Source organism: Lissotriton helveticus, chromosome 1_1, assembly GCF_964261635.1.
Source record: "Lissotriton helveticus chromosome 1_1, aLisHel1.1, whole genome shotgun sequence".
Taxonomy (NCBI): domain Eukaryota; kingdom Metazoa; phylum Chordata; class Amphibia; order Caudata; family Salamandridae; genus Lissotriton; species Lissotriton helveticus.
Genome location: NC_136057.1, coordinates 1,000,474,923 through 1,001,051,638, shown reverse-complemented (window position 1 = coordinate 1,001,051,638; position 576,716 = coordinate 1,000,474,923). Strand labels below are relative to the sequence as shown.

The following is a 576,716-nucleotide window of genomic DNA, read 5'->3' as shown; positions in this document are numbered from 1 at the left end:
CTACAAGACCACGCCTCCGGTTCGTGAGCCGGTGTTGGTGAGCAGCGATCGCAACTACGAGGTCGAGGGCATCAGAGACTCGAAGTGGAGAAGAGGAAAGCTGTGGTATCTGGTTGCGTGGAAAGGCTACGGGCCTGAGGACCAGTCATGGGAGCCTGTCGCTGGCATCTGTGCACCGCAACTGGTGTCTGCGTTCCACAAAAAGTTCCCGGAGAAGGCCGGTCCTGCGGGGGGCCCCTGAGGAAGGGGGATGTACTGTTAGGACACGAATCCCGGGCTCCGCAAACGAGTACGACCTACAAGCCCTAGGAACTACAAATCCCGAAAAGAACCCGCGCCGAACTACAATACCCAGAAAGCCCCGCACGGTGCATGCGCAGATCGCGCCACCATAAAGCCAACCCGGAAGACGCCGACCGCGTCGGATATTTTGAATGCGAGCCGAACACCCGCTTCGCCGAGGCTTCAAGTAAGGTGAGAGCTGGTAGCTAGAGTGGGGTTTCTTGACACCGCAAGCAACCAAGAGACAGGACCGTCTCTATTGACGCCTAGGCTCGAGGCTCCGTACCCCGCTGCATTTCCAGTCCCCGCTCGAGGGTAATCGAGCGCTGTGACTCTGTTCCGATCCCGAACCAGGCCAGTCCCCGCTCGAGGGTAAAACGAGCGCTGTGACTCTATCCCCGTTACAGAACTTGTCAGTTCCCGCTCGAGGGTATATCGAGCGTAGAGACTCTGTTCCGGTTACGAACCTTGCCAGTCCCCGCTCGAGGGTTATCGAGCGCTTGGGACGTCGTCCCTGTAATAAACTTTGCCAGTCCCCGCTCGAGGGATATCGAGCGCGTGGGACACCGTCCCCTTCCCTTCCTTCGCCAGTCCCCGCTCGAGGGTTATCGAGCGCTGGGACTTCCTTTATTTACCGCACCTTGCCAGTCCCCGCTCGAGGGTTATCGAGTGAGAAGGACAACGCGATATTCTTTGTTAGCCCCAACCGCGCATTGCCCTCCGTTGGAGTGAGTGTCGGCACCGACACCGCTGCGGAGGACGAATTGAGGAAACAACGAACTAGTTCCTTCTCGAGTGGTATTGTCGGCCACTGCTTAGTACGGTGTCCTCTGTTGGGGAATATCGGGACCGGTATTCATGCAGAGGACGGTTTGACCTGCCTTATACTCCCAAAACAAGGAGTATCTAAGATTCCTCAACTGGTCTTGTCTTGTGATAATAAAGAGCCAGTTATCAGAACCCGTACCGTTTTGTCCTTCCTTCCGATAAGTCAGGGGGCAGGAGGGATTACCCAATCCTGAGGGAAACAGGATTACAAGTCCATAGTCATCTGATGCCACAGAAACCCAAAAATAGTGGAACCCTGAAAGAAATGAAAGGTTTTTTCCCCATGCGGGAAATGTAGAGCGTGTGAAAACAGTCGAAGAGTACTAACTTACAAGGTACCGGGTCAATCTAGAAACAGGGAGATCAATAAATTCATCACATGCTCTACTTCCTTTGTAGTGTACTGTCTATCCTGCCCATGTGGCCTGAAATACATTGGCAGCACAATAAAGAGTGTGAAATTGCGAATCTTGGAACATCAACGGGCTACAACAAATCGGGATGTAACGTACCCGGTTGCCCGACATTTTGCAAAAACACACAACAGCAATAGGGATCTATTGCAGTATTGGGGTTTAGACCATGTACCTCCACAACCGAGAGGGGGTGATAGACTTCTCAGATTGAGAAGACTAGAGTCACGTTATATCATAGACTTAGATACCAAGACACCCCTAGGTATGAACAGCGGAGAAGAACAGACAGTACATTTGGAAAAATAACAGAAAAACATCATACATCTCACTATTGGGAATGCTGTCAATCATGTGTTCAGTGATTGTGATTATAAACATGTACTATTTGTTTTGAAATCCCGGATGAAAAAGATTTTTGGCTAAACATCTTGTTGCAACATAACCTCCTTTTTTAATATTTCCTATAAACTTATCTCCTAACCCCTTAGTATCCTAAATATTGGTATATGCATATATCTATGTGGTATTCCATGGGTGGAAAATGGGAATGCGGAGGATCCCTCCCCTCTTTTTTCGTGTAACGACTTCATTATGTGATCATGTTAATTTGGTTTTTGTTCGTTGTTCCATGCATTATGATGGCTGGTGCGATGCCGATACACGGCTCTATTGTTGCTTTTAAACACCGGCCCTTAGCGGCCAATTTGCCGATACACGGCTATAAACTGACAGTCTCTTTGAAACCTGGCGCCGTAAATTTCGAGCGCTAAGAGACAAATAATACGTATATATACACAAACTAAAACATGGCCGCGCTATTTGCATGTAAAATGAAATGTTTTTGGTGCCCTCATTGCTTTTTATGACTGCTTGCAATGACGTGTTGATATAGCTAGGAAACACTTGCTATGTGCTAAACACTGACGAAGGACTAGACGTTCGAAACGCGTCTGTTTTGTTGCCGGATTAAAACGTTTTGATCACCCACCATGGAGTGCTTGTACTTTGTTTGGAGAATTAAACAGAGAGCCTGAGCTTGGATTTAGACATGCGGTACCGGCGTGTTGAAGCACCCGCCCACGAGTGCCCTGGGATCGTTGGTACTTTGGAGCTTGAAAATATATATATATATATATATATACACATACATACACACATACATACATACATACATATACATACACACATACATATATATACATACATATATATATACATACACATATATATATATATATATACACACATATATACACATATACACACATATATACACACATATACACACATATATACACACATATATACACATATATACATATACATATATATATATATACACACATATATATATATACACACATATATATATATACACACATATATATATATATATACACACATATATATATATATACACACACACATATATATATATATACACACACACACATATATATACACACACATATATACACACACATATATATACACACACATATATATACACACACATATATATACACACACATATATATACACACACATATATATACACACACATATATATACACACACATATATATATATATATATATATATATATATATATATATATATATATACACACACACACATATATATATATATACCCACACACATATATACATACATATACATAGACCGCCTCATAGACGACCCCAGCATATGTTTATTGCCGGAAAGCGACCCGGATCTGACGGGGGAACACAGACACTGACCTGATGTTCCGTGACCCTGCAGGGGAAAGGACTGGAGGCAAGCGAAAGGGGACCCAAGGCAGACCGTTTTAACAACTAAAAAGGAAATTAAGAAGGTAACATCACTCACCTCGAAAATGGCACATACAGCACGAAAATGTTTGAAAGCCCCACAGAAGACAATTTAGAACTTGATGGCTTCTGGGGTGGTAGTCTCCTAACGAGATCATGTGACAGAGACTGTATTTTAAAAGGGGCCAGCTGTACTCCATCGACATAGGAGGAGCCAGGAAGGTTAAAATCAAGGTGTTTCCTTTTTCGAGTTGGTAATGGCGTCTGAGGAAGACTTTTTGTCGAAATGCATTATGCCACAGCTTTAACATTAAACGAGCCTTCTGCCTTGATCCCCGCTGTGTCCTTTGTGGTGTCTCGAAAGGAGTTACCGTTGTGAAGTATACATATATGATTCAGAAAAGGGGGTGGTTTTTTTTTGGATACATATATACATATATACATATATACATGCATACATACATATACATATATACACATATACATATATACATACACACACACACACACGTATGTATGTATGTATGTATGTATGTATGTATGTATGTGTGTGTGTGTGTGTGTGTGTGTGTGTGTGTATATATATATATGTATGTATGTATATGCACACATCAGGCTCGAACTACGTTTCTTTCATGAACAAAGTACAGCACTCCGGGGGTAAGGGCAGGGTTTTCTTTATTCCGCTGTTAGCAAAACAAACGCGTTTCGGACACAAGTCCTTCGTCAGTGTTTACTCTGCATATCATGAGGCGGCCACTTTTAACTACGTTTAGATACGTCATCATGGCATGCCAACAACAGTAACGATGGTTTTGAGATCGTGTAAGCGCATTGGCGAGTGTGGCGGCCATCTTTTCATGTTCAAGTTGAACATGTCTCCGATGTGAATTATCAGTTCCAACAATCTTGCCGTGTATCGGCACATCGGCCGCTTGAGCTGGTGTGACATATTATCTAGCCGTGTATCGGCATATCACCAGCTACAGTCACCCTGTGCACATAACGGCCCCAATAGCCATAAATTATCGAAATTTCCATTTCTACTTAATCATTAAAAACATGCCATAGTTACCTATCCAAAGTTATGTGACATTCCTGATACCGTTTTGTAGACACATTTTAGATAGGAGGAGAATCAGAAGACTAATAACATCAAATCATTTCAATGGTATTACCATCAACATTGCAAAAGTAAACACAACAGTGCGCTAATTTTCATTTGGCTAGATGTACCATAAGTTCTTCCCCCATGTTCATCCCCTGTGGACTTTTCGTTTGCAAATCAATAATATAACGTGACTCCAGTCTACATAGCCTCAACAGTCTATCACCTCCCCTTGGGTTAGCTGGAAGGTGATCAATGCCATAATATTGTAATAGGTCCCTATTACTTTGATGTTCCCTGGCAAAATGCCGGGCCACCGGATATGTTATATCTTTGTTAGTAATGGCCCGCTGGTGCTCCAGAATTTGCATCTTTACATTATTAATTGTGCTGCCGATGTATTTTAGACCACAAGGACAGGTCAAGCAGTACACAACATATGGGGTTTAACAAGTGATAAACCTCTTAATCTTTCTCGGAGTTTTTAGACCTGGGACGTTATATGACAAAACCCGTCTGCTATTCTCTCAGGCTTTACATTTTGCACAGGGGAAGAAACCTTCCATGTCTTTTAAAGTACCACTCCTTTTTTGTTTGGGGGGCATAAGAGGACTTTGTACTAATTTGTCTCTGAGAGATTTGAGATAACGAAACGTCACTAGGGGACGTGGGGGGGGACGTCCTTCCCTATTGTTGGATCTAATCGCAGTATATGCCAATTTTTTGTAAGCATCTTTCTCAGATAATTGGCATTGTCAGAGAATGTCGTTATCATTCTGAATTTATTGTTGACTTCGAGCAGTATTTTTTTCTCTTTGTTACTCAACAGACTGGTTCTTGGAATTTTTAAAACTCTGTTGAAAGTTTGATCTAAAAGAGTGGGATCGTATCCTCTGATTATGAATCTTTTTATGGATTCATTAGCTGCACAGACAAAGTCAGACTCTCTGGAACAATTACGTCGGAGTCTAAGTAGTTCGCCGTATGGTATACTGCGAATTAGAGTAAGGGGTGCTCTTAGCATGTAAAATGCTATTGCCCGATGTGGGCTTTCTGTATAGTGACGTTTCTAACACTCCCTCGTTAATGAAGACCCTCAGATCCAAATAATGAACTTCTTTCCTACTGATTTCACTAGTAAACTTCAAATTGAGGTTATTGTTGTTCAAATCCCTAATGAACTCTTCTGCCTGTCTGAAGGAGCCCCTCCACACAAGAAAAAGGTCTATATAACGACACCACACAACTATAAATTCTGCCCATTTGGCATTGTCCCATGCAAGGGCCACCTGCTCCTCCCACCAGCCTACGAATAAATTTGCGTAGCTGGGGGCGAAGCAGGTGCCCATCGCAGTCCCAGAGATGTGTTTATAATAATCATTTTGGAAGATAAATATGTTGTGTGTCAGGCAGAATTCTAGTAGTTCAATCAGCATCACCCCATGTTCGGTGTACTTTATAGCTCTTTTCTCCAAAAAGTATTTTGTTGCCTCCACACCTTGAGCATGTCGGATAGAGGTGTAGAGACTTGTAATGTCAAGAGTTACAAGTACATAGGTGGCATCCCATTCAATTGTTCCAATTTGTTCTATGAAGTCTTTCGTGTCTCTTACGTATGATTTTAACTTCACAACTGATTGTGAGAGAAACGAGTCAATGTAGGTCGAGAGGTTCTCAGTCAGTCCTCCCTTGGAGGAAACGATCGGTCTCCCGGGTGGTGTTCTAAGGTTTTTGTGCACCTTAGGTAATTGGTAAAAGGTCGGTGTCACAGGTTCTGGATTCCTCAGAAATAGATATTCATTCATGTCCAGCATAGATCTATTGCGCCATTTGTTCAGTAACTCGTGATAGATGGTTATACTGCGAAGGTATTCTTCCCTGTTGGTTTTGGTGTAACATTGCGAATCCTCTAATTGGCGGAGAGACTCATGGCAGTATTGTTCTCTTGAGAGCAGGACGATATTGCCTCCTTTGTCTGAAGGTTTCCCAATGATCTCATCATTTTTACTGATGTCAGATATCACAGTTGATTGAATATGTGAGAGGATTTGAGAAAGGATACTTCGATCACAATTAAGGAGGCTGACACGGGAGGGAATGTGGTTGTTATGAATACAGTAGACTATTCAGCAGAAATAAAAAGACAACTTGAGGATCGTGCTTGTTATCAGAAATTTGCATGCAGTCCGATTCCCTCCCTTGTGAGCTACATAAATGCAAAAATCTTCGATTGGGGCGAAAGCGGTCTACTCCCGGACTCTGAGTGCAAATACCTTAAGGTTAATAATCCACTTGCTCCTTGTATATATATTTTGCCAAAAATCCATAAAGAGGGTGCTTTCCCTCCAGGCCGGCCAATTATAACTGGCATTGGCTCACCTACTGAGCGGCTCTCTGAATATGTTGATGGATTCCTCCAGCCTTTTGTCACTAATATACCAGCATACATACAGGACTCTAGGGACATCCTTGAGAAATTGGATGGCTTATCATGGTCAGAAGAATTAATTTTTGTAACAATGGATGTCTCTGGGTTGTATACCTGTATTCACAAGCATTTTGGTCTAATAGCAATACAATCTTTTCTTTCTACTCGCACAGCGGATCATGCTGATCATAACGAGATGCTTATCGAAATGATTGATATCATTTTGTCCTGAAATTATTTTCTACACGAGGGCACGTGGTTCCACCAGATCCAGGGGACCGCGATGGGGAGCAAATTAGCTCCCTCGTACGCGGGCCTGTTTATGGGATGGTGGGAGAGGGAGCATGCTTGGGGAAGATATGCCTCCCCTGGATGGACAATATTGTCTTCTGGGTGGGGTGGGGGGGTATATCGATGATATAATTATGCAATGGAAAGGCACCCCAAGCCAGCTTCTTGAATTTCATGGGTTCCTAAATGATAATCTACATAATGTACATCTTACGATCAAGTATAATCAGAGCAGCATAGAATTTCTGGACATATTATTTTACATCAGAAATGGCAAAATTGAGAGTACTCTTTATCGAATGAGTACGTCAAGTAACAGTACACTACACGCAACAAGTGCTCACCCCAAATCAGTCATGAACAACATTCCTTTTGGGGAAATGACAAGAATCCGTCGTAATTGCAGTTCAGAGGATTCTTTTGGGGCTAATATTGAGTATTTGAAAAATAGGTTCAGGCAGCGTGGTTACTATGAGGTTACTTTGCAAAAAGCTAATTCGAGAATCAACAAGGTCCCTAGGGCCAGTACATTACAGAAAAAGAAGAAACGCGATACTGCTGACAAGGATAAGGGCCTTTTTTTAGCTTTTACCACACAATATACAAACTATAGTGCTGATCTTTTTTGTATACTTAAACGCCATTGGGGCCTCCTGTATGAAGTTCCTAGCTTGAAGGAATTGGTTGCAACAAAACCCAAAGTTACATTCTGTCGGGGTAAGACTCTCCGCAATTTGCTGTGTCCAAGCTATCCTCGCAACACACCATCTAAAACGTGGTTACCAACTGCACCCATGGGTTTCTACACTTGCTCAGGTTGTAATATGTGGATTTTTGGCAACAATAAAACGTTGAACTTCCAACATAACACTTGCAAAAGGTATGACATTAGACATTTCATAAATTGCAAAACAAGTCATGTTGTGTATATCATCGGATGCAACTGCAATAAGATATATGTGGGCAGTACAGTTCCCCCCCTCAAATTACGGATACAGGAACATGTCCGTGCCATAAAGAACTTTGATTTAAATTATCCCATGGCATACCACATGAGGGAACACCATAGTGAAGATAAGAAGATTTGGTTTTACGGCATTGATCATGTCCCTGTCCACCCTCGTGGTGGTAACAGGGAACTAACCTTACGTAGAAAGGAAGCCATGTGGATTTGTCGCCTTAGATGTGTTGAGAAGGGGCACAATACCGAAGACGAAATGCACTATTATCTGTAGTTATTCTGCAGATATGTCATGTTGAAGTAATTAGCTATGGGCTTAAGCTGTGTAGAGAAGTGGCCCATAACCAATGACAAAATGCTTTATTATGTATGATTTCCGCATTACCACCCCTTTGTTTTGATATATAGAGAGAAGTTATTCTGTGCTTGTGTACATTATTTGCTACTTTCCCTGTGTCTACTCTGTCTTCTACTGTTCGCACCCTCTTTTCTTCCTCTCTTGATCTGCTCAAGTATAAGGACTCTGTTTGAACACGGTAGGGAGCTGCACGTCATTTTATTTACATTCTTCTAGAACGATTGCTCCAAGTTACGAGTGCCCCTCAATAGGGTCTTTTTGAAAATTGGGGCCGATTGGAAATGGTCCAAAATACATATGATTTTTAATACATTACATAATATAGGTATTTCCATTGTGAGTAAGGAATTTCCTGGTATGATTGAGGTGTATGAATATAAGTACATCTGAATTTCTTCCTCGTTTTTGTTTTTTTTTCTTTTCCTATTCTGATTGTAACTTTATTGGCCACACTATAACATACCTTATATGTGTGATGATCATTGATGAAATAATTAAAGGTTATGAATTGCGCGTTTCCTTTTATTAAGATAAAGTATCTAAAGAGGGAGACATTGTGACATTGTTGTTTGTAATTTCCCTAAAAGTCCGTGACCGATTTTCCGCACTACCGCTTTTGTCATAAAATAGATAAGTATGAACGATTGGAATCAATTGATCCCTGTTTCCAAATACATGGATCTTGACCGTGGTATTTCTGCTATGAACACAATTTGTCCCCTTTTTATATGTGTTACAATCTATTTGTTAATATTACAAAATGGCGCTGCTCTTGTAGTTGTTTCCGTATAGGCACGTTAGGAATGAGGCAAAGACCGCGTGGGACGCCAGGTTTCACTACTTTTGGATGCCAGTTTCACAGTGCCGGGAGGCTGCGGATTTGGCGGTTTTCGCTTGGCTACTTGGGGGGAGCTCGGACCGATATCAGAGGTAAATATGTTTGAACTTGTGGTGGCATTGGAGAAGAATTCACCGGTGGATGAGGGAGCATCCAATACGTCCTTCCGGGGAAAGTGTTTCATATTGGGGATTTATATATTTTTTTTTAAGTACGGGATTCGAATATACGCTTTTCCCATTTCTAATGTGGGAGAACTCAACTTGCTGGCCAAAGTATATCAGTTCGAATTTGGGGATCCTTTTCATATATACATACAAAGTAACACACTTCTCTAATCTAAAATCGTCATCGGGCGTGTTGCGTCCGATGTAATATTAAGGCAGGATATGTGCATTGCTCCTTTTTGGAAACTAGCGCATAGAAATAAAGCATCACTTTGGGAATTTTTTTAAAAAAAGGAAAGAAATCCTCATTTTGTGGAATTTTCTCGTTACCACATGAGTCACGGTGGGGTAGGATTGGTTAACGGACTTTTTTTAAGAACACGCAATAAGTTAACTGGAGATACTATCTAGAAGCTTTTATTTCATGTATGCATACACTTTTTTTGTAGGCTATTAACGGATGCCGGGTCTGGGTCGTGTACACAATTCACCTCTTTAAATCCCCTATTTTTGGAAAACAATTGCAAACAAAAGGAATATGATTGCAAGTGATAATTGTATGGAACAATTGTATAAAGAATCGATGAGATAAAGAGAAAAAAGCAAAATATAAGGGAATTAGATCTAACTCTTTCAGGTAGGCATGTTGATATATCCTACCTATCTAAACATAGTTTGTTTAGTTGTAGATTATTCGTGCCGCAACTTTTTGGTCTCACATGGGGCAACTTATTTATCCTTCAGAATAATATGGAGGGGACCACATGAAGTATGGGGACCCTTTTCTTGTGCACCTACGGAGGAAATTACACTACTGTATAGCCGCATTTTGCGAGAAAACACTATATGTCAAGCGCCAGTTATACATGTTCTTTTGTATCTTTACTAATTTGTTTGGAATAGGAGTTCCGGTCTTTCTCTTTGAAACTTCTGATTTGGTTAGGAAATGACAGTACTGTGACTTTGGTTTTTTGATTGCTAATCTGCTTAATGGCAGATTCTTCTTTTGAGAATGTTAGGTTATTAAGAAACCCGATTTTTCATAGGTTGGTCGTGATGGAGGAATGTATTGGGATGATGTATAGCAGTTCCTTATGGTTTGATGCTTCCTTATACTCTCTTTTTTCACTTTTTGGCTCTTTTGCTCTTCCCCATATGAATTTGCCATTATCGTTTGGCCCAAATCTGATCAATATGAAACATTGCAATAATAACAATTATAATAAGCCATTCAGTGCAACAATCATATTTTGTGATGTATTTTAAAAATGGGTTTTTTATTTTCAAAATTATTTTTTTGCAATTTGGTGTATTTTATTGTCTGTATTTTTATTAATGTGGCACTTTGTATATATTTGTATATACACACTGTTGTTTTTGTGTTGTTTGATATAAATATGTGGGATGGTGATTTTATACGCTTGCATATGGTTTAATTTTACAGCCCTGAAGAAGTTCTGGTTTCAGAACGAAACGCGTTGGCTGCAATTGAACAAATAAAAAGAAGAAAAACATACAGGAGAAGGAATTCGCATTTATTGAACAAACTATATTGATTAGACTGTGTAAACTGAGTTTGGTGGTGGTGCAACTTTGATACATTTTGTAAGGTACCAGATTTCAATTTTCCATCTTGCTTCTTTGGGAAGATATGCAGGTTAAGATGTCACACAGCATTCCCCATTCTGTCCTACGGGCAAGATAGCCATTCAATTGGAAAAAACGAAATTGGAAGTATTTCACCATCAGAACATGTCACCCACACTAGTACATGTCCTAACTTTTCACATACACTGCACCCTGCCCAGGGGGGGTACCTTGGGCCAACCATAGTGGTATCCAATGTGTAAGAAAATGGAAGGGTAAGGCCTGGCAAGTGGGTGCACTGGCCAGGTCGACATGGCAGGTAAAAAAACTGCACAAAGGCACTGCGGTGGCAGGCCTGAGACCTCTTTTCAGCGCTATTCACGTGGGTGGCACAATCAGTGCTGCAAGCCCACTAGTAGCATTTTAATTACCAGCCCTGGCAAACTCGGTGCACTTTTCTAGGGACCTACTGGTAAAACAAATATGCCAATCATGGATAACCAATCACAATAACGATTTACACAGAGAGCATATGCACTTTAACACTGATCAGCAGTGGTAAAATGCCCAGAGTTCTATAGCCAACAACCATAGGTCAGGCAAACCAAAGGAGGAAGAAGCAAAACATTTGGGGATAAATAACCCTGCAAAAAGGGACATTTCCAACAGGAACTAATAAGAAGATTCCAGACACAACCACTATACAGGAGGATAATGCAAATCATGTGAACCCAGAATGGGATCCATGCTGCAAAACCTACATCTAGTTCTGCCAATTCAGGAAAAGACCCAATTAGAGGGGACTTTGCATGTTTCACCAATTTATACTATATATCCAGTAAAGGTTGCTTGAGACAAGTGTGGGAGAAGGGGTTTCACAGTTCCTAGGCATTGATTAATTGGTAACATTGGGCATGTGGGCCAGTAGGTCAATTTAAGAGTTCCAGAGAGAATGTTAGAGGACCTTATTACAGTCCGTTTCACTTCCTCATTACTTTCGACCACCGAATGGGAAAATACTTCAAGAAAGTGACTTTAGTTTCATCCTTCTTCGAGAGATTCAATAGGAACATCTTACCAGTAAAATCCAAAACAAAAGACCTATGTGTAAGGATTTATCCTCCATAGAATTATATGGTGTTGCTAGGTGCTTAGAATGTTATGTTGTGAATAGTAACCAGTACTGAAGATGCTGGGAAGGAGCTGGAGGTCTCTCTACTTATGACCAATAAAGATACATCTTATTACCAAGATTTTTGGCGTTTGGATCATCTTTTCATTGGCGACGAGGGCACAAGGACTTTTCTGGCAGGGGACAGATGAGTTGACCTTCACCCCTGGATGGTACTTCTTGAAAGTATACATTTTTACTCCATCAATTGCTTTCAATACTCCGTTGGAACTTTTCGAATATATTATCACTGGTATGTACATTTATTACTACCGCTTTGAAGCATTCAACTGTAGATTTACTTATTTTCGAGAAACTTTCAAGGAATTCATTGTATTTGCATCGTGATTCCTACTCATTTTTGGATTACAACAAACGACAACTATGCCACCAATGCCTTAATATCCGTGAGCTATTGGGACGGTTTCTTCATGTATTTGGAGGCGATTTATTTGGAAACGCTTCCCCCAAGGTTCACCACTGGCTTGGCGCATTTTTCAAAGAAGTTCTAATGGCGTTACCTGCATCTTCAGTCATCTCGAGCCGTCGTCTACGAGCTTAGATCGAACTTGCGCGTTGGAATCCATTCACGCAAGAGCTTCGAGTGCGGACGAGAGCTTCTTTGAGACTTCTTTTGTGTCGACTACGCACGCGGGGTCAAATCGTGACCCGTACGTATTGGCCATTTTGTATTCCTCGAACGCTGTTATACGCTGTATTGAAGCGATAATTGACGAAATTGTACACACACACACACACACACACACACACACACACACACACACACACACACACACACACACACACACACACACACACACGTCCCCCACCGCTCCTCACCTGCCTCACCAGTTCTCCAAATTATGTTCTACTCTCTGTAGCAGAGAGAGGTCAAAATGGCACCGCCGGCCGCTCGATGTCTAACGCGGCTCACAGCCGCGAGCGGCTCATCGGTGCCCAACAGCTCCTGCGTACAATTGTTGCGGTGGACAATGCTTCCGCGCTCAGCTGGGGCCCCGGCAGCAACCGGGAAAACCAAGGAGGCACGAACCTGGGGCACTCTCTTTGCTAAGCAGAGTCAAAAATTAGCTAGCATTCGCGCCAAGAATTTTCAATTCTATTAAGGACACGGAGGCGAGGATTATGCTTCTCTTTCTTATATTTGCCACTCACAGCAGCCAATGAAAAACGTTTTGTATGCAATAAAAACTACATTTCCCATGATGCTTGTACATACATCACATCCTGTATAGCCCCATAAGAGCTGCTGCATCCTGTGTCTCCTCCTCTTTCTTTGCTCGAACATATACAGTCCACACATTAATAAATCCAGTCCATTTTACGGAATAAGAGTCACAATAAACATCCTTCAACATGGAGAACAAACATTAATAAATCCAGTCCTTTTCACGGATATGAATCTCAAGAAACATCCTTCAACATGGCGAACCATCGTCAACTGGACGAATCACGTCTTTTAAGCCAGAAGAACACCTGCTCCTTCTTCTTTACTCGAAGCTGAAAGGAATGAGACAGGAAAAACCCGTAACTTCTGCTGATACAGAATATCAAGTACATTCGGGTGGGTAATTATTACCAATACTGTAATAAACCGGGTGGGATAATCCTCGCCTCCGTGTCCTTAATAGAATTGAAAATTCTTGGCGCGAATGCTAGCTAATTTTTGATTCTATTACAGGACCGGAGGCTTCGGATTATGCTAGTTTAACGCTTAGTAACACAACTACAGTCTGAAATCTCCCACCGGTACATAATACAGTTTAAATAGAGTCTGAGAAACTCCATCAGAAAAGTTAAAACTTGCACAACAATGAGAATTATCCAAACAAGAATGATAAGTATTGTACTTGAGCAAACTGCGTATCACCAGTGTTCCAACACCCATTCCGGCCAAAGGCCCTCAACCATCGGCTGTAATAGCCTCGTACTCACATAGAAAATGATAACAATCATCAACAATCATGAACATATAGTCGAAAAATCATATCAGATTGCAATTCCGAGAACCATCGTCGTAAGCCATGAGGCATCGGAAGAAACACCCATAAAGTGCAAAGTCGTGTGACAAGGCCCTGACCACATGCATGTCAGACCTCGCCGACAGGGCAAGTAATAGTACATACTATACCTGTAAAACGCGGGCTTGCCTCGCCATAGGAACCCCCGAAGGTGGAATACTTCGTAACACAGCCTGACAATAATAAACGTCCCGTTTGTAAACGCAGGCCACCAAAAGAATTGGAAAGAAACCCGACTCAAGGTCAGCAACCTGCCCTGAACCGAGAAGAGCCGCAGGAAAACGGCCAAATGGACGTTATAAGGAGAACGTTACTGAAGTCCCCGTACACATTTGGAAAGCAATCCACCAGAAGAAATCAGTCCTCACAAAGCCGCCAATGGCGGGCATATCCACAAGCTATCTCTATCACCGAAACGTCTGCAGGGAATGAAAGGTCCAGAAATACGAAAAGAACGCGTTCGAGAACCAAGAAGGTAACGTAGATACCGTAAACTTGATCGCAATAAAGCAAAGTCGGAATACATACACCTAGGGAAAACTGTTCGCACCACATTGCCATGTGTCAACCCGGACCCGCCTACTAAATGGCAACTATGAATCTGCGGGCCGTAGCTCTCTGGTGAACCATAAGGCATCTGCCTTGATTTACATGAGTGTCACTACATTAGAAAAAGGAGAAAATTGCAAGAAAAGGCGGGAGAACGAGCCGTCCTCCGCCGACCCAGGGGCATTGGGATTCCAAAATGGAGTCCTCCTTGCACGAAAGATGCGACCAGTCGTCAGAATACCAGGAAACCAGATGGAGCCAACCTTTACTGCCATGTCGGCTAAGGAGTTATACCACAACAATCTGAATATGAAAATCGTCGGCAAGACGACCTGAGTCCTGAAATTATTCCACTATGAAGATGACTTATATGCCCATATCCGCTGATCGTACTCGCAGTTGAGACATTGTGCATGCTGAACAGCAAGCCACCAGAGGCGTGCACGACAAAGAGCCCGAATAACTGGAAGGGTCGGAAAAACTGACAGCATGACGGTGCCCAACACACCACTACCGAGGCATCCACCCAAAGGGAAACTCTCGTACTAATACCATCGGAAATGCATCCTCGCATTGTAAAGTGGGGATAAAGCCACTGAGCCGCATAGTAGTAAGATAAACTCGGAACCCAAATTAAAGGCCCAAATGCATGAAGGTTATAACCGAGCAATCCCAACATATCCATCCGCCGACGTCTGGAACTGGGAGGCCAAGGCCTGCCAGGATAGATCAACCATACCTCTAAGTAACCAATGAACCTGAGAGCACAACACGGCACTCGGACGGTAAGAGGGAACTGAGGAGGGATAGCCTATCCCTCGCATCAACCCTTAGTACCACTATCGGAACAACTGCCCTTGCCGGGAAGGAGAGAACCAGACTCTCTCCTGAACGCTATATGCCAGGAACTGCGGAAACACTATGGAAAAGAATAAAGACAATAACTAACGTAAAAATAATAAGTAAATAGACAAAAACGAACGCATGCGCTACTTGGGCTCTTGAAGGTATTGTGGTAGCAGACCAAAATGGGCGTCAATCAAGCCCTGTCACCCTGAGGTAGGTAACGTCAAACATGAGGCCCTGTTGACCACACAAGAACGGGAAGAACCTGGGTGTCAACATAATCCGTTCAGGAGGCTCTCGCGCTCCCATCAGTAGTTGTCATCCTCCAATATAGAAATATATATATATACATACATATATTCCAACATCATCCTCAAGGGACATCTATGTTCTATATATATGAAGTGCAAGGCACAGTGCAATGGAGGAGTCGAGGGGGAGCCAACCCTGTGCACACTAAAACAGAGAAATGAATAATGCATCGGCCCCTCAGCAAAGCTGTAGTCATTATACCAGCCCAGAGGGCGTCGGGAGTCTTTGTAAAATACAAGGAGCGTGTGCGCACTCCGAGGGCCAGCCTATTGTTAAAGCCTGGAGGCTACCAGGAATCTGCCCAGGTAAGCAGGAGGCACCGGGACCTCAAACCAAACAAACAAGGGACGCCTGCGACGTGCGTAGGCCAAAGTGCCCAAAGTAAGCCCAAATTGTGCCCAAATGGGTTACGCACACCGGAGCGTTATGACTCCATAACCGCACTCGGCTACTAGGGAAAGCCTTTGGCGGAGACAGCGCGTGACCGCGCAATAATTCAAACAACCCCATGGAAGTGACCGGAAACTTACGCAACGTGGAAAAGAGCACCGTTGGAATGCAATCCAGAAGCAACAAATCAAGACACAAACACATTCACCTAATACATCATGGCGCACTCTAGCGCCGAATTCCAGCTCCAGGAGGAGTGTTTGATTCAGTTTGCGGCAGACTAGGCCCCTCATCCAGGAGCAACAAATCAAGACACAAACACATTCACCTAATACATCATGGCGCACTCTAGCGCCGAATTCCAGCTCCAGGAGGAGTGTTTGATTCAGTTTGCGGCAGTCTAGGCCCCTCATGAGGATTAATCTCGCCGGCATAAGCAGAGCGACCACACCACTCCCGCAGGAGCCATTGAAAGTTGCATCAGCGCTACCAAAAAACTGCCAAGTGCATATTGCCGTCCAGTATAAACAGCGAAACATATCCCAGGAGAATAGTAAACTGGAATCGTGAGAAAACACAAATTATAACATTATAGAAAAAACGGACATGACTCGGGGCACCCGGGATCGAACCCTGTACCATGGAAATCAAAGGCAGCAGACCTTGCCCCGAGGCCACGTGTAGACCGATCCACACGAAGCTGATCAAACCTGAAGACCTCGGCAGGGAAGCGCGGCATGCGCTGATCAGCGGGAGCACAGAGCGCCTTTCAAAAGGGGGGGGGGGGCCCCCGCGTAGAGGAAACATCACCGGACCCACAGCCCTAGGACGTGGCAAGGAGGCGACGCGCGCTTGCCTTCATCGAGGCGAGCCCTGAAGCTCTGCGGAGATGTAGCGGTAAAGTGCCAGACTCCGCTGCAGGAGGAGGCGCCACATCCGGCGCCGCACACAGCCCCTGCAAGAACGCGGTAATGCCCGCAGGCCATGTAACAAATAAAAGCGTCCTTGAGTACGCTGAGCTCTGCGGAGATGTAGCGGTAAAGTGCCAGACTCCGCTGCAGGAGGAGGCGCCACATCCGGCGCCGCACACAGCCCCTGCAAGAACGCGGTAATGCCCGCAGGCCATGTGACAAATAAAAGCGTCCTTGAGTACGCTGCTCCCAGCGGGAGCCGCTCCGCCCTCCAAGGCGGTAAAAACAACCCATGGCGCCCGCGAGCGCTAACGCAAGAAAAACATGAAATGCAGCGTAAACACCAACACAGACCCCTAGGACCCTTTGCAATTTGAGGACAACATCGATACTGTGGTATATCCAGAGCGCCGCCAGCAAGCAGTCTTGAACTTAGGGAGCGCCGTACGTTAAGCACCATGACTGCACGTAACACGTGCGCTTCCAGCTCCCACAAACCACAATCACGCCACAAGCATGAAACATAGCGCGATATAAGCGCAAAGCATTGCAACATCAAGCGAACTAAACGCAAGGCCTGTAATACAGTGCGCAATGAGCGCAAACTACTGGCATTAACCTCAAATAAATCCGTTAGTCAACCAAGACATTAATCATATCATAAAGTAGAGAGCACTTAACTGGCTGCGTGAGCAGCAAAGAAAGAGGAGGAGACACAGGATGCAGCAGCTCTTATGGGGCTATACAGGATGTGATGTATGTACAAGCATCATGGGAAATGTAGTTTTTATTGCATACAAAACGTTTTTCATTGGCTGCTGTGAGTGGCAAATATAAGAAAGAGAAGCATAATCCGAAGCCTCCGGTCCTGTAATAGAATTAGCGGTCATCGTCAGGTCAGGGGTGGGGTCCAGGTACCCGCACAACTCCGGGTCCATGCCACACTCTGGCACCAGCTGACAATGGCAGTCGCAGGTTGGGCCGCGCGCAAAACTCCGATGTTGGGTGGCTGGGGCTGCAGCTTCGGAGGTCGCAGATTGCAGCCCAGGGTATGTGGTGACCGGGACGACAGGTAGGATATCGCGGATTTAGGATTTACAGCAGGATTGTGTATGATTACTACGGGGCTACGTGAGCCGGGCTAAGACACGCCCCCCATGCTGGTTGTCATTGCACGCGCACGTCTTGTTTTTCAAGCGATCGCGAAAGTGAAAGCGATCGCTTTGTCTGCCATGCTTCCGGGGCTCGCTGCGAGAGGGAGCTGTGAATAATAACTGCCGGCAGCCCCGTGCTGAGGTGCATCATCAGAGCTGTGTGAATAATAACTGCGTCAGCCCCGTGCTGAGGTGCATCATAAGAGCTGTGTGAATAATAACAGCTGTGAGCCCCGTGCTGAGGTGCATCATCAGAGCTGTGTAAATAATAACAGCTGTGAGCCCGTGCCTGAGGTGCATCATCAGAGCTGTGTGAATAATAACAGCTGTGAGCCCGTGCCTGAGGTGCATCATCAGAGCTGTGTGAATAATAACTGCGTCAGCCCCGTGCTGAGGTGCATCATCAGAGCTGTGTGAATAATAACAGCTGTGAGCCCGTGCCCGAGGTGCATCATCAGAGCTGTGTGAATAATTGCGTCAGCGCCGTGCGTGAGGCGCATCATCAGAGCTGTGTGAATAATAACTGCGTCAGCCCCGTGCTGAGGTGCATCATCAGAGCTGTGTGAATAATAACAGCTGTGAGCCCGTGCCTGCGGTGCATCATCAGAGCTGTGTGAATAATAACAGCTGTGAGCCCGTGCCTGCGGTGCATCATCAGAGCTGTGTGAATAATAACTGCGTCAGCCCCGTGCGTGAGGTGCATCATCAGAGCTGTGTGAATAAAAACAGCTGTGAGCAACAGCATACTCTTGCACACACTCACTGCTCACCAATTCAAAGTTTGCTAAAAATTTTATGCAACGCATTGTCATACACAATGCCAATATCTCAAACTTTAATGCTGCGAGACCCATTGCATTGTAAATGCTTGTTCTATTTTGCTTTTACATGGCTGATCAAAGTCTCGCTGCACCCCCTTCTTTCCTTCCTACTCCGGGTGAACCATCAGTGCCGTGGAAAGAATGGAAAAAATTATTCCTAACTTATGTTTTTGCCACTGGTTCTGACAAGTATGGGCCTATTCGCAAACAAGCAATTTTATTACATCATTTGGGAGTGGAAGGCAGACGATTATATGAAGACTTACCTGAAATTTCTTTAGGAATGGGGGTGGGCAGCCTTGTAATGTGTATGAAATGAGTATGCAAATGTTAGAGAAGAGATTTGTAACCAAAATTAACACGGTTTTAGAGAGACATAAGTTCTTTTGTCGTGTACAGAAGGTTGATGAAGATATTGGGAGTTATGTAGCAGCTTTGAGGGGGTTGTCTTTAAATTGTCAATTTGAGAATCTTGGTGATTCCCTCATTCGTGATCAAATTGTCAGATGCACCAATAACAAAAGGGTGAGGGAAAAATTACTTATTAAAGATTGCACCCTAGAAGAAGATATACAAATTGCCAAGGGTTTAGAGAATACCGATCTCTGGATAAAGAGATGGATAAGTGTACCAATTCCATAACATCTAAAGATATTACTGCAAAAGATTCTGAGGTCCAAGCTTGTGTGGAAGAAACGAAAGTGGTTAAGGCTGGTAGTAAACTAGATTCAAAAGCTTTTGCCAAGCCTTTTGGACAAACTCGTTCTGTGCCTGTTGGTCAACAAACACAAGCGAATTCCCGTGTAATAAAGTGCTATAGATGTGGTGCTCCTAGTCATGTTGCGTCTAGTACACGATGTATGGCTAGAAATGCTATTTGTAGAGCATGCGGTAGAAGGGGTCAGATAGCTAAAGCTTGTAATGCCAAAACTCAATATGTTAATGAAATTGATGATTGTTGTGAAAATGTTCAAGAATTAATGTATGGAGGGAGGAGCCAAGATGGCGTCCGGGTAGGACGCCCAGTCCCTCGGCTCCGAGGACCATCTCCTCCTTTGCAGCAATCCTGCCGGCTATCCTGAACCGCAGTGGCGAATTGTGGACGATGATGACTTCCGGCGACCCAAGGAGAAATCCTGAAGCTGTAACATCTTCGCGAGCGGGAGAAATGACCGATTGAACTCTGCGGCCCGCAGCAGCTCTGAGACCGGGGCCTCGAGTAGGTAGCGAGGCCGGCTGCCAAGTGCACAACACGGGATGCCAACGATCGCGGAGATCCGGTCGGATTATTTCATGTGCGAGACGGCCGAACTTCAGCACGCAAACCCTGCTGGACTGTAGGTACGGATTTAATCGTGCCTGGCTCTTTGTACAGGGCAACCGCACGGCTGCAAGTGCCCTGTTTGCTGGCCGCCGAGAAACGGCTTGAGTAATGTCCCGCGATCTGCGGGAGGCTCCCGAATTTCTACTCCCGCTACTTTTTGCAGGAGAACGTCTCTATGGATCTTAGCTTGTGGCAACATACTGGCATCGTCTGCCACTATAATAGTGCACGGAACTTTGGCTTCCCACCTTGAGTACCCTGGCCTGACTCGGAGTGTCCACACTCACGCCTACAGCGGACATGATGGAATACAGCCTGGGGGAGCCTGGGCTACAGTGTGATGGCGAAATTGTGGCGCAGGGGGATGCACTCTGAGGGGAGAGTAGAGGAGACTTGGGTTATGGCGATCTTTTGGCTGCTGTTCTCTCCCTCCGTCACTTTATGGCTCACTCTTTTCAAACCCTGATCAACACGGTGGATGATATCGTGAGCGCACTGGGAAGATTGAGAATGGAAGATTTACAGGTACATAGCGACTTTCCTTGTTCCATGTCCGTCTCCAACAAGATGGCTGCCCTACATTATAATGGCGGATCTGAGACTCCGAACCTCGAAACATACCATGCTGAGGATGTTGCATGTCTGGGGCGACGTGAAGACCTCGGACTGGTATCGCGACGGGAGTGCTCGCTCCAAGCCATACTCCCCATCGCCCGGGGGCCGCCTCGGATGTTGTTGGATGTTGACAAATTCCTTCCTGGCTCGGCTCCGCAATATACCATGGGGATGGTTCATTTCTTGCCCAGGCTGGGACCATTGGACTTGCGCGCAGCTGACACGATTGGGTGGTTGAATCGATTTGACATTTTTGGGTTGCTGTTCGCGTTCTTTTGGGACACTCTGGTAAGCAGTGGTGAACGAGATAAAACGGGACAGGGATGAACGCCTCCTATCATTGACTGATGGGTTCCTCGTTGCTGACCGAGCTGGATATGCGACATGCTGATTTCTCTGATTGTACAATGTGCCGGTTTCGTGCTTATAAAATGCTTTGCTAGTAATGTTTTTGTCACCGGATTTTGCGCTTCACGCCATTATTGGAATTATGGGAGGGTGATGCCGGGGACTGATATGTGGGTTGTGGATTGCTACCCTTGATTATGCTGTGGGCTGCCTCTGTGCTTCCAACTTCTTTTGCTTGTACTGCTTACCACCGCTGGACGCCATATTTTGCGCTGTTATTGGCCTTACGGGAGGGTGGGGCCGAGGGACGGGTGGTGGACTCCTCCCCGCCTTTCTTTCTTTCACGAGAGTTTTAGATTAGGACTCTTTTCTTACTCTCTATATTTCGGGACTCCTTTTATTGGGCGACAGGCACACTGCTAGGGGGGGGGGTAGGCCGTAGCCAGCTGCAGGGGTGCGGGGTGGGGGGTGGATGGGGGGGGGTTTGTTTTTATTTTTGGTTCTATGGGCCTTCTATTCTTTTTCTATTTCTTTCTTTCTGGGTTTAGACGTTTATCTCCTAGGTGGTACGCAGCGATTCTGGTTTTTTGTTACAATGTGCATTTATCTATCCTGATCGTCATAGACCGGAACCAACCTGTTGTGCTATGATATCCTGCTCTAGTCTATCCTTCGGAACAAGAACTTTAAAAATTAGACCTTAATATTCCTGAATCGGATCCTTTGCGCTTACTGTATTGCATCGTACTGTATATGTGAGCCCTCGGGCTCTTTGTTGTGTTGTATCTGCGATTTCTATCAATAAAGGTCTTACAACAAAAAAAAAAAAAAAAAAAAAAGAATTAATGTATGTGTTGATGGAGTGTCCTTGGTAGATAGTGCTGAGAGTTCATCTTTGGATGTAGAATGTAGTAGTGTTTCTAAGCTTCTAGACGTAGCTACTGAGAGTTCAGATAAGCTTGCGAAACCACATTGTCTTATTAATTTTGATATTAGAGATCTTAAGTATCCTGGCACGAAGGATGTTAGGATGTTGATTGACTCTGGAAGTCTTTATACACTGTTATCTCAAGAAATGTATGCGAAGGTGTGGGGTGAGGAGTCTGATGTTGGTTCTTGGGATGTTCCGGATATCAAAGCAGTGGGGTACAGTGGGAGGACCGTTGACATTTTGGGACTTAAATGGATGGTGATTACTTTTTCCCATCGAAAGGTATTTGGACGGGTTTATTTGACAAAGCAAGGTTCAAACTTGCTTGGATGGCGTCACCAGAAAGACCTTGGAATTCTTTCAAACCCTAATGCAGCTGAACCTGTCTCATCTTTGCCCATACTCAATGTTGATGCTTTTGAAATTGATATTATGAAGAGATTTCCTTGTGTCTTTTCTGAAGAACTTGGGAAATTGAGGGGGGTTTTCTCACAAAATTATACTCAAGAAATATGCTGTTCCGGTAGATCATAAAGTGAGGAATGTACCGTATTTGATGAGAGGTCCTCTCCAAGAGGAATTCGATAAGCTCTTAAAAGTAAAAATTATTGAGCCCATTGAGGCTTCTGAGTGGCTTGCACCCATTGTGGTCGCACCCAAGGATGGGGGAGCCAAAATTCGGCTCTGTGTGGATTTACACGACCTCAATAAGAACATTTGGGTTGACAGACAACCATTACCCAACATATCTGAAATGTTGAGTGCCATGGGTGGTGGAGTGATTTTTAGCGTGATTGAGATGTCCTCAGCTTACCACCAAATTGACTTAGATGTGCATTCTAGACATCTTACTTCGTTTGTAACACCGCTGGGAGCATTTCGTTATTGTAGAATGCCTTTTGGGCTGGCGTCTGCTTCAGCGGTGTTCCAGAGGGTAACGCAACAGGTTCTCGAAGGCATGAAAATGTGCTATGTTTCCAGGATGATGTACTTATAGTTGGGAGAGATTGTGATCATCATGACAAAGTCTTGATTGAAGTTTTGGAGCGTATGGAAAAGAATGGTTTAACAATAAAGAAAGATAAGTGCCAGCTAAAGAGAGATAAGGTAACATATTTAGGGCATGAAATATCTGGTTTGGGAATAAAGCCTAAGAAAAGTATCATCTCTGCAATTAATGATGCACCAACTCCATCCAATAAAGATCAGCTAAGATCTTTCTTAGGATTAGCTGAATATTGTTCTAAATTCATTAAGGGATTTTCTGGTGTGGTTGAACCTTTAAGGTGGATAATGAAAAATGGTGTTGCCTTTGAATGGAATGAGGAGTGTGAGGAAGTATTCAAATTTGTTAAAAAGGGAGTTTTACATGCACCAACGTTAGGTCACTTTGATGTTAAAGCTAAAACGTTAGTTACCACCGATGCTAGCGCTGTAGGAATTGGGGCTGTGTTGTCCCAGATCTGTGATGGTGTAGAGAGAATTATTGGTTTCGCTTCAAGGAGACTTCGGGGTGCCGAGGTTTCCTATTCAGTTATTGAGCGAGAAGCTCTTGCGTGTACTTGGGGAATTAAGCATTTCAGATATTTCCTTTGGGGGTTGCCTTTTAGAGTGCGGACGGATCACAAACCTCTTGTACATTTGTTTAAGGGTGGAAGAGGTTTAGAGGGGAATGTGACTCCCAGGATTTCTAAGTGGATTTTATCGGTGGTGGAATATAATTTTGAAGTGGAGTATATGAGGGGTGTGAAGAATGTTGTTGCAGACTATTTGTCAAGGATGCCGGTGGACTTTGTGTTTGAAGAGTCAGCGGACATGGATGGATTGATTAGGTGCAATGAGATACAGGCATTTGACAGAGAAGAGTTGGAGAATGCGATGTCGGACGATGAATTAATATCTCATGTCATGAAGTGTGTTTCTGAAGGATGGTCTAAAGATTCTTGTTCTGATGTTCGTCTTAAGGGCTTTTACCATGTGGAAGGGGAGTTAAGTGTCTGTGAGAATAAACTTTGGAGAAGAAATAGATTGGTACCACCATACAAACTTAGATACAAAATTATGAGCTTAGGGCACGAAGGTCATTTGGGGAGGAATATGACCAAGAGGAGGATTCGGGAGTCATTTTGGTGGCCAGGCATGGATGGTGAAATTGATGAACTTGTAAAGAACTGTTATGCGTGTGCGGGGAGTGATAAGACAAAATTGGTTAGACAGCCTCCTCTTTCTTGTGTTGATTTTCCAGCACGCCCTTGGGAAAAGTTAGCGATCGATTTTCTTGGTCCGATTTCTAGATTAGGTGTTCGCAGCAAATTTTTAATGGTTCTTGTAGATTACCACTCAAAGTGGTTTGTGGTAGAATCTACTGACAGTATTGATACCAAGAAAGTGATTAATTTTTTGGAAAGAACATTTTTGAATGAGGGTATTCCGCAAACGTTGGTGTCGGACAATGGAGTGCAGTTAGTGTCAAGGCAAATGAAAGAATTTTTGGATAAGATGGGAATTTGCCATGAAAAGGTGGCATTGTTCAGGCCGCAGGCCAATGGTTTAGTTGAGAGAATTAACAGGTTATTGATGGATAACATTCAGCTATCATTGGCGAATGGTTTGACGTGGTCTGATGAACTCAAGAAGATGGTATGGTCGTACAGGGTTACGCCACATTCTATTACTGGTGTCTCGCCTTTTGTTTCCTTGAAGGGGCGTGAACCTGGAGTGAAGGAAGTTCCTGGTTGGCTCAAGAGTAGGGAGTGTGTTTGGGTAGATCGTGCGAAAGTTAAGAGTGGTGTAGATAAGCAACAGTTTGATTCAGCAAAGAGCTACAATTTGAGGATGAGGGTGAGAGAGAGTGTGATATCAAGGAAGGTGATTGGGTTGTGGTTAAAAAAGGTGGTATTGTTATTAAGGGAGATAGTAAATATTCTCAGCCCAAACGTGTGAAATGTGTTAAGAAAAATGTTCTCATATTATCTGATGGTTCTGCTTGGAGCTGTGGTAATGTTGCAAAGTGTCCTGCTACTTAGTGGGTACCTTCTTTTGTGTATTTATTTCATGTAATGTTATTTTTGTTTTATGTTGATTTGTTTATTTATTTTATATTGTAATGGGGGAGATATGTAAGGTTTTATCCTCCATAGAATTATATGGTGTTGCTAGGTGCTTAGAATGTTATGTTGTGAATATTAACCGGTACTGAAGATGCTGGGAAGGAGCTGGAGGTCGCTCTACTTATGACCAATAAAGGTACATCGTATTACCAAGATTTTTGGCGTTTGGATCATCTTTACACTATGCCTCAACATAGAATTCTTCAAAAGAGAGATGATCTACAGTCAGTTGATCATGGAGGGCTTTCTGTGAGCTCAGACATGCTCAGTCCTAAAGACAGGCTGGCAAGGAACGAAACCAACTTAGACCACATTCAAGAATACTGCAGGTCTTATGCGGGTATAAGGGCAAGCTAGAGCAGCCTGATAGTTCATAGCTTCTCTGTCACACTACTAATAGCCACTAGTGCTACAGTTTTAATCAAACTAGATGAGCAAGACCAATAGGTACAGCTAGATGATTGTGTGCAAGTTACTAGACTTTGGTACACATTGCACAGCAATGCTACCATGGCGGAGTAACCAGCGACTTGTTTACGATACATTTTAACCGGAAGCATTCTCAAGTGCACTTGTTTGGTTGAAATGTTTACGAGTCTTCTGATGCCATGCTAAATTTCTTCCTAAGAGTGAAATCAACCCATCTAAGGTTGGTTGCAACAGGTATATATATTCTTAAAATTCTACTTACATTTCAGTGTATATAAGACCTGCAACTGCTACATTGAGAACACCCCAGGCAAGGACCACCTTCCTAGCAGCTGCCTCTTTCCTCATCTTCATTGTTTGGTCAATAAGTGAAATGCTTGGCTCTTCATTCGCAGTTTCTAGCAAGAGTAAAGACAACATCATAAGGGAAATACATTTAAAACACTTATTTTCACGTTGCTTTCAACAACCACAATCAGGACATAGAACATAGCAATGTGTAGAGTTCTGCTTTAGCACCATCAACAATACATAATGTATCATTCTTCTTATGCTCCAGATATTGGAAGCTATTATCACTGACTGTTACTCCACATTTGTATTCCTTAAACCCATTACAGCTTTATTTTGAATACCCTATTTCATTCTTATCAACTTTCATCAAGAAACCATAGCGACTCTCCCACAGCATGATATTTATTTACCATGCATCCTTTGTTGTAGTTCACTTCTAAATAATTCCCCTTCTGTCCACTTCCCCTCATGTTTTCTGGAAGATGTAGTGAGGTCGCAATTCTTCCTCAGTGCGACCTAGTCTGGAGGGCCCGAGAGTTTCTGCAGAATTACTGACCAATCTGCCAACTCCTCAGTTAATTGATCATCCCTTCTCATAAACTTCAAAGACCCGTCTCTGCCACTGCCAATTCTTAAATATCGCAGTCATATACCTGGACCCTTAGTGTACATGGAGTTATATCTCAATCTTGCATGGTTCAAAGTATTTAATATTACCACAAGTGACCCTTAAAGTGATGTTCTGCACTGAAGAATGCTTTACATACTACAGCATGACAAGCACGTATAAACACCAGGGCGTTACCCTGTATATGAAATGCTACTCTAGAAGGGCTGCTTTGTTAAGGCAGAGTTTAAAGAAACTATTTTCTGTGGAATCGTGTTTTAGATCAGGTAGACCATTTAAACTCCAACTGCCAACTCTAGCCTACCCCACCAACCTCACACATCAGTAAACCAAAGATACACACATGGAAAACAAATTACAAGAAGAGAAGTTTCTAAAAAAAAGTGCACTGAATGAGCCATGTCTCTATTCCTTTTTTAGTAAACTGAAGAAAAAAAATCTGAAACGGCATGCTCAATGTTGTTTTCAGAGTACTACATGCCTCTGACATTACCACAAACAATCTGAACACTTAATTCAATATAAACGTCCGGTTAACATCCACACATACTTTAGTCCGGGTTCTGCAGTGTATACAGCATCAAACATCTCAAGTACAAACACTAAACTGGCAGTGGCCCAGCCATTATCCGCAAAACTAATAAGCCAGGCCGCATACTGGAGGCAGCTCACCTTTCCCTTTACAATGCTTCTCACTCAATTAAAATCTTTTACCCCCCCCCCACTCACCTCCCCCCAAAAAGCAACATCTCAGAACTAATCATCATATTTCTTTCAGATCACATACAATCCTGCTCAAAATGTCACAACCAGGGAGACCAGGTGGCTCTCAAACTCTTTCAAGGACTTTCACCTATTGAACCTCCGTCTAGGCTCAAACTAGTAAGCAGGACAGGGAGTGGAAACTACAGAAATTAAACAGGGCTTTTAGACTTTTTGTTCCTTTAATAATCTTAATGGTATTCCATCTGTTCTCCCCCCACGCCCACAGACAAGGGGTAGCAAGTGCTAATTGGACGGAAGGATAAGCCAAGGGTAGCAGGTTCTTTTACCTTGATTTAACCTAACCAACATACATACATGCAAAGACTTCACTTCTAAGTTGGTTGAAATGGGTGGCAACCAGTCTGAGACACTGCTTTCCACAACCCCCGACAAACTGAAAGAGATGGCAAGGGTTATCTACAAATAGGTACTCCCACAAAATGCAATAGGATACAAATCACATCCTAGTAAAAAGCCTGTGCAACTCATGCACAAGTGTAGTAATCTACAAAGTGAATTGCTACCAAACCACAATAGCAGTCAAGTAACAGAGATAAGGTCTTCTTTAAGGGAGTCAACCAACTCATTAACCAGATCCCCAACTCATGTCTGTATCCCATTGTGAAATCAATACAATCTGTCATACCAAATTCAATGCTCACTCTTACATCATGCCTGCCATCCCTACTTGGATATACTCAAATAGCCCAGACAGTGGCACTCGATGACAGACTGGTCCCAAATACACCTTTTTGACATCTTCCCTTTATTCCTCTCGAGGTTATTTACCGGTAAAGTATCCAACATGCTCAATAAGGTATTTGATATACACTATATGACAATCAACTGTGTCAACCTTCTACAGCCACGATGATCAGGGTGTTGACCATGATGAAACTTACAAACAGCCACACATATAGTGGAGGAAAACCTACAATGGTCACCAAGGCCTCCAAGTATTACATAGTGGGACCCTACGACATTTCTGAACACATTATTTAAAACCTACCCGTCTGCTCCAGGAACACCAATGTAATCCAAAAAACTAAAATATTTTAAATCAAGCACACAACCTAATTTAACATTTACTGTATTTTAGTTTAACAACCAGCATTAGAATAATAAATAGTAATGTATAAACAGACACAAACCCTAAGCTGAAAATCCCTTTGCAATGTTCCCTTTCAAAAAGAAAGTCAAGCAGAGAACAGGCGCACAGAGACCGCATTTTCATTAAATGAAACCAGTCTAGCCTGGCTTCCCATTGAAGGAAGATGCCTATACAAGACAGCCTGTATCACCCACAACGCCCTACCTACTAAAATACCCAAATATCTAGAAACTAAACTATTGAAAGCAGGAAAAGGCCAGGCTTGGAGCTGCTCCAACTCATCCTTTACCTCGTAACTTAAAAGAAACCATTGCAGGCATGCTCCTTCCCTGGAAATGCCCCCAAGACTTGGAACTCACTCCCAAAGAACCTACGCTGCAACCCCTCCTTTTCATGCTTCAAACTGGACCTCAAATCTCTAATACTCAACAACTACTTCAACATTATTCACCAGTTGATATACATCTCCCCAAGACCCAACCCTACTTTGAAAAACAATTCCGTCTGAAAGACCTTATCCTACTGACTATGCAGACTTAAACCTGTCCCTTTTACCTTCGCCCAAATGCTGGATTGCTATATATTTCTGTATCCATACTGTGGACTTCTTTACTTTTTTGTTTCTATTATGACTGTTTTAAACCCAAGTTGACTTTATCATGTACTTCTTGTAAACTACCTCAAAATATGTAAAGCACAGACACTCTTGGGTCTAGCCAGCAATGTATCAAACGGGAAAAAAAGTGTCTCTTTAAGGCAATAAAATGCTCATATAGCCTCAGAATTCAGTGCAGAGCTGTATTATTTAATGCAGTTCATGCTTACGTTCATTAAAACAAGGCTCAGGTAACACGTGGTTGCAACTTTTGCTTTATGTTTTGTCTCACTAGAACATAAAGTCACATCTCCTTAGCAGCTATGTTAAGCTGGCAAGATGGTTCATTTAGTTACCCAGTTGCTGCTTACGAAAGCAGTCATCTGGTCATTATCAGTTAAACTTCCAGACAGGCCAGCTCAGCTTTTCATCAATAAGTCAGCAAATAGAGTACCATTAGATTTTAGAATAGTAAAGCTTGCTCTAAAACAGCACACGTGTGGTATGAAGCATTATATCAAAATAACTTTTTTAGTTAAGGTGAATATTTATTGCTTTGTTTCCAACAGATAAGAATTTCCCTTCAGCTGTGCCATCAGTCACATCCCCAGCTCTGTTAGACAAATGTCCCTGCACTGGGGAAAAATAGTCCAGTAAATGGCAGTCATCAATAGGCAAAGGACTTAGGGTATGGAACATATATGTCTTTACCCAGGACTTGTTGGCAAACATTGACAATCCCATCGCAGTCACCGTCACGGTCAGTGAGAGCCATAACAGAGGTGACTGTCAGCGAGAGTCCTTCCTCAGTGTCAACAAGGTGGGAAAAGTTGGCACATTCTTTGGTAGGCCAGGAAAGATGCAGGAGCTGGATAGAAACTGCACTTGTTCATCAAGTTTACACTGGAGATCAGGAGCCTTACCTTCTTAGACTATAAGGACAATATTATGGTGACAGCTCAGCCTCCTCTACCTGGCCTGCAAGACCACCCACCCACCCATTTCAGAGTTCTAAAATAAGCACAACCACATATCTTCTTCTCAAATACACCCATGCATGTAAAACTAATAAGCCAGACCGCATACTGGAGGCAGCTCACCTTTCCCTTTACAATGCTTCGCACCACTCAACTACAATGTTTTAAACCCTCCGCCCTCCCAAAAAAAAAATCAACATACCACAACTAATCATATCTCGTTCAGATCACATACAATCCTGCTCAAAATGTAACAACCAGAAAGACCAGGTGGCTCTCAAACTATCAAGAACTTTCACCTATTGAACCTTCGTCCAGGCTCAAACTAGTTAGCAGGACAGGGAGTGAAAACTAGAGAAAATAAACAGGGCTTTTAGACTTTTTATTCCTTTAATAATCTTAATGGTATGCCATCTGTTCTCCTCCCACCTTTTCCTGGGCTGTGGCACGTGTAGCTCTACATTTGTGAGCTCGGGTCTGGTTCCTTTTACTGCTGCAATTGGAAGCTAAGGTGGCATGGTGTGCAAAGTAACAATGTACTGCGATGCAGCCCCAAGTAATCCAGTGGCTGAGATTAAGTCAAGCATTTCCATCCATCACCTTTTTGCATACTTAAAGGAACTGGCAATAACAGCAGCCCTTATGACCTCCATCCCAGCAGGTATTGTTCACAGAGGAACAGGAGGGTGGAGTGCATTTCCTACTTGGAGTTTGTTCCAAATTATAGTTCGAAACACTAATTAGTGCTCCATAGGTCCCACGGTGACAAGGCGAGCCTGTAGTCACACTTCCATCAAGGTCTAGCCTTGATTAATAACCTAAATTAGCCTCACCGGTACCAACTAGCCTATGGAACACGGATTAGTGTTTCTTTATATGATTTGGAACAAACGCCAAGTAGGTGTATGGTTTACATTTGGCATGCAGAGTGTGTGATTGTATAGCACTTGACACTTATTATAAAGTAAGGAGTAGTCTCAGGGAGTGCAGGGCGAAATGGTCATAGAGGGCACCGGGCGTTTTCCCGGTGGGCCGGAAGGGTGGGAAATGGTTTTGTACCCGTGGGGGGCATTTTTGTTGCTGTGGGGCAGTTTTGCAGCCGTGCTGCAAAATCAGCTCTTGTAACAAAAGTGCAGCAGCAGTGCAGCAGCAGTGTTCCAGCCCTGGCAATTACGTCAGACCGTCGCCATATTTCAGTGAAGATGAGAACTGTAGGCCTCTTTATTCTATTCATTTCCCTTGCCTGGTACAACACTGACCACACTACATATTTTCAGCTTAGCATGATCCTTGACAGAGGAGATACAGCAGCCCTCATTCTCCTAGACCTCTCTGCAGCATTTAACATGGTCCCACACCCATTCAGCACTTGCATGAGAGTGGTTTCCAAAGCCCCACTCTCTGCTGAATCAGTTTCTTCTCAATTGATATAACACAAGAGGTCAGCCTGGCACCTTGCTCCCTGAAAGTCCACAAATTAATCTGTGGAGTGCTTCAAAGTTCATTGCTCAGTCCCACCCTCTTCAACACAGACATGATCCCTCTGGCCAATTTCATCCACGCATATGACATCAACATCCTATACTATGCAGACAACATGCAACTCATACTCTCCATCTAGGACAAGACACCAACATAAGAAACAAGTCCACCGCCTACATGAACCAAAGTCACTAGCTGTATGAGAGCCAACTGTTTCAAGCTCCACACCGACAAGGCAGAAATAGTGATGTTCTGCAAAAAAAACGTCACCCAGGGAGTCCAACTGGTGACTGGCCAAACTCTGAGCCACCCCGAGCACCCATGTCAGGAACCTCAAAATAATCAGCGAAAATAAACTGAACATTACCACACAAGTCAACACTGTCACTGCATCCTGTTTCCACACATTGAAGAGGGTGAGGAAGACCTTCAAATGCCTCCTGTCACTCATGCCCTAGTCATCAGCACGCTGGACTAAAGGACGCATGAAACAGCCTCTCACTCCACATCCAAACCTACTCCTCTCTTCTTGAATTCCGCAAGAAGGTGAACACCTGCTTTTCAATTAACCAACCTACGAGAGGTAAAGCTAATAGGGGTACGTACAAGTATGTGAACACACATACGTGTACACACACACGTACACACACGCTCAGTGCCAGTGCGCTTTACAAATACACATAACATTGGCACTACTATTGGTCTTGGAGTTCAGTTATTCATTTTTCCTGTCAGCATCGAAAAAAAGTTGGCTTCATGTTTGTTTTAGCCGTTGAACTAGTGTAAACTTTCAACATTGTAGAACTGCTGGCCTTGGAAAGCATTTTATAGTTCAATCTTTAAGAGCATAAACCACCAATCCCTCACATGTAGGGTGAAATCTTACTTACCATGCATAGCTCAGGTCTTCTGCTGTCTTCAGTGGGATGTACTGGGTTATAAGAGCAGTAGTACGTGACCCGAGAGGCCTCAATCTGAAAACTAAGCAAAAAAGTGAATAGGAAACAGGGCGTAAAAGTAAAAACAAGAAGGTATAGTGCTTGAGCCAGTATGAAATGAAACTCTGCTTCCTGTTTTTATCTATGTGATTGCTATCTAGGTGTGTTTTAATTGGAATCATCAATAAAACTACAAAATCACTTCAACCCACCTCTGTAAAAACACATCCTCTTTACTCTTTCAATCAACTAAAATTTAACAGGCAATATGACTCGGACAGAAATTCCATCAAAGGCAGTCAAGCTGGAGACTAAACAGATCTGGGTACCTAGAGCACACTTTGGTGACCTGCGTACAAGGCATGGTATGACAATTTGTCAATACGGATTTAAAGTGCAGATGTGGCAGGGTGGGGCTGTTATCCTAATCCGGATAGGATGGTTTTGGATATTTTGATGTTCTAAATCCTGAATACAAATTCATTGAATATTAAAACTATGACTGCAGTAGACAGGGAATAGAACTAAGACATAACTGCTTCCACAGTTGCTACTAAGATTCTACCTGGTTAGTTTGATGCACAACCCGATTTCAGAGATTAACACATGACTCCTGTGCCTTCTTTGCAGAAAAGTGTACTTTTGAAACAACAAACACAGAAACTTTGTTTTGACATCACTAAACAGGTCTCTGAAAGGGAATTTGTGGTGGGTCCTGAGTTCTCATCAAGAAAACGGTTAAGGTCAGGAAAGGGGAGTCTATTTTTTCTCTGTCCACATTCACTCCAGGGTTTTCGGCATCTCAGTGCAGGAGAAAATGGCAAGATTTTTGCAGACCTAGTCAAAGCTTGCAAGGTTAGTGGTGATGTCAGAGGTCGCCATCACGGCCCATATATAAAGCGGTTATCATCTGCGCAGCGAGAAATTGCTCGAGTTCGATCCCCTAGAAGTATCCTCCAAACATCCTGCCCATGTGTAAGCGGTTAGCAGCTGGGTCAATGGGTCTCGCTTTTTGGACCCTATAAGTATTTAGTTATGCAGCAGAATATCCTTGGTGCAACAACACCAACTGTTGCATGGCTAAACACTTATAAGGTCCCAAATGCGAGACCTACTGGCTATGCCAATGCTTGTTGGAGATGGGATGCAATAAAGAAAGCCTCTCTATGAATTACAGGTGGCCGACTTCCTCTTTCTTCTTTGACCCCAGATATAATGGAGGTTAAGCCCAAGCCGCTTCCTTGGTTTTCTGCCCGGCATCCCTGGATGCCAGACCTTAAATGAGGGAAGTGCATTACTGCCCGTAATGACAGGATGAGTTTATTGGCTACATTTAGACAGTTTGCATTAGCGACTATAATCAGTATAAACTACTATTTGGTATTTTACATGAGTCAGTCTGCTGTAGCAGCTGTACGCAGCGTAGCTGAAATACAGCACTGTACGGCTGTGTTATACTAGCGCTCAGGGCAGGCATTGCGTGGAAACCTGCTCAAGCACTTCCAACCATCTTGACCGCAAATATTGCATAACTGACACAGTACCTCTTCTTTAGCCGAGTGAACACGTTCAGCATAACATTGATACTTTTAGGATCTATGAGACCCGATAGCAGCAACGAGAACTTGTTGCTAGAGAAGCAGGGGAAGCCGGCTACTGCCTGTTCTCTCGTTCGGATGCTTGATAGCAGAGATCAAGGCTGGAGCCAGAAAGTACCCTGCTAAGCGAGGCATACTGAAGAAGCTAATGGAGGCTTTCTCCGCAACAGGATGGGCAGTTTACTGCTACAATGCTTGCGAGGTTACACAGTATAGAAATTCTTCATGTTATGATAGAGTTGTCAGTGCAGCTTTAAAAGCTATGAAGAAGCTGCAGTAAAAGCAGAACAGCAGGCAGCCAAAGGGAGATGATGGAGTTCCAGATGAAGAACAATAGACAAGATGCCGTTACATCCAAGGGCCCAACTTGGAAGAAATCATCCAACATTAAAGGAAAAGAAAGTATCCTTTCCAGAAGCAATAAGTAATTAAGTACCACTGAAAGGATACTGAAGACCTCCCTTTTCATTGTATAAAGAAATTATTAGCAAGAGAAAGAAATTAAGTAGAAAGACCAAAAGTCATAGGATTCTTAGTAAGAGTTTGCTTTACATGGATTTAGTAAAAACTTTCCAAGAGTATCGTTAAGGTGAACTCTGATGGTGGATTTTGTGACAAAGGGTTCAATGATGTAAAAAGATGCGTCACCATTAGACCCTGTGGATAAGAGAGTTGTTAGACCTGGCATCTTTTGGCGTGGTTTGCTCAGTCCTTTTTCCTGTGACCTCTTGCTTTTGAATGCGCCGGATTTAGCTTTTGCTGGCTTTTGGACTCATGTGCTCCCGGTCTAAAATGTAATGGTATTTTGTTTCTCCATGATTGGCCCATTTGATTTATTAGTAAGGCCCTAGTAGAGTGTGCACAGGGTATGTCCAGGGCCTCCAAGTCAAATGCAACTAGTGGGCCAGCAGCACTGATTGTGCCACCCACATGAGTAGCGCTGCACACGTTTTCGACCTGCCACTGCAGTGTTTATGTGTGGCAGTTTCAATCTGCTGTTTCGACCTGGCAAGTGCACCCACTTGCCAGGCCCAATCCTTCCCTTTTATTACATGTAGGACGCCTCTAAGGTAGGCCCAAGGTAGCCCCATGGGCAGGGTGCAGCGTATTCAAAAAGGTATGGCATGCACTGTTGTGTTTTACATGTCCTAGTAACGAAAAACTGATAAATTAATTTTTCACTACAGCAAGGCACATCTCTCCCACAGGTTAGCATTGGAGCTGCCTTGTAACTGATAGAAAATTGGAGTTTGGTAACTCTGGACTCACAATTTAAACATGCATATTGTATTGCAGTTTATTTTTCAATTTCAGGTCTGAAAATGCCACTTTTAGAAATGTTTCTTACTTTAACCATTCTGTGCCTCTGCTTGTTTCTGAATGCACGTCTGGGACAGGGTGCCAGTTGGACTCTTGTACATTCACTCTAGACAGTCACACAAAGGAAGCGGAGGTGTGCACTGCATATCTTGATGGCCAATCACCCGGATAATAAATGTAAATGCCAGCATTTGTAAAGCGCACAGCTACCTCCGACGGAGGTGTACCGGCGCTGGGGGCCGTCGGGAAGATTAAGCAAGCTATTGCCCAGAGTCACATGGTGCTGGGCTAACCTGCCACTGGAGCCGGGGATCGAACCGTGAACCCTGTGGTCCGGAGTCAGGCACCCTGGCCGCTGCGCCATAATAGGTCTACCTGAGCTAGAGTGAGGGGAGGAATGGACACGAACACCTGAATAGGGCTGTACCTGTCCTCACACAAAGACGCCTCCACCCCCTGTAGTGTCTGGGGTCAGGGCAAGGTCCTGTCCACTAAATAGACCGTTCTTTGACGTTTGCCTTCTTCAGAGGCTGAAATGGGTACGAGTCCTGGACCTCTGACACCATATAGTCAGAACACTTCTGAATTGAGGACATTCTGCCGGGAAGAGGAGCTGTGTTGCGGTCAGGAAAGACTGACACTTTGCTGTTTGCTTTGCTGTGTTGGCCTGCTGCTTTCTGCTTCTACCCTCAGAGTGAAATGAATAGACTTTACTTCCTACATCCTGCTTTCTAAGGTTCAACAATGGCTTGAGTTGAGTTTGCCTCCTGTTGGAAGTCTCAGGGCCTTCAAAGACTTCAACTACCCATGCAGGGACTCAAAGTGTAATTTCAAAACTGAAGCACCATCATAAAACTCGACGCATCGCCTCTGCCTGCACCAAAGCATGGTCCCACTTGACGCAACAACTGCGGCTTTCAAAGCAGGCCCAGGCTTTGCTGCAGCGCCTACAAAGAACCGCTGTTGCGCGAGTCTCGAGCTCCGTGACGCACTACTCAGACTCCGCTCCTTCTTTAACACTGTGGAATCGACGCAAAATAACTTGACTTTCAACGCATCGTAACCAAGTGCTGCTTTTATCATCAACACCACACTGCAGTAAGGAACTGAGGTATGGCGCCAGCAAACGACTCATCAGCTCCCCTGTGCCACACATCATCACCAGGTGTTAGTGGCTCAAGAATTCGGCACAACCTTAAGCTACCGGTGCATCACTGTCTACAGCGACATCACCTCCTCTGCGCAACGCACTGTCCCCGAGCACCAATGTGCCACAACCTGCATAGCAGCAAGGAACCTATGCAGCACCTGGTTTTTCGATGCTTCACCTCCCATGCGCCACGCATCGTCTTTGAATTTTGACGCATCCAAGTCAAGTGCAACCATTGACTTCTAAGAACTATAATTTTGTTTAACTTTGAAAATTCATTTCTTGAGTTGAATATGTTGGATTTTTGTAGTTTTGGTTTTGTTTTAATGAGGAAAATGTTGGGTATTTTTGTAAACTGGTTTGGAGTCCTTTTGGACGGTTTTAACTCTGCTACTGTGTGTGTGAACAAATACTTTACACATTGCCTCGAAGATAAGCCCGACTGCTCTTGCCAAGATGCCATGGGGGCGAGTATGTGTTATTCTGAGGGTGCAACTTACTAACCCTAACTAGAATGAGGGTCCCTACTTGGACAGGGTGCAAACCACTGCCACCCCATTTCTAACAAGAGTCAATTAAATTGTCAAAAGCTATTACACAATCTTGAAGTTTGCTATATGTGCTTGCAGAAGCAGCCATTATGTCAGCTAGAAGAAATCTATTGCTATGCAAATGGCATACAGGACCCGGCCAAAATTCTAGGGTGCTAAGGATGCCCTACGGGGGTACTAAACTGGGGGAGAACAGTAAGAGAAGTTGCATAAGTTATTTAAAGAAATTAAACCTTCTACCTCTTTCTGTCAGTCTACAGGTACAAGTTGTGGCAAGTTTTTTAGGGAAACCTGGATAAAATATACCTCAGACTTTTCAATGATGAAGGTAGTGAAGACTGGCTACTGTATAGCTTCTGCTTCCATATCTCCAGAATCTGGGGCCACAACTACACTTTTCCCCAAGAGCCTAATATAGAAGCAAGCTCTGAAAGCAAAGATCAAGAAGCTTATACTAAAGAAGGCCATCACACCCCTACCAGAGCATCAGAAAGGAAAAACATATATTTCAGGTGCCAAAACCTCCGGGAGACTACAGATGATTAAGGACCTACACAGAATGAACTTCTGGATACAGAAGATTCCTTTCAATATGGAGGAGCTGTAAAAGAATTCCTTTGATAATGTATTTCTATGATAATAGACAATACCTTCCCAATAACAGCGAGTGATGGATGCCTACTTTCATATACCAATTGGGAGGATGCATTTCATATTGCTGAGGTTTGCATTCACAAGAGAAACTATCAATTACAGGTTCTACCGTTTTCAATAAAGTCAGCACCCAAAGTATTCACCAAGATGATGGCTTCTCTGGTGGCGGCAAACCTGGCAAACCTTCATGAGTATTTTTCCATAACTGGACATCTGGCTCCTACATACTTCATCCACACAGAAGACTCAGCAGGTCTCGAAAAATCTACTTTCCCACTTGTTATGGCGCAGCAGGTTTAATCAAGGCGAGGTATTTTTAGCCTACTCGCCCCTTCTAGCGACATAGCTTGATCTCGCAAAGAACAAGTGTTCTGTCACATTGCTGTGCGTTGCAAGACACAGGCTAATTGCCAACTTGTCCTTTTACAAATTGCTGATGATTTTATCCTGGCGATTGGTTTTTACTTTTCTTTCTCGGAGTTCAAAGTTAGAGGATTTTGTAAGTGGACAGTCTGACATTTGTTGTTAAATTAAAGGCTATCAGTTTTTTTCTAACACAACATTTAATATATCCACAATTAGGAAACCACCTTTTTTTAGAATTCAGAAGAGTGAAGAAAACAACATTTTTATTAAGATGAAAAGAATTCCGAACACTTTACTTGGTGATGTGCAAGTGATAAATATTTGCAGAGACCCAATTTCCAAACGTTTATTGTTTGTACACTATATAGTTATCAGTAAGACTGCAAGTCAAGGGAACGTTTTGTCCCCATTTCAATGCAAAATGTGCTGACTGCATTTGATTGTGTGCTACCACATCATGCACAAGTAATATATTTATTAAAAGTGAGAGTTTTTTTAAAACATTAACGGAGAAACATTCCTCCCCCTCTCTGATGGTAATGCAGTTAGTGAACGAAGAGGCAAGTCAAGGGTCATGTATGCTCTATATGCAAGCTAGATTTTTATTTTATACAAAAGTTGAGTCTACTAAATCAAACAAGAAGGTTTTTTTGTACAGCAGACATGCTGAATCCACCTATTTGAAGGTGCTCTAATCTTGATAATAAAGAAAAACATGGCCCCTCTTCATGAGTTAATGTTCATTGGGGCACTACCCAACACCAAGGAAGGAAAGGTGTGCCTTTCAGAGGAAACAGCAGAGCGATTAAGGGAGATGTTGGGATCTCTGCTGGTGCTGAAGGAAACTCCTGTACGTCTTTAGCCAAGGGTACAGGGACATAGAACCTCATTAGTGTTCCTGGTAACCTGGGCAAGGCTTCATCTCAGACCCTGGATGACTTACCGGTTGAAATACTGGAAACTGCCTTCAATAAACTGGTATCTGAAAATTCCTGTAACTTCTCAAATTGCTCAGCTACTAAAATGGTGACTTTTAGAAATGCTTCTAGTTAGATCAAGCCTTTCGTGTAGTAGTGACAGCATATGCCGGAAAGGAGGAGAACTATATCTCTATTGAGAACAGTTAAGGGAAGATGGTCAATCTAAAAAAGAGTCAAGTCCTCAAACTGGAAAGAGATATCAGCCATTTACAGAGCTCTGTTGCATTTTCAGCAATACATTTGTAAACAACTTGTGGTGATCAAAACAGAAAGACCAGTAGAAATGTCTTATGTTACAAGACGGGAGAGATCTGGTCATGTCAATCTGGAGGCTCAACAGATAGCAAGCTGTGCAGAAGGTTATCTTCTTCTCTGAAGACAATTTACATCACGGGAAGGGAGAATACAGTGGCGAATCACCAAACAGGATATTCCCTTCTTCTTAACATCAATCTCTATCCAAACGGGTATTGTCACTGATTAGCGTACTTTTTGGGAAACCCTCTATAGACCGGTTTGCCTCAAAAGATGACACTCTTCTACCGTTGTCCTTCTCACGCTTTCCTAAACTAGATTCTCTGGGAGTGGATGCCCCATTTCTACCATGACCTCTTCAGCTTTGGTATGCATTTTATACTTTTCCTCTAAACTCTCAGGTGTTTATGGTGCTCCCTCACTGGCCGTGCACCTCCTGGTTTCCTCTAGCAAAGAAGGCAGTAGCTCCTCAGCTGGAATTTCCTCGCTCACCTTGTGGGGGGAGGGGGGCCGGGGAGGAGGATCTTCTTCTATCAATGCTTTTGCTGTAAGTTCGTATATGGAGAGGACAAGGTTACAAAAAGACAGCCACTGAACAGGAGAAGATCTCCCTATACGCCGATGATGTACTGTTATACGTGACCGACCCGGCTACGACGATACCGGCCATATTCAGGGAACTAGACGACTTTAGGGCGGTAGCCGGACACGCTATAAACTGGCATAAGTCGGTCCTCTACGACCCACAGGGTGCCCCGCGAGGGGAGGAGCTGCCTGAGCTGCTCATCCACACCACGGAAGGCTTCCGGTACTTAGGGGTCTTTATCACCCGAGATAAGCGGCGCTCCTTCACGGACAATGTCGACCGAGTTTTGGTGGCAGCCAAGGCGGAGATGGATAGATGGAGGCCGCTCCCGCTCACCATGTTGGGCAGGGCTGCTCTATATAAAATGATCCTACTCCCGAAGTTTTTATACGCCCTGAAAAATGAGTATTATCCCCTTCCGGCTCTGACACTGCGGAAAATCCATGCCGATCTCCGCTCTTTCTTGTGGCTGGGGAAGCAGTCCCGGGTGGCACTCACGACTATGCAGCGTCACCAATATAGTGGAGGTATCTCATTACCCAATTTGGAGGCCTATTACTGGGCGGAACACCTTACCCCGATCAACGATTGGATACACGCCCCGGCTGACCACCCCACCTATGCACTAGAGAGATCTAAGTGGGGCAATAAGACGGTGCTCCACTTTTTATATGGGGGTAGGGGGGGGCGCCAGCTTCTCCCTGCGACTAAGATTACCCTGTCGGCGTGGCGCAGAGCGTCGGTTAGAATGGGCTGGCATGAAAGGCTCACCCGCCAAACACCCTTATGGTCATGTAGGTGGCTGACTGAACTAAACAAGCTGCGTGGGTTTCAAAGGTGGGATGACATTGGCATCTCCACAATTGGTGATGTCATAGCAAAGGGAGAACTTAAAACCTTTCAGGCACTGCAGCAGGAATTTGGACTCCAGGGAACCCAATACTACAAATACATACAGCTGCGACATGCATGGGGAGCCCAAAACATATCTCTCACTGACATTCCCCAGTTTGCACCACTTGAGGGCCGTCTACTGCAAGAACAGATACAAAGGGGGGCGGTATCCATGACTTACAAAACACTGACAAATAACATGTTGGGTGATCTACAGGCCCTCAGGGGGAGGTGGGAGGCAGACGTGGGTACGCTGGAGGGCCTGGACTGGGAACTCATACTCATGCACCCCCGAGAAGTGGCCATAAAATCGAGGCTTCGCCTCATCCAGTTTAAGGTCCTTCATCGGGCATACTTTGACAGAGTGAGGCTTTTCCGGATGGGGAGGGTTACCAACACCGCCTGTCTACGATGCCAGCACCTAACAGGCGACTTCTTCCACATCATTTGGGGATGCACAGTGATACAGGAATATTGGGACGAGGTTTTCAATGAATTGAGTGCGGTACTGGAGGTAGAGATACCTAAGGACCCCAAACTGGCGCTCTTGGGAATGTCCACGGAGGTGGATATCACGCGATACTTACTCATCTTTCTGCTGCTGGCCCTGGTGGTTGCAAAAAGAGACATTGCAAGATTGTGGGGGGCGCCTGGGAAACCAGATCTCGAAGAATGGAGAAGAGGTCTAGATATGTATATGGCAGCTGAACGAGTTACATATAAAGCTAGAGGGTGCCCCCGCAAATTTAGAAAAATATGGGCCAAGTGGAGGCACTACCATGGGTTGGAGTAGTGGGGTGGGACCGGTGGGGAAAGTGGGCGGGTGGTGGGATGAATCACAGGGATGGTGCATATGTCGCTGACTCCAGCATTTTGTACCCTTGAAGACTTCGGGACGGGGGGTTTGCCTATGCTCAATGTCACACAACTTAGAGGACCGAGAGAGCCGCGAGGGTCGGGGGGGGAGTGGTTGAGGAGGGTGTTCTGCTGCTTAGGGGGGGGGAAGGACGGGAAGGGGGGCTTCGAGGAGAGGTCTCTCAGTTACTGCCTCTACTTATAGTTGATGGGGGGGGGGGGGGGGAGTTCGGGGTGAAAATGAAAAATAAGTTCGTCAGGATGAATGCAATGTAACTGACTATTTCAAAAGTTGCGTAACGGCGGGTAGAGCGGAATGTTGATGCTCCCCCGCGCTGTCTTGTTCCTAATACTTATGATTCGCCTGCTGCAACAATAAAAAGAATTTATAAAAAATAAAAAAAAGGTTACAAAAGACAGGGATACCAGAGCACATCGTTCAAGTGCCTATGGGTTCTACACTTCAAGCCACCCTAACTTTCATACTCTAAACAGCATAGGGTCCTTCAGAAGTGGTGCAACTCTTCTCTGTTCTGCAACAGCTCTTCTGTACACAGTTTGCTACATATGGTCAGATTAATTAATAAATCAAATTATCTGGAAAATACTGCATTGAATATATTTTCCCCGAAATGTGTTCCCTCCAGAATACTCTCGATACAATAGAGTATCACAAAAGTCACAGCTGAGGCCCAAGTGGCCGCCCTAAATACGTATGGCATGGGAATTCCCTGTATTCCATCCCAAGAGGCTGCCAAAACTCCTCTGATGAATCTGCCCTGTATACCTTAGGGTAAAGAAACATTAGACAGAGAATATGACAACCCTTTAGTGGATCTAATCCATCTGCTTACGATCACATTAGAAACGTTGTGCCCCTGATTAGCCCCACAAAAAGTGACAATGTTCAGATTTCCTATACTCCTCAGACCCCTGGAGTTATATTTCAACAGTCCTCCTAACGTTCAATAAATGAAAAAGTTCCTCCCTTGAAGATAGAGAAGGAAAAAACTATGTATGTATTGGATTCGATCTTGGGAAGGAAAGGTGGATGGTGCTTGAATACAGCATCCTCCAAAACCTTTAGGAAAGGGGGGGTGCATAATGTGCCCAGCTCACTAATCCTGCTAGCGAAAGTAATGACAGATAGAAATGCTCCCGTAAAGATACATATTCAAAGTCAACTGAAATCAATGGCTCAAAGGGAACTTCCTGTAAAGCCTTGAGGATTAAAGTCCCAAAGTGGAAAAAGGCCCAGACACCAGTCTAAAAATAGGGCAAGCATTGGCTTTGCCAATAGGTCTCGCCTTTGGGACCTTATTAGTGTTTAGCCAGAGCTATTGGCTTTGGCAATGTCTTTATGCTATGTGATAGAGCAGCGTGGCTGCTCCGTAGCATGTTGAAAGTTATAATAAAAAGTGTTAGGCATTTTTGTTACCTTATATATAACCAAGAAGACATTATGTACAACCGAACGACCCTATTAAAAAAAAGAATGAACATAAAAAAAATGTCTTCCAGTTAGTTTTTTTTGTCCTTGCAATGCTGCCAACTTCATCCTGCCTGTTCTAATGCTGGTTTGTTTTAGCTTTTTTTTGTTATGGAAGAGTGACAAACTGGCAGGTGGAGGTTGGGAAATAGTACCTGAATTACAACACAAGTAGCAGATGCCAGATTCCGAGGGCAGACTGCACTTATGGCAATGGGGCATGTACTCTGCCTAGCCCAGATCTTTTCCTACAGGACAATGATAATGAGGACAATGCCTAAAACCACTGCACTGAAGCTCCACCTAGTGGTCAAATCAAACTACAACCTACTTAATTAAACCTTCATGAGTCACTTAACTAGCGATTTCCCTACAGTTATCTGGCAATGAAAGAGGACTAACACACTACTCTGGAGCGCCCATCTTTGTAAGGCAACTTTTAGCTTGCCCTTGCCATATTACTGTGAGAAGGCTGGGTTCCTTCACACCAACTTAAGACAATGACTCACCAACTGGCCTGCTCCATCCTCACCCTCTTGCTCCATATTCAAAAGGCGTACTTTTCTTTCCCTGTGTTTGTCCAGCTTTTTAAGCATAGTGTCTCGCTCTCTCCCTGTTGATAACAGACAGTGAAATACTCTAATTGAAGGCTCCTTCCACAAGATCCCTTTAAAAACGAGAACGCTGAAAAATACATGACTACACCTTCAGGCTGCCACGAAACCCATCACCCCAATACAAAACAACCTGAACCGCCCCTTCCCCGGTCTACACTCTTTCTCCATCAATTACCTCAAAATCTCTGAGCTAACGCCACCAAAATCTTTAAACACACAGATTACTCAAACAGCTCCCGCCCCCAAAACACTCATAGCAGACCTCTACTACAAGACTTCCGGAGAACAAGAAAAAATGGGTTTCCTCTGTTACACTACCCGCCGGGACAAATAGAGAAACAATCCAGCAAATCAATTATGAATAACAAATGCCACCAATATCACTTACGGCCAACAATTGCTGATTTCCAATGCACCCACCTTCAAAGGCAATACTACAATAACAATATACAGACAGGACAAAGTCATAGTACAAACCAATGACAATAACATGCGCCAATTTAAATACATAGTCCCTATGCTATGCAACTTCATCTCTCATGCCTACAACTATCTAGAAAAGACTGAACTAGTTTTGACAGGTGGGAGTCAGAATCTCTGGGGCCCACACTACTGGCCAACTGAACTCGGACCACCTCCTACCCCCTCTGCATCGGCCAAGAGCCTTGGCGTCACAATATCTAACGATCCATCCCTGAAAATTCACATAGGCTCAGTGATCTCTTCCTGCTCTTTTCAGCTGCGTAGGATTAGAAAAATAAGCAGGTTACTTAACCAAGCGGCTCTGACACAGGTTGCGATAGCATTCGAGTAATCCAAGCGGGAAAGAACCATGGCTATCTACCGGAGCCTTCCACTTGGGCTCACAAAACGGTTGCAGATGGTCCAGAACCAAGCAGCCAGGTTGATTTGTCATCAACCTAAGTGGCATCATGCCTCTCCCCTTCTTAGGAAGCTACATTGGCTTCCCATTCCTCAACGCTGCGCCTTCAAAGTTGGTTGTCTTGTGTTTAAGTCCCTGCAAGGCATAGGCCCTGGATTCATAGACAACCTGATCACACTGTACTCCCCCTCCCGCAATCTTCGCTCGGCTCACCTTCAACTCCTAGCAGTCCCTACCTTTAAGCTGAAGCGACAAGGGGGTAGTAGGTTTGCAACGCTTGCACCCAGGTTGTGGAATTCCATCCCCTTGGAAATTAGGTCTAGTTCCGAGTTACTGAAATTTCGAAAATCCCTCAAAACTTGGCTGTACACCCAGGCCTATGAATAACCATTACCGTTCCAGTATTAGCACCTCCTAGTTCCAGCGCCATAAAGCCAATCGGTGAACGAGCGCTTTATAAAACATTTTTAACATTAACATCTAATCGCAACCAAACCCGCTCTCCAGAGCACACTGCAGGGAATTACACACACAAAACTCACCAGAAGCTCACACTCGATCCAAACCTCTGACCGCCACTTTAACCTTATGTCATGCACCCCTACGCCTACTACCCCTATCCCGCACAACGCCACCCCAACTCCTCTCTCCCTAGTCACTACCAACCACATCACATCAGCCAGAGCTGTGGACACCACCATCACCAGTTCCAGACCTCAACTCTACAATCCCATGAATAATCATCCCCTCAGATTGCCGCTCTTAATCTCCTGTCCCCCCGCACCACACAATACACTAACTTAGAATTACCTGCCCCTGGAAAGCCCAACCTAACTTTAACCACCACCCAAACTATAGCCCAGAAAACACAAGGATACACACCGAACGTACACCCCATAGTCCCCACAAAGGAAGATACATGTGGCATTTCAACATACACTCCAATTGACCCACAAACCCCCAGCTCTGATCAACATGCAGAGGCTAACCTGCTCCGTAACACCCCCACTCTTTCTACATTCAACCCGTTGCCTATGGTGGAACTAACTGAAAGTCTAACATGCATGGAAAAACAACTCTAATCACTCTCTCCATGGAACCCTATGCCCACGAATACCATAACTGAAAGTCTAACCCATCTTTAAAGACAACTCGACATAGTAACATAGGCCATAAACAAAATCTCACTACTTCCCTCCTAACTCAACAAACACATGGACTCCAATAACCTACTGGACTCACATCAGTCCGGTTTCAGGAAGGGATGCAGCACTGAAACAGCTATACTGAATATAACAGATTACATTCATAAGTACCTAGACACAAACAGATGCTGCATGCTCGTCTGCCAAGACCCATCAACGGCTTTCGATACGGTGAACCATAAGTTACTTTTGGAAGCCATGCAACAACTAATCAGAGCAGACAGCACTGTTTTGCAATGGTTCACCTCATTTCTGCATAACCTATCCCAACCAAAAAAAAAACAGTAACTCTATATCCAACATTTCACTCATCACCCGCGGTGTCCCACAAGCCTCAGTCCTCTCTCCGACACTCTTTAACATTTACATGGTGCCCCTCACCGCGATTCTGAGACGAGTAAATATTTACCATCATCTCTATGCCACCGACACCCAGCTCTACTTAGAAATCTCCTCCATGAACGACATTCGCAGACTTAATACCACAATCTTCAAAGTACAAAACTCATTATCACACAACCACCTGAAACTCAACCAAGAAAAAATCTGAAATTCTTATCTTCTCCAACCACAGCCACTCACCACGGGTCCAAGAATGGATAAATAACCTGGACGCCCTGAACTGCAAGCTTACTTCAGCTGACTCTGCCAAATCTCTGGGGATTTCTCTGGACTCCAGACTAAACATGAGCTCACACAAGGTCCACTGCAAGGGGAGCGTTTTATAGCTTAAAACTCCTCACAAAAATCAAGCCCTTCCTACCTCCAAATGACCCAAGAACCACAATGCAAGCACTAGTTCTGTCCAGACTAGACTATAGAAATGCCATACTCACAGGAGCCGCCAAAGCACATGTAGCCCCCCATGAGAGTCACTCTAAATGTGGCAGCAAAAATGGTCACAAGAGCAAAGAAGCACAATCACATCTCCCCGCCACTGCAAAACCTAAAGTGGTTACTAATCGAAGCACGTTGCTGCTTCAAAACTGCCCGTCTCACCTACAAATCCCTACACACTGGTACCTTGTAGACAAATTCACTAAAGCAGGACACATTGAGAAACCTAAGAAGCTCCAACACTCGTTCTCATCCTCAAAGCTATAAACAAAATGCCCTCTCTCGCTCTCTCAGGCAGCGCCTCCAAAATCTGGAACTCTCTCCCAATACATACCAGAACTAACCTCTCCTTCTCCTTCACGTGCTTCAAGAGACAACTATGAGAAAATGGGGTTGGGTTGCAGTACCCAACTTTTTGTCTGGCTTTTGATGCAACTTCAACTGTATAGTACTAGGGTCCCTTCTGTCCAGGTTACCAGTACCAGTATTCTTTCCCTACAACTGTTCCACAATTGGCTCTTCAGGCAACCTGTAAGTTCCTAGTAAAGGTACCTGGGTATGGTCCTGGGTATGGTATGGTGACTGAAGAGGGTCCCCTAGGTCACCCATCACCCATCACCTAGGCCATGCAGACTGCCACTGCAACATGCATGGACTGGTTCAGTCAAAATTACAAAGTCGACATGGCACACTACCTATGTGCCATGCCAGCTAGCACTGCCTAAGATATAGGTAAGTCACCCCTCTAACAGGCCCTACCAGCCCTAAGACAGGGTGCACTCTATCACAGGTAAGCAGCTATACCTCCACAATATTGTGGTCTATTCATTAATATTTTTAGTACCAGTGAGGCCATATAGAGTACATGGACTGGAAACACGTCAGCTTGAGTACCACAGCACCATGATGGCTTCACTGAACACAGAAAGGTTTGGTACCAAACTACTCCTTACAATAAACTCACACTGATGCCAGTGTGGGATTTATTGTAACAGACTCAGAGGGCTCCTCAGAGGTGCCCCCTGAATATCTACCGAACCTGGTGTGGGTAGTGACTGGCTTTAGGCAGGTTGTTACACACAGACATGTTTCTGGACATCCCCCTCCCCTGCCCTGGTAGATAGCCTCTGCTCTCTGGGACCAGAAATAATGCACATCCTTGGCAGAGAAGTCACACTGCCTGCCGTCTTTGAAATGCGATCTCATCCTCTGCTGCTAGCAGCAGATGGCAGCCCCCTGTTTACTCCCCCATTTTGGGGAGGAAAACGTAGAAAAACGAGGTGTCCACCTTTGCCAACTCCACCTCTCAGGTGGAGGAGGTAAAGTGAAGCACAATTTAAAGTCCTTTCCATCTTGAAGATGAGGGGTCTCCTCCAATAAGGACTAGGTCTATGCCCCCTCCGACAGGAGGGTGACATAATGTGGGTGCAGTCACCCCAAGTAAGGTGCCCATTGGCCCTACCTGCTTCTCCCCTAAAATGCCTCCTAAATTTAGTATTTAGGTGGCTTCCCCATACCTAGAAACTAGATCTGCAGCAATCTAAGAAAAAAGAAGACATCCATGCAGAGAAGACTGAAGGCGACTACTACCAAGGCCCCAGCCCTACGATATGTCTCGAGCTTCAACTGCTGACTTCGAAAAAGACTCCAATCTCTCCAAGACAGTGGCCCTGTCCAGAAGAATCCAACTACAAGGGCCCCAGATCCAGCTGGACCCGCGATCCCAGCCTACTTCTAGTGTCTCACCTGTCCAGTGAAGACTCCCCAACGATCCAGACCTTGAAACCAGCATCATCTGACCCCCTCATCGACTCCATGACGATGCCTGTAGCCTGAACCCAGAGGCTCCCCCTGACTGCGACCGGCTCCAGTAAGAAGACTCAGACGTCCAATGGCACCCCAGAACCCGAAGCCCCTGCACCTTGGTGAGCTGAATCGACGGTGCCCCTAAGACCCCGTACATCTCGACTTACCTCTGCTGTCGTTGGTCTCCCTCCTGCACCCCTGTGGGACGATGCCTGCAGCTTCTTTGTGGAAAGCAAAGCCTCCACTGAAAAGCACTGGGCGCCTGACGTCGAATTGCAACCTGCACCCAGCTGCCCTTGTGCCGCTGAAGGTCTATGTTTGGTGTTGGTTTGTGGCCCCCAGTGTTTGCTCTAACCCTCAAAGCTAGGTCCCAGCACCCTATCTACTTACCTGCAAGAAGTGCGGCATTGAGCACCCAGAGTCTCATTGGGCCGAACTCAAATTTTGACCTCGGCACCCCTGTGCCGCTGGTGGTGCAGTTTTGGTACTCATCTGACCCTTGCTCCTTGATGACCATTAGTCGAGAAGACTGGAATTGTGGGTGTTGTACTTACCTGTTAAACTGAATTATGGTCTTACTCCATAGGATAACTTTAAACTGTCTGTGAAAATTGCACTAAGTGTCGACTTTTGAAAGTGAAAGTATTTTTAGTTCAAACGTACTTACCTCATTCTGAAGATCTTGGTCTTAAAATAAAATACAAACAAAACAAGCTTATTTTTATAAAATTGGTGTGGATTTCCTTTTTGAGTCATTTGTGTGCAATAAATGTCTTACACTCCTCAGTGTTAGGCCTAAGGCTGTTCGCCCACACTACCACAAATAGAGCAACTTGGGTTTACATTGAGCCCTGTACACTTCTGGGGGAACCCCTGGACTCTATGCACAGCATACCAACCTAGTGGCATACCATATACAGAGCAAGCTTCCTACAACAACTCAAATAATTTCTCCTCAACCGGTACCTCTATCCCTATGGAAAATAGCTAACAGCGGGCATTAAATCATTGCATTGGCTTCCGGTGCAGCAGCGTGTGGATTTTAAGGCATTATGCCTGGCTCACAAAGCGCTTTATGGAGGTGGCGCCGACGAGGTGCTGAGTTTTGCTGAGGTGGTGCGGAGGGCTGCTGAGACGGTGCTGTGTTGGTGCTGAGTGAAGTTGAGGTGGTGCAGACGTGGAACTGCATTGGTGCTGAGTGATACTGAGTGGATGCTGCACTGGTCCTATGGTGATGCTGCACTGGTGTTGAGGTGGAGCTTAGCTGATGCTGTGGTAGGGCTGCGCTGGTGGTGGTGCACTGATGCTGTGGTCGTGCTATGAGGATGCTGATGTGATGCTGTTGATTGGTGCGGAGGAGGTGCTGTGGTGGTACTGAGTGATGTGCTGGTGTACGGATGCTGAGGTGGTGCTGAACTGATGCGGAGATTGTACTGCGCTGGTAGTGAGTTGGTACTGCACTGGTGCAGAGGTAGTGCTGTGCTGGTGCTGCGCTGGGCCAGAGTGATGCTGTCCTGAGATGGTGCTCAGGTGCTGCCGAGTGCTCATGTGGTGCTGAGTGACACTGACTGGTGCCAAGGGGTGCTACAATAAGTGGTGCTGAGTGATGCCGAGGTGGTGCTTAGTGCTGCTTAGATGGTGCTGCGCTGGTGCAGAGTGATGGTAAAGTGATGCTCAGGTGGATACCCGATGGTGCTGAGTGATGTTGAGGTAGTTGTAATAAAATATAAAAGTGATCATTTGACATCCACTGCACATGTCCACGACGAGTTGCCGTGAAAGTCACAATTACTGCAGCCCAGGGATTTGGTCAGAATGTTCATGTGCAATGTTTATATTCAGAAAAACAAATTATTTGCTTGGTACAAATCTCAAATGAGGGATGGACCGAGTAAAGAATCGGAACCCTTATTTTCATGAAGATTTTAGAGGTGCTTACTTTGACACAAACAGTAGCCCCTTGAATAACCATCCTTAGTTCATGCAAGCACTGAAAATATCTTTCCCCCGGTTATCACCACATTACCACTCAATTCATAAACTTTATTCGGGTACCTTAGTACCCATAAAAGCACAAAATCATAACAAATAGAAACAGAAGTCTATGCATTTAAGGAGATATGACAATAGATAATTATACAGCAATATCACATGATCATTAAAAAGGTTTTTTTTTATTTTGTTAAAAAAAAAAGCCTATTAAAAGTAATGTCATTGGGAAAGTAATATTACTAAGGCCGTAAATAACTTTTGACAATTATCAAGAGACTCAAGGGTCCAACATAGACCTACGTGTTCTATTGGCTATTCTAAGAAAAGTGCATGTGCGAAAGATCAAATCTACATCATCCAGATTTACTATACACAGATAGGCCTCCTCCAAACTAATGGGCCGTCTCTTTTTAAAATAGGGATTAAAAAGCCACTTCGAGTATTCAGTATAATACTTACAACAAATAGAAAATGTATAATTGATTGACCACTCCTCCCATCACAGGGGCATAATATTTGATTGAGGTTGGGGTGGTAACCGAGAGGAAAGCAAAGTGCAAATCTGACAGTTCCAGCTCTTAGGCGGCATAGTAAGCTCCTATCCAAGCGACTTTTTGGTAAAGTGAGATATATATGCAGAGGGTAACAATACTGTTCAATAAACATATAGTTGCGAACAGATGATTTCGCAGATTCGGAGTCAATCCTCTCTTTATTACATAGGGAGTAGAGAGCATCCCTCAATTCCTTTTTGGATATTGTTTCAACTGTACTGGGATCAAGGAAGATATGTTCCCTGTCAATTCTGCGCAAGCTTTGTTGCGCTCCACTCAACCAAGGGATTTCAATCCCTTTATCACACTTTAAGCAGTCGCCGATAATCTCTAGAGTAAGGGAAGTCGCCTTATTCTTCCATACTGAGACCCAAAAAAAAGCTTGTCGTGCACAAATAAAATCAGGTATAAAATTAAGATGAGTTCCCTGTGGCATATATATGGAGATGTCGAGATTGGGATACCGAACAGATTCCTACAGGACCTGTTTTCTTCCTGTTTGACACATGAACTATTTGCTGTACCCCAAATCTCAGCCCCATAAGTAGCCACAGGGACGCACTGTAGCTTATAAATTTTCTGAATTGCTAATATAGCTCCAGTGGTCTTAGGATGGGGAAGACTCAAAATTGAATTGGTGGCCTTTGAGAACTTGCTCCTGGAGTGGGCTAAATGCTCACTCCAGGAGCCGTTCGCAGCAAAGACCAACCCCAAATAAACAAAAGAACGCGTACATGTTAATTTTTGACTATCTACTGCGATAGTACCTATCTCACGCTTCCCAGGCCCAATGCACATGAAAAAAAGACTTTTTTAAATTGACACGTAAATCTAAGCCGTCCATATACTTGTTACAATTTTGGACTAAGATACGCAGAGAGTTTGGAGTGCGGCCTATAAGGACCGCATCATCTGCGTATAAAAGCACAGGGATAAATTTCCAGTTGATTTTGGGTAACAGTTTTCAAAGAATTGTTCAACCCATTAATATAAATAATTAAGAGAAGGAGCGAGGACACAACCCTGTCTTACCCCCTTCCTACTTCAATTACCCCCGAAACCTCTCCTCCCATGCCAATCCTCACCTGTGCCTTGAGATCTTTATGGAGATACGTTAAAAAGTGTACCAGGGGCTCATCCAGCCCACCTGCCATAAGGATTGACCACAGCTTTGCCCTATTGACAAGGTCAAAAGCTGTGGACAAATCCACGAATGCCATATATACCGGTGACCTCCGTGCAATGGTGTATTTGCCAATAACCAAATTAAGGTTAGGGCATTGTTCGACTGTTCCCATCTTGGTCCGGAAGCCTAACTGGCATGGTTCTAGAATGTTATTTTCCTCTGTCCAGGTTAGAATTTTACTGTACAGAACTCTCCCCAATATTTTTATGGTATTATCTATTAGAGATATGGGTCTGTATTTGCTCGGCTGGGACCTAGCTCCCTTCTTACAAATCGGTACTATGATACTCTTGTCCCATGTAGCAGGTAAGGTGGCAAGGGTCAGGCTATTAAAAACATTCAAAAGCAATGGGGCCCAAAAATTAGGATTCCACTTGATTAGGTCAATTGGCAGCCCGTCAGGCCCCGGAGCTTTATTCCCTAAGCTCTGCTGGATGGCCTCTTCTACTTCTAGGATAGTTATCTCTATGGGGGCCAAAGTGCCGCTGAAAGACAAACAGGGCACGTGATGACCACTTTCCAGCGATGAAAAGTGCCATAAACAATTTTACGATCCAAAAAGCTTACCCTGACACATTTATTTCCATGTAAGGTTTAAAAGCACTGTGTGTTCTACAATCATTTATATACAATAAATATAAATGAAAATCATTTTCCTGCCACTCCTCAGAAAGATTCCTCCACGCAAAAAAAATCAGTTTCTTCAGCCAATGCAACAGCTCTCACAATATCAAAGGAGATATCAGAAAGGAATTCTACTTGTTTCTCAAAGGCTTCAATGAGCTCAGAGCACTCTGTATCCTCCAGTATTGTGAGGATTATAACTACCACTATCAAATGATTGAAATTGCTGTTTATTAAACACAGCAACAAGTGTTTAGTCATCCCAACTCAGCCAGCATCCAACTAATCAGCTCATAACACTGCAATTCAAAACCAGTCTAGAACACAGTAAACATTCTAATGTGTAAAAAGAAGAAAACTCAAGATACACTATAAAACAATTCCTCATACACATTATATATATATATATATATATATATATATATATATATATATATATATATATATATATATATATATATAGTTATGAGTGCATCTCATGAGAGGTTAACGGAGTACCATTATCTGTTATAATTACAGAGGAACACCTTCCTCAAACAATTTTACCTAACCAACTGTCCGTCTATTTGAAACGTCATGCATGAATGTCACCACTAACAACTTGGTGTTAACATCCACGACCACAAAGCAAACGTCAAATCACTACCAAGTCTATTTATGGGTTCAATAAAATCTAAATACACAGTGTGACAAGGCTTACCAGGATCACTGATATGTCCCCCTTCTGACTGCACCCCTACTTTCAATTTCCTCTCACCATCTTCACACACACACTACAATTCTCAACCCACCTCATGACTTTATCATCGTTACCAGGCAACCATAACTCCGACTTGGCACAAGTCTATCCCAAATGCCCCTCATGGACTAATGTGATTTATTTGGAACACAAACCCATGGGTGGAACAAACCTTTCACCGCTTATCACCAACATTTCTCAACTCCCTATCAATTCACCCAAAACCTTAACAAAAGGTCTCACAGAGGACAACAGAATGAGGCGATTAACTTCCTCTAACATAGAATCTGAATTTATGTATTTTTCCCGCTCCTCACGATTGCGCCATCACCCAAAGACACTTGCAAAAAACACAATTGATGGACAGAATGTAGAACACGTCATACATTCATCCCAGTACAAGGATCTGGGCCTAAATCCATCGTTTTTTTGCACTCCACACCACCCTGGGTTAGACACTGGCTATATGCAAATCAGCTCTGACCCTGTGCCTCATGGGAACAGTCCAGTCCGAACTACCAAGCCATGTCTTTCCCAGACCGGAATCAAGCATCCAAGGACCGGTTTCTGGCTATCAGCCTTCATCAGCCTGGATAGCTTGACTCCAGTGGTGTGGAGAGCATGGGACTCACGTCTGAGCATACCCAGCCCACTCGGGGTGAAAATTGCAAAAAACACAATTGATGAACAAAATGTAGAACAATGTCATACATTTATCCCAGTACAGGGATCTGGGCCTCAATCCATCGTTTTTTTGCACTCCACACCACCCTGTGTTAGACACTGGCTATATGCAAATCAGCTCTGACCCTGTGCCTCATGGGAACAGTCCAGTCCGAACTACCAAGCCATGTCTTAGCCAGAAACCGGTCCTTGGATGCTTGATTCCGGTCTGGGAATCAGCCTTCATCAGCCTGGATAGCTTGACTCCAGTGGTGTGGAGAGCATGGGACTCACGTCTGAGCATACCCAGCCCACTCGGGGTGAAAATTGCAAAAAACACAGTTGATGGACAGAATGTAGAACAATGTCATACATTCATCCCAGTACAAGGTAATGCCTCACGGTATGGGAATTACAAAGGCTTCCATGCAGAACGATAAATTAGGAAGTGTCCCATGTGCTAGTTTAAACCTTGGGAAAAAGGAATGGTTTTAACATTTCACCTCCGCGTTATCGGTGATATGAAGATAAAAGTCAGAAAGCCTAGCGCCTACACTTAATGCCTCTTGTCTGTGACTAAATTTCGTCATTAATGCTGACAGCAGACGAGGGCTGTAATAATGACATTATTTTAAGTACAAAATCTTTGACAAATATTTTATTAAAAGTTGCTGTCATTTAGCTATTACAAGTGGGTTCTAGTTATCAACCTTTGAATTTACACGGGGAGTGAAAAGAGCTTAGCGCCCAACTGTACCTCTTATCTGCTGCTACTTTTCGTCAATAACGCCGATAGGAAATTAGGGTTTAACAATGTCATTGCTTTAAGTCCAAAATCTTTAATAAACATTCTATTACAAACTGCTGTCATCTATATTATTGCAGCACCAATGGATGCACTAAAAATTGTGAAAAAACGATGAAATCTGGTCCCCGATTTGAATAGGGATACTGCTACTAACAAACGTGCATAAGGTCAGTATATTCAAAGAGATATAGAATACTATCGTAATTCATTGAGAGGTTGATATATAGTGAGAATTCTCCTGTATTTTTTACTAGACTTTGGGGACAAGCAATACAAACTGATTAAGGGGAACAGCCAAAAAGAAATTACAAGTTAAATATGACAAGTCGGATTCGATTTAGTGTTGAGGTAAGCAGTTTGGCAATACAAATAAAATATATGTCACATCCTCAAGATATAGACAGACTAAAATGTATCTTTTAATGTCGAAATAGGACGTACTGCCTATCCCATCAGTGAAGGTGATTTTCCACAGAAGTCATCGCCTTGCACTATTGCTAGGGTAAGACAATTTACCAACAAATATGTAGTATCTTTTCAATCAATCAATCAATCAAAGCATTTATATAGCGCACTACTCACCCGGAGGGTCTCAAGGCGCTGGGGGGGAGGGGGTCCGCTACTGCTCGAACAGCCAGGTCTTGAGCTGCTTCCTGAAGGCGAGGTGGTCTTGGGTCAGTCGGAGGTGGGTCGGGAGGGAGTTCCAAGTCTTGGCGGCCAGGAAGGAGAAGGACCTTCCTCCTGTGGTGGCTCTTCGGATGCGGGGGACGGCGGCGAGGGGTGGCTGGTCGATCGAAGCTGGTGTTTGGGAGCGTAGAAGTTGAGGCGGCTGTTGAGGTATCCTGGGCCTTGGTTGTGTAGGGCTTTGTGTGCGTGGGTGAGGAGCCGGAAGGTGATTCTCTTGTTGACCGGGAGCCAGTGCAGGTCTCAGGTGTCCGGAGATGTGGCTGCGGCGGGGGATGTCCAGGATGAGTCGTGCTGAGGTGTTCTGGATCCGCTGGAGTCTCTTCTGGAGTTTGGCGGTGGTTCCGGCGTAGAGGGAGTTGCCGTAGTCCAGACGGCTGGTGACGAGGGCCTGGGTGACTGTCTTCCTGGTCTCGGTGGGGATCCATCGGAAGATCTTACGTAGCATGCGCAGGATGTTGAAGCATGACGAGGAGACGGCGTTGACTTGTCTGGTCATGGAGAGGGAGGAGTCCAGGATGAAGCCCAGGTTGCGTGCGTGGTCTGTGGGTTTGGGTGCGCTGCCCAAGGCGGGGGGCCACCAGGAGTCATCCCAGGCGCAGGGTGAAGATCCCAGGATGAGGACTTCCGTCTTGTCCGAGTTCAGTTTCGGGCGACTGTTCATCATCCACTTGGCAACGTCTGTCATCCCTTCGTGTAGGTTGGCTCTGGCGGTGGCGGGGTCGTTGGTGAGGGAGAGGATCAGCTGGGTGTCGTCGGCGTAGGAGATGATGTTGAGGTTGTGCTGGCGTGCGATGGCTGCGAGGGGGCTCATGTAGACGTTGAAGAGTGTTGGGCTGAGCGAGGAGCCTTGAGGAACGCCGCAGATGACTTCGGTGGCCTCCGATCTGAACGGGGGGAGGCGGACTCTGTGTCCTTCCGGCGAGGAAGGAGATGATCCACTTCAGTGCCGTCTCCTGGATTCCGACGTTGCTGAGGCGCTGTACTAGGGTACGGTGGCAGACAGTGTCGAAGGCCGCGGAGAGGTCCAGGAGGATGAGGGCCGCCGTTTCTCCGTTGTCGAGCAGGGCTCGGATGTCATCGGTAGCTGCGATCAGGGGGGTACCAAGAGAAAATTCCTCTTTTTTGTCATCAATGTAGGGGTGTTTTCCGAAATTCGATCTTTGGAAAAATTCTCTTTTCAAGCTATTTTCCATATTTACCTCTGCTCTTTGCACTTTATAAACAGAGAGTAACACTTTCTCTATTCACATCTGGCAAGGTACAATATGTGTTATTGTTATCATTAAGTTAGGTCGTTGTGGGTCCATGTCATGTACAAATAAATGACGAAATGAATGCAGAAACAATAATAATTGATGTAAAAAATTGGTAGTCCTTCATGAATTGATTTAGATAGAGATGTTTTTTCTTACAGGAATAGACAATTGGTTGTTTTCAATGTTGGTGGATGCGGATACATTGATTTCTGTTTGTAATTGCAGATATCCCTACAGAGTACACAATTTGCTGTGAAGAACTTTGTTCTGTCAAAGGTCCTGAGGAAGGTGGTCCTAATCCACCGAAACGCATCGACCTAGCGTGACAGTTCACATAAAAGATCTGTGACTCCTTAGACACAGAATAAAGAGTGAATTTTGAATGAATGTCAGAGGATGTGTGTTGAGTTTGTGAGAATGTTATTTGGTGTTTTTTGTAGGTTATCTCAGGTATAAAAATGTTTTTAATTGCTTAGATGTACAAATGTAAACGATATTCATGTACTGATCTAAAATCGTGTTTATAATATGAATTTAGAACAAAAAATATAAAAAATATATATAAAAGAATTTTTCTAAAAGTAAAAGATGAATACTAAATAAAAAAAATATGAAAGAAATCATTGCATCTGTTATGCTTTGAAGGACTATGGTTGAAAGCTGGAACTATATGTCATAATTAAAATTTAGTAAGGCCGTGAGGGAATCTCTTTTGTTGTGATATTGCTTTTCCTCTCTTTTCCCTGGCCGAAAGTATCTATGGAGGGGGTCCCTTTGATATGTTGATACATTCACGGTTGTTTAACTGTGGGACATAGTTGATAAGTCAGCTGTGGAAATATTTTCTGTATGTTAGTTTGTCATGACATGGTAACACTGATCGGACTTTGATTTATGCATATTGTCGAACACCAGTATGATTATATCATAGAGAAAACTCTGTTGTAATTGTTTATCTTCCGTAGTTTTCTCTTTTTGTCTCCTCTCTGTACTTACAACTGTGTTAGTGAGGTGTATTCAAAATAATACATTGAGATATTAGCCATGGAAGGTTTACAAACATTTGGCTTTACAGATAAAGATTTTAATTCTCTGATAGGACAAGTGGTGGATAACACCAATATAACCAATACCACACTTGGTGAGAATAGCGAATGGCAGAATTTATTGAATTTAAAAAAGAAAGCCAAACGGATAGAGTCACACGCATTTTATATGCGTGAATATCTACTAGCCGGAGTTATTCCGTCCGGTCTAAGAGTTAGGAATGCTCCAGCATTATTCATTGAAATACGTAAGTTCCTGGAGCGGTGGTCACTGATTTCAAACCGCTGCTCCAGGGACTGGATGATGTTGATCATCGAAACAGCAAGGGTCATACTAATAACTTTAAATCAGGAGATCCTAACACTAGAAGAGAAACTAAAATCCTCAGATGCGGTAGAAGAGGCAAAGAACAAATTAGAAAAAATACAATCAGAAATGAAAGATTTTAATACATACCTGACAAACAAAAAAAACTGAAAAATTGAAAAACGATGTACGTTGGTTTACCAAAGAGAAGATTTATCCGTACTTCAATTCAAATTACTACCAGGGAGGCACTCAGGGAAGCTTTACTCATAATTACAGCAATAGTTACAAGAAAAATTATACCAACTTCTCTGATACCGGTTGGTCAGACTCAGATAATGACATGTATCATCATCCAGGGGTAGGAAGATACAACTCCAGACCCTTCAGAGGTAGGCAAGGCCATCAAAACTTCCAAAGTAGAGGTTTTTTTTATCAAGGGGCCCCTACAGGGGGAAATCTGTTCACTGGCAACAACACAGAGGGGGGCCACAGGTGTCGAGCCCACAACCTCAGCAACAATATGTGAAAACGAGGAACCAACAGTACTGGTGGTGAATGAGGATCACAGTAAAAACAGTTGCGGAGATATTCTTCCTATCTACAATTTATCTTCCACCCACCTTGATGACGATGCGGCAGCATTGCTTAGTAAGGGATTGTCCTTCGTCCCTTATACCATGATTAACAAATTTAAACTGCATGAAGATCTGCATGCTTTTTTCAGAAAAGTAAGACTGAAAAAGTACTTTGAAGGTAGGGATTTGGAGGAGGAGTATGATAATTTATCAAAATGTAAACCTCCATCAAAATTCACTCCAACCCAGGATATGGTAGGACCAGAGGTACAAATCTTCGAAAGACAAGTAGTACAGGATATTACACGCTTATTGTTAAAACCACAGAGACCTTACTTTAATCTAACAAAATAAGAGAATGTTGCCTTGAAAAAACTAGAATCCAATCCACAAATAGTGATCAAACCTTCCGATAAAGGTGGTGTTATTACGGTTTTTAATAAGACTGATTATGACAAAAAAATGCAAACTATGTTATCTAATGTAGAACATTACAGGCCAGCTCAGGCTAGAGAAATACAGCGGTTAAATGCATCCATTAAGGAAATGACTCAATCAGCACTTATGAATGGTTTTATTTGTGATAATGAATTTACCTTTCTAAATAAAACATGCCCAGTGACACCGGCCATGTATGGTCTCCCTAAGACGCATAAAAATGAAAGTCAACCACCAATGCGTCCAATTATCTCAACCATAGGTTCAAGCACAGAACCACTTTCGAAATATGTCAGGGCTCGACAAATCCACTCGCCCGCTCGCATTTGCGAGGGAGAATGGATGAGGACGAGCTATTTTTAGGTCCTACTCGCCCTTTCTGGCGAGTAGGAAATCGAACTAACTTTTGTCTTCTGTCTTTGAAAACAGAGCAAAAGTGACAAGATAACACGATTTAAAGGCATTTTATTGCTCACAAAGGAAATTAGCAATAATCATGCCTTTAAATCTTGTTATCTTGTCACTTTTACTCCGTTTTCAGAGACGGAGGTCAAGTGGGTTGGAGTCAGGTCGAGGGGATTTTCCATGGTACTAGACCTGCAGGACTAGTACCATTTTTCGGATTTGTCGAGCCCTGTATGTGGACTCGTTTCTGTGTCCATTGACACAGAAGTATGACTCATTTGTACAAGATACAGGTGATATGATCAATAAAATTGAGGGTACTTTGTTTAATCCAACTACAGACATCTTGGTAACGCTTGACATTGAGGCGTTGCATACCAACATTCCTCAATGTCAAGCGTTACAGGCGGTATCCTTCCTTTTACAAAGGTACCCAGACAATAGACCTGATGCATTCATAGTTCAGTGCTTGGAAGTGGTTCTTTTAAATAATTTTTTTTAATTTGATAGATCGCTGTACAAGCAAGTGAAAGGCACGAGCATGGGAGCTTCCTGTGCTCCAAGTATAGCGAATACTTGCATGGGAGAGTACGAAAGGAAAAATATTTACCATGAAACCGCCCCTTTTTAGAAAATGTTTTTTTATGGCGTCGATTCATTGACGAGATTTTTTTTGTTTGGTGTGGCGATGTACTACAACTTGAAGAGTACATATTATGGCTCAATGCAAGCGACAAAAATTTGAAGTTCACTTCAAATTACAGTAGTGAAAAAGTGGAATTTCTCGATATACTCATAGAAGGAAGTGAAGGAACTTTAAAAGTCAGCTTGTTTCGTAAACCAACTGCGAAAAATACCATACTCCAATTTGGGAGTTTTCACCCCCACTGCCAAAAGGACTCTATCCCCTTTGGGGAATTCCTTCGAATCCGCCGCAATTGCACATCACTCTCTGATTATTCCATCCATGGTGCGTTATTGAGTGACCGGCTGATCAAGCGGGGCTACCCACATCGTTTGGTCCGCCAAGCTTTCAAAAGAGCGAAATATTATGATAGGGATGCTCTTCTCAAACATACGAAATGTAAATCTAACGAAAAGATGACTTGTGTCATAAATCATTCGCCTTTAAATTATAAGATCAAAAATGCAATTAATAAAAATTGGAGAATCCTAGATGTGGATAATGATAAACAATTTGTTAAGCCCCTGGTAGCCTATAGACGTAATAGGAACTTGAGGGACCGGCTGGTCCACACAAGGAATACACCCAAAATGAGAGTGTTGCAGACTACCTTGACAGGCTTACCCCTGATACAGGGAAATCACAGATGTGGCGGCTGCCATGCCTGTGAAGCTGCATTGGTAAGAGACACCATAAAATATAATGGTATTGATGTGAAATTAAAATCTTTCACAAATTGCAGGAGCAAAAACGTTGTTTACTTTATTCTATGCCCGTGTGATCTAGCCTATATAGGCGAGACGGGACGGGAATTTAGAATAAGGTTCAGCGAACACGAGTCGGCAGTGAGGACAAGCAAACTAACAGCACCACTAGTACAACACTGTTTGGACTTTCATCACAATGACAATGATTTGAAGTGGTGTATTTTGGAAAAGGTACAATATAAGAATAGGGAACTGATGGAAATAACAAGGAGAAAACGAGAAAGTTTTTGGATTTTCCATATGGATAATGTTCGTGAAGGCCTCAATGAAAGTATCCCATGGTTTGTAACCAAAGAGTGGCCATTAATATCTGATTCAGTTATATAAAATCTTTTCTGGATCTTCTCTTCGCTAAAATATTTGAGTAAGAAGTATTACAGAACCATTAAATTAGAGCAGATTTTTGTATCCTTTTATCAACTATCACTATGAATATACACAATGGTATGACTAAAATCGATGACAGGCAAGTCGTTCTTAGAAAAAATTGCCCCCTGTCCTCTTCTACCAACCTCCCCCCCCCTTTTTTCTTCCCCCCCTTCACCCCGCCCTGACCCCTTCTTCTGTTACCCCCCCACTCCAAAAATGTTTTGAAAGTAAAATTGTCATGGGCACATTAGGGTAGGTCATGCCCTAGCAAATGTAATTTAAACAGGTTGTAACTGAGACATTTGGACTAGGAACGAAAATGAGTATTTGTAAACCCCTTTCAAATATGGCGCGCGGAATTCGAATTAGTAACACGAAGAACAATACTAGAAACTCTTTTCTTCGTTTTCGAACGAAGGATTGTTTTTAGTAATGTGGTAATTTGGTTGTTTATAGAAGAATGTGAAATTCCCAAATCACATATTTACGGTCAAATCCTATTAGATACAGTGTTAGTGACTACACTTAGAAATGGCGCTGCTTTCGCGATGTGAAATCAGTCAATTTAGAAATCTTCACATGCGAACTTGCAAAGCGCGCGAACGCTGATATTTAAATCGCGGAATAATGAGTTTCCGGTTCCAAGTCACTGGGCGTAGTTGGGATCAGGGACGTAGGAAGCGTGAACTCAGGTAAGCACTACTCGAAAATAATCTGCGAAATGGAAATTAGGGCCAGGTAATGCCTCATGGTATGAGAATTACAAATGCTTCCATGCAGAACGATAAATTAGGAAGTGTCCCATGTGCTAGTTTGAACCTTGGGAAATAGGAATAGTTTTAACGTTTCACTTCCGCGTTATCGGTGATATGAAGATAAAAATCAGAAAGCCTAGCGCCTACACTTAATGCCTCTTGTCTGTGACTAAATTTCGTCATTAATGCTGACAGCAGACGAGGGCTGTAATAATGACATTATTTTAAGTACAAAATCTTTGACAAATATTTTATTAAAAGTTGCTGTCATTTAGCTATTACAAGTGGGTTCTAGTTATCAACCTTTGAATTTACACGGGGAGTGAAAAGAGCTTAGCGCCCAACTGACCTCTTATCTGCGGCTAAATTTAGTCAATAACGCTGATAGGAAATTAGGGTTTAACAATGTCATTGCTTTAAGTCCAAAATCTTTAATAAACATTCTATTAGAAACTGCTGTCATATATATTATTACAGCACCAATGGATGCACTAAAAATTGTAAAAAAACAATGAAATCTGGTCCCCGATTTGAATAGGGATACTGCTACTAACAAACGTGCATACGGTCAGTATATTCAAAGAGATCTAGAATACTATCGTAATTCATTGAGAGGTTGATCTATAGTGAGAATTCTCCTGTATTTTTTACTATATTTTCTACTAGACTTTGGTGACAAGCAATACAAACTGATTAAGGGGAACAGCCAAAAAGAAATTACAAGTTAAATAAGACAAGTCGGATTCAATTTAGTGTTGAGGTAAGCAGATTGGCAATACAAATAAAAGATATGTCACATCCTCAAGATATAGACAGACTAAAATGTATCTTTTAATGTCGAAATAGGACGGACTGCCTATCCCATCAGTGGAGGTGATTTTCCACAGAAGTCATCGCCTTGCACTATTGCTAGGGTAAGACAATTTACCAACAAATATGTAGTATCTTTTAAAACATGGGGGTACCAAGAGAAAATTCCTCTTTTTTGCAATCAATGTAGGGGTGTTTTGCGAAATTTGATCTTTGGAAAAATTCTCTTTTCAAGCTATTTTCCATATTTACCTCTGCTCTTTGCACTTTATAAACAGAGAGTAACACTTTCTCTATTCACATCTGGCAAGGTACAATATGTTATTGTTATCATTAAGTTAGGTCGTTGTGGGTCCATGTCATGTACAAATAAATGACGAAATGAATGCATAAACAATAATAATTGATGTAAACAATTGGTAGTCCTTCATAAATTGATTTAGATAGAGATGTTTTTTCTTACAGGAATAGACAATTGGTTGTTTTCAATGTTGGTGGATGCGGATACATTGATTTCGGTTTGTAATTACAGATATCCCTACAGAGTGCACAATTTGCTGTGAAGAACTTTGTTCTGTCAAAGGTCCTGAGGAAGGTGGTCCTAATCCACCGAAACGCATCGACCTAGCGTGACAGTTCACATAAAAGATCTGTGACTCCTTAGACACAGAATAAAGAGTGAATTTTGAATGAATGTTAGAGGATGTGAGTTGAGTTTGTGAGAATGTTATTTGGTGTTTTCTGTAGGTTATCTCGGGTATAAAAATGTTTTTAATTGCTTAGATGTACAAATGTAAACGATATTCATGTACTGATCTAAAATCTTGTTTATAATATGAATTTAGAACAAAAAATATAAAAAATATATATAAAAGAATTTTTCTAAAAGTAAAAGATGAATACTAAATAAAAAAAAATAAAAAAATGAAAGAAATCATTGCATCTGTTATGCTTTGAAGGACTATGGTTGAAAGCAGGAACTATATGTCATAATTAAAATTTAGTAAGGCCGTGAGGGAATCTCTTTTGTTGTGATATTGCTTTTCCTCTCTTTTCCCTGGCCGAAAGTATCTATAGAGGGGGTCCCTTTGATATGTTGATGAAGACGGCTGATAGCCAGAAACCGGCCCTAGGATGCTTGATTCCGGTCCAAGGAAGACATGGCTTGGCAGTTCGGGCTTGACTGTTCCCATGAGGCTTACATTACTAATTTAACCAACCCTTTCCCAGCACCACATGGGAGTAAAAGTTTCACCAAGGGCTTATGGTATGTTCGGAGTATACATTGTGTGCCCCAAAGGTAAGGTATAAATACTCCACACCCTAATCAGCTGCCAATGCCTCTTGTTTAATTACAGAAAAATACAAGTCAGAATAAGTTAAAGTTCTTGAAGTAAAGGAGACTGTTTTTTCATAACACCCATGTAACTGAAAGAATAACTATCAATAAAATGTTGCTTTCACATAGCCGCTGGCTCATGAAACACTGAATTTATGTATATGCATGGTCGTAAACTGAGTGTCAGAGAGGTAGTTGCGGTCAGTGCTGGAGAGTAGAGGGAACCCGATGGATCCAGGTTCCTGAATCTATTTCTGGGGAACCAATCTAAATTTGTCCGGGGGTATTTTCTGAAACCATGACATAATTCAGCAGCGCCCACTAGCTGCATGCATTCGGTTTGGAGCAGCAACCTGGAAGCTACAAGGGGCATTTTTTATATCCAATTACAGCTGCACCCAACACAAAGGATTCATTTAAAGGGTAATCAGCCCTCATTTTGTTCAAGTATCACTCTAACAGGAGGCCACCTGGAGACTAACACCCAACGTCCAATGCAATGCGCCGAGCATAGCAGGTCCCTATGTACACCACTAGGAGAAACATAAAATCCTATGCCAACACAACCCAAACCTCATTCATTAATGTGTGGAAATTATACATTGATTATGTGTTGTAATATGACAGGGAGACAAGGCCAGTGCTCTGAATTTCTTAAAATGGCTTAACAGACAGAATGCTTTCCTGAAATGTACACACTCTCTCTCTCCAAAACCGATCTAGTCTTCCTAGACTTGAACATCTTCCCTGACAAAGGTACCCTGAGAACAACAACAGCCCAAATAAAACCAACAGAGAAGAATTGTCTTCTCTTTGACCGTTCCCATCTGTGACACCCTACAGAGAACTTACCATTCGGCCAATTTCTGCGACTGAGATGGAATTGTTCCAAACTCTGTGACTACAAAAGACAATCTGAGGACCTGGCTTTTAAATTAGAAGCTAGAAATTATCCTAAAAGAATCATATCCAAAGCCATGAAATGTTCTAAGAACAATCACAGGGAGGCACTACTGGAAACACTTTCTCCCAAAGAGAAAGAAGAACGACCCATATGCATTACTACTTACAGTGTAGCATCGAATCAAATATGTAAGATCATCAATCAACTCTGGCGCACACTAAACAGTGGAACTGTGCAATTTCCAAAACCAATGTTGTCACAAAAACACAGGTGCAGTCTCCGGGACATCTTAGTCCACACACGACCGCAGAGAACCAATAACAACAACAGAGAGGACCAAATTTGGATAACCCCAATAAGAGGTCACAACCCATGTGGTAGCTGTAGTGTTTGCCACCTCACTCAGCCATCATAAAAGATCACATTTAATAACACCACCAAGTGGGAACTGAGATAATTCACCAACTGTAACTCCATATGTGTGGTAAATGTGATCACTTGCCCTTGCAATCTACACTACATAGGGATGACCACCTGAAAAATAAAAATCGGAATTGGGGAACTCTGCAGCAATCAGAGATGTGGATGTGCAACCACTAAAATGTCGGTCCATTACATGAACACACTGCGAGAGACTTCTATTGGGTCATCCTGGAACAAGTGAGCCAAGAATCGCAACTGTTTGAGAAGAAACATGGATGGGTGTTTTGTTTAAAACACACATTGATGAACTGAATGAAAATGTACCCCTTGGCCAATTCATTAAATAACATAAGACCTAAGCATGATCTTTCATTATTGCGTATTTACTATCCAATTGGTTAATAGCAATTTGATTACAGGCTCCTTCCTTTTTCCATGAAAACATAATACATGAAAATACTTTTCTTCGTGATCAAATTGCTCACTTTATTTAAAAATATATTTTATCTGAATGTTGCTTTTTTTTATTAATTAGGGGCATCTTAAACAACCCCTCGTTTTTCAGTGCCCAACAGAACGGCTACAGTGTAGGACACGGGAACGAGGAAGTGGTTACATCTGCAGCGGCCATTTTGGAAGGTCTGCGTCTGAGTCTTCCTAAGACACGAGGACGCCGATGTCTCCCCACTGTAGCACAGCCAAGTAGTGTGCCGAAACGAATGGCTAACATCTATGGGCCACGGCGGGCGTTACTACTCCAGTGAGGAAGTAGCCTTGATGGAGTGAAAACAGCACAGCTGCCCCTAACAGCAAAGCCATCCCGCTCCCTTAAGAGTATTGCGTAACCTTTTTTTTCCCCTAAATAACCTAGGTTTCCATTGACTTTATAACAGAGTATGACTACAGGCATCCCATCCCCCCCGGTATGTTCTCATGAATCCAAATGGAGTCAATTAATATGTATGTGCCATTTAATCACCACCTGTGCTGTATGTCCTGTCTGTGTCTTTTTAAAATATATATATATATATATATATATATATATATATATATATATATATATATATATATATATATATATATTTTAGCAAACCTCTCTTATGGTAGGACTAGAAGAGTTCATGTATACTGAGAGAAATAGATCACATTTTTCCACCCAGGTGATGTGTTTTCCAAATAAAACAAGCATGATAATGTGTAACATGGCCAAATGCCACAACAGGCTAACAACCTCTTTTCTTTCCATACGTTTTATCTTCACAGATTTTCCTGTAACAAACACAACTAGGTGCTCTATGTGTATATCTAATTACAGGTTTTCTGTTTTTCAGCAACAAACAATGATAGTCCGAATTTGAGATATGCAGGATTAGTACCAGGGAGCAATAACTCTTGGTCCTGAAGAAGAGCCTTGGGGAAGTGCTAGGAACATGTTGACCAGCATAACTCAGGAACATTATTTGCATTGAGTTCCAAATTTCTCATTTTTTTTTAATCATACCGAAAGAGCTAACATTTAAAAAACAAAATCATACTAGCCAGGTACTTTTAATTCTTCCGCAACCCCAACCCCTATCATTTTCTTCATCTACCAAAGACTTCTAACAAAGTGATTCCACATAACACGTAGGTTGTAGCATGCCCCGTTCCAAAGCGGAATGGGAAAAACCCACTGATTAAGCATGCCACCAAGGAGAAACCCTGGTGAATGAGTGTTATTTAAGGAAAACCTTCCGTTTTCCAAAAGGGTACAGAGTAGGAAGAAAATCGCAACTGACAGAAGGACTCCTTTAAGATTATCACACATTTTGCAAGGAGGACGGGCCCTTTTGACTATTCCCTCTACCTCCCTTTGTTTTTTCCTATGGTATGAATAATTACACACATTTTAATTTAAAGTGCGTAATTTAATGAATAGTAAATGTTACATAAGACAATGACGGTAATAAGGAATCGCATATCATCCATACTTGTAGACATTATATGCTAAAAGGGAATGGTCAGTAGAAACACAAAGTCAGGATATAAAATATAATGCAGTGATTGTGGATGTATGTACTAACAAGACTTAATTACTTTCCAAAGAAACCCTTCTATGCAATCTTAGAACAGACTGAGGAAAAAACAATAAGGATCTAAATCCATGACTTACAGTTTGGATGCAGCTCTCTATGATGCCGGTAAATAGATCACTGTGCTATATTAGGCTTGCAACTAATGAACTGGAAGCAACAACATGATCTCAGTGTCAAAAGCAGTAGCCCACTTACCCATCTAAATAAAGAATGTGTGACTGAACCATGCATGCCGTTACAACTCAAATGCCATTAAACGCATAACCCTTACGACACATTTTTAAACAGCAACTATGCCATTACAACAAATTTTGTTGGTAAAATATGAATGATAAAGACATATGCGTGGTAAAGGTTTCACCACTAAATATAAGTACTATACAGTTCAGTATAAACACTTTCTATATATTTAAATAACGGTTTACATTTGCGTGGTAAAGGAATGCATGGTAAAGGATTAAGATTTGTGAAACAATGGACAGGTGGGTACACTTTTTTGTAATAGATTATATATATATTCGCTCCAACTCTTTCCTTATAAAAAAAGAGAATTCCGCACTCTCAGGGGTATTCCAGCACGGCTTTATTATATATATATATATATATATATATATATATATATATATATATATATATATATATATATATATTCGCTCCAACTCTTTCCTTATAAAAAAAAGAGAATTCCGCACTCTCAGGGGTATTCCAGCACGGCTTTATTTCAATTTGACCAGCAAAGAACAGACGCGGAAGCTTTTCGGCGAAATGCCTTTGTCAATTACATTGCGGAACAGACATGTTTTTCAACATTTCTCATTTTGATAAAACAGAGAAAGGACTGTCGCGCTTATTCTCTTTAGCAGCGCCATTTTGAAGTGTACAAATTCTTCTGCATCGTATATGCACAAGTCAGTCCCGATATAGGGCATGAAAGTGTGCTATGGACGCAATATAATGTGTAAATTGTTGATGTCAGGAATAATCTTGATTGGCAAGCTGACTATTCCCCATGGAAAGTGCATTAACGCATAAATAGAAAGGCTTTCATGGAGCTTTAGTCTATAGATATATGTTACGTGCATATACGATGCAGAAGAATTTGTTCACTTCAAAATGGCGCTGCTAAAGAGAATAAGCGCGACAGTCCTTTCTCTGTTTTATCAATATGAGAAATGTTGAAAAACATGTCGGTTCCGCAATGTAATTGACAGATATATATAGATATATATATATATATATATATATATATATACACATATACATACACACACATTGAAAATCCTACAACCCCTCAAAATTACCCTTACCACCTAAAATCCCACACCCACCCAAAACATTAGCCAGATTACTCTTGCCCAGAAAAGACCATACCCGCTCTAAACCCTAAAAATACCCTTGCCACCCAAAAACCCATACCCACTCTAAAGTTACCTTTTTAATAAAAACCTTTTCCTACTATATACATGTATGTTTACCTTCTATTTACATTTAAAACACCCATGCCTTTACCATTCATGCCATTACATGTAAAATCATTGTAAAGGCATGCGTGGTAAAGACAAATGCAATGTAAAATCTGGGATAGTAAAGGTACCTGCGTGGTAACAACCACATTGTAAGGGCTTTTACCATTAAATAAAATATAAATCTGTGATCTACTAGTTACACAATGTGCTCTGCAGCAGGCACATTAACCCTCTATGCTACTTCATGAGTCAAATCTGTGGCTGGACAAAACAAAGAACACTCCCATGACTGTGCTAACTAGTAGTCATTTTACCACTGCTTTAATATCTTCAAAATTACTGGGTACAGAATGATATCTGCAACAGAGGTCTTAACCCTGTAAAATACTTTTCAAAAAATGCAGCCTTTTTGTGACGAATTAAGTCATCCAGAACAGATTTACTGTCACAAATGCCATGTTATCAATTTGTTTAAGTATTTTTTTAAAAACGCATGTATAAATTGAATGTCAGACTGCGGTTTTCAAACTCAGTCCCAAAGTACTCCATCCCTTTCCTCTGCCACACCTTTCCTCTGCCACACCTTGGCCCCATATGTATAAGTGCCCGGAGTAATTTTTCCCAAATCCAGCACTGTCTGCGGTACACTAAAGCTGTGAATGGCAGACATTACTTCCTGAATAATTACAAAGGACAGGTATTTGGCGCCATTTTCAAGGATAAAAACTGGAATGATAAAGCATATAAATTGGGTATATTCTTTGGTCTAACTAAAATAGACGGGATTCGTCAAACAATTACATGTGACACTCTTCTGTTTTTGAGCGTTAGTACAAGTCCCACCAAGACAACTCTACAAACACAAAACAAACGAGAAATGTAACAAGCGCTCAACGGCAACAAATCAGATTTACATAAGTATTACATGCAACAACTTGCCCGTTACTTACACGGGCCGACCGTAAAATACCGCTTATCGTCCTTAATCAAATTTTTGCCGGGATACATGTGTCCATAATTTCTGCACTTCCGGGTCGTAAACTAGCCAATTCCATGTCTAAATATATTCTAGAATTGGTTTGAAGGGTAAACGAGACTAGTAATTTGCAAAACAACACAGGATTGGAGGATTGTAAACCAATCTTAGTGCGCTACACACTATTCCGAAACATTCATTGGCTGTGGTGTTTCAACTGTTCTACGTCCATTGGAGGGTGTAACCAGCACCGAGCCGGCTGAACCTTTGCTGGTGGATGACGTCAGGAATACCGGGCACTAAAATATGGCCAGGTTTTTAAACAGACCTCGGCGGCCCGTTGCTGTTGGCTGTGTTATACGAGGGAGGAAGGAGAGGTCGACGAAAGCGTTTGTTGCTGAGGAGTTGCCTTCGGGTAGTCAGATTGAGAAATTAGGGGTACGTCAGCGGCCGGGAGGTGTTTTCAACTGACAACTGGCCCTCGAGGCGGGTGTCTACTAGGGACTGACCGAGAACCGAAAAGCAGTAATTATAGAAAATGTTTACTGACGATCCTCACGATTCTTCGAGCGAATGAAGCAAACGGTTTCCATGGGATTTTGCCATCTTCTTTTCGCAGACATCTGCGGAGCTCTCAAAATATTCCTTATCCAACATCGAGTTGCAAATGTACAAGTGAGAGACCTACGGAAATACTACCTTAATCGGTAGCGTCGAGTCGTTTCTAAATCTAGATAGGTTAATAATGTTCAGTAGGGTCAAGTAGAGGTGGGCGAGCCAACACATTAGCAGGGAGAGAATAACCTGTGCGCGAGCCGAGCCTTTACAAATAGTTGGCATGTAAATCATAAAACAAGCACTATGTAAAAATATGAAAACGTATATTTATCTAACATGCAGACGCATGGCGACTTAGTACATCATTATTGTATTGCTGCATTAAGAGGTCATTACTAAAAGTGATAATTTTTAAACACAAACACACTCCGTTATGTAATGTAACTGGTTCTATTGTAAAGCGCTCTGACACCTTTAGGTAAAGTTCACGCTATATATAAACGCATAAATACAATCCATGCCCGGGGTGCTACTAGACCCCAAGTTATGGAGGGGGTGGAGGCTTAAGACTTCCATCCAGGGCGGACTCGAGCCCTGTGGAGTCTTTTTTGCGCTCCACTCCATGAATTCAAGGGCTACCACTCTCCAACAGTGCACATCATCGCTCCATAGCTTCTCTCTGACTTCATGACATTTTTTATAGTGCTATTCATAGGTCACTCACGCTCAGTTCTGTTATCTGCATGTTACATGTTCTTTGCAGCTGGCACATTAACCCTCAGTGCTACTTTAGGATGAGCCAAAACTGCCACTAAAAAACATTCTGAACTCTCACCATCAGTAACATTAATCACCATAGTTATCTTGACATTTGTATTGCTGCCTAACAACTGCCTGATGATTCACAAGGAAGTTCATGTACTTTTAAACCTGCACTGCCCTAAAACTTTTGGATCAAATTTGCTAAAACGATGCAGACCTTTATAGGGCATTCATGATATAATCCAGTACTTTCATGGTGCACAAGGGAAGCCTAGCCTTTCCTAGGAGTAGATCTCGTTTTTTTTCAAATATCTAAAGTCCGAAATTATTTCCACTATTCCAAGGTCATAATTTTTGCATGGGTGAGCCCCTTATGCCAAGAAGTATATTCAATATGACCATGCCAGAAATTTACCATGAATACTTCAGCCACAGTCATGGGTGCCTCTAAAAATTCCATTCACTATATAAAAGTCAGAATTTTGATATTGACACCCCCTATATAATGAGTACAGGAAATCTTATAACAAGAGTTACCTCAAATATCCGTTCCAACATTTTGGTATGGATCCACCCCATATGCTAAGAATTAAGTGCATTATGTTGGAGCCTTCGGCCAGGTGTGCTGGCGCATGTTCTGTGTCTGCTGCTGGTTGAGATTAGGCTAGCAGCTTTCTCTGACAGTTCGAGTCCCCACAGCCAATGATGCTGTCCTAATAGCAGCATGTCAGGGCTAGCAGTTTGCCAGAGATGACGACTCCCATCCAAATTATATTACTGCCCTTGTCCATAAAGCAAGAATAACCTCCATTATACCAAATCAGCAGCACAGTTGCCTGCATAACACACATACAGTCTCTCAAACATAAATAGCTGTACGGGGCTTACATTTGATTTTACATGTGGATCAAGCAGTTACACTAGTGGAAATGAACTAATCCACATTCTGACGTGTAATATCACTGTATCCGTGATCTTATGAAATGCTTGGCTTCTTAGGCAACCATGGATTTTATCCAGTAACACTTTGCATTTTTGGGATTTCGAAACCCAACATACAATGTTAAAAAGAAAAGACATGTCACACGATCCTCAATCCAGCACCATACCTCAATGCCTCAGCCCTAGAATCCCTCCTTGCGCCATCCCACATTCTCAGTCCACAATCCTCTCTTGCACTAGCCCCGTTTTTGTAGATTGAATTAAGTAGGCATCTAGTACTACGGAAAGAGCAGGTATTCTGTGGGTGCCTTTGTAGAAATATGTGTTTATTCATGAGAGATGTGTAATTTTTATATGTGAAGAGTACGATGTGTGCTCATGTAAGTGTTGGGTGATGGTGAGTAGTGTGAATGAGTGCAGTGAATGGTGTAAGTGTAGGGTGAAAAATGTGGCAATGTGAGTGTCAGGTGGGAGGTTCTTTGAAATCTGAACCTGTGTTTAAAATATCATTATTCTGCTATGATTTTGATGTCAGAGAAACGAAAATGGCAAGTTTTATATGTGTGTGTATTTTCATCACAATACAATGATGAATGCAGAAGTTATTGACAAATTCATTGTGAGCCCACAGGTTCTATGTTGTGAACAGCAGCCATCTTAGGTGTTGCCCTTTACATAGGCATATACATGAGCCAATGATTCTGGTAGAGCAAGTATTAAAGGACACGTACCCCTTAGCTTGAGTTCTTCCTGACTCCCATTTGACCTGAACAGGCTGAATCTGCCTACGTGATGTTGGCCTCACCAAACCAGTCCATGCCCTCTAGTCAATCTATATTAAAGATCTGAGCAACTTGTTGTGTACATTGGCCTGAGCAAGATTAGAAGGCCGAATACAGTAGCCATGCCTGTTTATGACCCACAAGCATCCCTTATCCTACATTTCTAACTTCCACACCTGGCTCCGTTTCTCTTCTTCTGGGCTTTTACAATGGGGAGGTGACCGTTTATATGATGGGGAGGAAACCAGTTCTATTGTGATTTACTCCGGCCTGCACAGGAAAATATGTGAAGTTTGACATATGTTCATGATGGAAGATGGGTTGGACAGTTTGGGCAAGCAAACTGGTATTTGTAATTATAACATGCTTTGTTAGTAACATGGGAGTGACCTACAATGATGTGTTTCAAAGCAAGAATGTGAGCCTAGGGCCAAACTTTTTGTATAAAAAGCCTGCCTGAGAAAGCTCAGGCAGGCTCCCTCTTTCAGTTGTAAAACTACGGTTGGACGACGAAGCCTCATAATTAATTATAATAAAGATGTCTTTTGATTTTACAGATTGGCTGTCAATTCCTTTGCTGCTTTATTATGCAAACTGCTGGATAGATCCCTGATGGGGAGTGAGTCATTTAAAACTTTTCCTCAGGTGAGCTGCATGAATGTAATATGAGAGGAGCTCCCATGTAAGTGTCAAGTGAGAGGAGCGCATGCAGAGTGAGAGAAGTTAGTGCAGGGTGGTGTGAGCGGTGTAAATGCAGGGTGAGTGGTGTGCCTGTGTGTGGTGCAGGGTGAGCGTCCAGGGTGAAGAGTGATCTGTGAGATTGACTGGATTGTATGGTGAGAGGAGTTAGTGCAGAGTGAGTGGTGTGTCCCTATGAGTTACAGCAGACTACTGTCTCTGTGTGCAGACAGGATGGACATAGTGTCTGTATAAATGCAGGCTGAGAGGTTTGTCCGTGAGAGTGCAAGGAAGAAGTACAGGGTGAGTGATGTGACTCCAGGGTGAATGATGTGCTGTTTTGCGTGGTGTGAGTGCTTTGCCTATGTGAGTGAAGGATGAGCTGTATGAGTGACTGGCGTGCCCATGTGAGTGCACAGAGAGCAATGTAGCACTTAGAGTAGGGTGAGTGTTGTGACGAGTTTGGGTGTGGGTGAAAGTGTAGAGTTGGGGGAATTAATGCATGGCAAGTGATGTGTTTGAGTGAGATTGGAGAGTGAGCTGTGAGAGTGACAGGTAAGTGAGGTGTCATGAGTGCAGGGTGAATAGCATAAGTGCATGGTGAGCGGTGTGACTGCAGTGTGATCACTGTGAGTGCAGCGTGAGAGGTGTGCTCATGTGACCACAGGGTAAGTGGAGGGAAAACAGCGTGAGTTCATGGCAAAGGCGCATGAGTACAGTGTGATCGCTGTGAATGCAGGGTAAGCAGTGTGCTCATGTCAGCGCAGGGTAAGAGGAGGATGAATGGTGTGAGTGCAGGGTAATATCGTGGATGCATTGTAATAGCTGTGAGTGTAGGTTGAAAGTGACAAGTGAGCGGAGTGCCATGGATATGCAGGGTGAGTGGTGTGTGAGTGCAGAGTAGGAGAAGGGTGAATGGCGTGAGTGCATGGTGAGTAGTTAGAATGGGGAGTGAGTTGTAGGGTTTCAGATACAAGCTAAACTATTGCTATTATGGCATCAAACAGGAATGGAGGGTGGAGAGAATAAATAATGTGCTGACCCTGCAACAAACTTGCCTCCTGTTTAGGGTTGCGAGCTGATCGGATTCCTACCAGCACCACTGGTATTTTGATGTGCCACCCAGTACAAAAATTAGCAAAATCACCGTAAGCCGTTTTTTGCACTTATTTGTGCGTACTTCAAATAGCAAATATAAATAGAAAGCACTTTTAAATGTGTTCTAGGGTGGCATTTATGCCCTTACAAATAAGTAAAGGAAACAAAAACAGAAAAGTCATCTTACAGATGAATACACACCATTTTATTTACAACCGTGTTTAGTGTCAAGGCCAGGCCTTTGCAGACTCTTTAAGCAACAAATGACCTGTATTTTTCTTTTAGAAAGGTGGCATCCCTACTCGTGAGATGCCTTTTTACTAAATGCATTTTCCCACTGTGGCAGTAAAAATAAAATACAAGTGTAAGGAATAGCGAGAGCGGGGACCCAGGGTTAACCAGTTCAAAAGCACGTCAGGAGGCGTGGTGTGGCAGCAAGTATTCTACGTTTACCGCCATCAGTATTGCAGGCCCCCGACGGCGGTCTTGACGGTCCCGACTGCCTGTTGACACAGGGGGGTTCCTCTGCTGCCCGGCACTTTGCCTCCTGTCGGCCTCGCAGCTCCGCGTCTAAGCCCACGGTACTTGACGTGCTGCCAGGAAACAGAGCTTCACCTCAACCGGTTGCTACTGCGGTAAGGTGGTGGTATTACCCTGTGGGTTGGCAAGCGCAGCCGCAGTTAGTGGGCAGGTGCTGAGTGCGAGCCCAGGTGAAGCCACGGAAACAGCCCGGCTTGCAACCTCACCTAGAGTGCCCTGCTCGCATAGTCCTCCAGGCCCACCCCACCCCTCCACCTCCCCCCCCCCCCCCCCCCCCCCCCAAGGCGCTTGGGGAATGCTGAGAAAGGATCCAACTCAGTGAAAAACAACTACTTGAACTCTTTGGTGTGGCAGGCCTCAGATTCTTTAGCAAGTATATCTGCACCCCTAAACTCTTCCCCAGGTGGCAGGCAAACCCTTCCCCCCACTATGTGCTCCATTCTCTTCAGGTCCCGCTCTGCTGTTGTGTGCTGGGTGGGAGAGCACTGTTGCTAGAAGTGTTGGGGGGGAACGCAGGAGCAGCCATAGGAACCAGGATTTAACAACCCGTCTGGCAGCAGCATCATAGTGAGTGGCAGTAGCACCAATCAGTCAAATTATTGACCACCAGTACGGAGCCCAGGCCCCAACAAAAGTGACTCACTAAACCAAGGTGTGGGGCGTATAAATACATTTTATTTTTCCAACTAATTAAACTAACATAAGTGCATCAGCACTAAAAAGAAGCATAAAAAGGCCACAACCCAGCCCTGTGATTTAACTAGTTAGTCCACCTTACCAAACACCACAGTAGGAAATTAGATCAGGTAAGGAAACAACCGGTGCAGAAAAATTCAAAGTAAAACTCAAAACAGAAGCAAAACGCAAAAAACAGATGCTCCCAGCAAGCTTGTCAAAATTAACTTGATCTCCGGTTGCAACATTAATATCACCAATATACTCCATCTTTGGATCAATGAACCCCACTGGAAAATTAACATTTTTAAAGGATCCCACTGCAGTTATTTATTCAACACCGGTCAAAATTTCAGGACTTCCTAAACCCTTGACACTGCAAAAACTCATCTTGTACAGGACGAGGAGACAACACTTAGCCTAGTGCAGACCACAACAACAGCAAGGGGTCAGGATTTAGACTACACTAGTAACTTAAAGTCAATGGCAGTAGATACACCTTCAGAGGCAGCAGTACCAAACTGCACAAGCAGTGCAAGGCAAGTCACACACGCCCAAGTGCACATCAGCAGCGCAGGTTAATCTGTGCCTAGTCAAGCATGATTGCAAGACAGTATACAAGAAGCCACCTAAGGCGTGGAAAAACCTAATGGCCACTCCACCCCCAAGGCTACAATTAGCAAAAGATAACACACAGGAAGTCACCAACAAGTTGGAAAAAACGAATGACCCCTGGTGACGAATGACACTGAGCTAAAACATGCAATGGGCATTATCCTGCACTTGGGTTCACGGGAACTTAAAATTGGAAAAATCAAAATGCAAAGTTTTGGAAATACGCTGGAGGAGGAATTATGAGTCTGATACTAACGTTGCATACAAAAAGGCTAAAAAGGAGTACCATACTCTCTGCAAGTCGGCTCGTGCCGAATATGTCACTTCGACTAATTCTAGTGCGCTGAATGGTTCCAAGACACTATTTAAAATTGTTAAAGAGCTCTCGGGCTCTGAAACCCAAACCATGCCCCCTGCACTAAATAGTCGACAATGTGAACACATGGCTAAATTTTTTCTCCATAAAGTAGAAAAAATATATTCTGAAATGAAGGACAGGAACTGGATAACCTCCTCCAGCAAACATCTTTATTTCCTCCTGTAGCCAGGGCCATCTCTTATGCAGACAAAGAGGCATCAGAATCTAGGGTTGCACTTGAATCCTGGTCCCCACTAGATATGAACTCCTTTAAACAGATTTTAGATAGCATTAAATCTGGTTCACCTCGTGATCCTTTTCCAATCTCGGTGCTTCAACAGCTTGAGACGCCTTTACTCTTGATAATCATGGAACTTCTGAATGCCTCCCTGCAGGTAGCAACAGTTCCTCTAGAGTGGGAGCATGCAATGGTGCTTCCTCTTTTAAAGAAGGCCAATGCTGATCCGGACCAGCCTCCCAACTACCGGCCTATTTCATTGCTTCCGTCCGTTTAAAAAAGACTTGAAAAGCACATAAATTCTCAACTAGCCCAATTTGTCGAATCATAAACATTTCTACATCCATCACAGTCGGGTTTTAGAGCCGTTTTTTCAACCGAACTGATACTCTTTGGAGTCACGGAAAGGCTGTGACACCATCTAGATTCAGGAGCTATGGTAGCCCTAATACTACTTGACTTAAGTGCATAGTTTGACACAGGCTCTCATACAGTGTTAGTGGAGGCCTTACGATCCTTGGGTATTACTGGACCAGCACTTAATTGGATTATTTCTTTTCTCACTGATCGCAGATTCCAGGTCTTTTCTACAGCTGCCTGTTACAATAAGCATGTTTCCCCAATGGGGTACCCCAGGGCTCTATTTTAAGCCCCTTATTGTTCAATGTGTATGTCAGTCCTTTAGCCAACATTGCAGAAGAGGCTGGGTTGTCCTTGTTCTCCTATGCAGATGACACCCAGTTTATCTTCTCCCCCTCTGCTGAGAAAGCATCTGTGACATCTGCTCTGCATTTAGGTCTGCGTTATATTGCATCTTGGATGCAGACTAATTTCTTAAACTCAATGGGGAGAAAACTGAGGTCTTGATCCTGGGGAAAATAAAGAACTTTGTGCCCCCAAAATTGGCCCATTAAAATGGGTGCTGTTCCTCAACCTTCTCGCCATATTCGCAATCTAGGCTTCATCATAGATGACTCATCTATGAAAAACTTAGCATTAAAGGTGGCTGCAACTTGTTTTACCAAAGGGAAACAGCTCAAAAAGATTATCTGGATGCTGCCCAGCTCCACCCAGAGAACTGTGGTCCAAGCTCTTGTTACCTCAAGATTGGAGTATGGCTACATCCTCTATTTGGGGGCAAATAAGGAGGTAACATACGAGGTACAGGTAGTCCAGAACTCTGCGGCCAGACTGATCTGTCAGGTACCCAGAACGGCCTCAATCTCGGGCTCTCTACCTGACCATCATTTGCTCATGGTGGAGAGCCAAATTAAGTTCAAAGCCCTGAGCTACATGTTCAAAATCTAATCTGGAGCGGCCCCTCAATACCTGCAGGCTCTGGTTCACCCCTACTTGCCCTCATGTGCGCTCAGCTCTGCCAGAAGTTCTCTGTTCCTAGAATTAGACTGGTATGGGCGGTCTATCATTTGCCTACTTAGGCCCCACTTTGTGGAACTCTCTCCTTGCGCCACTTTGCAATGAAACTGTATATGCGAATTTTCGTAAAAGCCTAAAAATGTGGCTGTTTAATCAATAATCGTCCCCTTCCTTCTGATCCTTCCTAGCTGGCACTGGGAAACCCTTTTTGGGGTAGTTGTTGCGCCTTACAAATTAAAATAACATAACATTATCACCAAGAACCCAGTTGATCACAACTTAATATTCAATTGACGCACCAACTGGAAGCCCTACAACAAACAACAATAGAACAACAATCAATATTAGAAATACCAAGTTCGCTAGAATGGTAAAAAATCAATGTCAATATAAACAAGAATCCAGTTACTGCATTACCCAATACTCAACGGTCACTCCAATCGAAAGCTCAACAGCAACTAATAACAAAACAATGCTCAAAAATAGAAGTGTTAAATTCGCTTGGTCAGTCACAAGGCGAAAGTACTAGTCCAACAAATAAAAATACAATTAAAATGCATAACGATCAGTGGACCTCATCTAAGGACAAACATGATAAAGACAGCATGCCCATGGCTGTCGGGCCTATAAAGGAACAAAAGGAGACAAAGCATTTGAAAATTAGTCAACAACCAATGGGAAGGAATAACAAACACGATGTAGAAATTCAAGACCTTTCAAACCTGCCCATCTCCTTAATCAAAATTCTGCACACCTCAATTAGCGTCCTCAACATGCAGTCAAATAAACTTGATATTCAAATCAACTTGATGAACATTATTGCTGACCACATTTCAGGTATAAATTCCAAACTGGATTTAATGACGGGTCAAATAACTGCAAAAAATAATTCAGCTATCCTCGTTCCGTCAAACAATTGTGCATGTGGACCAATAGTCGATAAACTAATGAATTACCAATAACCCTAAAGAACATCTTGAATGAGTGTAAACAGCCAGTCGAGCCCCCAGTGTAAAATAGTGTGGGAGTGAGTGAGTTGCCAAATGGGGAAAAAAACAGCAAAATGCACAGCGTTATTAAAAACTCAAAGTAACAATTCCCCATTAAGCATTAGACGGGCGTGTCTACAGGAAAATAACTCAAAAAGGAACTTACTGCAGAATTCACATTACTTTCACTTAACAGTGTAGATGATGTATCACAATGCTCGATTGTTCGGCCTTCAAATCCCATGAATGATCATATAAAAACACCACCTCCCCTCCTAACAAAAAGGCAAAAGATGCGTGCTAGGAAGGCTAGAAAATACACCCAGAATAACAAGATGATAGACCAACAGGTGCACAGAATGTACCCAATCTTTAACTGAAGAGGAGAAAATCAGAGTTCAACAACTTTCGCAAGAAATGGAGATCATTAGAAAGAAGAGGAGCATCTCAACAATCAGTCGGCGCTACTGGAGATTCCAGCCTTGTAATCTGGCAAACCGAAGATTCCACTTTACCCAAATCAAACAAATGAGAAGAACTTGAGCCGAGGGACCCGGCCAAATACAACTCAAGCTGCAATAATGACCTGCCCAGACAGCTTAAAACTGCCCACAATGAGCAAAGCATACAGAACGGAGGATATAATGAATAAAGAAACCAAAGGATCAACAAACCTCCAACAACAAATCATAAAACATACAAATGAGGTGCAATCAATAATATAAAAACTCCCAGGAGATGGCCTACTTTCTGCTAGTGAAAACATTAACCCCGGTCGAGGTGGTAGAGAAATTACATTACAGAGATGCCACCACCCCAGTAGAGAACAACTTCAGATAAAAGTAAATCTGCATCACGACAAGCGGATAGGGCAAGAGCCGAATCGACAGTCCGAAAATCAGACCCTCACCCAAGCTTTGGCATCTCAGTTATGAATTGTCGAGCCAGCAAAACCTTTAAACAACCAGATTTTACTTACTCCACATTACATATCACAAGGACCACAAGATTACTTAAATAGAGGAAATGTCCTAAGTCTTATGGCAGGCATTCCAACATTGAAAAAACTCTCCTCATCAGACCTACTAGCAATCAAGTTCATTGAACAGGTGAATAGTAACGGCTTGGAAAAAACTCTCTCAGCGTGGAAGAACGAAGAAATGGCTCCAGCAATGCAAAAAGCTGCACCCTTGTTCGAGGCCTGGGGTATATCTCTGTCTGAACCTATACAACAACTTTACCCCACTCCTCTGCTACCCTCACACAATACTAAGCTTAATCATCCCAGTATTTAGCCTGTTTATTCAGTATTACATAGTGCGTGAGGCAAAGAGGTGGATAAGGCATCAACATTGAACATACAAGATACAATTCACAGAGAACATGGCAGATTAAGGTCAGACAAACAAAGAGAAAGACCCTTAATAACACCGCCTATATCCGAGCTCCCACCAATTAACATCTTGTTATGGAACATAGCAAGTGCAAAGCATGACCTGCCGGACAACGTACCACCTGAGACCTGGAAAAACTCTGAAATCGTTGCCCTTCAAAAAACATGGTTAATAGCCCCTGTACAAATTCCAGGGCACATTCTCCATCGCATAAAAGCAGTAAGAAACCAGTGGCACCGCAGACCAAACCGTGCCATATATATTTACACAATGTTAAACATGGCATCATTCAAATTGCCCACTACGACAACTAATAAAAATGGATTTGGGTCCTAACAAAGTGGTAACCACTATCATTCTTATTAACGTATCTGCGCATCCGAAACATGGGACTAAAAATGCGCTATTTAAATTACTGATTGAAATTATAGCAGAACTTCGGTTCGAACATCCTAGGTGGGAAATAATATTAACAGGCGATTTTAACTCAAATTTGATATACACTCCGAAGGAAGATGATAACATAATCGCAGCAAATGCAGTCTGCTCAGTGTAATCTCACACCCACACAACGTTTAAATGATCCGACCTAGAAGATAGTGCCAGATCTTGAAAACATAGGGATGAGAGTACTAAACGGCAGAGCTGCACAGGATAGTCCTCCGGCTTGCACGACACATGGTCTCAACGCACGTTCAACTATAGATTATACAATTATCTCCCTACCCCTGCTTGCCCAACCAAAATCATTCTTGATCATATATACCACCAATGTCTTGAATTGATAACTTCCTTTCCAAGGCACATGATAGCACCAACAGAGATAGGGTCAATAACATCGATAAATCTTAAACGCTTAAGATGGACAAGTAGTACACTTTCCCAAATCTCATCAAGGGCAAAGGAACTGATAATAATAGATACATTTCAGAAAGGTTTGGAGGTAGAACTTGGGTCACCTTCTTAACAAACTTATTACAGGAGGCCCCGTTAACAAACCCGTGCCAAAGTGCGAAGGTCGACCAAAGCAGTACCCCTAGCAGAACAGCCAGAAATTTGAGGAAAAAATCAAGAGGAGCGATCCGATCCACAAGAGGCCCAAATCCACTCAAAATGACCTAGGCATAAATACAAATTATTTTTTTGATAATCAAATTTTATTGAAGTTTTCGATACAAGAAAGTTAATTGGCAACAAGTCACACATCACAGTTAAAAACCCTTGTCCCTCCCTGATGACAACACAGATCATATTAGCCCTTTCTGAGTAAGTAGAAAGCACCCTCATAACACACTGACATAGCGAGATAGGGCCCCTCAAGATGGCATCAGGCCAAACCATTTTCCCCACACTTTTCTGAACATCTCTGGGCATCCCCGAGCCTCAAAGAGGGCCTCCTCCTGCACCCCACACCAGTCCACACCCCTCCTCCACTTCCGTAGTACCGGTGCCTCAGCCTGTGACCATCTAGCCGCTATGTCCCGTTTCGCCACTGCCAACGCAGTTCCCAGAAAGCGCTTGTCGGCCCGGGAGCCATCCAGGTCATCAAACACTCCCAATAGCAAGTGCTTCAGGTAATGGGGAACCACCCATCCCAAAACCTGTGTGAGCTCAATCTTCACCCCCCCCCAGAACGGGTCCAAGGCCGGACATAGCCACACCATGTGATAGAAGTCGGCTGGAATACCAGCACAATGTGCACAAGCCTGGGAGGCTCTCATCCCGGCTCGAAAGAGACGCGCTGGCGTGAGGTATGCCGTGTGGAGGTAGTAAAGCTGGACCAGGCGTAGCTTTGAAGATGCGGTTAGGGTTTTGGGTGCCATAAGGGCGTCTCGCCAGTCTGCTTCGTCCAAGGGACCCACCCTTCCCATCACTCCCTAAGCCGATCCGGGGGTGTGGGGCTGTTATTTATCAGGGCTCGATATATACGGGACCCCCAGGTCCCCCCCTCCCCAGGTTACCCATCATGACTTGGGCTTCTAGAGGACTAAACTCCGGGAGGGAGGTAGGTGTTGGGAGATGTATGTGGAGGGCGTGGCGGAGTTGCATATATTTGTAGAACTGGGAGTGTAGGAGAGCATGCCTATGCTGCAGGTCAGAAAAAGAGCGCATGTGGTCCTCTACCCACACGTCTCCAAGTAGTGATATCCCCACCAAGTTTCAGCGGCGGAAACCCTCCAGGGATGAGACCTCTCTCAACCAGGTGCCATGCCATAGGGGCGTTTGTCTAGTCAGCTTCCGCTCCCAGGTCACCAAGCTAAGATCAGCGCGCCAGGCCATGAGCACCGTCCTGGTGATTGGGGGCAAGGTCTGTGGCACCGGGGAGCCGTATAGGAAGCCCTGAATCTGCGCGAAGTCTAAGGCGGTAAGCTCCACCCGGTGAGCTGGGTCTGACCAGCCGCCCGCAAACCAATCATGGATCAAAATGAGTCTTGTGGCTAGGTAGTAAAAATGGAGGTTGGTGACTCCCATGCCGCCGTCAAAGGGGGGAATCCGGCAATGGGACAGGGACAATCGTGATCCTGGTGAGTGTGCCGTCCAGTTCCCTAAACCAGCTACTCGGGAGGTGGATCGAGGTGTTCTGTAGAATGTAAAGAAAGCGGGGGAGGATCATCATTTTGAAAAGGGCGCTCCTGCCCAGCGGGTTAAGGGGAAGGGACTGCCAGTTCCTAAGATCGGTTTTCATCCGGGTGATCAGGGGGGCAACATTGATGGCCCATTCCAGCTCCTCTAAATAACAACAAAAATTGCCAATACTGCAACCTGCTTTTTCAGAACCCAATTACCTGCCACTAATTGATTATAAACAAAAATGGGGTGGACTATTATTTGGTCCGATTTAATCAGATATTTATTTATTCAGCTTTATGCATATTTTGAGAACATTATTTTTCACTTTTTACATTTTCTGATAGCAACAATACTACAATTAAAATATACAAAAATGCAAATCCAGAAACCTCAATGACATTTTTCACATTCAACTATGTGTTTTTCAACCTTTCATTCATACCCACTCTACACATTCATCCAACACAACACAGAGATATTTACAATAATTCAGATTTTTATATATACACAACATTCTTTAGTAGCCACATTACAACTAAATTTCTTTTTGTGCGGTTAGTTTAAAACACTTCTCTTTTGCAAGACTTTTATGGCTGAGAAAAAGGGTCTACGCGTTTCGAACTCTAAACATTTATAGAGCTCTCAGGACCAAAAAAGAACAAGCTGTGGGAAGAGATAAAGAATAATAACCTAATTAGTCTCATATTTATTATTCAATACAGTTGCCTTCCCTCTTGAATCTGCTATAGCCTCTCTTACCTCAATTGAGACTTGTTTTGGACACCAGATTAAATCTGCCGTGTAAATATCTCGGTGTTGTGTTGGATGAATGTGTAGAGTGGGTATGAATGAAAGGTTGAAAAACACATAGTTGAATGTGAAAAATGTCATTGAGGTTTCTGGATTTGCATTTTCGTATATTTTAATTGTAGTAGTGTTGCTATCAGAAAATCTAAAAAGTGAAAAATAATTTTCTCAAAATATGCATAAAGCCTGAATAAATAAATATCTGATTAAATCGGACCAAATAATTGTCCACCCCATTTTTGTTTCTACTCAATTAGTGGCAGGTAATTGGGTTCTGAAAAAGCAGGTTGCAGTATTGGCAATTTTTGTTGTTATTTAGTGTTCAAAGGCTTGGCCTTACTGTTGGGAGCCAAAACCCAGTAGTGTTGTTAATGACCATTCCAGCTCCGGCAGGAGGGTCACCCACAAGCCCAGATACTTGAATGACTGCCTCCGGAGGGGGATCACCGCCTGCCAGTCGAAGCACGCCCGAGAGGGGTGAAGAGGAACCAAGGTAGACTTCGTCGAGTTGAGACGGAGACCCGAGACCTGCTCAAAGTCAGAAAGGGCTGCTAGAGATCTAGGGCCGGAACGTTCCGGGTCGGCCAAGTAGAGCAGAACATCGTCTGCGTATAAAGCAATTTTATCCACCTGGCTCTGATCCCACATCCAGCCCAGGATAAGGGGGTCCTGTCTGATGCCGCCAGGGGCTCCATCGCCAGGGTGACTAGGAGTGGTGAGAGGGGCAACCCTGGCGGGTGCCTCTCCGAATTGGGAATGGTTTGGAAGTCGCACCGTTGACGAGTACACGGGCTCTAGGGCTGTTGTAAAGAACCTGGACCAGGTGGCGGAAGGGAAGGCCGAAACCCATTCTTTCCAGAACGTCCCTTAAGTACCCCCAGTCCACCGCGTCGAAGTCCTTTTCAAAGTCAACGAGGAGAAGCACCAAGTACGGGGATAGCCGATGTCAGTGGGCCAACGCCAGGTGGAGACGACGGATACAATGGCGGGTACCCCTGGCCGGCATGAACCCGCATTGGTCAGGGTGGACCAGGTCTTCCAGGAGGGTCCGGAGTCGTTGGGCTGTCGCAGTAGCGAAAATTTTAATTTCGGTGTTTATCATAGAGATTGGTACAAAAGGGGGTGGTGATGGACGGAGCATCTGAACCAATCAAACACTCACACCCAGTCAAAAGATCTGGGTTTGATCCATCACCGTTCTTTAGCCCACTCTGCCACCCCAGTTCAGACATGGCTATATGCAAATCAGTCTGACCCTGTGCCTCATGGGAACAGTCCAGCCCGAACTGCCAAGCCATGCCTTACCTGGACCGGAAACAAGCTTCCGAGGACCGGTTTCTGGCATTCAGCCGTCTTCAGCCCGGCTTGCTTGAATCCAGTGGCAAAGTGAGCAAGGGACTCACGTCTGAGCATACCCTGCCACACTTATGGCGGCCAAAGCGGTACAAAAGGGGGTGGTGATGGACGGAGCATTTGAACCAATCAAACACTCACACCCAGTCAAAAGATCTGGGTTTGATCCATCACCGTTCTTTACCCCACTCTGCCACCCCAGTCCAGCCCGAACCGCCAAGCCATGCCTTCCCTGGACCGGAAACAAGCTTCCGAGGACCGGTTTCTGGCATTCCAGCCGTCTTCAGCCCGGCTTGCTTGAATCCAGTGGCAAAATGAGCAAGGGACTCACGTCTGAGCATACCCTGCCACACTTATGGCGGCCAAAGAGGTACAAAAGGGGGTGGTGATGGACGGAGCATCTGAACCAATCAAACACTGACACCCAGTCAAAAGATCTGGGTTTGATCCATCACCGTTCTTTAGCCCACTCTGCCACCCCAGTTCAGACATGGCTATATGCAAATCAGTCTGACCCTGTGCCTCATGGGAACAGTCCAGCCCGAACTGCCAAGCCATGCCTTCCCTGGACCGGAAACAAGCTTCCGAGGACTGGTTTCTGGCATTCCGGCCGTCTTCAGCCCGGCTTGCTTGAATCCAGTGGCAAAGTGAGCAAGGGACTCACGTCTGAGCATACCCTGCCACACTTATGGCGGCCAAAGCGGTACAAAAGGGGGTGGTGATGGACGGAGCATCTGAACCAATCAAACACTCACACCCAGTCAAAAGATCTGGGTTTGATCCATCACCGTTCTTTAGCCCACTCTGCCACCTCAGTTCAGACATGGCTATATGCAAATCAGTCTGACCCTGTACCTCATGGGAACAGTCCAGCCCGAACTGCCAAGCCATGCCTTCCCTGGACCGTAAACAAGCTTCCGAGGACCGGTTTCTGCCATTCCAGCCGTCTTCAGCCCGGCTTGCTTGAATCCAGTGGCAAAGTGAGCAAGGGACTCACGTCTGAGCATACCCTGCCACACTTATGGCGGCCAAAGCGATACAAAAGGGGGTGGTGATGGGCGGAGCATCTGAACCAATCCAACACTCACACCCAGTCAAAGGATCTGGGTTTGATCCATCACCATTCTTTAGCCCACTCTGCCACCTCAGTTCAGACATGGCTATATGCAAATCAGTCTGACCCTGTGCCTCATGGGAACAGTCCAGCCCGAACTGCCAAGCCATGCCTTCCCTGGACCAGAAACAAGCTTCCGAGGACCGGTTTCTGGCATTCCAGCCGTCTTCAGCTCGGCTTGCTTGAATCCAGTGGCAAAGTGAGCAAGGGACTCACGTCTGAGCATACCCTGCCACACTTATGGCGGCCAAAGCGGTACAAAAGGGGGTGGTAATCCGAGGATTCTAGGGAAGGTGGTTGTGTCTTCGGGATGACCACAATGGTCGCCACATCGGATTCAGACGGGAAGGACCCGTCTTCGACCACCTGGCGGAAGAGCTCCGTCAGATGGGGAACCAGGTCATCACGGAACAGAGAGTAATATTCCTGGGGGAATCCATTGGGGCACGGCATCTTGCCGGAGTGCAGCAGAGTGATAGCCCCATGAATTTCTTCCGGGGTGAGAGGGCCGTCTAGGGTATCTGCGGTTTTTCGGGGGAGACATGGAAGGCACGTTCCAGAGTCCACCATCAATTCAGCGAGGGAGGCCCTGGGAGGACTTGCGGCATATAGGGCCGCATAGTAGTGTGCGAAGGTTTGCGCGATAGCCGATGATGTCACCTGGCGCGTCCCATTGACTGTTCGGATCGCCAGGATGATGCGATGGGCCCTAGGGTAGAATACCAGGTTGTGGAGCAATTTACCATTCTTGTCACCCTAGCCGTAAATAGGGGCCACAGAGGAGCGCCAAAGCATCTTGACCGATTCCAGGGATAGCCGCCGAATCTCGTCCCGGACCAGCGCCAGCTGTCTAGAGGAGTCAACATTGTCATTGGCCAATTGAGAATGCTCCAAGTGAACAGCTCGGGACTCCAGCTGCGCCAGTTGGGCGACTTGGGCCGCACGCTTGGCATGCACTAACCCCTTGGCCACCCCTCGAACCACTGCTTTGCCCGCCTCCCATAGCGTTCCCTATGAAGGGACCGATCCTAGTTTGGCGGAGAAGTAATGTCAGAGCTCCTGGCCGAGGGACTCTACCAGTGCGGAGTCTTGCAGGAACCATGCATTTAGGCGCCAGGTTGTCTTGGGGCCTGTAGAGGAAGACCCGATGCGAAGTGACATGGGGGAGTGGTCGGAGATTCCCCTGGGGAGGATCTCTACCCCTGACACCAGCTGGCAGTCCATGGCAGGCATCAGAATTAGGTGTATGCGGGAGTGGGTATGATGGGCGGCTGACGTGTGTGTGTATTGTTCCCTTCGGGGGTTCCACACGCTCTATACATCGCAAAAACCCATTGCCGAGATCCTTCCCACTAGGCTCTTCACAGAGGTCAATCGTTGCACTGAAGGAGGGCCCGTCACGTCCCTTGAGGGTTGTAGGACAGCGTTGAAGTCCCCCCGACGACAGTGAGGCCCTGGGGAAGGGAGGAGACCACATGCGTGAGGCGCCGAAGGGTGGATGATAAGAGTGCCGGGGAAACATAGGTGCAGAGGAGGTTCACGGGATTACCCTCAATCATCCCCGACACTGCCACATACGTTCCCTGTGTGTCAGTGGCGGCGTCGACTACGGTGAACGGAAGCCCTCGTCTCAGAAGAATGGCCACCTCCCGGGAACCTCTGGTAAAACCGGAGTGCCAGACCCGGTCAAACCCGTAGCGGGCCAGGAAGTGGCACTGGGAACCCAGAAGGTGAATCTCCTGGAGGAGTAGAGCGTCGGGCATGTGGGGGCGGGCCGCCCGAAGTACTGCGGTACGTTTAATGCGATCTAGGAGGCCATTCACTTTCCAGGAGAGGATGTGGAGGGGCTTGTTATAAGTGTGGATCACTTGTGAAGGTGGGGGCTGGCGTGAAGCAAGTGGGCAAAGAGGATCCCTCACAGCCAGGGGGAAGGTTCCGGACAGATCTGGGGCACAAGGGCATAGTTGATGGAGACAGGGGTGTGTGTGACAGCTGAGGAAGATAGTAGAACGTGTGACTACCAACAGGAACAGAACACGGTGGCCTCCGGACAGATCTGGGGCACAAGGGCATAGTTGATGGAGACAGGGGTGTGTGTGACAGCTGAGGAAGATAGTAGAACGTGTGACTACCAACAGGAACAGAACACGGCGGCCCGTGGGCAGCCAAAAACAACAAACTCCCGAGAGACAACGGTCTCTCCCCCCTCCCTCGCCCCCTACTCCCCCCACCCTAAACTCCAAAACGAGAAGCATTTGTCGCCCTAAACAAGTCACTAGCACCTCGCGGGGAGGCAAACAGCTAAACTAAAACGGTTAGCAACCACAAGATCGGGACATGGCTGAGTCGGACCCCCCTCCATGTGTTTGGATGAAATGCTAACAGCAGGTTAGAGAAAAAAAAATAAAAGTAAATGAGTATCTGTGGACTAAGATGTTCGAACGCAGGATTGCATCAATATGAGTCCCCCAACAAACCAGTCTGGCAAGCTTCGTGTGAGCCTGTGCACGGAGTCAGAGGCATATGCATTGATGGAAAGTTCCGGGTTGGAGCCCCAGGCTCCGGTGGCAGCTTCGATCATGGCCCGGTGTCCACATCAGAGCCGCGGATCACTGGGCTTCCGGATAGGTCGGAATCCGACATGGCTCGTCTCAGAGTTGCACTGGGTCCGGGAACGCTGCCCATGTCGATCAGGGAGGAGGCCAACGGTGGGGGAGCGGATCCCCGCTCCTGCGTCTGGATCGAAGAGTGTTGGGGCCGTGCCACCGGCGATTGGGAGCCGCCACCCCGGTGACCGGCCCTCCTCCGAGATCCGGTCCTACGTCGTCTGGGCTTCAGCTCGGTCCGGTTCGTTCGCCCCAGGGCCCTCTGGGAAGTAGAAAGAGTCGCTCTCGGCAGGAGGGGTCGCTCCTCCGTGAGCCATGTCCACGCGGCTTGGGGAGAATCAAAGAAGAAGGTCTTGTTCTGAAAAATCACTTTAACCCGGGCCGGGAAGAGGAGTCCGTAGCGAAGGCCCAACGCCCCGAGTTTTTGTTTGACTTCGTCGTAGGAGCGACATTTTTGACTGAACCTCCCTAGAGTAGTCCAGAAACACCATTATCTTAGAGTCCTGGTAATGCAGCGGCCCCAGCTCTCTGGCCGCCCCCAGTATGGCGTTTCTGTCGCAGAAGTTAAGAACACGGAGGATGATGGGATGGGCAGGGGCACCAGGCGGTGGTTTAGGGGCAAGAGAGCGATGAGCTCGTTCCACCGCCAACCAGGGGGAGAGTCTGTCCCTGGGGATCCAGGAGAGGATCCAGGTCTCCATAAAGGCGGTGGTGCTGTTCTTCTCCACCGCCTCCGGGCAGCCCAGGAGGCGCAAGTTGTTGCAGCGCGCCCTGTTTTCAGCATCCTGGGCTTGACGGTGGAGCTCCGAGGTCCGCGACTGGAGATGGGCCATTTGAGACTTGAGGATGCTGACGTCGTCTTCCACTGTGGGGATACGGGATTCAGCCTCGGTGATACGTTCCGTGGCCTTGTGAAGGCCCTGACGGATTAGGGCCATGTCGACCCGCACCTCCCCTATCTTGCTTTCCACTGACGCTTGGGACGCATTGATCGCTTGCAGGATTGTCGAAAGATCCCCTCCAGCTGGGCCTGAGCCGGCCGTTGCTCTGCCGCCGGGCCCCCGATCTGGTTTCGCAAACTTCTCCATCGTTGTTTGGGTTGTGGGGCCAGAGGCCTGGGGGGCGCGGGGTTTGCCCATAGTTGCAGACAGCCAACCAACACGTGCTAGGGAGGATTGGGTGGAAGTCCAGGCAGCGCCCCAACCACCCGATAGGATGGCCGAATCTCTCCCCCAACACCCGGCCCGTCTAAAACAAAGTCGGGGGTGAGAGCACTCCGATGATCCACACGAGGTAGGGTGGCGCTCCCAGATGGGCCCCAGAGAGGCAGGTCCCAGGGTCAGGCTGCCCCTAGGCCCAACGGTGGATACTGGCCCCGCCGCGGGCACACAGCTCCAGGCAAGTCAAGGCCCTAGCGGTCCCTCCTCGGGAGCCCACCTACGTCTCCGCTCCACGCGTCCCGGCCAGGGTGGTAGGGTGTGGGTGATCTCCGCTCCTCAGGGGAAAGACAGCTCACAGGGCCGCCACTCACGGCCCCCCGGCGGTTCGCAGCTCTCCGCAGGGGTGGTCTTCCGGGACACAGTCGATCCGGGCCAGAGCCAGGGGGCCAGAGGGCCGCTTCGCGGTGGGTGCAACGGCGCAATCAGCGCGGGATTTAGGCTCCAGGGGAGAGCACGTGGGCCCGGCGAACAAAGCAATACAAAAGGGGATGATGGACGGAGCGTTTGAGCAAATCAAACACTCACCCCCAGTCAACTGATCTGGGTTTAATCCATCACCATTCTTTAGCTCACTCGGCCACCCCAGTTCAGACATGGCAAAATGCAAATCAGTCTGACCCTGTGCCTCATGGGAACAGTCCAGCCCGAACTGCCATGCCATGTTTTCCCTGGACCGGAAACAAGCATCCTGGGACCGGTTTCGGATTCATAATCCTCATCAGCCAGGCTATCTTGAATCCAGTGGCCAAGTGAGCATGGGACTCACGTCTGAGCATACCCTGCCACACTCCAGGGGAGAGCATGTGGGCCCTGTCTAACCCCCCCCTGCGGGCGTTCCCGGCTATTATGGCACCCCCAGCCAGCAGGTCCAGTCCTTGGAGGAACACCTCCACCTCCATGCAGTTCGCTGCCCCCGCGTCTCCGGGGAGCCAGCCACCCCCTGCGCCGCCGGCCCCGCACAGGCGGCAGGGGGGGTCGGTGATACCTCCGCTAAGGGGGAACGATGAGCCGTGGGGCCGCCACCCACAGATCTCCTAATGGGCCACAGTCCTCCGCAGGGGGGCTCCCGGGGTCCAGGCAGACAACGCCAGAGCCAGCAGGCCGCGGGGGGTGCACCAGCGCAGCCAACACAAGTCCAAGGCCCCAAGGTGGAAAGCGTGGGCCTGGCTGCCCCTTACCCCCGGGAGCTCCTCACCGCAATAACGTCTCTTCTGCAGGTCCGCTCCCCGACCTCGCCTGCTGCACCCACAGGTCCTCCGATGTCTCTGCCGGGCAGCTGCCGCTGCCTCAACTCCTCAGACCCGGCCCCCCGCTCCAAGATGGGCCCGCGGCCCGTCGGCCCCTTGTGTGTAGCTCAGGCCCCAGGGACCGCAGGCGATGTCCCTGCACACCGTCCCCCAGCTCCTTCGGTCAGTCAAAGGTCCAGGGATGACCAGCAGCCCCTCGGATCCGCTGCCCCAGCCCCCAGCCGTGGGGGGTGAAGGGGGGAGGTCGGCCCAGACCTCAGGGAGACAAGCGCTCGGGCCCCCCGCGCTACCTGGGGTCGCCATTTTGGTGAAGTCGGGCCTCCGGCAACGAGGAGCAGAACAGGAGGAAGGGAGATCCAGAGCGGCCCCCGAATGACACCGGGGGACAGCGGACAGCACAGGGGTCCACGCTCGGCAGGCGGATGACAAAGAGGTAGGCTGTTAGTGGCGGATGACCGAGGGGGTCCGGAGCACTCTCAGAGTGCGACCGTCATCTTGACCAAGTTTCTAGATTTTGGCATAAATACAATTAATCAAAAAAAGCAGTACAGAAAACAAATTTGGGAGGACAACAGATTGCAACTGGATACATTTTGGGCCATATTCCTACACAACGCTAAATGATCAAATGCAAGGAACTTTTGGGAACAAGTCAATTAGCTTGTAAGATCTTCAAAAGTCATAAATACAACCTGTGTCAAGGAGAATGCGTAGATACACCATATAACCACCACCATCTCAACAACAGCTGAGGAAAAAGCTGGTGCCGGAAAGTTCGAACTATTCCCAGACCAAGGGCCATACCACAATAATGCAATCAATATTAGAAACTTTAGCAGAATTTATAGCATCCACAGAATTAAAGGGATTCACAAAGCTCAACCAAGTGCATAAAACAGTTATTACATTAAATGAGTCAGGAAGCACCATGAAGAGTACCATGGCAAGTGGTCAACCATCTATACAATATACTGAAGAACGAATATCCAAGGTCATAGTTAAGGGCAGACTAGATGGGGCGCCAGGCCCAAATGGCATACTGCAATCAATTTACAAGCAAGATCCTGACTTCTGGACTTCTGCCTATTTCAGGAAGTAAATATTACAATCTTCCAGAGAGGTGGAAAGGATTTATAACAAATATGGTTTATAAGGGTAGAGAAGATCGAACCGACCCAGCTAATTACCGTTAGATTGCCTTAATAGATGCTGACGCTAAATATTATGCCTCATTGCTTCTGGCAGATTTAATAGACTGGTCTGAGAGTTATAACAAAATATCTGTCAATCAGTCTGGCTTTCAGAGGGGCACGGGTACCACTACAAACATTCTCGCCTGAGGACTAATGGCAGACAAAAGCTTACGGCAATTACAAAATCTGTTTCTATGTTTCATAGATTTCAAAGCTGCATTAAATCGAGTTAATAGAGGCATTTTATGGCATAACTTGAAGCAGTGGGGTCTTCCGGAAACAATATTGCGATCTATTATGCAATTGTATACCAACAGGTGTATGCAAGTAAAAACTGCAGATAGAAAGAGGTTAACCAGGAAAATCTACACGAGCGAGGGCCTTAAACAAGGTTGTGGGTTAGCACCCCACTTGTTTAATTTTTCATGGCTGACTTATCACTATGGCTAGATGAAATCAACTCACACCCTCCACATTTGGGCACACTGCCTATAACACAGTGTAACACAGAGGGTCGGAGGGGGGACACATGGACCCCAAAGGAAGAATGGTGGGTCGCTGAACAACCTTCCCCTCCCTTCCCTCAGGGCGACTGGTCATCCTGGCCACTCCTGGACGAAACGGAAAAGAATGAGGAAGGCGCCTTTAACTGGGCGTATATGGAGGACGAGGACACCCCACCCGTGACGTCGGCTTCACACGACTGGAGAAAAGCCTGGAAGAGAAGGAGGCGGCGTGTGACGACACCTCGGAGGAAGGAGTAGGAGTGCGGTGGAGCTTACGTAAAGACGAGAGCGGAGAACGGAGTCTGACCGGGAACAAGGAAGGCGAGCCAGGAGGCCAACGTCCCCACGAAGCCCCGTGCCACACTCCCGAGGGAGGAGTGTGGCTGAAACAGGTGCGGGAGCGCATTGCAGGCTGGGTTGGGAAGCGGGGAGTCTCTCCTCCCTAGTGCTGCAGTGGCTGACATCGTCCGCACTGTACATATTGTTAATAGTGTATATAACCCTTCCCGATTCTATCCTTGTCCCCCCCCACCTTTCCCCGACACTCTACCCTCACAACGTACCCCTTAGCACAAAGACGGAGTGTAAATATACTCGAGCAGCGGTGTCCTTCACTTCCTGGTTTCCCCAGGGACCCCCTGTAAGAGACCTAGAGTTCTGACGGTCTCCTCTCTCTTTCTCTTTTCCCTTATGCCATTCCCCTGAGAGGTATCACCGGGAATCAAGCACCGTGGAGACCGAGGACGAGGAAAGAAAGCTCGTCTGTGTGGATCCAGCGGAATTCACCTAGAAAAGACTGACTTCCCGCACAAGAAAGACTCTATCAAAAATAAAGCCTTACCCAAAACTAAAGAGTGTCCGGTCCCTCAATCCACCCACGCTACAACTGGTGTCAGAAGTGGGATCCGCCACTTCCCTTCAGCAACCTCTTATGGAACAAGTAATCGACCACCTTATCAAAGGTCAAGAAAAATTAGAGTGGGCCATAGAAAGACAAGTAACCACAGCAGAGGCAGATCGAGAACTGTTTAAGAATGCGATCAGTGCCCAAATCGAGGGTCTACAAAAGGCCGGGCAAACCCCAGGCTCTGGTTCCTCAATTGAAAGAAGAACATCCATGGCACACCCAGCAGGGGTATAGTTACAAAAGTATGTACAGGGAGAGGATCCGGATGCATTCCTAACTAACTTTGAGAGGGCCGCACGCGCCTGTGGAAGGCATGAGGATAAATGGCCCTTCTTCTTGGCGCCATTATTGACAGGCGAGGCACAAGCAGCCTATCAGGTTGCGAATCACGCAGGGAATACCCCTTATCAGACCATAAAAGAAGTTATACTAGATCACCTGGGGTTAGACGCAGAGGCATACCGGGTGCGTTTTCGTAAGGAAAAAGGGGTCCCAGGAGAAAACCCAAAGACGCTATACTTACGACTAAAGATGGCTGCAGACAAGTGGTTACGGCCAGTACAAAGAAATAAAGAATACATCATGACCAGTATATATCTTGAGCAATTCATGGAGGCTCTTCCCTATGGAACCCAACGATGGCTAAAACAGCACTCGGGACTTACTGCCGCCCAAGCTATTGAAATGGCTGCTAACTAATCGCGGGCTCAACCCCGTTCCCTTCTATGGGATAACGACAAAACCACCAAGCCCAGTATTGAAGCCAGAAAAAAAGAGAACCGGCCCAGACCCAATAAAGGCAAAGCCGTTTCGTATAGACCCCTCTCCTATTAGAGGACCGCAATGCTTTGAATGCGGCGAGTGGGGACATATCGCTCGTCTGTGTCCCCGAAGAAAACCACTGGAGGAACCTATGGAGGTGGGGTATGTCACCAGGGCAGTGATGTACACAGCAGAGATGGAGCCTTCCTTCTATGTACGTATACAGGTCAATGGAAAAGAGATCAAGGCATTGTTAGACTCAGGGTGTAGACAGTCGGTAATCCAAAGAAGGTTCGTGTCACCCTCCCAGATACTCCCTAGTACAATAGTAAATATAAGGTGTGTACACTGGGATGTAAAGCCCTACCCACTAGCCCACATCACCATTCACTCGGTAGGTAGAAACCCGTGCCGGGTAAAGGTAGGGGTAGTTGAGACGCTGCCGGAAGATCTGATATTAGGGGTAGACAACCCGAATGTTCTATCTCTATTCCGGTCAGAACTGAGCGAGGGAGCCGGTAATAATCGCACCAGAAGTTCCCTATTAACAGCAGAACCCTGGATATTGGATAGAAGTTTTAAGTTCCCACAATGCACTGATGCCACTCTCCTCAACGCATGGGAAGCAGCCCATGTAGCGCAAGCTGCCCCTACCCCCACTTATCCTAGGTTCATGATTAAAAACGACCTTCTATATAGAGAAGGAAAACCCAACGACCATTTACAACTAGTGGTTCTAAACATCTTTAGAGAACAAATTCTTTTTTACGCACACACACACTTAACGGCCGGACATTCAGGTGCAGAAAAAACGACACAACACATAACCAAACATTTCTACTGGCCAGGGATATACAAGGAAGCTGAGTTGTATTGCAAACAATGTGAGGTGTGTCAAAAAAAGAACATGTATAAACCACCCGCTGTCCCCCTACAGCCATTGCCTATCATAGGGAACCCTTTTGAAAGGGTTGGTATGGACCTGATAGGCCCCCTCCCTCGTACGTCTAAGGGAAACACCTACGCCCTAGTCGTGATAGACTATAATACCCGGTTTCCTGAGGCTTTCGCGCTAAGCTCGCCTACCACAAAGAATGTGGCCGAGAAACTCCTAGAGCTGTTTTCCAGAGTTGGTTTCCGCCGTGAGATCTTAACAGATCAGGGGACTCCTTTTGTATCACGCATGATGAAGGAAGTGTGTAAATTGTTAGACTTACATCATATCCGCACTTCAGCGTATCATCCCCAAACCGACGGTCTCGTCGAAAGGTATAACCGGTCCTTAAAAGCCACCCTGAAGAAGATGTTGACAGTCGAGAGCAAAGATTGGGACAAACTGCTACCTTTAGCTTTATATTTACTGAGGGCACAAGTGCAAAGCAGCCTTGGCTGCTCTGCCTTTGAGTTGTTATACGGCAGACAGCCGCGTTCATTATTGGAAATAACGAAAGATGCCTGGGAGCAGGAAGAAGGGTAGGAACAAAGAACCATACTAGAGTATACTCAGCAGCTAAAGTCTAAACTAGGAAAACTAAGAGACCTAGCATACTCCAATCTTGACAAGAGTCAACAGAAACAAAAACGTTTTTATGACAAGGGAAAAAAATTGAGAAAGTTAGAGAAAGGGGACTGGGCTTTAGTACTTCTCCCCTCTTCTACTCAGAAGTTTAAGAGTGAATGGATGGGACCATATCCCATAGTCGAGACTCTAGGAAACACAACCTATAGATTACAAATGTCACCTACCCGACAACAATGCTACCACATAAACATACTGAAAAAGTGGATAGGCCCAGCCCCTAAGGCAACCCACTTTGGCCTTCCGGTAACAGCAGATACATCAACACTAGACCAATTACCTATAAACCCCAAGCTGCTTGTAAAGGAAAGAGAGGAACTTAAAAAAACCTTGAGACCGTTTTCGGAGATATTCTCCAACCTCCCCGGAGGCACTCACATAACAGAGCATAGGATTGACACGGCAGAGGGGAAAATCGTAAAACAGAAGGCTTATAGAATCCCGGCCTCACGTAGGCAAGACATTAAAAGAGAAGTACACGAAATGCTCAGGCTAGGAGTGATTAGACCATCCCGAAGCAACTGGTCATCACCCATCGTGATGGTGCCAAAGCCAGGCGGGCCGACGGCTCCACGAGGTTTTGTATGGATTTCAGAGCCCTTAACGCCATTTCCTCATTTGATGGCTACCCCATACCGAGGGTGGATGAGTTAATTGAAAGGATAGGAGAAGCTAGGTTTATAACTACGTTAGACCTAACAAAAGGCTATTGGCAAGTTCCCCTGAGGGAACAAGATAAATGTAAAACCACTTTTATCACTGACGAGGGCCTATTTGAGTTTAATGTCCTTCCTTTTGGCCTCCATGGGGCTCCAGCGACCTTCCAACGATTGATGAACGAGGCCCTGGAGTCCCATAAAGAATACTGTTCGGTGTACCTCGACGACATCGTTGTGTTCAGTAAGACGTGGGAACAACACTTAGACCACATACACAAAATTCTCAAGGCCCTACAGGCAGCTGGGTTACATGTGAACGCAAAGAAATCCAGAGCAGCCTTCCCAAAAGTAAAATACCTGGGGTTTATGTTGGGCGAGGGTGTTATAGCCCCGCAGGAAGAAAAGGTGAAAGCCATTCAGAATACTCCTTTTCCCTCGACTAAACGGGAGCTAGGAGCCTTCCTAGGCCTGATAGGCTACTATAGACAGTTCATGGACAATTTCGCCGAAGTAGCCAGTCCCCTGACAGACCTCCTAAAGAAAAACATAAAAGCCTCACACATAGAGCACCCCCCTGACCTTGCAAGACAGGCCTTTCAGCTTCTAAAACACGCCATTACAACGAGCCCCATATTGATACCCCCCAACTTTGAAAAACCCTTCACGCTTGCTACTGATGCCTCCAATATAGGTATAGGAGCCGCCTTATCCCAAGAAGGCGACGACGGGATGGAACATCCCATATTGTTCATCAGCCGCAAATTACACCCTTGAGAACGCAACTATCCCACTGTAGAAAGGGAAGGTTTAGCTATCAGATGGGCAATTGAGAAATTAAAATACTACCTAGAAGGACGGTCCTTTGTGTTATACACTGACCACGCCCCCCTTCAATGGATGAAAAAGAACAAATCTCAAACCCCCCGCGTTCCCAGGTGGTTTTTATTTCTGCAACCCTTTTCCTTCGTGCTCAAGCACCGAAAAGGGGTGAGCAATGGCAACGCAGACTTTTTGTCCCGGACACCTTTTCTCCCCGATCGGGAGAAGCCAGGGGGGGAGGAGTGTAACACAGAGGTTCGGAGGGGGGACACAGGAAGAATGGTATGTCACTGAACAACCTTCCCCTCCCTTCCCTCAGGGCGACTGGTCATCCTGGCCACTCCTGGACGAAACGGACAAGAACGAGGAAGGCGCCTTTAACTGGGTGTATACGGAGGACGAGGACACGCCCACCCGTGACGTCAGCTTCACACGACTGGAGAAAAGCCCGGAAGAGAAGGAGGCGGCGTGTGACGACACCTCGGAGGAAGGAGTAGGAGTGCGGTGGAGCTTACGGAGAGACGAGAGCGGAGAACGGAGTCTGACCGGGAACAAGGAAGGCGAGCCAGGAGGCCAACGTCCCCACGAAGCCCCGTGCCACACTCCCGAGGGAGGAGTGTGGCTGAAACAGGTACAGGAGCGCATTGCAGACTGGGTTGGGAAGTGGGGAGTCTCGCCTCCCTAGTGCTGCAGCGGCTGACATCACCCGCACTGTACATATTGTTAATAGTGTATATAACCCTTCCCGATTCTATCCTTGTCCCCCCCTACCTTTCCCCGACACTCTACCCTCACCACGTACCCCTTAGCACAAAGATGGAGTGTAAATATACACGAGCAGCGGTGTCCTTCACTTCCTGGTTTCCCACGGGGACCCCCTGTAAGAGACCTAGAGTCCTGACGGTCTCCTCTCTCTCTATTTTCCCTTATGCCATTCCCCTGAGAGGTATCACCGGGAATCAAGCACCGTGGAGACCGCGGACGAGGAAAGAAAGTCCGTCTGTGTGGATCCAGCGGAATTCACCAAGAAAAGACTGACTTCCCGCACAAGAAAGACTCTATCAAAAATAAAGCCTTTCACGCTAGGAACCAAGATGGCTGCTTAGGCTCCTGGCTCCGCCGACCTCCGTCTCCTGCCAGATGATCCTGTACTAAATCCTGTGTTTGCGCCCTCCCTCCCTGTGGATGAACCGAAGAGCAGTCTGACGGTGCAGTCCTGGACATTTTACCGGCTACGACGACGAAGTTACGTCGAACTTAAGTTTGAGGCTTTCTCCAGCTTGGGAACCGGGGCCTCGAGTGCTGGCATAGCCGGGTTCGAATTGAACAACATCGGCTATGAGCATTCGATAGGGTCCGGTCCACCGTTGTGGAGGTTGGTTCATGCCCGATTTGGACGGCAGTCTCCTGAGTTTATCTCAGCAAAGGAGTGGCGACGATGCAAGACTGAAGCTGCGGGCGGAGGCCCTTTCCCGGGGACGCTGTCTGCCCCCTCCGGTGTTCGCTGGGTCGGGGTCTTAGCCAGCGGTAGCGAGTGCGAATAGCTGCAGTGATAATTGACAAGTCGCCCTCCTAAGATGTCCGTACCTCCTTGAATACCCAGAGGGACCAAGCTCTCTTGGGGAAGTAGCCATGGTCGACATCGTGTGCGGAGAGATGGGACGGGCCGAAAGTGAACCATCGCTGAGAACTGTAATGGCGGCCATCGGGGCACTCCAATCAGATGTGGAGGCCATTATGCATAAAATGATTGATATCACTTTTGAGAAAGGGCGAGTTGGACCGGACTCTACTCCATGGGAAGACCTATTGAGTGCTGTACCACCCGCACTGGCCATGCCATCGGAAGAGGACGGTCTAGTGCAGCGTGAAGTGTCGCAACTACTATGTGTTTGGCAGCCGACAACTGTGCGCTTGATGCTCCGATCGGATCGTTGTACATATCATCGCCTTTTATTGTGGACCGATCAGTTGGTGCTCTCTTCCCGGAAACCCCTGTCTGGAATAATCATGGACTTGAGACAGTGTCTATCCCCTCACCGGCAGTCCTATTACGATTGCGATGGAACCAACGTTGGGATCTGAGGTCGGTGAGGGGTATTCTTAATGGAGATGGGGTTCTCAATGCCTTCACACTATTGATTCGTCTCCAGATGTACTTTGTGGAACTCTATGCACACTTTGACTCTTCTGTGGAGGTGACTGTTCGACCGGAGGGGTTTCGCACGACTGATCGTATGGGCCAAGGCTGAAACTAATGGACTAGACCTTGAATTGTGGTGCCGGTGAAAGTGGGACTTGCTACTATTGTACCTACGGGAGGGTGGGCGCTGTTTCTTTGAGCTTCCCCGGTGTTCAACTGAAAATTTTTATTCGTAAAATGTAGATACTGGTATAGAGGTTGCTCAGCTCTGGTGGGGGGGGGAGACCGGGGGCCCTGACTGGAATGCTTCTCCTCCATTTTCTACGTTTAGAAACTTAGTTTAGATGGGGGGACAGGCACACTGCTAGTTGGGGTTAGGCGAAAGCTACATGCAGGGGTGCAGGGTGGGGGTAAGGGGTGTTGGTAATGTGTGTGTTTTTTTTTTTTGTAGGTTCTTACAATCCTATCAGAATCCTGGAGTTGGGTGCCTTATCGAAACATATGTTTGTAATGTGGATAGACGGGATCTGAGTTCTGTACTGATTGAACTGCCCCTAGCAAGGAGTTGAGTTTCATATTGTTGCGAATTTATTTCAGTCGTTGCCGAGCTCTGTTGAATTGCTGCACTTCAATCTCCCCCCCATTCAAACTATCTCCCAACGATTATCCTGCTTTCTTGGTGGCTGGAGTAAGTGGACTTTAATGCTCGCACTGGGCTTTGCGAACGTTCGCACTTTACACAGCCGCAAAGTTTTTACAATGCATGGCAGTTCTGATCTGTTTGATTTTCCGTTTATTCTGCGTTATATATTCTTATATTATCCTGTTGTTTTATGATGTATGGCACCTGATATTGATCCTTGCTTTATGTTTTTTCACTTAATAAAAAGAAATATAAATTTTTTTTTAAAATAAAGCCTTACCCAAAACTAAAGAGTGTCCGGTCCCTCAATCCACCCACGCTACACACACCTCTCTTAAGCAGATGACATTGTGCTCTTAAGCCACACAAGAATTGTCCTGCGAAGAGCAATTACCAAATTGGGGAACTTTACTGAGGCGAATCTGCTAGTAATAAATGTCACAAAAACAAAAGCCATGATAATAAGCCACCGCCTTCATAAACAATCACCTTCAAAATTAGTAATACAAAACTGGAAGTGGTCAGTAGTTATAAATACTTAGGGGTCAGATGGACAGTCGATTACCTTTTCAAAAGCGGAAAGAAGCCTTGCTGAAAAAAGGGAATGGTCTAATATTTGCATTTTGTTCGATGTCAAAGGGGTTAAAAGGTTAATCATCCACTTCCTGGATGCCCAACAAGCTGGCTTCAGACCCCTCCACTCCACCGAGGCGGTCATAGTGGCCGTCATGGATGCCTTGAGGAAAGGTGCCGACAATAACATCTCTCAGGCCCTTGTCCTCTTGGACCTGTCGGCTGCTTTTGACACGGTCGATCACTCTATCTTGATCGACCGTGTCAACAACGCCGGCATCCAGGGGGTGGCCCTCGACTGGCTCAGATCCTTTCTGAGCCATCGGACTCAAGCAGTACACTTATCTACCTTTTCTGCGCCCTACTCACCTCTCACCTGCGGGGTCCCTCAGGGCTCCGCGCTCTCACCCTTACTGTTTAATTTGTACCTACAACCACTTCTTGCTTCTCTCTGTAATTCTCCGGTCACTATTTTTAACTACGCAGACGATCTTCAGTTAATTTTCCCCATTGACTCTCTCCCTTCTTCCCGTTTTAACTTTCAAACCACTCTCCTTAACATCGCTGAATGGATGCTCCATAGTCAGCTAAAACTGAACCCCACAAAAACGGAGCTGGTACTTGTAGGGGGCTCCACTAATCCGTGGAATTCCACCTTTTGGCCCTCCTCCCTGGGGATCCCACCTAGCCCGGTCAGCACTGTGAAGAGTCTGGGGGTGGTCATCTCTGAGGACCTCTCTATGAGACCTCAAATCAATGCAGTCACCTCATCCTGTTTTTTTCATCTAAGGCGGATTCGTAAAATCAGCAGGTTCCTCACTAGAGATGCCCTAACTCTAGTCATCCTAGCGATGATCACTTCCAGACTCGACTATGCCAACACGTTGTATGCCGGAATTCCATCAATCCATCTTCACCGGTTACAACTTATCCAGAACCAGGCAGCCCGTTTGATTTTTCGCCAGCCAAAATATCAGCATGTCACCCCTCTTCTGCGCAGCCTTCACTGGCTCCCCATCATTAAACGCTGCACCTTCAAACTGGGCTGTATCACTTTTAAAGCCCTATCTGACTTAGCCCCTGCATTCATTTCCTCATGCCTGACACGGTATGTTCCTCACAGAGACCTTCGTTCTGCAACTCTCAATCTTCTTGTCATTCCCAAAACCAGACGCAAGAAGCACGGCGGTCTGAGTTTTTCTGCTATGGCCCCCACCATCTGGAACTCCTTTCCAACTGCACTCCGCCTCTGTTCCAACTACGATCACTTCCACAGACTGTTAAAAACCTACTTGTTTCAGTCAGCATTTCAGTAACTCCTCCACCTTAGCTGCCGTTATGTCAAGAGCGCCATGAAACCGTTGGTGAACGTGCGCGGTATAAATATTTTTAACGTAACGTTTTAACGTAACTCCACTTTTAATGGTAATGAAAGCAAAACTTTTGCCAACAGTAGCCTACGGGAGTGAAGTTCAGCACCGTAACGATGTAGCAGTTTGTATACCTATTCAAAATTCACCTCCCTGCTAGGAAGCACCTTTACTGTCCTTATAAAATTATAGGAACTGGTAACTGGTTTTTAGTTAAATTGTTTTTTTTTATGTACATGGTATTTCTATAGTGCAAACCTAGCCAAAAGGCAGCTGAGTACAGCGCTAGGTCAAAGGCAAGTTTAAAGCCAACAAGAAATAGGAGAGGACGCTGAGTTGTGGACGGTTAATGCATTGTAGTGTAACACTCTTTAAAGAAGTCATCTTCAGATTTTTCCAAAATTAAAGCAGTGTTGTGGCGGTCCTAATGGATACAGGGATGTTTTTCTAGGTCCTGGGTGCATCGATGGAAAAGGCCTGCTGTCTTGTTTTTTTCTTTTTTATACTTCTTAGTCTGCATCCTCATGGTATCGTGACTGCAGGTCTGCCAAGAACCACCAGAGGTGGTGAGCTTTTCTGAAAGATAAGTGGGGGCACTGGCAATTATGGTTTGATAAATAATGCAGTCTGCTATGAAGACGGTGCGGGTCGGCAAGTGGAGCCAATGGAGTTCCATCTGAATGGGGGTGATGTAATCATATTTCTTCAGGTCTTGGATGAGATGTGCAACAGTGTGAAAGGTGCCTCTAAGAGGTGCCAGTGTGGAGTCTGGGAGGCAATGAAGTGGGGCATTACCAACATCCAGGTACAAGAGTACAAGGGCTTGCACACCACTTCTGAAGTCGTTTTCTGGAAGAAACAGTTTGACTTTCTTTGTAAGACAGAGTACCAGGCCATCTTTGTTTTTTGGCAATGTGTTCATTGAGGGATAAGTTGGTGTTGAGGGTCAAACCAAGTGATTTGGCATTCATCGAGAGATGGGGTTCGAAGCCCTCAAGAGTCATGCCATTCATGTAATTGAGTCATGTTTGTACTGTGTCTTATTTGTTATTCTTGGAAATGAATAGGAGTTTTGTCTTGGTTGGGTTGAACTTCAAGTAGGCCCTTGACATCCAGGGCTCGATGATGTGCAAGCAGTGTTCTGAGGCATTGGAAGACTGAAGCAGAGGAGTCTTTCAAGTACAGTTGTGTATCATCGGCACATAGAACAGACCCCAGGATATCACAATGTTGTGCTTTGCCAAAAAAATCGCAAAATAGGCATTTTTGTCAAAATCCAGCAATTTTTACAAAAGTGCCCGCAAAATTAGAATTTTTTATTTTTATATCCTCGGGGGAGTCGGTTGCTCTTTGCGCAAGCCTAGGCAGAGGCTGCATTTCTTGTGCTCATTCTGCTGCTTGGCACTCTTCAATGTGCCTTTTCTGCCATCTTGTGGCCTCATGTGGAACAGTAATTGTAACCTCTAAGAATGCTTATGTTTTTGTGCTGGCTGCGGGAGTCTATTATTTTGTACTTGCAGTGGTTTCACTATTTGCAGCCTTGACTGGGGACTATTTATTGTGCTCAAAAGTGAAACATTACTGGTTGGGACCCTGAAATAGTGATGTAATGTAGTCATTAGAGTGTCATGCTTGTCCAGTTTTCTAGGGTCCCACTAACTGAGAATGCAAACCCATTATGTCTGGCATTTTGCCGCCCTTCTCTGCCCTGTCTGTCTAGTATTGTGTTTCAAATTAATGTGTGTAATACTCAGCAACACAGTTCATATAATTTTTCTCAAGGTGGTTCATAGAATTAAGGGATCCTGGGGTAGACGAAGAAATGTGTCCACTTTCTCTGCTAGAGCAAGTGCTAATTCGGCAATAATTCTGTATTTTCTAGTTAATAAGTTGTTGCTGATGATGAGAGCATATACTTCTACTTTTCATTGCACTTAAATATTAGTTTAGTAAGTTTAAATAAAAAATAAATGAATTTGGCCGGCTGCCCTTGCCACATGCGGTGGGCATAGTTAGGCCTTGGGGGGCACTATGAGAAGAAATTACTTTGAGGCCAACGCCAGTGCCGCTTGCGGTGGGCCCTAGAGGCATAGTAAAGTGAAGCATATTTGTTCACTCCCCCCCCAAGGCACCCCAGCCGGCCATCACCTTACCCCCAACCAAAGCACTAGTGCCTCTTTCACCCCACAAGCACCTGCCTAAAAGCATAGGAGTAGTGTGTCAGGCCTGCACCTACTGTGATGATGGACCTCACTTTGCAAAGGGGAAACAGGTGACTCTTGGACTTGGAACCACTAGAGTAAGTCAGCACGATGACAGAAAATGAAATGACTAGCAATCCGGTGCTATTGTGCTTGGCTTAACCTATGCCCAGACCGCTACCACTTAGAAGTGTATAGCAAACAAACACTCTCAGACAGTCTAAGCATGCATATTTCGAAGTGGAATACCCTTCTAAAACAGTTTCCATTGATTTAAGGCTGAAAAAGAATGTGTAAGACTAAAATAAAGTGCCACAATAATGATGCTATAGACATGCCCACGCTACACAGTGAGGAGGCGGATGCCTAGAAGCAGAGCTCACCTTAGAGGAGGTACAGACCGCCATAGCTAAACAAAAATCTGGGACAACTCCAGGCCCTAAAGGATTACCGGGCAATTTTTTTTAATGTAACAGTAACATACTGGCTCCCCGCCTACTAAATATATTTGTTGCGGCAAAAGATGAGGGGATGTTGCCCCCAGACTTGTGTCAGGCCATGGTGGTGGTTACACCAAAAGCGGGCTCCTATCGCTCAATTTCACTCCTTAATGTTGAAACCAAGGTGCTAGCCTCCATACTAGCCACGTGGCTACTGACGGTCATCACATCCTTGGTGCACAGAGACCAGTCGGGCTATATGCCCAGATGAGCCACACGCCTTAACCATCGTAGGCTGGCAAACTGGCTAGACATGGCAAAAGGGTGTAATGTCCCCCAAATTCTTTTGTCACTTGACGCCGAAAAAGCCTTTGATACGGTTCATTGGCCGTAACGAAACTGGTGCTGGCGAAGCTGGATTTTGGGTGCAACTTTCAGACCTGGATCGATATTCTATACACTAATCCCAGAGTCAGGGTTAACGAAGTTAAATCAGCCGAGATTCCCATCCGGCGGGGAACCAGACAGGGTTGCTGCTGTCTCATAGCGAGTACCCGGCCCGACTGGGCCCAAATAACTAACCACCACCTTGTTTGGCTGACGTAGCTTTGGATTGTTGATCTGCCTAGTTAAAAGCACCTTACTAGGCGTGTAGAGACTGGAATACGCTGCAAGTGGGTCTGGGAACCGCGCCTATAGTAGGACAGAGGCTGGAAAACCCTGAGGTATCTGTTGCTAACTGAAATTGCTGTTTATATTGTGTAGGAGTGGGACGCGGACAGTGACCTTGTACCCTCAGCGACGGCGATACACAGTTTGTGGGGACACAATGGGACGCCCTAGATGGAAGACAACCGAGGCAAAGGCTGTGGGAGGAACTGAACAACATGACCAGGGGGATTCCCTCAGTGCCCCTAGACCTGAGCTGCATTCCACCAACTGGAGGGAGTGGCAATGTAGATAAGCTTGACCTCATATTACAGGAGGTGAGGGTACCTAGGAAGGCCCTAGATGAGTGCGCTTACCGCAGGTTTTATTCTCCTAAAGGCTGACCACACCAAGCTCGCAGAAACAGATTGTGCTAATAAAATGCACGTAGCGGAGATCTTACCGCAACAAAAAACAAACTCAGAGCAAATTGAACAACTCCCCCGAGAGCAATAATGGCCCATATCCTCATCTTTAAAGACCGGGACACTTTGCTCCGTGCAGCTCGAGAGCGGGCACAGATCCAGTTTGAAAACAAATGTATATCCTTATATCCGGATTTCACATTGACTGTCAAAGAATGAGAACGTTCTTTCAGGAAGTTAAGAAACGTCTCAGGGACTCTAACTTAAAAATACACTCTCCTTTTTCCAGCCAAATTAAAGGCAATCCATTGTCAACTATCGCCTTTCTTGGACAGTCCTGAGGAGGCGAAAGAATGGATTGAGGTTACACTGTCTCCGGGCCCCGTCACAGGCTGCATCACACACTGCACTGCTGAAGCCACGCAAATCTCTGAGAACAGGGCTCAGTAAACCAGATCCCAAGACCCAGAACAGGCAGAAGAGCACGTTGAGTTCCTCTCTGGAGAAAATACTAGAGGGCAAGGTATTGGTGGTGCAGACGGTGGCAACATTCGATGACCAGGACATACAAACGCTGGCAGAGACGCTAACCTCTTCAGATGACTCTACGGTACACTCGGACTCTGACAACAGCTTGGCCGTCTATCACCCCGCAGACTGTGAATGACTTCTTGGGCTGAAATAATGGGGTTGTATGATGTCTAGTAGAAACTTGCGCGGATCGGGCTTTAAGGTGCAAGAAACACTGTGGATGACCGTGCGACACTGTATACACTATACCAGTAATACCAGTCTGTTATGCACGGTTCCGAGCTCGCTTGGTTACGACGATAACTGTGTTATTTATCCCAAGATCTATTTTTGCTGGTGTTACTCACCCCCCCCATGCATCTGCTAGATTGCGTTTAATGTTAGATTATATAATTGTTCTCAATGTTATTGTTTGGTCCTCTGCTGGCCTGAGGAGGAACCTTGTATTGGGTTAGTTATGGATGGGAATAGGCTCGCTTCCTGTAGACGCAATTCCAGATACACTGGTTCACGCAGGCTTTGTACCCGTATAATACCTTACGCCACCTCATAGTTCACATTGGCAAATATAAGACGCTGACCTGGAACGTAAGGGGGATGGGGTCTATCCACAAGAGGCATAGGATATACTCACAATTGACATGGAGGAAGGCTCATGTAGGTATTTTTCAGGAAACGCACCTAACTCACTCAGAAGCTGATAAATTGAGGAGGAAATTGAGGGGCAACTGTACTGTACCTCATATTCACCATTTGCAAGGGGAGCGGCCATATGAGTACAGAGCGTCACCCCGCTAGTGGTTCTGTAACAGAGAATTGATATTAATGGCAGATATGTATTGCTCCGTGGTACCCTAGATGGGGAACATTTAGTACTTGGTAGTATATATTCCCCTAATACGGAGCAGGAGAAATTTTGGGAGACACTGAATAAGGTCTTAACCGATTAGGAGGGGTATCCCTGGATAGTCGGTGGAGATTACAATTGCAGTATTGAATGTAGAGCTGGTTCGCTCCCATCCTCCTCTACTGGGGACTAGCAGCAGGAAATAAGCTGAGGCCTTGGAGAATTGGGCAGCTGGGTGGTCGTTGGGGGACGCCTGGTGCATATGCAACCCAACAAGCCGTGAGTATTCGTTTTACTCCACACCACATATGCTTCACACACGCATTGATAGGATATTCTGCACTGTGCCGTTACTTGCCAAAATCACTCATACCACCTATCTAGGGAAAACGCTGTCAGATCACAACCCTTTGGAAGCGGAGCTGGAATGGGGAAAGGTAGCTTTGCCAGTGCCGACATGGCACCAACAGGCGCTAGCCCTTGAGGACCCAGTGTTCCGTGACAATTTCTCTACGGCCATTATTAATTATTTTGCAGAAAATACTGACACTGCAAGATCTCCACAGGTAGAGTGGGAGGCTTTCAAGACGGTTATCCGGGGAGTAGCCATAAGCACCAAAACAGGATCCAGGTCCAGGGTACATAAGGAGCTGCAGGATGTAGAGGAAAAATGAGGTGGGCTGGAACGGGAAGCACAACAAGATGATACAAAGAGGGGTGACCTGCAGGAAGCGAATATAAAATATGCAGAACTCAACAACTGCGCACAATTGCTTACAGAACATACACACAGAAACAACAGGCTGAAGCAGACAGGGCGGGTCCTCTACCAGCAAGGATCCTACGAGACACCCCTGTTAGCACCCCAATGCAAGAGATTAAAACACCAGAAGGTGGTGTGGTGAACACACAACTAGGAATTAACATGTTGTTTCGTCAGTATTACAAAGAGTTGTATGCCGCCCCAGTAGATATGCATGAGGAAAGATTGATTAATTTCCTCGATGGTCTGATCATTCCCCAGCTCTCAGATCCTCAAAAGAAAGAGCAAGCAAAGCCCCTCACTAGATCTGAAATCCGCTCGGTAATAAAAGATCTCCCACGCAATAAGACCCCGGGACTTGATGGCATCCCGTGGAGTTCTATGAGACCTATCTGACACAACTGGTCCCTCACTTGGAGAAATAAAGTCGGGATCACTACCCGCCACCTCAAGACAGGCGTTAGTTGCATCCATCTTAAAACCAGGCAAAGACCCTAGTGATATGTCAAGCTACCATCCACTCTCACTACTAAATACTGATTATAAAATCCTCAGCAAACTCCTGGCCCATAGATTGCAATCGTATCTCACACAACTGATACATATAAACCAATGTGGTTTTGTACCGGGCAGGAATACGTCATTAGATATACGGCGATTGCACCAGATATTATCCTTAACCCCAGCGAACGACGTACATGCTGGCTGTATCTCACTAGATATAAGACAGTCATTTGATACCCTACACTGGGATGATATGCTGAGAGCATTACCACTATTTGGGATACCGAAGGAATATGTAAACTGGGTCAAGCTACTATACACTGACCCAAAAGCACGGGCCAGAACAGGAATCATATTTCACCACCTTATTCAATAGATAGGGGAACGAGACAGGGGTGCCCTCTCTCGCCCCTGCTATTTGTGTTGGTCCTTGAATCATTGGCTATTAAGATACGTGCGGTGGCAATAGACAGGGGCATATGGGTAGCGACTATGACCCACACTATCTCCGCATATGCGGATGAGATTATACTCTACCTCAAAATCTTCCAGGGTCCTAACGAACCTCTCCCTACAGTGTTTGGACAGTTCCAGACACTCTCTGGCCTGTCGATTAATGAATCCAAATTATATGCTTATTATTTCAAGGACTCGGCCCGCACTGACCCTGTAGATTTTGGGCAACGGTCGTTTCCGGTGGCGCCCACAACATTTAAATACTTCAATATACAAATATATAGGGAATCACAGGATATGTTGGATGGTAATCTAGTGCGTATGATCAAAGCACTTAAATCCCACCCTGCGTTTTGGACTTCGCTATCACTCTGTAGCAGGCAGAGTGGCTGTCTCCAAAATGGTCATGTTGCCCAGGCTGTTGTATTATTTTACTAATTTACCAATATTTATACCAGCACATATATTCAAATTGTTAACTACAAAGCTTTCTGAACTAATTTAGAGCAAAGGAAGACGACAGGTGGGGCTTCATAAATTACAATTGGACACAGGTTGGAGGGGACTGGGAGTTCCTGATTTTCAGGCATACTGCTATGCTAGCCAGCTCCAATGACTTTCCCACTGGACGGTGCGCCGTAATCTGCTGGAGATCAGGATGTCTAAGCAGGATTGGGAAAAGGGGTTGCTCCACAATCTACTACTCCCGGGGAGGAAACATACCCAGTGAGCCCCTTCGCTTCTGAAAGTAGCTGTCACATAATCAATCAATCAATCACAGCATTTATATAGCGCACTACTCACCCGGAGGGTCTCAAGGCGCTGGGGGGAGGGGGTCCGCTACTGCTCGAACAGCCAGGTCTTGAGCTGCTTCCTGAAGGCGAGGTGGTCTTGGGTCAGGCGGAGGTGGGTCGGGAGGGAGGGAGTTCCAAGTCTTGGCGGCCAGGTAGGAGAAGGACCTTCCTCCTGTGGTGGCTCTTCGGATGCGGGGGACGGCGGCGAGGGCGTGGCTGGTCGATCGAAGCCGGCGTTTGGGAGCATAGAAGTTAAGACAGCTGTTGAGGTATCCTGGGCCTTGGTTGTGTAGGGCTTTGTGTGCGTGGATGAGGAGCCGGAAGGTGATTCTCTTGTTGACCGGGAGCCAGTGCAGGTCTCTCAGGTGTCCGGAGATGTGGCTGCGGCGGGGGATGTCCAGGATGAGTCGTGCTGAGGTGTTCTGGATCCGCTGGAGTCTCTTCTGGAGTTTGGCGGTGGTTCCGGCGTAGAGGGAGTTGCCGTAGTCCAGACGGCTGGTGACGAGGGCCTGGGTGACCGTCTTCCTGGTCTCGGTGGGGATCCATCGGAAGATCTTACGTAGCATGCGCAGGATGTTGAAGCACGACGAGGAGACGGCGTTGACTTGTCTGGTCATGGAGAGGGAGGAGTCCAGGATGAAGCCCAGGTTGCGTGCGTGGTCTGTTGGTTTGGGTGCGCTGCCTAGGGCGGGGGGCCACCAGGAGTCGTCCCAGGCGGAGGGTGAGGATCCCAGGATGAGGACTTCCGTCTTGTCCGAGTTCAGTTTCAGGCGGCTGTTCGACATCCATTTGGCTACGTCTGTCATCCCTTCGTGCAGGTTGGCTCTGGCGGTGGCGGGGTCATTGGTGAGGGAGAGGATCAGCTGGGTGTCGTCGGCGTAGGAGATGATGTTGAGGTTGTGCTGGCGTGCGATGGCTGCGAGGGGGCTCATGTAGACGTTGAAGAGTGTTGGGCTGAGCGAGGAGCCTTGAGGAACGCCGCAGATGACTTCGGTGGCTTCAGATCTGAACGGGGGGAGGCGAACTCTCTGTGTCCTTCCGGCGAGGAAGGAGGTGATCCACTTCAGTGCCTTCTCCTGGATTCCGACGTTGCTGAGGCGCTGTACTAGGGTACGATGGCAGACAGTGTCGAAGGCCGCTGAAAGGTCCAGGAGGATGAGGGCCGCTGTTTCCCCGTTGTCGAGCAGGGCTCTGATGTCATAGGTGGCTGCGATCAGGGCGGTCTCGGTGCTGTGGTTGGCTCGGAAGCCAGACTGCGAGAGGTCGAGGGAGCCGTTCGTCTCGAGGAAGGCGGCCAGTTGCTTGTTGACGGTCTTCTCGATGACTTTTGCCGGAAACGGGAGCAGCGAGATGGGGCGGTAGTTCTTGAGGTCGGTGGGGTCGGCTGATGGTTTCTTGAGTAGAGCGCTGAGTTCGGCGTGCTTCCAGCTCTCCGGGAAGGTGGCGTTGTCAAAGGAGGTGTTAATGATGTCCCGTAGGTGGGGTGCGATGACAGCGTCGGCCTTGTTGAAGACGTGGTGAGGGCAGGGGTCTGTTGGAGATCCGGAGTGGATGGAGTTCATCGTGCGGATGGTGTCTTCGGTGCTGATCGGGGTCCAGGCGCGGAGGGTGGTGGTGGGGGGCGGTGGTTCGGTCGTGGCGTCCGTCGGATGAGTGCTGAAGCTGTTGTGTATGTCCGCGATCTTGTTGTGGAAGTAGGAGGCGAGGGAGTTGCAGAGGTCTTGCGAAGGGGTGATGTCGTTGTTTCCGGCGTTGGGGTTGGAGAGCTCTTTCACGATGTTGAAGAGTTCCTTGCTGTTGTGTGCGTTGTTGTTCAGTCGTTCCTTGAATGCGGTTTTCTTGGTGGTGTGGATCAGTTGGTGGTGTTTTCGGGTGGCGAGCTTGAGGGCAGTCATGTTGTCCGGTGTTGGGTCTCTGCGCCAGGTTTTCTTGAGTGCTCTGCAGTTCTTCTTTGAGCTCTTGAGTTCGTCGTTAAACCATGGGGCTTTCTTGCTGCCGGGTCTGCTCGGCGGGGTCTTCAGAGGGGCGAGGTCGTCTGCGCAGTCGCTGATCCATTTCGTGAGGTTGGTGGCCGCTTGGCTGGGGTTCGTTGTGTTGGTGGGCGGGTTCTTGCTCAGGGAGGTGGCGAGCTGGTCTGCCGTGATCTTATTCCAGCTTCTGCGGGGAGCCTGTTGCTGGCGATGGTGGAGCGTGGTCCTTCTGAAGCTGAAGTGTACGCAGCTGTGGTCCGTCCAGTGGAGTCCCGTGGCGTGGCTGAAGGCGATGTCCTTGCTGGAAGAGAAGACCGGGTCGAGTGTGTGTCCGGCGTGGTGGGTGGGGGTGGTTACCAGTTGCTTGAGTCCGAGGTTGGCGAGGTTGTCCAGCAGGGCGGTGGTGTTGCGGTCGTTGTTGTTCTCCAGGTGGAAGTTGAGGTCCCCGAGGAGGATGTAGTCGGCGGAGGGGAGGGCGTGTGGGCTGATGAAGTCGGCGATGTCTTCGCTGAATCGTGTGCGTGGTCCCGGGGGTCTGTAGATGAGGGTGCCTCTGAGTGTGGTCTTTGGGTTGACGTGGATCTGGAAGTGCAGGTGTTCGGCGGGTGCGAGGGTGTCGTCGGTGTTGGTCGTGATGCGGATGGTGTCTCTGTGGATGATGGCGATGCCTCCTCCAGTCTGGTTGACGCGGTCCCTCCGGATGATCTTGTAGCCGTCCGGGATGGCGATGGCGATGTCGGGCGCTGAGGAGGCGTTCATCCAGGTTTCCGTGAGGAAGGCGACGTCTGGGGCTGTGGTGTCGAGCAGGTTCCAGAACTCGACAGCGTGTCGTTGGACTGAGCGGGTGTTGAGCAGGATGCACTTCAGGTGGCTGCTGCTGGTGTTCGGCTTGGTGGGTGCTGGTGTGGCGTGGGTCCGGTTGCAGGTGAACTTGCAGGAGTGGCAGCTGAAGGGTCCATGGGTGCGTCTCGGTGTGGCTCGATAGCAGCCCGAGGTTCGGCCGGTGTTGAGTGCGTTGAGTTCGGTGGCGTCGTAGGTCCGTCGGGTCGGCTTCCGTCGGTGGGGGCCAGGGGTCCTGGCACTGGGCGCGGTCCAGGCGCGGACGGGCGCAGACGGGCTTACCTTCGGCGCACCTTCGGCGCTCAATCGGTGCTCCCGCTGCGCGCGTCCGCTGCGCGGTCGCTCTGGGGGCGTCATAAATCAGGAGCCGTGAGGGCGGGTCAGCTGGGTGGCGGGAGCGGGGCTGCCAATGGGTGGACGGTGGGCGTGGCCTCAGGGGTCAGCGGCGGGAAACGGTCACAGGCGGGCGGCTCAGCGGCGGCTGGGTCGCTCGTGGCCGCGACCGCAGGAGGCAGGAGGCGTCTGGAGCAGGAGGGGAGCAGGTGGGGTGACCCGGCCAGTAAAGGCACAGTGGTCACTCATACTGGAAAAGAGGTATAAGGTATACTGGGGAACTGGTTCCATACGCTGCTAATATTCCGCTGATGGACATCCCTACGCCGACGTGAGTAGTTACAGCTAGATGTCTGAGTAAATGGGCGGCTGAGGGAGTCAATACAGTGGGGATGCTATTTGCAGATCACACGCTCATGGACCATGACACATCTGTGAGGGAACAAGGAGTGCCCAATTCATTATATCTCCTTCACGCCAGCATTCTTAGATTCATAAAACGTACCTGGTCCTGAGCCCAAGCAACATGAACTAACGTACATTCTATATTTAATGGGAAGTGGGGGACATCTCACCAGATGGCTATATAGAAGTATCCGCACTCATGCAGCTATGCCATTATCAGACCTGCGGGATGAATGGGCTAGAGACATAGGACATGAATTATCGGATAAGGAGTGTGACAGAGTACTGGAACATCCCAAGAAAGTGTCTAGGAACCCTAGTTTCAAGATAATACAGCTCATGGTGGTGCACAGAGCGTACCTGACACCTTACAAACTGAGCAAAATGTTCCCTGATGTAGCCGATCTGTGCCCCAGATGCCACGTAAATCAGCTGACCTGCTACATATGATTTGGTCATGCCCGTGTCTAGCCCCTTTCTGGGGAATTGGGGGGGTGGGTGGGACACAGTGGAACGATGTCTACTGGGTATGGGTAGGACACGCAAAACACAAGGCACACACACTAGATTCACTAATTTGGCACTAATATTGGCAAAGCGTTCCATCGCAATGAAATGGAAGTCAGTGAAGCCACCATCGACACTGACCTGGCATGAGGAAGTGCTACGATGGGGAAGGGCCGAAAGTATGATAAGTAGGAGGGAAGAAAATAGAGGGCTGAGAAAGAATCCGATTTCATTAGCGTGGGGCACTATTCTTGAATCTTTTGTCTCTGCAAAACCTTCTCTGCATTGAATAATACTTGGTAAATGTTCTGTTTAAAAAAGCGGAGCACTTGACAAGTATAGATTCTGCACGACCCCTAAAGAGCCAGACTGAGCAGAGTTGTAGATTGAGCACCTGGTATGATAGGGAAGCCATGTGTGACAGGATATACATAGGTTGTGTTATTATTTATTTTATTTATTTATTCAATTTATAAAGCGCGCTATCACCTAGCAGGCATCCTGGCGCTGGAAACGTGACTCAAGGGGGAGCGAGTAAAAACCGGGACCGGCCACTACGTCCTGGGAAACAGCCAGGTTTTTACCCTTTTTCTAAAGGGAAGAAGCTCTCTGAGTTGTCTGATTTCCCAGGGGAGACTATTCCACAGTTTAGCTGGTGCCACCCCAAATGATCTGCCCCCCGATCTGACCTTACAAAACCTAGGAACCTTCACTAACCTTGCCGACGAGCAGCGCAGTGTTCTTGTCGGGGTGTACCAGTTTAATTTTTTGAGCATACGCACAGGTCCTATCCCGTGAAGGGCTTTAAAAACAAGGCAGAGGGACTTAAATTGCACTCTCTGTCTCAGGGGGAGCCAGTGAAGTTCAGCTAAGGCATTAGAAGCCGTAGAGCTTCTAGGAAGGCCTAATACTAGTTTGGCCGCTGCCGACTGGATTCTTTGCAATCTGTCCAACAGGAAGTTAGGGGAGTCCAGCAGGAGAGCGTTGCAATAGTCAAGCCTACTAAGAATTGTGCATCTGTCCACTTGGGAAGGTAGTAATGGGAAACATTTTTGGAGGGATCTGATGATCGCGAAGCATGAGGCATTAGTTTTTGTAACCTGACTTTCCAGAGTAAGCTTGTCTTCGAATATCATGCCCAGGTTGCAGTGCCCGAAGGCCAAACGTTGCTAGGAACACGAGGAGAAATCCTGTTTGCCGAACAGAAGATCACCTCAGTCATTCCTGCATTGAATTGTAGCAAGTTATCCTGCGGCCAGCGGGCCGTGTCCTGCAAACAGTAGTGAAAAGCTTCTACTGTAGTCGACTCCTCATCCTCAAATGACAGGATCAACTGAGTGTCGTCTGCATAGTTTATGATATCAATGTTATATGCCTTGATAACAGCAATCAGAGGTTTTAAGTACGCATTGAAAAGAATAGGGCTGATAGCTGAACTCTGAGGTACCCCATGCAGCACATTGGAGAAGGCGGATTGAAAGGGGGGAAGGGAATCCGCCTGCTGTCTGTCCTGTAAAAAGGAACGGAACCACCGCAAGGCGGGACCCCTAACCCCACACTCGCTCAGCCTTCTCAGCAGAATCACATGGTTGACCGTATCAAAGGCGGCAGACAGGTCAAGCAGAATCAATGCAGCTGCCTGTCCCCTATCTGCCCACCTCTGAAGCTCGTCCATGATGGTCAACAGGGCCGTCTCGGCCCCATGAGCCGGCCAAAAACCAAACTGAGCCTCTTCCAGCAGATTGTGATGTTCAAGATAGGAAGAGAGAGTCGTACTAACAGCCCGCTCTACGATTTTAGAAGGGAACGGCAACAGAGAGATAGGTCTGTCGTTTTTTGAACATTTTGGATCAAGGGAGGGCTTCTTCAACAGGGGAGAAACTAAAGCTTGCTTCCATTGTGGAGGAACCTCACACTGACAAGTGACTGGTTGCAAATCAGCCGTAGGGCAGGGAACAGCTCTTCCTTGTGCTCTTTCCAGATCTTATGTGGTACTGGATCAAGGGGGGATCCAGAGGAAATGCCCTGTGCCAAACTACAGAACTCCTCTGCAGTAAGGGGTGTGAACCCCCGGAGTGGTTCAGGAGCTTGGTCACAAAGGCCGGTGACAACATCCTCTGAGTCGGCCACCTCGTGCATTATAGTGCATTCTGCCGCCAGGCCAGGATTCCCTGCTGCTTGCTGACCACCCACAAGGTCTTCAATGATCAGCTGGATCTTTTCCCGAAAGAACCCAGCCAGGTTCTCACAGAGTTCCGGCGAGGGTGTAATTACATTCTTGGAACAGTCAGGGTTGATGAGAGTGTCCAGAATGTTAAAAATGCTTCTGGAGCTATTAGAGGTGTTACAGAGTACAGAGGAGAAATGATCAGCTTTTGCCCTTTTAATCTCATTCTTATACTCCCCAATTTTCTCTTTCCATAGCAGCCTATCTGACTCCTTATAGCCTCGCCTCCATCTCCTCTCTGCCTGTTAGTTTAAGCGCGCTCAGTGTGGTGTTAAACCAGGGGGCAGAGTTTCTGCTCTTAGCCCTGTGGGTTTTCATATGGGCACAGGAGTCCAAAGTAGATGTAATATTTTGGCACAGTAAGGCGTAATTATCGGTGACTGATAGATCAGAAGAGAAGCAGTCCCCAACCTCGAACACAGGGCCTGAGCTCTTCAAGTGTGTCAGAGCCCTCCAGTCTCTGCTGGTATATTCAGTCCGGGGGCAGGAGACCAGACTCTGAGGAGGCTTTAGTTCAGCGAAAAATGTTATCATTGAGTGATCCGTCCAATCCATTGGCAAAATGTAGCCAATATGTAGGAGGAGGGGGCTGGAGAAAATAAGGTTGAGGAGATGCCCAGCCTTGTGAGTGGCTTTCTCAACCAACTGGTGGAGGCCAAGACCTTCACAAGAGTTAAGCAAGTTATGGAGCCCAGGGTCAAGCGAACCATTTAACCACAGATTAAAGTCACCCAGGATAACCAATTTGTGATGAGTGGCTGCCATATCAGTAAGAGCATTTAGCAGGGATTGCTGCTGCTGAGTGCTAAATGCCCCTGGAGGCCTATAACAAACGATCCCAGTGAAGATTAACTCAGAATCGTTCTTTATAGTCAGTCCTAAGAGTTCCACCCCAGAAACCACATCCATATCAATGGTCCCTACCTTCCAGATATCTTTAAAGATGACTCCGACTCCCCCTCCCCTCCCACTAAGTCGAGGTTGGTGGTGGATTTTATAACCTGGTGGGCAGGCCCAACCGAGATCGACCTCACAATCAAGGCTAGTCCAAGTTTCAGTCAGAAACAGCATGTCGAGCTCATGAGAGAGCAGCAACAGCTGAATTTCTGCACTATGCTTAGGCAAAGATCTCACATTAAGGAGTGCACATGATAGTAAACTCTTGTTTAAAAAGTCACCAAGGGGGGGCTGCTGATTCAAGGAGCCTAAAAGTCCCTTTGTCAGCATGAAGCTCACCTAAGTGAAGAAGTAACTCTCTGGAATATTCAATGAGGCCCGCATCCCGACTACGGTACCCCCCGAAGTCCAAACGGGCAGCGTGGCTGGCGCTGAGCGCTTCCTTGGCGCGATAAGTGCAGACGGGCTTGCCTTTGGCGCGCCCGCTGTGCGCTTGCACCATCAGGATCTTTTATGGTGCCCTGCGCTGGTGGTGTCAGTGGGAACTAGAGCGCCAACCTACTCACCCCCCAAGATGGCGGGTCCGCTCGCAAGGACGGACCCCGCCGGCCCTGAAGTGGAGGAGGATGACCGGGAGCTGATTCACTGCTCCAGCACCCAGAGGGCAAAGAACGAAATGCCAGAAAGGTGAGTGTCAATAGCAAGTAATAGAATAAAACAGTTAAATACCAGCGTTAAAAACGAGGCAGCCTCCGTGAACCCGGGCGTGTAACCGTGCAAGGCAGATCCCTGCCGAGCACACACTACCGCCCTTGAGCCAGTTGAAGAGATTGACTACAGCAGTGAGCCAAAACAGGGATGGGGATGGGAGTTAGAAGGTTGCTGTGGGGAGGCGAGAGGAATGGGGCTGTTTGGTCAGACTTTTCTGATACATATCCAATACTCTACTTTGATAACATGTGTTCAGTTATATATGTGATGCTCATACAACTGATGGATGATACATATATGTACGCTGACCTCATTCATGTACAAAAAACTAATAACATTTGTTTGAAAAAAAAAAAGAAGAAATGCTGCATTTTCAGCCACCAGGCTAGCTCCAAGCTGAGAGTCAGGAGCCTTGATCCGTGCCCATCCATGCAACAGTTACGGATACCAAATAGGGAAAGTAGGCACCGACGTATGGGCTCAACTCCTTTTAGGAGTCCCGTGACAACGGATCGCAATAATATTGATTTTATCTTGAAAGAAAATTACAATCAAGCTTTCCTAAATTGTTTCCAATTATTTTTTGCTTAATAACATAAATAATTGTTCATTATTTAGTTTTGTGTAATAAAATTGGTTTATTAAAGTTGTTGGTTTGTAAAATTAAAAACGTATTTGGAGATAACTTGCAAGGGGGCTCTGAAATTTCGACTGCCTAGGGGCCTCCTCAGGGTTCAATCCGGCACTGCCATGAAATATTGGTGTGTGCAGCTAGCTCTGGTGAGATTTACACAAGCTGCAACCTAACCACAGATGAACAGATGCTGCAAGTTTTGTCTAGCTTTATCTGCAGCCTATGCTTTAAATGGGTAGTGCTGTCATGTACTGAGCACCTGCAACTCTTTACTTTGAAAGGTAAGGTACAAGCACTTCTCATAAGGGGTGACATAATCTTAATGGGAAGGTACTGGTACTTCTCAGTAGCAAATAGGTATTCTGGGATCATGGGGACCAGTGATAGAGCGCGCAGGTCACCCGACCAACAATTTTACCATACACGTATCGGGCCCATATATTTCAATTTACCATATTTATTAATCGGGTAACCTTACACTCTACTACCAGTATCCCTTGTTCCATCCTATTTATTCCTACTGTACCCGACTTACCAATCCACCGTTACGGGTATCTATGATCACAATGGATCAGGGAGCTAGCTGTAAAAGAAAGGCAGATACCAAAATACTTTCTATATTTGCACTCAGGTAATAAACACAAACTCAAGAAGTTTTAAAAATCTTTATCTAAAGTTCAGATTCGGAAAACATAAGATTTACAACAAGTAAGCAATCAATAACCAAGATTATAAAGAGCACATATCCATAAAGGAAATAAATCAAGCCAACCATTTGCGAGTCTACAGGAAGGTAAGAACAGAAAACATACTAAAATGGGTTTCAGAGTTTAGACTCAGTATGTTGTCTAAAGGACGGGAAAAATAAGGAACATACTAGAATTTCACAGTGAAATATTTCCCCATGAAGAGGAACCATAGGTAAAGTAAGAGTAAACCATACTAATAAAACAGTGCAATTACTTGAATTTACTAAAGGATGGGTAAAGAAAAGGAACATCTATATATCACGAACTAAAAAGGAATGTACTTGAAGAATGAGTAAAACAATGGAATATGATAAAATCATTTAGTGGTGCGGAAAGCATGGAAAATCAATATGTGCAAATATGTCTTTATTAAAGCAAAAGACAGAAAGATAGAAGGCGCATGATAGAGTTTCAGCACTATATTTACCTAGAATGGTGTGAAGACCAACCTTGGCCACAAGTCAGTTAAGAACGGGAGGGACCCCAAGGAAAGACCGTCATCAGTAGGACAGCAGGTGCAGAATGGACACCCCAGGACAGGACAGGAAACCCAGATTAGGATCAGGACAGGACCACCAAGGCACGACCAGCACCCGCAGTTTGGAAGAAACGCCTGCGCTCCACCCTCTCTGCAGCTATCAGCCAGAACCCCGATTGGGTTATCGATTTCCTCAGCAAAGTGCTCCACCAGCACTTAAGGTTTCTTAGCAAAAACCCCTTGAGTCTATGGAAAGTTCGGACAGAGTGCTCCGCAGTAGTCTGTATCAATCACCTATTGAGTACGTTGGGTCAGTGACAGGTCAGCTATTCGGACAAGTCGGACAATTTCTCTAGCTAAACCTAGGCTAGTTATACTGTTTTCGGGTCAGTGTACCACCCCCCAAATGTTGCAAGTGTCAGAATCCCCAATTTCGATTGGTCCCCAAGTAGGATAGGTCAACACACCAATCACATTTCAATTCTACAAGCCTGTATTAACATATTCTGGGACCGCCTATTGATTTTGGGGTTCCCATGACATACTTTACGGAATACAATGGATAAATTACAAATGTAGCATTTGCAGGACAATTCAGCTTCTTCTGCTAGGTGAGGGTGCATCTTCCCAGGCACATTTTGGCTGGGACCTCTGGTTGGCAGGGATTCAATGCCACCGGCAGAAGCCTGTCATGCGCAGAAGGGTTGCTCAAGATGGATTCACGAGTGTCTCTCAGACCCTCAAGAACGCGGTACATGAAAAGTAAGCGAAAACAAATTAAAACACAGAAATAAATGAATGCACTGTATACCATGAATAGCTACTCTATACCCCTTACTTTATATAAACTATGGCATTAGGTTTTAAATGCAGATAAACAATAACACAAAGCATCAGCGCAAGCTTCACCATGTGAGGACACAAAGCGGCCATCTTAATGCTAATGCGCAAGCGCAAAGATTCCCACCAGAACTGCAATTACGTCACGTCACGTGAGTGTGACTAACGCATGCGCAGAAGAAACCCCGCCAAGCAGCGGCCATTTTTTGTGACAAGCGTTATTATGTTTTAGTGAACACATAGGCAAGCATCTCTCGGACACCCCAAATGTCGAAATAAAGGGAAGTTAGTAAAACAAGACATGTTGGGTTACTCTGTTACATGTTATTCGAGATTCATGAATGCAAGCAAGTCGCATAACATGCGAATCCTTGCTCCATCAATCCCCTCTTTGATGATATTTACTATCATCACAAAACCAATGGAATCAGATGACAACTTTCACAATGTTCCCAATTCAATCTCCTCAACATTCGGTTCAGTTTCTCTTTCGTATCTTTGTTGGGGTGAGAATTTTTCACCTTTTTATAAATCTGATTATTCAGTTCCTCTAATTCAAGTTCATCCACATTCCGTTTCACACCTCTCTTATTCACAGTATATTTCTTTTGGTGTTTGCAACATTTGCAACAGACAAATATGAGGAGTATAATAAAACCTATTACTGCAATTGGCATCAGTACCTTTAACAAAAAACCTTTACCTAAATTAGAAAACCAATGACCTACAGCGGAGAGACCATCAGTAAGTCTCTTCCAGGCACTATCAACCTCCAGTGGTTTGAGTTCCTTTTCCAAATTTGTAATGTTCCTTACATACCTTTTGAGTTGCACACTTTTATCTGGTATGTAAGTGCAACAATGTTGCGCTTTAAACATTCGGCAGACTCCGCCCTCCTTTGCTAATAAGGTGTCAAGAGCAAGTCTGTTCTGCAAAACCATAGATCTGATCGCAACCATTTCGGTATTGACCATCAGAAATCCACTAGCAGTGTCAGTAGACATCCGATCCACTATAGTTGACAATTTGCAAATTCTGTGTGTGTTCAGAACCACTCCCACTGCAGGTATCAATGCACTAAATATACTACCCATTATTTCACCTACACTTTCTCTTTTACTCCGCACTAAACTGTTAGTGTTTTCATTGCTTCCAGCAATTTCATTCACATGGTATATTTTCGGGAAGACAATTCCAAAATAGCAGCTTCCATACCAGTTATCCGGCAATTTGAAATAAGCCTTGTTTCCACATATATAATAAATTCCGGGAAACACAGGTTCTGACCCATTTTTGAAACCCCAACCTCCAATCACTTTGTAATTGTGTTCACATTGACTGGAACCAATGAAAATTTTATTATATTAACTAGTCTTTTCTCGGTGAAGACAAAGTGTCCCTTTTCTCTCGAAATCCAGCAACAAAGCAGGACTAACCCCACCATTTGAGGTGCTTCCCATGTTTTCAGCCCACTTAGGAGTTCTCTGCTTTTTATCATTCGCTTTTCTTTGGGAACTTTCTCTTCTTTTCTCTGCCATATTTAAGAATACTTTCTCTTGTTCATGTAATGAACAGGTCAAGTTATCTCTGTGTGCTTCACCTAAATCTATGGTACCTATAGTCAGAAAATATTCTCCCATATAACGTGTTACGTCACTTTTGGTATGTACAGGGTTCAGGTTTCCACGAATAGGAAGTTCAGAAAATATCACGTCTGAGTTAGAGTAATAGTACTGTAACGGTCCTCTTTTGTAAAATAAACTAGCTAAAATACTACAGGAAATTCCATATGTTAGGGGCAAGTGATGGTATGTCACTCCCTCAGCTACAGAAGTAGGTAGCTTCATGCAAACGTAACAGTCTTCTATTTCCATGGTTTCTACATAATGCACTAAAAGGTTAGCGAATTTATTTAAATGAGTCTGGTTTTTGATTCCGTGATAATGTAGTCCTTCCTCATCTGGTGCTTCTAAGTCCGATTTAGTTTGTCTAATGCTAAGTGCTATCTCATGTTTTTCTACACTTTGTGATGTCACTTCTTCTGTATTTTTCGTCACAGTCTCTGTAGTATCAGTATTAGTACTTTTGCTCATCATATAAGGAATAGTAATAGTTAGTCCTATCCATAATATTAACACTAAGGCTACACTACATATACATACTTTACAGCATGTTTTACAGCAATTACGTCTAGGTCTTCCATTCACATTTGAATCAGACATTTCCGCTCAAAAGAAGTTTTCAACCCCTCTTTGTAACTTTGCACAGGTAGCTTACACAGGGCAATTTCAGGTTGGTTCTTCTTCTTCAGCAGACTGGTCAGCAGTCAGGTATTTGTCACTTTCGTCAGTTATATCAAAATCCTTAAACTCCTCCAACACCAGGTAAGTCCATTCAGGATCCTGATACTTTTCGTTCAGTCTTTTTATACGTTCACTCCTTCGCTTGGAGTTCTCTCCAGTTTGCTCTGTTTTACTGGAGCCCAGTCTTCTTTGCTCAAGCTTCTCTTCTACTGTTTTCAGTCTTAATCTTAGTCTTTTGATGTACCTTGGTTCTGTATTCTTTTTCTTGAATCTTTTAACTGGCACTGTTGTATGGCTTTCTTCTAATGTTCTTTTATTCTCGTTTTGCTGTGGCACTTCTGCTTCTGTTTCTTCCCTTTCTATCAGAATAGTTCCAGGACTTACTTGAGTTTCTTCTACATGGTTGCTAAGCTGGCCTTGTTCAGGTGTAGACTGAATTTGACTTATGGACTTTTTGATTTCTGTGTCCTGAACACCTTCGTCTAGTTCTATCTGATCCCGTTCAAGCACTTCGAACCTTTGATTTTCTTCTGCTCGAACTTTCGCCCTAATTTCTGTCTGTCCCTTTTCAATTTCAGGAGTTCTTGGAGGTGTATCGATCACCTGTTCTGTCCCTATCTGATTTTCTTCCTCATCAGATTTTACATGGATTTTGATAATCTGATTGTCTTCTCCTATTCCTGTCTCGTCCTCACTATTCCACTCTCTGTCTGAGTAGGTTTGACTTCTTGTTCTTATGGGATCATCTGTCAGGTCGATTATGGGTATCCACTCGTCTTGACTGGTGCTCGGTTGTTCTTCATCAGCTACTTCAGGACCAACGTCTGGAGACCCCTCAGCTGGACAACCTTCAGCGTCAGTTGTTTCTTCTCCCGTTACCTTCTTGGTATGGCTGGCATGGATCCACTTTGGGACACCGGCACACTTCACCGCTGTTGTGGTCACCAGAATCACTTGTCTTGGCTTTCCCCACTTCGGTGCAAGGCAACTTGAACAAGTGTGTTTCTTGAGTACCCCCCAATCACCTGGAATCAATTTATGGACTGGAGTTGCTGGACTGGCGACGGCGTCTTCCCCAATCTGGCAAGAGATAGAACGCACTTGGTCACCCAGTTGCTTGCAGTACTCAAGTACCAAATCATCAGAAATGCTTATCAGTTTGTGTCCTGGTACCCATGCTTGTCTCATCACTCGTCCTATCAGGATTTCATGGGGACTCAGGCCTGTATTTCGGTTTGGAATACTTCGGATTCCCAGCAGAACAAGAGGTAAAGCCTCTATCCAATTCATGTTAGTAGACTCACACATCTTTCCTAGTCTCGACTTGATAGTGCCATTCATCTGTTCCACCACTCCAGAAGCCTCTGGACGATATGCACAGTGCAGCTTTTGTGTAATCTTGAATGCTTCACAGAGCTGACCAATTATTTCATTCTGAAAATGCCCACCTCTGTCTGATTCAATTGTGACTGGAACCCCGTACCTAGGTATTAGTTCTCGTAGTAACAACTTGGCTACAGTGATGGCATCATTCTTCTTGGCTGGGTAAGCTTCTACCCACTTTGAAAATAGGCAGACTATGACAAGGACATATCTCATTCCTTTACAAAGGGGTAACTGAATAAAGTCAATTTGTAGTCTTGTATAGGGACCTCCTGCTTTCCCAATTTTACCTATTTCAACAACTGTTTTCTTCCCAGCATTGAATTGCTGACATGTCAAGCACCTCTGGCAGAGTGACTCTGCTACTTTCCTGAACTTCGAGCTGAACCATGTCTGTTGGAAAACACGTATCATGGCATCCCTACCAATGTGTGCAGTTCCATGTATTAATCTGGCCATAGAAGCAAGCAAGCTGTCAGCCAACACAGGCATACCATCAGGGCCAACAATGACACCATCCTTGTTTCTCTGTTGACAACCAAACTTTCTCCATCTTCCCTTTTCCTTTGGTGTCGCTGCATTCTGTAAATCTCTCAATTCTTCCCATGTAGGCACATTCTCAAACACCATAAATTAAAATTGGCAGCTGTTTCCGTATCCCCCCAATTTGATATTGACAGACATTCGATGTCTGGCACAATGTTGGGCTACTTAGTCAGCATATTGATTACCTACTGTCACATTGTCATTGCCAGATTTGTGAGCAGCACACTTGACCACTGCCAATTCTTTTGGTAACTGGATTGCTTCCAGTAATTCCTGTACCACCTTTCCATTTCTGATAGGAGTACCTGAAGAAGTCAGAAACTCTCTTTGCAGCCACAATTGGCCGAAGTCATGCACAACTCCGTAGCCATACTGACTGTCAGTATATACGGTTATTCTTTTATTTTTCCCAATTTTGCAAGCCTGTGTCAAGGCAACCAATTCGGCTACTTGTGCAGACTTTACTCCAAATAGATAGGATGCTTCTACAGTGCGTGATGTCATGACTACAGCATAAGCAGCACTTAGGCCTCCACTCTCATGTCTCAAACATGAGCCATCTACAAACAGCTCATAATCTTCTACTGGCAGGGCAGCTCTTTGATATCTGGACGTGGTTTGGTACTGAACTCAGTTAGATCAATGCAATCATGCTCGACCTCTCCCTTTGCTTCTGCAATCAGTGACTCAGGTAATAAGGTTGCTGGATTCAATATGTTACACCGAGTAATGACTACATTTGCAGCACCTACAAGAATTCTCTCATACTTAGACAGCCGACTAGGTGTGAGATACTGGGTTTTAGTTCTGGTCAGTAAAATTACAACTGCCTGTGGGACATACACAGTTACAGGATGTCCCATAACAATGGATTCACTCTGTTCAAGACTCATGCAAGTTGCAGCTACTGCCTTCGGACATCCGGGTAATCCAGCAGCCACTGGATCCAAGGTAGCAGAAAAATATGCTACTGGACGTCTAGTCAAACCATGCGCTTGAGTTAGAACTGATAGTGCACAATTATCTCGTGTGTCACAAAACAGTGCAAATTCTTTTGAATAATCAGGCATTCCCAATGCTGAAGCTGTACACAGACATTCTCGTAATTTTGTAAATGCTGTCAAGCTTTCCTCATCCCATTCCACTGGGTCTTTTGCTCCTTTCTTTGTCATCTTTATCAAAGGTTTTGCTAGGACTGCAAATACCACAATCCATTGTCTGCAGTAACCTACTACTCCAAGGAACATTCTGACCTCTTTCTGAGTATTTGGTAATTGCATGTTTCGAAATATTCTGATTCTCTCTGAAGTAACTTTCCTGACTCCCTTTTCTATCTGATGCCCCAGATATTTTACTGAATTGGTACAGAACTGTAATTTGTCAGGGGATACTTTATGTCCCCCATCACCTAAATGGTTCAGTAAGGCAATGGTGTCAACAACACAGACTTTCTGACTTTTAGACGCCACCAAGAGGTCGTCTATATATTGCACCAAAACTGAGTTTCCAGGTAAGACTAACGATTCAAGGCACTTTTTCAGAATCTGATTAAAGATTGAGGGGCTTTCTGTATACCCCTGAGGAACGCGATTCCAAACGAACACGTGACTGTCGAATTCAAATGAGAAAAGAAATTTGCTGTCTGGATGCAATGGGATCGAAAAAAATGCATGACATAGGTCAATCACAGTGAACCACTTAGTATTCCATGGGATTTGGTACAGGATTACTGCTGGGTTCGGAACAATAGGACAGCAAGGAACAACAATTTTGTTTACTTTTCGCAGGTCTTGCACTACTCTGTACTTACCACTAGGTTTCTTGATTCCAATTATGGGTGAGTTACATGGGCTACTCAACACTTCTTGTATGATGTTCGCTTCAAACAGTCTTTTTATCTCAATGGCAACTCCTGCTTTCACTTCTGCACTCATTTTGTATTGTTTAGTATTAGGGTAAACTGCATCTTCTTTTATGGCTATTTTAATTGGGTCTACATTCGCCATTAATCCTACTTCCTTTCCAGTAAAGTCCCAAACTTCTGACTTCACTGTCTGTTGGAGTTCTTCAGATAAGTCTTGTATTGTCAGTCTTTTAATTTCTGAGTCGGGTCTAATTAACAATAATTTGTATATTCCATCTTCATCTGGGGTTTGAATTTCGATGCCCTTTGGTGTGCAAAAGATGGTACAATTCATTTTGCACAGCAAATCACGTCCCAATAGGTTTACAGGACTGGTATCACAAACAACAAATCTATGTATTTCTCTGAAGTTCCCTATTGTAATCTCCATGGGCTCAGTAACTGGGATACTAATCAATTGATTAGATACACCCACTACTTGGATTGCTTCTCCCGAGAGGGGTAGGTTTGGAACGTCTGCTGTTCTCACAGTAGAACGGGTAGCCCCAGTGTCCAACAGAAAGGTGACATCATTGCCTTCCACCTTTCCTTCAATGTATGGCCCTGACTGGTCTACCGGCAAGGAGGCGCCAAGTACGCACTCCTCGTCCTCCCCCCTCAGGCCCCGTCAGTACTGATCGTCACAGAGGAAAGTATCATTCAACAAAAATTGCGAAGTTGCTGCATTTCTATCCTCATTTCCTCCCCAAATTTCTATGTCTTCACCCTGCGGTGTCTTTCCCTTAAAATTCGGTCTAGGTGCACGAGGCAACTGACTCGATTTGACCTGTTGCTGGGTCTTTCTTGGTTTTTCATTCTGCGTCTGTGGATTTAAATCAGTGGTTTGGGGGTTATTATTCTGTGCGTATGGACACTCGTCTCTCCAGTGCCCTATCTGTCCGCACCCGTGACAGGAAAATTTCTTTTTGGCTTCCTCTCGGCTCATTTTCACTTTGGGCTTCCCTCCACCCCCAGAACCTTGAGTTTGGGAATTCTTATTCATTTTACCCAATTGCTTCTCCTGCTGTTCCGCTAGTTTTATTTGTGCCCACATGACCTTTTCTTTCAAAGCCTTTCGCTTATCAGCCATCTCGTCTTCGCAATACTTTGCGTATCGCAAGACTTCATCTATTTTCTTAGACTGCCAACAAATTTTATTGTCTTTGATCCACTGGCAAATTTCAGGTCTTAAACCATTTACAAACCTGTAAATAAAGTGGGTCATATCCTTCATCTCGATGTTATCTATACCGCTGTATGTCTTAAACACCTGTAGCAGTCTTTCATAAAAGGAATGCACAGTCTCATCTCTTTCCTGTGTAGTTCTATCTATTCTGGTCCAATCAGTTTCCTTTGCTGGCACCTTTCCCTTCAGGTGTAACATTACCTGATCATATTTTCTCATTACCTCATCGGAAGGAGCTCCTGTAATAGGGTTCCTCTGGTATTCCTCACTAGGCCAACCAATGGCAACCTTACATTCTGTCCACAAATCTACGGGAACTACGATATCGAAAAACCCATCCAGATCTTTCCACAGGCATTTTTGTACTTTCACAAACCTTTCTACCTGTCTGTACCAATCTACAGGCTTCTCTCGTAACTTCGGAAAGTCATTAGTAAAAGACACAATATCCTGTCTGGACCATGGAACGTGCACATACTTTCCACTTGGTACTTCTCGCATAGGATATAACTGCTCTGGCTTGTCAGCTTCCTTTAAAACAAACTCAGAAGTCGCCTGTTTGGATCTAACCTCTTCCTTTTTCTTTGCCCACCTGGCTTTCCACTTTTCCAGGTCTCCCCATTTTAGCAACACGTTCAACAATTCCTTGATCTGTACCTTCTTTCCTGACACATTCATATTCTCTAGATCTTTGTCTGAGAATTCTGCTCTATAAGGTTTCTGTAATGGCTTTGATTTCCCGATATCTATTCCCATACTGGCGGCAGTGTCTGTTAATTTCTCATGGAACACTCTGGTATTACGGGTAAGACTTTTACAGATAAATAGAAGCTCTTCCTCGGAATATGTATTTAATCTGTCTAACCCCACGTTTCCGGCCATCAGTTCTTCAATTTCTATTCTCAGTTTGTAAATATCTAAGGGTTTTGACTGAGGAGTTTGTCTCTCTAATTCTCGACTCCATCTCTCAATCTCTTCAGGAGTCACTACTGTGACACTTTTAGCACCTGAAGTTGATTCCATTTGAATTTCTCCTGTATTAAAAGGATTATGTCTCCTTTGCGAATTCCTTCCTGGGTCCCTTATCGGTAAATCCATCAAAGAAACCTCAGATTCACATTCACTCGTCTGATCATCCACAATCAAGGGCTCTTTTCTTGGCTGCACTATAGTTGGGGTAATGATCGGAGCCTTTGGACTCCCCTGTCTATCCCCATACAAAGGAACAACTGGTCCAATAGTCACTGGGATTGTCAAAGCTTCAGGGCTTGTATTTAACTGGGAGATTTTCTGAATTATCTCGGCTCTTTGTTTGGCTAGAGCCTCTCGCTCCTTTTCCTCCAATAACCGTTCTAGGGATTTCTCATGCAGTACCTGTGGAGTCAATGTTGGGGCATAACTTGGGGCAGTAGGATGCGTCATACTCGGTCCTTCACCATAATTAGGTCTCGAGAACGGATTTCTTGCCTCACCCTCGTAAGGAGGTCTTGGACAGAAGTCTCTCTCACCTGAGTATCTTGATTCTCCACTAATCGGTGGTCTTAGACGGGTATCTCTGGCACCTATGGGTCCTAGGCCTTCATTATAGGAAGGTATTTGACAGCCGTCTCCTACATTTACAGATCTAGTCCCTTCCTGATAAGGGGGTCTTCGGGAAGCATCCCCTACACTAGAGGATCTGGATCCTTCGTTATAAGGAGGTGGATTCTTCATGAACAAATCCTCCAAATAATCGTCATCTGATTCCCCACTAGTTACCCAGTGCTTGGTCTTTTCGGCCTTTTTCTCTCCCACAGGATCACCCATTGCCATCATGGGGTATAGTCCTTCTACTATCATATTCTGCCTCCATTCTTTCATTCTTTTCTCTCGGGTTTCAGGTTTCACCTTAGGATACCATTTTGTTAACCCTTTATCCATGCAGGGCTTATCTCTCTCAAAAGCCTCTATTTCCCATTCCTCTAATGCTTAGTACTGTGTTAGTCTGGGTCTAGGATGCAAATCATTCATTCGGGTTCTCAAGTTAAACAAAATCCTGCCATTAAAGGTACCTTCCAATGGAAAAGCCAAAATCCCATCATCTTTCGTGTATTCCACCGAATTTTCCAACCATACACATGAATGGTACCCTTTATCAAACATCATGAAAGAGGCGGGAGTATTAGGTGGTGGAATGACAACACCTTCTCTAGTTTTGATAGGTTTATCCTTTATGAAATAATTCCTCACTTTGTTTATTAAGGTCATCTTTCTCTTGTTTCCGTACATAATGTCGTATCTACGACCTTTCCACTTCTCTTTTCCAAACCCTAAATATTTTGGATCAGGTCTAGTCTCCGGATTAGTTATATGCCACATATACTTTCCCGCAAGCGCCTTTGTTTACAAAATCTCCCAATCCAAATGCGTCTTTTATTTTTCATGCAACCAATCAAGTGCACGGTTTCAAATAATCTCAACCAATGGGTGCGCGGCCTTCTCGCGAGACAGGTTCTCACGCTTCGGCACTCACCCCTCCTTTACAATTCCAGCTCCGCTACACACCCGCTGTTTCGACCAATACCAGTGCGGCACAGAGTGACGTCAGAGCAGCTCCGCAACTGACTCCCTCCTTTACAAGGTAACGGAAACTTGATTTCTCTTTTAAAGTGCAAGTGCTTTAGTTATTTAACAACGTAAACACATTCGCCACTGTACTCGAGTGTCTAGAAAGGAAAGATTATGTTTTTACTGCAAGTAAACCTCTTCTGTCTACTTTTCATACACTACGGATAGATCTCTTCTGCCTACCCTTCATTCAAGCATTAGGGAAACTGCTACTTCTTTCGACTCATCCACTTATTTTCGGGATATATATTAAGTCTAAAGTTTCACCAGCGAACCCCTTTGCTATCACCCAAGCTCCGACGAACCTGCTACTCCTTCCGGTGTGACCCTTACTAGGTTATATCACAATAGAAGTTTTGCCAGCGAACTCGTTGCTGTCAATTATTCGAACATATATTCAGAAAACCCTAATTAGTGCTTCCAGTTCTGCCTAACCTGCACCAATTTTCCTCAAGCCAATGACCTCAGTACGGCGTGGATTCTCCTCACCACCCGTTATTCAATTCCCCGGGGATTCCAGACAACACATAACAATCACTAACGAGTGTATTAGTACATTTATCAATATAATATTAGAAAAAACAATTTAAAACATTTCTTATTTTTTTTCAAAGCAAAAAAAAAACATTTCACGTGATCGATCAATTCAGTAGCAATAAAATGTTCACAGTTTAGCAGCAAAATCTTTATAGCAGCATCCGACCTACCTTCCTATCTCAACTAGTCCTACCTAACTTTAACTAGTCCCTAACCATTACCTCTGCTACCAGAAAAATACTGATAGAGCGCGCAGGTCACCCGACCAACAATTTTACCATACACGTATCGGGCCCATATATTTCAATTTACCATATTTATTAATCGGGTAACCTTACACTCTACTACCAGTATCCCTTGTTCCTTCCTATTTATTCCTACTGTACCCGACTTACCAATCCACCGTTACGGGTATCTATGATCACAATGGATCAGGGAGCTAGCTGTAAAAGAAAGGCAGATACCAAAATACTTTCTATATTTGCACTCAGGTAATAAACACAAACTCAAGAAGTTTTAAAAATCTTTAGCTAAAGTTCAGATTCGGAAAGCATAAGATTTACAACGAGTAAGCAATCAATAACCAAGATTATAAAGAGCACATATCCATAAAGGAAATAAATCAAGCCAACCATTTGCGTGTCTAAAGGAAGGTAAGAACAGAAAACATACTAAAATGGGTTTCAGAGTTTAGACTCAGTATGTTGTCTAAAGGACGGGAAAAATAAGGAACATACTAGAATTTCACAGTGAAATATTTCCCCATGAAGAGGAACCATAGGTAAAGTAAGAGTAAACCATACTAATAAAACAGTGCAATTACTTGAATTTACTAAAGGATGGGTAAAGAAAAGGAACATCTATATATTACGAACTAAAAAGGAATGTACTTGAAGAATGAGTAAAACAATGGAATATGATAAAATCATTTAGTGGTGCGGAAAGCATGGAAAATCAATATGTGCAAACATGTCTTTATTAAAGCAAAAGACAGAAAGATAGAAGGCGCATGATAGAGTTTCAGCACTATATTTACCTAGAATGGTGTGAAGACCAACCTTGGCCACAGGTCAGTTAAGAACGGGAGGGACCCCAAGGAAAGACCGTCATCAGTAGGACAGCAGGTGCAGAATGGACACCCCAGGACAGGACAGGAAACCCAGATTAGGATCAGGACAGGACCACCAAGGCACGACCAGCACCCGCAGTTTGGAAGAAATGCCTGCGCTCCACCCTCTCTGCAGCTATCAGCCAGAACCCCGATTGGGTTATCGATTTCCTCAGCAAAGTGCTCCGCCAGCACTTAAGGTTTCTTAGCAAAAACCCCTTGAGTCTATGGAAAGTTCGGACAGAGTGCTCCGCAGCAGTCTGTATCAATCACCTATTGAGTGCGTTGGGTCAGTGACAGGTCAGCTATTCGGACAAGTCGGACAATTTCTCTAGCTAAACCTAGGCTAGTTATACTGTTTTCGGGTCAGTGTACCACCCCCCAAATGTTGCAAGTGTCAGAATCCCCAATTTCGATTGGTCCCCAAGTAGGATAGGTCAACACACCAATCACATTTCAATTCTACAAGCCTGTATTAACATATTCTGGGACCGCCTATTGATTTTGGGGTTCCCATGACATACTTTACGGAATAAAATGGATAAATTACAAATGTAGCATTTGCAGGACAATTCAGCTTCTTCTGCTAGGTGAGGGTGCATCTTCCCAGGCACATTTTGGCTGGGACCTCTGGTTGGCAGGGATTCAATGCCACCGGCAGAAGACTGTCATGTGCAGAAGGGTTGCTCAAGATGGATTCACGAGTGTCTCTCAGACCCTCAAGAACGCGGTACATGAAAAGTAAGCGAAAACAAATTAAAACACAGAAATAAATGAATACACTGTATACCATGAATAGCTACTCTATACCCCTTACTTTATATAAACTATGGCATTAGGTTTTAAATGCAGATAAACAATAACACAAAGCATCAGCGCAAGCTTCACCATGTGAGGACACAAAGCGGCCATCTTAATGCTAATGCGCAAGCGCAAAGATTCCCACCAGAACTGCAATTACGTCACGTCACGTGAGTGTGACTAACGCATGCGCAGAAGAAACCCCGCCAAGCAGCGGCCATTTTTAGTTACAAGCGTTATTATGTTTTAGTGAACACATAGGCAAGCATCTCTAGGACACCCCAAATGTCGAAATAAAGGGAAGTTAGTAAGACAAGACATGTTGGGTTACTCTGTTACATGTTAATCAAGGTTCATGAATGCAAGCAAGTCGCATAACATGCGAATCCTTGCTCCATCACCTGCACTTCAACATTTCCATTTCAGTTTCAGTCTGCACGAACAAGTGCTCAAGCAGAGGAAGCCTTTTGCACTGGCATGTAGGTTACCCTCTTGATAGTCATTTCTTCTGGCCTTTTGAGATGGTATGCGTTTGTTTCATCACTCTAGCTGGTTTCTTTATTATTATGTTGAAATTTCATACAGTACAAGAGCCAATCAAATCACCATTCACAAACAATTGCAGCAATATCAGTATATTGGAGTTAGCTTATAAATGCTCATGCACCCTCTCCTTACAAAGCATTGGGCTGGTAACGTCAGACAGATTGTCGTATTATCACGGGTAGCATTCACAATATTGGCTTGGTTTTATATTTCTTTCTTTTTGCTTGTCTCTTAAAGCATGTCCGGGTTACATTCACTATCTGCATAAGCTAAAGCCACCAATGACAAAAGGCAGTATATGCCTTTATTTCAAGTCTGTTGATGTCTGTGTTGAATGAATACTCATTAAAAGAGGCCCAAATGTCCTGTAGCCTAGGTGTGACTGGAATCGTCATGTTATAGAAATCAGATATTACACTATAGTGCTTTAAATCTTTAATTTTAGGCGCTGTACCTCTACCACAGCAAACTGCTGTTCTTCTTTTTGCTAACAACAGTGTGCCTGCAGCTGGAACTTCTGCTACATAACCCAGCAAAGCTGGTAGTGGTGAGCTGCCCACCGTCACTTCAACCCATCCCACAGTATGCCAAACACCTAAGAGCAGTATATAGCCAGCTCCGGACACTGCCAGGCCAGGAGGAGAAAATCAGCACTTACTGCCTTACACAGCACACCCTCTGCATGCTCGTGCAGCCCAGCTTCCCGTGACCTCCAGGTGCTATAAGAAATATGATACAAACATGTATAATGTGTTAGTCTATCTGTACTGTTTATTGATATCTCGCCCGTTTGTGTACAGAAGTATTCCCTTTGTTTATCTGTCTGTAGGATTCCCTCTGTTTGGTTTTCTATTTGTTTTCTGCTCTCCGTTTTCCCCTCATCTGCTCTGTTTTGCCCGTTCTGCTCGTTTCTTGCTCTGTTTTGCCATTTCTGCTCGTTTTTCTGCCCTGTGTTTATAGCCTTTACTGCTTGCTCCTTTTTCTGCCCTGTTTTGCCTTTTTCCTGCCCATTTCTTCCCTCTTGCCACTGTTTCCTCAAGACCTGGCTTTTCGACTAAGACCTCACACCCTAGTGCCCGGATACCCCCAGGGGCGACAGTGCCAAGCTCTACAAAGGCTGATTGATTGATTCCTAGATCATCTTAATCCTATTTTTGATGTGCTTCTGCCTTTCTCACTCCATTTCCGTTTGTGCTGAGGCATATTAAATCGATTTTTCCTTAGATTAGAGTGTAGAAAACATGCCAGTGTTTGGGTCGTCTTCGGTTCCTCCAAGGGCGAAGCAACGCTCCCACAAAATGGCTTTTAGACTAAAATACATGAACATGTGCAGCGGTGAGGTGGTCCCCTGAAACTTAATTGCTTGCGTGTCCAGAAAGTGGCCATTAGGAAACAGATTTCCCAGACTCTACGAAATTGCTCATGCAACTTAAGTTCTAGTGAGAGGGGAGCATTGGTGTAGGTTCCAGAATCAGTTGAGGTCCCTATAGTACCCACTGCCCTATTATTTATCGTAATCTATTCCTAGCCCACGTCATAGAAGACAGTCTGCATCTATCGTATTTCTGGTCTGCGCACATGTAGTTGTGGTCATGAGACATGGATATGCAAGTCATCTCCACCGCATGTAAGATAAGTGACCTAGGGAAGTTCCAGGTAAGCGCATGTGATGCTTGCGGTATGTAAAACAGGAGTCACCCATAAACCTAAAAGGACCAGGGTAAGATTTGTATTTGCAATAGTGTCCAAAAAGGATTCATTTGAAACGAAAATTATTTTTACCAATCATACAATACTTGACAAATGTGCATATAAGTTAATTACGAGCGATATGGTCGATGGTAGTCAGAAATGAATGATTCTATATTATATTTATTATAGTTTTTTTAAACTTATTTTGAACAGTTTACCTCAGCATTAGTCTAATTTGAGGAATAAGTGCTCAATGTGCAAAGTGAACACAGTGCTTCTTATAAAACTAGTATGGACAGCACAGGGTGTTAAACATACAAGGGATAAAAAACGGTGAATAGAAATAAGCAATGTGCACAGATACAGGTATAAATCAATAGTTCATGAGTATTCCATGGCACACGATGTATGAAATAAGCGTCTTTTTCAAATGGATTGCCTTAGATGTTTTATTAATATTTAATATCTACGGCTGATTCCATCTGAAAAAGATGCTTATTAAATACATGTTGCGCCACGAAATACTCATGAGCTTTTGGTTTATACCGTTATCTGTGCATCTCCCACCTACAGTCAGCCTCTGCATGTCTTGTGCTGCAGAAGGTTAGTGGCCTGGAAGCAGAGGCGCAACCAGAGCCAAATTTCGGGGGGGGGGGGGGCTAAGAAAAAATTTCGGGGGGGGGCTGAACCTTTAATTAGTAGGCAGAGTGGTGCTGCAGGGGCTCTTAGAAGGGGTGAAACAACTGCGAGGCCTAATTAACATTCGAATGGTCTTTTAAAGACCTGTGAAACGTTCGGGTGTGGCTCTGTGTGTGCCCGGAATCTGTCTCATCCCGGGCTGCCACACACGACGGGGGGGGGCTGAAGCCCGGTGAGTTCAATGGGTGTTGCGCGCCTGCCTGGAAGTATGCCACCTGGCTTGTGGCATCAGAAAGGTGCCAGAACCGGGTTTACAAAACTCCTGTCACCATGTATTGGCGGCATTGCGCCATCGTCCTGCCGTTCAAGCCGCCTCCCTCTGTCGCTCTCGCTCTCCTTAAGTGAGCAGCTGTGACCCGGAAGTGGAAGTCAGGAAACCAATGTGGGCTAAAACCGCCACAGTAGCTGCCTATGCACTGTCTGCTTCCACCCCTAAGGAGGGGTGCAAATGCAATTCACTAACATTAGAATTCCGGCATGAGGCACCCTGTGGTGTCCGTGGACGCCAAACCTGTCACCATGAGTAGAAGTGCTGAAAGTAGCTTACATTTAAATAGAACTGGAATAGTCTCAATGTTCATAGTGCCATTACCGGCAACTTCTCCCACCCCCAATCTGAGCATGCAAGAATGAATAAATACACAAGACAACTTTGTTATGGGAAAATATTGCTTCAGGTTTGTACCATACAAGAGTATGCAATATGTGGGTTATCTTACGGGCGATCCAAGGGCGGGCAGCTGTGCCAACCTATGCTGCCCCGCCCGTCTGGTGAGCCAGCACAGTGGAACACCCCATCAGTGCTACCTTAGCTGATCCTCTTCCGGATCACGTGACACGTTGGTCTCTTCCACTCACGCCCTTTTCAGGGCAGAGCGTAGCAGGGCAAACCCCCTGGTGGTCAGGCCCCCAACCCCCCGAAGGACTAACGGGGCGCCGTTACGGTTTTCCAGGAACCTGCCCTGAGGCTCCTGGTCTTTGGCTCTGGCACCCCTACTGTGCCGCGCAGAGGTACCCTTACTGTACCGGTCTGCTGCAGAGGTACCCTTACTGTACCCGTCTGCTTCCAGATCGCCCTGTAACTCCGCCTGCAACACAAAAGGAAAGCATTAAAACATACAAAGTACCCTGCCCACCAGCCTGCATGCCGGGTATGAGGTGGTGTGGGAGACGGCGTGGCTGGCGTAACAGAGACCACCAGGAGGGCCGGGGGAGGCATATATGCCTTACTCACCACCGGGCGCGCCGGAAGGACGTCACAGTGGCGACCTGGCTGGTGAGCTCCAACAGGAGCCCCCAACGAGTAGAGCAGCGGTGGGCGGTGCCAAAATGGTACTAAAGGGCCACCCTGCTGGATTGGTCCCTGCGGGGGGCGCGGACAGCCGCATAGTGCCATTACCGGCAACTTCTCCCACCCCCAGTCTGAGCATGCAAGAATAAATAAATACACAAGACAACTTTGTTATGGGCCAATATTGCTGCAGGTTTATTCCATACAAGAGTATGCAATATGTGGGTTATCTTGGGCGATCCAAGGGCGGGCAGCTGTGCGAACCTATGCTGCCCTGCTGGGGGGGGCGTGGCTAAGCATGCAATGGCAACGGACGTCTTGGGGTAGAGCTACAGCTCGAGCTCCCCTATCTCAGGCCATATCTCCGCAATAATTATCCCAAATCGGCTGAAAATTACGACGGAGCTGTAATACCTGCCCGATGGCTGCCCTGAGAAATTTGGTGCTGATCGGGCGTTGCTGGCCGCACCGGGGTCGGTGCAGATGTTGTTGCCGCCCTTGTGGAGCCCTACCCGGCGTGGATGACTACGCGAGGCCGGGGTCTGGTTTCGCCTGCGAGGCCCCGATGTTGCGGCCTGAGTGACGAGATGCTAGTGGAGGCCCGGAGTTGCTGTCGCCGGTTGAGGGGCCCGACCCTGTAGCGGGTGTGGGGCATTCGAACCTGGCTCATCTGCAGGGGGGCCCTCTGGGGATTGGACCCCCCCGGGCTCGAGCGGCCTTGTTGCTGGTGATGGCGCCGGAGAACAGCGAAGCGCTGTCGCCGCTGCAGGGCTGAAGACCTGGCCGAGGATCCTGGCGGAGCAGCGGTGGTCGACTGTCGGTGGCATTGAGCAGTCTGGCGGCGATTGGATATTGCTAGGTACACGGAGGTCAGTACGGGTGTTGCTACTCTAATAGGTGTACTCACCGCGTTTTGCGGGTCCTTCGCCCTGTCTCGAGGCGGCCACCTTTGGTGAGTGGGAGCAGTGGGTCAGTTGTCCTTTGTTTATTCTGCTCGCTGACTACTTAAGCAGGCAAGTTTGGCAGCGCGTTCTTTCCAGTGTGTGGCGCTATTGTGGTAGCGTGTGTGTAGTGGCAGCTCTGCTGTTTTTAAACTTCCCGTTTTGGCTATATAATTTAAAGTTTATTTTAGGCACTTTCCCCTTGTTTTTAAAAGCCTGGCCCTCATACCCACACCTCTGCCATCCTTTACTTGCACTCTAATAGGTGTACTCACCGCGTTTTGCGGGCCCTTTGCCCTGTCTCGAGGCGGCCATCTTTGGTGAGTGGGAGCAGTGGGTTAGTTGTCCTTTGTTTATTCTGCTCGCTGACTACTTAAGCAGCCATGCTGACGCGCAGCGGCTACGCGCAGCGGGGACGCCGTAGTGACGCCGGAGTTACGCCTGAGTTCAGCCCGTCTGTGCCCATCCGGGCCCAGACGGGCGTAGGGCTTGTCACCATGCCCGACTCTTCGGCGTCATCTACTATCAGGTTCCAATATGGGAGGGATGCCCTCCTTGCCTTATGTCCGCCCCACCCTATTATTTGCAGCTTTGCACAGATGGGAACCATTCCATTCTTACCGTGCAGAGCCTGTCCTTCGGGCCATAATTCAGTGGCGGTGAAATCTGCTCTTTCCATGGCTTTATTAAATTGCCGATCCTTGCCGAGCCATGCCATTGAAATTAATTCACTTATCCTGGACCATGAGCTCGACGTGCTGTTTCTTACTGAGACCTGGCTTTCCCCTAGCTCTGGCCCTGATATGGTCAGAGCACTTCCTCCGAGCTTCCATATACTTCACCTCGATAGACCGAAAGGAAGAGGAGGGGGAATTGCTGTTCTGTATAGAGACACGCTCGCTTGTAAGATCCAGAATGGAGGGGTGACTGATTGTGAGAGCTTACAGTTCTCTCTTCGGTTGTCACCTACAGTATCTTTGGTAGGCTTGCTGATTTACCGCCCTCCTGGACCCCTGGGTAGCTTCTCTAACTCTCTCTTAGAAACCACTGCTCTTCTTGCTTCTTCAACTGCCAACTTTGCCATTCTCGGGGATTTTAATATCCATCTTGATGATCCTATCAATGTGGCGGGAGTCGACTTGCTTGAAGATCTTAAATCGTTTGGAATTAACTTGGTTAACTCGGGCGTGACCCATGAGAAGGGCCACTTGCTCGATCCTATACTTTCCAACTTGGACCATCTTATTCCATCTCCGGCTCTTGCCCTGCCTTGGACAGACCATTTTTTGGTGTCCGCGACATGGCAATTCGACAGTCCTGCTGCGGTGGTCCCAAGGGTTTACACCCTGGAGAGAGCTTGGTCGAGGCTCCCAGTCGAGACTTGGGCGGCACATCTGGAGGCTACGCAGCCCCCTCAGGGAGTTGACCCGATAGTCGCAGATGCGAATTTACATACTTGGCTCGTAGACTCTCTGGACACTCTCCTACCTAAAAAGAAACAACTTACGAGAGGGAAGAGAGTGGGCTCCGCACCTTGGTACTCGTTGGAATTGAGAACCCTGAGGAAGGGATGCAAGAGGCTGGAGCGGTCCTGGAGGAGAGATTGGAGTGAGGCGAGTCGCAAAGAATATCGTGCGGCTCTGAGCAGGTACAAATCCGCTATTCGGGTGGCAAAAGCAGGATTCTTTGAAGAGCGTATAGGCTCGGCGGCCAACTCTTCTAAAGAGTCTTTCAGGGTCATTAAGGAGCTACTGCATGCCCCTGTACCTCAGGTTCTCCACGAGGACCCACGCAAAAAATGCGCAGAACTGGCCTCTTTTTTCAAAAGCAAAGTTGACAACATATTGGCTTCCCTTCCCCGGCTAGGTGAGGTCCCCTCTCTGGTTGATTATTCCAGCTCTCAACTTAAGATGCAATCGGTGGAGCTGGTCTCCCTAGGTCCGGTCACGATGGAGGAAGTCCTGGTGGTTCTGAGGTCTATGAAGAGTGGCTCCCCGAAAGACCCAGCACCCATCAAATATCTCAAACAGGTGTCTTCTATAATTGGTGGCCCTGTGACGGACTTGATAAACCTGTCCCTCGCCCAAGGGGTAGTCCCCCCCCGTTGGAAAGGGGCGGTGGTTAAGGCCCTTCTGAAAAAGCCTAATCTCGATCCCGCCGACCTTACCAACTTCCGGCCCATCTCCTTGCTGCCGGGTATCAGTAAGGTGGCTGAGAAGCTGGTGAATAGCCGCCTCTCGAATTTCTTGGAAGCCAATTCCCTCCTGGGCGACTCCCAAACGGGTTTTCGTCCCGGTCAGGGGACTGACACCGCCCTGCTGGCGGTCGTGGAGAATGCAAGGAGCATGCTGGATTCGGGGGGATCAGTGGCAGTGATCCTCCTGGATCTCAGTGCTGCTTTTGACACCGTGGACCATCAGGTGCTTCTCCAACGGCTGTCGGGGGTGGGGGTCACGGGTCTGGCCCTCAAATGGTTCGCTTCCTTTTTGGAAGGTCGTACATTTGAGGTGTGGGAAGGCCATGAAAAATCATCTTCAACCCCTCTCCAGTGTGGTGTGCCACAGGGCTCTTCATTGAGCCCTACCTTATTTAACGTTTACATGGCCCCACTGGAGAGTGTGGTACTACCGCTGGGTATTAAAATCATCAGTTATGCTGATGATACTCAGCTGGTGGTAGGCCTTTCCCAGTCGGCGCACCATCCCGACAGGCTGCACACGTGTCTTGAGAAGATCTACTCGTGGATGTGCAGCTCAGCCCTAAAGCTAAATGGCTCCAAGACTGAGTTGATGCTGCTGGGGAACTCTTCTCCATCTTTGTCCCCCAGCAGCTGGCCAGACTGTCTGGGACCCGTACCTCCCCCCAAGCAGGAGATCAAGAGCCTGGGGGTGTGGTTGGAGCAGGACCTATCGTTTAAAACTCATGCCAAAAAGACTGCTGGCGTGTGTTTTGGCCTGCTCCGCTCAGCTCAGAAGATTCTGCCTCTGCTCCCAGTGGCTACTCGAAGGCTTCTCATCCAGGGACTTATCATCTCGCGGCTGGATTTCAGCAACGCGTTATTCCTGGGCGCGCCCGAATCCACCCTGAATAAACTGCAGCAAGTGCAGAACGCGGCTGCCAGGCTTTTGACGGGTCTCCCCAGGCGTCAATCTGCTCGCCCGGCGTTGAGGGCATTGCACTGGCTCCCTGTGAGGGACAGGGTGAGATTTAAGTCTCTTTGTATTGCCCACAAAGTTCTGCACGGGGTAGGCCCTCCTATTCTTGAGGAGATGGTCCAGCCTTACAAGGCCTCTCGTTCTCTTCACTCTGATCATCAACATCTCCTCCAGGTGGGCAGGGCGAAAAAGGCTAGAACGGGTGGCAGAAGGTTCTCAATAAATGTGGCCTCCTTGTGGAACTCACTGCCCCTTCAACTGCGCTCGGAAGCTAGTCTTCTTCGGTTCCGTAAACTTTTAAAAACTTTTTTGTTCTCTGTTTAATCTCTCCTATCTTTCAGTAGTGTTATGTTCTGGTAAGCGCTGGGATGCCTATAGGTAACCAGGCGCTATACAAAACTCAGAATAATAATAATAATAATAATACAGCCCATGAGGTGCTCTGAAGTTACGGCTGGTGAGGCGAAGTGGCCTAGACACTGCCTACGGATCCCCACACCCTGGCACCTTGCCGGATAGCGGTAGATCCTCGCAGACATATTCATACCCCCATGAGAGGAAGCTGCACGGGTTTGCCGGTCTCTGCTTCCCGGAGAGACCTACTGTGGCGCGGCTGAGGGCTCCTACTAGACGCTGCACGAAGCTCTCCCAAATATCAAGAGGTGGTGCTTGCCGTCACCGCGCTGTCAGGGCGTCTGCTGGTGGAACATTTGGCTGCAGCCCTCTAGTACCCGCGGACCTTATTCTAGCGTCCGATCATACCGCCTACTTCTTGGTCAGCCCTGCTATACACAGTACATTAGCTCCTCTTGCACACGCCAACTACACGCCGACTGCCCCGCTGCTCATGTCTGGGAAGTGAAGTAACAACACTGGGTGTGGGCTTCCCACAGTAAGGCCAAGCCTCATGAAAGTAACAAAACAACCAGAAAGCCAATACTGTAACCTCTATTCAGCTAGACTGACCTACGCGCAAAGAATTAAACTAAGTGCGGGACAGTGAAACTAATCACAGATTTAATCTCTTTTATTTTGAGAAATGTTTAGAAACAATGGGTTGGTTCAAAGTTCACCAAGAATTTTTTCACAATTAAGAACACAAACAATACAGGGAACAATATTCATATGAATGACATTTTCTTAAAACAGACATTGATATCACAACAATTAGTGAAAATCTCTCCTGTCACACTAAGTTGATCAACATATGCAAGCATAACTCACTCTCTCATACACATCATACACTCCAAACTCACTATACAGGCGTAATGTCACAAACAGATAATTAAATAGGAATGAATAAAGAACAAAACGGGGGAACACCATAGAAAAATGCTCTTAGAACAGTAAATCAGCTTCTTTTGGAAAATCACAAAAAAAGGAAATTCTTTTTTGCAGTCTTATGGTGTTGTAGAATGGTCTACGCGTTTCGAACCCTTAATAATTGGATAGGGTTCTCATCAGGACCTCATAACTTGTATGAGAGCTCAACATGTGACCGATCCACTCGGACGATGGCCAGATTCACATAGAAGAAAGGAGAGTTTTGGCCGAAAATATTTGTTGGAAGTATTTCGGTGTTTCCTACGGAGGGAACAATTGTCACACGCTCCAAAGTTCGGTGATGAATCACGGGTTTTGAGGCTTCAACTCGAAGCACCGGCCGTTCCTCTGTGTTGGGGTCAGCGAGACACACAGACGGTGTCTCGCTGACCCCAACACAGAGGAACCGGTACTTCAATAAAAATCCAGTTTCTAGTCCTTGGCCGAGCTATGTAGAAAACATTGCCCACACACCGACTACACTCAGTACATGCGCCTTTAAAGTCTCCCAATATCCCGCTTACCTCGTCTTGTTCTCTACGGAGCATCCGACACGTCCTCTCCCCCGTTGGTAGAATGAGAGAGAACGCCGGGCGCTTGATTTATATACTGCGGGCGCTCGGAAGAAATTGGATAATTAGAAAGAGGTGTTCCATTACGTGCGCCACAAACTACGTCCATAGCGTCCGTATTTGGTTTTTTTACATTACGTTTAAACAGGGATGCATATTTATGTTGTACAATGCATATTTTTATTTTTATTTTTTAACGTATTTATGGTGCAAGGCTAGGACAAAGTCTCGAAAGATTGTAGTCTCACTTATTGGAGACCTGCTACGTTACGCCTGAAACTCCATTTTGGTAGTTTTTAGTGAGGTTATAAGGCTACATGCGTCGAACCTCTTATATGAAACGCGCCGATCTTTCAGATTATTGCGTGTCAGGTGACGGTTTCGTCACGCGTGGGACTCCATTTTGGTAGTTTTTTTCGAGATTTGTAGACGCGCAAACCTCTTAATTGAAGCGCGCCGGTCTCTCAGTCTCTCAGACTATTACGTGTCAGTGAAGTAGTGTGGCTCACTGGTTAGAGGCGGCAGACCCGAGAGCAGAGGACGGCCCGGGACCAGGGTTCGATTCCCGGCGCGGCAGGTTTCTGGACCAGGGTCAGCGGACTTGATAATTCTCTCGCCTCAGTGCCCACTCTGATCAGCGTTCACACTCGGCAACTCTGGGCATTAGCTTGCCTCATCTTCACTAACGGCCCCACCAGACCGCCGGGGATGCCTGGTCTCACCCTGGAGATACCCATTAAGGGACCATCTCTCAGGGAAGCCAGGAAGGGTTTCGCAGCGGTCGAAGCGCCTTGGGACCCTACGGGTAAGTAGTGCGCTATATAAATGCCTATACATTTACATTTTACATTTACAGGGGGCGGTTACCATTTTAGTAGTTTGTTTACTACTTTTAGTAACCGTCGGAAACTACAAAGCTCAATTTGGGTAGTGTGTTTATCATACGCGAAACCTCTCGGAAAGAGAAGCCGATTATCCAACTGTCACATTTATTAACATTAGTTTGTACAGAAAGATTACAAAGCTGCACTTTATAAATATAGCAGAATTTTTTTTCATTCTTCCATACTAATTTATTTCAATACCAATCATAAGATAACGACCAACCATCTCGCTAAATGCACTCTTAAAAACAGTTGTATCACGAGTTTTACTCATCTCATTTCACTTAGTACATAGCAGAAATATTGATTATTGCAACAACGTTCATGGAGGTACAATAAAGTTTCATCAATATGTATATTCAAGTTTAACTTTATATATCCATTTGTTCTCATCATATTCATTAGAAGGATAAACAAAACCTATATGATAAGATTTCATATTCATTGTCGAGTATATAGGTTCACCATCAGATACATACTATCTACACATTTCATTGTGTTCATTATTGATAGAAATGTAAAGAAAAAGATATAAAGAAAAAGTATCCCTCATTAAACTTGCTTAACTTTAGGACTATGTATCTTATTTTTTCTTATTATTCCAGTCTCTGTTCTCATTATCCGCACTAGAAAATGGTACTATCTGACTAATCTTTCCCATTCCTCTCGGCAATTTAGTCCTGAATAGTAAGTTTTGAATTTAGACATAAAAAACTGTTCTCTTAATTTGCGTTTTTTATTTATATCTCCACCTCTTGCAGATATTTTCATTTTTTCAAGGATGAACCATCTGAGATCATCAATTCCATGTTTTGCAGCAATCCAATGTTCTACTAATGGTGCATTCTTTTTTGAATTCTTTATTGCGGATCGATGTTCCGTCAATCTCTGGCGCATTTCTCGACTCGTCTCCCCTACATAACACTTATTGCGGGGGCAAATCAGTAAATATACCACATTGGAAGTACGACAGTTGACATGGTCGTTCATCCAGTGAAATATACCATTTATTTCTACTTTGTCTAATTTGACAATGCTGTTACAGTGTGAGCAGGTCCCACATGGCAGATTGCCTCGAATAGGAGTATTGTTTACTACATTTCTAAATCCTAAAGATTTTGGTTCCCTGTACGTTTGTACTAAATGGTTTCAAATAGTTCTATTTCTTCTGTAGGCATATATTGGCTTAGCCATAGGTATTGAGTCTTTTTTATTAAGTATTGACCAATTTTTATTAATCAGATTCTTGACTTTATTGCTATAACCGTTAAAGTCAGATACCATTACAATTTCATTTTTTTCTTTAAGTTTATCCTTGGCTTCAAAGAGGCTATCCCGATTGTAGTATTTAGCGCGTTTGTAGGCTTCTTTTATTAGGCGCTTGGGGTAGCCTCTTTCTGTCAATTTAGCTTTTAATGTTTCAGTATGTTTCTCAAAAGTTTGTCTGTCGCTACAATTGCGTTTAATCCGCAAGAACTGGCTGAAGGGTATTCCATCCTTTTGACAATTTGGATGGTAACTAGTGTGGTGGAGGAGGGTGTTTCTATCTGAGGGCTTGACATATAGTTCTACATTTAAGTTGCCCTCCTTTTCGAGGATCTTTATATCTAAAAAGTCCACCGCTTGTTGGCTTTTATTTGAAGTAAATTTAAGGTTTGGGTCTCCGCACATCAGCCAGTCCGAAAAACTAATTAGGTCCTCTTCACTACCGTCCCAAATGAAAAAAATATCATCTATGAACCTGGACCAGTGTTTTACATTCTCAAAAAGGGGCTCATTTCATTATAAATATGCTTTCTTTCAAATTTTCCGACATAAAGGCATGCTAAGCTGGGAGCACAGGTGGCTCCCATGCTAGTTCCCTTAGTTTGGCAGTAATAATCCTTTCTGAATAAAAAGATATTATTTTTCAAAATAATTTCTATACAGTCAATGATGAAAGAATTTGCTGGTGACAAGTCATCTTCATCGTTTCTTAAAATTTCTTCCATCATATTAACTGTATCTTGCTGCGGAATATTTGTGTAAAGCGATTCAATATCTAAACACACGAGCCATTGTGTGTTTTTGTTAAACTCAATGCCCTCTATTTTAGAAATCATGTGTGTCATATCTTTTATGTATGATGGTAAAAGGGCTACAAGAGGTTGGATAAAGTGGTCAACATATTTACTTAACGGTTCAGTTAAGGAGTCTATTCCCGATACAATTGGACGCATGGGCGGATCTTCCATGCTCTTGTGTACCTTGGGGAGCCCATATAGGGCAGGCACCCTCGGGTGCTCATTTATTAAAAAACGATATTCCTCATCACTGATAATATCGTCTTCCTTGGCATAACTGACCATATCTCTCACTTTTTTCTTCAAATTGTCCCAGTCCCTAACACTAGATGGTTTATAGTGCGTTTTATTGTCCAACAATTTTAACATACGTTGGTCATAATCTTCTGTTTTCATGATAACGATACTACCACCCTTGTCCCCTGGTTTTATGGTTATATCTTCGCAGGTAGACAGGTTTTTAAGTGCTTCCCTTTCTATCTTGGATAAGTTGTTGGATGTCCATACTTTGGTGTCCAATAGCTTTTCAAGGCCACTGATAATCACTTTTTCGAAGGTATCTACTTCTTGGCCTACCATACCCATATTTGGGGTCCAGGTAGATGGGGGTTTGAGGCCAGATTTATTATTTGTAGGTCTTTCCTCTTTACCTTCAAAGAATTTTTTTATTCTAATCTTCCTACACAGATCTCTTACATCTCTTTCTATTGCATATCGGCACCCTTGTGTGCTCGGTGCAAATCCTAAGCCCTTTTCTAAAACATTGACTTCACTAGGTGTTAAGATTTTATCTGAGAGATTGATGATGGGGGCCTTTTTTTGGGTTACATTGTTTAATCCCAGTCTTTGTGACTGCGGGTTCGCATATATGGTCTCCTCATTGTGTTCCTCGTTTGGGTATTGCCAGGACGTCCCCTCCCTCGCGTTCTGAAACCTCTGGGTTGGCGTCTCTGTTGTTGGCCTAAAAAAGCTGTAGAATATTCTCTACTTCACCGGCCGTTCCTCTGTGTTGGGGTCAGCGAGACACACAGACGGTGTCTCGCTGACCCCAACACAGAGGAACGGCCGGTGCTTCGAGTTGAAGCCTCAAAACCCGTGATTCATCACCGAACATTGGAGCGTGTGACAATTGTTCCCTCCGTAGGAAACACCGAAATACTTCCAACAAATATTTTCGGCCAAAACTCTCCTTTCTTCTATGTGAATCTGGCCATCGTCCGGGTGGATCGGTCACATGTTGAGCTCTCATACAAGTTATGAGGTCCTGATGAGAACCCTATCCAATTATTAAGGGTTCAAAACACGTAATCCATTCTACAACACCATAAGACTGCAAAAAATAATTTACTTTTTTTGTGATTTTCCAAAAGAAGCTGATTTACTGTTCTAAGAGCATTTTTCTATGGTGTTCCCCCGTTTTGTTCTTTATTCATTCCTATTTAATTATCTGTTTGTGACATTACGCCTGTATAGTGAGTTTGGAGTGTATGATGTGTATGAGAGAGTGAGTTATGCTTGCATATGTTGATCAACTTAGTGTGACAGGAGGGATTTTCACTAATTGTTGTGATATCAATGTCTGTTTTAAGAAAATGTCATTTTTATGAATATTGTTCCCTGTATTGTTTGTGTTCTTAATTGTGAAAAAATTCTTGGTGAACTTTGAACCAACCCATTGTTTCTAAAAATTTCTAAAAATAAAAGAGATTAAATCTGTGATTAGTTTCACTGTCCCGCACTTAGTTTAATTCTTTGCGCGTAGGTCAGTCTAGCTGAATAGAGGTTACAGTATTGGCTTTCTGGTTGTTTTGTTATGCTCATGTCTGGGGGCACCAGGACACGACAGGGCGCTGGTGGCACGTCCACAAAGGGGAAGATGAAGAAGACGACGAAATCGGCAGATTTGGACCAGACAGCATCCAAGCTGGACACCATGCTGGCAGCTATGGAGCGCCTGGAGGAATCGGTGTGCTAACCCGCGCCTCTCTTGAGACCAAGATAGATGGTGTAGCCATCGACCTCACGCACTTGCGAGCTGATCATAAAAAGCTAGCGGAACGCACCACCATCCTGGAGACCACTATGATTGATCTAACGCCCCGAGTCATGAAAGCAGACAAACAAATACAAGACCTCCTTACCAGAGTAGACTTTTTAGAAGACCGTGCTGAGGATGCGGAAGGAAAGGCACGGAGGAACAACGTGCGACTTGTGGGTGTGCCGGAACGCAGGGAAGGAAGGGACCCTGCGACTCATATGGAAACCTGGTTACGAAATCTCCTACCACCTGGCACACTGTCGCCGCACTTCGTGGTAGAGCGGGTGCACCGGGTGCCGAGCAGACCGTCCCCGTCAAGCTCTAACCCCCAACCAATGCTCCTCAGAATCCTGAATTATCGAGACCGAGATTCAGTCTTGAGGGAAACCAGAAAACTACAAGACGTCCGAATCGAGAACGCTAAAATCATGTTCTTCCCTGATTACACGATACAAGTTCAGCGTCAAAGACATTCCTTCCTAGCTGTCAAACAACAACTCCGTCAACAAGGCTTGCAATATTCCCTTCTTTTCCCTGCGCGCTTACGAGTGGTGGCGCAGGACAGAACCCGTTTTTTTGCCAGCCCGGAGGAAGTCGAGTCCTGGCTGGATGCTGGGATGGCTGCGGCCCCCGGACATCACAGTCGTCATCACGTCCACAGAGAATCAGAGGCGCCCGGCGCAGCCGCAGGAACAGGGCGTCACCGACACGGAGGCCACGCACTGAGGCAGAGATAAGCCCGCCAGCGGACCTGGTCCAAAGTGAGCAGCGAGACGCCCTTCGACTGGTGGCGGAGCTCAGTGGCTCCCCAGACACAGATGCAGAGTTGGAGGCCAGTCCGCGTGCGCACCTTAGTGACGATAAAAATATTTATGGACTACCAGGCTCGCAAACATCCACGGAGCCCCCCGATGTAACCTCGCAAACGGCGGATCTGCTCCATTGACTGTGTACCTGGCAGCTTCTAAGTGCTCCTTGGATGGAGAGAGAATATCTGCACCACTAATGGACTGGGTCTCTGAGGGACATTCCTGTGCAGCGGTGACCGGAGAACGGCAATGGGATTAGCGGACCTGGTCCCTCCCTCGACATTGGAGGTGAGGCGGGGGGTGCTGCGTCCTCCGGAGGGACCCGAACACAGTGCACTGTGTTTAAAGGGAACTGGGTTCCGGATCGGAAACACCAAACGCGTTTCCTTGGCCGCTTTGCACTGCCTGAGTGGTGGGGCGCTCTTGAGGCGCAAGTGACTGTCGAACCAACGACGATCGCGCCAAGTGCACAGCAATCCCCCTGAATTTTGATGTTCATTGCCTTATTCTTTTTTATTTTGTGCCGATCCAGATAGTGCTCGCTAAGTTACTTCCTGCAATATTGAAAGTGTGGCCTGTGGGGGTGCTGCGATGGCTGCCTGAAGCGGGGGGTGGGGGGGGGGAGATAGGGTGATCCTTCAACAACGTCATGTCGGGGACTAGGATTTGTACATGGGATGTGCGCGGCATGCACACGCCGGCACGCAGATATCAAATCTACTCCTACCTTAGGCGACATAACATCCAAATAGCTTTATTACAGGAGACACATCTGGCTGGAGCGGAAATACAGCGGCTGAATCGCAGGTGGCGGGGGCCACTATTTGCTACTGGGTACTCGACCTATACCCGCGGGGCGCTAATTTGGGTGCGGCCAGGGACTCCATTCGCAATCACACACTCCCGGGTGGACCCTGAAGGCAGATACGTGGTAGTACAGGGCCAGCTGGATGGCCAGCTGATCGTCCTCGCGTCAATATATGCTCCGAATACTGATCAGGGGAGTTTTTTTACACAATTGTCTGCGGTACTGGCGACCTGGCACGGCATCCCTTTGGTACTGGGAGGCGATTACAACTGTATCCTAGACATTGGCCTTGATCGCGCCTTCCCCCCCCTCGCTGGAGCACCGGTACATGGGGCCATGAGGGCGCTAAGGGATTGGGCCACACAATGGGACCTACATGAGGTCTGGCGAAGCCGTAATCCGCAAGCTAAAGTATACTCTTATTATTCAGGCGCGCACACACTGCATGTTAGGTTAGATAGATACATGCTGTCGAGTGCTCTACTTCCACATGTTATAGACACCTACTACATGGGTCGCACCCATTCCGACCATAATCCTCACATCCTAGACTTGGCATGGGAACGCCTGCACCTGCCAATACCCACCTGGAGGCTGCAACCTGACCTATTGTTAGACGCCCCGTTCCGCGACTCGCTGTCCTCTTACATTACACAACACTTGGAGGAAAACACAGGTACTGCATCTACCCCCCAGATTGAATGGGTTGCTCTTAAGGTAGTTACCAGAGGTCATTGTTTAGGCACACAGGCAGGTATGCAGAAACAGCTAGATAAGGCGCTGGCACGTGTTGAGGTCGGTCTGCTTGGGAAGGAACAGGGGGCGGAGGCGGGAGACGATGTGTCGCTGTCGGATGCCCACGCGGAACACGCACGTTTACTAGACAGGCTGAAGTGTCTGAATTATGCGGCCCACTCCGCACGCACACATCATCTTAGGGACAAACCAGGCAAATTACTGGCGTGGCTGATCACACAAGACGCTAGGACAACAACGGTGACGTCAATAAACACCACACAGGACGCCACAGTATATACACAGCGCAACATACATGGGGCCTTTGTGGAGCATTATAAGGCCCTAAACCGCACCCAGCTACAGGTTCCCGTTGCTAGTATAGCCGATTACCTCACCGAAGTTACCCTGCCCACTTTAATTGACGAGCAACGAGATGAGTTGCGGACCCCGCTTACACCCGACGAGTTACGCACGGTCATTTTCTCCCTCTCTAATGGGAAATCCCCGGGCCCAAATGGACTACCAGCAGAGTTTTATACGGCTTACTCTATAATTCTGATTCCGGAGCTCCTGCGGGTATATGCTGCAGCTATAGATGACTCTTCCCTTCCACCCACGCTAAATCAGCCACTCTGATTTCTCTCCTGAAGCCTGGTAGAGACAGCGCGCAATTGGGCTCTTATCGCCCACTGGCCTTATTAAATATGGATTACAAAATCCTAGCCTCGGCGTTGGCTCAACGCTTGGCTCCCCTGATGCCTGATCTCGTCCATAGCGATCAGAATGGCTTTGTTCCAACCCGCAGCACCTCATTTAATATCAGGCGCCTATTTAGAGGGCAGGGCTACGCCACGAAACAATGGCCTTAGTCGGGATGCCTGATTCTCGATCTAGAGAAAGCTTTTGACTCTGTAGAGTGGCCCTACCTCGTGGCAGTGCTGCAGAAATTTGGCCTAGGCGACGACTATATCCAATTGGTGGAGCTGCTGTACCAGAAGCCCACTGTACGAGTTCGTAGTGGTAGGTTGTTGTCCGATGCCATACGTGTTCGAAGGGGAACCAGGCAGGGATGTCCTCTATCCCCCCTGCTCTTTTCGTTGATGATGGAGCCATTAGCGGCCAGGCTAAGGGAATGTGGTGTGGATTGGGGGATCCCTCTAGCGGATGGTCTGCACACGGTGTCCTTATATACCGACGACCTCTTGCTCTATGTCAGAGACTTAACCCACTTACCGTCAGCCTTGTCTGACATCTTCCGCACTTTTGAGTCAATGTCGGGGCTTAAGGTCAACTGGGCCAAATCTGGTGTGTATTCCTTTAATGCGGATGTGCCCGAGTGTGCTATCTCAGTGAACGGCGTGCGTCTCAAATGGCACCCCACAACGTTCTGTTATCTTGGAATATACATCTGTAGAAATCTCTTGGACGTGTTGGAGGGCAACCTGATGCGAGCGATCTCCTCCTTGCAAGCGCAAATGACCTTTTGGAGGACCCTCCCCTTAAATGTGCCCAGCCGGATCACGTTAACAAAAATGATAGTGCTACCTAGGTTATTGTACTATTATGCCAATCTCCCAGTGTACGTCCCCGTTCGTATTTTCCGAGAGTTGGAAACATCCATTAGACATCTCATCTGGAATGCGGGAAGACCCCGGGTTGCGCTGAGGACGTTATATGCGTCCGCAGAGGCGGGAGGCATGGCGGTTCCCAACCAAGAACTCTATTATCTAGCAGCGCAGCTGCAGTGGGTGGCCAGCTGGCTAGGCGGTAAGAATTTGGGAGATACCGCTACGGACACTGCGGCCGTTACACTGACGCAGATTCATACATTGTTTCACCCATTGACCAAAACTCCTTGTCCGAAGCAGTTGTATTTAGCGGTAGCTCGCCGATGTTTTGTACGCAGCCTGAAGATCACTAATGCGGTGATACCATATGCACCGGTGCTCCCGCTGCTGGGTACGCCCAAAGGGCGGGAAGTAATCACAGAGGCGGCGCTGGAACACTGGGCGAGGGTGGGGGTGGATACTGTGGGAGATTTGTATGCGGAGGGATCATTAGTCCCCTTTGGTACGCTGGTAGTTGACACGGGTTTACCTGCAGGGCAATTCCTCCTACATGCTGTACTTGTACGCACGCTGTCGCGAGCCTGGGGAGACCTCTCCGAGGAATTGCCGGTACATCTACTGGTACAGTATTTACATGTTATGGGAAATGGTTCCCATGTGGTACACCAGCTTGCGCAGGCACTCCTCACACATACGCAGATTTCTTCCCAGTCTCTAAGGGATAAGTGGGCGGCAGATAGAGGACGGGCGTGGATGGATAAGGAGTGGGCAATGGAGTTGGCTGGTGCCACGAATGTCCCGCGCAATTCCCGCTTCAAGCTCATACAATTCTATATTATCCACCGCGCATATTTGTCACCTGACAAGATAAATCGTTATTTTAAGCTCACAACATCTACATGTCCACGATGTATGCTTGTAGCTACAGACCTCTTACACATGATATGGTCATGCCCCTTGTTGCAAACATACTGGCGCACAGTGACGGATACCCTAGCGGAAGGTGTCGGTGAGGTGTTGCAACACACTTGGGAGGTATGCATATTAGGCATATATAAAAGAACGAAACAGTCGAAGGTCCCTGCTAGATTCTGGGACCTCGGATTTATTACAGCAAAGAGACTAATCACCAAGCGCTGGAAGTGTAGTGACCCCCCCCAGGTGGCGCACTGGCATAGCTCCTTTGATAATTGGGCGAGGGCGGAAAGCACGATGCTGCACAGGGAGGAGACAGCGGGATTGCGGAAATACCCCATAGCGCAGTCCTGGGATGACACTCTGAAGACCTTTCACCGCGCATGCCGAAGACGCGATATTCCATAGACGCAACATAGCTGACCCTGCGAGAGTGCGAGAGGACACTGGCAGCGAAGGCCCTTGGGAAACCCCTTTATGCCCCGTAATTGCCCACGTGCTGCCTTTATTGTCACACACTGAAGCGTCCTTTATCCGAGTGTCGGAAGATTTGCTCCTGCTGGGCTATAGATGTGGCGCTGATGCTGCATCTGCCGCTGACCCTTCTACCTCCCAGGCTCACCTCATCCATGAGGCGAATACACACCTTTTGGCTCCCGCGCAGTACATACCCCATACATGACATATTGCATTAGGGGAGGCACATGGCTGGTTTCTCTATTATTGACGCGCCTTTTCTTTGTGTTTTATTATCTTTTTTGTATAGTTTTGTGTTTTGTGGAGTAGTGTGGCTCACTGGTTAGAGGCGGTAGACCCGAGAGCAGAAGTCGGCCCGGGACCAGGGTTCGATTCCCGACGCGGCAGGGTCGTGGACCAGGGTCAGCGGACTCGATAATTCTCGCTTCGGTGCTTACTCTAATCAGGGGGTTCCACTCGGCAACTTTGGGCATTAGCTTGCCTCATCTCCACAACGGCCCCACCAATTCCGGGGATGCCTGGCTCCACCTTGGGGACTCCCAGCAGGGACCAACCCACAGGGAAAGTCAGGACGGGTTCCCCAGAGTTATACAGCGCCGGGACGCCCCGTTGCTGGGGCAGCTGTGCGCTTTACAAGTATACTACATTTACATTTACATTCTGTTGCTGTTTAAGTTGAGACAATGGTTCTAAAGTTATGGATATCGAAATGTGCATATGCCATTTCATGATTTCCCTTGATTGCTGTTGATGCATATTGCTAACGATCCGTCTTATAATTGTTTATTGGCATAAATTGGTGGAGATGTACAAACAGGGCCTCTCTTTTGATATAATATCGCCCAATGCTGTGGCGGACGGAAAAATTATTTATGTAGTTATATCGCCACTATTGACCGACGGTTTACACATGGTTATGTGATGCAATGCTATAATTCCTTTACTGATGTTATGCTGTGTATTATATGCGACATAAAAAACAAGCATTAGAAATGCAATCGGGCTCGGATTTATTTGAGTTTGAGCTAATGGCATTGTAAATGCCAATGTCTTTTTGCCATGTGTTATGGAGTGTCTGCATGTGGTGTGTAGTGGAAGTATGTTTGTTGAATTGTAATTTTACCAATGGTGGCATGCTGTGCTTTATATGAATATGTTTAAAAGTAAAGTGTACCATACTGCGATTGCTTGGTGGAAAAGTGCACTGCCGGCTGGAGGTGTGTGTGCCTGGTGGAAGGGTGCACTGACGGCTGGTGGGTGTGTGCTTGGTAAAAGCGTGCACAGATGGATGATGGTTGTTGGTGTTTGTGCATGGTGAAAGCATTAATTGACGGCTGGGGGTGTGTTGTTGTGTGTGTTGTTTTCTGTGTGCTGGTGAGTGTGTGGTGGTGAGTCTGTGGGGGTGAGCCTGGGGAGTGAGTGTGGTGGTGAGTGTGTTGTGTTGAGTGGTGACAAGTGTGTGGTGTTGAGAGACTGAGGTGTGTGGTTTGTGTGTGCGTTATGTGTGTGTGGTGTATGTATACACGGTGCGGCTGGAAAGGCGCTCCTGACCCGTGCAAATCTCTGCACATCACACCCCCACAGCCACAGAAACCCGACAAAGGGCTGCCGGCCCGAGAGGCTGATTAAGTCTGCTTACAAGCGGCATACCTCCTGGCAAAAAGAGTTGCATGGCAGCGAAGTCAAGCGGGCAGTCAGACTGTGTAGGGCACGTGTTTGTGTGTGTCTGACCGTTTGTGTGGGGGGTTGTCGGGTTTCTCGCTCTATAAACACTGATGTTTGCATGAACTGCATTTATTCCGAACAGTAGTATTGGATTCATATTTGGGTATTTACTAGTGTGGCCCCAGCACTATAAACAGACATGTCAGTCTGTCTGCAAGGCATGCAGTTATTCTAAATTGTTTCTAATTGGTACGACGCAACCTATTCCCTTACAAACTGTGATGCCAGTATGCCCGCACCACCTACATTTATTCTGTATATGACTGGTACTTTTGGTGTATTTTAATACAGCGAGGCCTCCCTCGCTATACAAACACTGGTGCCAGTATGGTGGCAAGACCTGCATTTACTCTGCATGCTAATGGTGGTAGCTGTCTACCTGGTTCTAACACAGCATGCATGCTACAGCTCGCTCAACAATCGGTGATGTCACTGTGCCCACATTCCCCCTATGCAGTCTGAAGATTAGTATTTGATTTCTAGTTGGTTCTAGTGCAACGTGTTTTCGTGCTCTATAGACACTGCTGTTGATTTCTGCCTGGTCGTAATGCAGCTGATGTGTCTGGGTCGGCATACCTGCACGACCTGCCTTTATTCTGATTGTTACCATGTTAATGTGACGTTTCTGCGTGGTTCTGGTGTTTTGTGCTCCCCTTGCTGTATAAATATTGACAGCAGCGTCCCTGCACGACATGCATTAATTCTGGACGTTACTGGCAGAGTTGTTTGGCTCTAATGCAGCGTGTTCTCCACGCTCTATAAACACTGACGTCACTCTGGCTGGAAGGCCAGCACGTATGCTGAATGTTAATGCTGGATTTCTGTTTCCAATGTAGCACGCGGCCCTCGCCCTCCAACCAATGATGCCTGCACGACCTGCATCTAGCCTGTACGTCAATGCTAGATTTCTGCTGGGTTCTAATGTAGCACTCGCCCTCCTAAATGCTGCTGTCGCCTCCAGAACATTTTTCTAAACAACCATCGCCCGAGAGGCCTTCTTTTTGTTATTACTGAAGCACGTCTGTAAAAAGACGAACGCCACGCTCACTTTCCCCCCCTCTGGGGCCGAAGATAGTATTTCAGGTTTTTTTAAGTCAACAATTTAGATGAAAAAAGAGCTAAACATATGACAGGAACTAAACAAATAGCATTTTAATCCACCCACTGCGTTCCCACACAAGCGTTTATAAAACATCACTGAGGGTATAAAATACAGCTAGTCAAAAGTGTGATTGTTTTTCTAAATGAAAAGGCTTTTATCTACGACTCCATCTAAACCAACTAACAGGAACATACATCTTTGCATGAGTATATTTCACATACAGTATGAGCGAACAGTACGTCTTTACAGCTTGTTACTAAATCAGAAAATGTGCACGTGTGTTAACCGATAATAAAAAAACACACGCCTGTCAAAGTAATGCAGAAGGTTTATATCTCCCCACTTCCTCAAAAATAATATTTACGTGACCCGCTGTCATATTCGAAAATGAGAAAAAGCATGGCGACAAAATATAAACATTTATAACAATAACACGTGTAATCGACGTATGCACACACAATATCAATAAAATGCACATGGAACATGCGCCCTTTACCTCAAACTCTCCTCTCCAAATACTCTGCAGCCGCTATCAACCGCTGCATGTTGATCATGTGCACACCATCCATGTTTAAATCGTTTTAAAATGATTTAAAAATAATCCCTCAAAAGGTCGACCGAGTTCAAAAAAATGAGCGTACTGGTTCCTTTTCGAGTAAATTTGAAATTAAAAAATGCACCGTTGCTTATCGCCTCCACGGGGCGAAACCGCTATCATCCAACCACCCATTCATAACTACACTGCGGAGTTACATCGAGTCACCAAACACATCCACCGGAGTATTTCTACCTCATTTATAGGGGTGGCCGTATCTAACAGACACTCAATCTCTCCACCCCAGCCTCTTCAAGACAATCGTTGGATCAAACACTTTGTCTCTAATCCATACTCTCACACTCAGCGCATCCGGTACCCACATCTCCCTAATCCACCCCACTAATAGGCCGGGCCCATGTCCCAGTGTCTACCTCGACACCGACTGCCTCACAGCACCCCTACGAGGACGACACAAAGCAAGTACCGCGTCCCAGGCAGGGACACTTAGCCCACCACAACACCCCTATGAGCATGACACAAAACGAGCATGATGTACTGGCCGGACATATGAGTGCTGCTGAGGCGCTAGGGTCTTAAAAGAGGCGATGCACCAGATCCCCCCTCCCTTCCCCGCTTCGGGAAGCCAGCCCGAGCACAGCAGCACCACAAAGGAGCAGGCGCGAGACACCATCAGCTGCGCGCAAGGCTGCCTGCTCGAATGCAACTTCAAAACACGCGCTAAATCACCAGGCAGGCGCTGGTTGGTGGGTCCCTGTTAGGATACCCTGTGACACTCCGGGGAGGCCATGTACCTCACGGTGGAGCCGGGGTTCCCTCCCCCTAGCCTCAGGCATGGGCCAGGGTCACTGTCCTCAGATAAGGTGGCCTCTGTTTACATATAAACACCATGCGTGGAAGGTGTGCGTCCCACGCACCTTTCGTGCTGGCTTGTGGCTCCGGCACCCATAATCGGCATAAGTGGCTCATGCAACCCCCCTACCAAAATAATGAGACCCCCCAAGTGGTTGCTACCCCAACAAAACACTGAACGCTGAATCCTACTTCCAGGGTAATAATAACGAGCGAGGGCTCGTGGGTGGTAGAGTGTGGAAGGGCTTCACACATTGAGGAGAACAGAAGCTTTTTCCTGCTGTTTTGCCGCTGAGCAGGATGTGGTTAACAGTGGACCCCCGATAAGGCAGCCAGGCGCCCACAGCAGACCCTCCATGCATTGCATTAATTGAGGAGGTGGCGGCATGTTTTCTACGTTGGGCACGACGCGGTGCAAACCAGCCGGGGGCACATCAACGCCGTTTCTAAAACATACAAAGTGCGTGGAGGGGTATGAGGCCATGTGCGAGTCATACCGAGGAGCGAGTGCTGGGCTCTTTTGAGAACAGATTCCTGGAAAGAGTTTCTGCCTGTCTGCGCGAGCCTGCCTGCCTGGCGGTGGTCGGAGCTCTGCTTGGGTGTGTGTGGTCCCCCCTCCCGGCGGCATGTCCTCCGGGGAACAAGACAGGGAGTGCCTCGTGGACGCTCGGCGGGTTCGGGTGCGGAAGCTCCTGTGTGCATGTGACACGCGCCCCATGCTGAGCTTGCAAACAAAGCCGCGGGGTGGGGGCAGCCGAATATCGCAGCAGCCGATTAAAACAAGGAAGCTGCGCGCTGAGCGCTGCAGAATTGTGAACGCGCCCGGCCATCTGTATTCACTAACGGAGGCTCCCTGACAGCTCCTAATTATAATTTATGTACTTCTTTGCGCAAGCACGCACGAAATATGCCCAAAATGGCGGAACAAAACTACATTCACCCTATCACTTCAAGCCTATTAAAACGAAAACACAAGGAAGACGAATCACTGACCAGATGACAGAAAACCCTAAGGAATGTGTGGAATTTCTCTCTCCAAGGCCCTAGGAGATACTTTTTTTTCTCCTTTAACATTAGTTCTCGAAACTCCTCCCAGTTTCACTGGGAAGGAGTCCGAGCCCTAAAAAGCAATAAAAGATATTCAAACAAAAAAAACCTATGCTGCCCCGCCCGCCTAGTGAGCCAGCACAGTGGGACAACCCTCAGTGCTACCTTAGCTGATCCTCTTCCGGATCACGTGACATGCTGGTCTCTTCTACTCACGCCCTTTTCAGGGCGGAGCATAGCAGGGCAAACCCCCGGTTGGTCCGGCCCCCAACCGCCCTAAGAACTAACGGGGCGCCGTCGCGGTTTTCCAGGAACCTGCCCTGAGGCTCCTGGTCTTTGGCTCTGGCACCCCTACTGTGCCGCGCAGAGGTACCCTTACTGTATCGGTCTGCCAGAGAGGTACCCTTACTGTACCCGTCTGCTTCCAGATCACCCTGTAACTCCGCCACAGCTCTGGAGGAGGCTGCCGTTTATGACAGAGTCCCCCCACAGGAGAGCTATACTGTCACCTACAACCTACTATCTCCAGTGCCTCCTGCAAGTCACACAGGAACAGGTCCATCCCCACTGGAGATAAGTGGACCCAACTCCTCTCAAAGTATCCCTCAACTCTGAATTGGATCATCTCATGCCTGATGAAACCCAGGCCTCTCTGGTCTGTGAACGTACGCATGGCACCATTGACCCCCTCACGCGAATGTTCCACTGCCTAACTAGACCTGGCCCTGTGCCAATTACTGCGAGGGATGATTTCTGACCACCAGAGTTCGCAATGTGCATTTGTTTGCTGATTTCCCCTGGTCAGACTTCATGGCTTGTAAATATGCCCCCTCCCCATGGGAATAAGGTTGTTGCCCCCCAACTGGATCACCAGGATGCTGGGGAGGGCGCCCCTAGCGCCAGTGGAAAGTGTCCATGCCCATCTGTGACAAGTTCACCTCCTGTTTGTCAAACTACCCTAGGCCTACGCCTGGGTGGCAATGGACCCCATCTTTATCAAAGTAGCCTTTAACATTAGCCTGGATCGGCTAGTGTCTGATGAAACCCAGACCCCTCTGGTCTGCAGACTTACGCCATGAACAGTTCCCTCTTATAAGGATGTTCAACGGCCTCCTCTGACTTAGCTCTGTGCCACCTCTATGGGGATCATCTCAGACCACCAGAGCTCACATTGACCCATGTAGTTGCTGATCTCACCCAAACAGTGCATTTCACAATTGCGACTGCTCATTACCAGGCCTCCCGCAAATCTAATGGAAGAGATCCCTCTCTACTGGTGATAGATGAACCCCACCTTTATCACAATAGCCCTTGACGTTAGCCTGGATCAGCTAGTGCCTGAAGAAACCAAAGACCCTTCTGGCCTGTGAACCTGTGCTGAGAACAATACCCCCTCCTTCGGGCAAGTTCCTCTGCCTCACATGACCTAGCACCCTGCCCACTCTGGGCGGGTGATTACCGACACCAAAGGTTCACATTGCCCCATCTATTTGCTGGTCCCCCCTAGCTGCCGTCCTACTAGCATTGTGTGTGCCTGACCCCTGCATCCCCCATCTATGTGACAGCAGCCTATTTGTTAGTTAATCATGACACACAAGAATGTTCATAACTAGCATTATGTGACAATGAGCAAGGTGCCCTCCTGTCCTAGCCATGCATCCCTTATTCATTTCGGAATTCCGTCATCTCAGCTCCCTCTGTGGTGAAACCCCCAGGCATACCAGGTAAACTGACACAGGCTTTCACACTGCCTGTCCTAGGGGAACCCCATAGGTGGAAAATTACCTGCTCTGCTAAATTTAATCATTGTTGATCACTGGACGTGCCAAATGTTCTTTTACATAGTAGCCTTATGTGCCTGACACCTTGTTTCCCCATTTCTCTGAACGGCAGCACACTATGTTGGCTGACAGCGTCACCACCCAGCGAGGCTATCATAGCTAAACGGGCGGGCCTTTGAGCTTAACTGCAAAAACTTGTCCCCTACCCTAGGTTCTGGTTGCACTTTCTTCCCCCGTTGTCCCTTTTGATTGCTAAACCCTGGTGAATACCTTAATGGTGACCTCAACCTTTCGTGCAATTACAACTTATGCAGCGCACCCCGCTTGCCTAACTGCCGACGGATCACAGATGCGCAGTGCCACTGTCCTTCTACGACCCCGAATGCTTTAAACCTACCAAAGTGATGGGAACCCAGATTCCCAGTTTTGCTGCAGTACACCTTCAGTGGGTCTGCTAGGAGATGCCACCCGCATAGGTCATGCAAACCTTAAATACACAATTTTCACCTGGGCACATCTCTAAATGAGACAGGCTCCAAACAGCTGTAAGCCCAGAGACACACATATATGTATTGTGCCCACTATCTGGGACAACTCACCCCTCCGCGGAGTCACAACTACCCAGGTGCCTACACAAGTCCCCCAAAAGACCAGTTGGGCCTGACTACCTTGTATTCTGGTGCCAGATTAGGAAAAAGCCTTGCCTCCACTTGTTGCTCCCTGCGAAACACCCAATGCCTGTGCTCTGAGTGCAACGCAGCGATGCCCTCGTGTAGCATCGAACCCCTGGTCAACTAAGAGTGCTACTCCAACTTCTTAAACCTACACCTTGACCATGGGTGGAGTCTAGCTCTCCCCAAGCTTCTGCTGGTGTAACCCACGGACACGCCTCCTGTTCAGTTCAATTTAGTAATTTATGGCACTGACAACCACAAAGGCCTACTGCTGGGCAGTGTAAATGCGAGCCAGGGTGACCTTAACAATCGGCTTGGTGTGGATGGGTGCTAACATTCCTGGCCTAAGTGCAATCCCTCTGACACTTACTCCTGACAAGCTCTACTTGTTTGTCTTGACATAAAAGACACCTCATCCCCATAGAGACATAATGGGATGCTAATCTACCCCAAAATCCGCAGAAACAGCATGTGCTGGCTTGCGACAAACGTCTGCAGCACTGCCACCAACAAACCATCCCAAGCACACTGGGGCATGCCACCATTCCCTGGCCTGTACACTGACCACGTATAAGGGTATTAATGATGTTGGGGACCCCTCTCTGTGCGCAATGCTTGCAACCCTATCCACTGCCTCACTCTAGTTAGCAAAGCCCCTGCCGGGTGGCATACTAAACTTCGCCATGCATAAATCCTGAAATGTGATCAGACCAAGCATTCGCTGCTCCCTCAGCCATCAGAACCTGTCGATGACAGGCACTTTATCACCCTTATTCTACATAAGAGGGCCTCAAAATACATAGCTTTTAACGGACATGGTTGGCTTTGTCGGAGGACACAGGGGGTACTTTAATGTCCTAGTAACTCTTCTGACATTAAAAAAGGTCAACACCACCCCTCGACCACCTAATCTCACATTGAAGCCACACATCTTTTCCCTATTTGTCCTCCACCAACTGCACGAACACCTCTACATGGTCGCCACACGAAAAGTGTGGGAACTAAACTGTTTATCGACGCAACTCCTGCTGATTAGTCAATCTGCTGTGATTGAGATTGGGGTTTGTCTATCTATGGTTCCTGAACATCTTCAATGGCAGGTGAAGAACGGTTTGGCATCGCGTGCTGCATGGTTCAGCATATTTTGCCCTAGTGTCTAACTATTCGATCAACCCGCCACATTGGACGTATCACCAGCCCGGGCCAATCCCTTATCCATGGTTGATAGCTGCATGATTTGATTAGGCAAGAACGTTGGCTTCCTAGCAGAATGTTAAAACTATTCTGTTCTGCACTGAAGGGACTGCAAGATCTATGATGATTTTCTGGTAAGGTACAACCTAGTTTAACACTCCACAAAATTACAACTTTAATGCCGTGTTGCTTGAGTAAGGGCAACCTGTCAAATTGACCAAACGCAACTAAGAATTCCCCTTACCCTGAAAAGTAACCATCACTGGCCCCGAAACGAGCAAACAATGCTGGGCTACTCTGCAGCCTCCCTCAAACTTTCATGCTGGTTATTTGCTCAAAAAGCTGGCAGCTAATAGCTCTTACCCCTTGTGACCCCTGCTTGCCATCCATGCAAGGGGTGAACCTTAAGGACTACTTCTCATGCACCATTCTTTACCTGTGCCTTTAAAAGACTTCTGTGGTGCTGCAGTCGCCTAATCATTCTGGCCCTGCACTAGAAGCTCTCAGTTCAGAGTTGGACCAAAACAATTCACCAGGAACCTCCTCTGTCTTCCCATCCAGCTATGTAATCAACACGCATTATACCACCTACAGCAAGGAGGACTATGGACTCAATTGAGGAGTCACAGCCCCGTCGCTGGAAATGGATGGGCTCAACCCTAACCTACTGATGCTCAAACTGCTTGCTTAACGTTCACTTTTAATCAAATAAAAACGCTCCAAACTTTGGCTGCAATTCAATAGGTAGCTACTCTGGAAATCAAAGGAAAGTTGAAGGTGAAGCCTGACGTGCTCACCGACACATGCATCAGCCAATTCGTGCAATCCCAAGGTGTAAAATGCAGCAGAGAATAGCGTTCCTCCAACCATAGCTCACCCTTCTACCACCCGAGACCTCCGCTCCACGCTGGCATGTGCGAGTTTTGGGTAGAAAGGCCCGCAGCCTATGTGACCCTCTGTGCGGCGGTAAACTGGACGCGGCAGGCCTGTTGCACCGTACCTGGAGGACTTGAGAGAGCTGGGGCAGCCCAGCTAGCTGAGAGGACCTATCAGCGAGTGCCCTCATCAGCGCGCTGTGGCCTCACCACATGCGAACCCCAGACCAGCGTCCTTGCCCCTCAAAGTACAAGCCAGGAAGCAGGGGTAGTAAGGCGTGACCCCTCCGCGTTGGCGCACAAGAACGGTAGAACATTTTCCTTTTAAATCCCCTGAAACACGGCCTGCCTCATCCTCTAGCGGAACGCCCACCACGAGTTATTCAATGATGCCGGTGCAGGCGCGATGTCCCCCTGTAGCGCTGGCGCCCTTGTCTGGAGGAACAACTTCCCTACGCCTGCTGCACGGGGTGATAAATGCATGCAGGTCCCAACTGACTGCGCCACCCTTTGGCACTGTCCAGCATGAGCAGCATTCACCGCCATGAAAGATGACCCTGAATGGCCAGAGCCACGAAACCATACCACTAATAAATACCTTCGTCCGGACCTGCTAGACACAAACAAAAACCACATCGAGATTTCAGGTCAAGCTAAACCCAATCCTACGAGGCAAGGTCCAACCACAGCTGTGCCTAAACAACAACCCCCCTGCATCAAACAGACATGACAGAAAGACAGCAGGGACCTCGCACTCCCTGCCAATGCCCGCCGATTAACATCACAATTAGAGAAACAATGGCCTGTGCAGGGGCTAGAGATAGTTATTTCACAGCCTTTGCTTTTTCATACAGCACTTACGTGACTGCTTGTTGCATTTCCGATGGAAGCAATCATCTTTCTAGCAGAAGCAGAATGTCTCCTGTCCCGGTTATGTTACCGGCATTTACGAAGCGCTCGTGCACCAATCAGTTTCATGGCGCTAAGGCGTAGAGGACTCACTGGAACAGACTGCCAAGGCACACTAATTATAAGATTGTCGGAAAAGCCAAGTTTTGAGTGGCTGTTTACATGTATTTGTAACCTGGAGCTGTTCAAATCTCGAGGGTTCCAGTTCATATGGGAATCGCCCATCTGCAGATACTTAGGCATTCCTTACTCACCTTTGACGCCACAGAATTCAAAGGCCCTGGCTGCTTTGATCCAATGGTTGGAATGCTGGACTGGCTATGTCAGCCCTGTCAAGCTTCACTGAAGCAGAGGTGAGCTAAGGGCACCTGAAAGGGTTTTGTTTTGACTTAATACTGGTTGCTCCCTTGTGTCTGGACAAAGCTATACCTCTCTGAAGAGCTCTAATTAGAGTGAAACACTGTGTCAGGGGTTGCTTTTACTCATTTCAGGTTGGCTTGAGTTGGTATTTTACCAATTCAAAGCTGTAATATTGTGCCTGCAATGATAATCGGCTTTTGTTCTTTAACAGCTCGGAAAGGACAGCACTGTACTAGTCCTATGCTTAAAGACTTTGCTGTTTAAATGGCAAAAGACTTTGTCATTTTCTATCTCGGCGTGGATAGCACTGTGCTAATCCTATGCTTAAAAACTTTGATAGAAAAACAGACATTTGAGGTGAGCAGATCTACAGTGTCGCTGGTGTTGAGAGTGCTCTAACAGGAGCTGCTTTCCACCTAAACTGAGACCTACCCAGAGTTCTCTCCTTTTTTGCATATATATATATATATCTAAGAGCAAAGCGTCCCTGCGCTGTAGAAGGGCTCACCACATCATTCCCCACCATCCGGCTCTGTCAGCAGCACCCGGCAATCTCACTGCTATTCTCCTTAGTTTAGCATGAGTCCGACGCGTTTCGGGGCTGAAAACACCCCTTCTTCATGGACAAAAACATGAGGCATGACTTCTTCACCTGTTGTGTTTCAAATACGGTTTTTATTTGAAAGTACCGCCCTGAGTGGGTGTGGCTCACTGGATGACGTCTGCCAGGATTTCTGGTAGTTGGAGTCCCACCGGTGAAGATAAGTAAAATCCCTTGAGTAGGTTTCATGTCAACATGCGAGTGGGACTCCAACTACCAGAAATCCTGGCAGACGTCATCCAGTATTTGAAACACAACAGGTGAAGAAGTCATGCCTCATGTTTTTGTCCATGAAGAAGGGGTGGCACACAGGGGGGTGGTTTCAAAAGCCAGTTTATTATGAAACCTCACAGCATAGTAAGACGCGTTTCGGCATCGGCCTTCGTCAATTGTTACACAGAAATACGAGACGGCCATTGTTGTTTTATAACCATTGTCTATTTACATTTTAACAACACAAACAAGGGACACGTGCAATAGTATAGCTATCGCCATTTTGTAACGTGCAAATACATCCTAACTTAGTACAATCCTAAGTCTTATCAGGCCATGGGAACCTGCTCCGCCCAAGTTTCGCGAACTTGTTAGTGGGCTGGTGGGAGGAGCAGGTGGCATGGGCCGATGTCAATCAAGAGTGGAACAGCAGAATTGTAGGGTGGTATCGATACATAGACAATCTTTTTATTGTAATGGATTGTCCTATAGAACAAGCAACCACCTACATAGAAATACTGAATCAAAATGATGTTAACTTGAGGTTTTCGGGGGAAATCAGTAAAACCTCTGTGAATTATTTGGATTTAACAGTATATATTGATGGTAAACGTAAAATGCAGACTAAACTTTATAGAAAAGCTACAGCGGGCAACTCGACTCTATATGCCACGAGTAGTCATCCCATAAAGTTAATTGAAAGCATACCTTATGGTGAGCTATTGCGGATTAGGAGGAACAACTCCAATGATGTAGAATTCCGCAAAGCAGCAAATTCGAGTCTCCAGCGATTCAGATTACGGGGTTATAGTGAGGTTTTTCTCACACAAGCCCTTAGTAAAGTGAGCAAGATTCATCACAAAGCTCTTTTGCAGTCCCAAAAGACAGGGAAAAAGAATGGGGCTTTCAGAGTTATAACGACTTTCTCTGAGAATGCAGGGGAGATTAAGAGAATATTAAAAAAGAAATTGGAACATCTTACTCACTGATCCAATCATTAGAGAAGATTTGCCCACCAATCCTTTGGTCACTTTCAGAAAAGCTATATCTCTTAAGAAACATCTAGTGAAAAGCCATTATGTGGGACACACTACACAACCCAAATTACCATCTTTAAATGGTTTCTATCCCTACGGCCGGCGCAAAGCCGGCAAATATAGTAAACGTATATTAACATATAAGGTACCGGGGCTGACTACACCGAAGTGTATACAGAAATTTCTAACATGCTCCACCCCATATCCGATTTATTGCTTAATCTGTCCCTGTGGGCTTAGATATATTGGGAGCACCACACATCCTGTGAAGTTGCGAATTTTAGAACACATGCGTGCCATTAAGAACAATGATGAGTCCTACCCTGTAGCCAGGCATTTTGATAAGGAACACAAGCGAAACAGGGATCTGTTATCGTACATCTGTTTAGATAGCGTTCCGACAAATGTGAGAGGGGGAGATCGTTTACAGAAACTTAGGAGATTGGAATCTCGTTATATTATAGATCTCCAGAGCAAAATGCCGAAAGGACTCAACATGCATGAGGAATTATCTGTCCATTTGGGATAACACACTCAGCTTTGAATTTATCATTATTGTTCTTGATGCAGTCTTTTGATATGCTTTGATACAGATGTTTTGATATAGTTCTTCAATACAACTTTGATATGTCTGATATGTTTGACATGTCAACTGGGATCAGTTGACAATGTGTAAAATGGAATATCTAGTTTAATTGATTAAAAAGGACCAGATTTTGGGTTCTCATGATGTGTTATGGCCGGCTGGCCTAATTATGAACTTTATGAACCTGCTGGGATTTATTGAAAAGACGATTATCCAGGTTACAGGATACTGTTTCTTAAAATATGGAGAAAGTAAGATGTATAACCATTGTACAAGCCCATCCAGGGTGAGATCTCATTACGAGTCAATACAAGGGCGTATTACGGGCTAGCCCATTCAGGGCGGGTATTTATAATTATTATATACTTCATATCACTCTAGATCTCATAGAACTTGCATAGAGAATAGATTACTGAGATTCATGAGTTTCTTAGCCTGATAAGACTTAGGATTGTACTAAGTTAGGATGTATTTGCACGTTACAAAATGGCGATAGCTATACTATTGCATATGTCCCTTGTTTGTGTTGTTAAAATGTAAATAGGCAATGGTTATAAAACAACAATGGCGGCCTCGTATTTCTGTGTAACAATTGACGAAGGCCGACGCCGAAACGCGTCTTACTATGCTGTGAGGTTTCATAATAAACTGGCTTGTAAAACCACCCCCGTGTGTGCTGCCATCTTTATGCAGGACGAGTACCTGTGGATGTGTGGAGCGTAATATTGGAATACGGGTACACCCCCGTTACGTGAGCACCCGCTCGAGAGTGCGGCAGGCTGGTGTTGTGGAAGCTGATATATATATATATATATTACCTACTGGCGGTCGCCAGTAGGTATATATAGTTAGGATTTTTTCTCTATGGGTTTTTTGAAAATTCTATGTCTAATAACTTTGGCGTTTGTGGACGGAATTGGCTGAAATTTTCAGGAAAATGGCACATTTTGTTTCTGAGCAGCCCCTGAAAATTTTGGGGGGGTTCGTCAAGGGGGGGCCGAGAAAAAAGAGGGGTCCCAAAACGCGTTTTTCCCATGTTAATTTCCATAGGGCGGTTGGCCTCACTTTTAGCCCGAACGGCTGAATGGATTTGCACGAAACTTGGCAAAATTGTAGGGACTGGTAGCCCGATGTGCCTTTTGTAGGTCTCAATATATGTGCTTCAGTGGATTTTGAGAAATTAATGTTCAAAAAAAGATATATATCTGTAACAGCGGACTGGGCAGCGCTCCGCTACGCGTACTTTTCGCGCAACGGAGCTTTGTGAAGCGAAGCTGATTGGTTCTCCGGCGTCTGTCAACATTCCAAACAGTCCGTAGCGGCCGCCATCTTGTCTCTCGGTAGGATCGAGAGACAAGAGGAGGCCAAAGCGAAGGGGCAAATGACCATAAGGGGGCATAGTACATTGTCGCTCACCCCCTAGGTTTGATGTGGAGGTTTTAAAAGGGCCCCGCGGGGCAAAAAAAAATAAAAATAATAATAATCGAACAGCTGAATGGATTTGCACGAAACTTGGCAAAATTGTAGGGACTGGTAGCCCGATGTGCCTTTGCTAGATCTCAATATATGTGCTCCAGTGGATTTTGAGAAATTAACGTTCAAAAAAAGGTATATATCTGTAACAGCGCACCGCTTCGCGTACTTTTCGCGTTACGGAGCTTTGCGAAGCGAAGCTGATTGGCTCTCCGGTGTCTGTAAACATTCCAAACAGTCCGTAGCGGCCGCCATCTTGTCTCTCGGTAGGATCGAACAGCTGAATGGATTTGCACGAAACTTGGCAAAATTGTAGGGACTGGTAGCCCGATGTGCCTTTGCTAGGTCTCAATATATGTGCTTCAGTGCATTTTGAGAAATTAACGTTCAGAAACAAGATATATATCTGTAACAGCGCTCCGCTTCGCGGAGATAAAATTATATGTGTATTACCTAGCTGTTGCTAACACCAGTTAGCGACGGCTAGTAGAAGATAGCGACCATCTTGGGCCCCACTTTGCATGTGAGTGATATTTATCACTAATGACATGCAAAGTGGGCATGCCAAGATGTTAGCGACTGGAAACAGTCGCTAACATCGCTATCTCCTATTATCAACTTTTGGAAATATTCGAGATAAGGGCGAATATCTCCAAAAGCTACCACCTGCCCTGAGCAGTTCTTAGCCATGTTATCCAATGGGAGGTGGATAACATGGCTAAGAGCATTAGCTCGGTAATGCATGAATATCGCTGAGTTTTCAGCGATATTAATGCATTGCGGTCGTTTTTTATCGTATTTCCGATAAACCTTGATAATAGCAAGGTTTATCTGCGATAATTTCTGACGGTAAAAAAATCGTTGCTAAGCATCGTTAGGGATAAATATCGCTTAACTTTGGTAATATGCCCCAACGTCTGTTAACGTTCGATTCGAAGGAAATCAGGAAGTGTTGAAAAACATTGTCTGCGCCATCTTGTCTTTTTTCAAATGCCACACTTTTGTCGTGCACGGCAGCCATTTTAGATGCCTTGACCAGACCCACTCTGTGCACGCTGTCGATCCTTAGCATGGCTCCCCACCCTCGCAAGCATCTCCCCCAGGCAGTGGTCACCCCCGCTCTCTGTCTTATGCATGGGTAATAAACCTCCCCCATCTGCGCTGCTGTTCCCTGAGAATCACACCCTGTGCCCGCCCGACACCTCCCTTTCGCCCTATTCACTACCGCACCCTCTGACACTCCTTTTCCTCTGTGTCCGATTGTCCAGGCTGGTCCTAGGGTATCAGCTAGCCCTGCAGATGTAGTTTATGGCCACAGCTGTAAAGAATCACCCCTCTTCAAAGGAGTTATAGTAGATCAAGGCCCACACTCGATGAGATCCGTCACAGCAGAAGCGTTGCTATTATCTGAAAACCATCCTGTATTGTGATTGGGGAGGGGACCGAGCCTGAAGCGGAAGATTCCAGGGATGACTGTTTGTACATCAAAGTTTTTACAATTATGTGTCACATTAAAAATATATAGCACTCCGACAAAGTAGTAAGATTATAAAACTTTAATTATTTATAAATATATACAAGAAAACAAAAATAGTAATAACATATAAACATTTTTAGGGAAAAACAACGAAGTAGCGGTCGGCTGTGCGAATAGTCCCAACGCAGCACAACGTCCAGATTTCCGGCGTGGGGCGTCGCGGGGGGTGGGTCATCAGTAGCAAACTGTTGTGCGAATAGTTCCAAGGCAGCAGAACGCGCCGAAATCTAGATGACACGAAAGTGATGTCTAGTAAGTTGCCACCCAGCAAATAACGGCATGGGGCGTCGCGGGGGGTGGGTCATCAGTAGCAAACTGTTGCGCGAATAGTTCCAAGGCAGCAGAACGATGGCACCAAGGTGATGTCCAGTAAGTTGCCGCACTGGTTTTGGTATCCTACAATGCTGCTCCGAATAACGGCGTGGAGCGCCCCGGGGGAGGCGGCGTGAACGGGCCTCTCCAGGTGGAGTGTCATCTGTTGTAGTGGGGCGCCCCTTTACCGTTTCAGTTGCCATTCCGTCCGTTTTTGGTCCACTGTGTCAAAAGCCGCAATTCAGCTGAGTTGCGCCCACTCTTGCGGTGCAGCGATAGGCGGCTGTCACAGGACTCTCAAAATGGCGGCAGGCTGTTTCCTTTTTGGGCCTGGTCCACTGAAATGGCCCTGGGACACCTTGGAAATCGGACGCTTGTCTGCTAGGTCTTGGACCCCATTCTCGAAAGCGTCCCCTCCGCCTTGAGAATTCATCAAAAGTTTTGGGGGCTCCGACTCCTGCAGGCTTCTGGTGGGGAGCGGCTGCCATGATTGCTCGCGGAATGACCACGACTGAGCTACGAGATGGTGGTGCTTTCATGCTGACGCCAGCTTCAGTCTGAAACATCCAGAAACAAGGTGGGGCTTTCATCGTTTGGGAAAAAAAAAAAGTTTTCATCCTATGAAAAGTGTTGTTTTTAGGTCACATGATCAAGCCTTCCATCATTAGGAAACCAAAAGTAAAATGAACCAATGAAAAGTTTTATAAACAAGTCACATGACCTGTTATGCGGCATAGGGTGTAAAATGCGGAGAAAATACGTTGGCACGTGAGGCGGCGTCAGTAGCGGACCGATGTGCGAATAGGCCGAAGGCAACACAACGCGCCAAGATCCGGATGGCACCGAGGTGGTGTCCAGCAAGTTGCAGCACTGGTGTGGCCATCCTACAATGCTGAAAGTCGGCGTGGGGCGCCCCGTTGGCCTGTGAGTTTGCGTCAGTAGCGGACCGATGTGCGAATAGGCCGAAGGCAGCACAACGCGCCAAGATCCGGATGGCACCGAGGTGGTGTCTAGTAAGTTGCCGCACTGGTGTGGCTATCCAACAATGCTGAAAGTCGGCGTGGGGCGCCCCGTTGGCCTGTGAGTTTGCGTCAGTAGCGGACCGATGTGCGAATAGGCCGAAGGCAGCACAACGCGCCAAGATCCGGATGGCACCGAGGTGGTGTCTAGTAAGTTGCCGCACTGGTGTGGCCATCCAACAATGCTGAAAGTCGGCGTGGGGCGCCCCGTTGGCCTGTGAGTTTGCGTCAGTAGCGGACCGATGTGCGAATAGGCCGAAGGCAGCACAACGCGCCAAGATCCGGATGGCACCGAGGTGGTGTCTAGTAAGTTGCCGCACTGGTGTGGCCATCCTACAATGCTGAAAGTCGGCGTGGGGCGCCCCGTTGGCCTGTGAGTTTGCGTCAGTAGCGGACCGATGTGCGAATAGGCCGAAGGCAGCACAACGCGCCAAGATCCGGATGGCACCGAGGTGGTGTCTAGTAAGTTGCCGCACTGGTGTGGCCATCCTACAATGCTGAAAGTCGGCGTGGGGTGCCCCGTTGGCCTGTGAGATGGCGTCAGTAGCGGACCGATGTGCGAATGGGGCCAAAGGCAGCGCAACAATATTTTCTGATTTGAAGACACCACAAGGCGCTGAGATGCCAAGATCCGGATGGCACCGAGGTGGTGTCTAGCAAGTTGTGGCACTGGTGTGGCCATCGTACAATGGTAAAAGTCGGCGTGGGGCGCCCTGTTGGCCTGTGAGATGGTGTCAGTAGTGGACTGATGTGTGAATGGGGCCAAAGGCAGCGCAACAATATTTTCTACTATATTTTCGGAGTAGAAGACACCACAAGGCGCTGAGATGCCAAGATCCGGATGGCACCGAGGTGATGTGTAAGTTGCGGACCGATGTGCGAATGGGGCCAAAGGCAGCTCAACAATATTTTCTGAAGAGAATACACCACAAGGCGCTGAGATGCCAAGATCCGGATGGCACCGAGGTGATGTCTAAGTTGCGGACCGATGTGCGAATGGGGCCAAAGGTAGCGTAACAAGATTTTCTGTATGGAAGATACCACTAGGCGTTGAGATGCCAAGATTCGGATGGCACCGAGGTGATGTCTAGCAAGTTGTGCCACTGGTGTGGCCATCGTACAATGGTAAAAGTCGGCGTGGGGCGCCCTATTGGCCTGTGAGATGGTGTCAGTAGCGGACTGATGTGCGAATGGGGCCAAAGGCAGCGCAACAATATTTTCTGACTGACACCACAAGGCGCTGAGATGCCAAGATCCGGATGGCATCGAGGTGATGTCTAAGTTGCGGACTGATGTGCGAATGGGGCCAAAGGCAGCGTAACAATATTTTCTGTATGGAAGATACCACTAGGCGTTGAGATGCCAAGATTCGGATGGCACCGAGGTGATGTCTAGCAAGTTGGTGTGGTCATCCTACAATGCTGAAACTCGGCGTGGGTCACCCCATTAGCCTGTGAGATGGCGTCAGTAGCGGACCGATGTGCGAATAGGCCGAAGGCAGCACAACGCGCCAAGATCCGGATGTCACCGTGGTGGTTTCATAGTTGAGAGGCACTTCATCTGCAGTGGGGCGCCGAGATCCGGATGGCACCGAGGTGATGTCTAGCAAGTTGCTGTACTGGTGTGGTCATCCTACAATGCTGAAATGTAGTGGGGCGCCCATTTACCGTTTCAGTTGCCATTCAGCTGAGTTTCGGTTGCTCTTGATGCTACAGCGACAGGCGGCTGCAAGAGGACTCTCAAAATGGCGGCCTGTTCTTTGGATTTGGGCCTGGTCCACTAAAATGGCCCTGGGACACCTTAGAACTCGGACGCTCGATTTTTTTTTCCTTTCCTGTACATGCAAAAAAAGGTAAATGCCCGGTATGTTACACGCTTCATCTGCCACGATGAACTCTCCAGAGGAACCGAAAAAATATATAGTTGTGGTAACTATACCATGCATCGTCATATGGAGAGGTGGCACCAATTAATTATAGTGCTGCATAAAAGAGAGATTTGGAGGAGAACCCCTGACCTGCTAGTACATTCATCAAAGAAGTGGCACTGAGAGCTTCAGAGGCAAGGGAAACGGTCCCAAATATTTAGAAGAACTTTGGAAAGATTAAAATGACATGTTTAGATTGTGGTAAATTAATTTCATGTGGGCAGATGAGTGTTACTCTAATAAATACAGCATATGAACATCATCATAGTCGATGGTTGGTAGAGACATTTTGACTATATCCTGGACCTGCCCGTCCTCGCCCAAAATGGCGCCGGAATAAATGGGACTCGTAACTCCTTGTTGTGTACTGGTTGCAGAACCTTGAAATCACGAGATACGTATGCAGTTTTGAAGCACATGGCGGGCGGGGACGAGAATTGATTGAATATTTCGACATCCCTATTGATATTAAGTTCTGATGTGTTATTGATTACTGTACTGTTGAAAATTCGAATTAACGTCACCCATGGTACTTGCCCGCAAATGTATATCTAGATAATTTTATTGTAACTGGCCCTGTCGTATTTTAATTATAAAATGTACGTCCACCGATTCCGTAACTGTTAGACACCTTAGTTTTTGCAACCTAATGGCTCGCCCGTTACGTTCCTCTACAGTGTAAATGTCTATTCATCATATACGATTACAGTTTGCTCCGTGGCAGGCCCACGTGGTTATAGGCTCGTATTTGTATAATGAAATTTTCACAATAAAGGTTTTTAAAAGAAAACATGGTAGTAGTGTATACATTGGTAAAGTTTTTAATAATAGTCACTGTTTTAGAATCATTAAAAGGCAAGTGAAATAAAGCAGACCAATTACATGAAGGGTAAAAGGTATAATACGAAGGAACGCAGTAAAGATAAATGGTCAAGAGCTGTTGTGTTTTCTATTCCTGCAACATAAAGTGATCGATAAGAATCTCATATTCAGGCGTATCGGCGACTAAGACAGCAGGTCGACCCTCTTTTGCTCAACGGCTCCGTCATGGGACGAAGAAAAGCTCTTTTTCTCGAAAAAAGAATATATTTTACTTGCAGGACAGTTGTAACATTTCCGGGAAAGTACATTAGCCTGGAACATTATAACATATATTTAAGAGAAAATAATGTTCGGAAGTAATTAAAAGCGTAATTTTTAGGTGATATGACCAAGGCTTTCATCATTAGAATAAGAAAAGTAAAATGAACCAATGAAAAGTTTTATTAACAAGTCACATGACTTGTTATGCTTACGTTACGCGCTGCGCGCCCCGGATGACTTCCGGATGCGCTAACGCGGCGCGTCATATGACGCATTACGCGACAACGCAGGTCCAGAATATAGTCAAAATGTCTCCACCAACCAGCGGTCGAAACACAACCCCTTTCAGCAGGCTAAATAGTTCTGTTAAATGACAACAGAAGGGACAGGCAACAAGAACCATCAGTCAAAGAGGGGAGGGCTAGTTCTTCTCTACCGGGTTACATTGGGGCGCTACCGGAACTGATCGAATTGGTAGTCTACAGTGTTTCTGGATGTTTCAGACCGAAGCTGGGGTTAGCATGAGAGCAGCACCATTTCGTAGCTCCGTTGTGGCCATTCCGCAACCAATCATGGCAGCCGCTCTTTATCGTTATTTTGGGCGGGGTGGGTGGCGGAGCCGAGCTGTTTTGCAGCCATCATTGTGTGGAGTTCAGTTCATCTCACTAGTTTTGTATTTGTCATGAGGGGTTGTTCCTAATGTTTCTATTTTAGCGAGGTCAAAAAGAGATCCCATTAGTGGCCTACTGATTTTGCTCGATTCCTTTTCTTTTTTTTTACACGATTTTTCGTTATCTGCAAAGACTAAACAGAGTATTGCGACTCTGTGTTTGTTTGTAAATAGAGAATGAACCAAAGAGAACTAATTCTAAAACAGTAAATACTTGGATAACAATCAATCAAATGGAGAGAGAAGCAGGCACGACGGATTACAACGGGGGCAAAGGCCTGCGTTAACTACCTTTCACTATCTGCAAAGAGAGAGTACTCCTAATCGAAATGAGGGGGGGGGGCACCATTCAAAGCAGATCAGTGTGCATAAACACGAAAATGTTTTCACTTACCACGTACTTGACATTCGACAGCTTATGATATTTGCTATTAAAAAACCATTGAAATTCACTGAAAAAACCATAGGTTATAGACCATATATAGTTAGGAATTAGCATTTACAAAACCTTGAAAATTCACTGAAAAAACCATAGGTTATAGACCATATATAGTTAGGAATTAGCATTTAAAAAACCTTATTTTACTCACACAAAACCATTGAAATTCCATATATAGTTAGTTGCACTAACTATATATCGCGCACCCGCAATCCACTGCTGATCATGTCACATATTACATCATTCATGACATGGTCAGTGACATCACTGATGACATCACTGATGACATCTCAAATGACATCACTGATGACATCACTGATGACATCTCATTTGACATCAATGACCACATCACTGATGATATCATTCATGTGACAATACAATGCATCTCCTCACATTTTAATATAACCTCTGTTTCACCCAGTGTTAAATACAGAGTATAATTTTTGAAACCATTGACACACCAATACTAGTTACTACATACGTACTCACTGATTCCTACGTCTACACACACATTCACTCATTCACCCATACAATCATTCATACATACAATCACTCATCTTTACAACACTATCATGTGCACTCATACACCTATACAGACACTCACACTCTGCCACTCATCCATGGAGTTACTCACACACCTAGTCAGTCCTGTAAAGAATCAATCACACTTCCATTTTCTTGTCTATACAGTTAAACATAGAGCACCTTACATTTTCAAACATATACTAACACATACTTACTTTCTTATACAATCATTGATACAAGTACACATTGATCTGCACAGAGTCACACACCTCCCAGCCAGCCACACACACACTCAGTCTCCCATACAAATACTTGGACAATCAATCAATAACCCATATAGTTAATCATATAGCTACTGATCAACACATGCAGCAGTTTACAGAACAACAGACATAATGATGCACAAATTAAGACAGTTTAGTCACTAACCCATGCACTCAGTGAGACACATTTAATCACTCACTCATACATTCAGTCATGCACCTACTAAATCCTTCGTCCAGACACTTATACATCTACTCATTCTTCAATATGTAAAACATATTTAAACTTTACAGAAACACACAGTCACTGGATGACGTCATCAGTGATCTCATCAGTGATGTCATTTGAGATGTCATCAGTGATGTCATCAGTGATGTCACTGACCATGTCATGAATGATGTAATATGTGACATGATCAGCAGTGGATTGCGGGTGCGCGATATATAGTTAGTGCAACTAACTATATATGGAATTTCAATGGTTTTGTGTGAGTAAAATAAGGTTTTTTAAATGCTAATTCCTAACTATATATGGTCTATAACCTATGGTTTTTTCAGTGAATATATATATATATATATATTTAAAAAACAAAGGTTACAGGGATGTATAGTTAGGAAGTAGAATTAAAAAAAACTTGTGGGTGTGTGAGTGGTTGTGGGCGTGCCAGTGGGTGTGTGAGTGGCTGTATGGGTTTATAACTGGGTGTCTGATTGGACGTATGGGTGTCAGGATTCCTGCTACAGCTCACTTTTCTTGACTGTCACAATATACTGGCATGACTCATACCATTCCTACCAACACTTATGAATTAACAAACGTTTTGTACCCAAACTTTTGACCATATTACATGCTGTTGGTAATACCTAGCTGCGGCTGGTGTTCCCAGGTTTGTTTAAAAAGGCTTAATAACTTTTACATATGTTTTACCATGCATATGCAAGGTCAGGTTTCAGGCGTTACGGAAACATCCAGAAAATCCAGCAGAATAAGCATCAAGCTTTGGGCATAGATGACCTCAACTTGAACATTCCGGAAGCCAGCCCTCATCAAAATAATCCCCTGTACCTGTTCCTTGCTATAAGCAATTAGAGCGCGACCTTTGGGAATATTTTAAAACACCTTCTATAAGACAGCCTTATCAAATTGATCATATCTACCTGTTCCTTCTATAATGAATGAAAATAATTTATAACGCGCAAAACAATAACCCGAAGGTATCAAGGCGCCTAACAATAAAATCAGAAAATAAAACCATTCATCCACTACACATAAGCTTGCAGAAAGAGGCGAGTTTTAAGTGCACCACGAAATGCCTGTAAAGTGGGTAGGGACCTAAGGTCGAGAGGGAGTTCATTCCACCATTTGGGGGCAAGGGTGGAAAAAGCCCTGCCACCCCATTTGGCTTTTCTTATGCGAGGGGCTGACAGAAGCAGTTTCCCGGAGGAACGCAAGTTCCTTCCAGGGATGTAGTTGGAAACGATGGAGCTTACTCCCAGGTCACTGTTATTTGTGATGGCTCTATATGTCATACACAGGACCTTAAACCGTACACGGTGTTCTACCGGAAGCCAGTGCAATGTTTTCCTGGCTAACGTAGCCGATGTACGTCTGGGGGCATCCAGGACAAATCTTGCCGTGGCGTTTTGGACCACCTGTAAGCGCTGCAGCAGGCTCTTATTCAGCCCCGCATACAGCGCATTACAGTAGTCTAGCCGCGAGCCTATTAGAGCCACAGCTACCTGCTTTCTGGATTGGAGCGAAAGATATTTCCTGATCCTCCGCAGGGTGTGTATTAGGCCCCAACAGGTGGAGATGGTTCTGCTCACCTGTCCATTCATGTCCAGAGCTGGATCAATCATCACCCCCAAGTTCTTGGCCGAAATGGTGGGGGAAGGACAAGCTCCAAGTGAGTTAGGCCACCAACTATCTGACCAGATGTTGTTGTTCCCTCCAAACACCATTACCTCAGTCTTCTCTCCATTCAGTTTAAGGGAGTTCTGAATCATCCAGTGACCAACCGCCTCCATACAAGATCTAAACTTGGAGGCGGTCTGCACATCTGAATGGGAGAGAGAGACGAGGATTTGGGTGTCATCAGCGTAGGAAACTACCTCCATCCCGAAAGATCTTATAAGTCTGGCCAGTGGGGTCACATAGATGTTAAATAGGGTCGGACTAAGAGCCGACCCTTGAGGGACCCCACATAGCACAGGTCGGGATGGAGATAGAAACTCACCCAGTTTGACTCTTTGCTCCCTCCCAGCAAGGAAGGAGGTCAGTAGATCCAAAGCAGCCCCCCCCACCCCCGCATCCCTCAGACGAGATGTAAGTACTGAGGGAGAGAGGGTGTCGAAGGCCGCAGTCAGATCCAAAAGGACCAGGAGGGTGGTCTGACCCCCGTCCACCGTCCTACGGATGTTATCGAGGACAATGGTGAGGGCCGACTCGGTACTATGTTCCCTCCTGAATCCATGCTGAGAGGAGTCCAAACAGCCCGAACATTCCACGAAGGCCGCAAGGTGCTTGTTCAGATGAACTTCAAGCATCTTAGCCGGAGCGGGGAGCAGCGAAATTGGGCGGAAGTTTTTTAAGACCTCCGGGTCAAGGGAGGCCTTTTTTAGCAGTGGTTTTACCACTGCCTTCTTCCACTCCAACGGGAAGACACCATTTCTTATAGCTAGATTCATTATCTCCAGCAGCGGTGGTAAAAGGGTCTCCCGACACTGCTTAATGATTTTTAGTGGGCAAGTATCCATAGGAGAACCGGATTTGATTTTATTAGTCAAGAATTCAAGATCCTCAAGAATAAGAGGTGGAAAAGAATCCAAGGAACCCAATGAGGAGGAGTCAGGGGTTGGCGTGTTTATCTCAGCCGTAACAGTAGACACACTGATGCAGGCTCTTTGTTTTTCAAGAGCTAGGTGGATGTCCTCTATCTTCGTATGGAAAAAAGAGGCAATCCTATCGCATAAGTCCTGCGAAGGTACGACAGGGTCAGGGGCCTGTAAATTGACGAGGGAATCAACAATTTTAAAAAGCTCCTTCGGTGAGGAAAGTGAGGCTGTCAGGGTCACAAAGTAATCCTGTTTAGCCTGCACAATCTCAGCCTTATATTTCTTAATAAGGAGTTTGTGGGCCTCCTTATTTTTAAGGTCCCAGCTGGAGTGCCACAGCCTCTCCTTCCTCCTTACCTCTTGTCTGAGAAGCCTGAGGGAGTCGGAGAACCACGGGGCGGATGGCTTCTTCCTAGCTCGACGGCGGGTCAGTGTAGGGGCCAGTTCATTCAGAGCCTCAGTGATAACATACTCAAAATGACCAACTGCGGTCTGTACATTATCCATGCCGGTGGTAGAAAGGTTAACAGCCCAGGGCTCAAACGAGTGACTGTGAATATTCCTGAAGTTTCTCGCCGTTTCCACAACGTGATTTCCCTTTTTGCCTCCTTCCTCCCCATCATACTGCAGGTGAAATGGTACTGCAAGATGGTCAGACCAGGACAAGTGCAGTGGATCCTTCGTGGTAAGGCGGACGTCATTTGAAAAAATTCCGTCCAACAAATGGCCCGCCCGATGAGTAGCCCCTTGGACTAACTGCACAAGTCCACAGGATGCCAGCCCTTCAGTAAGATTTAAAGTATCGGAAACATCATGTCGTTCTAGGTGATAATTAAAATCGCCAAGGATGGTAAAATTCTCCCGACCAAAGTATGGTTCCAGAACCTGCAGGAGACTGGAAATAAAGCCAGTTCGCGGGCCTGGTGGTCGATATAATAGGATACCATTGAGGAAAGGGCGCTGTACTTCCTTGATAGTGAAATGAAGTGCTTGAAAACACTCTGGGAAGTCAGGGATGGGTACAATATGACATTGTAGATGATCTTTATAAAGGATCGCTATGCCCCCTCCCACTCGGCCCTGCCTATCAAGTCTAGCCAAGCAGTACCCCTCCGGGACTGCTTCAATTAAATCAGGACCAGACGACTCCTTAGCCCATGTTTCGGTGACAAATACAAGGTCAGGCGTTCTATCCGAAACCATCTCCCTGAACAGTATCTTATTTTTAACAAGGGAGCGGGCATTAATCAGAATGCCTTCTACTCCCTTGCTCCTAGGTCTAATAGGATCCGAGTGACCAGAGGAAGAGTGTTGGAGGGGATTGATGGACCTAGGGTTAAGATAACAGCCACAATGTAGAGGGGTGAGAAAGTCAGCAGGTTCAAAAGTATGCATACATCCCAAAATGCGAGGTTTTAGGCGCAGCATTTCCTGAAGGGAATAACTATGGGGGGAAGGTCTGTAAGAGTCATGGTTCAGAGTCCAGCCGCCCAGCGCGTCCTCAGCGCGGACGGGCGCAGACGGGCTGGACTCTGGCGTGACTCCGGCGTCACTGCGGCGCCCACGATGCGCGTACACGCTGCGCGTCATATCCTTACAATTTATAAAGGGCTCTAACAAGTCCACGTGCTATGCTTCAGCCAATAGCTGAAGAGCGACTAGCTCGCCCCACCCAAGATGGCCCCCAGGTCAACAGAGCGCTGGGACCGGGCTGCCCAAGTGGCAGTGAGAGTGGCAAGGTGCCACAGTGCAGGAATGCGGTCCGTGGCAGAAGGACACAGGTAGGGGGGACTATACAAATATTTAACAGTTCTAGCTAAATTTAAAACCAGGGGAGAAGCGGACAAAGTAAAACAAAGCAAACGACAAAACGGGCGGTTTAAAATTGCAAATAGGCGGTAGCAGCCCGCTTCTAACGCGCAGCGCTATGTGCGTATGAGAGGTTCAGAGAGGAGTAATACTACACCTACCCGCATTAAGTACTGCTCTGGCTACAGCCTCTAACAGGTCCACGTGCTATGCTTCAGCCAATAGCTGAAGAGCGACTAGCTCGCCCCACCCAAGATGGCCCCCAGGTCAACAGAGCGCTGGGACCGGGCTGCCCAAGTGGCAGTGAGAGTGGCAAGGTGCCACAGTGCAGGAATGCGGTCCGTGGCAGAAGGACACAGGTAGGGGGGACTATACAAATATTTAACAGTTCTAGCTAAATTTAAAACCAGGGGAGAAGCGGACAAAGTAAAACAAAGCAAACGACAAAACGGGCGGTTTAAAATTGCAAATAGGCGGTAGCAGCCCGCTTCTAACGCGCAGCGCTATGTGCGTATGAGAGGTTCAGAGAGGAGTAATACTACACCTACCCGCATTAAGCAATTAGAATGTGACCTTTGTGAACATTCTAAAACACCTTCTAGAAGACAGACTAATTAAATTAATCATCTGCACCTGTCCTTGCTATAAGCAATTAGAACGCAACCTTAGTGAACATTCTAAAGCACCTTCTATAAGGCAGCTTCATCAAGGTAATTATCTGCACCTATTCCTTGTTACAAACAATTAGAATGTGACGTTGATGAACATTCTAAACCAGTCTTATTTAAAGACCATCCACACTACTCCCCTTCACTTGGCCTCTTTGCCTGCCACTTACCTGTTTCCTGGCTTCTAGGACTCTGTCTTGCCAGCTCCCTTGATCTTCCTGATTCGAACTCAACGCAAAGAACATCCCACGTTAGCTCACACTTAGATGGAAAAAAGAACAAGAAGAAAAGGAGACATGCACTTACAGACTTGATTTTATTACGCGCTGACCTCAATCGCAACATCGTGCTGCAAACAAAGGTACCCAGTGTTTTTGTTCAACTTCTACATACTGTTGGCACTGCTCTGCCAGAGAGGACTTGGGTGAAGCTAACCCTGTCCAAATTGGCTTGTGGGTTTGATACTGAAATCATACTCACTACAGCTTTGAGAACTTTAATGAAGGGGCCTCTACGGACAATCTAAAGGAAAACAAAACTAAAGGTTAGTTGAGATCTAAAAAGTTTTCTTGAGGTGATACTTTAAGCGATAGGATTAATACTAGACTAAAGCCTTATTATTTGTTTGTTTATAAGTACCATATCTGCCGGGACGATTCATCAGACTGGTGTGAATGCCTACTGCAGTGCTTCTGTAGACGAGTAGATGAGCCACAGCATCTTTGATTCTACATACTCTCCCCATCCCAACCCCCTTCCCCCAGGGATTTGTTACTGGAGCAGTGTCTCCTCCTGTAAACCGAGGGCAAGTCTCAGGAGGATTCAGGAACAAGCATCGCCGCTCCATTGAAATCTTCTGGAATCCAGGTAGGTGGCTTATGACAATGGGTGTGTGACTGGGTGTGTGAGTGGTTGTATGGATGTGTGATTGGGTGTGTGAGTGGTTATGGGGTGTGAGTGGGTGTGAGTGGTTGTGTGGGTGTATGAGTGGGTATGTGAGTGGTTGAGTGGGTGTCATGGTTATACAGCGGAAGCTAAGGAGGAAAGGGTTAATCACACCCACTGTTAGGGCCTTTTCTTCTTTTCCCTATAATACAATGACTGGAGCGAGATTAGTGTCCGATGGCACGTTTATCCGGAATCCACTAAAATACTAAATTTCCCAGAAGTCCTTGGTAAACCGGGCAAAAGTGAAAACCTGTAACAATACTGGTATTTATGTTTGCTATACAAGCCCCTTTCCTTTCCAGAGGTCGGGGCTTGACAATCCACTTCCAAAATCCTGTTTCCTGCATTTGCTACGGTTCGTCTTCCTGGTGATTACCAACTCTACAGTGTGGCGTCCGAAGACCCCTGACAGAGAGTGTAACAACCATGCTGGCTGTTTTCTGGATAAAGGGTGTGCTTCCCCCTTCAGCGTGACGATTAGATATTGTTGCGGGTTGTCAGGAGGGGAGAAAAGGATCTCTCCACCCGCTTTGGCATTTGACGGAGATCATGTTGTTGCGCTGTGTTTTTTCTTTACAGGGAACAAGGATTCTTTGTTTCTGTGCACTGTGATTACAACAGTGCACAGGGAGTTTAACGGTGCTTTACGTAATAACTGCGCTCAGGAGTACCTTGTTTCTTTGATGCTTCTCAGCGCAGGAAGTGCGCTACTGAGTACTCCATGTGGTGCCCCTTGCCTCTATGCTGTGGGGGTGCTTGCGGGGACAGCCTGATGCGGTATTTTGTACAATACCCGGATGTGAATATCTCTCAAGTTATGATCGGTATTTAGGTTTTGTTTTGGTACCTAGGGACCGAGACTTGGTTTCTCACAAATGTTTGGATTATTTTGATATTTGACATTGGATTGTAAAGGCTCGCACCTTGGACTTCATGCTCGCAATGGATTGCTGAGACGCTACTTCTGTTCTGATTTATTCCTGTGCTGCTAGTGTCTGTGTAAGTCCTTAGGGTGTCCATGCTCACTGCAATCATTGTTGCAGCGGAAATCCCAGGTAATCTCGCTTTGGAAAATCTAGGAAATGTGGCACCATTACCTCTGATTACCGTTACCCTGATTTACGCTAAAGGTCAATGGATCTTTGCAACGGTTTATGACCAGAGAGCTCCTACATAAACCTGAGCAATTCATAAAATGCAAATAAACATCTTAGCCAATAAAGAGAGTTGTGAGCAGTTTTAAAGGGATTTATTTTCCAATCAAAATTTAAGAATCTCTGACTCTTCATTCAGTAGTCAGGTATCAATCATGTTACAGAATTGATAACAGAAAAATTAAGTTAGCACAAAGCATCATAATTTGCAAACAGCGCGTTCCATAAAGGAAAAAAAAAATTATATTCTTAGACAATGGGGCTCAAAAGATGTCAGTCAGAACTCCTGAAAAGTTCTAGAAGCAAGAGTGAGTTAGCATAAGCCGATAAATAATTAATGATTACAGAATCTCCCATGAAGGGAAACAAAGAATAGAGCAAATATGCTGTGGCAAAGCCAATTAGTCAAAGCAAAAATGAGAATGGAACTAAACCTACATCTAATCTGCCTATGTTCTGCTCTCCATCAAGGTCTGCCCTCTCCTTCTCTGCATCTGCAAATCTCTTCTGCCCTCCTCCCTTCATTTCTGAATCGGAGTCTGAAACTCCTCTGCAGCCTTGCATCTCTAAATCTCTCTCTCTGTCTGTAACAAGGGGACTAGGCAAGCAGAGGGGATTGCACCGGAAATCGAATGGTGGGTCGCTGACTCGAGTACCCTTCCCTCTTTACACCCCAACCAGAATGAGTGGAGGACGGATGCTGAAGAACTGTGGAACACACACCACGATGAAATTGAGGACGGGCCCTTTAACTACACTGATCTAAAGGAGGAGAACACACCCCCTGATGACGTAGGACTCCATGGATTGGAGAAAAGAGAGGAAGTGAGGACCCCGGCCTGTGACATCACCGAGGAGTGTTGGGTCTACCGAGGAGAGCATGTGGATCGGGAAGGAGAAGAAGCGTACCGAGGAAAAGAGGCGAGGTCCGGAACAATTGAAGTGCCAGACGAGGAAGTCGCAGTACCTGGAGGCCACCGTCACCGCGAACCGCCCAGCCACACTCAAGGAGGAGGAGTGTGGCTCAGCCAGGTACGTCGGCATGTGTCGGGCTGGATGGGGAGGCGGGGAGTGAACGAGGAAAAGTAGCCACTGCTCGTGGGCCGCCTTTTGTACATATTCTGACCCTGTTGGTCCCTGTAGGAAACCGGCTATTTCGGGTAGGCTAAGGCTGACGCCAAAGCCAGGCCGAAACCACCATTCCAGTCAGGGCAAGGAATTCACACGCCAAGATAACCCCTGCTCACCCTCTAGGTAGCTTGGCACGAGCAGTCTAGGCTAAACTCGGAGGCGATGTGTAAAGCATTTGCGTCAGCGCACAACAGCAACAACATACTAGGTACACCACAAAAGAGACTCCACACAAGGTTATATTAAAATAACTTTTGTATTGTCAAAACATATCAGATAGAAATTACACATGTACATTGTGCCAACTGGCACGGCAATATTCACAAGGGATTATTTACAAGACAGGGCCACATGGGCCACTGTCTGAATCAACACTTTGCAGATATAGAAATACTTGTCAGTAATTAGAATAAAAGTATAGAAACTTCACCATAACACAAAGTAACAGTTATAGAGCACATCCAGCAACTACTGGGAACAGGTAAGTACCACCTACGCAACCCTAACCCCTTAGGAGACTGTCACGCAGGGGACCAGGACCTCACTAGGACCACCTGTACTAAAAAGAACAACCCCCTAAGTATCACACAGCATTTAGGGGTCTAAGAAAGAACACATTACCCATGATGTATGAAACACATTCAGAGGAGTAGTAAAGGAAAACCACCTAAGTAGCACACAGCGTTTTAGGGGTCTAAGAAAGGACACATTACCCATGATGCATAAATATACATTCAGAGGAGTAGTCAAGAAAAACACATAATGCATAAACCTACACATTCAGCGGTGTTAAGAATAAAGCACATGATGCAATAAAATTACATTCAGAGGTACCAGAATAATACAGTAGCGCAATAGTCACATGATGTCTAAAAACATTCAGAGGTGCAGGAATAAGACATGATGCAAGAAATCATATTCAGAGGTGCAAGAACCATACAATTGCGCAAAACCTACATAAGCCACCACCCGTGGCAGTCCCTAGGCCAACTGGCCTTGTTGGGGCTAGAACGCCCTGAGTCTCAATGTCAGGGGCCTAAACGATGCAGGGGCCCACTACTTGCTGGGCACCTGTGAAGCGCACAAAACCTAAACGGTGCAGCTGCCCACTAATTGCTGGGCAGCTGGGAGCTTCATACTGTGACAGGGTCCTTACTGACCCTCAGGCGCAAACTGCGCCCACGCTGGAGCCACACATGCTCTACAAACACCTACGCCCACGTTGGAGCCACAAAGGCTCTGGCATGACACTGCACAACGTTGGAGCCACCCAGGCTCTGCCACCACACTGCGCCGAACGCGGGAGCCTTCTGGGGCTCTTAAACAACCATGGTGCTTTCACTGGCACCAGCACTACACAAGCCCAGGAGGGGACGGGCATCGACAGTATGCCCCGAGGTGTCCCACTCGGGGGGCTCAGAATTCCGACATGCCCCCTGCGCCTCCTGGGGCTCTCAAAATAAAATATGGGCGTTGGAGCCTCAGGCTCCGTTGAAACCTGGGGGCGGCCCACTGTCAGCTGGGGCCACCCTACCTCCACTCCCGCCCAGGTGCCGCTCTCCGGCACCAACAGCAGCTGCACGGGGCCCTCCCCAGCCCTTCCGACTCACCGGGCTTTCTTGGGCAGGCTCCTCCGGGCGGCGGCTTCTCTGCTGGGCGGCGGCTCACTCTCGCCGCCTGCGGTGGGGGCCGGCACCGACCATGTGCCTCGCGCCCCCTCCGTTCTGCTCACTCGGGGCTCCCTCAGCACACGGGAGCCCCAGCAGCCATTCCTCGGCCCGCCTTCCAAGCGCAGCAGCTCCGGTCTCCCTCTCCTCACGGGAGACCGGACGGGCCCACCATGGCTTCCCCCCAGCCGGGGGAGGCGAGAACGACGTCCTCCTCACTTCTCCCGGGTCTCCCTGCCGAGGTGCACCTCCATCACGGCTCTCGGCGGCTCCTCCACTCACCGGGGCACGGTCAGATGCCTCCCAGCTCCCGCCACGGCTTCTCAGGAGCGGCCACTTGCTTCGGGGGCTGGGCCAATCCCAGCGCGGCCCTGCGGCGCCTCCGCTGACGTCAGCGCTTCCTGGGCCAATCAGGACGCGACTTCCTCGTCAAGCCCTCCGCTAAGGCCCAATCCGTGCGCGGCTTTCCCGGATCAGCCGCCAATCAGCAGGCAGTCCCTTCGGTGCAATCTTCGTGGCTTTGGAGCTGCGGCGGTGATTTCCCAGGCAGATGCAAGCCCCGGGTCGCGGCAATCATGGCGTGAGCAGCCGAAGTTAAGTAAAACTAAGAAATAAGCGAGGTGGGCACTCGCTAGGGCAAATAAAGCGCTCCCAGCGCTAATGGCCAGAATAAGCGCTCCCCAGCGCTAAAGCCCCTCTCAAAGTCCAGGATCATCCAGAGATGGAGCAAGCAGCTCCTAAGACCCAGGGAAAGGTCCAACAGGTGCCCAGGGGCTGGGCAGAGCCCAGGGATCCCCTGAGCCCAAGCAGCAGCAGCCCCTGGCAGATTCAAGTTGAAAACAAGAACAAATTGGAAGGGAACACAGCCCCTTCTTATACACAGAAAAGGCTTTGAAGTCTTTTGAAGTCTTTGTGTAAGCGAGCCCTAAGCCCTGGGTGTATCTGGTTTCCCTCTCCTGTCAGCCTCAGGTCAGAGGTGACAGGGGGCCATCCGGAGGGAGAGGCAGCAGGGTGGGCTGACAGGCACAGCCTGGCACCCCCAGAGCTCTTCCCTCCCATCCGTGACAGCAGATGGGGGCCTTTCATCTACGGCTGACTCAGACCCCCCTCCTCCAGGGCCCTGCAGACCCCGTCCTACTCACCAGACAGTCCATCTACCAGCAGGCCCAGGCACATCAGCCAATCACGTGCCAGCAGACTCACTACACAATTATGCCAACTTCTAAAAGTGGCGCTTCTAGACTAGACACAGCCATGCCGCATATACCATTCTGCAGCATTCCCTCTCACGAGTTCACACATATCAAACTCGACCCTGCACTCCCCATGCATCAGGAATCTACCATGGGCATACATATTCCCCATTCATTCCTATGGGAGGGCAGGTCACTCACCATCCATACACAGAGAGCACACGCACTTTACACTGTACCACAGTGAAAAAGTGCGCAGAGGCCTAAAATCACCAATCCAGGTTCCAAAAACAGGCTAGGAAAAAGCAAAAAGTCACGGGTGAACCTGCCCAAAGGACCGGGTCCAACACATCCCCCTTCCAGCCAAAACGCAGGGTAGACCAATCACTACACTGATGGTCTTCAATGCTTTGGGCGACAAAACCACGGAAACGGGCCTGCAGGGCAGGGCCACCTTCCAGTTTTTCGCCACTCTGAACCCACAGGGATTTCCCTCAACAAAAGCTCTCTGACACAACTAGGATACCCCACTGGTACACACTAGTCATCCACAGCCAGGACCAGGCCCTAGGCCATCCAAATATCACAGGTCCTAACCAATCCACAGAGTGGGGGCAGAAGCCCCTGGCACACAATAGCCAATCTCCACTCTCTCTCTCAGGGTAGCTACACTACCACTGATCCTACAACCTAGGGACCACACCCCCAGGCTGACCAGAGGTCACGGCAAGAATGCCCCACCGTACCTCTACTCCTGTGTTCCCGCACCCTCACAGGGAAGCACTCACCAGAACACAACTCTCCTACCAGATCAGGACCTCCCTCCGTCACTGGTCTACCACCTGGAAATTATTTCACTTCTGAGGTACAAAGCATACAGCACAGTCCCTCTTCAAGCAGGTGGGGGGGACACCGCACACAGCAAAGCCCCCTTTCCTCTACCTTAGTGGAAACAACAAACTGCAGGTGGGCCCCAGAACACACAGCAAGGGCAGCCCCCTCAGTCTCTTCAGCTGATCTACTTGGGTAGAGATTCCTCTTGACCTGGAAGCTACCTAATCTCCCAACCTAGGATTTAAACCCTCAAGTTGCCCCGGGGTCAGAAGTACACCGTCCTTCTGCACCCCCTTCCAGTTCCACTATTACAGGCCCAGTATGTCTCATGCTAGACAGAGCACACGCCAGCGGCGTATCAGCGACACACTCTCCTCCAGTACTCCCTATCACAGGGTGATTCTCAGTATTTTCCAGGCTAGACAGAGCACACGCTAGCAGCGTATCAGCAACACCCTTTCCTCCCACCGGGGTCAGAAGTAAGGACACGTCCCTCTGCACCCCCCTCCAGAGTTCTGCACCCTCCCACCTTGGAGCGGTACCCCTGGAAGCCAACAACCGGTCAGGACACTGATTACAGATGCCCTTCCCTCCAGGTCAGGCTGAACCTGAACCTGACCTCCCCCCTCCTCGGGGAATGACCTCCAGAGGCCCAAAAAAATGGTCAAGCACTCTAGACGGTCAAATGCCCAGCGAACCAGGACTTCTGCACCCTCCACTTAGGAGCGGTACTGCCCAACACCAGGACCGCCGGAGTTCTGATTACAGACACTCCCCGTCCTCTAGACACAGGAAGCTCCTCCTCAAATGACTTGTAAGTACAGCCTAGGCCCCTGACCTGGCGCTCCCTTAGGGAACCCTCCAGGCCCTGAGACAGGGTTTCGGGTCAACGTGGGACACACCGTCCCACACTCACTCCGCCTCCACTGAGACAGTACGTGAGCCCCTACACCCCTACCATCCTAATGGGACTTAGCCGGCTACACATGAACCTCTTCACCTACACAGGATCATCAGATACACAAGCCACTACTGTTAGAATCACTCCCTAATGTCTCTGTAAGACATCCAGCGCACCGCCAGACATCCACCTTCTTGTCCAATGCCTCTGCAGGACGTCCTGCACACCACCAGAGGTACACCTCACGTGCAAGCTCCTTACAAAAAAACCTCACACGAACTCCTCCAGTTCAAGACACCACTCATCCACACACTCCCCCTCCAGACTGGTGAGACAGTTCCTCACTGCCTCTGACTCTCAACCTGTCACCCTCTTACTGAGCACCAGGCACCATACTCTGGGAACTGGGAATGGGACTACACGCACTGGACACATTTAAGCTGCCACCACTGGATCCTACCATACGGGGGAATCCAGACACACACACTACACTCAGGGAATAACCACCCTCCTGAGCAAGCAATTTCTCCTCCACCCTCCCTCTCTTCCATCTACCCACACAGGGACAGGAATAGGAGTTGGACACTGGACCCAGCAAGGGATTCCTAATCTATGGGAACCTCCCCTCTCTACTGGCGTCCCGCCCTGTCATTTTCTCTCACCTGCCACTAAACATAAAGCGCAGGAACACCATCTGAAAATGACACTCTTGAGGAAAAACAAAATCAAAAACAATAATCCCAAATATGTGACTATCTGAAAAACGCAGAGTTTTTGTAATGTAGCCAGTTGTTGCTATGGCACTGTGCAAATACAAGTCCAAATCCGCACCGCTGACCCACCAATGTAGGAAACCGGCTATTTCGGGTAGGCTAAGGCTGACGCCAAAGCCAGGCCGAAACCACCATTCCAGTCAGGGCAAGGAAGTCACACGCCAAGATAACCCCTGCTCACCCTCTAGGTAGCTTGGCACGAGCAGTCTAGGCTAAACTCGGAGGCGATGTGTAAAGCATTTGCGTCAGCGCACAACAGCAACAACATACTAGGTACACCACAAAAGAGACTCCACACAAGGTTATATTAAAATAACTTTTGTATTGTCAAAACATATCAGATAAAAATTACACATGTACATTGTGCCAACTGGCACGGCAATATTCACAAGGGATTATTTACAAGACAGGGCCACATGGGCCACTGTCTGAATCAACACTTTGCAGATATAGAAATACTTGTCAGTAATTAGAATAAAAGTATAGAAACTTCACCGTAACACAAAGTAACAGTTATAGAGCACATCCAGTAACTACTGGGAACAGGTAAGTACCACCTACGAAACCCTAACCGCTTAGGAGACTGTCACGCAGGGGACCAGGACCTCACTAGGACCACCTGTACTAAAAAGAACAACCCCCTAAGTATCACACAGCATTTAGGGGTCTAAGAAAGAACACATTACCCATGATGTATGAAACACATTCAGAGGAGTAGTAAAGGAAAACCACCTAAGTAGCACACAGCGTTTTAGGGGTCTAAGAAAGGACACATTACCCATGATGCATAAATATACATTCAGAGGAGTAGTCAAGAAAAACACATAATGCATAAACCTACACATTCAGTGGTGTTAAGAATAAAGCACATGATGCAATAAAATTACATTCAGAGGTACCAGAATAATACAGTAGCGCAATAGTCACATGATGTCTAAAAACATTCAGAGGTGCAGGAATAAGACATGATGCAAGAAATCACATTCAGAGGTGCAAGAACCATACAATTGCGCAAAACCTACATAAGCCACCACCTGTGGCAGTCCCTAGGCCAACTGGCCTTGTTGGGGCTAGAACGCCCTGAGTCTCAATGTCAGGGGCCTAAACGATGCAGGGGCCCACTACTTGCTGGGCACCTGTGAAGCGCACAAAACCTAAACGGTGCAGCTGCCCACTAATTGCTGGGCAGCTGGGAGCTTCATACTGTGACAGGGTCCTTACTGACCCTCAGGCGCAAACTGCGCCCACGCTGGAGCCACACAGGCTCTACAAACACCTACGCCCACGTTGGAGCCACACAGGCTCTGGCATGACACTGCACAACGTTGGAGCCACCCAGGCTCTGCCACCACACTGCGCCGAACGCGGGAGCCTTCTGGGGCTCTTAAACAACCATGGTGCTTTCACTGGCACCAGCACTACACAAGCCCAGGAGGGGACGGGCATCGACAGTATGCCCCGAGGTGTCCCACTCGGGGGCTCAGAATTCCGACATGCCCCCTGCGCCTCCTGGGGCTCTCAAAATAAAATATGGGCGTTGGAGCCTCAGGCTCCGTTGAAACCTGGGGGCGGCCCACTGTCAGCTGGGGCCGCCCTACCTCCACTCCCGCCCAGGTGCCGCTCTCCAGCACCAACAGCAGCTGCACGGGGCCCTCCCCAGCCCTTCCGACTCACCGGGCTTTCTTGGGCAGGCTCCTCCGGGCGGCGGCTTCTCTGCTGGGCGGCGGCTCACTCTCGCCGCCTGCGGTGGGGGCCGGCACCGACCATGTGCCTCGCGCCCCCCTCCGCTCTGCTCACTCGGGGCTCCCTCAGCACACGGGAGCCCCAGCAGCCATTCCTCGGCCCGCCTTCCAAGCGCAGCAGCTCCGGTCTCCCTCTCCTCACGGGAGACCGGACGGGCCCACCATGGCTTCCCCCCAGCCGGGGGAGGCGAGAACGACGTCCTCCTCACTTCTCCCGGGTCTCCCTGCCGAGGTGCACCTCCATCACGGCTCTCGGCGGCTCCTCCACTCACCGGGGCACGGTCAGATGCCTCCCAGCTCCCGCCACCGCTTCTCAGGAGCGGCCACTTGCTTCGGGGGCTGGGCCAATCCCAGCGCGGCCCTGCGGTGCCTCCGCTGACGTCAGCGCTTCCTGGGCCAATCAGGACGCGACTTCCTCGTCGAGCCCTCCGCTAAGGCCCAATCCGTGCGCGGCTTTCCCGGATCAGCCGCCAATCAGCAGGCAGTCCCTTCGGTGCAATCTTCGTGGCTTTGGAGCTGCGGCGGTGATTTCCCAGGCAGATGCAAGCCCCGGGTCGCGGCAATCACGGTGTGAGCAGCCGAAGTTAAGTAAAACTAAGAAATAAGCGAGGTGGGCACTCGCTAGGGCAAATAAAGCGCTCCCAGCGCTAATGGCCAGAATAAGCGCTCCCCAGCGCTAAAGCCCCTCTCAAAGTCCAGGATCATCCAGAGATGGAGCAAGCAGCTCCTAAGACCCAGGGAAAGGTCCAACAGGTGCCCAGGGGCTGGGCAGAGCCCAGGGATCCCCTGAGCCCAAGCAGCAGCAGCCCCTGGCAGATTCAAGTTGAAAACAAGAACAAATTGGAAGGGAACACAGCCCCTTCTTATACACAGAAAAGGCTTTGAAGTCTTTTGAAGTCTTTGTGTAAGCGAGCCCTAAGCCCTGGGTGTATCTGGTTTCCCTCTCCTGTCAGCCTCAGGTCAGAGGTGACAGGGGGCCATCCGGAGGGAGAGGCAGCAGGGTGGGCTGACAGGCACAGCCTGGCACCCCCAGAGCTCTTCCCTCCCATCCGTGACAGCAGATGGGGGCCTTTCATCTACGGCTGACTCAGACCCCCCTCCTCCAGGGCCCTGCAGACCCCGTCCTACTCACCAGACAGTCCATCTACCAGCAGGCCCAGGCACATCAGCCAATCACGTGCCAGCAGACTCACTACACAATTATGCCAACTTCTAAAAGTGGCACTTCTAGACTAGACACAGCCATGCCGCATATACCATTCTGCAGCATTCCCTCTCACGAGTTCACACATATCAAACTCGACCCTGCACTCCCCATGCATCAGGAATCTACCATGGGCATACATATTCCCCATTCATTCCTATGGGAGGGCAGGTCACTCACCATCCATACACAGAGAGCACACGCACTTTACACTGTACCACAGTGAAAAAGTGCGCAGAGGCCTAAAATCACCAATCCAGGTTCCAAAAACAGGCTAGGAAAAAGCAAAAAGTCACGGGGTGAACCTGCCCAAAGGACCGGGTCCAACAGTCCCGCTCCCCACAATACACGTACCCTCACACCCCTTTTTCCCCACGTGTGCAATCTTCACTGAATGTATATAGTAGTTGTATATACATACGTGCACCGGTGATCCCTCCACTCCCCGGGTTCCCTTTGTGGGTACAACAATAAGAAAGCAGCATAGCCTGACAGTCGTATTTTATTTTTCGCATGTCCTGCACTGGAGATTCTACGAAAGAGACAGCAAAAGGAAGGACCCCCTCAACTCACCCAGGCTCTGGAAGACAACAATCTACAAAATCTACAACGGATCCTGCCATATTGGCCCGGGAAAGACTCACATTGAGAAAAAAGAAAACCTTAATAAAGATAAAACCTTACATCCCAAGGTCTGGCCTCTGTGCCCTTCCTTCAACCCCGCCACACTGTCTCTCTCAAAGGGCTCCGAAAGTCTTCCTGTCTGTGTTCTGGAAAGTATCCTCTCTTCTCTCTCTTCTCTCTCCTCTCTCTCGGAAACTCCTAACTAGGAACGTGTTTATCAAATAATAATGTTACAAAGCATGTGGCGAGACTTTCTCTTCCTCCAACTGGAATCAAGCATTCTCCAAAAGGATGCCTCCACCCATCTGCAGATTCATATAACATCTCTCAGCAGGCGAAGATCCTTCCCACGGCACATTCTGCATCTTATTTAATACAATTTCATCTCCTAACCTTCCTTTTAAAAAAATACATTTTATTTCTAACTACACACATAACATGAGCTGCAAAAGAACCTTTTTTAATCAAGCAAGGAACATTAAACTTGGTAATGCACTTTTAAAATACGTGTTTTTCTGTTCTCACTAAAGCAAAGAATTAAATGAGGCTTTGTTCAACATTTCCAGCAATTACAAAGATAAAGATCAGACCGAGGTCACAGCTGTAAATTATGCCACAGTTCTCTTCACACTGAGAGAAAAAGATTCCTTTGCTTATCTTGAAGGTCAAAAGAAACTCTGAGAGTGAGCTGGTTATGTTATGTTATGCTAATTCAAATACAAGTTATTTCTACTAATGCACATTTTAACACTTTCACAAGATAGAATTACATTTTCATAGTGAGACCATCACCTAATTAAATACATTTAAATCAAACTATGAATTTTTTGCACATGGGTTACATAAATGGCTAAATGAAAGTGTCTGGCTAAAGTCTGTGAATTTCAGAGCTCATGTTTTCACTTTGTGGCACAGAAATGTACGTGTCACTTTTCAAATGCACTGTTTTTATTTCTGAAGCAAAGGCAGGTTTTCCATTAGTAAAGAAATCACAGGTTTATGCTCATTCATCATTGTGCTTGGTGTCCTTTGCTTCTCTGCATTACTTTCTTTCTTGTGTCTCACTGTAGTATTCCAAGGTGAAAGAAGTGGTTCCAGTCCCGAACTCTCCACACTCGTCCCTTGAACCGTGGAAGATGACAACAGGCCTAGCAGCACTGTTTATTGTTTTCTCCATTCCCCCTTTCCCCGGGGTGTTTTTTCTCTGAGCGGTGTCTTTTGGTACGCTGTGAGGGTTTACGCCAAAGGGAATAAGGGAACCTCCCTTCTACCCATCGTCCCCAGTAGTTGGCATCTCAAAGGTCTGTGACATTCTTCCTGTCTGGCAGTCCCTGACAGTGGGTGTGTGAGTGGATATGTGAGTAGTTGTATGGGGTTGTAAGTGGCTGTGTGACTGGTTTTATGGGTGTGAAACTGGGTGTGTGATTGTCAGTGTAGGTGAGTGGGTGTCTGTGTTCCTCTATGGATGAGTGAGGGGCTGTATGGGTGAGTGAGTGCATGTCTGAGGCCTGTATGGATGGGTGTCTGCATGTGTGAGTGGCCGCATGGGGGTATGAGCTGGTGTGTGAGTGGCTGTATGGGTGAGTAAGTGACTGTGTGAGTGGTTTTATGGGTGTGAAACTGGGTGTGTGATTGTCAGTGTAGGTGAGTGGGTGTCTGTGTTCCTCTATGGATGAGTGAGTGGTTGTATGGGTGAGTGAGTGCATGTCTGAGGCCTGTATGGATGAGTGTCTGCATGTGTGAGTGGCCGCATGGGGGTATGAGCTGGTGTGTGAGTAGTTGTATGGGGTTGTAAGTGGCTGTGTGACTGGTTTTATGGGTGTGAAACTGGGTGTGTGATTGTCAGTGTAGGTGAGTGGGTGTCTGTGTTCCTCTATGGATGAGTGAGTGGTTGTATGGGTGAGTGAGTGCATGTCTGAGGCCTGTATGGATGAGTGTCTGCATGTGTGAGTGGCCGCATGGGGGTATGAGCTGGTGTGTGAGTGGCTGTATGGGTGACTGTGTGAGTGGCTTGTGGGTGAGTGGGGGTGTGTGAACTGTTATATGGGTTTGTGAGCGGTGTGTGTGAGTGGTTGCATGAGTGGTCCTGTAGATGATGTCATCAGTGATATCATCAGTGACGTCACTGAACATGTCATGAGTGATGTAATACGTGAGGTTATAAGTAGTGCATTGCAGATGTGTAAGTTATAGTTAGCTCAGATACCTTTAACAGCTGAATTTCACTGGTTTTGTACAAGTGAAATCTGAGCCTAACTATAATGTTCCTGTAACCTTTGCTTTTGTCCAGTGAATTTTCGAGGTCTTTTAAATTCTACTTCTTAACTATTATGCCCCTGTAATATATGCATGCTTATATAGGGTTTATACTTACCTGTAAATATTTTCATATTAAAGACATGCGTGGTGAAGACACATGGGTTGTAATGGATGTGTTGTAATGACATGCGGGGTTCCATCATAAAACCCTTTGAAATCAAGAGCGTCTGCAAAAAAAATTTCATCTGGTTAAGATGGGTACGTTGGAAATCGTTCCTTAACTGAATGGACAGTAAATAGAATAGCTATATGTCTAGTGCATTGTAAGATCCCTGGTCTATATTTCTGCAATGTCATAAATGTACCAACTCTAAACATGTCTCCCATTTTGCAAAGTTTTCTATTATACAGTCATTTCTAGCTGCAGGTTCGCAAGTCACCTCTAGTTGTGGATTGTTCTGCAACGGCATCAGTGGGGAATACATCACATTAATCCTCACAATTTCCACCAATCACAGCCATGTCCAAACAGTGCAGTCCACAGTGTTTAAGTCTCTTTTGAATCTAGTGTTTTTTGTTGTTGTCAATGTTGATGAGTGACATGGGGACAGTGAAATCCACATCCATATAGGGGTTTAGCTGGTTTTAAGAGTGTAACAAAAACCGCCTCATGCATCATCTGCGGTAGGCACCCCTCAGCCAGCCCCTCCTCAAAGACCTTCAATAGTACAGGAGCAAGCTCGTCCATATATTCTTTGGGTAATTCACATGTTAGACCATCACTAACAGTTGCCTTGTTGTTTTTTAAGTTCCTGATGGCCCCGCATACCTCTGATAGGGTAAGCAATGAGCACAAGGATTCCCATTCAGCGCTCTCCACACGTGCCCGATTCGCCTTTTCTAAATACCGATTAATGTCTGCCACCCTATGGATCTCTCCTGATTCATACAGGTTGATATAGTATTTTGTGAAATAATCCTGCATAATTGCCCCTCGCAGGTACCTAATTGTGCTATCGTCAGCCTCTATTGAGACCACAGTCTACACCGCCCATCGCAGTCTCAGAAGTTTTGCAAGCGAGTGTCCTGGCCTATCACCCTCGCCATATGATCTTGCTACGGCGCATTTGCTAAGGAAATGTATGTCTCTGTCTGTTTTTTCTCTGTAATTTCATATGAATACTAAGCAACGTTTCTGTGGTGCCCTGCTCACAGTATAGGGACATTCGATTTTTGAGTTCAGCCTCAAATTTAGCTTGGGAATTACAGACTGCTTTGGGTATGCCATGTCCTAAGTATTCACTTTCCTCATATCACTGATTTAAATATCCCCCAAAGTACGCCATAAGTATCTACTGAGCCAGTATTTGTCTTAAAGTATTGAGTAATGTCTTGTCTACTCTCCTTAAAGGCATTATCCAGCAGCAAAGTAGAATGGGGACACCACAGTTTGTGTTTGTGCATCTCTACAGGTATTATCAGTGTTAGTGTTGTGGGGAATGATCCGAATGCATGCACACAAGGTGTTGGCGTCCGTTGTACAGCTAGGCATGTCTCTCCACGAGGTCATGTTGTTGTAGAATAGTGTGCAGTGTCTCCTGCTCCCTCCAGTGGATTCTGTCCCTCTCTCCTATGGTATCCAGAGTGAGGTGCAATGTCACATTGTGATCTCCGGCCCATATCAAGACTGTAGGTTTCATTTGTTGGGCTTTGGTAATGATTGATATGAAAAATATGGGATCATTGAGGTTTAAACCACATGAGTTGATGGAACCACATTGGACATATAATGTTGCGCTTGTAAGATTATATACTGGCCTTTGGGATCTATAATACCCTGAATATTAGTGTACAATAGCTCTCTGTGGATGAAAATCACTATTCCCCAGTGTATGCAGAGAATGAGGCAAAGAATCTGTAGGAGCTTCAATTTTTGGCAATATTGAGCTTATGGTAGCACACAAGATCCGCCTCCTGCAAGCATAATATATGTACTGCATTACGAGATACATAGGTTAGTATCTGGTGTCTTTTTTTAGGATTGTTCAGCCCACTAACATTCCTGGTGATAGGCTTAATTTTCCCTCCACCTGTATCCTGCATTTGCTGCTTGGCAGACCAGTATGTAAAGTGGGAGCCCGCTCCCCGTCTCTAAGTGTGCATACATGGACCACTTAAGTAAATTACTTTCAGTGTTGACCATAAAATCTCTAACTCCGCCCCCTCCATTTTCAGTGGATTGTCCTATTCCCCAAAACACAATTTGCGAGGAACAGCAACATATCAATCGAAGGTGCCCCATATCAACCACAAAACAATGGTGCTAAGCAAATTGGAGGCAGCCAGAAAAATCAGGTATCATTAATGCCCATTTTCGAAGAAATTAACAAGAGTGGGGATCCACCTGCTGGCCCTGCCTCTCAACTGGCTGAATGATGCCTGTTAAAACACAGACATGGAGTATGCACCACCTCGTGGGCAAACAGAGTGTGTACCTCAGGTGCATCGGCAGCCCAGTACGTAGGGTCATCTGATATCAGCATGTTGGGGGAGCAGGGTTTTCTATACCTTCCGGTGTCAACAGTAAACAATCCCCGTCACTAGTCATATGGACCGTTGTTTATCGACAAGGAGAAATGGATTAATCATCTTTATTAATCTAACAATACAACAGATTTGGATGATTTTAGAACAGTCAATAAAGAGAGTTTGGTATGAGTTAAAACATTTTATCTTTCGGTGTCTCAGGTTTTCCAATTTATAAAACAAATAATTAGGGCCCGATGTAGGAAGCCTAATACCGGTCGGTAACGGCCGAAATTACAGAATTTCGGCCGTTACCGACCGGTATTAGGCTTTTCTGATGTAGGGGCCTAATCTAAGGATTCTGTAATTTACAGAATCAGTAATTTAAGGAATCGGTAAATTACCGAATTCTTAAATACCGATTCGGTACATTACCGAATTCCTAATGTAGGGAGCACTTAAATGAGTGCTTTTCCCATGTTTGGATTCGTTATTTACCACCAACTACAAGTTGGTGGTAAATAACGAAAACCCCCAAAAAAGCTATTTCATGCAAATTATTTCAGTGCCATGTGGCAGACATACATGCCCTTAGGGCATGTATGTGTGCCACATGTGTACCCATACACAATTGAGGAGTGCAACAGGGAGTCAAAGTGACACCCTGCCATCCTTCAATGTTTTCCCCCTTTTACCAAATCGGTATTTACCGATTCGGTAATTCCCATTCATTCCTATGGGCCTCCAGGCCTATAGGAATGAATGGGGAATACTGAATCGGTAAATACCGATTCGGTAAATACCGAATCTTAACGATTCGGTAATACTTACCGAATTTTTCCCTACATAGCATTTACCGATTCTAAAATACCGAATCGGTAAAATTCGGTATTTTAGAATCGGTAAATGTCCCTCACCAACATCTGGCCCTTAGTCTTTTAAGCACCAGCATTGGAAACGAACATAGTCCAAGACCTAGACTACAACTCAGCTAAACTGGCTTCACTGTATGAGGTGGCAGTGTTGGCTTCTTCGTGACCTGACCTGTGTATTAATCTATATCTCTTCAATGCCTGACCCTAAAATGGCCACCATTCGGGACACTCCATATTCACTAAACTGGTAAACCCCATGATACGGCATATGCCCTGCACATCCTGAAAACCACAAAGAGGGGCTAGAGGAGAGCGCAAAGACCACACTATTAAGCGGCTGGCTTGTTGCGAAGGGAGAAGCTGGGTATGACGACGCACCTAAACCAGTCATTAAACAACTAGCGCACCAGGTCGCAAGAACCTCCGGAGCCTTGCAAAATGTCCGGCAAGTACGGTACCCCCCTTCAGCAGCAGCGCCTTCGACGAGTTGGAAACGCAAGGCGGCCAGTGGCTGACCCGGCGGCGCCTGACTTATGTCGCCCAAAAAGACCATAAATAATAAGGTCTCGCAATACTTCGAGGTGGCAGCCACCAAGACCCCCGATAAGGGAGTGACGTCACGATCCTCGACAATGGTGTTAACATGCGAAGATCTTATAGCCTCCCTTCGAGAATTTCGGCAAGACCTCCGAGCAGATATTAAAGCAGACATGGACGCTTCATTTGAATCACTTCGCACAGAGGCTAGGGAGAAGCTGGGAGCTCTACAGGCAGATGTAGATTCGGTGGGGACACGGACGCTTGACCTCAAAGCCAAATACCAAGATGTGGAGACTCACCTCAAACCCCTGGAAGAAGGAGTAGTGGAACTATGTAGTCAGCTCCGAGCAGCCACAATCAAATGCGAAGATCTGGAGAATCGCGCCCGGTGCAACAATACAATATCCACGTTCGTGGCCTGGCAGAAGAAAGCAAAGGCCCAGATCTGGAGGCGTTCATGGTAGGGCTCTTCTCGACTGTCCTGGGGGAAAATGGACCGGAGGTCACACTGGAGAGAGTCCACCGAGTGGGGCCGAGGCGTCCGGGGGAGTCTAAAAAACCAAGAGACATTTTAGCAAAATTCTGCTCTTTTAAAGTGAAGGAGAGGGTTTTGCAAAAGGCGAGATTACTGGACACCATCTCCTTTCAAAACACCACCTGCACACTCTACCAAGATGTGGCCCAAGCTACGCTCCTGAAGCGCCAGCAATTTCGTCCGATCACTAATTTTCTAAGGGACAAGAGCATTAAATATCGCTGGACCTACCCCTTTGGGATCACATTTCAATGGAACAACAAAACTTGCCACTGCGAGGAGATTACGGAGGCGGCAGACATACTGGGCTTGGAGATACCTGATAACCCAATGGAGGACCCTGGGGCCCAAAAAAGAACCCGACCGTCTGGAGGGGGCTCAGTGGAGACAGATAAGCAGGAAAACTACGACACAGTCCAGATGAACTGCAGGCCGGCCGGACATTTGGGGAGATCTTTCTCCAACGGGAGGTGACTACAGATGATTGACTGGAGAGATGAATGGAGCGGAGGACTTGCAATGAACATCTGAGCAGAATACTGTTCTCTAATTGATTCCCCCTCTACGCTTTCCCACCCACGAGTGTGTAACCTGGTAACACTTGTGGCTTCGCCTCAGTGGCCCGTGTGTGGTAGAAGGGTGCAACACACGCGGGGGATCCAGGGGCTGCCGGAGATGTGGTAAGGAGGGGAAGCGGGGGGAGGTTACACAGCCTGGGGTGGGCCGCCCAGACTGAGATACTTTCTGGCTTTTACCTCCTGCTACTCAGGAAACAAGGAGGAGAAGTAAAACAAACTGTTGCATACGAGATATATCATGTTCTTTACATGTTTGCCTTAATACATTTACAGTTCAAGGGGTCTGGGATACGGGAATGGTCACGCTCTTCGAGTGTGTTCATACCAGGAGTCTTCTCTCTATGATGGGAACTCTCCACACTCGTTTTTATAGTTTAAGTAGTTTTGTTAAATTGGTTTGGTGTGGTGGTACCTGGGGGTTTTTCCTTTTTTTCCCTTTCTTTCCACTTGCACGGGGGTTGGCAATCCAGAAAGGGGCGAGGTGGGGCTTGCGCGGGGTCAAGGAAGGACTCACAATCATAGGGGAGGTTACACATAGCAATTAAGTCAATAACATGGAATGTTGGGGGACTTAACTTCCCGTATAAACGTCAGCGCATGTGGAAATACCTGATTGACCATAATGTTCAAGTGGGCGCTTTGCAGGAGACGCACCTCAAAAAATCTGAAATACACCGATTAAAACATAGGGCCTACCCACAAATATTTAGTTCATCTCATATAAATAAACATAATGGGGTGGCATTTATGTTTCATACGGGGGTTCCATTTCAGATGCTAGATGCCAAAGCTGAGAAATTGGGGCGCTATATCCTGGTCAGAGGGGAGCTGGGGGGCAGGGCCTGCACATTTTCTGCGCTCTACGCACCCAATCAAGGACCACAAGACTTTCTACTCTCCTTTCTCTCAATCCTAGAGAATTTTGCAGAAGGGGATCCTTATCTTCAGGGACCTTAACCTTATGTGGGATCCAACTCTAGACACCTCTAATTCCAATAGAACGACAACGGGGATAGCTGGTAGGGCGCTTAAGGCACAGCTGCAACGCTTGGGACTGATAGATACTTGGAGGGACAGTAATCCGGCTGTGCGCGACTACACCTTTTTCTCTCACTCCCATAGAACATACTCCCATATTGACTATATATTCCTTAGCCAATCCCTGCTGCCCTCACTACTACAAACACACATACACCCGATCTGATTATCTGACCACGCCCCACTTGAACTGACCCTTTTCTGGCCGAACCCCCGCCCTAAACACGTACGCTGGTATTTCCCCAACTTCCTATGTGGAGACAGACTTCTCCGGGATGAGATTAGACAATCTATAAAACAATTTATTGAGCAAAACGACCCCGCCCTCACTTCCCACGCCACAACCTGGGACGCTTTTAAAGCCGTCATCCGGGGGAACTGCATTGAATTGGCCGCCACTCTGAAGTCCCAACAAAAGGAGGAACGTCTCCTATTGGAATCAGAATTACAAGCCGCAGAAACTGCACATAAAACCTCCCCTTCAGCTCCTGCATTGAAAAAAGTCACTGCCTTAACGGGGAAACTGCAGGCAATATATTCCAATAGGGTGAAAAGACTCTCCTACGGCTTCAAACTGGGAACTACACGGGGGGAAATAAAGTGGGATCCCTTCTTGCACGCCAATTGAGGATCAAACAAGAACGTGAGTATATTAAGCTTATTGTGGATGACGCGGCGTCTCCCACAAGACGGAAGAAGAGAAGGCACTAGCCTTTTAAACCTTCTATCGCAAGCTATATACCTCAGATGACCCGAGGCCCCAAGATCAACAGTCTTATCTAGATTCCACGGATCTCCCCCAGGTCCCCAAGTCTGTCAATGAAGATCTGACCCTACCTATCACCCAGGAGGAGGTGCAGAAAGCAATTGATGCACTTAAACTCCGGAAATCGCAGGGGCCCGATGGATACACGGCTCATTTTTATCGTATCTTTGCCCCCAACATAGCTCCATTTTTAACTACCTTATTTAATGACATCGCCTCCACACAACAGACCACTCCGTCTATGAGAGAGGCGATAGTAGCAGTGATCCCCACACCAAGTAAAAAGCCCACGGCCTGCTCTTCATATCGCCCAATTGCCCTCCTAAAGATTTATACAAAAATATTAGCCACCCGCCTTGATTCTTTGCTCCCTTTCCTTATTGACCAGGACCAATCCAGCTTTATTAAGGGCCTACAGACCCACGATAACTTGAGACGCATTATCCATATTATAGAAAAGGCTCAGAGGAAACATATTCCAACGGCTCTTCTCGCGCTGGACCCAGAGAAGGCGTTTGACCGGGTCAAATGGTCCTTTTTGTTTCAATTTTTACAGAGATTTGGTTTCTCTGAGGCCTTCATTGGTATGATCCGAGCCAATTACCATGCTCCAACCTCGCGGGTATTAGTAAATGGGGTGGCATCTTCCCCATTCCCCCTGGCTCGTGGGACAAGGCAGGGGTACACGCTATCCCCCCTTCTATTTGCTTTGTGCATTGAACCACTGGCACACAAGATCAGGCACAACCCTGCTATCACAGGGATGCGCTTCGGTTTAGACGATCACAAGGTTTCATTATTCGCTGACGATGTGCTCCTCCAGATTACTAACCCGCAAATTTCTCTCCCAGCCATCCAAGAAGAACTGGCACAATTTGAGTGTGCGTCCAGATTCAAAACTAATTTGACCAAGTCCTTTCTGCCTAATTTAACCCTTCCTGCTGAAGTCTGGCATCAGATAGGGAGCACCACTCCATTCTCTTGTGTAACCAAGGAAATCACATACTTAGGAGTTCGACTCACTCCACGAATCTCCGACCTTTATAAAGCTAATTTCCCTCCGCTGCTTCGCCAATTAAAGAACGATATGGTCCGTTGGAGTACAGCATATATCACATGGCTGGGTAGAATCAACGGCATTAAAATGAACGCACTCCCTTGTGTGCTCTACCTCTTTCAGGGTCTCCCCATCCCTGTGGATGGGGGCCTCTTCACAGAAATCAAATGTATGGTGACTAAGTTCATCTGGCAGGGGAAAAGGGCTCGTCTGCCCTACCGCCTGTTGATGTGCCCCCGTCGGGAGGGTGAGTTAGCTCTCCCGACTTCCAAGGGTACTATAGAGCAGCTCAGCTTCGGGTGATCACGGAGTGGTCGCTGCGAGAGTCAGATAAGCATTGGCTTCACATAGATCGCCAACACACAGGCCGTACTATCTGGGACCTGCTCTGGAAGCCCAAAGTTGACAGGCCAACCAAAGCATATATCAGCACACCCACCTCCACCACACTCCAAGACAGGCTTACTACACGACTACAGCTGACCACTTTCCCCTCCCCACACACGCCCATCCATTACAATGCGGCCTTCCCCCCAGCACTGCACAAGGGACCTTTTGAGGCTTGGAAGGAGGGTGGGTGCCACACGAATTCCCACCTGTTCCACAAAGGAGAGCTCCTCACGTTTAGTGAATGCCAGCAGCAGTTCGCATTAACCAGTAGGGAACATTTCCGCTACTTACAGCTCAAACACTGGGTGTTGCAGCCCTCGGTGCGGCGGGCCGCCACCAGGGATCTACTCCCCATTGAAAAATTTGCCCAATCAGGAATTTGCTCTAAGCGGTGCATCTCCTTCCTTTACGCACTTATTCAGTCCTTAAGCCCCCGCACCACTCCAAGATACAGAGGCTTCTGGGATACCCTAATAGACACTCCACCCAAGGGAAAACAATGGGAACGTCTACACAATGACATTACGAATTTTAACCGATCAATGTACTTGAGAGAAGCGCACTACACGGTTGTGTATGACTGGTATCTATACCCTCAGAAATTACACAGGATTTTTCCTAATACCTCAGACAGATGTTGGAGGGGGTGTGGCCTTATGGGCGACTTTAAACATATCTGGTGGGACTACCCACATATTCAGCCTTTCTGGAAGGACATCCTCTCTCAAATGAAGCTTATTTTGGGATACCCAATCCCTCAGACCCTAGAACACACTTTGTTAGGGATACGAGACCCCCTTTTAAAGCGTCAAACACAAAGTGATTGCTCTGTTATGTGGCTGTGCCTGGGGGCCGCTAAAATGGCCCTAGTAGCTGCATGGAAGCAACCAGAGGCCCCCTCACTGACTCAGTGGCACACAAGATTGTCGAGGGCAGTGGCCCTCGAGAGTATGGCAGACATTATAGATGACACCAGGAAGGAATTTGAATATACATGGTCCCCGCTGGTGGGCTACCTTTCTGAAGGCCTTCCACTTACGGCCTTCTCGCCAAGGCTTAGAGCCCTCAATTTGTTCCTTATCTAGGGGTCTAGCTTCTCAGCGGCAAGTGCACGTCGCTCAAAATCAACGAGGAGACAACAGACACCTAACCCCCCCCCCCCCCAATACACATATTTTGTTGCTGACACCACGGCACCCTTGTTTTTGTTGTTCTACTGTTTTGTTATATCTGTCAAAATTCCCTGTAACGCCCCCCCCATGGGGGGGCGACTGGTATGCTGTTACAGACTTGCACCAAACGATACTTGTTGTATATTCTTAGAATGGGGACCTTTTCGAGCCATAGAACTTGGGACAAAGATGACACTCCTACTAGCCCTCTGTAACTCCTGGCTCTCCCCCTATGTTTGCATGTATTGTGCATGTTGCTGAGGTTCCGTGACAATTTGAACCCGTGTTTTCAACATTGTCGTAAATACATAATTTTGGTATCAGTGAACCGCAAATGATCCATTTAGCATATCCTGGTGTTTTCGCTATGCTACGAGCAAGAGCACTCCTGCTATGAACACATTTCTGATCTACCCATGGCATCCATCTTAGATCACGGAAGCCATTTTGTGTTTCTTGCCCTCACGTAGACAATGGACACGCAGTGACCTCTAGCACCTAAGGACACGTAGACTTTAGCCGGAGATTCACCTTGCTAGCGACACGTGCACCTTAGAACAGAACACGCCATGGCCGCATGACTCGACAGAAGTTGCCTCCACTGCCTGAGGCCAGTCCTGCTATACTGGTTCTCGTGTTCGTTGGCCTGATCATGATTAGGCAGCCGAATCTGGTAGCCTTGCCCATTTACGACCCACAAACATCTCTTATCCTACTTTTCTATCTTCTGCACCTGGCTCTGCTCCTTTCCTTCTGGGCCTTTATTAGGGGGAGGTAACGAAATTTACAATGAGGCGGTCCGGGTCTTGAATGAAAAGTTGACATGGGATTATGATGGAATAGTGGGAACCCCTCGTTCGTAATGTTTTGACATCAGATATTGCTGACGATTCCTGTGCAACGCCAAAATATTTATTGTTTAAGATACAAAGGTTTTGGAACGTGCTAACATGTAAAGAATTTTGCCTGAAGCCCAATATTCGATATATAAGGAGCAACCCTCGTTGTACAATTCGAACAGGCTCCTAGACACTGCCCATGTGTAGTTTCTGTGACTTCTGTGTCCCTGCAGTAATAAACCTTTGGTCTTTGACGCCACCACCGAGAAGCCCGTGTTTCTGTTTATTTGTGCACCGAGACAGGTAGAACTCCGGGGTCTTCGGGTGTTATCCCTGACACCTCTGGACGGAACCAAAAAGTCCAGAACTCCATTGCTCGTCTATGGTCATATTAAAACCAAATAAACATATTTTGACAAAAAAATATCAATGCTCAATATGAAACCAGAAAACCTACAATCAATCCCGGCTTCTCAACTTGACCAAATTGTGTGATCCTAGGCAATTGTTTTATTTCACTTTGCCTCCCTTTTCTTTGTTATCACCTGTAAGCCCAGCTTAAATATATGTGTTCAGGATAGGCAGTGTACAAAACCTTCTCGTGTGTTTGATTTAATAAACTTTAATTTTGCCCATGTAAATTTTCATCCCAGGCCAACCAGAAGGTTTGACGTGACAACTGACTTGCCTCTTAGTTCCCTATTGGCATTATTGTCAGGGTGCAAAGGGGCATGAATGTCTCTATGTTCATTTTTAAAAGCTATCACTTTTAAAAAATACTGCTCAATGCACTGATATAATTTGATGCCCTAAGGTGAAAAGCTTCCATATGTTAATGAAATAAAAAGTTTGGACTGTCATTTTTATACTCGTATGTTGCAAGATGTTTAAAAAAATTAATGTGTGCCTAAAGTTAAGTGATGCAGGATACCTTATTTGTTTCTTTTTTCTACCTCAGTTATCTTGTAAATAAAGTCTAGCTCTTTTATTTAACATCTTTCTGAAAGTTAGTGCTTTCTTAAGTAAACAGCAGCCCAGTGCAGTCATTCAGCATGGGGATACATGTGAAGATCAGTAAGGCTGAAAGCGCCCCTCCTTTCACTATCACTGAGATAGATCAATTAAAACCAACTACATATCACATGCCTAAAGGCACTCTAACGTGGTGGAATAAGTGTACACAGATTCAGGTCTTAACCCCCGAACAAGCCAAATATCCCAATTGAGGCAAGTACCTTTAAAGAGGAAAAAGACTGGTCGAATGGATGTCAGCAGAGGAGATTCATATGAAACTTAGCAGGAGGGGCTATAAGGTGGAGAGGGTGTCCATGTGTGGTGGGATCTGGGTGACAGACTCTTGGCCCCGGATTCTGCCCCAAACAGTGGTGACAGTGATGGCACCAAATAGTAGCCATTTGCTGGGTGGGATCCCCGAGTCAGGGAAGGAGGGAGTGTATCTGACTCTTTCAGTTGTGCGCCTGTTGTTTCCTCCTTGGGCAAGGAATGAGATTGACTACAGCGCTGTTGGGTACTGTTCCCTTGCTTACCTTCTGTACACGGTGTTTACTGTTATTACCGCAGTAAAGCTGGTTTATATTAAAGTGGAAAATAAAGGTTTAAAAAAAGAAAGAAAAGGCTTAACCCACAGGAACAGTACAACAATAACCTAAGCCACAGCAGCAAATATTATGTAAACTTACAGGCTGAAGTTGAGTCTAGGGGAACCTCTTCCCTGGCTACTGTGGTTGTCAGACCAGGAAGGATGATGCCATCTTTTCTACACTTGAGCATCACAATCTGCTACCATGGCAACGAATGAAGCCTAGGCATTATTTCTGCAGCACATGAGCTCTTTTGGCCTTTATGATGGAGTTCCTATTGAAGTGACTGTGTTTGCCTGTGGGCAACCCATCCTTACATGTTGTAAACATGAATGACCATGAAGCGCACGACATGCCGCTGCTAGACTATGAGGACAATGAGTGCACCTGGGAGCGTACAGATTCCTGTGCCGTCGTGGGACACCTCCTATTTGTGTACATTATGCTGATTATTACTGTGACCTTCATCTACAGGACATATCGTATGGTAGGCCTCTCCGGCTCCTCTGCACCTAGATGGCAGAGGTGGAAGGGTTTGGATAATTTGATATTCAATCAAAACAATTGTTATAGCGGTAAAATATTAAAGGGTAACGGTGCAGTGCTTTGAGCTTGTATGAGATAGACTCGTGAGTAACAAAAAAAATCTATTTAATGCATTTTGTATTCAAAACAGCATACTTAATCTGTTCCTTTTCCCTGTCTGTTTATTGAAAGAACAATAATATACTAGTTATTTGAAGTTCTAGAAATTGTTCTGTGATAGAGGTATTAAATATGCAGAAGCAATCGAAGAGGCATGCAAGTTGGCAAAGACTGGACAGTTCCTATATTTTCATAGACTCCATGCCTACAATTGAACGTGCAAATCATATATAACACATTTGGAAAGCTTAACAGTATCACCCTCCAGCTTGTACCCTTCAGGTATACAAGCCTTTTGAAAAAATCAAGGATTAAACCAAAAAAGCGTTAAAAGCACGAATATTATAGATTGCAGGCCCCAAGGATTAGACGGATTTTGAATACACTGGATGGCAAAAGCTTTTGTAAGAACTGCTGAAACAGATCCAAGACAGTATGTGGCCAGGGTTTGGCATGGCAGTTCTTGTGGCATAGTTTCCAGGGCATCCGAGTTGCATTGGGAAATAGTTCCAAACGTTTTGGAAGCTGTGTTTTTGGCAAACGTACACAAGGAAACTTATGATTTAACCTAGATCATGAGTTTTCAAAGCTTGCCTTGATTTGCGAGGAATGAAGCAAGTGGCCTCCAATGAAGATTTTTTTTTTTTACTCATTGCAATACAGATATTTTCTTCCATAGTTACTGAATGAAAGCTAGGGAGGGGTCTCCTGACCAGAACCTTTGAAAATGCAGTCTTTTGTGTACCCTCTTTAATATGCAGCTCAAGCACTGTGTGCAGATCATGGTTTCTTATAAGACTACTGTATGTTTTATCCTGCACACACTACTTTGATTTTAGGTATTTCTTGAGTCTCTTCTTTTTGGTTGATTGTCTTTAATAATATTTTGTCTACTGGGGGATTGGGTTGCGCATCATCTATTCGCTGTATTTCAGTTTTGTATCTCCCTAAACCTTTCCACATGTGTGACACAGCAATGTTTGTGACCCTTGACATTTGTTTTGTTAGAGTTGGTATAAGTGTTGGGACACTCCATTTTGGGGGATTGTTTGCTCCAATATTGTTAGAAAAATATTGCATGACAGAAATATCCTGTCTTAAATATCGTTGACAACATGATTGTCCTGTTTGGTGATGTTTTATGATCTATTAGCAACTCTAAAGGGGCAATGTGTTTGTTAAGTATATTTAGGACATGATATTTCTGTCAGAAGATTTGTTGGTTACAGTATTCTGGTATGGTACCATCTGGTATGGTACCAAATTTCATCTAAATTATTGTTTTACTGGATTTTTGTTGTGGTTCTCAAGGTATTCTGTATGAGTAGCCTTTTTGCCATTCATGCATGAATAGGCATTTTCTTTAAATGATTACTAGATACAGAGGTTTTGGTCACCCTATGAGGAAGCATTCTGCCCTACACCAAATCTGTCTTCCTCATCTGATAGTTCGGGCGGTGTATTTGGTAAGCATCCTTTAATTAGAATTACTAGCTTGTGTTAACCAGCCCCTCCACCCTTCCAAATTAATTAAAAACTAAAAACAGAAGGCCCTTACCTGCGTGGCTGCCTCCTCCTCTACCTGGCCGCTCTCCTTCCTGATCCTCGCCGCCCTTCTTCTATGAAAAAACCCTATGTTGTACATCTTGCGCATGTAGAGAAAGAGTTAGATAGCGTTGGGGTAAAAATTACTATTCCTACTCCAGTGAGTGAAACAGTAAGGAAAGTGTTGGATAGGCGAGGGGTAAAAATTACTATTCCCACTCCAGTAAGTGTAACAGTAGGGAAAGTGTTGGATAGCGGAGCGGTCGAAATTACTATTCCCACTCCAGTGAGTGTAACAGTAACGAAAGTGTTGGATAGCGGAGGGGTAAACATTACTATTCCCACTCCAGTAAGTGTAATAGTAGGGAAAGTGTTGGATAGCGGAGGGGTCAAAATTACTATTCCCACTCCAGTGAGTGTAACAGTAGGGAAAGTGTTGGATAGCGGAGGGGGTCAAAATTACTATTACCACTCCAGTGAGTGCAACAGTAGGGAAAGTGTTGGATAGCGGAGGGGTCAAAATCACTATTCCCACTCCAGTGAGTGCAACAGTAGGGAAAGTGTTGGATAGTGGAAATGTAAAAATTACTATTCCCACTCCAACGAGTGCAACAGTAAGGATTAATTAATAAACTATTAATTTAAATATATTTTATAATTTTAGAATTATATAAAAATGTACAAATATATAGATTATATATATATATATATATATATATATATATATATATATATATCTATATATATATATATATATATATATATATATATATATATATATATATATATATATATATATATATAGATATAGATATATACCAATAACACAAAATGTATTTACAAAAACATTCTATTATAAATTAAAACATTAAGCTGTTTACAAATATTTAAACTTAAATTTCCCAATACAGTCAGTGCAACAGTAGGGAAATTGTTGGATAGCGGTGGGGTAAAAATTATTATTCCCACTCCAAATGGAGCAACAGTAGGGAAAATGTTGGATAGCGAAGGGGTAAAATTTACTTATCCAATTCCAATGAGAACAGCAGTAGGGAAAGTGTTGGATAGCGGAGGGGTCAAAATTACTATTCACAGCGCACACACCTAAGGAGGCGTTAATCACTTTTCTGAGGTATTCAATTGTTGACAGAACAAACAGGGATGTATGCAGCCTGAATAACAAACTGATTTGTTTTAAGGTAAAACACCTATATTGGCATGTAAAAAAGAAAATAACGTTGAGAGCATGTTGTGTAGTGAAGTTATGCAGCAGCAGGGAATGGGGGTAGAAAGCCCTTGCATTGAAATTTACTCAAGGAGTTTTTGGCCACTCCTGGGGAACATGCTGTCCAATGGAATTAATTGAAAGAATAGTTTCTGAACTACATTGCTGTTCTGGAAGACATTAGTGGTTAATTTTCCGCAGAGAGGAAAAATGAATCCTTATGTATTGTCTGGGACCTATAGGGCTATGCATATTACAGAAACCTGATACAACTGGGGAGTTGGAAGTTTTTAAGAGTGTGATCTTGTATCTTGATAATCATTTCACTTCCGCAGTATGCATAGCAGTCACAAGACAAGCACTCATTCAAATACAGCAGGAGAAATTTCAAAGCATTGTAGACTATTTGCTCTTAAAGAACTGGCGATCACATGCAAATGTGGCAATTTACGCAATCAACTAGTGCGTGACCAGATCGTAATGTATACAAAAAATAAGTCCATTCAAGATAAGGTATAAGTTGAAGGAGAAGAGGAAGCTTGTTTCAAAGACATTATAGCCATGTTGAGAAAAAGCAGAGTTGTCTGATTGTTGCACCAAAGCTACATTATCGCTCCGCTGCCTGGGTTTTCCTTCGGGCCGCTACCACTGCCGCCATTGGCGATTTCGCCGAGGCTCCAGGAGTTGGCTTAGGCGCCATTCTGTCCAAACTTCATTCTCTCCGCTCGCTCCGTTCGCTCCGCTCACTCCGCCTGTCCCTTCCGACATGCCCACTACACCTGAGCTGAAGCCGGAGTCAGAGAAACAGAGCGCCGCTTGACCCACGGAGCCACAGGAGTCCAGGCTTCCCCGCTCGCGTGGCTCTTATTGCAGCGAAAAACAAACAGTAAGTCACCGACAGCATTTAGATTTTCTTTCTTCTTTATTCAAGTGCCGGTTATTGCCTTCTAGCGCCAGTGTGGGGCTTCAATGAACCTTGCCCTTTCCAGCAAGCACTGCAAAACGACCACTACGCGGTCACCATCTTGCCCCCGATAACTCGTCCACTATTCTTTTGAAAACCAAGGAATCCGGTAAGGATGGGTCCCCGACTAAAATTCGCACACCCTCTGCAGAGCCACCAAGAAAAGAGAAGCAGGCTTCCGCAAAAACGCGTCCAGCGACTGCATTAATCCCATGAATGTTCTCAGGGAGTAAGGGAGGTCCGACCTCCAAGACTGAAGAGGTATCTACCTCCCTACCCCTACCCCTACGCCTACAGGAGGAGGTCAAACTATCAGCAGCACACGTCTCAGGTATGGCTACCCCTGGGAAAAAGGGCACTATTATCCAACTGGATCGATACCGGCTCAAGTAGGGGTAGGTAGTACCCCAGGCGAAGATGGGTTGGAAGGGCTCTGCCCCCTTGTGTTCTGGACGGATGGCAAAGAGAAGGAGAAGGAGAGTAGCGAATGTTTCTATTCTGTCTCAGAAGAGGCGGAGTGGTCAGAAGATGATAGGAGTTCATCTCAGGGGGAAAGCAACTTTGAATCAGAAGTGACCTTGAACAGGACCCCCCTAACACAGCTAAAAGGGCTAACACTCAATCAAATCAGCAGGAGCCAGCGCGAGACGTAAGTTGGGATCACTCATCCTCTATGCCACTCCAGGGAAGCCCCAATTCAGAAAACCTTGTAACCCATACACCGATCCTGGAGGTCATCCACCAGGCAATTCTGGCTCATCGTGAGGAAACACGCCAGGATAGCCGCAAATCGCAGACCGCAATGTGGAAGATGCAAGGCATGGTCAGAAAGCTGTCCAAGGCATGTGCCACTGTGGGTGACAGGGTGTCAAACCTTGAAGAAAGGATTGTTGCAACCGAATCGGAGGTCGCCGCTGCCACCACTAGAGTCGAGTCCCAATGTGCCCAGGTTACTGATATTCAGTGGAAGCTGGAGGACATGGAAAACAGACTCAGGCGGAATAATCTGCGGTACTTGGGATACCTGAAGGGGTGGAGGGTTCGGATGTAAGGGGGTACATGATAAATTTGCTCAAAGTGGCATTCCCAGAGCTCACTGACTACAACTGGTCTGCAGAAATTCAGAGAGTGCATCGCACTCCGTTTAAAATTCGATCTGGTGCGGGGAGAGGGGACAAGCCAAGGGCAATTTTAATATTCTTGGGCAACTTTTTCTTACGGCAAGCCATTGCTGAAAAAGCTAGACCGGAAGCACGAAGATCCAGCGAGGGAGTCACCTTCTTCGTCAGGCCAGATTACTGCCACACAACGGTGGAGAGGCGCTGGAGGTTGAGACAGTTGATCAAACCATTTCAGGATAAACACATCCAAGTATATCTCATTAACCCTGCACAACTAAAAATAATAAATGAAGGCCGGACTCAGTACTTTGCCTCAGAAGTGAAGGCACAAGAATATTTAGACTCCCTAGGAAGTTAGGGAAACAAGTGGGTAAATGAAGGCTGGCTAGCCCTGGTCAAAGAGGGATGGGCTGCTTGGATCCTCATTCTTGTTTTCCAATCTGTTTCTTTTCTTGCTTCTTCTGTTCTTCTTCTTTTGAATTCTGTATCACGTTTGATCATAAAGTCATGCTGGGGGTGGTAAGGGGGCATTAGGCACTGAAAAGTAATTGTATGAAATGCCCAAATCGCTATCACTGCAATCATTGCAAGCACAGACTAAGGTCTGAGCTCTTCACAAGGATGGGAGGGGCTGGGGGGAAGGGAAGGGGGTGGGGGGGGTGGGCGGGTCAGGGAAGGTTGGGGGGTGACAGGGAGGTGATTAAGGGGGGAAAAAGTCATAAAAGAGAATTCATGGTACAAGTATGTTCCTATCTGTGGGAGTCGGGCATGGTTCCTATTTCGGATTAGATGGTGTCTCTATCCAGTGTTTGGTACAAATAGTGGAGGAAATGTATAACTGCATTAATGGTGAATCTTAGTTTCTGCTCTATTAATATAGGGGGGCTTAACGACTGGAAAAAGAGGCGCAGATTGGCCGAGTTTGTTAAGTCGGAATACATAGACATTTTATGTCTTCAAGAAACACATCTACCATGGGCGAAAAAACAGCTGCTCAATCTGGGGGGTTACGATATTTTATCTTGCTCTTCTCAGACTTCGACAGTAAGAGGGGTAGCCATTCTAGGGAAAACAGGACTTGGCGGGGTCAAGCGCTATAAGTCTGACCCATTAGGGAGGTGGGCACTGGCCGAAATGTGTATGGGTATAACAATCTGTGGGTTATATGGCTCCAACCAGGATGATTCTGAGACCTTTGAGTTACTAGAGAGAGAGTTGGCTAACTGGCCTCCCCCCTTGGTGGTGTGTGGTGATTTTAATATATCCGCCGATCTTACTGGTAAGAATCGGTATGCAGGCCGGAAGCCAAGGGTTTTTCGGGCCCTGTGCTCTATGATGCAGTACCACGGCCTTTCTGATGTCTGGGGAAATAAGGAGCCCGGTAATCCAGGGTACACCTACTTCTCATGCCCTTATCAAAAATACACAAAACTAGATTATTTCCTGATTTCATCTACGGAAATTAGTAAAGTCAGCATCAGGAAGTTGCCGAAGGTCCTATCAGACCATAGCCCCCTACATCTGAGCTATAATCTTCTAAAGTCACCAAGAAAACAAAGGGTTTGGACTTTGGATAGGAAACTGTTGGCAGACAGCATGTATGTTAAGCATCTGAGGAAATTGTCTAGTGAATTTTTCTACGCTAATCGGTACAGCGCATCCTGTAATAGTGTGTGGAATACATTCAAAGCAGCACTTAGGGGGGAAACGATTAGTTACGCCGCTCGGATTAGGAATAAAGTGCGGGGTGATAAGGATAGGCTATATGCTAAATTGGCAGAAGCAGAAGAACAACATGGCCTAGATATCCTACAAGGGAAAGATGGGAAAATAAGTCAGCTGAGAATTAGCTCTGTTAAAGCAGATATACATAAACAGATGGCTGTAAAAGCTGCCCTTGAATACCAAGCCTTTAAAGGCAAAATGTATGAAACGGGAACAGGCGGGTAGAGCACTGGCACTTCGAAGTAGGCAGGGTACCACTAAAAATATAATAACGAGTATCCAGGAGAATGGTCAGGAGTATGTGGAACCACAAGAGATTTTAGAGGTGTTCAAAAACTTTTATCAAACACTGTACCAGGAAGAGATGGATGGGGAGAATCCACAGGGAGAGGATCCGGACGAAGGATCTAAATTAGAGGAGCTGGAAAGCGAAATACTGTAGAGGGATATAATGATCAATGAGGTGCTAGAGACATTACAGGAACTAGCTGCTGGTAAGGCAGCAGGGCCGGATAGCATCTCATTGGAGGTCTATAAGTGCATCTCTAGCGTGCTGGTGCCACTGTTATGGGATTTATTTAATGGCATAGTAGGCACTGGTATAATACCGGAGACATGGAAGGATACAAATATAGTGATTTTCCATAAGAAAGGGAAGCCTAGGGAAAATCCTGGGTCCTACAGACCGATATCACTGATAAATGCGGACAATAAAATATACGCTAAGATTCTGGCGAAGTGTCTGGGGAGGGTTTATTGGCGGCCTAGTCTCCCCTGGCAGCAGGGGTTTATCCCAGGGCGTGGAACAACAGATCTTATAAGACGTGCAATATCTCTGTTTGAGGCCCATGCTGTCAGGGGGGGGGGGGGGTGGCCATGATCCTCCTCGATGCCGAAAAAGCTTTTGACCGCGTTAGGTGGGGCTACTTGTGGGGGTTACTGGCAGATAGAGGGTTTGGGCCAAGAATCCTGACTGCCATCAAAGCTATGTAGTCCAACCCGGTTGATAAGGTGCAGGTGATGGGTGAAAGTTCAGGGAAGATCAGTATAACAACAGGGACACGTCAGGGGTGTCCCTGTTCAATCATTTCGTTTGCTTTGTTTATAGATCCACTGATTGGGCAGATCTTACGGAATGTGGAGATTAAGCCAGTTATAATTAATAGACATGAGACCAAGATTTTAGCGTACGCTGATGACCTGGCAGTAATATCCGTGGAACCTGTCTCGGCCATGCGTGCATTAGTGAAAATTACCAAGGAGTTTGGCAGATACTCTGGGTATCGGTTGAATGAGGGGAAAACTCAGGTAATCTGTACAAAAAGCAGAGTTAAATCTGATCATAGTTATGTGGATGCCGCAACATTTCTGGGAGTGACAATTAATGCAACAGAATTAATCATAAAGGATAACTTTGTCCCGTTGTTAAAAACGATCGAACGGGACCTTAAAAGAACAGATACTCTGCACTTGTCACTCATAGGTAGATCCAACGTCCTCAAAATGACTATGGGCCAGATGTAGGTGGCCATTTACCGGCCGGTAAATGGGTTATTGGGATGTAGGGGGGCCAATTTTACCGAATCGGTAAATTTACCGATTCGGTAAATTTACCGAATCGGTATGTTACCGATTCGGTAACTTCTAGATGTAGGTGGGACTCTTCTGAGTCCCAAAGGCCTTTCAGATTCGGTATTTTACCACTCAATCCAATTGGGTGGTAAAATACCGAATCCAGGTGTGCATGCACATGTGTGCATGCACACCTATGCCATGTGACAGACAGACATGCCCTTAGGGCCTGTCTGTGTGCCACATGGCACACATGCCTGTATTTGGGGTGCTAGAGGGTGTCGAAGTGACACCCCCTGCACCCTTGCTGGAATCGGTATTTACTGAATCGGTAAATACCGATTCGGTAATGCCCATTGATTCCTATGGGCTTCAATGCCCATAGGAATCAATGGGCATTACCGAATCGGAATTTACATAATCGGTAAATACCGAATCTTAACGATTCGGTATTTACCGATTCTGTAATACCTACATCCCCCCCCCCTCTATTTTACCACTTCTTAAATACCGAATCGGTAAAATTCGGTATTTAAGAAGTGGTAAAATGAAATTACCTACATCTAGGCCCTTGTTACCTAACGTCTTGTATCTGTTTCGCTCTATTCGCTTTTTAATAGATGAGGTGTTGTTAAAATCTATGGAAAATATTTTTAGGAGGTTCTTATGGCAATACGGGAAGATTAGACGTTCGTTGAAGTTTACGTCTCTTTCACAGGATCTAGGTGGATTGGGCATCCCGAATCTAAGGTATTATCATTGGGCATGCCTATTAACGCAAATGGCAATCTTATTCGATCCTTCTACAAGTAAATCCGCTGCCCAAGATCCCGCCCATAGCAATCAAGAGGTCCCCTCTATATATGAGTTATTAATGGGGAGGGAGGCCGTGGGGGCATTATTAAGGAAAAAAGGTTGTAGGTATTTTAAGAAAATGAGATATAAGTTAGCGGATAGTGCTTGGGAGGTGTGGAAAAAAGCACAAAAGGTGTTATTGATTCCTAAGATTAATCTATATACCCCTCTCTAGAAGTCAGGGTTTTTCCCAAACTTAAGTATAGATGGGACATGGAAATACTGGGAACAACTGGGTATTCGGACAGTAGGGGATATAATGGAGGGGGAGGATGTGATGAGCTTCGGGGCGATTCAGCTGAAATATGGGATATCTAGTAGTCAAAGTCTTAAATATCTCCAGGTTATTCAAATGCTGAAATTTACAAGACCCCGCATTTCCCCTGGCAATCGCTGTAGTGCTCTGGAGTATCTGTTAAAAGGAGGGCGTAGAATCAAAACTATTTACAAAGCTTTAATATCTGGGATCCAGGATGATATGGATAAAAAGGAAGTCTCCTGGGCCAGAAAATTGGCGGATCCAGATGTGGTTCTTGATAGAGCGCTACAATTAGATAAGGAGATTTTACGTTCCTCTAATCTGAAGGCACAACATTTTAAAACATTATTTGACCTTTATTATACACCCTCCAAACTCTTCGACTGGGGTAAAAGGGAAGATAATAAATGCCCTAGATGTTTGAAAGGCCCAGCGGATCTGATGCATATGTTCCATAACTGTGAGAAATTAAGCATCATAAAAGGGGAGATAGAGACATTTTGGGAGGGGCTGCTAGGCATTAAGATCAGTCTATCCCCGACCTTGATGATCTTTGGAAGTTTTATTAAACTGGGTGTAAATAAAGAGACCGAAGCGTTCATTTTTATCTCAACGGCAGTACTGCGTAGCCTCATATCAGCAGCATGGAAGGACGAGAATGCTCCATCATTTCAAATGTGGCTGACCAGACAACTGGGTATCCATAATATCGAGGCCACACTCTATGCACTAAAGGGCAGAAAGACACGGGAATTTGGGTTAAAAATCTGGGCACCCTTGAAAGCTTGGAGAGAGTCACGATTGTAAATATGGGCTAGTAAATTCTTTTATTTTTATGTGCATAAGGTATTTAAGAACTATAATGGTTTTATTGAAGATGGAAGCATGCCCTTATATATAATGTCTATTTATCGTATTTATTGTATCTCCTTTTAGTCTTAATAGAAGGAATATTGTATGGAATAATCTATGAAATGGTCTTTCGTTTTGTACCAGTATGAATTCTCAATAAAAAAATAAAAATAAAATTAAAAAAAAGGTGCATTATCACAGGAGAAGAAGGTGGTCAACTCTGTTGGGAAAATCTCGGACAGTAAACCGAATATTAGGTCGAGCAGTGGGAACTACAATGTTTAGAAGGATAAAAGAAAATTAGAGCGCTGGGAACATGGAGAGAACTCTAACATGTGTTTTAGATGTGGCAGCATGACACATTCATCTAAATTCAACAGGTGTCCTGCAAACTCTGCTATGTGTGTAGAATGTGGCACAATAGGGCACTATGCCAGGGTGTGTAAAAGGAAGCAGAAGACATTTGAGTGGGTTTCTCCATTGGTGGTTGCCTGAAAGTCTAATGGAAAGGTTTGTCCATGTGTGGACTTGAGGTAGTTGAATGGAAACATATTAGTAGATTAGTTCCCATTACCCAGGATTGACGAAATGTTGTTGTTAACCAGGCAAGCTAAGTGGGTTTCGACATTAGGTTTGTCTGTAGTGTTGGAACAGGTGGTGTGTGTTAAAACCCAAAAGCAGGCACCTTACTACATTTTGTACAGCCTTCGGCTGTTTCCAATTCAAGTGCATGTTGTTTGGATTGGCTTTTAGTGTTTCAAATGTTAATGTCACAATTGTTTGGGTTTATACGAGAGTTTGTATTCTTCCAAGATGGCATCTAGGTAATGGGGAGGAACAAAAAACATCATGAAGTCTTGAGAAAGGTGCTTGGAATTGCTAAGGAGAAAGGTTTGTCTGCTGAAAGCTCTAAATGCAAGTTTGCAGAAAAAATGGTAAAAAATGTGGACAATGAGAACTGTGATGTTGGTATTAAACCCAAGACGAACCTTGTGGAAGCTATAATGAATGCTCCAGCTCCTAATACCAAGGAGGAGCTGATCATCATTCCTTGGGTTAGCCGAATTCTACTCAAAATTTGTGTAAATGTTTTCACATAAAACTCATTAAATGAGGCTTGTAATGAAGGACAAAGTTAATTTTTAGTGAAATGAAGTCTTTTGAGGAAATAAAACAAGCTATTGCTAATGCCCCAACCTTACAAAGTTTTGATTCTTTGACAGACACTAATGTTACTACAGACTCTAATGGTTCAGGATTAGTAGGTGTGTTATCTCAGAAATCGGAACAGGTTAATGAAGTTGTAATTGTGTTCGCCTTTCGCTCTGTCACCCACTGAGGAAAAATACTCCATCATAGAGAGGGAGACACTAGCGTGTGTATGGGCAATAGATCATTTTCAGAAATTAATTTTGGGTAGGAACTTTACAGTACAGTCTGATCGCAAGCCTTTGACCAAGCTGCCAACTACAGAAGGCTTGATAGATCATCAGCGAGAATTATCAATGAGGTTGCAGGATTTCCTGAGCAGAATGTCATTACCGCTCAGGGAAATTGATCAAGATCCATGGAATCAATTTTCAGAATCCAGCATTTTTGATAACAAAGTGACGAGCAGTTTACAAAAAGAAGAGTGGATGGATGCATACAGTGAGGATGATGCATTAAAGATGGTGAAGGATAAAATTGTGAATGGTTGGGAAAAAGTGCATATGAGTGAATGGGTTGAAAAACTGGAAGCTTTCTGGGAAGTGTGTGATAAGTGTGAATGACGAATTTATATGTAGAGGTGAGAAAATTATTCCACCTACTGGAAAAAGAGGCAAAATTATTTCAATTGATCACAAAGGACATTCAGGCATCACAAAGACCAAACACAATATAAAAATGTTATAATGGTGGCCGAAGGTGGATTTAGAAATCGAGAGATTTGTGAGAACATGTGTTGATTATGAGAATGTAGTAAGTCCCCCATTATCATCTAAGCTACCTCGGGAAGATATAGCATTAGATATTACAGAGCCTATTACATGGTCGGATGGCACATCCAGGTACATTATTGTTTTGGGGGTTTTGTTTTCCATGTGGATTGAGCTGGTGGTGGTAAGTAAAGTAAATACAGTCCTTACATTTCTGGAGGAGGTTTTACTACGGAAAGGTTTTCCTTCGTCAATATTGACTGACAATGGAGTGCAGTTCAGGTCAGAGGAGATGAAATCTTTTGTAAAATTTGCAGGTATAGCACAGAAATTCATGGTGCTATATCATCCTTGGGGAAATGCTGTTGTGGAAAGGGCAAATAGAATGGTGAAAGGTATAATACTATTGGCAAGTAAAGCCAGAAAGAACTGGGAATGTAAACTTATGAGAATGGTGTGGACATACAGAATGACACAGCATGAGGCTGTGGGTCAGAGTCCGTTTGGATTGATGAGATGTCGGGTACCACATTCCAAGGTGAATCCTGGATCGATGAAGAGAAGTAAAAAGTTAGATTGGGATGTTAAGAATGTAAGAAATTGTATTTTGGCTTCACAGGAAAAGAATAAGACTTATTTTGGTACATTGGACAGTGGGTAGGAGTAAATCTTGTTAGGAAGGTAGTCAAAGGAGAGAGTACTTTTAGCAATCCCAAAGAAGTGGTAAGAGTCATGAAGAATACGGTGGAGCTGGATTATGGGAGCATTCGTCACATGAGTTGCCTGGCCCTCGCTAAGCATGGTATGGATAAAAGATGTTATTGTGGTAGAGCACACGCACACGTTCTCCCTTTGCCATCTGCAAGTGTTTTCATTTGTAATGCTACTGTGGTGTCATGAGGTAGACACGAGTGAAACACTGCTTGGTATCACTGGTGTCTATTTCATATGTCGCTCTCAGCTCTGTGAATGGGCGATGCTCATGGGGGGTGGTGGGGCGACTCAAACATTTTCAAATGGGGGTGGGAATATAGATATATGATGGGTGTTTGTCAGTTGACATTCTAAGGCTGTACTTACTTGTGGACGGATGTCTGCTTAAAAAACTCAGGATTATTAATAAAGTTTCTTCAAGTCTTCGTTTCTGGTGTTCCCGACTTCCTACAGTTATGGTGGGGAGGAAGAAGTTAAACAGGGGTTGTATAAGTACTGGTGGTTGGCAATAGCACATGAGAATGAGCAGGTGGTGGACTGCAGAGTGGGGCATGAAGAGAATGCATTGGAGTGAGAATCAGGTAAAGAAGGCATGCAAAGAATGTGTGAAGGTAGTAGTTGGAATCAATCAGGGGATGCAGCTGGTTGCAGTAATAAAAAAATATTAGAAAACCTAACAACTTGGAAGAATATGTATGTGAATAAGGGACAATTTTTTTCTAAAAAAGGGAAATGGAGGGGCTTGTCTTTATTTCTTTGATGTTACTTATTGTGTTTTAATTTTGTTTCAAGGAAAGGGGATGTGTAGTATTGGGTAAGTTTCCTTTAATTAGAATTACTAGCTCATGTATAGAATCTAGTTCACGTGGAATGATGGTAAATTCGAAGTATAAATATGGTGTAATGGAACCCTAGCGGCAGATGGAGCAGAAGCTGTTCAAATTCTGCTGGGCTGTTACATCCTTGTAACATAACTTCTTAATGAAGCCTTTTTCTTGTGCAGATATTATGTGTGGTATATGCTACATGGGGCTAAGGCTAAAACTGAAGGTGATAAGACTATGGATAACGCTGCTTTAAATCTTCCATAATTGCTAAAAGTAGTTGAGTAGCAAAGCACCTATCATTAGAAGAGTCACGTGACAAATTAATTTCTGGTGTAATCTATTTAAATGTTCCTGGTTATGTAACAACACATGGGTAAACATTAAAAAAACATCAATAAATATGGTGTTCAAATACAGTTAACATTATAAGATTAGATACAGGGAGGATTGCTATTATTTAAGGATTTGAGTCACCATCAAGAGCCTATGGACAAGATCTGTTTGAGCTTTCATATGTCTTAAGCAATTGTGTCTGTTTCCTTCTCCACAGATCAGGCACAAGTGCTGGAAAGCTCCCACGTCTCTACCGACAAAGCCTGACTGTACCTCAGGTAATCTGTAGAAGGAGTTAAGCTCTGCATCTGGTACAAATTGACACCTTTAACCACACAGTGTATGTCTTTTAATGCGCTTGTCTCTAAATATCATTTATCATCTGCCTATTATTTAACAGTGATTCTCTTTATTTCCAGAGCCACCTGTCTCTTGACTGTCTATCTATCTGTATTTCTATCTGTATGTCTTAAGAATTCTCCATATTCATTCCGGCAACTCTGATTCATAAACAAATACACAAGACTCTGTTGCATCCTCTCAACACCACTGTGGTTCATGTAACTTCCATACACAACTTGTTAGGTATTCTTCACACACTCATCTGGCATAATTGTAGTCTGTACACAAACCAACAAACCAGAGACTGCACAGACAGTTGCCATCTATGTGCCACCATTTGTGTTCATACACATAATTATTGACCTTGACCTGCATCACCCAACTGCTACAAACTGTTCATAGTACTTAAGTTCTCTACAGACTCCTGGGAAGTCATGCACCCCTCAACATACTTAAAACATAGCATGCAAGTCACCACAAAAAGCGTTGCAGCCCGACATTATCCAAACAAACAATTTCTTCCACACCTTAATGTGAGTTTGTCCTAACTCCAACAATCTGTAAAATAATAAACTCATTCATTCCAGCAACAACTCTAACAGAAAATAATATCCATTCAAAGCTATAATAAATGAATACTAACCTAGAACTTGTTTTATTAGATCAATGTAAATCAATTATATCAATATAACTTAAATTAAAAACAATTTATAACCTTCTTGGAATCCTAACGCTAACCCAAACCCTACAACTAATCACATTTAAAAATGTACATTAACTTCAGATAAATTAAATCTTACTCTAATCATAAATTGAGTTTAATTAATTTCATTTTTTAACGTAATCCTAAATTGATATTTAATTAGCTACATATATGTTATTTAATTGAGTGGATACTAGCAGTTATCATGATTGAAAATGTTACTGAATTCATGAAATTCATTAATTTAAAACAGTTCAAATAGTAAGTGCTGTTATTTGAACCCTAACCCTAAGTCTTCTTTAATTTTATTTACATTGATTTTCTATTAACTACAATACCATTAACCTTAACCCAAACAAGATATTAAAAAAACGTGGAGTATTTCTAAGTATATAGTTATAATGTTTCAATCTTTCTCTGCATTATGCTTGCCTTAAAAATTGTTGTCACTGTGCTTTGGTAGAAGTGATAGGTGAACTAAGCATAACTCTGTAAATGCAGTCTAAACAAATGTATCCTGTAAGTCAGGGTTCTCCTCAGTCGGTCCTGGAGGGCCGGATCCATGGCCGATTTTTAGCATATCCCCATTTAGATAAATGTAGTTATCTTAAAAATCTGGCAGGGATCCGGCCCTCCAGGCCTGACATTGGAGAACCCTGCTCTAAGTAATGTCTGACAGAATAATAGGCGAAAGAGGTGTCAGACATGCTTGATCTTGCACTGGTACAGGATGGTTTCATCTTTGTGGATAATCGTGTTGGGTGTCAGAATAACTGCATTCTGCACTTGTGGAAACCACAGTATGGCAGGTGTGTTGCTGATGGCTGGTTGTGAGCAGTGGAGCTGCATGGTGGCTCATGTGTAGTTGTTGGAGTCGAGGATTTCACGGTACACTCAGGGGCAGTTAACGCCACACAGCGGTGTTTTATTAACAGACTTTTATTTACATGCTACCAAGATCACCGTGGCTGTAGGCCCATAGATCCATTGATAGCAAACTTATGCATCATGGAGACCCACCCTTTACTGGAATGTGTTTCTTTATACAGAGGTATATAATCCAGTGCAGAGCTGGAGCTCATTGTATAGGATCTCCCTCGGTTTGCATATTTGAACCTACAAGTTCCACAGTCTTATTCAGCTCATTGTTTTTCCGTGTCTCCTGCAACTTAGCTGCAGCGATGGCTACCAGTAGTAGCGGCTCCTCGAGGGAGCGCTGTGGGGTGGTGGGGCGGGGCAGGGGAGGGGCAGGGTGGTGGGTAGTAAACTTTGGAATATGGCCAAACGGAGGTAAGTAAATAAATAAAGAAAATGAATTACATTGTGCGCTCTGCAACCCAAATGGCTACCGCACCCCCCAATCCAGTATCATTTTAAGTTTCTCAGTGACTAGGAGGAGGGCAGATTCTGTGCTGTGTTCAGGACGGAACCCCATCTGGGACTGGTGCAAAATATTATTCTCCTCCAGGAATTGTGAGGTAATGCTATTAAAATGTTTCTCAGCGACTTTGCCTAGAATGGGGAGCAATGCTGATTCGAGTCCCGCGGATGCGACTATCTGAATGGTTGAACTTCTGTGCAAACCACAGATGACGGGAAGTAAGTCCCGCCGGGCCGCCTGTCATCCTTCCAGGGTCGATAAAACGAGCATAATTGAGTTTGCTAGTATGACAAGTATTAGTTCAGGAGCCAAGAAGAAATGTGGTGTGACTTGAACATGATCAAAGTATCAATTATTTTTCTATTTCACGTACTGACTCAAACATTATTCAGAAAAGGGGGGGCTTTTATTCATTCTGCTATTCCACGGCGGGAACTGGAGGAAAACAAGCTGGTAAATGCTTGGCAAGCAGACTCGCTTCGAGCCACCTGCTCCTTGATGTTGTAATGTTGGGGGCCCTGGGCCCTCATTGCTAAGAATGACTGACACGGACACAGTCAGGTACTGGTACAACTGGCCTCGAGCACGTGCGCTCGGCCCCTTTTATTAGAGCTGTGTCACCTGACCAGTGACATCAGTGGTGGGTGGGTGTCTAGTGTAGGGCATACAAGAAACACTAGACTGCTGGCTGTAACTCTGGATCAGTACATCCCTCCCAAACTTCGGGAAAAATGAAAACAAATGAAAGTCCAACCTGTGGAAGAAAAATGCAGTTTGCAAACCCCACGATAAAGTTCAACCTGTGGGAATGAAAAATGTACGTGCAATATAACACTGGACTCTGTAAATTGAAATGAGTCTCTTTGGTGGATTGCAGATCGCAGATGGTGTAGTTACTGCATTAAGGACTCATGAGTCATTGTGGCATGGTTTGCCGTTCTTCAGCGGGTCCTATCTTCTATCTGCGCCGCTTGGACATTGTTCTCGGTCTTGCCTTTGCTTGGCTCCACTGGTGATAGTTGGTAGTTTAGATAGAAGGATGACGTGATCCGAGCATTGTTTGTCTTCTCGGTTCTCCTCTTCAGTCCTGGTCCTTGGTGATGTCTCTGAGCAGGCTTCAAAGTATTTCTGGGCAGATGAAAGGAGTAGGTGCATACATCCCTCTCACTAGGATGCCCCTCTTCGCCGGTATTCCTCTCTCACAAGATGTCCGGGAGGACCTCTTTGCCAGGCTTCCACTGGACTGGTGTTGTCGGTCATGTTGCTCCACCATAGCCTTCGGGCCGTGAGCGGGGCGCTCCACGATCTTCACCGTTGTGTCAGAGTTCCACCTGAAGGTTACGCTGTTGACTCTTTTCTTGCACGCAAAGCTTTCCTCTCCGTGGGTCTTGCAGACGCACCGTCATGGATCCGTCTCTCTTGCGGGACTTGCTGCCACCAGAGTCCCTTGAGGCCTTTGCTTCTTGGGCTGCCACGGGTTGATGTGGAGTGGTCAGTTCCTCAGCCGGATGTGTGAGCACTCTCGCCATTCAATCTTCCGCTCAACCCCAAAGGTAGAATGTTGTCAACAGTCCAAACTTGCTATCTTCTACGATCGCCACATGGATGGATGGCTTGTAGATGGATATCTTTGACTTGTGCCGCCGGTGTTCATGCCAGGCCTTGTTCTCCGCTGCACTCCGGTGTTCCGGTGCATGTCGCCATCTTCTTCTGATGGGTGTGTGAGTTGACTGGTCACACCTCTTCACTTCTTATGGTCTTCGAGTGGCACTCACTACCCTTCTTCTCCTTCATTCCTTTCACGACGTGGTCGGTCCCTTTCTTTTCTTCAATCACCCAGGCCATCTCCGTGTGGCGTGCACTCCACACGAAACTCCCTGGTTGCGTCCTACCCTTAGGACACGCCTCCTCTTCTTCCGATGGCCAAACCAGGCATCGCACCTTTCTTCCTGTCGCTCCTTCTTTACTGTGGGTCGGTGTCATCAGACCTCTTCTGGGTCCCGTCCATGGACCTCTTCTTGATCTATTCAGTTGCTATGCCTTTGATCTTCTGGCATGTCTTTGCAGTCGTGATCTTCTGACTGTCCGCTTCTCCTTTCTTTTCCTTCCGGGTGACCAACGGCCTGGTCATCTTCTCCTTTCCTTTCCGGGTGACCAACAGCCTGGTCATCTTCTCCTTTTCTTTCCGGGTGACCAATGGCCTGGTCATCTTCTCCTTTTCTTTCCGGGTGACCAACAGCCTGGTCATCTTCTCCTTTTCTTTCCGGGTGACCAACGGCCTGGTCATCTTCTCCTTTCCTTTCCGGGTGACCAACTGCCTGGTCATCTTCTCCTTTTCTTTTCCGGGCGACCAATTGACTGGTCCGCATCTGGCGGTGACTTTTTGGCAAGTCATCTTCGCTGTGACCTACTGACAGGTCTCCGAGGACGCGATCCCTGCGTTACTCGGTCGTGGTGGCGTGGAGTTCCTTCACTCCTTGCGCGGTCCTGCGCAATGCTGTGCTGTCCTGATGTGTGGAGTTGCTTCACTCCTTGCGCGGTCCTGCGCAAAGCTGTGCTGTTCGGTCCTGAGGTGTGGAGTTCCTTCACTCCTTGCGCGTTCTGCGCAGTGTTGTTCTGTGGCATTGGCGTGTCGCTGGGCAGCGTCACTCTGGCGCTCTTGATTCTTGGCGCTCTTGGCACGTTCCGGCGCAGTGCTGCGCGGTCCATTCATGCGGGTGTGGAGTTCTTGCACTCCTGTCGCGTTCTTGCGCTTTGTGGTACGGTTCCTGCGTGGCTGGTGCGTTCCTGCACTGTCCCCTGGTGTGTTCCTAGCGCTTCTGGTGCGTTCCTGCGCTTCTGGTGCGCTCCTGGGCACTCACTTGTCGGCGGCTTTTCACTGCTCTGGCTGTGTGGCGTCTGTGCATCAGTCTTGGTGCATGCTAGTGATTTCACTCTTCTCCTGGCACATGTGCACTTGGCTCGACGCACCTGTGCTCTCCTGTCACTGTGTTTCTTCCTTCCGCCATGCAGACCCCTTGATCTGCTGCTCACTTGTCCTGGGGCACGTTTGGTGCTTTGGCAGCTTCGTGCTTGCTCCAGTCTCTTTACAGGGTTTTGTTGGGATCTGTGGGTGTAATTTCGCAATTGGCCACTAGGTGACAGTGTTCCATTACCTGATGCAATCCACTTCGTTTTGTTTCCTCTTTCTGGACCCTCACACCGGGTGGTTCCGTGGTGCTCCCGGTTGCTCTGTCCGGGCAGGAGACTACTTGGGGGCAGAGGGAGAGAAAAAGAAGGACAGGCCACCTCTGGTGAGTGCAGCTTGCTGGGGCCGTGCTGCTTTGCTTTTTGGAAAATATTTTCCTTTGTGCCTTCCACGTCCGGGACTCTTCTCTGCTGCCGACTTTCAACAGTGGGCAGGGCAACTTCACTCATGCAGCGGGGGTGCTTCTCTGCCGCGATTTTCTTAGCTTTGGCAGCGGTCGCGCTGGGACCACACAGCGGGTTGGGACTGCCAGCTACGTGCGCACTGTATCTGAGTGCGGGGTACTACCACCGGCAGCTGTCACGCAAGTCTCCCGGCGGTTTCTTCAACCCTTTCGCGTCCCTCGCAGTTGACCTCATTCCTCGCAGGCTGCGCAGGGGGGGGGGTTCAGAGTTCTCTGTCACCTCGCGGGTGGGCTCCGCTTTCTTTAAACGGCGCCCGCAGCTTCCCTCACGCTGCGGGCGCTCTCTCGTAGTTAGTTCACCCCGCCGCCGCACTTCACACACGCGGCGGGGGAGGGGGCGCTGCAGGCAGGCCGCGGGTGGGCTCCGCTGGCCTCGCTATACTAGGGGCGCAGTATATTTATAGCGGGTAGGCTCCGCTTTGATACACAATCAGAAGGGGGGTCGCTTCAGGCACGCGCGACCCCCGGGGGCATTATTAGCGCCCTAGCTCACCTCCGGTCTGGTCGACCTCGCACGCCATGCGGGTGGGCTCAGCTTTTGGCGCTTTGCTTTCCGGCATCACCTTGGTGTTCGGCCGACGGGCCTTTTCACTTCGCGGGTGGGCACCGCTTGTCATGCAGTCACGGGGGGGTCGCTCCAGCCTTGCGCGCCCCCCTCCCAGGCATTTAGCAACGCCCGGGCTCACCTTCGGCCGACGGCCTTCCTCCTCCACGCGGGTGGGCTCCGCGGAGGTTTCACCGAGTGGTGGCGGCCGATGCAGGTGGGCTCTGCACGGCTCTCTCTCTTCACCCCAGGCAGGGGCGCAGTGGCGTCCGACGCGGGTGGGCTCCGGTCGGTCCGCTCTTCATCACCCCACGCCGGGGGCCTTGCAGGCTGGGCTCAAAGGTGTGGGGTAGGCTCCCGGTCACCTTCGTGTCTGCAGGCAGGCCCAGGGCTCGGCTTACGCCCTGCAGGCCTCTCGGCGGCCGGCGCCGCTTCCCCAGGGGAATGCCCTGCACATGGGCACTTCCCTTCTTCTTTCCGGGGCTTCTCAGCTGCGGCACGCGTAGCTAGCGTCCGCCCTCGTCGCCAATGTAATGTTGGGGGCCCTGGGCCCTCATTGCTAAGAATGACTGACACGGACACAGTCAGGTACTGGTACAACTGGCCTCGAGCACGTGCGCTCGGCCCCTTTTATTAGAGCTGTGTCACCTGACCAGTGACATCAGTGGTGGGTGGGTGTCTAGTGTAGGGCATACAAGAAACACTAGACTGCTGGCTGTAACTCTGGATCAGTACAGATGTGAGGCACTTCCAATCGGAGAAGGAATCAGGGCGAGGAGGGGCAGACAGCGGGAGCAGGGAGGGGGGTGAGGCAAAGGAGGCTCCTGGGTGGGGCTGACCTCATTCTTACGTCCCTCCCCATAGCATGCTGTCCTTGAAGAATCTCCTTTCGGAAGGTGGCCTCTCAACTGGGAGGGAGTGAATGGGAGGGGGGGGTGACAGAGAAACAAATACTCCTGAGTGAGGCGCCCCCCGCACCCTAATGTCCTCTCACCTGGGAGATTGGCAGATACATAGGGGTGTGTGGGGAGGGGGCTAAGGCCGGGGTATGGCTGTGTGATGCACGGGAGGCAGGAGACATGGGCACAGAGAACTTGGCGGTGCTTGCTGAGGCTGACTCCCTCCTTTTGAAGCTACCCCTTTCATAAAGGTGGCCTCTCACCTGGGATGGACGGCGGCCTATGAACATGTTTAAGGCATGGGATGGCAGAGGGGGCACGGAGACGCCACAGCTCATGTGGAGCTTACCCTCCATCTAAATATACCACTTCATGAAGATGACCTCTTACCTGAAGGGTGGGATACAAATATATTTAGAGTCATGAGGGGAACTGCGGCGTAATACCCCTTTATTAAGGTGACTTCTCACATGACAGTTTTAACTTTAACACTGAGCGTGGTGTCCTTGAAGCGGGTGCTGCGCTCAGTGTTAAAGTTAAGAAATATATAAATAAACTGATTGCGGTGTCCGTGAAGCGGCGCCGTGCTAAGTTTAAAAGTAAAAAAAAAAAAAACACAAACAGAGCGTGGTGTCCCTGAAGTGGCCGCTGCGAATATGTAAGTAAACAAGAATACAAAAAAAGTGTGGCGCTGCTTGAAGGACACTGCGCTCATTTTTAAAAAAAGCGTTTAACACTGAGTGTGGTGTCCTTGAAGCAGGCGCTGCACTCAGTGTTAAAGTTAAGAATCAAGCTTCAAGCCACGTGAGTGTCCTTCACTTCTGTACGCACATCTCGGCACAAGCCCGTGTACAGTATAATAATTAAAATGACTTAACAAGAATCGCTAAATAAAGTATAGTCAAATCAAAAACATTATTAAATGACCATCACCCACGAGTAAATGCACAGCCCACACTGGAAAAAAAAGTGCCGACAATCATTATAAAGCCCACCATGTCAAAAGATCCAGTCTGGGTGGGCGGACCAAAAGAGGACAGGGTGGCAACGAGGAGGGACTAAAAAGCCTCTGGTACAATCATCACACTCCCTCCATTCAGCATAATCCATGACGCCAAAAGACGCACACCAATGAAAATTATGGGCAGAGCAGTAACATGACTTCTGAAACCATATTGATTCCAAGAAGCCCTCGCAGAGGGAGCAGCGCATGCGCGCTGCAACGCCAGGCAAGAGCTAAAAAATATGTGTGATAGAAAAAAAACATCCTACATCCTCTCCTCTTGCATGGATACTCAGCAGGATTATCACATATAGTCTCTAACTTTGAAACCAGAGAGAGAAAAGTAAACACCAAGCTCCCTTAAATGACAGCTTGACCCTTGACCTCTTTCTTGAAATGCACAGAAAACGTGACAAGATAAGAACAAGGGGCCTCATTTATGAAGGCCTTGCGCCACTAGTACGTCACTTTTTCCCATTTTAAAAGTGACGCACCGGCGGCGCAGGTCCTTCATAAATAAGGCCCAAGATTTAAAGGCCTGTTTTCAGAAAGTGAGTTTATGGAAGAGTACATTAAACAAGATGTGGGCAACGGGACGGACGCACCCAAGCTGGAAGCTGGACAGTCTAAAACAAATAAAGCCAGCAAATAGAAAGCCAGAACATGTGAGTTACAAACCACAAAATCCAATGGACGGAATGCATTCCTAGGTCAGCTTTTTCAATGTCCCTACGATGTCTTTAGCAAACCAGATGCGCTGGCTGGTGGGCTTCAACCTAAAAATTAGGGCGGGAAAGAAAAGTGAGAGAAAACTAACATAAAAAGAGTCTCAAAAAGAAAAACATCAGCATAATCCTAAAACAGCAATACCCAGGGGAGTCACAATGAATCCCATCCCCTATGGCATTATGGCATTCAAAGGGACAGTTAGTTCAAACCAGTCTCAGTACTCCTCAATAAGGCGCAGAGAAAATTCCACCAAGTATAGTAACTTTATTCACTCTGTTTGAGTTTGCATCCTAAAGTCCGGTTCTGACTCAGGACTGAAAAACACATAGATCGTTTGATTGTCTTGGACCCGTAACCATAATGGGAACCATAAGGTTACCCACATGCCTAGGGAATTTAACCCTTTTATGACCTGCATGTCTTGGTTATTTTTTAAGTTTGTGAGTCAGTGCTCCAGGAAATCATGGGCATTGGCGTTGTTCAGCATGACCTTTCCCTTCCTGGCAGCCACTCTCAAGCCCACTACTGCTGTACAAAATCAGTGCCACTGGAATTAGGGGTTTGGGAGGTGCTGCAGCACCCTCATAAAACGTAAAAGCGTTTAGTTGGAGAATGAATAATGAAGAGAACACACAAGTGTTTTTCTTTGGGCAGCATTTTCACAGACAACCTGCCACATATCCTCTATTCCTTTAGTGAGGTGACGTTACTGGACAGAGTCCTTACTGTAAAGATTGCTCAAGCACCAATGTATAGAATTGGCCAACACTATCATTACAGTACCCGTGCTTACTCTCTTTTCTGTTGAGTCAGCAATTGGGAAGCTTTCGACACAGACAGGCCCTTCCTGCTTCCTGAGTCTCTGCAGGGAAATCCTTCAGGTTCTGTTGTATTTCTGTTTTCAAGACCACTGCCTTCATTGTGACAGGAAATCCCAAAATAAGAATCTTGCTGACAGAGCTTCACTCTCCAAAAACTCCAGATTGGACCTCAGATTCGTGAGGGAAGCAAACACAATTTTCAAATTTATGGTATCACTTGGCTGCCTCCTTATGCTCATCTACTGTCTTTTCATCTGTATCCATGTGCTGGCTCAGAGATGCCAAGGCTCACACCGCATCTGTAGGGCAGCTCTTCAGAGTCACCATGGTTCCATCTAAGGAGCCATTCTTGCATCTTTGTGTTGTACTCTGTAGGTCTTTCAAGGCGGCCTGTGCCAATTTTTCACTATGTAAACAGGCATTTACAATGCAACGGTTTCGCCTTTGCCAGAGTTAGAGCTACTGGCATTGTAAATGACAACATTTTTATTTATGTATTGGTTTTGAAAACAGATAAATAAATGGCATTGTCATTTACAATGTCAATACCTTAATCTCTCGCAAATGCGAGACCTATTGCATTTGCACCCACAGAGAGCCACACAGACACACACAAAGAGCTCCCCACACACACACACAGACCCCCCCCACACACACACACACAGAGCCCCCCCACACACACACAGAGCCCCACACACACAGAGAGCCCCCCACACACACAGCCCCACACACACAGCCCCCCCACACACACAGACACACAGTCCCCTACACACACACACAGTCCCACACACACAGAGACACAAAGCCCCCCCCACACACAGACACACAGGCCCACACACAGACACACAGACACACAGCCCCACACACAGACACACAGCCCCCCACACACACAGCCCCACACACACAGACAGCCACACACACACAGCCCCCCCACACACACAGGCCCCCACACACACAGCCCCACACACACACACACACAGCCCCCCACACACACACAGCCCCCCACACACACAGCCCCCCACATACACACAGCCCCACACACACAGCCCCCCCACACACACACAGCCCCCCCACACACACAGCCCCCCCACACACACAGCCCCACACACACACACAGCCCCACACACACACACAGAGCACCCCACACACACACAGAGCGCCCCCCACACACACAGAGCCCACCCCACAAACACACACAGCCCCCCACACACACAGCCCCACACACACACACAGCCCCACACACACACAGCCCCCTCACACACACAGCCCCCCACACACACACAGCCCCCCACAAACACACACAGCCCCCCCATACACACACAGCCCCACCCACACACACAGCCCCACACACACACCGCCCCCCACACACACACACAGCCCCACACACACACACAGCCCCACAAACGCATACACACAGAGCTCCCCCCCACACACACAGCCACACACACACAGAGCCCCCACACACACAGAGCCCCACACACACATACAGAGCCCCCCACACACACAGAGCCCCACACACACAGAGCCCCCCCCACACACACACAGAGCCCCCCACACACACACAGAGCCCCACACACACACCCCGAGCCCCACACACACACACACAGCCCCACACACACACAGCCCCACACACACACAGCCCCACACACACAGCCCCACACACACACAGCCCCACACAGCCCCACACACACACAGCCCCCCACACACACAGCGCCACACACACAGCCCCACACACACACACACACACAGCCCCACACACATACAGAGCCCCCACACACACACAGCCCCACACACATACACAGCCCCCCCCACACACAGCCCCATATACACACACAGCCCCACACACACACACAGCCCCCCACACACACACAGCCCCCCACACACAGCCCCCCCCACACACACAGCCCCCCCATACACACACAGCCCCACACACACACACACAGCCCCACACACACACACAGCCCCACACACACACACAGCCCCACACACACACACAGCCCCACACACATACACACAGCCCCACACACACACACAGACCCACACACACAGCCCCCCACACACACACAGCCCCCCCACACACACAGCCCCACACACACACACACAGCCCCACACACACACACAGCCCCACACACACAGCCCCCCGACACACACACAGAGCCCCACACACATACAGAGCCCCACACACACACAGAGCCCCCCCACACACACAGAGCCCCCCCACACACACACAGCCCCCTCCACACACACAGAGCCCCCACACACACACAGAGCCCCCCACACACTCACAGAGCCCCAAACACACACAGAGTTCCACACACACACACAGAGCCCCCCACACACACACACAGAGCCCCCCCCATACACAGAGCCCACCACCCACACAGACACAGAGCCCACCACACACACACAGAGCCCTCCACACACACACACACACACAGAGCCCACCACACACACACAGAGCCCACCACACACACACAGAGCCCACCACACACACACACACAGAGCCCACCACACACACAACGCCCCCCACTTACACGCACACACAGAGCCACCCACACACACACACACACACGAGGAACAAGGGGGGGAAGAAAAGCGAGCACAACGAGGCAACAGGGGGTGGGGGGGCAGAAAAGCGAGCACAATGAGGAACAGTGGGTGGGGGGGCAGAAAAGCGAGCACAACGAGGAACAGGGGGTGGGGGAGCAGAAAAGCGAGCACAACGAGGACTAGGGGGGTGGGGGAACAAAAGCGAGCACAACGAGGCAACAGGTGGGTGGGGGGGCAGAAAAGGGAGCACAACAAGGCAACAGGGGGGCAGAAAAGCGAGCACAACAAGGCAACAGGGGGGGCAAAAAAGCAAGCACAACGAGGCAATAGGGGGGTGGGGGGCAGAAAAGCGAGCACAACGAGGCAACAGGGGGGTGGGGGCAGAAAAGCAAGCACAACGAGGCAACAGGGGGGGTGGGTGCAGAAAAGCGAGCACAACGAGGAACGGGGGTGGGGGGCAAAAAAGCGAGCACAATGAGGCAACAGGGGGGTGGGGGGCAGAAAAGCGAGCACAACGAGGGAACAGGTGGGTGGGGGGCAGAAAAGCGAGCACAACGAGGAAAAGGGGGGTGGGGGCAGAAAAGTGAGCAAAACGAGGAAACAAGGGGGTGGGGGGCAGAATAGCGAGCACAACGAGGCAACGGGGGGGGCAGAAAAGCTAGCACAACGTGGCAACAGGGGGGCAGAAAAGTGAGCACAACGAGGCAACAGGGGGTGGGTGGCAGAAAAGCGAGCACAACGAGGAACAGGGGGTGGGGGCAGAAAAGCAAGCACAACGAGGCAACAGGGGGGTGGGGGCAGAAAAGCGAGCATAACGAGGAACAGGGGGTGGGGGGGAGAAAAGCGAGCAGAACGAGGAAACAAGGGGTGGGGGGCAGAAAAGCGAGCACAACGAGGCAACGGGGGCAGAAAAGCGAGCACAACGCAGCAACGGGGGGCAGAAAAGTGAGCACAACGAGGCAACAGGGGGTGGGGGGCAGAAAAGCGAGCACAACGAGGCAACAGGGGGGGCAGAAAAGCGAGCACAACGCGGCATGAGGGGGGGCAGAAAAGTGAGCACAATGAGGCAACAGGGGGTGGGGGGCAGAAAAGCGAGCACAACGAGGCAACAGGGGGCAGAAAAGCGAGCACAACGAGGAACAGGGGGCTGGGGGGGCAGAAAAGCGAGCACAACAAGGCAACAGGGGGTGGGGGGCAGAAAAGCGAGCACAACAAGGAACAGGGGGGTGGGAGGGGCAGAAAAGCGAGCACAACGAGCAACAGGGGGTGGGGGGCAGAAAAGCGAGCAGAGCGAGGAAACAGGGGGGTGGGGGGCAGAGAAGTGAGCAAAACGAGGCAACAGGGGGGTGGGGGGCAGAAAAGCGAGCGCAACGAGGAACAGGGTGGGGCAGAAAATCAAGCACTCACCGGCTGGGGCGGAGGACTCAGCAGCTTCTCTACTTCTTCCGGCGGCGGTCCAGCAGAAATGGCTCTCCGAAAAGCCCTGACATTTTCGGACGGGAGGCGTGTTTTTCATTCTCTCCTCTTCCCATTGGCTGGAATGTAAAATTCCAGCCAATGGGAAGACGACAGAAAGAAAAGAGAAAGAACCTAAGAAACGCACCCCCGAATCCCAAAAAGACGGGGCTTAAACGGAGTGATGCCCCTCTCCTCCAAAGGCTGGCCTCCGTTTAGGAAGCCAGCCAATGAAGAAGAGGGGCGGGTTGAAGCCCCACTCTGGAAAACATCAGTTCTCCCCAGCGAGACTGCGCAAGCGCAGCCTTCGCTAGGCGGAGACCTAAAAAGGGGCTCCCAAGCCCTCTGGATGTTCGGCATCCTCTTCTTGAGAGCCCTAGGACATCTAGTCCTTATTATTAAAAGCCCTCTGTTTGTTATCTTTGGGTGGTATGTCTGCCTCAGTGGGAAAAGCACACTCTCACTCTGTGATCAGATGAGAAGGTCCAGTGGTTAAAACAGTGGCGTGGAACATAATTCAGTTTATTAATTGTAAGAGCGTTACATATCTGAATTTATGGGATTTTCAACAGTTACAGCCACATGAGATTAGAGTGAGTTTCCTGCAACTGTGATGTTTTTTCGTAGGTGACAGTCACAATGTGTGGAATTAAAGGCGTTTTAAGGTTATGTACTATAGTAACTTGATGGGCAGGGCGATGGTATCCTAAATATTATTTTTGTTACAGTGACCCCTGAGGAAGGGAGATTCCCGAAATGCATTGGGTTTTACGAACATTAACAATATGAATTCTGTGAACTGTGTGATGGAATCATCAAATAAAGCCTCGAAGTTTTGAACACCACTGGCTCAATTGGATTACTTTTTGAAAGAAAATAAGGATAAATATGGATGAAAATAAATAATAAGACTGTCGATAATGATGACGGCCCAAGGGCCAACTCTAGGCTGTGCACCCTCTACTGGTGTACTGTTTTTGTTACTAGTGTTAATTTGTGGAACATAATTCACCAGAGCGATACAAAAGGGGATGATGGACGGAGCGTTTGAACAAATCAAACACTCACCCCCAGTCAACTGATCTGGGTTTAATCCTTCACCATTCTTTAGTTCACTCAGCCACCCCAGTTCAGACATGGCTATATGCAAATCAGTCTGACCCTGTGCCTTATGGGAACAGTCCATCCCGAACTGCCAAGCCATGTCTTCCCTGGACCGGAAACAAGCATCCTGGGACCGGTTTCGGATTCATAATCCTCATCAGCCAGGCTATCTTGAATCCAGTGGCCAAGTGAACAAGGGACTCACGTCTGAGTATACCCTGCCACACTTAGGGCGAACAAAGCGATACAAAAGGGGATGATGGACGGAGCGTTTGAACAAATCAAACACTCACCCCCAGTCAACTGATCTGGGTTTAATCCATCACCATTCTTTAGTTCACTCAGCCACCCCAGTTCAGACATGGCTATATGCAAATTAGTCTGACCCTGTGCCTTATGGGAACAGTCCAGCCCGAACTGCCAAGCCATGTCTTCCCTGGACCGGAAACAAGCATCCTGGGACCGGTTTCGGATTCATAATCCTCATCAGCCAGGCTATCTTGAATCCAGTGGCCAAGTGAACAAGGGACTCACGTCTGAGTATACCCTGCCACACTTAGGGCGAACAAAGCGATACAAAAGGGGATGATGGACGGAGCGTTTGAACAAATCAAACACTCACCCCCAGTCAACTGATCTGGGTTTAATCCATCACCATTCTTTAGTTCACTCAGCCACCCCAGTTCAGACATGGCTATATGCAAATCAGTCTGAACCTGTGCCTTATGGGAACAGTCCAGCCCGAACTGCCAAGCCATGTCTTCCCTGGACCGGAAACAAGCATCCTGGGACCGGTTTCGGATTCATAATCCTCATCAGCCAGGCTATCTTGAATCCAGTGGCCAAGTGAACAAGGGACTCCCGTCTGAGTATACCCTGCCACACTTAGGGCGAACAAAGCGATACAAAAGGGGATGATGGACGGAGCGTTTGAACAAATCAAACACTCACCCCCAGTCAACTGATCTGGGTTTAATCCATCACCATTCTTTAGTTCACTCAGCCACCCCAGTTCAGACATGGCTATATGCAAATCAGTCTGACCCTGTGCCTTATGGGAACAGTCCAGCCCGAACTGCCAAGCCATGTCTTCCCTGGACCGGAAACAAGCATCCTGGGACCGGTTTCGGATTCATAATCCTCATCAGCCAGGCTATCTTGAATCCAGTGGCCAAGTGAACAAGGGACTCACGTCTGAGTATACTCTGCCACACTTAGGGCGAACAAAGCGATACAAAAGGGGATGATGGACGGAGCGTTTGAACAAATCAAACACTCACCCCCAGTCAACTGATCTGGGTTTAATCCATCACCATTCTTTAGTTCACTCAGCCACCCCAGTTCAGACATGGCTATATGCAAATCAGTCTGACCCTGTGCCTTATGGGAACAGTCCAGCCCGAACATAATTCACCATCCATTGTGCTCGGTCTGCACTCCTATCTATGTGCTCCCTCATGCTCCTCTTTCCTTCACAGTAGCCTTCCAGAGCCCCACCCCCTTTGTAGCAGATCATAAAATCCCCCCCGCAACCAGACCAGGGCCACCATTTAGGCTGCTCTCCCTAGACACAGTGGTTGAGTGCATCTTCAAAGCCTGAGTCTCTATGGAAGCCGTCCATGGCACCGTGCACCTTCATCCACCCTTTGGCAGTCTGGGGCTTGCTTCAAAGCTCCACAGCTGAGGTGGATCTCCAGGATCCACAGCCATCTCAGAGCACCACCAGCTTTACCGCTCATTGTTGTTGGGGATTAACATACATGCTTGCCTCATATACAAGATTATGTCCAGACTTCTTTAGTACATGCTTAGGTTAAGGCTTCTCATTGCAAGTCAATGGAGCGTCTTCAGTCGTTACATGTGTCTACATAGCCGTGGCACATGATATCAAAGACTTTATTATTAGTTTAATTTTCTTAAAGGATGTACTGATATTTTTCGCTTTCTTGGGTTTTCCCAAAGAGATCATTTCAGACTGTGGTTTAAAATATATTTCTACAGATTGGGAGGCTATTCGTTCTGGAGTTAGAATTGAATGTGCCTTGATGTTTAAATATAATCTATGTTCCAAAGCCCTGCTTGAATAAATACATTAGTTACTGGTGCAAAATTTACAAAGCTTTGTGAATGCCCCTCGGATTAAGTGGAGTAATGAATGGGAGAGTTTGCATGAGGTGTTACTGTACACTCAGCTCCAGGAGTTTCTCCTTTGTATGGCATACACATTTTACATCCAAGGGTGTTGTTGCCTGATGCTATGCCTCCTTGGTGATGGCCTTCTGGTGCAGCCTACTTTCTGCGGCTAGAGGGTAACTTCAGTGCGACTAGAATACCATGAATGTTTCTGATCGCCATTGCATCCCTGTTAGTTTAGTGGTGATAAAGTATGAATGTCTTTGTTTTTGCTGTCCCATTCTCAGCCTAACACGTTCCCCCATTTTAAAGTTCTTTTATTGTTTAGTAAGTCAGTAATTCTGTGGCTTTTCATGGCATCCCACCCTACATTTGGTTGCTTCACCCTGTGGTTGACATCTGCGGCACTTTTCTCCTTTGGGAAGTGAATCCTCGTCTGCTAGTGGTTGTGGATCATCAATCCAAATTTATGATGAAAGAGATTTGTAATTCATTAATCAATGCTGTGCTTGTTATTGGGAACCCGCTCCTTTTGAATGAGCGGGTTTATTGCTGAATTGCTGTTTTCATAAATTACTTTGTATACTTGAGGCTAGGAGGTATATTGTTACTGTGCATTGCTCAAGAACTCTGCCCCTAACATATACGGAAAAGGGCTGGCCTGCACAGATTTCTTGTTTGAAACATGAGCCATCTACCAGTTGCCTGCACAGGTATTGCTTAGTAAAAACCCAGGCATGCTGAAGGCTACCTAAGGGCAGAAACATGTTGGCACTACAAAGGTAAGCAATGGTCATGGTACCTAACAGCGTCCTTTGAGGATACCTTTCTAGTATTTTTATATATGCCCTGGGTACCACCTAATAAAAGTATTCTTTGTGATTTACCCTGAGGTATTTTTAGCAGATTGAAACTGTATCCCAGGTAAATTATCCATGATAACACATATTTAAGAACTCTCTCAAGATAGTCCCACTTGAGGGTGAATCCAGTCTGGTAGTACTATTTTACCACGGTGGGGGGGGGGGGCGGAGTGGCGGAGTGGCCTATGATGAAGCATGCTTTAATTAAAGCTAAGCAGGATAGCATTATGCATTATTTTATTTTATTTACTAGTCTACAGAATTTTAAAGAAACAATGGAATGTAGAACGCTCAATGATGACACAATGTAACAGAACACTGGTGTCAAACAACCCACTGTTTCCAGCATTTCCTTTTTTGGGCGCTGCTTGCAATAAGAGACCTTAAAAATTCTAATTGATTCATTGTTGTGTATCTGAAATTAAAACACATTACAACATAAACAGATAAACTAGATCCAAATACTGTACATTTGACTAAACAGCCACCTTTATAATGTCTTTCAACCTACCCCCAGCACCAAACACCTTACTATCCATAGGACCTCTTACTGAATGAGCATTAAACACAGACAAGTTTATGCAAGCTTCACACATCATTGACTTCACCCATCTTATAAAAGTTGAAGTTGGCACAGTTCCAAATTGTCCTACATAAGAAATTAAAAGTGGATCTACTACTCTGCTATTTTTCTTAACTCAACTTTCATATTCTTTATTACATCTCACTTCACACAGTTTTGGTTGATTGTCATAACTGAGATAGAAGACTGATTCTGCCATTGCCTTCGTCCTCCTCCAAGCCTAAACAAATTTGATTAGTAAAGCCTACTACTCAACTCCAGTGTCTTAAAGTCGGAAAGCGTTTTAAAGGAAATCAAGCAAAGTAAATTGGACACTTTCCACTATAGCTCCCTTAGAGCCAAATTGTTATTTGTAGGCCATCCCGCAAGCAATCTGAAAATTAAATTAATATCCCATAGACTATCATCCTTTGCACAAGGAGGCCTCCTTAATCGAATTGCTCTCTTAACCCTACAAATGAATTGGCTTCTACTTATTCACCCACTTTCGATCCATGAATGCCTGCTGCAACAGCTGACCATAACAATTAATTTTTCTATGGCCTAAACTTTTCTTAAATAATAAATAAATTGCAACTATTACTTCATCAGCCTCCACGGGATCCAGGTTAATTTCCAAGCATGAAAGTACCCACATATTTCGGCCTCTAGATCTCGTTTTGGTCCCTGGGGCCCAAGACTTATTGAGGAGTTCCGTGGCTTCTCCTGAAGGATCCCCAAATCTTCCAAAATGAGCTACAGTGACTACATGAGGCATGGCAGGAAAATATCACTTCAAAACTAAATAACGCAAGACTGGCTGAATGAATGTCTATTTAACCAAGAAAAGGCACTTTCATTTAATGGTGGCAGAGTGTCTGGGAAGATTGGTTGAGCTGTGTAAAGTTATTAAGGACAACGAAAAAGCCCCCAAACGCCGCATTTAAAGATACTTTCGTGGTACTCTAGTTTTACCATGTCTTACTAGTAATTTTGAACCTAAAATAGTCACATCATGAGATTACATTTAATTAATCAAAAGAAACACATCATAGGGTCCTAATGATTACATTGTACTATTAAATGCACATTGGACCCTTAACTATGAAGCCATGACTCAAATGGTGTATGCTTCTATTTCCTTCTTCCTGACTGTTATTCTACATGTCTATGTCTCAACTTTCATGTCGCTCTTTCTTTTCTTCCACATGCACTTCTCTGCCTGTCTATTTTTCTGGATGTGGATGTCTACCTGTCTATCTGGTGAAATGCCTGCCCGCCTATTAATTCATCTGTCTTTCTATCTTGCTGTTTATGTGCCTGCCTCACTGTCTGTACTTCTAATATATCTATATAACTACCTGATGAGCTACCCCGTCCTCTATTTTCTGAAATTTGGTATTCATTATTTGTTAACTAATATTACGTTTCTCCTACTAAAGTTACACAAATTAGGAAATGAGGCTGTTCAGGTGGCTCTGGAGACCAAGTCCCAAATGTGAATATAAACTTTAACATGTTCTTCATGGCATGTGGTACCATGAGGATCTGTGGAAAAAGATAAAAAGGTGTGTTGGGTTCAGATTCACTGTTCTTCAGTTAAAACAACAGAGTTAGATTTACAATTTTCCAGACGTTATGGGCCTCTTCCCCTTTACGTCATTACTGGCCTTTACGTTGCTGTGGTGATGCACAAGTATTGTTGGTGAGGGTGGAGGATACTCAAAAGCTTGGCAGATGTGGCTGCTTAGAGGACAAGATTGCTACATGACCATGATTGTCAGGCGGGTTAAAAAGCATTGTCTTCTTCTGAGGGAGGCACATTGCGAAACTTAATATTTACTGTTTATTAAAATTATACTCTTTACTCCTGCCTTCTTTCAAAACTCTTTCCTTATCACTGATAGTCCTCAATTGGAATGTGTGAGCATAACACATCAGTCTACATTAATGGGATCATATTCTGAATCTGGCCCTAATTTCCTCTCAAACCCAGTAATCTAGAATAATTGGTCCTCACCCTTCACAGGCAATCTCAGAGCTGTTCATTGTATTACCACAAACTGTATTGCCAAGTTGCCTATTGTATATACTAGTGTCCTGGTGTCCGTCATGATCATTTCTCTATTCCCATTTATGGCTTTCAGAGAAGATATAATTTCTATGTGTTTTTCATTTATCTCTTTTACTACCTCCTCTACCTTGATTAGTGCTCAAGGCTGGTCACTGTGCATGTTAGTTTATCTAATTTATGTTCCTTCCAGGTTGCACATTTGCTATTACTTAACATGTTCTTTTCCATCTGTGCCAGTGTTTTCATGACATGGTCTCTGCCCATTGACAGAAAAGAGGGCTCAGGTGGTGGCCCCTGTTTCTATTTGTGCATTAAGAGTTCAAAGAAGATAAGGTCACCTTGCATCCCCTTTTTCTGCTGTGGGCCAGTCATTGTAGCAACATTGCACTCCTCACCATTTACCTCTTCGTCTCTATCATTTCTTTGCTGTTGTATGGCTTGCACGTGAGAGGTATCCTCCTTTCAACTATCACTCTGAAACTAATATGAAGAATCTTTAACCAAAACTAAAGTTTGTTCCATTCCACTATTTCCAACATCCACTGAGTTTGTTGGGGGGTTGTAGAGGTCTGTAGATGCTACACCTACTGTGATCCTCAGCTGACCTCCTCACCCAGTATGGCCACTGGTCAGTCTAATGGGATCTTACCAAAGCTCACCATGCAGTGTAGTATTCAGGTGTCACTTAGGTATGGAATGTTGCCTCTTCTAGGCTCCATTGTCCCATAGGCCTGCCTTAGCTTTGAAGGTTGCGTCTTCTTCCTAGGTCAGTGATGGAGTGACGGAATCTGTCAGCCATCACTCCAGTGGCAAGTGGATCCTCCCTCGTGGCTAGGGTTCCTACGTCCTTTCCACTCCCTTTTTTTCTCCTTCATGCCTCCAGTGATTTTACCACTTCCATCCCAGGTGAAACTCCGGGCTGCACTTCCACCTGCGTACCATCCCACAAGTTTCATGCTGCCACCAACACTTTCCAGGGACAAGACAATTTGTCCTTTGCTTTCCCCACTGTCTCATAGGTCATGGACTAATAGTATCTACCCCAGTTGCTCTCTCTCCTGGCATCTCACTACTTCTTCTGTAGTACATGTGTCCTTCATGTGTGTTTTCAGCTTGGGTGGAACATCTTCTTTACTTTCCCGCCCCTTTCGCAGACATCTGAGCCTTACAGAAATGCAGTTTGAGTTGCCACCAGCCTTACCCTCTCCCCTTTCTATGGAAGTACAATCCTTCTTTCCATGTGACACTTATACATCACCTGAAGATCAATCCCCATTTCCAGATAATCAGGAGGTTACATCCTCCAGCCATATAGCTGACCTGATTGTGGCTAAGAAAAAGGTCTTAAAGATTGAGGTGATAAATGGAAGTCTCCATGGTGGGATTGACATGGCAGATGTCTTCCTATGCTATTAGGCAGCTCACTTAATAGTGGTCAATGACTTGTTGAATGGAGGATGGGGGGATCCGGTGTTTCGGCTGAAGGTGGTCATCCTGGGTCTATACAACATTTGAGGTATGCTCTATGGGAACCTGTAGGAAGCTGGCTCTCTATATAGTGCACTAAAAAGAAGTACACTGTGTAGAGAGTCCTTTGGGTCCCAATTGGGTTTACAGAGGCTAAAGTCGATAATACTAATGCTCCCTTTTGTGGTAGTGTGGGCAAGCAGTTAGGCTTGTCAGTGGGTAGTGCTAAGCATTTGTTGTACTCACAGAGGCAATAAATGAGACACACTCGAAGAATAAATCCAAGCCCAAATTAGAAAAAGAACCCTTCTTTTTACAAATTTTGTAAAACCAAGAACTTCATTCAAAAGTAAGTACTGTTTCTGTAAATCTTTCAAAGTTGTGTGCCGTACATTGCAATTGTATAGAAGGAAAAGTCATATATGCATAACGGTAAGTACAGTCGGTTTCAGGGGTTTACTTACTGGGTTTTGGGTTGTAGTGGGCCAAGGTCTAAAGAACTACCAGGAATTGCCTGAGTGTAGCCAGGAGCAGGGTACTGGTGAGGTTGGTAGCTCTACGTGCTACGGAGAAAGAGGGCAACCCCTTCTAGATACTACGGGGTTGCAACAGAAAACATGAAAAAATATGGGGCAAATGGTTGGCTCCACCAAGGGCTCAAAGAGAGCTCCCACTATTGAAGCCAACAGCAAAGAGGTGTCCCAGACTTGGACTTGGATAAGTGGCCTTGAAATGGGATGATCCAATGAAAAGGCTCAGAAGAGTGTGGAGGCAAAGCCCCCATAGGCTTCCAATCCCTGGTTCCCTGAAACTTTTAACTACGGCACTCTAAACTCAATTGGCATAATTTCCCAGGCTCAGGCTGAAAACAAGGTGCATAAAATGTAACTTCATAAAACTGACAACAAACATGCAAGGAAGCAGGAGGCCCTCAATGATTATACACATCCCTGGTGCAATTGCAATGTGACTTGCACAGCTGAAGCCATTTCCCGGCCTAGCCAGACTCTAATGTTCCCACTCTAATCTCTCACCTTGCACTCTGAGAACTATTGTTTCCTGGGCACCTACTGGGAGTGGCATAGGAGTTTAGAGGGTGTGGAAAGCAAGAAGATCTACTCTGAGACTTTTAACCTCATCGCTGCGGCACGAATTCCACCGCAGTGCTGAGATTCCAATCGCGGGCGTGGTCATGACGGCTCCCGGCTGTCATCAGCACACGCCCACCGTGACTCATGATGGCCGGGAGCCGTCATGAGCATGGAAGAGGCTAACAATTCCTGCAGTAAGAAGAACTACAGCATTCTCTTCCAGAAAAGATCCACTGCTAGTACTAGAAAAATAAGTGCTTCTCCATTGATAGGTCTTTCTGAATGGCAACCTCTGTACCATACTACTAAAGTGGAATACTTTCTCCCTGACGGCTGAGATATGCGTTTGTCATTACATTGTCCGTACCTCCACCCTCTACCCTGGAAAGAGGAAATAAACACAGCCAGAAGTAGCAGATCGTACTTGGCGCCGTACAAACCCTACATACAAAGACTGAAAATTGTTTACTAGCAACCGAGCTGCATAATTAATAATATTTATTTATTTATTTATTAATTAAATATATATTGTGCACAGCTACCCTGGACAGGGTTTCCCGGCGCAGGTAGTTAGACTACTGCAACTGAATAACTAGATAACTCATCACTGAGAAAAAAGCCAGGTCTTAAGATCTCGCCGGACCCTAAGATAACACAGTTCCTGCTTCATAGACCAGGGAAGAGAATTCCATAATCTGGGGCCGAGGAACGCAGAGGAACGACCACCCACTCTGGATAGTCTACAACTGGGTGATACCAGGTTGCCCTGAGTGGCTGAGCTTTGGGGCCGCAAAGGGACATAGGGGTGGATAGAGATAGAGATAGTGTAAGGAGCCAGGAGCCGTTTCCGCAGGAGTGCCAGGTACCGAAGTCAGACCCACCCCGTCCCCCCTACACCCATTGTGTCTATCAAACACTAGAACACAATGGTGATATGGAGGGAAAGGAGGGAACAAAACAAGGAAAGAAGGGGAAGAGACACTGAACTTCTTGGACGGATCTCCCTCTCTGGTGGAAGCTGGCACTAAAAAGAATGGTTTGGTTAGCACAACAACAATCAACAAACATGTAAATATTCCTCCCGAAGATATTCTATTTACCTGTTTTTTTACAAGAGATGACCAATATCCTGTAAGAACAGGGATGTTGAATCTTCAAGTTGTCTAGGTACCCTGAAATGCCTGTTGTAATTTAAAGCATATAACCATCTGGTGTTCTATTCACCAATAAATAAGAATAGGTATCTGCACTGGGCTTACCCCAAAAGCAACAGGCTGTACTGTGTGGAGGGATAGCAGCACAATATGAACACAGCGAAAATGGAGTATCTTTAGGTTAACAGTAGGCATAAGAATCAACACTCTCAGGAATTGGAAGAATGTTAAATGAATAAAGTGCGCTACAAGCGCATTACCCGATCTTCTCTCCCTTGTACTGTGCCGGATGCCAGTGCCATTGAAATCCAGCAACACAAAGGAATTAATAAGAATCAAAAAAGGGGAGTGGTCCTGACAGGCGGACCACAACTCTCACACTCCCCCAGGAAGCCCCAATCTACACTCCCCACAAGTCCGGCCACTCAACGGAATCGAAGTCCGGCCGAGAGGCGGAACCGTGGGTAAGAGGAACAAGACCCCCCAAGGAAAGCTGTGAGCTGATAGCCGGCGGTCAAACGGACTTGAAAACAAAAAGGGAATCTCGGAACTTCCCGCTAATGATGAGAATGCAGAAAGCCGAGGGAATAGCCTCGAATAAAATGCTCGTCACCAAGGACTGGAACAAGCCGGCAACAAGGAAATCGGCCGGCTTCTAGGAGTCGAGGGAAACAGCATAAAGCAGGCTCCGATAGGAAGCCTTAACCAGGAAGCACAATCAGGAGCGTAAACGAAGAGTGGCGAGGCGGAAGTGACGCGTCGTGAGGGCGACGGAAACACTAGAGCGCGAAGCGTATTGTGACGGGGAGGTCAGGCTTTAATGTCCTGCCCGATCCCCTCGCGCATGCGCCGTTGTATATCAGGATTGTGGAATGGGCTTGCAAAGTAAGTGTGCTCTTTGGCGGACTGGCAGGCGTGACAGTACATCCCCCCTACAGAACCCCCCACAGGCTTGGGCTTCTTGGGATGTTGTCTATGGAACAGTCTCACTAATCTAGGTGCGTGTACCTGACTAGCTGGTTCCCACGTACGTTCCTCCACCCCATATCCCTTCCAATGGATGAGATACTGCAGTTTCCTCCTAACTCTCCTGGAGTCAACAATGGCCTCAACCTCATATTCCAACTCATCGTCTACTTCTACCGGAAGGGGTACTGCAGGCAGAAGGGTCCCTGGTTCAACAGGCTTAAGTAGAGAAACGTGGAATACGGGGTGGATTTTCATGGAAAGCGGGAGTTTGAGTTTCATGGCCACAGGATTGACAACCTTTAGGATCTTGTAAGGACCAATATACCGGGGTTTGAATTTACAAGCCCCTTTCATGTTGATGTATTTAGATGACAACCACACCTCATCTCCTTCCTTAAATGGAGGCTCCTGACGTCGGTGGAGGTCAGCTCCCCTCTAGTACCTCTTCTTAGCCTGTTTTAGGTTATCTAGTGTGAGTGTGTGATTCCGTTGAATCTCCTGCACCAAGTCACTAGCTGCCGGGGTGGAGCCAAGGGAGGAGAGATTGGATGAGGACGAGGAACCAGGGAGGAGTCGAGGATGATAACCATAAGTGCAGAAATAGGGCGAGAAATCGGTGGATGCATGTTGACTGTTGTTATATGCCATCTCTGCCAACCAAACCATCTCATCCCATTCTTTCACTGAATGTAACGCCTGGCCTCTTATACACTGCTCAAAACATTGATTGACTCTCTCCGTTTGACCATTAGTTTGAGGATGATGGCTAGAGGAGAGCCTCACATCTATGGACAAAAGAGCACATAGGCCCTGCCAAAATCGGGACACGAACTGGGTGCCTCTATCGGATATTAGAACTGAAGGGAGTCCATGCAATCTAACCACCTGTGACAAAAACACTGTAGCTAAGGTTTTAGCTGTAGGGAGTCCTGTGAGAGGTATGAAATGAGCCAATTTAGGAAAGGTATCCACTACCACCAACAACGTGTTATTTCCCTTGACAGTGAGCGGTAATTCCACAATGAAATCTAATGACACTGTATGCCAAGGACCTGGGGGGGTAGGCAATGGATGTAGCAACCCTATGGGGTTCTGATGGGAAACCTTACTCTGTGCACAGACGTAACAAGTCTGTATATGCTTTTTAGTGTCCAGACTCATCCCTGGCCACCAAAAATGTTTCTGCAAATTAGCTATGGTCTTCTTGTAGCCCGGATGACCTGCTAAAGGATGGGAATGACCCCAATTTAGAGCCTGCACCTGTAACTCTTCAGAAGGAAGAGCCAAACCACACTCCACGTAGTAGAAATCCCCCACCTTGACAACTTCATGTGTTTGTGTAATCAGTTTCATAGTGTCAGATTCCTGTTCCTTCTTTACCTTCTCTAGAAACACCTGTTCGGAACAAACTCCCCCGACGAATCTATCTGGGGCGAGGATGGGAGGAGGCGTAGTGCTTTCTTCAAGTGCATCGTATCCTAAGCGGGATAAAGCATCTGCCTTGCCATTCTTTTGACCAGCTCGATAAATGATTCTGAAATCAAATTCACTGAAGAACTGGGTCCATCTTAACTGTCGCATTGATAGTGCCCTAGCGGACTTCAAGAACTGAAGATTCCGGTGGTCTGTTAAGACCGTCACAGTGTGGTCAGCGCCCAACAGGTATTGCCTCCATTCCTCAAAGGACTTTTTGATGGCCAATAGTTCCTTATCCCCAGTACAGTAATTCATTTCAGCTGGGTTCAGTTTTCTTGAAAAGAAAGCTACTGGATGATGTAATCCTGTTTCAGGATCTGTCTGAGAGAGGACGCCTCCTACAGCCATTTCAGAGGCATCTGCCTCCACAAGAAATGGGTAAGCCGGATCGGGATGGCGTAAAATGGGGGCTTGTGTGAAGGCCACTTTCAATGTTGCAAAGGTTATGTCTGCTGCTGAGGACCATTGAAAAGGGACCCCCTTTTTTAGCAGAGACGTAATAGGTACCACCAATTTGGAAAAACCATTGATAAAGCGGCGATAGAAGTTAGCAAAGCCTAAAAGGCTTTGAACCTCCTTTACGCACCGCGGTGTGGGCCATTGATGAATAGCCTCCACCTTCTGAGGGTCCATACGCAATCCTGTGGATGATACTATAAAACCTAGAAAGGCTACCTCAGGAACATGAAATAAGCATTTTTCAAGTTTACAATACAGGTTATTGTCTCTTAATCTTTCTAAGACCTTGCGGACTTGTTCCTTATGCTCAGCTACAGATGAAGAAAAAATTAGCAAATCATCGATATAGGCAATCACAAAGTCATCTAGCATATCTCTTAACACCTCGTTTATAAAAAATTGAAACGCAGCAGGGACGTTACAAAGCCCAAAAGGCATGACTAAATACTCGTAGAGTCCGAACTTGGTACAGAAAGCCGTCTTCTATTCATCCTCCTCCCTAACCCTCACCAGATGGTATGCACCTCTGAGATCTGATTTGGTGAAAACGGTGGTGTTCTTTATTCTGTCAAGGAGGGAGGAAATCAATGGAAGAGGGTACCTGTTCTTGATAGTGATGTTATGCAATGATCTATAATCAATACAGCATCTCAAGCCGCCTTCCCTCTTAGGGATAAAAAAAAAGAGACGAAGAGGCCGGGGAACGAAAAGGTCTAATAAATCCTATCTTGAGCATTGTATCAAGGTATTCTCTCAACTATATATTTTCCTTTTCAGTAAGAGAATAGACTCTGCTGCATTGGATTTTAGCCCCTGTCTGGAGATCTATACGACAATCATATTGCCTATGTGGGGGAAGACTGGTAGCTTGTGCCTCATCAAAAATGTCTTGCAAATCGGAATGTTCAGGAGGCAAAACAGAAGTACTGGAAGATGACAGAATGTTATCCGTGTCTATCCTTCCCATGTGTTCTTTAAGGGCTTCAGAAACGAACTCTAGGGTGGTCTTAACCCAATCTACTTGGGGATTGTGGGAGCGAAGCCAGGGTAAGCCCAGCAACACCGGGAATTGTGGGGACTTGATCGAGTCGAATGTCAAAAATTCTTGGTGTTCTTGTACTAAAGTCAAATGTATGGGTACAGTTTGATGAGTAATAGGACCTGACTTCAACATGCTCCCATCGATCGTAGTTACACGTTACCTGATTTCTTTGGGGGTAGGTCTTATGGAATGTAGAGTGGCCCAGTCAGAATCCATGAAATTACCGGTAGCCCCGGAATCTAACATGATAAGGACTTCAATCAACCGTCCTTCAAAAAACAAATGAGCAGGCAAAAAGAAATCCGTCCAAGAAGTCCAGTGTCTCTTCCCCTTCTTTCCTTGTTTTGTTCCCTCCTTTCCCTCCATATCACCATTGTGTTCTAGTGTTTGATAGACACAATGGGTGTAGGGGGGACGGGGTGGGTCTGACTTCGGTACCTGGCACTCCTGCGGAAACGGCTTCGCGCTCTGTAAGGAGCCAGGAGCCGTTTCCGCAGGAATGCCAGGTACCGACATCAGACCCACCCTGTCCCCCCTACACCCATTGTGTCTATCAAACACTAGAACACAATGGTGATATGGAGGGAAAGGAGGGAACAAAACAAGGAAAGAAGGGGAAGAGACACTGGACTTCTTGGACGGGTCAGTCGGAAAACAGCTTGCCTTACACATAAAATGCGACTGGCATTGGCTGATGAATGCAGCAAACTTAGCGGTGTCACCGAAAAAACGTTCAGGTGGGGCTAACAGAACAGTTTGAGGGATAGCAGCACAATATGAACACAGCGAAAATGGAGTATCTGTAGGTTAACAGTAAGCATAAGAATCAACACTCTCAGGAATTGGAAGAATGTTAAATGAATAAAGTGCGCTACAAGCGCATTACCCGATCTTCTCTCCCTTGTACTGTGACAGATGCCAGTGCCATTGAAATCCAGCAACACAAAGGAATTAATAAGAATGAAAAAAGGGGAGTAGTCCTGTCAGGCGGACCACAACTCCCACACTCCCCCAGGAAGCCCCAATCTACACTCCCCACAAGTCCGGCCACTCAACGGAACCGAAGTCCGGCCGAGAGGCGGAACCGTGGGTAAGAGGAACAGGACCCCCCAAGGAAAGCGGTGAGCTGATAGCCGGCGGTCAAACAGACTTGAAAACAAAAAGGAGTTGAGGATGATAACCATAAGTGCAGAAATAGGGCGAGAAATCGGTGGATGCATGTTGACTGTTGTTATATGCCATCTCTGCCAACCAAACCATTTCATCCCATTCTTTCACTGAATGTAACGCCTGGCCTCTTATACACTGCTCAAAACATTGATTGACTCTCTCCGTTTGGCCATTAGTTTGAGGATGATGGCTAGAGGAGAGCCTCACATCTATGGACAAAAGAGCATATAGGCCCTGCCAAAATCGGGACACGAACTGGGTGCCTCTATCGGATATTAGAACTGAAGGGAGTCCATGCAATCTAACCACCTGTGACAAAAACACTGTAGCTAAGGTTTTAGCTGTAGGGAGTCCTGTGAGAGGTATGAAATGAGCCAATTTAGAAAAGGTATCCACTACCACCAACAAGGTGTTATTTCCCTTGACAGTGAGCGGTAATTCCACAATGAAATCTAATGACACTGTATGCCAAGGACCTGGGGGGTAGGCAATGGATGTAGCAACCCTATGGGGTTCTGATGGGAAACCTTACTCTGTGCACAGACGTAACAAGTCTGTATATGCTTTTTAGTGTCCAGAATCATCCCTGGCCACCAAAAATGTTTCTGCAAATTAGCTATGGTCTTCTTGTAGCCCGGATGACCTGCTAAAGGATGGGAATGACCCCAATTTAGAGCCTGCACCTGTAACTCTTCAGAAGGAAGAGCCAAACCACACTCCACGTAGTAGAAATCCCCCACCTTGACAACTTCATGTGTTTGTGTAATCAGTTTCATAGTGTCAGATTCCTGTTCCTTCTTTACCTTCTCTAGAAACACCTGTTCGGAACAAACTCCCCCGAACAATCTATCTGGGGAGATGATGGGAGGAGGCGTAGTGCTTTCTTCAAGTGCATCGTATCCTAAGCGGGATAAAGCATCTGCCTTGCCATTCTTTTGACCAGCTCGATAAATGATTATGAAATCAAATTCACTGAAGAACTGGGTCCATCTTAACTGTCGCATTGATAGTGCCCTAGCGGACTTCAAGAACTGAAGATTCCGGTGGTCTGTTAAGACCGTCACAGTGTGGTCAGCGCCCAACAGGTATTGCCTCCATTCCTCAAAGGACTTTTTGATGGCCAATAGTTCCTTATCCCCAGTACAGTAATTCATTTCAGCTGGGTTCAGTTTTCTTGAAAAGAAAGCTACTGGATGATGTAATCCTGTTTCAGGATCTGTCTGAGAGAGGACGCCCCCTACAGCCATTTCAGAGGCATCTGCCTCCACAAGAAATGGGTAAGCCGGATTGGGATGGCGTAAAATGGGGGCTTGTGTGAAGGCCACTTTCAATGTTGCAAAGGCTATGTCTGCTGCTGAGGACCATTGAAAAGGGACCCCCTTTTTTAGCAGAGACGTAATAGGTACCACCAATTTGGAAAAACCATTGATAAAGCGGCGATAGAAGTTAGCAAAGCCTAAAAGGCTTTGAACCTCCTTTACGCACCGCGGTGTGGGCCATTGATGAATAGCCTCCACCTTCTGAGGGTCCATACGCAATCCTGTGGATGATACTATAAAACCTAGAAAGGCTACCTCAGGAACATGAAATAAGCATTTTTCAAGTTTACAATACAGGTTATTGTCTCTTAATCTTTCTAAGACCTTGCGGACTTGTTCCTTATGCTCAGCTACAGATGAAGAAAAAATTAGCAAATCATCGATATAGGCAATCACAAAGTCATCTAGCATATCTCTTAACACCTCGTTTATAAAAAATTGAAACGCAGCAGGGACGTTACAAAGCCCAAAAGGCATGACTAGATACTCGTAGAGTCCGAACTTGGTACAGAAAGCCGTCTTCCATTCATCCTCCTCCTTAACCCTCACCAGATGGTGTGCACCTCTGAGATCTGATTTGGTGAAAACGGTGGCGTTCTTTATTCTGTCAAGGAGGGAGGAAATCAATGGAAGAGGGTACCTGTTCTTGATAGTGATGTTATTCAATGATCTATAATCAATACAGCACCTCAAGCCGCCTTCCCTCTTAGGGATAAAAAAAAAAAGAGACGAAGAGGCCGGGGAACGAGAAGGTCTAATAAATCCTATCTTGAGCATTGTATCAAGGTATTCTCTCAACTATATATTTTCCTTTTCAGTAAGAGAATAGACTCTGCTGCAAGGGATTTTAGCCCCTGTCTGGAGATCTATACGACAATCATATTGCCTATGTGGGGGAAGACTGGTAGCTTGTGCCTCATCAAAAATGTCTTGCAAATCGGAATGTTCAGGAGGCAAAACAGAAGTACTGGAAGATGACAGAATGTTATCCGTGTCTATCCTTCCCATGTGTTCTTTAAGGGCTTCAGAAACGAACTCTAGGGTGGTCTTAACCCAATCTACTTGGGGATTGTGGGAGCGAAGCCAGGGTAAGCCCAGCAACACCGGGAATTGTGGGGACTTGATCGAGTCGAATGTCAAAAATTCTTGGTGTTCTTGTACTAAAGTCAAATGTATGGGTACAGTTTGATGAGTAATAGGACCTGACTTCAACATGCTCCCATCGATCGTAGTTACACGTTACCTGATTTCTTTGGGGGTAGGTCTTATGGAATGTAGAGTGGCCCAGTCAGAATCCATGAAATTACCGGTAGCCCCGGAATCTAACATGATAAGGACTTCAATCAACCGTCCTTCAAAAAACAAATGAGCAGGCAAAAAGAAATCCGTCCAAGAAGTCCAGTGTCTCTTCCCCTTCTTTCCTTGTTTTGTTCCCTCCTTTCCCTCCATATCACCATTGTGTTCTAGTGTTTGATAGACACAATGGGTGTAGGGGGGACGGGGTGGGTCTGACTTCGGTACCTGGCACTCCTGCGGAAACGGCTTCGCGCTCTGTAAGGAGCCAGGAGCCGTTTCCGCAGGAATGCCAGGTACCGACATCAGACCCACCCTGTCCCCCCTACACCCATTGTGTCTATCAAACACTAGAACACAATGGTGATATGGAGGGAAAGGAGGGAACAAAACAAGGAAAGAAGGGGAAGAGACACTGGACTTCTTGGACGGGTCAGTCGGAAAACAGCTTGCCTTACACATAAAATGCGACTGGCATTGGCTGATGAATGCAGCAAACTTAGCGGTGTCACCGAAAAAACGTTCAGGTGGGGCTAACAGAACAGTTTGAGGGATAGCAGCACAATATGAACACAGCGAAAATGGAGTATCTGTAGGTTAACAGTAAGCATAAGAATCAACACTCTCAGGAATTGGAAGAATGTTAAATGAATAAAGTGCGCTACAAGCGCATTACCCGATCTTCTCTCCCTTGTACTGTGACAGATGCCAGTGCCATTGAAATCCAGCAACACAAAGGAATTAATAAGAATGAAAAAAGGGGAGTAGTCCTGTCAGGCGGACCACAACTCCCACACTCCCCCAGGAAGCCCCAATCTACACTCCCCACAAGTCCGGCCACTCAACGGAACCGAAGTCCGGCCGAGAGGCGGAACCGTGGGTAAGAGGAACAGGACCCCCCAAGGAAAGCGGTGAGCTGATAGCCGGCGGTCAAACAGACTTGAAAACAAAAAGGAGTTGAGGATGATAACCATAAGTGCAGAAATAGGGCGAGAAATCGGTGGATGCATGTTGACTGTTGTTATATGCCATCTCTGCCAACCAAACCATTTCATCCCATTCTTTCACTGAATGTAACGCCTGGCCTCTTATACACTGCTCAAAACATTGATTGACTCTCTCCGTTTGGCCATTAGTTTGAGGATGATGGCTAGAGGAGAGCCTCACATCTATGGACAAAAGAGCATATAGGCCCTGCCAAAATCGGGACACGAACTGGGTGCCTCTATCGGATATTAGAACTGAAGGGAGTCCATGCAATCTAACCACCTGTGACAAAAACACTGTAGCTAAGGTTTTAGCTGTAGGGAGTCCTGTGAGAGGTATGAAATGAGCCAATTTAGAAAAGGTATCCACTACCACCAACAAGGTGTTATTTCCCTTGACAGTGAGCGGTAATTCCACAATGAAATCTAATGACACTGTATGCCAAGGACCTGGGGGGTAGGCAATGGATGTAGCAACCCTATGGGGTTCTGATGGGAAACCTTACTCTGTGCACAGACGTAACAAGTCTGTATATGCTTTTTAGTGTCCAGAATCATCCCTGGCCACCAAAAATGTTTCTGCAAATTAGCTATGGTCTTCTTGTAGCCCGGATGACCTGCTAAAGGATGGGAATGACCCCAATTTAGAGCCTGCACCTGTAACTCTTCAGAAGGAAGAGCCAAACCACACTCCACGTAGTAGAAATCCCCCACCTTGACAACTTCATGTGTTTGTGTAATCAGTTTCATAGTGTCAGATTCCTGTTCCTTCTTTACCTTCTCTAGAAACACCTGTTCGGAACAAACTCCCCCGAACAATCTATCTGGGGAGATGATGGGAGGAGGCGTAGTGCTTTCTTCAAGTGCATCGTATCCTAAGCGGGATAAAGCATCTGCCTTGCCATTCTTTTGACCAGCTCGATAAATGATTATGAAATCAAATTCACTGAAGAACTGGGTCCATCTTAACTGTCGCATTGATAGTGCCCTAGCGGACTTCAAGAACTGAAGATTCCGGTGGTCTGTTAAGACCGTCACAGTGTGGTCAGCGCCCAACAGGTATTGCCTCCATTCCTCAAAGGACTTTTTGATGGCCAATAGTTCCTTATCCCCAGTACAGTAATTCATTTCAGCTGGGTTCAGTTTTCTTGAAAAGAAAGCTACTGGATGATGTAATCCTGTTTCAGGATCTGTCTGAGAGAGGACGCCCCCTACAGCCATTTCAGAGGCATCTGCCTCCACAAGAAATGGGTAAGCCGGATTGGGATGGCGTAAAATGGGGGCTTGTGTGAAGGCCACTTTCAATGTTGCAAAGGCTATGTCTGCTGCTGAGGACCATTGAAAAGGGACCCCCTTTTTTAGCAGAGACGTAATAGGTACCACCAATTTGGAAAAACCATTGATAAAGCGGCGATAGAAGTTAGCAAAGCCTAAAAGGCTTTGAACCTCCTTTACGCACCGCGGTGTGGGCCATTGATGAATAGCCTCCACCTTCTGAGGGTCCATACGCAATCCTGTGGATGATACTATAAAACCTAGAAAGGCTACCTCAGGAACATGAAATAAGCATTTTTCAAGTTTACAATACAGGTTATTGTCTCTTAATCTTTCTAAGACCTTGCGGACTTGTTCCTTATGCTCAGCTACAGATGAAGAAAAAATTAGCAAATCATCGATATAGGCAATCACAAAGTCATCTAGCATATCTCTTAACACCTCGTTTATAAAAAATTGAAACGCAGCAGGGACGTTACAAAGCCCAAAAGGCATGACTAGATACTCGTAGAGTCCGAACTTGGTACAGAAAGCCGTCTTCCATTCATCCTCCTCCTTAACCCTCACCAGATGGTGTGCACCTCTGAGATCTGATTTGGTGAAAACGGTGGCGTTCTTTATTCTGTCAAGGAGGGAGGAAATCAATGGAAGAGGGTACCTGTTCTTGATAGTGATGTTATTCAATGATCTATAATCAATACAGCACCTCAAGCCGCCTTCCCTCTTAGGGATAAAAAAAAAAAGAGACGAAGAGGCCGGGGAACGAGAAGGTCTAATAAATCCTATCTTGAGCATTGTATCAAGGTATTCTCTCAACTATATATTTTCCTTTTCAGTAAGAGAATAGACTCTGCTGCAAGGGATTTTAGCCCCTGTCTGGAGATCTATACGACAATCATATTGCCTATGTGGGGGAAGACTGGTAGCTTGTGCCTCATCAAAAATGTCTTGCAAATCGGAATGTTCAGGAGGCAAAACAGAAGTACTGGAAGATGACAGAATGTTATCCGTGTCTATCCTTCCCATGTGTTCTTTAAGGGCTTCAGAAACGAACTCTAGGGTGGTCTTAACCCAATCTACTTGGGGATTGTGGGAGCGAAGCCAGGGTAAGCCCAGCAACACCGGGAATTGTGGGGACTTGACCGAGTCGAATGTCAAACATTCTTGGTGTTCTTGTACTAAAGTCAAATGTATGGGTACAGTTTGATGAGTAATAGGACCTGACTTCAACATGCTCCCATCGATCGTAGTTACACGTTACCTGATTTCTTTGGGGGTAGGTCTTATGGAATGTAGAGTGGCCCAGTCAGAATCCATGAAATTACCGGTAGTCCCGGAATCTAACATGATAAGGACTTCAATCAACCGTCCTTCAAAAAACAAATGAGCAGGCAAAAAGAAATCCGTCCAAGAAGTCCAGTGTCTCTTCCCCTTCTTTCCTTGTTTTGTTCCCTCCTTTCCCTCCATATCACCATTGTGTTCTAGTGTTTGATAGACACAATGGGTGTAGGGGGGACGGGGTGGGTCTGACTTCGGTACCTGGCACTCCTGCGGAAACGGCTTCGCGCTCTGTAAGGAGCCAGGAGCCGTTTCCGCAGGAATGCCAGGTACCGACATCAGACCCACCCTGTCCCCCCTACACCCATTGTGTCTATCAAACACTAGAACACAATGGTGATATGGAGGGAAAGGAGGGAACAAAACAAGGAAAGAAGGGGAAGAGACACTGGACTTCTTGGACGGGTCAGTCGGAAAACAGCTTGCCTTACACATAAAATGCGACTGGCATTGGCTGATGAATGCAGCAAACTTAGCGGTGTCACCGAAAAAACGTTCAGGTGGGGCTAACAGAACAGTTTGAGGGATAGCAGCACAATATGAACACAGCGAAAATGGAGTATCTGTAGGTTAAAAGTAAGCATAAGAATCAACACTCTCAGGAATTGGAAGAATGTTAAATGAATAAAGTGCGCTACAAGCGCATTACCCGATCTTCTCTCCCTTGTACTGTGACAGATGCCAGTGCCATTGAAATCCAGCAACACAAAGGAATTAATAAGAATGAAAAAAGGGGAGTAGTCCTGTCAGGCGGACCACAACTCCCACACTCCCCCAGGAAGCCCCAATCTACACTCCCCACAAGTCCGGCCACTCAACGGAACCGAAGTCCGGCCGAGAGGCGGAACCGTAGGTAAGAGGAACAGGGCCCCCCAAGGAAAGCGGTGAGCTGATAGCCGGCGGTCAAACAGACTTGAAAACAAAAAGGGAATCTCGGAACTTCCCGCTAATGATGAGAATGCAGAAAGCCGAGGGAATAGCCTCGAATAAAAGGCTTGTCACCAAGGACTGGAACAAGCCGACAACAAGAAAATCGGCCGGCTTCTAGGAGTCGAGGGAAACAGCATAAAGCAGGCTCCGATAGGAAGCCTTAACCAGGAAGCACAATCAGGAGCGTAAACGAAGAGTGGCGAGGCGTAAGTGACGCGTCGTGAGGGCGACGGAAACACTAGAGCGCGAAGCGTATTGTGACGGGGAGGTCAGGCTTTAATGTCCTGCCCAATCCCCTCGCGCATGCGCCGTTGTACATCAGGATCGTGGAACGGGCTTGCAAAGTAAGTGTGCTCTTTGGCAGACTAGCAGGCGAGACAGATAGAGAGGGGCAGACCCTTGGTTGATTTAAAAAATAAGACACAAGGTCTTAAATTTAATACGGCTATCAATGCGGAGCCAGTGCAAATCCTGCAAAACAGGAGAGATGGATGATCTCCTTGGGATCTGACATACAAGACGGCAGCGGAATTCTGGACTACCTGGAGTTTCTTCAGCACCTCCTGATTTCCTCCAAGGTACAGAACATTCCCGTAGTCCAGGCGCGAGGTGATCAGCGCCTGGACCACAGTTCTTTTAGTGGAGTTCGGGAGCATCCAGATAGTCTTCCGCAGCCATCGTAGAATAGTAAAGCATGTGGAAGCGACGCTAACCACCTGTTGTGGCATTGAGAGGGTGTTATCGAGGATAAACCCCAGGTTACGCACTTGGGTAACAGGTTGAGGGAGAGGGCCCATTTCCAATGGCCAATGTTGGGGCCCCCAAAGATGCTTGTGTTTGCCTAGGATAACCACCTCAGGTTTCTCTCCATTTAATTTCAACAAGTTAGCACTCATCCACTCCGACACCCCCCATAGACCAACTTGAAGGGAAGAAGAAGACTCTTCCTTGGTAGAGGACAGGGAGAAGATGATAAATCTATCATAAAGAGTGGCTGCAAAAGTCCTAATTATAATATTCGTTGCTTTTACCAAATACTCCATCTACTCTCTTGTCCACAGGGTCACTAGATGTAGCGTCCTTCAAGGTCACAGAAGCGTGGTTCTCAATGTTAAACAATATAAGATCAACCAGAAAAGTCTGGAGATGATCCGTACTCTCAATGGTACATCTTTGTGAGGAACCTTTGAAAGATGATCTTTCCATCTCTTTCCATTCGCAAAGCAGCCCGTCACTTCTGCCATCATTCATAGGAATCTTCTTCATGTTAAAAGAACAGTCTGCAACTTCTGCAAGGGGACAGCCGTATCTCCTGCCGGTAACACCAGGTTGTCATCCACTGCTACACTCTTTTCAGAGGCCAGTCAAACACTGGTGTCAGTCTTAGCACCATCACCCTGCTTCACATCCTTCAGATAAGAGGAGTTCTACAATGACAGTGGAGATGGGACATTAACTGAAAAAGGTGGAGACGCACACTTTGCTCAAGTGCCTATTTGACACTCTGATCACCCTTCTCTCAGAATACTTCAGTCAGTGTTTTCTGATCTTTCTCCTTGGGCTATTTTCAGACAGATCCTGATAGGAGAAAACTATTTCCTAGGCTCTTGTTTCTCTAGCTCCTTGTGACGATTACCCCCACTCCAGCGCCTTCATCTTCCCCGGACTTGTTGGAAACTAAATGCTCTTTCCTTGCCTCATGTTATAAGGGCTCCATTAAACAAAGTGAACAGCAGCAATTCTAAAGCCAAAAGAGTAACAATTAAGCCCCATACAACCTACCCTTATGGCCGGGGTCTTCAAACTGCCCTCCCCTCACCCTAGGGGGCCTTAACTGTTCCCTAGGGGTGGCACTAGGCTCTGTTCAAAAGAAGCATCATACTAATAGGCTAATAGCAGTGCTTTGTTTTAACCTAAAAACAAATGATTATCAGTAAGCCACCCCGTAATGGGACATTACTAACATCTTTTATCATTTAGATCTCGCTGGGAGTATGTGTCAATAGGGAAGAGACTCGAAATATTCTTTAAACGCCCCTGCCCCCATTTCAGTTAATCACACTGTGGATACATTTACACGTTAGTAAGGCCAAGCTAACCAGAATAGTATATTTGGCAATCATGTATTTGATTTCATTTTTAAAAGGTTTAACATTACTGTATTGTTTAAATACGTATTTACATATTTAAACATTGCAAATGTAATAGAATAATTGTGAAAAATTCTGGGGTGGGGCCTAATGATTTTTTTTATACTGGGTGGGGGGGGGGGGGCGGAGACATTAAAAAGTTTGAAGACCACTGCCTTATGGAGTCATAGCATGTTAGTCCATTATTTCAATGATTCCAGAGTCTGTGCCTAAAGGACGCTGCCTGTGCTTTGCTCCATAGCTGTCATCCCAATCAAAGTGGGTCAACTGTCATATATTCCTACAGGCTTTTAGCCCACACCAACATACCAGATGGACATCAATGCAACAGTGAAAGTTGGATAGTTGGGGTTGGGCCAGACCAATGTGGCCAGTCGCCATTTTATCTTCTTTGCATAACCAACGGTGGGAAATAGATGGCTGGGAATGCCTAAAAACCTGCCTTGATGTACCAAAGTTCCCGTCTATGATAATTCGACAGTACCAGAGCAAGGGTTTCCTGTACCACTTGCTAGCCTCATGCCCCTGTATCTCAAACTCAGCCGAACCTATCTAGGTGAACAATAATCCCTCTCAATAAGGGAGCGCGCTCAAATCTTCCCAGACAGGCAATAGGCTACCAAATGTCTGTCAGATCCAGCACAGGGCTTGTGAGAAGAATACCAAATGTAGGTCAGATCCAGCAGATGGCCTGTCAGGAGGCTAGGACAGAACAGCCTTACAATGTGCCCACATGATGGAAAACAGTATTGTATTTGGGTTGCAGGTACCTGTCGTTGGAAGTGGTGACTCCTCATACTGGGAACTGGGACAAGGTAAAAGATGAGGTGGCAATGCTTGTGCATGCTCCAACTTCTGACTGTGAATGGTGCTAAAACTGTGTTTAAAGGTTTGTGCGGTGGTGGGAGGATGGTGATGTTAATGACAAAGGCAAATTATTCCTTCCGACTACACTGTGATGAAGTTGAGAATGCAATACAGTACCACTGTCCACCAGAAAACAGCTTCTAGCCATGCAGAAAAATGTCAATTTGATTCTATGCATAAAATATGTTGATGTTTGGCTCATTCCTTTTCCTTGTATTGTTCTTTCCATGTCTTGGTAGACTCGTCAGCCTGCAACCTCCATAAGAAGCCCCGTTCCTGGAATTCCTTTTTAAATCTGTTCAGGACTCAGAACAAAAATGTCCACGTGCGGATCTCGCGCTCGACGGAAGCCATGTACACCAGAACGCCCGGGCAGCTTCAGAAGAAACAAAGACGCAGGTTCTGCTCGCGCAATGTCCACCAGCGCGTGCGCTGCATCGACACCGCCGACGAGGGCTCGGCCTCTGACAGCACTTCCTGGGGGAACAGCGAAACGGAGCCCGACTACTGCAAGCGCGCGGCGGGCCCGAAGAGGCCTTGCGCGCAGAAGGTCAACAAGAGGTCTAAACCCAAGCTCAGTCGGGACGACAAAGCACGGAGCACGAGGGACTGGCTCGCCCAGAACTGCGGCCATGATGGCAGGAGCAGCACTGAAGAATGTGTCAGGAAGAGCAGTTGTCATGACAAAGCACCTCCTAGGGGCCAGGCACGTGGCCATTGACGCCATCATAAAATAAAATGACGACATGTGATGAGAGAAACACTGTGAAGTTAAAATGGCGGGTCTGTTACTTTAGAAAAGAGGGGGTTTAATTTTTGAAAACATTTGTTCTACTTATTTTTTCTTGTTTGATTGCATTGTTTCTGCAAGTTTTGGCTGGACGACAGGTAAAATTGAAGATTTTCTTATAGGTCAGGTGTGGTATTGTATTGTAACATTTAATTCGCTCTTACTAGCCCAATGAGGGGTGCTGAAGCACTTCCCTACAGGAGTAGCATGCTACACCAAGTAGGGTGTGTGGATTGAAATGTGTGGTTGGAAAGGTATTCCCTTTGTTTTGAATCAATGTGTGAAGCGTTTCTATGTTGTGCATGATGGCCAATGAGGTGTGGTTATCATGTTATGGGAGGCAGTGCTTAGTGATGCATGAGGAGGTGTGAGAGACAGGCCCACTGTTTATTGTTTTGATAAACTGGGGGTTTGATCGGGTCTGTGCAGGTCCTTTTATGGTACACATCAGAGCCCACTAAGTTGGTTAAGGGACAGGGTTGTCTTTTCTGAAGTTTGTTTAATGGTGTACTACTGCTTCATTTCTACTGGCCTCTCTCAACAGCGGCACACAGCCCCACATGATGACAGCCTGTAATCTGGTCCTTTAATCTACCAACTGGTGACAGTGACTGTCTCATGCCTGCAGTACATGGAGACAGTGCATACTGGCATGGGGGTGGGGGGTCTAGTTTATGACCATCGAACAAAGGCTTACAGTGTGGTGCACCCAAACCTCCATCTGCACCCACCCTATGCACTCATGCCAGACAAAGATACATGTGGCTGGTGAGGATATGCTGGCACAGTTCCAGTCGCTGTTCTACGGGGTGGGCTACATGAAGAATAACACCGCGAAACTCCACATTATCTTATTCTTTGAACTGGAGTTCCTAGTTCACCAACGTATACTGTTGAACGCCAGGAGCCAGGACTGTAGAAAATATAGGACATGAGGCAGACTCCTTAAGTGTTCCCAATTATTGTTACTGAGTAGGCAAAGGTGCGGAGCCAAGTGTGCAGCATGTGTGAGAATATACTGTTTATTAATTAAGCCATCAGTTGGTAAAAGCCCTGATCCCAACCGTGGATGACCGGGAATACCTCACTGCAGTCTGGTGGGTCTCAAATTTGGACCTGAATGCTGACTGCCCCCAGTTTTAGCTGCGGAAATATTCCAGGTCTATTACATCGTTCTCCACTTATGTTTGGACTCTGAAGACATACATGGTTAAGCTTTGGAGTATCCTTAAGTGGCAAAGGTTTTTGAGAGGGCCGTCTGGGAGATCCTGGTTACCTCCCTGGTGTCAGTGACAGCGTACTTGTCTATGCCCATGCACAAGAGAAAATCTCGAGTTTCCAATGGCAAAGGGTGACAAAAGTGCAAGTTTCTGAAACCTGGGTTGCAGTTCTTTAGCTTACACATACTCGCCGTCTACAGTGATGTCTGAGCCCCCCCGAGCCCCCCCCCCCGAAGGTGCAGGCTGCCAAGATGACATGGACACATCAGCAAGTGTCAGAACTTTACAGATTTATTGCGATGGTCACCTAATATGGGCATTTCTTGCCACACCTGCCACCCCCAAACACACCACCACCATGAGGACTGCTATTTGGATATTGCAAGAACGGACTATTAAGACATCTAAGAGCACTTGGAACAGTGGGTTATATAACACAAGTAATGGTGATGTGGACATTTTTAGAAGACAAGTGTTCGAGGTCGATCAATTGTGGTTGAAGAAATTCCTGTTATACTCCAAAATTAAAAAGTTAATGTACATTACTCAGAAATAAGAAAAGGTTTTATTACTTGTCGCTTCATCAGGGCCTACTCTTAACTAAAAACACAGTTACTACAAGAGATATACATAAGCATACATTGAAACACCAATTAGTGCACAATGAGATTAGTTGATGAGAGTAGAGAAAGAGGGAAAGGGAAAGGAAAGACATGCATCAAAATAAAGAAGAGAAGAGGACAAAAAATGATCATATAGGAATTAATCACAAAATATAAACCTTGACATTGTTGCATAGCTCAAATAACACACTTCACATCCTTTGAAATGAACAAGTAATCTCAATTTCTTGGTTTAAGTAATTTGACGTCATCACAAGTCAAAGATACGTGAGCATAATGTTAAAGAATTATAAAACAGTTTGGATGTATCAGATCTCCCATTTAACTGGTCACAGCCAAAATGCGGTTACATGCATGTTTTTATGATTCCATAATCACACAATATTAGCTTAAAAAGGTGAAAAACACAAAAGAATTTATGGGTTTTGATTATTTGACCATTTATTTTTGTAGCCAAGGTCAATTAAATAACTTGTCATACCTATATTTTGCTGACAGTATTAGAGGAAGTAAAGCCCCTTAGAGATCTATTTAATGGTCTTGAAATTTGGAGGTAGCACAACTAAATCTCTGTTCTTAATTTATGTAACACCGATTGCGCTGGAAAAATAGTAAACTGACTAAATTTCACATTACAGTTGGACAGGCATGATAATTGCAATGCATCAAGTACAAGTGTGAAAGATAAACAGTCATTGTGACCCCAGTTGCATCAAGTCACTGCACTTATGTGATACAAGAATCAAGCTGTAATGTTACTCAGGATTTCCCCAAATGAACATGGACAATTCTTTAACATTTTGCTCATGTTCCCATTCCTTGTGATACATTGAACATTCTTCTTAAACTTGCAGTTTCCCAAGAAACTTGTGATTAGGGGGATCATCCATGATCATAACCCACCCCCTCATTCCCAGGGTAAAGTTGGCACATGTAAGATATCAGGAAGTTGTAAAGACATGCATTCAGAAGCAAGTGTGCTTCCCTGGTATAGACTAGCAGGCAATGGCCTGCTGCCTTATGCCAGGCTTCAGGGGAAGATTAGTGATGCCGGATAAGCGGTATGAAGATTTGAGCATGGAGTCAAAGGAGAAACTACGCTGTTACTTCGATGCCAACTGTGGTTGGGTTGGGAAAGTAAACTTGGGACCTTGAGATTGAGCTGTTGTCCACCACCTTCACAGAGGCTGCGGCTCCCAAGTTCATCAGTGGAGTAACAATAGCCCCCGCAACCCCCGGTTGATGGGAGCCCCCGAGCTCCAGGGGGCCCTCTCCGGCACTGTGCATAGGTGGGCCTGAGAGCTCCTGACTGGGTCAGGAGCATGGGGTGCCCCTTCCATGCACTTTGCAGGGGGTTCCGCAAGTTTTTGTTACACCACTGAAGTTGATGAGATTCTGTTGACCATCCCCAAGGAAAGCAAAATACAAGTCAAGTCAAAAAAGTATGTTTATTTAGATCGTAATCTTTAAGCCATACATAGCAATGAAAACATTTTTTTTTAAATATTCCACAGCAGTCTCACAGGCTAATTACAAGCAAAAATATTCTTCCACAATTTATAATATGTCCTCACCCTAACTTTATATCATTTAAAAATGGATGCTCATAAAACCGTTTCCTTAATAAAATCCTTACCCCGTACGGGTTAATAAAATCAACCGATTCTTCTAGACAAGATTTAAATTCATTCATTATAAAATTCTAAAATATGAATTCTGACTTATTATGAATCTCTGTACTACCTTTATGAACTTCCCTAAAGCAATTGCAATGTCAATACTAGGCAATTCTGTGATGAGATCGATCGCTTGCACCTGAGTTCTTTTTTTTAAAACAGATTTTATTGAGTTTTCATATATTAAGAACATACATTTTTTGTAAAGTATCATGGCATGTCAACTGCGCTCCTCATGCCTTAGGTGTCAATACAGGTCTAATAATATATTGCTTCACCCTTCTGCAAGTCAGTTACATTCCCTGCAAACTCAGCGTGCAGTGCCCATTCGTACCGGTGACAGGTGTCACACCGTCACCACCTAGCAACAAAAGCCCTCGGGACTTCCGCTGTTTAGCACTCGAGATTGATAATCATAGACTTCTTACTCTGCAATAGGTCAGGTAGCCGAACATCCAACTCTCCACCTCCCCCCTCCCCCCTCCAAACATACGCAAACTCAACCCCTCTCTACCCTTCCCCCCCCACCCTCCCCCCTCCCCGCAGACATGCCGCTTCTCCAGCACTATGTGTATCGCTCACATCGTGTTCCGCCCACTCCCAGTGAACCCTGTGCCAGTGGCATAATCATCGCCCGGGAGGCTACGCTCGATCAGGGGGCCCCTCTGCCCATCTACTTGGTCATCCCACTGCCCCCGCCGTAGGCCCTGTACAATCGGAATGGTAGGTGATATCAGGGGGATCTGTCCTCGTCGTCAGTTGGGTCTTTGAGTAGTCCTGTCAGTGCTACCCAGGCTCTGGCTGTGTCCCACAGCTTGTCATTGTCAGCTCTGCGAGCTAGTTGGAGTTGGAGCGTCCCCTCGTAGTCTGCCTATTTAAGAAACTCTCTGAGCCAACGCCCCGCGTTAGGACCTGCGGCTGCTTTCCAATGGCTGGTGATTTCGCGCTTGGCTAGGACCAGCCCCAGATCCAAAAACCTGCTGGTAGTTTTGTTGTGAGCAGTGTGGGGGAACCAGTGCAGTAGACACACAGCCGGGGTACTTTGCAGGTCCCTCTCTGTTACCTCAATCAATTTGGCCAGTATCCCTCCCCAGTAACCTCGAAGGATAGGGCAATCCCAGAACATGTGCATGTACCCTGCATCCTCCAGTCTGCATCGTGGACAGGTGGCATGGGAGTCGAAGAACTCATTGAGTTTAGAAGGAGTGAGATACGCCAGATGAAACACGTAAAATTGGATGAGTTGGAATCTGGCGTTTCGGGAGCATTGCCCCGCTCTTGCCATCAGCATTTCCCAAGGCTAAGGCTCGATGGGAATTCCCAAGTCTATCTGACATTTAGCGCGCAATCTCTCCAGTGGGGTTCTCAAGCCCTGTGTCAATCTGCGGTACAGATACGTGACCGCCTTAACCCTCCCCGCAGAGGTGACTACATATTGGCAAGGAAGGAAAATCTGCGGCTCCTCTAGTCCTCCCCTCCAGTGTTTGCGCACCGCAGTCGTCAAGGCCGCGTGAAGGATTGATTTGATTTGATTTGATTAAAATTTATAACGCGCAGAACAATAACCCGCAGGTATCAAGGCGCCTAAAAATACAGTCAGAAAGTTGAAACATACATCCTTACACATAGGCTTGCAGGAAGAGGCAGGTTTTAAGGGCCCTACGGAATTTCTGTAAGGAAGGTAGGGACCTAAGATCCAGAGGAAGATCATTCCACCATTTGGGAGCTAGGGTGGAGAAGGCCCTTCCACCCCACTTGGCTCTTCGTATGCGGGGAACTGTCAAGAACGATTTCCCGGAGGAACGCAAGTTCCTTCCAGGAGTGTAGTGGGAGATGATGGAGCCGACTCCCGAGTCGCTATTTTTTGCAATGGCTCTATAAGTCATGCACAAGACTTTAAACCGTACTCGGTGTTCTACCGGTAGCCAGTGCAGCGTTTTCCTGGCCAGCGTGGCCGAGGAGCGTATGGGAACATCCAGAACAAATCTGGCTGTGGCATTCTGAACTACCTGTAAGCGCTGCAGGAGGCTCCTGTTTAGCCCCGCATACAGCGCATTACAGTAGTCAAGGCGAGAGCCAATGAGTGCGACAGCTATTTGCTTTCTGGACTGCAGAGAGAGGTATTTCCTAATCCTTCGCAGGGTGTGAATTAGGCCCCAGCAGGTGGAGATGGTTCTGCTCACCTGTCTACCCATATCCAGGGCAGGGTCTATCATCACCCCAAGATTCTTAGCAGATGTTGTGGGGGAAGGGCATATTCCTAGCGAGTCAGGCCACCAACTGGCTGACCAGATGTTTTCTTTCCCTCCAAACACCATCACCTCAGTCTTCTCCCCATTCAGTTTGAGTGAGTTCTGAATCATCCAGTGACCAACCGCCTCCATACAAGATCTAAACTTGGAGGCGGTCTGCACATCTGAATGGGAAAGAGAGACGAGTATTTGGGTGTCATCTGCATAAGAAACTACCTCCATCCCGAAAGTTCTTATTAGTCTGGCCAGTGGGGTCACGTAGATGTTGAATAGGGTCGGACTAAGAGCCGACCCTTGAGGGACCCCACATAGCACTGGTCGGGATGGAGATAGGAATTCCCCCAGCTTGACTCTTTGTTCCCTCCCATCGAGGAAAGAGGTCAATAGATCTAGAGCTGCGTCCTTAACCCCCACAGCCCTCAGGCGAGATGTAAGTATTGAGGGGGAGAGGGTATCGAAGGCCGCAGTTAGATCTAGCAGGACCAGTAGGGTGGTCTGGCCCCCATCCACTGTCGTGCGGATCTTATCGAGCACAACAGTGAGGGCCGACTCGGTGCTGTGTTCCCTCCTGAATCCGTGCTGGGAGGAGTCCAAGCAGCCCGAACTTTCTATAAAGGCAGCGAGATGCTTGTTAAGATGTGCCTCTAGCATCTTCGCTGGAGCGGGAAGCAGCGAGATTGGACGGAAGTTTTTCAAGACCTCCGGATCAAGGGAGGCCTTCTTTAGCAGGGGTTTCACTACTGCATTCTTCCACTCCGAGGGGAAGATACCGTCTCTCATGGCTAGATTCATTATTTCTAGCAGCGGTGGTAGGAAGGTCTCCCTACACTGCTTGAAGATTTTCAGTGGGCAAATATCTAGGGGGGAGCCAGATTTGATCTTATTGAGCAAGATCTCCAGATCTTGCAGAGTCAGCGGGGGAAAGGAGTCCAGAGTGCACAAAGGGGAGGTGTCAGTAGTGGTCAAATTCATCTCAACCCGAGCCGTGGGGACACTAATGCAGGCTCTTTGTTCCTCAAGAGCCAGGTGGATATCCTGTATTTTAGTGTGGAAAAAGGAAGCTATCCTATCACATAGATCTTGCGATGGTACAACAGGATCAGGGGCTTGTAAGATGACTAAAGAATCAACAATTTTAAAAAGCTCCTTCGGCGAGGAAAGCGAGGTTGTCAAGGCTACAAAGTAATCTTGTTTGGCCTGCACAATCTCAGCTTTATATTTCCTGACAAGGATTTTGTGAGCTTCCTTGTTCTTAAGGTCCCAACTGGAATGCCAGAGCCTCTCCTTCCTCCTCACTTCTTGCCTGAGGAGTCTAAGGGAGTCTGAAAACCATGGGGCAGATGGTCTTTTTCTGGCTCGACGGCGGGTCTGTACTGGGGCCAGTTCATTCAGGGCCTCAGTGGTGGCCTGTTCGAAGTGGCCAACTGCGGTCTGTACGCTGTCCATACCTGTGATGGAAAAGCTGGCAGCCCAAGGTACAAAGGAATCACTAATGATATTCCTAACATTTCTGGTAGTTTCCGTTAGGTGATTCCCTTTTTTGCTTCCATCGACCCTATGATATTCCAAAAAGAATGGAACCGCAAGGTGATCGGACCAAGATAGATACACCGGATCCATGGTGGTCAGACGATGGTCATTAGAGAAAATACCATTTAGAGTGTGGCCTGCACGATGTGTGGCCCCGCTAACTCTCTGCGTGAGTCCACAGGAAGTCCTGCGCCGGTAATTCATGCCTGTCCACCAGTTCTTGGAACGGCAGGAGTGCACCATCTTCATACAGATCCCCGAGGGTGGAGATTCCGAACTCTTCCCACTCATGCAGCCGCTGCCAATTCCCCCTATGGGGGTGTTCCATGCAGAGCCATATCGGAATCTCAGGCGAGTACGCCAAGCCACCTTTCTGGCGATGTAGGGCCCTATTCCAGCAGAGTCTCAGGACCCAGAGGTCCCCAGGGACCTCTCCCATCCGCAGTGGGAGGCGCAGAAGGATCCGCGCCAGATGGTGCATCTCTGCGTCCCAGTCTCTCTGAGCTATTTCCAAGCCCAATCTCCTCGCTAATCTTTGGGTAAACCATTGGAATTGGGCAGCATGGTAGTAGGCCTCAAAATCAGGCGCTGCAAGACCCCCCCCCCCCTCCCGTCTTGGGCGCATCAGCGCATCAGGGTAGGCAGAGTCACCCTGCGCCTCCCCAAACCCCATAGGAAGCCCGAGATTATGGAGTTGAGCTTGGCGAAGTATCTCCCCGGTATCCAGAGAGGCAGTGTCCCAAAGTAGTAGAGCAACCGGGGGAGGGTGATCATTTTCAGAAGTGCCCACCTTCCGCGACCGACAGGGGTAACGACCCCCAGAATTCCAGGTCATTCTTGGTGTTTCGCAGGGCCCAGCCTATATTACCTTCAAATAACTCGGCTGCACCATGGTAAATCCGCACCCCCAAGTACGATAAGCAGTCCCTTTCCCATCTTACGTCCAGGCCCTCAGGGGGAGCACCCCTGCCTCCTCGCATTGGAAACAGGCAGGTCTTGGTCCAATTAACCCGGAGTCCCGCCACCTCCCCCAGCCGCTCCAGCAGTTCCCGAGTCCCACGGAGTGCATCAGTGTTATCAGCAAGGAACATCAGTAAGTCATCAGCATATAGGGCAATGTGGTGTGTTCGGCCTTACTCTTCCAGTCCCCTGTAGTGTTCCCCCCTCCGTGCATGCACCGCAAGGGGTCCCATAGCTAGGGCGAACAGGAGGGGAGACAGGGGGCATCCCTGTCTCGTCCCTCTACCCACCGCACATGCCTCCGAGATCACCCCCCCGTCCGGACCCTGGCCGTCGAATTAGAGTATAGGATCCGCGCCCATTCCACAAATCCCTCTGCTAGACCAAAGGCCCTCACAACCCGAAATAAGTACGGCCATTCCAGGCTATCAAAAGCCTTTTCGATGTCAATGGAGAGCACACATGCCTCCTCGCCTCCGGCCTCCGCCGCTTGCAGCAACTGGCACAGTCATATATAGTCATATTCGCCGCCGTGTTCCGAGTAGGGATAAAACCAGATTGGTCCTCCTGGACCAGGGTCGTCATGTGTACCATCAGGCGATGCGCCAGTATGCCACTCAGCACCTTATAATCAATATTCAACATCGCGAGAGGGCGATACGCTGTGCGATCCCACTCCGCTTCCCCGGTTTAAGGATCGGGACAATCACCGCCTCTCTCGTCGAGGCAGGCAAATAACCAACCTGCTTGGAATGATTATATAGGGACACCAGTTGCGGGGCCAGTGCATCCATGAAAGTGACATAAAACTCCGACGGGAATCCATCAGTGCCCGGGGTCTTGTTCTTAGCCATGCGTTTAAGGGCTCTCCGGACCTTGCCCACTTCCACCGGGCGACCCAACTCCTCATCCTCCTCCGCCTCAATCTGCGGTAAGTCTATAGTTAGGAAATCTTCGTTTCCCGGCTCCCTGGGGTCCAGCGCACTATGATACAGGGTGGAATAGTAATCCAAAAAGTGCGTGTTGATTGCCTGCTGTCCAAAGTGGGACGTCCCCTCCTCGTCCCTTATCTCAAGGATCGGCGTGCCCCTGCGAGCTGGGTTCGCTAACCAGGCCAGGAGCGCCCCCGATTTATCACGTTCCGCATGCGCTCTCACCATGTAAGCCTTATAATCAAAGCACCTGAGCCTCTCCACTTGCGTGGCCAGCTCCTCTTTAGCCCTTAAGAGCCCTTCCTGGACCTCTACCCGCCCAGGTCTTTCTCGTTCCTTGTCCCGAAGTTGTTGTTCCGCCCCTTGTATCTCACTCAAGAGAGTTCTACGGACACCCACGCCTCTCTGATGCACCGTCCACGGATCACCGTCTTAAATGCGTCCCATTCAGTATGCAGACTGGAGAAGGTGCCCGCATTGTGTTGGAAATACTCCTCTATCGCTGTGCCTATAGTGGTCCGGAAGACCTGATCCTCCAGGGCCTCCGGTCGGAGCCGCCAGGTTGGAATCGCTGGCCTAACACGAACCCAAGTCAAGGTCACCAGTAGGGGGTTGTGATCAGAGGTCGTTCTGGCCAGGTATTCACTCGCCGTAGCCTGCATATGAACGTCCGGGGAGCACAAGACCACATCTAGTCTGACATGTAAATTCATGTACAGTAGAAAAGTAGGAGTAGTCGTGCTCTCCGGGATGATGGGCCCTCCAGGTGTCAGTAAGCCCCCAACTCCTCTGCCATTCCCGCCAGCCGTCTGCTATCCTACGTGTAGGGGCCTCATGTAGTGGAGGGTGGGAACGGTCCAAGTCCACATCCGTTACACAGTTAAAATCCCCCTCTAATAGCACAGGACCCGTGAGCACCCCCGCCAGTTTCTGTGAGATGTGTGCAAGGAAGGTGGGTTGGTCTATATTGGGCCCATATATGCTTCCCAGTGTTATGTCCCGTCCATCCAGTCGCCTCGTGACCACTGTGAATCTACCCTCGGGTCAACCACCTGCCTCAGACACTGAAACGGCCCTTATCCAGATCAGTGTCCCCCTGGCATATGCCGAGTAAGTGTTATTATAGACCTGACCTTTCCAGCGACGGTGAAGTGCTTTACGCTCTGACTCCGTCAAGTGCGTTTCCTGGAGTAGAGCGACCTGCACTCCCCTCCGTACCAAATAAGCGTGTATTTTGTGTCTCCTGCACATGGTATGCATCCCCCGGACCTTCCAGGTCATGATTTTAAGGCCTATGGGGGTACCCATGGATCTGGCGTGTGTGGGCATGTGTTGCCCCCTCTCCTAGTGGCATGTATGATCCTCCCCCATCCCCCCAACACTTAAAGCGCCCCCAACTCCCACTCCCCAGGACAGGTAGACACAAACAGGTTCCCATCTAAACCAAACTGCTCAAAAGCATAGCTGCAACTAGGGGAAAACTCTCAGCTCGCGCTTGATGCCCCCAGAGCCCCCCCCCCCGGAAAGAAATCTGTGTGGCCAGCTAAGCTTCCGGCATTCATGAGATCATCAGCAGTTTCGTTGCCCCAACTCCAAGCGCTCCCCGAAAGTAGGTAGCGTGACAAATCCCGCATCATGTAGGTCCCATAGCTTCTGCAGGCCCATCACCCGAACATGCCGTCTGCGGTGTGACATTCGGTAGTTCCGTATCAGAGAGGCCCTGGGAGCTGCCGGAGCCCGGGCTCCCCGCTCCACTCTTCGTTGCTTCAGTGACAACACTGGACGGGCTAGTCGCCCCTAGACTGATGGCCGCCACAGCTTGGATTGCTTTGTCTCGTTCCTGTCTCTGTGCCGTCGAGGAAGCGGGGCTCCCCCGCAATGAGGCAGAGTCCTGTCGTTGTCGGGGTGAGGCTGGCCGCGATGAACCCCCTGTCGCACCACCCCAACTCTCCAGCCAGTCCAATGCCGCCTGCGGGGTAAGGAAAAAGTGGGACTTCTCATCTTCCGTCACCCGCAGGCGTGCCGGGAACAGCATGGCGTAGGGGATTTTGAGCTGTTGCAGCCTCTTCTTGATGGCCAGAAAAGAGGACCGTTGTCGTTGCACTTCCCTGGTGTAGTCCGGGAATATCATCACTCGGCTATTCCCTATTTGCAGGTTCCGGTGTTCTCGGGCCCTCTGTAGGATGAAGTCCCGGTCGCGTGCAATAAACCAGCCACCATCTGCCGGGACGGAGCGCCAGGCTTGGGCGGGCGAGCGGGGACCCTGTGGGCTCGCTCCAGAGTATAAAATGGGGAAAGGCCCTCAGGGGCTACCTCTGTCCTCAGCCAGTTCTCCAGAAATTGGACCGCATCCGGGCCCTCCTCTCGTTCTGGCACACTCACTTTGCGAAGGTTATTGCGCCATGAGCGGCTTTCACTGTCCTCCGCCCGGACCTCAAGGGTTTTGACTCTGTGTGTCACTTTGCTCAGGGAACGTCGCAGGGCGGCCACCTCATCAGGGATGGGTTGCATGTTGATCTCCTGCGCCGCGACTCTCTCCTTGAGCTTCCTGTCGTCGTCCTTCAATAACGTGAGGTCCGTTCCAATGGCGTCCATCCTTTTCTCCAGTGCATCCCGCGATGCCATGATGGCCTGCATTATGTCGCCCAGGGTAGGGTCTCCCGGCATGTTCGGCCCACGTCTCCTCGCATCTCCAGCGTCATCCTCCGTGTCGTGTCCCGGGTCTTCCAGGCGCAGCACCTCAAAGCCCTTTTTTGTTCTGGACACGCGGCCCATCGTTGTGGGGATAGGTTTTAAACAGTAGCAGCTCTGGGGGGAAGCCTCAGCCGCGCCCCACTACAGGGAAGCACCACCACCAATCAGTCTCGGATTGGCCCTCAGAGTCTGTATAGGGTACGCGTTGCGCGAATGCCCTCTGCTATCGCCCCTCGTAATGCCAAACCGTCGGATCCGCAGCAAGTAATGTCCGGGTGGTGTCACCCTTCATTCGTCCAACCATTCACCCCTCGCCCACATCCACCACTTGGTCATCACCAGTGGCGGGCCCCTGGGGGCTCCAGGGGGAACTGCAGTCTCTCAGGGCACAGGGGCAAAAAGGCGCGGTGTCCGGGGCTGGGCATCTACCAGGGGCCTACGAACCTTGACGTGATCCGCTGCAGTGAAAGAACCAGAGCACCATCCAGGAGAGCACTTCTTCTAGCCCCAGATCAGCAGGCGCCGCGTGGAGCCAGCCGTCAGGTGCGCCGTGCGTCCCGGGTCTCTCCCAACTGAGCAAGCCGCTGCGCAGCACACTTCTTGCGCCCAGGGCAATGTAGGGGCTCCGCCGTCCACAATGGGGATCTCGTAGGGCCCACAGCCTTCAAAGTTCACTAGACGCCAAATGGCGCCTGTCGTGTCCCGGGCGCCGCCATCTTAGGTTCAGGCAGCTGGGGGTAAACCGATGGTGTTGGACGGCCCCCGCCCGCCTGCATGCGACATCTCCTCACCGGGATCGTGAACGGGAGCAGCAGGCTATCTTCCGGTCGCATCAGCAGGGTTCCAGCGTCCCCGGTGCAGTCGCCAGCTTCGGTGGGTTTTCCTAGCGCCTGGCGCCAGTCTCGCCAGTCGCGGACGCCATCTTGCCGCCTGTAGGCACAAGGAGCAGGGAGAGAGTTATGAACTCCGTTATTTGGCTCCACGCCTCCACCACCCCAGGGAGCAGTGTTCAAACAGGGCACCGATCTTTCATGGGCAGTTAGTGGCGCCGGGTTCCAGGATTGCTGGCCAGGATCGATGGTTATGGAGGGTGGCCGCGGAGGAGCTCCGGAGCTCGCCTCTGCCTACATCAGCGCCTAAGCCACGCCCCCCCTTGCACCCGAGTTCTTATACCATATTTTTCAAAGATTGGGCGCAGCCAAAGTTTACGCAGATCTAAAATGTCTATACAGTCCAACAGAATGTGCACTAAATCCCCTTTTGTGCCCAGCCTACCTTTGCAACACCCATTTCGATCCAGCATTTTAGTTTTAATTTATTTATTTATTAGCCATGGATTAATTCCAATGCGCAACCTTAGGATCTCTTGTCTAAACCACGGGTTTGGTAGGGTGTCCAGATAAGGGAACCAGTTTTCCTTTGCCCATGCGTTCATCATGAACTCTACTGAAATTTTCTTGCCGAGGTATTCCCTAACAGATCTTCTAGTAGCTTTTTGTCCATTACATTTTAGCTCTTTTTTTGTACACTCTACCTTTAGCGTCACTCGGCATATGTCCACTTTTATGTTCTCGCAGGCCTAAACCATTTTCTTCCTACACGTTTTTGCCCAGTTTAAATTACTTAATTGTATCTCTTTCCGACACCATTGTGAGACTTTTTGTCCTTTTTCATTATCAAGGCGTTTCCAAAATCTAATCACTGCTACCTGTGATTGTACCCCCCAAGCAGTTGTTCCTAATTCTGATCTTATTGCTTGTACCATTGCTGATGGGGGCAAAGATAAAAGGTTTTTCAGGCATTTTCCTTCCTCTAAGTCCCAGACTCCCTTACCACTCAAATAAAGGATTTCTGCTCCATAGAGTACTTGTGGTGGAATCATTGCACTGAAGGCCTTTAGTAATGGTCGATGAGACATATCCCCATAATCACGATTAAACATTTTTAAACCAGCGATTGAAGTTTGTGCCTTCGCTTTTTGGGCTTTTAGGTGAGTATGCCAATTTAGTGTTTTATCGAACCACACCCCTAGGTAGCGGTATTCATTAACGGATTCTAATTTAAGATCACCTAAAAACCAATTAAACTTAGACGCTTTTTTCCCAAAGCATAGAATTTTTGTCTTGTCTAGGTTTACCGTTAAAAATTTCTTTACACAATATTCATTAAAAGAATTCAGCTTCCTTTGAAGGCCTATTTCCGTTTGGTCAACTATTACAAGGTCGTCCGCGTATAAAAGACACGGCACCTTTTTACCATTCATTCTTGGGCTCGCACTACCCTCTACTTCCAGGCAATCTGGTAATTCCGATAAAAATATGGAAAATAGCTGGGGGGCCAATACACAGGCTTGTCTCAGACCGTTTTCAATGGGTATTTTAGGCGTTAATGACCCCTCGGTGTCCCTAATTACTTGAGCCCAATTGCCTAGGAGTAATTCTTTTATTATAATCAACAGGTCTTTTGGGATATTTTTGCTAATTAGTGTTTCCCAGAGGCAGTCCCGGTCCACTGAATCAAAGGCGGCTCGGAAGTCAACGAAGCAGCAGCAGAGCTTTCCGTTCTCTTCCGTTGACTTCCTTGCCATTGCCCATAATGAGAAACAGTGGTCTATTGTGGAGTGGCCCTCTCTAAATCCTCCCTGTTCAATGGGTACAATTGAGTACTCGTCAACCCAGGCATTTAGTCTATTTAAAACAAGTTTTGAAAAAACCTTTTCCCCTATGTCCAAAAGGTTTATCAATCTGTAATTTTGAGGTTCACCCATACTGCCTTTTTTGTGAATTGTTCTGATTATTGCTCCCCTCCAATTTAATGGCATTTTACCTTCTGTTAAAATTACTTGAAACAGTTGCGAAAGGAATCTTGCCCACAACTTTGTTTGTACCTTTAATATTATCGCTGGGAGGTTATCCGGCCCTGCGGCCCGGGTTAGGTTCAACTTTTTAATCATTGCTTCTACTCGCTCTTCGGTAAAATCTACTTTAAATTCTTCTGAGACTTCCTGCCAACCTTGAGGTACTGTGTCTCCTGGGGGTATTTGGGCCCCGTACAGTTCCCTTAGGTATTTATCCCAGGCTGTCTCGCTTACGACACATTTAATTTCTCCCGCTCGGGGGCCAATGCTGATTTTATCAGTTTCCAGAATTGTCTCAAGTTCTTAGCCTCGATTGACTCTAACAGCTCGCCCCAGCATTTCTCTTTATAAGCCCTTTTTGCGTCGGAGACCATCTTTTTTAACTCCGCTTTCAGTTTAGTGATATAATTTTGTCTCTCTTGTTTGAACTCTTTCCTTTGCCTTCTGGCTTCTGTCCTTATCTATCTTTTTTTAATTTGACAATCCATTGAAAACCATTTCAATCGACTGGCCCGGTTTATTGTACCTTTTCTTTTATCCTTTTTTAATTCTATCATAAGGCAGTGTACTACTAGGGCTATCTTCTCCTCGTACCTTTCCAAGTTTTTCCTCTCTAGAGTTACCAGTTCAACCTTTAGTTGTAGTGACTTTAATTTTTCCTGGTACTCCTCTGTTAGTCTTGTTGTCGCCCATTTTGGGTAATCAAAATCTTGTGGGATCACCTTTTCTCAGGGTTCCGGTCTTCCCCCTTTTATTGACAATTGAAGCGGATTATGGTCACTACACTCACTTTGAAGTACCTTAAATTCCCGCACTAAGTGGAAGTTCCAGGCTAACATAAAGACATAGTCGATTGGAGAATGTTGTGAGCCTTTTTTAAAGGTCTTCTTTGCCGGGCAGTCTGTTTAAACCTGCCATTTAAGCAAAAAAGGCCCTTTTCCCCTAAATAGTTTACCAAATCCGAATCCTGTTTCGAGGGGACACTTACTGGGAAGTTGGCAAAATTAATTCCATAGGCATCCAACAATTCCGTATACCAGTGGTCCGCCTTCATTGGTTGCAGTTTGTGGTTAAAATCCCCCATAATTAACAGTACATCTGAGGCATACATTTCTAATATAGCGTCTATATCCTGTCTGAAATTCCCCATCTCGGTTGCATATTCTCCCACATTGTCCCACTGCATGTAAACATTTATAAACAGTTATCATTTCACATGTCTTATCCAAGGTCAGAAGATTTACCCTGCAAGCCAGTAACCATTTACATTTCACTTTTAACAGTACAACATCGCTTACTATTTTTGTCAAAATGAGTGTCATCGTTCCCCCCAATGGGCGGCCAAATCTTTGCCTCTTGGCTAATCGATTTAATTGATGGTAGCCCTCGAAGCTAGGGGTTTCGCCGCATGCCCAGGTCTCTTGTAGGCAGGCAATTTCTACTTTATTTACTTGGTTCTTTATATGTTCTTGTTTTATCGCATTGCCTAACCCATTTATATTCCACGATAAGAGACCTAGGTAATGCGTCACCCCCCCCTCCTATTCTATCTCACTTAGAACACCAGTTTCACCCATTCCATCCAAATATCTCTCCGAGGGGTCACCTAGATAGCTACATTGGCTCCAGCTACCCCATGAATCCTCTTTTACAGTATTATTTATCACTATATTCAGGCGGCTACCCTCCTCTTTGTTATCCTTTTATAGCCTCACCTGTCTCCTCCCCAGACCTGCATGGCACTTTAGGAAATTCCTTCCAGGTTGTAGTTCGTCCCTTAAATCTTTTTCTGTGATCACCCTTATTCCCCCTTGGTGTATCTCACTGGCTGCTTTCATAATTGCCATTTTTATCAGGTCCGAGTATAGCAGTACTTTTGTTATTTCCCTACCATTTGTACTTTCTAAAAAGCCCACCTGTTTCAAATCTTTTGAGCAAATCCCACTCAGGCTTGTACATTTGGAGAAGACTGCCAGAACTTGAGCCCTATTAAAAGGATTCATTTTCCTCAGTTTCTTACCCCTTTGGCTTGCTTGCGCCGGTTCCAAGTAGACCCATTTATTAGTCCCCCCCTCACCGCCTTTCTCAGGGGGAACTGGGTTTAGCTGTTTGATCTCTTCCTTCCCTTGGGACCCTGCTACTAGCACGTGAGGCTGTGGTGTTGCCTCCGGGTTACTATGCCTCTGAGGGTTCTGAGTTTGGCTTTTTAACGGTGGGATTATTCTCTGGTTTATGGGTTTGCATTTTGGTACTATCTCTTTTGGGTCCTTGCTACTCTTACTCTTCCTTTGTAAATTTGGCGCTATTCTTTTGTCCACTATTGCTGGGGGTCCAGAGGGTACATAGGACCGGGCCGAGGCGTTTAGCATACCCTCAACTTTTTGTTTCTTCCTATATTCCTTTGTAACTATTTGCGGGACCTGCTTTTTGCTTGCCCTGCCTTTAGTACGGACCATTACATGTTCGCATCTCCTTTTTACCAGCATTGGGCGCCTAGATATATACACATTATCTGGTGTCTCTGCCTGTTCACACCTTATACTTAGATCAGTTGTTTATGGGCACCCTATTGGTCTTGGCAAGAGAGGCATTTGCCCCTTTATTCCTGCCTGCTCCCCTTCGATCTTTTTTAGAAACATCTTTTGGGCATTTAATACACCATTGTTTAACATTGATACTTCCAAAATTCCCTGAAGGGTTTTCTGTATCATCAAAAATAAGTTCAGAATAGACGATGTGGGTGCTGCTGACAGGTCCGAGTCCTGTGGGCTATTCCTCTCTGGGATTACTTGGCTCCCTGTCCTTCCTGAGTCCTGTTGGTTTGAGTTGTTTTTCCCCTTGCTACATTGTAATACATGATTTGGTGGAGCCTCCCATACAAAACTAGAATCAAGGCTTTCCCTTCTTGATTGCCCTTCATTCCCCGAGGTTTGCAGGGAGAAAAGTTTTGGGGAAGATGAGAGCCATTATTAAATTTTGGCTCTGGAGGGAGAGATTTATTAACAAGGGGTCCACTGTCTCTTCTTCCAAATCTTCTTCTGGGACTCCCCTCTTGCTTTTCTCCACCTGGTCCACCTCTTCCGTTTCTATATTTATTATGTTCTCAGGCTGGTGCTCCTCTCCAATTTCCAAGTTTATTACAGGTACATTTGTTACTTTATAATGTTTGCCTACAAAGTCCTTAATGGGGTTAGAGGTTGTAGTGATCTTTTTTATGGTAGATATTGAAGAGCACCCCTTTTTGGCTTGCGGGGCCTGTTTGATTACTCTTTTAACTTTCCTCTTCTTGCGTCGCCCCTTAGTATTATCCTCGTGGGAGACCTGGCTTTCCTGGCTCTCTTCCCATGACTTTGATCTCGCCAGTATCTCACTCGTCTCGGGTCTGGCTCCGGACTGGCGTGATACGGCAAGGCAAGGCTAGGCGTGGCTCCGCTACTGGCGTGGCTACAACAGAGGTCCAGGGCAGTTGATAAAAATACACAACTGACACTTGAGTCACTAGCCATTCAGCACTTGAGGAAGATCACACCCTGGTGGTCTCAAACCAATGACAACATTAAGAGATTCATGCACACCATCAAGAAAGTGGTATTGATAACTGGTCAACAGGAGATAGACCGTGAGCTGATCCTCTATCACTTCCAGCAGGAATACAGATGCATGCAACTTTTCCACCCACCTTCTACTGTGCTGATGATGGTAGAAAAAGAGGGAAATAAAAAGGAAAGACAGGCATCAAAATAAAATAGAGAAGAGGACAAGAAATGAGCATAAAGGAAATAATCACAATAATAAACCTTGACATTGTTGCATAGCTCAAATAAACATTTCAAATCGTTTGAAACAAAGAAGTAATCTTAGTTTCTTGATTTAAGTAATTTTACATTGATTGAATTCATCACAAGTCAAAGATACGTGAGCATAGTGTTAAAGAAGTATAAAACAGGATGTATCAGAATTCCCATTTAAATGGTCACCCTCAATTTGTGGTTACAGGAACACTTTTATGATTAAATAATCACACACTACAAACTTCAAAAGTTGAAACATACAAAGGAATTCATAGCTTTTATTTATATTGACCATCTATTTATGTAGCCAAAGTCAATTAAATAACTTGATAGTTGCAGTCCGAGCCAACCTTCAAGGGACTCAGAAAAACTGAACTCCACTCAGTAGCCACCCGTAACAAAAAATATGAACCCCTCAGCATTTGAATGCAAACCCTGGTCAAAACCACCACTCACGTTTTCACTGTTTCAGCCTTACTCGTGGGCATCTGTAAAGGGTGCAATGGTATCAGCTACCTGAGGTGATGCCAGGACCACTTACAGTTTCTTGAGTCGGAGGAGAACGCCTAATTGGAAGCGAGGGAGAGATGAGGTTGGCCACAAGCCAGAATTATGAACTGCCGACCTAGTCTCCACCCCCTTCCAAGATGCCCCATCACTCTTGTGCCAGGGAATACACATATATGTCTTGAGCCCTGCCCCTGCTGTTTCCTGACAACCAAGAGACTATTTCATTAGAACTTGAATATTGTGCACAGAGTGATGGTGGGTCAGTCACTCTAGACCAGGTGGCTTATCCTCCACCCTTTTTGGTCGATATGCCTCCAACACCTTGGCAGAACTATTGGTGGACTAGGAGTAGTCTTACAGGGAAGATTCTCATCACAAAAGGCGACATCACATTAGAGGTTCAGGTAGGGAAATTGCTATAGGGATTTGTAGTGCATTCTCCATTAAATCAGAACTATGGGCCTAACTCAGAGTTTGCCAGATGGGTTACTCAGTCACAAAGGTAGCGGATGCCCTGTCTGCCTTATTGCAAGTGCATTATATTTTGTGTAACCTTTAATAAGGTGGCCGGGATATCCTTCACGTTTGTGACAGAGTAATGTGCCTGGCAAACCCTAAATTAGGTCATATGTGTCTTATTCATACTGTGTACCTCATTAAGAGATGATGGAACCAAGACTCTAATTGGCTTAACACTGCTGGAAAGTAGAGCCACTCAAAGGTGCAATTTGCATGGGGTAGTCCTGGTGTTTGAGTATCTGTAACAATACCCCCCCAGGAAGAACCACCATACTGCTTACCAAAATACACCCCTTAGACTAATCCCGATTACTGCCGCTCTTGAAATCTTGGCGGAGGGTAGTGGGTGGAGGGAAGATCTTCTGGTGCACCATCAATTGTAAAGATGTTATTTTTTAGAGATGTTTTACAGAAACGGAGTAGTGAACAATTGCCCGTTAACGCAATGCCCGCATGTAGCAGAATATAAAATTATCTGTAAATGGAATATAAAACAACACCATGTTTACCTTTAGCTACAGCTTTCTGCCTCACCACCTCAGGCAACACAGGCTATTCAATGCTATGAGTGGAGTCCAGGGGTGCTCGGTTCTGCTGCCTTAAAATGGGGCTCTTATGCAAAAAGGCTCTTCAGTGGCTCCGCTGGCTCAACACACCTTACATTCCCTTCTCTTCCAGGATCAAAGGCTTGAGTCATGACCTTAGCAGTAAGTTATTTTGGGTCTAAGATTTATGGCATCAGCTCATAACCTAGCCACGATATTGTGAATGGAATATTTGTGCAGAGCAAACATTTTGACCTTGATATTGTGACATAAAACCACCTAAGTAGGTAAGAAGTGCTGTAGGGGAGGTTTGTAGAATCAACTTATAGTACTTTCCTTAAGCAGACCCTGTCCTTTATAAGCATCTTCATAGGTAGGTAGGGCAGACATTAGCAGAATTTAGCAATTACTACCTTGATTGCCAAAATATTGTGCTGGACCCACTGGTGGAGGTTATTGGTCCTCAATCCACTCTAGTCTGTGTCGAGGTCTAATCTTCAGCAACTTTCTTGCTTCTCTAAAATCAGGATTGGTGGTCAAGCTTTTTCAGTGAGAACTGCAGCCTTGTGCAACTCCATGCCGGTCCACCTTCGGAAGACAGAGACTTAACAAGCATTTCGGAAAGCGCTGAAGACCTGGCTATTTGCCTGTCTCTAATATGCAGCCCTTCTCTCTCCCTTCTCTGCTGGATCCACATTAGCGCCAGGACACCTCGATTGGAGGTAGCCGTGCGCTTTACAAATGCCCCTGAATTGAATTGTCTGTGGTTGCTCAAATTTTCACCAAGTTACTTTACGGCTGCTTGTCGCAGTGTGTCTGATCTTGCATCCCAAGGGGAGAGGCTTGGGGGGATGTTTCATCAGCTAAAGTGGAAAGAGTCTGGAGGTCGGTCACAGTCTGTAATCTGCAGATAGCCTTGAAGTGCTCTTTGCACAAAAGCGTGTGGGAACGGACCAACTGGAGAGCCAGGCGCAGCTGCCTTCCGAAGGCAAAGTTCCTGCGCACCTCCCTATAAGTACAGGTTGGCAGAGCGACAGGGTCTGTTTCACCTGAATCCTGCCACCATGAAGGCCTTGCTGTTTTGGGCAGCCGTCCTTGGGGCTGTCTTCTGCGAGGAGACTTTTGTTGGGTGAGAAGTAACAAAATGCCTCTCCGATAAAAAAAAAAATATATTTTGCTAATTTTTTGTTTTTGTTTCTGACATCAAAGTCCACAGGGGCTTAGAGATGTAAAACATTGTAGCTAGTGAGATGTTGAAGGAACAGACATGTCGAGTTATTTTCTGGAGACAAGCCTGTTGGTTTGTTTGGGGACTTCTTCAGAGTGAGCTGCCGCTGACTTGGAGTAGGCACCAGAAACTGTGACCTTCCTTTGATGAAATGAAGAAACAATGCATTTTAAGAAGGGTCTGAGTGTTTAAGTAAATGTCGGTTTTTGTGCTGCTGCACCAGGTTCTGTCCTGAATACTTTTGGACGCCTCTACAAATACCTTTATGTGTGATGGTGAGCGGTCTGAAGGAAGCTCGTGGTTGGTCTGGTATATTCATAAGAAGGCGACTAGCCGAAAAAGTGAGCAATTAATCAGATTAATGTCAGCTCTTGAGAAGTAACCTCTTACACATACAGTGAAATACATTTTCTATGCTTAATAATCCTATGAAACCACCAGTTGTAATTCTTTAGTTTTAGAACAGTCAGATCAAGTTTACACGTGTTTGATTCTACATTGGTAGTAACATCGGCACAGCCTCATGCTGATGCTAAGCGTGTCTGCAAGTTTAATGCAGACAGGAAGTAACGTCAGAAGGTGGAAATGGGCTGTCAGAAAGATAAAGATTTTCCCTGGTAGGCCAGTAGCTTGGAAAGGCTGGTGAATATCACTGAAACAAAAATCCAAGCTCCTATTGTAATCTGTAAATTTCCAAATGCACAATCTTTAAACTCATCAAAGAAACTCTGCCACTCTAAAAAAGCATAACATAATGCATGCAAAGCGTACACAATATCTCCGTGTCCAGCTGGAGTGGAAATCCCTCATGGACAGGAGCCAATCAGTGTTCAGCCCTAATCATGGACTGAATTACTCCTGTGCAGGGCAGGGAAGAGCTCATGCCATCAATTGGAAGCTGTATCTTGATAATTTCAGATCTTTCTGCGTCTTTCAATATGCAAGAATGTGATTTACATCTCAAATTGCATGCAGGATAAACTGGAAACTCAGGGGCATATTATCAAGAACAGGCGATAAAATTATCGCCGCTTTATCGGCAGGAAACTGCCGCTAAAGCGGCGATAATGGGCTTGATAATATGTCCTTGTGAATTCCCATTGCAGCCCAGGTTCTGGTGTTAACCTGGGCTGCTATGGGAATTCACAGGGGCGTATTATCAAGCCCATTATCGCCGCTTTAGCGGCAGTTTCCTGCCGATAAAGCGGCGATAATGTTATCGCCTGTTCTTGATAATATGCCCCTCAGTTCATCCTTAATTCTTAGGTTAAAACACTCCTAAAGCCCAATGCACGAGACTGGGTGACCGATATCTAACATTAACAATATAAACTAAATGCATTTTCAATACAATACAATCTCCAGTGTCAATAATGGATCCAAGCCCTGTTTTTATACCTGAGTCAGCTAGCTGATATCTTCTGGCATCATCCAGATCCCAGAGGCTAAGGAATATACTCTGCTAGAATAGCAGTAGGCATAAGAAACTATAATGTTACAGATAAAAAAAATCCATATCCTAAGTACAGAACAGAAGTGGGAAGGTCTGCTAAGGTGCAGGGTGTTATATGCAATGCTTGTCAGATTGACACATTTAGAGTAAAAAAAAGGCTAATAATCAATGGAACCAAAAATGTAGACACAATCATCGATCACCTGTGCCCTCTATGACATAACTTTAATGTCTGCACCATTAGATGAGGCCCTCACTCTGATGACACCTGACTTGAGCCACTTCCAATCAGCTTTCTTCTTAACCTCCAAGTTAACTCAGTAAATAAGCAAGTTAGCCAACATTACGATTGGGAAGAAACTTGCCAACATTTTCTCCATATTCTACGAAACTACCTTAATTAGGATTATTGCAGTTCCCAGAGTTATAGATTAAGAAAATGCATCACACTGAAGTCTTCCCAAAATGGTATACCTGCATTTGCAACAGTTAAAGTGGCTCCTCTGATTTTCCACATCCCTAGTCAGATCATACCAAGATACTTCAAACTTCATGAGGTTCTTGTGTTCCAAAAAGAGATACGTCTGATTCCACATACATTTTGCCACATAACAAGAATGAATGACGTTACAACGCAAACAATTACAACGCATGACTTTACAACTCGATTTTTACATTGCGACTACAATTACAACTCATGATTTTACAACGCATGCGGTTACAATGCATTTTTAGAAACTACCATTACAACGCATACCATTACAACGCATAATACTTTTGGGGCAACTCTGGGGTAAGTGTTGGATAGTGCATGCGTTGTAATGGAATGGGTTGTACTGGCATGCGTTGTAGTGACATGCGTTGTAATGGCGTGCGTTGTAGTGGCATGTGATGTAAAGGCAGTTCCGTTGTAACAGCTACGTTGTGAAGGATAGTGTGTTGTAATGACGGCGTTGTAATGGTTGTTGCCCTATAACAAAGGAGACCTTGAAAAAACTGAAATAGAAGTTACTCCGTCTTACACTAAAGCACCCTACATGGAACCCCCTGGGTTTCTGAACTTACCCGCACCACAACCACAAAAGGTTCAGTAAAGTGTAAACATCTGTTAGCATGGCTTTGTTAGCACAAAGCTGTGAACCTGGGTATTTCTTGGCCTGCAATTATTAAATCTTGCTCAGCCAATTCTATGGTGTTATTTGGGGTCGTTGAATGTTAAGAGCTTTCTGGCTTGATGTTTTATGGTGCACAATACTCCTGGCTAAAATGCCTTCAATAATATCTTCTTGTTTATTCCAAGATATATGGGCAAAACTTCTGTTAGGTTTTTGAACTCTTCATCTCCTTAGTGCTCATACTAAAGGTTTGGTGATTTTAGTGTGCAACCCCTGTGGAGAGCAGATGGGATGATCTAGGGGGAACTGGATCATGAACTCTGAGTGTCTACTCCTAAGGTCCAGAAAGGGATTGTTGTGCACCAACAAACATTAATCAAGTAAACAAAATTTAACATAGTGCCAGGACAGGAAAAAACAATGAAAAGTTTACATGCGCCTTCTAATCACTGTAAAGACATATACAGTAACTATGAAGTCTGGCCTGTTGTTTTTCATCATATAGTGTCAGTCAGTCAGCAACTGGGCCAGAAACTATGCCTGCCCCTTTAAGAGTCCACTGTTTTGCTAAAAATATCTGGTCCAGTGTAGTACTTTCTTTTGGTTAATTACTAACTGCTACCTCATTGGGTAAATATCCAGTTCATAGTCTACACTACATCTGTGTAATGTCTCACACACCTAGTCACAGACCCATGCCGCCACTCACACATTTACTGACCTGTACAGCCACTCAAACGCACACTCTCAAAGGTTACCGGTTACAATTAGTAAATAAAAAATGTTTTAAACCTTTGAAATTCACTGAAAAAAACAAAGGTTACAGGGATGTTATAGTTAGGAAACAGAATAAAAAAACCTTAGAAATTCACTAGAAAAACCAAAAGATACAGGGACGTTATAGTTAGGCTCAGATTTCACTCGTACAAAACCATAGAAATTCAGCAGTGATAGTTACTTGAGCTAACTATAATTTACGCCCCCACAATATAATTTACGCCCCCCTCAATGCACTGCTTATGACCTCACATATTACATCACTCATGACATGGTCAGTAACATCACTCATGACATCTCAAATTACATTACTGATGACATCACTGATGACATCACCAGTGAGTAGAAGTGTTTTGTAAATGTTTGTGAGACTTAACGATATATATCTCACATAACTATAACTTGCAAATTTCTATGGTTCTGTATGAGTGAAATCTGAGCCTAACTATAACGTCCCTGTAACCTTTGGATTCTTCAGTGAATATAGGTATATATAGTTAGGACCTAGTTTCCATAGGAAATCCGCAACATTCTATTGGGACTAACTTTGGCGCCCGTTGAGGAATTTGCGTGTAATTTTCCAAAATTTAGGCCAGCTCCGCTCCGCTCCTTCCTTGGAAGTTTCGGGGGGATTCGTCATGCGGGGGCCGAGAAAATAGGGGGGTCCCAAAACGTGTTGTCCCCATGTTAATTTCCATAGGACGTTCAGACACGGCTACAGCCCGAACCGCCGAATGGAATTACACTAAACTTTACAAAATTGTAGGGACTGGTACGCAGAAGTGCCTTTTCTATATTTGGTGAAAATTGCTCCAGTGGTTGTCACGAAAATTAACTTCAAAAACACATATATATCTATATGCGCGCTTCGAGCGCTTACCGGTACGCGTACCGGGTAGCGCACCCGGCGCGCCACGGAAGTGCGCGAGCGGAAAGGTGATTGCCTCTCGGTTGTCTGTCAACATTCGAAACAGTCCGGAGAGTCCGCCATTTTGTGTCTCTGTAGAACCGAGACACAAGGGGTGAAAAATAAAAGGGGAAAACGTTGAAAGGGGGAAGGGTAGAGACCCCCTGACCCCCTAGGTTTTCATAGGGGGGCCTTTTTTTTGGGGAAAATTCACGGAGTAAGCTCAGGGTGCGCGTACATGGGCGTTTACAGGTACGCGTACCCTGAGCGTACCACAGGGGAAAACAGTGAAAAAGGGGGTCCCAAAACGTGTTTTTCAACATGCAATTTTCCATAGGACATCTAGCCCTTCTCAGGGGGTCCCAGAAGAACCCCAAGGGCGATTTTTAAAAAAAAGAAATTTTTTTTTTGCCCTGGGGGTGATTCTGGGACCCCCTGAGAAGAGCTAGGGGGTCAGGGGATCTCTACCCTGCCCCATTTTCACGTTTTCCACTCTTGTTTTGGGCTCTCTTGTGCCTCAGTTCTCCTGAGAAACAAGATGGTGGCCAACACTTCTTGGTTTGGACAGTTTGGAATGTTGACAGACGACTGCCAGCCAATCAGGAGTGCGCGCAGACCTTTCCGAGCATTGGCTGCATTGATTGGCTGTGAACAGTCCAAACCGGGAAGTTTGGGCAGCCATCTTGTGCTCGGTAGACGGAGGCACAAAAGAAGCAGAAAAACAAACGTGTAGAATGCAAAAAGGGGGCAGGGTAGAAACACCCTCACCCCTACGGCTGCTCAGGTGGTCCCACAAGGATATTAACATATTTAAACGTTATCCACTAATAGAATTAGCATTTAGAAAACCTTTGAAATGTATTGAAAAAAACCATAGGTTTCACGCCTGATATAGTTTGGAATTAGCATTTAAAAAACCTTGCAAATTCACTGAAAAAACCATAGGTTTCAGGCCTTATATAGTTAGGAATTAGCATTTAAAAACCTTGCAAATTCACTGAAAAAAACATAGGTTTCAGGCCTTATATAGTTAGGAATTAGCATTTAAAAAACCTTGCAAATTCACTGAAAAAAACATAGGTTTCAGGCCTTATATAGTTAGGAATTAGCATATAAAAAAACCTTGCAAATTCACTGAAAAAACCATAGGTTTCAGGCCTTATATAGTTAGGAATTAGCATTTAAAAAAAACCATTGAAATTGTTCCTATATAGTTAGTTGTACTAACTATATTTCACGCACCCGCAATCCACTGCTGATGATGTCACATATTACATCATTCATGACATGGTCAGTGACATCACTGATGACATCTCAAATGACATCAATGATGACATCACTGATGACATCATCCACGTGACAATCACATACACCATTTCATACACTAGTAAAATCTTTCATCACTCTTTGTAAAATACAGAGTATCATATTTGAATCCATTGACACAGCAATACAAGTATTTAAAAACCCACTCATTGATTCCTAGATGTATACACACATCTAATCACTGACCTGTAGATTCACTCATACATGCTGTCAATGAACAATAGAACACTATCAAAATACTTATACACCTATACCGACATTACAAACCAGCACACAACCTATTCACATATGAAGTTATCCTACTCACTTATGCAAACAATGGATCATACTTACATACTTACTTAGCTACACATTTATACAAACACCACTTCATCTATTCATTTAGATAGTAAGTCATATTTAGTATATTATAAAATCATTATTACAAGTATACAGTTATCCATACAGTCACTCACACAATCATTGAGTCCTATGTATACTTATTTATATACAACAACTGACACATACACTGCTTTTTATTTTTCAAGTTTGTTGGAACATGTACCATTGAGAAATATATTTGCTCATCACCACACCCATAAAGATATTCATTCACCCAAACAACTGTTAGAACATGTAGTTGTAACTTCATATATCTACTGAATCAACTATTCACACATCTTTGGGCAGTTACACACCCTCTACCGAACCACACACACATTCACTCTCCCATACAAATACTCAGTTAACTAATCAATAACTAACATAGACGTTCACATAGCTAGTAACCAACTGGAGAACCACTTTACACAACAACTGACAAAGTGATACAGATATTCACACAGTTTAGTCACTATCCACTATATTTAGTTAGACACTATAAGTTGTTAAAGTCCTCCATCCAAATATATATTTTTATATATCCACTCACACTTCAATGCAAATTACTATATATATAATGCATATTTAAATATCGAAGCAAACCACATTCACTGGATGATGTCATCAGTGATGTCATCATTGATGTCATTTGAGATGTCATCAGTGATGTCACTGACCATGTCATGAATGATGTAATATGTGACATCATCAGCAGTGGATTGCGGGTGCGCGAAATATAGTTAGTACAACTAACTATATAGGAGCAATTTCAATGGTTTTTAAAAATGCTAATTCCTAACTATATAAGGCCTGAAACCTATGGTTTTTTCAGTGAATTTGCAAGGTTTTTTATATGCTAATTCCTAACTATATAAGGCCTGAAACCTATGTTTTATTCAGTGAATATATATATACATACATACAGACGCATGGACAGACAGACATCAGCTCTGCCTCATAAGTGTTTTGCTGGTGGATTAAGGAACCACCGCCACTAGTATGTTTTGTGATGAGGATGCTTTCCAGGTCTCTGGATCAGGAAAGGCCATGCTGGAATGCACGGCAGCCCCCTCATGGGGACTGATAAGGAAAACTATTGGCTGCCAGTGTTGATGGTGCACTCACTCAGATTGCACAACGAAAATGATATTTCTTTCTAGGTACTCATCTAGGTATCGCATAATATTTCCAAGCTTGTAGTGAGCAGATGATTTAATGTCACGTAGACCTCACTCTTCCAGGTGCGGACTCCATTTAACAGCTCACTGAGTTAGACACGTTTTAGTCTTGGTATTCCTAAGCTGAAGCAAATGGAACTAAAGATATGATAACATTAGTTTGTAAAAGGAAATTCCAGGATTGTGATTGTGTTTTCAAATAATCAAGGCCCCCTAGGACAACTTCAGCGAACAGACGCCGGACACCATCCCCCTCCTATCAACTGACAACGAGCCAAACATCACAACTTGGCATCCGGCCACCGTTAAACAGACCACCGTGACCATGGAGAACACCCATTCAGGAGCCCCATGGACCCCTGCCCACTGCACACCTACCACAGGGTCTCCACCGCCATTGCCCCGGAACTAGGATGGACCATCAACGCCTCCTTCAAATCCGGCAACTTCCCAGATGACTTAAAGCGGGCAGTGGTTAAACCCCTCCTCAAGAAACCCACAGCCGACCCGATGGACCTGAAAAACTACTGGCCCATCTCGCTCCTCCCCTTCACGGCCAAGGTCACCGAAAGACTCATAAAAGCTCCGCTGACCGTATACATCGACGAAAACTCCATTCTAAACTCCTCACTGTTCGGATACCGCAGCAACCACATCACCGAGACTGTCCTCCTCGGGGCCACTGATGAAATCCATATGCTACTCGACCTGGGCCACACTTCGGCCCTCATCCTACTTCAACACCACCTCACACCGCACTCTCGCAACCAGACTTCACGACGCTGGGTTACGAGGAACCACCCTCAACTGGGTCTAATCCTTTCTTCTGGCAGAACCCAGAGGATCAGACTCCCTCCCTTTCTCTCAGAGCCCACAGAGATCATCTGGGGAGTACCCCAGGGATCATCGTTCAGCCCCACGCTATTCAACATCTACATGGCCCCCCTCGCCACCATCGTCAGACAGCATGGGCTCAGCATAGTATCATATGCCGATATCCAGCTCATCCTTTCCCTCATGAAGAACCCCGAAAACACCAGACTCTGCTTCTAGGAAGGAATGAAGGACGTCGCAGCCTGGATGAAAAGTAGCTGCCTGAAGCTCAACTCGGACAAGACTGAAGTCCTCATCCTCAGATCCTCCACCTCCACCTGGGACAGCACCTGGTGGCCCTCCGCCCTCGGGAGCCCACCTACCACAACAGACCACGCGCGGAACCTCGGCATCATCCTCAACTCCTCCCTCACAGACCCGCCAGATCAACTCCATCGCCTCCATCAGTTTCAACTGCCTCCGCATCCTCCGCAAGACCTTCAAATGGATACCTCTCGAATGCCGAAAGACCGTCACCCATGCATTCATAACCAGCAGACTGGACTACGGCAAAGCCCTCTACGCCGGTATCAACATAACTCTCCTACACAAGCTCCAAACCATCCAGAACTCCGCAGCTAGACTCATCCTCGGGATACCACGGCACGAACACATGGCCCAACACCTATGAGTTCTTCACCGGCTGCCTATCGAGAAGAGAGTAACCTTCAAACTACTCAGCCACGCCTACAAATCCCTCCACAACATCAGACCCAAATACCTCAACTAGAGAGTCTCCTTCCAAGTACCCAAAAGGAACCTCCGCTTCGCCGACCTTGCCCTGGCAGAGACCCCCGGCATTCGCTGAAACAGAGCAGACAGAAGAGCCTTCTCCTACATCGCAGCCAAGGCCTTGAATGAGCTCCCAGTCAACATCAGACGCTACCCTACCCTGGACACCTTCGGGAAGAACCTCAAGACCTGGCTTTTCGACTGAACCAGAGCTGCACTCCCCTCCCTCCCTCCCCCTCCACCCATCGCTTTGAGACCCTCACGGGTGAGTTTATAAACCCCTGATTTAAATATATCCAATCTCTGCTCCATACACACAGCCATTTTTAAACCACTCTTCCCCTATCTGCACGTCAGTTTCCATTTTGGGGTTTGGAGAAAGAAAGTGATATAGAGCCATGCCTATAGTTTTTATAGCTGTCAATCCATCTTTTGGGGGAAATATAAACAGTTATTGCAACTCTGTGATTAAATAACTTTTCAGGCAAAAAAGGGGGGACCAATAAGTGTGATGATTTCTTAAAGTCATTAATATTACAAGTGGCACTTTTTGTCAATCAACAAGGCAGATAAAACGGTTAGTGTTTATTGAGAACATGAAAGCCTCTACATACTAACATAACACATCACATGTAGCCATGCCAATATTTATGAATGTCCAATATTTGAGAAAAAAATGAGCGAAATGTGCACTTACCCACTGTGTAGCTTTAACTGAAGCAATAATAACCCGTGGATTGACCTCTGCTTATATTGACGCTACCACCATGTAATTGTTTCTTTGTCTTCTCAGCACAGTGTCCTGTTTGCAACGTGCCTGTTTGTCCTTCGTTGACTCTTCTGGAGTCTGCTCTGTAGTGGTCCTTATGTAGCAGGATATAGCCTGCGTTTCTCCTTCATATGTCAGATTTAAAAAGGCCTTACTTAGGACACTCCACACCACATACATTCCTGGAAGGGTTTGAGATGAAGACTTTTCATGCTTGACCATGCTAAGGAGGTAGTATGATATATTTGAAGAGCTTTACAGATGTGCACAGATAAATCAAACAAATATAGGCACGGAGTTTAGAGCAGTGGGTAAGTCTAAAACACTGAGCATTATGAGAAATCATTATTTAAGGCACCCTGGAAATGTGAGTATTGGTTCTGTATTTTATCTTGTGACTTCATCTACAAGAACGATGCTATGGTTATGTTATGGCACACATATACCATTGTTTTGTTGGTGTCCACCAAAGTTGCTTGAATGCATGGGTCTATGGTCCTGGGTGACAACTGGTATACATGCAAACATAACTGTACACAGGTGAGGCAATTTGGAGGTTTAGAGATTTTAGTGTTCTAAACTACCAAAGGCATGCCTTAAAAATAACAGGAAGGTGATCCCTCATGCTCCTCATAGATGTCACAATATTATTCTAGAGTTGTATGAGAGACCTAACAAATATGCCTAACAAATAGAAGCACAAATACCTTGTTCCAACTTCAGTACTTTTATGGATTCTATGGGAGGCCTATTTACGTGTTCTTAAGGTAGTCCACCAATGCGCCGGCAATGTTTATTTCACCTTTACTAGTTGTGTCATTTACTTGCTATCGGAAAGTAAGGATTCCTGTAGGAAATAGAATTATTATTTGGGGTGAGTGACTGCTGAATTCAAGGAATAATCACAACATTTGTCAGGGTCAACCCATCAAATCACTAAATTCACCTGAGTGCAACCCCTTGGTAGCTATGACACAGAGCTTAACTTACAACGTTTAAAGTGGTTATGCAGTACTGAAACAGTAATAAAGTAAAAATGCCTAACAATTAAAATCCCAAACTGAATTAGAAAACTAGAGTAAGATTTAATAAACAAAATATGGAAAACAAAAGGAATGCTTGGTGGTGCCACATTTATGACTCACACCAGGTATTAAGTGGGGATGACTCCTTGGCACTCCTTAACCAATGGAGTCAAAGTTCACCGGAGCCAACCATACCCATTTTTTCAAAAGTTCCTGTTTGCCTTACTGCAAAGAGTACTATAATGCCATGTGCTGGTCATTTTCAAGATGGTGAAAGTCTTCAGCCACAATGATTTTGGACTCTGAGGGCTGGGTGTATAGTGTCATAGCAATATCACCAGTGTTGTCACAAATCCAACTCTAAAATCCAGTTTGAGGCAAACACTGTACCCATCACAAACTCAGTGACAGGTGTCTGGTAAGGCAAAAGCAAGATCCTTAAGCAACAAGACAGTGAATCTACAAGATCTTTCTCGTCATCCAGTTCACTTTCTTGCAAGTGGCACACCATACCTGTCAAGCAGGATTTGACAGTGTGGTGTCAGAGGATATCCAGAGCCCCTAGACTGAATATTCTGTGGAGTTCAGAGGCGTCCTCTCTGCCCACGAACTTCAGCCTATTGTTTGCTCCAATGAGGCATTTTACACATCTTTCACATCTATTCAAGGCTGAGCACAGGCTGAGAGAAGCTGGCGAGCTGATGCAAATTAGGCTCCAGGAACGTAAGGCAGCGAAAAGGTAAACATTGTCAAAGTTACTTCCTCTTAATACTTATTACAAATCCCACTTCACCATTGAATTGGATTTTAAAAACTATCAAAATAGTAATTTAATTACTTTTCCAGCTGGTCATCATACAACAACTAGGCCTGCCACAGTGACAGTAGCTTTTGGACCTTGTCACTGTAGGGAGGTCTTTGGATGTTAAAAAGGATTATTTAATAGGCTACACTGCCGGTTTTAAATTGAAGCAGAAAGGCCACACAGGCTATGCCTGTAGCCAGATTTGCTCTGCCTGCAGTGGATGGCACAATAGGTGCTGTAGTCCACATATGACATGTAACTTCCAGGCCGTGGGTGCACTTTCTACAACATACACTAGGGACTTTCAGGCACTTGAACTCCAAAGTAATGAGGCGGAACAGTTTAAGGTTTACAAGGAGACACAGTGGGCTAGAGACTCAGGATTTAGGAATGCAACAAATAACACGTATTAGAAGATCGGAACATTGAGATCTCCATTGAAGACAATGAATTAGCGTGTGGCTTATAATGGCTGGTATAAGCCAGGAGCTCCAACATTCCAATGCTTGTCTTCATGTTTTTCCTTATTTATTTTACGACATTCTAGCCTTGGAATGTTCTATTAGACTTTTAGCCCTTCTGTCCCAGGCTATACCACTTGTTAAATGCCTTCTCCCTCGTTATAGGCCCTCGCCTGCGGCTCAGGCCTTTAACTTGGGTTCAGGTCCTTCAACAACCAGTATAGTCCTCCACAGTGGGCTGTACGACTATGATAAATAAATATCCAGCCAGTGCTTTTTCTTTTTTAAATGACAAGTACTTTACTACATACAGAAAATGTAGATTTTTATCAGCCCAGATGTCAGAAAATCTGGATTATATTAAAGATACAGCGGCTAATATTATTGCAGTCTCTTTTAATGCCACCACACAGCAACTCCTTTAAGAACAAGAACATAGAATCAAGACAATTCCAACACTATAAAACAGTAGAACTTCCAATCCTCATCCTTTTTTTTGCAATCTGCATTTACCAACTAATAAATCAGTCTATTTAATAAAAACAATAAGTCCATAGTAAAATCTTCAAACTCGTTTAAGTCCATAAAATCCTTCTGATAATCATAGTGATTCTTCAACAAAAACAACACCTTTGAAGCTACTCATCTTCTTTACTGCTGTGCTCGAGCTGTGACATAAAGAACACTATTAAATCTGGGCTGGGACCCAGAGAGGGATAATATTAGCCTCCGTGTCTTTAATAAAATCCAGATTGTTTTACCACCAGGGTTGATGAAAATCTACTAAAGACTGGAGGATAACATTATTGCAAGTTCAAAGCTTCCTGAATAAACAAGAAGCTTAAGTTTCCACAGGCTTAAAATAACATTTCATGTAAAACTGCATCATTCCAATCAGCACACCGTAAAATGTCTTGTAATGCACCCCAAGCATAGAAGCTTTTAAAGCAGATGCACCTCTCACAGAATGAGCCCCAAACACGCTTACATCCTCACCAGAATTCTTCTCCACTTCTTTCACACAGCGCGCACAGGTGGGAGAAGTTACTGCTTTATTAGGATTTTTAAAAGAAATAAGCAACTGTTTCTCAGAACCCTCTCTCAAAAGAGACCTCCTCTTCTTTAAGTACAAATTACACAGGATGTCCTGCGAGTTTCTGTAGGATGTTACTAGGGGATTGAATAACCCCTTCAGATGCGGGGGATGGTGTATCCATACTGGGATTCTTGGACTGGTTTACCACAAAGAACACTGTATACAGTTATAGTTGATAAGAGGAACTTGATTGGGGGTTGGATTTTTCATGAAATCCTGTAATTGGGATTATGTTGCCGCTCTCCCTGTGAATTATCCTTTGTGATTAATGGTGAGGGCTGGTTTGACTAATGAAAGTCAACAGAGATCCCCATAACTCTAGCTGTAAAATGTGGAACATTATCCCGATATAAATATATTAGTGTCTTTGCTTTTCCAACAAAATACATTTCTCACTGAACTGCAGTGTCATTGCCTTTTTATCTGGTGGAGGTGTCTACTGTGTTAACAGTGTTACATCCTGTACTTCATAATCCATCTCAACCAATGCTAGGGTATTTTATTAAGTGCTACAGCCATTCTTCTGTGGGCCAAATTTTGGGGAGAAAGCTAAAGGAATATTCCTGCATTTCCCTTGATCGTTGAATGTACGTTCTACATTGCTCTGGGTAGCTGCTATGGGCCAAGGGAAGAGAAAGTATATAGGCTAGCACAGCATGCCATACACAGTTCACATGTATACAAGTTCTCCTGGAAGCTTTATCAAATCATGTGTCCGACAAGTGTTGTGTCAACATCTCTTTTGTGTGTTGTCAGTGACCAAGTCCTGAGGATCCAAGCCAGCAACGATGAGCAGATTCAGCAACTGCTGTCCTTAGAATCGCTGACGTCCCTCCAGGTATGTTCTGTGCCTTTCCTTGGCAATAGCAACACATCCCTGTATCCAAATGACCAGTCTGGTACAAAACTACAAATGCATGGAATTTGCAGAGCAGAGTAGGGCACTGGTCTAGAGCTGCTGCCAGTCGCTAAGAAGAGACTATACTGAGTAAAAAGGGCACACGAAAGATGTGACAGTGTTTGTGGACACATACAACATACACAGCCTGATTGTGGTTTGTGGAGGCCGAGGTGATTATATATATATATATGTATATATATATATATATATATATATATATATATATATATATATATATATATATGTATATATATGTATATATATATATATATATATATATATATATATATATATGTGTGTGAAAGGGCTCCCACAGCAAGTACGTCTCACAGGAACCACAAAAAGACTCGCACACCAGGGTCCGTGTAGAAATTTGCGTTTATTGGCGACGCGTTTCGACCAACCGGTCTTCTTCGATAGCCAGCCACAAACAAACACAATCACCATTTTATAAAAAAGTGCTCAAGAATAGTGGTGGAAACTGAGGAAGGACCACAAAAATACCAATGACTACAATTCATGAAACTACAAATGGGGTAGAGGACAGACTCAGCGGTACACGGTTTCACATTTTAAACATTACTGGAATCAAATATTTTTAAATGAATCAATAATTAAATTAAATACATGAACATAATTCACGTGCATTTCATATTATCATATTTCTGTTTATACTGGTCATATTAATTTTTCATTTGATCCAAGGTAACAAAATTAAATGATAACAGTGATGATAATGATAAAGCTAATAATAATAATAGTGAAGGCCAAGTGGCCTATGATTCCAGAATCCTCATAGGGTCCATATGTTAGTACCACATCATGTCCATCCTGCCCTAGTTTACACCTTAAATTTAATGGTCAAAGGTAAAGTGAAAGGTGGGTTTCGAATCTCGGCCATGTGGCCAATCAATCCATCTATTGGTTACCAATAGCTCAATTGTAGTCTAATGAGAAAATACGTGCCTGACGGGGGGTCCTACACAGTTTAAATAACGGACTGCTCCTGCATTGAGAAGAGCCCTTCCGGAAAAATAGTCAATATTAAAAGAAATTAAGGGTGACAAGGTGCCAAAATCCCTCTTTCAGCACCGTGAGTTATACAAAACGTGAACCCTGTACTGACTGTAGTTCGCCTAGCCAGGCATAAAACAACAGTCAATTTTAGTGTGATTGTGCAAATAAAATTGTGGAGTAAGGACGTGCCTGTGAGGGAGTCAGGAAGAATTTATTATCTTATTGATGATAGTGATGGGATGCTCTCAAGTGTGAGCTCGCCCATGTGCTGGCCCAAAGTGGTCCTGAGGTTGACGTTAAGTCTAAGCTTGGATGTTAAGCTTCGAACTATAAACCCATCAACAGAGAGAGCCCTCTCTGGGCGGGATTGTGAGAAGGATTTTGCAAACACAAAAGCTGAGGGAGGCGAGTCAGGGAAGCAGTGGAAAAGGGTGGTGGGGATATATATATATATATATATATATATATATATATATATATATATATATATATATATATAGATAGATAGATAGATAGATAGATAGATAGATAGATAGATAGATAGATAGATAGATAGATAGATAGATAGATAGATAGATAGATAGATAGATAGATAGATAGATAGATAGATAGATAGATAGATAGATAGATAGATAGATAGATAGATAGATATTTGGGGACTCATGTGGGAGGAATGTCCCACCACCATAGAAAGTAGAGGTACGCAGCACACATGGATTCGAGTTTAGGGCTAGAGTTTGATAGTAAACAAAAGAGAATACTTTATATAGTGTAACTATAGAACCCCAATAACTTATTTAAATTAAAGGTTGGGGTTAGATATTGACTTAAGGTAATAGGAGTTTAGATTATGGTTGAGGGCGGTTACTAAGGGTTAACCATTGAGGTCGAGGCTATATTTATTGCTAGGAAGAATATGGTTAATGTTAGAATTAGAGCTCATTACAATGACACTTATTGACTAATCTTCAGAAAATGTGTAAACGTTTGAGAGGGGACTACTACTGGCAGAAGGAAGGCTCATATAGACACAGCTGCTGAAGGACTACCTGGCAGGCTTAAAACCAGTTGCTAAGATGATGGACGGGAAATGCCCAGGACCAGAGAAATAGGCTTGGATTAATGCAGGACTCAGGGTTGTGGTGTCCTGAAGCTATACGATCCTCGCACAACACTTGGGCCCGGATACTAAAAATGAGACCAAGGAGGGACCACAAAGTAGTCAGGTAGACAGAGATCGCGACCAACTGGAATCTACAGGTAAAGGGTGAAGGGAAGGCCAGGATCCTCTACAATGTACTTAACTGAACACACCGGACACTAGTGAGGCATGATATGCTAAAAAGTATTGTTTGCGATAGATGCTGGAGCAGGCATAACGAAGAAGGCACCTATCAGTAGTTGAGATGGCATTAAAGTGTGGGACCAGACTGTAACTTCTTACTCCAGCTTGCAAGTGAAGTACTGAGGGTGAGTCTGTGTAGGCCGTCGGGACCAGCAGGGCTAGGGCTTTCCTTTTTTTATTTTTTTATTTCAAAAGGGAGTACATCAAGATATTCTAATCCACAATTTCTGAAATAACTGATTAGGACTTTCCACGAGGTTGATAGGAATGATTGCTTTTCAAGTGGTGGGCTGTGCGTGGGATAAGGAAAGCACAAGGGCCTCCTAGAGATCCTAACACCTATTGCACTGGTTGAGAAGGCGATAGCAGCAGCGAAGCGGGTGACACCACCGTCCCTGGAGAAAGTGCAAGTAGCCGAGCTACCTATGCTTTTGGATTCCAGTAGAGCTGTAATGGCAGATGCAATGGAACATGTGAGGATCAGGTCCTAAATCAAAACATGTCCATGTGGGAAGCACACAACGCTGTTGAACTGTGCGATTGCATACAGCACAACTGTAACACCCTAGGGTTGAGAAGATACTATTCGTGTGAAGGGGCGCAGGGGGTGTAGCATAACGTTTACAGTAAATGCCAACTTTTGGGTTTCAATTACTACGGGTTAATGTTTGGTAGTTCCAAGGTCTACGCGTTTCAAACCCCTCCAATTGTTGGGGTTCTTGTCAGGACCAAGCTCACTACATTAAATGTGCCCAAAGGTCGAACAGGTCCACTAGTCAGTGGTGAATTTTAAGGTTTTCAGAGTTGCTCACTGGTAGTTGTCTTCTGCTCGTAATTGCAATTAATCCCACAGCGTCCTTGGACGCCGTCTGGCATCTGTGGCCCCGCGGCTTCTATTAACTTAGATTGCCGCGTCTGTCCTCCGTGATTACTTCCCTCTACCAGAGAGGATACGTCATCATCAGTAGACGCGTCTGCCCTTAGTAATTGAAACCCAAAAGTTGGCATTTACTGTATTCGACTAATGTTAACTTTATATCAAGAATATTTGTAAATTGTGTATAGGACACCAGTTTCAAAAGATTGTGACTAATAACAATTATGTTTGGCTTCCATTTTTATAAGAGACAGTGTTTAAGATATGTTTTGAAAGTTAGGTTGTTGCATGTGTAGAGTGAATGGGTTTTGAGAGTTGCTAAATAAAAGTGAATTTTTTTGCTTTTTCATTTGTTTAATGTTCATGTATGTCTTCACAGGAAGTGTTTATCTTGTGTATTAAAGTGTTTTTCTTTCTGAATTTTTAAAAAAAAATTTGCTACATGAAAATAAAAGCTACTAATGGGTTTAAGGATGTTTTGATGGTTGTGCCGCGCATCTTTTGGATTGAAATGGTTTAAAGTAAACAGCAGTATTGGCGTTTCCTTTGGTTGTTGGTTTAAGAGTGCTCAGCCTTACTGCTTTTTGAGCCGTACCCTTTGATGTTATATTGCATAACGTTTAGGGCATGGTGGAGAGGGTTATTGCAAAGCTTACAGTCAGAAAGATTTCTTTCTACAGTTGCCCAAGAAGACGAATTGGTGGAAGAAAACTTAAGCCTCGCTCTGATGGTTGTTTCATTTTATTGTTCATTGATCTTTTAATATCACAGAATAATTCTCAAGCTCTGAATATGTATACATCACATGTGTTAGACATAAGACCTAAACACAGCTTCCTATAAAGGATTTAATATATACGTTTTAAGGACACACTTTACAGAAAATAATCATAAAGAACTTTAAGAAATACAGCGACACTGAATTACATTTAGTAATGAGAGTTCCTGTGCAGTTGCGATTCCCTGCTGCTATCCCTGAGTTAGTGAGAAATATTCTTTGTTCTCAGTAATGTTGGGATCTGCCTTCTGATCCCCTGTGATGCTTGTACAAATTTTTGTTTGAAATGATTCTAGATAATCAGTTGTTTTTGTTGTTGTTGTTTTTTTTTTAAGTACCTCCTCCCTTTTGTCAAAAATCGACTATTTGTAGCATTTTGCCATTAGTCTTAGGCAAGAATATTATTCTTACCTTATAAAAGCACCATGCCGATAGATGTCAATAGAGTTTCAAGTCCAAGATTGAAAGTAAAATGAAAGAGAAGATAAATGTATCTCATTTGCTTATATAAACTTCCGGAGATGCCTCAAAGCTCCTATCAAATGTTAATGTCAATAAAGAAATTCACAAGAGCCACCAGAAATGGAAACACCCCAAACCGTTAAAAATATATAGGTCTGAGAAAATAACATGCTAATCACACTAACGACCCCACCTGGAAACCTGAATGAAAAAGAAAGTTGGTTTACTAGTTGCAAAATGTTTTTACTGCTTCAAATTTAACTATGTGGGGTTTTTGGACATCGGGCAATGTATGCTTAGTGAAAAAGGGAAGATTCTACTAATTAAATAAACATACTGACCTGCATTGAATCAATACCCATTTGCTGCAGGCAGCCGAAATGAACTAGAATTTTCTCCATTGCAACTCACAGAATATACAAACCATATCCCGCCAGCTGGATCAGGAGAAGCCATTTATAACTGGTATTTCCTGCAGGCTGCCGGTCATTTTTAAAGTAAAAGTAGAAATTCGTGCCTCATGTCACTGGAATGATGTGTGTCTTCACATGTGACGCCGGCTGATGAGAGTTTGGTTTGAAAGTCTTGGTATTTGTTTGGACTGATCTTCATGAGACCTTTCTCTGTTCCTCCTTCCATAAAGCTTGACTTCTGGAAAGCCCCGAGAAGCGTGGAGTCGCCGGTGGACATCCGGGTGCCCTTCCCGCATGTGCAGAACGTCAAAGCCTTCTTGGAACACCATGGCATCGACTATGAAATCATGATTGACGACCTGCAGGTATGTGAGCGGAGGACTGTCCTCGAGGTATCCTCCCTGGTCTGGCCAAGCATGAGGACACTTGTCCATCTGCGATAACCAGCGGTGACCATCAATGGCAGACAGTCCTGTAGAGGAACCGGGTATTCTCTAGAGCCACCTTCTTACCTCCTGCCACCCAACCCAACACTCGCACTCTCCCATCCTTACATCTATTTACTCTCCTACCCACCTGCACACTGGACCATTCATGTCTATCCTTGCAGTCCTTCATAAAGCGGCTCACGGGCTCACTCATCCATTCATCTTTATCGAGGCCATCCCTCTCGCTTTATGAAAAAAACTCTTGAAATACCTTTTTTGATGATACCAGCACCTTCCCCCATTCTGGAAAAGGAGAGTCGATGAGATTCACTTTGCAGTCGCATTCTATAGGTGTCTCACTTAGTTATTCATTGACTCTACCATCCGTACTTAAGGCCGATTTAATTCTTGGTGGTAAGGATAATCCATTGCAACAATGACGGAGTATCCTCACTGCCCAGAATCGGATCACCCACCCCATTTATAAGCAGGCAGACCTTCGGGCTAATGATTGCATAGGCTGCTCTGTCTCTGCCGTAATTTAAACCCTTCGAGGGCCCTAGGGAGCCAGGGCTGCCAGAAAAATTACTACATGTTCGCCCACCTAATTTTTATGGGTGGACATGTTGTCATTTTTTATTGTTTCTCCCATGTCGAGGGCAGTATTACTTTTTTTTCTTTACAAAAACAAAATCCCGTTTCGGGATTTTCTTTTTTATTAGAAAAAAAGATTACTGTTTGTTACAGGGCTGCATCCTTCCCACGTAGGCCTGTAACATACAGTAAAATGCATTGAAATGAACTACTGTGATGGCGGTTCCTGCCAATTCCTTTATAAATCACCACCTGCTATGCAACAACCACCAGTGCGCCTGCCTCAAGCGACAACTTATCTTATCAGCCCTCTTTGCACACCTGTAGCAATAAAACTTGCCCGAAAACAAAAAAAAGAAACTTTTACGCCAAGACATAAAACCCAGGAAAAGGGACTGGAAGGTGGAGGAAAAAACTGCCCTGCCATTCACCGTGTCACCCAACAAAATGGTGGCGGGCATACAAAATGCCCTCTTTTATACACTTGGGCTACAAAAGTAGTTTTGGGCTACTTTTGTTTGATGTGGAGGTGTACGATTAGCCCTCTTTTCCTCTCAAGGCTGAGGTGTGTGGTGCTGTGCTGATGCTGAGGATTCAGAGGTGCGGTGAGTAAAGAGGGCTCATCATAGCCAGACTGTCTCTGCTCCCACTCACTGTAACCGCCTGGGAGGTGAGAAGGATATCACATATCGCCTCTGTAAAGTCGACTAGTGCTCACTGCTTGACATCATTTGTATCTGCAATGAGTTGGTGGCCTGAAGTGGAAACTCTTTAAGGCAATCCTTTCTGCGATTGCTGAAGCAGTGAGAGCAAGCAGTCTCAGCATGCAGTCACAGCATGCAGTGACAGCATGCAGTGAAAGCAAGCAGTGAAAGCTTTCAGTGACAGCATGCAGTGAAAGCTTTCAGTGACAGCATGCCTCAGAGGGGCTGATCCCCGATTACCTGGTAGCTTTTTAAAAATTGTGGATGTAGTTTTAAACATGGTTAGTTTATCTAAGTTTCCTAAACCGCATAATGTTTGTTTTTAATATGGAACTGTTGATTTTTATCCTAAATATGTAATGATTTTATTGACAGGGTTTCTTCGAGAGTGGTGTATGAGCCTATGGGTTTTTAGACATTCGGCAATGTACGCATGCAGAGAATAAAGTCAAACTCTTCACTAAAATACTGAGACTGTGCAGAATGGTGGAGGTGGCAAAAGTTCAGTTTCAGAGAGATGCAATGTTTGTAGGCTGTACACAACTTAACGGAGACTGGGGGGGGGGGGGGGGGAGGGAGGAGAGGGAAGTTTCCCACAAAAAGGATTTGCCCTCTGAAACCTTTATTTTGAAGATTTTTTATGTTAACACTTTTTCTAGGAGAGATCATTCTACCTCTGAATCCAGGTTTTGCTGTGCTTTTATTGAAGTTCGAAGAGTTTTGAAAAATACTTCTCAGAGTGGGTGTAAATGAAGTTCACCAGTTTCCTAAATAGTGTAAAAAATACCAATTCGTTTCCTGACCCAAAAGTAATGAGCTAGAATGTTCTCCAAGCAGGTGATGAAAGGTGCAGAAGGCCATTTTCCACCAGGGCTGCAACAGGACGAGAGATTCTCACAGGTCTGTCACTCTTTCTATTTTTAGAATTTGTTGGATGAAGAGAAGGAAGAGTTGACTTTCACCCAAACACTGGAAAGCCGTTCAGGGACCTTCAACTTTGCGACATACCACACCTTGGACAATGTAAGTGCGTTAACCTTCAGATACATTCACAGGAAGACTGGCAGGCAGTGAGGATGAGATATTTCTTGAATACTGGTTCTTTGAAAAAAACCTGTAGGGCTGCAGTGGCAACATCCGTGTGTTAGATGGACATAGATTATTCTGAGCCTATAAAAAATTGATATAAATTCGAAGATTATGTTAGACTTCCATTGAAACCAAATTCTGGCCTCTGGTGTGATCAAGCAAAGGAACATTATAACCTTTCTCTATCTATAGCTCGCTGTGTTTGCACACGCATTTTGCTTTCGAGCTCACTACATGGCTATGGTGATTCGAATGTTGGGATCATCTTTGATAAGTAGCACATACAAAACAGAATTTTTTGTGGGTGATATTCTAAAGAATGGACACACCAGTGTTAATCAATTCAGGAATTAATCTGATCCTCAGTTAAATGTGATAGTTATTTTAACTTTTTTAAAAATCCTAGCAAAATTAATTAGTAGTCACCTCTCACCCATACTTATGGAACCTCCACGCAAAAACTGTAAAGAAGACCAATATGTATCAGTATTTTCTGCGTGCTAATTTTGGCAATGATAAAGATAGATTTAGATATTGCTAAGAAATCAAAAAAATTATTTAAAATCATGAATAACTATGACGATGTGACTCCCTTTAAGTAACTAAATAATGTATTATCAATGGCTATAAGTCCAATATTGGTGCCCCCTCCCATAGATTCAGTTTTGTCCCCTTGATTTCAATGCTGCATATAAATACAACTAAAATGTACAACGTGTGAAGCAAGCAACATTCTGTGTCTTTTTCTAACACCTAGATTTACAAAGCCATCGAAGGGCTGACAGCAGCTTACTCCGGCTTGATCACCACACAGCAGATTGGAACTTCATACGAAGGCCGTCCCCTCATCGTGGTGAAGGTTGGTTTAATGTTTCTTCAAGACGGTGTGGTTTTAGGAACTAATCAATGTGAGGGTTCTATGTGCTCCTCTGGCGGAAGCAGGGGTAGAGAATTTTGCTGAAATGCTACATGCTTTATGCATAATAACACCTCCTTAGATCATTAGTTGGCACCTTTGTTCCAAATATAGTCTAATTTCGCCCCATCTTTTTCATTAACTACCGTCTTCTGCTTTGAATTTTATGTCTTTGTGATTTACCTCGCTACCTCATCTTATTCATTGCTTATGCTATACGCTGGTGCACTGCGTACACTATGATTCTATCCTTTGCTTATGAGTGGGAACACAGATATCCTGTCACTCATTGAATGGGCAAACCCCTATGCGTCTTCCTGTGCCCTGCTTATATCAACACCCTTTACTTTGCTGGTGTCCTCTTTAGGCCTCGTTTATGCCAGTCACCCCATCTATGGGCAATATTTACTTTTCAAGTAAAGAACTAGACTTCGCAATTCTTTGGTCACACTGTTGCCAGTTATGGTGTTTCAGCTGCTATTTGTTGTCCCCACCCCCTCTTCAGAGGCTGTTTTTTAACTCCTGTCTTGTAAGTGCAGGGAAGCTAAGCCCGAGATAAAAGAAGGTCAGTCACAAAGAGCCGGCTCTGAAGCTTCCACGGCATCCCTTGAAGGCGATGGAGTCCACTCCATCTTAAGACTTCGCCCTTCTGCTATGTGAGCAGATACCAATGCTTTTGTTTGGGGTACAAATGCTCCTTTTGGAGCAAGCAAGAAACAGTATACCCTTTCTCGAGTAGTTTGTGTTACTGTTTTCTCATCACCCAACCCAGTCTTTCCACTACTTCTGTTTCCTCTTCATTTGATGTGGGGCTGTGGTCCTGGATTAGTCATGTTAGTTTAGGTTTGGGAAGCAAGCCCCCTTCCTGTAAACAAACCATAGAGTTCAGATACAGAATAGGATCTGGCCAGAGCGGAACCTTCTCTATGTTCTGATTGGATGGGTGTGTCAATAACAGAATCAGCCCCTCACTGAGCTTTTAAAAAAGAAAATATATATGTTAGTGTTGGTGATGGCGATAAAAACCTTCTTCTGAAAGTCATTTGGTCTCAGGAAGCAGTTAGTAAATTAATAGAATTCCTTCCCACGGGAAAAGGGATGGGGTGAACGGAAGGGAGAGGTAGAGGTACATTACAGGGTAGCGGGTTGCTCTGCTTCTTATGCAGTTCGAATCCATAAAGTTTAAGATGGAAGACAAATGTACTCCCTAATTGGCACATTTCCCCAAGCCCTGCTTCCTGATTTAAAACCAACCCACACAGACAAACAATCCTCAGTTCTCCTGTAGGAATCATCCATTTACCCTCCAGGGACTCTGGGGCTCGCCAAGTCTAGATCCAGAATCAAAAGCATAAGTAAAGCGTTATCTGACCCAAAAGGACAGCTGTACACTACCAGTCAAAAGGAGTAAGATATAGATTTAGGGACCTGTTTTCTAAAGCCAAACTAAACTTTTGAATGGATTATTGACTCTGGAAAATGTCCACACACCTTTCCTATCTTGTGGAAACGTCCTGCTCTTGACATTCCCGGCCTTTGGCTGACTATGGCTATACATTTTAAGCTTCTATCGGATATATCCAATCGCACTGGCCTACTGAGGAACCTAGGTGGTACTGTCTACTTTCACTTCAGGCAATGCAATTAATGCAAGACAGGAATCATGTGCAACCTTCTTGAGGTGGCAGTGATATGTTTTGCGGCCCATGTGTAGGCGATGTACCAATCCCTAACCGTGCATAAACACAAGATATAACAGTAATTATACTTAGCCCCAACAAAAGCTGGCGTAACCATATACAGCTGGGTAGAATATAGAAATAGATCCACTCTACCAAACAGTTTGCAATATTTTAGGGAGCTTATGACAGCACATGCCTGGGATGTTGGGGCTAACGTGGAATAATCAAAAAAAGTATTTACTTTGGACATAGTAGGGATTCCATATCCCTCATAGGACTCAAAGGAAATCGATTACACGCAGGTTCCAAGTTGGAGGATGTCACACAGAGTAGGAACTTTATCTGTGTATCTTTGAGGTTGAGGCAGTTTGGTTCCATGCAAGCCTGAAAATCATTCTAGATGACCTGAAGCCTGCCGATGTCAAATTGGACATCACTCCTAAGTTTCATTGCCACCTGTATACCTCTAATTTAGTTATGAAGCTATAGAACTAGGTGTAACAACAGCTGTTTAAAGGGGTACAGATGACCATTGGACATCATAAATGACAAGCATCATCCTTAAGGGTCACCAAAGGTGAGTGGGCATATCTCAGATTTTGTGCATAAATCTGATCCAACCCCATACACCTGCCATGCTTGCAGTGCTTAATTTGAGCTGTGGCTTTCTGGTGCTAAGCACCGGCACTTAATTGGTTTCCGGTGCTCAGCACCAGCACCCAATTGTCAACACCATACATAGACCAGTCTATCACATGGTGGCGCTACTCATCTAATTTAGAGATGAGCAGAACAAGTGTTATTTAGGAATACAATATACATTAAAATTGCTAATACCTACCTCCCCAGCCATTCCTTTAGCTTTGGGGACCTGGAATAATCTGAACTGTCGCATTTACATGCGAGAGAGATGGCTAGCAGTTGTTTTGGCAGCAATTACATGAGCAATGGGGGGTACAAGCTGCAGTGGCTTCCTGGTCAGAGCCCTGGCACTTAATATTTTACAAATTAGGCACTAGACTGCAAACTAGTCAGACTTGAGAGCAATTAAATATCGTCCTGAAATGTAACAGTGGTCAGATTTTCCTAAACTTGAGGGGTGAAGTGTATTGTTTAAATTCCCTCATTACAAAAGAAATACTGCCCAAGCAAGGTAGACTGTATTTACAGGAGTGTTGCTTAGTCATTGATATTTGGGAGGTGTATCTCAATTTTTCCAACTTAAAAAGCAATGGGCTACAGGATGGATGGTGTAAGATGACCAAGATTTAGGGTCTATTGCTTTGACGAGGAACTGGGTCAGTACTGATTTGCAAAAGGGAGTCCTCCATCTAGAGCGCACAGTGGGCCAAAAAGGACGGGTTGGAATGATACCAGAGTGGTTGCTACTGGTTAGACAATTGGCCAGCATGCATCCCGTCAACTATTGGGTGTTTAATTGCCAGTAATATGCCTGGTAACCAGGGATTGACACATCGTTCCAAGCCTACTATTTCCAATCTTTGTAGATTCCAAAAAGAAGTAACTTTGCACCCATTCAAGGAGTACTTCTATGGGTGCAGTTTTACTACTTTTTTGGTAAACCAGTCACTATATAAATGTTAGTTTCCTCTCCAAAAAGTGAATAAGTTAAAATCTCTTAGTGAAATAAAAATGGTGAGAATACCTGACACAGACATAGCAGACCCAACTCAAGGCCCCCAGACCTAACTACCAATTCAAGAATGTATTTGGAGTGGTGTTACAACCCAAACACGCCCCCTGAAGCTATGTCACAGCCCGTCCTACCGGGCCTGGTAGTTTTCCATGGAAACTCAGGTGTGGACAACACAACCGTCTGGATACCTGCCCTGGGATCACCTATTTTATATGTATTTTTAGTGAATGCACTTTTCCTTGTCTCTGCTATGAGAAGCATTGGTGGTAGAGTTATCAAAATGGTGCATCTAGACAGGACTCCATGTTTTTAGTCATTGCCTTTTACAAATTATTTTTCCAGTGACTGAAGGTCCCATATACAATGACCGAGTCACAAATAGAGGTGGAACACCAGCAATTAATAAGGCAAACTGAGCTAGAGCCGAGCCAAGAGTCTGGCTTAGGTCTATGAACCCATATATGAGCCCAGCCATGGAAACGTTTTCCATGTATATCGTCCAACAATCATTGTAAAAAGATTATACTGCTCTTCAAAATTCAAAAAAGTGTATTTTTTTTAACAGAAGTCTTTCACCTTAGTTAACCCTTATATCACTGCATAGACAGACATTTATTAAAAGTGATGATTTTTAAACATGAACTTCAAAACATTAATGGCTCGACCTCCAACGACAGTGCTTTTAGTGAACTGAGAGGCAAGTCAGTAGTCATGTAGACCCTAAATGTGGTACAGATTCCTATTGTAGTTGGAACAACATTATAGTCTATTAAATGAAACATAAGAGGGGCTTGGACAGCACAGATCCTGAACTCAAGTATTTAAAAGTGTGCTCATATGTGATGATAAAGAAAAGGAGGTGCTGCGAAGTAAGATGTTTGCCTAGGATAACACAATTTGGACAATCAGGGAAGCCCATATTGATTCCAGGCTATCTGGCTCACACATTTTGAAATTCAGCCAAAAGATGTATTTCTCTCTCTCTCGCTCCTGTTTTCAAAGTCTTTTTTCATTATTTTCTTCCGACTCAGGACCCCCAGACCCAACTACCAAGCCAAGAATGCATTTTTGGGGGAGTCATTCCCTTCTCCCCCTTCCCAAAGCTACGCCCGTGTGCATTTATTTCATTTAGTCTGTAAGAGCTTGCAGAGTGAGACTTGGTGCTGTGATCCCTCTGTGCCCGCCCCAGTAGTAAAACCAGATGTTGAACCTATTTACCACTGATCCTTGACTGTGTCAGGGAGACCCCTAACATTTCACATACGTACGCCTTTCGCAGGCTTACACAAAGGGCGTGGACTCAGAATAAGTTTATTAGGTAATGCCACCTCGCCAGTCCTGTGCTTTGTTCTGGTGTGTTAATGCAATTGGATCAACTGAAGGGACCCAGGACAACAATCCCCAGAATGCACTGGGCTGTGAAACGAAAGTCCAGGGTTAAGGGCATTCAATGCTTGACGAACCGGAGTCCTCTAAAAACCGTAACTAAGAGAGGCCCAGTAAGGAGTGTGGCCTCCTTCTACCACCCACCACTGTAATGGAGTACAGGAGTTAATGATTCCACTTAGCAGAGCAGTGCTGTGCGGTATTTTCCTTAATCCTGCATAGTCCTGAAGGCCCTTTCCCACCACGGGGGATTATTTGTGAATACAAAACATATCCCAAGTGAGTCACCCTAGCATGCGCTTTCACCAGCATGCTCTTACTTTTTGCTGTGTCAGTGAACACCTTTGGTAAAAATGGTCTGTCGGTGCTGTTGGCAACTATGAATGAATGAATATTGAAATTATAAAGCGCTAATTTAGCCCAAGGGCATCAAGGCGCTACAGAGGACTGTTGTACTGAATAGAACTAAATAGAATGTAGGCTGGTGGAGTGGGCCTATGCTACCTCAGCCGGCCCACCTCACATACTACGTCTGTGTGTTTCCTGTTGCCACCCTCGCCCGCCCCGAATGCTAAATCCTGTGATGCTATGCAGGACATGGTGTTGTGTGGTGTTAGTTCACGTGAGGTTGCAATGCTCTGCAAACTATGTGCCTTTGGTTCCATTTTGTGCATAGAAGAATGTCTAATATGTGCTATTGGCAGTGGCGTAGCAAGGTCAGGTGGTACCTGGTGCAGAAAATTTCTTGTCACCCCACCCTCACATTGAAGTTATTAAAGAAACTAGGAAAAATAAGCTACTTAGCGTTGCAAGTGTAATTTTTTTATTTTAAAAACATATTTTTGCCATTTTGTCACCCCCCACAGTGATGACACCCGGGGCGGCCCGCACCCACCGCACCTCCCTCCCTACACCGCTGGCTGTTGAGGTCAAATGAATTATAGATATGATCGGCCGGTAGTGAATAGGTGGAATTGTTGCTAAGTGACAGGTTGTGTTTCGAGTCCCTAATCATGGCGTTCCCCCATCATTCGCAGTATAACACTGTCTACGTCTGTTTTCCAGTTCAGCACAGGGGGCAGCAACCGCCCTGCCATCTGGCTAGATGCTGGCATCCACTCCCGGGAGTGGGTCACCCAGGCCACAGCCCTCTGGACCGTCAACCAGGTAATGTCACGTGATGCAGGGGTGCCACATGATACTGATGATATGGGGGAGAACCTTGTGATGTGTAAAAATCAATGCTTGTGATGTGAAGCTTGGAAATGGGAGAAGTGAATCGAATGATAGAGGGGAGGGACGCTGGGAGTGGAGTGCCGTGAGGCAGAATGTAGAGGAGAGGAGTGGAGCTTTCTATGGGGAGAAGTGTAACTGGTGATGCAGTGAAGCGACACTTGCAGAGGAGTGAAGGGGAGTCATCTGACTATCGAACAGAAGGAAGCTGTCGATAGAGTAGGGTGAAGACGAGATGGCTGGTACTGGACCGCGGAAGTGGAGGCAAGCAGGTTTAGGTGGAGTGGTGTTGGTACTGAAGTTGGGTGTGGATGGGAGAGAGAATGGTACTGGAGTTTTGTGAGGCTGGTAGTAGAGAGGTGTGAGGCTGTTGATGGAGTGTGGAGGTGCTGGTGGTAGATTGGTGTGAGGCTGGTGATGGAGTGTGGTGGTGCTGGTGGTAGAGCGGTGTGAGGCTGGTGATGGAGTGTGGAGGTGCTGGTGCTGGTGGTAGATTGGTGTGAGGCTGGTGATGGAGTGTGGAGGTGCTGGTGGTAGATTGGTGTGAGGCTGGTGATGGAGTGTGGTGGTGCTGGTGCTAGAGAGCTGTGAGGCTAGAAGTAGAGGAGTGAGGCTGGTAATGGACTGCGGTGGTACTGCTGGTAGAGCAGTGTGAGGTTGGTGAATGAGTGCGGTGGTGCTGGTGGTAGAGCGGTGTGAGGCTGGTGATGGAGTGTGGAGGTGCTGGTGCTGGTGGTAGATTGGTGTGAGGCTGGTGATGGAGTGTGGAGGTGCTGGTGCTAGAGAGCTGTGAGGCTAGAAGTAGAGGAGTGAGGCTGGTAATGGACTGCGGTGGTACTGCTGGTAGAGCAGTGTGAGGTTGGTGAATGAGTGCGGTGGTGCTGGTGGTAGAGCGGTGTGAGGCTGGTGATGGAGTGTGGAGGTGCTGGTGCTGGTGGTAGATTGGTGTGAGGCTGGTGATGGAGTGTGGAGGTGCTGGTGCTAGAGAGCTGTGAGGCTAGAAGTAGAGGAGTGAGGCTGGTAATGGACTGCGGTGGTACTGCTGGTAGAGCAGTGTGAGGTTGGTGAATGAGTGCGGTGGTGCTGGTGGTAGAGCGGTGTGAGGCTGGTGATGGAGTGTGGAGGTGCTGGTGCTGGTGGTAGATTGGTGTGAGGCTGGTGGTAGATTGGTGTGAGGCTGGTGATGGAGTGTGGAGGTGCTGGTGCTAGAGAGCTGTGAGGCTAGTAGTAGAGGAGTGAGGCTGGTAATGGACTGCGGTGGTACTGGTGGTAGAGCAGTGTGAGGTTGGTGAATGAGTGCGGTGGTGCTGGTGGTAGAGTAGGGAGACGCTGGTGATGGATTGCATCGAGGCTGGTAGTAGAATAGAGTGAGGCTGATGATGGAGTGTGGTGGTGCTGGTGGTAGAGCGGTGTGAGGGTGCTGATGGAGTTAGCTGGTAACATCACCAAAGAAGCTGGTGATGTGGGGAAGAAGTGATGCTTGTGGGGTGGGAAGGAAGTAACACGAGAGTTGTAGAGGGTTATTTATACTATATCACAGACTTCTGTGTAAACTAGGATGTCTGTGTGCATGAAGTTAATGAGCTGCTCAAACCTCACTGCTCTTGTTGCCTGTGCAGCTCGCCGCTCAGTACAAAAGGGATGTGTCGGTCACTGCGCTACTGGACCAAATGGATGTCTACATTCTGATCGTCACCAATCCTGATGGCTACGTCTACACTCATAAGTCTGTGAGTACTGCCAGAGTTCTAACTTTAGATGTTCCCCTGTATGTTTGTGAATCCCTGGAGCTGCTGTATTCCCATGCCCTCCCACCCCCACACACAAGCAGATGAGAGGCTCAGAAGTACTCCAATATCTGGGAACAGAATACTTTAATAGTCACAAACCATCATTTCAGTTCGACAAATCTTTAGCTGCACAAAATCTTAAGAATAATTTCTCTTACAAGTTAAATATATATATATATATATATATATATATATATATATATATATATATATATATATATATATATATATATATATATATATATATATATATATATATATATAAATTAAACTAATGTTCCAAAACTCATCTCCCCAACCTTCCAATTAAATGAAATGCACAGTGCCACATAATTTGCTCCACACCAATAGAGCCCGTTTCTCTTTGTCAGGGCTTCACTGGAGTAAAATGGCCCGACAGACACCAGCAAAGCTTTCCACTCTAGAATCAGAGGCCTTTATTTAATTGGCCCCGGTGATCTCTTTGAGCAAATCAATTAGTTTACAACCAATCAACAAATGATTTATAACCTTTCTCTTTCATCGACCAATCTGTTTTCCTAATCTGGCATTTCAGATCAAATGATCAATTAAAACCTTTAGAACATAAATCCAAAAGTTTCACAAAGAGCGCAGCAAAGAGCATTTTAGCCTCCTTTTCACCATCTTATAGATCCTGTATGCAACCTTGTAATGTAATACCGATAGGCTCTGATCTCTATTGAAACTTGTGGTTGCATCCTTTTCAGAGCAATATAGGATTTGTCTTCGAGCATGTTCCCTGCCACCAAAGCGAATGTCCCAAGGTTTATATTTAAGTGCCAGGAATGTTATTGCCAATACATCACCATTGTGATGAGAATGTATATGGGCACGAACTTCGTATTTGAAGTCTCCAGTTTCAATGGCTCTGAAATATTCCGTTATTTGGGTTTTCAATTGATAAATCACTACCGACAAGTCTGGAGGAAGTACAGACTGATATTACATAAACCAAGTTAAGTTAACATTAAACAGTTAAGAAATGATTGAATTAAAAAATATCTTAATGTGACCGTCATAATCAATCCAGTTAAGAGTTTTAAATACATATTTACACAATATTTGCAATGTCCACATGTAAAAAAGCCTCTCAGCAGTGATACTTTCTTCATTTTCCTCCAGTGAAACCTTGAAGAATGGAGAAAGTTTCTCCCAAAACACACTTTGTTTGGGTAGACCAAATTCTGTATGACTGTGCATTTCAAAGAACTGGAATGACGAGGAGGTCGATTTGTAAACTTTCATTAATTGGCAAGCAATGTTTTTACAGTGTTAGTTTTGGCCAATGGAAATACTGGCGCGTGAAAGCTATGTTTAGCGAGTAGGGTGACCAATTGGCATGGGTGTAAATTCAGAACGGTGAGGTTAAAAATTCAGGACAAAGGCTCAAAATTCAGAACACAAATTCAGGACAGGAAGTCAAAATTCAGGACAAAACTTTGGTACAAAAGGTACGTTTTACAGACACATTAAAGGAGGTCGCGTAATAGTATATAAGTAATCCCATCTGTATCCAAACATATTCATTCATTTGCAAACCTATCCATCATGTATCCTTCCTACCGTCATTTCTCTCATCCATCCCTCCATCCTCACTTTCACTCATCCATCCATCCACCCTTTCACCTTATCCATCCGTACACTCATCCATCCACTCTTCTACCCAACCATCCACTCACCCATCCAGCCATTTACCCTTTCACCAATCCAGCCATCCTTTCACTTACTCATCCATCCACCCTGTCACTCATCCTTCCACCCATTCACCTTTTCAGTCATCCAATCATCCTCCCTTTCTCTCTCCGTTGACCCTTTCGCTTAGCCAAAACACCTAAGCTAAAAATCTCTGCTTAGCATAGTGTACCGCTCGACTGGTATTTTGCCTCTTCTGTCATTGTATCCAGATATATAACACAAGTAATATTACACCTACAACAAGCCAGAACTATTGGCTTTGTCAATGGTTGTTAGTTGCATAAAATAAAAATGTAGCAACCATGGCTTCATTGAATATAATATTGAAACTGCACTTTTCTAAAATGATGAGACTTAAAGAACTCTAGCCCCTTCTTTTCAACTTGTCTTCACCAGCTTCTTTGAATGAACTGGATTCTGTAGCAGCATTGACTTGTTTGCACATTCCTTCCATCTGCCCTAGCCCGTTGCATGAGGAGGCCACCGCATGCAGTAAGTAACCCTCCAAACTGGCCCATTGTCATTCTGTATGTGGCAATCAGCCGCATACAGAATGACAATGGGCGGGTGGGGCTACTTGTGCTCCGAGGAGGAGTGCAAGGCGGCCCCATCAAGGGGCTGAGGCTTCATGCAAGGAACAGTGCTGTTCCCTGCAATACCCCAAATTACGGACAAAAGGCATTCGTATAAAGGATCCTCACGAACAACGGACATGAGGTCCAAATTACGGATGGTCCGTGAAATTTACGAACGGTTGGTCACCCTATTAGCGAGGCCTCCATTACAATGCCTTTCACCCGCACTGCAGCTTGACTATGAAGACGCTGATGGCTGCCGCGGGGCTTCTTAGTAGCACAGATTGATGGACCAGACTATTTTTTTTTTGTTTTGCTTTTTAATATAGCGCGAACTTGTCCCGAAGGTATTGGAGCGCTTTACATGAGCACCGGTTGCGTTACACATTCAGGCATGGGGAGATTAAGTGATTTGCCCAGAATCACAAGATGTGGACGCGACCCCTAGGCTTGAACCATGGTTACCCGCACCAAAGTCGTCAGTCTAGCCGACGGACCACATCTTCTCCCCCTTTAATCCATACTAATATTATAAAGAGAGAGCCCAAACTTTTGAGGCGGGTAATCTCAGTAACCACAGCACCAATCACAACACCCAATTCAGCGTTGGAAAGGGCAGTTGCAGCAGAAGGACATAGGCTATGCAGACGGATAAAACATTTTTTTTTAAAAATTGCAAAAAAACTACATCATCCAGAAGGCCGAGGGCCAAAATAACATCAAACAGGAAATGATGTAATAATGTGACTCACTATTGAGACTGAGAGCCTGGAGCCAAATTGATAGTGAACAAGGGATATGCTATCCCGAAACGCATAGATTTGTGCCTGCCTGCTTGAGAAACTCCATGCTGTGAGGATTAAATAAAAAAGCACATAAGTGAAGACTAACGCGAGTTCGTCCCGTTTTTCTCCCAGCTGGGGGAATTGGTTGTGGATTTAAATGCGGCGTGGTTCTGCCACGGGGATTTACGAACCGGTGAGAGAGCGCTGCAAATTCTGGCGAAAAGGAACCGAGGGGTATCAATATATATATATATATATATATGTATATATATATATATATATATATATATATATATATATATATATACATATATATATATATATATATATACAAAATCCTCTCCAAAGGGCAAGAAGAAGAGGCCACACCGGGGAGACTGTGGAGGAATCTTTATTGCTGATTAAAACCAAAGTTCGGGTGGATGCATTTCGGCATAGTTTTAGCCTTCCTCAGCGCCTAATGGTTTCAGCAGGGTGTAGGGGAAAAATGCCGGTAAAGTACCTTGTTCCCTCCTGCCAGGTGCAAGCAGGCTCCGCCCCCCGAACAGCTCGAGATGTGATTCGCTGATATCAAGTGTAGTGGGATGCCCAATGCGTCCATACTACAAGTCCCAGAAAGCTGTGGGCTGGTCTGGCACTGCACCAGGGGTAGGTAGAATATACGGGGAATGTCACCTGTATGTCGGCAATGCAGAAACCTCCTCTGCTCCCCATACTGCACCGACCTCATGATCCCGGTAATCCATTCAGCAGAGGCAGGACCGTAGATCCGAATTTGCCTGGCGTGGGGTACAGTTACTCCACAGCAGCCTTACTTCATGCCGGATCCCAAGGTGTGCTATATATTACAGCTCCGTGGGGTTGTCCAAATAGCGGGTTGCACTCGAGCCTGCGTGCGCCTTCCCCAAAGCGTTTGTTGGTATGGGCATTTGCGTGTTTGAAATAGGCCCGATATCTCCATACTATATACTATATACTATAATATTATAAAGAGAGAACCCAAACCTTTGAGGCGGGTAATCTCAGTAACCACAGCACCAATCACAACACCCAATACAGCGTTGGAAAGGGCAGTTGCAGCAGAAGGTCATAGGCTATGCAGATGGCCACCATATACATTTAAAAGGTAAAAGAACCGTGCCAGCAAAGTAGTCCCTTGTGGGCGTGTCTGCGTTCTGCTGAGGGCGTGTGCTGGGGGCATGACAAATGCTGGGGGCGTGTGGTATGTTCCGCCCTTCATGCCATGTGAGTCGTAATTGCGCCGCATCAAGGGGCACGCTGGGGGCGTGACACGCTGGGGCTGTGACAAACGCTGTGGGCGTGTGTCCTCGCTGTGGACGTGTGTCCGCCCTTCATGCCATGTGTAGTGCCAATTACGCAATTGCGCCGCATCAAGGGGCATGCTGGGGGCGTGACAAACGCTGGGGGCGTGTGCTACGTTCCGCACTTCATGCCATCTGTAAATGTAAATTGATACTTGCATAGCGCACTACTCACCCGCACGGGTCTCAAGGCGCTTGTACGAATACCGCTGTGGAACCCATCCTGGCTTTCCCTGTGAGGTGTCCACTCCTGGGCACCCCCAAGGTGGAGGCCAGGCATCCTTAGCGTTGTGGGGGCCGTTGTGGAGATTAAGCAAGCTATTGCCCAGAGTTGCAGAGTGGGACTCCATGATTGGAATAGGCACCGAGGCGAGAATTATCAGGTCCGTGGAATTTTGAGCCCAAGACCCGCCGAGGCGGGGAATTGAACCCTGGTCCCGGGCTAGACCTCTGCATCAGGGTCTGCCACTCTAACCATTGAGCCACACTTCTCCACATTCTGGGTCGTACATTAATCAGATCGTCTGCTGTTGCCGTGTTCTGGGGGCGTCACAAAGGCGTTCACCTCGAAGCGTGGTAAGTAACCATTCACAAGACTCGCTTGGGGGACTGCCCATTGTCTCACACATACTGGGGGTGCCGAATGCAGTGTGTGCCTTGGCCTGGGTGCGTCTGAAAGGGCCGAATGCAGTGTGTGGCTTGGCCTGGGTGCGTCTAAAAAGCACTCGGGGTCGGAGAGCGTCGGTGTGGGTCATAAAAAAATAGGAACAGCGGGAAAAAATCATTCAAGACTCACACAATTCTAATTGTTAGACGGTCGCCGCTGGCCCTCAAGCGGGGGCACACGCGACGGAGCGTGTCTGCGGGGACAATTACTGCAGCCTCTCATGCGAGCTGTTACTGAACTATCACATTAAACCAAATTACACACACTTGCTAACATCAGCCAGGGCTGTAGCCGGGCTCGGGCTCAGGCGTCGGATCACTACATCAATTACATGCGCCTGCTAACATGAACCAGGGCTGCAGCTGGGCCTCAAGCGGGGGGACACGCGAATGACCGTATCTGAATAAACACATTACACACATTCTATTTCATACCTGGACAACGTCGGGACAGGCTGCTAGTGTTCTAATAACAGGCTTCGAATATCTGGGGAAAGTGTATTTTCGAGATTCCCTGCCAGAGCCCAGGGCTCCCGAAATATACTTTCCCCAAATACTCTCATTCACATGCCTGTGTTAGTACGCGCGCGACCCCTGTGTCCGCGCACTTGGCGCAGGTTGTGTGGGACTGAAAGACGAGGTTGAAATATGGACCACCGACGGTCGGCCGAGTATTTGTGTCACGATCAGTGAGGAATTGCAGAGCTCTCTGCAGGAAAGGAATGTGTCAGTGACTCGTCACCTGAAAGTCGTCCCCGGGTCATCACCTCTATCTTCTGTCTTTCAGAACCGCATGTGGCGCAAGACCCGCTCTAAGAAGTCCGGCAGTCTCTGTGTCGGCGCAGACCCCAATCGGAACTGGGATGCCGGATTTGGAGGTAGTAGCTGATCATGACATCTTTTTTGATGTAGTAGTTTTACATATAGTGTTACTTTGGGGGCAGAACCCCATAAACAAGCAATTACTTGGACCTCATTAACCTCATTAACTGCGCCCCTCCATTGATTATCCGACCTCTCTTCCTTCATTCTTTTAGCCCCGCCCCATCCTTTATGTCATTCTTTCTTTCTTCCCTCCTTCTTTATCTCTCGTCCACATCATTGCTTCCTTTCTTACTTCCACTTTACCTTTTTTAGTCCCAATGCCTCCCCACCGCCTTTCCTCCATTTTCCCTTCTTCCTTCCTCTCCTACATCTCTTCTATCCTCCCTCTGCCTCCATCCTGCGATACTCATCACCTTTCCTTTCTTCCCCTCTCTCTCTGAACTACCTTCCTTTCTTCCTCCCACAATCCTACTCATACCTCCTGCCTTACTTTCCTTAATGGCTTACTGTCATTATGTAATGTAATGTAATGTAATAGCACATTTATCGAGCGCAACTGTCACTCCGAGGAGCATCCTGGCGCTAGACGGAACCCAGAGATGGAAGCAAAAGGCCTGGTTAACTACTGAACGGTAAGAAACAGGGAATCAGATCTGAGTTTTGCAGAGAGTGTCCGATGCACTGAAGATCCAGGTTTTTAAGGCCTTCCTTCCTTCTACTTTCTCTTGCTACTTGCATTGCTCTCTCCCTTCCTCCCTTAATTTCTTCCTTCCTGTCACCCCTCCCTTCCTTTTTCTCTCTCTCGCTCTGCCGTTCTTCCCTTTAACACATCCTTAATTCCTTCATACCTTCATTTCTTTCTCGCTTTCATCTTTCCTCACTTCTTCCCTCCTTTCCTTTCTTCCGTAATCCTTGGACCCCTCCCTCTGCCCCTCCTTTTCTTCTTCCCTTTCTCTGCCGTTCCTTCTTCCTTCCATCTTCTCTTCTTTCTCTCTTACTCCTCCATCTTCTCTTCCACTCTGTTTCTCTCACTTCCATTGTTCCTTCTTCATTCATTGTTCCTTCCTCTCTCATGCTCCTCCTACTTCAGTTTTTTTACACTTCTTTCTTTCCTTCTTTCTTTACGTAGACCCTCCTCCTTTTCCTACCTCTCTTCCTCAAGGTCCCCTGTATGGTAATATCACTTCTTTCCCTGTCACTAGGGCCCGGCACCAGCGCGGACCCTTGCTCGGACACATACCACGGGCCCAGTGCTGAGTCTGAAGTCGAGGTGAAGTCTGTCGCAAACTTCATAAGGAGTCACGGAAACTTCAAGGCCTTCCTCACCATCCACAGCTACTCCCAGCTCCTCATGTACCCCTTCGGATACAAATGCACCAACCCAGCTGACAAGTCCGAGCTGGTGAGTGACCCCAATCCTGCTATGTTGTTTCATGTACTGTTAGACCTGTTTGTTATTCTCTGTTTGGTTGGCTTTACAGAGGGTTATGTATTGAGAACACACCAGAGGGTCTTTATTCTGAAACCCCTCGACCTCTCCAGTCAATCAGACCCCAGTTTTGAATTTCCTTTCAGGCAGCTGGTAGCGTTGTTTATGATATATTTTCTATAGGCCGCTGGATCAGTTGCAGCTGTGGAAGAAGACAATATTGTAGGTTTTCATGCTGGTCTCCCAAGGCCAGCCTCGAGGATGCATGTCCTATTATGGACCAAGGCTACATTGTGCCCCAAGTCTCCCAGTAATAGGCCCTTGACTTTGTGTCTGGAGGCCAATGTGTGCTGCAGCCTTTCCACTATGTGAATCTCAACTATTTTGTTCAGAATATTGGACTTGCATCTATTTTGTTCCCTGTTAATTTTGAAGGTGTTATTTATTCGCCTTCTAGAAATATATTGTCGTTTTTTAACTCAGGTTTTGGTGTCTGGATGTTTAGAACTCTTTCTTAAAAAATACATTGAATTAAAGCACCCTGGGTAGTCGCCATCTTACTGTTCTGCTGCTGGACAATATTAACAGCTGGCAGATGCGGGCTAGATGCCAGTCTCACTGCTGTGCTCATTCTACACCACTATTTTTTAATACCTTTATTACGCGAGGTATTAAAATGGACATTTAAGGATCTCCTATTTTCAGCTTGGGCTCAAAATGGACTAAAAAAGAACTTCAGATGGACAGTTTTCTCCAACAAACTCCTCTTCTACCTCTCAGTTCACTCTTCCCCCGAAGGGTGGATACGCCCGCACCTGAATCCCTATCCCCCCAAAAAGCACCTCTCAATTGCTACAACCTGTTCTATCACGGCAGAAAGTGTTACCATCATGAAGGTTATGTCAAAGAAAAATATAGAAAATGATCTTGGCTGGGTTGGTGGGCCTAACAATGCATTGCCCTACAGCCCCCTTACTTATTAGCTACCTCAACAAGGCTGCCCCTAATACACAGCAAAATCTAATATATACTTTTAACTGCGCCCTGCCTCCACCTCCCTCCTAACCTATCCATGACCCCTATTGCATGAACTGATTACTTGAAGTCACCTGGGGGGGACAGGCTGTAGCTTTTGCTCCCCCCCAAAGACCCATATTTTGAAGCTGGTGGTCCAGCTGGTTGTTCTTTATGAAACACCACCATTCCTCTTAACCGCCATTAAGACTGACTTGAGGGGGTTCACCATATTTATTTTATTTTTTATTTATTTAACAGGTTTTATATAGCGCTGGCCAGACCCGAAGGTATTGGAGCGCTTTATTGCAGAGAGGATAGGATCATATCAAGGAGATAAAAATAAGCAAAGGTTCATAAGAGTTCAAAAGTTCCATTGTGCTGTGCGTCTGAGGAGCGCCAATGAGGTAGTGAGGTCCAAAGTCTTAGGCTAAGTCTTCCTCCGAGCGGCGATGAACACGGAGGGGGTTAGGGAGAGGGGATGAGGTAGGGAGTGGAGGAACGTTGTTGGTTGACTGCAGAGTGGAGGCTAGTGAGTTGCGGATTTCAGTGCGGGAAGGGACGGTTGAGGTAGAGTTCTTTTACGAGTGATTTGAAATTTAGGAAGGAGGGGGTAGTTTTGATAACAACAGGGATGGATTTCTGATGTCATTTCCATCAGTGTTTTTATGCTGATGGGAATGTTCAAATTCCGTCCATGCACTGAGAGATAGGTCCCAGCGCGTCAGGGTCATTGCTTTTGTCCATGAAAATGAAAAGTCTGACGGGTCCACCAGACATCCATCACATAATGGGCCGATCTGCAATCTATTTTGATGAAAGTGCTCCCGCAGTGGTCGAAAGAAGCATTTTTGGCACCTCTGGATTTTACAGTGAGAAAGACTTTACTCTGAACAAAGCAGATTAGATTTCAATTACAAGTCCTTTTTGTAAGATTTGAACATTGGCAACAATTAAATTTCCATCCAAAATGGTGACGGTGAACATTCACTCCAATCTCTTCCATTAATGTAATTACAGAGGTCTTTGCAATACTGTAGAGGAAGAGGCAACAATGGAGAAAGCACGTGCACTGTATAAAACAGAATCTCAGTCAATAACAGAAGTGATCTCAGCTGATGCTAAGCAAATTACTGTCTAGTTAAGTACAGATTTTCCTTTGGTATGAAGACTTCCCCAGTTCTATCTAGCTAGTGTCAAGGATAGAACCCAAATGTTACTCCTACTCATTGTCAATTTATTAGGCAACATTTATCTCAAAGAATGGGGGACCTGCACATATGTTTTAATAAATCTGCAGTATAACACACACTATGTACGTAGGTGTGGTAGGAAGGAATGGACACAGTAAAATGGAGCACTGCGCTGTTAGGAAGAGAATCATCACTCACCCGAAGGTGACATGCTTCATCATTGGGTTCCCTCCTCATACTGCGACCGCAGAGAACCTGGTGTTGGCTGCAACTTCCCAAGGGGAGGAGCGGAGGTGTTTTGTTATAAGGATGAGCAATGTCAATGTATAGGAGTGAGGGGCAGAGTGCAAGAGTAGTGAAAGAAGTGTAATCTAAAACTTTCTCATGGTGGGCGAAAATTGTCCTTTATTCTGGTTCCCCCCGTTGAATAGAGTTAAAAATGAGTGGATAGGGGTTATTATAATCGCCCTATCTTATGTGGTCAACATGTTTCTACCAAGGAAGACTTGAAAAAATTCAAAAGGCATTCGACATGTCCGAGGTATATATTTCACTCTACTATTGTGTTAAAAATATTATAAATACTAGACATACAGTCAACTTGGTGGCTATTCTTGTGGACTCGTCACAGCAGTAGGGTCCTCTTTAAAATTCTGAAAAACAAGCAGATAGCAGTTACTTGTGCAACAACTTAAACTCTAGTGTCACCAGTGACCAGCACAAACAATCCAGTACTCGTGTCAAAGAACCATATAACATGAGTGAGCATAAGTAAATCCTTACCATGATCATGCATAAAAACTTCGCTCAACCGTCATCGTCATCATCCGAAGTACATCAATAAATCTGCACATATTTAAAAAGATTAATACTTGTTGCTTCTTTTCCAAAATCTACAAATTTCTTAATAGAGCATTCTGCAGCATATTGAAAGAACCCAACATTTTTGTGCCCGTTTCTATCACAACTATAAATATGGTACACATGTGTGTTTATTTACAAATCCAGTAGTTAGCACTCCTTCTAATTTTGTGAATCACGCAAAGTTATTGAAACATATTGTGCCCTGTAGACAATGAAGGCACGACTATCAAGATAATTAGACGTATTGGGCTGCATAGTGAGTTTGCTATGCACACCGTAAGCCCATGAGCAGCTGGTTTATCTGGAGTGGGTGCCTGGCCCATGTCTCGAATAAGGTACTGCTCTTTGATGAGCTTCGACAAGAGCGAAACATGTGCCAGGATTTGATCTATTCCACCATTTTGTACTGGACAAAATACTTATTTTTCTGAAGTTGTCTTTGCTAAAGTTATTTTCTGGCTAGTTAAGGCTCACATTATAAATATTGATGGGTGACTCATCCAGAAAAAGGCATTTTAAGAGGCAATTAAGAGTGTCGAGAAGGATTATTGATTTTTTTTTACTCAATCTAGCATAATTTATTTTAGACCCTAAGCTTGTGAGGAGTAGGTTTGACATAGGATGCTCTATTGGTACCGAACCCAATCTGGTCAACCCTTCCCAATGAGAAAGGCGTCTATGTTTGCCACATCACATATGCTCCATTCTGTCCATGCCAAATAGTCAGGTCCTAGAGAAGACCACTGACGTCACTCTTGCATGCTTGCCCACAGCCTCACTTTCAAATTGCGATTGCTGTTCTATCAAGAACAGGAGTCAGAACCACGTGCCATGGTCTCTAAGCCCTATGGCTAAGCTTCAAGGCTCCATCCCTAGAGACACCATCCCGAACACAAAACTTGCCTCTTTGTTTATCACTTAGACTGGAACAATAGATCAGGTGCTGGGCCAAATTCAATGGTGCAGCACACCATTGTGTTTATTTGGTGATGTTGTCCCCACAACACACCCATGCCTGCTTTTTGAAATTTCCTGGATTGTATACTTTGGTGCTTTAAAGAGAATTAACTATACCACCGTCTTCTTGGGCTGTTGTAGATCTTGGTAAGTAAAGGGTTTGACTTCTGGTATTTTCTTTATAATTCGAGGGCATGCTCATCCAGATGAAATTATGTATATAGTTCAGTGGGTTAATGTGCTCTTTGCTGATGTTTCTGTGTGAGCTGAAGGCCACAAGTAAAAAGCCCTATCATGAGTTTGCCATTTGCTTTGAACACACTCAAAAACTTCAAGGCCCAGTGCCAACAAGTTACAATTATTATTTCCGTAGGATGTTGTGGCAAGATCTGCTGCCAATGCCATTACTTCCCTGTATGGCACCAGGTACAAAGTGGGAACCATCTGCTCGACCATCTGTGAGTGATTTACTTTTACATCAGTAGTCTGTTTATTTGCTTTGATTTTCTATGAAGCAACCTCGCTCCATTTGGGATGTGATAATTGTATGGTAAATGTTGATGTCCTGTTGAGGGTGCATCAGTAGAAAGCAAAGTGGTATAGCACGCTAGTGTTGAGTAACCATTTTCCTAGCAAAATATTGCATTCTTTATAGAATAAAGGGGGGGCGAGTAATATGTCAGCAGAAAGGATACTCCATCGCAATGGCAAAAGAGTTTTTTTTCTGCCAACATAATAGTCTGCCTGGTGTAACGACATTGGAGACTACTCAGTCTCCACCATGGTTGCACCCCTCCTACGGCCTGACGGAGTAAGGGCCATCAGAGGTTGATCTTTATGTCTGCCTACCCAATTTAGATGGGCGGACATACAGGTCAGTTTTTACTGCCTGTCACTACCAGGAAAACCCTGGTGGCAAGGGACAGTGAAACCTGCAAAACGCCTCCCTCCCCATGGGAAATAACAAAATAAATTGTTACTTGCTGTATGGTTCCGTCATGTTTGACTGTCTTGTACAGCAAAGTTACAATAGATTGGAAAGAACTGCCTTGATGGCGGTTCCTGTCAATGCTTGAAATGTCTGCCGGCCTGACAGACATTTCAAAAATTGGTTGTCGGGACCTCCACAGGGGCAACAGAGTAATTTACTCCGTTGCCCTGGTGGGGCTAGGCCCTACTGCCAACTTTAAATCATGCTCGTAATACTCAACATGACAGTTTGATGAATGAGTGTATTTTCCAGTTGTAAAAAAGGGTCTCATGCATTCCATTAGAGGCACTTCCTAGAGGGAGGAATGATATGCCAAACAGCATGAGGAGACAGAGTAGTACACCTCTAGCTGGAGCCAAAGATTACTCTACATACACTTTAAAAAACTGGTAACAATACTTCTTGCTGAGAGTTGCGCTGTCAGGCCAGACCTAAAAAAAATCTGTTGATCTGTTAAAAATAATAATAATAAATAAAACTGCTTCACTTTAAAGTCCGCTGAAAAAACAACAGCCAATAAGTGGGATAAGTAAAAAGGCGTTGTTTTTGCAAAAATAGAGAAATTTATGGACATTTTGATTTATAAATACCTTTTAACAAACTTTACTCCGTGAAGTGGAATAGAGTAATATCGGTAAGAGTGCTCCTCTAATCGGGAGTTAACACCTGTCTGTGCTACAAAATATCATATTTATTCAGCTCTTCATAGATGTAATAGATGTCGAAAATGGTCTTCTCTATACCATAGTTGCGTTTTCATAGTTGGGCTCATGACCGGTAAAACATCCTGCAGAACTATTTCTCGAACCAACACTAACCGAATAATTAGCTTGTTATCCATATATTGACAATATTGGTTATGAGTTCTTTCAAAGTTAGCCTGGTACCAAGACTAATCAAATCAACTTTAAGGCCTCATTTAAAAAAAACATCTTCTGTGCAGTTTGCAATCGTAGTTCAAGTACAAGCCTATTGGTTCTATCCTCACCATTTGTTCCCAAAGCAGGTAATTTCACTCTCAGGCAACTAAAAAGATCATGTAATTTTTCAGTGTCCCGAATTTCTTGTATTTGGGAAGTTAAAATACTTTGATGCATAACAATTGTAATATTTTGTTACAAAATAATTGCAATATTTTGTAAATGCAGGATATAAAATAGTTTTTTAATGGGCCATGTTAATCAGGACTGGACAAAACACTCACCCTGAGGGTTTAATGTCTGTCTTTTGCTGCTTATTACTCACACCAATGCCACCTCCAAAGCTCTCTTCCTTGCTTTGCTGCTTGATGCCCATAACATAAGAGACACATCTGGCGGCAACTCTACTCCTTCTCCTTAGTGTCCACAATCTGAGAGCCACATCTGGCGACAATTCTGCCTTGGAGTCCACATCTTGAGAGACACTTCTGGCTACAGTTCTTCTCCACACCTAGTACATGAGATCCACATCTGATGACAACTGTAGTCCTCTGCCTTGGCGGCAACTGTACTATCCTGCATTCACCACCATTCTTTATTTTGGTAGTACAACCCTGCCACCTTCTACTCACTTAAGGACCAGTTAGCAAATATCACTGCCATATATGCACAGATAGAAAAGAGGTTTAGGGACAATGAAAAGAGTAGACTAAAGCGACACATCTAATGTTTCAATGGGCATTGAAAAGTGTTAATCAGATTGCATATGAGCTGGCGACGAGAGAGCGCCTATCCTTTGGTACCACCACAGTCAAGGATATGTGGACTCCTAGGTGGAAGCTGATACTTCGTAAGGCAGCACACATTGGAATCCAGGTATGTTCCACTCCTGACTTTGAAAGTTGGGGTAACTGAAAACTAAGCCAGTGACCCCATCAGAAATGCATGGACTGCTTTAGCCTCCTTGACTTTATGCATTTGGGCTTCTGTTCAGGTAACAGGATGGAAGATGCACTTTTCAGTATTTTAGATGATAGGTTGATTGGAAATAAAATGTCACTTTATCTGTATATGACTAAATATGCAAGAGTAAGGAGGATGCACCTTTATAGAGTTTAAAAAGCTGAGTATATTGGTTGCACGTTCGATGTATGCTTCAGCATTTGTGTAGTCTTGTCTGGTGCCTCCTGTAGTCACCACCCTCGATTGCGTCCACCCTAAACATGCAAAGCACTCTACATGAAAACTTTGAAACATAGGTTTGCATTGGATTGGATCGAACCCTATAACCATGGATGCAATGTACATACTTGTACGTTCGTCTTTCGGTGTATAAAGAATTTTTAAGTTTATGCAGCCTTGCAGCCTTACAACCAAAAAATTAGCATTTTCACTATTTGCGAGCAAGCAGGAATGAGCAGGGGGAGTAGTTATTTGGAATGAATTACTAGATGTTTGGCCTTTGACTCAGTTGACAAGAAAGTGTTCTTAGTCCTGTTGGGCAAGGACTCTTACGACAGAGGCCTGTCTGCGTTGGACTTGATTGAGCGGAGTGGCAGGGCTCACTCCCTGATGAGTAGCTTAATCTTTCTTTATGTCCTAACCCCTTGACATTGCATGCAGCGAATAAGTGCCATGCAAGGGATCGTCTATGTGTCTTGATATCACCCTGAGTCTGTCAGTGAGCATCATTGGTCATCGTCAACTCCCTGTGCGCTCTTAAAATGGCAGCTAGGTCAGTTTACAACTTATTCCAAATATCCACAAAGAAAGCCATTCGTTTGGCATTTTTGATCTTGAGAAACATATATGACTGATTTGACTTTCACCAAAGAGAGATAACGTTTCACAAGCACGTTAGTCATGGAAGAGAACCCGCGTAAATCTATAGGTTACAAAATCCGGCGTAACCAATGACACAGAGGTTTCTCTTAATCCACAAAGCTAAATTTCTAGATGTTTGTCTTATTCCAGTTGAAACAGTTCTTAAAACAGCCTCTTTCATTTAGAAGTTGTAATTGCTCCTTGTTGAACCAGCAGCAAAAATTTCTCCTTCAAGTAAAGGGCTTCTGTGTTGCTTTGTTTTCATTCTGAGAATGGCTGTCCGCATGTTTTTGCCAGAGCTTCTTCCCATGACACGTTGATGGTTGATGGAGCTTTTGTCTATTAGGCACCCAGGTTGGGCAAAGTCCATACTACAGTTCTGAGCCCTGATGCTCTCTTCTTCTTCCTCAGATCAAGCCAGCGGAGGCAGCATCGACTGGTCCTACGATTACGGCATCAAGTACTCCTTCGCCTTCGAGCTGAGGGACACCGGGCGCTATGGATTCGTGCTGCCCGCCTCACAAATCATCCCAACGGCTGAGGAAACCTGGCTGGGCTTGAAGAAGATTTTTGAACATGTGCGTGACAACCCTTATTAGAAGAAGATGGCCACTACATCGAAAACATGGATAATTCATTTGCAATGCATGATGTCTTGCCCAAATATGTGCCTGTGTAGGTAACTGGCTTTGCACAGTCATTTTGTTGGGGTCACACATACATTAACATTATCCAGTGTTGTGCTAGCCCCTAGTGGGAATTAAAGCAAAGAGATACTTGTAAATCACCATCATGTCTGCTTCTGTTTCTACGTTTGGGATTCCATTCGGTGTCAACTCTGGAAAGAGCAAAGCTGGAGTAAGTGTCTTTCAATGCTAAAATTTAAAAATTGGCTGCTTTCTTTTTTACAGTAAACCTGGTTCACTTCATGGGATAATATGCCTGAGTATGTGGGAATTGCAATCTGGTGAACAGCAATACATCCATGATCAAGGATGAAGGCGCGAGTTCCTTTACAAATCTTGCTCTTACTGTCAGCTATTCAGACAGCAGCATTCCCCGTTCACAACCTGCATCATGTTAGGTCGACTATTGGCAGCTGAAGTGCCACTGTGGTGCCTGCAATGTGTAGGAAAAGCTGCATTGATTTGAATGATCCATCTTAACTGCAGATGGGTCCTTCAATGGGTCACAAAACGTAGTTAATAATTGTTGTTTTAATTTCTGATATTAAATACAAACAAGCAGAACACCATTAATATAAAGACCACCATTAATACGCCATCCAAGTTGGCAAAGGTGTACACTACCTGCACTTCGTGTTGTAGGATCTAACTAAGTGGTGAGCCAGCAAGGCCTGAGGCCTGAAACCTGAAAGTGATTTGGGCATAATGATGAGTTGTTCTAATCTTATAAGCCCGGTGTGGTCTCTTTCTCAGCTTAGCTCAGTAATCTAAAGATGTACTCCAGAACAGCTCTGCATGGTATCTTAAACTGGTAAGAAGCCTGTTCTTAAAGCAGCCATGTGCATGGCCACATTGCCACATGAACTGAGAGAAGCAGTTTTCCTTCCTCAGCAGCATATCTACAGATTTCACCTGCAGAGATGCCCCTATTAGAGGTAGTCTAGTCGGTGCCCCTTTGTGCTGCATGTAGACGTTTGAACAACATGATCCTGTATCTTTGTTAAAGTGAATTAGTCAAAACACTTCCTAACCCGGATTTCATTAACAAGTCCTGACTTTGTGAACTGAGCTTTTCTCCCATTTCATATCAGGGGACTGGTGCTGTCCCGGTTTACATGCCTGTATATAACCGCTATTAGGACTCAGCTCGTAACATGACAACCAGGGGCAGTATTACACATGACTGCGTCAGCGCTAGTAGTCGATGTGCGCCAAAGTATGCGCCCCATCGCATTACAGAGGATCGGTTTGTAATGTGTCATGATGTTGGCGCATACTTTGAGCTCTGTCTTTATGTGTTTGTGTCTGTGCACATATTGTATTAGCGCACAGATGCAAACGAAAATAAACACAAACATACTCTGGTGAACATCGACAACTAGCACCGGCACAGTCATGTGTAATGCTGTGAGAAGTTGGACTGGCATATGATGTCCACTGTAGGAGAGTAGGGTCTGCTTCCTATGGTCATCCCCAATTTTGTGCAGTGATTCTCTGGTTTTTCAACTTTAGTGTGGCTGTGGACCTGCTAATCAGGCCCACAGCCCAGCTGTTCTCTCTCTAAATTGATACCATGTACTTTAGGTACATACCAGATTGGTTACTGGGTCACCCTTGTGAGCCCCTGTATAGTGTACCCTAGGTACCCAGGGCATAGGTACACCCTAGGCCTACCTGGGGCTGCAGCATGTATAGTCCCACCCCTGGTTTTCCTTCCAAACTGACACCACAGGTCTGTTCCCACAGCCCGGGTAAGGGGTGTAATCACCCCTTACTTCGATATAGTATGCCTATATCTATATATACATATAGACACATATACACCTATAAGTCACTCCTATGGCAGGCCTTAACAATCCTGGAGGCAGAGTGCTTAGTTTTATGTGAGAGGGTGCCCTAGCATGAGCTGAGCCCCTCTGCAGCTTTCGGAACCATCTTCTTATAGCTGTTCTATGATATAGCCATACCAATTACTCTTAAGTGCATTTTAATCCTCGCGGTTAATGCTAACTTTGATTTGGCTTTATCAAAACATGTCGTGTAAGGTGTCAAACACTTTGGAATACTACTCCCCGCCAGTCCTGGTGGTGGGGGTAGCATTCCACCCTTCTAGAGGGAGAAGACATGTAGTTACTGGTTTACCTGGTTAAAGTTAAACAGAGCCTCAGCATCACAAAATGGATGCTGCTGCAACAGACACGAGTCTGCCCTCCTGTTGCTGGATGAAACTCCGGCAGGGGAGGCCTGGACAATAGGTTTCCTGTCCAAGGAGGTGCTGGCACCTCCCCAGACAGGCTTTGTGTGTTGGGGCAGGGAGGGCTGCATTCAGTGAATGCTTTCCAGACACTGCCGGGGGCACACAAGGTGCTCCATGCATTTCCCAGGTCTAACCGGTTGCTGGGGCACTCTGCCCCAGCTCTGGTGCGAAACTGGACAAAGGGAAATGGGTGTAACCACCCCCTTCCCAGGTCCACCCAAAGGAGGAACCTTAAAAGTAGTCCAGCCCCTAAACTTAGTATAAGTATAGGAACCCAGTCCCTAGGACTTTAGATTACCCTGGACGAAACTCTGAAACATGTATCCAGGACCTTCAACATTCCATTTCGACTGGAAGACAGAAGATATCTCCCTTGTGGTCAAGGAGTGACCACCCTGTTCAAACAGGCACCAACAGCAACTTTGCTGGTCTGCATTTTCGAGGCTCCAGCCGGATCCCAAAGAATCTGCGACACAAGACGTAGACTTCCAGACATCTCTGACCCCGACCTTTGCTCACAGCAAAGCTGAGACCCGTAGCGGACACGAGAGACATGGGACCGGAACTCCTGGACATCCTGCATTTTGCAAGCTGCACCCACTTCACGAGGTAACTCAAAGTTGTGCATTGGGGTGCTTGAAGCCCCAGACCCGAGCACCATTTGCACTGCAGCTCAGTGCCCCCCACTACAAGAGTGACCCGTGGGCCCCGCTTTTTCATTTCAGTTTGATGCATCTTTGTGGTTCCTTGCCCATTGGCTAGTCAACCCCCTGAAGACTTTTCTTTTGAATCTAACTTGCTTTCCTGGTTGCTCCAGGCTTGTTCCAACTTCCCTACAAAGGAGAAATTCCTCAGATCTTGCTGTTCTTCACCGAAGCCAATCTCGACATCCTGCCTGGGTTGCGTATACCAAGGCTTGTTGGGTCCAGTCCGGATTCCGACACCGCAGTCAACTAGATCCTTTGTGGGACAGCTTGAATCCAGCTCCTGGTTGTCGTTGACGCCTCCTGGTCCTCGTGGCTGAAGAGACAAGCTTCACATCTTCACCTGAAATCACCCAACATCTGGTGGCATCTTTCTATCGCTTCTAGAGCTTGGATTGTTTTACCAAATAATCTTGAGAATATCATTTGAAAAATCACATCAAGGTACCTGTAGGTACATATGAATCCAGTCTTATAATACATAAGTTCCACGTAGGCCTAATGATGTGCCCAGAAGAAACAGATCTCTTTCTGATGAATCTGAACGTTCTGACTCATCAGTAGGGTCCACTGCCTCTGCCAAAAGGAGAATGACTTCCCCTCGGAGAAGAGAGCACAAAGCTAGAATGAAAGAAGTCAAGCTTAGGCCCAGGAGGCAAGAAATTGCCCTAGCCAAAGAGACCCTAGCTCTTGAAAGAGAGAAGAAATTGTGTGAGCTAGAGCCCACTGGTGGCATCAATATCCCTGGTGGTAGGGAAAGGTCTCATGACCATAGAAACCTGAACAAGATTGTCCCTCCCTATCAGATTGGGGATGACATCCACAAGTGGATAACTGCTTGGAGAGGGCCTGCAAAGTACAGCAGGTACCCCAAAGTCAGTGGGCAGCAATCTTGTGGCTCTACTTTGCAGACAAAGGAAGAGACAAGCTCCTCACTGTTAGAGAAGAGGATGCTGACAACTACACTGTCCTGAAGAGTGCTCTGATAGATGGGTTTGGCCTAACCACTGAACAGTACAGGTTGCTGTTCAGAGATACCCAGAAGACGCAGACTCAGGACTGGACAGATTTTGTAGATTGTGCTGCTAAGGCTCTGGAAGGTTGGTTACTGGGCAGTAAAGTAAGTGACTATACATGATTGTATAACCTTATAATGAGAGAACAGATTCTTAATAACTGTCAGAACGAGCTATTGCATCAACACCTGGTTGACTCTGATTTGACCTCTCCCCAAGAATTGGGTAAGAAGGCAGACAAATGGGCCAGAACCAGGGTGAAGCAGAAGGTACAGAACCAAGGTGGTGACCAGAAGAAGCAAGATAAAAAGGGTGGGTAGAAAGTAAAAGACCACAATTCTTCTCAAGGTCCCCAAAAAGCTTCTAATGGTGAGTGTTCCCAACAATCCAAAAAGAAAGAAGGCCAAAAGAAACCCTGGTGCAAAGTATGTAAAAGTAATACTCACTGGACAGAAGGAGACAGCTCCAGCCACCATACCCCCTAAGGCAACTGTTCCCCCTAGTTCAGCTCCAAGTGGTGGTTCTCAACACAAGGGTGTAGTAGGGTAATCCTGGGAACTGAGATGGACTCTGGCCTAGTCAGAGTACCAACTCAAGCTGTTTTGATCTGTGATGGGGACATAACTCTACTGTGAGTCCCAATAACTTGGGCAAGTACAAACAAACTCCTTTGATTAATGAGAAAGTGGCTCAGGCCTACTGGGACACATGTGCTAGTGTCACAATGGTGACACCCAGCTTTGTGAACTCCTGAGCAGATTGTACTAGGTGAAAATTACCTAGTGACCAATGCTAGCAATGTCACTACCACACACAGTATGGCAGTTGTTCATTTCACCTGGGGAGGGGTGACTGTCCTCAAGAAGGTTGTTGTTAGCTCAGACCTCCCTGTAGAATGTTTGCTTGGCAATGACCTAGAGACTTCAGCCTGATCTGAAGTGGAGTATAGGACACATGCAGAAATGCTAGGCATCTCAGCACATGTGCTTGCTGTGACTAGGTCACAGGTCAAAAATTGCAACACTGGCCAGGCACTGGATTCTTGAATAATGGACCAGTTGCCTACCAGGAAAAGGAGCAGTAGGGTTAAGGCTGTGCCTTCCCCCTGCCTCAGGATGAGGATCAGCCTTCAGAGGAAGCTGATTGTGAGACCCAAGAAGGAAATGTCCTAGAAGAACTTGAGCCTGATCAGGTTGAGTTTCTTGGGACAGGGGGACCTTCCAGGGCAGATCTGAGGCAGGCGCAGTTGGACTGCCCTTCTCTTGAACCCCTCAGACAGCAAGCTGCTGCTGAGGCTGCAGGGAATGCTAGTGGAACCCATAAGGTTTACTGGGATGAAGGGCTCCTGTATTCAGAGGCTAGAGACCCCAAGCCTGGTGCTTCCAGGAGGTTGGTCATACCTTTGGCATTCAGGTGCTTCCTTTTAACACTAGCCAATGATATTCCCCTTGCAGGACATCTTGGCCAGAACAAGACTTGGGACAGGCTTGTCCCTCACTTTCATTGGCCCCACATGTCAGAAGACACCATGGAGTTTTGTTGCTCCTGTGTCACCTGCCAAGCCAGTGGCAAATCAGGTGGCACTACAACGGCCCCCCTTATACCACTACCTGTGGTGGGGGTTCCCTTTGAAAGAGTAGGGATTGACATTGTTGGACCAATGGATCTCCAAACAGCCTCTGGGCACAGGTTCATTCTGGTGGTAGTGGATCATGCCTCCAGATACCCAGAAGCTATTCCCCTTAGGACCACTACAGCACCTGTTGTGGCAAGAGCCCTTTTGGGAGTTTTCTCAAGAGTGGGTTTCCCTAAGGAGGTTGTCTCAGATAGAGGTTCAAACTTCATGTCTGGATAACTGACTGCAATGTGGAAGGAGTGTGGAGTGAACTACAAGTTCACCACACCCTACCACCCACAATGCAATGATCTAGTTGAGAGATTCAACAAGACCTTAAAGGGCATGATTATGGGTCTCCCTGAAAAGCTCAGGCGGAGATGGGACATCCTGCTGCCCTGCCTTTTGTTTGCTTATAGAGAAGTCCCTCAGAAGGGGGATGGCTACAGCCCGTTTGAACCTTTGTTTGGGCATCCTGTAAGAGGACCCCTTTGTCTGGTGAAGGAAGGATGGGCGTTACCTCTCAAACTTCCCAAACAAGACATTGTGGACTAAGTACTTGGTCTCCGCTCCCGGATGGCAGAGTACATGAAAAAGGCATCCAAAAACTTTGAGGCAAGTCAGGAATTGCAAAAGGCCTGGCATGACCAAAAGGCTGTGCTGACTGTTTACCAGCCAGGACAGAAAGTGTGGGTGTTGGAGCCTGTGGCCCCAGCAGCTCTCCAGGACAAGTGGAGTGGACCCCACACTATTGTTGAACAGACGGCATAAGTCACCTATCTGGTTGATCTTGGAACTCCCAGGAGCCCCCACAGGGTGCTTCATGTCAACAGACTGAAACCATATGTTGACAGGGCAGACATGGGCTTTCTCATGGCTACTGATGAAGGACAGGAGGAAGAGAGTGACCCTCTCCCGGACCTGGTCTCTCAGAACCCTGATGATGGTTCAGTTGATGGTGTAGCCTTGGCAGGCAGCCTCACTGACCAACAGCAGCAGGACTGCAGACAAGTTCTGCAGGCCTACAGACATATGTTTTCACTGACTCCAAGTCAGACTACCTGGTGCACTTATGAAGTGGACACTGGGGACAGTCTGCCTGTTAAAAGTAAGATTTACAGGCAATCTGACCATGTCAGGGACTGTATCAAGACAGAAGTCCAAAATATGTTGGAACTGGGAGTCATTGAACCATCAGAGAGCCCTTGGGCCAGTCCAGTAGTCCTTGTGCCTAAACCCCACACCCAAGATGGTAAGAGAGATATGAGGTTTTGTGTGGACTACAGAGGTCTCAATGCTGTCAATAGGGCAGATGCCCATCCAATACCCAGTGCAAAAACAACAGTTGATGGACAGAATGCAGAACAATGTCATACATTCACCCCAGTATAGAGATCTGGGCCTAAATCCATCGTTTCTTTGCTCACCATGCCATTCCAGTTTGAACCCAGCCATATGCAAATCAGTCTTGACCCTGTGGCCCATGGGAACAGTCCAGCCCGAACTGTCCTCCCTGGACTGGAAACAAGCACCCAAGGACCGGTTTCGGGCTTTCAGCCCTTATCAGCCTGGATAACTTGATTCCAGTGGCATGGAGAGCACGGGACTCACGTCTGAGCATACCCGTCCCACTCGAGGGGACAAATGCAAAAACAACAGCGTGGGTCCCGTGCTCACTAAGCCACTGGATGAAACTCTGAAACATATATCCTGGACCTTCGACATTCCATTTCGACTGGAAGACAGAAGATATCTCTCTTGTGGTCAAGGAGTGACCACCCTATTCAAACAGGCACCAACAGCAACTTTGCTGGTCTGCATTTTCGAGGCTCCCGCTGGATCCCGAAAAATCTGCAACACAAGACATAGACTTCCAGACATCTCTGACCCGACCTTCGCTCACAGCAAAGCTGAGACCCGCAGTGGACACTAGTGACGTGGGACCGGAACTCCTGGACATCCTGCATTCTGCAAGCTGCACCCACTTCACGAGGTAACTCGAAGTTGTGCATTGGGGTGCTTGAAGCCCCAGACCCGAGCACCATTTGCATTGAAGCTCAGAGGCCCCCACTCCACGAGTGACCCGTGGACCCCACTTTTGCATTTCAGCTTGACGCATCTTTGCGCTTCCTTGCCCATTGGCTAGTCTGCCCCCCCGAAGACTTTTCTTTGAATCTAACTTGCTTTCCTGGTTGCTCCAGGCTTGCTCCAACTTCTCTACAAAGGAAAAGTTCCGCAGACCTTGCTGGACTTCACCGAAGCCAATCTCGATGTCCTGCATGGGTTGCATTTACCAAGGCTTGTTGGGTCCAGTCCAAATACCAACACTGCAGTCAACTAGATCCTTTGTGGGACAGCTTAACTCCAGCTCCTGGTTGTCATCAATGCCTCCTGGTCCTCGTGGCTGAAGAGACAAGCTTCACATCTTCACCTGAAATCACCCAACATCTGGTGGCATCTTTCTATCTCCGCCCTGGTCACTGGCAAGTGACCCAGACTCTGTCCCTTCTGCTTTCAGGTTCTACAGATCTTCGATCCACCCTTGTATCCACCCGGACACTTTTCCTCTGGTCGCCTGCAGCACTTTTTTGCAGACCTCCATTGAAATCGACGACGAAACCCGACACCAAAAGAGACCTATGCACCCGGCTTCCGTGGGTGAGGTAACACGAGTACTCTAGTAGTATCGAGGGTATTGGCCCTCCTAGTGTCTAAGTCCAATAGGGTTCCATCGTAGTTTATTTAGAAATGTCCTTAAATTGTAAATTTGCAACTTGTTCGTTTCCCATAGATAGTCAATGGTAACCTGCGGCTGTGTTTAGTCACTGCATGCTTCTCCCGTGGGCCTCCTACATCCTAACCTTTGGTTGTTTAGAGTAGCCCCAGCGATTCCACAGGCCCCAGGCCTGCTTTCTAATTCTCACGTGGTTCTTATACCACTATTTTTTTAGTATATGGTTTGTGAGGGCATAACGTATACTGTGCAACTAATCGTATGCTAATTGAGTAACTTGTATTGTACTTTTACCTCAGACCTCATAAAGAGTGCAGAGGGGTTGTGTTTAGAATAAATAGATATATATTTGATATATACCCTCTGTGGTGTCCTTTCATTTGGTACTCAAGGGATTATAATATGATAATAAAGTGAAATTATACAAGTGTGGTAACATGAGAAACATGGCTACTTCAGACAGTTGTCCTGCAATGAAAGTTTGTTGCTATAAGTGCGAAAATATACAGCACTTTCCAATAGTTTGCAAAGCTGTTTCTGGCAGAAGAAAAATGACGAAAGTACTTTCGAAAGGAGGGGAAGTGTGAAGTTATGTAGTACAAGAGCTAGTGCAGAAGGGTTGTGCGGAGTGAAGTTACCAATGCTGAGTTGTTTTGAAACCAAGTTAACATTTAAGGTGAGAAAGCCGAAGGTGCAGTATATGTAGGGAAAAAAGGGAGAGACTTGTTGGTCTGGAGGGAGCAACGAAATTAAGGATGAATCCATTCCAAACAAGTTTTGAGAACAAATGAAGATGATATTATGAAGGAATTCATTTTCTGAAGTCTTTAGGAAGAATTTCAGTTACCTTAAAGGATTGTCTCATTGAGTGGTGTTGAGTGAAGGAGCTATACCTTGCGTGCATTAAGTGTGGAATGGGTCTTTGGTATTCAGGAGGAACAGAAGAAATCGCGTGAGAGTGGTATAATATAAGCTGCTGAAATGCTGAATATAAACAAGATGTTGGCCACAGGGATTGATGCTAAACTGTTCACCACATTAGTATTATCTAAGATGTATCACTTAGTCAGATTGCATCATCAGCCAAAACATCTTACATCTTTTATCACTTGAGATGGTGCATTCCTACGTTTTAGGATGCCTTTTGATCTAGTTTCTGCTTCAGCAGTTTTAGGCACATAACACAAAGATTGTTCAAAATAATGTCTCATGTTAAGTACTTCCAGGATGAAAGTTTGGTATGATGAAAGGCGTGCCAGGTGGTTTTGAGAAGGGTTTTAAACATCTTTCAGAGACCAGGTTTAACGGTAAGTTTGTAATAGTACAAATGTTCCAAGGATGAGATGGAATATCTGGTTCACACCATATTGGGTGCAGGAATAAAGCCAAAATTGCAACTGGTGAATGCTCCTGATAGTACCCCAGGCTTAGGTAACAAGGAACAGCTATATTCGTTTTTAGAAATGGTGTATAAGACCAGGGAGATATGCGAACTACTGAAAAAGAATGCCAATTCTGTTAGGACAGAGAGATGTAAAGAAGAATTTTTTTTACGTTGTTTACGACAAATTTTTGTTCCCAAACCAAAGGATACGTCTGTAATAGTTATAGAACAAGTGTGCATGGTCTGAGAGCTGTGTTGATGCATAAGAGTGAGGGAACAGAAAGAGTGGTGGCGTTTGCGTCCCGCGCAAGAGTATTGTGAGTTCATATTCTGTAATAGAAAACGAAACTCTTGTTTGTTGATATGGGGAATGACATTTCAAATGTGAACAAACCTTAAACTCCTAGATTAAATATTCTCTACTGAAGGGGGTAGTAAATCTACCCCCAGAGTTGCAAAGTCATTTTACTATTTGCATGAATTTTCTTTTGAGCTGAACTGCATTCCAGGAGGCCATTTTGTCATTATGGGCCAGACCCAGTCGGTAGCGGCTGATTTCGGGCGTTACTGACCGGTATTCAGTGATTGAGATGTAGGGGGCCTATATTTTACAGAATCGGTAAATTAACCGATTCTTTAAAATACCGAATCGGTAGATCTATATGTAGGTGGCACTGGAAACAGTGCCACAGGCCCCTAAGAATTCGTTATTTACCATGTAATACTATTGCATGGTAAATAACGAATTCCTGTGTACATGCACATCTGTGCATGTACACCTGTGCCATGTGGCATACATACATGCCCTGAGGGCATGTATGTATGTCACATGGTACACAAGCCAGAATCAGGGGTGCAACAGGGTGTCAAAGTGACACCCTGTCCCCCTTGTCAATTCGGCAATTTTACCGAATCGGTATTTACCGATTAGGTAATTGCCATAGGTTCCTATGGGCCTCAAGGCCCATAGGAATCAATGGCAATTACCGAATCGGTAAATACCGATTCGGTAATTACCGAATGTTCCCGATTCGGTCATTTATTCGCTAAAAATATCTACATCCCGATTTCCAGTTCTTAAATACCGAATCCGTATGATTCGGTATTTAAGAATCGGTAATCTGGGATTACCTACATCTGGCCCATAGTGACTGTGGATAGCTTGTCCTGTTTGCTAAGTCAACAGCCAGGATAATGGGGAAGATGAGGAGGGTAGGCTGGTGGCAGCCACCACTGCTTCCGGGCAACCCTAAATCACACATTGTCTTTCTTCATTGAGGTCATGCCCACAGGACCCTCATTTAGCAATATATATATATATTGCACTGGCACTTTAAAAAGGTGTGTGCTTCACGACAATGTTGTCATGTGATCAAGGCAGGGATCTGCCAAAACGCGTCGTGAGGATTTTGGTGGCGTTTTAAGAAATAAAAGTTAAACCACCAAATTGGGTCTGCCTCGTCTTCTGTGCAAATCCGGCTGGAAGTTGCGGTTGGAGCGAGCATTGTTGAAAATTTGCACTGGACAACTTTCCCCAGTGAAGCAGACCCCCTCCTCGTAAAGTTGGCTCCGTCAAAGAAGGGAAGTTTAAGGTGCCTGATTTCCGGGAAAATTGGTTTCTGGAAGGGCACCAGCTGCACATACGAACCGGAGACGGATAATTCACGGAGCCCCTTGCCGCATTGGAAATTTTGTTCAGCTGAGGAGACGGAGAGCGACACGCCCCGTGGCAACCGAGTGAAGTTCGGAAGAGCTGAAGCGAGGAAGCCAAAGTTAGTGTGGGAGGCTACCGCGTCAGGCACAGAACGATTCCAAGATAATCGGCAGGTGAGGAGGTGTGCTGTGTCAAGCCCCATAACAAGTTAAAATCTGTTGGAGTGCAAGAAATTGTGAACGATACAGCGGGTGCAAGAGACACGTAAACTAAAGTAAAAGAGCCACCATGTCCGCGACAACATTAAGGAACAGAGAAAGTGCGGCAGCAGATGTATTCTCGGATGAGGCATCGCAGCCGGTAACCACCAATAAGACGGCTGGTGTAAGTAGCAGTACCGTGGGAGCAGGCTTGAGGGACAAATATAAGGCATTAGAGAAACTCATACGCCGGGAAACAGCAAAATGGTGGGAGTCAAAATCTCTAAGAAGATACCTTGACGTGGGTCGCATACCAAGGGGGCTACGGATAATTATTGCCCCCAGCTATGACACACCAAATCCCATATTAATGGCGGAATGGGCACAATTGAATTTGGACTCTGCGCGCAAGCTAGTAGAACTGCTGGTTAAACACGCGGAGAGCGATAGAGAGGAATTATTGCCCAAAATTGAAACTTTGAGAAATGAGATTCAGGCCATGAATGACCCACAGGAGCAAAAAAACAAATTTAACGATGAAATGGAAAGGAAACTGGAAAAGGAAGAAGAAGAAGAAAAAATAAAAGCACGCAAGGCATACAAGTTTAGGCGGGACAAGCAAGATTACGAAAATGGAAAGATTTTCACCTTCTCGAGGAAGTTCGACACAATGCGAAAGTGAGCAGCAAAGAAAAATCAACGAGGCGTCAGTAAATCATCCACGCCAGCAGAGGAATCTGAACCCGAGACTTCCTCGGTGTCAGGAGCCAGTGCAACGATGGAAAATGGCTCAGATGCCGAGGGTGAGGAAGAAACTGAAAATGCGGTGAAATTAACAATGGCAGAGGAATTGGAGTACGTGAGGCAAAGTCGGCGGGAAACACTTTGTTCCAGTACCATGCAGTCGGCAAAAAACGGCGCACAAAGAGGAGGAGGGCGAGGAGGACTGCCAAGAAACAACGTGACAAAACGAGGAGGTTGGGGCAGGGGGTCATGGAAAAACAAGAAAACCAAGTAAGTGACACAATAACCCTCCAACGAAATGCAAATACAATTATAACCCTAGCCCAGATAGATCTATCAGCAGCTGAGACTCAACTTTTGTCATTAGGGCTATCGTATTGCCCGAAGTCGAATTTTCAGTATACCAGGACTAGAGCGGATGTATACCAGTATATACGAAAATTAAAGCTGCGCAAATATCATGAACAGTTGAAAACAAAAAATAAAGCAGGCGCCATATCTGCAAATGTGACTGCTTTGCCTAATTTAGCCGCAGGTGATTATGAATTGTTATCAGATTTGCAATCCATTGTTAACTTGCCGTCCAGCTCTAAAGATGGTATTCCCTCTCAAGAAATGCAGGGAAGCCAAAGGAGGTTCCCGTATTTAAGTACTCAGGATATAAATAACATCGGAAACAAAAAACCTGAAACCCCTTTCAAGAGGAAGTCGAAGTTTGTGCCTATAATGGCTAAAGATGCCATAGACGTGTTTAATGATGTTGTAGTATCACAAATAAAAAAACTGAATACTAAAACACAAGCGACCAAGAGGAGATTAACTAGTCAAGAAAGGAGCTATGGGGGGGGGGCGTGGCCAGCAGCCGGCGATGGCGGCAGCTTAGGAGGAGAGCTCCGTGATTGAAGCGGCCTCCTAGACGATCCGGTTACTTATCCGTCATTAATTGCTCCCAAGCGGGAAGGCGACGAAGCCCAGGACCAAGCGGCAACATCCTGACCAACCGGCACCTCGATCCGTTGTTGGGATCGCAAGATACCATCGGCACCGGTGTGGGCCTGTGCACGGGATCCGGACCTGGGACTGTCCTACACTGAAGGGCGGACAGGAAGTGCACCACCCCGGGCGGAGGAGAACAGGAAACGCTCGCCTGAGACGGACGGAGGCGGAGACGGAACTTCGGCACCGCACGGCGCCTCCGACCTTCACTGGCACGGAACGTGTGCCCAGAAGCCTAGCCGTGCTACGGAGGTGAGGAGAGGGGCGCTCCGGCTGGCCTGCTGGGTCGGGCGGCAGAACGAGGAGCGGAGGCTCCGAAGGAGAGGCCGCCATCTTGGGGTTGAGTGATCGGCTCAGCCTTATCTGCACCAGCCCGGCCTCACACACTTGAGGCGGAGCTGCGACAGCGGTGCCCACTCATCACCGACCGGCGCAAAATAGACCGCGGGGGGCCTCTTGCTGCACAGGAACACGCAATACCGCCGTGCATCAGGACTTACACAGAGGCACAGTCAAACTTGCGTCAGAGGGCTGGAAGGCGCTCTCACGGACCCGGCTCTTCGGCCGAGGTCCGTCTCAATACAATTGCCGCTGGCCCTGAGACTACACGGGGGTGCAGGTACAGTGCGCCGAGGGACAGGCAACATTGAGGTGGCAGTGCCCCCGCACAGTGCAGGGAGTCTGTTGAAACAACCGGCCTACAGCGGAGCCAGACAGGTACACTCCCCTGCTCCCACTGTGAACTGTTGAGGGGACACGGTACAGTGTGGTGCCGCCGGGCCCTGGAGGGAATGGAGTAAACCCACGAAGACCAGGTGGGTCCTTACGCGACGCCTCGTGACAGCCAGGAAGGAGGAGTAGACCGGACGGCGTCTGGTGCGGGTACCCACCTCAGGACACGTTGAATTGGAGGAACGCGACACCGACTGCGTCGGTGGGAGGCGAACACCACTGTCGTGATGGCTGGCAGGGGCCCAAAACCTGGGGCATCGCAATCGCGCCTTGATCGTTTTGCGTACGAGAAGCCCATTTCTTCTCCCCCAGACGCCAAATCACAGCAAGGCAAAGTTACCGAAACCGGGGGAGGCAAGAAGGCAACCCTGGACGACGTCATGCGGGCACTCACGCAAGTGCAAACTACAGTTGGATCCATCTCGGCCGAAATAACGTTAATCAGAGCGGACTTCCATAAGATGTCGGAGAAAGTGAGCAATATGGAAGTGGTGACTAACAGCCTGATTCATGAAGCGAAATAGCGCCCGCAATGGCTGCGAAAACGCAATTGCGGGTGCAAAACACGGAATCGGCATTCAAGTACGAAATAGCGAAATCGCTAAAAAATAATAGCGAGCGGAATAGCGATTACGCTGTAAAAGTCGCAGACTCCGGGAAGTCGAGCATTAGCGATAATGAAATAGCGACCAACCACGGAATCTGCGAATTGAATAGCGAAACGCAATATTGTCTCAATCGGCATTCATGAAAGAAATACATTAGCGAAAAAGCGCTAAATCGCACATTAGCGCGGCGCAATTTAAGGACAACTCAAAGCAGGTGGTAACCATAAAAGCCATGATTAACCAAAATTTGAAAAACTGTTAGCCAATCACCAACAGGTCCAGGCCTGACCAATCACACATAAGGACATTCAGCAGCAGCAATAGGCGTTCCACAATGCCTGGGATGTACATGGTGGTGAGGCGGCGAAGGCTACAGCGAGCAGCACGGAGGAGACGCATGAGGCAGGCAAGGATTTACCGGCAGCGGGTCACCTTGCTGGGGCAAACCAGAGAACAGATTTATGCTAAATACAGGCTGAATGGGGAAATGATCACCTGGCTGATACAAGAACTCGACCCCATCATGCAGCACCCAACAAGGCGAAACAATTCTGTGCCCACACATGTGCAGGTATTGTGCAGCCTGCACCTCCTGGCATCCGGCAGTTTCCAGGGCATAGTAGCCGCTGCTGGGGGGATATCCCAGCCCACCATGTCACGCTGCCTCCACACTTTTGTTGACGCCATGCTCACCCAGCTCCACCGGCACATCACATTTCCCACGAGCCAACAGGATTTGGACCTCACAAAACTACAATTTTATAATGTTGCCCATTTTCCCCATGTCCTTGGCTGCATAGACTGTACCCACGTCGCCATCTGCCCACCAGCTGGCACGGAGTATATGTACCGCAACAGGAAGTCGTACCACTCCCTCAACATACAGATGGTCTGCAATGCCAAGACCATCATCACTGACATTGTGGCCCAGTACCCAGGGAGTACCCATGACTCCTTCATCTTCAGGCACAGCGGACTCCACACACGACTGATCAGGGGAGAGTTTGGGGAAGGACACCTACTTGGTAAGTACACTTTGTCGACAATGTTACATTGCTATGAAGTAACTGCGCTGCACAGGCAATCAACATCTGCTCCTCTCATTCAGGTGACAGTGGCTACGCCCTACGGGAATACCTCCTGACCCCTTACCTCAACCCTGCCACACCTCAGCAACGCCGCTACAATGTTGCGCACATCCGGACAAGGAACTGTATTGAAAGGACATTTGGCCTGCTCAAGAGCAGGTTCCGTATACTGCACAAGACAGGTGGGGCCATGTATTACAGTCCTGCAGCGTGCTGCCGCATTGTGGCTGTCTGTGCAATGCTTCATAACATTGCAACCAAGCGCCGGATACCAGTTGACATCTCAGGCAGTGAATCTGAGGGGGACGACCGGCCACCAGCACATGCGCACCATGCACGCGGGGAGAACCCAGCTGAAGGCCACAGACGTCGCAACCACATCACAGCTAACAATTTCTAGCCCACCCCCTTCCCCCACCCCACATATCACAATTGCATGCAAACTGTAATGATTACACAAGGCGTATGTGTGCACCAAAATAAATGTATTTGTTATAATCACAAAAAAAAAGGGTCTTGGTATCAACTATTTACAAAATGCAGTATTCATGCATACTGCATGAGACGGTCCATGGCAGGCTTAAGTTCAGCCTGCGCCTGTGTCCCTGACACAATGTCATTGGCGCCTCCGGCGCACAATTCCCAGGCGCCTGTGAGGCTCTTCCTCATCCTGGGCAGCTGGAGCAGGCGTAGCCCTTGTGCTGCGCCTAGGTGGGGGGGCCTGCGTGGCAGAGTGGCTGCTGACACTGGAGGCACCCTCACTAGCATCATCACCCCCCACAATTGCCGGTAGCACAGGTGCGTGCAGTGCGGTGACGGCGGTGGTCAAATGCTCCAGCACCCGGGTAATATCCTCGCAGCACTGGACCAGTTGGTGCTGCTGGGTCAACGAGCGCCGCGCAAGCAGGGTGGTGGCATTTGCCGAGACATAATTGGAGCGGCTATAGGTGGACAGCCGGCTCAGCAACTGGTGGTGGCGCCTGCTTGCAACACTGCGGTGCTTCACCAGCGCTGCAGTGTTGTCTTCCATAGCCGCCGTCATGCGGTCCATGGCCGCCGTCATGCGGTCCATCCTCTCCCCGACTCCAGCCACATTGTGGCCTATCTTATGAAGCTGGAGCTGGATTGCTCCTTGCTGCTGGGACTGCCGCTGGTGTATGCGGAGCATGCGCCGCTCCACGCTCATGCAGGCATGGAGATGCCCATTGCCCCGCCTGCTGTTGGGCCGCTGTGTAGCGGATGTGGCTGGCCCAGATCTTATTGGACGTGCTGCAGGTGTTGTAGCAGCTGGTGTTGCAGGTGCGGCAGCCACTGGAGGCACATTGGTGGGGTGCCTGGCTCTGGCAGACGGTGGGCCTGCAGGTGTTGAAGCAGCAGAGGCGGGGGGCCTGGCCTTGGCAGACGGTGGGCCTGCAGGTGTTGAAGCAGCAGAGGCGGGGGGCCTGGCCTTGGCAGACGGTGGGCCTGCAGGTGTTGAAGCAGCAGAGGCGGGGGGCCTGGCCTTGGCAGACGGTGGGCCTGCAGGTGTTGTAGCAGCAGAGGCGGGGGGCCTGGCCTTGGCAGACGGTGGGCCTGCAGGTGTTGTAGCAGCAGAGGCGGGGGGCCTGGCTGCTGGTGTTGTCGCTGCTGCAGGGGCTGGTGGCTGTGTATCAGGTAGGGATTCCTCCTCCTGGGCCTCCTCATCGATCAGCAGCCTCTCACTGTCACTGCTGTCACCCGCACCTGTGAGGGTAAGTGGATACTCATTAGGTGCATGTGACTGTCAGACGTGCAGATGTTACATGCATGCTGGGTGTCATTCCCTGGGTGGCTGTGTATTTGCGCACTTTGGAACCTTTCTGGGCGCATTGTGGTACTACTACATTGTGGACATACTACGTCTCCCACAATGCTTCAGGGCATTTCCTGATGCACAACATAGGCATGACTAAGGGCCAATGAGTGAGCCTATTTGGTCAGGGGCGGTCATAGGGGACAGGGTCGCAGTCGCATGCCACTTACCTTGGGTGTCTTGGGTGGGGCGGGAGGAGTCCAGAGGGGTCACGCCAACACACGCCTCCCTCTCCAAGGTGTCCTCTACCTGGTCCTCCAGGGGGGTGTTGGGTGGGACAGTCGGTCCACCACCTCCGGTGCCTGATGCCTCACCAAGGCGCTCCGCCACCCTCTCCTTGGCACGCCCCCGGAGGTCGTACCACCGCTTTTTAAGCTCCTCCAGAGACCTGTCCGCAACGCCCACAGAGTTCACACTGGAGGCAATCCCCACCCATATCCTCCTCTTCTCCTGCTCTGGGACCCTCCGGGAGTTGGCACCAAACAGCTGGTCGTGGTTGGCCACCACCCCTTCGATGAGGTTCTCCAGCTCCTGTTCGGAGAATTTCAGTTTGCGCTTGCGGCCAGCGCTGTTGCTGGGGCCTGGCTGGGGTTCGTCCGACATGTCGGTCGCTATTTCGGCGGGGTTGTGAGTCGCTAACGGCGGTTTAGCGGCAGCTTTCGGTCTTCAACACTCGACTGATAGCGTCACTGTGTTGTTTGGGGGTGGGATTTGGCTGCTTCCTGGTTGTGATGTCATCACGGTGCTCGTAATGCGTCTTCCCGTTTTCCAGATCCCGCGAGATTGCGACTCGCATTCCCGATCGCACGGGATTGCAAGTCGCTATCCCGTGCGATCGGGATTGCGAGTCGCTATCCCGTGCGATCGGGATTGCGAGTCGCTATCCCGTGCGATCGGGATTGCGAGTCGCTATCCCGATCGCAGGTAGCCGGAAATAGCGATTTTTCTGCGTTTTTTGTCGGTCGCTAACGGCTTTAGCGCCCGCGTGCGAGTCGCTATTTTTTTCCCGAAAAGTACATGAATGCCGTTTTGCGTTTCCTCAATAGCGAGTCGCTATTAATCGCTATTAGGGACACGCAAAACGGCCCGTACATGAATCAGGCTGTAAGTCCTTAGTGGAAGATGTGGCTGAGCTGCAGATTGGGATGGAACGCGTAGTAAAGGAAAACAAGGTACTGCGTGAAAAGCTCGATGATCAGGAAGGGTGCTCGAGACGGAACAACATTCGTATTATAGGTGTGCCGGAGTCGGAAGACACGAGAGCAATGGACTTGTACGTGGAGGAGTTAATTACGCAAAAGTTACAGCCTAAGGGCCTCTCGGCCTTCTTCACGGTGGAAAGAGCACACAGGGTTCCTGGAGGGCGCCAGAAATCGGGCATGAACCCCAGACCGATCATAGCGAGACTCTTTAATTTCAGAGATCGTGATGCCATCCTACAGGCAGCGAGACTTTCCCCCCCTCTCAAGATCCAGAACTCTACCTTGGCATTCTTCCCGGACTACACGGCTGAGGTCGCACGAAGGAGGAGGACCTTTTTCGAGGTGAAGAAGGAGTTGAGAGCCCGGGAAATTCCGTACTCAATGCTTTTTCCGGCCAAACTTCGGATTGTGGCAGACAATAAGACTTGTTTTTTTGACTCCCCGGAAATGGCGCAGGAATGGCTGGAAGGGTGGAGACAGGTGGACCCCCCGCGTCACTCTAACAGGCAGAACAAGCACCGTAATACAGGAGCCCGACAGAACTCACAGTCCGTAGGGGACGGAGCGGAGGCCCTCTCCCCACTGTCTGATCTTCGAGAAGAGGGTGCTGATGAGGAATAGTGCTTCGCAGTTGGTCTATGGCTGACCTGACTGCATTGTGGACCGACAACGCCGCTATGGATACTGGGCTGAGGGCCTCCGCGGCAGAAGGTGGGGGCCGCCGATACCGGAGAGTCCTTCACCCCAGCAAGCAAGTACTGTGTTTTGGGTTGGGATCAAGCACTCTGCTGAGTTGGGGGGGCGGGCAGTTCTGAGTCCGTTGAGCAGGGGGGCAGGGAGGGGGGGAGTTGGGGGTAGGATGACTTTTTGGTTTTTAAGTACTACACTGGGTCACTCACTGCACCATATAGAGCGAATGCGTAGAGTAGAGGTGCAACTGCGCGAACTGCAAACTCACTTCACACGATGCATCATAAATGGCAGCAGCCGGCTGGCTTGTCGCTTCACCTGTTACGATGGGGGAGGACACTAGCATGGGGCGGGCATCACCATTGTGCCTACTGTCTTGGAATGTTAGGGGCTTGGGGGATAAAATAAAGCGGGGACTGGTCTTGCAATACATCAGGAGGTTAAACCCAGCCTTGGTCCTGTTACAAGAAACTCATCTGACTGGGACGGCCATACGGGCCATGGATAGGAAAGGCTACAGGATGATTGTACACTCTGAGTTCACTAAGGGGTCCCGGGGTACTGGGATACTAATGCACCGCTCCTCCAGGTTTATTGTGCACTCAGTTAATGCAGACACACAGGGACGCTTCGCGGCGGTCCATGGGCAATGGGAGGGTAGGCCGCTAAATGTGGTCTCGGTATACATACCACCGGCTCTACACACTATAGCTCTCCCAGAACTGGGGAACTTTTTGTTACACCTCCCGGAAGGGGATCTAATAGTGGGGGGTGATTTCAACGCAGTGGCACACGGTTCTCAGGACCGTTACCCAGTGCGCACACGTACACCGGGGCCTTCCAAACTGTTCGAATTCATGGAAGCACAGGGTTTAGTGGATATATGGAGACAGTTTCACCCGGAAGACCAACAATACACGTATTATTCGGCGGTTCATGATAGCCTGTCACGTATAGACTACTTCCTCACATTGGGAGGGGGCTTTCTCAATATCACTGAAACTAACATCAAACCACGAGGGGTTTCGGACCATTCCCCGTTGACTCTGACTCTGTCCAGCCAGGTGCGGACCCACAGACGCCTCTATCCTATTTACCCGGGGTATTTTAAGGAACCTGTAATAACCAAGGCTTTAAAAGCGAGTACGAGATCTTATATCACCGAAAATGAGGGGTCGGTTGCTTCACATATAACCTTCTGGGAAGCTTATAAAACAGTGCTTCGCGGGCAGGCGATCTCGGTCATCGCACAACATAAACGCACGCAAAGCAGGGAGCTATCAGACCTAGAGGAACAACTCGCCAATGCGAATCGGGCGCATGAAAGTGACCCGAGTGAGGATACGCATCACACGCTCCGGATGTGTCAGCAGAGACACGCCGAGCATCAACGACGTAAAGTGCTGGGAGGGATGGCGGCAACAGCAAGTAGGGTCTATGACATGGGGGATAAGGCAGGTAAACTCTTGGTATGGCTGGAGAGGAAGCGTGGAGATCAAAGGGCCATACTGCAGCTCAGGGACTCGAGAGGGGCGCTGCAGAATAGGCCTGATCGAATAGTGGAACTCCTCGCGGACCACTTTGAGTCTGTTTACTCCCCCGAAACTGAAGTCACGCGGGAAGTGGTGGAGGGATCGCTCATAGGGGTACCAACCCGTACTCTCCTCCCGGACGCCAAGGACGAACTTGATTCAGACCTGACGTCCGATGAAATACAACTAGCCATAGCAGCGTTGCGCCCAGGGAAAGCATTGGGCCCTAACGGCGTGCCGATTGAATGGTACAAGATTATGTCTGAGACACTCTCCACTCCCCTACTCGAAATGTACGAGGAAAGCCGGGAACAGGGGATCTTGCCCTTTGACCAACGCGTGGCCATCATAGTGGCGATTCCAAAGCCTGGCAAACCTCCTGAGGACTGCGGCTCATACCGCCCTATATCACTCCTCAACGCCGAAAATAAAATTCTGGCGAAACTACTGGCCACTAGACTGCTGCCGCACTTGCAGCACCTAATCCATCCGGATCAGTCGGGCTTTATGCCACACCGGAGCACGGCGCTGAACTTGAGAAGGTTGCACGGAGTGCTGGCACGTGCCCCACGATTGAAGGAGACAGCAGCAGTACTCTCGTTAGATGCCCGAATGGCGTTCGATTTGGTGGAGTGGCGCTATCTTTTCGCAGTCCTGGAACACATGGGTTTTGGCCCCGGCTTCATCTCTTGGATCAGGTTGTTATACGCCGAGCCCGTGGCGAGGGTGACGGCCAATGGTTGTACCTCGAGGGATTTCCCACTAGCGAGAGGCACAAGGCAGGGATGCCCGCTCTCACCGCTACTCTTTGCATTAGTGTTGGAACCCCTGGCCACGATTCTCCGCTCCACCCAATTGCTGAGAGGCATACAGTGGGGGGATGGTTGGGAGGACAGGGTCTCCCTGTATGCGGATGACATGCTTGTATACCTCATGGACCTCGACACTGGCATCCCGGTCCTGCTGGCCCTCTGTGAGACCCATGGTGCAGCGTCGGGATATAAACTAAACTGGTCCAAGTCCGTGCTGTTCATGATCCGGGGCGACCCCCCGGTACTGCCTGATGGGTGCCAGTTGATCATAGAAACACGTACCTTCAGGTACCTGGGAATTCAAATCACACAGGAATCTGAGACATTTATAGAGCTAAACCTGGTTCCCCTGATGAATAGACTGAGGGCGGATGTGCGCCATTGGAAGGCCCTCCCCCTGACATTGCTGGGTAGAGCGGCACTCTTTAAAATGCTGGCACTACCTCGCTTCCTATATGTCCTGGAGAACACACCGACGGTGGTTCCATTGTTGTTCTTCCGCCAAGTGACGGCACAACTGACCACATTACTTTGGAGTGGCAAGCCGGCTAGAGTAGCGCAGCTGAAATTAATTAGAGATTGGTATAGCGGGGGGATAGCACTCCCGAGCCTTGAACTGTATTACTGGGCAGCGCACCTTAAGGTGATCAACCAATGGATTCATGGTGCCCATGACGACCCGGCGTATGTGGCCGATAGAAGGCAACTGGGCACGGCCACCCTCCTGGCCCCGCTCTACAACAAGGGTTTGGTTGGGAAGCTGGAAGGTCCGACCAAGCACACAGTGACTATATGGCATAGAGCACGGCGGCGGCTTGGATGGGAGGGGGTGATCACCAAACTCACACCGCTATGGGACTCCGGAGCATTTGGTAATTTGCGTAGCAGTAAGGGTTTTGATCGGTGGGATACCATCGGGATATCCACAGTGGGCGATCTATGGTCGGGAGGCGAGGTACTCTCTTTTGACACATTGAGGACGCAATATGACCTGGGAGTGACGGAAACGTACCGATATATACAAATTAGACACGCACTCACGTCTGTGTTGGAAATCGGGGCATCGGTCCCGGAGTCGGCTCCATTGGAAGACCGGCTGCTTACAGACTATATGGAGACAAGTGCTACATCCCTCACGTATCGTAAACTGTTGAACAACTTGCCAGATCCGCTGGTGCACCTGAAAGAAAAGTGGATGGGGGAGCTTGGGGATTTGGATGAGTCAGAGTGGAACGAGGCGTTGGCGTCACCCAGAGAGGCAGGCATATCCATGCGATTTCGATTGGTCCAATTTAAAATTTTGCACAGAGTCTATTACACCCGCACAACACTCTATAAAATACACAGGGCAGACCATCCCTATTGCTTAAGGAACTGTGGGGAGGAGGGTACGCTGTTCCATACTTTATGGGAATGTCCCAATCTACAAACTTATTGGAGACGCGTAGCGCGCACGATCAGCCAGACGCTAAAAACCCCTTTCACACCGGACCCTCGGATATGCATACTGCACGTGTGGGGCCCGACAGACCTGTCACTACCTGGGAAGCGTTGGGTGATAATTGGTGTGATGCTGGCGAAGCGTGATATTGCACAGAACTGGGGAGCGCCGACTACTCCGACGCTGTCGCAGTGGTGTAAGAACATGGATATGCTAATGTTGAAGGAGCGAGAGGTTTATAAACAGAGACTCAATCCACGCAAGTGGAATAAAATATGGACGCCCTGGAATTCGTATAGAGGGGATATTTGTGAGCCGTTACCGGAAGATGAGACTGCAGATAGCTCTGGGGAGGAGGATGAGATGGACTGATGTAATGACTCCCGGGGTAGACCTTGTAGGGGGGGGGTTGTCTGGGAACTAGATTCTGGGTACATGGACAGACTAGCTAGTGGTCTGAACTGAGAGTAATGTACATGTAGGCTCTACTCACGCTGATACTGTAATTGTTTTCTGATACGAATCGTTAATCTTGACCCTCTTATGTAGTATGTTCAGAGTTGGGGTGAAAATGAAAATTTGAAAAGTTGCTCCACTGATTGACTGCAGCTGAATGTTGACGCTGCGATGTTAAGATGATTATTCGTTGATGATAATTTGTGATGGCGACAATAAAAACAAATTTTCAAAAAAAAAAGAAAGGAGCTATGGAGCATTAATGGAAAAATTAAAAAAACAGTATAACATCGTAATAAGAAATTCGGACAAGGGGGGGAATATTGTACTGTGGCCCCTAAATGACTACCTAGCCGAGGCAGAAATGCAACTTAAAGATGTCCAATGCTACCATCATAGCACCCCCCTCCGCTATAAACAAATGCAAGATGAACTATGCAGTATATTACTCGCTTGGAAGAGCAAGGGACTATTAAGCTTAGAAGAGTTTAAATTCTTGAAGAAAGAGTTCCCAAAAACGCCGGTAATCTATTTTATACCGAAAATCCACAAAAACAGAGAAAAACCGCCCGGACGCCCCATCATTGCGGCCTGTGACGGACCCCTTGAAAATATGTCCAGATACATAGACTTTTTTCTTCAGGAGCACGTCCAGAATTTAGAATCATATGTAAGAGACACGGGGGATTTTCTGTTAAAAATTGGAAAGGTGGATTGGAAGGAGGGGTACCAACTTATTACTCTTGACGTTACTTCTTTGTATACGTGTATAAAAAATCCAGATGGAATTAAGGCAGTGAGCTATTTCCTAGACAGAAGACCAATAGAGTTTACATCGCATAACAGGATGCTTATGGATATGCTGGTTTTCTGTTTGGAACATAACTTTTTCCTTTTTAAGAAACAAATGTTCCGTCAAGTACAAGGTGTTGCCATGGGGGCCAGCTTCTCCCCCAGCTATGCATGTTTATTCATGGGCTGGTGGGAGGAGCTGGTCCTCAGGAGGCAACATGGGGACACATATAATGACAAAGTGATATCGTGGCTGCGATATATTGATGATTTAATGATTGTATGGAATGGAACCAAGGAAGAGGCAGAGGAGTTCATCGCCTCTTTGAATATGAACAATATGAACTTAAACTTTACATCACATATAAGCAGCGAACAAATCTCATTCCTAGATGTTCTGGTTAAAATAGAAAATTTGAAGATCTGTACTACTGTAATCCTCTTTCCTCAGGATTGGGGCAGTGCTAGATGCTTCACCCGCTTTTACCCACAATAGAAGACATATAGGTAGGTTGTCGTAAAAGCTTTATTAAGCAATACGTAACCGCACTCAAGCTATCAAGGTGCAATGTCAGCCCTGTGAAGGTCTATTTCCAACCGTCCTCTGCACGAATGCCGGTCCCGACATTCACCAACAGAGGACCCCGTGCTAAGTAGTGGCCGACAATGCCACTCGAGTTTAACTGGTGATGTAAATCCACAGTTCGTCCTCCGCATGAGTGTCGGTCCCGACACTCACCAACGGAGGGCAAGCACGTGTTGGATGAGGGCTCCTTGATGTTGCGGCCACTGTGTCCTCTCACTCGAAACCCTCGAGCGGGGACAGGGGTAATAGGACAGGCTGCCCTAGCTCTCTCGCGCTCGATAACCCTCGAGCGGGGACAGCGTCAAAGTAATGGCAGCCTCAGCGTCTCACACGCTCGATAAACCCTCGAGCGGGGACAGCGTCAAAGTATTGGCAGCCTCAGCGTCTCTCACGCTCGATAAACCCTCGAGCGGGGACAGCGTCAAAGTAATGGCAACCTCAGCGTCTCACACGCTCGATAAACCCTCGAGCGGGGACAGCGTCAAAGTAATGGCAGCCTCAGCGTCTCACACGCTCGATAAACCCTTGAGCGGGGACAGCGTCAAAGAACTGGCAGCCTACACTCGATAACCCCTCGAGCGGGGACTGCTGCAGGAGTTTCTGAAGCCCTTGGCTTCTCCTTCGCTCGATTACCCTCGAGCTGGGACTGTGTCAAGGAAACAGGAAGTTCGGTCTTTCCCCTCTCCGTAACTCACGAGCGGGGATTGAGCAACAACGAAGTCAAGCGTTCCGTTGCTCGAGCACCCTCGAGCGGGGATTGCACAGTCTTTGGACAGAGGCGGAAACCCCACGGCTTACCCGAAACTGAGGCTTACTGTCGGTATTCTTGGAGTGGCGTCGGGTCTCTCCCTCTAAACGTCCCTGGGATTTGTTCGGCTACTGGAACACAAAATATCCGATGCCGCGTCCCGCCACCGCTGTTTGTTTTAAGGCGGGGCCTGCGTCCATCCCGCACGGTGCCCTCCTGGGTATTGTAGTTCTTGACGAGGGTGTTTCGGGATTTGTTGTTCCTAGATCGGACCGCTCCGGTTGCGGGACCGGTCCGCTGTGTGTCCTAACAAGTACACTGTTTAGAAAAGAAACCTCTGGAAACACATTACTACATGCAACTAGTGCGCATCCGTCACACCTCATACACAGTATCCCCTATGGGGAGATGTTGAGATTGCGCCGAATATGCAGTAGTGAGGCTGAACTTGTCAAAAATTAACAGGCAAAGTAAATTGAGATTCATGGATCGGGGATACAGCGCCAAGACTATTAAAAGCGCAATTCATAAATCTAGGATGAGGGCCAGGGAAGATCTTCTGGAATCAGCCAGTACACTCCCGAAAATTCAACAAAGTATGTTACCGATGATAGAAGAGGCCCCTAGACTTATACTCACCTACAATCGTCAGCATAAATTGTTGCGCTAAATGGTCCAAAACAATTGGCACATAGTGAAAGATGACCCCGTTATTGGAAATTCACTTCCCGAGTACACTGCCATAACATTCAGAAAATCTATATCTATAGCAGATATATTGGTAACAAGCAGCCCTGAATGTAAAAGTACTACAGACTGGCTTAAGGCAAGGAAGGTTTTTTTTAAATGCATTAGCTGTAAAGCGTGCAAATTTGGTATTAATATAACATCATTTTTGACTGCTTTCAGCTCAAAACCCCAATTCATCACAAGACATTTAACTTGTAAAAGTGAATGTGTAGTATAGGTGTTGGAATGTAGCTGCAATCTCAGATATGTTGGAAGCACTAAACTGCCCAGGCATCAACGGGTACTACAACACATTAGGGCAATTACCAACAGTGACCCTAGCTACCCGGTAGCCGCCACTTCAAGGAATATCATGGGGGAAAGCCAAAAGACCTAAAATACTACTTGATTGAGAGTATCCCTATCCAAAGAAGAGGCGGTGACAGGGAGGGAATGCTGCGTCGTCTAGAGACCCACTATATTTTACTGTTAGATAGTAAACAGCCTAACGGCTTGAATATAGGTGAAGATTTGCATACTTACCTAGACTAACGCAGAACAACCTCATGAATACATGTATATTCCAAACATATCTAACTAAGTTAATATTAGTTCCATTCATTAGAATACCGGGAATCAGAAAGAAAAAATGAGATGTTTAGCCATATCACAAATGATCATAAACAGGCATATATGTGTACCTATATGAAATCTATAAAAATGGTTTATTATGCTCAACTCAAATTATGGAATTTTAGGAAGTTCATGTATGTTAGAGGAAAGATAGATCAATTGATACCTTTTAGAGAATGATTTCAACTGGTTATTTATTTATTTTTTCTATGTACATAGTTATGATATATGGATTTTAGAGCAATTTATTTAAGGCATGAATTAGTTTTTAAATGCATTTTTTTAATATAAAGAATGTTTTTTAGCTAATCGTGGGAATCATGCTCTTGATTAAGATAAAATTGCGGGTTTGTCCACAAGTACTGCGTTCCTAGTTACTGTGAAAACTATTATCAAGTGAGGCAATATATATTGGGAATGTACACTAACGTATAAGGGTGAAGAATTTATGAAAGTTTGCTCTATTTGCACTTCGTTAGTTATGCACTTTAAGCACTTTACACATATAGGACACCAATAGGGTGACATATAGGGTTTTTCTTAGTAGAAGCACAGCACAAGAAATTAGAGAATATACATGTACCAGGGGTATTACTCAGTGACTTCAGTGGTAGATGGATATGGTCATGAAGTGTTCTGACGTGAAGTATGAACACTGTATATACAGACAAGAATGGCAGGGTGCTGACATCAATAGAAAGATGTAGGCCACATTGAATAAGGCTGCCTATACGAATATGCATTTATGCAATTATTGTATAAAAATGTATTTTACAAAGAACATTATATATACATATATTTTTTTACTCAACTGTCATTTTAGGTTGAAACTGTATTTTACAATTAGTTGGCTTTAAAAGTATTTTACAAATATTATCTACCCATATGTCATAAAACTGATGTTACAAAACTGTATTTTACAATTATGAAAAAAACTGCATTGTTGATTCAAATTGAAAAAGAAAGACAGACACTGTACGTGTAAATATTTCTTTTATGTTTATGATTGCACTGGCACTTTAAAAAGGTGTGTGCTTCATGACCATGTTGTCATGTGATCAAGGCAGGGATCTGCCGAAACGCGTCGTGAGGATTTTGGTGGCGTTTTAAGAAATAAAAGTTAAAGCACCAAATTGGGTCTGCCTCGTCTTCTGTGCAAATCCGGCTGGAAGTTGCGGTTGGAGCGAGCATTGTTGAAAAAAAAATATATATAAATATATATATGCAAAAAAAAGAAGTAGAGAACTCTGGGGAGTTCCCAAATGTAGATGGAAGGCAGCGCCTGAATAGAGCACCCTACAAAACCAGCAACACTCTAAATTTGCCCACCTCAAATGTCTGCTTTTCTATCAATGTTTTTAAGCATAGGATTAGCACAGTGCCATCCTCGCCGAGATAGAAAGAGACAAAGTCTTTTGCCATTTCTACAGCAAAGTCTTTAAGTATAGGATTAGCACAGTGCCATCCATGCAGAGCTGTAAAATGACAAAAGCCATTTATCATTCCAGGCACAGTGTTACAGCTTTGGATTGGTGAAATGCCATCCAAGCCAACCTAAAATTAATAAAAGCAACCCCTGACATATGTTTCACTGTCATTACAACTCTTCAGAGAGGTTTAGCTTTGTCCAGACACACGGGAGAACCCAATATAAGTCAAAACAATACCCTTGCAAGCATAGAGTGACACATAAATTATGCAAGAAAGAAGCAGAGAACTCTGGGTAGTTCCCAAGTTTTATATATATATATATATCATGTGACCAAGCTCGCTGTGTTGAGTGAAACGCATCATGACAGGCTTCATCCAACAACATTGCGTGGAAATTTGCAAGTTCTTTGGGAGTGCCTGAGATCTGTGCCTGATGGTTCTGTCAGAGCGAGTGGCAGACAGGAGTTTTAGCGTGAGATATATATATATATATGCAATTATTAAATTAAGAAAAGAAGTAGGAACTTACCTTCCTGCATTCTTGTTTTCTTCATCTCGGCTCTGACTCCATCAAGGTTCCCTTAACAACTCCCCTAGCCAATCCTGGTGCTGCTCTGTAGCTGCTAACCAGCTTGAGAGAAGTGCCAGGAGGAAGCAGTAGCCTCTTTCAGCACTCTCAAGAACACTGAAGGCCTGTGCTTTCTCTAACCCAGATGTCTAACACAGCTGAGTTAGAAAGGTTTAAAATGTACATGTCTGTCTGGCCGAGGCAAGGCAGCCAGCCAAAGAAACATGCAAACTTTAAACTTTAAGTTCGCTGCTGCCACTCAGCAGCAATGGCCCCACCCCGCCTTGACACTCAGTTTGGAATGGGTTGATGAAAAATAAAATTGTAATAAATTAGCTTTATTATTATTTCATTTTTCATCTTTGGGAGTTTTTCAGGTGCATTTTTAGTGCGACGAAACTCCATCGTTATAATGGAGGAGGTGTTCCTGTTTGAAGAGGAATAGGTATACAGATTGAGACATACATTATCAATTGTATGCCTTGCTCTCTGAGTGATAAATCACACATATTTTGGGAATCTCATGTGGTACCACATGAATTCCCAAACAAGACATGGCAGAACAATGACATGGACATTTGCAGGCTTTTTGTGGGGAAAGGATTATCAGTACTCACTACTGTGGCGGTGAAGGAGTTTTTGTTAGAGGGCTTTTTGAGAGAAGGAATCCTGAATGCTTTGTGACAGACAGTGGACCCTTAGTTTGTGTCAGAGCAGATTGAGAATGTCCTAGAAATGTGTAGGACAGCCCTAAATCACCTTAGGATGAATAGAGTTGTAGTTCGCTTCAATCATGTTTAGCATGAGAGTGTACAGTTGACTGTTAGATATTACCTAGAATAAATGATTGAGGTAAGAGGCTTGTCATAGAGTTCTAGGATGACAACACAACCACAACAGCACTATCTCCTTTTGCCATATTAAGAGGGAAGATCTCTCACCCTTTGGCTTGTCCAGGTTGGATGGAAAGGGGTTTTTATGAGAGGACTGAGTTAAAAAGGGGTTGAGACTATAGCGTGGGAAATAAGAGAAGTTACAAATAAGGCATGAGGCAAGATTGGAACACAAATCCAAGAGTTGTAAGGAGAATCAGTGAGTGTGTTTGAAACTGGGAACTACATGAAAGGTGAAAATCTAAATATTCAAAATAATGATCTCTTAAGAGAGTAATTAAACCTTATAGGCATTCTATGGTATTAGCATGTGGGGAGAAACAGAACATGAGAAAAATGTCCCGCTGTAATCACTTGAAGGGGATTGGTGTCACTACAACGCATGCTTTTACCACGCATGCCTTTACAACGCGGTTTTTACCACGCAGTCCATTACAACGCATAATGCTTTTAGGCGCTGGATAGTGAATTATTTAATTTACTATTCCAACTCCAGTCCCCGTGGATAGCAGGGAAGGTGTTGGATAGTATATTAAATACATTCCCTATCCTAGAGCGCCCCCCAGCGCATTGCGTTGTAATGGTTTGCGTGGTAAAAGTTGCGATGTAATGGTAGTGCGTTGTAAAAAATTCGTTGTAACCGTGCTACACCCTTGAAGGCAATGAGGGACCCACCATCTAGAACTGTTACAAAGATAATATCTACTGATGCATCACCAAACGTTTTCAAGGAGGTGAAATGTTAGACCAAGTAAATCAACCGCCAAATATCACAGTGAACATCTCTGTATCTGCAGAAATCTAATGCTTGAGCTGTATTGACAGTATTGTAAATATTATGGTGGGTGTCTCAGGATCTATGGAAATTTGATAACCATTAGCTCTATTGACAGTATTGTAAAGATGTTATGTTAGTGTTTTTGTATAAGAAAAGGGGGATATGCTGCATTGTGTCTGGAAATGGTAATGTGGATTCAGGTGTGATGGGAAATTTAGAACGGCACGTGAGGATTGAAGGAATATTCCAACAGTTGGCAGTTGCTGCCCGACATAGGAACTGAACTGTGCCATTCCTGTTGAACGGGTGTCTGCAGTAAATTGAACTTTAAAATGCAGCAAGGACCAGCCTTTTCAGGTAATGTATCTATATTGAAATTTGAGGAGCAGTATAGGATACATAAGGTGTTCCGCGAACAGCCTTTGACAAAACTGTCCCTCTAAAAATATCAAAATGCACCAAAAAGGAAAAGAAAGTCCCTTGAATGGATGAAGACTTAAAAAAGATAAAAATACACACCTGGCAGAAATCAAGGGAACGCTCTTGGCAAAATGCACCTAGACAGGCACAACAAATATATTTATCAAGGATTGTAAATAGGAAAACCTTACCCACATCAATCATTCATGAAAGTGGACCCTGTGGAGTGCTGATAAGGTTACAACTAAGAACAAAATGGTGGCCACACTTTTGAAGCAGCATTCTCATTTTCTAGTACCAATGAACGAGCTCTGCCTGATTGATGCAGGTACTCTTCTTGTACTGTCTTTTCCTCCTGCCTCTACACTGCTGCCAATCGCAGTCAGTTCTTGTTCCTGTCCTTTTCTCTGTTGGGTGTTAGTTGTCACTTTCACTCTTTCAATTGGCTACCCCAGTCTTCAACAGAATTCAAAATTCCACAAAACCTTTACAGTTAATGTCACCTGCTTTCTGAATGTAGTAACCAATCCTTCTGCAGTCAGACCAGCCCTACTCGGTCCTGGATTTTTTTCTGCTTCTTCAATCAGTTAATTTGCGACTCTAGACACTGGTTCTGTGCAGTACTGTGTTAGATATATATTTCCACGCACTACCACTGAATTGCGATCTAAGGCCTGCCATTTACATCTGTCCTGTTTCTGACAGTAATAAGCATAAATCATAAAGGGCAAGAAAATACACTGCGCAACCAGGATCTACAAAGCCAAATTCCCAGCCAAGAAACTCCACCAGAATACCAAAATCCATAAAGCACTCACGCTTAAAAGAGCAGCATTTCTACAGAACTCCCAATTCCAACTACATAACCACTTACTTTCAGACTACCAAACATGTTTCCACTCAAGAAGAGGCACATAATCTGCTAAAATAGACATATGGGGTGATTGATTTAACAAACACAGTTGCACTACTTCTTCTGGATCTCTGTGGCTTTCAACCAGGAGTGGGCAATAAATTCCGCTCCGCAGACGGAATTAGTGGAGTTTTGGCCACTCTGCCTTACGCAAGTTCTGCTAACCGCTGTGCAGATGAGTTTATTTCTCCAGTGCAACCCACCAACAGTAGGGTTGCGAGCGAGATTTGGCATCCTCTAACATGATTTTTGGTCGTTAGGAGGGCACCTGGCGAGATTTCCCTAACACGGATTAGTCACAGGCAGTCACATTAGTTTGTGGACAGAAAGCCACCACTTGGGTAGAAAATGTACTTGAATGGTAGCAAAATTAATTCAAGTAGCAGCACCCTCTGGCAAGCTGTGTGGTGTTGTTCCTGCAGATGTTTCAGCGCAGAACGAGCTCCCGGCACTACAAATCCGCGTGAACAGAACGACATGCTTAATTCCACCCGTTCGCGAACCCCACAGAATCTTGTGAAGTTTTCATGTAACTCCGCGGAATTCAGTGGAGTGAAACTTTATGAGTTCCGCCCACCCCTACTTTCAACAAAGGACACCATCAAACCTCAATTCTCAGACTGCAACAAATTGGTATTGATCATGCTTGAATTTCTTTCCTAAGGAATAGGTTCTCCAAGGATCCACGATCTCTCCTTTCCTCTTTAACGCATTCTGGAATCCATCAACACTCTGGCTGCACAATGTAGGACCACTACCAAAAGTAACAAAAAGGAGTAAAAAACCTTGGCATTGTCATGGACTCTGCACTCTCAATGAATGCCTAAATGGATAAACTAAACAAATCGCCCTTCTACACTCTGCATTCCTCTGCCACATTTTCCCAATCTTGTATTTCAACAAAAGGTTCAGGCAACAACATCTCATCCTCTCATTGGTTGATAACACAAATGGTTTCTATCATGGTATCCCTCACTCAACCATGAGAATGCTCAAAATAATTGCAGAATGCAGCTGCGCGATTACTTTTATTTTTAATGACATCTGCACACGTTCCCTGTGCCATGAAGGCTCTCCTCTGTTTGCTGATTGTAGAAGATCCTTATTCAAACTATTACATATTATTCCTCACAATATAATACACAATAAAGATCACTAATTGCTTCAGATGAAAAGCAACAAATGCTCCCAATTTAGGAATTAGCTATCGACACTAGCACTATGATTAATAATTCCACATTACAAAATAAAACAAACAGCAGCACTTCTTTCTTCATACATGCTGCCAAATTATCGCCTTCTCTTCCAGCAAAAATGAGATCCAAGGCTAATCATTTTTCATTTACAACAGAATAGTTAAAAGATGGCTATTCGCAACCTGATCATCATGGATACCCTGCTGGGCCTACAAAACGGGACCTACAACAAGATTTTAGGCAAGAACTCAATTAATCTTAACTGCAGACAGATGTTATTTTCAACAGTTCTTGTGTCATTAAATGCAAGATAAAAATACGAATAAAACCAAAAATAAAAAAATATTGTTTCTACTATGACCTGGTCAAGGTTGCATGAACTCTGACAAACTTCCTCCCACAATATTACATAATCTCTGTACAAAACAAAATGTATTTTGATTGATGACCATCAAATACTTACCCTCCTTTCCATGACTTGCTCCCATTGCATGACTCTCATTCAAAGTTAGATGTCCCTATCTGACTCCTACACATAACTGTATGCCCCTGCTTACTATGCTACATGCACTTGTCTGAATTGCTCATGACCCGAGCCCAAAACCTTACCTGCAATCTATCAATCCTCTAAGCTTCCTCTCCCCCATCTAGCCACACCACTAATCATTGCCACAAAGTAACATTCCCCAACTCATTGCTAGACTTGAGATCTAACTCTCTAGTGGGAGCTTCCTGTACCCTACCTATTGACCTCACCGGTCATTTGCAGGAACTGACACCTGTCTACTCGCTAATGATGACATGTAACTCCCTCTGATTCCATCACAAACAAACTTGGGTAATACATGTAAGAGTATCTTCTGAGAGTTCAAGACTAAACTCACTAACCAAAGCCACTAAATTATCCACTAAGCTTGGGTTCCAGGGTGGCATGCTGTGGTCTCCTTAGGAGCCTTGGCTAAGGTTGTGGCACTCAGGTTGGATGGATGCTATCATTCAGACTGTGTGAGGGAGTTGAAGAGGGAAGTCCTACAGTGAAGGCTGCAAATGAGGTTGTTCTACTGATCCTGACTCAACCTTTTGAAACTGTTCTTAAGTTGGACTCATCTTCTGGGGATGTATGACATTACAACGCATGCTTTTACATCGCATGCTTTTACAATGCGGTTTTTACAATGCATACCATTACAACGCATAGTGCTTTTAGGCACTGGATAGTGAATTGTTTAATTTACTATTCCAACTCCAGTCCCCGTGGATAGTAGGGAAGGTGTTGGATAGTACATTAAACCTATTCCCTATCCTAGAGCGCCCCCCAGCGCAATGCGTTGTAATGGTTTGCGTTGTAAAAGTTGCGTTGTAAAGGCACTGTGTGGTAAAAGTTGCGTTGTAAAGGTTGTTTTCCATCTTCTGGGCTTATATAAATGCAATCACAATACAATACATCTTTATTCCCTGACTTTACAGCTGTTTTATAAGCCCATCTGAGCAACAGCGAGAAACAACATTGATAACAACTAACACCCTCAAACCTATGGCACATGCAGCCTCCAGTCACTTAGGCTGCTCCTCTACCCGTTGTGTGAATATATATTATATGGCATGTGCTCTATCCAAGTAATATTTCCATTTCATTTCCTTTAATATCTACCATCACCCTAACTTACCTCCAAATCTATCCACTCAGCCCACCATTTGTAGTTGGAACAATGTCCTTGATCATGAAGGCGCGTCTGGTTAAAATGTTTATGAACCCTGTAATAAATTAGAAATGTCAAAGTTTTCAGAAATATTACTCTGACTCACAATATCAGTTATCTTCCTTAGATTACTTTCACTACCACATTCAATATTTCAAAATGTTCCTTGCACACAAATAAGATGTAAATCTAAATAGCTTCTTCATTTCACATTTTATGGCAAGCCTAAAAGTTCTTCAAATATAGAAAATGAAATTCAGATGCAAATTGCGAAGTACCAACGTTTCATCAACATTCTCCATCATTCTAAAGCGGGGAGGGTAATTTACCATTATGTACAAACCTGCTTATTTTTTGTTTCTAGTAAACTGAGAGGGAGAGGCAATCAACAAATCGAGAGCCTAGTTCTCTGAAATTCAACTCTTCTTTGGGGCTCACAGTAATGTATTACATTTCCATTTAATACTGTCACAGAATACAGTGCTTAATGCCACAATAAATACGATCAAACACTTTGACAATGATGCTGAAAACAATAGACTCTATATTGCATGATCAGAAGCTGCATTTCAGTACATTTTCCATAGGGTGGCGCTGGTGCGTAACGAATAATAGATTTTCACATGATATAAAAATATTTAATTTATTATTTTCAATTTCAATAAACATTTATTCTATCATCAACCTTAGTAGACAAAAGATAAGGCTTTCTAAATTGGATGAACACTTGACCTGAGAATTTCAAGTTTTATCTTTCTGCAAGTTTTAAAACATGTTACAAATTTTACCATTTAACCCTTTTAGAATTTTTATTTGAAAAAGAGATATTTATTTTTTCCAGCATCTCTTTCAGACAAACAATAGTTCGAAATCTATCATATGTAAAACTAAATATGACAATATAGTGAGCCGTCATATAAAGAAGGGGTAAATATTCAATTTAACAAATATACTAATCATACAAAAAATTGCCATATTATACCCTAAAGCTTTACAATGAAAAGGAGGAATTAAAGAGGTGGAACGGATAGGGTAATTGAGTAACTATTCACAACAAATGTGATGTTTCCTTAGATAACTATTAATCCAAATAGTACTGTTGAACAAACATAGTAAGAGTTGTTCAAACCAGCTGTTATGTTAAGGCAAATTCTAGAGCGGAATTATTTAACCTCTGACGGTATCCAGGTGCTTGAGCAGGTGAGTGGGCATATGTTCCCCGTGGAGTTATTCGAAATGCCATATCTTCAGATTCATGCAGAATAGAAGAAGTGAGGAGGAGGTTCTAATGTGCTGGGCGAGGTTGTGACATGTTTTGGGTGCAATGTAAGAGAACAAGCTACCTCCCAGGCCCGGGCTGGCCATTGCGGGCACCGGGCAATTCACCGGTGCGCCGCATGGGTGGGGGCCGGTTTTTGTTACAGGGTCGTAATTGCAGCATAGCTGCAAAATCGGCCCTGTAACAAAATTGGCTGAAAACCTGCCCTGGCAACGAGCTCAGCCGCACCCCCGTACCCCCCCTTCCCCTTCGGGAGGGGGGAGGGGGGCCGGCCGATCACTTTGCCAGGGCCGGTTTTGGTTCCCAGTCTGGCCCTGCTACCTCCTGCTCTGTTTTTGTGAATGTGGGGTGTATGCGAACGAGAGTGAGGTACAGCATAGTTGTCGATGCAGCTGGTGAATGTGTATGATGCAGTAGCGGTATGTTGGTCCAATGTTGTGTAGGGCTTTGTATGTGTGAGTGAGGAGTTTGAATTGGCTGCATTTGTGAATGGGGAGCCAGTGGACAGCCTTGTTGTGCAGTGGAATGTGGATGCGGCATGGGAGGGCTCGTATGAGTCTGGCAGTGGCATTCTGGATGTTTTGAAGTCTTTGTAGGAGTTGCTTGGAGATTCCGGCGTACAGTGCATTGCAGTGCTTGAGTGATAGTTTGTATGGTGGTCTGTGGCAGCCACTTGAAGATCTTGCATAGCGTGCATAGGATGTGAAAGCAGGAGGTGCTCACTGCATTGACTTGTGCCATCATGGAGTTTGTCATCTAAGATGATGCCTAGGTTTCTGGTGTGGTCGATGGGTGTTGGTCCTAGTACTGTCAAAATATTATGACAGTGAGAAGGATTACTTTTGCAGGTTATTTATGGTGGGTTCCTCTTTGAGAGTTTGTTTCTGAAAACCAAAAAGAGTTAAAGGTTTGGTGAACTGCCATCAAAACTATTGGTGGCCGCCCACTAAACGTTTCATACATTGAAGAGAACCACTATGATGGCGGTTCTTTTCAAGGCACAGAGATGACCGCTTGGCCATCAGTTATCTCTAATTTTTTTTTTTTTAAATTCTTTTTATTAACGTTGCAGAGAACAGTGGTGATCGTCACAGTTAAGCAATACAATACATACAGTTGTACCTCCAGAAATCAGAGCACGTTAGCAATATACATTTCAGAATACACATTGCAGTTCATTCTTTAAACATTCTACAGTGCGAGCGGTTCGTCAATTTGGGTATTTGGGGGGGTTCACATATATGGCCCCTGTATTCATTCCATGCAGACCATATTGCAGCCCATTTTCGGGGGCATCCCCTGGCTACATAGACTGTCTTCTCCTGGAGCATGCACCAGTCCATGTCCTTTTTCCATGCACCCAGTTTCGGCGGTCCCTCTGCCCCCATAGCCTAGCTATATTACTCTTTACGATTGCGAATCACAGTGTGGCCCAGATCCTCCCACGGGGCGGCAGATCTGTGGGCTCCCAAATGTTCAGGATACACCTCTTTGTCTCCGCTCTTAGCTCCACCTCCCACACTTCTTGCATGCACCTATGTATTCAGCGCCAATAAGGCTGGAGCACTGGACAATCCCACCGTATATGGAAAAACGTCCCCCTCCCTCCACATCTCCTCCTGCAGAGCCCGTCCTCACCTCGACCCATCAATTTCATTCTAGTCCCCGAGATGTAGACTCGGTGGACAATTTTAAGCTGAATGAGCCTAAGTCTGGCTGATATGGACACTTCCCTAGGGGACGCTAGAGCACTCCTCCACTCCTCCTCATCTATTTCCAATCCTTCTGCCTCCCACTTCCTTTTAAGGGGTTGCAATATGTCCGGGGAGTTATTGATAATCTTTTTATATGTGAGTGAAATGGCATGCTTAGATAGGTAGCCGTCCAGCAGTCTGTCCTCCATGGGGGACGAGTCCGGGGGCATAGTTCCTGGCGGAATGTTGGATTGCAGAGAATGCCTGACCTGCAGGTATCTGAAATATTCTGTTTGAGCAAGCTCGTATGTATGTTGGAGTGAGGTAAAGGACACAACTCCTTCGGATCCCCATAGGTCTCTGATATGGGAGATCCCAATTACGTCCCAATTACGGAACCCTTTGGTTCGGTTCAAGGTGCCCAATCGTTGTGAAACCCATAGCGGGGTAGCCATAGTTAGAGTGTCAGCCCATCCCAAGTTACGTTGCACGGCGTGACATATTTGGACTGAGTGTTTGGTTGGTCCAGTTAGCTGGTACCTGCCAGGTTTAGAATACAGGGCCGCTTCAAAGTTCCCGCCCGGGAAGAGCCAACTGTCCATTCCATATCCAGGGTCATTGCCATCACAATACGTGGCCTGATTAATGGCCGAGAGGTGTGCAGCCCAATAGTATTTCCGAATGTCCGGGAGCGCTATGCCTCCGTCAAACCAGCCCAATGTGAGTTTCTGCAGGGAGATACGGGGCGCTCCGGACCAAAATAGCTCCCTCAGCGCGGTTTCAATAGCCTTGAAGTAAGACTGTTAGACGAAGTCTGGATGGTTTTGCAGGGTGTATAAAAATCTCGGCAACGCCATCATTTTAAAAAGTGATGCCCTTCCTAGCAAGGACAGTGGAAGCTTTCTCCAGGAGACAGAGTCCCTTTTGAACTGCTGTAGTGGGGGCAGGAGGTTCCTGTCATACCTGGTGGCCCTTTCTTTAGAAACAAAGATACCCAAGTACTTAAACCAGTCTGTGGCCACCGCAATTGGGCATTTCCGGGGAACCGCCGGGGGATCGCCATGGAGGACATACATCACTGTCTTGCCCCAGTTAATACTGTATCCAGAGTTCCTGCCAAAACTAGTGAAGATGTCCATGGCTACCATTAGGGACTTACGGGGTCTTGTGAGATATAGGAGGACGTCGTCCGCATAAAGCGATATCCTGTCCTCCCAACCGTCGGCCCACCTGATCCCCTTCAAAGAGAGGTCCTGTCTGATCCAGGCCGCGAGTGGCTCCAGAGACAGTGCAAAAAGTAAGGGCGAGAGAGGGCACCCCTGTCGTTTCCCTCTCTCTAGGGTGAAGACCTCGGAGACCTTGTTGTTAACCGTCACCTGTGCCAGGGGCTTAGAGTAGAGGAGACCCACCCATCTCATGAACTCAGGGCCAAAGCCCAGTTTACAGAGGACAGCTATCATATATGGCCATTCTAGCGTGTGAAATGCCATAGCGGCATCCAGTGAGACTACCACTGCATCTTCCCCGATAGTGTGACTACGCCCCAGCACCCCATGGAGACGACGGAGATTGAGCACCGTATTGCAATGGGGCATAAAGCCCGACTGGTCCGGGTGGATCAGTGTCGGCAGGACTGGCTTGAGCATATTGGCCTGTACCTCGGCTAGAATTTTGGGCTCCGCGTTCAGTAAGGATATAGGCCTATAGGAGGCACATGTGTCTCTTGGCTTGCCGTCTTTGGAGGTGGCCACAATGGTGGCTATGCGCTGATCACGCGGCAATGTACCCCTCTCCCTGCTTTCCTCGAACATTCGCTTCAAAAAGGGGCTGAGGCCGTTCGGTTGGAGCTTATAAAGCTCGATAGGTAACCCGTTGGGCCCCATGGCTTTCCCCAAATGAAGATCACAAATAGCTCAACACAGCTCCTCAACCATGAGTGGCGCCTCAAGAGTATCACGTTCTGGCTCCGTAAGGGTAGGAAGACGGATGTCGGTGAGCAGGTCAACAGAGTCCTCCTCAGGCAGGTCGGACCCCCTACTGTAGACTTTCCGGTAGTGCCGCTCAAACTCCCTAACTATCTCACGGGGCTCTGTGATAGCAGCCCCCGACTAAGTCTTAAGCTCTGCCACCACCTTCTGCAATTGCTGCTTTTTATCCAGCCACGCTATGAGCTTGCCTGCCTTGTCTCCCTGGTCGTAGATTCTACCCTCCCTATCTCTGAGTACGTGTTTAGCAGCATCTGTGGCCAGTGCCCTATATTCCGCCCTCTTAAGTTGCAGCTGGTGAGGTGCTTCTGGAGTGCTCTCGGCGAGTGCCGCAGCTTCCAGCTCCTGGAGATCCTTCTCCAAAGTGACCATTTTTGCCTCCCATTCCCTGCGGCGGCCCGCAATTACCGAGAGGGCCTCCCCTCTAAGCACTGTCTTGAAAGCCTTCCACAGCACTACCGTGTCCTCGAAGTAGCGAGCAATCGCCAGAGTTAGTTTCTTTCTTGTGTCTTCATTACGGAGATACCAGGCGTTGTTCGGCGTTGTGATCCCCTCCCTCCTTTGTGAGATGCACCATTAGTGGGGAGTGGTCCGAAATGCCTCTTGCCAAGTGTGTGGCGGCCTGCACGGTGGTGCCCTTATGCAAAGGTGCCAACATGTAATCTATGCAGGAAAAGGTACGATGAGGGCCTGAAAAGAAGGTGTACTGGTTGTCTGTTGGGTGTTTGAATCGCCATGTGTCAGTGAGGCCAAATGTCTAGGTGAAGTCAACTAGCCACATATGGCCCAGTGGTATATCTCTGGGGGTGGTGTCTGTCGAGGTGCCCTGAGATTACTGCATTGAAATCTCCTCCAACTATAAGCTGCCCTTCCGGAAGGGATAATAGCAGTCTCCCCAAGTCCAGGTATGATTGAGTTTAAAGCCCAGGTGGGATTTAGCTAGTGACAAGATTAACTCTGTGGCCTTCCCATCTGCCCGAAATAGCAGCATAACGACCAAGAGGTTCAGAATCTGTGCGGTCTATGACCAGTGGGAAGTTGCGACGTGTCATCATGCCCATCCCCCGGGACCCTGAGGTGAATCCGGCATGGATTGCAAGTGAGTACCCTCATCTGTTCAGTGCATGGCATGAATTGCCCAGTAGGTGGGTCTCCTGGAGGAGCACCACGTCCAGCAAGTGACATTTGACAAATTGCAGCACTATGGTTCTCTTGAGCTTATCCCCCAGCCCGTTGACGTTCCAGCTCATAATCTTGAGGCTTTTATCTCACCTCATAGTAGCGCTCACTACTAACTGCAATGAAAGCCCCGAGGTTTCTGGTACAACGTACCCTGATAAAAGCATAAATCTGTCGTGACAACACCAAACATTTCCCAATCCCTCCTCCCAACCCCCACCCCTCAATTCCATCCCCCTCAACTCCCTGCCTCCCCCCACCCTGACCCCCCCATTGTGCCCCCAACAATCCCCAAACAGGCAAGACCCCCCCCTCCCCAAACCCCACCCCACCCTGCTACCCTGCTCCATAGGCTTTGAACTACCCACATCCCCAATTAGCAGAGCAACTTTCGTCCAGTTCACCTCCCCCTCCCGCTAGAACTCTGAAAGGGAAGAGTGCACCGGCCCCAGCTACAGCCGCCGTCTACTCCTGTCCCCTTCGGTACCTAATATAACTGTATCCAAGAGTACACTCTCATGTTAATACATTCTTCCAACTGTTCGTGCCCCACCACTAGTGTCCCTGCACGTGGGCCCCCCAACAGGGCCACTGACCCTCTCTCATAGTTCAGGAGTGCCTTAGGTTGCCCACCTACAGTATCACACTTACAGGCCATCGCCATACTATTTGTGGTGGGGGAACACCCCCCCCCCCCCCACTGCAACACCCAGTTAGGAGCAGTACAGAGTCTCACTAGTGCCATACAGTATACGTTACAGTTTGGAAGGGCCGCTTCCGCATTCTCCGCTGCTGAGCCAGTGTTAACGTCCGAGGGAGTCCCATTTAGGGCTAGCTGATCTCGACCGCCAGGAGCGTTGACTCTGGACATCATTGTCCGACCTCCCGGCTGTGCATCCCAGCGAGGCGGCTTGGCCACCCCTCCAAGTATCGCTTTCCTTCCGTGGCTGTGTCTGAGATGACTCTCTCTCTAGCCAGTCCGGCACTTCCGATGGCGCCGTGAAGAACAGTGATTTGCCCCCAGCAATAACTTTCAGTTTGGCTGGGAAGAACATCATAATCCCCTGTCTCGGAGTGCTGCTTTCACGCCCGCAAAGGAGAGCCGTTCCCGCTGAACTTGGAGCGTGAAGTCAGGGAATAGTGACGTTTTCATATTTCAAGTCTCCCAGCTGCCTAGCCGCTTGGAGTATGGCATCCCTGTCCCTAAAGTTCAGGATTTTGGCAATTATGGTTCTGGGTGGCGCCCCCGGCTTGGGTTTCGGAACTGGTGCTCGGTGGGCACGTTCCACCATGAAGATAGTAGAGAGCCGCTTCGGCTTCAGATGGGCGGTGATGAGGTCCTCCAGAATAAACGCTCCACGCTGGTCCCCTCTGTTCCCTCCGGCTCACCCACCTCTCGGATGTTGCTCCTGCGGGCCCTTCCTTCCTGGTCCTCGAGTTTCAGGGCCATTTGCGGGTGTTGATGCACCAGATCGCTCACCCGCCGTTACAGCATTTTAGCGGAGGTCTGGATTGCCTGTACTGCAGCCACATTGGCCTTGGCCCTGTCCGCGGTCTTGCCGAGATCTGTCCTGAGGAGGTGCACCTCTATGGAGATCTTGTCCATTTTAGTCTCAAGATTGATTCCCAACGTTTGAATTGCCTCCATAATGGAGGTCAGAGACGGCTCACTCTGTCCAGCTTGGACCTCGCCCGTGCTTCCCGCTTGGGCCTGACCCACAGGGACCGGGTATTTGTCCAATTTGTTAACCTGTGTGGCGGCATTACCCTTAGGCTTCATGATGGCGACTCGCCCAGCCCGAGGGCGATGGAGCAGGCCTCACATTTTCAAGCCCCCGAAAAGACCGACGAACGCTAGCGGTCCCCACTTCAAGGCCACTGCTCCGTCCCTGCCAAGCCCGGCAGCACCCTCTGTATAGTCCCAGTCGCAGTCCCTGTGGGTTCGGTATGTCAGTTCCCGCTCTCACAACGTGGCGCCCTGCAGTAGATAGAGCCCGTCCGTCTCGTCAGGCCCACTGATGCCCAGTAAAGGATTACAGACACGTGCCAAAGCGGGCCGCGTTCTCAATTAGGTGCCGTCGTGTCCTCAGCGGCGGGAGACCCCCCCCACGACCTCCAGGGGGTAGCACAAGGGCCAAACGACGCTGCCGCCCTCTCCACTTCTCCGGACCCTCGGGCCTGGCTCCAGTCCGCCAACCTCTGCAGGCAAGTCCAGGCCCCGTCTCATCAGCTATGGGCGGCCACTGCGCAGTCGCGCCTCCTCCCTGCACAGCACTAGTTCCCCGGGCTCTGGATGGCCGGTGTGCCCCAGGCCAGGATAACCCAGGGGGGCCCCCTCACCATCCCTCTCCACGTTGTGGTTTCCGGCGGTGGCCGACAGTACAAGCCTCACCACGAGGCTCGACCAGTGCCCAGTGTGGGCCGGGCCTTCACTCGGTCTCTGCACCCCCGCCGGGGCAAGGATCTCCAGTTTGCTCCAGGCAAAGGCCGGCCTAGGGACACATGAGCAGCCGTAGTCCCCTGCAGCTGTGCCGCCGCCAGGGCCGTCTCGGGCAGTTATCGGATGCACTTCCCGGCCGCGGGTAGGCCTCAAGCCAGGGTCTCGCGTGATTGCGCGATGCGGGCGCGAGGCTCCGGAGCGATGTCGCGCTACCGGTCCCGCTACATGGGATCGTTTCTTCGGCCCACCGGGGAGTCGGGACACCGGAGACAGGCGTTTCTGCTGCGGTTCGCCCCGGCCACTCGGGGAATGTCGTCGAGTGCGTCTCAGGGCGGATTTGAGCAGGATATTTTAAGGGGACATCGTAACTCCGATGGAGCTCCTCTTTAGGCGGCCATCTTCGCCGGCGCCTGGCCACGCCCCCAGTCATCTCTAAATTTGATAGATGGAGTACCATCAGGATGGCCGACCTAATGTACTACTTCATCCCAATTGATGGTACTCTGTCTTTTAAACCATAAATCAGATCCTGAATCTCAATAATACTTTAATATTTATGCAGTTCTCTATAAAGTGTATTCTAGACGAAGTTCAAAGTGAGCGGACACTAGTTGGAACTGAGTTCCACTACATTTATTTTTATTGTGAAATAATTCCACTATAATTTACATTCATTTTGACTATTCTGTTACACAAAATATGCAAAGAGATGAGGACTCATTTTTTAAGTCCATTCTCTCTCTTCCCTCTCGGACGTCAAACTACATAGCTCATGAGGAACTGGGTATACCATTTATTGCCGTCAGAATTAAGATAGCCCCTATTATGCTCCGGCAATCAATCTGGTCTCATGAGGACACAGGCCTGAATAAATTGATACTTAGTGACGCCACAAACCTAAATTATGCACTGAAAATTCCATGGTTGGGATATATTAAATCCGCATGTGAGCTGATCGGTCTAACAAAACTCTAAATCGGCCCTGAAACCAGCAAATTGATAGGGAAAGATCAGCTGAAACAACGTTTTCAATATAAGATAATAGAAAAGAGAGAACTGGTAGAGGGAATAAAACCATCTATATTGATTAATAAAACTCTGATTCCCCAAGAAGGCTTGAAATCATATTTAACAGTGATGTGTAACAATCAGAAGAGATTCATTTTAACCCGATTTAGGGTAAATAAACTCCCATTGATGATGTGCTTTTCAGATAATTATCATTCTATGTCCGAGCTATCTTTATGCCAGTGTGATAATATGTCCTCAATAACTAGTTTGCACATTATATTATTTTGTAAACTTTATGTAATACCAAGGAAGAGATATATTTTATCGATTTTTAAAACTCTCAATTGTAAATAATATAGGCCAGCTCTTTTATTCTTAGTACAATTACATACCTCACTTGTAAGCTGTGCAATATCTTCCTATTTGTGGCAAGTTTTGAAGATCAGGGAAAGTATGTGGGGATTACAATGTCGGAAAATTCCCTGTAAAGATTAAATCTGGCAGATATAAATTATGTTATATATTTATATATATGAATTGTGTTTTAATTGGTTTGATAATCTGTTTTTTATTGTGTACAGTACTTTTATGTTTTAAAGCTAACTGACTGACTATCCTTTTACTTTCTATCTGCAATTAAAGCATAGTTCTTTTTGTCTCTTGCTGTTGTCTTTGTTTATATTTGTCTATATTTGAAGCAACATTTGTTAGCTAGTGACAGGGAAGGCTTCTAAGGTATAATCTGCTTTGACCAAAACCATACCCCTCCTACCATCCTCTCCTGGTGTGTTCCCACAGAGCTTGTCACAGTTTCATTATTTTTGTCACATGTCCAAGTCTAGTTCTCTATGTCTCTCGTGTGTTCTGTGACACTGGATTTTAATTTGTGAATGGTATTACCATTGTACATTAAATTTCACTGGGATAGTAACCCAAAACATATGTGGTACTGCAGTTGTTGAATTTATTATGTATGATGTCAGTCTTTAAATCATGTGCTCTTGAGTATACCACATTTGTATTGATTTTTTTCCCAATGCCAAGCTTTGTCATTGTTGACAGAATCGGTGCTACTCAAGCTGTATTAGTTCGCCATATCTGTAAGTATTCTGTTGCTGCAGGGCACTTGTCTTGAGTTCTATTATTAAGGGACAGTCGTGTTATAGTTGGAGGTAAAGTAATGAATGTAATGTTCTTGTGTGACTGCTGGTCCGTCCTTAAGAAGAATGCAAAGTATGGAGGTGTGATTGTTGTTGGATGTAGATACATTGTGCTTTGTAGTTTGTTGATCATACTGATAGTGGTGAATGGAAGATTGTTGGGCTGAGAAGAACTTATGGGTCATCGACTTGAAGGTGGTGCAAATGAAGGCCATATTCATTGACTCTGGGAGAGGTGTGATGTGAGAAGCTGAAAGTCAAGTGGGTTGTAGGTGGATGTAGATGGTTGGACTTGGTACTGCCAGGAGATAATCGGCATGAGTTGTTGCTTTTGTGAGCTGTAATATGTCTAGTTTTTGGTTGAGGGGAAAAGCAGATTATTTACTGGGAATGTTCATTACTCTTAGTCTTACTAACACCTCGACCCAACCATTTCTCGAGAGTGAATTCCATCTTCAGACAAGAGCATTTTCCTGACATATACAAACACCTCCAAAGTTACACCAGCACAAAGAGAGAGTGAGCAGAAAGTAATGTAAGTTATAGGTAATTGATTAGGGAGCCAACTTCATATCACTCGTTTTCATGCCAGTCATTACTTATGAGGATACCAAAGTCACAGACAGATTTCATAGAACACAATGTCGAAACAACCCTACAAAAATAAGGGACTAATGAGAAACACAACCATTCAAGACAGACTAGAACTTATGACACAAACACCAATGTTCATCTCTTCCACCTCCAACCACTGAAGCCTGTAATGCTGGACAAAAGACTGGGAGAAAGACGAGGGGTTGATTTACTACATTCTCACATAACGTAGTGCACCATCCAAAAATGCTGTGCTGCATTGCGTAAGAGATGCGTTGCTGAGATGTGAAACTCTCCTCCTCTCTCCCTTGTGCTGGCACCCAATGAGGCTGATAAACACCACGTCACGCACAAACCTTTGCACCACTATGAAATGTTGTCTGCGTGAGTCCAGCATAGGTTTTGAACTGGAAGACTACCCTTCCAGTACAAAATACTATGAGGCTCATTACGATGGTGGACGGACTTAAGTCCGTCTGCTATCGTCACGGGAATTGGGACCGTCCGCCTATATTGCGGCAGTCCCAACCATGGAATTACAATGCAACCGCCATGGTGGCGGTCACATTGGGCATGTTTACCATTGCAGTGGGTGCTGCAGGCTGCAGCACCTGCCGCAATGGTAAACAAGAAGGTCTTACATTTCCCTGCACTACGTTGCAGGCACCATGCACCCACACCTCCCCCAATACAAGGGGGGTCAGCAACCGCCCCTGAAGTCAATCTTCGCCAGCCTGTGAATGGCGGTTGAACCGCCACCCACTGCTGGCGTAGGTGAAGTATCCTAATATGGCAGACGGTGCCTGCTAGGCACCGCCACCATTCTAGGTATGCTTTTTGGGTCCGCCAGGCAATCGGAATGATTGTCTGTGGCAGACCCGTGGCAGAGGGAATTCCCATCCGCCAGCAAACCGGCTGCTATCATAATATGGCAGCCGGAAAATGGCTGCAATTTGGCAGTGAATCCGCTATCGTAATGAACCCCTATGTTTAGACTAACTTTACAACTTTTTCCACTTTGTGGTGTGCTGAATGCATGCAAAGTCAGAAAGGATAGGAGAAATAAAAGCATTTCTCCTTGATAGTGCCTATTTGAAAAAGTGTTATTTTTTTATGCAAAACCTTGTCCACTTTTTTCAGTAGTTAGGGTTTTGAATCTAAAATCATGGGTGGGTGCATGGGAATACCCATGCACTACCCATTGAATTCTCCCATGGGACTAAGTAATACAAAGCGCTACCTTCAAGTCAATTCCCAGCACAAAAGAAGTTTTGCACTTGAAAGCAAATTGTATAAAAAAAGGTTTTGTGCAAATATGCATCACTTTGTTGATGCAAAGACAGCACAAAATCATAGTAAATATACCCCAAGTGTCAATCCAATTGTTCTCTTGATACTTGGGCTTCCGCCAAGGAAAATGCACACCCAGCTTCGACTGGCCCTGAATCCTCTCTGGAAGCGGAACTTCAGATAGTAACTACACAAGCATAATGGCAGAACCGAGCTAGTAGCTGATGATCATTGGAGAAGCTATGTGACCCTTACTCACCAATCTAAACATGACAAATACATGCTCAGACTTCTTTTAATGGAACAAACAGTTATATGTAAAGAAGGAGATACCTGCTTTATATTGAACAAATCCAACACAGGACTTGAAGAAAGGCAGGTTATGTCATAAATGAAAATTCTGTATTTCTCGGTTTAAAAAACTATGTTTTGAAATTGTTTACTAAGACTCCTCTGTTGTTTTAGTTAAGATAATTTCCTTAATGAAACTTTCCAGCAAGAAACTAATTCTCAAAAAGCAACTTAGAGATTGCCTTAGGAGAATTAGTCAAATCGGAATTTAAAGTAGGGGTGTGCAGAATTTGCGGGGTGTCACTCTGCAGAATTCCACACAGTTACATAAACACTCCATGAGATTCCACAGAGATCGGCTAAAGGGTGTAAATATGCATGTGGCGCTGATCGCAATTTATCACCAGTAGTACGAGCAGTGTTGAAAAATCAGCGCTAACAGCACCATTCGTTAAGAGTGCACGCCCATTCGAGTTGATTTTGCTGCCGCTTGTGTAGAAAATGTACTCGAGCATCAGCAAATCTACTGAAGAAGCAGCACTCTGGGTGCGACCACGTGCAAAGCTCCCCACAACAGAAAATGGCACTAGGGAACACCAAATCTCGCTCACATATCTGAATCCTCATGGGAAACAATTCTACCATTGGTGGAATTTAGCTGGAACTTCGCGTTACAGGAGTTGCCATATTCAGCCAATACTGCGGGCAGATTAATTCTGCCCACCCCTAATTAAAAGGAATTGCAGCACTGAAATGCTGCACAGGTTCAAGCATCATAGTGAAGTTGTTTTTGGAACCGTGGTCATATCTTTGCTGGTGCAGTGATGCGTTACGTTTAAAAGTTCACACAGCGCTCCCCAAACTATACATTTCTCTAATGTGTTTGCTTCAGTGTAGGCTGCTCTGCTGGTAAGCATTTATTATTTCCTTTGGCTTGTCATTTTGCTTAACTAAAATGGAGTTCACAAAGATCACTTTTTGATTATTAATGAGTTCCCGCTGTTTGACATGAAGAGTTCACAAAGGTACAGTTTGAAAACTTCCAACAGAGTTATTTAGGAGCTGGTAATATGAAATGGAAAACTTTGACAGCTTTGTTTTCTTTATGGATGGAAACAATCCAGGAGCATATAATTGGCTTTGGAGATCATTTAAAATATGGCTTTATTTATTTGAAAGTGACTGCAACCTGGGATGAGTTTAATTTCCTGTGTGTTTATTTTTGAATGCCTGGCAAGTTATTGAACTATAGTTTTGTTGGACTAATAAATCAGACTTTCATGAGAAAGGTAAAAAAATGACAGAAGGGGAAAATAAATTCTTAATGTTCACTTTCCTTTTGTTCTAAGCAAACCTATCAATTTCTTTTTGTGTTAAAACAGAGAGTTACTTAAAAATAAGAGTGCAGGCAGCCAAGAAAGTTCAGATAGCATTATGGTTAGTGGCAAGAGTGCTTGCGTGTATAAAATTCACATCCTCTACAATATCTGAAGTAATCAGTGTATTTCTAATTCCTTATGTAATCAACCCTTGTCTAGGGCTACAGTAAACTACTGGTCACTGTATCTCTTCCCATCCCTTTTTCCCCGGGGGCCTTCTTTACTGAAGTCTTGCATTGGGTAGGAGTCTCAGAGGGACGAGGAGTGAAATATTCCAGTCATCCATGATCCCCCTGCGGTGGAGCTCAGTTATTTGTTTGAATTTGTGACAGGTTATGTCATATTTGTGTACTATCATTTGTAATGGCGAAATCCCTGATGAGCTCACACAAAAGCCACACTGTCTTCTGAGACTCCAAGAAAGGTGGTCTGGCACATCATAGCATCAAGTTCACCAATCAGGTGAGAAGAAATATCTACTACTAAGACTGCCACCCTCAGTGTCAGAAAATCATGTCCACTGAGGACAAAACCTGAAAAGGATGAACCTTCTGAGCCTGAAGAACCAGGGGCAAATCTCAGTGAGGAGCAAGAGGAAGATGTTAGCGTCATCTGGCAAATTATTGCACCAAAGTGAGCATTTTCAGCAGGCTTTCCTGCTTTAAAGTGGGGGTACATCTCAAGAGTAATGACTGGGACATGGTCGAGATATATGGAGGCATGTAAGCAGCAATATATAAATTACATGCACAGCTTTTCATCACCTAAATGGATTTATTAATTACCCTTTTGACATTTAATCAAAGTAACACTTTTGTGCAATGAAACTTGGCTAAAGTCCTTGCAGACACACGTCTCTTCTGTAGCGTTAAAGAACTCTAAATTGTCTTGAAACAGAGAAAGACCAAGCTTCAATCAATATCGTATACAGAGCTTTCGAACTTTGACCGCGTGGAAAGTTTAGTTGTCTTATTTAGGGTGAGCAGTGATTATTTAGTATTCTAACTTCTACATCAAGCTGCCCATAAGCTTTGGGTTAGCAATCCACACCCCAAAATCACTTTAAATTACTTAATGAGAACCAATCATACTTTGTCTCGGATGAAGATGTTATTGCTCAATTAATTACATTTAGTCCATTTACAACAATCAAACTTTAAAACTAATAAAAACGTAAAACTGAACCACTGTAGCAATGATCAGGCTGATGACTCAGTGGCATCATCATTCATTTGTGATTTCTAATATGTCCAATTGTAACCTGCATAAAACTTGTCTACATGATTATCACATGATTTATTCATTATTTCTGCATATGAATTACATGCTATTTTGCCATGTTGTTTTATGTTTAGATTTATTAAACTAAATGAATCAGATGTCTTGATTTACTTCAATTAGATCATGTGCAAAAACGTTGACAGCAGTGGACCTAGGTGTCTTACTCAATTTTGAAGTAACTGTGTATTCCTGCTTGCTGTGCATAATACGTTTTCTGTTTCAGATACCAGAGTCCTTGTGCACTCATTTGGAAATGTTATTATTTGTTAGCATACAATTTGAAGGTCACAGAGTAACAATTAGTTGGTTTCGACAGTATCAACACCTGCATGGGATGAGAAACTGAGGAGATGAATACTCCTTTGTGACATATCGTCAAGGTAGCAATGAGGCTTTGTATTATCTGTAAGAAAAAAGCGCACACCAAATGCAGACAGAACACTCAGTTGTAATTGGTTCCTTCCCACAGGGTACCTGAAAAATGCATCATTTGAATTCCTTCCTCTTGAGACCAATGTTACTTATTTTTCTGCTCATAGAGATACTCTCAAGAGCAAGTGTATTTCTCCTCATTCTAACTGCAACCTTTACCTGCTTCTTATTCCGATTCTATGTTTGCTGACACCTGCTGCTTCTGAATTTCCCCAACCTTCCCACAACCATGACTTCGTCTTAGGGAGTTTCCTTTGTGATAACGCGTCTTTGTCTTGATTTACATGTGGTTCCTTTGTAACACAATATTCGCTTTACCTACTGGACTACTTGAAATATGTTCATGTATGATCTATTCAGGTGAATCTCGATTTTTGCCTAATTGATTTGAATGAGATTGTAACTTTACTAATTTGCTAATAAACATGTATGGTTTGCAATCTATTCCTTGCTGTTGTTACTGTGGGGCAATGTCTGCTTCACTGTCAAGGAAATGTTGATGAATTTGTGACTTCAGCCTCAGTCCGGCATTAAGGTCCATCCTTGTGCGCATAGCAGAGGTCTGAGTTTGCGGGGAGTTAGGGTGGTGCAAATACCATCCTTGTCTAATCTGCTATCAAATATGTTAGCAGATGAGGGTTCTCACTGAGGCGTAGATAGTTCGAATTTGCCCCAAAATCCATCTGAATCTGTTAAAGGCTTATACGCGTCCCTGAGTTTCCAATGGTCCGTTTTGGAGAATTGGTGTGTTCCAGCATCCCTGCACTTTTTCAGAGTCATATGAGTGTTAGTATAGAAAGGTTATGCGCCTTTGAGAGTGTTGTTGAACGTTGTGGTGTTTCTGGGCTTTGCTGAGTTAGTATATTACATGGTGAAGCGTCCTTCTGAGTTCAGAAGGGTTCTGTGTTGTTAGATCTGTGATGCTGGCTGTTGTATTTTGCTTGTGCTTAAGAAGAGGCATTTACTTGTTGCAGAATTGAAGTTTCGGTTATTGGATTTGTCGAAGTCTAAGATATTAAGGGGCAGATTTACAAGCCCCTTGTGACACTTTTTGCTGCCGCTGCGTCACTTTTGTGACACACCAGCGGCGTAAACAAAGCGGCCCATTTAAAACGTGACACATCTAGGGAGATGCGTCACATTGTAAAGCCCTGTGTCACATTGTACCTGCGTCAGGTATATTGTATGCAAGGTGGGAGTTCCAATGCAGGAAAGCCTTGTAAAAGTGGCGTAGAGAAATCTACAAGATTTCACTGGGCCACTTCTAGGAGGCCACTATGTCAAAACCTTACACCTGCTTGAAGCAGGCATGAGGAGTGGCGCAGTACAATAAGTGTAGGCCTCAAAATGAATTGCTGGAGCTGCGTTGTGCTTGTGACACTACTCCATCAATGCGTGACTTTTGGGCCAACAGATGAATCAGAATTTCTGACGCATCTCTCAATCCTTCCACCATGGTGCGCTGTATTGTGAATAAGTTAGACCTGCACTTTGTTATCTACAGCTGCTAACCCACGACTGCACTTTATTTGTAACCGGATTTTTATAACTGGCACTAAAATTTAGAAATAGCATGGAGGGATAAATGTTTCAAATTGTGTTAGACGGGGACCTGGAGGGTCGGCCGAGCACAGTGATCGCACAGACAGGTAACTTCCCCCCCACAGATGGACACCACACAAAGATTAGGGTAACACCTTTTATAGGCACTTCGGGTAGTAGTGTGGTACGATACAAGGCGATCAGGACACGATGATCCTCTCAATTCTAGTCTCTAGTAAGGGAAGGGGGTAGCGGGACAGTCTTGGTACCCACGGGTACGGGTGTGTAACGGTGATAGCTCACAATCCTCGAGCTCGGTGTTCGGATGGGTCAGACCGCGGCAGCGCCGGCAGGTCCCGAAGAGGTCGTAGGTGGCAACGGGCCGCGGCAGCGCCAGCAGGTCCCAACGAGGATGAAGGTTACAACGGGCCGCGGCAGCGCCAGCAGGTCCCACGAGAATGCAGGTTGCAACGGGCCGCGGCAGCGCCAGCAGGTCCCAACGAGGATGAAGGTTACAACGGGCCGCGGCAGCGCCAGCAGGTCCCACGAGGATGCAGGTTGCAACGGGCCGCGGCAGCGCCAGCAGGTCCCAACGAGGATGAAGGTTACAACGGGCCGCGGCAGCGCCAGCAGGTCCCACGAGAATGCAGGTTGCAACGGGCCGCGGCAGCGCCAGCAGGTCCCACGAGGATGAAGGTTACAGAGGGCCGCGGCAGCGCCAGCAGGCAGGACAATAGTTCACAAGGCAGGGCTGTGGCAGCGCCAACAGTCCGTCAAGGATGAGTTCGTCGCGGTGTCTCTCGACTCCAGGATACAACTGCCTTCCTGTCCTGGGGCTGCCTCAGTTATAGGTCTGGCGCCCTTTGATGTCCGGACCCTCGCTCTTGGAGGTCGGGAGGTCTGGGATGAGGGAGTCCAGACACTCAGCAGGGGGGCGGAGCCAGCGCCCGAGGAGGCTGGGGGTGCTCGGCACCTGGCGGGGGAGAGCCATCGACACTTCGTACTCCCATTGACCTGCCAAGTGGGCCGTTCACCTCCTGGGTGGAGGGTGGTGCCGGGATGTCGGGGCCTGGCCAGGCCCAGGGTTGGGGTCGGGCTGAGGCCGCGCGGCCGCGTGGTGCCGCGTCCAAGATGGCGGCTGGGCCGGGCAATGGTGCTGACGGTGGCCCGGGCCCTGTCCTGCGGGGAGGGAGCGAGCCCTTCATGTGGCCTGTCCAACATGCGTCCCCCCCAGCTGAAGGCGGGGAGAGTCACCCATCTTCTTGGGGACTTTCCTCGTCGAGGCGGAAAAAGCGGGACAGGCCATCCGCGTTGGCGTGGTCTTGGCCAGGGCGATGTTCCACAGTGAAGTCCATCCCCTGCAGGGAGATGGACCATCGCAATAGTTTGGGGTTCTCCCCCCGCACCTGCATGAGCCATTGCAGGGGCCGATGGTCCGTCTGTACCCGGAAATGGGTTCCAAAGAGGTACGGCCGGAGCTTCTTGAGGGCCCATACCACCGCGAAGGCCTCTCGCTCAATGGTGCTCCAGCGCTGTTCTCGGGGCAGTAGGCGTCTGCTGATGAAGGCCACTGGTTGGTCCACTCCTTCGGGGTTCAGTTGGGAGAGGACGGCCCCAATACCATGGTCGGAGGCATCGGTCTGCACGATGAACTCGCGGCTGTAGTCGGGGGCCTGGAGCACAGGAGCGGTGCACATGGCGGCCTTCAGCGTCTCGAAGGCTGCTTGACAGTCGGGAGTCCAGTTGACTCTTTTTGGGTGGTTCTTAGACGTGAGCTCCGTGAGGGGCCCCACAATGCTGCCATAGTCCCTTACAAACCGCCGGTAGTATCCGGTGAGCCCCAGGAAGGCTCGGACCTCGGTTTGTGTCTCGGGGGGTTGCCAGGACTGAATGGCAGCTACCTTGAGTTGGAGGGGGGCCACCAGACCGCTCCCCACTTGGTGTCCGAGGTAGGTCACGGACCCCTGGCCGATTTGGCACTTGCTGGCCTTTATGGTGAGGCCGGCCTGTTGGAGGGCCTGCAGGACCTCTCTGAGGTGGTGGAGGTGATCCGTCCAGTGGCGGCTGTATACCGCGATGTCGTCCAGGTAGGCGGCGCTGAATTCTTCGAGGCCCGCCAATACCTGGTTCACCAGTCTTTGAAAAGTGGCTGGAGCGTTCTTCATGCCGAAGGGCATCACTCTGAAATGGTAGTGCCCATCCGGGGTGGAGAAAGCGGAACGTTCTTGGGCTCTGGGGGTGAGGCCGATCTGCCAGTAGCCCGCTGTCAGGTCGAAGATGCTTAGGTAGCGGGCTGCCCCCATGCGGTCGACTAGTTCATCTGCTCGGGGGATAGGGTGAGCGTCGGTTCGGGTGACCGCGTTCAGACCCCGATAGTCAATGCAGAACCGGAGTTCAGGGGTGGTGCCCGGGGCCGCGGCCTTGGGGACCAGGACGACCGGGCTGGCCCAGGGACTGTCCGAAGGTTCGATGACTCCGAGGGCGAGCATCTTGGAGACTTCTTCTTGGATGCATGTACGTACCCGATCCGGTACTCGGTACGCCCGGTGTCGAACAGGAGGACTGTCCCCCGTGTCCACGTCGTGCAGGCACCAGGAGGTGACTCCGGGTGCGAGAGAGAACAGGTTTGCGAACGGCAGCAGGAGGGCCCGGCAATCTTGACGCTGCTCTGGGGTCAGGGCCTCAGAGAGTCGGACCCCGTCCACCGAACCATCTCTTTCCCGGGTCCTCAGTAGGTCAGGGAGGGGCTCGGAGTCTCCTTCCGCGCCACTGTCGGTAGCCATCAGCAGGCTGAGCTCTGAGCGCACGAAGTGGGGTTTGAGTCGGTTGGCGTGGAGGACCCGGAGGGGGTTCCGGGGGGACTCCAGGTCGATGAGATAGGTGACGGGGCTCCTGCGCTCGATCACCTTGAAGGGCCCCGTCCATTTGTCCTGCAAGGCACATGGTTCGATGGGGGACATCACCCATACCTGCTGACCCGGTTCAAACTCGATGGAGGAGGCATGTTGGTCGTACCACTTCTTCATGTCCTCTTGACTGGCCTCCAGATTGGCTTTAGCGATCTCCCTGAATTTCCGGGTCTGATTACGGAGGGTCAGGAGGTATTTGTAGACGTCCGGAGGGGTCTTTAGGGGGGCCATTTCCCATTCCTCCTTCACTAGGCTGAGAGGCCCGCGAACGGGGTGTCCGTACAGGAGTTCGAAGGGGCTGAAGCCGAGGGACTTCTGGGGGACTTCTCGGTAGGCGAAGAGGAGGCACGGTAGTAGCACGTCCCACTGGCGGCGTAGGGGTTCTTCCAGCCCCATGATCATCCCCTTGAGGGTGCGGTTGAACCGCTCGACCAGTCCGTTCCCCTGGGGGTGATAGGGGGTGGTGAATCGGTAAGTGACTCCGCACTGCTGCCAGAGGGATTTCATATACTTTGAAATAAAGTTCGTACCCCTGTCGCTGACGACTTCCCGGGGGAAGCCCACTCGAGAGAAGATCCCCATCAAGGCTCGACCCACTACTGGGGCTGTTATCGTACGAAGGGGGACCGCCTCAGGATAGCGGGTAGCGTGATCCACCAGGACCAGGATGAAGCGATGTCCCTGTGCTGTTCGGGGGTCCAGGGGCCCCACAATGTCTATTCCCACCCTTTCGAACGGGGTGGTCACCACGGGGAATGGTTGTAGGGGTGCCTTGAGTTTGCGGCCGCTCTTCCCACTGGCCTGGCAGGTCGGGCAGGACCGGCAATGGTTGGAGACGTCATTTCTCATTTTGGGCCAAAAAAAGTGAGTCACCAGGCGGTGGTAGGTCTTGTCTTGGCCCAGGTGCCCGGCCAGGGGGACATCATGGGCTAGGTTCAACAGGAAGTCTCTGAAGTGGAGGGGCACCACCAGCACTCGCCCGGCCCCCAGTTCTGCGATTTTCTGTTCGCTGTACAAGAGATCATTGTCCCAATAAACCCAGTGGGCCCCGGTGGTGTCTCCTTGGCTCTGGGCGAGCGCTTGCTGTCGCAATCCCTCGAGGGAGGGGCAGGTCTTTTGCTCCTGCCGGAATTGTTCCTGGGTGGGCCCCCCTTCTTGACGCCACTGAGCCAGGTCGGGAAGCTCGGGGGGCTGTGTGGACCCCTCGGGGGTGGGGTCCGGGTGGTCGGTCTGGAGGAAGTCTTCTTCTGGAGTGATCGAGGGCGGAGGTGCTGCCCATTCTGGTTCTTCTGGTCTAGGGATGGTGCGGGTGGCCATGGACCGGGTGGTTACGCACGCCCAGTCCGGGAGACCCAACATCCCCAGATGCTCTCTTCTTTCCACAGCGGCCCACGGGGAGCTCTCGAGATCGTTCCCCAGGAGGCAGTCTACGGGGGCATCGTCACGGACAGTTACTTTCAGCATGCCGGACACTCCTCCCCATTCGAAGGGGACGCAGGCCATCCGACACAGGCTCTCCGAGTTATCTGCCGATCGGACGGGGCAAAGTACGTTTGGTAGGATTTGTTCTGGGGTCACCAGGTGACAGCGGACGGCCGTCACACTGGCCCCGGTGTCACGCAGGGCCTCGGCCTTGCGCCCATTGATGCTCACCCATTGGCTGTACTTCCGAGTGTTGGCGGGCAGGGGAGTCCGCGGGACCATGTCTCTTCCTCCTAGGCATGCCAGGGTCATGGCGGCGGGTTCCCACTCGAACTGCTCCGACTCATAGGTCTCCGTGTCTTCGGAGACTTGTTCTTCTCCCAGGGCGGCGGCCGCCATCTGGCGGGGCCCGGGGGCCTGGTTCTTCGGGAAGGTCGGGTCACTGGCATAGTGGCCGACTCGCTGGCATCGATGACACGTCACGTTAGCTCGGAACCCCGGGCGCAGCGGGGGGTTTCCCCGGCCTGCTGGGGCCGGGGTGGCGTTAGTGGGTGCGGCCGGGGCGGCGTCTCTGCCCCGGCCCGGGCCTCCTCCTCCTCCTCGGGGACGATGGTGACCTTGGTTGGTTCTGTTCTGCTCATTCGGCCCACTCCGGGCCACTCGGGTGCTCTCCCACCGGTCAGCCTCGGTGGCGAGCTGCCGGGGTTCAGTCAATTTACTGTCGAGGAGGTGCTGCCTGAGCTCGACAAAGCAGTTGTTGGAGAGGTGCTCCCACACAATGAGATTGAAGAGTTGTTCGTAAGTGGTTACGTTGTTACCCTTGATCCACCCCTCGAAGGCTCGGCTGAAATAGTTCACGTATTCCAACCACGTCGTACCTGGGATCCGGGTGCAGTTGCGGAACCTCTGGCGGTACATTTCGGGTGTAAGTCTATATCGACTGAGGAGGGCGGCCTTCATGTGGTCATAGGACGTCATTTGATGGTCCGGAAGCTGCAGCAGGGCATCACGACCCTCGTTGACGAATCTCCCCCATAGACCGGCTCCCCAGTCACTTCGAGCGACCCGGTGGGCGGTCATGGCAATCTCATAGGCCTTGAACCACTGCTGTATGTCGTCGTTCCGGTGATATTCTCGGACCACATCCTTGGGGATGTGGACCTTCTGCTCGGTAGGACCCGGGGAGTGCGGTTGCTCGGGCACCCCTAGGTTTTTGTTCAGTTTGCGTATTTCTATCTCCGCTAGTTTGCACTCGTGCTCGTATGCCAGTCTTTTTTCTTCGAGGTCTCTCTGTCTCTGTTTTTCCTCTCGCTCTTCTCTGAGCCGTAAGTGTTCTAAGTTTATTTTTTGTTCCGCCAGTTTCAATTCTCCGTCTAATCTGAGTCGTGCCAAGTCTAACTCGTGTAATCTATTTTTTTCCCGCTCTTGGATCTCTTCATGGGAGGGGCCTGTTCTCCGTTCCTCCGTCCGGGTGGTGTTGACTTCCGGGGCTGCGGGGTCCCGGGGGGTTGCGGTATTTGTCTCTGTCCAGGCCTCTAGGGCGTTTTTGAAGTCTTCTTTTGTGCTTAGCCCGGTGGTAGCAATGCCTAAGTCCATGCAAAATTGTTTGAGCTCTCGGTGGTTGTATTCTTCCAGCTTTTCCATCTGGAACTTCTCCGCCGATCCGCTCTCTTTGGTCGTCATTGTGGTTTTAGTCGTAGGGTGAGTTACTGTCTGTACGGTACGCGTTGGTTCGGATCGCGCCGCTAGCCACCAATGTTAGACGGGGACCTGGAGGGTCGGCCGAGCACAGTGATCGCACAGACAGGTAACTTCCCCCCCACAGATGGACACCACACAAAGATTAGGGTAACACCTTTTATAGGCACTTCGGGTAGTAGTGTGGTACGATACAAGGCGATCAGGACACGATGATCCTCTCAATTCTAGTCTCTAGTAAGGGAAGGGGGTAGCGGGACAGTCTTGGTACCCACGGGTACGGGTGTGTAACGGTGATAGCTCACAATCCTCGAGCTCGGTGTTCGGATGGGTCAGACCGCGGCAGCGCCGGCAGGTCCCGAAGAGGTCGTAGGTGGCAACGGGCCGCGGCAGCGCCAGCAGGTCCCAACGAGGATGAAGGTTACAACGGGCCGCGGCAGCGCCAGCAGGTCCCACGAGAATGCAGGTTGCAACGGGCCGCGGCAGCGCCAGCAGGTCCCAACGAGGATGAAGGTTACAACGGGCCGCGGCAGCGCCAGCAGGTCCCATGAGGATGCAGGTTGCAACGGGCCGCGGCAGCGCCAGCAGGTCCCAACGAGGATGAAGGTTACAACGGGCCGCGGCAGCGCCAGCAGGTCCCACGAGAATGCAGGTTGCAATGGGCCGCGGCAGCGCCAGCAGGTCCCACGAGGATGAAGGTTACAGAGGGCCGCGGCAGCGCCAGCAGGCAGGACAATAGTTCACAAGGCAGGGCTGTGGCAGCGCCAACAGTCCGTCAAGGATGAGTTCGTCGCGGTGTCTCTCGACTCCAGGATACAACTGCCTTCCTGTCCTGGGGCTGCCTCAGTTATAGGTCTGGCGCCCTTTGATGTCCGGACCCTCGCTCTTGGAGGTCGGGAGGTCTGGGATGAGGGAGTCCAGACACCCAGCAGGGGGGCGGAGCCAGCGCCCGAGGAGGCTGGGGGTGCTCGGCACCTGGCGGGGGAGAGCCATCGACACTTCGTACTCCCATTGACCTGCCAAGTGGGCCGTTCACCTCCTGGGTGGAGGGTGGTGCCGGGATGTCGGGGCCTGGCCAGGCCCAGGGTTGGGGTCGGGCTGAGGCCGCGCGGCCGCGTGGTGCCGCGTCCAAGATGGCGGCTGGGCCGGGCAATGGTGCTGACGGTGGCCCGGGCCCTGTCCTGCGGGGAGGGAGCGAGCCCTTCATGTGGCCTGTCCAACAAATTGTTTTTAACATTGCATTGTATATGGTGAATTGTGACTTTTAAACTCCGGAAGTGGTTTTTAGATCGATTAAATCTTTTTTAAATTTTGTCTATTGAACTGTGCTTTTATGGTTGTTTGTTCGAATAACCGAATAAAGATTTTTTATTTGATTTGATTTGAATAAGGCACATCCATGGTGGTGCAAGGGTACGGCAGGCTGGCGCAGGAAAACTGACGCATCTCTACAGATGCGTCAGTTTCTTGTAAATCTCCCCCTAAGTATATTATATTGTTACTTATCTGTTAAGATTTGTGGTGTTCGGCAGTGAAGCGCTATTGGCCGCACAATAAGGATGGTGACTTTGAATTTCTATTCTGAGAATGTACTAATAGAGATTGGTGTTTGGTGAGCTATTTTGCTCAGAGAAGAAGACTGCACTAGTCAGGGCGATTTCCAGCAGTTCGAGGTTTCATTTCGTGCTTAAGGACTACCAGGCTTTTTCCATGTGAGTCTACATAAGATGGTGATTTCTCACATGGGATGGGAATTTTAATTCAGTGTATGCTGTTAGGGTAAGGTGAATGTAAAGAATGTCCCTTCAGAAATGCCACCTGACATGTTTAGGCACCCGGATGCGTGAAACAGGTAGCCTAGGTTAGAGGGACAACTAAACAACTAAGGTTCTGCTGGTCCTCTTTTTCTTGTTTTTAATCTTGGCATGGATCCCCACCTAATACAGCAAATGCATGGGAATGTCTGAGTCAATTTTAACTATTTATTCACCTTTACATATAATCACCCACCAAATGACTAATACACAGTTCACAGGCATGGGCAGTGTAAAAATCTCCCATTAAAAGTGCCCCCCTTTGTTTGGGGTGAGGAGCCAGCTTGGCATTGCAGTGACTGCGTAGCGTGGAGCTGAACCCAATGATGAAGCATGCCATCTAGGTATTTGAGGGTTCAAAATCCTAATTATTGGATACCACTTAAATAAATAAATATGGTACACAACAGGACACCTCTTACATGAACCTCGCCTGATTTTTAGGCTGTGAGAAATGCTATGGAACATCACATTTTTTATTTCTTTAATTATTGAGAGGGAGGGGTGTGTTCGATCAATCTAAAATCTTCCCAACCTCTTTTGTTGTTTGAGATATGGAGAAGTACTTTCAAGTGATTACATTTTTGAAAACTAAGGTCTTCCAGAAAGTGAATGTGTGACGGGCGCAGGTTGAAGAGGTAACAAGTGGGTTTTTGTTATCTTGGGTTTTATTTTACTGTACAACAAATCAGAACTCTTCTTCTTGACATGTACGGCCCGACGCGGTGAGCGACTCCTCTCGGCTCTTTTAGGGCAGGGCTGTACAGAATCAGCTCGACGGGTTCTCTCTGGAGTCCGTCGATGTAGAGTCTCGTCCGGTTCCGTCTTGCCGCTCGGAACAAACAGAGTGAGATAACACGGTGTAAGTATAGTATTCTCTTGATTTATCACTCTAGGGGAAAAGGAGTGAGGGAGCAACAACCCGTGTAACACAACTATTTACAATGCCGATGTGAGGGGTTAGTGCTCAGGGTAGGGATAGACCGGGGATGGGTGGATACCAAGGTCACGCTGTAGAATCGTTCTTACGCCTGACCCAGCCCTTGATTTTATTTCGTACCTGTGTGAGCCATACACCTCCCCGGGTGTATGGCTGGGCGACTCGTGAAGTTGTTGGCCTCCTGGCTTCTTCTTCTCTGCGTCCGATTCTCCACCGCCGGTCTCCGCTTTCTCGAAGTCTCCCAAACTTTCCTCCGCTTCGCTTCTTTCCTCCGCCACACTCCGCTCAACAACTCTCTCCCTCCGGGTGAACAAGCACACTCTTGATTGGTTGTTCTCCGTATAAGACGTCTCCTCGTCTTGCTGTGGCTCCTCCCACTCATTGGTCCAGTCCAAATTAAAGGGCCATTATACCATATCCTTCTCTTGCTCCTCAAAGTCAATATCGACGTTCTGTGGGAAGTAGAAAGAAGGAGAGGAGGTAGTGGACATCTGGTGAAGTGATCCATGGTCACACCCCTGAGTATGCAGTGGTCCCACGCCGTTACACACCTCCCCCTCAGGACACTCACGATCGGGGAGTGGGTGTCGTGACAGGAAGTCTGCCCCTACATTATCTGTGCCTTTTCGATGATGGATAGAGATGGCGTATGGTTGCAGAGATAGGAACCAACGCAAAACCCTAGCGTTGTTGGATTTCTTGCAAGCCATCCACAGTAGTGGAGCATGATCAGTATAAAGGTCAAATCGATGGCCCTCAAGATAGTATGCCAACTTGTCAATAGCCCACTTTATGGCGAGGCATTCTTTCTCGATTGTTGCATATTTCAGTTCGCATGGAAACAGTTTCCGGCTGACATACAGGATTGGATGGTCATGGCCATCGTCTCCCACTTGAGATAGCACAGCCCCAATGCCATAGTCCGATGCATCAGTATGAAGAGAGAAAGGGCGTGAGAAGTCGGGCGATGAGAGTACAGGTGTAGATGTAATAATAGACTTCAATAGTCTAAACGCCTCAAGCATTTGTTCTGTAGGCCGGATAAGCGTGGAGGATTTACCAACGCTTCTCAGAGAATCCATAAGGGGGGCGGCCAAATTCGCAAATTGGGGTATAAACCGTCGGTAATAACCGACAAGGCCCAAAAACGACCTCATTTCCTTCCGAGTAGAGGGAAAACGAGTGTCAGCAATTGCTCGAACTTTCTCAATCTGGGGTTCGATCAATCCGTGTCTCAATATGTAACCCAGATATTTACCCTTCTGGAATGCCACTTTAGATTTTTGTGCGTTAACTGTAAGCCCAGCAGTTTGGAGAGCCGCCAGCACTTTGTGAAGATGACAGAGATGTGTGGGCCAATCTGGACTGTCGATGACAATGTCGTCCAGATAAGCGGACGTGAAATCAGACAATCCGGAGAGAACTGTGTTCATTAGGCGCTGGAACGTAGCTGGCGCTCCGTGCAGCCCAAAGGGAAGCACGGTAAATTCAAAATGGCCTTCATCCGTGGAAAAGGCAGTCTTTTTGATATCTTCTGGCCTAAGGGGAACCTGCCAATACCCTTTTGTCAAGTCGAGGGTAGTGATATATTTCGAGTTTCCCAATTTCTCAATGAGTACGTCCACTCTAGGTATGGGATACGCATCAAAGAGTGAAATGTCATTCAGTGCTCGAAAGTCCATGCAGAAACGTCTGCTGCCGTCAGGCTTAGTGACCATGACAATAGGGCTAGACCAGTCACTCTTAGAGGGTTGTATCACACCGAGGTGGAGCATCTCGTCAATTTCAGTTTTGATAGCCGCTCTCCTAGCTTCATGGACCCGATATGGTCTAATTCGAACCTTCTTGCCGGGGGGAGTCACAATACAATGTTCAGCCAGGGATGTCCTCCCTGGAATATTAGAAAAGACATCTCCATGTTTTTCCAGTGTTTCCTTAAGGTCTTTTTGTTGCTGTGAAGTTAATTCATCATTATGGACAAGCTGGTCACATGTAGATGAGGTTGGCCGTGTAGAGTCAACCAGATGTATTTCGGACGGGGGAGGACCCAACCATTTTTTTTAGAAGATTAATATGGTAGGACTGTTGTTTGTGAGGAGTAATTTGCAATTTATAGCTAGTTCTACCTATTGTCTCGATCACTTTATAGGGACCCATCCATTCAGCCTTAAATTTTTGGGTGGAAGAGGGCAGAAGTACCAAGGCCCAGTCATTGATTTGGAGCTGTCTCCATTTCTTTCCGCGATCATAAGCAACTCTCTGTCTATTTTGGCTCGTTTCGAGGTGTGCAAATGCCAAATCTCTCAACTTCCCTATTTTGGATTTGAGACTGTTAGCATAGTCCAGGGTTACAGCAGCAGTTTCTTCCGGGGTTTCATTTTCCCACGTGTCTTTAGTCATCTCTAAAAGGGAGCGGGGTTGACGACCATACAGCAACTCAAAGGCCGATATACCCATGCTGCTCTGTTTCTGAGCCCTTATGGTGTATAGTGCTAGTAGTAACATCCTATCCCATTCGGCCCCGCTAACTTCCATCATTTTGCGGAGAGTTGATTTTAGGGTGCGGTTGTATCTTTCCATCAGACCGTCCGTCTGAGGATGGTAGACAGAGGTACGGATCTGGTGGATGTCCAAAGTTCGGCATATGTCCCTCATTAATTTGGAGATGAACGGTGTACCTTTGTCCGTCAAAATTTCTTTTGGAAATCCGACTCGACTAAATAGTTCCACCATTTTGTCACCAACTTGCTTCGAATTGGCTGCAGATAAGGGAAAAGCCTCCGGGAATCTCGTGGCATAGTCAACCACCACCAAGATATGTTGAAATCCTTTTCGGGTTTTAGGCAGCGGTCCAATAAGGTCCATGCCAACTCTTTCGAACGGCTTCCCAATAATGGGCAATGGCTGAAGTGGAACTGCCGGAGGTTTGACCATGTTCAATTTCTGGCATATTTCGCACTTGCTACAGTATGTTGCAGTGTCCTTATATATCCCTGGCCAAAAAAAATGTTTGAGGATATTTTGGGTAGTCTTTTCGGCCCCTGCATGGCCGGCAATCAGATGGCTGTGGGCAAAAAAAAGTACCTGATCTCGGAAAGAGACGGGCACTAGGAGTTGAGGCGACTCTCCCTGTTTCCCTATTCGGTAAAGCAGATTATCCTGAATCAAAAATCTGGGATAATTGTTGGTACTTTCGGACCTTTGGTGGGCTTGTTCCCATGCATTGAAAAGAGTGGAGTCACTAGTTTGCGCGAATCTAAAACTCCTATCCAAAATCCATGGATCAGGTGAGAGCAGGGCGGTTAATGGCTCTCTGTTTTGGCCAGTAGACCCAAAACCCCCAGACCCACGTTCCGTGTGATATTAACTATCTAGTTCTTGTAATGCGGGGTAAGCTATTCGTTCACAGAGTAATTGTGCCACTCGGTCCCCTTTATTAACTAGGAATGTCTCGTTCCCCAAATTAAAAAGGAGTATTACTACATTTCCTCTGTAGTCCTCATCAATAACACCGGCACCTATGTCGATGAAGTGCTTTGCAGCCAAACCAGAGCGAGGAGCAATCCGGCCATAGCAACCGGATGGAACTGCGATTTGAATATCCGTTTTGACTAATGCCTTTTCTCTTGCAGGTATTTCATAATCATATGCACTATACAAGTCATATCCTGCTGCCTTAGCAGAGCCACGGGTGGGAGTCGTGGCATGTTTTGACAATTTTGCGAATTTTAGGGTGAACACATCAGGACGAATATAGTCCTCTCTAACGTCTGTTTCGGAACGACCTTTATCTGTGATTGTTTTAGGAGGGTCTGGTTTTAACGTTTTTTTAAACATTTGTAAAAAACCTGGATTATCCGTCCCGATGATTAGATCTTCAGGCAAAGAGGACATCACGCCTACCCTTATCGTGTGTGGACTTCCTGATGCTGGTTCTATGGGAACGTTGGCCATAGGGTATGGCTTGATATCTCCGTGAACACACCTAATATTAACTGAACCCCAGGGAATGCATTGAGATGAGGTCACATGTTGCGATTGTATAACCGACTGACGACAGCCGGAGTCTAACAAGGCATGTACAGAGTACCCATTAACTCTCACACTTACTCTAAAGGAGCCACCCATTTCTGCTGAGTAGAGAACGGTTTTGGGAAGGTAACCGACCTCCATAGGCTCCTCATCAATTCTCTTTTTGGGACATAATCGAGCTATGTGACCCCAATTTCCGCAATCAAAACACTGTGGCCCTGACAGTCCTCCGTTATCCGTCCTCCATGTACGGGGTCGTGCAGGTTCCTTTGCTCTAGAAAAAAAAAATTCAGGTCGGACTACCATTTTTTTTTATCTTTCTCAAAATCATAATTGGGATTTTTTGGTTGTGCTCGAGAAAACGAGGATGCCATCTCTACTGCTTGAGTGGTGGTCAGGTCATGATGTTGTCTAAGCCACTTTTGAGTGGCATAGGGAAGTGCCTCGAGAAATTGTTCTAAATATATGCGGTCGAGGATTTCCTCTTTGCTGCTAGTAGAGGGTGTAAGCCATTTGTCGGCGGCCATCTTTAGCCTTACAAACAATGTTTTAGGGTTTTCTCCAATTGTGCCTCTCTCTTTGCGAAACCGTAGTCGATATGCCTCGGGATCTAGCCCCAAATGATCCAGTATGATTCTTTTTATTTCAGCATAAGGGGTATCGCCGTTAGGGTTGGCTACTTGATAAGCGGCCCCCAGTAGTGGTGCTAAGAAGAAAGGCCACTTGGTTATGGGCCACCCACAGGCTCGAGCTAATAAGAATGAGTCAGGATCTTCTCCGGTTCTATATTTCTGGAGATATATGGCTGGTGCTCCATGTGACATGGGTCTCTCAGTTGTTCCTCCCCTAACTGTAGGATCGACCCATGATTGTTCCGGTTTTCCCTCTAACGCTTTCTTTATTATTTCTCTGTCCGCTTGTGCTGATACTAAATGTTGTTCTATAACCCATTCAAGTCTTTCCTGGCCTTTCACGAGTTGTTCGACAACCGTTTCCATCTTTTCGGCAGAGATGGTCGCTATGCCCGCATTCTCCACCACTGTGACTGCCGCAGGTTGAAGAGGTAACAAGTGGGTTTTTGTTATCTTGGGTTTTATTTTACTGTACAACAAATCAGAACTCTTCTTCTTGACATGTACGGCCCGACGCGGTGAGTGACTCCTCTCTGCTCTTTTAGGGCAGGGCTGTACAGAATCAGCTCGACGGGTTCTCTCTGGAGTCCGTCGATGTAGAGTCTCGTCCGGTTCCGTCTTGCCGCTCGGAAACAACAGAGTGAGATAACACGGTGTAAGTATAGTATTCTCTTGATTTATCACTCTAGGGGAAAAGGAGTGAGGGAGCAACAACCCGTGTAACACAACTATTTACAATGCCGATGTGAGGGGTTAGTGCTCAGGGTAGGGATAGACCGGGGATGGGTGGATACCAAGGCTACGCTGTAGAATCGTTCTTACGCCTGACCCAGCCCTTGATTTTATTTCGTACCTGTGTGAGCCATACACCTCCCCCGGGTGTGTGGCTGGGCGACTCGTGAAGTTGTTGGCCTCCTCGCTTCTTCTTCTCTGCGTCCGATTCTCCACCGCCGGTCTCCGCTTCCTCGAAGTCTCCCAAACTTTCCTCCGCTTCGCTTCTTTCCTCCGCCACACTCCGCTCGACAACTCTCTCCCTCCGGGTGAACAAGCACACTCTTGATTGGTTGTTCTCCGTGTAAGACGTCTCCACGTCTTGCTGTGGCTCCTCCCACTCGTTGGTCCAGTCCAAATTAAAGGGCCATTGTACCATATCCTTCTCTTGCTCCTCAAAGTCAATATCGACGTTCTGTGGGAAGTAGAAAGAAGGAGAGGAGGTAGTGGACATCTGGTGAAGTGATCCCTGGTCACACCCCTGAGTATGCAGTGGTCCCACGCCATTACAGAATGATTAATTGAAAATCTCAACGTTCACCCAGGAGTCTAAAGAGTCAGTGCATGCTTACTATGAAAGTCTTATGCAGGTTTTCAGCCAGCATAATGGTGTCAAAAATCCTCAATGGGGAGGGATCTTGCAAATTATGTGACCCTTTTCATTCTTGGTTTGTGCCCAGAGATTTGTTCATATATCCAGTAGAATGTGATTTGCTGGCAATCCAAGGTGTTAGATGAAATCCTGCATTAGCCAAAGTATTGTAGTGATGATTTGAAATCCAGACAAAAGAAAATTAAGGAGAATTTGGCTCAGAAAAAATGAGTCCAGAAAGGATTTCAGAATGGTTCGTATCCGGCAAATTCTGGATATCTTGCTAGTGGTGGAAATTGAGTGCAGGCAGTTAGATATCAAGATAGGCACACACCCAAGGCCATCCTGTCAAGGGAGGAGTCTCCCTCCCTGATCCCATGGCCCTTTGTCCACTGTCTGGGAGCAATTCACTTCTCAGCTCTGGGGAGCCACAAAGCTCAGGTGACAGCTTGACCATTAAGTTGCAATTATATTACTATTAAATGAGTCCTTGAACCATTTTTCTAGCTACTCCCAAACTGAATTTAGCACTTATGAAAAGTAATAATGTAAACCAGTGTTAAACTAACAGAGAGCCAGTATTGCCGCAGTGAAAAATAACTTTGTAGGCTTTTTCACTGTCAGGGCATGTAAAACATAAATTGTATATGGGCTTCCTTTTTAATATCATGTACCCTGCCCTATGGCTATTTAGGACCCACCTTAGGAGTAACTTATAAGTATTTAAAAGAGAGTTTTGGGGCTGGCAAAAGGTTTGTTTTGCCTGGTCACCCAGGCTGCATAGCCAGGCCTGCAGAAATATTGTATAGTCCTACTTTAGCGAGTGGCATAACGAGTGCTCACTACTAGTACCCAATATACAGGTTCTGGCACATTTAGTACCATATGCAAGGGACTTCCAGGTAAATTAAATGTGTCAATAGGTATATGCCAATCTTTACCTTATTTAAAAGGGAGACCACAAGCACATTACCATTGGTAAGCAGGAATAAAGTGCTAAGAGTCCTGTGGTCAACAAAAACCGGCTCTGCAAAAGAAAGCAAAAGAATATGCGGTAATGCCTTCAAAATATGTTCCCAATCAACTGAATATAATCAACATTAGCCTCTTAGAACCTACCAAGCTAGAGGCAAAAAGTGAAGGGAGATTGTAACCCGCAAGCCCCCAAGGGTTGCTGATTGTATTATTGCATTAACTTGTAGATAGAATTATTACTCCGGGGTTCTTCTACATAATATTTGACCCCTGCATACGGTTCAGAGTTGAGACTGGCTAAGAGATGGAAGCAGCTGCAGAAGAACATCACTAAAATGTAGGCAGCAGGGCAGGAAATGCGAGGATCCAGTTGGATCCAAAATCTGGCAGATATTATTGTGCCGTAGCTGAGATCCAGGCTGGACCAAGTGAAATATGCTCAATTTGTCCCTGTGTAATTTGCCAACTTCAGGACACATTCAACAGAACCCGCAAGTTGTCTGCTTTCCATTCTGAGTGGCAGCCTGCAAACGATGAAAGGACTTTCTTATTTTCAATTCCAGCTGATCACAAAACAAATACCGAATTTAAGGGCCATCAATCCTCTGTTTGGTTTTCAAGGAGGAGAACATGGCGGCCGTAGGCTAGTGCGGCGCGCGCGTCCGATGCAGCCCTCTGATGCACCGTAATGGAGCCGTAATCTTGGGTTTCAACCCCCCCAAGGAGGAGTAGAACGCTGCTCAGACCCCCCTTCTCTATCATCGAGACATCGGTTTGTTCGGCGGTTTCCCCCGCTGCCCTTGCAAGGTCTTTGCGGATGTGCCGGGCTGAAGGCGCGGATCCCCGGTCTCTCCCCCTTACCTCCCTGCCGCAGTGGAGCCGGTGGTGCCGAGCAGCTGTGGAGCTTAGGCGCGGCCGCACGGCGGCAGCTCGGGGGCTGCTTCGAGGCAGGTCAGGCTGCAGCGGGGGGGCTGCTGGTCACCAGCAAGCCCCTTCTAACGTTTCCAGCGTCCCCATCAGTGGTGAGAAGAACTCCGGCGGGGGTCAAAAGAAAGGCTGCGCTGACGAGAGGTGCGGCGAGGTGAAGGCTTGCTCTACCCCCGATTCAACAGTGGATCTTGCAAGTAAGGTTGGGGGGGAGGGGGAAGCCTCGGAGATGGAGAAGGCCAGTATTGGGAAAACCTCAAATAAGAAACAAACTTCAAAGAACGTGAGCAGGAAACGGGGGTAAAGCCAGAAAGTAGGGAAGAAACTACAAGCCCCAGAATACCCAGTTAAAGAGGGAGATAAGCTCGTGGAAGGAACCACTACTGTCGGTACAGAGGTTAATAAGGCTAATCAAAGGGCTAGTAGCAGCAGTAGCAGCGGTAAGGAGGGGGGTAAAGGTACCAAACTCAGGGGTAGCTCTCAGAGGGGGGCTAATAACAGATACTCCAATAGCGGCACTGGAAGGATTACCCCCTCTTTGCGCTCGTTCTTTAAAGTGTTGCCCCAGGTGTTGGATCTGCTACCTGCTACAGTCACAGGTACATCTGCTCATTTGCCCACAGTTTTCCTAAACACACCTACACCCACACTTTCAGGAGCTACTACCAACAGTATCACGGCCACTACCACCGCATTTGCATTAGAGAGGGCCAATCTACCCCCTCTCCCTGAAATGGGAGCTGAGGGCGAAGCTAGTTGTGAACAAGCTCCAACGGTTCTGGATGAGGGGGCTGATGTGGGTGTGGATGGTAAGAGTGGGGAGGCAAATGGGGCCGGGAACGCACTTGAGGCCCTAGTAGCGTCAATAGCACCTATGAGGGCGGAAATCAGGAATGATTTCCTGATATCTAAAACCAACCAGAGCGAGATAAGAGCATCAAGCAAGATCTTGGAAAGGAAAGTAGATGGATTAAGTGAGAGGACAGAGGTACCCAAGGGTTCTGTGGGGGTACTGAAGTCTAGTTTAGAGGCTGCTGAATCCAAGATCCAAAACCTATGGAGAGAAGGAGATGCTATGAGGGAGAGAGTCGAAACGCTGGCAAACTACTCACGGCGGAACAACCTTCGACTCCTGAAGATACCGGAAGGAAAGGAAGGGGGTGATGTCAGGGCTTTCGTGATTAAAGTTTTGAAAGACTCACTCAGTCTTGAAGAATCTGTCGAGAAGCTCGACAAAGATATCCAACGAATACATCGGGACCCATTCCGTTTAAACCCTGGCAGAACGAAGCCTGGAAGATTTTGATCAATTTCCTCACATACACTCTGAAGGAAAAAATCTTACATCTTTCATTAAAAGCAAAAACGTTAAAGGGCCCCGATTTCTCCTTCGAAGTACGGTCTGACCTCTCCAAATCCACTTTGGACAGACAGTGGGAACTGGGCCAGAGGATGGACAAGTTCAGGTCTTTCGGTGCAAAGGTACAGATGAGGTTTCCCGCATTTTTGCGGGTAATGTACAACAACAAGATGCACAATATCAGATCCCCCTTGGAGGCCGATGAATTGTTGGAGTCTATTGGCATGCACTCTCAGGGTGGAGTCTAATGGAGCAACATTCAGCTTATGTTCCAATGCTGTTCCTATCTTCTGCCTCCATGGGTAGGATACACCAACATATTCATAATTTGCAGGTTTTCTTTAGTCATTTGACGCCCTTTCTTGAAATTCCTCTAAGCTTGAATGGAAGTGGGGTAGAGCACACAGTATCGAGGAGGTAGAAAGGAAGAATTAAGGGTGTTTAGAGTCACAAAGTACATATATAAAAATAAAATATATAATAATACATTTTTTTCCCTTTTTTTCTCTTTTTATTGTTCACATAAAATGGGGTAATGCATTGAGGTTCAAAAAGGAGAAAAAAGGGGGGGAGTGTTTTTTTGTTGGGCTCTCTGAAATAATCCAACCGTACTTGTTCGCTCCAGGAGGGTTTAAGGAGTGCCAAGCGGTGCAAAAGGGGAGGGTTGTCAGAGGACGCAAATCCGGCTTCACATCTGGCCGGAGTAAGTATGGGAGGGTTTTCCAAGGGTGGGGAGGGGGTAGCGGGGGGTATAAAAGCAAAAAATCCTCATGAGTCAGGCCTTCTTAAATCACTTATGTGTCCTAGCTGGGTATACTTTCAGCTTCGGATGAATAAGATTGCCAGGTGGCAGGGTATGGGGAGGAGGACGGATGTCAAATGATGACCTCTGTTCAATTTCTGTCCTGGAATGTCAATGGCCTGCGCTTGAGGAGCAGAAGTGAGCGCCTTTTACAATATCTAAGAGACTCTCCCGCGCAGATCATTGTCATACAGGAGACGCATCTTCTAAAAGCAGAGGCCATCGCAATTCTAAAAAAGCAGAGATGGGTAGACAAATTTATATGCACTGACCATAACGCTAATATAAGAGTCCTCCTCCTACTCTGTAAAAAATCTGCGAAAGTCCAGATTTTGGACTACAAGGAGGATCAGAGTGGGAGATGGCTCCTAGTGAGAATCTCTATTGACGGTTGGGTGTGTATATTGGTCGGTTACTACGGGCCCAATATTGATGACCCATCTTATTTGGAGATAATTAGGAACCATCTGACTACTTCCCAACACCCTATTATTTGGGCGGGAGACTTTAACATTGTGCTCAATCATAAACTAGACAAATCTACCAATTCTAGAACCTGCACATCTTCCAAATCAAGGCAAACTCACATAGGAATTATGACACAGCTGGGTTTGGCAGATTTGTGGAGGGAAAGGGCTGGTAATAAATTGGGGGTTTCCTTTTGGAACCTCAAATACAAGCATAAATCAAGAATTGATTATGCGTTATTTAGTTACTGCCTTAAGAACTCCCTATCAGGGATAAACTATCTTCCCTCCCACCTGTCTGACCATTCAGCTCTCTTATTCACTCTTAAATTTGAAGCTCAGATTAAACATCCATCCTGGTCATTCGATCGTACTATCTTACTGGAAGAAGAGGAAGTCAGTTTTCTGGCAACTGAGACCACCTCATTCTTGGAGATAAACCTAGAATCTGCGGCACTAGTTACGGTTTGGGAGACACTGAAAGCTTTCCTGAGAGGCTGTATTACAAACAGAGCCTCCCATCGGCACAAAATATACAGGGACAAGATTAAAAACTTGGAGCAGGAAATGGAGTCGATTGAGCAGAGGCTTGGTGCCTCGATAGGGTCACCAGACGAGCAAGAGAAGCTGGGCGAGCTGAAAAATCAACTGGAGAATATTCTACAAGAAAGAGTGATTAAGAGATGGGAGGCAAGTAAGATCTCCCATTTCGAGTTTGGGGAGGCAGCGGGCAGGTTATTGGCATGGAAGTTTAAGGCAGACCAAGCCCAAAATTATATTAGAGAGATCATGGTTGATGGGGAGAGTGTAACCAGGATGTCTAATTAGGTGATAGGTACTGCTTTTAGGGAGTTTTTTGAGGGGATTTATAGGCAAGACACACCTAATGACCAGCTGGCAAGGGATACATGGTTAGATCAAATTTTCCTACCAACTCTTTCAACAGTGCAGAGCAAATCCCTGGAGATGGACATATCAGAGGCCGAAGTGAGCAAAGTCATCTGGCAACTTAAGCGCGTGAAGGCGGCAGGCCCTGACGGGTTGCCAGGTGAGCTATATCGAGCTTTTGGCGCTGTTATTGTCCCTACACTGACAGCCCTTTTTAATGGGATCCTTAGGAAGGGGGAAGCCCCCCCAAAATCTTGGGGAGAGGTGACCATAGTCCTGATCCCTAAACAAGGGAAGGACCCAAGTGAGTGCAGGTCCTATCGACCGATCTCACTTTTGAACAGCGACTATAAGATCTTCGCTTCCATCATGTCAGCCAGATTGGGGTCAGTAATAGGGGAAATTGTTCATCAAGACCAGAGGGGTTTCATCAAAGGGCGTCAGTTATCTGACTTGACGTATGATCTGGTGGGGGCAATAGATATCGCTTCGGCTTTTTCTCTTCCATTGGCCACACTCACCTTAGACGTGACTAAAGCTTTCGATAGGGTCAACTGCCCTATTTGGCTGCAGTCTAAGTTTAACTTTGGCGAGAACTTTTGTCGTGTCATCACTCTTATGTATGATGCCCCATCGGCAAGGTTGTTAATAAATGGTGCCCTGACAGAATCTTTTAAAATCATGAGGGGCACGAGGCAGGGCAGCCCGCTCTCTCCCCTTCCCTTCAATTTGTACATCAAACTGTTTGCTCAGCTCCTGCGGGGAGATGAAAATATTCCATCTTTCAAATTTGGGGAGTGGCAGAGGCGGGTCGCACTTTATGCAGACGATATTCTCATCTTAACGTCTGACCCGGAGGCATCATTCCCCGTGGTTATCAAGAGGGCGGAGGAGTTCGGTCGCATTTCGGGGTATGAGATCAATGCCAGTAAGACTGACATCATGGCGTGGAATATCCTCAATTTACATCTGGGTGTGACCAACTCTATGTGCTACCTGGGAATACGGGTGACTCAAGAAGTAGGAGACATTGCTCAAGTCAACTTAGAGAGAGTTTACAACGAATGTAGGAAGTTATTAAAATCTTGGTCCCACCTCCCACTTACCATACTGGGCAGGGTGAGTTTGATAAAGATGTCTATCCTCCCCAAATTTACATTTCTTTTCAACACTATTCCCCTGGCCTTTGATGTTAAAATCTTAGATAAGTGCCAGAGAGAGATAAATTCTTTCATTTGGAATTATAAATCATCCAGAGTGGCATGGAAGAAGTTGAGGAGGAGGAGGGAAAAGGGGGGGCTGGCTTTGCCTGACTTGCAGTACTATGCATGGGCTTTTCAGCTGTCCCATTCTAGAATGCTCTTAAAAACACAATCGAATGCATCTTCTGGGACAATGTTCAAAGCCATGCTGGCAGGAGCAGCGCTACCAACTGACGGATTCCTCTTTAAATTCGGGGACCAGAATTTTTTTTTAAAAGTCAAGTTAAAAATTCTTCTGTCCTTGACGAAAGCCTGGGTGAAGTGGGCCTGGGTGAAGTGTGGCTCACTGGTTAGAGGAGGCAGACCCTGATGCAGAGGTCAGACCCGGGACCAGGGTTCAATTCCCGACGCGGCAGGGTCTTGAGCTCAAAATGTCCACGGACTCGATAATTCTCGCCTCGGTGCCTACTCGAATCATGGGTTCACCCTCTGCAACTCTGGGCAATAGCTTGCTTAATCTCCACTACAGCCCAACTGCGATGGGATGCCTGGTCTTCACCTTGGGGATGCCCAGTAGGGGCTATCTCGCAGGGAAAGCCAGGACGGGTTCCCAAAGCAAGTGCTAAGAGACCTGTCGGTGATTTGGCGCTATATAAATCAAAATTAACATAACATAACATTAGAAAAGGACTAGGTTTGCCTTACTTTTCGAACTACGCACCAGTGTGGGATTCCCCGGGCCTCCTATTATGTCTAAAAGACAGGCTATCGATCCCGGTGGGGGAAGGGGGGATAACAAGATGAGGAGAAATGCTGGCAGGAGGGTCGCTGAGGACCTCGGAGGAGTTACGGGAAAAGCTGGGCCCTGGTTTCTCTAGATTTAAGTACATACAATTAGACAGTTGGGCCAGGGTTTTGAGTTGGAAAGGGACATCACTTGGGAAGGTTAGTAACCTGGAACAGCAGTTGGTAGAGCGACAAGGGGGAGGTAAAGAGGTGGCCCAGTGGTACTGGAGTTTGTTGGAGGAGGTTGATGGGGAGTTTATTCTTCCCGACGAGTTGTGGGGAGAAGAGGTAGGCATCCAGTGCGAAGAGACTTGGATAAGATCTTTCACCCTCCTCTACAAAATCGTAAAACCAGCATGGCTGAGACGTAACCAGCTGTTCACGGCACATCAAGTCTACCTCTCACCCCTGAGACTGTCTAAATTCCTCCCAGGCAAGAAATGCAACTAGTGCAACTACATCGAGGCCTCAGACATGCATATGTTCAAGGACTGCCCTTACATTGTCCGGTTCTGGGAGGAAATGAAAGTAACCTTAGACTCTATTCTAAATATGTCTCTGTCCATCACATTGCCATTAATTATCTTCGGCTTGGACGCTTGTATAGCTGGCCAGGCTAGGTGCTTTCTGTTTTATGCAGTTCTCTTGGCCAGGAGGCAAATATGTAAAGTTTGGGTGGAAAACACGGCCCCATCACACTCAAGCTGGCTGTTGTCTCTGTATGTAACATCTAAGGTGGACTTGGCCGGAACTTGCAGCAAACGTAACTTGGCTTTTTGGGACCTGTTGGTCCAGTGGAGATAGTGTCCGGGGTTTTTTTTTTCTTTTTCCCCCGGTCCTATGATTATGCCTATTGCACTCAAAGGACCAGCCCCCCCCCCCCCGTTCCATTGTCGGTCCTACAGGTCAAACATTACCAAGATGGAGTAAGTGCAAGCCCGCTCCCATTCACCCCCTCCATCTCTCAAGTTCCATCTCCTACCAATTTTCACAAATCGTGTCACCGAGCGGGAGACAGTCAAAATCTTGAGTATCTCGGCGTGGGACACGCTAGGTGGTTGGCGGTTACTTGAGAGGAGGGCAAGGCAAATGAGGTAAAAAAAAATCCTCGGTTTGTTTGAGTATGATTCCGGCTGGGAGCTATCTGGAGCCCAACACCTGGATATCAATGCAACTGTGAGAGATAAGGGCACATAGCTTGTTATCACTTCACAAGTATTTAAGAGAAACATTGGAGGCAAGTTTTTGACTTTGTTCAACCCCTGTATATAAGCGACATGCGTGCACTGAAAGAATGTCAAATGTATTGGTCAGTCTGAGTAATTATGCAAATAATTTCAATAGTATTTATAAAGCTATTTTTTTATTTAATGCTTCAATAACGCTACTCATCCCGATGTAGGGTGTCCGAATGCTTACATGACACGTACACATTATACACTGACTAGAAAGCAAACCTGTGCAAATCAATGTACAAGATGTGTTGTTACATAGGACAATGAGGGACACAAGGTCTAGGAGTCACATATTGTCTTTATTGGTAGCATTGTATGGTAAGAATGCATGGCCCGGAGAAACATAAATTCAGCATTTAAAATCTAACCCAGAGGCTGGGGTGTCTGCAGAAATAAGTCTGTATGACTGCCTAAAGGAACCCTTTTTATAGTAACAACAGATTGACACAAAACAAATAGTACGGTTCTACACCCATGCCTTGTAGTTTGCATGCAGCTCCTTGATGCTGGTTCATAGCTCACTGTGCTACATTAGAAGGAGTGCAATTTCTCAACTTCATGTAACAAAAGGATCTTTGTGTCAAAAGCAATGACACTTTTACCTATTGAAATACGCGATCTGCATGTTACACAAAGTGCTGGGCAGAAGACACATTACCCCTCAATGCTACTTTATGAGTCAAAACTGTGATTTGATAAAACACAGCTTTCTCCAGCAACTGCATTAACCACCGGAGTTCTCTTAAGAAATATTATGTCCACTGAGATTTGCTGGCCACATAAAGATCTCTGCAGCAGGTGCCTTAACACCATGAGATATTTTAAAATACAGCCTTTGGAATCAGGTGAGGCAGAACAGATTTACTATCATGATTGTCCTTGTTGCCATTTTCTTTGTAGTAGAGTTAAAAAATATCTATACGTTGACTGCCAGACCCTGTTTTTCATGACTCCCCCCTCTCGTGACTCCACCCCCTTTCCATCGCCACACCTCGATCCCTAATTTATTAGCTCCCAGAGTATTTTGCTTTTCTATTCCAGCACGGATGGGCTGAATCAAAGAAAGTGGACAAAGATTTAAACCAAATGCTTGAAAGGGCAGTGATTTAGACTGTTGCAGATAAATGAATGTCAGGATGGAGAGCAGCAAGGCGTCTTGAGCAAGACAAACTGGCAAATACCAGAAACTCTGTCCCTCATTTAGTTAACACATAAAAGCGATGGCTGCACACACACTAAAATGCTCACTGACCTGCCCTTCGTTTCTGGCTGGAGGAACTGCTCCTTTGCTCACTCATCTCACCGCATTCCCTGTGGCTGAGGTCGGCTGGTGGGAGCGTTACTGCATTCGGCGGTAATCAACCTCGCTCTCAGCGCGACCCGCCCAGGTTGTAGTGCAAAGCCTGTGTCCTGGAAAAGCCGACCGGGGGACTGCGAGGCCCAGAAACCACCGCTCCTTGCAGCAGGTGCCTCTTCCCCCGGCGGCCACGCCCATTAATTTGACCAGTTTCTACAAAACCTTTCGCGACACCCGCTGCGCGGGTGCCGCTCACTGACCTGCCCTTCGTTTCTGGCTGGAGGAACTGCTCCTTTGCTCACTCATCTCACCGCATTCCCTGTGGCTGAGGTCGGCTGGTGGGAGCGTTACTGCATTCGGCGGTAATCAACCTCGCTCTCAGCGCGACCCGCCCAGGTTGTAGTGCAAAGCCTGTGTCCTGGAAAAGCCGACCGGGGGACTGCGAGGCCCAGAAACCACCGCTCCTTGCAGCAGGCGCCTCTTCCCCCGGCGGCCACGCCCATTAATTTGACCAGCTTCTACAAAACCTTTCGCGACACCCGCTGCGCGGGTGCCGCTCACTGACCTGCCCTTCGTTTCTGGCTGGAGGAACTGCTCCTTTGCTCACTCATCTCACCGCATTCCCTGTGGCTGAGGTCGGCTGGTGGGAGCGTTACTGCATTCGGCGGTAATCAACCTCGCTCTCAGCGCGACCCGCCCAGGTTGTAGTGCAAAGCCCGTGTCCTGGAAAAGCCGACCGGGGGACTGCGAGGCCCAGAAACCACCGCTCCTTGCAGCAGGCGCCTCTTCCCCCGGCGGCCACGCCCATTAATTTGACCAGCTTCTACAAAACCTTTTGCGACACCCGCTGCGCGGGTGCCGCTCACTGACCTGCCCTTCGTTTCTGGCTGGAGGAACTGCTCCTTTGCTCACTCATCTCACCGCATTCCCTGTGGCTGAGGTCGGCTGGTGGGAGCGTTACTGCATTCGGCGGTAATCAACCTCGCTCTCAGCGCGACCCACCCAGGTTGTAGTGCAAAGCCTGTGTCCTGGAAAAGCCGACCGGGGGACTGCGAGGCCCAGAAACCACCGCTCCTTGCAGCAGGTGCCTCTTCCCCCGGCGGCCACGCCCATTAATTTGACCAGTTTCTACAAAACCTTTCGCGACACCCGCTGCGCGGGTGCCGCTCACTGACCTGCCCTTCGTTTCTGGCTGGAGGAACTGCTCCTTTGCTCACTCATCTCACCGCATTCCCTGTGGCTGAGGTCGGCTGGTGGGAGCGTTACTGCATTCGGCGGTAATCAACCTCGCTCTCAGCGCGACCCGCCCAGGTTGTAGTGCAAAGCCTGTGTCCTGGAAAAGCCGACCGGGGGACTGCGAGGCCCAGAAACCACCGCTCCTTGCAGCAGGCGCCTCTTCCCCCGGCGGCCACGCCCTTATTTCCTCCTCTATAACTAGCCAGCCTCTAACGCGCCGCGGGTCGCGCGCGGGTCGCAGCCCGGGGCGAAGACCGGGCAAAGACCGGGCCGTTCAAGGCCGTTAGAGGCTGGTAGAGACTGGACTGGGCCACTCCCCTGATATCTTTATTCGGATCCCTCCCACCCTTTTACAAACGATTTTAATAAGGACAATAATGGTTCTTACGAGGGGATCCAAAATTAAGACCAAAGCCCCCAGCTCCGTGGGTAAATTGCTTGGCCCTATGGATGACTTTTTAGCGAAGGCTAACACACTCATAGATGAAAGCATTTTAATGATGGAAGAAAGGGTCTCTTTAGATCTGGCATTCGCCAAAAGATCCTCATTAGGTATCCTGGCGGAAGCCAGATCCCCCGCACTGGGACCCCCAAACGCTGTGATATTGCCAACACGTGAGAGACGCAGCCTGCCAAATACTGTGGATTTGTCAGTATCCCAGTTTGCGGACTCTCAACTCAGCTCCGACCTAGAAAAAACGCCAGATTTGCTTCCGTCAACACCCTCACTAACCTCCTCCACAGACAAAAGAATAGAAAGGGGCAGGAGGGAGGGAGCAATTAGTAAGAAAAGGGCGCCCAGAAATCCCTTTACATCGGAAAGTCTGGCATTACCACCTAGCACCGTACAAAATCATGGGGATACGTCAGCACAAATAGAGATTCCATTGACAGCCCACCAGACAGAGAAGGAACTGGCCTCTCCGAAAGCCTTGGACCTCCATTGCAGTAAGCAAGCCCAAGTGGACTCTAAGGTGACGGAGACTCAGGAACCAATCCTCACCAGTATAGCTAGTATAGTTAAACAGGCAATACAACCCTTAGAACACCGATTATTAACTATAGAGTCACAAATTACCATACTTCTAAAAAATCAACAGTCAATCCTCTTATTATGCCCACAAAAAACAGGAGAAAAAAATACCGAAAAACCAATTTCTACCAATACAGCTAGTACCAATCCTTTTCTCCCCAACCCACAACAAAAGACTCTTCGGATAATTACACCAAATGCCCCCGTTAACAAAAATACGTCAATTCCAACAAAAATAGTAAATACTGCAACAGCCGTGTCCATTACCAATAACTCACCGCAGATAATCACTCTAACCTCTCCAGGTGTGGCATCTACAATTGCCGCCACCTCGGCAGTACCTAGTAGCGCCGCCAACAAAACTCCAGGCGAGAATGTAAACAAACCAACAACAAAAACTTCCCTCCCTCTACCTCCACCACCGAAAACCCCCTCGGACAGGTCCAGGAAAAATCCTGTGAGGAATCCTGGTCCTCCAAGACTCCCAGCAGATTTCCCCCCTGAGGCCTCGCCCTATGTAGTGGTCATGGCTGGAGTACCTGAACTAACAGATCTTACCTCAGAACCGAGCTGGTCCTTAAAAAATAAGGCCCAGCATTGGCTCCAGACCAACCGCCCGATACCATCTTCCTGGCGTGGAAGAATTAGATCCGTTGCCAGGGTGCCGTGGGTGGGCAGCACTAGAAAAACCATCCCCGGGGATTGCATAACAATTACATTTGAGGACCCACGAATAGCAGACTATGTCTGCGCATGGGAAGATATCACCCCAAATGGAGGAATTAAGATCAAGCCACTTTCCTTCTTTTACCCTTTTAGGCAGGCGGGTGGCTTTATACAGGAGCAGGAGCCTCCTTGGTCTGCCCCATTCCCCAGGCAGGACGACTTATCCATTCCTAGCTACCACGGCCCCCCCAACTTATATGAGCCAGATTACTCCTGGCACACAGTAAGACAACGCTATCAGGGTGGACGATGGGACGACAGAAGGTCCTATACTCAACGGCCCCCTCACAGAGACCAAGCTCGGTGGGACCCATGGCATAATATCCCGCTACACAATAGGTACAGTGGCCTAGAAATGGTCGACTGACCATTAACAGAAACTCTTGCAAATGATCTTCATGTATCTCCCTCCTCACAGCCTCTCATAATCTCTCCAGATCCCAGAAATAAGGAACCCACAATCCCAACAGAAGAATGTAATGGTGACTCCTTACTAATCACACTAAAATGCCAGGAGAGCCTGACACATGCCTGGGCGATCACATGATAGCAGATGCCCATTCTAATGGGATAGCTGCAAGTGCACACCTTCTGGGCCCCACCTCCAATGGCTTCATATGTGACACAGGGGAGTAAGGCAGGCCTATGCAGCCCTTTTGGCAAGCCTCCAGGGGGCCCAAACCCTTCATAACTTGTCCATTCAGGCCAAGGTCAATGAATATCTGTGAGATATGGGAGACTCAGAGGCCCCTCATCACATTCTGATGGGGCCCCCCATCATTTTGATTTACGCCACTGATGTGAAAGTGCTTTAAGTTGCAAGACAGAAGGAAAGGTTAGAATGGGAGAACCCCTTGTTTTTGGAACTGGGATTAAAAATTACAGTTGTGCCCCAAACTCTCTCCTCCCCACATGTATAACTCAGAAGGCACTAAATAAAGCCCTGAGATAGTTTCAGGTACCACAAGCACAGAAAAATGTTACTCGAGGACCACCGACCATTCGGGCATCATGGCACAGACCAATGCCCACAACAACTGTACCCAAGACAGGCACCCATGAGTTTCCCAGGAGTTCTCCCCTGGTTCTTTGACCCCAGTCAAAATAGAGTGAGAACAGTGCCCGCGAGCTAACCTACACTCCTGAGCAACAGGTCACTAAACAACAGCGTAAAGAAACTGCAAAGTAAATAGATAAAACACAAGCGCAGAAAAGAAACGCCTTCCGAGTGCCCCCAAGCCGCTAGTGCAACACAGGCACAGAAAATGCCTAAAAGAGTGCCTATACTCCAAATCAATACAAGCACCAAACAGACCATAGATCTAGGAGACATATGGGCGTCACACCACCACCAAAGCCAGGCACAAACGAATTTATTGACCGAAGGTAATGCCATCACCACTCAATGTCCAAGAGAGGCCCTAGTCCATGGGCATCAAAGGCACCAAACAGTGTCCACAAGAGATCATTCACCCTGGGGAAAACAGGCAGTAGATGTGCAACATAGGCTCCAACCCACAAAACCCTGGGAGACCACGTTGGCTCAAGAGTCCCTCAGTAACAAGTTCGACACAGGCACCAAACAAAAAACCCTGGGAGACCACGTTGGCTCAAGAGTCCCTAAGTAACAAGTTCGACACAGGCACCAAACAAAAAACCCTGGGAGACCACGTTGGCTCAAGAGTTCCTAAGTAACAAAGAGAATGATTTGCCACCAAGAAACTCCAGAAATCAAGTGTGATACAGGCACCAAACAGCAACCTCATGGACAATAAACTGCTGGCGCAACACAGATAAAGTGCAACATCCCCCACATGACTATAGTCCCTCCATGATGATGCAACATAAGCACAGAACATTAGCCCAGAAAGGTCATAAACTACCCTTGAAACAAAGACACAATGTTCCCACAAACCGGGGCATGAAAGGGACAGAACAGCGGCACATCAGACACGCCAAATTATAAGGTGGTTGAAAAGCCAATTAGTTATTTGTTTAAACTTTGACCGTTTTTTCTAGGGTGCCAGGTTCTTCGCTCTGACAGGAACAGCCTTTAGTTGTATAAGAAGGTTCTTCGTTAATGAGTGAACGAGCAAGTCCTACTTGGTGGTCACACAAGCAAGAACATGAGTAATGAGTCTGATAAGGTCGTCCTTGATGAAACCAAGCTATAAATATGGAGTCCGCCTGAGTTCGCCCACGCGCTCTTCAACATGAGGGCTCTGGTGGTATTCGCTGCTCTTCTGATGGGGGCCTTTGGCCAAAAGCTCTTCATGGGGTAAGTAATCTACGGATTGTGTCTAGAACATTTATAAAATGCCATATCCATTGCCAATAACATTGTCGATTTTGCATTGAGTGGTATAATAGTATTGAAAGAGCAGTACATATATTACGCTTGTGCTGCAAATATCAGGCGGGTGGCCTTGGGGTTGACTGGACCATTCGCTCACATTTGACTGTTTGTGTATCACAGATCCATGAGATAATCTGGTAGTGGCGCCTTATGGCCCTAATTAAAAATCAATAACTTTCTTTGAGTGATCGCGCCAGTCTGACGCACATGTAACTCGCCAGCAATCCACAACACTCCTTGAGACAAACAGACTTGGCTGAAAATCAATGTGCCCCAACCTGGGACATGGGTGAGAGATACAAGGCTTGACCTCAATGAAAGGTTGCTCTGGGACTCTAAAAGGCTAGAACACAACAGAAAAAGCAACCAAAAGAGTCTTCCAAGCACCCTGTTGGGGTTTCACAATGGTGAGTTGTTGGGAGAGGAAGGGGTACTGTGGAGTGAATATTTAGAAAAGGCGTCTTCAGGGAGAACAAGCAATGGGCATCTCCACACAAGCTTTGACGGTAATCTCCTGTGTGACTGAATGAGTTGCTGAGTTCCCCTCTGCAGGTGTATCCTGTTGTCTGATGTGTTGCTGGCTCGACCAGGGTGTGTGTGTGTTGGCTTATGTCAAAGGAAGAAGATCGCAGCTTGTTGCTTTTATCTTCGCCCACCACTAGTACATTCACCCACGTCAGAGCTTTGATGGCCTGAGTTTCCATGGAGCTTTTGAAGGCCTCTAGTTCGCTTCGAATCGAAAAGCCCCGGTCCATTCCAGGGGCCCACCCGTGTGTGTGGCAGCATCCAGATGTGCAGCACTGTCTGTACTACACTGTGTGTGCACCACTGGAGGGACTGGAGCGGAATGCACATCAAAGGAGAAAACACAAATAAATATGGGAAACAGATTATCATTGTTCTGAAACGACATTTAGGAACTTCAGATAACAGATCACATTCTGTATTGCACATAATATTTAGGTGAAAATGTGTGAAAACACCTGCTCTCCGATAACAGCACAACGTCCGGCCAATATCCGAAGTAGAAGCCATTAAACGAGAATAGAATCCAGATAAGGGGAGGAGATTGGGGGGCTGAGAATTCAGCTGAGAAGAGGTTAATGATTAATCCTTTCTTATAGCCGTTCTCATTGTAATGATAAATTAATAGATTCAATCATCCAGCGTGTAAAAACTGCATTGTGGGAGAAGTAAATTGGCGTAAGTGACCAATGTAAGTGAAAGCTGCACAATTACAAACATACATTCAGACATTCATAATTTACATGCAATTTATAACGCCATCCGAGGCCTGTGTGCTCATAGAAGTATTGATGGGAGAAAACCAATGCAGACATGTTTTACTAGGCGCTCCTACAGGGTTAAGGATGGAGTGGAGCTGTGGCTAATACCGACTCCGTCAAAGCAATATTATAATGTAGTAAATGTTGAAGGCGGAAGATATCACAGACACTCCTAAAGAGACCGTACTGAATTGATGATCGAATAACTGTTTTGCCATGCTTTTGTTTGTTTAATAAAAAGAATTCAAAAAGATAAATAAATTGGCCCATAGATGCATGAATATTTGAGACAGGACTGCCAGGTCGACTACCAGTCTCCCATCCTGTGGCCACGCCAATGGCTCTACATAGCCCTTGATTGCCATACACGGCAAGTACCAGTTGCAATAAAGTCCTCAACCCTGCTGTTTTCCCCAGGTTAACAGTAGCTGGTCAACCCTGCCAATATTCACAAGACGAAAATGGTAAAAAAAATACAGACATGCAGAAAACACTAAAATTCGAATGTTATATTTTATTTTGGATGTCTCTGCTTGTACTAAGTGATAATTACCTAACCTGTGGAAGGGGCACTCATAATCAAGGTTTAAGATGACAACCCTGTGCCTCCCCTCAGAGTTATGTTTGTTAATGACATTTGGTGACACTGTCTACTCCACAGAGATCAGGTTCTCCGCATAAGAGCCGATGATGAGCAGCAGCTCGCCAAGATCAAAGAGTTGGAAGATCTGGAGAACCTTCAGGTGATAATCCACATCCCACTCACTTTTATCTCTGTTTTTTCTATCACTGAAGAGCATTGTTTAGTTGTGGAGTGACCAGTCTAAGTCCAAGGGGGCAGAATTATACCAGATTTTCATGAAGTTTACATAAGATAATTTTACATCCAATTAATCTAAATTAAATTAATTGAGATTTCACTTGTTGTCCTGATGTGTTGATAAGGATCCACCTGTTCTAGTCCTTACTCTGACACACCTGGTGTAGATCAATCTGAGGACACTGACAAGATCCTTTGCTTTTGTTCAATTAGATCGACTTCTGGCGTGAGCCGGCTAAACCCAGTCTTCCTGTGGACATTCGGGTCCCATTCCGGAGCCTCCAGGCCGTCAAAGTCTTCCTAGAATCCAACAACATTGCGTACACCATCATGATCGTAGACGTGCAGGTAGCGTTGGCTTTTCATGGGTCTTATAAAACGGGGATTGTCAGGTTAGGCAACTAAAAGATATCAAGTGTTGATATTACTTTAAATTAGTTTGGGACCTTCTGCTTGATTCTTCACTGTTTGCACAGTATCTGTTTGAAATTGCCGTCCCAGTCTCCGTCAAGGAAATTCTGCTGTAGAATAGTGTTGTTATTAAACATCCAAAGATTTAATTTCAAAGGAGGTCACTACATCTCTGTGCTTGATCCAAGTTGGTGGATTTCCCTACCTCTTGGTATAAAGTGCTCTTCCTCTCTGCTGGACTACACGAAGAAACTTAAATCTTGGTTGTTTGTTTAGTGCTCTTTAAGATCAGCGCCAAAAGATCCCTTGGGATAGTGGGCACAATACAACTATCAATCAGTGGACCACATGCCAGGCATTCAAATGTATCTGGCCTGATCACTGCTTCTTTTGAAAGGGTATTTTTAGTTACACAGAAGGAGACTGGAGTGTGGGCAAAGAAGAAGATATTGTGACATATCTATAACACCGGCAAGGATTGCTGTTGAGTCGTCCACATGTCAGGTGCAGGCCGGGTATGATGTTTCCAGATTTCCCTACAGGTCTAGCTCTACCTTCTGTATTGTGAACTTTTTTTTATTTTATCTACATTTGAGACAATAAGAAAATGTTTTTTTTATCAGCAAGGCTTTAGAAAGTGCCTATTTATGTATGGGAGGAAGTATCCCCGCTGTATAAAAGAGTTCCTTGACCAATCGAAGAACAACCTACAAGGCTAAGTTTCTTTTTAAGTTCATGAAACTCTGAGATAACTTGGAATTTCCTAATGCATGTACATCCTTCCCACAAACTACTTAAATCCTTGATGTCTTGCTGTTTCCTGTAGAAGAAATAGCATGTTTGAAGACATGAAGAATAGAAGTAGAATCTATTGTGTGAAATATAACGCACCAAAAAACAGTTAGTAATTCATTACAAACAATACTATAATCTTTTTAATGTAAGTCAGGTTTTTAAAAAACTCTAGTTCAGAATGTATACAACCATGCAGAGCAGGTAACACAAAACGACTGGGCAGCCCTGCAGAATGTAACAAGGATACCCAGAGTCTCCCACATCTCACAGGTATTCATTTACTTAGGGCTGAATGGAGCTCCCATGGAGGGTGTGGCGCCCCCTGGAGGGTGGGTGTCCCCTGCATCAAGTGGCTGTAGGGGCATATATTATTTCTTTTCTATAATGACGACAGCATGCAATAATAAATATGTTTATAAATGTCTACTTTCTGTGGGCAATTGCCAATTAAAAAAAGACACAGATTAGAAGAAAGAAAAGCAGGTTCTCCTTTTCCTGGTTTAAACAGCAGCTGTAATGACCATCTAAGATTATACCAGCACTGCGTACCTGTAATGGTGTATTACAAATGAGCAGCTGCATCATTTCATTATTGCAGGTGACTAGAGACATCACAACTCAACTAGAAAAGGGAAATTAGAGATGGGCTTTTATAATGGGGTTGCAGGCTGCCATGCATTATAACGTCTAATTAAACAAGAACACTTTTACCTTACCCCCTTCTCAGGCACTGGTGGATCAGGAGCAAGAAGAAATGAAGATTTCAGACAAGTACGAGCAAAGCACCAAGAACTTTGACTTTGCCTCTTACCACACCCTCAACGAGGTAAAGCTCCTGTATTCAGCATAAGAAATGCACCCCCTTTTCCCTCGGGATCCCCCGTTTCCTCTTCATTCCTTTACCTTTCCTTTCTTCCTTTCTTCTTGTCTTAAGTTCTTTATCACTAATTACTGTCAATTCTTCCTCCATATTTCGTGTTGGAATTTGAAAATAAATTGTTACAGGCTGAGCCAAAGACCATACCATAGTACCAATTTGCAAGGTTTGGTGTGTACTTTTATGTTGAAATTCAAATTCTGTTGATTGCTGCAAACCCTACTCAGTGTGGTCAACACTTAAGTAGGAAAGATTTAGGCTTTGAACTTCTGGGGGCTGAAGGCTGCAGTGGCTAAGGTTGTGAAGTGCATATTATATGCCAGGGCTCGTAGGTGGTGGGCCGCAACACTCCTTTCTGGGGGCTGGAGCTTATTCTCCATCAGCAGACTTTGAGCCAGAGCAAGAGAGAGAAAGGAAGAAAAGAGAGAGAAAATGAAGAAAAGAAAGAGGGGAAATACTGAGAAAGAGGGGAAAATATTGACAAAGAGAGAACGCAGAGATATAGAAGAACCTCCAAATGTGGGACTCAGTCACAGTTTTGGAAGAAAGATCCATGAGGTGGAATGAAAGCCAGGCACCCTTGTAATACTGCAACAATGGGCTTCTGCAGCGCTTTGACAAGCCCAGAAGAAAACTTCGGGCTCCTTTACTACATTTGTTACATGTTAAATAATGGGATCGCGGGGAGGAATTTAGGATGAATCGCCATACGGTGGTTGCAAAGTTAATGATGCGACATTCAGATTATTTCTTGTTAACAAAAAAAAAGTTCTTTTCGAAAAATTCTCGAACTAAAAAATATTTACTCTGGGAACCCATATAAAATGAGGATAAAAGGGTGGGGCAGAAAGGGGGTGGAGCAGTGAAAGGGAAGTCATCAGTCATGTGATGAGTAGGTTTCATGTGAGCTAATTCATACATTCATTTTTAACTGCCCCTTGAAACAATTGGCAGCAAGGACAAAAGTGATTGAAGATCTGTGCGGGCCTACTGAATCGGGCACCAACAAACTCCATTTAAGATATCTTCTAGGGTAAGGCAGGGCCTAAAAAAGATCTTTGAGCATCCGCAGGATTCAGACTATAACATTGACAAGATAACCCTGAGGGCAAATGCAATTACTGGAGCGGATTGTGTGCAATCAGGTAACAGGTTTGACATCATAAAACGGCACTGATTTTGATCAATTTGCCATTATTGGTTTTTGCAATTAAAATGAACCACTTACATCATTGCAGACTAATCACAGCATCAATCTCTGCAGATTCTGGTTAATAAAGCATTGGACACAAAAATCAAAAACGAGTTTCAGTGAAACAATGACACCGACAGAACACAAACTCAATCCCAGTCAATAGGAAAGCCCCATGCCCCTATTCCCTATCAGCCACCGAATGCACTTCATTTTAATCACAAAAATACTGTGCTCACCCAATTCAATCTATTTAATCAAAAAGCAAATAGCTAACCAGTCAATGTGTTTTCTGTGCTTTAGGCCAAACCACACCTTGCCCTAAGATGAACTGCGTTCCACACCACCACGGTGTTATTCATCAACACCCTATTTGAATCTTCCAGTCCCTAATTTCCAAATTGCACACATGGTTAATTTGCCTGCATGCTGCACAGTAGTGCATGTTACATGCCGGTCACACATTGTTAAGTTATGTAAGATAGCTGAGTAGGTTAATGCTTTTGCTTTAGAGATCCCTGTGCCACCTGCAGGTCAAAAGTTATAATCTCGGTAATATTACTCACTTAGCTGTGCATCCACATTAATGCGCTGTAACCTGCAAGACATAATTGTAGAACTTTGCATATTTCTTTCTTTCATTTTTAGGTCTCGCCTAGCGATGCAGCGCATGCGGTGCTCGCCTTGGTGAGATCTATTGTCGTCGGTTTTGCTAGCGAAGGGGTACAGGAGATGTGCACGCGCCTGGACTGGCGATGTGCACATCTCCTCGTGTACGGCTCGCTGCGTTTCAGCATGCTTGCGCGTATGGCGCGCGTCTCCTGTTCGCCGGGCGTCTCTTTTCATCACTGCGTTTTATCACAGCGCGTATTGCACGCTTTCACTTTTGCGTGCTTCCACTTTCTTCTACTCCATATTGTATCTGCGCAACCACTTCTTTAGTGCGCCCCCATGTTTACCCCTTCATCCTTCCAAATCCTGGGCTCAGAAATGCCTCGCATCCTGTTAATATTCCACCGGGGAGCACGGCTGGGTGCCTGGGGCTGCCCAGGGCAGAGGAATGCTGTGATGACAGGCTGTGCGTGTGTTTTATCCCATGCAGTCATTTCGTTGCTGTTTTCTTTAGGAATATGCCTTCTCTCACCCCTAGTCAGTGCGCAGTTTCCCACTGTCCCTGATTTATGGCAGGGAGTCTGTCACTGCCGGGATGCCATTGTTGTGTGTTATTGAGGGTGTTGTGTTGTTTATGCAACAGTTTGGTTTTTCTGTGCCTGATAGTTTAAAATGTTGGTGTCACTTATCTGCTGAGGCATCAAGATGTAAGCCATAGTCAAAATCTTTATTTGGTTATTCATACAAAAACAACCATAAAAGCACAATTTAATAAAAACACAAATAAAATCAGATATCTAAAAGCCACATATCCAGAGTTTACATTCACCAATAATCAGATACAGCATTAACAACAGTTCTAGGCAATTAACCCTCCATGCTATTTCTAAATTTTATGGCCAATTTTAAGAAGCCAATTACAAATAAAGTGCATTCGTGAGTTAGGAGCTGTAAATAACAAAGTGCAGGTCTAACTTGGTTAAAATTCAGTTTTTTAAGAATAGGCTTAAGATAAAACCTCCGAGGTATATCATAAAAAGGACAAATAAATAAAAAGTGCACCAAATCCTGCGGAGACACGTTGTCGCAGCCGCAGGGTGGTAGCACTTGGCCTCGGTGGCTGCCTTTTGGAACTGCTATCAATAGGTGGAAAAAATCCAGACGGAGCCTGGTTAACAAATAACGATCATGGCCCAACATAGGCCAGGACAAATAGGGTTCCATACTTGGTGTGGATTTCAGAACAACATAATTCCGGACACTGCATTTATTTAGTTCCACCTCCTCACGGTACAAATGCTGTGAGAGGGAACATTTTTCCTCACGAACTCTACATCAGCTGTAATAATAGGGTCGGGGTTTACAAAGAGCTCTGGGCGCCCCAGTCTGGATAAGCAAACTTTTAGATATTTTAACCTCGGGATATTTTTCTCTCAGGAGTTGGTGATTTAGAGGCAGGTCTTTATTTAGCCAACATTTTAACCAGAAAATTAATGGTCGTAGTGCTATGGTATCACTTAGAAAGGGAGTGCCTAATTCTTCATGCACTATAAAGCTGGCAGTTCCCCTAGGAACCCCCAGCAGCTGTTTCAGAAAATTATTTTCTGCCACCATAAGGTCATTAACTGCCGTGTGCCCCCATAACTCACTTCCATAGCAGCCTACCGCCACGCTCTTGGCCTGATAAATTTTTAACAGCGCGGCAATTGGGCGTTTGCCCATTTTCCTGGCAAAGTTAAAAATGGCCGCATTTGCCCGAATCATCTCCCCCCTTTTCCTCTTGACTTCAGGGCCCCATTTCAACTGGTTGTCGAACAAGACACCCAGATATGAAAACGTTTTTGTTGTAGGAATCTTCTCCCCATTAACAAGAAATGACAACGTCTTCTTATAACCTTTCCCCACATTCATTACAAAAGAGTTTGTGTTGTTAATGGCAAGATCTCGGGATTTCATAAAGCTAAAAAAGGTGTCAAGTAGAGATTGAAGCCCTTTTGCGGTCCTAGCCAACAAAACGGCGTCATCCGCATAAAGTAAGACAGGTAACCCTTTGCGCCCGACATAGGGGTAGTCTGCACCTGTTTTTAAAAGATTCTCCTCCAAATTATTAATATATAAATTAAAAAGAAACGGGGCCAGAATGCAGCCCTGTCTGACACCCCGATGTATATCGGGGAAATTATATTGTGCTCTTCCGCCCAGGCTGTTAATCTATTCAGGATTACACCGCACGCTACTTTGACCACGGAGTCAGTTAAAGATATTGGTTTGTAATAGGACGTGCTGTTACGGTCCCCTTTTTTAAAAACTGGGACTATCGTGGAAACCCCCCACGACCTTGGGCGTCCGTGATCAGCGGCTGCATTAAGCACGGCGGTAAGAACAGGCGCCCACAGCGATACCCGTGATTTAAAGAGGTCCGGGGGCAGGCCGTCGGGCCCTGGGGCTTTGTTACTTGATAAGCCCTTAATTCCCTTTTCAACCTCACGAATGGAAAAGCACAGAGGGTTAACTCCTAAAACACCTTTTTTTGATTCTGGCTGTGGCATGTTACTATTAAAAATAGATCTAAAATGAGAAACCCACTCTTCTTCTGTTATGTTGGTGCCCACACAGGAATCGCCTGATGATTCAAACAGGGGTTTATTTATTGTTTCCCAAAATTTCGCACTATTTCCAAGAACTTTGGGATCTAACAAATTTTCCCAGATGGAGGCTTTCACTTCTGCTTTACGTTTGACCACAGCCTTTTTGTAGCTAAGGCGTGACACCCGGATTCGTGACAGATCCCTAGGTCTGGCCTTTAGAGCCGCCTTTAAGTCACGATTTACCTTAGAGCAAGAGTGATCAAACCACTTTGGGTCGCTACGAACCTGACCTGAAGAGTGTACGGTTAATATTGCCCCAAGTTTTGTAACAATACCATCAAAAGCTGAGAGAATCTCCTGGGCTGAGGTTGCTTGGGACACGCAAAGTGACAACTCGGCATCATACGTATTATTAATCTTATCATACAGTTGGTCCGAGTTCATCAGTGCCCATTTTAAACGTCGTTTACCGTCTGTACATTTTAAAGCCCCACCGTCTATCCTCTTCGCTCGTGGTTTTAGCATCTTACCTCCCAGTTGAATACAAACTGGATTGTGATCACTAGGTTGGTTCTCCTGAATTTTAAAACCTGATATATAGGAGCCAAGGACACTGGAGAGAAGTATGTGGTCAATATAGGATCCCCCTGTGTTACCTTTGTATGTGGGTACTTCATGAAGGGTACGGTCATCTACCAGAGACATAGCTGAGGTTAAGTCAAATTCGTTCAAGAATTCATTCAGCAAGTTGCCCCGGCGTGTGTGATCAAAGTGAAAGCCTCTTAGTCTGTGACAACCCAGTAAGCCGTCAGCTCCTAAAAATAACACAACCAATATTATCCTATTATCGATAAATATGGTTTAGATAAAAAATTCTTGGAGTTGACACGCGTGTCAACAGATGTTGACACGCGTGTCCTTTATGCAACATTGCTGCGCTTCTCGGTTGACCGCATCACTTAAATTATTCTGGAAGTGTTTTTCGACCTCATAAAAGAATACCAGAAGACCCATCGCTGGTTTTCCCGCCTAGACAACTTTTTGTGTCTATCAACACAAGCGATTTGTAACGCTGCGTGGCAATTATCGTCCGTTAATTCAAGGTCAACATCTGTTTTTCCTTGCAACTTCATTAGAAGGTTATGTTTCTGGCATTAAATTGTATGTCCTGAAGATGGTCTAATGGACTGAAGCCACTGAGACTGAAACGTCGACATCTTCGTCAACTCCAAGAATTTTTTATCTAAACCATACTTATCGATAATAGGATAATATTGGTTGTGTTATTTTTAGGAGCTGACGTCTGGTTATGAATTTTGTATTCAAATTTATTTGTACATCTTTTTTCATAACTTTTTTGCCTCCATTGATTGTATTGATGTGTACCCTTTTATGTTTTATCCGATAAATCTCTCTTTCTGACTAGGATTTTCCGTGTGTTTTGTGCTTTTCTTCTTTTGTGTTTTGTAAATAATCACATTTATTGTTTTTGGTTGTTCAGTTGGACACCGTGGAGTCTGACTATATTGCATTGACTTACAAATTACGTTTAAATTACAACCACAGCGTGAATTAAGTGAAATCCCTTGTAGATACCTTTCTCACTTGAACGTTTTCTACTGCTGTCACGTTGATTTCAGTCTACCCCTTCACCCTTCAAATTCAGTGATCATGTTTCTGATGCGCAAATCTGGATCACTAATGGATCCCTGCTTCCAAAAGTAGTTTATTACAAATTTTCAGTCCACCTACACGTCAGTTGTATGTCAAACTAGTGCTTTATGTACAAGCAAAATGCGAACAGTGGCCTATCATTGGCTTATTGATTTTTTTGCTCACTACTGTGTCATACATATAAAAGCTAGCCAATTTGGCAAGTGTGAAGGTTGTTGTGTCAGTGTTTTGGTTAGCCCTGAGAGCAAGACACACTGGAGTAGTTATTGCAAGCGTCTGCCTAGCTGAGCAGGATAGGATATCTGGGGACAGCTGTCCCAGAGTCATGGCAGGGCTCACTACTGGTAGCACTACACAACAAGCATTTGCAATGCAATCGCTCTCGCTTTTGCGAGAGTTTAAGCTATTGGCATTGTAAATGACAATGTCTTCTATTTATTGGTTTTTTTAAAAAAGACATTGTCATTTACAATGCCAATAGCTCAAACTCTCGCAAATGCAAGTCCTATTGCATTGCAAATGCTTGTTTCTAAGGCTGTTAAAAGGGATAGTGTTAATTACGTATGAGTCAGTGGTATAAAAATGGTTATTTGTAGAATTGCCCATACAGACAAATATACCTGACACTTTTACAGGGCTTGCAGAGACATATATCTTTTACATACAGAATATAGGCAGTTCAAAAAAACTGTCAGTAAACTGCACTATGACATATGTAGTAGTGTTAGTATGGGACATGATGGGCCAATCTCTGTTTCTTCACTGAAGCCTTGAATAAGGTTTTGTTTCCATTATTAGCTCCTGCCATGGTTTTGGTGTAGATAGTGAATTTAGTTTGCAGACAGAGAGTTTGTGGGGAGTGAGTGTGTGCACCTTTGAGTGATAAGAGGTCATCGAGAGAGTGGGAGAAGCATAAGCTGCTTTCTAGTTTTTTTAATGCATGCTGGCTGATGCTCATGCCATATCAATGCTTGAGGAGTGAATTCCCGTTAGAGTTTATTGATGCACAGGGGTGTGCTGGTGAATGATCAGAGATTGCAGCTGAGATTTATTGGTATACAAGTATTTGCATGTGTTATGTTACCCAAGACAGTATACTTAGATCTGTACAATTAAAAACATAATTCACATACAATAACGTAAATGAATATAGTCGAGTACTGATTACACTCTGCTCATTAGAACAATTAAAATAATAAAATCTAAGAATTAAGAAAATGTGTATGTAAGACGCACATGTTAATAGATTACATAAAGACTTAAATACTTTATCATGCTAAATTAAAGGTGCCAAGTTACTGCACTGAAGTAGGCAAATAGACTACATCGTAATCATGTAAGAAATTACAAAAGTAACACACACTTTGTGGTGTATCATGTATTCCCTTTTTAGGTCTCACCTGAGCCAATGCACTTGCGCATTGCTCCGGCGAGATTATAGTAAGGGGAAAAGAACAGTCTACCAAAACGGCGGATTAGACACAGTTCATGTGATCGATGCACGTGCACAAACCAGCCACGTCACACACCACCATTTGTCTGTGCCTCGCATCAGACTTCAAAGGCTGCTGCTCCCCCCCCAATCAGACTTCAAAGGCTGCCTCTCCCGCGCCCCCTCATCAGACGTCAAAGGAATGCGCTCCTGCCCCCCGCACCCCCCGCCTCCACCGCCACAGCAATGCCGAGAGCTTGTCTCCGCCTGCTCTCCCGTGTGCTTGCATCTTCCTTCCTTGGCCCTGTGTGTTTTCCGTGTTCTCCCATTCAGTGCCTTCTCGACCCCGCACTTGATTGCTGTCCAAGCCCCATCCGCCTGCTCTCCCGTTTGCTTGCATTTTCCTTCCTTGACCTTGGGTGTTTTCCGTGTTCTCCTATTCAGTGCCTTCTCAGCCCCGTACTTGATTGCTGTCCAAGCCCCAGCCACCTGCTCTCCCGTGTGCTTGCATCTTCCTTCCTTGGCTCTGGGTGTTTTCCGTGTTCTTCCATTCAGTGCCTTCTCGACTCCGTACTTGATTGCTGTCCAAGCCCCAGCCCCCGCTGCCTCTTTCATTATACACTCTCCCTGTGTTTTCCTGTTTCCCCTTGCTTTTTCCCGGCTCCATCATTCTGTGCTTTGAAACTGAACGCGCTTTGTAGCACTCAACCCTGCGTGTTCTTAGCTTCATTCTCTGTGCTGCTGCACCACATCACTCAGGGACACCACCACATCATGTAAACAAAAGAAGGATACACTGTTCCCCAGAGTAAGTAAACTAGAAGAACCAAGCAATTGGTAGAGGCCCCAAAAGTAGTGTGAAAGGGAGGGAAGTCCCCCTTTCCGAACTAAAACCCTCACACACCCAGCAAGCTAGGTGTCATGCTTCATCATCTGGGTTTTGCTCCTCGTCAGACTGGCGGTGCAATATCTGACGAGCATCCATAAAGGGGCTCTTTATCGGAGTTCTTTTGTTCCTGCCAGTTGGTGCATGTGGGTGTGAGGGCCTTAGGGGAAGTGTAGACGTAGAGGGATACGTGGTGATTTAAAAAGTTTAGATAATCCACTACATATTTTTAATGATGTGGTTAGCTACCTTACTAAAAACAGTGAGGAGAAAATACACACTGGTGCAATGATCCAGAAAAGTATGTTCTACCTAGCTGTCGACATGTTTCATGCTCTTATAGCAATTCATCAGGACCTAGGAGGGGAAAACTGTGCTACACGCTGTGGGAGGGGTGGATACTACCTTCCACAGGAAACTTAGTAGCAGGCCACGAGGTCCTGCCGCATCTTAGTGGGACCCTACTAGATTCAATTAGTGGCGTCAACGGTCTTCTCCCGTGTTAGGCACCCCGTATGTAGGTACCCTGTCCGCCGAACGAACATCAACCAGAGACCTACCCACACGTACTTAGGAGGAAGAGAAGCCGGAGCCACATCACTCAGGGGCACCACCACATCATTCAGGGACACCACCACCTCACTCAGGGGCACCACCAAATCACTCAGGGGCACCACTCACGAGCACCACCACATGACTCAGGGACACCACCACATCACTCAGGGACACCACCACATCACTCAGGAACACCACTACATCACTCAGGGGCACCACCACATCACTCACAGACACCACCACATCACTCAGGAACACCACCACATCACTCAGGGACACCACCACATCACTCAGGGACACCACCACATCACTCTGGAACACCACCACATCACTCAGGGACACCACCACATCACTCAGGGGCACCACTCAGGGGTACCACCACATCACTCAGGGACACCACCACATCACTCAGGGACACCACCACATCACTCAGGAACACCACCACATCACTCAGGGACACCACCACATCACTCAGGGACACCACCACATCACTCAGGAACACCACCACATCACTCGGGGACACCGCCACATCACTCGGGGACACCACCACATCACTCAGGGACACCACCACATCACTCAGGGGCACAGGGGCGTAACACAGGCCCCTGCAGCCCCCCGCGGTGCGGGGGGCCCTCACCCTCCAGAGGGCCCCTTAAGCACCGCACTTCTGCTGGGGAGCTCTATATTGAGTCCGGAGGGGGCCCCTTCACTTACCCTGCAGGGGAGCCCCCTTAAGGTTCGTTACGCCACTGCAGGGGCACCACCACATCACTCAGGGGCACCACTCAGAGGCACCACCACATCACTCAGGGACACCAGCACATCACTCAGGAACACCAGCACATCACTCAGGGACACCAGCACATCACTCAGGGACACCACCACATCACTGAGGAACACCACCACATCACTCAGGGACACCACCACATCACACAGGGACACCACCACATCACTCAGGAACACCACCACATCACTCGGGGACACCACCACATCACTTGGGGACACCACCACATCACTCAGGGACACCCCCACATCACTCGGGGGCACCCCCACATCACTTGGGCACTACTACATCACTCAGGGACATTACCACATCACTCAGGGACACCACCACATCACTCAGGAACACCACCACATCACTCAGGGGCACCACCACATCACTCAGGGACACCACCACATCACTCAGGAACACCACCACATCACTCAGGGACACCACCACATCACTCAGGGACACCACCACATCACTCAGGAACACCACCACATCACTCGGGGACACCGCCACATCACTCGGGGACACCACCACATCACTCAGGGACACCACCACATCACTCTGAGACACCACCACATCACTCAGGGGCACAGGGGCGTAACACAGGCCCCTGCAGCCCCCGCGGTGCGGGGGGGCCCTCACCCTCCCGAGGGCCCCTTAAGCACCGCACTTCTGCTGGGGAGCTCTATATTGAGTCCGGAGGGGGCCCCTTCACTTACCCTGCAGGGGAGCCCCCTTAAGGTTCGTTACGCCACTGCAGGGGCACCACCACATCACTCAGGGGCACCACTCAGGGGCACCACCACATCACTCAGGGACACCAGCACATCACTCAGGGACACCAGCACATCACTCAGGAACACCAGCACATCACTCAGGGACACCAGCACATCACTCAGGGACACCACCACATCACTGAGGAACACCACCACATCACTCAGGGACACCACCACATCACACAGGAACACCACCACATCACTCAGGAACACCACCACATCACTCGGGGACACCACCACATCACTTGGGGACACCACCACATCACTCAGGGACACCACCACATCACTCGGGGGCACCCCCACATCACTTGGGCACCACTACATCACTCAGGGACATTACCACATCACTCAGGGACACCACCACATCACTCAGGAACACCACCACATCACTCAGGGGCACCACCACATCACTCAGGGGCACCACCACATCACTCAGGGACACCACCACATCACTCGGGGACACCACCACATCACTCAGGGACACCACCACATCACTCGGGGACACCACCACATCACTCAGGGACACCACCACATCACTCAGGGGCACAACTCAGGGGCACCGCCACATCACTCAGGGACACCACCACATCACTCAGGGACACCACCACATCACTCAAGGGCACCACCACATCACTCAGGGGCACCACCACATCACTCGGGGACACCACCACATCACTCGGGGACACCACCACATGACTTTGGGACACCACCACATCACTCTGGGACACCATCACATCACTCTGGGACACCACCACATCACTCAGAAACACCACCACATCACTCAGGAACACCACCACATCACTCAGGGGCACCACCACATCACTCAGGGACACCACCACATCACTCAGGGACACCACCACATCACTCAGGAACACCACCACATCACTCAGGGACACCACCACATCACTCAGGGGCGCCACCACATCACTCTGGGACACCACCACATGATTCGGGGACACCACCACATCACTCTAATACACCACCACATCAAACTAATACACCACCACATCACTCAGCCCAACCACATCATCACTCAGCACCACAGAAGCACTGTCCTCGCTTGTTACCAATAAGCATTGCCATAGCCAATAGGACTCGCATTAGGAAAGTGTAAGCTATTGGCTTTGTGAATAACAATGCTATTAATTTATATATTTTCAAAGCCAACACATATTAAAATAAATTGTAATTTACAATACCAATAGCTCACACTTTCCTAATGCGAGACCTATTGCATTGCAAATGCTTGTTATATCTAGAAATTGCCAAAATGTTATAAGGTGGTGAAAATGTCAAGCAGTTTTCAAAGAGTGTTATTGGGTCGGAATATAGACGCAACAACCAAACAATGATACGAAGATTTGTATGTGGCACTTTTTGGCTGAAAAACATAATCTGTTCCTACTGGAGTCTGTATTTTATTTGTGTCTTACCTCTCCTGTTCTTTCTATCAGATTTATGCCTGGATGGACACACTGGTAGCTAAACACCCAGCTCTAATCACCAAACGTTTACTTGGGCACAGCTTCGAAGGTCGTCCTCTGTATGTGCTACAGGTAGGTGTAAGACAGTGATGTTTCTATTTTCACTGCTTAATCATAGAAGGTCAAAGTTGAGGCTAAATAACCAGTTCGTCTGATATAAATTGGTGGAACCTGAATTAATAATTGAAGGATAAAAGCTGGACATAATAAAACCTTGCGGAGAATACCTTGTGGGTCCAAAGTTACTTTGCCCTATCCTGTCATTTACTGGAGGGCAGGAGCTGCCTGGAGCAAGATTCAATCATATATTGTAGTCTCCATGTAACAGAATTGTGATGCTGGGCTAGAAACCCATGTGAAGCCCCCAAGCAATATTACATACGGCTCCTACCTAATGATAATAGTAAAAGACAGGATGTCTAAGCAATGTGACATAGTATTTTGAAGCAAAAGTGTCTAGAAACTAAAAGAAATGTTGCAGAGCATCTTTAAACCAAACTATTGAGGCACTCCAGCCAATGTGATTTAGAATCTTAAGGTCCTACTGAGGTAACCTGTGTCCACAAAAGAGCACAATGCTGCAGGCCAAGTGGAACAGTGCAACAGTTGCTTGTGGCCGTGAGGATCTGGTCTATGTGCTTCATGGATCAGCCATGGTTAGAAAACAAACATTAAAAGACATGTCTCGCTTCGTGGAGCTACAGCTACGCCCATATAAAGCTCCTGTGAACTTCCTGAGGTAAAGAAATCTGTAGTCGAGAAAGGAGACCTATACATGCCCCCTATGCTCTGGAAGCCTTGTTGAGATGCAAAAATCCCTAATTTTCCATTCAGAACTTACCACAGGGGGGGTCCTTTGACCCACTTGTATTGACCTCCTCGATTCTTTCTTCTTCTTTCCGTGGCTGCCTTCCTACCTCTGTCCTTTAACTTCATGATTTTAGCATGCCAAGACGGTCATCTCCTGCCCATATGCAATTCTCGTCTAAGGCCTGTGAAGTGAAGACTGTCTTTGTCTCTGATCCTCATCAAATCCCTGCAAATTTCTCTGCTCTGAGCGGTATCTAGCTCAGGAATCTACACATAGAGGTTTGTTGGGTCAGAGATCGGTGGTACCCATTTTGTAGAGCCCTTTCCTTTCTACAACGAAGCCTGTGGGAAGTGCTATCAAGTTGGAGGGTCTGTACTGTGCCCCAGGAGACATTAACTCGTTCAATGACACCTAGGAAGGCTTCATAGACCTTCGGAGACCTGGCTTCATGGGTGGACACATTTCCTTTCAGTGTGGTGCTGATCACGGCTTTCCCTTTTGATTTTTCTTGCAGTTCAGCCGAGATGGGTCTGCCAAACGCCCTGCAATTTGGCTGGACATGGGCATCCATGCCCGAGAGTGGATCACGCATGCGACTGGTATCTGGACCGCCAACAAGGTACATGAGCTTACAGGAATCGAGTGAGTGAGTTGTCTGGGCCGTGAGCGCACCATGAATTGAATTGTTTTTCAGCCTTTCATAGAAGTTAAAGTGTGGCATCAGTCACATGATGTATTCAGCTGGAACCATAAATTTACCTTGCTTACGTAACTATCAAATCCAGCATAGAACAGGGCCATCTGTCGAAAGCTTTGCCCATATGAGGTACTAGTGCTTAATTTGTGAAATAATGCCGGTGCTCCAAGCTGTGCTCAGAAGATGGTGGTGGTGAAAATAAAAGATGGTGAGCTGAATACCAAAGCCATTTGTCTTAAATCCACCTCATGCCTCTTTAATTCACTACCAGACAGTCTTTGTCCCTTTTTCTCACACTTGCAGGGTCCTGCTTTCTCCTTTTGTGATGGTTTAGCTGTCTTTTTCTTCCTCCATCTTTCCAATCTGTGTGTTTTTCCCTCTCTTGCTCTGTGTAAATAAGTGCTGGTCCCCTAAAATAAGTGCCTGTGACCCCCCCATCGGCAACCACTGGTTCAAATTAAGTACCTGTTCCGGAGCCACGCACTCTGTAGCATACACTAGAACCGTGGCGCAATATCACAAACACCCCCCCACATGCAATTGCTAAATATGAGTACTTCATTATTTTGTTACCTCTACCACTAGAGTGCTGGTAATATGGCTGGAAAATCGCTCTCATAGCACCCAATAGAGCTGGCACACAATTATTGCCGTCACACCGCATGTCTGGGCCCCATTCTTCGGAGAGACCGGGTCCATCTGAGAGACTTATTTTGAAACACTTTTTTTGAGATCCCTTGCTATAATTAGGACCACTGAAACTATGTGATACTACAGCTGCAGAGTTTTTCATGCACTGAAATTGTATTTTTATAGTGCTTACCACCCCTGACGAGACATTGAAGCACTTTACTGCGAGTAGCATGTTAATTATGGCTTGTCTCTACTGCCACCTAATTTGCACATTTTAACCCAAAATTATTTCCAGTTCCCACAGATTAAAACTTGCCAAAAACGCTGCCTCTTGGTTTGCCGCAGTGTCAGACCCTTTACAAAGATTAACTGGTCAATTTTCAGTTGCTGGTCGCTGTAGTTAGGCGTTAAACTGATACTAATGAGGTGAAACCTTTGCCCTGAATTTATTAACTGGTAAAAATAATAAAATATTGAAGTAATAACTGCCACAAAAGGTGCTGCATTATGTTGAATAATTTTCCATATCTTCTCAAACAATTCATTTTTCTTGCCAAATAATTTAGTCAATACTGACTCATAATGTTGTCCTTCCCTGCTGCCTAATTACAGTGGCCCTGCCTATAGCTCAAGCAAGGGCGTTCCATAAAGGCTCTGTGTAACAAGTCCCCAGATTCATCCTTAGCAATATTTTCCCATGAATGGTAATTCCAAAAAGCCCGGGCTAACATGCTTCATCATTGGGTTCCCACCCTGGTCGCCGAATGCTCCCAGGGTGTGCTGCGATGCCTGATTACAGGGAAGCTGGGTTTTTTTTTGGAGGGAAGAACAGTGATGGTGAGTTAATTAGTGAAAAGTGCAGTTTTAGAATTGTCTCAAGATTTCCAGTCAATTAGACATACATTTTAATGAGGGAAGTCTTGGTCAATGTTAAAAAATAGTGGAGGATATATGTGTGATATAAAATTGATCCAACTTAACCTCAATGTGGTCTACATGTTTCGGCCATCTTCTAATGGTGACTCTCAGGGTCAGAATTGCATTCGTCAGGATCAAAAAAGGGACTAGCAGTCACGCTATGGCATGCAGGGGTGGTGCGTGTGAATTATATTCACAACCCACCGACTTGTCAGGAAAATCACTTTATGTTTTTCCTTTTTGTGGTGGTAGCCTCTTGCCTAAAAAAACATGAAAAAGTGGTTATAGGCACAGTAGCTAATGAAATAGGGGATACGTTCTCATTTTGTTATGATATTCATTATTGGGGAAGACAAACGGGCCCTGGCTTTTGCTTCCCACTCTCCTGTTGATGTTTAGACATTTCAACAAGTCCCTCATTACATAATCCATAGGCCACATACTTATCTAAAGTTAAACCTGGAGGTTTTTGTAGAGGCCGCCCCATAGAGGGCATCGATGGCCAGTGCCATAACAGGCTCTGTGGACCTATAAGGAAAGGTTTGACCAGTTTAGGTGGCTGCCTGGAAGCCACATCAAAGGGGAAGTGTCACTGCTTGCCCCACCGGCTAGGACACAAAGCCCACTAGGTTTGGCATGAAGCTGGGGGACGAATAGGTGATGGTTTGAACCCACCAATGGGGGGAGTGGCTTTTCACCCCACAAGGACGTCAGAGGAAGCTAAAAGGTGCGCTATCCCCCCATCCAGGTCACATTGAAAACTTCGGATGACAGCGCACCGGACTGCAAGAAAACTCATAGGGACAGATTTACAAGCCCCTTGCGCCTCTTTTACGCAGACGTTGCGTCACTTTTGTGACGCAGCAGCGGCGCAAAAGATGCGACATGGTGCGGGGTATTTACAATGTGACGCATCTCCCAGATGCGTCACGTTGTAAAGCCCTGCGCCAGAAGGAGGCGTTCCATCGCAGGGGGGGCTTTCTGGCGCAGGAACACCTCCCAAAAGTGGCTGAGTGAAATCTACAAGATTTCACTCAGTCACTTTTGGGCCCATGATGCGTCAAAACCCTGCACCTGCTTGAAGCAGGCGTAAGGATTGACGCAGCATTGTGGAGATAGAGCCCCCCAAGCCTTGCTGGACACAACTCCAGCAATGCGCCGCTTTTATTGCACAGATGCGTGACGCATCTGTGCCGTTTTTGCCCCATGGTGCTCCGCAGTGTAAATGCGGCACATCCCGGGTGGCGGAGCTGCGGCGCACAATTACTGGCGCATCCCTGCTGATATGCAGGGATGCGCCAGTAATTGTAAATCTGCCCCATAGTACCTTTTAGACAGGAATCTCTTCCCGGTATCACCGTTGCGACATTGTTGGTAACAAGAGGACCGCTGCAGTGTGCACCAACGCAACTGCAGATCTGCTGAACAAATTCCACTTTACGGCAGTCATGCATAAAGCCCTGGGGCAGGCAGGTTTTACTTCCTCTGCTTTTGGTTTCCACTTGTTTAGGAAAGGGGTGGCCACGTTCCAAGGCTTGCATGATGCATGTAAGACCCCAACTGCTATGAGCAGAATGTGGGCACACTGCAGCCGTACTGACAGACGTTTTATTACCTCAACAGGGCCCAGAACAGCGTAGGTTGTTGGGGACTCATACATTCGCAGGATGCAACAATGGTGAAACCAAGGCAGCAGCAGCTCAGCCGTTGGTCCAAAAACCAGAGATATCAAATGGTGGGGCTATCTAGGGATAAGATGGGGCCAGCGCACTGCGACACTTCACAGTCCGTGCGCATCCTCCTACAGGTACCCGGATGTCTTGATCATCCACCTAGGAGGCAACAACCTCGTCCAGTTAGGCTGGAAAGATCGCCTCTACATCATCCAGCTTGGGCTAACAAGGGCGGCAAGGTCTTTCAGCAGAATCCGGTCAGAAATAATCCCCATGCTCACACGGGGGGCATGTCCAACGGTGCAGTTGACAACTACAGGAGGAAGTTGAATATTGCAGTGAGCAAATTTTGGAAGGCCAACAGGGGACATTTGTTGGTAAGGTGGCTCACCTCAGTAAGGCGGTGTGCAGATAGAAAGGACACTCACCTGGAGATGTCTCATGGCAGGCTGTGTTGGACTGACAGGTGGAGTAAGCGGAGCATGGCCCTTCACAGCCCAGACCCGCCGGACGGATGGCAGGGCACAAAAACACATGCTATGTAGCAAGTTGGGCCAAAGCAGCAGTAAGAGGCTACTCCCCTCACAAGTAGAGTTAAACCAACAAGAAACCTAATGACCCCCCAAAGTGGCATGTATGATTGCCTCGTCAGTAAAAGGTGCAAGAAAGGAGGACAAGCAGATGACAGGACTGGATGGTGAAGTGAGAACCTTGATTTAGGATCTAGCAACAATGCATGATTTAGGACCTGTCATTTGTGAATGATTTCTGATTTAGTTACAAATGATTTATAATGCCTCCATGATTTAGGACACTTTAACTGTTTGACGGCTTGTCATCTTGATTTATGACTTGGCTTATGTGATCATGCATGTGAAATTAATAAATTGCGGCCATGTTTTCCAACAACTAAAGTACTCAAGTCTCGGGTAATCTGTTTTGTTAATGAACACAAGGAAGTGTACATGTGTGGACTGGAGTGGACCAAGTGCGGGGTTTATGTACACCAGTGTGCACACTAGAGGCTAAACTGCCTAGCACAGCACAGAAGGAGCTACAGAGGGAGCTGAATCAAAGACGAGGCTGAGATACCTCACAGAGCAACAATATCATTGCTACCAGATCACACAAGTTGCATAGTTGTGCATTTTCCAGGGGCGAGTGTGTGCAAAATGTTTCTTTGTTTTGAGTGGCAAAGATCTTTGCATTAAATCTGGTCAAAGAATCCCCACCAGAGGAGAATATTACTTCCTAATTTACACTATACACGCTAGCGCCAAGCATGCACGCTATAATTCAGTGCTATTGCGTCTCTTACAGTCAATCAATCAATCAATCAATCATGCCATTTGTATAGCGCACTACTCACCCGGGAGGGTCTCAAGGCGCTTGGGTGGAGGGGTATGCTACTGCTCGAACAGCCAGGTCTTGAGTTGTTTCCTGAAGGCGAGATGGTCCTGGGTCAGCCGAAGGTGGATGGGGAGGGAGTTCCAAGTCTTGGCAGCCAGGTAAGAGAAGGATCTTCCTCCGGCGGTGGCTCTTCGGATGCGTGGTACGGATGCGAGGGCGAGGCTGGTGGACCGTAGCTGGCGGGTGGGCGTGTAGAAGGTCAGGCGGTCGTTGAGGTACTTGGGGCCCAGGTCGTGGAGAGACTTGTGTGCGTGGGTGAGGAGCCGGAACGTGATCCTCTTGTCGATGGGGAGCCAGTGCAGGTTCCTCAGGTGGCTGGAGATGTGGCTGCGTCGGGGGACATCCAGGATGAGTCGGGCGGAGACGTTCTGGATGCGCTGGAGTCTTTTCTGTAGCTTGGCTGTGGTTCCGGCGTAGAGGGCGTTTCCTTAGTCCAGTCGGCTGGTGACGAGTGCCTGGGTGACAGTCTTCCTGGTCTCGGTCGGGATCCAGCGGAAGATCTTGCGAAGCATACGCAGGGTGTTGAAGCACAAAGAGGAGACGGCGTTGACTTGTCTGGTCATCGAGAGGGAGGGGTCCAGGATGAAGCCCAGGTTGCGTGCGTGGTCGGTTGGCTTGGGTGCGGTGCCCAGGGCTGGGGGCCACCAGGAGTCGTCCCAGGCGGAGGGCGAAGATCCCAGGATGAGGACTTCCGTCTTGTCCGAGTTCAGTTTCAGGCGGCTGTCCTTCATCCACTCGGCGACGTCTTTCATCCCTTCGTGTAGGCAGGTTCTGGCGGTGTCGGGTCTCTGGTGAGGGAGAGGATCAGCTGGGTGTCATCGGCGTAAGAGATGATGTTGAGGTTGTGCTGGCGTGCGATGGCTGCGAGAGGTTTCATGTAGATGTTGAAGAGGGTGGGGCTGAGTGAAGATACTTGCGGGACGCCGCAGATGACTTCGGTGGCCTCGGAGCGAAACGGGGGGAGGCGGACTCTTTGTGTTCTTCCGGCGAGGAACGAGATGATCCACTCCAGAGCCTTCTCTTGGATACCAATGTTGCTGAGGCGCTGGACTAGGGTGCGGTGGCAGACCGTGTCGAACGCAGCGGAGAGGTCCAGGAGGATGAGGGCCACTGTTTCCCCCTTGTCGAGCAGGGTCCGGATGCGATGAGGGCGGTCTCGGTGCTGTGGTTGGCTCTGAAGCCGGACTGCGAGGGGTCGAGGGATCCGTTTGTCTCGAGGAAGGCGGTCAGCTGTCTGTTGACGATCTTCTCGATGAGTTTAGCAGGAAAAGGGAGGAGCGAGATGGGGCGGAAGTTTTTGAGATCGGTGGGGTCCGCTGTAGGTTTCTTCAGGAGGGCGCTGATCTCGGCATGCTTCCAGCTCTCCGGGAAGGTGGCGGTGTTGAAGGAGGCGTTGATGATGTTCCGTAGTTGGGGTGCGATGGTGGAGTCGGCCTTGTTGAAGACGTGGTGTGGGCAGGGGTCAGTCGGTGATCCGGAGTGGATGGTGTTCATCGTGCGGGCTGTGTCTTCGGTGGTCACCGTGGTCCAGGTGCGAAGGGTGGCGGTGGGGGGCGTTGGTTCGATGGTTGGGTGCGTGGGTGGGGCGCCGAAGCTGTTGTGGATGTCGGCGATCTTGCGGTGGAAGAACGAGGCGAGGGAGTCGCAGAGGTCTTGTGACGGAGTGATGTTGTTGGTGCCGGTGCTGGGGTTGGAGAACTCCTTGACGATAGTGAAGAGCTCTTTGCTGTCGTGGGCGTTGTTGTCCAGTCGTTCCTTCAGGGATTTCTTCTTGGTGGTGCGGATGAGCTGGTGGTGCTTGCGGGTAGCGTGTTTGAGGGCGGTCATGTTGTCGGTGGTCCGGTCGAGGAGCCAGGCTTTCACGAGGGTGCGGCAGGTCTTCTTGGAGTCCTTGAGGTCGTCGGTGAACCAGGATGCCTTCTTGCTTCTGGGTCTGCTGGGAGGGTTCTTTAATGGCGCGAGGTCGTCGGCGCAGGCGGTCAGCCACTGTGTGAAGTTGCGGGCTGCTTCGTTGGGATCCGTTGTGTTGGCGGGTGGGCTCTGTCTCAGGGAGGTGGTGAGCTGGTCTGCGGTGATCTTGCTCCAATTCCTGTGAGGTACCTGTTGCAGGTGGTGGTGGGTCGTGGATCTTTTGAAGCTGAAGTGGACGCAGCTGTGGTCGGTCCAGTGGAGTCCGGTGGCGTGGCTGAAGGTGATGTACTTGCTGGAAGAGAAGACGGGATCAAGCGTGTGGCCGGCGTAGTGGGTGGGGGTGTTGACCAGTTGCTTGAGTCCGAGGTTGGCGAGGTTTTTCAGCAGGGCGGTGGTGTTGCGGTCCTTGTTGTTCTCCAGGTGGAAGTTGAGGTCCCCGAGGAGGATGTAGTCGGTGGAGGGGAGGGCGTGCGGGCTGATGAAGTCTGTGATGTCTTCGCTGAATTGTGTGCGTGGTCCCGGGGGTCTGTAGACGAGGGTGCCTCTGAGGGTCGTCTTAGGGTCGGTGTGAATCTGGAAGTGGAGATGTTCGGCTGCGGCGAAGGAGTCGTTGGCGTCGGTCGTGATGCGGATGGTGTTCCGGTGGACGATGGCGATGCCACCTCCGGTCTGGTTGATGCGGTCCCTCCTGATGATCTTGTACCCGTCCGGGATGGCGATGGCGATGTCGGGTGCAGAGGAGGCGTTCATCCAGGTTTCCGTGAGGAAGGCGACGTCCGGTGATGTAGCGTCGAGGAGGTTCCAGAGTTCCACGGCGTGTCTGGGGACGGAGCGGGTGTTGATCAGGATGCACTTGAGGTGGTTGCTGCTGGTGTTTGTCTTGGCGGGTGCGGGGCAGGTTCGGAGGCAGGTGAACTTGCAGGTGCAGCAGGTGAAGGGTCCGTGGGTGCGTCTCGGGGTGGCTCGGCAGCAGGCGTGGGTCCGGCCGGCATTGAGTGTGTCATCTGCCGCCATCTTCCAGCGTAATATCCTTGACATCGATGCCCCCCCTTTCAATGCCCTATTTGTATTATTCTGATCAAGGATCCGTTACTGTCACAGCTTTCACTGGGTGGCCTGACTATGACTGGCAGCTCCTGACACCAATCACTGTGCCACAGCAGTTTTCCTCTCCCCGGTTAGCCATAGTACTGTGGAAATTCCAGCAAATTACACATAACTGCACAGGAACCTAAGTCCCACCCTCCATTTTGAGACGCGCCCTTCATTTTAAAATATGCATTTTTGACGAAAACATAGATCTTTTTTATTAAGCAGATTGCACGTTTATTGAGGCAGCCCAAAATTAAAAATACAACTAGGCGCTGCCTGCCAGTAAGTATATTATCACTGCGGAGCAATATCAGGAGCAAAAATGTAGGCAGCACCCAGCACTTTACAAAGGAAAGACAGTGCTCTCGGAAGGCCCACCTAAGAAACAAGCATTTGCAATGCAATATGTCTTGCATTTGTGAGAGTATAAGCTATTGGCATAGTAAATGACAATGCCTTTTATTAATCTATTTTGATAATTAACATATAAATAAAAGGCATTGTCATTTACAATGCCAATAGTTCCAACTCTTGTAAATGTGAGACCTATTTTATTTCAAAGAAGCGGCTGCCATTGTCCCGGGCTGCTTTTCAAATGAAAGTGCGCATGGCGCGCTGAATGTTGCAGGAAATGTCCTGCCTGCAGTAAGAGAAACTCCTTAAAGAAAATAGTGCTTACAGACTAAATAAGGCATGCCGTGTAACAACAGAAGTAAAAGGACCAGTCCTCATGGGAGACAAGGCAGTACTAAAAAGAGACTAACAAGCCTATTAAAAAATCAGAAGCCAGTATTTACAAAGTATAATAACACAAGCCAATAAAAAATATGGGCGGAGCTTCAAGTCCATATACCCAAATACAGCATGCCTCGCTGAGCAGCGCATGCACAACCAGGCTCGACCTAAAAACAACAAGACGGCCTGGCATGAATATATCCTTTACAATGTAAAAACTTAAGAAAGATGCCTGGTGGATACAGGTCAGCAATACTACGAGCCCGCGCTGCACATAGAGAATTGACACACACTCACGGTATGAGTATCAGCAGTGGTCCGAAGTGACCACTCGCTCGTTTATTTATATCCTCAGGCTGCGCCCAGCCCCCAGACTGTATGTAGCAACAAAGTATTGTAGAGACCGGGCGGCACTCTACTATTAAAGTTGGCAGAGCCTTGTAGCTTGCATTAAGTAACTAAAGGGACGAGGAATGTGGATGAAGTGTTAATGTTGGTTCCTGTTGGCCCAAGGGTTCTTTTTTTGTATGAAATTTAGAAAAAGGACACGTCGCACTCTTAAAGTAACCTCCACCTTTGTGTTCTGCTCAGACTGGCGGGTGTCTGAGCCTGGGACAACTCTTAAAAATTACTTCTCTGAGCTTCCATAACCAAGGATGCAGCAGCAAGCAGGACAAATATTTCAAGGGTGCTTTTGGAGCACAGTGACTGGCATAATGGGCACAGAATGCCAGTAGAGCTGAAAAAGTATCTAATCGCACACTGAGGAACTAGAGACCAAAAGGGATGTGGGGGCAAGAAGAGATTACTCTACCCTGAACTCTTACAGATGGGCACCCAAATAAACAAACCCACTGCAGGTACCCTGTCATTCATCAAACGTGTATAAGTATCAGTTATCCCAACTCAGTGCTTGTTATTTCACTTTTCCTTGGAGGATGAGAGCTGACATAGCCCTGCACCGGATTTAACACGTGAACTGTAAGTTACCCAATCAATCAATCAATCATAATATTTGTATAGGGCGCTACTTACCCGGAGGGTCTCAAGGCGCTTGGGGGAGGGGGTCCGCTACTGCTCGAACAGCCAGGTCTTGAGTTGTCTCCTGAAGGCGAGGTGGTCCTGGGTCAGCCGAAGGTGGATGGGGAGGGAGTTCCATGTCTTGGCCGCCAGGTAGGAGAAGGATCTGCCTCCAGCGGTGGCTCTTCGGATGCGTGGAACGGCGGCGAGGGCGAGGCTGGTAGACCGTAGCTGGCGGCTGGGCGTGTAGAAGGTCAGGCGGTCGTTGAGGTACTTGGGTCCCAGGTCGTGGAGAGACTTGTGTGCGTGGGTGAGGAGCCTGAACGTGATCCTCTTGTTGATGTGGAGCCAGTGCAGGTCCCTCAGGTGGCCGGAGATGTGGCTGCGTCGGGGGATGTCCAGGATGAGTCGGGCGGAGGCGTTCTGGATTCGTTGGAGTCTTTTCTGTAGCTTGGCTGTGGTTCCGGCGTAGAGGGTGTTTCCGTAGTCCAGTCGGCTGATGACGAGGGCCTGGGTGACCGTCTTCCTGGTTTCGGTCGGGATCCATCGGAAGATCTTGCGGAGCATGCGGAGGGTGTGAAAGCATGATGAGGAGACGGCGTTGACTTGTCTGGTCATCGAGAGGGAGGAGTCCAGGATGAAGCCCAGGTTGCGTGCGTGGTCTGTTGGCTTGGGAGCGGTGCCCAGGGCTGGAGGCCACCAGGAGTCGTCCCAGGCGGAGGGTGATGGTCCCAGGATGAGTACTTCCGTCTTGTCCGAGTTCAGTTTCAGGCGGCTGTTCTTCATCCATTCGGCGACGTCTTTCATCCCTTCGTGTAGGCTGGTTCTGGCAGTGTCGTGGTCTCTGGTGAGGGAGAGGATCAGCTGGGTGTCGTCGGCGTAGGAGATGATGTTGAGGTTGTGTTGGCGTGCGATGGCTGCAAGGGGTCTCATGTAGACGTTGAAGAGAGTGGGGCTGAGAGATGATCCTTGCGGGACGCCGCAGATGACTTCGGTGGCCTTGGGGCGAAATGGGGGAGGCGGACTCTCTGTGTTCTTCCGGCGAGGAACGAGATGATCCATTCTAGTGCCTTGTCTTGGATGCCGGTGTTGCTGAGGCGTTGGACTAGGGTGCGGTGGCAGACAGTGTCGAACGCTGCAGAGAGGTCCAGGAGGATGAGTGCCGCTGTTTCCCCGTTGTCGAGCAGGGCTCGGATGTCGTCGGTGGCTGCGATGAGGGCGGTCTCGGTGCTGTGGTTGGCTCTGAACCCGGACTGCGAGGGGTCGAGGGATCCGTTCGTCTCGAGGAAGGCGGCAAGCTGTCTGTTGACGATCTTCTCGATGACTTTGGCAGGAAAAGGGAAGAGCGAGATGGGGCGGAAGTTCTTGAGGTCGGTGGGGTCCACTGTTGGTTTCTTCAGTAGGGCGCTGAGCTCGGCATGCTTCCAGCTCTCCGGAAAGGTGGCGGTGTTGAAGGAGGTGTTGATGATGTTCCGGAGTTGGGGTGCGATGGTGGTGTCGGCCTTGTTGAAGACGTGGTGGGGGACCCAAATATTAAGTCCTGCCTACAGAGGGAAATCTCGTCTGTCTAAAGATGTTGGGCCTGTTGAGTCATGGATGCTTCAAAAGGAGACCGGCCTTGCAGGAAATATAGAGGTTCCCTCACCAGATATGTGCCTCTGATAGGCCAGAAAGGCAGCGACAGTGGCCTTAAGACACACTACTCTGTTAGTATATCTTGAAATGTTCCTATAGGCTAGTCCACCTGTGATATCTTTACTAGTCTGGGCAAGGCAAGCCAAAATCTAAATAGAAGGATTGTTGAGGCAATGTATAGGACCAATATTCAGCGTATTCGTAATAATGGAAGGTCCATGTTATTACGCCGCTTGAGTAGTGTTGCTAAGCAGTGTCTCCACACTTTTACACCCTTGCCTCTTTTTCTGTGCAGATTGCTGAAGATAACACCAAGGATCAGAGCCTGAAAACCATCCTGGACAAACTGGACATCTTTGTGCTGCTCGTCACCAACCCCGATGGGTATGTGTACACCCACACCACGGTGAGTGCACTCCATGGATGTAGTCAGGGCTTTAGGTGGGATGAAAATTAGGGGGTCTCTCAAAAGGGGCGTGGCCAATGTGATTAAGGGCGTGGCTGAAAACAGGTAAGCTAAAAATATGTGCTTAGCATAGTGTGCCGCTGTCATTGCATCCAGATATATAACACAACAAGTAACATTACACCTACAACAAGCCAGAAATATGGGCTTTGTCAGTGATTGTTAGTTGCATAAGATAAATAAGCAACAACTATGGATTTGTTGTATATAATATTGAAAATGCTTCTGTTCTGAAATGATGAGACTGAAAGAACTATATAACGAGTCTCTTTGAAGTTACACCATAGGCAGTGAAGGGTGGTATTGCTGCAGAGTTAAGATTTTTGTGTTCAACCTGATGGTGAGGGCAAAACCAGAGAGCCAGATAGGCACCCGTCTCAGCACTTGCTTTTTAGAACGGCTGGTGGTTAACACCGGCTGGACCCGGCCCACTGAAAACCCGGAGTGTAGTGATCTTGGCCCCTGAGCACACTCCGCTTTAGGAACTGAGGCGAGTGGGGAGTGGGCATAGCTGCCTGACTGCTCTGTGTCCTGTGGGAGACCTTCAGTCCGCCTTCACTTTCTTACAGATATTTCCAGATCCAGAGACACCAGGTCCTTTTATAAATTGAAGGGGCGGGAGTTGGTCGCATGATCACATCCCAGCCCCCGTCTGACCCGTGAAGCAGCACAGGGGGTGCAGGATCTAGCCTTCCCTGTCCTCCAGACCTCCCAGACCACTGGCCCTCACGCTGACACTTCCCCCTGGTTACAGCAGATGAAAATATCAAGTTTTTTTCCCCTGTAATCAGGGACAACCACGCGGAAAAGGACCCAGTATTTCTGAGTCCATGTGGTTATTCTTAATCCTGGTGAGAGAGCTCATACAGGCTGGTGTTTGGTGATGGGAACCTGCTGTAGTGTCCTGTTGGACACGGTCTAGGGTTGAGGATTGTGAATTAATACACTTTACACACAACCATCACAGGCGTCACCCGCCAGGTGACCATGCTAATAAAAGAGGCCGAGCACACGTCTCCTGGGCCAGTTATAAGTGACTCTGTTACCATGTCTGTGTGCATTATTTTACAAGTATGTGGGTCTAGCGCCCACTACTTTACACCTTCGTTACCAAGGGGGGGGGGGGGGTTTACCCAAAAAGTCGCTGGGACCTGGGTGCTAGGTAATACATATATAAGGGTCCCAGAGAGACAGCGTATCATAAAAGTACGCAATTAATTATTCCAGATATTTTCAAATACAGATTTCATCACGTTTAATAAAGCAACCACTGTCTTTAAATCACAATGTGCTAATCAATCAATTCAAACTTTAAACATAAACAATTTATATTAGAGCCCCATGCACAGGAAGGGGGAGAAAGTGTAAAGTGTGAAATGAAAGAGGGTAGGGTGATTCAAAAGAGAGAACTTAGTTTCATATTCAAGGTAAAACATTCATTATTAATTAAGAAAAGGCTGTACCCTATTCAAGCCAACATTACAATTGAAATAGTACAAAAGTCATTCAAAGTGCTCACTTCTTCACTTTGAAACGGGAGACCGCTGCTGCGGCTACGTTTGTAGATTTGAGAAACGGTGACGAGCATTTATCGCTCAGGGCTACTCTTTTGGACTGCGGAAAGCCACTGTGACCGCCTGATTAATCGGAAGTATAGGAGAAGAAATCCCCTTCTATTCCAGCAGTCCTCCGGTACCGAAGTACTGACTCTAGCCCAAAAGTGAAAGATACATTCGGCCCAATTTTTGATTCTCAAGCCCACTAGTAATCGACCACACGGAAGGTGGTCCCACAGATTCTTGACAATCGGAGCCGGCTGGCCCAAATAACCATGAATTGTCTTGCCCCACTACAACACTTCCTGTCCTGATGAAGACCCCTATTAAGGGCTCAAGTTAACCTCCCATGTAGGGGTCGAAACGTCGACGGCTCTACCAGTCTCGTCATCCGGCACTATCCATGACTATAAAATATTTATGATTGTGACCGTTGAATGACTTTTGTACTATTTCAATTGTAATGTTGGCTTGAATAGGGTACAGCCTTTTCTTAATTAATAATGAATGTTTTACCTTGAATATGAAACTAAGTTCTCTCTTTTGAATCATCCTACCCTCTTTCATTTCACACTTTACACTTTCTCCCCCTTCCTGTGCATGGGGCTCTAATATAAATTGTTTATGTTTAAAGTTTGAATTGATTGATTAGCACATTGTGATTTAAAGACAGTGGTTGCTTCATTAAACGTGATGAAATCTGTATTTGAAAATATCTGGAATAATTAATTGCGTACTTTTATGATACGCTGTCTCTCTGGGACCCTTATATATGCACTACTTTACACCTGCCAGAATTGGGGATTGCGGTGGTATCCCTGCACCTAAAACTGATGACCTTATAATCAGGGCTTCCATTTTTTATTAACACTTTATTGACAAAAGGGTCATTGTTGGATCATTAGTCTTAACACATTCTTTGAGATTTATGCCCGAGGAAAAAATTATACAGGAAGGTAAATACTTCCCTTCATCCACTTCTGGACATGTGTAAAGTGCTTTGTGATTCCTCAGAGGCAGGAGAAAAAGCACCCGTTCACACACAATATCCCAAAGCCCGACGTGTCCATTCCCCGCTGTATGTCTCGGGTCACCCAACTATGAAGGCGGTGGATTTAAACCCTGGTTGGTGCTCTCAGGTGAAGTGATGCGTTTAATGATCCACAGGATTTACTACTGCTTAATGTAGGAGTGTGAGTGACCGAGAGAAAAGTATGTGCATATTTTCTAAATGTTCACACATTGTAGGGCAGCAGGCAAAGTTCCTGCACTGCGTTGCGTGAGCGGCAGGGAGCTGAACACGCCATACCTACTAAGATGTGCTGCTCTTCAGCTCCCTAGCTGTGCTGGCACTCTTGAGGCTGACCAGTACCAACGCTGACACCCTTGCACCCTTGTGCCATGCTGCAAGGGTGCCTGCATTACAGGCAGGATTGCTTTTGTGCAGGAAGGAGGAAATTTAGAGCAGGTGCGTGTACAGTAGAGACAAGTAAAAAGGCAGCATGTGCGTGGATGAAAGGCGGAGAGAAAGAGAAAGGTGTGTACTTTCCTTTCAATTTTGTTACAACATTTCACATTTGGACTTCCGCAAATGGCAGTCCCTACAGGCCTTAATTACTCCACATTATGCAGACTGGAGGAGACCGTGAGTTATAGTTGGGTACCATGTACACATCAGTGTGCTGAGATGGTCGTTCACTCTCCCAGGCCTCCCAGCGGCCCCTGAAAGAGCAAAGACGATAAGATTGACCCTTGAGGCACTGCACAGCTGGTCCAGGGCACAATTACTGACTTTGGTGAATGTGCAAGGATGGTTCCTTGCATCATCACACAGGGGCTGCAATTGGCTGATTATAGACCTGTACTGAAGTTGGGTATGCATCCCTGATTCAAGCATATGGACCAAAAGGCACGCAAGTGCTACTTTATAATGGGAGGCAGTGCCAAGTAAACTTTACTCACCAGAGTAGAAGCTGGAATGTGAGGAAAAACCTTACTCATACAAATGATGAACACACTGTATGCTTTGGCTCATGGATGTCAAACAAGACTTGGGATATTGCTAGCCCTCAATTAAATTAAATCCTATCAAGAAGAGGGATTGCAAGAACATGGAGAACTGCTAAATTTAGTAAATGCTTATGGAAGATATACCAAACTAACTGGTGTTACATGTTAGTTTTCGTCCCATCGCATTTGAGTTGCTTTTAATGCTAGATTGAGGTGCTGGAGACACAGGTAGACTGTATCTGTGACCCGCGTGTACAAGGATCATGAGAGTGGCCTGTAATTTTTGATTCCAGATACAGTTGAACAGAAGTGTTTATTTGAAACCATATTGCAGTTGATATTAAAAGTTACTCTAGTATGTAACTCTACTGTTCCGCTTATCCTTCGTGGCATTTTCTTCTGTTTTGCCAGAAGTGTTCAGGATAGAGGAGTGGGCTAGAATAAGAGATAACAAAATAATTATGTGTCTTTTTATTGTAATGTTTGGTGATTTTGTATTATTATAGACTTCAAGTGTCAGATAGATGCCAATGTTTTGACACTTGTGAGGGTGGGTTTGTGGGGAACAAAGCATCACAATTTCTAACCTGTGGGTCTTTTACAGAACCGCATGTGGCGCAAGACCCGATCTGTCCGGAAGGGGACAACCTGCGTTGGAGCCGACCCCAACAGGAACTGGAACGCTGGTTGGGGAGGTAAAACTGTCCATTCATAGTGGCCCTTAAATACGGGTGCGGGCAGAAGCCCGTATGGTCATATAAGTCACATGGTCACTGTAGACCAGAGGTATCCAGCAGAGGTCTAGAAGGGCCGGATTGATGGCAGCTTTTCTTGATAATCACTGGCTTTTTAAATTAATTCCTCTTAGACTAGACTCTTATTTGGTTATCATGAAACTCTGGCATGGATGTGATCCTCCTCGTACTCCTTTGGATATCCCTGCAGTAGTGTTAAAACCTGCCACGGGCGTAGAGCAAGAGTTATCATACTCCACTAGCAACTAATTTCAACCCTAAGCAGAATGTTTCTCTTGGCTCAAAGCACAGCAGAATACATGGGCGATCCTTATTTATACCAATACCTATGGGACAATTGTTAGCCGCCGACCCTCGCCCTACACCCGAGGTATAGCCGGACATATGACAGACTGTGCCCCAGCCTGAAGATCCTGTTGAACCACTGACCAGCGCGGAGAGGTCTGTGTTTCACTTACGCCACCTTGGCTTCTGCCGTGTACTGAAATAGATCAAGAACCTTTCTCATCCTTGGCTATCTTAAAATTCTGAATGTCAGCATTCCCATTTTGGGAATCCAACTTGGACACGACAACTGCCCGTTGAAAAAGTAAAAACTCGTCTTTGGCCAGCTTTCCCTCCCCCTTGCCAAGAGGAAGAATTCTTCCACTGGGAATCCATGCTTCATAGACACACACCAAGTCCTCTTTCTTTGTAGAAACGTCTGAGGGCCTGGCCCGCTTGGCATCCATTCGCCATTGCCTGCAGGAAGTGGCTATCCTTGTCCCACCTGTAGCAACCCTTGAAGGGCCATTAAAGAAGGTCAATTCACTGCCCTCTGATTTCACCTTGTTTAATTTGCTTCTTTGTTTTCAATCAGGCTCAGGGTCCAGCAGCAATCCGTGCTCGGAGACATACCACGGCGTGGAGCCGCACTCGGAGCCTGAGATCAAGGCACTTGTGGACTTCATCTCCAACCACGGTATGGTGAAGGCCATGCTGACCATCCACAGCTATTCGCAGATGCTGCTGTTCCCCTACGGCTACAAGAGTGCACAGTGCCCAGACCACAATGAACTGGTGAGCTCCAACCAGCGGCCTGCTGAGGCAAACATGCCACATTTTGGGAGGGTTGCTAGAATGTTGAAGGAAAGAAAAGCTGCTATGCATGCACTATACCTTCAGGCAAACCTGAGGCTTTAGTCAACTGCACTTTGAGAGCCAGGGTTTGTAGACACATACTTACCAAGAAAGAAATATATGGCATTTTCCAGAATACAAAGTTTACCTGCAAAAAATACCAAAAAGTGTCTTGCGGCATAATACATGACGTGGGATCACTTTGCTACCAAGCTTGTAATAACAGTACCAGGAAGGAGTAATTGGGAGCGCCTGTGCTCTCTAGACCTGGCATATGCATTCTCATGTGTAATCCCAAAATGAAAGGTAGAAGACAGTTAGTGTTAGCTCTATTGATTTTTGTATAGCGCTGAATAGGAAAACAAGGTGACAGAGGGGCAGATTTACAACTTCTGGTACATTTCTGCTAATCAGCAGGGATGCGCCAGAACAGTTGCGACACACCAAACCACCTGTGCGCCACCAATGATGTGCCGCATTTACAATGCGGCGCACCGTGGCGCACAGATGGACAGATGCGTGTCGCATCCCCCGGCGGAAAAGCGGCACATTGCTGGAGTTGTGCCCCTATGCCTAATATGCTGTGTCAATCCTTACGCCTGCTTCAAGCAGGCACAGGGTTTTGACGCAGCATGGCTGTAAAAGTGACTGAGTGAAATCTTGTAGATTTCACTCAGCCACTTTTCAGAGGCGTTCCTGTGCCGGAACTCCCCCCCCCCACCTGTGCCGGAACGCCCACATGTGGCGCAGGGCATTACAACGTGACGCATCTCCCAGATGTGTTAGGTTGTAAATACCCCACAGCATGGCGCTGGCTTTGCACCGCCGCTGCATTACGGCGGCGCAAATGTGGCATATGGGGCTAGTAAATCTGCACCAGAGTGCTTAACAGTAAGTAGTAAATTGTTATAGACAAGTCATGGGGTACATATATTGCTTCATAGCTAAATGTAATAACTTAAACTTAGAGTGAAACTAAAATATAACATAATGAAAATGAAACTGTGGTTGCAGTGAGTATGAGAAAATTATTTGTGAGGCTAATTTGAAGATGGGAAATGAGAGTATATTAACAGTTGTCCAGAACTAGCTTGATCCCTGACAGAGCCTATACTGTCATTAATTCAAAAGGAAAGACATGGGGCATTAATGAATTAATATGGCAGCACAGTATAGGCTCTGTCAGGGATCTAGCTAGTTCGGGACAACTGTCAGGGAAACTAGTTGATTGCAGGACTAGGTAGCACTATGGGGGTTCTTGCTCTACGCTGGGACAAAGGATTTCCAGAGAAGGAGATTAATACAAACAAGAGAATATCTTCAGGACTGGAGGGAAACACAGGACCGAGGCAGGTAGGAACAGGATGTCTGCAGGGTAAACTATCAAGATAATACAGGTGTAAATAGGCAGGCAAAAACAGGGAAATGATACACAAACTATCATAAATGATAGTGTGTCTACTACTTAGAAGTGATCTCTCTGTGAGGTGAAAAAAACAGGTTCAAGGAGTCTGGGAACCACCAATGAAGGAAAGGCAGAACTGAGACTTGGAAAGGGGAAAACCAAGGAAAGCAGCAGACACAGGACAGGCAGAAATACAAGTACCACTACAGAAACAGAGTACGGGTCAGAGCTAAAAGAGGGAAGTCCAAAAGACAAATATAAGGCCACGAGATCCAGGAATCAATGTAGAGAACAAAACAGCACCACCATGGCATGAACGGGCAGGGTTTGTTGGCAAAGAGAATGACAAGGACCAAAATGCATCATGGAAGTGGAACAAAAACCTGCACGGGGAGGTGAGGAGAAACTAAGGCCCTCATTTACAACCCACTTGTGCCGCCACTGCCTGAATTTTTTTTAATGTAGCAGCGCCGCAATCAGTGCACCACACTACACAATATCTACAAACTCATGCATTGGGTTCAATGCGTCAGTTTGCAGAGCTCTGCATCACATTATACCTGCACCAGATGTAACGTATGCAGGGTAGGTGTTCCCGCACAAAAAAGCCACGTAGAACTGGTGCAGTGAAATGTACATCATTTTGCTGCACCACTCTGGGACTCGCCTGTGTACTGACGCATTGCTGGAGTTTTACGACCAACTCTGGCAATGCAGCACTTTTGCGCCAACAGATGTAACAGAATTTCTGACGCATCTGTTAAATCCTTGCACCATGGAGCCATGTATTGTAAATACAGCGCATCCATAGCGTTGCAAGGACATTTGGCGTAGACGCAAGGGAAGTGACGCATCAATGCCGATACGTCAGTTTCTTGTAAATGAAGCCCTAAGTGTGCTGGGGCAAAATGTGAATTCTTTCTTATACTGATGTAAGGCCAGATCCTCAAGGGGCCCTTGTGAGTGACCTCTAGTGGCTGGATGGCAGAATCGTGACAGGCTCTTATTCTAAGGTGGAGGGCCAGCACTACTACTTCTGAATCATCTGTATATGAACATGTATAGCAACAGTAAGTCAATTCAGAAGCGTTTTGGGCTCTTGTTCTGCATTACACCCTGAACAGCATGGCGGTGCGGACTACATGCAGGAATACATCTTGTTCAGCAATCAGATCACACCTCCTATAGGTTTGGCTTAATTCATTTGACCCAGAGCAAGAAAAGGGTAGAAAAGGGAGAAACAATAAGAATCGAAAGATAGGAAAACAGTGAAAGAGAGACATTCCGCAGCAGCAGCAGACTCCTGCTGAGAAAAAACTTTGTCCCTTGCAGTTCTCTTATTTTTCAAATTAAGTTGTAACCCTCATCTTTTTAGCTCGAATTACAGGTGTGGTTGGCAGCTGCACTGGTTAGTTACAGCTCAAAGGAGAAGTGTTTGTTGGGGTTGTCACCGAAGAGTAGATCAGCGCTTGTGATTCTGTCTGGTTTTGTTCTGCCATTGCCCTGGGATGAATTCGGCTGAAGATGATCAGGAACGGAGTTCCAGCCCCAAGTCACTCCCTGACTGCAATTCTGCTGCATTAGGGCCAGCTTAGCATGCCTGTACTCAAGTATAAGTACTATCTGCGGATGACATAGGAATAGAGTTCAGTTTGACATAGTTCAGTGTGCTAGTATGATTCCTTACTGAGAGCCCAACGAGAGGGAGGTATGGGCCTACTATTCTTAAATTCACATCTTTTTACCTAGAAGAGAGATATATCACCAAAGTACGTATGTGTGGAGTTATGTATATAAAATAAATACAAACATACCTTTCTATATTTTGTCCCTAGATCTGGTCGTCACGATATTGTGACCTGCTGACATTTAAGATTTGATAATTCCAGCCAACACCATAGTTTTCCATGCATTCTCCTATTGGATTTTGTGAATCCATGCCAATTTAGAGATTTAAGTAAATCGTGGATGGATATCAATTACAAAAAAAAATGACAGGGAACGTTTGTGAGTTGGACTTAGGGAGAGGTCTAATATATGTCTTCTGGAGATTAAGTATTCACATTTTAAGAGCTGGCTCTTGTATTGTACATTCCATGCAGCCATGCAAGAGTGCATGCATGAAATAGGGCAGCCATAACTAATGTCCGGCATGCATATTTTTTACCCTCTGAAAATATGCCTTGCTGGACACTCAAAAGTTATGATTTTTGAGCATGGTGCTTTGACAGAACTTCCAGAGAGAGGTACCTTACTAGAGATGGTAACATGACAGGGGCAGCTGTTCTGGATATTACAGCTTGCATGGGAGCGCTGCCGATAAAACTGTGAATTTGAGCTGTCAGGGGTACCCAGCCACCTCATGAGTACCTTTTATTTTACAGAACAATCTTGCTAAAGTGGCAGCGGATGCTCTGGCCCAACTCCATAACACCAAGTACACTTATGGGACCACCATCGACACCATCTGTAAGTACATCTGCTCTGTTTCCAAGGCATTTACATTGTAGCTGCTGAAGAGTCTGCAATGCCCTTACTACCTGCTGGTAATTTATTTTACTCCTAACCTTACTCTTCTTTGTCCAGGGCCTTACTAATTGATGTGGACTCCACCTCAATGAAAGAAAACATGCTTCTCCTTGACACCCTCTCAATGGAGGAAGGAGAGACTTGGGGCCTGGTTCACAAAGGGCCTTCACACTATCGGTGGCAGCCCCGCAGCCCAGGCGGGAGGACCCCACTCGTGGCGGGGGCCACAAACACTTGTGGCAAGACCTCTGCACTGCAGTTACTCGTTGCGTGGGTCCCACCTTGAGTATGGGTCCCCCGCCATGACTGTGGGGCCTCTGCCGCGAGTGCGGGAGCCCTTTGTGAATCGGGTCCTTGGTTTGTAAAATAAAAATATAACTGGGAATGGGGGTTCGATCAGTCAAACTTCATATCCTCTGGACAATGGGCCTCAGGGCCTGCATGTTCATTTAATAAACCACTCCATTTGGGGAGAGCCATCTTGGTTCATCATGCTCACGGTGGGCTAAAGCACCAGGTTGTAATAATCTGCAAAAGGAAAGCCCAAACGTGTATGCCCCTGAGAGCACAAAAGCAATAGACCCAGTGGATAGAAGGAGTGGCTGAAGCAGCTGATCTCTTTTCATCTGCTCTGCTGTAAGGCACATGTCCAGACATTGATTGACCCCTTGTTGGCTGTGCCTCGAGACCCAGGCTGCACCTCAACAACAAAGCTCAGTACCTTTGGATGCTTCTTGCCTCATTCAAAGGTAGTGAGCTTGGCATCCTTTCCCTTTCGGTGGCATTATTGAATTGACACAAAAATAGTTGCCCCGTTCTGGAATCAAAAAGTAAAATGAAAAATGATACATTACTTCTCAGGGGACTTAAATGTCAAGGCCCCAGTGGTTTAGAAGAGCTGGCTGATGCATTTCCAACAGGTGTTGGTGATGGTTTTGGACTAAGTACATGGGAAAGGGGAGGTGCCGGCCTGGATATTTCGATGGATAGTGATGGTGCCTTTGGCTGACCTAGGAGGTTAGAACAGCCCTAGACTTTGAGATCTAGTTAGGGCCAGATCTAATAAGCACTTTAACGGTTGCAAACACTCCAATTCGGCATTTGTGACCATTAAAATGCATTTTTAAATGTAATAATTCCTTTCTAGGAATTAGACAAGTTTTTTCCGACTTCTAAATTGGGATTTTGAATGGATAATGATTTGATATCTTGAAGAGGAGTGTTGTTGGCGTCCATTCCAAATACCGAATCGGTATCTGGTGTATCAATGTTTTGTCACTGAAATCTTGACGCAAAACAATGATATTTTACCAACACATCAAAAAAGGTTGGCAATCCATTCGCAAAAGGAAAGGGACTGACCTTGGGACCATTCCTCTTTGAGAATGTAAAAAAAAAAAAGGTTGTTTAGAAGTTAGCTGGGACCACCGCCAACTCTTGAAATATACAAAAATAACTTTTCTTTTTAAACACAATCCCATTTCCTTTAAGGAAAATAGGCTGCATTAAAAAAATAAAATGTTTGCTCTACTGACCCCAGAAGGCCACTGTCCCTGTGATAGGCTTTATTACTGATGCAAACATATTGGTCGCAAATTGCTTTTGTGGCCAGTAAACAATACATCTGGCCCTCAGTGTATCACAGTTTAGAGCCGCTTTGGGGATTCCACTGGATGTGACCGTATGACCCAGATTTTTATCAGCAAATTCAAGCACACTTAATTGATTTTTATTGCAAGGAGTACAAGCACTGGCAAAGCCAATAGATCTCACAATTGGCCCTGGTGGCTTTGCCAATGCTTTTCGCCTGATGCTGTAGAGAGCAACAATAATCTGTGCAGTATGGCCAAAAGTAAAATTTTAAAAAGTGAAAAAAGGCATGATGATGAGGCTCCAGCAGCCACAATTTTATAGGTGCAACAAAGCGTAATGACCTGTATGCGCACATGCATCATTATGGTTGCACACCTACAAAATTCTGCTGTGCCATTCTTTTTTTATTTACTGAACCAAGATGGAACGGTAATTTATTTAATTTTTTTTAAATGAAAGTGCGAAAGCGTTTTTGTTCAGGTGGATGGGTTGGCAGCAATTCGATGCCAGGTCCTACTCCCCCAAAAAAATAAATAGCATTTTTTTAAGAAAACAAGCATTTGCAATGCAATAGGTCTCGCATTAATTAAGTTTGAGCTATTGGCTTTGCTAAATATTGCAACACCAATTGCAACAAAAGTCTATCAATTGTAGGCCAAAAAAAGTGTATTTATTTTTGTAGCAATGGTGGCATGCTGCGCTTTAGATAAATATGTTTAAAAGTAAAGTGCGCCATACTGAGATTGCTACAATAGTTAATTGTGGATGCGTTAACAATTGATGTGTGCACTGATGGCTGGTGGTGTGTGTGCCTGTAGAAATTGTGCACTGATGGCTGGTGGTGTGTGTGCCTGGTGGTAGTATGCACTGCCGGCTGGTGGTGTGTGTGCCTGGTGGAAGCGTGCACTGATGGCTGTTGGTGTGTGCCTGGTGAAAGCGTGCACTGACGGCTGGTGGTGTGTGTGTGCCTGGTGAAAGTGTGCACTGACGTCTGGTGGTATGTGCCTGGTGGTAGCGTGCACCGATGGCTGGTGGTGTTTGTGCCCGGTGAAAGTGTGCACTGACAGCTGGTGGTGTCTGTGCCCGGTGAAAGCGTGCACCGATGACTGATGGTGTCTGTGCCTGGTGAAAGTGTGTGTGTGGTTGTTTGTGTGTGGTTGTCTGTGTGTGTGGTTGTCTGTGTGTGTGGTTGTGGTGTGTGTGGTTGTGGTGTGTGTGGTTGTGGTGTGTGTGGTTGTGGTGTGTGTGTGTTGTGGTGTGTGTTGCGGTGTGTGTTGCGGTGTGTGTTGTGGTGTGTGTGGTTGTGTGTGTGGTTGTGCGTGAGCTCGTGGTTGTGTGTGGTTGTGTGTGTGGTTGTGTGTGTGTGGATGTGTGTGGTTGGGTGTGGTTGTGTGTGTGTGGTTGTTTGTGTGGTGGTTGTGTGTGTGTGGTTGTGTGTGTGGTTGACTGTGTGGCTGTGTGTGTGTGTCTGTGTGTGCCTGTGTGTGTGTGTCTGTGTGTGTGGTTGTGTGTGTGGTTGTGTGTGCGGTTGTGTGTGTGTGGTTGGGTGTGTGGTTGGGTGTGTGGTTGTGTGTGGTTATTTGTGTGTCTGTGTGTGTGATTGTGTGTGTGGTTGTGTGTGGTTATGTGTGTCTGCGTGTGTGGTTGTGTGTGGTTATGTGTGTCTGTGTGTGTATGTGTGGTGTGTGTGTGTGGTCGGGTGTGGTTGGGTGTGTGGTTGGGTGTGTGGTTGGGTGTCTGTGGTTGGGTGTGTGTGGCTGTGTGAGTGGCTCTGTGTGTTTGTGTGTGTGTCTGTGTGTGTGTGTCTGTGTGTGTGGTTGGGTGTGTGGTTGGGTGTGTGGTTGGGTGTGTGTGGTTGGGTGTGTAGTTGTGTGTGTTTATGTGTGTGGTTGTGTGTGTGGGCGGGTAGAAGTTGTGGATGCAGCACATGGAGCTGCTCATTTTGAAGACCTATTGCAGATAAGCAGTTTGTCTCCCAGCTGTGGCATCCATCTCGAGTACTTCCAGGCTCTCTCTATCCATCTACTTACTGCAATGGTCAGCATTGATTGGTATTTTTTTCTATTTCTACATTTCTATGAGTCTCCATAGTTGGGCCGTCCAAGCTGTATCCTTTTTTTCCTGACATTTGTATCCATTGTTTAAAACATTTCTTTAAATGAGAAAATGTGTGGGTTTTGTGGTTGGTAGGCTGGCAGCAGTTCAGTTTCCGGGGTAGAGGGGGGTGTACTGGGGCACACCCAAAAAATCATGTTATGTACAAATATTAAATGTGGAAATAAAGTCTAGACCGGTCCAATTATAGTTTAAAGCTTATTTGTTTATTTTTCCTTTTTATAGCAGACCACTCTGAACTCTAACATCTTACAGGGATAAAGAAGGTTTTGGCCCAGATAGCCTTTCGCATTGTACTGGCCCCTTGCTCTGTGGGTTACTTAGTGTGGTGTAGACCTAGGTGCAGTTCTCTCATAGCCTTTTACCCTCCCAAAGGTCAATAAAATAAGTACCATTGACGTTGGTAACGTCCATTATTTGAGTGGAAACATGAACTTCGTTTGGGGTCTTCTATTGTTAATTGTTAATATGTCACTGGATCTATTCATTATGATGGCAGTGCTATTTGTGAAATATGCCTCCAGATTGATTTGTAAAATTCTTGTGTTATTGTGTTGAGGGCGGTATGTACTGGCCGCTGGTGAAATACAGATCGTTATGTGGTGGTCTGCTTTTACCATAATGTAATGCCTACTTTTGTAAGGAGTTAGTTCAACTGAGATTGAGATCGGATTTGCCAAATGATTTCTTGTGTCTTATGCTTTAAACTATTGTGGGGCCCGAGTTGATGTGATGGTGTTGAAGCCTCCAGATTTCTATTGAAGTCAGACTGGTGCCTCTGAAGACATGCGACCATCTGAGCTCTTAAGAGGCACTACCGCTCGCCCTAAAGAGAAGGGACCGTGGCGTGATTGGCTCCTAACAATGGAGAAAAATATAAATGACGTCAGCTTTTTAGCTTCTTCCCTGCTCCTGCATTTCGTCTGTCTGTCTATGTAGGTGGCATCACCCGGTTGGAGACTTGATGTCTGTTCTTGTCTTGTGCATGAAGGTATATTGGTCAGTAATATGCGCTAAGCAGGGTGTGCAGCTTTTCACACGTTTGTGAAAGACTGTCTTTTGTGCAGATGCCTGCTCCTACTTACTCCGCCTCCTTGCAGAGTGCACCTTTGGTAACTGGTTTCGACGCTCAAGCAGCTCCAACCTGTTCTCATCGCCATTGTAGTCATGAGTCTGGAATGTGCTGCTCTGACAGTTTGTGTGTGTGTGTTTGTAAGTGGCCACGGCTCAGTACATCTGTTGTGCTGGTTGGTATCGTATGCCCACTACAACCTAAGTAGTTTCTGTGCTTCACGAGATGGACATGGGGCATTGAAAATGAAACTGCAGGCTGGCCGTGAATAAAAACAATGGCCTTACCTGTCCCTCGGAGGTCCTGGGATGTGGTCGAACTTCATGTGGATGTATTTCACATAACAGCAGTACAGCTTGTGTTGTCTGTTGCAGCCCTGGAAGGCCAGGGCTGCAACAGACAACACAACGAGCAAGAGCCAGGAGAAAAAGCCCAGCAGATCCATTTCTGCATTCAAGGTGGCCGTAATGTGTTTCTTCTATATGTTGAGTGAGCGGCTATCTCTAGAAATACTCATTGAGTAAACTTTACGTTCTCGCTGAACCACCACCGCAGCCCGGCTTGGACAGTAAGCCAGGCAACCTGTGTTGGGGCGGGGCCGCAAAAAGACAGGAAGCAGACGGGAGCCTACCCTGCGCTCCTGTGCCCGGAAGTCAGCGTGTGAGCTAGCGGGGCTCCCGTGCTTGTGGAAAGCCCCGCCTGCTGCCGAAACTGACCCGCTGCGGAGGCAGAGAGGAACACGCAGAAAGAGCCCAGTGAGTGGGGGGAGGAGGGGATGTGTGTGTGTGCCGCGCGTGTGTGTGTGTGTGTGCGTGTGTGTGTGTGTGCGCGCGTGGTTCTGTGTGTGCGCATGTGTGTCTCTGTGTGTGTGTGTGCGCGTGTGTGTGTGTCTGTGTGTGTGTGCTTGCGCGCGTCCTGATCCATTGTTGAACAGCATGCCGGAATCGGAGCGCGTGTTCACGCGCGCGACCTGATCCGATTCCGGCATGCTGCGCGTGCCCATCTGTAATCGCCAGGGCGAGACCTAAAAAGATGTTGAGCAATGAAGGAGGGAGGGGGTGGGAAGGAAGCAATTAGGAGCGGCAGAGGGAGGGTAAAAGCAACACACTCTAGTAGCCCAGGTACTTTGAAGTCAGTGTCTCGACCACTATATTCAAATTGCTGGGCTATCTATCCACTACCTCCTCAAAGTTCTGCTGCCCTATTCTGCTAATGTATCTGACAAAGAACATGTCGCATATTTGACCAATAATGCACTGTCCTATGCAAATGTACTTAAAGCACTTTTTAGGTCTACAGGGCAAAGGCACTTTATCCATTTATTAACTATATATACGATGAAAATTCCCCGCACTATCATATGGTGTAGAAATGTTATAAGTTGAGCATTATGCGTAGAGCAGAAGGGAAGATTTTGAGTACAATCTGTAACTTAAATACGATACCAATCGAGGCATTAAGCAATGAAATGGGTCTGATAAACACCTTTATAAGGGGATTGGCAGACATAATACGTTCGGGTGATCGTCCTTTTCAATCCAAGAACACCTTGAGGAAGCTTATAAGTGCCGAATATTTTAATTCTGCAAAGGGTGATCATATACTAACGACTCATCTTTTACATGCACTTGAGCATTTTAGTTTTAAATTGGTACATCTGCAAGAAATGAGATATTATACTCTTAAAGGTTATTTGAAATCTTTTATGAAACATAGCTCCATGGAACATGACATCCGCCTCTGTGCGAGATTAAAGAGATTGGGAGGATTAATACAGACTTCGCCTCGGCCTCACAACCCTATTTAAGCTGGAACCTAGAGAATAGTGTTCGCCCCTGTATGTTTTTGTATAGGATGAACTGTTTCCCCCTAACTTGTGTTACAGATGCTTGGCAGCGAATAAGTTGGGCTGATAGGATGTGTAATCTATGTAAGGCTGCTGTACAAATGATTGATTATGTTTTATTTGATTGTCCTGCTTTACAATTTACCTAAAACTCTTTTTTTGTGAAATATCGTATTAAATCAACTAGAGCCACTTCCCTGATGTTATACAGCCCGGCCAATGAAATGATGTGCTATAGAATTTTTACATCATTTAAAAGTCTTTTTAAAAATTAAGTTCTGTATCATGTAGATAAATTCATTGAAAAATTGTTATAAACATACCTTTTTTCATGTATTATGTCTTCAATCTGTTTATGCTATATTACTGCTGATCTCTTTGTAGATCAAATTCTTTAATACAAATCTTGAAATCTGATGCCCTATAAACTTACCAGGATAATATGAGCTATTTGAAACATACTTTTCATCCATTTGGCAAGTTCCTAACGTTTTAGTGGTAAACACAATTTCTACAAAAGGCTTCGGCCAAAGGAATTCCCAACCTCCCTCTCCATCTGAAATTGGATCTGTTGGATCCCGCAAAGACTGGCTTTGAACCCAGCATGGCCCATAAACTGTTCTAATTTCCATATTGAGTGTAGACAAGGGCCTAATGGTTGGTCTTTCGTTGCTGCACCCTCGGCCACATTTAACACAATTGACCACTCTATCTTGGTCAATCAGTTGGCGGATGGCAGCCTGAGGGTTACTGCACTCAACTTGTTCTCCTAATGTTTTTAAGGGTCACTGCCATGATCTCACACTTGGATCTTTTATATAAAAAAGGGGCAAGTCCTTCACCGGGTCCCTCAGGGTTCTTTGTTGTCCCCTATCGTGTTCAATATTTACGTACACCCTCGTATTTCTCTGGTTTGATCCTTTAGTTTGGATAAACGTCATACTCCGGGGACACCAAGCAGTTTTTCAGATTTGACTATCCTTTAGGAGTCCAGGACTCCCTTAGGTCTTGTCTCTTAGACAATCAGTCATGGATCAGCCAAATTAAGCTCTAACTTAATTCAAAGAAAAATGAACTTTTGATTTGTGGCCTCAGATCTCCCTGGGCTGTTGCCCTATGGCCTGTTAGCTTGGGCTCGCAACACCAAGCCATCGGAAGTAGTCAAGCACGTAGGCTTCGAGCTAGACAAGGAACTATTTTTTTTTTTTGTGTCCTAATTTGCCACAATGATTTGTTTCCATGATGAAGTCGAGTGGTGTACGAGCGGGGTGCTGTCTCAGCAGATATTTTAGCTGGTAGGGTTCGACTTTAACTTTCAATACTTAACCCTCAGCTCCTCCTTCTCAACCAACTCTATTTCACCCATCGGAAACCAACCATTAAAGAGGTGGAGGTTTCCCCAATGGTATCTGGCCCTGGAGTCTGACCAAGTGGCTTAACCATTGGACCCGGGGGAAAAAAAAAAAAAAATAAATAACCCGGACATTCAATGTGCCCAATTTAGTAGATACCAGAATGCCTTTTTGTTTGAATTACTAGATCTGCCATGGTCTAATCTGGAGACAGTTAGAATCGAGGAGAACCAATCTTCTATTGTAGGGGGCAAAGAGTCTTTCCATCTTCTACATATCTCCCTCCTGGCAAGTAAGATAGAATAGAAAACTAGCTTCTTCTCTGAGCTGTGGAGACCCTCCAAAATACCAAAGATGATCAGTGGGAGGTCGAGGGTTATGTTCAAGTTCAAAGATAGAGACAAAGTTCTTTTTATGTCCTCCCAAAAAGTTGACAAAACGGGACACTCAAAAAACATGTAACAGTCCGAAGCAGCTACCTCACCACATTTAGGGCATGCTACCTGGCTCCCCTGCGTAAATTTCGAAAGTCTTAATGGAGAGTAGTAGGCCCTGTGGATAGTAAAGATGTGATTCCTACGGAGCCAAGATGGTTTCACTACATCCCACAGCATACCACAGGATAAGCTCCAAAGCCCATTATGGTTGATGACCAAAGGTCCTCTGGTAATGTGAAGGCTCCACCCCTTTCCTCCATAATCAGATTGTACCATGTTGAAATTTCCTTTTTAGCGAGAGGTTTATCGACCAAGGATGATATTAGTTGGCTGTAACCTCCTATGGGGAATTTATTTCCACGCGTTGTACGAGAAGCATATGCGTGGGACCAGCTAGCTATTTGCATGTATTTAAATCTAGCGAAGTTGATGCCAATGTTGTTTCTTAGACACTCCCACAGGAGCAACTCTCCTTCTGTGAACAAATCGCCCCAAACAGCCAACCCAGCTTCCTTAATCGGTATCACTAGACTGTCTCTCAACCAAGCTGGAGTCTCAGGGAGGTCCCAAAGCGGGGTCCTGCTGTTGTAATACCCTACCTTAATGGTTTTAGTTATCTGTGTCCACATTTTGGCCATACCTTGCAAAATCTTCAACTTAATTTTTTGTAAAACTTGGGGTCCCCGAACTTAAACAAAAACCCTGAATTGCTAACACCTTCTCCTGTGAGAAGGGTGGAATACAACAAACCAGCCCCATACCCTGATGGATTTTTAAGAAGCACTCTGGCATGTGATAGCTGAAATGCCCATGCATATATTTGGAAGTCTGGGGCCGCGATTCCACCTTTTTCTCTGCACCTCCTAAGCTTTTTCCAGGAGATCCTCGAAAGGCGGTTACTCCAAATAAAGGAGTTAATATCAGATTGTAATTTATTTATTAATAAGGGATCAAAATATAACGGAATTGTGTTGAAAAGAAAAGATACCTTGGGTAAAATGGACATTTTAATTAAATTAACCCTTCCTAAAAATGATAAAGGAAGTTGTGCCCATGACCTTAGTAGTTTACGGCATTCCTTAGCTACAGCTACAAAGTTTATCTTGGCGATCTGATTGATATCTTTGATGATGTTAATACCCAGGTATCTCATCATATTCCCTGGGCGTATCATGATATCTGCTGTAATCTGATCTATGTTCCATATTAGCATCTCTGTTTTTTCAGGGTTGATCTCATACCCAGAGATTTCTCCAAACTCCGAGGCCAGCTTTAAAACTGCAAGGAACTATTCTTACAGGCACAGATTAATTCAGCAGTTTCTTCATGCTCTTAACAACTCAAACACTTGAGGAAAAGCTTGGAATGTATTTCACCAATACACAGACCCATGGTGGTCGCTGCATCAATCCTTTCTAGGATTGACTGTGCAAACACCTGCTACCAGGGATTACCCTCTAAACTACTGAGTATTGATAATTATTCAGACCACAGCTGCCAGACTAGCTTGTGGAATGCATAAGTTCAACCATTCCACTGAAGACAGACTCAAGTTACTCTGACTTCCAGTTAGCCAAAGAATATAGCTTACGGTATGTTGTGTGACCCATACCCCTGTTGCTGTTGAAGTGGCTCCTGCCCTCAGTCCCTACATCAAGAAATACATACCTACTCAATCTTTCCATTCTGCTGCTAAGATCCTTCCCATGGTCCCATGTTTCAGAACAGCCTTTTGCGCAGGGCGGGCCTTTCCTGTGCTTGTGGCAAAATCTTGGAATCTTTTTCGGCAACCTTGAAATTATCACGGATAATAATCTTCCATAAGAATTTAAAAACATCTATTTTCCTAATCTCTCCTGAGGTCCCTCTGAACACTGCCTCTATGCATTTGTGGCCCATTTAAGTTGTTCTAGCACCAAGATGGCATTTTGGTCTACCTTTGCGCTTTATAGCTACCCTTTTCATTCATTCATTTATTCATGCATCATGTGAAGTTCCTAAAAGTCATGCTGAGGCAGGCATATTGAGGGTTATCGCAGATGCTAACTGGTCCTTGTATTGACCTGCTTTTCCAATTCCTTCTCGATTAACCCTAATAGCAGTGCCTTGAAGCTGGCGCCTGGAGGCAGAATCACTACATAAAATGTATTCATAAAGTTCCAGAGCTTCACAAGAGCAAAGCTTACAAAGTTTGAGGGAAATAAAAACAAAAAGGGGTAGCTTTAACCTCTGCAGAAGTATGACATGTTCCAGCATCCACAGAGGACCACAACAGGACACAGGGGGGCTCTGACTCTCTGAACAGAGAACTCGATTCCCAGCAAGGGCTCCCTTCTCCCACAAAGTTCCAAGTCGAACAATACATTATTGTACTTGCTACAGAACACTTACTATTGCATTCCAGGCAATTTGTTTGTTAGAATAGACAAAGAAATCTATACCCTATCATGGAAAAAGGGATATCTCAGAATAGCTCTCAAGATATTGTTCAAGACCCCATTCATTGGTGGCATTGCTCTCCCAATATTGAGGCCAACTACTGGGCGGCACATTTTATTATCATAAAATACTGGACGTACACTCCACAAGATCACCCAACATTCAAGTTGGAGCGAGAAACCCTGCAGGAGCGCTTGCAATTTCACTACATATAAGGGGTGAACAGGGAAACAACTGTGCTGCCCACAGACCAGTAAGGCGATAGAAGCATTGTGGAGGGCGACTAAAGCCATAGGATGGGACAAACAACTCACCCAAGACACCGTTATAGGAAGGGGCGATGATGCTAGAAGTGGGGAAACTAAAAGGGTTCAAAACCTGGGATACTATCAGTATAACATAAGTGGGAGACATAATAAAAGAGGGGGATATTATGATGTTTTAATCCCTGTAACGTTAATACCGAATAGGCCCCATGCAATATTAAAGGACGCACAATTACAATACGCCTGGCGGGCTGAGGTTCTAGAGGTATTGGGAATCCCGGCGTACACACCACTAGAAGGTAGAATACTTATGGAAAGACTGGGATGGGGGGCGTATCTGCAGGATATATTAGACACCAAACAGCAACCTGCCAGAACTGAGAGAAGCTGAGAGGGAAATGGTTGAGAGACACGGGGGAAATGGAGGACAAAGACTGGGAAGATCCCCCGATGCACCCATGAGACGTAGCTCCAAAAATGAGGCTGTGTCTGATACAACTCAAGATACTGCATAGGGTGTACTTTAACAGAGACAGACTCTTCAAAATGGGAAGGGCACAGAACACAAATTGCATAAGATGTGAAATTGACAGGGGGGGGGATTCCTGCACACCTTGTGGAGCTGCCCCCAAAGTCAGGTACAGTGGGCGGAAATAGTACAACAGTTGAGCAATGTGCTGAAGGCGGAAATACCCCGTGAGCCTCAATATATCCTCCTGGGTATCCCAATGATGTAGATATATCAAGAGCCAAGCTTCCCTTTTGTGGGTTAGTGGTAATAGTCGTGGCAAGACGATGGGGGGCACAAGAGAATCCCACACTGAATGAATGGAAGAATGGCATGGATATGGAGGCAGAGATGGATACTTACAAGAGTAGGGGGTGCTCATGTAAATTCCATAAAGTATGGAGCAGCTGGATAAAATATTACAATCTGGAACCAGTAGAGGAAGAAGACGAAACTCAAGGGCCTATGGATATGGGCTGATGCTTTTGCTGGACTTTGGCTGTAGGCGCATACTACAGGTGGGGCGGGGGCGGGGTACAATGAATGTTGACTTGACTAAATGCTACTCAAGTGGTAATTTGCACCAGGTTGGTGTTGTATGTGTTAACACTGTTAAATAACAGAAAACGAATAAATTACATTTGGAAAAAGCCCCGTGGATCCGTACCTTTGCTATCTATCAGAGTTTTTACATCTTGTTTCCACATTCTCTCCTTTTCAGACAAGGCTGATGGGACCACCACTGACTGGGCCTACGATGCCGGCATCAAGTACTCCTACACGTTTGAACTGCGTGATACTGGAAGGTATGGCTTCCTCTTGCCAGCCAATCAGATCCTTCCAACGGCTCACGAGACCTGGCAGGCTCTCATGAAGATGATGGAACACACTAGAGACAACTCTTAATCGAACGTATATGTAGAGGGTTATTTTGACATGTAGAAAAGGCATTTTAATCAGGAAAACCCTGAAATCTGATCAACACCAGCACAATAAAACATACCTGCTATTTTCAGGATAACCCCTGACCTGGAATGTGTAACATATTTTGCAATGTGGTTCCACTGTTTTATTTGTATGCATTAAAACAAGAAATAATAAATTAATTAAATGTTTCATAACTCCCTTCATGGCAACTCATTTTTTATAAAAGTCCTGTTTTTGCTAAGAGCACCTCTATTAAAATGAAGGTATTTCTACATTTCATAAAGTACATGGAAGTATAAACTAGCAATACGAACTGCAGGCTTGTTTTTGTAAACTGCAGCTTGGGTGACTGGAGTGGGGGTCAACAGGGCTACTGGCATTCAGTATGTGTCTATTTCTGTCATTATAATTATGGCTTTCAGAATTCTGCTTTTCTGATTTTTACACATACATTCAAAGAGAAGTAGTCATTTCCCATCCATTTAATTTTAATATCAGATATTTCAGAAAGGACATTTACTTTTGAGTGTCTCTGTGCCCTAAATCTTGATGGACAGGCCTACAGCTGTACATACTGACGCCACATAATATTGAAACAGATGATATATCGTAGTGAAGTTTATACAGTGGTAATGCCTCACGGGCTAGTACTACAAAGCTAAGGTTTGCAGGTGCATGTATTACTTTATTGTAAATGGCTATTTAGCACACTAACCCCCACATGCATCAAGGTAGGGTTTTACGATTCCTTAATTGCGATTATTAAGGAATCGCAAATATGGAATCGCAAAAGCAATGTAGCAATCGCAAAAAAAATTGTGATTCCTACACAAAAAGGACCCCCTGTTGCACCCCTGAAATTGTAATGTGAATCCATGTTGCGCACACACATGCCCCAAGGGCATGTGTGTGTGTAACATGTAACTTTGAAAAATGCACTTTAGGGCATTTTTCAAAGTTTTTGCAAATTACCGTCCAGCTTCATTTGATGGTAATTTGCGACCCCTAATAGCGAAATCGCTATTTCAATTAGCATCATGCATTGCATTTAAGGAATCGCAATTTGCCATTCCTTAAATGCAATCGCAATTTAAGTAATCGCAAATTCTGCGATTCCTTAAATTGCGATTTTTGCATTGGGGATGATGCATCCCAAATGCAAAAATACCCGTTGAAAAGGGTTAGATTCTGAGAATCTGCCCATTAGCGAACGGTTTTTAGTTTGATGCATAGACCCCTACGACTTTACAGACATGAAGTTGCGAATGTACATTTACCAATTAAACCAGCTCATAAATAAATATGGATGAATACCAATAATGTGCCAAAAAATATATAGTTAAAAAAAAGACATGAATAGCAAAAGAGAAATACTATAAAAGTAGAAGCCCTACTTGTTTGGTGTACCATGCAGTACTTAATTTGAGACTGGTTTCCGGTGCTCCGGTGTTAATGTCAACACTGGCACTTGTGACAGTCTGCCACAAGGTGGTGGTGTCTGGCTAATTTTGAGATGACCACAATAACAGATGATTAATTCACTATACATTAAAATTGACTATTATTTCTGCCCAAGCCATTCTTATAGCTTTGCAGGTCTAAAATAGTCTGAATGGTCACACTCCTGAAAAGAGCCCTGGCACGTATTTATTTCTTTTACAAATTAAGCTCTGGTACCGTGTCTGTATGTGTCAAGGGATGGCATGTTAGCTTAGAACAAATCTCCATGTCAACTGGCTTCTGCCACTGGCAGTACATCGTCTAGTCTGTGTCAAAATATCATTAAAAAATGTTGCTGATGTATTCATCAGAGAACTGGGGCGCCGAGGGTCTGGAAACTTCTCAAAGCCGCGCGCACACAGCTCACGGGGTTGGACGTTGATCGGGCTGAATACGCAGCCCTCTGCCTCAAACTTGCTTTTTATGTGGGGGGGGGGGGCGATCGAAGCGGGCGCCTTCTTGTGAATCGACTTTGCGCGCAAAGACAGGCACACAGGGTCACCGAGATATGGGATCCCCGGGGGTGGGGGTGTTGAGACGACCCGGAGATTGTGGAGGCTCTCAGGCGATTCTACGAAACATTATATACGGCCCAAACCTTGCCAGAGGATGAACCGGCCCAATACCTCCGGGACGTGGCCACAGCCAAATTACTTCCAAACCAAGCAGCTGATTTAGAGGCCCCTATCCGGCTGGAGGAGGTTTTCTCGGCGATCTCCCGTCTGAGACTCAGCAAGTCACCGGGCACAGATGGGGTCACATTGGTTTTTTATAAAAAGTTTTGCACGGCGCTGGCCCCGCTTCTGATGCGCGTTTTTAATTCAATAGGTTCAACCCCCAACTCCCTCCTTTCCACCCTCTATGCTGGAGGCCTTAATCACAGTGATCCCTTAGCGAGGCAAGGACAAGCGCCTCTGTAGCTCTTACCGCCCCATATCCCTCCTTAACATGGACCTAAAGCTTTTCACTGGGATTCTGGAAGTCAGACTCTCTAGCCACCTTCCTGGGCTAATAGACCCAGATCAGTCCGGCTTTGTCCCTGGACGTCAATGCTCTGACAATACCAAATGACTTTTTCACCTAGTAGACTGCTCGGAGCGCTTTCCAGCTGAATGTATGGTTCTCTCAGTCGACGCCAAAAAAGCGTTCGACAGGGTCCACTGGCCATACCTGCGGGCGATGTTGGTCTATTTTGGTTTACCAGACCGTTTTATCGATTGGATCTTCCAGAGCTACGTGAATCCCACAGCTACCGTGCGCGTGAACGGTATGGCTTCAGATACCCTCTTTATTTGTAGGGGGACTAGACAGGGGTGCCCGCTGTCGCTGCTCCTATTCGCTCTTTATATGGAAACCTTGGCTCAAAGAGTCCGTGATGACCCTGCTATCAAGGGAGCGCGCTTCGGGGGCTCGGGGCACAAACTCTGCCTATACGTAGATGGCGTGGTGGCGACTTTGGAATGCCCCAAGGACTCACTGTCAGCTTTTTTAGATGAACTAGACTGCTTTGCACTCGCCTCGGGCTTCCAGATTAACGTGCATAAGTCACGAGTCCTCAACCTATCTTTAGAACCCGAGATGCTGGAATTTCTCTGGCGCAATCTTCGGATTCAGTGGGCCCATGTCTCTATCTCCTATTTGGGGCTGCGGGTGGCCCCTACAATCACTGCCGCTAGACACTCGGACTACACAGCACTTCTATAAGTCTACAATACGCAGACGACATTGTGCTCCTCTCAAAAACCCCCATCGATCTACAACGCTTGATCTCCAAACTGTCGCAGTACCTCTTGAACGCACAACTGACTATAAATCTAAAAAAAAAAACATCCTATGCTTCTGCGGCTCTCGAAAGAAAAAAACAAAATTTGTCTGGAAGATAAGTTCAACTTCACTAACCCAGGTAGACCAATACAAATACCTGGGAATCTTACTGTACTACCAATTAAAGTTTAAACAGCACCTGGAACAGGAGAAATCTAAAGCTAAACAGCTTCAATTTGCTTTTAACACTGTTCAAAAGCAACTAAGCGGACACTCCACCGCCACATTCTTAAGATTGTAGCCGCTAAATTTTTGCCATCACTAACATACGGCTCTGAATTACTGGCATCCCGGGATTCAGCAGCGTTAAATCTTGCCCAATCCAGGCTGTTCAAAAATCTCTTTTCAATCCCGCGTCATATCTCTCAAACTCAAATTCGTTTGGAGTTTGGTCTCACTAACCAGCTCCCGGCAAGACAAGGAGCACTCGCCAAATATTATTGGCATATGAGGGACGCAGCTGACGAATCCCTGGCCCACCTTTGCTGGTCAGAAGTTGAAAAACAGGCCGGGCTACCAGACTCAACATACAAGACTTTGAGGCAAGCACTTGAAGCATTAAAACTGGAAGAATCCTGGCTTTTGCCCATGACTTATTCTGCTTTCAAGCTGATAACCAAGAAAGCAATTAAACAAGCATCATTACTCATGGATAAAGCAGCTGTGGCTGGCAAAAGTCATGCCTGGATCGTTTTGCCGTCATACACCTATTTAAAACCTCATGAATATTTGAAAGGCTGCTTCAGGGATCACTATAAAAGGAAACTGAGCCTTCTAAGGCTGGGCTGCTTCTCGTCTAAAGATCTCACTCCCAAATGGCTACGGTCGTGGGCAACACTCGACTGTCGCCTCTGCGGCAACGGGGCAGTCTTTACTGCACCTCATATGCCTATGCCCAGCACTTCAGAATTTAATAAAAACGCTCCTTCTACCACTCTTAAGAGAAGTCCAGGTGAGAACTTGCAGGGCGGCGGTGATAAGATGCTTAAGTGGATCTTGGATAGAACTTTCATGTAAAACCATAACATTTTTGAATCTTGCCAGCATAGAGCTGGAAAGCAGGGCAGCAATTGAAGAGGTCTCCGTACAATAGGCCAGGCTCTGGCCGGCCACGGACTCTTCCTCTTTCCTCCCCTCCTCCCTAATCGGTCGTCTTATTTGTATCACGAGTTAAAAAAAAAAAAAAACAATGTGCACCCTGTCTGAATTTCCATTATTTTCCGATACCTCTTACTTTTCTCCCTCTTATTATGAGTTAAAAATAACTTGCACCCAGATCGAACTCACACTATTCCTTTTATTCTTTTTCCTTTTAGACCTTTCCCTGCTAATTGTGCACATTTTACAATATCAGTTTTTAACTTGATTTAAAGTTGATTTTGCGTTGTTTTTATGATGTAAATGTTGTTTGCATGGTGGTAAGTCCACCCTTTTATGATTTTTTTTAAATCAAATAAAGTATCTATTAAGTCACTTCTGAAGCAGGTCAGGGACTCCCTTTGGAAGTGGAGACCCCACTTCCTCTCTTGGCTGGGCCGGATAGCTGCGGTGAAAATGATGTTATTGCCCCAGATACTTTATTTATTCCATACCCTCCCGTTGACGTCACCGTTCAGGATCATACAGGCTTTACAGTGGGATATTGAGCGCTTCATTTGGCGAGACCAAAGGTCTCGGAGTGCCGGGAACTCCCCTACTGCGATCGATGGAGGGGGGACTGAGTGTTCCCGACCTACTGGCTTACTGGCGGACTGCTCAGATGAGGGCTCTGGTGGAGTGGGCGCGCCCTGAATCTGAGAAACACTGGCTGTTCATGGACAGGTCTCTCGCCTGCCAGACATTATGGGGAGCTCCCTTCCTATCGCGTACGGGACGCCCTCGTAACTTGTACCTCTCGGAAGTCACCCAACCTCTACTGTCGGCATGGGATAAGACTGCAACCACTAGGGGACTCACAACATTCCCATCCCCTCTCACGCCTATTGCTCAGAACCCCGACTTTACTCCTGGACTTGACCACCGGGAAATCCACCATTGGATGACTGAGGCTTGCCCCTCCATAGGTCACTTCTTCGATCTTTCAGGGTTGCGCCCCTTCACTGAGTTTCCCTCTGAGCATATAATTCCTGAGATGGAACGCTACCGATACTTGCAGATAAGGTACTGGGTATTCCAAAGGGATATAAGGGAGGGTGTGGGGAGGTTCCTCACCTCATTCGAGAACTGGCTACTAACACGACACGACGACGCACGACTGACATAGGACCTGTACAAATTCACTCGAGGCGCTTCAGATAATGGGAAATCCCCAGGGCAACTGCGTTGGGAGGGGGAGTTGGGCAGGGAACTCTCACAAAAGGAATGGAAGGATATCTATCACCGGGCCCGCCGCACTGCACGCAACGTAGCCTCCATCGAGATGGCCACTAAACTGGCCACCTATTGGTATTTAACTCCGATGAGGCTTCATAGTGGCAATCCTTCATGTAGCCCATTGTGCTGGTGATCCTGCGGTTCCCTGGGTACTCTTACCCACCTACTTTGGGGGTGCCCAGTCCTGGGGGCCTATTGGCAACAAGTTCTAGATGAGGTGGATTTACATTTCGATACCCAGATGCCAGATTCCCTGCTTACGTCCTTCTGGGCCTCCCTAACACTATCACTTTCCCTCTTAAATCCAGGAGGGGCAAACAGATGGCGCTGGCCTTGGGTGCGGTGGTCCAGAACGTCCTGACGCACTGGGGTACTAAGACCGTCCCTACACAACTAGGCTGGCTCTATAGATTAAGGACTATTCTACGGATGGAGAAGATTTCCCTTTCCTTGACCAACCCAGGGGCTTCCTTTCATGACTTGTGGGTGCCCTTCCTAGCACTGTTGACATCTGAATTCACTGAGCTTACCTGCCCCAAATACCTCAGGCTCCTGAGACTTGCGGATCCTCCTTTACCACCTGCTCCAGCTGTGCCCGCTACCTAGCATACCCTGGGGGGTTTCCTTCTGGAGCGCAGTTTCTTTCTTTGTTTTCTTGGGGTGGTTGTTAGGTCTCGCCTGCCAATGCGCTTGCGCATTGCTGGCGAGATTATAGTAATGGCAAAAGAACACTCTACCTAAACGGCGGATTAGACACAGTTCATGTGAGACAGGCGCGTGCACGAGGCCAGCCACGTCCAGCCAAGTCACACACCATGTGCATCGCATCAAACTTCAAAGTCTGCCGCTCCCCCCCAATCACACTTCAAAGGCTGCCGCTCCCCCGCCCCCCACGTGCACATCACACACCACCACTCTCCTACTTCCCCTCCCACCTCCCACGGCCGCGCTTCCCATTCACGTGCTCTGCAGGTCACCATTTGCCAGCATGTGGCCGCTAGCACTTTCATCCCTATCAGTCCCCCCTCTCCTACTTCCCCTCCCACCTCCCAAACAGCATCGAGCCGGAAAGACTAGTGGTGGCTTTGTAAACTCAAGTGCCAAGGCTGAGTGTGGTAGCTACTTCCTAACACGTTTTGGTTTCCAGGAATGGAAACAAGCTGTAAAACAAACAAACACAGCATTCCCCACAAGCTTCTGAACAGAAGAGGAAAACCAAAAGGACAAGGGTTATAGCAGTCCCAAGGGAAACCCGTCTTTTCTCAGTTATGCGTGACCAACAGCTTTCGCCTCGCAACCCAGGGAGCCCTAATAAACTGGGACCTACAGGGGCAGTAAGAAATCTCTCCTGATGGCTCATAAACCAGAGCGGCTTCTCTTCACCAACTGCTGACGTAACACCCACGCCAAACGTGTGAATCACAGACCGCGTGCAAGTACAGGGTTCTCGTGCACCTCACACAGAGAGTTGGTCACGCGCTTCCTTCATTTAAGTTTTCCAACCGTTTGTAGAGGCCTCGCACACAAATTAGTCCTATTATCCTGTCTTTCCTGGAAATAATAGCCAACTAACCTCTTGCCAGAATTCGAGTTAATTACGTAAAGTTTATTTTGGCCAGTAGGAAATGGTTTTAGGTGTAGCATTTGGATGTTGGGCTTTATTTCTGCCAGTTATATAACAACCAGGGAAATGTACATGACGTAAAATCTTGCATGATAGGAGTACATCTATCATATGCACCTTCCAGGCAGGGCTTTCATTAAAAAAAAGACAAAATAAAGCAATTACACGCATTACTCTTACTTAAAAGGTTCTGAGAACAAAGTGACTAATGTGGTAACAGATGCGAGGAGGTGGTTGCCCAGATGGGGTTATTGCATCAGTGTATGCTATGTATCCTTTGGGCCTCATTTTAATTTTTTACCAAAGCCAGGTGGCAATTACGCACCCAGTAAATAGCAATACCACCGGTCCTGGTATTATCGGGTATTATCGGGTATGCAACACATTCCAAGGTTTGAGCCTCGAGATGGTGGACAGAACACAACCGCAGGTGTACAAACTTGGAGTACGCACTATTTATCACGTGATTTGCTTAAGGCAAATGCTATGAGGTTAAAACCCAACAGGGTATGATAGTAGTTTTCCACGCAGTTTAATTTAGCTTACTTACTAATGTGCAAAACAAATACCACAAAGTGCAGCTTATAGGCTCAGGACATGGAGACAACATAAAAGGAGCAAACAAGATAAAATCAAATCAAGTCAGTAAGCATAATTCCGATTTTGGGGCTTTTCTGATGGATTGTAGTTTGATCTAAGGGAAACAAAGGAACATCTACAGATAACAAAAATACCAACTAAATTTAGAGGATTGTCAGTGCGACTGAAATGAAGTGGAATTTACATAATATTGGTTCAGTAGATCTTTAAAAACCCATTTACTTCAGGAGTGTCCACCAGAGTTCTGTTTAGATCGAGCCTGGGCAGCGCATGCGCAGCACTGCGAGGCATGATGTATTAGAGACTGGCACCTTTATTTTCCTTGCACCTTGCTCTTTATAATGTGTTATTTATTTATTTTTCACAAGCACAGCACGCTTTAACTTTAGCGCCCGCGTCCCTTCTGTATTTTCTTTTCTTAGGCAGTGTGGCAGCTTGCTCTTCATTGCCTTCACACGGCTTTATTTTCCTTCCAACTTTCTCCTTTTACTGTATGTATTTATGTTTTATTAGGTTTTACAAGCACAGCACACTATAACTTTAGTGGGCCACCCCTTCTGTTTTTGTTTGTAGCCAGCGTTGCAGCTTGCTGCTCATTGCTGTCCCACCCCCAGGCATACGCTACACTTTCATCATTGCAAATGATTGTTTGTATTTGGTTAAAAGGTTGCATTTTGTACCATTGGCTGGCAGCTTGTTTCAATTATCACCTTACATTTTTTTCATTTTATGTACCCATTTCTTCTCCTGTTTCTAACATTCCTCATCCTCTCACCCTGTCTCTTCCTATCTCTCTTCCTCTTGATTCGCGCTGTCCTTTTATCCTCTTTCTTTCTCTCTGTCATAAGCTGCACTTTTCCTTTTCCAAAGCCCTGTTTTCGCCTCCCACTCGTATCTACCTCCACCGATCCTTTCCTTCTTATATTTTGTATGCAAAACAAAAACACTTTCTCCACAAACAGCACTTTTATCCAGTCTCACCTCTGGCTGTATTTACATGCTTACACCCCCTCTCCAATAGACCACTCACACTGCCCCCCTTTCACACAGACCACACATATTGGCTCCCTCGCACACAGACCACACCACACACTGCTGCACACCACACACTGCTGCACGCCTCACACTGCTGCACGCCGTACGCCACACACTGCTGCACGCCTCACACTGCTGCACGGCACACACTGCTGCACGCTACACACTGCTGCACGCCACACACTGCTGCACGCCTCACACTGCTGCACGCCACACACTGCTGCACGCCACCCACTGCTGCATGCCTCACACTGCTGCACGCCTCACACTGCTGCATGCTGCACACTGCTGCATGCTGCACGCTGCTGCACACCGCACACTGCTGCACGCCTCACACTGCTGCACGCTGTACACTGCTACATTACTCACACTGCTGCACGCCGCACACTGCTGCACGCCTCACACTGCTGCATGCCTCACACTGCTGCACGCCTAACACTGCTGCACGCTTCACACTGCAGCATGCCTCACACTGCAGCACGCATCACACTGTTGCATGCTGCACACTGCTGCATTACTCTCACAGCTGCATGCTGCACACTGCTGCACGCCTCACACTGCTGCACGGCACACACTGCTGCACGCTACACACTGCTGCACACCACACACTGCTGCACGCCACACACTGCTGCACGCCTCACACTGCTGCACGCCTCACACTGCTGCACGCCACACAGTGCTGCACGCCACACACTGCTGCACACCTCACACTGCTGCACGCCTCACACTGCCACAGCTGCACACTGCTGCATTACTCACACAGCTGCATGCTGCACACTGCTGCACACCTCACACTGCTGCACGCCTCACACTGCTGCACGCCTCACACTGCTGCACACTGCTGCATTACTCACACTGCTGCATACTACCGCACGACTCACACTGCTGCACGCCTCACACTGCTGCACGCATCACACTGCTGCACGCTGCACACTGCTGCACGCCACACACTGCTGCACGCCACACACTGATGCACGCCTCACACTGCTGCATGCCTCACGCCTCACACTGCTGCACGCCACACACTGCTGCACGCCACACACTGCTGCACGCCTCACACTGCTGCACGCCTCACACTGCTGCATGCTGCACACTGCTGCACGCCGCACACTGCTGCACGCCGCACACTGCTGCACGCCTCACACTGCTGCACGCTGCACACTGCTACATTACTCACACTGCTGCCCACCGCACACTGCTGCACGCCTCACACTGCTGCATGCCTCACACTGCTGCACACCTCACACTGCTGCACACCTCACACTGCTGCACACTGCACACTGCAGCATGCCTCACACTGCAGCATGCATCACACTGCTGCATGCTGCACACTGCTGCATTACTCACACTGCTGCATGCTGCACACTGCTGCATGCCTCACACTGCTGCACGCCTCACACTGCTGCACGCCTCACACTGCTGCATGCCTCACACTGCTGTACACTGCTGCATTACTCACACTGCTGCATACTACCGCACGACTCACACTGCTGCACGCCTCACACTGCTGCACACATCACACTGCTGCATGCTGCACACTGCTGCATTACTCACACTGCTGCACGCCTCACACTGCTGCACGCCACACACTGCTGCACACCACACACTGCTGCACGCCACACACTGCTGCATGCCACACACTGCTGCACATCTCACAATGCTGCACGCCTCACATTGCTGCATGCCTCAAAACACCACCACATCACTCTAGGACACCACCACATCACTATAGGACACCACCACATCACTCAGGGACACCACCACATCACTCAGGGACACCACCACATCACTCAGGGACACCACCACATCACCACTCAGGGGCACCACCACATCACTCAAGGGCATCGCTCAGGGGCACCACCACATCACTCAGGGGCACCACCAAACACTCAGGGGCACCACCACATCACCCAGGGACACCACCACATCACTCAGGGGCACCACCACATCACTCAGGTGCATCACTCAGGGACACCACCTCATCACTCAGGGACACCACCACATCACTCACAGACACCACCACATCACTCTGGGACACCACCACATCGCTCTTGGACACCACCACATCACTCTGGGACACCACCACAGCACTCTAATACACCACCACATCACTCAGCCCAACCACATCATCACTCAGCACCACAACAGCATCACTCAGCACCACAACAGCACTGTCCTTGATTGCTACCAACAAGCATTGCCATAGCCAATAGAACTTGCATTAGGAAAATGTAAGCTATTGGCTTTGTGAATAACAATGCTATTAATTTATATATTTTCAAAGCCAACACATATTAAAAAAAATTGTCATTTACAATACCAATAGCTCACACCTTCCTAATGCGAGACCTATAGCTTTGCAAATGCTTGTTTTAATTTTGAGGTGGGGGGGGGATGTGCAGGGTTGTTTTTCCTTTTCCTTCATTGTTTCATGCCTATTATATGCCATAGCAAAATGCCGGGTTGTAACCTGATGATTGTTGAGCACACTGGCTAGTTCGTTCCTGCCTTTTTCAAAATTAATAAAAGAAATTTAAACCCCCCAAAAATATTGCTGTACACAAATATTGAGACCTAAATATTGTTTACAAACATATTGCTTAATTGGTAGTAGATTTTCTCTTATTAACTATTGCGGTGATATTTTTGGAAATGATATTTAGGACAAGGTATTTTTGTCAGACGCAGTGTAGGCAAGGATATTCTGGTGTCATACCCAGTGTCTAACCAGGGCTGAATTTGTGATTGCTTGGGTGCCGGAGCCCAAAGCTCTGCTCTGAAGCCCGTGGCTGGTGCAATAAAATGTCAGCATGCCAAATATCAAGGCTGCGTATTCCTGATCCCAACTCATGTCTCTTTAATTCACTACCAGACAGTCTCTACCCCTTTGCCTCTCTAATTCAGGATTCTGCTTATTCGATTTATGATGGTTTTTCAGTCTTTTTCTTCCTTTGATTTTCCACTTTGTTTGTTTTTCTGCCCCTTGCTATGACAAATGTCTGATGCGGAAATAAAAGTGCCTCTACCGAAAAATGATGGCCGGTGGCCCTCACCGACAACCGCAGGCTCAAATTAAGCTCTTTTAAAGTCCAGATTATGTGTTGTCATGAAAATGTGCATTGGTTGAATGGGAGATGGTGTGGCTAGCTCAGTAGAGACAAGTCACTGAAGAGGGGGATGTGGGCTAATGGTGATGAGGGGCCACCCAAGGACATGTTTGCTAGAAATGCGGCTGCACACTATGCATAATAAAGCCCTTGAATAGTGACTGCTGTACATTATGCACTGTTTGCACCCGGCATCTATCTTTTCAAGAAGCAGTTTACTCACAAGGGCTCTTCTCGTAAATTATGGTTTATGTTCACTGTTAAAATACATTGCACAAGGTAGACATATGTAGGTGTGGCATAGATACATAGGCAGGAACAATAAACAAGCACAAACTAAGGAAAAGCTTCTGGCATGTATTAATTTGATGCTGCATGAACTCTGTGTCTGCCACTAGAAAGGCATGTATGCCTTTAATACTATCAGCTCAGGGTGGCACCATTATTCCATGCATATGAAAATGTGAAATAGAAAATGACTGTGTAGGGTCTACATTTCCAACTAAATAATGGCATAATCTAAAGGCAATGACATAGCTAACCCATCTGCAATATGCTGTGGCCCTCTAATCATCTCATTAGTACTCACAACAGACTAATAAATGTCTTGAGTCAGACAATAAAAATATAGCCAGATACTCCTCTTCATCACAAACTTCTTCTCACCATCCCCACAACCACATGGTCTCTGTAAACGCTAGCTTCTTCAAAGTATGCCTTCTACTGCTCCCAGCTTTGAAAGAACTGGTCTTTAACTATACAAACTATACAAACGCATACACCATATCCTTTTAAAAACGTTATTCACCAAAAATAAGTATGTTGTTATGCATGGAAGCTCTTTCATTGGGAGGGTTTCTGGAATTTTGGATGAGGTTTGTACTATCGTGAGTTCTCTATGGAGCCCATTGTCATTTTCCCTATGTTAGCCAAACCGTGCAACTTGTAGGCCGCTTTTGCTTTGCACACATCACAAAATATCACACCTGTTTTTGTGCCACATTATATTTTTACAATAAACTACATGTTTTCGTATTTTGTTTTGCTCCTTGGATTAAACCAGAACATCGCATGCAAGGTCAAACAACACTGCTCCTTGTTATTCTTAGCCCCTTGACTACTAGTAAAATCCAGCTGCTATTTTCGAACACACAAGTTTTATCATATAACCCTGGACTTGTCATAATAAAAGCACACAGCGCGGGGACTTTCACACAAATTGAAGATCCTGAGACGAGAGGGCTGTGCCAGCTAAGATGTAAAACAGCTATCTATGTATGCCAAAGTATGGGGTTCGCCACTAGTCCTAGAGATCTATAACACTTTGTTTTAGTAGTGAGGGTGGGCTTAGGCAGATCTGTCCGTAATAATACAGGGCTCAGTCTTTTAATTATGCTAATCACATTGTTGACCTGTATATGTTTTCTTATTGTAGCACAGTTAATGCATACTAGAGCACGATAGTTTCAATAAATATTGTAAGCCTCCCTTGTGTCTCTTTTTAGGTCGAGGTACTATCCGGTTCGTCAGAACCGGAAGTAGCGAGATCTTATGTTTCTTACAGGGGCTCTTCATCCCGCCTCTAATTTTGTCTCTCTCCCATTGGCTGGCTTCCTAAATGGAGGCCAGCCATTGGAGGGGAGAGCCGCCACTCCTAATAGGCTCTGTCCTTTTCGGATTTGGAGGTGTGTTCGGCGTTCTTCTTTCTACTTTTTAGCCACGCCCACCGAACACGCCCCCAAATCCGAAAAGACGGAGCTTGCCGGCCGCCATTTTGTTTTGTTCGCAATGAAGGTGAGCCTCGCTGTCCTCTTGTGTTCACTTTGTTCACGCTAGTGGTGCGCATCTGGACTTCAGAAATGTAACTACCGTAGCGGAGATTGTCTTTAGAATTCCACTCTAATCGAAGACAAACATTAAAAAAATATCGCAAATAGGTCTTGATGTTTTTATATAGCCGTGCCAGCTGCGTTGCAGAAACGATAATAAACCGTCAATGTGGTGAGCTACGCCGCCTTCGTCCTTGTGAAGATGGCCGGTTCGCAGAGCTTTCAGTCTGTCTTCAGTCTCTATCTCTCCTCCCCCCCCTCCCACCACCCGACCCCCTTAGGAACAGTGACAATTTGAATGACATCACAATGTTGTTTCGCGCAGCCGCAGAGTAGAAACCGAGCATTGGGTGCTACTGCTGAAGGAGCAGGGTTGGTGCACGAAGTGCAAATCTCTGTATTTTCCTTTCTGTGCACCGAGGGTCCAAAATGACCGAGGTGAGACAGCGGATCAGCAGGGAGCAGGATGCAGAAGAGCAGGTAAGCAAGGGGTGGGCGTCGGTAAGAAAGCTAGAGTTATCCTGCAGCTACTATGAAGAGCTGGGGAATCCCCCTTCTGTGATGTTCTGTCCAGTGAATCAACGTCCCTGGCTCTCAGTAATTTTATCATTTATGTGTGCAAATTTTCATTGACTAGCCGAATGATGTTTTGGTTGCAATGTTGGATTTGTTTTGCACCCTAAGCTGCGCCTAGTACATGCACATCACTGTCGTTTCACCAAAAGTATTGGATATTTGTAAATGCTGTCTATGGAAAGCATTATTTAAATAATACTGCTGGCCCTTCTCATTCTGTACTCTTGCATGAGCACCGAACCTGTGTCCAGTGTACGCGAAACATCGCCTCTCCCTTATCGCAGCTTTTTAGGGCGTCCGTTTTTGCAGAAGCTCTGTTCAGTGTTGCAGACTGCACATACAGCAATGGGAGTAACAAGCATAGGGATGGGAGTGCGTCTCCTTTGGTCGCTGGGAGATTTTCAACTTTGATTATCCAAACGCTGCAATTTAGATGTATGTAATGCACACATGACTCTGCTGCTAATCAGCAGGGATATCGTGTATCCGTACATAATTGCAAACTCTTTCTGTTAGCAAAATGGGGGAGATGGGGGTTTACAACTGCACGCTGATGGATACATCTGGAGCAGTGCCCTGTGGAAATGGTCCAAGTGGTGCGATTTACACTGGCAGGATTGCAAACTTTTGTGGATGTAGGTCCTTCCATGCCTTCTTTTTGGACACACAGCACTGATTTTCGCTACCAATAACAAAGTATTAAACCCCTCGTTTTAAGATGCAACATAGCAGAAACTGTTAATTTACCATTACCTATGATTTGCAACGGACTGCCCTTGCCCGAAGTTGTTGAAATAAATCGTATTTGTTTTTTCTTCTTCATGAGTGGCCATAAACTACGTGTGGTTATGAGTACACGAGGCTTACCCCATGCACTCCCTGTCTAAATGTGATGGCGCTAGGTCCCCAAGTTAAGGTCACGTTTCAACTCGACTTTTTTGGATCATTGATTTTCACTTCTTTTTCAAGCTCACTCATTAGGAGAAAAGGGTGTTTGTGAAGTAACTGTGCCCTCGCCTGCGATTGCGACATAAAACACTGTTCTTGAAAAGCAGAAAGACCATTGAGCTTAACTGAACGTTTTAATTTTAACACGTTTACAGTGCGCTTCTTTGAAAAACAGAACAGATATATACCCTACATGTCCCAATGACAGCTGGGTTCGAACGACTCCTCACAGTTGCACCTCAGAGGTCTGGCAGTTGTCCAATGAACATGAAGATAAGTAGAAAAACTCGCGCCCGGACCTGTTTTTCGCGAGCCTCCTACACCTCCATCATTCACCCCAAGGTGCAATGTGACACATATTTTTTTTGTTCATAGCCGGAATAACTTTGCAGCACATACTGCCCTTTCTGATCTCAACATGTGTGAACACTGGAAGCTATACGAGTAAGAATTTCCCAGCTGAGGGTACGTAATCGAACAAATGCGTTGCTTATAAGTAGATCGGTTGCGACAGAATTCTCTCTCTGTTATCCCATCGCATACGTCTCAGTAATCCGTTCCTGACAGAAGGAGTAGAGGATTCCAATGTCAATTACATAATTGAAAAATGTGGTGCATCAAATATGATTTGTTTCTAATTTAAGTCTAGGTTATCCGAAAGAGTTCTTAATTTAATTCAAATGAAAACTGTATCTGATTCCCTGTAGTGCTGAGCGACATTGCTTATCCACTGGGCTTCCTTCCCTTTGTTTGAATAGTGAATACAATCTGTGTTCTAGATGTTTATTTTATGCTCCGCAGGCCCTCTCTTATGCCTCCAAGCATGCAAACATGCATTGCTCTCAGGGCTTTCAACTTATTTTGATTAACCAGGCAAACGACATCACTCCTTAACCACATACTTTTAATTGCAATGGAATATCTTAGATTTGGGAATACAGTAAACCGTTATCGAAAGATCATAATCATATTAAAAATACATCCCCTTTTTAGGAAGGTTATGCAGCCAATCCTCTTATTAAACACGCACTGGAATCTTGGTACCCCAGCTGTAGACCAATAAACAAAGTACTAAACCAAAATGGGCATGCTAGACTGCCCATAACCATGCTCCCACTATGTCCCAAGCCCCTGTATAGCTTGTCTCGCCCCTAAAGGCCAGCACACAGCATTGTTTGTCACTAACCCCTCACCCTTAACTATGAGTGCACCAATTGACAACACGAGTTCCAGGACTAGAGGACTGATTCCCACCTAGGACATATGTTATAGGATTGACGCACAACTTTGTTCCTCTGGATTTCCTGAGCATGGATGTACCAGAGAATTATGGGTTTTCAGTGGGTTTATGGTGCCAACAGGCAGTAAATTGGGTGTAGTTTGTTTTGGAACTTGGGAAAGCAGCAGCAGGTAACATCTCAGCTTAATATACTTGTCTTTTGTTCACAGATACAACTGCTGCGCTGTATAGAAACATACCATATATTTTTTAATATATACATATCCTAAGATGATCTTCATCCCTCATTGTTTGTTTTTGATTCCAAATAGCCGGTGAGGGCCTGCTGTGAGAGGACGGTAAGTGCTGCCGTGAGAGGATGGTGAGTGCTGCTGTCGCTGGTGTCTGTCAGGCTCCTCGTCAGACCCCGAGGAGATTCGGGCGTTGCCACTGAGCGCGCAGTGCGTATTTGAAGTAGGCGAAGATTACAGTAGAGCAGAGTACGTGTATGTGTAGGACAGGACATGCCACACGCACCTTCTCTGTAAGATTTATGTTTACATGCTGTGTTAAATTCATTTGACTCCTTTGTCTTTTATGTTCTTGTATTCTCTCTGTTGTGTTTTCACCTATTGGACTTATCATTTCGGATGTTTTCAGCCCATCTCCTAAGAGGTTTCATTTTCCTCATTCCATATCTCTGCATAACTCCTACCACCACATTTCTTGTTAGGTCTCGGTACTATCCGGTTCGTCAGAACCGGAAGTAGCGAGATCTTATGTTTCTTAGAGGGGCTCTTCATCCCGCCTCTAATTTTGGCTCTCTCCCATTGGCTGGCTTCCTAAATGGAGGCCAGCCATTGGAGGAGAGAGCCTTCACTCCAAATAGGCTCCGTCTTTTTCGGATTTGGAGGTGTGTTCGGTGTTCTTCTTTCCACTTTTTGGCCACGCCTACTTTTGAGCACTGAACACGCCCCCAAATCCGAAAAAAACAGAAGCTTGTGTCCGCCATTTTCTATCCTTCGCAGTGAAGGTAAGCCCGTGTTTGTTTCCCTCTGTGCCTTCTTCCCCTTGTCTGTTTCCCGCCCCCCTCCCGCTCTCCGTGTATTTTTGCTATCCGTGTCTGTTTGTGCCTTCTTCCCCCTGTCTGTTTCCCGCCCCCCTCCCGCTCTCCGTGAATTTGAGCGCCACGGCTGCTTCTCCTTGGCTTCGCCGGGGTGGATCGTCTTAGCATGCCATCCCTGTGTGTGTGTCCCCCCCCTCCCTCCGCCGCAGCTCTCCTCCGTCGTGCTCTGCCTTCAGCCTCGCAACCCTTCCCTCCTCCGTCGCGCTCTCGCCTCTCCCCCCTCCCCTCCCCTCCCTCCGCCGCAGCTCTCCTCGCAAGAAGCTCTGCAAAGATGGCGGACTTCCTGCCCGCCCGTTCTGTGCTCTCCGTCTGCTTTCCACACTGTGTGCTTAATACCCGCGAAGCCGAGCAGCAGCGAAAGTCGCGGGAGATCGATAAGAGCCTTTCACGGGAGAAGACCCATGTCAAGCGGCTTGTGAAGATCCTGCTGTTGGGTGCGGGCGAAAGCGGCAAATCCACCTTCCTCAAGCAAATGCGCATTATTCATGGGCAGGATTTTGACATACGGGCAAAGGAGGAGTTCAGGGCGACCATCTACAGCAACGTCATTAAGGGTGAGGCTACAGCGGGCTCTTTTGGGGGGTTACCTGGGTCAGGGGACAAGGGGGCGGGACACACCCACGGCTCGGGAGTACTTACGCCAAGTCAAGACTTTAATGCGAACTTATGAGCCAACTTCATCGAGTACTGGGGGGTATACTTGTGCACAGACAGTACTGGGTGGGCCCACCCCAGCTCATCGGAGACAACGGTGCTTTGTAGGCTCTGAGTTGATTGAGGACCCCCCATAACATTTAGATGTTATAGGAGTGAGGGTCTGGATTCGCATGTGCGAGACTGTCCCTAATAAAGTAGGAAACGTAATTGTTTATAGTGCTACACGGATATGACCCAGAGGTCTACGAGTAGGTAAGATGAGGTCAGACTCGGAAGCTATGTTGGGAGTTCTGAACTAAAAGAGCGCAGAGTAAGAAATGGAAACTAATGAAGGTTAGGGAGTACAGGGGATAGTCGCAGCATAACGATCGTAGACCATTAAAGTTTATGGTTATTGAGGGTGTTCATCAGAAATGGGCGCCTGAAAAGTGAGTCGGATGAACACAAGGCAACGAGAGCAGTAAACTGTAGGCAAACGTTGAGGGAGTATCTGAGCCACATTGACTCAAGGTGTGGAGTAAAGGATTAGGAGTAGAGGTGTCATTGTTTTGTTGGATAGCTAACTGTTAAGAGGAAGAGTAGCCGGACGCATGTTAGGATTGCGGGTCACTGTTTGATGTAGAACGTCCCGGCTTCCCTGTACGCCATTGCCGGGTGGTGAAGGGTTACCCGTAGAATGAGGAGATGCATAACGCTCATGGATTCCAACCACTGCAAAGACTATAGGTTAGTCGTCTTGATTGTAGGGAGAGCTGCGGTTACTTAGCGAAGATCACACCATGGAGGGGCAGAGGCCAACGCGCTAAAGACGGACAGAAAACACAAGTCGAAGGGCGTAAACAGTCCTGTGCGAGTTCAGCTGTTTGAAGTTTAGTGCGCTCAACTTAATGATGGGGCGCAACTCTTTTTAAGTCAAAGCTGTACAGTAGGGGCGTGGCACGGTGCTTGGTCCTGAAGACAAACTGTCTTGCAGGTCTTAAGGCTGTTGGGGAGCGATTTCTTTGGACGGTGCTCCAAGCACCAGTGTTATTTGGGTGTTTGATCAATTAACTAGGTTTGTCTGGTCCCTTTAGTCCTGGCACTTACTGATGCCGTATGAGTAAAGGTTAAAATTTTGTGATGTGAAACCAAACGGAAGGTATGAGACCTTCAGTGATTTGTATAAAATGTTTGAGGGCGACTTTAAATTTTCTTACGATTGATGTGGAGGAGAGTAGTGCTAACTATTTACCTGTGAATGGCGTCGGATCCTTTGGAGTACACGAGAGCAAAAACACTACATTTGGTATCGAAAGTGACATACTGAAAGCTCAACCAGTTCTCTTGAAACCACTGCTTTGGCCTCGGTACAGAAGGCTTTATTTATACTCTCCGCGTATGGTCCCATTTTTTCTCCGTCCCACTGGTATTCGCTTAACTGTTTACAGTGCTAGAATTGGGAGCCTGCCTGCTTTTCTATAACTGTCGCATTTTTAAAATTGATTTTTTTTGTTGACATTCAGTGGATTATACTGTTCGTTTATCGAGATCGACGTATTTCCAGTTGTATGAAAACATTTATCAACTTTTTCAATAAAAAAAATGGAGTGCCATTTTTTAATACTTTGTATTACCTATTAAAACAGTGAAATTGTGAAAACAAGTAAACAGTTGCACATTTTTTACCCAACCAGAAGCGCGACGCCCACCCCGCTGCGACCCACCATGCTCTCATCCCAACTGAACACACCTCCTCCCCTCCTCTTGTTGTCCCGTCTCTCCCCTCAATTGCCTCCAGCCCCTCCGCCCACTCTCCTTTGTTCTCGTGGCTACACCTGCCCCTCCCTCGCAAAATTGTATCATATTGTCTTTGTGTTTGCCCCCCCCCCCGGGCCCTCCTGCCCACACTCCGTTGTCTGTGTGCTTTGCCCCTGCCAAAAAATTGAATTTGTCCATGTGCTTGGCCCTAGCCCCACCAGCTCACCCTCCGTTGTCCATGTGCTTGCCCCAGCCCTTCTTGCCCACCATACGTTGTCCGTGTGCTCACCCATCCCCTCTCGCCTATTCTCCTTGCTCTCTGCATCCTTCTCTGACGTCCTCCATCCCCCATGTTGCTTCAGGAGCACACACCTAAAAATAAAAAGTGCTATGGCATGGCCAGTGCTAAAGCACTTTTGGGGGAAAAAGCATTGGTACTGGCTGCATCATAGCGCTTTTATTTTTATTACTTTTAGACATGCTGCACTGTAGCTTCGCTGCTATACAGCATGGTTAACAAACATTTCCAAAGCCAGTAGCTCTCTTAAGCCAGACCTAGTGGCTTTGACAATGCTTGTTGCTTATGTCAGTCAGTCAGTCCAGGTGCATTGCTTGAATTATACTCCTGCCCAAGTCTACCACTTTACTGGTAGTACTGCTTCTTGACGTGGCATTACTTTAAAGTCTGCCCAATGTGTGACTACTCCTGTAGTCCCTGTGTATGGTTTTATTTGTTGCATCCCTTGCATGGCTTTACTTGTAGCCCTGCCACAGTGCATAACTGAGCTTGTTGTTCTGTGCGCAGGACATGATTGTATGTGTAGTCCTACGCCATTGTTTGGCTTTACTAGTCATTCTGGCTTGTGTACATTGCTTTAATTGCTGTCTTGCCCAACACTATTGTTTTATTCAGAAATCGAAAGCCCTTTTATCTGTCACTGTCCTGAATTCCCCATTTTTTCAGAAGGGACAATAAAAAGACTTGCCTATCTCCTTTTCATAATATAGGAAACGGGAATTTCTGTTTGATTTGAATCGTATGTTCGGAGCATGTGCCGCTGTTTATCACATTCTGTGCACACTCAGCATTGGGATTGGATGCTGGAAGTTGTTTTTCTTCTAAGAAAGAATTTTTGTTTCATGTTGGGATGTGCATCTTCAGCTGTGTGACCGCTGCGCTACGGCAAAAAGCTCTTGCCACCGACAGATACAAAATATCAAACTTTTGAAATGAGATCCCTATAATATCATACTTTCACAGCCTAACTCCCTGATGATCCTGTGGCCAGGATATATACATGAATGACTCGTATGTGGTGGAGGGTATGGTGAAACACCATTTAAACGTTGCCTTCATGCAGCTGTGTATTTATATGTTTGGAACAGAATTGTGTCTGTAACCACTGTCTGCTTAGGGACCACAATGAGAGCTTCTGTTCATTGTCCAAAGTTTCAGGTCGAAAAAGATGATTCATTACTGAAAGGATAGAGGGGGGCACATTACTACATGCAGCAACAGCACCTTGTCAAGTCTCTATCTGTTGCAATCACCAAGAAAGTCAAAGTGCTTGAGTCTGACAGTGGAGTGGGTCCATCTGTCCGCTTGGTAGCCTTAATCATAGAAAGAGGACATCAATGTGTCCGCCACTCTGACGCCCATTGCAGTTGTGCTGCTGCATATTAGAGGGCTCCTAATCAGGGGCTCCCTCCGCACTCCCCTCCTCCCTGTTCAAAGGCGTACAATTGATGGGGCACTATTGCTTTTCCTTTCCGACCCTCAGAGGAGGTCAGAGAGTATTAGTGTTCAGGTCTTTGAAGAAACTTCTGGGTAATAGGATGGGTAGTGCTGAGAAGTGATTAAGCAATCTAGGCAATACTAACATTTTCGCTATAGTCACTCTGCCCATAGGTGATAGCGCAAAAGGTTCTCGAAACTGCTATATTTAGCAGGCTCGGCACTGGTGCTCATTTTCAGGTTGTGCAGCGTATGCTGAACGCGTTAGCAGGCCTGTGTTTGGCGGCGCTCTATCTCTGTAAGAGCGAGTCTGTGTAGGTAGCTCTTTTACAATGACTGTGTAAATAACTTTGTGTGACTAACTTTGTGTGGGTGGCTCTGTGTAGGTGTAAATGCAATAGGTCCTGCATTTGCAAACTAAAATTCTATTAACATTGTAAATGACAATGCCATTTATTTAAGGATTAAGCTATTGCCTATGTAAATAACAAGGCCATTTCTTAATGGAAACAAAAAAAATAAAAAGCTATGCCAATAGCTCTACCTTTTCTATTGCCGAGACCATTGCATTGTAAATGCTTGTTAATTTATTGTAGACATGTACAAGTGAGAGAACGAAAGGTGATGACCTGATACTGCGCTCCCTGAGAGGGTCGAGAGGGTTGTGTTCTAGGGAGCTAAATCACTTGTCTCGCTGGAAAGGTTAGGAGGGCAAGTGAGTCACTATAAGCTAGTTGGATTTGAGCCCATAGATACTGATGTGGTATGGTGACCCAGTCCCTACATAATCATGTTCTTTGGTCCAAGGCATAGTTCTGTTTCTGAGCAGAATCCCTGAACAGGGGGTCAGCAACAAGTTATATTTTTGAATTGTGATTTGTCTGAGAACAATATTCAATGCAATTAAGTACATATAATTGCTCGTAGAGGATTATTTTTCTAAATTTGTAAATATTTTAGGGCTCTGGATGAGGGAAAGCTGTCATTGTTAATGCGAATCTACTGTGCAGAATCCTGAGCTTGAGCCTGATTTAACAACAGCTCACCTGGGATTTCATTGTATGTTTGAAGGAGCGGCTCAGTCATACATAAAAACATATGCTGATGGTTAGGGAAAAGCTGTCTAGCTACTTAGCCGTCCTACTATTTATTGTTGGTGCTTGTGACGTTGATGAGCGTGAACTCAGTTTTCCAATGCTTAATTTGTAAGTAAATCAGTGGCAGTACCCAATATTTAGCTCAGAAGGCTGCAGCTGGTACAGATAAATGTCAGGATTGCAAAATACCTAGGCTGCGTAGACTGGATTCCAATCCAGGCTTGTTTCTTCCCCCACCATACACTTCCTCCATCTTTAGCTCACTCTCTCGTGTTCTTTTTCACCCCTGCTTTCTCCCTTTGTCTCTGTTCTTTTGTTGCCTTCCTATCATTTCTCCCTTTTGTGTTCTTCTCTCACTTGCTCTGGATCAAAGTCTGACAAGGGAAAAATAAATATCAGTTCCCAAAAATAAGTGCGGTGGCACTACATGCAAACACTGGTTCAAATTAAGCACTGCGGTTTTGGTATCAGAGTTCCAAGGTACTTAGAGCCTAAACAGAAGCCAGGACCTAGACTGAAGAAGGTGGCCTAAATGGGAGACAATCTGACTTTGTTTATTTCTAGAAAACTGCATTCTCGTAAAAATGTTTTCTGTCTAGAAATAGATTACACAAGGCCGCCATGTATTTGAGACGGTAACTGTGCGAATGGCACTGCTTATCATGCACGTAAATGTTCTCATTAATATGGCAGCTCGATATTCTGGATACGATATTCTGGCGTGCATCCCTGCCTCATGGTACCTGGTGCAGAAGTACATTTCTGTCTTTCACGTCATCTGTGGGTCAATGAGGCGTGGTTTCATTTTTACAAAGTAGTTAGTAGTATGTATGAGCGAGGCATGCCAAGATAATTTACTATGTGCAGAATCGCTATATGTCCATTAGATTTAAAGGGGGTGCTGTCCACACTCAATGTAAAGGGGTTCCAGAGTCCCCATGTCCTTTTGCAACAGATATAAGAGGGCCACCTGCCACTAAAACCAAAACAACATGAGCAAATTCCTTGCACACATAATCAACTCCTCTATCGAATCCGCCACCTTCCCTAAAGACTGGAAACACGCAGCAGTCACAGCCCTCCTCAAGAAACCTTTGGCCGGCCCCAGTGAGATGAACAACAATGTGCCCTAGCTCCCTGCTTCCATACCCTGCCAAAGGGATAGAGAAGTCAACCAACCAATAACTCATCAACCACCTGGAATACCACAACGTACTCAACCATACACAGTCTAGTTTTCAAAACACCCATAGCACGGAAACAGCACTCTTCACAGGTGAGATCTGCACCTTACTGAACCAAGGAGAACTGCCGCCCTCATACTGCTGGACCACTCCAATAATGTTGATATAATCTCTCACTCCAGCCTCATCAAAAGACTACTTGAAAAAGTCATCCATGGACCAGCCCTCAAATGTATATGCTCGAAGAACACAGAGAGTCAGACTTCCACCCTACGCATCAGAGCCCAAGGACTTGATCTGCAGAGGTCCCCAAAGGTTCATCTTTCAGGCCAACACTGTTCAACATTTACATGACACCACTCGTCGATGTCATCAGAGCACTTGGCATCTCCATCGTTTTCTATGGCAATGACACCCAGATCATACTATCAGTGTCTGACAAATCCACCACGACCAGAGCCAACTTCACCAAATGCATGATCCGCGTAGCAGAGTGGATGAAAACCAGCGGCCTAAAACACAACTCAGACAAGACGGAAGTGCTGATCAACAGGAACAGGGATTCCCACTGGGGCTCCACTTGATGGCCGTCAGAGCTTGACCCCACACCAACGCCCACCAACCACCCATAAACCCTGCAAATCATCTCATATGACAAACTCAACATGGCAAAAGACACACAGTTGATGAAGCTGTACAGGAAAACATTGGCTATTCAGAGGGCTTCTTATGTGCAGCCGCCCAGGAAGGCAACAGCTCTTCAAAGGACTGCTGACCTCCTGGGTAGGTGCACATATGAGGCTCTTTGAGGAACTGCTGACCTGTGTAGCTGCACATATGAGTTCCACTGAAAGGCTGATATCCATCTGTGCAGATGCAAGCATCTCTAACGAACTGCTGAACTCCCGTGTAGCTGGACATGTGCTCTGAACAGGTGCTGACCCCAGGAGCAGCTGCACATGTAAGCTCCTGTGAATAGCTGGTATCTTCCATTGCAGTGCACATATTATGTCTTTTAAGGAGCTGCTGACCTACCGGGTAGGTGCACATATGAGGCTTTTTGAAGAGCTGCTGACCTGTGTAGCTGCACATATGAGCTCCTCTGAAAAGCTGCTGACCTACTGTGTTGCTGCACATATGAGGTATTTTGAAGAGCTGCTGACCTCTGTAGCTGCACATATGATGCTCAGGTGAACAGTAAACTACATAATGCTAAAGATAACAGAAAGAAAACAGAAGCACACCATTGTTTGGCTGCAGTGGCAGGTAGGCAGTTTGAAGGTCTCCAACAGGACGCGAAGAACCATTTGAGATATAGCACCCTCTTCCAGATTCAAGAATTTGGCCTAGTAAGACTGAAGTGGTCAATTCTACTGAAGCCAGAAAATGAGGAAGTGGGATGGAACCACCATTGATTCAGCAAAATGTGGTGAGTGCATTCACAGCCGCAATCTGGGACACTAGCAGACGCAGGGCAAACGTCCCTGTCAGTCTCTCTGGACCTCTGCACATATGAGGAGCTCAGGAGAACCATTCTCCTTCTCACTGGCTCCTCATATGATGTCTCCTGAAGAGCTGCGGACCTCCAGTGTGGTGCAGAGATGATACCCTCTGGACTGCCGCTGTCCTTTAGCACAAAGGAGACCCTCTCAGGGGCGATTCTCCTCATATTAGGCGTCCCTGAAGGTTGATGTCCTCTCTGACGCAGCAGTCAAGCAGAACATCCCTCATAGTCTTCCAGTTGCTGAGAGAGGGACTGCAGGTATTGCCTCTATTGTACTGTGCTTTAGAAACAAGCTCTCCCTGAATACTCAAGCAGGAGCAGGACACCACAGAGCTACCAGTAATGTCTCATAGCATCACAGTAATGTATCTTAAAACCTACATGTTTATATCTTCATTGAACATTACAGAAAGACCCTGCAGTGTTGTTATGTTAACTGGATTTGTAGAGTGCGGCTTATCACCTGATAGCGAGGTATCCAGGCGCTGAAGTAGATGAATAGGTGCGAGAATTGGGCAGAGGCTAGTTGAAGAGCCAGGTCTTCAGGCTATTGCAGAATTCCAGAAGTGAGGAGAAGGCCCTAATATGTAGAGGGAGGTTGTTCCATTTTTTGGGTGCGATGTTGGCGAAGGCTAGGCCTCCTGTTCTACTTTTGAGGATATGAGGGGCGAGAGGGTGTGAGAGAAAGTGAGGCTGAGTGCAGGTGTCTGTTGTGTTGATAGAAGTGAAGGCAGCTGTGCTGGTCCTAAGTTGTGCAGTGCCCCGTATGCATGTGTGAGGAGTTTGAAATGGCAGCATTTGTATATCGGCAGCCAGTGGCATTCTCTGAAGTGTGGCGTGATGTCGGCGCAATGTTGGAGGTCTAGGATGAGTCTTGCGGCGGCGTTCTGGATGGTCTGTAGCAGGTAGAGGATGTGGTTGGAGAATCCGGAATAGAGTGTGTTACAGTAGTCTAGTCTGCTTGTGATGAGGGCTTGGGTGACAGTATATCTGGTTTTCCTGGGAATCCATTGAAGATTTTTCTGAAGATGCATAGTATGTGGAATGCAGAACAAATCTAAACATTCACCCCCAGTCAATAGATCTGGGTTAAATCCATCATTCTTTTGCTCACCATGCTACCCCAGTTTAGACATGGCCATGTGCAAATCAGTCTTGACCCTGTGTCTCATGGCAACAGTCCAGACCGAACTGCCAAGCCTGGTCCTCCCTGGACTGGACACAAGCATCCTAGACTATGCTTGAGGGGAGGGACAAGCACAGGAAGAAGAAAGCAAGCCATCGATGAAGAAGCAAGTAAAAGAGAGTGGCAATAAAGTCATCCAATAGTAAGCACTGGACGGACTGTAAGCCCCTTTAAGTAAGTTCTTGGAAAGCCCCCCAAAATATTTCGCCATCAAACAACTTGTGCTATCTGGTCACTCAGTGGGACACACAAGATGTTTATGATTTCAAAGAGATGAATGCCCCAACTACAAATATAAGGGTATGTTCATGTTTCCACTCAATTAGCACCTCATGGCATTGTTCACCTACATCAAGGATATTCAGCATTTGTCCAGGAAGTCAAATCTGTGACAGATTTTCAGGATCATTTCCTTTTAAATGCAATATATAGAAATGTATCTTATATGGATAGTCTAACACATTTCTGCCCCCTCCCCAAGACCTACATTGGATGCCACTTACACTGCTAGAGTAAATTTAATTAGGGGAAATCCTTCCCACTGCTTTCTTTCTTCTTTCTCCTTTCAAGTGAATAGTTTGAAAAATTCATTATTATCCATGCATTTCCCTTCTTGAAGGCAATCTGGTTAGTAGTGTCCCTGCGTTGCATGCACATATATCTTTTTGGCAGACTCCCCCGCTTTTGGTGCCGGGAAGGTTGGCTCTAACGAAGATAGTGGTCCTGCTGAGACATTTTTACTATTTTGACCATCTTCCTCCTTTTTTACACCATCCCGTTTTTCGCCCCTTGGAACAAATGATAGGTGATCTTGTTTGGCATAACACGTGTCACCTGATAGCACTGAATAAATGTTATCTTCTGACAAATAGCGGTGGGCTTATTGTTCCAAATCTTGAAAATTATTACTTGGCCTCCCAACTTCAGTGGGTGTCTCGCTGGTTTGCGGGTGTCAACTTCGCAGATACAGCAACAAACCTACCTACTTGAGGGCATATCAGCAAGGAACGGCGATGAATAACACAAAGCGTGCTTAGCGCTTTGTTATTCATCGCCGTCTATCTCTGGAATTTATCGCCCTGGTAGCGCGTTATCAACAACGCGTTGCTCCAGGGCGATAACAATTCCAGAGATAGTGGGGGAAATCGCCGTTTTGCAGGGAACATCTCTGATTTTGCATCACTAATGAGATGTCCAGTGACGCCCAGTGACACCCGCTTTGCATCTCATTAGAGATGCAAAGGGAGGCATCGGGATAAAGGGTGCTAACATGCTATTATGCATGTTAGCACCCTCTTGTAAATAGGGCGATAGTTTTATCTCTGCTTTTTTTGCTTTTAAAGCCAAAAAAGCGGAGATAAAGCCCTTGTTAATATGCCCCTTGGAGCGGCTACGTACTACTTTCCACCTCCTCGCCAGGGCTTTGCTACCATGTGCGCTTCTTTTCCAGGCCGCTTATCGATGCTTTCGTAGAGCCCTACTTATCACCCGACAGACCGGCTCCTATGCTCCAGCATTATCACTCCTCGGTATGCTGCGGGACAGATTTATAATTCCCATCAAGAACTGGTGCCAAGGCATGCTGTGGGCATACCCAGCATAGGTGACTTATATTGCGAAGGAACCCTCCTTGCCACAGAGGACTTACTAGCTGACTGAACTTTCACCGCGACAGTTTTTATGTCATACCTCCTTTTAGTGGTGTACTGGGCCAGTCCTGGGGAGAGATACAACTGGGACCCCTGCGACATCTTTCCATCCAATCCCTGCATGGTTTAGAAATGGGTAGCCATCAGGCTTAATGGTTGTCCAGTGCCTTACGCATGCACACTGCTGTTTCTCTCACCACACTGCATAGGCATTGGGATATAGATCTTGGCCGCATTTGTACTGACAGTGAATGTCAGACTATCTAAAGTTACCCTTCTTTAGTGTTTCGAAACGCCTGTTTTTAGTTAATACAACTCTATATTTTACATCGCGCCAACTTAGCTCACAGTAATATAAACCATTACTACCATCGCACTGACTCTGGTTGTCCCCTCTGCCTCGCCAATGATGCTGACCGTTACACTTACACATGCTCTGCTCCAGTCCAGTCCCTCACTGACTAATTCCTGGAGAGATACCTATCACTGCACACCTGACACACCGCAGAGGAGCGGTTATGGTCCACCCTTGGGAGGTGTGCATTCTGGGACTCTAATGTCAGACCAGGACATGCAGGGCTGCAGCACGAGTCGCGGACCTAACCCTTCTGTTGGCGAAATGACCAATCACCCGCAAATGGAAAGCGGTGAAACCCCCGGCCGCCTTGGCGTGGGTTCTGGCCCAGGCAGATAGCGCGCAGCGACATAGACAAGAGGTGAAGGGTCTCCGTCAGGGCACAAGTTCTATAAAAAGAAGTGGGGGGACTGACAATATGCAAATGACCTTATGACGTCAAGTGCTGAAGGTGTCCTGGTGTCTGAAAATTACACCAGGACACGTTCAGCATATTTCTGTGGGGCCCAGCTTCTTGGCAGGGGGGACGGCATCCACCCTGTGAAAAGAGTGGGTGGACGCTGTGTACCTGCGTGTACCCACGACTCGAGCCCTGCTCCATAAACTACCCATATCTGAAACATGGGATGCGCTTCATGAAAGCTCCGTGAGGTCACATCAATTACTCACCATCTCTCCTGATGACCTGTATAGTCCTCGCCCTCTCCCTTTCCCTCCCTTTCTCCCATTGCACCATTGATACGTGTGGGCACCTGAGTCCCTCTTGGTGTTTGATAGCACCCTCTGTATTCCCTGTGGTGTCCTCTGGATCAACCATCTCTTAACTGACATTTTACTCCATCTCCTAAGCAAGTACAGGCCTTGTTTACTTATTCTTGTTCTTAATTATTCTTCTCCCCCTTTTTTTCTATTTTTTTTTAATAGTTTGCAACCGTATTCTGTGGCATTTCCGTCAAACAACTGATATTCCTAGTGTATTTTGCAATGCCATGTATTATTTAGGCTTCCGCTACTACAGTGGCCCCACCTGTCATAAGCCGCCAGGCATCGGCCTTCATTAATAACGTTGTAACACAGTGTAATGCATTTGCACGCTCCTTTGGAAACACGAACATTATGCGCAGCTAATTGTAAGTGCGTATGTTGTATGTACTGAAAAAAGTAAAAATTCCAAATAAAACTATAAAAAAAATAGCCATGCATTTCCCAGCTGATGATAAATGTTAGCTCTCACCTTAAAATAAATTCTTATCCAGAGATCAGCTCCTCCGTCATTTGAGCCTGGTTCCTTAATCCTTGAAAAGAACAGCAGTCAGTCATTGAAGGAGGTGTCCCTCGACTGGAGAGACACTGAAAATGAACTGTCAGTTTTAGTTCAAGGTACCCATCCTTCTGGTTCTTATTCTGTGAGGGACGAATATTCTAGAGCAGATCGAGAGTTCAGTGGACAGGGTGGTGGAGGACATTACATTTGCAAACCCTGATTGACTACTGTCCACCTATTTTAAAGATCACCGCTCGCCCACCAGCTGATCTGTGCACCTTGACAGGCACTGCCCTCAAGCTACAAAAGCTTTGGTGTACAATTGCTGTTGGTTTTGCTGGCCGTCCACCAAACTTCAACAAACTTCTTGTACAGAAACAAACTCCCAAAGTATTAAAAAACAAAAAAAACGTATTACCCCACACCTGGGTGTGGGAGGTCATTATTTTTTCTTCTGTCCCTCACCAACAGATGTTACCTGGCATGAGGGTCAGAAAAAAGGACATCCCCCATCCACCTTAATTAGAGTGGGAGGTATAATGTCCTTCGTTCAATTGGGCCTACTTGATTGAGCTATCGGAGAAAGAGCTCCATCAATAGAGCCAAAGTAGGCTCTATTGACAGGCTCTATCAATATGAATGATTCTATTAACCCTGATGTAATGATCATGATTAATTAGCATGTTGTGCCATAAATGAATCAGAACGTTTGAGCACTGGGAATCCCTAACATTCCATTAGGAGCACAGTAATGCGGTTATTCGGGATCAGTGTTTGCATGTATGGTAGCTTGTGCTCATAGCAACAATTGGGTTTAAGCGGCAACAGTTCTCGGGGTTGTATGTCATTACAACGCGGGCTTTTACCCCACATGCCATTACAACGTGGGGATTACAACGAAAGTCGTTACAACGACTTTCGCTGGAGGGCGCTGGATAGTGGAATAGTTTAATTTTCTATTCCAACTCCAGCCCACGTTGACAGTAGGGAAGGTGTTGGATAGAACATTAAACTATTCCCTATCCAACAGCGCCTTCCAGCGAAAGTCGTTGTAACAACTTTCGTTGTAATCCCCGCGTTGTAATGGCAGTGCGGGGTAATCCCATGGCTGTTCTCCGTTCTCTGCCCTTTGAGAACCTTGCATACTGAATCGAATGATGTGCCACTAGTACCATTTCTTAGCCAATGAGTGAAAGACTGTGACTTGTGAAATTTAACATCTGACTCGCTGTTACTTTGTATCTTACATTATCTGCGAGCTTAGTTCTGTTCTGTGATATTTGGATTGGATGCTGCATGATTAACATTGATGCACTGCCTGGCATTACCAATAGAGGCAAGATTTACTGTTTTCTTCTGATCTCTTAGATTTCATTGTATTTTGTACAGCCCAGAGGAAGCGGGTCTTGCTCCCATGAAAAACCTTTTGGCTGGCTGTAATCCTCAACATGGAAAGATAAGACATACAGTATTGAAACATAAAGAGTTATGCCCTTGGATTGCTGGACATTTGTGTTTAGATCACTCTGGACACAAGTCACAAATACTGCTTCAATTAACTGAGGGAAGAAACCCCAAAAAAGGTGTAAGACATGGGTACTCACAAACATTTTACCAAAGGGCGCATAGTTTGGCCTTTGGTGTGACCGAGGGCCACACTGATGCCAGCGGGGAAGGGGTTGTTAAGTGGGTAAAGGGAAAGCGAAGCATGCACATCTACTGGTTGAACTCAACTGCGCAAGGTGAAACCAGAAAACCTGGAATGAATCCCGGGATCCCCACTTGACCAAATTGTGTGACCCAAGGTAATTGTTTTATTTCAATTTCCCTCCTTTTTCTTCATTGTCACATATAAGAGGACCCTAAAATACATGACCAAAGGATGCGTGCTGTACAAAACCATCTCCTGCGCTTGGATGTAATCACTAATGAATTGTTGTCAGGGTGGGGGCGTGGGGTGGTAGTGGGTGGGATTCATGAACGTTTCTAAATTCATGTTTTAAAACCGTCACTTAAAAAAAATACTTCTGAATATACTACTATAATTTGATTTACTAAGGTGTAATGGTTCTACAAGTCAATGAAATACACTTTTTGAATTTTGAAAAGAGTGTCGTATTTTTGCATGTTTGCTGTCTTTAAAAATGAAGGTGTTCCTAAAGTGAAGGGCCTAGTTACTACCTTTTGTTTAACTGAAATTAACCTTTAAATAAGTGCTTGCTGTATATTTAACATTTTTTTAAATGTTTTTGCTGAGTCATGTAAACAGCAGCCCAGTGCTGTGCCTGCTCAGGAGCCACATGTAAAGGTCAGGGGAGCTGCATGCGCCCCCCGGGCCGTACTTTGAGTATCACTGGTGTAAGGAAATATATCACTAATGGAAAAAGAGGATCCCAATCTGTGGGACTTTATTCCTATACACCTAAGTATACCTTGACTTTCTGTCAATACCCAGATTTTAGGAAATTGACACTGTATTGTTTCTGTGTGCAATTTAGCAGACAATGTTAAAATATATTGCTTATACCTTTGCTTAATTTGAGCTGGTGGTTTCCGGTGCTCGGCACTGGCATTCAATTGTCAAGACCAGAATTTATGATAGTTTGACACATGGTGGCACTGTGTGTCTAATTGAGAGGCCAGCACAACAACAGTTGTTTATTAATTTAATCTACATTAAAAATTAATACCTGCAGGCGAAATAATTCTTATAGCTTTAGGAGCCTGAAATAGTCTGAATTGTTACACCTGTAGCAGTGTGATGGTTAATAGTTGTTTTGTTACTGTGATTGGCAGCGCTGGCACCTGTAAAGGGCTGTGCAAGTGGAAGTGACTTCCTGACGAAGTCCCTGGAATTGATATTGTTTACAAATTAAGCACTGCATTAGCCTATTTGAACATATCCCTGTTTTTACATTAACAAAATGGCATGCTAATCGGGCATCTGTGCTGATAGCTTGAAGTCTGCAAACCCCTCATTGGCCCCAACCAAGATGGCAGTAGTTAAGGCATAAATTGCACACTGAACTAGTGGATGATTAACCTGTTGTCTTCATTTTAAACAACCAGATTTAATGTGCTAATGCAAGGTGAGTTAGCACACTAGGGAAATACACACAGGAGGGAGCCAGCAGGAGCAGAAAGCTTGAGCTGTAATTGTGAAGAAGTTCCTCATGCAAAACAATGCAAGCGCTCAAGTGCAGGTAAAAGGAAACACCCAAACAGTCAATCTCATTAGTTGAAAGGTTATTCCAATCGACTGAGTCCAGATGTGATTGACAAACTCGCAAGCCAATGGCTCAAAGAAGGTAGTCAAGGAAAACCAATGGTGGTATGGAGCCGACCCAAAGGCCACTTTATATATATATATATTATAACTTAAGCAATAGGTGTGTTAGACATCTGCACTTTCAAAACCCAGATATAAAATCAAATCTTGTTTAAAGTTATTGGTTATGGATAAATCAATGTTATTGTTATATTTTTTTTAAACAATTTTTATTGAAGAAATCGTATGTTATTGTTATATTGATAAAAAACAACACAGTCTGTCGCAAGTGCAATATCATTAGACACTTAATCTGCATCTCCCTACACAGCAGCCCATCACCCCATACTCTCCACACCATAACGTGACCATCAACCACTCCAAATCTTGGCGCATTTCTGTGGCACACCCTAGCCTAGTATATTGATTGTTCCATTTTGGCACACCAGTCTACCCCTACTCGCCATTCCGCTAGGGTAGGAGGTTTGAGCAATTCCATTTAAGAGCATTGTCCCGCTTGGCCAACAAGGTAGTCACTCCCACCAGTGTCTTCTCATACCGGGATCTGCCAATGCCCTCCATAATACCAAGAAGTCCCACTGTCGGGGTGAGTACCACTGGTCTGCCCAGAACTCGAGCCAAAGTTCTCTCAACACCCTGCCAGAAGCCCACTATACGAGGACAAGCCCATACCATGTGGAAAAATTCTGCATCCATTTGGAGCCATCGAAAGCAGGTCGGCTATGAGAATTTCCTGACCCTCCACAAGCACCTGGGTGCAAAGTACGCACCATTAAGGTAATATCATTGAATCAGTCGCAATCTAGATTAAATGCCTAATTTGTAGGGGGCCATCAGAGCGTCTTGCCAGTCCTCATCCTCTAGTGGACCTATCCATCCCTCCCATTTCTGCCAAAGATATTAAAGGACCCGGCGCATTATTCACCAGTGTGCGATACATGAAGGACACTACGCCTTTACCGAGACGACCCATCAGCAGTTTAGCCTCGATAGGGCTGTATTCTTGTAGCTCTGTCGGGGCTCCTACGTGATATGATAGGATGTGCTAGCGCTGTAGAAATGTATGTAACTGTGCAGGGGATAATGAGAATTGTTGTTGTAAGCCCTGGAAGGCGTGTAATTGGTCCCCCCCCAAACATCTCCCAATGTGGAAATCCCGATTCTGTCCCATTGCCTAATGCCTTCAAGGTGGACAGTGTGGTGTAGCCATCTTCCCACCCACAGTGGGGTCATTTTCGTAAGTCTTCCATCCCATCCGGTGCAGTGCAGAGCTGCGCGCCAGACCGTAACCACCGTTGCTGTCAGGTCTGGGAGACTATAGAGAAGCATTGCTTTTTGATTCAGGTTTCTCTGCGGTATTCTACCCAAATGTTCTGGATCAAAGTCTATTGAACAAAAATTACGTTTGGGTCCTCAATCATGAGTGCTGGTGCCCACCACCTGCAAGCAGCAGCACGCTGGCCTTCCTCTTGTTGTCATCCTGATTGGCACTCCACAACTGCACAGCACTATAGAAAGACTAATTTCCAAACTTTCTTGTAATTTTGCTCCACCCAGTGATGACAATATAAGGCCTCTTCCTTACCTTGCCGGAAGCGTGGGCCTTCACCTAGGACATGCTAGTCAACCATTGTATGAGTGAAGCAAGGTTATGTTATTCTGTTCCTCTCTACTTTGCTAAGAGGCCAAACTGGGAACCATACGCAGCCTCTGCAAAAAAATTCTCTCTTTCTCTCTCTCTTTTTTTGTCGATGTACAAGGACAGAACTCTTGCTTCACTTCACGAAACCATCAACATCAATTAGAGGTAGTAATGGTCGCCACTTGCTACACCTGATTTGCCCTTTGTAGCCCTAATACTTTCCCACCCTCAGTGATCACAAAGGAAGCAGAATGTGAATCAATCAAACAGTGCTCCAACAGCCAAATAATCCTTCGTACTTTCCTCTGTTTGCTCCTCCTCTAGCCTCTCACCAGCAAATAATAAGCTGTTGTGGGGCTAAGGGTGGTACAATTTGTGAACCCTGTAATATAATTGCGGTTAACACGTATGTGATGTCACTTCCATTATGCCTGTATTTTGGCGAGTAGAGGTCCATGATCAAAGACCCTACCTGCTACTTACTTCGCCACATGTAGAGATTTTTGGCATCCGTTTGTGTCAGCATTTTCATTTCTAGGGTCTACAAGAGCATGCGCTAGTGCATGCATCTCGCTTATGAGACACCCTTGTATACAGAAAAGGGCTTGGAGCCTGCCCGTTGCTTACCATTTGTCGGCTTGCAGAGCACTCTTCTTTAAAGCCTTGCAGTACACCAAGGTGGGCATAACATAATTTCCATTTCTCTCTGTGGAGCAGGGACCAAGAACTGATTGATCCAACGTAATCAGTGCCCTTCCGCGGATTCCTACATGATAGCGGTACTATTTTGTTTTCTTTAAGCTTTTAGTGCCCTGAAAACAGAAGGCATGTGTGCCCAGCACAACAAACAAAATTGCAAACATGTATTTCCTATAGTTAACTTTCCTTTATTTTGCTATGTCTTCTTTTCTCAATCTGCACTCATGTTTTCTTTTCTTGGATCGTAGGCGTTGCTCTCAAATGATTAGGATTATGTTTTTACAAAGACACATTGTTTCTTTCTTGTGTGTCATTTCTAAAATAATACTTTAAACACATAATCATGCAGTATACCCCAATCCACCCCACACCAATCCACATCAATCCACCACACTCAATCCAACCTACCCCAGACCTTTCCAATCCTAACCACTCACCCCATACCAATTCACTCCAATCCACAACACTCCACTTCTTCCAACCCACCCCACTCCAATCTGCCCCACTCTAATTCACCCAACTTAAATCCAAAACAATCTGACCCACTACAATCCAAAACAATCTGCCCCATTCCAATCCAAAACAATTTGCCCCACTCCAAACCAAAACAATCTTCCCCACTCCAATCTTCCCCACTGTAATCTGCCCCACTCCAATCCAAAACAATCTGCCTCACTCCAATCCAAAATAATATGCCCCAGTCCAAAACATTCTGCCCCACTCCAATCCAAAACTATATGCCCCACTCCAATCTGCCACACGTAAATCCAAAACAATCTGCCCCACTCCAATCCTAAACAATCGGTCCCTCTGCAATCTGCCCCACTCCAGCGCAAAACCCTGTGCCCCACTCAAATCAGCCCCACTGTAATCCAAAACAATCTGCATCACTCCATTTCAAAACACATCTGTCCCACTCCATTTCAAAACAATCTGCCTCACTCCAATCCAATCCACCACAACCCAATCCATTTCACCCAAATAAAATCCAGTCCACCCCACTCCAATCAAGTCCACCAAACACCAATCCAATACAACCAAATTCAATCTACCCCACTCCAATCCACCCCACCCCAATTTAATTTGCCTCAATCCAATCCACCTCACCCCAATCCAGTTCATCCCATCCCAATCCACCTCAATCCAAACCACCCCACTACAATCCAATCTAGCCCACTCCAATCCACCCCACGCCAGTCCAGTCTACCGCATTCCATTCCACCCCACCCCACTCCATTCCACCCCACTCCAGTCCACTCCACCCCACCCCTCTCCAATCCGCCCCACTCCACTCATACCAACTGCAAACCACCCACACTCCAGTTCACCCCACCTCAATCCAATCCTCCCCATCCCTCCCCACAACGCCCTATTTCAGTCCACCCCACTCCAATCTAATCCATCCCATCCCATCCAGTCCACCCCACTCCAATCCACCCTCCTCCCTCTACTCCAATTCATCCCACTCTACCCCAATTCAATCCACCTCACACCATTTCAGTCCACCCCACTCAAGCTAATCCATCCAGCCCACCAATCCAATCTACCCCACTCCAGTACAATCCACTCCACTCTAATCCAATCAACCCCACTCAGCCTCTTCATCCACCCCTCTACTCCACTCCAATTCACCCCACTTCAAACCAATCTAAACCACTGCACTCCAATCCCTCTGTCCAATCCACCTCACCCCATTTCAATTCATCCCACTCCAATCCAACCCACTCTACCCCAAACCAAAAGACCCCAATCTACTCCTGTCCAATCCATCCCACTACCTCAATCCACTCCAAACCACTCCACCCTATTCCGCCCACTCCCCTCCACGCTACACAACTTCTCTCTGTGCCACTCCACTCTACGCCTCTGCACTCTATTACACTGCACTCTACAACACTCTCTGCCACTGAACCACTGAACTCCACTCCCCTCTACTCAACTCTATGACACTTTACTCCCCTCTACTCCACTCTACGTCACTCTGCTCCAGCAAATCCTGTCTACGACACCCTACTCCCCCACTCCACTCTAGGACACTCTACTCCACTAACTTTTAGCCATGCTAAACAGCAGCCACACTGGTGTACAACTGGCAAAACCATATTGCCAACTCCAATAGCCCTTGTATAGGCGAGACCTATTGGCTTTGCCAATGCTTGTTTAAACAAGCTAACCATTCCTAATGTGCTAGTCAGTGCCATGATGCAGAGGTATTTTGCAGGTCACAAGAAATGCAAACAAACAGTTCCCCACAGCAAGGCCTGGCTCTTTCAGGTTCTGACATGTCACGTGATCTCGCTATTGCCACAATCACCCTAGCTGTTGGTTTCCCACCATCAGCCTTGACTAATGGAAAACAGGGCTCCGATGTGAGATACAGGCAGCTGTTCCCTCTACACATTGCTATTCAAACAAAACATCTTGGTTGATGAAACAAAAAAATTACCAGAACTCAGAAAGGGCGATCAGTATCTGTTTTAAACGTGATTCATTGCTACTCATTCAGAATTGTAAAGCACCATTATTCATTATTTACATTGTGGCCATTTCACAACATTGGTTCATTAAGTGTGCTACATTTGGGACTGTAGGAATACACCAATGGCTGTGCTATTGAAGTGTCTTGGGTGCAACAGGTGTTTGCACTTGCTTTTTGCACTCCTGGGCACTTTAGTATCACAGAAGGGCCATAGACACTTGTGCAATTCTTCTGTAAAACATTGTATCAGCACTTAATGTGTGCCGGTGCGATATAAAGCAACCAAACCCTCATATATATGGGTGTGGGGGGATGGTTCCATGCAAATGAGGGAAGCCTTTGTGGCCATGTTGTATTACAGACTTGGGTGCAGAGGCAAAGAGGCCGTTAGGAGGTACATTGACTGTGTGCCACATACAGGTGATACACGTCAGTGTGTTCTCTGACTATATCCCTTGAAAGGACAGAAAGGGGTGCCAGAGATCCCAGGCCTCTCCGCCAGAGATCCCTGGGCCTCTCCTTGAAGGTGGGGTCAGTCACTCACTGCAACCATCTGCAAGGGGATCCTCCCCCCCCCCTTTTTGAAATGCAGGCCGAGTTGCTGCCTCAAGTAAACGCCAGATGCTGGGTTCAAACAACCAGCCCGCCATAGGTAGATTGGACCATGGGGGAATAAAGAGATTTCGTGACAGGCGGGTGCCTTTTCTAATATGTGATGGACTCTCCACAAACCCTGCTAATCTTTCAGTCACACATCCTCATCCATCTTGCCTTTGGATACCCTCACTCCAGGCAGCCTCCTAGAAGACATTTGGTTATCTCATCACTATATATTATTGTGAACCTGGCACACTATTTCCTCCCTCTAACCAGATTCTGTACCTCATAGAAAGGGCCACTGGAGTATGTGATTTTGCAGGCACAGCTTTTTCTGGATAATTATCGAATCATCCATTTGCCATACATCCACACTCCGATGCATAATTAGCATATTTCAACAAAAATGTTTTTTCTAGCTCAAATGGATGAAAAGTTACTGAAAATCTGCACAAGTGGTGCTTTTTAGTGCAGACCAGTGGCGTAACAGAAGCCCCTGCAGCACCTGTGGTATGGGGTCCCCCTGAGCTCCAGGGGAACCCCTCAGCAAAAGTGGTAGGTGTTGGTCCTGGGATAAGGGCCCCCTCCTTGCATCTTGCAAGGGGGAGGTCAAGTTTTGTTACACCACTGGTGCAGACCCTGTGAGAACTTAAACTGGTGGCCTTCTAGTTTCTGTGTTCAGGTGTTAGGTTGTTACTAATGAGATAAAACGTTTGCCCAGAAGGTATTAAAGTGTGTTTAAATGACAAAATAGTGAGATAATGCTGCCACAGACAATGCAGGTGCACACTGCATCACTTGCCTTGGCGTGTCACATGATTTGGTCAATCCTGATGCAGGCATGTCCAGTGTTTGCCAAGCCCTTCCAGACCTCAGGAGATCCACATGAGATCAGTTTACACAAAATGAACCTACATGGGAATCAGCACATGGGAATCATTTGCCTAGCCAATGGCCATCCTGAAAATTGTTCCATGATCTTGCACATTATGCCCAGCACTGGACACCCCTTGGCCAGGCCGAGCAGGGCTGGCGCACAGGAAGCAGGGGAAGGGATGTTTGAATGGACCAGTAGGGTCTACAGTAGCATCGGGAAGAGGGGTGGGGGGGTGTGAAAGGGGATTCTTTGAGGTTGTCCCAGGTGAAAGAATTCATCTCGTCTTCCACTCATGGCTGTGCCGCTATAACAGCCTGAGTGGTGTAAACAAGACGCTGGCAGGAGGGCCTGTCCAGCACAGGCCCTTAACCAGACAATGTTCATGGGCTGATGAAATGTGGAGCAGGTGGTCGGTTCCCTCGGCTCACCAGAGTCCTTAGATCCGGAGCCGGTGGTTGGTCCGCGATGGGAAACAGAACAGATGGAGCTCCGGCTCCCGGCGGAGCCTCGCCCCTCCAGCTCTGCCGCCAGCCCCCTCTGCTGACTGGGCCGGGGAGCCCGCCGCAGCGAGGAGAGATAAGATGAATGGCGGTATTTAAGCGGCGGCCGGCGTCGGAAAGTCCAGTTCGCTTCGTTGTCGGCTGAAAATGAAGGGCCTGTTGGTTTTTTGCGCGTTGCTGGTGGCCGCGCTCGCCAAGGAAAATTTCGTTGGGTAAGAATTTACAACCACGCAAACCAGGGGTAGAATATCTTTACAAACCAGCTGAGGGCACTTCTGTGCCTTCACAATAGTTACAAATATCTGCAGTTGACGCCTAGTTCGCTGCGTCACGAGTCATTTGGAACAAAGGCTGGGACGTGGAGGGGCAGGAGAACCAGTGCCAGGAGTGGGGTCATTTTTCACCATCAAAAATGGAATAAATAAATATATGTTCTGCACTTCTTGTTAGGTTATGCTCAGCGAAAATAGTGTGTAAATACCCTATAGGATCTTGCTCTGACTGGTGCACGCACCGTTTGCCTGCTTTGTCGACTTCAAAGCAGCATTCGACAGGGTGCCCAGGGCAGCGCTGTGGCAAAAACTGAAGCAGTGGGGAATCCCAGACAACATCTTGAATCCTATTATCCTGCTGTACTCCAATACATGGGTTCGAGTGAAGTTAGGGTCTGGCGTGCATCTCTCCCGGAAAATTGGGACCTCTCGTGGTGTCAAACAGGGATGCGTGCTGGCTCCCCTTCTCTTCAATCTATTCATTGCGGACCTATCAAGTACTCTAGAGGAAGTAATTAGTCATTCACCAAAAGTAGGAGGCACGGCATTATGCAATCTTTTATATGCCGACGACTTGGCTCTCTTCAGTCTCACCAGAGTGGGGCTACAGAGACTTCTGGACGCCTTAATGCAATACACGGCCAACAACCAGTTAGAAATCAACATGAAAAAAACAATGGTTGTCCCGTTTGGCAAAAAACGCTACAACGGTGGAGGCTGGACAATAAACAAAGAAAGCATTTCAATCGGCCAATCATATAAATACCTAGGGGTCCATTTGGACTCCAGGGGCAATTTCACCAAACAGAGTACTGTGATCGCAGCCAAGGCAACAGCGCTAATGATATCCCTGGCCAAGCTATCGAGGAGACTTACAGGCCCCACGGTTCTGCCCTTACTGGAAGTGCTTAGAGCAAAGATCGGGCCCACACTTTCGTATGGCATAGAGATCCCTAAGGGAAAAATGAGCAAATCCCTAAACAAACTGACAACTAAACTCTATAAGAAATTGCTTCACCTGCCGAGTTCCTCCTCGCCAGCACAGGTCAGACTAGAGCTGGACTTAACTAACTATGAATCCTCCAACGTTGGCTCATATCTAAATCTGATCCACAAACTAAGGAAGGCAGAAGCTGGCACCTTGGAACTCCTGGTCTGGAATGAAATTAGTATGAGCAATCCAGGAGGAACATACGGCCGCCTCCTAAATAACTATATCCATCAAACGTCTGCTGCGGATCTCTGGGCCCTCAACCCAAGTCAGACTGCCTTCAAAAACACAATTAAAAAAGTTATAAAACTGAAATCTCTGATTATGGACAAAGCTCTCCTTGCGAAACGCAGCCACGCTTGGGCAGTAGCCAACTCCTATAAACGACTCTACTCGGCAAATTATCTTTCGATAACATTTTCCTACCATTTAAAGCGATGTCTGATTGCCCTAAGACTGGGAGACTGGCGCTTCCTACAAAATCTCCCTGTATGGCGGCAAAAAAGGGCTGATCAAATGTGTAGAGGGTGTGGGTCAGTAAGCGAAACTTTTTTGCATGTGCTTTGTATATGCCCCTTCTTCACTTCCCAACGCAGACGCCTACTCAGGCCGGAATGGAACAGGCTGGGAGTTCGGACTTGCAGACACGCCATTACCGCTGCTCTGTCCTTAGAGAACACTGACTTAAACATAAAATTGGCCAAATTCGTTCTACATGCCTACAGGCTTCTAGAAAAATTAGACTACCGTGTAGCATAATGTGCATCTAACCCCATCTGCATTGTCCGGGAGTGCTATTTCTAAATCGATATGTTGCAGTAAGCACTGATAAGAAAGTCACGTTTTATTCTGCTTTTATTTTTCTCATTTTTAATCTCTTTTAAGCTGTAAGATTGTATTAATGTGCTGGAAGAATCTTTTAAAGATATGTTTTTATATCTAAATAAAGAATTTTGATAGAGTGTGCACACATGGTGCACGTGGGTGGGCCCTGGCTCGGTCCCAGTGGTTGGACCAAGGCGGAGCTCTGTAATGTGGCTGGCGCCAAAACCACCCTGGTGAATGCAGCATGCGCAGTGACGGCCTTCCCACACCTCTCTACACAGGGGCTCTCACACAAATGAAGGGGGGAAGATGGAGGCCTGTGGCACCGATGCCAGAGTTATGGAAGACTGGGTGGGAAGCGGAGGAGGATACAATACCTGGGGCAATGCAGGGGTGACAGGAAGTGAAGCATGACGGTGTTGGGGTTCTCAGAAGAGATGCCTAGTTTGGGTGTGGAGGGAGGGCTGTCACGGGAGAGAAATGGAAGTGGGCACGGGGAGAGGTTGCCATTCCTCCAACACCAGGCCTCTCCACTCAACGTATTATCAAATGTAAGAGATTTAAGATGACGCCACAGCCCGTGGCGGCCTGTGATGGTAATGGCTTGTGAAGTGCAATGCAAGGTAGCAGAGTGCTGTAAACAAAAGACATTCGTACTACCCAATTAAATGGTACCTGGTAGAGCTCTTCTGAGATTCAGCTTTCAGGGTGCACACACATCTCTGCAGCAGGTGCCATAATCCTTCGAGCTATATGTAATGGCTGACAAATATATACACGATAATCTTCTGCAACGTTGTACATCTCGGCTGTAAATCATGTTGCTGAGAACATTTGAGCGGCCTTTGCCTTTTGACATAGACAGCTACCAGTGGAACATCTGACAGCGGTTTCTAGACCCGATAACCAATCGCTGAGGACGGCTGGAACCCCGCCCTGTAGGGATGATGAATTCATTGGCAGTAGCTTCTTTACTGCCAATTACTCCACATCTTTACTACAACAACTACAGCGAGAGTGCCCATGGCAATAGCCTCTTACGGTGATATTTAAAGGGCCCATGAAGGGTAGAGGGAAGGCGCGGATGTCTGTCTTTACCCAGGTGGACTTCGCTAATACTCAGCGGTCCCAGGATGCTCTTCGTCTGCGGAGGTCTGCTTGGGGTTGAGACCCATGGTTCTCATCCCCGGGTATAGGTTCTGCAAAACACACACTCAAAGACAGCTGACAGTTAATCCACCTCACATGGAGTTTTTTTAGTTTGTTGCTTACATTTTTATTCAGTGTTAAGAATGAAGCTTTCGGCCACAGCTACGATCCGCTACAAGTCAAAAAATGCACTTAAACAACGCACACTGTCTGGTCTACTCCCGCACATGGACTTATAACACTGTTAAGCTTCTCTCAATAATGAATCCTGTTTATACTGTATTATGTTTTACTGTGATAAAAGATTGTTATGGTTTTAATTAATTAAACAATACATTTTTCTACTACCGGGTACCCCATTAATAGGGTATTCCAAATGTCAGTTTACAGTGGGACCAGGGGGCGTGGGTGAAGGATGGGCACACGCTGAGCTTTCCCCCTCTCCATCAGGACAAAGATATCTGACAGAGCCTTTCTCCTCTTGCAGACACCAGGTCCTTCGAATCTTCCCTGCCGATGAAGCTCAAGGAGCCCTGGTCAGGGGCCTGGAGGACGAGGAACATCTTCAGGTACGATCCAGGGTCAGAGGGCGAATGGAGGCCTAGCGCATTAGCACCCGGGAGGGATGAGTTTAAACCCCACCATCACTACAGGACGCAGTGTTTGCATAGGACAACAGCCGAGATTTACTGATGCATTGCACTGGGTTTGCGTCACCTTTGTGAAGCAAACCTGGTGCAAAGTGCTAGGGTGGGATTTATTATCCAACGCAAATCAGTATTTGCGTTGGACAGTACCCCAAAGTGTGCACTGCTTCGCATTACTTTGCATCAAAGGGGAGTTCCATAAATGGTGCTTGGGCGTTCCCATGCAAAGAGCTATGGGTTCTGACTCAAATCCCTATCTACAAACATTTGTATGCAGAGATTTACACCAAGATTGTTTTTCCAACTTTGCACGTGTGTGTATTGTACAGCACACATACAAAGTGGGAATAGCCTTCAAGCATAGTTTGTGTACGGGAAGGAGCCCATTAAGTAGAAAACCTATGCTTCAAGAGTGCCCACATCCTGGTACTATGGCTCAGGGGTGTGTACATTGGTACATGGCTGCCAAACGTGCACCAGGGATGGGGGAAGAGACAAAATCCACTATGTCTTAGTAGATGTGGCACATTTTTTCTTTCTCACTTTGAAGCAAAGCAACTTTGGTGCAGCGTTGCCTTGCGCCAAAGAACAGTAAACCTGGGCCACAATGAGAAATATCCCATGTTTTTTTCTAAGACTGTCATGGACTGAGAGAGCGAAACAATAGCATAAGTAGTATACGTCTTGAGACCAGGGACTAGAGTGGGAGAGGTGCAGGGGCTGGGCTAGCATTACCTGCCATACGCATGTACATCTGTATGTACCACAGATACCTTATGTCGAAAAGCCTGTCATCACGTTGAGTAACTATGCATGGTTCTATGTCATGATGGAGTAAAGCATTCTAAGCGAACCCTGTTCTGAAGAAGCTTTGTCTACCTTCCGGCTTGCTCTAATTTGTCGAAGCAAAGGTATTTTGAGGGTGTTGCATCTTTCCACTAATTGCCCTTCATGTAAAAAAAATCCATGCTGTTTGTTTTTCCAGGATCAAAAACACTCTTCCTTTTGCCCCTTTATGTCTTTATCTTGTGAGGGAAGAGGCCCCTCATCACTCCACTCTTTTTTCTCTTTGCCCCTCTTCCTGTATCCCATTTGCCTCTTTCCCTTCTCCCTGAAATATGTTTTCCCTTTACTCCTGTCCCCTACCCCGATATAGGTCCTAACATCTCTACCCCTACTCATACCTTAGTCATGGCCTGTACCCGACCATCTAGCACCTTTAACATTATTTGTAAGTTAGTAGCTTTTTCAGTACTTTTACTCATATTTATACTTTTCCATATGTAGTAGTCAATTTACCCCTACTCATACCCTAGCACTTTTGTTGCATGCAGCCTGTATCTGAATTCCTCTAATCCTACTTATACAGTATTACCTGTACTCCTCCTTGTACCGCAGCAAGTTAGTACCTATTCTTCTACCCATATTCATACCCCTGCCTATACTCTAGTATCTCTACCCCATCTCATGCCATAGTACCTTTACTGCAGCCTAGACCTGAATATCTCCAATTCTATGTATACACCAGGACCTCTGCTCTTACTTGTACTCTAGCAAGTTTACTCTTATTCATACATTAGTACCTATACCTTAGTACTTCTACTCATGTTGATACCCTTGCATATACCATAGTATCTCTATCATGACTATACTCTTGTATCCCTACCCAAGCCCATATCCTAGTATCTCTACATCTGCTTAGTCCCTGTTACCCACAGGCCACACCTATAGCCTAACACAGTGTTTCTTAACCCTTTGACATATGTGGTCCTCCACTTAATCGTTACTGGAGTAAGAGGACTCCCACTGAATCATTATTGAAATCTGCGGACTCCCACTGACTCATTCCTGGAAGCCAGGAGCCCTGTTTTTATGCAATGTTGAGTATTTGGACCTCAAAGCAATACAAGAAAATACAGAAAAAAACATTCACCAAACAAATGCACAAATAATGAAATATTTCATTTAATTCAAAAACAAATATAAAAAAAATCTACATTCTCATTTTAGTTGGAAACGTTGGGGCTTTTCTAAATTCTAAACTGAGGCCACCCATCCACCATACTGTATTCTGTGTAATGCATTTGCACTGTTCCCCTGAATCAATCTAAGGACACCAATTACTTTTTTAGCCTCCAATTTAAAATTCAACCACATTTTACGGAGAGTTTAAAAATTTTCAATTTTAAATTGTGTTTTTAGTTATATTCACTTAATTATTCTTTTAATAGTATTTAACTTTCTAAGCAGTCGCGGGTCCCTCCAGTTGGTGTCACGGACCCCCAAGTGTCCCCGGACCATAAGTTAAGGCCCGCTGGCCTAGCACATCTGCCCCCATGGTAAATGCTTGTACAAACACCCTAGTACCTCCGTGCAATCTATACTCCACTCCATTTTGAAATTCCTCCTATTTTTCAATAAAAATGTTTTTCCATATTTTAGAAATTCTACAACATGAAGTTTCATTAGCCGGGGGTTGTCAGACTTCCCTTTATTTTTCTCCTACATGAGATAGAACCAATCGACGTCAGAGTGTTCGGCATAGTGTTCAGCCAAGAGACACCCCTTGAGTTTTTTGAAGACCTTTACAAAGAGACATTGGATGTGCCCCAGTACAGTGACCTCTAGATGAGTTGGCATCTGTTCTCTAGCTTTCCATATGGTCCTTTTTATTGCATACAAAGGAGGCTCATACACTAATCGATAGAATCACCAATAGACAGGAGTCTCTGAAAAGGGCAGTAGGGCCCGGGCAGGGTCAGTGACTTGACAAACTCACCAGGGATGAATGTACAGACAGCTCCAAGTTCCTTGTGGTGTTAGGAGCTTCCCTGAATGCACCGACATATACTTGGCATTTTCCATCATGCCTAAATCCTCCTGACCTGAACTGAACTGGAGAGTATGCAGTATGTCTCTGCTTGTTTACTACCACAGTCTCAGACAGAATATTGTAAAAAACATATGAGAAATATACCAGATATTTTTCGGAGAGCCCTTCTTAGAGCATACGCGGGGGACACATTTGAAACATTCCATAATCCTTCCAGTTCACCAATGACTCCTCACTCAACATTTCATGATAGTTACTGTGACTTATGTGCACATTTGCTGATGCATTTCTTTTCTTATGCTTTTATTTACTCCTTTGTAGCTGGACTTCTGGAGGTCCCTCAGGCAGCCAGGAAGTCCTGTGGATATCCGAGTTCCCTTCCGCAGTCTCCAAGCCGTCAAAGTCTTCCTGGAGTCCAACAGCATCCAGTATGACATCATGATCGAAGACCTCCAGGTCGGTGAACATGGGGCAGAAACAGGCACACATCAGACCCACTTTGGATGGGGATAGCCATGGGCCTACTGGCTGAATCAAAGGGGGAGCAGAGAGGGTGATGTATGGCTGGTTTTATGGCTGAATCAAGAAAGGCAGAGAGCAGATATACCAAAGCTAGCTTTCAGAGTTTGCCCTTTTATCACTGTGTTGGGTTTGCGTTTAGACGGTGCTCTACAATAGGGTTTCAGGCTGCACCAAATGTATCTCTTAGAAGTTGCTGTTTGATTGGTGTTCTGGTTGGATCAATAGCATAATTAGCCTGATCTTCGACCTGGTGGCGCTCTCAGCAACATACAGATGCAGGTACCATAAGCTGCCTTATGAAACCTGGACATCATTGTGGTGTGGAAATTATAGTTCTGTTAACCCTACTTGTAAAGGGGGGGGGGGGCAGTGAGCCAAAATGGCAGGTGCTTAAATCAGCATCTCTCCATCAACATTCATTAAGATACTGCCTTAATCCACCCTCCCCAAAAAGGTATTTTAGTGTACACAATGTGTTATAGGGAGGAGAAGCACCCGTCACCCCCAAAGTAAGTGCGCAGAGCACAGGATGGCAGTGATCAAAAAGTGTTGTGTCTCAACATGGCTGCAGCAGGGAGCAGCTGTGACTGAGCACGTTACAGAAGGCTACTATTCGACATTTGAGAGGCATTTGATGGTGGCACTTGCGCTGCATAAGTATTATCCTACACTTCCAATTCTCCCCACCAACGTAGAAGTAGTGGTGACAGAGGACCAGGCATGGAAGCCCTAAGGACTGCATGAAGCCATGTGGTGGGATATGTCAATGGCTGGGATGGCACTGGTGTACCAAATAAGACTTGTTTTAGAAGATATGGGTACACAAGTGTGCTCCATTCAGGTTTCACACCACTTTCTAAAGGTGTCGCTGTCCTCCTGCTGAAGACACTCCCCATTCCCCTATCAGCCACACAAATTGATCGGTTGGATTGATTCATTATAATGAGAGAGCGGGTGGACTCTTGCTCGCATACATGTCTCCACTGGCCTACAAGAGGACACACTTTTAAACACATCTCCGATTCACTACTAAATACACCACCAGGGATGACAGTCTCGTAGGTGCGCATTTCAACTCAATAGTGAACCCCGCACTGGATGTCAAGAGCACAGTCTCTGAGAGTAGATCATGGACCCTCAGCAGGTGGGCGGTCTATTTGAGTTTTACAGACATGTGGCGCCACTGGCATGGGACAGATCAGCAATGTTACTTATTATTCAAATGCACATCACATTTCAATCCCACCACTATTACTCATGTGTGTATCTTCCCAAGGGAACTCTTGGATCACTTACCAACGAAGTTGTGTCTCAAAGAAGCGAATAGTGGTCCATGAGGATTATAGTGGTTGAACGCCTGGTGGGTACAGGACTAGCACCAAGGACTCCTGTTCAGAGATACAATTATAGGGCATTTTGAGTACAACAAGGGCTCAGTTACGTTGTAAGCATCTCTCTGGGAATCATTTAAAGTGATTGTAAGAGGGCGTGCTATATCTTACTGACAAGGAAAAGATAGGTGCAAGGGTGACTGCGTTGGCGCATGACAGCTTATTGTGCACCAGCACAGAGGAAAGCACTGGGATGCATCGTATTATTGTAAGTACGATGGATCCCTGCACTTTTCTAATGCCCCTCAATTCTTTAAATACTTGCAACTTCACCATGCTTTGGGAACCTACAAAGAGAAACTACGGGTAGTACCTCAATGTAATCCCTTAGAAAGTAAACTGGGTAAAAATGTAAATCCAGGGTCTATAAATCTCGACTGGTCAAAGCCAGATCCTCTTCTATGATTGAGGGAAAAATGGGAACAAGACCTTGGACAGCTTGAGGATGATGAATGGGTAGAGACATAAATGGCCTTGTGTACTTTAGCCATGGCCTCCCTCCTGAGACTCATACAATTTAAATATTTCCTCACAGTGTACTATCACCCGACCAGGCTATGTCAGATGTTGTCCACATTGCACAAACATGCACAGAACATTCTTACACGTTATTTGTGCGTTCCCGGAAAATGTTAAATCTTGGCAACAAATCCAGAGGGAACTGGCAGCAGTGGTAGGCCACCTTGTGCAGATAGACCCCAATATATGACCATTCTGGGGATTATGGATGGCTGGGAGGGTACAGCAAGTCTGAAGATTCTAGTAGGGATTGGATTCCAAGTAGCCAAGCAGGAGGTAGTACAGACATGAAGGTATGTTGATCTCCCCTCATTGGGGAAAGGTATAGGTGTATCGATTATTGGTAATCTTCAGAATAGGCTGTTTACAAGATCCGTGGATGTACTACAAAATTCCTGAGAATCTAGTGTTCATAATGGCTGAGAGAAAGCCTTACTGGACAGAGTTGAAGAACATATCCTCCTTGTATATGTATTAACCACCAAGCATTCAATGTCCAGGAGGGGACAGCACATGAACACCATTCCACTTTTCACTGCTTGTAAGCACTATACCTATTATTGTTTATAGAAAGCAATATCAATGAGATATTAAAAAAACATATTTGTGATCTTTTTCGTGTGTCATTCTGGGTTTCTGAACTCACCTCTCAGAAGTCTGTTGCTTGCTCCCTCATCATGAGCTTACAGCTGCTGTCTAAAGTTGGATCTGTGTTTCTGATCTAGCATTTTTGTATTTGTTTTCATTATCCCTATGCTTCTATACTCAGTCCTGATCCTGACATGCTCACAGACTTCATTGTGTTTTCCAGACACTCTTGGACGAGGAAGAAATTGATATGGTCCGAACACGTTGGCTGGGCCGCTCCACAAATTCCTTCAACTACGCTGCTTACCATACCATATCTGAGGTAAGTGGTACCGTCATGTGGAGACCATGCCATTGGTAAGTGGTGGCGGAAGGGAGGGAGAGAAATTGTTCAAGGGTAGGGAGGGTGTGGTGGGTCAACCCTGAGAAACATCAGAACAACCCGGGAAGCAGAAAGGACTCGTATTTAGATCCTGTTCAGTTTAAACATCAAGCAGAAGTGGCCCGGGCCTCTATAGAGTGGTGAGAGGACCTGGTCTGGTCACGCTCAGAATTGAAAGGAAGCTTTTTCTGGGCTTCTGCCTTCTTCTGCAAGTGGTTGAACATCTCTGTGCCCCACTGATAAACCACACAATTGTCTCCTATACCAAGATCATATGTTAGGAAATGGCATCCATTGTGCCTATATCTGAAAGTCAAGGATCATTCAAGTCAAGTCAAAATAGTTTATTGTATATGATTACTTAAAATCGTTACAATGTACATTTTTAAAAAAGAAAATTTTTGCACTTAATCTTCCATTAAATACTTCTTTTCAGTGTCATGATTACCAACATTTAAAAATCTGAAATGACATTATAATACACCTAAAATGTAACCTAACAGAGATCATTCACAATGTGACAGATGCCTTTCATTTATTTTTTAAGTGTATGGCTGAGCATGTACAGGACACTTTGGCAACCTGGGTAGCATTGGTGCCATGAGTAGGTCAATTCTTGTCCGTTTGGCGTCCTTCTACTCATTTAATATTATCTCTGTTGCTGTCTGTATTACTGGGCCTTCTGTGGTTACCTCCTCTTTTTTGGATTGCTCCATATACTAAACATCCTGCTTCATTTATGGCCAGGCTAGTGCTGTGTAGCTGCATATATGTTTCGTTGTTATTGCAAGTATAAGTCGCTTGTCTGTCTCTCACATTCTCACCCATCACACTACTAGGCCCTGCATCCTATAACACGATAACCGCAGCTCGATCGTCATCATACACAACATGGAAACACTTCCCACGTAGGCTCAAAACAAAATCAACACCTTTCCAACCACACATCCTACATGATGTAGCTTGCTCTCCTTATGCTTAAGCACTTCAAAGCCTCACATAGGGGTAGGTAAGCACTATACAAACATTACACTGCAATACTGAGTGGAATACCTGTTGGTGTACAGTTAGGACAAAGCAGGTAACTCTCCAATGGCTTATTAGTTACTGTTGGGTTGAATGTTGAAATATGTGTGCTGGTAGTTGCTCTTCTGTGTGGCTGTGGTGGGAGACCCTTTTAGAAGTAGTTCGGTGTTAACAATGGTGGTGATCTGATGAGGTTTGTGTTGTATTCTGAGCTCGGTGACTGTCTACCATTCTGTTCATACAAATATGCAGGGACAATTGCATGAGTGCTGCTATTGGTCTAAACAGAATCCCCAAATCATGCATTTCAGAATTTCTTTACTTACCCTTTTCCACCAATTACCAGCACAACTAGCAGGCACCCACTGAAACATGAGTAATTTTACTTCATCCAAATGCTACATTTGGCTCAGTAAAGTGGCAAAGTTGACTCAGTTGTCTCAATCATCAGGACGGCTTCCAGTTGGAGGATATGGGCAACATCCATCGACATTTGAACACTTTGAATGGGCTGGCAGTGGTCAGCAAGTTGGCCCAATGGAGGCTGACAATCGGAGGCAATTAAGTGCATTTTGTCAGCTCTTTAACTTGTCAAATAGTGAACTGTGGCAGTCTGTCCTCTGAGGTGCATTTGATTGAGTCCAGAGTGGTTCCTTGTATTCTTGTGCATTGCTACAGCTCCATAAGTATGCCCATCAGATAATAGACTACTCGTCTTTTTCCATCAATTGTGACCACTGTGCCCTCTGTCCTGAGGCTGAGGGAAGTTATGGGTGCGTACTTATTCCTGTAAATGTTTAGTTACCGCTTGTGCCAGGATATTGTTCAGGCAGAGAAGAGAGATGATGGGACAGTAGTTGAAACCTCTTTGGTGCTTGCGCTAACTTGATGTCATGTTCTACCTTACTGGGAACCCAGCCAAACCGAAGAGAGTTTTTTAAACAAGACTTTAAGATTCATGCTAGTGGCATAACTAACTCTTTGAAAGAAGCTACAGAGCAGAGTCCAGTAGGAAGGTTGAAGGATTCAATCTTGGTTGTTATTTTATGGATTTTGTCAGAGTTAGACCAAGCAGGTGGTTATTTCTTAAATCATTGTCAGGAAGCTCTTCACCATGGTTTCTGTCAATGCTTTTTGAAGTTTGGAGCACGGCTCCGTCAGCATGATAGAGCATACATCAAACTGTTTTCTTTTTTTATTTTAAAAAAGAAAATCCTGAAGCGGGATTTTCCTTATTAAAATAAAAAAAAAATGCTCCCCTCTCCATGAGAGTCATCTCCCATGGCAGGGGAGCATTTAGCAGTTTTAACTACCCCTTAGCACCAGGATTTCCCTGCGGTGAAGGGCAGTGAAAACCAATGTGTAATTCTGCCTATCTAAATGAGAGGTCTGCCTCCGACAGTCTTTACTCCATAGGGCTGTAGGAGGGTTTAATCACAACACAGACAGAGTAGTCTCTGCTGTGGGTAAACCTAAAGTCTGCTGCTTTTAAATTGGGACGGCGGACCACAGTCTTGGTGGTATGTGTATACCGTCACCGTTGTGATGGAGAACACATACCAGCAAGATTTAAAGAAGGGCCTAAGTAACAAGTATTATCTTTATCCAACTTGTGTTATTGACTTCAAGTGGATGAAAAGGAGAGTCGGCCCCACTGGGAATACAACCTGTACCTTGTGGCCTACATAAATATTTTGTTATTAGCACAGACAATACTGAGAATGTTTTACCAGCATGGCAAAAAGGTACATTTTCAAATTATTACCCTTGTGCTATTGCGACTAAAATATAAAATGTACCCCAACATAACAGTCCAAGTGAGGAGAGATGCCCGACCCAATTAACGCTTGGCCTCCTCTCTATGCACAGATTTACGCATTCATGGATGCGCTGGTGGCTGAGAACCCAGGACTGGTCAGTAAGATCCAGATCGGCAAGAGTTACGAGGGCCGCCCACTCTATGTCTTGAAGGTAAGTGGAACCCAAAGATGTAACTCATACTGCATGCAATGCAAGGGAGTCTGTCCTAATGTAACTTGTATATAATCATTGTCCATGGATATCTGGTTAAGATACAGATCTTCAGTGCTCTGTTTATTGAGGGACCTTGCAACCAAAAATGGTGCCATTGATAATGAAAAACATATTCTGGGTCGAAAATCCTGTGGGCATTGTTTAGAGTAGTGATTTCAAAGTATGGCAATTCTTGAAAGATACATCTCAGTACTAAAATGCACTTTGTTTTATCAGATGCTTCAATAAACAACCCCTCGGGATGGAGAGTTACATAGCTTTGGACCCTTAGCACTAAAGGGAAGCAGTCCCCTTCCGTTGATACTGTGTTGAGATGTGCCATTGCCCCAGTATTATCCTAGGGGACTAAGAGGAATTTTAATTTCTAGTGCTTCAGCACCAAAATGTGAAGTAATATTGTAGTGATCACATATCTCCAGATAACAATGTCCCTAAACACATTCAAACAGTTGTAGCCAGCCCTAAAAAGCTCAGATCCTCACTAGTGCCACCTTATCTTTACAAAAAATACTCTAGAGATGCAGGCCGCCATATACAACTGAAAGGAGAGGTTCAGGGGTATATTAAGAATAATACATTCCTTTCAGTGGCATCGACAGATACTAACAAGCATTGACATAGCCAATAGGTCTGGCTTTTTGGATCGTATAAGTATTTAGCCATACAACAGTTGATGTTGTTGCACCAAGGTTATTATGCTGCATAACTAAATACTTATAAGGTCCCAAAGGCGAGACCTATTGGCTATGCCAATGCTTGTTAACAAAGGCAGTATCACTAAGAACGATAGGGGACTGGGAGACTACACGTTATATAATCTTGTTGCATTTTGACCCAAAATGCAAAAAAAATCTCCTGTAACCCTAATGCAATTTTTTAATAAACAAATGTTATTGGTTTTTATGACGAAGTCAAAAAGCATCAGCTATACAACCGCTGCTCCCCTATGCTACTCCAGTTGACCACAATTGTAGGACAGCATTTCAAGGCACACAGATCCCAATGTGGAATTTGACAGTTCGTAGTAGTCCCACAGTTTCCCCCAGATCTTAACAAATTTCTGCAGACACCCCTGGGACATTACCAGACCATATGGTATGGTAAAAGTCTGCCACCAGTGACTGGCAACAAGCACATCTGGGATCAGAGAGGATACCAGCGTGCCCCGACCATTTGGGTCACCTAATGCGTTTTTAATAATTTTGGTATCTTTTTGCTGATTACATGTTCTATATTTTTGTAAAATGGCTTGGGGAATTTACTGTGCTGTTCACTGAACTTTAAAACGGTTAGTGCTTCAACATTTCTGTGGAAAGTGCTTGAGGTTTGTTCCACAACTTCCAGGTGCAGTGCACAGACTCTCTTGGAATCGTGTTGTGACCTAACCAGGGTGTTTTTTAAGTTGGTTTGGGTACCCCCTTCCAAAATGAATAACTATTTTTCTTATGCGATGTTTTCGGGAGAACAAGTGGCAGGATCCGTAGACAACTTTGGGCCTCTGAACTTACTCGTTACAAATTAAGCACTGTGATGTACGGACTGGCTTTGTGGTGTCTTTTGTTGCTCGTTATGATGCTTTAGAATATGAATACACATATGTCTACTTGGGCATAGATACATTTTCTGTAGTGTGGGGTATACGTGAATAATACAGAAAGTCTAAAAAATAAATGTGTAAAAATGAAAAAAACACACAAACGCAACATTCTGAAATTTCATGTCCAATCCAGGGTTTGTATGTGCATTCTGGGACTTGTATTTCCAATTTGAAAAAGTGAATCCGTGGATAACAAACCCCCGAAAGCAAATTAAAACAAGCCCTTGTGAAATGTGTCCTGGCCAATTTGACATCTCTGTTACTGGGCGGTTACTCAGCAAAGCAGAACACCGAGCCTCTGCTTTTGCTTGCTCTCTACTCGAAAGGTAAACGGTGCGATAGCAACTGAGACTGGAGAAAGGGGGCTGGGATTGATGTGGCACCAATGCACTTACAGCTCTGGGGCCAGGGTCGGATTGGGATCACAATTCGGCCCGGGCACTGACGAAAAAAGTGGCCCACATTCAAGAGGCGTGGCCCATATTTAAGGGGCGTGGCCCACATTTAAGGGGCGTGCCCTTTCATGAAACACCATTTGCACAGACAGGGAATGAAAGGGGGAGGATACTGTTCTTGCACAGGACACAGGGCCAAGGTGACAATGGCCTACATGCTGAGCAACTAAAAAAAATAGCAAGGCCCCTTTCTGTCACAAAATTATTCCAGCCCTCCAGCACAGGAGCACCTGAAAAGCAGCAAAGCCCCCGCTATTACTAACCTGCTTAGCCCTCCCCAGACCTTCAGCTCAGGAGCACATGAACAGAGGTAAGGCCCTTGCAATTAGTAAATTATTCAGCCCTCCAGGCCTCGGGAAAATGTCCTGGTAGGGGAGCACAAAACACAGCTTTCTGGGTCATCCAAGGTAGCCGGGTAGCCAGGGGGGAGGCTGAGGTGAAGCTGGTGCATGGGAAGTGCCTTCCCAGTGTGTTCTGGCAGTTTGAGTGTTTACCATTTACTGTAGTATTACCCTTGTACCTGTGTATGGTACCCTTTTGTAAGTTGCACACGTCACTTTTCTCTGGTATCACACTGTATGCTACCTCTCACTTTTGTTTGCTTTAGATACTTGCACAAGTGCCACCATTGCCTACGTAACGTTTGTTCTTGTGCTGGAGTGTCTGCCATTTATTGCAGTATTATACCTCTACTTGTACTTTGTACGCTTTTGTAACCTGCACACATATCACTTTTTCCTCCTGTAATGTACCGATTGCTACCTCATGTATTTTAGTTGCTCACTATTGTCACTTTTGATTCATGTAACTTAACGTTTACTTTTGTAATTTGTCCACTTGTAATTTTTCTCCTCATGTATTATTGCTGTTCCTAGTGTGAAGCGCTCTGACACCTTCGGGTAAAGTCAGCGCTATATAAAATCGCATAAATAAATAAAATAAAAAAATTCAAAACATCACCTGGCCCCCACAGCAAGACCCATTCTTCCTCGCCCACTATGCCCTGAATGTGAAGGGCTGTGGGCGAGGTGTTAAGACTAACACCGTTTCTGGGCTGCATGGGCCCCAGGGGGGCCGAGGTGAAAATGGCTCAAAGGCCTGAGAAACACCTGGCCCCCAGGGAGGCCGATTCTTGCAAACAATCACCCCTCCCCAGCCAGGCCTCAGCTTGATTGCTTGGCAGGGCAGGGGTGAAGGAGAGGCCACAGCTGACAATCGTCCGGCCACACAGCGAGGCTGCTTTCATTTTCTCTGTCTGTCTCCGTGCACTCTGTGGGCTGGTTTTTTTTCTCCCCTTTCCTAGTCCACTCTCTGTGGACTGGGACAGGGGAGAAAAAAACGGCCCACAGAGGGCACTGAGGCACCGGCCCTTCGGCCCATGCCCGAATGCCCGCCTTGCCAATCCGCCCCTGTCTGGGGCGCAGTGCACGAACAGCTAATGCAAGAGACAAAGCAGCAAAAAAGCACGTGTCTGGAGAGGCACAGGCAGCAAGGGTGGGTGGGGCCGTAGTGCGGGACGGATATTTTGCACAAGAAAAGGTGTATGGAGACTGGAGAGGGGACATTGTGCGCTAGTATCTGCCTGCACCACGGGTATACAGAAGGTTGGTATGAAGGTTGAGGAGATGCAGCCAAAAAGGCATACACTGGGGAACAGAGTTCGAGTTCTGGTGTGGGCTCAGCATTACCCTTGATTCCCTCCCACCCTTCCTTGGTGTTGTGACCACGTCCCCCCTACGACCCCACTTAACGGAACTCTGCCTAAGGGAATCTACAATGTGTGTATATATATGTATAGTGGGATAACTCTAATCACTAGTATAGGCAGTAGACCTTTGTACCATCTACCGTTCCTATGTGAGTCTTAGAGTATATCCAGTCATATCGCTTCCCTATGTATATAGAGATAACTCTAATCACTAGTATATGCAGTAGACCGGTGTGCTCTCTTCCATTTCTATGTGACTCTTAGAGTCTATCCATTCGTATCCCTTCCCTTTGTATATGGAGAACTCTAATCACTAGTCTCCTATGTGACTTTTAGAGTCTATCCATTCGTATCCCTTCCCTTTGTATATAGAGAACTCTAATCACTAGTATATGCAGTAGACCTTTGTACTATCTACCATTCCTATGTGACTCTTAGAGTATATCCATTCGTATCCCTTCCCTATGTATATAGAGATACCTCTAATCACTAGTATATGCGGTAGACCTTTGTACTCTCTACCATTCCTATGTGACTCAGAGTATATCCACTTGTATCTCCTCCTTGTGTGACTTTACATCTTGTACATTTGCAATCTTTTCCGTGTGTATCCTGTTTTTAACGCATGTAATCCTAAGTCCTTATGTTTTTCAACTGGTTCTTATGTAAAGCGCTCTGACACCTTCGGGTAAAGTTCGCGCTATAGAAAATCGCATAAATAAATAAATGCTATGATTCTGAGCAAATCACCTAATATCCCAGTGCCAAAAATATGAATTGGACCTTCTGCACTGCAATTTGGAACTCATCTAAAGCGCTTCAGTGCGCTATATAAAACTGAAAATAATTAAATCAAACGAGTGGGGGTTGCAGTTGGGGGGGGGGGGCAATCGAAACTGAACCTGGAGATAGGGAATTGGAGCCTGGTGCCCGCCTGCACCAGAGACCTGCAGCAGGGTTGCACTGGTTGTAAGGTTTGAAGCAAACAATAGAAACCGAGCCTGGAGGCAGCAGACACTGGCTCCCTGGCCCGGCAGCAGGCACTACACCCGCAGCAAGCGGAATACGGAGGGAACTCCCATTTCGTCATCCGCAGCATACCCCAGTAAAAACCTATTGCTTGCATAAAGAACAGCTGTATAGAACCACCAGTAGTGCCGAAGAGAGGGTACAGTGCGGGAATCAGCATTGCATAAGCTGTAGAGTGCATGAAAAGGGAGGCGGGACTAGAGTTGTGGTGCTCGGATACACTGAGGTGTATCTTCAGTGACGGGTGGGCCGAGAAGTGTTGGTGCATGTTTTTAAATGTTTATGGACTCAGTTAGGCTGGGAATGATGGAGAAGAGATAAATCGGATAAGTTAATTACATTAACAGACAGAGGAGACCTGGGTTTAATACCGGCACAAAGGGACAGATTCATCAAGCGAAATGCGCTCGCAAAAGGGCCAGATTCTGAGAATCTGGCCCTTTGCGAGTTCAATTTTTGCATTTGGGATTCAACATCCCAAATGCAAAAATCGCTAATAAAGAATTCGCAAATATGCGAGGATTAGCATTTAAGGAATCTCTATTAGAGATTCCTTAAATGCTTTTCATGAAACATTTAAAAATTGCGAATTCGCAATTTAGGACCGCTATTTACCACAAAGTCAAACCTCGTGGTAAATAGCGAAAAAAATAGAATAAAGCACTTTAGTGCATTATTCTCTGTTGCATGTTACACACACACATGTCCTTTGGACATGTGTGTGCGCAACACCTGTGTAATGTTGCATTTCAGGGGTGTTACAGGGTGTCCTTTGGACACCCCTGGCACCCTTGAAATCGCATCCTTATTTGCGATTAGCAAATTGCTAATCGCAAATAAGGAATAACTCCCCATTCATTCCTATGGGCCTGTAGGCCCATAGGAATGCATGGGGAGTTATTCCTTATTTGCGATTAGCAATTTGCTAATCGCAAATAAGGAACATGTAGGAATCGCAATATTTATTGCAATTCCTACATGAATCCCGTTTTGCAAGTCCTTAATAGCGATTCCTTATGAATCGCTATTAAAGACTCGCAAAACGGGTCTTTGATGAATCTAGCTGATAGTCTACAATTCTGAGAAAAGCTCTACCCTCCACCTCCCCTCCCCCCCATATCTCCGCTCCTTGATTATTTTTGCTTATGTTAAATGGTTTCGAGTTCTTCAAACTAAACACAGAGTGCCGCATAAACACCTGACTCGAATTTTAAGTCTCAAAAATCGGTGTGATTATTATAATACAGTTTTTCTATGATGGAGTCTACCAAGAACAAACAGACAGCACAATATTATGCTGCCAAAATACCCATAAGTGGAGACAGGACAGGTAGGAAGGAGGGAGTGCCACTTTCGTTAAAGTTCTATTAAGAAACGTATTAAATATTCGAATGCGCCTCATTTTACTTAGGGTGTGGCTAAAGAGCGCCACCTGCGTTTATTACTACAAACAGTCAAAGTAAGAATGCATGCGTGTGTTTAAATATATGCATTTAAGAGAGTCCCGTATATAGGTCGCTCATATTGGCTTTATCCCAAGGCTGCAGATATGACGGAGACTGGACAGAGACAAAGCGAGTGTTTCTTTTGTGAAAAAAGACGTGAAGACATACTGGTTAGGAAGCAATCCACACCACGTACACACGCACATTCCGTAAGGTGTACCACAGCTTTCTTCCTTGGAGTGCTCAACCTGTATCTACTCAGTTAGATAAAAAGCGTTACTGCACTCTACCGAGCGCTTATCAAGCAAGCGCTCTTAAGACGACGTATATCACTTCAACACCCCCCAAACCCCTCGTTCTCGATGTTCATGCGCTGGCTATAACCTACATGAAGTGTACAGGTAGTAACGCCGTCTTTGCCCCGTATCACACCCCACCACATGGTGTTCACCCAGTGTAATCTTTAATGGCCGCTGTTTAAGCGATGCATACAGTAACTGGCAGATATGGCATATCTCCTGGAGTCGGGCCTTCTTTTCTTACTGTTAATCCAAAATGTGCAGCTATCTATGGCTGTTGTGGGCGGCGAGGGCTGGGGATGGGGTGATGTTATAGGGGCACGGCCGCTATTAAAGTAAAAGCCCGGTATCGGACGCTTTAAAAAAAAAAATAAGCGCTCACGCAGCAGCAGGGGGGAGAGATTCACTTTCAAGAGCGATAATTGCGAGCAGATGGTCCGCGCGCTCCCGCGAGTGGATCTCCTGACGTGCAAGCGTTGCCATTGAAGGCAATGGCAATGCGTGCATGTGCTTGGCTGAAAAGCCAAAGCACTAGGAAAAGGTCGTTTTCCTTTGCAGCGCATGCGCTGCGAAGGCTCGACCTAAAAACACAGTCAATTAGTTAAAAAGTGACTGAAATAAATACAGATCAGGAAAAGCTGTGAAAGACCAAGGGGAAAGCTGTATACCAAGTAGGGTTTGAGAGTAATGAGGAGGCCTGAAGTCACCAAGTGTATATTTTAATAATTTCAACCCTCTAAACCGTAACACATTGAAATACTCCCCGATGGAGTGCAGTACTTCAGTTTATAGTTGTCTCCAGAGCAGCTCAGGCTACGTTTTGTCTGCTTTGGTCTTACTTTTCAACAAGGAAACCTCTGGGCGATCTATAGTTCCTATATCAGACATACTACCCTTTTTCTTTACAGTTCAGCACTGGCCCCAACCGCCCAGCCTTCTGGATCGATACTGGCATTCACTCCCGGGAATGGGTCACCCAAGCCAGCGGAGTGTGGTTCGCCAAGAAGGTACAGTATGATTGACCGCAGTTTACTGGGTGGGCGCTGTTCGACCGGATGGATGGCTATGCTGTGCCACACCCAGTGGCAACGAGTGTAGTACATCTTATAGGAAGACAACATTGATTGCATGAACTGGTCTCAGTGTAAAAGAGGGAATCGTGTGTTTGGTGGAGTTGGGATGATGAAGACTTCAGAAGGGTGGACCCGGGTTTTCGATAGTGGCCTGCTACTCTGCATTCTCAGATTGGTGGGGGTCAGGGGAAACATTCTGGGATCCTTCAACTCTTTCTTGGAGAAGCCACTTGGTGTCAAGCACCAAAGATATTAGAAATATGTATAAATTTGAACATAACCCGACAGGTGACCCACTCGTTGGCAAATCAGCACCTAGTTTAGAAGTTTAGAAAAAAATTGAAGGTATGTTTGCTTCTATTGGTGAAACGGCATTGACTGTAGAGAGGGCAACGTCATCCTTTGTGTAGATTCCTAATTTCTCAGACAAGACAAGCTTGGCTTGTCTGCAGGAGCCTGAAATGTATCTGCTTTAATGGCCCGCCATCCCAACCGTGGACATTAGAAGAAGACACCTCTACCACAGGGGTAGATTGTACAATTGGCAATATCTCTGTTGCAAACTTTAGTTATTGCCAGACCGTCATTATATGAAAAGTCCAAAATAAGTGCAGTGTATAAGTAAACAAATTGCAATTAGTTATATGTATATATGTAAAAAAAAGTTGTCAAAATATACATTTGGCACATATGAGATCCCCAATATGCATAAGAGAGAAATTAATAGCTGCATTTCTTGGTGCGCAGTTCCAGTCGTGGACCAGGAACTGGCACCCAGAGATGTCATGACTTAGACTGCCTTTGTTCACTAGTGATGCTCTGTTGTTCTCCTTTCAGATTGTTGATGACCATGCTAACAATCCCAGCCTCTTGAACAGCATGGACATCCTCCTGGAAATTGTCACCAACCCTGATGGTTATGCATACACCCACTCATCGGTACGTTACGTCAGTGACAACTTTTTGTGATATGAAATACCAAACCAAAGTAACGCATTCTGGTACAGCTCATTTGAAACAAACACAAAGTGTTGTGTCATGGACATTTCCACTTACATGACTGTAGAAAAGTTTTCTTTCAATGGGGTACAGTTGGAACAAGACAGGGTACACACACAGACACACACTTGTCTCACTGCTCCCCTTAGCTAGTAAATCCACTGGATCATTAGAGACACCAACAGTATATGTGTTCCTTATGAGCCATCATGTATGTATGGCAACAGCAATTGTTACGTCTCCCATACAGACGCTCAGTTTGTACCCAACTTCTTGTTCCACCACCTTTGTTGGGTTTTGCCCTTCCCTCTGTGGTTCCCTTCTTGGATTTGTCATATTCCATATCTAGTGCTCCTGGTTAGCCATTTCACTCCCATCGGCTTCATCCTTCCCAGTGTACCAGTGCTCGCAAAGCGTCAAATAGCTCTCAGGCAGGATTCCAGGTACGCCCCTGGAACAGTCCCTGTCGTGTGTGTCAACATACTGAGGACAAAAAATATCCTTGGGCCAAAAGATTGTGACCTAAATATAGAGGTCCAAAATATTATGAAAGTAAGTGCACATCAGTGAGTCTATGTTTACTAATCTTAACTCCACATTTACGTATTTTGAAGATGTATATGAAAAGTCAAGGTACATATATGTGGAGGTACATATAGTAAACCTATACTTAAGTTCACAATATTTTTTTTACTTAATATTTAGTTCCCCATCATATTTTATGGTTAGTATTCTGATGGAATACCATCACAGTTAATCAGCAATATGCAGGGCAGACTCTTGTGCAGAGACATTTCTTCCTCATGAGAATTAACATGTTTGAGACCACTGAATGATTCTTACCCACATCCTGCTTCAAATCCCCCAGAGTATCTCAACTGCAGTCAGAAAAGGATATCAATCAATTGCTGGCATTTCTTCCACCACAGTATTCCCCTCCTGTTCAAGCATTCTTACGAGAAATGCCAGGATTTTCCATTACCACTCATCTGAAAAGTAGCCTGGCACTCACTTTTGTACACATTTGACTTGATTCTGTGGCAATGTGATCATTGGAGAGCACAGTGATGTCACATCTGACCATTGCTTGTGTGCTCGCACTGGGACAATGAACACCAACATAATGTCAAATTGGGGCATCGTGTCACATCGCAGTTAGCTGCTGCATTGCACAATGAAGATACCTACTACTAGTAAGGTTCTGCGCCTTACCAGCACCTGTCTAATAGACATGTATGGAGAAAGGAGCCATGGGGTGACAGAATTGCTTGTGATTATAAATGGGACAATACTAACACAGAACCTCTCCTCTATGATCAATTACAGAACCGCATGTGGCGTAAAACCCGATCCATCAATGCCGGCTCCTCTTGTCTTGGTGTGGATCCCAACAGAAACTGGGATGCAGGCTTTGGAGGTAAGGTGCACTTGGGTATTTTACATCCTTCGTCTTCAAGTCAGTTCTGTTAAGTTGGGAAATACTGAAAGGGCACGCAAAGCATATATATTTAAGGAAATTTGGAATAAGGTTCATTAGTAAGGATGCTGAATAGTGATGTGCTGCAGGAGTTCATAATATCATAAATAAGTCAGCGAAGTGCTGTGTCCACAGTGAGGGAGACAACCTTCCATTAAGCAGTAATGTCTCTCCCCTGAGTGGCGCTGCCTTCCAAAGAGTAAGGCAACTGTGCCATCCAGCGAGAGACACTTCATATCAAGAGTTAACCAACCACTGCGATAAGTAGTCCTGATTCGAATGAGTGATACTTCCTTCCCGGGACTAAGCTGGTGTGCTTTCCAAAGAGTAGCACAGTTGTCCACTGATTGGCCCTGCCGTTAAAAGAGTGAGGCAACCTCCAGTAAGTCAAGTGGTAGCACTGTCCAAAAAATGAGGAAACCTTGGAATAGGCAGCACTGCTTTAAAATTGTGGCTCAGCATTCCATTAAGTCAGGTGACCTCACAGTTAATAGCACTGGCTTCAGGTGAGTGACACCACATGTCTGTACTGGTGCATGTGTGCTGGGGAAACAGTCTACAGGGCCTGAGGTTGTCCACAGAAGAACACCAACTTCATTCAATGAGTGACCCCATCTTCCAAGGACAATTATTTTCCAATAAGTGGCACTGCCTTCTAGTGAGAGCCAGTGCCTTCCATTGAGTAGCATTTCATTTAACTGCATTCCACTGCACTCCAGTGTGGGTCACAATCACCCAGTGCATGAAAGAGGTCTCCAGAGAGTTACATTACCAGCCAATGAGTTGTCAGTCTTGGATCCGAAAGAAACAGAGCCTTCGGGAACCCACCTAGCAAGGGGAATCCATGCATTTGCAAAGCATCCACAGAACAATGCTTTTTTTCCTCCACAGGTGCTGGCGCGAGCTCAAACCCCTGCAGCGAGACCTACAGAGGACCAAGAGCCAACTCCGAGTCAGAGGTGAAGGCCATTGTGGACTTTGTCAAGTCTCACGGCAACATCAAGGGCTTTGTCTCCATCCACAGCTACTCCCAGTTGCTGCTGTACCCCTACGGATACACTACTGCACGCCCTGCTGATTACCAGGAGCTGGTAAGGCCTGATGTGTGTTTAGTGTGTTATCTAATTTTCATCTAGAGCCTCTTACGCATCTTTACTGCTTTTGAGTTTTAGGAAATGGGCACAGCTAAAGATCCCCCTGGAGGGAGAATAGGGAAGTCAGTTTGGAAGAGGGCGACACGAAATTAAAGAGACAGGTGTCATATTTCTTAGATAATTCTATTAAAATACAGCGATTCTTAGCATTTGCGAACAGCAGGTTTCTTACGGGATCACACCCCCTCCCGCCCTTGAGCAATATTCCTGCCGCCAAAAGAAAATGTCAAAATCTAGTTCCACTATGGTGTCGCCATTAAACGTTGTCAGGGTTTGGGGCAGGAATGATGGCTGCCAGAGGCGAAGCCGAGAGGTGCCATCACACCTGTGTGCACCTCACTGCTTTCCATACCGTGGCATCTCTAGACATGATTATAAAGGGGATGGGCGGCGGGGCACACGAGGTGCTACAGATAAAACGGGCGCACATGCACACACAGACAAACACGCACACATATATATTCTACATTAGGATATGTAGTTTCAAAGTAAAGTTAGCATTACAGTAAGGGGCGTACAAGTCCCAGCATGCAAACACCGGAAGGCTTGGTTGGCTCCTGCACCCTTGTGTAAAATCATTTTCTAGATATGAGCAAAATTTGCTGAATACCATGGTGTCTCAGTTAAAACTTTAGTCATGTACTTGTCTAATATGTATATGATTTTTAATTAACCGAGGTTAACTGGCACGCCCCTTATTATTAAGGTGACTGGATAACTCCATGCGACCAACAACGCAATGCTCTAGTCCTGGGTTTTCATTTGACTACACAATACTCTGTGTTTTTCTTCATTTCTATGAATTACCACAATTAGTCTACACCACCGACTGCAAGTGTTTGTCAAAGGAAAGCCCTGGACTGCACCATTAGGTCTTTTTGACATGGGATCCTCTCGGAGTTTTAGGGAGGGAGTTATATTGTAGTGACAACTTGAAAGCTTCTAGTCAAACATGAATTCTTTACAAAATGTCAAATCCTCATTCACCGAAATCTGATGCAGGCGTAATGCCAAAAGTCCTTGGCAATCTTCTCCAAACGTCGTGACTTCGTCCCACCTAAGTGGTTCATGTAACATACCGCCGATACATTGTCCTTCCACATTAGGATACAACAACTCACCTTGTGTGGGGACAATGTGTGAATCACAAAGGACCCCGCCAGTAATTACAGACAGTTGATGTGGAGCGAGTGTTCCTCCACGGACCACCTACTTCCAGTCTCTACAGAGCCGCAATGGGCTCGCCAGCCCCAGTGGCTGGCCTCCGATTCTGTTGTCACTTATGGGGTTGAAGCAAAGATGACTCTGCTGTTCCAGGCATCCATGTGTTCTAGCCACCAGGACATTTCCGTCCTGACCTTCTCCGTCAAGGAAATCTGTTCGGAGAAAGACAGACCCTTGCGATGATTGGGAATTTTCTTATGCTGGAAGAAGCCAGTAATCCCACAAGGCGAGCCAGGGTTCTCAAGGATATAGTCGGAGAGACAAGGGCTCTCCTCAACTCTTTCTTGATGGACAACCTTTTCTGTAATGGTAGGAGAAGTTTGGCCCGGACAGAGTCCACTTGGAAACCCAGATAATCCATAGCTGAGATGGCACCATGACTGACTTCTCCTTGTTGAGGACAAACCCCAGATCCTGAAGGAGACGTCCCGCCCAAGATAAATAACAGAGAACTGTTTCTCTGCCTTGTCTCTTGACGAGAATATCATTCAAGTAAATGATCAATCACACCCATCTCTCTCGAAGGCACTGTACTACCGGCCGAAGGAGTGACCGAAGGGAATGGCGGTGAACTTGTACAACCAATGTTGGCATTGGAATTGCAGAAATATTCGATGTGAGGCGAAGATGGGTACCTCTAAATACGCATAGATTTAAACAAACCAGCTAGTTGCCGTTTTGCAGGAGATCTGGTAATAAATGTATGCCCTCCATCTTGAAGTAGCGATACACAATCCAAAAGTTGAAGGCTTTCAGGTTGAGTACCAAGCAAAAGCCCTGATATTCTTGGGAACCAAGAAGATCGTACTGACAATCCCGTGGGATGTAAGGTTGTCTCTGTCGCTGCCCCTTTGGTTAGGGAAACATCCTTTACAATGAAACTTTCACCACACGGTACTATTACCACGCAGGTTTTACAACGCAAGTCGTTACAACGACTTGCACTGGAGGGCGCTGTAGGATAGGGAATAGTTAAATTACTATCCAACACCTTCCCTACTATCCACGGGGACTGGAGTTGGAATAGTAAATTAAACTATTCACTATCCAGTGCCCCCCAAAGCAAGTCGTTGTAACGACTTGCGTTGTAAAACCTGCGTGGTAATGGTACGCGTTGTGAAAGCACGCGTTGTACCATCATACATCCCTTTGGTTATGAGGGATTGAACCTCTTCGTTTATGAAAGACCTCTCGGTTTGGGAAAAATGGAGAGGTGGCGGGAGCTTTCCCTGACGAGGAGCAGAGTGAAATTCTAGTTGAAACACATGTACTGTCTGTAACACCCATGGGTCTTGCAAAATCGTCAACCAATTGTGATAAAACAACTGAATCAGTTCCGCCACTGTAACCTCTGATAGAGGAAGAAGGCTCACCTGCAAAAGAGGCATCTGTGGTGTTATCTCCTCTACAGTAACCCCCACGCTGGACACAACCTTGTCTGCCTCGATTTTGTGTGACTAGAAGTTTGAGTAACGTTGAGGGGCGCCCCCTCCTCTGGGTGCATATCCATATGTGGTCTGTTGGAAGGCACGGCCTGGCGCTCGGCCACAATAGCGTCCAGCCCTAACAAAAAGGCCCCCGTTAAAGACCTTCAAAAATGTTTGTTCCTTTTCTAAGGCCAAAAAGTTTGACACATACTTTTCCAAATCTTTGACAAATTTGTCACCGAATAGCAACCCGTTGGCCAATGTGCCAGCCTCAGTGAAGGCCAACTCTGTGAGTTGAGGTCGATGCGTATTAGAATTGACTTGCGCTGCTTGGAGTACAAGGCGCAATTGGAGTAACCTAAAAGACACAAAGCCCTCGGCGCCCACTCCACTACCTCGCCAGGATCCAATTGGGCATGATTATCCTCAGCCTGAACTACCAGATCAAGTATTTTAGTGATCGAGCGGAAGATGTTGAGCAGTTTGCCTTGGCAGCCCCACCAGGCTCTATCCAGTCCATTCTTGGGGTCTTTTAGAATTTCGTAAGGAACGTGGCCATGTTGGACTCGAGCTCTGGTGTAGCCACCACCTTTCCCAGCAAATATGGGTGCGGGCACTCTGAACACAAATGTATTGCATACCTCCCTCTCAAAGCCCTGACGCAGATTAGCTTGTGCATAATGTGCCACCTCCATACAGGGGACCCATTCTGTGGAACGAGATTGTACAGTCTCTCTTAGGTCAAACAACAGGTTCTTGTTGGGTGGTATACCAGGTCTCACATGCCGCACTTTGCACTTCCGTTTGTTGGGCAGTTCAGAATCCTCCTTAATAGCCCCCCTATCTGAATGGGAATCAAAGGAAGAAGTGGAGGGATGCGCCATGAAGGTGGAGCTCTTAGTGTTTTCCGCACATTCGGGTGCTCACTGGGACCGGTAAAAGGGCTGAGAACCTCCTCATGTGCAGCGAACACAGTCAGCGAGAGAGGACAGGACGCAAAGCGCGTCTCGCATTGCTCTGAAGGGGTCTGCGCTTTACTTCAGTGCATACATTAAGCAACTAAATATCTCCCACCTAGTGAATGGGATGCAGACCGCAGAGCCTAGAAACACAGAGAAGTAACTGCACCATCACGGTTCTGAGCTCTGCTGTCAGTATCACATTAACTAAGCAGGAGTTCATGACTAAGCCTTAAGTGGAAGGAGAAAATGTGCGAGGGGTCTCTAAAAGGGTCGTAGCTAGTGTAATTAAGAGGGTGGCTTAACCAAGTAAACTGAATTTCTATGAATGACACAGTGTGCCACCTAGCATATGTTTGTCTTCCTGTTAAAACTTTCTGTCAGTGCTTCCATATATATAACGCAGCAACTGACCTACATCTAAAACAGCCAGGACTACAGGCCTTGTCAAAGGTTATGATCTTATAAATGGGTATGAGTGAATTACGGTTGTTTTTCACCGTGGGGTTCTGAGTGATGTCAAATAGAGGAGTGAAGCTCGAGTTGTCTATGATGCCACTCAGAACCCCGAGTTGAAAAACATCAGAGAGCCCTGTCAGCCTGGAAGCCTTTTATGGCATCACAATAGTGGGTAACGAGTTTTGTTATCAACTGTTGTGATATCATAGCAAGGAGTTAGGACTTCCTGAAACTGAAATAAATGACAAAGGCTCTCTATGAGAGGCATACGTAAAAACAATTTTGTTGTCTATAATTATTAAAAATAGTTCAGCTCTGAAATTGTGAAACGTAAATTAGGAGTAAGTTAGGAGTTTAGAAGGGGCATTGCTCTTTGGAGTGTCTCAATCCTGTTATGTTCATTCTATGTTAGACATGTGTGCCCTTTTCACTCAACTCCTCGTCCATCTTCTCACTTCACCACCCAACACACAATGCGCCCACTCACCTGTGAGCACTACATTTTCTTTTACTTTTGCCTTGTCATATTGTGACAACTGTGTACCTCCTTTACCCACATTTGCAAAGAATCACAATTGCAACTGGAATACATGCCCATTGCTCTGTGCGCTCTGCAGAGAGACCAAAGATTGGAGGACCATTTATTCTAAACACCTTTCTGAGCCACTGACAAGCACTGTGAGAAATTGACAGGGCCTTCAGCCTCAGCTGCAGAGCTGTCAGTCCTGGCAGTTATAAACACCTGAAAGCGACTCAGTTGAAAGTATGTACTACAAAAGAGTAATAGTATGCTGCAGATACACAGCATGCTGGAAATAGAAAACACTCTTAGTGAATGCAAGATTAAGTAGAACGTGCGAAATATAAACAGGAACTAAATGGCGGACATGGATTACATGAACATTTTTTTCATTGATTGTTCAGAAATCCATCCGTATTTTTGCCATTACTGTTAAGGACACACATATAGCACCCAATAGGGACACATTTAAATATCTAGTTTTAATTTCTGATTTGTCTGAGACCCTGAGGTTCCGGGCCCACTTAAAGACCTGCATTATGAGTTAATGTACATACTGTAGATGGGGAAAAAAGAAATACACTGACCCTCCTGTGTCAGCACTGCACAAATAACGGGATAATAATAAGGCCCCCTTTATTTCACCAGGTGGGCCCCATCCATTTGAAATATAATGTCATATTAGACCACTTGCAGGCTTAATTGATAGTATAATGCCACACTAGCGCTTCTAGACATTTGAATACGTAAAACTCGCACTTACACTACAGGGGCTGTTTCATGATCTTGTTTTCTGCACTGCGCCACGCCACCGCAAAGGGGTCTGTGAATTCATGTTTTGCATTTTCAGTGCATACATTAACTTGAAAAATCTCCAAGTTAGTCCACGGGCTGCTGACTGCAGAGCTTGGAAACACAGCAGTAATTGCCTCTTTGCGTTTCCAAGCTTTGCTGTCAGCAAAACATGCACTAGCTAGGGGATTTTTCGAGTTAGTATATGCACTGAAGACACGAAAAATAATAAACCCATAGACCCCTTCAGCATCGGCATAGCGCAGAACACGGAATCGTGATATGGCTCCTCATGGGTATGAGCTGTAGAGTGTCTTCAAATTGGATCTTGTAAACTCAATTCTTTCAAGACGATAATAACTTCTATGTTCTGAATTCAGTTAAGCGCTTTAAAGGAGGCATCTGTTCTGACAAATCAAAACTTCAACCACACACGACCAGTGATCTCCAGAACACAAACTGTGCCAGTTGTTTTTCCAATGCATTAAGAGTTTCACTCAATTCATCAACATTTCATGCTGCAAAGTGAAATCCATTTTCATAACTAGTAGATGGGAACAAACGTCATCAGGCTCCTTCCGTGAGCTGGTTCTTTGGGCACCCCAAGTAACTTCTGCTTTCTGGTTCTTCCCCTAGGATCAACTGGCTAAGAATGCCGTCTCTGCTCTGTCGTCCAAATACGGGACTAGGTACCAGTATGGAACCATCATCACCACCATCTGTAAGTCATCTTGAGTTTGAGAGTTTGCTCACTGGTTTGTCCCTATTATTGTGTAGATACCAAGGTACCTTGAAGGAGCATGTTTACCACTACCTTCTTTTCAGAGGAATTAGATGACCAAGGAAGTCAGAAACACAGTTTGAGGTTTTTTGTTGCCTGCATATTTGTCTATTACCACGGCCACCAGTTTTGCTATGACCTCTAGTCTGTACAGTAGTAAAGTGCCCTCATCACTAATCCGTTTTACTAATTTGGTAGATATGTTCTGGCCTCTTACAGACAAAAAAGAATAATCCCTGGACAGGTAGACCCAATTTAAGGATAAGGAAAGGGTGCATTGTCAACCCTATGGTGTGGGGTAGTGTAACACGGTAGCCTAAAAGGTGGGCTCCTTGGTCGATTAACATCACTACTTCTGTTTCAAACATAGATCAAGCAAGTGGAGGAACGATTGACTGGACCTACAACCAGGGCATCAAGTACTCATACACCTTCGAGCTGCGCGACACCGGCCGCTATGGATTCGTACTGCCAGCCAATCAGATCATCCCCACCGCAGTGGAGACCTGGGAGGCTCTTCTTAAGATCATCGAGCACACTCGGCAGAACCCCTACTAAAGAAGAAAGCACAATTAAAAGGGAGAGGGTGAAATAAAGAATGGTAATACGGATAACGCTCAAACGCCCCAAAGACTGAGTTGATCCTGTTCGGTAAAACTAGGACTGGACAGATCACAGCAGCCTATAGAAACTACAATGGAAGCGGCTGCTGCTCAAAATCACTTTTTGTATTGCAGCGATTAAACATCACAACCTATACCTTGATTTCATGTTGTCTTGGTTTTCATTTCCTAATATAATCAAACATGTGACATAGGGTCCGCTGCTCCAAAATTGAAAGCAGCACAACCAATAAAATAAACTTTGATAAATGTCGGCAATTAAACAAAAAAGAATTGAACAGCATTTTGGTGTTATAACATATTTATATATGAGGCATGCATGATTAACAATATAGCGAATTTCATACCCGAGCATTACAGCAATTGCTACTGCAGGCCAACCAGTTAAGAAAAATGGAGCAAAATGCTCTTCACTAGTCAGTCCAACATTCTTGCACAAGGGCAAACATATCCTGGCAGACAGCAGTGCAGAATACCAGGCATGGGAGATAAAACAAGCAAGGGCAAATACAATAGGTCTAACTTTAGAAAGACATGAGTGGAAAATAAGGTTGTTGCCAATGTTTAAGAGAATCAGCCAAAGCAAGAAAAAAAAAAGAAAAAGAAAATGGCCAGTTTCATTAGTAATAGAAATTGGCGCAAATTGATTTTGCCTCGAACATAAGTTCTAATTATATAAATATGTACTGTGCAGGACAACAGTGCACTAACACACCAATGCAGAAACTGTATTTCTTCAAACCAATCTGTGCAAAAAGTGTTGTTGGTTTTCTTCAAAAGTGATCCAGTATTTGTTGCCAAAGAAACTTACGAAGCTCAGACCCCAAGGAGCATCAGTGCACTGAGCAGGAATAAAGAACTACAATTAAAATAGGGACGTTTTAATTTTCTTCCTAACCAGGGGCGGCCTTAGGCATGTGCAAGCTGTGCACCTGCACAGGGCCACCAAACCCCAGGGGCCACCACGCCAATATATATCCTTAATATAATAATCCTCCGAGGATGGATACATATTTGCGTGGGGGCCCCTGGCAGGGATTTGGCGGCCTCCGGCTCTGTTCCACTTCCAAACACCCTGACCCCCCTCACTGGCCTCTGCGCTCCGCCCCGCCCGGACCCCCTCTTCCAGGGCCCCCTACCTACGCTCCCTGCCCAGGGCCGCCATGAGCCAAGAGCCGCCCCTGTCCTAACTATCGAATTCAGCACACGCCACAAAAAAAGATTCCATCTGCAGAGAAGCTGAAGGTTCTTTGAAATGACAATCGAGCACAAAAAAAAACAGCAGGGTTCTAGAAATCTCTTACGGTCCGATTACGACTGTGGAGGTGCGGCGCTGGGCCCGCTCAACCGCCAAAGCCACGATCGGACCGTCCGCCAGATTAGGAGTTTCCTCTTGTTTGGCGTGCATTTTTTGAAGTTCCCACAGCGGTGCCTCTAAAAACGGGCACCGCAATGGGAACATCAAAAACAGTTCCTGCAAGGCACGTACTAAAAAGTCCATGCCGTGCAGGAACTAGTGTTGGACAGGCTTGATTCCAACTGGTTTTTGTTATCAGTTACATCCAGAACAACTTTAAATAATGTTTTCTTTTAAATTCTTTTAAGATTCCTTTTCTTTACCTTTATTTAATACACACCTTTCCCTGAAGCAACCTTTTTCTTTAACTATGAATATGGTACAGAGTCTACCAACTGTTGAAATGAAATTGTGACTGAATTAACACACATTTTCATATTAAAATCAGGAAACGCCAAGTGTGTTGTAAGGTTTGATGCACATGAGAGTATTTTGTTTAAATTTAATGATTTTTCCTTGCTGATTATATGCATGCATTAAATTATTTAAAATTATCACTTGTGTCATTAATTGTTTGGAAAGAAAGGTCCAGGACAAACTTTTTCTGTACTACTTGATACCCAGGTCCAAGGACTCTATTGGGTCACCCCATTTCCTTAAAATGTGCACACAAGGGGGGGGGGGGGCACCTATTGTGCCCCCCTTGTGGAGAGGAAACTCCTAATATGCTTGGCGGAACCGCGGCAGGACTGCGAGGATATGGATGTCTCTACACTGCCAGCGAACAGCAATTCCCTGGCAGCTGTGGCAGGGCTGAGGCAGTCCCACCACCGTTCTCGTAATAGGGCGATGGGGAGACCGCCACAGGCATGCCCCCACGAGTCTGGTGGTCCGTAGACCGCCAGACTCATAATCGGACCTAAATGTCAAGCTTGCCTCATAAACTGGTCCACGTATTAATGTGAGTGCACTTCATTCTTGAGAGGACTGGGAACCAAGGAAACTCATTCAGCTGATGGGAGGTGAAGGATGCAGAGGAACATAAAATCAGCCAAAATCTGAACATTAAGTTCATGTACATTATTCTTTGGAGTGCAATCAACTGAACATTTCACCATCAAGTCTGGAACACACAATTGCCCTAGCATTGGAGGCTCTGTAAGGCACGCCGAAAAAAGGGGATAATGTAATATTGTGCTGATTTCATAATGCCAATTACATGGCTGATTAGAGGGATATCAGCATCAAGGCTATAAGCACACATTTTCACTTGCTTTCTATTGAGATAATTTTCGTCACCAGAATATTATCGTACGACCATCTTGGGAGGCAAGCGTTATGCTGCTCTATTATGTTATGTGTGCAAAAGGCTGCTTTTATTAGGAGCAAGCTGGAAATTCTACCTCCTTCAGCAGAGCCACATATGCTAAAATATCCTAATCAACTTTTCTAACAATTTGGTACTAACCCCACCCTCTACCCATAACAAAATCCTCTCCAACATTTCCATCCTCCATTCACCTAAACAATGGTGGCAACTTCAGTATGTCTTAAGAACCTCATGTGTCTTCTTTTCTGACAATCTATTTCAATATTTGATTGACCTTCCCTCCATTGGGCGAGACCATACCTTACTGATTCCTATTTCTTCCTTTGTCTTCCCATACTTCCTCTGTTCCACCTTACTCACAGTTTAGCATCTATCCATATTTTCCCCTTCAAACTGCCTCCCAAAAAACCCTTTCTGGAGGGGTAATCCCCCCCTCGGATCTCCAGCCTCATTCATCCACTCTTCCACTGACACCATATGCGTCTCCAAATAGAACTTGTTTCTAAGGAAGGAAAGGTGTATGCCGGAACAACACCTGGCATTCAGGCACTATCTCATCGTGCCTGATAACCTTAATCCCTTTGGTCTTGCAAAACACTGAAGTTTGCCTGTTGATCTCTTTGCATGCCCTTCTAACTGCTGCTGGTTCCGAGCCTCTTTTCAGACTCTCCAGGGTAACAACTGTGTCCATCCGAATTTAGTCCTAGCCTACCTTTCCTTTAGGCTTCCAATGTCCAGCATTATCATCATAATCCGCTAAAGCTCAATTTTATGTTATATATTGTTGTTATATCGATTTGTATAGCGCACTAATAACCCGAGACAGTACCCAGGCACTTGGGCAGGTATGTAGGTGTGTGTGGTCCCCAAGGTGATTATACGAAGAGCCAGGTCTTCAGCTTCTTGCGAGACTCAAAAATTGAGGAGGAGTCTCTGATGGGATGAGGGAGGTTGTTCCATGTCTTGAGTATGATGTAGGTAGAAAGAGCGGCTTCCAGTTTTGCTTTGGCTGATGCGGGTAATGTGTATGAGTGAGAGTATGTTAGAGTGTAGTTGTCTGGTGGGTTGATGGAAGTGTATGCAGCTGTTCAGGTTTTCTGGTCCTGTGCTGTGTAGGGTTTTGTATGTGTGCGTGAGACGTTTGAATTGGCTGCGCTTGTGAATGGGGAGCCAGTGAAGCTTCTTGAGATGTGGTGTGATGAGCGTGCAGTGTGGGAGGTCGAGTAGGAGTTTTGTATCTCTTAGAAATGGAAATTCCGTAATGGGCTCAAGTTACTGGTGCCATGATGATGAAAGCTATCCCATAACACCACCATGGATAGTGAATATCCAGCAAGATTTTCCGGTAGAAAATCTAATACCTCTTTCTTCTACCTGAGCTACCTACATGGAGCAGTGAGGTACCTTTGTTTGGCTATTGCTCTTGTTCACAGTCATTGATATGTTGAAGCTTCCTATCAAGATACAGATTTAGCTGCCCAAAGTGGTCTAAAGAAGTGGGTTAAGCATTAAGGATCTATCCCTGTTCTTTTAAGATTTTGGTAAAACAGAATCAGATGTACAACATTGTGGCTTTAGAAGCAAGGGTAGGAATTGGGGAAAGAAATTCAGGGACAGACAGGGGCATGGCCATCAGCTGCCCCATCTCATCCCACCGCAGTGTCACCTTGTCATAGTCCAAACCCACCTGTTGGCCAAACAGTTGTTGTCTGGCCCACTTTAAAAGGGCTAGGGAAATCCAAACGTTCTTCTTTCTACCTTTCTCCTCCTTCACATCTGCGGGATTAAAGCACAACCCATTAGGTCTGACTTAAAACCCTACATCTCCCTGCCTCACATATCCCCACATGTAATCACTCTGCCACCTCACCAGGCTTTTCAGCCTGTTGCCATTCATCTCCAAGCCGCTGCTTCTGTTGCTGCACCTATACAGAATTAATGCCTCCCAAATTCCCACTCATTACACCCGCCCATCTCAGGCTGTGTCTCATAATTCCCAGTACATGCTTGTCCAAAACCCTTTGCCCATTCTCCTGTCTGAATACAGACTCCTGCCCCATGCCCTGCATGCTTAAAAACCAACCCAGCCAGGACACCGGGTACACCCCATGCTCCTCTAATCTTCTCTGTGACACTACAAGTCTTATTTATCTTACTACTCTTCAAACCAGGGACCAACATTTGTGCATTCCTCGTGATATCTCCCATCTGCAAGCCATGGTCATATCCCATTCCTACCAGTTACAAAACTCTAAATGCCCTGAACAAATTATTGTGAAAAGGACCTGAAACAATAGACTCTCCCAGGTGGATGCACACGCGCATCTCACCCAGTACATCAGGCTCCTTAACATCGTTATCATCACCGATTTCCTCAAAACTCACTGCCCTACTCCTTTCTCGTGACCGCTCTTCCAAAATACTCCTTTCCAACTGACCCCTGCAAGAATCATATTCCCACAGCACCTACCAACAGAAAGTGGTGTCTGACATCTTCACGCCAATCATCACAGGCACTAAACCCCTCTCAATCAGTCCCAATTTAACACTGATCATGTCATGTTTCTCTCTTCCAGACCCTCCTGTCCTCTAATCTGCCTACCTAACACTCATGACTGCAAAAACCTGCCCAGCCCCTGTATGTCATCCTCATTAATTCCACCAATGAGTGTTTCACAAGATGCATCGCTATAACATTCTGATCTACAACTCCTCTGGAACTCTTGGGCTTCTTCTGTCCCCTCCAGATTGGATTTGGCAGTAGTAACCCGACTGGAGGCCCCTGCATATCCTTGGGGCTCAAAGGCACGTTAGAGGAGACAGAAGGGTGCAAAAAATACCCAGCACAGCCTCATAAAGGTTAGTTGAGGAATAACCTCCGCGATCAGGTTTGAGATCGGATGGCACCTTGATGCCCTCCCGAATTCTATTTGGAGAGCAAGTGGCAGGATGAGATGAGTACTGTTTTGACTTCTTATGCTGCTACTTAGACTTCGATTTGCACTTACCAGACGACTCCAAGCACAAAGAGAACCGTCATGGGAGCGGCAATGAGAGTGATAGGAGTCTGCATCCTTGATTTGAGTGGAAAGTACCCAAGGTCAGTGACTTCTTTCACTGTTCGGCGACATAGAGCTTCGCTTCAAGATCCCAAATCGCCTCTCGGTGCATGAAGGCACATTCTTTGCATGACCTGGAGTCATGCCACGAGTCCACATATCAGAGGCACGCCTCGCGCGACACCGACATCTGTTGCCGGCAGTCCTGGCACAATTTGAACCAAGTAGCCCTTGGTTGCAAACTGGAAAAATTTTTGGGAGGGAATTCATCAACAGAAGAAACTGGAGCAGAGCTCTCCATCAGCGAAGGGGCAGAAAGACAGGGAATGACCAGCATGCAATGTGTCTCTGCTCCCTCTCTTCCAGGACAGAGCCAGGTTGACACAGAGCCGCATGTCACCAAGCGGCACGGGGGAGCACAGCTGTAAAAACATCCAGATCAAGCCAGGCACCTGAGGGATACTCGAAAGGTGAGGAATCTGCGGTTAGAAGTATACAACAGAGGGTGGGTTTCCTAGGACTCACCCGAAAACCTAGATGACTACATGGGAAGGGCTAATATGGGAAACAGCTCCCAGGAACAAGGTATTGACACTAAGCAGTTATGGGGAATTGAGGAAGGATTCTTCTCTAATACATCCACCAAAGATCTTGCCTGATTGGAAACTGGATAGCCTTCTTCTTCTGGAGGTTTAGGATATACTTTAGCAAGCGATCCATAGTTTTCTTGATGGATGATACCCTTTCTGGAGAAGTGTTCCTGCCAAATCTAGAACATGAATTGCTCCGACGACGTTAATCCTTCTTTATGTATAGGAGAGGATTTTAGGATGTTCAGAATTAATCCAATGTCAAAAAGCATCTAGTTAACTACATACAACAGAGAGGCCAATACGCAAATATTTTATTGGCAATCGTGGTTTCCTGCAGGAAACCAAAATCATTTTCTATAATCACAAACAGCCATATGAAGATATAGATCCCGCAAAGCTCATTGTTCTGAGCTACTGCAAAGCAGAACATACTTCTTGTTATTACAAAGCAGAGAAAGTAGCAGCCCTCATTCTTAAAGGTTGGCCGGGGTGAGTGTGTGGTGGAGAGGAACATGATAAACTCTGTGGTGCTACAATCCGATTGTAACCTCTTCCTCTGGAGGTCCCTGGCACACTTACTAATTCAGAAGTGAGCTTGATGGCGGCAGGTGTAGAAGTTCGCAAGAAGCTGTCCACCTTAGTTTCTGTGGGGTCGGATAGTTTCCAGTTTTTAGGCATATTCATATAAGACAAATGTACATATGATTAATCTAAATGGAACTTATTCACATCATAAGTTGCTATCCTGAAAATCTGGTGTGGATCTCGCAGTTCTTCATCAACGGCGAGCACCCCTGTTCTAGAGTACAGACACTTCTTACCACCAAAAGTACCCAGAAGTAATTTGCTATTTAGTTGGGGTGAGAACTGTGGAGGGTAAAGTCCCCTCCTTGGCCTCCAACTATAGTTCTTGTATCGCTTGAAGTGTGGCAGCAGAAGCAGCATGGAATTCTGGTCAACATGTATATGATTAGGACTGCTTGACATTAGTTGATGTCTGGCTTAGGTCCCCCACTAAAGCATGCCTTTTTGGGTTGTGACGTCAGGCAGGAAAAGAAGAGAGGCTGACCAGAGGTTCGGGAAGAAAAATGTCCCTTGCCTTGAAAAACTGAAAATCCTTGAGCTACTAAAGGGAGGATTGGGGCTTGTTGGTATTGTTTAGACAGAATGAAGTTATTTGGCCGACCCACATTTGGCCCAGAGCAACACACCAATGAGTGATAGAATTGATTATTTTTTTCAAATGGTACGCCAATACCCTTGTCCAAAGATTTCAACCATGCTTGTCACCCCATGTAAAGACCGGTGTTCATGTACTATCGAACAATTTCAAGGAGGTCCCTAAACATCAGTAGGTCTTACCTCCCATTTCCAATCCAAGGTAGAGGATAAGTGTAAAACCATCATGGAAGTGTTTGGGAATCAGTGACGTAGAGCAACGTAAATGATGCAGTAGCTTGTCATGAGCATATTGACTTTTGCTTGTCTGGATTGGAGTCTGCTGGACTGGTAGACCTTCTTCCAATGGTACTTAAGACAGATGATGCTCTTATTTATGCAGGACAAGCCTTTCCCTTGAGGAAGGTCTGCATCATCACCATAGTCTGAGCCTAACGATTCTCAGTCACAAAGATAATGACATTCTGGTGAGCCATGAACTGATTTTCAAGAACTGGACCCAGACACTGTTTTGTTCAGAGTTGGACGTTTAGTGGAGGAACTTCAGGCTTTTATTCTCAGTAGGGGGCAGTTATCTCAAAAAACAGCGCCCGAAGATTTTAGGAAGGTGCAAGTCCATGGGCTCAATTGTACCAGCATCATCGTTTTTTTTTTTTAAATAACTATTTATTATGAATAAACATAAATCAAATATAAACAATACTGGCGCAGTTTCATAACAAAATACAATTCCAGAGGACAACAGGAAGTGTAAGTGAAACAAAAGAATTCATTGGGTCGAAGGAAAAAGCAATTATACCAGCAATCCTTGCGACAGCCAGCTTATGGTGTTACATTGTCAACAGCATCAAACGCATCATTGAATGGGGTGCAGATAAAACCTCTACTTTCGTTCCAGGGGCCCCATACCTTGGTCCATTTACCCGGGCAACCCCTACTTTCATACACCACCCTGTCTACTTGCATGCACCAGTCCATGTCCGATTCCCAATCAACGTATCTGAGTGCAACCCCACCCTTCCAGGTTCTAGCAATATTGCGTTTGGCGATCATACATCCCAGTGTGACCCAGAGACGTTCAAACCTGGTTAGGTCTGTAGCTTCCCAAACATTTAAAATACAGAGACGAGGGGATACAACAATTGTTTTATGACATAATTGGGACATGGCTAAAACCACTCTCCCCCAGTATATCTGAAGGTCGGGGCATTCCCACCATTGGTGTAAGAAAGGTCCCGGCTGTCCCAGGGGCGTAAGACAGGCCCCTGCAGCCCCGCTGTGCGGGCGGGCCCTCACCCTCCAGGGGGCCCAGCCAGCACCGCACTTCTGCTGGGGAGCTCTAGATTGAGTCCGGAGGGGGCCCCTTCACATACCCTGCAGGGGGGCCCCCTCAAGGTTCGTTACGCCACTGGGCTGTCCGCTTATCCTCTGACAATCTGGGGAGGATAAGAGACCCATCTTGACTAGTGCCGAACTGGTATAGTACGCTCTATGAAGTAGTTTAAACTGTATTAATTTAAAACGTTAATGGATCGCCACCTCCCGAGCTGATGCAAAGTCTCCCTACACTCTTCGTCATCAAGCTCTTCCACCTCATCATTCCCTTTTGCCTGCAATTTACCCACAGAGTCAGGCATATTATTAAGAATCTTACGGTATGTCAGGGAAATCGCTCTTTCTGGGAGGTAATCATTTAATAATCTATCCTCTAAAGGTGAGGAAACAGGCAGATCAAAGCCTCTAGGCAGTGCATTTTACAATGCACCACGTACCTGAAGGTACCGGTAAGTTTCCTCCGCCTGACGGGACAACTCCCCCCATCACAAAGGTCACCCACCGTCGAAAGGCCAATTAAATCCCATTTATCAAACCCTGGGAACCGCAAGAGCATGCCTAGCTGAATGGCCTCAAGCAGCAGGGTTGCCTTAGTAATCTTGCCTTTCCAACCCAATGCCGTAGTTGCTGAATACCATAAAGAAACCGTAGTAGAGGTTGAAGTGTATTTACGCGCATATTTTTTCCTGCCATACAGCATCATCGGTTTCTTGGTCCGTTTCTGGGTCATCAACATCCACTGTTTGCACTGTGGGAGACTGGACAATGAGTTGGCTAGGGCAGTTACTATGCTTGAAAGTCCTGTCAAAGATACCAGGGTTGAAGCCAGGACTGATATGGACAATGGTGCCAGACGCCCACCACAGTTTCATTAGTGGGACAATTTTTATCTGTGCTTGTGAAGGTATCAAGGACAAATCTGGCGTTCAGCATGGAGTTCAAGGCATCCACAAAGGGCTAGGCTACCAGAAAGCACAACAGCAAGTCGTCAAAACCATCATTTTCCTCACTGAAAATCAAAAGTGATTTTACTTATTAATACTTTTGAGACAGCAAGTCTCCGTCCTTCATTAATTTGTCTCTTGCTCACTTTCAAAGTGTTAGATGTTAATTACGTCCATAAACACAATATGGTGCAGTGATGGGAAACGGGCAAGACATGCAATGGTCACGCATTAACTTCTGCTTTTCGAGTTGTGCTGTCACTAAACATGTTATTTTTATTTAACAGAGGTCCTAGGTTTTATGAATAATATTTAGAAAAATAATTAACACAGGCTCGTGATGAAGGCTGTGTTTATCTTCTTCAGTGTCCAGCCGGACCGAGAAGCATTTATTTTGAAAATAATTTTTCATAGGCAGAATAAAGCGAAACTGGTCGCACAATGGTAACTGGGCACAAGCCTGTACCTCGTCAGAAGAAAACAATACAGGGGGAAAGAAAAGGGAGTTTACAGGCAAACAAGGAGAACAGGGTGGCTTATAATACAATACAAACAATTTTTGAATAAGCACAAACCCACAGTAACTGCCGTAAAAAAATGAAAATCATAAAACAGGCAGTACTGCAAAACAGTCGACGAACGTTTCGATCCCTATCTCCTAAGGTATAGTGGGATCATCTTCAGGACTATAATTGACTTTGTCTGATTAGTCAAGTGGGCCTGTAGGGTTAAAACAGGAAGGAAAAAGGAGAAAAGAAGATTCTTCATCAATTCATTACATTGAAAGGATTAAAAGGTTAAAATGCCAGTCAGTGACCACTCTCGGCATGCAGAGTGCAACAAGTGCATATGCTGTTGTTTATTCCAAAGGGCACGGGTGCTTTTGTGCTCGTATTTGGAGTGAAGAATACCGAGTGATAGTGGGGCATACCGCATTTGCTAAATACAAGGTAGTGCTCAGTGGCTGGTTGTGCGGTGTTTTTTGAGAAGGGTCCTGGTGAGGGAGTGTTGGCCAGAAGGTCGCAAGGCCTTAGTATATAAAAATTAATAATTACCACAAACGAGGCAATGTTGGCCGGGAGTGGCTGGAGGCACTTCGAATATGCAATAATTTCCGATATAGCTGATGCCTATAAGAAGATATCTTTATCATACAAGGCACATAGCAGATTCAGGGGAAATAAACAAAATTTGGAAGGGCCGGGGTTACCTTGTCCGCTGCGTGGTCGAGCGGCGTCAGGGAAAATGCGCATCTAGACCCGGTAGGGTCGATTCAGTTCAGACCTAAAAGAGGGGTTTTAACAAAAATCAGGACCTACTGGGTGAAGCCGAAGTGGCGAATTAGGTGCAGTGAAGGAACACAATATTACCCTTGGAGCCTAGCATCTGGCGTGGGCTCGACGGGGAACTTCAAATGAAAAGTTTCAACCTGTGAAACAAAAACCGAGCAATTACAAGTTGGGCAGTGCGAAAAAGTGAAGGTGAAGGCGGCGAGTGCAGGCAGGTAGTTACCGTACTAGGCGGTCTCCGCAAGGCGCTCAATAGCGTGGGCCTTATCCGTGCGAGCCTGTAAGAAAAGAATACGAAGGGCGCACATGAGGTACACTGGCGTGAGAGGGACCCTCAGAGGAGCCGGGGTGATGCGTCAGTGCAAATCTTACCGTGATGTGCTCGTAGTGGGGCCGCAATGGGTTCCCGTCTGGAGGCTCGATGGCCTGGTGTTCAGCGTCTGCATGCAGCGGCGCCTAATGTGGTCCCGGCCGGCGAAAGGACAGGGTTTTAAAGCATATAGTATCATAAAAAGCATAAAACCAGAGGGGAGCACATACAATTATATGTGACCATCCTGGTCTCAACAGAACAGAGGATTGGACTAGCCTGTTATAAGCTGGCTATGAATGGTTAAATTACCCTTTTCTGCATAATAATTTTTCCTGCATGAGCCTACATAATTGTCCATGTTTAGTTGCAACATTTCCAAATGTGAGTTGTGTTTTTTATCAGTTGGAGACCGTCTGTTTCAAAGTACCGCATTCTGGTGTGGGCACATATAATTGTATGTGCTCCCCTCTGGTTTTATGCTTTTTATGATACTATATGCTTTAAAACCCTGTCCTTTCGGCACTTATCTCACTCACTCGCCGGTTTGCCTATTCAAAGATGGCGCCCAATACTGGGATCACTGCTTTCTGACTAGTCCGTTTTCACTTTTCATCACCGCCGGCCGGGACCGCATTAGGCGCCGCTGCATGCAGACGCTGAACACCAGGCCATCGAGCCTCCAGACGGGAACCCATTGCGGCCCCACTACGAGCACATCACGGTAAGATTTGCACTGACGCATCACCCTGGCTCCTCTGAGGGTCCCTCTCACGCCAGTGTACCTCATGTGCGCCCTTCGTATTCTTTTCTTACAGGCTCGCACGGATAAGGCCCACGCTATTGAGCGCCTTGCGGAGACCGCCTAGTACGGTAACTACCTGCCTGCACTCGCCGCCTTCACCTTCACTTTTTCGCACTGCCCAACTTGTAATTGCTCGGTTTTTGTTTCACAGGTTGAAACTTTTCATTTGAAGTTCCCCGTCGAGCCCACGCCAGATGCTAGGCTCCAAGGGTAATATTGTGTTCCTTCACTGCACCTAATTCGCCACTTCGGCTTCACCCAGTAGGTCCTGATTTTTGTTAAAACCCCTCTTTTAGGTCTGAACTGAATCGACCCTACCGGGTCTAGATGCGCATTTTCCCTGACGCCGCTCGACCACGCAGCGGACAAGGTAACCCCGGCCCTTCCAAATTTTGTTTATTTCCCCTGAATCTGCTATGTGCCTTGTATGATAAAGATATCTTCTTATAGGCATCAGCTATATCGGAAATTATTGCATATTCGAAGTGCCTCCAGCCACTCCCGGCCAACATTGCCTCGTTTGTGGTAATTATTAATTTTTATATACTAAGGCCTTGCGACCTTCTGACCAACACTCCCTCACCAGGACCCTTCTCAAAAAACACCGCACAACCAGCCACTGAGCACTACCTTGTATTTAGCAAATGCGGTATGCCCCACTATCACTCGGTATTCTTCACTCCAAATACGAGCACAAAAGCACCCGTGCCCTTTGGAATAAACAACAGCATATGCACTTGTTGCACTCTGCATGCCGAGAGTGGTCACTGACTGGCATTTTAACCTTTTAATCCTTTCAATGTAATGAATTGATGAAGAATCTTCTTTTCTCCTTTTTCCTTCCTGTTTTAACCCTACAGGCCCACTTGACTAATCAGGCAAAGTCAATTATAGTCCTGAAGATGATCCCACTATACCTTAGGAGATAGGGATCGAAACGTTCGTCGACTGTTTTGCAGTACTGCCTGTTTTATGATTTTCATTTTTTTACGGCAGTTACTGTGGGTTTGTGCTTATTCAAAAATTGTTTGTATTGTATTATAAGCCACCCTGTTCTCCTTGTTTGCCTGTAAACTCCCTTTTCTTTCCCCCTGTATTGTTTTCTTCTGACTAGGTACAGGCTTGTGCCCAGTTACCATTGTGCGACCAGTTTCGCTTTATTCTGCCTATGAAAAATTATTTTCAAAATAAATGCTTCTCGGTCCGGCTGGACACTGAAGAAGATAAACACAGCCTTCATCACGAGCCTGTGTTAATTATTTTTCTAAATATTATTCATAAAACCTAGGACCTCTGTTAAATAAAAATAACTAGTTCCACCCGTGGTCCTTGGCCAATTTTACGGGTTCCCTTGTATACTAATACCTACGTCACTAAACATGAAGAGACCTTTTAACTCGACTGTTATGACAGAATAGAAATCAGCTCAGATAATAAACAGGCTGATAAACTTCTCTATGTACAATCGTCATAGCCTTAAAGAGAATTCTGCTTTTTACTGGCAACTAATGCAGATGCAGCAAGAGGGTGAGATAGCTACTCTTTTCTTAGTTTGGGTTACTAGTCTTGCCGCTGTGTTCTGAAGAAGCGGTAGCTGGTGTAATATAGTGTTCAGAGATGAACAAGTTACTTACCTTCGGTAACGCTTTTTCTGGTGGATACAGTATCTGCCTGTGGATTCCTCACCTTGTGAATATACCCCTGCGTCAGCAACGTTCGGAAAATTATTTTGTAGCACGCCGGCGTGGACGACGTCATAGGAGCACAGCATCGCCCGCGACTCCGACTGACGTCACTGACTCCTTATTAGGCCTACATCGGCGTGATGACATCAGTTCCGCCCTTTTTTCCGCGATGCCGTGCTCCTATGACATCGTCCACGCCGGCGTGCTACAAAAGAATTTTCCCAACGTTGCTGACGCAGGGGGATATTCACAAGGTGAGGAATCCACTGGCAGATGTATCCATCAGAAGCCAAATTTATGGCATGTTCATAACCCAGCCTAGACTACACTAACGCATTTACAATTGTGAAGTGGTGGTCCTGGAAGTACTGATCTCAACATCTTTACCTGACAGAAAGACGTCTTTTGCAACACTACTCACTAGCTATTCAATGACAATTTTGCCTCAATCAGTAGGCCGACTCTCAGATGCTCTAGGGGAGCTTCCCATGATGACTGGCCAGGGTGACCAGATGGAGACAAATGTGCTGTTTGATATCAGAACTTCTGTCTTCTCATGATTTAGGGCTCGCTGATAAATATGAATCTCATAGGCTATAATGGGATTTATATTTCGGCAGATGGGATATCCATCACCATTGTGATGGAGTAACCCATCTGCCGCGATCTAAATCAGGCCCTTAGCTGTGTTTGTTTTTTTTTGGGCTGGCCTTGAGGGAGGCAGGCAGGTTCAGGAATCAACTTCTCAATTAGCACTCTGATTTTCAGAAACGTATTCTCAAAGAAGCAAGACATTCATAGAATTCAACCGACAGAAGACAGGCCAATAAGTGGGCCCTTGCAATTCAGTTAAAACCCTAAAGAGCTCCTAGACAGACAGTGCCTCGGAAAAATGTAGAGATTTTGCTGTTTTTATCTCGGCTTGATACATTTAAATTTTTATTTATTTGCTTTATTTGGTGTTTTACATAGCGCAAACATTACCCTAATAGGGTATCAGAGTGCTTTACATTTGCATAACTGACCACTTAGAACACAAACACCATGCAGTTTCAGTATATCTAATCAGTATACAGTAAGTTACTAGCAATAGTTATGCTACAAAGTCATAAATTAGTAGTACATTGAATTATGAGAAACATTTGTGCATGACATTCAAATTTACAATACCAATATGACGTTAGTGGTCTATGAGTGGTAGCGTGTTTATTAAACAAGAAGGACCTCTGATAATGTCAAGAATGCTGGCGTTACAGCAGGAATTTGCTCATAAAAAAGGTTTTGGGTGCGTTTTTAAAAGCCGCAATGGACAAGATTTTTCTAATGTTAGGGGGGAAGAGCGTTCCAAATTCCTGGTGCTGCACCAGAGATAGCTCAGCCATAAGTTCTTTTCTTTCGGAAGAGGGCCGGTTTCAGTAATAGATCTCCATGACACCGGGAAACCCGGCATCCTCCAGATAGATTGATTTTCCGAGTTAGGTACATAGGTGCATTATAATGTATCGCTTTATGAGTGATACATGCCATTTTTAGTTGAATTCTTGCTTCGTAGGGCAGCCAGTTGAGCGCTTTCAGATGAGGGGTGATGTGGTTGAATTTTCTGGATCCAGTTATAAGTCTTGTAGCCACATTAAGACAGGCTTTTAGTGGTGCTGTTGAAATCTTAGGAAAACCAGCCAGTGTTGTGCAACCATACTCGATCCTTGATATGACTAGTGCAGTTTTAACCCCTTCGACACTCATGAGGCACAGTGGAGCAGTGCTCATGACGAGCTGAGCTCTTCATAACAGCTGTGGAACGCCCCCCCCCCTGGGGCTAATTCCCCTCCTGTGCGGGCGTTCTATGGGAGTGGGCGGAGTCGTGAGGAGCTCAGCTCGTCATGAGCACAGCTCCACTGTGCCGCATGACAAGCTCAGCTAGTCACGAGCACTGCGCTGCCGCGCACGACCCCCCTCTCCCGCACCACAGGGGAATTAGCCCCACGTGGAAGGGGTTAAGGTCTGAGTTATTTATGAAAGGTTTCAATTTTCTGAGGTAGCTCAAATGGAAGCAGGTGTTTTTTTGCCATCGTGTTGATATGAGCAAGCATGTTTAGGTTTTTGTCTAGCATAATGCCCAGGGATTTAGTTGAATCCACAATCCTCGGAACACGGTTTAGCGCCGTGATTAGTTTGGTCCACTCCACAATATTCGCAGCGCTTTTCTGGCGGGAAATCAAAAGGAATTCAGTTTTTTGTGGGTTAAGCTTGAGGTGATTACTAGTTAGCCAATGGACAGGTTTCTTTTAATGCCTGGTTCATGATACCGATCTCTTCTATCGATGTGATCTTGATGTAAAGCGGTGTATCGTCAGCGTACATGTGGAAGGAGATGTTTGCTTGCTGTAAGATTTCTGTGAGTGGCTCTACGTACAAATTGAATAGAGCAGGGCATAGTGTTGATCCCTGTGCTACTCCAATAACATTTCTGGATGAAGTAGATAAAGTTTCTTTCACTATGAATTTTTGTGATCTAGTCTTTTGGTGTGGTTTACAGTGTCAAATGCCGCTGAAAGGTCAAGCAGGATGAGAAGACAGGTTTCCATGTGGTCAAGGGCAAGTAGAGCATCATCCTCGATGTGCAGAATTGCTATTTCAGTGCTATGGTTCGGTCTAAATCCTGATTGGAAGTCATTTAGCAGTTTGAATTCAGAGATGTGTTGGCTCAGTTGTTGTTGTACTCATTTTACAGGACTTTGGCTAGCATGGGAATGTTTGTTACTGGTCTGAAGTTGTTTAGGTCTGCTGGGTTCTCTGTTGTTTTTTTAAAGATTGGAGTGACTTGCCCTGGTTTTAGGCAGTCCAGTAGTGAGCCTTGCGATAGCGAAGCGTTAATAATCTTTGTCCATGAGGGATGAGCAGGTGGTTTATTGCAGACCATCAATTTGCAGGTAGAGGATCGTTGAAGTGATTGTTTGGTTTTATGGTCGAGATAATCTTTGCGATATCTGCGTCAGAGACAGGCATGAATTCTGACCATAAAGCATTATTTTTAGGCCTTTCCAGCACTGATTGAGATTGAGGCTTGGCTAGGGTGTTCTTTTTGATCGAAGGGCAATCCATTGCCTTTTTTTAGCTGCACCTCCATTGATATGGCTTTGGCTGTAAAGGAGGAGGAGAATTCTTCCCTTCTTATGTATGATTTTGTAGCTGTTGGTGCAGATTTGGCCGTTTTATTAGATTGTTCTTTTAGTATTTCAAAGTTTCCTCAGTCTGGTTTTTTGCATTATCCAGTTCTTTTGAAAAGAAGTCTTTTTTTGAGTTTAGAATGCTTTTATTGTAGACCTTTCTGGCCTGTTTTAGTTGGATTAAGTGTGGTGAGGAAGGGTGTTGTCGCAATTTCCACTCTGTGAGTCGGAGTGATCGTCTTCCATCATTGAGGGATCTGTTAAACCAAGGGTTTTTGTCTTTGTCAGGGACCCTTTTAAGTTTTAATGGGGCTTTGACCTCTATTATGCTCGTCATCATATTATTGTAGTAATCCGTGAGGTCATTGACGTCTTCCAGGGTATAGGAGGTTGAAGTTCTTTCTCATAGCGTGCTGCGAGAATTTCCATATTGAGCCCTCTGGTGTCGCAAATCCATTTTCAGGGTTTTATTGATTGTGAGGAGGTTTTCGTTTTTATGTGGGGTATTTGGAAGATAATGATGTGATGATCGGACCAGTCGCTGGGGGTGATCTCGATTTTATCAACAGCTTTTTCTTGAGAGGTGATCCAATCTCAGGTAGAGTCTTTCAAATGGGTTGGGTAGATGGCATTCTTGAACCAGCAATTGCCGTACAAGGAATGTTTTGAGTAGATTGATCTGATTGTCAATATGATCCTTCCAATGAAGATTGAAGTCTCCTAGGAAAATATCATTAGAATAGGGAGTAGTGTTTGCTGTGATGATTTCTATCCGCTGGTCTATGAACATGGTGTTTTTACCGGGAGGGTGGAAAAATGCGTGATGTTTGCAAGTTTGATTATCTAAGGATCTTAATGACAGACCAAGATATTCACAAGACTATAAAGGGTCTGATTGTACTTTCATAATGGCCATGTCAGATCTATGTATACAGGCTATACCTCCGCCCTTTTGGTTTGGTCTGTCAAGTCTTACAATACAATAGTTAGGGGGGACTAATAGATCTAGGCATGGGGAGGATGAATCAGAGAGCCATGATTCTGTTAGGATAGTTACGTCTATTTCCTGGTTTAGGATGAGGTCGGATATGTCAGCGGCATGTTTCTTTGCTGACCGACAGTTGAGTAGTAGACACAATATGGGTTTCTATGGTTTGATTGATGATTCTTGCTTTCGGGAATTAGTATCACATTTTTTAGGTTATTGAATTTTGGCATTCTAAGGCTAGTCTTTGCAATTCTGCTTGCGTTAATTGGACTGACTGAATGAGCTATTCGTCTAACTTAGTGGGAAGATTGGGGGAAGGTTCATATGATAGCACAAGGGTTTGTAAATCAATGTCTGTCAGATACCTGAGTTGATTGCGAGAGCAGGATAGTCAGTTTGTCACTGCTTTTGGGATAGACTTTATTGGTATCGTGATCGGATTTCTGTGGGCGCTCCAGTTTTGAAAGACATTTTTCTGATAAAAGTAGTAGGTTCTTCATGTTCTTGATTTTTATGGCTTTGTAAGTTTTGCTCGATTGGGAACTGAGATTATCATACTCCGTACTGGGATGAGGAGAGCTGAGATTATCAAACTCCATGCCAGGTTGCGGAGAGACCGGAGGTCGTATGGGTGACTCAAGTGGTATATTTGGATAGGTTGTCTCATGAGGGTTTGGCCTACTGTTAGGCTTTTCTATGAATATTTTCTTATGTCTTGTTGCTGTTTCGTAGTTCTTAGAGCCTGTCCTATGAGTACATTTCCAATTCTCCTGGTCAGCGCTTGCTGACTCCTTCCCAATTACTTTTACCAACAAAGGGTTAGGACCTGTGTTAGGGCCTGCTTCAGTGCTATGGGCGCTTTGGTTAATAGGGGATATAGTGGATTTGGATACATATAGGCTGTTGCTCTTAGCGATGGAGCTTCTGGATCCCATTTTCGACTGTTGGGGCTCTGTAGCGGTTTAATGATTCTGCTTTAAATTTAGAACCTTAATTCGTATGCCACTTCTGCTCATGATGTCATATTTTTAAGCAGGAATTCACGCAATTTATAGCATACCAGGACATTTTATTTTTACATACAAATTAAAGTCTCCATGCATACTCACAACTTTCTTAAATGCAACAGTTACACCAATCTCGATGTAGCCTCTGCAGTCCAGATGACAAAGTGTCACCTTTTGAGACAAGAATAGTCACTTGTTGATGTCAGCTCTTCAGTGGGGCACCAGCCTACCTTGCCGTTCAGGTCACCGGAACAGCAGGCTAGAGCCTACTATTCACTCACCATAGCACTTGGAAATCGAAACCAATCCAATGCTAGTCTACTCTCAGCCAAAGATACCAAAAGGGAGTGTTCTGGCTGGGGAAAAAATACATAGGGCATCGTTACGATGTCGGTCGGTAAGCCTTCGTCCGCTCGTCAGAGGCTAACCGACTAACACCTTAGGTTTACAGACCGACCGTTGAATTTCAATGTCAGCGGTTGGAGTGTAAACCGGCCGGTCATTCAACCTCACCAGTCGGATACCCATCATAATCCATTACGGACGGTGTTTCCGTCATCAGGATTATGATGTCTGTTTAACAGCCTTTCCACGTCGGGCTCTCCGACATGGTAAGGCTGTTGGGAAGAGACTTCCCTCCATGGCCTGCGACTGTGGGCCTGGGGGCACCTATGGTGCCCCCACTGAAAGTCCCTGCACTGTGTGGCAGGCACCATGAGGTGCCTGACACACTGTTTAAGGATTTACACAAATGCCAATTTCTCTATGGGAGCTTGTGCAGCAGGCGATTTCCGCCTGCCACACAAGCTCCCATAGAGAAATGGGAGGTTGCGACCTCAAAATGTGCGTTGCATTGTAATCCAGAGCTCAGAACTTGCGACCTATGGTCAGATAGTTCCCACACCAAGGCTGTGTCGTTGGAGGCAACTCCAACCGACATCGTAACAGGGCACATAATATCATGCTAAACTATGGTCGCAGACAGAAAAACACCTAAACCAAATCACTGACCCAAAGGAAACTAGCAGGACAAGCTAACTGTGGTGGTCTCTCTTGGAGGCTTCCATCATAACTTGTTCCTCCATTGACAATAATGTTGTTCTTTATATTTCCTATCTCATATAGCATTGTAAAGTGCTCTGATACCCGCAAGGGTTATGTTCGCACTATATAAAACTGTATAAATAAATAAATAAATAACTGGCAGCTTTTAAGACCTTGAACACCTTACAGAATGTTGCTGGCTAATGAATGTTTCTTCCTTTATCCACAAACATCAGCAACATAACTCAAATAAGCATTTACACAAACTTTAGTCCAAGCATTGGTGTTAAATTCATAACAAGTTCAATGTTTTAAATTTATTTAATACATATTATTACAAAATACAATAACAGTGAAAGTTTCACATTATGGAATTTCTTAAGTGAGGTAAGGAATGATGTACTGATTCCCATTTAGACTCGTCCTTAATCAGACAAACTAATCACTACTCGAGAAGTACTAATCCCCTCAGAGTAGAAGGAATATCAAGATCACATTGACATGAGGAGGAAAGATGAGGACAGTGCTAGCCATAGCTCATCGAGGGTTCATGCTTTTGGAAATTAATGGCAATACAGTGTGTTGCCTATTTATTGTGCATGTAAGTTTTCTGAAAGAGCTCAAGAGTCTAGAAAGGGAAGCAACTATACTGCCCAACTCCATCAGCAGTACTTTCAATTATTATAATAGGGTCCTAATAGGACAGCGGCACTTCCTCAGATATGGAATCTTTGAAATCAGGGTTGTACCTCAAGCATCCATTCTTCAGAAATTGCTGATAATGAAGTGATGTATGGTAATGAAATAGGAAAGCAAACTTTGCAAGTGCCTGGCGAGAGCATGTTTGTACCCATATTTACAGTCTTTTTATACAACAGCTAGTGAAGCACCGCAAGAAGGTGGTTCTGGCTGAATGATACAGCTTATCCGGAAAGGAGTGTTAGACGTGCACAAAACACATCGAAGGTATCAATCAACTTAATGCGAAAGAAGAAGGAGAAGGTCCCATAAAGTAACTTTATGCGTATCACCTTTCTTCGAGTCGGATGTCTCATTTCTTTTAATTAACTCACAACTACAAAACTTTCTATTTACAACTGGTTCCAACACCTCACAATTATAATACTATGTTCATAAAGTGGTCCATCTAGCTGCACCTCCTCTCATATGGAGCTTGTGGAATAAAAGTTGCTTTCTAAACTCCACAAATTTTTCTAAATAAAACAAAATACAATGAAGTGTTCTCAGGCACAATTAATCACAATGAACAAAAATATGGTCTGAAAAGGAAGCTAGGGTAAAACAGTATTCTGTGTAAAAATATTCTCATCCCCAATGGACAAGTTCTGGTAAGAGCTGATGGCCCAGACCTGTTCGTGTGATAGGCACATGATTACATCTGATGCCTAGGTCTCTACAGGTAACTGAATTTTTTGCCCTTGATCTTAAATGGAAAAAGAGTGGCTGATAAAAATATAAAATAAATTAGATATGTTGTCAGTGTAGTGAAAATACTAACATCTCGGTTCATGAATTAGAAATGTTCCGAACTATTAAAATGCTTTGCATTTCATACAATACCTACAACCCTCCACCCTAACAGGGGTGGACCTTCATCTTAAATGAAAAACAGTTTTGTTGGTTAGTCAATGTGGTTTTCCAGAGACACGAATTTATTCTGGAGATAAAAAGACACTCCTTCTATTTCCATGGTTTGCCAGTGAGGCCGGTGCTGACAAGAGAGCGAGCGCTCATGGAGGAGCTGGCGGAAGCGGGGGTTTGGCTTGTCCACGAGTTGGCAGTCTTGGAATCCTGTCTTCCTGATGAAAGTCGACTAAGACGGCCTGAAAATAAAGAAGAAATCAATAAACCGATCACTTGTGAAATAAATACATTCTCTTTATATGATGAGGATACATCTGAGATCACAACTCACGTTGGTACTATATGAAACACTGCAATTAAATAAAATGCCATTTCACTTCCTGCTCAACATTGTTTTTCCTTAGACCTGGTATTTTGTTCCCAAAATTAACAAGATGGTTTTTAATGTTGAATTTACATCACATTTACATCACCATAGTCTCTGAGCAGCATCTGCCCTTTTGGAACTCTCATTCGTGTCATTGTGGAATCCGAAAAGAAAGGGGATTCTTTAGTTTGTACTGTTTTTAAACACAGCAGTCAGCAGCTCTGGCTCTATACACTGTTACTTGTTTTCATATGATTTACAAAATCCTGAAAGAACCACTGATTCCTCAGAGATATTCCATGGAATAGGACTGTATTTTACATTTGTTTTACTTGAGAGGTTTCGTCTACTTTATGGTAAGACTTCATATATCTGCCTCCTTCGAACCTCTGAAAAATACTAGTCCAATTTCTCATTCCTGACAATAACCTTCGTGCTGGTCAAATAGCTACCAGGTTTTTTGTTCTTGTCCATTGGTCGTTTAGTTTCTTCTGCATCTTCTCTACGCTCAGAAGCCTAGTTCTGGATTCTGAGGTTGTAAGATAAACATCTAACTCTCTTACTGTGACAAGCCATATTCTATCAGGCCGAAGTTGTATCTTTTCCAACAGAGAAAGGGCGTGTCCTGTAACATTGTGTGGTCGCAGTTCTGGAGCACAAAACTGAAATAACTCAAGCTGTAGAAATGAGCTTGCTCATGCTCCCATGGTCGCCAAGGCAGTATATTAGGATAGGATAGAATAGGGTAGGATAGGATGAAGATTTATAAAGCGCACTAATACCCGTAGGTGCCAAGGCGCTTGGCGATAGAGAAGAAGAGAGGAGAGTGCAAACCTGCTGACTAAACTGAAAAAGCCAAGTTTTCAGCAGCTTTTTGAACACTGGAAGCAATTCTACCTGGGAAATCGAGGAAGGTAAGGTATTCCAAAGTTTTGCTGCCACACCGAGAAGAAATGGTCGCCCCCATCTGGCTTTGCGGACTCTAGGGGGTGATCAATTTTCTTTGGGAGCAAGATCTCAAAGCCCTCCCAGGCATATACCATTTAAACATGGTTTTCAGCTGCTGCGAGCCTTTATTATGCAAGGCCTTGTGAACCGTACATAGGGCTTTGAAAGAGATTTGCTTCCTAATAGGGAGCCAGTGCAAAGTACGAAGTCCCTTCTTTGCTGAGTGCCGTTTGGGGATATTAAGGATCAGCCTGGCAGCCTCGTTTTGTACAACCGGAATCCTTTTAAGAAACAGCAATTCCTAAATGATGCTTTCCTAGTGGAGCTATAATGCTGAATCTCTGAAGAAAACATACAAGTGAACAGCCAATTAATGCCTTTTCCTATTGAAGCAGGGCTGTGACAGAAACAAAAAAGATACTTCATTTTGTTCTGTTCATTAAAAAAAATAAGAAGAAGACTCACAGAATTGCATTTCATCATCTTTCCCACTGCAGTTCCATCACCAGACATTTTGTCTGTAAGATGACTATGGCTCCAAATGTCCAAGCTACTTTCTTTTAACAAGAAATCTATAGAACAACTAAAATGTGTCCCCTTGACGGAACCACAACTTCCAAAGTAATATTTTTTGGGGGGAAGCTGTAACCTTTACGTGCGAATGGAGGAGGTCATGGAGTGACTTTACTTGACTTCAACTTCACATGATCAGAATTGTCATAGAAAAAAACAGGTGTGCATACGTAGCATTTTTAAAAGTTCAGAAAACCTAAAATTATATGAAAAATCTTGGCATTTCCTAACTTCACCTGCCCTAACCCCAGCGAAAAACATCACCCTTAAACTGACTTGTTCCAATATTTTGGCCTGTTTTTTAACTATAGTTCAGGTATATGCACCCTAGTTGCAGCTGGAAGGCACCACCTGCCAAGCAAAAGGGGGTATGAGGGTGTGATGCCACTTTACTGCCAATGACTTAGACAAGGGTTCTCCAAAGTCGGTCCTAGAGGGCCTGATCCATGCCAGATTTTTAGCATATCCACATTTAGATAAATGTAGTTATCTTAAAAATCTGGCATGGATCAGGCCCTCCAGGACAGACTTTGGAAAACCCAGACTTTGACAACTAATGTTGTTGCTCCACAGTGTACCTGTTTCCTCATCTCGATCACCACCTTAAGCCATAGGGCCATCACTTGAATTAAGCACAAAAGGAGTATGAAGCAGGACAACGGTGGGACTGTGGCACGGTGGTGCTGGTTGTCAGTACTTAACAACAGACTGTCTATATTGCTTGATATCCCTTTTTGGTATTACCACATCTTTAATTTTGTGACTTTTTCCTTTTGGTTGCGATCAGCGTTTTTCCTGCAAGTGTTCATAAATAATAGGACAAGTTATTTACTTTTGGTAAAGCCTTATCTGGTAGAGACTGTATCTAGCTGCAGATTCCTTAGCATTGAATTTCCAAGGCGTCAGACTTGATTCAGAAGGTTTTTCTTCGAGCAATACCTTTGGTGCTTGTAAGTGTCGTTGGTCAGCTCTACGTGACGTCATCAGTGGCATCCGTACCGGAAGTGACGTCAACATCACCTATATTGGTGCCACCTCGTGGCGCTGACGTGTTACTTTTCACGAATTTCCACACCAGAAACGTAGAGCAATGAAGAGTACAGACACTAGTGTGTTTAAAACCTAGTGCCCTGAAACGGAACAACCTTGACCCTAGAAACTTGTCCACAGTGCGGAGAGGATGAGTGGGTCGATAAGAAATCTGCGGCTAGATACTGTCTCTACCAGATAAGGTGTTACCGAAGATAAGTAACTTTTCCATCTGATAGAAACATCAAGCTGCAGATTCCTTACCTTTGAATAGATACCAAAGCAATGCCATCCCCAGAGGAGGTGCTGTGGACATGTTTCAGACTAGAAAGTCCTACAGGACTGAAAGGGCAAAATGGCCGTTCCTGCAGACCATACTGTCCAGGCAGTAGTGCTTGCTAAACATGTGCAGGGATGGCCAAGTTGCCGCCTGATAGATTTAGAGGACTGGAACTCCACAAGCCAACACAGTGGAAACAGCTTCCGCTCTGGTGGAGTGAGCTCTTCAGGAGGCTGCTACTTTGCAAAAGCATAGCAGATCTTGAGGAAGAGAACGACCCATTGTGAGATGGTCTTTTTCTGCATCGCCCGACCTTTGTTTGCACCAACATACCCCACGAAGAGTTGATTGTTCACCTGGAACTCTTTCGTGCAGTCAAGGTAGAACAACGCTCTTTTTGGGTCCACATGGTGGAGTTGCTCCTCTTCCTTAGAGGGATGTGGAGGAGCGTGGAAAATGGGCAAGGTGACAAATTGTCCCACATCAAAAGGTGTTAACACTTTCGGGAGGGAAGAGGTTCTAGTGGAAAGCACCAACTTGTCAGGGAATATCATCAAAAACGGAGGCTTGGACGATAGGGCCTGCAGCTCGCTCACCCTCCTGGCAGATGTGATTGCCACTAAAAAGGCGGTTTTTATTGTGAGCAGCCAGAGGGGGCAATTTATGCAGGGGCTTGAAAGAAGTACAAATGAGGAAGGTGAGAACCAAATTAAGGTCCTACTGGGGCATAATAAAGGGGGAAGGTGGAAACATATGTACAAGGTCTTTTAGAAATCTATGTAAACTGGGTGACATAAATAACGAGGGTTGGTCTGGCAGCCCCAGGAAAGCAGACAAAGAAGACACATACCCTTTCAGGTTGCCCAGAGCAGAGCCCTGCTGGGCAAGGGTCAAAATAAAAAGTAAAACATCGGAAAGGGAAGCAGAAATAGGGTCGATAGATTTCTCTGTACAATATGTTACACATTTCTGCCACCAGAAGGCATATATCGTCCAAGTGGAGGGCCGCCTAGCCTCCAGAATAACACTGCAAACTTTGGGGGGAAGGTCGAAAACTATAAACTGCTGCCACTCAGTCTCCATGCAAGAAGGCGTAGAGTTGACAGGCTCGGGTGGGGAGCTGCTGAGACAGAAGATCCTCCCCAAGGAGCAGCCTGGTCAGAGGATCGATGCTCATTTGTAGAAGCTTGGGATACCAGACTCTCCTTGCCAAGTCCGAAGCCACAAGGATGACTTGGGCCTAATCGTTCCTGATCTTCTCAAGAACTCTGGGCAGGAGTGGTATGGATGGAAAGGCGTACAGCAGGCCTGAGCTCTACTTGAGACGAAAAGTGTCCTCCGAGCGAGAGTCGCCTTGGAAACTCCAACACGCAAAACTGCTGACATTGCACGTTCTCTGCAGAGGCTCTCCCCACTGCTGAAAGAGACATTGCGCCATCTTTGGATGGAGACGCCACTCATGATCCACTAGGCATCGATGGCTGAGTTCATCCGCCCTGGCATTCAGGGAACCTGCCAGTTGTAGAACCTCCAGGGATATGCCCTGTTGTTCCAGCAATGTAATGAGATGCAGGACCTCTTGACAAAGAGCCCACTATTCGACTGCGCCCCGTTTGTTGCAGTACCACATGGTAATAGTGTTGTCTGTGAACACTTGAACGAGCCTTCCTTTGATGGAGGGTAGAAAGGCTTTCAATGCCAATCGGGTTGCTCAGAGTTCCAGCACTTTGATGTTGAGTCTGGATTCTGGCGGCGACCAGGGTCCTCTAATTTCTACCTCTCCCAGATGGCTGCCCCATACGAGGAGTGACGCATCTGTCACTACTGTGAGATCTGGTAGGGGAAGAGAGAGGGGTCTGCCTCTTACCCAACCGCGGTTTATCAGCCTAGATCGTGCAGTTCCCTCTGAGATCTGGACAATGTTGGAAAGATTCCCCTGATGCAGCATCCATTGGAACTTCAAGTCCCAGTACAGAGTCCACAAATGCCATCAGGCATGTGTCACTAGCAGGGTGCAGGAGGCAATGTGGTCCAGCAGCCTCAGATTCATTCTTACCAGTCGAGGATAGAGGCTGAATCATCGGTATCATTGCCTGAATATCCTGAATTCGCTGCTCAGGTTCTGTGTCCAGAACAGCCCAGATGAAAGGGAGCGTCTAAGAGGGAGTCAGGTGTGACTTTGGCATGATGATAGTGAATCCCAGTGAAAGCATGGAATTCGCCGTAGTCTGGAGGTGGGAGAGGACTGGCTATGGTGAGCTTGCCTTCAACAGCTAGTTGTCGAGATATGGGAAGACTGGCAGCCCTTATCTGCGCAGATGAGCTGCGACCACCGCCATCACCTTGGTGAACACCCGAGGGGCGCTGATAAGCCTAAAGGGGAGCACTGTGTACTGAAAGGGCTCATGGCCCACCAGGTATTTTGGCCAACCGACTCATACCTTATGTACCTACACACCAACTTCGCTCTATGGGGCAGCACCTGGTGGTTGTTCCCCAAGGGGGATGCATGCTGGGGGGGCGTTCTTTTCGCACCCTAGCAGCAAAAATCTGGAACTCCCTTCCTTTACAGATCCACAGCCTGAATAACTACTGGGCCTTCCGGAAGGCAATCAAAACTCATCTCTTCCCTCTGTTGTAGGTCCTAGCTCCACCTGTGGCCCTTCTCCTCTGCTGTCAGCGCAGGGACGCCTCTTTGTTGGGGCAGCTGCGTGCTATACAAGATTATATAACATAACATGAACTGCAGGTAGCGCCAATGGGCAGGCAGGACAGGAATGTCAAAATATGCGTCCTGTAAGTCCAACGCTACTATTGAGTAACCCGGGACCAGGGCAGACAAGACCTAAGCCAATGTGAGCATCTTGAATTTCTACTTTTTCAGGAAGACAGTAGTTCTATGATAGGAAGAAGGCCTGTGTCCTTTTTCTGGAACAGAAAGTAGCGGGAATAGCAACTACGGCCTACTTCTGGTGCTAGAACCTTCTCTACGGTTCCCTAGGCCAAGAGAGCCATGACTTCCTCCTGGAGCTGATGTTCCGCCACACGGTCGAAGGATAGAGGCATGGAGGGAGGGATGGTCTTGAAGGGGAGGGAGTAGCCCCTTGAGATAATCTAGAGAACGCACGCATCGGAAGTAAGGATTTGCCAGTGGTGATGGTGAATCCTGCCACCAACTGGACACCCATGTTCTTGAAGGGTAAGACTAGGAGGGTTTGGAGGTTCAAGCTGCCAGGGGGTGGGTGGCTTGGCCAGACCTCTGGATTCCCTACCTATGCGGTTGGAGTGAACCGTGCCCTTGTCTGTGCAGGGGTTTGTGGGAGGTGCACGGCTCGGTGACTGGGGTAGGGCGGATGCAGTTTAAAGCCCCTTCCATAGCCACGAAAGGAGCAAAAGGCAGACTGGGGACGGGAGGCAACTGAGAGGCGTTGTTTCTGCCTTGTCTGCAAAGAGATGAGTGCCATCAAATGACATGTCCATGAGCTAAGCATGGACATCGTCTGAAAAGGCAGATGGTCTCAGCCAGGTATGGCGTCTAACAGCCACCATCATAGAAATCTATATTCCCAGCGAGTCGGTTGTGTCTAAGCCACATCGAATGGCAAACTTTTCTGCATCTCTCATGTCTGTTAAGGCTTCGGAGATGACGACCCTGGCCTCCTCCAGGACCTGTGGCAGCACTTGCACAACTATTTTCCAAAGAGAGTGGGAATAAAGGGCCTATAAGCATGTGATATTCATCAATGCAATGCAAAGCTGGCGGGAGAAAAAAAAGTTCTTGTCCCAACTGTCCAGCCTCTTGGATTGGATGGTCTGTCAGAGGCTGGGCGGTTGCAGCAGATGATCATCCTGTTCACAGGAGCTGCTGTGCTGAGTTTGGACCATAGTCTCAGAAGGACGTCTGTGAGGGCTTCATTAAATGGATTAAGGGTCCTGAAGAAGAAGCTCCAGGCTGAAGCACCTCAGTCAAGATGTTAGTCTTGATTGTCACTGACGGTAGCTGGAAGTCAAGAACCTCAGCCGCCTTATGCACCACATTTGCGTTAAGACGCTCCTTTCTCAGTAGCAACTGTGAGGGGGGGTAGAGGGGGAGGAGGAGAAAGCAAGCAAGTATCTGGAGAGGTATCCAATACGCTGGCTTCACCCAATTCCTCATACCAGTCCATATCCTCTTCATGAGGCTAGTCTTCTAAACGGTCCTGTGACCCCTCCCATTCTTCTTCCAATGCTAGCCCTCCAGAATAAGGCTCAGGAAACGAAGCAGTACTGGCTCCATGTCCAATCAGAATAGGGGTGGCACCAGCGGCATTGGGAAAGGTCACAGTGGTATAACCGGTGCTGGTCCGGATCCTTCTCTGAATGTAGGGGAGCCCCCCTGAACCCGTGGCCCTGATGGAGCGCTGGAGAGGTTAGGCCGCACAAAAATGAGGTGCATGGCGTCATAGAATTCCTTAATTTAAGGAGAGGCCACTTTGGCTCCCAGAAAAGCATGGAGGTGTGGAGTCAGCCCAGATGCAGGTTCCGGAGAATGAGGCCTTGAACGCAGAGGCTCCTCCGTCACTATAGCTGACGGACGAGGAAAAGTTGAAGCATGCTTCCACTTCTTGTGTTTTTTGTGCCTCTTACCTGAGTGCCCCGACAATCTTGAGTGGGACGAAGTCGACTTGGGACTCTTGGAGCAGTGCCGGAACCTTCCTCTCGACTGGGAACATGATCTCTCGGAGGAGTCAGGTATGGCGCTTCCTGCTGGGTCGCGAGCAGCTTTAAGGACCGCTCCCTCTAAACCTTTAGTGTCATGGCCTGGCAGTTGGAGCATGACTTTGAGTCGTGGTCGAGCTCCAGATTTCAAAGGCAGACCAAGTGGGGGTCATGGCACCGCGTGGCTTGAACCCCAAAGTCTTACTACAGAACATCCTACACACCAAAAAGGGGTTGACAAAAAGTAAAATAAATCCTGTCACAAAGTGATAGAGGATAGCTCTCTCAAGGATCAGTGCTTGACTGGTGGGGAAAGAAAAGAAAGGGACGTTAGCGTGCCAAGGTGGCGCCTAATTTTGTGCGGTGGACGTCACATCTGGAGCAGATTACACCAACGACGTTATCAAGAGCCGACAGACGCCACCCAGTCTGATGCCTTGGAAATTCAAAGGTAAGGAATCTGTGGCTAATGTCTCTATATATAAAATAAAAGGAGCAATTAGTGACACTCAGAAAAGTTGAACAGGGCCAAAGATCATTTCAAAAAATGCTAACACAATAATATTAAAGAATCTAAAAGGCAATGTAATGTCTCCTGGTGTTGAGAAAAAACAAAACAACTAAGAATAGCAGATTGAACCATAATACGGCATCTGTACAAGGGGAATTCTACAGGAGAAATATAAGTGCAGGTGATAACTCTGAAATGTCTGACAAAAAATACAAAAGTAGTTATCAACTTAACCAATAACTTGCCTTGCCTCAAGTATCGGGGTCACCTGGTACACACACATTGTCAGCAGGCTCCATATAATTATTTATCTTACCCATCCATTCCATTCCTCAATGATGTGTCATGTAGTGCCGTAAAGGGAATTCTTAAGATGGTTGGGGGGAGATGTTCCAAATCAGAACCTTTCAAGACTATTCTGGTTGATTTAAATCAACCACCAAAAGGCAGCAGAAGTGATGCCTGGTGTACATGGTTTGTTTCAACCTAGTTAGAAATCAATAACCAATGCCCCAGTTTGGGAGCTGCAATCATTCCCACCTAGCTGACTCTGGTTTGTGTTAAAGAAACATATTTTTTAGCTTACAAGCTCTGTAAACGAGAAGTTACTGGTAACTTACTGCCACTATCTGAAGGCATTAGCATCTGCTCGAGGTAAAGCTCAATCTTCTGCAGGTCATCTGAAGAAAACCTCCACTTGTTCTCAGCAGGCAGCACTGGTGGTCTGGGAGAAGGCCGCTTTCGAGCAGATGTTACTTGGACTGGTGGTGGGAGGCAAGATGGAGGGAAGGACCCAGTGTTCAGACCTTCTGGAAACTTCTGTGCAATGACCTTAAGACCTACCAACAATTAAAAAAAACATTGCATGACCAATGTAGTCTGTTAAAAGATATACTGATTGAATCCTTCAGGAATGACCAAAGACATCTTTGGATCCACTGTCATAGCCTACTACTATCAGTCTACAAAAAAGGCTGGACTTAGCAGAGAAAGAAGTTGAGCAAACTGGATATTCCATGTTACATGGAAGCAACATGTCTGAAGCAAAGTGACTGCATGAATGTAAGATCAAACTTAGAGGCTGAGCAGACGCTACATAAGCACCTAGCAGAACTATCCTATCCCAGAAAGAAAAGGATTCAGCAAGATTGCGTTTCACATGGCTTGAACCATCCAGGCCACAACTGGGCAGAGACGAATAAAGTTGAGAGGTGTTGATATCAATCTTGAATGATTTGCGGAGATAGAACTTGGTGTCATTAGCACAGTGTTAAATTGAGGCACCACACTTGGTCAGCAGGTCTCTGAGCGAGTCAATACAGAGATTAAACACAGGATGGATCTCTAGGGCATCACACTGGTTACAGAAAAGTGGACAACCCTGGCATAAGGAACTAGAGGTCCAACGATGGAAGGAGGAAAGCTATTCCAAGATCTTACTCCATTGACCATGAAAAGCTAGGATGAAAATAGTGCTCCATGGTCAATAGTGTCAAAAGCTGAAGAGACATAAATAGGGAAAACCACTGGTTTGAAGGTTGGTCTGCATTTTAATAAAGCACCATGGTCAAAAAGCTGACTGATGGGGCTGCTACCTTATATTCACCCTCTAATTTCTTTCCCAGTCCACTAGTAGGAAATAGATATTGCAGCAGCATCACAGTGAAAATACATTGGAAAATAGCTCACAATATTTAAAAGTAGACACATCCACGTCCAACTAAAACTAATATCGTAGGGAACACTTACTAACTACAGATCTTGAATACTTTGGTGTAAATATAAATAAATAGCCCAACTACTCCTTGTCAATGGACTATCTTCCAAACAGCTAAGTTAATGAGGTGCTATTTTGTATTAGGCTAATTTCAGTAAGCTAATGGTTCACACTAAGAATCGTCATCATTACCACCAAGAATCTGAACCCGAATCCACTCGAAGCAAAAAAGAAAGCAGCCTCACCTCCGGACAGCATGAATACGTTCTCGAACCCACGCTCACACATGGTTGAGGCAGCCTGGCTGGCTATCCTTTCATCTTCGTCGTACAGGATTATTATCTTGCCATGAGCATTTTTCTAAGGATGGATGTGTTAAGGATTCCCAATAAGTTCTGTTTTCTTACAGAATTGTTGACAACAAGCCCAACCCAAAACCCAATTGCTAATATTGACAGGTACTGATCAAATTGTCAGATAAAAAGCCCAACTGCAGAGGAGAAAATAGGCAATACTAAAATGATGCTCGTCTGAGCTAACTGAGCCCAGGTTGTTTCTACTTGTGTTGAGGAATGCAACAAACAGGTTAATTCAGTGCCTCAGCCCTGAAATACTCAAACCATTTGCGGCCAGTAACCTTTCTGGCTCGTAGCAATCAGTTAATAATCTTAATGCATATAGGTCCTCTTTACATTGTACACTTTATTCTCAATACAAATCCACAATTACGTTTATTTGTCTTTAATTATGCCAATACATAAAAATTCCCATGACCTATTAAATACAAAAATACACTTAACAAACATCACTATCAGGAAACTAGCTAATTTAAATTTGCCCAACTGTTTCCACACTTCCTAAAACACGATCCTTACAATCTCTAATATTTCTCCCATTTTTTAGAACGAATAGTTAGAATCCAGTTTTTTAACAAATTATCAGATAAAATCATTTGAATTTGAGTGCATATCGAAGAGGTTTGAAGTGACAAAATGAAGAAATAAAACAAGGTAAATAAATAAAAAAACAAATATTTCTGAAATTAACACATTAATTGAGTCAAGATTTACTCAGGGAATAAATAAATCTGTGGCTCTTGTGACCACACTCCATTTGGTCCAACAACAGAATGCAAGATTTTTTGTTTTTGTTTTACCGTATCTTGGTAATACACCAAAGTGGTGTTTGCCCACCAACTCAAGATTATATAAAATCGAAGATATACATCCTCAGTGCCTCATACTCTGTTTCTTATTAATCTCAGCTCGGTTAAATTGCCTTAACCTGTGAATTCAATTGCCACTATAAAATGAATTTTTGGGGTAGAAGGCTGCTCTGTAAGATTGCTTGTATTTACTTTTGCGTGTGCGTTTTGTATGGAGAAGCATTACAAAGATTGCAAAGAAAAACATCAATCTGAAGTTTGCCTGTAGAGAGTAGGTCGCAGTTTCCGAACCAAGGGTATTAAGTACATTGCTGCTGGAGGGTATCAAAGAGTCCACTCTTGAGCACACCATGTGTAAGAAAAATCTGGCAAAGGATACAAATTCCAAAATTTCATTTGTGTAAGGGTTCATCGTCCTGGACAACATTGCGATGGGGTAACTGTAAGCTACAAAAACAAGACAAAAAAGCACATTTATATTTAGATCTACCACATAGTGCTAATATGTTACCATTTCCACTGTTGTTAGGACATCGCTTTCTTTCATCCCTTTCCTACCTCCAATCACATGGCACTGTTCGTAGGCATCCCGGTCTCGCACATCCAACAACAGGAATGGGCAGTCAGCGTAGGGTTTGTCTAGCGTTCTGGGGCTCTGGTTTGCTTCAGAATCAGTTTTGCCCTTTGTGCCTTTTCCAACGTCCAGCTCTCCCACACCACTGATGACACTGTTGGAAATCAGGCAAATCGGTCACAGCCCTAAACTGAGCTTTACCAGGAAATGAAATCTAAACTTGCTTCTCCATACTATCCTAAATCTTCAGCAGGTGCAACATTATAACTATATAACAACCTTCAACTACATCACCATCATTTACTTCATCTTCCTTTATATTATCGTTGAGATCTGTACCAGCACAACTAGAATTTGTTCAGTGTGGCCTCTTGTATTCATATTTGCATTATTTAACACCATTAATGTAAGAGCTTCCGTTATTCATGGACATGGATATGAATGCCGGTGAAAGGTGCTCTTATTCATAGCATGGGGCATAAAAGTCAATTTTTTCCCGTTTAGATACCAGGGGCCTCTGAGCATCTGCAACACAAACATACAAACTACCTCAAGGCTCTTAAGGGGAGTGGGGTGGAGGGTGTTTATCTTCAGGTGGGGGGGGAGAAGGACCTTAAGGATTCAGTGACCATCCTTTCTTCTTTATCTAGATTGGAGGCCTTTTGGACACTGGTACAAGAATGGCAATATCACATATCCTACTAAATAGATGTGATATAATGAGACACAATCTGAGAAGTCGATAGCTTGCAAGAATATGTACAATTTCCGAGCAATCCAGACTCTGATTGCTTGCATGATTGATAGTAATGCAAATTTGTCATGGTCCTGCAGTAAGATTAAGTAAAATGGCCTGCCATCCTCCAATTGTTCTTCAATAACTATTGGGGAGAGTATGTAGCCTTACGGCTAGAGCGGTCAACCTCAAAGCTGGGGAACCTGTTTCGTGTCTCGGCAATGATGCTCAACATCCTGTGATTCTGGGCATATCACTTAATCTCCCCGTACCTAACAAAAATGAATGTGCTCATCTGTAACAAAATTGGTGGTGATGTAAAGCGCTCTGAAACCGGATGTCCTTGGGTCTAGTTTGCACTATATAAAACTCTAAACTCTTTAAAACAAAAAAAAAGGCATTGTTATTTACAATACCAAAAGCAACACCTATTGCATTGTGTGGTGTCCAAGAAGACGGCGCGCTTATTACAGTAACAAAAAAAAAAAAAAAAAGAGTGTGATGGGGCAGAGCCCTGTGGGGACTCACTGGTGAGCGCCTTGAATGCTCTGCCCAGCTCGGCAGTGGCAATGCCGCCCCGCTAGGGGCTACCCACACTTTATCCGGGGCTAATCTTATCATTTCTATAAGGCATTTGCGATCGCTTATGTTTACAAATTAAGCACTGGCGTGTTCCTGATTACTATGTAGGTGCAGGGTGGCAGACCTGCTGGAGAGAGTAGGCGCCTGTCTCCTGCTAGAGAGACGCATTAAAGGTCTAACCCGTAGGATTTCACCTCCTACATCTAACGTTATTTTCACGCCTTTAAAAGGAGTGGAAAGTATTTTTAACGCACTTCTCATGCTGCTCAGCGGAAGAAATACCCACAGCAATCAAAATGACTCCTTCTGTCTGCTTTCACTAGAACCATGTAAATGCATCTATATGGTACTGAATCCATCTATGAACCAGAGAAGGGGGCGGCAACCAACATTCCTTACACCTTTAGTTATCCTTTTCTCTCCTGCCTTTATCCTTCTTTGTCCCCAAAATTCAGGATCACTAGTTCTGTGGCTGTGGGTTTTCCACAAAGTTATGGCCTTATCATGCTTGCCATACACTGCAAAATAATGTGTCACAAACTAAATTACAAGTACAAGCCGTGTTATTATTTTATGAAAAAAAATACTTTTTACTAAGGTAACATGCCCAGAAATCTTAAGAACATACATAATCAACAACATCACTCCTTTACACCAATACTACGTTTTTCCTTGCATACTCCCACTATCCCTACTCTTTACCCTCACCATTTATCGTTTCAGTCTTAACATTTTCTTTTTTTTTCATATACTTTTCAACTTCGTGCAACATTTTCTCTTTCATTCGTATCAAATGGTTTCTGCATCCATTGCTACATATTTACAAGGTTCTTACTGCACTAGACGTGTAATTGCGTGCACCTTGCCCAGGCAAGATTTGCAGACTGCTGCTATTGGCTACCGGTCGCTTTCCAGTCTTCTGGCAGGGGGTGCGCATCCTCCTTCCACAAAAAAGAGGGAAAAACACTTTGGAACCTCTGATGCGGAACGTCCCCGGTTCACCATCCCCGGTGCATATGCACTGCTTATGTCCGCTTGCGCTCACGCTTGGCCGCAGGCAACCCATAATATTGTTTTACAGGAAGGTGGCCCCTGCTCCTCTGCGCCGGGCCATTCCCTGTCCGGCTTGTCCGTTCACCGCGGCGCCTAATTCTTTCTAACAGGCCCGTGTGCATCCACTGGAAGAACCTTCTCCTTAAGGGGTCTCGCCACCTGTGATGGGCCGTTCATGCGACAGCAGTGGGTCCAGCTCTGAGTGATGGCGAGGAGGAGAGCGGGGAGGTGAGGAAGGAGAGCGACAGGTGCTGATGAAAAGGAGGGAGAAAGGAAGGCAGGAGAGAAGAAGAGATGACAAGACATGCGAGATGGGGAAATAAGGCACGGAGAAGACAGCAGGAAGAAGGCATAGATATATATAGATATAGAGGATGTAGACTAATGGATAAGGAGAGGCCAAATGAGAGAAATACAAAGAACTATAGCGAAGGCATGTGATAGGAAGAAACGATTACTGAGAAAAACAAGCAGTGAGCTAATTAGAAACAGATGGCCCCCTAAAGCTCGCTCTGCGGAAAGAAACAAGCGATGAACTAATTAGAAACAGATGGCCCTCTAAAGATACGAAATTGCTTCACGACAGCCGTGAAGAAGGCAATCCCGTCCGGATGGGCCAGATGAAAAGGGGAAAGGTAGCAACAAAAAAGGCTACGTTCCAATCCGAGGCCAGCGTTTTACATAAACGATGACTCCAGCCAATGAAATTGAGGGGCGGGGCTTCAAGTCACCTTCTGAAACCCCTCATCCACAATATATCTTGCAGAGGGAGAAGCGCATACGCGCTGCAACGCTAGGCGAGACCTAAAAAGGTGGTTTGTAAATCCTATACTTAATTCAATTCCAAAGGTCTTTGTAATAGAACAAAGGTGCCTGGATGCTTTTCAGGCAGAGAAAGGTTACCATTACCCAAGTCTGTGCTGGATGACATACAGACAAGAAAAGGATTCAGTCCTTTGGCAGGAAGACCTTTCTCTGAACATGTTCTAGTGAACTATTCAGAACCATCAAACAGCTTGTTTGGCATATCTCAAGAATCCATTCAAAGACAAGACTAAAGCACCTACAGATTGAGTCAGATGGGCTACTTTCCTAAACTCCTATGAGGACAGCTATCTCTCTGGTATTGAAGGACTTGCATTCATTGCCGGTGGATAATGAATGTAGGTGGATACATGCCTATAGTTTAAAATGTGTTATGTCCGTTGGCCTTGCCTGACAGGACAAACCCGTCCCCTATTAACCTAGCTAGGCTCTAAGATTGACTGTTGCAAAACTGGTAAAAGTTTCCTTTTCTGGGCTTTCCTCAATCAGGGGCTGCAACTTTTGCGTTCTGGTAACTAGGGTCAGCCAGGCAACCCTGCCTATCCATCACACATATAACCTCATTATTTCCAAAAAAGCTTTAAGACCTGGCTCTTTCCCCAATTGTCACAATGCCTCGTGTGGTGCGAATCCTTCTGTAAAAGGGCCAGTTTATGTTTGTATTCAAGATGTCTAAATAATTATGGCACAAAATAATAACAAAAGAGGTATTACGGCACCAAGGTGCAGAGCGTTGATAGGGTGAAATTGGGTAGAACAAAAACATTAATAAGAAATTTGAAAATATCTGGTCTGTTAAAGCAGAATGTGCACCTTGTTTCATCTCTTTTGGGGCCTGTTAATTTCCTGTAAATATGAGTAACAACTGGCGTGAAAAACATTTGAAAGTGTCCAAGGATTTCAAACATAGATGGCAACTGTAGGAGAGTTTCTCTCCTGCCAACCCACAGTTTTAAATATCATAAATTATGTATGTGAACAAAACAATTTCTAAACTCCTGAAAAACTCAGACTACAGGCAGATTTGTTTTCAAATACACAATTAGAAAAATCTTTAGGCATAACTGCATGGGCTTCCAAAGGAAAAGGCAAGTGCAGATCTCATGTGGGATGGATAATATTCTGAAAGAGAAAAATAAGTTACTTACCTTCGGTAACTCTTTATCTGGTAGAGACAGGATCTAGCTGCCAATTCCTTACCTTGGAATTATCCCTGAGCGCAAGACTGGATCTGGCAATTTTTGTACAGCAGTACCTCTGCGAGTCGGTAGAGGGCGGCGAGCTACTCTGTAGAGACGTCGGCCGCATAATGTGACGTTAACTGAGTCCAAATAAGGCTGTCCGACGCGCTGACGTCCGTTTCTTCTGTGACAACAAAGCGGAGCCACTATAGAAACTGCCTACGGAAATAGTGTGCCAACAAAGAGACACTGTCGTGGAAACTAGAACGTGATCCAACCTCATTCTGTGAGACAGGAAAGGGATTTCTCAGAGCACATCCACGAAAGAGAGGCATCCCTGCAATGCTGAACAACAGCATTGCAAACGAAGAACAACAACGTTTGTTAGCAACCCCTCTCAGAAGGAGAAAACCCTCCTAGAGTGAAGACAACACTCCAGGACTATGACACATCGAAGCCCAGAGTCGATAGGTAAAAAATGAAATGAATAAGCAACAACCAATTCGAGGTCAAACCAGAGTATCATGAGAAGTGCAAGGACAAAAGCAGATACGTTGGAGGAGGCGTGGCCCGATACGTTGGCTGCCTAGTCGTACATCTGCGAAGCTTCAGGCCGGGGCACAGTTATCCTGCTTTATCCTTCAGCATCCAGTACAATCTGTCAGCCATGCTTCTGTGAGGTGACTCGAGAAATGGTATAGGTGCCCTGCTGATGACTAAACGCCAGTAGGGGCTGAAAACGGTCGAAGAGAAGGTGTCGGCGCTCAGCCACAGTCTTGCTGGTATTGGTAGGCGAGAGGGGCATGGAAGTGTGGCTGAGAGACCTGTGAAGTGCAACTGAGAGATCTGTGAAGTTCCGCGGCGGTGGCGTAGTCCCGATTGCCAACTGGCGAGAGGAGGTGGGGACAAAAGGCTGGCTGGCCTGCCGCCCTGCGTAGCCGCCCGGGGTGGAGAAGTGCCCCTATTTGCAAGGCAACTTTGAATGACGTGGTGTGGACCATGGTGATTCCCTTTGACTCACGGGAGTCCAGGGAGAACCCGCCAGATCAGGGCTTGTCTGTGGCTGTTTGAGTGCCTGACGGGAGACCAAAAGAAGCGTAGGTGTATCGGTGCAGTCATAAAATTGTGAACGGCTGAGGGTCGGCCTGGATGTGGTATACGAAGGGCTAGGCGTAGGAGGGGTGAACCGGTGCTTTGGATGCGGAGTGAATATACTGGGGCGAGAGCCTGATTAGAGCGCCTGGGTGTGCAGCTGGCGCGGGTTGCTGCATGTCAACCTGTGGCAGCATCGGACTGGAAGGCGGACGCTCCCTGCTTCCTGGTGGGGTCCTGGAAGCTGAAGTGGAGAAGTAGTGTGGGCCGCATGGTGGGCGACACCTTCTTGTGACCTGAATGAGTCCCGGTGCTAGGATTGAGCCCTGGAAGTTTTGGGGACTGTTACGGTGAGCGGCATCAGTGCACAAAGGCCTCACAGTGGGACAACACCTGAGGAAAGGTACTGATTGGGATGCCTGCATGCTGATTGGTAGGCCTGTAGAATCGTCCGGATTTCCTCAGGGGCCTCCTTGATTCTGCTATTAATTTAGTCCCATTTGGAGCTGTCCCTGACTCTTACTGTTTTGGGCCTACAATGGGGGCTCCATTTCCCCTCATGGACAGTGCTGGAAAAGTGAACTGCAGACTGACATTTAAGGGGGCAGTGACGACACCGGTGGCTCTGGTGGCTGCTGAGATATGGGAAGCCTGGATCTGGGAGATGTGATGGGGAGCCTACGTTGAAGAGTCTTAAGACTTTTTTGGAATGGGCAGTCCCTCCTCCATCCATTCAGCAGCGCAACAGTCTATCCCCATGTCTGCTTAACGAAAAAATGGTGAAGGACAAAGACCCATGGGAGGGCAGGCCAAAAGATAGTGCAGTAAATGGTCTCAGGGACAGGATCGTCGGCCCATGGAGATCCACCCTGATCAGAGAACCGGTACAGAGAATGGCTGCAATTTTGGAAGCTAGTCAGGGGCAAAGAGCCGCACTGGAATAAAAAATGGATTCATTGATAACTGATATCAATCTATTGCGCACGGACCGCCACAAAGTGGGAGAGAGGGTCATGTCAACAGAAGA

General features: G+C 46.1%; 6 protein-coding genes across 9 annotated transcripts in view; 4 read left to right on the top strand and 2 right to left on the bottom strand.

The window, feature by feature from the left end:
- The window catches only part of TMEM209 (transmembrane protein 209), a 310,927-nt gene extending 240,092 nt beyond the window's left edge, over positions 1 to 70,835 (bottom strand). Inside the window, exons 1-3 of one of the 3 annotated variants that reach the window (XM_078677577.1) lie at positions 70,688 to 70,835; positions 32,768 to 32,851; positions 26,288 to 26,423 (exon numbers count right to left, since the gene is read on the bottom strand). In XM_078677577.1, the coding sequence (XP_078533703.1) occupies positions 26,288 to 26,423; positions 32,768 to 32,774 (143 nt within the window). In that variant the 5' untranslated portion in view covers positions 32,775 to 32,851; positions 70,688 to 70,835. Of the gene's footprint in view, positions 1 to 26,287; positions 26,424 to 32,767; positions 32,859 to 70,687 lie in introns of all 3 variants that reach the window. The other 2 variants (XM_078677562.1, XM_078677568.1) reach the window with 2 other exon arrangements.
- Positions 70,836 to 98,417: 27,582 nt separating this feature from the next.
- Positions 98,418 to 265,978, top strand: LOC144763336 (uncharacterized). The gene is made up of 4 exons (XM_078648828.1): positions 98,418 to 98,648; positions 99,382 to 99,693; positions 224,077 to 224,137; positions 263,679 to 265,978. Exons 1-4 carry the CDS (start codon positions 98,418 to 98,420, stop codon positions 264,158 to 264,160), a joined length of 1,086 nt encoding a protein of 361 aa, XP_078504954.1. The 3' UTR covers positions 264,161 to 265,978.
- A 19,370-nt stretch (positions 265,979 to 285,348) lies between these two features.
- Positions 285,349 to 331,583, top strand: LOC144819821 (carboxypeptidase A2-like). Its single transcript, XM_078677550.1, has 11 exons — positions 285,349 to 285,467; positions 299,200 to 299,281; positions 304,467 to 304,601; positions 306,887 to 306,985; positions 307,809 to 307,910; positions 313,758 to 313,859; positions 315,545 to 315,655; positions 321,567 to 321,657; positions 322,807 to 323,006; positions 327,435 to 327,519; positions 331,208 to 331,583. Exons 1-11 carry the CDS (start codon positions 285,403 to 285,405, stop codon positions 331,393 to 331,395), a joined length of 1,260 nt encoding a protein of 419 aa, XP_078533676.1. The 5' UTR covers positions 285,349 to 285,402; the 3' UTR covers positions 331,396 to 331,583.
- Positions 331,584 to 413,991: 82,408 nt separating this feature from the next.
- Positions 413,992 to 465,503, top strand: LOC144819807 (carboxypeptidase A1-like). Its single transcript, XM_078677544.1, has 11 exons — positions 413,992 to 414,144; positions 416,170 to 416,251; positions 416,542 to 416,676; positions 418,262 to 418,360; positions 430,350 to 430,451; positions 431,705 to 431,809; positions 443,210 to 443,320; positions 447,551 to 447,641; positions 448,561 to 448,760; positions 452,610 to 452,694; positions 465,104 to 465,503. The coding sequence occupies exons 1-11, from the start codon at positions 414,080 to 414,082 to the stop codon at positions 465,286 to 465,288; spliced, it is 1,260 nt and encodes a 419-aa protein (XP_078533670.1). The 5' UTR covers positions 413,992 to 414,079; the 3' UTR covers positions 465,289 to 465,503.
- A 40,094-nt stretch (positions 465,504 to 505,597) lies between these two features.
- On the top strand, positions 505,598 to 536,863 carry LOC144819793 (carboxypeptidase A1-like). Its single transcript, XM_078677542.1, has 11 exons — positions 505,598 to 505,733; positions 509,246 to 509,327; positions 512,560 to 512,694; positions 515,482 to 515,580; positions 518,536 to 518,637; positions 526,142 to 526,240; positions 527,144 to 527,245; positions 528,632 to 528,722; positions 529,674 to 529,873; positions 535,954 to 536,038; positions 536,469 to 536,863. Exons 1-11 carry the CDS (start codon positions 505,669 to 505,671, stop codon positions 536,654 to 536,656), a joined length of 1,248 nt encoding a protein of 415 aa, XP_078533668.1. The 5' UTR covers positions 505,598 to 505,668; the 3' UTR covers positions 536,657 to 536,863.
- A 20,189-nt stretch (positions 536,864 to 557,052) lies between these two features.
- CEP41 (centrosomal protein 41) overlaps positions 557,053 to 576,716 on the bottom strand; it is a 153,471-nt gene continuing 133,807 nt past the window's right edge. For both annotated transcript variants that reach the window (XM_078677529.1, XM_078677532.1), the window contains exons 7-11: positions 570,205 to 570,374; positions 570,026 to 570,093; positions 568,727 to 568,841; positions 567,385 to 567,603; positions 557,053 to 558,597 (exon numbers count right to left, since the gene is read on the bottom strand). In XM_078677529.1, the coding sequence (XP_078533655.1) occupies positions 558,455 to 558,597; positions 567,385 to 567,603; positions 568,727 to 568,841; positions 570,026 to 570,093; positions 570,205 to 570,374 (715 nt within the window). In that variant the 3' untranslated portion in view covers positions 557,053 to 558,454. The remainder of the gene's footprint in view (positions 558,598 to 567,384; positions 567,604 to 568,726; positions 568,842 to 570,025; positions 570,094 to 570,204; positions 570,375 to 576,716) is intronic.

What these genes read in the sequence shown, in the direction of transcription:
- LOC144819821 (XM_078677550.1), top strand. Translation starts at nt 285,403, where the DNA reads ATGAAGGCCTTGCTGTTTTGGGCAGCCGTCCTTGGGGCTGTCTTCTGC. An exon ending in CCCTCTGGACCGTCAACCAG is followed by an intron (nt 313,860 to 315,544) that starts GTAATGTCACGT and finishes TTGCCTGTGCAG; the next exon opens with CTCGCCGCTCAGTACAAAAG. An exon ending in CTGGGATGCCGGATTTGGAG is followed by an intron (nt 321,658 to 322,806) that starts GTAGTAGCTGAT and finishes CCCTGTCACTAG; the next exon opens with GGCCCGGCACCAGCGCGGAC.
- LOC144819793 (XM_078677542.1), top strand. Translation starts at nt 505,669, where the DNA reads ATGAAGGGCCTGTTGGTTTTTTGCGCGTTGCTGGTGGCCGCGCTCGCC. An exon ending in AGGACGAGGAACATCTTCAG is followed by an intron (nt 509,328 to 512,559) that starts GTACGATCCAGG and finishes ACTCCTTTGTAG; the next exon opens with CTGGACTTCTGGAGGTCCCT. An exon ending in CTGCTGATTACCAGGAGCTG is followed by an intron (nt 529,874 to 535,953) that starts GTAAGGCCTGAT and finishes TTCTTCCCCTAG; the next exon opens with GATCAACTGGCTAAGAATGC.
- LOC144819807 (XM_078677544.1), top strand. Translation starts at nt 414,080, where the DNA reads ATGAGGGCTCTGGTGGTATTCGCTGCTCTTCTGATGGGGGCCTTTGGC. An exon ending in CTTACCACACCCTCAACGAG is followed by an intron (nt 418,361 to 430,349) that starts GTAAAGCTCCTG and finishes TCTTTCTATCAG; the next exon opens with ATTTATGCCTGGATGGACAC. An exon ending in GTCCTCTGTATGTGCTACAG is followed by an intron (nt 430,452 to 431,704) that starts GTAGGTGTAAGA and finishes TTTTTCTTGCAG; the next exon opens with TTCAGCCGAGATGGGTCTGC.
- LOC144763336 (XM_078648828.1), top strand. Translation starts at nt 98,418, where the DNA reads ATGAACGAGGCCCTGGAGTCCCATAAAGAATACTGTTCGGTGTACCTC. An exon ending in TAGCCCCGCAGGAAGAAAAG is followed by an intron (nt 98,649 to 99,381) that starts GTGAAAGCCATT and finishes CCCTTCCCTCAG; the next exon opens with GGCGACTGGTCATCCTGGCC. An exon ending in GAGGAGTGTGGCTGAAACAG is followed by an intron (nt 99,694 to 224,076) that starts GTACAGGAGCGC and finishes CCTTCTCCACAG; the next exon opens with ATCAGGCACAAGTGCTGGAA.